Source organism: Biomphalaria glabrata, chromosome 3 (genome assembly GCF_947242115.1).
Source record: "Biomphalaria glabrata chromosome 3, xgBioGlab47.1, whole genome shotgun sequence".
Classification (NCBI taxonomy): Eukaryota; Metazoa; Mollusca; class Gastropoda; family Planorbidae; genus Biomphalaria; species Biomphalaria glabrata.
In genome coordinates this window covers 12,102,571-12,679,286 of record NC_074713.1, presented here as the reverse complement: position 1 = coordinate 12,679,286, position 576,716 = coordinate 12,102,571, and the positions used below count along the sequence as shown (strand labels likewise).

Here is a 576,716-nt window from a genome sequence, read left to right as displayed (position 1 = left end):
CATCAGCATCACTGCTTTCACCATTTCAAAACATAGATTTGACAGGTACCAGAGAGGCAAATATAACTTTGCTGCAAGTATGAAAAGAGTTGGAAAAGAGACAGAACAAATCAGGACTTAGCTGGTTCGGTTTTCAGCAAGCGGACAAGAATTTTGCAGCACCATTTCCTTTTTCAGTCCATTACACTTTAGAGAGAACATTTTCTGAAAAGAAACGGGATGAAGAAACCGCAAACACTGTCAAGCTTACCCAGTGATGTTTTATTTTACGTGTCATTTTCTTTTTTAGTCAGAGCTCCTTGATATGTTGCTGCATCAACACTTGTAGATAACATGCTTGTCCTAAGAATGCTGTCAGCAAAGGCCACAAACTTTTTTTTAATGCATTCCATGTGTTTGTTTAGCAAGCCGGAATGGCATCTTCACAATTGGCTACTACTGCAAGAAATCGCAAGCAAAAAGATAATGCACACACACTTTCACACACATTTTCTCACCAAGATTCTAAATGTTAAGACAAGTATATAAGCAGATAAGCTTTGCTCTAAGAAGATACTGGAATGAAGTAATGTATCAGAATCAGAAAAAAAGACTTACACTTGGGCAAACTCTTTCTAAATTAGACTCGAGCATTGGAAACTTGGGCACTTTCGGTTTATGAACGCCTATGTACATCTCAGCATGTTTTTGTCAGGAGAAATAAATACTGTCTTTTTCTTTTTTCTCTTCTGTAATGCATTGCAATGGAAAAGTAACCACACTCACACACATACTCTTTATCTAATGAGATCCATTGAAGAGCTTAAATAGTTAACACCACTTACTGCATCTGTTGACCAGTAGTACTTCATTCATAGCATTCAAATATGTTTCATCAGCATCACTGCTTTCACCATTTCAAAACATAGATTTGACAGGTACCAGAGAGGCAAATATAACTTTGCTGCAAGTATGAAAAGAGTTGGAAAAGAGACGGAACAAATCAGGACTTAGCTGGTTCGGTTTTCAGCAAGCGGACAAGAATTTTGCAGCACCATTTCCTTTTTCAGTCCATTACACTTTAGAGAGAACATTTTCTGAAAAGAAACGGGATGAAGAAACCGCAAACACTGTCAAGCTTACCCAGTGATGTTTTATTTTACGTGTCATTTTCTTTTTTAGTCAGAGCTCCTTGATATGTTGCTGCATCAACACTTGTAGATAACATGCTTGTCCTAAGAATGCTGTCAGCAAAGGCCACAAACTTTTTTTTAATGCATTCCATGTGTTTGTTTAGCAAGCCGGAATGGCATCTTCACAATTGGCTACTACTGCAAGAAATCGCAAGCAAAAAGATAATGCACACACACTTTCACACACATTTTCTCACCAAGATTCTAAATGTTAAGACAAGTATATAAGCAGATAAGCTTTGCTCTAAGAAGATACTGGAATGAAGTAATGTATCAGAATCAGAAAAAAAGACTTACACTTGGGCAAACTCTTTCTAAATTAGACTCGAGCATTGGAAACTTGGGCACTTTCGGTTTATGAACGCCTATGTACATCTCAGCATGTTTTTGTCAGGAGAAATAAATACTGTCTTTTTCTTTTTTCTCTTCTGTAATGCATTGCAATGGAAAAGTAACCACACTCACACACACACACATACTCTTTATCTAATGAGATCCATTGAAGAGCTTAAATAGTTAACACCACTTACTGCATCTGTTGACCAGTAGTACTTCATTCATAGCATTCAAATATGTTTCATCAGCATCACTGCTTTCACCATTTCAAAACATAGATTTGACAGGTACCAGAGAGGCAAATATAACTTTGCTGCAAGTATGAAAAGAGTTGGAAAAGAGACGGAACAAATCAGGACTTAGCTGGTTCGGTTTTCAGCAAGCGGACAAGAATTTTGCAGCACCATTTCCTTTTTCAGTCCATTACACTTTAGAGAGAACATTTTCTGAAAAGAAACGGGATGAAGAAACCGCAAACACTGTCAAGCTTACCCAGTGATGTTTTATTTTACGTGTCATTTTCTTTTTTAGTCAGAGCTCCTTGATATGTTGCTGCATCAACACTTGTAGATAACATGCTTGTCCTAAGAATGCTGTCAGCAAAGGCCACAAACTTTTTTTTAATGCATTCCATGTGTTTGTTTAGCAAGCCGGAATGGCATCTTCACAATTGGCTACTACTGCAAGAAATCGCAAGCAAAAAGATAATGCACACACACTTTCACACACATTTTCTCACCAAGATTCTAAATGTTAAGACAAGTATATAAGCAGATAAGCTTTGCTCTAAGAAGATACTGGAATGAAGTAATGTATCAGAATCAGAAAAAAAGACTTACACTTGGGCAAACTCTTTCTAAATTAGACTCGAGCATTGGAAACTTGGGCACTTTCGGTTTATGAACGCCTATGTACATCTCAACATGTTTTTGTCAGGAGAAATAAATACTGTCTTTTTCTTTTTTCTCTTCTGTAATGCATTGCAATGGAAAAGTAACCACACTCACACACATACTCTTTATCTAATGAGATCCATTGAAGAGCTTAAATAGTTAACACCACTTACTGCATCTGTTGACCAGTAGTACTTCATTCATAGCATTCAAATATGTTTCATCAGCATCACTGCTTTCACCATTTCAAAACATAGATTTGACAGGTACCAGAGAGGCAAATATAACTTTGCTGCAAGTATGAAAAGAGTTGGAAAAGAGACGGAACAAATCAGGACTTAGCTGGTTCGGTTTTCAGCAAGCGGACAAGAATTTTGCAGCACCATTTCCTTTTTCAGTCCATTACACTTTAGAGAGAACATTTTCTGAAAAGAAACGGGATGAAGAAACCGCAAACACTGTCAAGCTTACCCAGTGATGTTTTATTTTACGTGTCATTTTCTTTTTTAGTCAGAGCTCCTTGATATGTTGCTGCATCAACACTTGTAGATAACATGCTTGTCCTAAGAATGCTGTCAGCAAAGGCCACAAACTTTTTTTTAATGCATTCCATGTGTTTGTTTAGCAAGCCGGAATGGCATCTTCACAATTGGCTACTACTGCAAGAAATCGCAAGCAAAAAGATAATGCACACACACTTTCACACACATTTTCTCACCAAGATTCTAAATGTTAAGACAAGTATATAAGCAGATAAGCTTTGCTCTAAGAAGATACTGGAATGAAGTAATGTATCAGAATCAGAAAAAAAGACTTACACTTGGGCAAACTCTTTCTAAATTAGACTCGAGCATTGGAAACTTGGGCACTTTCGGTTTATGAACGCCTATGTACATCTCAACATGTTTTTGTCAGGAGAAATAAATACTGTCTTTTTCTTTTTTCTCTTCTGTAATGCATTGCAATGGAAAAGTAACCACACTCACACACACACACATACTCTTTATCTAATGAGATCCATTGAAGAGCTTAAATAGTTAACACCACTTACTGCATCTGTTGACCAGTAGTACTTCATTCATAGCATTCAAATATGTTTCATCAGCATCACTGCTTTCACCATTTCAAAACATAGATTTGACAGGTACCAGAGAGGCAAATATAACTTTGCTGCAAGTATGAAAAGAGTTGGAAAAGAGACGGAACAAATCAGGACTTAGCTGGTTCGGTTTTCAGCAAGTGGACAAGAATTTTGCAGCACCATTTTCTTTTTCAGTCCATTACACTTTAGAGAGAACATTTTCTGAAAAGAAACGGGATGAAGAAACCGCAAACACTGTCAAGCTTACCCAGTGATGTTTTATTTTACGTGTCATTTTCTTTTTTAGTCAGAGCTCCTTGATATGTTGCTGCATCAACACTTGTAGATAACATGCTTGTCCTAAGAATGCTGTCAGCAAAGGCCACAAACTTTTTTTTAATGCATTCCATGTGTTTGTTTAGCAAGCCGGAATGGCATCTTCACAATTGGCTACTACTGCAAGAAATCGCAAGCAAAAAGATAATGCACACACACTTTCACACACATTTTCTCACCAAGATTCTAAATGTTAAGACAAGTATATAAGCAGATAAGCTTTGCTCTAAGAAGATACTGGAATGAAGTAATGTATCAGAATCAGAAAAAAAGACTTACACTTGGGCAAACTCTTTCTAAATTAGACTCGAGCATTGGAAACTTGGGCACTTTCGGTTTATGAACGCCTATGTACATCTCAACATGTTTTTGTCAGGAGAAATAAATACTGTCTTTTTCTTTTTTCTCTTCTGTAATGCATTGCAATGGAAAAGTAACCACACTCACACACACACACATACTCTTTATCTAATGAGATCCATTGAAGAGCTTAAATAGTTAACACCACTTACTGCATCTGTTGACCAGTAGTACTTCATTCATAGCATTCAAATATGTTTCATCAGCATCACTGCTTTCACCATTTCAAAACATAGATTTGACAGGTACCAGAGAGGCAAATATAACTTTGCTGCAAGTATGAAAAGAGTTGGAAAAGAGACGGAACAAATCAGGACTTAGCTGGTTCGGTTTTCAGCAAGCGGACAAGAATTTTGCAGCACCATTTTCTTTTTCAGTCCATTACACTTTAGAGAGAACATTTTCTGAAAAGAAACGGGATGAAGAAACCGCAAACACTGTCAAGCTTACCCAGTGATGTTTTATTTTACGTGTCATTTTCTTTTTTAGTCAGAGCTCCTTGATATGTTGCTGCATCAACACTTGTAGATAACATGCTTGTCCTAAGAATGCTGTCAGCAAAGGCCACAAACTTTTTTTTAATGCATTCCATGTGTTTGTTTAGCAAGCCGGAATGGCATCTTCACAATTGGCTACTACTGCAAGAAATCGCAAGCAAAAAGATAATGCACACACACTTTCACACACATTTTCTCACCAAGATTCTAAATGTTAAGACAAGTATATAAGCAGATAAGCTTTGCTCTAAGAAGATACTGGAATGAAGTAATGTATCAGAATCAGAAAAAAAGACTTACACTTGGGCAAACTCTTTCTAAATTAGACTCGAGCATTGGAAACTTGGGCACTTTCGGTTTATGAACGCCTATGTACATCTCAGCATGTTTTTGTCAGGAGAAATAAATACTGTCTTTTTCTTTTTTCTCTTCTGTAATGCATTGCAATGGAAAAGTAACCACACTCACACACATACTCTTTATCTAATGAGATCCATTGAAGAGCTTAAATAGTTAACACCACTTACTGCATCTGTTGACCAGTAATACTTCATTCATAGCATTCAAATATGTTTCATCAGCATCACTGCTTTCACCATTTCAAAACATAGATTTGACAGGTACCAGAGAGGCAAATATAACTTTGCTGCAAGTATGAAAAGAGTTGGAAAAGAGACGGAACAAATCAGGACTTAGCTGGTTCGGTTTTCAGCAAGCGGACAAGAATTTTGCAGCACCATTTCCTTTTTCAGTCCATTACACTTTAGAGAGAACATTTTCTGAAAAGAAACGGGATGAAGAAACCGCAAACACTGTCAAGCTTACCCAGTGATGTTTTATTTTACGTGTCATTTTCTTTTTTAGTCAGAGCTCCTTGATATGTTGCTGCATCAACACTTGTAGATAACATGCTTGTCCTAAGAATGCTGTCAGCAAAGGCCACAAACTTTTTTTTAATGCATTCCATGTGTTTGTTTAGCAAGCCGGAATGGCATCTTCACAATTGGCTACTACTGCAAGAAATCGCAAGCAAAAAGATAATGCACACACACTTTCACACACATTTTCTCACCAAGATTCTAAATGTTAAGACAAGTATATAAGCAGATAAGCTTTGCTCTAAGAAGATACTGGAATGAAGTAATGTATCAGAATCAGAAAAAAAGACTTACACTTGGGCAAACTCTTTCTAAATTAGACTCGAGCATTGGAAACTTGGGCACTTTCGGTTTATGAACGCCTATGTACATCTCAGCATGTTTTTGTCAGGAGAAATAAATACTGTCTTTTTCTTTTTTCTCTTCTGTAATGCATTGCAATGGAAAAGTAACCACACTCACACACATACTCTTTATCTAATGAGATCCATTGAAGAGCTTAAATAGTTAACACCACTTACTGCATCTGTTGACCAGTAATACTTCATTCATAGCATTCAAATATGTTTCATCAGCATCACTGCTTTCACCATTTCAAAACATAGATTTGACAGGTACCAGAGAGGCAAATATAACTTTGCTGCAAGTATGAAAAGAGTTGGAAAAGAGACGGAACAAATCAGGACTTAGCTGGTTCGGTTTTCAGCAAGCGGACAAGAATTTTGCAGCACCATTTCCTTTTTCAGTCCATTACACTTTAGAGAGAACATTTTCTGAAAAGAAACGGGATGAAGAAACCGCAAACACTGTCAAGCTTACCCAGTGATGTTTTATTTTACGTGTCATTTTCTTTTTTAGTCAGAGCTCCTTGATATGTTGCTGCATCAACACTTGTAGATAACATGCTTGTCCTAAGAATGCTGTCAGCAAAGGCCACAAACTTTTTTTTAATGCATTCCATGTGTTTGTTTAGCAAGCCGGAATGGCATCTTCACAATTGGCTACTACTGCAAGAAATCGCAAGCAAAAAGATAATGCACACACACTTTCACACACATTTTCTCACCAAGATTCTAAATGTTAAGACAAGTATATAAGCAGATAAGCTTTGCTCTAAGAAGATACTGGAATGAAGTAATGTATCAGAATCAGAAAAAAAGACTTACACTTGGGCAAACTCTTTCTAAATTAGACTCGAGCATTGGAAACTTGGGCACTTTCGGTTTATGAACGCCTATGTACATCTCAGCATGTTTTTGTCAGGAGAAATAAATACTGTCTTTTTCTTTTTTCTCTTCTGTAATGCATTGCAATGGAAAAGTAACCACACTCACACACATACTCTTTATCTAATGAGATCCATTGAAGAGCTTAAATAGTTAACACCACTTACTGCATCTGTTGACCAGTAGTACTTCATTCATAGCATTCAAATATGTTTCATCAGCATCACTGCTTTCACCATTTCAAAACATAGATTTGACAGGTACCAGAGAGGCAAATATAACTTTGCTGCAAGTATGAAAAGAGTTGGAAAAGAGACGGAACAAATCAGGACTTAGCTGGTTCGGTTTTCAGCAAGCGGACAAGAATTTTGCAGCACCATTTTCTTTTTCAGTCCATTACACTTTAGAGAGAACATTTTCTGAAAAGAAACGGGATGAAGAAACCGCAAACACTGTCAAGCTTACCCAGTGATGTTTTATTTTACGTGTCATTTTCTTTTTTAGTCAGAGCTCCTTGATATGTTGCTGCATCAACACTTGTAGATAACATGCTTGTCCTAAGAATGCTGTCAGCAAAGGCCACAAACTTTTTTTTAATGCATTCCATGTGTTTGTTTAGCAAGCCGGAATGGCATCTTCACAATTGGCTACTACTGCAAGAAATCGCAAGCAAAAAGATAATGCACACACACTTTCACACACATTTTCTCACCAAGATTCTAAATGTTAAGACAAGTATATAAGCAGATAAGCTTTGCTCTAAGAAGATACTGGAATGAAGTAATGTATCAGAATCAGAAAAAAAGACTTACACTTGGGCAAACTCTTTCTAAATTAGACTCGAGCATTGGAAACTTGGGCACTTTCGGTTTATGAACGCCTATGTACATCTCAGCATGTTTTTGTCAGGAGAAATAAATACTGTCTTTTTCTTTTTTCTCTTCTGTAATGCATTGCAATGGAAAAGTAACCACACTCACACACATACTCTTTATCTAATGAGATCCATTGAAGAGCTTAAATAGTTAACACCACTTACTGCATCTGTTGACCAGTAGTACTTCATTCATAGCATTCAAATATGTTTCATCAGCATCACTGCTTTCACCATTTCAAAACATAGATTTGACAGGTACCAGAGAGGCAAATATAACTTTGCTGCAAGTATGAAAAGAGTTGGAAAAGAGACGGAACAAATCAGGACTTAGCTGGTTCGGTTTTCAGCAAGCGGACAAGAATTTTGCAGCACCATTTCCTTTTTCAGTCCATTACACTTTAGAGAGAACATTTTCTGAAAAGAAACGGGATGAAGAAACCGCAAACACTGTCAAGCTTACCCAGTGATGTTTTATTTTACGTGTCATTTTCTTTTTTAGTCAGAGCTCCTTGATATGTTGCTGCATCAACACTTGTAGATAACATGCTTGTCCTAAGAATGCTGTCAGCAAAGGCCACAAACTTTTTTTTAATGCATTCCATGTGTTGTTTAGCAAGCCGGAATGGCATCTTCACAATTGGCTACTACTGCAAGAAATCGCAAGCAAAAAGATAATGCACACACACTTTCACACACATTTTCTCACCAAGATTCTAAATGTTAAGACAAGTATATAAGCAGATAAGCTTTGCTCTAAGAAGATACTGGAATGAAGTAATGTATCAGAATCAGAAAAAAAGACTTACACTTGGGCAAACTCTTTCTAAATTAGACTCGAGCATTGGAAACTTGGGCACTTTCGGTTTATGAACGCCTATGTACATCTCAGCATGTTTTTGTCAGGAGAAATAAATACTGTCTTTTTCTTTTTTCTCTTCTGTAATGCATTGCAAGGGAAAAGTAACCACACTCACACACATACACATACTCTTTATCTAATGAGATCCATTGAAGAGCTTAAATAGTTAACACCACTTACTGCATCTGTTGACCAGTAGTACTTCATTCATAGCATTCAAATATGTTTCATCAGCATCACTGCTTTCACCATTTCAAAACATAGATTTGACAGGTACCAGAGAGGCAAATATAACTTTGCTGCAAGTATGAAAAGAGTTGGAAAAGAGACGGAACAAATCAGGACTTAGCTGGTTCGGTTTTCAGCAAGCGGACAAGAATTTTGCAGCACCATTTCCTTTTTCAGTCCATTACACTTTAGAGAGAACATTTTCTGAAAAGAAACGGGATGAAGAAACCGCAAACACTGTCAAGCTTACCCAGTGATGTTTTATTTTACGTGTCATTTTCTTTTTTAGTCAGAGCTCCTGATATGTTGCTGCATCAACACTTGTAGATAACATGCTTGTCCTAAGAATGCTGTCAGCAAAGGCCACAAACTTTTTTTTAATGCATTCCATGTGTTTGTTTAGCAAGCCGGAATGGCATCTTCACAATTGGCTACTACTGCAAGAAATCGCAAGCAAAAAGATAATGCACACACACTTTCACACACATTTTCTCACCAAGATTCTAAATGTTAAGACAAGTATATAAGCAGATAAGCTTTGCTCTAAGAAGATACTGGAATGAAGTAATGTATCAGAATCAGAAAAAAAGACTTACACTTGGGCAAACTCTTTCTAAATTAGACTCGAGCATTGGAAACTTGGGCACTTTCGGTTTATGAACGCCTATGTACATCTCAACATGTTTTTGTCAGGAGAAATAAATACTGTCTTTTTCTTTTTTCTCTTCTGTAATGCATTGCAATGGAAAAGTAACCACACTCACACACACACACATACTCTTTATCTAATGAGATCCATTGAAGAGCTTAAATAGTTAACACCACTTACTGCATCTGTTGACCAGTAGTACTTCATTCATAGCATTCAAATATGTTTCATCAGCATCACTGCTTTCACCATTTCAAAACATAGATTTGACAGGTACCAGAGAGGCAAATATAACTTTGCTGCAAGTATGAAAAGAGTTGGAAAAGAGACGGAACAAATCAGGACTTAGCTGGTTCGGTTTTCAGCAAGCGGACAAGAATTTTGCAGCACCATTTCCTTTTTCAGTCCATTACACTTTAGAGAGAACATTTTCTGAAAAGAAACGGGATGAAGAAACCGCAAACACTGTCAAGCTTACCCAGTGATGTTTTATTTTACGTGTCATTTTCTTTTTTAGTCAGAGCTCCTTGATATGTTGCTGCATCAACACTTGTAGATAACATGCTTGTCCTAAGAATGCTGTCAGCAAAGGCCACAAACTTTTTTTTAATGCATTCCATGTGTTTGTTTAGCAAGCCGGAATGGCATCTTCACAATTGGCTACTACTGCAAGAAATCGCAAGCAAAAAGATAATGCACACACACTTTCACACACATTTTCTCACCAAGATTCTAAATGTTAAGACAAGTATATAAGCAGATAAGCTTTGCTCTAAGAAGATACTGGAATGAAGTAATGTATCAGAATCAGAAAAAAAGACTTACACTTGGGCAAACTCTTTCTAAATTAGACTCGAGCATTGGAAACTTGGGCACTTTCGGTTTATGAACGCCTATGTACATCTCAGCATGTTTTTGTCAGGAGAAATAAATACTGTCTTTTTCTTTTTTCTCTTCTGTAATGCATTGCAATGGAAAAGTAACCACACTCACACACATACTCTTTATCTAATGAGATCCATTGAAGAGCTTAAATAGTTAACACCACTTACTGCATCTGTTGACCAGTAATACTTCATTCATAGCATTCAAATATGTTTCATCAGCATCACTGCTTTCACCATTTCAAAACATAGATTTGACAGGTACCAGAGAGGCAAATATAACTTTGCTGCAAGTATGAAAAGAGTTGGAAAAGAGACGGAACAAATCAGGACTTAGCTGGTTCGGTTTTCAGCAAGCGGACAAGAATTTTGCAGCACCATTTCCTTTTTCAGTCCATTACACTTTAGAGAGAACATTTTCTGAAAAGAAACGGGATGAAGAAACCGCAAACACTGTCAAGCTTACCCAGTGATGTTTTATTTTACGTGTCATTTTCTTTTTTAGTCAGAGCTCCTTGATATGTTGCTGCATCAACACTTGTAGATAACATGCTTGTCCTAAGAATGCTGTCAGCAAAGGCCACAAACTTTTTTTTAATGCATTCCATGTGTTTGTTTAGCAAGCCGGAATGGCATCTTCACAATTGGCTACTACTGCAAGAAATCGCAAGCAAAAAGATAATGCACACACACTTTCACACACATTTTCTCACCAAGATTCTAAATGTTAAGACAAGTATATAAGCAGATAAGCTTTGCTCTAAGAAGATACTGGAATGAAGTAATGTATCAGAATCAGAAAAAAAGACTTACACTTGGGCAAACTCTTTCTAAATTAGACTCGAGCATTGGAAACTTGGGCACTTTCGGTTTATGAACGCCTATGTACATCTCAGCATGTTTTTGTCAGGAGAAATAAATACTGTCTTTTTCTTTTTTCTCTTCTGTAATGCATTGCAAGGGAAAAGTAACCACACTCACACACATACACATACTCTTTATCTAATGAGATCCATTGAAGAGCTTAAATAGTTAACACCACTTACTGCATCTGTTGACCAGTAGTACTTCATTCATAGCATTCAAATATGTTTCATCAGCATCACTGCTTTCACCATTTCAAAACATAGATTTGACAGGTACCAGAGAGGCAAATATAACTTTGCTGCAAGTATGAAAAGAGTTGGAAAAGAGACGGAACAAATCAGGACTTAGCTGGTTCGGTTTTCAGCAAGCGGACAAGAATTTTGCAGCACCATTTCCTTTTTCAGTCCATTACACTTTAGAGAGAACATTTTCTGAAAAGAAACGGGATGAAGAAACCGCAAACACTGTCAAGCTTACCCAGTGATGTTTTATTTTACGTGTCATTTTCTTTTTTAGTCAGAGCTCCTTGATATGTTGCTGCATCAACACTTGTAGATAACATGCTTGTCCTAAGAATGCTGTCAGCAAAGGCCACAAACTTTTTTTTAATGCATTCCATGTGTTTGTTTAGCAAGCCGGAATGGCATCTTCACAATTGGCTACTACTGCAAGAAATCGCAAGCAAAAAGATAATGCACACACACTTTCACACACATTTTCTCACCAAGATTCTAAATGTTAAGACAAGTATATAAGCAGATAAGCTTTGCTCTAAGAAGATACTGGAATGAAGTAATGTATCAGAATCAGAAAAAAAGACTTACACTTGGGCAAACTCTTTCTAAATTAGACTCGAGCATTGGAAACTTGGGCACTTTCGGTTTATGAACGCCTATGTACATCTCAGCATGTTTTTGTCAGGAGAAATAAATACTGTCTTTTTCTTTTTTCTCTTCTGTAATGCATTGCAATGGAAAAGTAACCACACTCACACACATACTCTTTATCTAATGAGATCCATTGAAGAGCTTAAATAGTTAACACCACTTACTGCATCTGTTGACCAGTAATACTTCATTCATAGCATTCAAATATGTTTCATCAGCATCACTGCTTTCACCATTTCAAAACATAGATTTGACAGGTACCAGAGAGGCAAATATAACTTTGCTGCAAGTATGAAAAGAGTTGGAAAAGAGACGGAACAAATCAGGACTTAGCTGGTTCGGTTTTCAGCAAGCGGACAAGAATTTTGCAGCACCATTTCCTTTTTCAGTCCATTACACTTTAGAGAGAACATTTTCTGAAAAGAAACGGGATGAAGAAACCGCAAACACTGTCAAGCTTACCCAGTGATGTTTTATTTTACGTGTCATTTTCTTTTTTAGTCAGAGCTCCTTGATATGTTGCTGCATCAACACTTGTAGATAACATGCTTGTCCTAAGAATGCTGTCAGCAAAGGCCACAAACTTTTTTTTAATGCATTCCATGTGTTTGTTTAGCAAGCCGGAATGGCATCTTCACAATTGGCTACTACTGCAAGAAATCGCAAGCAAAAAGATAATGCACACACACTTTCACACACATTTTCTCACCAAGATTCTAAATGTTAAGACAAGTATATAAGCAGATAAGCTTTGCTCTAAGAAGATACTGGAATGAAGTAATGTATCAGAATCAGAAAAAAAGACTTACACTTGGGCAAACTCTTTCTAAATTAGACTCGAGCATTGGAAACTTGGGCACTTTCGGTTTATGAACGCCTATGTACATCTCAGCATGTTTTTGTCAGGAGAAATAAATACTGTCTTTTTCTTTTTTCTCTTCTGTAATGCATTGCAAGGGAAAAGTAACCACACTCACACACATACACATACTCTTTATCTAATGAGATCCATTGAAGAGCTTAAATAGTTAACACCACTTACTGCATCTGTTGACCAGTAGTACTTCATTCATAGCATTCAAATATGTTTCATCAGCATCACTGCTTTCACCATTTCAAAACATAGATTTGACAGGTACCAGAGAGGCAAATATAACTTTGCTGCAAGTATGAAAAGAGTTGGAAAAGAGACGGAACAAATCAGGACTTAGCTGGTTCGGTTTTCAGCAAGCGGACAAGAATTTTGCAGCACCATTTCCTTTTTCAGTCCATTACACTTTAGAGAGAACATTTTCTGAAAAGAAACGGGATGAAGAAACCGCAAACACTGTCAAGCTTACCCAGTGATGTTTTATTTTACGTGTCATTTTCTTTTTTAGTCAGAGCTCCTTGATATGTTGCTGCATCAACACTTGTAGATAACATGCTTGTCCTAAGAATGCTGTCAGCAAAGGCCACAAACTTTTTTTTAATGCATTCCATGTGTTTGTTTAGCAAGCCGGAATGGCATCTTCACAATTGGCTACTACTGCAAGAAATCGCAAGCAAAAAGATAATGCACACACACTTTCACACACATTTTCTCACCAAGATTCTAAATGTTAAGACAAGTATATAAGCAGATAAGCTTTGCTCTAAGAAGATACTGGAATGAAGTAATGTATCAGAATCAGAAAAAAAGACTTACACTTGGGCAAACTCTTTCTAAATTAGACTCGAGCATTGGAAACTTGGGCACTTTCGGTTTATGAACGCCTATGTACATCTCAGCATGTTTTTGTCAGGAGAAATAAATACTGTCTTTTTCTTTTTTCTCTTCTGTAATGCATTGCAATGGAAAAGTAACCACACTCACACACACACACATACTCTTTATCTAATGAGATCCATTGAAGAGCTTAAATAGTTAACACCACTTACTGCATCTGTTGACCAGTAGTACTTCATTCATAGCATTCAAATATGTTTCATCAGCATCACTGCTTTCACCATTTCAAAACATAGATTTGACAGGTACCAGAGAGGCAAATATAACTTTGCTGCAAGTATGAAAAGAGTTGGAAAAGAGACGGAACAAATCAGGACTTAGCTGGTTCGGTTTTCAGCAAGCGGACAAGAATTTTGCAGCACCATTTCCTTTTTCAGTCCATTACACTTTAGAGAGAACATTTTCTGAAAAGAAACGGGATGAAGAAACCGCAAACACTGTCAAGCTTACCCAGTGATGTTTTATTTTACGTGTCATTTTCTTTTTTAGTCAGAGCTCCTTGATATGTTGCTGCATCAACACTTGTAGATAACATGCTTGTCCTAAGAATGCTGTCAGCAAAGGCCACAAACTTTTTTTTAATGCATTCCATGTGTTTGTTTAGCAAGCCGGAATGGCATCTTCACAATTGGCTACTACTGCAAGAAATCGCAAGCAAAAAGATAATGCACACACACTTTCACACACATTTTCTCACCAAGATTCTAAATGTTAAGACAAGTATATAAGCAGATAAGCTTTGCTCTAAGAAGATACTGGAATGAAGTAATGTATCAGAATCAGAAAAAAAGACTTACACTTGGGCAAACTCTTTCTAAATTAGACTCGAGCATTGGAAACTTGGGCACTTTCGGTTTATGAACGCCTATGTACATCTCAACATGTTTTTGTCAGGAGAAATAAATACTGTCTTTTTCTTTTTTCTCTTCTGTAATGCATTGCAATGGAAAAGTAACCACACTCACACACATACTCTTTATCTAATGAGATCCATTGAAGAGCTTAAATAGTTAACACCACTTACTGCATCTGTTGACCAGTAGTACTTCATTCATAGCATTCAAATATGTTTCATCAGCATCACTGCTTTCACCATTTCAAAACATAGATTTGACAGGTACCAGAGAGGCAAATATAACTTTGCTGCAAGTATGAAAAGAGTTGGAAAAGAGACGGAACAAATCAGGACTTAGCTGGTTCGGTTTTCAGCAAGCGGACAAGAATTTTGCAGCACCATTTCCTTTTTCAGTCCATTACACTTTAGAGAGAACATTTTCTGAAAAGAAACGGGATGAAGAAACCGCAAACACTGTCAAGCTTACCCAGTGATGTTTTATTTTACGTGTCATTTTCTTTTTTAGTCAGAGCTCCTTGATATGTTGCTGCATCAACACTTGTAGATAACATGCTTGTCCTAAGAATGCTGTCAGCAAAGGCCACAAACTTTTTTTTAATGCATTCCATGTGTTTGTTTAGCAAGCCGGAATGGCATCTTCACAATTGGCTACTACTGCAAGAAATCGCAAGCAAAAAGATAATGCACACACACTTTCACACACATTTTCTCACCAAGATTCTAAATGTTAAGACAAGTATATAAGCAGATAAGCTTTGCTCTAAGAAGATACTGGAATGAAGTAATGTATCAGAATCAGAAAAAAAGACTTACACTTGGGCAAACTCTTTCTAAATTAGACTCGAGCATTGGAAACTTGGGCACTTTCGGTTTATGAACGCCTATGTACATCTCAGCATGTTTTTGTCAGGAGAAATAAATACTGTCTTTTTCTTTTTTCTCTTCTGTAATGCATTGCAATGGAAAAGTAACCACACTCACACACACACACATACTCTTTATCTAATGAGATCCATTGAAGAGCTTAAATAGTTAACACCACTTACTGCATCTGTTGACCAGTAGTACTTCATTCATAGCATTCAAATATGTTTCATCAGCATCACTGCTTTCACCATTTCAAAACATAGATTTGACAGGTACCAGAGAGGCAAATATAACTTTGCTGCAAGTATGAAAAGAGTTGGAAAAGAGACGGAACAAATCAGGACTTAGCTGGTTCGGTTTTCAGCAAGCGGACAAGAATTTTGCAGCACCATTTCCTTTTTCAGTCCATTACACTTTAGAGAGAACATTTTCTGAAAAGAAACGGGATGAAGAAACCGCAAACACTGTCAAGCTTACCCAGTGATGTTTTATTTTACGTGTCATTTTCTTTTTTAGTCAGAGCTCCTTGATATGTTGCTGCATCAACACTTGTAGATAACATGCTTGTCCTAAGAATGCTGTCAGCAAAGGCCACAAACTTTTTTTTAATGCATTCCATGTGTTTGTTTAGCAAGCCGGAATGGCATCTTCACAATTGGCTACTACTGCAAGAAATCGCAAGCAAAAAGATAATGCACACACACTTTCACACACATTTTCTCACCAAGATTCTAAATGTTAAGACAAGTATATAAGCAGATAAGCTTTGCTCTAAGAAGATACTGGAATGAAGTAATGTATCAGAATCAGAAAAAAAGACTTACACTTGGGCAAACTCTTTCTAAATTAGACTCGAGCATTGGAAACTTGGGCACTTTCGGTTTATGAACGCCTATGTACATCTCAACATGTTTTTGTCAGGAGAAATAAATACTGTCTTTTTCTTTTTTCTCTTCTGTAATGCATTGCAATGGAAAAGTAACCACACTCACACACATACTCTTTATCTAATGAGATCCATTGAAGAGCTTAAATAGTTAACACCACTTACTGCATCTGTTGACCAGTAGTACTTCATTCATAGCATTCAAATATGTTTCATCAGCATCACTGCTTTCACCATTTCAAAACATAGATTTGACAGGTACCAGAGAGGCAAATATAACTTTGCTGCAAGTATGAAAAGAGTTGGAAAAGAGACGGAACAAATCAGGACTTAGCTGGTTCGGTTTTCAGCAAGCGGACAAGAATTTTGCAGCACCATTTCCTTTTTCAGTCCATTACACTTTAGAGAGAACATTTTCTGAAAAGAAACGGGATGAAGAAACCGCAAACACTGTCAAGCTTACCCAGTGATGTTTTATTTTACGTGTCATTTTCTTTTTTAGTCAGAGCTCCTTGATATGTTGCTGCATCAACACTTGTAGATAACATGCTTGTCCTAAGAATGCTGTCAGCAAAGGCCACAAACTTTTTTTTAATGCATTCCATGTGTTTGTTTAGCAAGCCGGAATGGCATCTTCACAATTGGCTACTACTGCAAGAAATCGCAAGCAAAAAGATAATGCACACACACTTTCACACACATTTTCTCACCAAGATTCTAAATGTTAAGACAAGTATATAAGCAGATAAGCTTTGCTCTAAGAAGATACTGGAATGAAGTAATGTATCAGAATCAGAAAAAAAGACTTACACTTGGGCAAACTCTTTCTAAATTAGACTCGAGCATTGGAAACTTGGGCACTTTCGGTTTATGAACGCCTATGTACATCTCAGCATGTTTTTGTCAGGAGAAATAAATACTGTCTTTTTCTTTTTTCTCTTCTGTAATGCATTGCAATGGAAAAGTAACCACACTCACACACATACTCTTTATCTAATGAGATCCATTGAAGAGCTTAAATAGTTAACACCACTTACTGCATCTGTTGACCAGTAGTACTTCATTCATAGCATTCAAATATGTTTCATCAGCATCACTGCTTTCACCATTTCAAAACATAGATTTGACAGGTACCAGAGAGGCAAATATAACTTTGCTGCAAGTATGAAAAGAGTTGGAAAAGAGACGGAACAAATCAGGACTTAGCTGGTTCGGTTTTCAGCAAGCGGACAAGAATTTTGCAGCACCATTTCCTTTTTCAGTCCATTACACTTTAGAGAGAACATTTTCTGAAAAGAAACGGGATGAAGAAACCGCAAACACTGTCAAGCTTACCCAGTGATGTTTTATTTTACGTGTCATTTTCTTTTTTAGTCAGAGCTCCTTGATATGTTGCTGCATCAACACTTGTAGATAACATGCTTGTCCTAAGAATGCTGTCAGCAAAGGCCACAAACTTTTTTTTAATGCATTCCATGTGTTTGTTTAGCAAGCCGGAATGGCATCTTCACAATTGGCTACTACTGCAAGAAATCGCAAGCAAAAAGATAATGCACACACACTTTCACACACATTTTCTCACCAAGATTCTAAATGTTAAGACAAGTATATAAGCAGATAAGCTTTGCTCTAAGAAGATACTGGAATGAAGTAATGTATCAGAATCAGAAAAAAAGACTTACACTTGGGCAAACTCTTTCTAAATTAGACTCGAGCATTGGAAACTTGGGCACTTTCGGTTTATGAACGCCTATGTACATCTCAACATGTTTTTGTCAGGAGAAATAAATACTGTCTTTTTCTTTTTTCTCTTCTGTAATGCATTGCAATGGAAAAGTAACCACACTCACACACACACACATACTCTTTATCTAATGAGATCCATTGAAGAGCTTAAATAGTTAACACCACTTACTGCATCTGTTGACCAGTAGTACTTCATTCATAGCATTCAAATATGTTTCATCAGCATCACTGCTTTCACCATTTCAAAACATAGATTTGACAGGTACCAGAGAGGCAAATATAACTTTGCTGCAAGTATGAAAAGAGTTGGAAAAGAGACGGAACAAATCAGGACTTAGCTGGTTCGGTTTTCAGCAAGCGGACAAGAATTTTGCAGCACCATTTCCTTTTTCAGTCCATTACACTTTAGAGAGAACATTTTCTGAAAAGAAACGGGATGAAGAAACCGCAAACACTGTCAAGCTTACCCAGTGATGTTTTATTTTACGTGTCATTTTCTTTTTTAGTCAGAGCTCCTTGATATGTTGCTGCATCAACACTTGTAGATAACATGCTTGTCCTAAGAATGCTGTCAGCAAAGGCCACAAACTTTTTTTTAATGCATTCCATGTGTTTGTTTAGCAAGCCGGAATGGCATCTTCACAATTGGCTACTACTGCAAGAAATCGCAAGCAAAAAGATAATGCACACACACTTTCACACACATTTTCTCACCAAGATTCTAAATGTTAAGACAAGTATATAAGCAGATAAGCTTTGCTCTAAGAAGATACTGGAATGAAGTAATGTATCAGAATCAGAAAAAAAGACTTACACTTGGGCAAACTCTTTCTAAATTAGACTCGAGCATTGGAAACTTGGGCACTTTCGGTTTATGAACGCCTATGTACATCTCAGCATGTTTTTGTCAGGAGAAATAAATACTGTCTTTTTCTTTTTTCTCTTCTGTAATGCATTGCAATGGAAAAGTAACCACACTCACACACACACACATACTCTTTATCTAATGAGATCCATTGAAGAGCTTAAATAGTTAACACCACTTACTGCATCTGTTGACCAGTAGTACTTCATTCATAGCATTCAAATATGTTTCATCAGCATCATTTTTTCACCATTTCAAAACATAGATTTGACAGGTACCAGAGAGGCAAATATAACTTTGCTGCAAGTATGAAAAGAGTTGGAAAAGAGACGGAACAAATCAGGACTTAGCTGGTTCGGTTTTCAGCAAGCGGACAAGAATTTTGCAGCACCATTTCCTTTTTCAGTCCATTACACTTTAGAGAGAACATTTTCTGAAAAGAAACGGGATGAAGAAACCGCAAACACTGTCAAGCTTACCCAGTGATGTTTTATTTTACGTGTCATTTTCTTTTTTAGTCAGAGCTCCTTGATATGTTGCTGCATCAACACTTGTAGATAACATGCTTGTCCTAAGAATGCTGTCAGCAAAGGCCACAAACTTTTTTTTAATGCATTCCATGTGTTTGTTTAGCAAGCCGGAATGGCATCTTCACAATTGGCTACTACTGCAAGAAATCGCAAGCAAAAAGATAATGCACACACACTTTCACACACATTTTCTCACCAAGATTCTAAATGTTAAGACAAGTATATAAGCAGATAAGCTTTGCTCTAAGAAGATACTGGAATGAAGTAATGTATCAGAATCAGAAAAAAAGACTTACACTTGGGCAAACTCTTTCTAAATTAGACTCGAGCATTGGAAACTTGGGCACTTTCGGTTTATGAACGCCTATGTACATCTCAACATGTTTTTGTCAGGAGAAATAAATACTGTCTTTTTCTTTTTTCTCTTCTGTAATGCATTGCAATGGAAAAGTAACCACACTCACACACATACTCTTTATCTAATGAGATCCATTGAAGAGCTTAAATAGTTAACACCACTTACTGCATCTGTTGACCAGTAGTACTTCATTCATAGCATTCAAATATGTTTCATCAGCATCACTGCTTTCACCATTTCAAAACATAGATTTGACAGGTACCAGAGAGGCAAATATAACTTTGCTGCAAGTATGAAAAGAGTTGGAAAAGAGACGGAACAAATCAGGACTTAGCTGGTTCGGTTTTCAGCAAGCGGACAAGAATTTTGCAGCACCATTTCCTTTTTCAGTCCATTACACTTTAGAGAGAACATTTTCTGAAAAGAAACGGGATGAAGAAACCGCAAACACTGTCAAGCTTACCCAGTGATGTTTTATTTTACGTGTCATTTTCTTTTTTAGTCAGAGCTCCTTGATATGTTGCTGCATCAACACTTGTAGATAACATGCTTGTCCTAAGAATGCTGTCAGCAAAGGCCACAAACTTTTTTTTAATGCATTCCATGTGTTTGTTTAGCAAGCCGGAATGGCATCTTCACAATTGGCTACTACTGCAAGAAATCGCAAGCAAAAAGATAATGCACACACACTTTCACACACATTTTCTCACCAAGATTCTAAATGTTAAGACAAGTATATAAGCAGATAAGCTTTGCTCTAAGAAGATACTGGAATGAAGTAATGTATCAGAATCAGAAAAAAAGACTTACACTTGGGCAAACTCTTTCTAAATTAGACTCGAGCATTGGAAACTTGGGCACTTTCGGTTTATGAACGCCTATGTACATCTCAGCATGTTTTTGTCAGGAGAAATAAATACTGTCTTTTTCTTTTTTCTCTTCTGTAATGCATTGCAATGGAAAAGTAACCACACTCACACACACACACATACTCTTTATCTAATGAGATCCATTGAAGAGCTTAAATAGTTAACACCACTTACTGCATCTGTTGACCAGTAGTACTTCATTCATAGCATTCAAATATGTTTCATCAGCATCACTGCTTTCACCATTTCAAAACATAGATTTGACAGGTACCAGAGAGGCAAATATAACTTTGCTGCAAGTATGAAAAGAGTTGGAAAAGAGACGGAACAAATCAGGACTTAGCTGGTTCGGTTTTCAGCAAGCGGACAAGAATTTTGCAGCACCATTTCCTTTTTCAGTCCATTACACTTTAGAGAGAACATTTTCTGAAATTGGTTACTACTGCAAGAAATCGCAAGCAAAAAGATAATGCACACACACTTTCTCACCAAGACTAAATGTTAAGACAAGTATATAAGCAGATAAGCTTTGCTTTAAGAAGATACTTGAATGAAGTAATATATCAGAATTAGAAAAAAAAAGAGGTACACTTGTGTCAACTCTTTCTGAATTATACTTGAGCATTGAAAATTTGAGCACTTTTTGGTCTATGAAGAATGCAGAAGTCAATCAAAAATGTACTCACCATCTCTGTTTTGTTAGATTGATTTCGGGAACATACAAGCTTCCTCAACAAAGCCACTGCTTGATGTTGACTAGCATAAGCTTTGATTTCATAAGAGCCCCTTTATTTGAAATCTGGTTCTTTTATCTCTCAGTTGATATTTAACAAACATAGCATATAAAATAATAAATTTATATTACATAGAGGCTTTCTTTTTTCATGAAGGTTTTTTTTTTTTTTTTTTTAAATAAGCCTTTCTTAATTGTTAAATCATTGAAAAATTTTTTGTTTTTTTTTTTTTAATTGCAAAATTCTTTTTTTTTTTTTTTTAAAAGGCTTTTTTATATTTTTTTGTAAGCTTTTTTTTTCCTTCAAAGCCTCTTTTTTTTTTTTTTTTTGAATAATTCTGCAATGAATGATGGTATCGGATAATAACATTTGTTAAATTATTCTGAAAACGTATTTCCATACAAGGCCGACCTGTGTAGCTATAAAAGGTAGAATCAACTTGTACAGCTTAAATGCTGGATTATTAATCATCTCTTTTCAACTGTTCTTGCCGTCCTATGTTTAGATGATCATCGTGTAGCCTCCATCAGTTCCTATCACACCTACTTGAGATTTAAAAAAAACCTTTTTGTGTTGATCAAGTTTTTTACTTACAGAGCGGTACTGCAAAGCAGTACAACAATTAACACTGGTTAGATCTAAGTCAATCTAAGTGCACAATAGTAGCAACAAGCACTGGTTTAGATCTAAGTGCCGAGCAATGAACAGTTTGTCGGTCATAATATTTTTGGCACATCAGCACAATTTAGGCCATGTTTAAAATTCGTATAAAATGTACGTAATGCAATAAATTGAACATTAAGTATAATAAGTTCAAAAAAAATAAACAAATAGCTCACTACTATAGCAGATTCTATATTATAACAGGTACCGCATAAATGACGATTCTCAGCAGTTGTATTGTGAAGAATCTTTTCATTTACTGGACACTTATGACTTTAGCTCCTTTGAAAATGTCGAAAAGTAATGCATTTTGTAATTTGTTTAATATCTTACTAAGCAAAATAAGAGGGTAATTGTACCGTAATACCTTACTTTTCTGTAGAATTACACGTAGTAAAAAAACGAGCATTATTATAACTAAATATACACTGCTATTCCAGTTCTCAACCCGACACTCCCCTATTTTTTTTAATACTGGTACCGTAACCGGTATATAAAATTGACCTTGTGAGCTTGCACTGAAGCAAGTTTTGTCTTTCTACATACTACTGGATACGGTACCGTACTGGCAGTCTACACACAAAAATAAAATTATTTCTATACATTAGCAGTAGCTGAAATATTTTTATATTCTTGTTCAAATACTGAACTATAAAAGAAAAAACATAAGACCTCCTTAGGCTTATCTTTTAAGATTCCACATTTTTTTTACAACACAGAAAACTTACAACTTTTTTTTTACACCCCCTAGATGTAGTTCGCAAGCACTTCGAAGAATTAATCCATTGCGACAAATAGCTTAGACAGAAGGTACCGAGACTGTAGAACATTGAAAGCTTTTGGCAACTTCAACTGTGTTCTTGAGACATTGGCGCAAGCTGAAACACTCCAAGGTACCATTCAAAAATAATTAAAGAGCATTGAGCTAATTGTAAAGTCTTAGGGTCCGACTTAAACGTTGATCCTCTCAATATTGTTTTTCTTGATAACATATCGAATGTACATTTGTTCTAGATTACACTTCTCCACATGGCAGTCTTCAGCAGCATTAGTAGGCCTACTATTAAGTCATTTTTTAAAGAGCAAATTTTAAGAGTTGTTTTGCCTAAAACAATTCTGTAATAGAATTGTAATACTAAGTGCTTTTTAGACATGATGCCATTTCATATAAACTGATGAATAAAATGTATGTATTATAAATACACAAACCACTAACAGCATATGACAAGAGCAGGAGGTCCTTTTCTATATTACAGGTGGTAGAATTGATGACTGCTGGCATCCACTGTGTAGGCTATTTAGTTTTGAGTCCACTTGAAGAATTGTACCCGTAAACTTTTTGTGTAAAGAATTTTAAAGAATAGAAAATGTTAAACCAGTAAGCAATATTGTTTTTAAAACATCAAGTCTGACTTTAAAACTTAATTGAAATACTTATGAAAATGTTTCTTTTTACAGAATACGGTACTTATCTCACTACACTACATTAAGAATGTGTTGGAGCATGTTGATTGAAAGACTTAGATTAAATTATCTGAGGTACCGGTACAGCAACTTTGATTATGTTCAACACAAAAACTTACAATCTTGCACAACCCCTATAAATTGCCTCATTAGGACGCCAAAAAATTAATCCATTGCAACAGGCTATAACAATCTTTATGCAGGTGTTGAAACTGTAGAACATAAAATTGCAACTCATTTAAGATAAAGTTCCTAAGAAATTTTTGACAAAAAAAAAAATACCAAAGTTGTGATAAGAATATTTTCTTTCAAATTTACATTTTAGATAAACATCTAGAAAGATATAGCCTAGAATTAGTTTCTATGGATTCTAATTAAAATCAAGCCTGAACAGCAAGTTTTTAATTGGTAGATCACAGAGACACCACCGTCATCTTTAGATATCTTTTCAAATTCAAAAGCAAAATACATTCTCATCCAACTAGACATCCATGTCACTGACTTGAGCTGTAGAACAACCTAAAGGTTAAAGGCAAAAATCTTGAAAGGAGTCATGTTGCTAGGAAAGGATAAGAAAATAACTGCTAGAAATCTAGATATATTTAAAAATTACCATCCCTAATGATACAGGTAAGTCATTTGATGGTACCCATATTATAATCGGTAATAATAATAATAGAAAATTTTATAAGAGAGGCACTTTTTACAATTTGTAAATATAAGATATACACTGTGTGCTGAAAGGAACAACTTAACATGTTCTTAACCCAAAAAAAAAAAGCAATTGCTTGAAAAGATGAGCTGTTAAGGTTCATCTTGAATAGAACTGTACATTAACTTTGCAGGTTAAATGTTCCAAAAATAGGTAAATCATATACCATACTAAAAAGAATTTTTTTAATCCGAAAAATTCAGAAACCTACCAAAATAAAGAACTAATTTTAGTTTTCAAAAATTGAAATTATTGCTGGTGTCACAATAAGCAAGACATACCAGTTTTAATTTCTATTATACTGGTACCCGAGTTTGCTTAATCAATCCAACGAAGCTGCATGTCTGTCAGGACATTTGTACTTTAGGAATAGGCTCAACATCCAGTTGTTTTTAATGCTTGAAAAAAGGGCTTATGTAAGAGACAAATTGACAAAGTTTATTAGTTAAGACCTAAGCATGTAGATATCTAGATCTAGGTGTATTGCAATTAGATGTGGACAAATAAAATTTAGCTTGTTAATCTAATTGAAGTAATTGTATTATAATATATCATTTTTAATGCATGCTAAGTAACCAGCTAAATTTTTATCGAATGACCTTTCTTCCATTCGAGATTTTTTATTGGCAAATGCATGTGCAAACTGGTGAAGGATGTTTGTAAAGCTTGTCAAACTTTTTCTAGATCTTTAGATCTAGCTATGAAGAATACTTTCAACCTGTGAATATAAATACAAGAATGACAATAGATCTAGATTCTATGAACAAATATACTTGAACACACTTTTGTTTTTGTTTTTATTTTATTATGTATAAAAATCACCAACAGACATCACATATTTACAAATATTATGAATCCAGTTACTTTTATATATCGATTATAAATAAAGCTAGCTAGAGATAATAGTGAACATAATTTTTTTTTCTAATGTAAAAGAGAATCAGAATCTAGAGTAAAGCGTGGGTCTCAAACAAATTAACTCCTCTCCGTAATTAATTTCCATGTTCCCACGGAATTATTTATTTTGTCCATTTATAGTTCACTCCCTAATTATGATTGAACTTCAATAATTCAATAACGTTTGTTATCATAAATTGTCTTATTTGGTATAGAATTAAAGGGGAAATGTGAACTCTTCTTACGTAACACCAATTAAAGTTAATCAAACCAGCCATTTTCACGTTTCAATGTTTATAGCTCTGTAACGACCAACCCTAATAAGAGAAAACTGATAGTATCAATGAATCCCTCATCCTTTTGTGTATAAAAATAGATGAATTAATGTATTACTACACTTATTTAAAATTAAATATGAGGTCAAAAAGATAGAAAAGGCCATTGACACCATTCCCACACACTACATTCTCGTCTGTAACTGATGTCACACCAAGGTTTTTAAGACAAAAGTTTTACCTGTAGGTGGCCACACTAGAAATTTAAAATTCCTTTGCTACGAGAAAAATTTAGAATGAGAGGAAGTGAAGGAGAAACAATAGGGTGGTTTCAGTCTTGCCCACTCAGAACATCTCCATTCTTCTAACAAGCTCAATGAAACAATGGGGGGTGGGGTTCTTTGAGACCATAATCTAGCATAAGTCCACTCTTCTAACAAGCTCAGTGCAAGTAATTAACTGTTAGTTTTTATTGTATCTGGTGGTTTGATAAATTATATACACACTAGATCTAGTATTGCTTCCATTAGACAAGTGTTTTTGTAAACTTTCAACTAAGGAACATTTAGTAGACTAATAAGGTAAACCGGTAAGCTGATCAAGAGCGTGTGGACACAGTATGCAGAACAGGACTGCCCGTCCAACGCTTTACTCTAGATCAAGATATAGAATATAGGCAATATAGGTCTAGTAAATAAAGGAATAAAGGTCTAATTAACACTAGATCTATAAGTAGTATAAGACTATCTGGATTTTAACCATAATTATGAATTATGATAAATCATTAAATGTCCTTTTCCTCTGAAGCTAGTCTAGATCTTGTCTATATTCCTCATCTAAATCATCTAGGATTTGCAAGCATATTAATCTTAATATCCAACATCCTTAGCGAAAAGGAATCACATTTCTATAGTCAGAATTCTTGGGATCATCTCCTAGACCTAGATCTATATAGACTTTAGATCTCGAATCTAATCTAGATCGAGTCTACGCCTACAAGTGTCCAAATTTATTTCGTTGAAACTACAATTGTATTTGTAACAATACTTGAAAACACAAACACATGAGACAGTCCGAATATCATCAATCATTTTCAATGGCAATGCTGAATCTGATGAGAATCTCAATCGAATTCGATGCACAGTAAGTCTAACAGTAACTCAACTTGATCGATTTGAATTTGATGAAATGAAGCTTGGATGACTTAGATAAAGAGCTCTTGATAAAAAATATTAGATCTACATTATATATTAATAAAATGTACTTAAGAATTTGATCTAGATAGTTTCACACGTCAGAAAATTTCACACAAAACGAATTTGAGATGGCAATCCTTTCCATGAGCTAGCGAAGTTGTGGGCGGAACTGCGTCAGTTGGTACTACTTTCAGGTATTAATGCAAACCTAGAAAGTAGTTCAAAATTACAAATGCAAAACTACTCATATTTTCTTGATATCAGAATCTAAATATTTTCTATGGAGACTAAAGGGAAAAGTTGTTCCTTTTTTTTAAAGTTGAATAAAGCAGTATAATTATATTTCTTATTGCGTTTTGAGTGACTAGTGAGTAATTTGGCTGACGCCAGAAAATATGACGCCATCTACACCTAAAAATAACCATAATAAATTAAAACTGGTTTAAACTGCTTTAGAAGTTTCTGCGCACGACACTTATGCTGGCCTACTATAGGGCTTGGACCGTTGATGTGAAGTAGGCGTGGTTTTACATTACACAGTGACAGTACGATGCTATGAAAACAGCCTTGTCTCTATGCGGCCCGCGGACACCTACATAAATTAGGTGTGCCAACAGTATACACATATAAAAATGCAAATATATTAAAAATAATTCTAAATATCTGTATAAATTATTGAAATGTTTCAAGTAAACAAAGATTATTCTTATTGGCTGTACTTCAATACACTCAGAGACACAATCTTAGGCCAGTATTTATTCAATGCTACGAAGAACTGTGTTAGGTATAATGCTCAAAACAAGATGCAAGTGTAACAACAGATGGAGCTCGCTCTATGACTAAGAAAAACAGTTTGTTTGTTTGTTGTTTTTTTTATAAAGAATATCTCATCCATAAACTCTAAACAGGAAAATTCGCACAAAGCTGCATAAAATATTAACATATCAAACTCATAGACCTATATATCTCAGTGACGAAACTTAGCTGCAAATATAGATTATATCAGCTAAAAGGGCAACAAAGATTACGATTACTGAGAAAATGTCCTCGTTTAATGTTAGCGAAAAGGCCTTGGCTATGTTTTAGCACGCTCACATCTGCAATATTTTAAGTTTTAATATCACTGCCTTGTATGGCGATCTGAACATTAAAAATAAACTTCATAGAATCCTAAATGCTGCTGGTAAAATAATTGGCAAGAAACAAACCCCTTTTGGGCAGCTGTTTGTGACAAACATCCATAAAAGCTAAAAAATTCTAGAAATAAAAAATCACCCTTTGGGTCAGAATTTTGTGATTTTACCATCACAAAAGAGAGACAATCACCGATAGCAAAGACAAACAAACAAAAAAAAATCTTTTGTTCCCATGGTAATTAAGTCATCAAATAGAAACTATCTGATATAAACTTTTCACATGTAAATTATGAGTGAGTCTGGTGTGAATGTACAATTTGGTTTTCTATAGTTATATATATATATATATATGTTTTGTTTGGTATAATTACAGTTGGCTATATGACACAACTGACTGGATATGCCCTTCGCACGATGGACCTCAGGATAACAGCATGTATATCTAGATCTGCGACCAGGGGCGGGCTGGCTATATGGGCAAATGCCCGGTGGGCCCTTACCAAATGGGCCGGTCTGGTCGCGACCATAGAAAAAAAATTTCAATGCAGACAACTTTTTTAAAAAAAGTGACAGCAGCAAGACACAAAAGCCCGAACACGTTTTCTTGTTCTTTTTTTTTTTAATTCTTATTACAATTAATTTTGTTTGAAATTCAACAAGAATATCAAGAAAAATACTCTATACACTGTACGTATTATCATTTGCAAAACGTTAGACCGTACTTTCTGCTATGCACGAGCGGCATGGACTGCTTTGATGTCTTCGAGGTTGTGTTTGGCCTTATCATTTTGCTGGTCGGCATGGGCCTTTCATGGCACTCCCATTTTTTTCCCTCCCCCGTCTTTAAATGGTTACAATGAAATTTAACCAAAAAGAGGGATGAGAGAGGTTAAGTTAGAAAACATTGATATAACGCAGCAAAAAAAAAAAAAAATAAATAAATAAATAAAAAGATAGGTGAGACAATTAGCTCATTAATAATACTTAATAGAAATTAACTTTAACACATACACACAGCCGCGAAATTGCAAACCACCCAACTTATTCACAGCTCAATATGGGTATAAAGCTCTACTTTCTGCGATTTGAAAAGAAACAGTAAGTTTTTATTTTTTTTTATTTTTAATAACATAGATCTAAAAATACTACACTTTAGGCTTACAAAAAAAAAAAATTTAATTAAAAAATAAATCTAGATCTAAATCAATTTTTATACTATTATAATTTATTACCCCCCCCCCCCTTACGAGAAATTTAAGTGTTTTGTATTTACAGTTGTCAGGACTGAGTTCTGGTCAGCCTGGGTCTCCTGTTAACTGTAGAGGAGAAGGGGGACAATTCAGGTTGTTGACTTCAAAACTGTTATTGTGTTTTGGATTGTTTTACTTAGTGAGATGTTTTTTTGAATGGAATGTAACTAATAATAAAGTAGTGTGGTTTTGTTCCTAGTCCAGGACAGTTGGACTTTTTGTTATAGATAAAAAGAGTTGAAGTGTAGACTCTAATTATTTTCTGTACCGGTATAGTCATTATTCAGTCTATGGGATAATGAGCTGTTATATTTTAATTGATAATGGATATTTCATCTGTCAGAACTAAGCATGTATTCAATGTAAAAAGAATGTTATATGTCTGTGAATTGGCATCCTGAATCTTTATTCTGTCGTTATATGTGTCGTTACGGTATTGCCCAGGACTTGGGTACATTTAGTAATCAGCATTGAAGTACACATACGTATACTAGAGAAGAAAACAAGCCTTGACAACAGTGCTTTTTTTTTTTTATAGGTGCCAGTACTCAGTGATGGATTGCCTAACTTTTAACTACAATAAATTAATAATAAACGTCATTGAAATGCAAGAATTTAAAAGTAATTTTTCCCAACATTGCCTACTGGTTGCTTGCCGCTGATGAATGAGCAGCCGGCAACAAGTGTAAAAGGAAATCAAAGGGGCTATGTCCAGACCCCCCCCCCCCTGTGGGGCGCCGGGGCAACGGTTAATAAGAGACTCACGGGTTCTCCGAAAAGCGGATAGCGATGGACACCAACTCGAGGGTTGGTCGGGTTCTCCTGGGACTCGGCTGATTCGCGGGTCTCTCTTTGGGCAAAGACTGGACTGACTGGCGCGGCCTTAGCGGGCTGCGTCGGGCGGACCGGCTGGCGCCCACGAGCTAGGCTCTATCTAGCCCGTTCCCTGGCGCGCTAGTGGAGGAATCCGCCGCGACCAATGGCAACTCTGACACTGGGAATGTCGAGAAACGCGCGCCGCCCCACTCCTGCCTTGCAGGAAACTTATATCTCAGGTGGACAACACAGCGTTAATTGTTGCACATACAGTAAATCTAATAAAGGATCAAACAGGAAAACAAATACTTCAACAAAAAAAAAAGGTTATAGGCCTACAAAGTGTAATTGTATCAATTAGTTTGGATCAGTCATGTAAAGTTTTCTCAATACGCTATGATCCTATCACTTATCTGGACCAGTTGTAAAATGGGGGGGGGGAGGAGAAAGGGATATCTGGGTGAATTTTACCCAATCACTCTTTAAAAGCATTTTAAAAAAAAGGGGGGGGGGGGGAGGAATGACCTGAATTCGAACTCATGGCTCATCCCTCATCAAGCAGACATACTAATCACTATGTTAGTGAGGTGAATATGAAAATAAAAGATTGTATCTTATATTGTTTGTTTCAAACTTACTTTAAAGCAACGACCTACAAGAGAGACTAATTCAGCTTATACAACCACTTCAGTTAAGTACAAAATAAATTATTACCAATAGTTAATTAACTAATTGGTTAATTTTTTTTATTGATTCTTGTGTTGTCAGGTAAAAGAATAATTGTACAAAATTTCAACTTCATCCAAGATTAGTAGGAGAAATAACGTGTACACATTTTTTACCAGACAGAGTGAGTTGATATAAGCTTTGTAAAAAGTTTAATGATGCATCAATGGTCAAATATGATATACTGCATAAAAGTCATTATTTATGGTAATGAACTTTTACAGAGAAAGGCCTACAGAGAACACATACACAAGTACAGACAACTGTTCTTTTAAACCAAATTGTAATAATGGACTCGACCTTGAGTATAAAGTAGTGTCTTAAATTTTTTTTAAGAATTAAAACATGTACTATAAGTATATAACATTTATGGTTACAGTTCATAATATAAGTTATATCATATGTTTTGTTATTTTGTTGTTTGTTCTCATATATATATAATATGCTGCAGGATCTTTAAAAGATCATTACATAACATACAATTATATACATTTTATGAAAAATGGTCTGACATAGTACAAATAAAGACACTAAACAATGTACATGATGTGCAAACAAATCATTAATCAAGTAATCTAACTTGGGTTTTCTTTGCACATTGTGTACTTCATGCAAAACAAACTACATTTCTGTGAGTTAAATAGTGATGACTTTTAGCCATAACACAGCCTAATTAGATCAGAAACTAGCAGAATACTGCACATTAAAGTGATAAATATATCTATTAAATAACAATTAATCAATAGTTGAATTTTGATGCTGTTTTTCATTCAAACAAATCAAAATGAGTTATATCCTAAGGCAGGACTTGATCACTTCCTCTGATCTTTTAGGGGGTCACTATAGTTGGCTGACAAAGTGAGAGTTTTAAAAAATGAGGGTAGGGGTGAGGAGGAGGAGTGGCCAGCACTAGGTTATTCTAATCTTGGTAGGCACTGTCCTGGAAACTATCTTTCGATACCCCAGAGCCCATAAGCAACAGCCACACTAATGACGAATACATTAAAAATAACAACATTAAGAAAAAATATTGCTTTATGCCTACCAGATAGCAAATGCTATTAATTATCACCAGAAGATAAAAACATACATGTAATAGGCAATTAACTTTTGATAAGTTTATTAATTTGGTCATCAATATCTTTCATGTTCAGTAGCATTGCTGATAACTTTGTTTCATCTAGTTCCAGCCTCACGACTTCTGGGACCTGGGAACAAATACAAAATTTAAATGTACATTTCATGTGGGGTGCACTATGTCTCAGTAGCAAAAAGCAGGCTAGATGAAGAAGCAGCATTAGTATTTCTCCATTACTAAAAGACATTTCACCAGGACAGCAAGGGATAAACCTTAGAAGCTTATCACATGCAAGCGAATTTTCCCCAATGAGTAGGTGAGGTGTAGTTGGATTTATGTATTTCCCTGTTTTTCCATAGCAATATATGGCAAGCCACATATATTGACTACCTTTATGTTAAGCTGGGCAGACTCTTCTTGTATCACTAAGTAAGTAAAAATCTCAGTCTTCACAAGGAGCTTCATCACCCTATATTTCTGCCACTAAGGCCATCAATAAAAGTTGTTTTTTTTCAAGTCAAATTAGTTTGACAGTCATTTTTCTAAAGTTTGACCTAGCAATATGTATTTGAAAATACACAAGACAAAGAGAATAACACATCTTAAACAATTAGTTAATTAATTGTTGGTGATTAATTATTTTGTTTGATTTCAAAATAAGGGGAATAAATGCTACATAATGAGAGATGTGGATATATAATTAGGGGTGCAGTTAGTCGCTTCGGCTTCTGTCGAATATTCTGTCATTTTTTACTATTTGGCTTTGGCCGAATATCACTGCCGATAGTAAACCGGATAGTAAAAACTACAGCGTAGTACCTATATTTCTATTAATATTGTTAGACACCTCTGCGCTAAGTCTTCTTCTAGGTCAAACAGAGGTAACACTTAAATATCAAAACAACACAGGCGAAAGGCAAACAATATAAAGGTAGTCGACGCTGATAAATGATGTCGAACAAGAAGTTTAATACTCAATGAAGGAAATCGTCAAATGTCGTCAAACTAAATCTCCACGTCAATAAAAATATACCAATATTCATAAAGTGGACATGATTCAGTAATGTCAGTTCTGAAATACATTAATGTTTATGTTTCAAATAAAAGAATTTGCTTTTAAAACTAGGGCTATGTACCAAATATCTTTTAGTACAAAGACAAGCCATGTTAATCTAAATAGAAATAAAACTTTACATAATAAATTCGCATTACATACGTAGCAGCGATGTCTGGCACATTTTAAAAGCTTGTTTTGACCTTTGAGTGGTCTAGTAAACATGTAATATTCCTTAACTATGTCACGCTGATAATCTGTCTAGATGTGCGGGTATAACTCCAAAGGTAAAGATGAACAAGATGTTTGTTTAGATAGATAGGTGACCACATTTAGCCAAATGTCAACATATTGACACTGTCTAGAGGTCAGATCTTATGAGGGAACTGAGTTTGTTTACTTGGAGAAGAATTTTTATTAGGGGGCTGGACTACAAGCCATACCTCTACAAGGTTAACCTGGTATGAGTTTGGTTATTTGGAGGTTGTCACTGTTGACCGGGTCATAAGTTTGTTTACTTTGAGTTAAGTCTCAATTAATGGGCTGGACTACAAGCCAAACCTCTACACTGTTATCAAGATTGCTAACTTGGAGGTAAATGTCAATTATGAGGTTGAACATAAAACACACCTACAAGAGTGATTTTTTGCAACCCTAAAACCAAGAGTATATTATTAATAATTATTATATTTAATAGCTTAGTAAGCTAGGAACTAATTTTAATGTAGATACAAATAGAAAGGATCTGTGTATATTAGCACAGAAGACACTGACCAGGGGTATCTTTAAAGGGAGGGCTCAACAGACTCAACACCCCCATGACACTTAATGTATTGATAGACATTGACCATTCCTAAGCCAGAATGGATTAATGCAAATTGTTAAGACATATTGACACTGTCTAGAGGTCACTAGATGATGACACTAAGTTTGTTTACTTTGAGAGAAATGTCAATTAGGGCGCTGAACACACGTTCATTGCACAATAAAATAAAACAAAGATGTGCTTGTTTGCGTGTGTGTATTTTTTGCTTTGTATTAAAACCTTTAGAAAGAAAGCTAATTTCATTGTTTAATTCTATTGACTTAATATATAAAGGAAAACCTTACAGTAAAGTTTAAAATCGCAGAGAACAAATTGATCTAAAGCACCACAATTAGATCTAGCAAACAAAGAAAAAATATGCTGGAATGTTAAGAAACACTTGACCTCTGTAACTAGTGTACGGATTTAATTTATCTATATGCTTGACTGACCATGCCAATGTGTTATCTTTTTTGCCTGACCACTCAACACTATTGTGTATGCCCATGAAAAAAAAATGTGTGATGGTCAACATCATCAACTATACACATTACACTATGACTACATGTGTAGGCTCACTACGTCTATCAGACCAGGTTGTTGCAATCAGTCGAACACAGTCTATTTATATTTTTTTTTGGTAGGGAGGTTGTGGATGAGTTTTTTTCTTCTATAGTTGGTTTTCCTAATGCTCTTAGATTTATATAACAGTAGATCTAAACATAGATATCAATAATAGGCCTACAGAGTACAATTAAATCTATGCTTCGCAACATCTAAGGTTCAAGCTATAAATAGGTATAATTGATGTTCCCGCTTTCAATAAAATATCATTTGCCGCAAATGGATTAATAAATATATGACCTACTACGCTTCAAATTCCAGCTATTAACTAACAGCTGCTATCAGTATTAAGCCTTTGAAGCCAGAACCAGAAGCGAACTTTGGACTTTAAATTATAAGTCTGATGAGTAGTTGTTGGTCTGAAATTCTTTAACACATACATCCAACCACTATACAAGCCAGATTGCCCTTTACTTATGAGAGATTTACATTAGTAACTAGTTAAATATATACTAACATATTTTACATTGACCCTCCTACACACAGTCTTTATAGTTGGTGGCCTCGTACATACACACAGACACGCTCATGCTACACTGATTAATTTGTGATAGGCCTGTCTGTTTATAAATACTGTTTAGATTGAATAAATCAATCAGTAACAGAGTTTAAAACAATAAGGTATATAAAAGGAAAATAAAATACCAACCAATATAGGTATATTATTTTAACAGTTTCGTAAAATGTTCAGCAACACAAGCTATTTACAAGACACTTAGGTATTCAGCTCCGAATCCGGCCGAATATCATTTTTTTTACTGTTCGGCAATATTCAGCTCCGGCTGAATATCAAAAAGTACTATCCGGTACACCCCTAATATATTTTTTTTACATATTCTTTCTCCCACTTCTCATTCTCGGATCAAATGGCAATTTTACATAATTATTTATAGTTGATAACAATACCCACATCAATCCGAAAATTAACCAATTAGTTAATCATTTAGTACTAATTAATTAATTTTGTTTCATATAGCAGAAAGGGAACTAAAAACATGTAATTTTCAGATAAATGGCAGTAGTTAGCGGTTCTTTCCCTTAGATAAGCTTTCTTTTTAAAAAGATTTTTTTTCTCTTGCTTGCTTTTTAGATCCATTATCAGTGTGCTTAGGTCAACATCATGATGTACAAAAGATGATAGTTAACATTGTCACCTAGCCAATGCATACAAATAGGACTACCTGGTTAACTGAATTTTATGGTTTTATTGACCTTTTTGTGACCTCATTGACTCTAATACAAAGGTGTTGATCAGATGTCAATTTCACCTTTCCCCTTTGTAGCACTTTACAGGCAATATAAAGCATACTGTGCCATGAGCTCCACAATATTAGTATAACACACCCAGTTAAAGAGAATGGCTTTATAACTGTCATTGGACTACTCAAAACCCTTCAATGGCTGGGTAGACCATAACAAGGGAAAGAAATTGTAATTGACTGAAGTGGTGGTATAAACTGAATTAGTTTCCTTTATAGGTTGCCACTTTAAAGTAAGTTTGAATCAAACAATAGATAACTATACAATCTTCTATTTTCATATGCATCTCACTAGCAGAGTGGTTGAGATGAGACTTGAGACACAAGTTCAAATTCAGACCGTACTGCCTTTTTTAAAAAAGAAATGCTTTTAAAAGAGATTAGGTAAAATTCACTCAGATATACCTTTCTTTGTCTCCCCCCCCCCCCCCCCCATTTTCCCAACTGGTCCAGATAAGTGATATGATCATAATGAGAAAGCAAAAAGCATGAAATAGTTCTACATAAACAATTGGTAAAAATATTTCTAATCGCACAGATTTATTGTTGTTGGTCTAGATCTATTACAAATTTAGTTACATGACTGATCCAAACTAACTGACACAATTATACTTCATTCATATCAGCTTTTTTTTTTTTTTTTTTTTTTTTTTTGCAAAATATTTTTTATGTTTTTCTTGTTTAACTTAAGTTGTTCAATAAATTAAAAATGTAAACAGAATATGTATTTTGAACTAAATAATTACCTTGCTGGTATTAAGATTATCTGCTATATGCAGTTCCATAATAGCAGTTGGAGTATTTATATGTTCTGCATGTCTCGACTGAGATTTTAAATCTACGCGCCAGGATATTTTTTGCAAACTATTGCCCCACATCGTCTGTGAAACTATGCTTTCGTGAATTTTCTGTTTGTTTGTTTTCCAGAATTTCCTTAATGAAGCTGCTTGCTCTTCTGATAAAGTTCCTTCTTTTCTTTTCATCTGAGCTGTTAAGAATACTTCTAATTGGTTCATGTCCATGTCAGCAGACACAAGACTCTGAAACAAAACAAATATAAACTCATTTCATTTCACTGTCATTCTGATTTTATTATTTACTTTCTAGACAACAGTTATACTATTTCAGCTATGAAAGTTTTGATTCAGTGTCACTTTGAGATGTAAAAAGTCAGATTTAAAGCAATATTTTGTTATGTGTATGGCTGCCTGGTCACGTGGCATGCGCTCTGGACTGTCATCTCAATGGTCTCTGGCCAGCCGCCATCATGGATAAAATAACGGTCAATTCTGAAAGAACATCTGAAACATGGAAAACAAAAGAAAAAACTCATTAACTGTAATAGAATAATAAATTTATTATTAATAAAATATCATTTATCTTATATAATACAGACGTTACTTCAAAAAAGAAGATGATTACGTCCTACGCATCATGCATTTAGTCATGCATATTAACCAATGACTTAAATTCAGCCAAGTCACTGGTTTTCCTGGCTAGCTCAGGCAACCCATTTCATTTGACTGAAGTCCAGATAGCTATATCTATGTTTAGCATTAGAGTTTATCCTATCACTAGATTTAGTAATAGAATAAACTAATATTGAATAAATAGGTTAGGTGTGAGGATGATAAATTACAACCAAATTGTACGTCTGAGATATAAAACAACAAGCAAAATTAAAAAAAATCATTTTAAAAAAAACGAAAGCTTATCTAAAAGGGAAGAATACCATCCTTAAAACTATATCTACCAATAATGTACAAGTTATTTCTCTTATTCAATATCAAACAAAATAATTAATAACCAATAATTAATTGAGTATTTTTTGTTTACTGATTCATGTTTTGTTAGGTACAATAAATAATTGTTTACTTAAAGAACAAAACATTGAAAAACACTTATTTGTTGAGGCCTTGTGCAAATTTATCCCTCTCAAGACCATCTATTTATCTACCTCAGGAATCCATAACAAGACCCTATAAATTCTTACAATTAAAATTCAAAAATAAAAAAAAAAAAAATTCTAGATTCTAACATTACATAAAGATCTGTTGTAAATATATGTATGTGTGTGGCCAAGATAAAAAGAGGCCTGGTATGATAACAACATACTAAGCATTTCATAGTTCAGAGGTGGTGTTGAAAGTGTGCAGCTTCAATACACAAATTATCATGTCTCAACTTTTGTCAGTTCATTTTGTACTATGTCCACAATTGTATTGTGAATGTTCATTTTTAACCCTTCAATTGTATGTGGGTTGTTATTGTACAATTTACTCTTTAAGTTACACCACAAATAAAAATTGCAAGCAGATCAGTTGATGCCGTAAACCTGTGGAAAGTAATACGTTCATCGTCAAAAATTTCATGGACGTATGACATTGAAAATCCTGCAGCATGTCTCCTGGCCTCTTTTACCTTGGCTTTCTTTTTGATGTAATAATTTGAGAATAAATAAATGTATGTTAATATATAGAAATATATACATTTATTTATTCTCAAATTATTACATTAAAAAGAAAGCCAAGGTAAAAGAGGCTAGACTTAAATAAAATTGAATCTGTGTCAATTGTGACTTGTCACTTTCAATTTCATAATTCAGTGTCAGAAGTATCATACCGGTACTCATGTGATTATCATTCATTATCATTATTAATTATAACTTAACTAAGTCTAGAGTCTATTATTATCTATAGACTTAGATCTATCATCTGTAATAGTTTAGATGCCCAGATACCTTTACCAAGCATCATGTTTTTTTTAAGCATTATTATCTCCCTTATCTAAATTAAACTTTCAATAACTTTTTTAAAAAAGATATTTGTTCTTATGCTGTCAACTTATGATTTTTTAAATGTATTTACTGAAATGAAGGTCTAAATAAAATGTTAATAATAAATTGATGAAGTTAGTTCTTCTTTTTTTCAATAACTTTTTTTTTTGTTCTTATGCTATCATTTTAAATGAATTTTAATATTAGATCTAGCAGCTGCTAGAAAGAAAGACAAAACAGCAACAGAAAAAAGTTGGCAAGTAATTAAAGGGAGATAGTCTAGTATTAAGCCTTAAAACCAAAATGGTGTATTTCCAATGACAATATATGGTAATAAGAAATAAACTTAAAAATATATATCTAAAAAATTATTTATCTCAGAGGAAATCAAAGTACATATTTGTAATCTGCATTTTTTTTCTGCATATTCTTAAAATATAAGAGAAACCTGATTTAGCATTTCTAGTCAAGTAAACTAATACCCTATCATCTAGTAATTAGTAATAGTCAGCTAGTCTAGACGACTCTTCAGTCTCTCAGTCTGAGTCTAGCAGACTAAGACTAACTTGTTACAACTAACTAAAAACTGTAACTTGTTAAACTTCAAACTTGTGATTGTGACTAAACACAAACAGTAAACTAACTTTAACTGGTAATAAAGTTTACTGTCTAAGTTCTAAGTAAGGGTAATTCTGCAGTAATTCAAGGGGCAGCCATCTTTGTTACTATTTTGTTATTGTTTATGTTCCAAAAAAATCCCAAGATAGTGTCTTAAAAATACCAAGAATTAACATTACTTCTGTGTTTTCAAAGCAATGGTATTTTTTAAATTTTGACTTGGTGTCAATACAATACGTTTCTTATTGTTCTGTCTTCTTTTTAATTGTTAAATATTGTCTATAGATCTATATCTATTCTGAATTATTCTGATGTAGAGAATCTAAATTTAACTAGGCCTACAATAAATATTAGCACAGTTTATTACCAAAAATTAATTGACCTTTATTGCCTTTAAGAACCTTGTCATATTAATATATAGTAATTAGTCTAGTTCTATCTGTTAGATTATGAGTCTAATTAATAGACTTATTAGGACTAGATGATACCGGTATAGCTAGATCTAGCATATTTTTTAGCTTCAAAAATAAAAACAAACAAAAACCCAAATCTGAGAGAAAACCCAATATTGAAGATACAAGATTACAATCTAAACAATAACAAAGATGGCTGCCCCTTGATTGGCTTGATCTCCTGCAGAATTACCTAGGTAAGTCTTTAATCATAATCATTATTAATGACTTTCACTTTAACTTTAAAGTAAGTTTAAATTTAACTTTTTAAGTTTAACTTTAACTTTATTAGTTTATTAAGACTTTAACACTTTAACTCAATTAACTGTGTTTAATAAAGTTCAAGTTTTAAAATACTAGACAAATTTTACAAATTACTTTTAATAATCCGGCCACTCTTGAACATATTCGACAGAAATCTTCTTCTGATGCATCTGGATATATTTCTTGTTTAAGAAAATCATCAGTTAATTCTGAATGCCCAAGATAATTTCTACGTGAAATACCATTTAGAAGAGCTAGAAAACGTTTGGGATCGTCCACCATTTTTAAGGTCATGTGACTAGAATGTAAAACACAGACCTGTAGATATAATATATAGGTCTGTGATCTATATCAAATTTATTTTTCGACTTATTAAAATTTTTAAATCAAACTAGAGAATGCGAAAATAAATTTAGATCTAGTCTTGATCTATAGCTAGCTTAGTAAGCTATCACAGTGTCAGTAGTATCAGCAACTAGATCTACATCTAGAGACTCTAGTCTAGATTTAATCTCTGTAGTGTAGTCTACTTTAGTGGTCTTTAGACTTAGATCTAGATCTAGACTTTACTGGTCTTTAAGACTTAAGTTTAATTTAGTCAACTTTAGACTAGAGTAAACTTTTAAATCTTTAGACAGTTTATCATTTAGAGTCTAGAAAACTCTAACTCTAGAAGATCAGATCTATTAATTTAATTAATATTAATATTATCTAGATCTAGATCTATGACTAGAATCTAGTCACTAGATGACTAGATCTATGAGTATGAGTTTTCAGTTTAGTTAAGTTACATTCCATACTAGATTTGACTAGATGATAGATCTAGTTCTAGTCCTAGAGACAGAGTAGATCTCATTTAGTCAATTTAGATCTAGATCTATATACTACTTTACTAGTATACTAGACTCTAGTCTAGACTGACTAGACTGTACGACTGTATACACACTGTATAGTGAGTGTATACTTACTATACTGAGTACTCTGACTGTATAGTATAGTCACAGAAATATCTAGATCTACTCATCTTAGAATGTCTTAGATATATCTAAAATCTAGGGTCACACATGGCATTTGATTATATTTTATTGTCATACGTTCATAGATCTAGAGAGCTAATTGTCATTTGATTATGGCATCATCTCTTGCATCTCGTCAGTTAGCAAGTGTTTCATTTGAGCAGGAACAAGATGCTAACTCAGCTCTAACGGAACTAGACAAAGGTAGACTAACCAAAAAATTGTTTTCAATGTATCTAGATTTGAGATTTCTAGATTGACTAGAGAGTACTAGAGATCTCTATTTCTAGATTTAGATCTACTGTACTCAAAGTAGTACTGACTACTCACTACTACAACACTTGTAAGTGAATAGTACTGCCAGTACACTAGATTATAGATCTAGAACTAAAGACTAAAGTAAAGCTGCCATATCGAACACCCCCCTGGGGCCCCTTTTGTATCCTATATCTGACATCTCACCATATTTTTATCAATGTGTCTTTATTTTGATGGTTATTACAGAAATAATGTGGTAGTATGGTGTGCTATCCATTTTTCTATTTTTTATCAATTAGTTTGTATTCTTGTGCAAGATTTTTTTTCTACTAGGCGATTTTATAAAGTACACAGGTATGAAAGCGTGTTTTTTTTTTACCTCATCCACATGAATGACCCCATGGTGCATTTCATTAGCCAAGCAAAGCCTATATTTATATAATTGGATTCAGGATTGAAAGGAGAACATGGGTATATTACACTTCCCTTGCTTTCCATTAAAACCTATTCAGAGTTATAGGGGTTTTTCGATATGCTACAATATTGAACAAAATTTTTTTGTTTAGTGTCCATGTATTTTTATGCAATAAAACAATTTAATAATACATGCTTATTAAACATTATTTTAACAAAACAAAAAAAAAAACAAATTTGTCTAAATTAATTTTTTTTGTTCAGAATTACGCCCAGAAATAATTTATAACAAGTATGCTCTTCACTGCCATTACTAAATCTATTTATAACATTGACTTTGCCTAAATTTTGAACTACCACTGTGACGTGTATGGTAATTAGTCTTTCCTTTTGCACATGCTAGTTCACCTTTTGCTTGACCAGAAAATACCTGAAATCAAAGAATTAGATGATTCAAACATTTTTAAATGCGCATGTTGTCAATATGGTTTACAAGGCATTTGATATCGTTGTCCAGGGAAAAATTTGTCTGATGCGGTTTACACTTTGTCATACCTACCCCACCCCTCTCTTTGACTTTGGATTTTTATTTTAACTATGCGTGGTGAAACTTGGCAACAGATCTAATTTTATAGACCAATGAATGCCAAGTGTATAGATGTTTTCATTTTTTTCTAGGTCACTTTGGAGCTACAACAATTCAAATACTAAAAATTGCTCTAATTCGGCTTAACTTGTTTGATAGGGCAGCTTTACTCTAGATCTAAACAGTAACTGTCTCAACACACTACACAGTCACTTCACACACTTGAGTCATTCAGAATCAGAGGTTGCCTCAACAAATGGTTCCCCATCAACAAAACTTTCTTGCCATTGCAATAATTTTTATATAAAGTGACCTAGATGCCTATGATGAATAGGTTCACCCAAGAAATGGTTCACCAACAACTGAGTTGGTGAACCAACAATTGGTTCACAGGATAGTAACATTTTGTTCATATTCTTGTCACATATGTTTAATTTGTTTACATTGAAAGTACATATAAAACAGGGAATTCAAATACATTATGATTTTCATAACTTTTGTTTCTATTATTTCCAACAATTTTCTTCTGCTGGCTCGGTTCTAGATTGGGCTTAATTCGAATTTGTTTGGTAAAGCATGGGAACAATATGTAATGTTAGAAATAAAACTTGAAAAAAAAAAAGAATTACAATTTACAAAACACTTTTAGATCTAACAAGTCAGCTGAACAATTGAAATGGATCACCACTTAATTATAGACACACAATTTACTTTCCCTGTGTACTTGTGCACTAATGTAGCCTTGTTTGAATTGTCTGTGAGCCATTTGTCATGACCCCATTACTACTACACATCTAGATTTAGATCTACAGTATGCCATACACGTCACAGTGGTAGTTCAAAATGTAGGCAAAGTCAATGTTATAAATAGATTTAGCAATGGCAGGGAAGAGCATACTTAATATAAATTATTTTTAGGAATTAATTCTGAAAAAAAAAAATTTTAGACAAAAAAAAATAGTTTTTTTGTTTTGTTAAAATAATGTTTAATAAGCATGTATTTATAAAATTGTTTGTGTGTTTTGTTGTCTTTTAGTTACTACAATTTTACTGATTTTGTTTATTTTTGCTTTGAATTATGTTTTGTTTGTATTGATGTTACAAGACACAAGCCTTAGACATTGCTTTTATGTAAGAATCCCTGTGAATAACTTTTTTTTTTCAGCTTTAAGATCTGGGCAGATAGGGATACAATGTGAGGCAGTTGTCAAGTTTCCTAGACTTTTTGAAAAATATCCTTTTCCTATTCTGATCAACTCAGCCATACTTAAAATTGCGGATCTTTTCAGGGGAGGGTAAGACACTTTCAACATTTTGTTTTGTAATAGTGTAATATTAAATTCAGATTTATCTGCAACCTTAAAAGACAGTCAAATCAACATTCTTAATTTATTTTAATAGAATCATTTTCTCATTTTATCAGATTTTTTTCTTTACAGAGTAGTTTTACTTTATATTTATAATGTTTTAACATATTGTTGATATCCATTGTTTAAATTGAATAGAAAAAGAGATTAATATGTTTTCAGAAACAATGTCATATGTCTATTTTTCAGAAACAATTTCATACGTCTGTGTGTATTGCGAGTCACCCAACAAAGTGAGAAGCATTTAGACAAGATTTTTAGTGTTGATGAATTTACAAGAAGAATTTTTGGTGTTATTCATAGTAATGATCCTGTTGCAAGAGCAGTAACACTAAGGTAAGTTATTCAATAACTCTATCTCTCCTAATTGACAATGCCAACATTGATTTGACCCCCCCCATTAAACTAAATTGGTTTTGGATTTATAAACTTTGTGTTGTGTAAAAATGCATGCATTCTCCTATAATTCAATACCAAATATAACATTTTCTGATAACAAACAAAAAGTTAACAAACAAAAAAAGTTATTGAAGTTTAATCATAACAGGGATAGAGAAATACAAATGAGCAAAATGAATAATACTATCGGAATTAGGAAAATAATTAGGGAGCGAAAGAGTTAGGATATTTTGTCGAAAGTTTCAGTGCTTCAAGTTATTCTAATGATGGACTTGTTAAAGTGGTTATGTTTGATTGCCTCTTCTCTAAGGACCCTAGGAAGTGTTGCAAGCATCATTTCAGAGAAGAAAAATGTACACCACAGCATTATTCTTTGTCTTGATTCCCACAACCCTGTTGAAGTGGAAGCAGCCATATTTGCAGCTGAAAGATTTTCAGAAAAATCAAAGTAGGAGAATCATCTTTTTTTTTCTTTTTTTTTTTTTGTTTCTGCTTTAGTATCTTACATTAACCCTTTCAAATATAACTGTATATGTATATTTGTTTTTAGAACATTTGCTGCCAATGTTTGTAGCAAGATTGGTATTATGATTGCTGGACTTTCTACTCCAACTGAAATGAAGCTTAGGTTAATTCCTATTCTACAGCACATGCACCATGACACAGAGACAGCTGCAAAGGTTTGACTTTTGACTCTTTGTTTAAGAGATATTTAGCAGCCCCCAAAAGAGGAAAAGACGCTATTAGTTTTGTGTGGCCTGTCTGTCCGTCTGGTTTAGATCTCAGAAACTAGAAGAGATAATGAACACCATGATCCGAAAGTGAACCATCTAATTTTTAAAATTATATATGCAAGCAGATTTTTAAAAAAATTACACCACTTTTCAATGAAAAACGTCAAGGGAGGTAATTTTTTAAAAAGGTCATAGACTTCTTCATTAATAGCTCAAGCTTCATTGATAGATTCACGCATTGGTACAAAAAATTTGCATCTAAGGTCACAATGGTAAAAGTGTCAATGGATCATTATAAAATATATTTTCCATGTATTAACTAACTCATACTGATTCAAATCTTGTTGTTTTTTTTAAATTTTGATATGAACTTCATTTTAGTTATAATAAAAAAAATAACGAACTATTTTTATATACGGCGCAGTTTTGACTTATCCTCAATTATAGGGGCCTTCACTTGACAGTGACCAAAACCAGTGACTCATGCATCCATTGCCTTTCAAGACAGCTTAGGGGTGCAGATTTATTTATTATGTAAACAATAGTATCACATTAAGAAATGAATAGGATACGAACAGCATAGTACACCATTACCTGATAACAAAAGGCCTACTATTCTTGATCATAACATTGTCATTGGCCTTGGTCTAGTCATTTTAATATTAAACGTGTAAATTCATACAAGTTCTAGTCTAGAATTCTAGATATAGTAGATTCTATATCAAGATTCTATATCTAGTTCTAGATCTAGTTCTAGACTTAGATCTGTAATCTATAATAATCTATTTCTAGATCTAGACTTACATCCAGTTCTAGACCTTGACTTAGATCTTGAGTCTAGATTTAGATCTAAAACTAGGTCTATATCTAGCTAAATCTATGTCTAGTTTGTATGACAATGGAGATATTAATTTTTGTTTGCAAGGGGAAAGTCTTATTGTCGTTGTACACAATTGTAGCTTAAAGTAGGTCAAGAATTATTTTTTTTCGTGTTGCCTATTTATCTAATTTTTTTAGAAGAATAAATCTTTTTTAGTTTCTCTTTATTAACATGTTATTAATTTTGAATGTATGGATAAGGTTAATAATTATTATTTTAAAAAATATAAGTGTACGCTAAATAAATATATGGAAATGCTGTGGCTGAGGGGTAAAGCACTTGGAACCGGAAGTCCTATGTTCGAATCCTGGTGAAGACTCTAGGTAGACCATGTCTTTGTAACCTTGTTTAGATTAATGGATTAGAAATTTTTATTATTATTGCATTTTGGCTATAGATCTAAATCTTTGAGCTATATCTCAATTAAGAATTTTTTTGTTTTTATTCAGGCTATGTCAGATTGTATTAAGAAACTTTTTTGTTTTTATTCAGGCTATAGAACTATGTCAGACTGTATTAAGAAACTTCTCCGACAAGAAATTCATCACGCTAAGTCTCCAGACACTCACCAGACTGACCATCAAGTCATTACCTAATTTACAAGACCATGTTGTAAGACTATTGGCGTTTTTGAACTCTGACCCTAGGAGTGGTGTCAAAGCAGTTTGTCTGGACAATTTAAGATTGCTGGCACAGCGAGCTGCCTATTTGTGGACTGCTCAGCATCTTGAAGTAAATATTCCTTTTTATTTGTTTTTGTTACACCAAACTAGATTCATTGGTTGTAAATGAAGCATTGTAATTTTCTGATGTATGCAAGTCCAGAAAACAGTCAGTGAAATCAATTTCATTTTCAGATCTTTTAAGTGGTTAGCACAAGGATTAACTTTTTTTTACTTTCCTGAACTAATGTCATGTACCCATTAGACACCGTAAAAATCCTGAAGTACAAAATCCAAATCTTCAATTGGCTTTGAGATAGTGACCCCTCAATTTATAAGCCAAATTTTTTACCATTCAGCTTTCACACTTATTGCTATTCCCAAGTGGCTCAAAATTTTATATAAAACAAAAATGCAATTCTTGCATAGCTGCTGTCATTTTCTTTTTTACACATGGTGTCCTTGTGATTCTATTTCATTTATAAATCTGTAGTGTTTGCATGTCAGAGATTCAACTAATTAAACTGTTTTTTTCTTTAGGAATTAGCCAAATTTGCCTTACAAACATCTTCTTCTGTCTTGAAAGTTAAATCACTGCGTGTTTTGAATGCTGTGTGTGGAAACATTGCAGTGTCTCTCCTCTCTCTACAGCCAGGTACAAGATAAAACAAGTGTTTTTAGTTTAATAAATATACATCACTTTAAATTGTTACAACTTGCCTCTTTGGATATATTGAAAATTTTTAATTTTTTTTTTTTTGATGATTCTGTAAATGTTCAGGAGTTGACTTTACAGATTCTAACATTTTTTTTTATTTAGATACCTGTGTCCTTCAAGTTTGTCGTGAATTCTGCTATGACCCTGGAGTGGACCTGGCTGTTCAGTCCATTCAGCTGCTGACACACCTAGCCAAGTTTAAATGTAAGAAATATTTTATGTATTCAATTCACTTACCAATAAAATGTAAAATCTTAATTTACCTTTTTTTCTAAGAAAAAAAACGTAAAAATTTTTTTTTTGTTTATTTTGTACACTCTGAAAAATATTTTCTTGATTTTTGTTAGGTCTTGAATCTACTAGTGATCTGACTGCAGAGGCTGTAGGCACAATACAGGCCTACGTTATTCTCTTAGCCAATGATACAGACAAGAAAAATCTTCTTTATTTAAAAATAGTCCTAAAGTGTGCCGTGGACATCTGCGCAGGAAACACTGACATCTGTGACAAAATAGTACACACGTTGACAAGTCTTTTAGGAGTTTCTGATGGTAATATTTACCTATTTAAAACATTCTTTTAGACGGGTTTAGAACTGTTTAAAAAAATGCTGAAATTTATTAACTATTTCCTTTCTTGCAAATCAAGTTTATTGTGATGTAAATGACTGTTCTTGTTCTTTTCTAATTCTAGAAGTTAGTCAACTGCCTCTTTGTGAATGTCTGGCAGCCATTGGGTCGCAATGCCCAACTGCTCTGGATACAGTGGCTCCTCTGATCCTGGCGAGTTTGGTTACCACAATCAGCCAGAGCTCTCGTGAAGTCTCTCAAGTTCAGGTACACATTAATATACACTTTCTCTTTTAAAGGTAACACTTCATGTCTTCAGATTTACCAGTCTGTACATGAGCTAAAATTTTTTTTTTTTTTTTTTTTTTTTTTTTCAAATGAAGGTTCATATGTGTACTTTACTGTTCCAAGCTGGTTGCCAAAAGCCAATGAGTGCTACTATACATGGTCAGGTGATGGCCTGTATCAGTCAAGCCAATCATTGGATTGCCTATAAAGTTGCACGTCAAGCCATGCGATATTGTCAGTACCAAGTGGCCCATGACATACTGAAGACTCTCAATCTCAAGGTTGGTTTATTTAAACTTTTTTTTCTTGTGATGTTTTCTAGAATGATGGGTCATCAACTGTTTGATGTTGAGGACCGATCTCATCATTCTATAAGCCCTGCACAGGTCTTTTTACTTAGACTTGACTTCAGTGAATATGTTTTAGGTGTTAATACAACTTTTAGATGACTTAGTTTCTCTAACCAACCTGCCATACAAAGTCTATAATTAAGTTTATCAATAACTCCCATCTTCATGCCTTCTCAAATCAAAGAGAAGACTGGTTTTTTAAACCCTACCGGGACCTTCAATAATTAACATAATAATTAGATTATTTTTTATCACCAATACATTTATGCGGAAAAATCATCATCATCATCATCACTCCTTTGAGTTCCTCATGGAACATAGGGCCTCGACAAAAACGCGCCACTCTCCACGGTCTCTTGCTAGCTTTTTGATGGTGTCCCAGCTCTTCCCGGTCTTCTCTGCTTCTTCAAGTACACTGCGTCACCGTGTTCTTCTTGGTCTTCCTCTGCGTCTTGTTCCCTGGGGGTTCCACTCTAAGGCCTGCCTAGCTCTGTTGCTGGTATCTTTTCTAAGGGTGTGACCAATCCATCTCCACTTCCTCTCTAAGATATGCACTTCTATATTTTTCTGTCCACTCATCTCCCACAATTTGGTGTTTTCTACTTTGTCATACCAGTGTATTTTTAGGATATTTCTCAGGCATCTGTTGATGAAGGTCTGTATTTTTTTTTGTTGTGGCTTCAGTTGTTCTCCATGTTTCAGAACCATACAGTAGGACAGCCTTGACATTAGAGTTAAAGATTCTTAGTTTAGTCTTGTTTGAGATGTAATGAGATTTCCAGGTTGGTTTTAGCTGTGTAAGTGTCTGACGTGCTAGATTTATACGGCGTTTAATGTCTTCATCTGTTCCACCTGATATACTGACTACACTCCCAAGGTATATAAATTTTTCTACTTGGTCTATTGTCTGAGAATCCAATACTATGTCTCCACTTTGTTTATTGTTTACTTTAAGTACTTTAGTTTTTTGGTGGTTTATTTTGAGGCCTACTCTTTTTCCTACTTCGCTTAAAGCTGTGACCTTTTCTTGCATATCCTGTAGTCTGTGTGATAATAGGGCTATGTCATCAGCGAATTCCAGATCTTCCAGCTTTTGTGTGAGAGTCCATTGGATTCCTTTCCCTGCGTTAGAGTAGGCTTCTTTTGTGACCCAATCCAGTACTAGAAGGAACAGGAGTGGTGAAAGAAGACATCCCTGTTTGACTCCTGTTGTGACTGGAAATTCCTCTGACAGCTTGCCACAGTGGGTTACTTGGCAGGTGAAACTATCATAAAGGTTCTTGATTATGGTTATTATTTTATTGGGGATCCCATAATGTCTCATTACAGTCCAGATAGATTCTCTGTCGACACTATCAAAAGCTTTTTCAAAGTCAACAAAAGTTGCATAGAGAGGAGATTGCCATTCGACACATTGTTTTACAATTATCCTGAGTGTAGCTATTTGGTCAGCACAAGATCTCCCTTTTCTGAATCCAGCCTGTTCTTCCCTTAGGTGTTCATCACATGCTCCCTTTATTCTAGTAGGATTCTGCTAAAAATCTTGCTTGGTACTGACAGCAAAGTGATGCCTCGCCATTTCTCACATTGTGATAGATCTCCACTCTTTGGTAAAAAAAATTATTTCACTTCTACAACAGTAACAAAAACAAATTTATAAAACTCATAAGCTAGATAAAGAGTTAACCACTTTATATTTGGTTGATTTTTGGCTGACATTTTTTTTAGTCTTTTAAAAAAAAAAAATATCTGGTTTTGGTTTATCATTAAAAATCTATATAAAAAATACATTTAAAAGACTGGCTTAGAAACATTTTAGTTTGACACTTTTACAGACATTCTGCTATATAATGTGACCAAAAAAAACACTGGTGGCCAATTTTTTTACATTATTTTTCATAATAGTAGAAGTCAGCTTTGTAGACTCTCATATCACTTTCCATTCATATCACTTTCCATCATCTTATATTATCTTTGGAACAGTGTAACTCAAAAAATATATCAATTACAGGTTGTCACAGAGCACATTCATTATTGGCTGCTGGCACTTCAGCATGCTTGTGCTGCAGAGAATAGTCTGAAACAGGCCAAAGCTGACAATTCTGACTTGGCATCTTGTATAATTGATGCTATTGAAATGTATGTCAAAAGTCATGTCACATTAAAGGTATGCTTTCACTCATTAATGTTAAATTTTCTATACAAATATTTGTTTTAAAACATTTCAGTCAATTTATCTTGAAACTATTTTTAAATCTCAAATTCACTGTAACATCACACATTAGTCTGAACATTTTCAAGAAGACGATTTATATTGACAGTAGTCTAAACTAGTTATAACTCTTTCTATGGTCTGCTTCAAACCTTCTGTTTTCAATGTCATCCTAATTTCAAAAGACTTCATTTGGTGAAATGTATAGTTCACAGCTAGGTCTTCAGAGTTACACTCTTACTTATTCTTCAAACTTGAAGACAATACTTAATATTATACTTATTTTCTTACTCTTTCTATTAATACATAAAGTTAATAAGCACTAGTGTCGCATGTTAATTTCTCCTAAAGGTTTGTTTTTGTTTTTTTCCAATTTGACATTTAGGCTGCAAGTACCCCTACCATTCCATTGGACTTTGCCTGCTCCTATGTGAATCTACGCATGCATTTGCTTCAAGCTCATCACCTTTTGCTGCTGTCATGCTCTTCATTCAGTGCCAAGCCTCCACCTGCTATCTCCATAGCTTTAGCTGCTACAAATGGGCAAGAAGGAACTCGCTGGGCTCAAGTTGTCCAACAGGCTAGTAGAAATGTTTTCTATAGTTGGCGACAGTGTTCAATGTGAATATTTTGTTTTCATATTAAGCTTTTCTTTTCAAATGTGATAGACCCTTTCCAAACTATAAGTCAATGTTTTCCACTTGTTTTTAAAGCTGCAGATCTTGCTATTTTTAGAAATAACATCCAAGTTTTGTCAGTTACATGTCACAATAAGTCATACAATTATTCTAACACAAACCAAGAAGAAAATGTTGTACTAGATACTTAGAAATATAATTATTTGTTGTAGTTTGTTATTTATCAATCAAATGACCTAATGAACATTTTCAGCTTGAGAAATGCCTTAAAGAGTATAAGAATGCTAGCCTCCTGGCCACTAATCTTTACAAATCTGCATTTGATGCTGACCCAGCATCTCTCCTGAACATAAATTTGTATCCTTTTAAACTGTATCTATATTTTATTCTGTTTGGCTTCTAATAGCAACAGGCATGATAGAAGGCTTGTTGTAATGTCTTGTTTTGTTTTCCTTAACTATCAAAAGGATTCAGCAATGCTGTAACTGTATGAAGTCTGTTATTTCAACAATCATCTCCACCATTCAAACAGGGTAATTGCATTGCATTTTTTTATATATAAAGTCAAGTATTTTTTTTAGAAATAAAAAAATATTGCTAATTAATTACTGGTATGTTAATTAAAGCTGAAAACATTAAAAGGTTATGATTTTAAATATCATTAAATTAATTAGACTATAAAATTCCAGTTTGTGTGTGTTTTTTTTTTTAAATATATACCAGGTATCTTGTTATGGTCTATACACTCATAACATCTGTACATTTCTGTCTGTTTTATAGCAACACTTTTTAACACATTCTCAGCTCTAGTTATGATTGTAAAACCATTCAGAAGTCAACCATTGAGCTGAATAATTTCATTGTCCAGATAAATACATTGAAACAAATTTTTATTCAGCTAAATATCTTAATGTCATATTTGATTGTAACTCAATAATTTGTTTCCCTATTTTAATCTTGTGTTATTTTTGCTTTTTACATTTCTACCTAAAGACAAAGTAACCTTGGGGAAAGACAATTTCTAACCAGTAAAAAAAACAGCACATCATCTCTTTCAATGTCCAGCACCAGTGGCACTTTGAATGTCATGCAAGAAATCTCCAGTGCTTTGGATAAACTTTTACCTGATACAAATTCTTCTGCTATCATTTCATACAAGGTAAACATTGAATGATGAACAGTGGAAGAAAAATATAATCTTAAATAATGTTTCTAATTGTTTGTGGGAAAGTAAATAATCTCATTGCATCCTACAGCTGATGGATATATTATCATGGTCTGTAGCTGGATTTGTTCATGCTTCACCAAGTTTTCCCAGATTTTTTTTCCAGACTCTACAAAATACAGTTGTAAAGGTATACAAGTTTTTTTTTAATTTAGTGGTATAATATATCAATAAGTGTTGACCTCCCCCCTCCTCCTTTTTCCCTTTTCATAGGGAAAAGGTGTTGTTGGTTTGTGCAGTCAAAAACTATTGAAAACCCAATTTTACCAATTTAATATAAGATGAGATATGATTATGGTACTTAATTGGTCCAAAAAATGGAAATTCAGTTTGACCACAGTTGTTCACTTCAGCATTATTACCATAGCAAACAATATTGATGCAAATACAAATGGCATTTGTACACACTACCAAGGCTTGATGAATTAGGTTCCTATGAACTTCTCTGTAATGACAAATGACAGTTTTCTTCAACTTAGCAGTATGGGATCTAATTAAAATTCACCATATACTGGTAGTTCTGCCTTTGTATTACATATCAATGAAGCATTCATAAGGCCCTGCAGTTCTTACACATTTAATCTAACATTTTCTGGTTTGCTCTGCAGCTAGCTGTATCACCCCAACAAAGTGCCAACCAAGAACCTATTCTCCTCAGAGCAGACACACATCTGTCTTTGAAGGTTGAAGGTGTAGTGCAGCGTGGAGAGCGTCCAGCCCTCTTCAGGAAAGTCAGCTCTGTCATTATTTCTGTAACAACAGCCCTCATCAGCAGGAGCACTGTACCTAGCACCAATATCAAGGTAATTATAAACTTCTATAGACTTGGCTCAAGTTAGATTTTTTAACAAAAGTAGGGGGAAAACAAATTAATATCATTTGAAGTACAGGTACCAGTATTTTTGCTAAAATTAATGTTAATCATTAAATAGTACTTGTAGTTTACAGTTCCATTGATTTACATACATAAACATGAATTAACAACCTTGATGTGTGCAAATGTAATTTACAGTTTTATAGAGCAGTTGAATATGTTTGGAGGATAAAAATGTCTGTATTAATGTTTTTGTCATTGTCTTTATCTAAATATGCATCTCTAAGATATAATGCTAATCCTATTTACATGATATATCGATCCATAGGAGTTAGAAAAATTATATTTATTGTTTTACTACCGGTACATTGATGGAGTCCAATTCAGACTCAAGATGCTAGAATGAAGTGATCTGTTTTCCAAACATCACTCTTTGTATTCCAGGTGAATGAAAGTGTTAGTGTTCATTTGACTCAAACTGTCCAGCCTCATAATGATTACTTCAGTACAAGCTTTGTACTACCATTTTCAGTCCTAGGTATCCATGTAGCTAAGGTAATTGTATTCATAGGGTGTTGTTAAGCTTTCATTTTACTTCTACGTATGGACTTCCCTATTATTGTACAAGTCAATTGGGGTTGGTTCATACAGTAGTTTTATCATTTTAAAATGTGGCTGCTACATTTTTAAAAAAATGTTTAATGCACATCATCAGAAACAAAATTGATTTAAAAAAAAAATATGTATACTGCACTGGGGTATACACACACACAGGTGAGGTTGGGGCTAGGTAATTATAAATCATTGATAATCAGTACCTGTATTTATATTATCATTTACATTATTTTGAAGAATTATGGCTATGGGCAACAACTTTCATAATAATAATTATCTGCACATTTCATGTGATCGAGGACTTGAGAGGCTCAAATCCTCATTATAAGTCTTTGGTGTATCCACAACAATTAAAAAGTTGTTTTTTTTTAAGTACTGGTACAGCAGAATCAAATTTCTTTAATATGTAGTAAAAATTAATTTTTAGCGCCCCCCGAAAGGGGAAAAGACGCTATTAGTTTTGTGCGAAATGTCTGTCCGTCTGTCCCGTTTAGATCTCGTAAACTAGAAAAGATATTGAAAATCCGACATCACAATATTTTAGACCATTCAAAGTTCTGATGCAACGGCTACTTTTTTTTTTTCTGAAAGCGAAAAATCTAATTTTTTTAATCAGTTATGCAAGCAGTTTTTTAAAGAGAAAAAGCTAATTAGTATGCATTATAATTTAAAATGAATAGTAATCTTATAAACTTTATTTTTCTGAACAATTTTTTTATTATGGATTTTTTTTTTTTTTTTTTTGAGGATTCGAATAAGAGATTGAGCCTTTTCAAAACAATTAGATCAATTATAAGACATCAGTTAGGCCAGGGGAGGCGCAGTGGCTGATCGGTAAAGCGATTGGCTTCCGAACCGGGGGTCCCGGGTTCGAATCCTGGTGAAGACTGGGATTTTCAACTTTGGAATCTTTGGGCGCCTGAGTCCACTCAGCTCTAATGGGTACCTGACATTAGTTGGGGAAAAGTATAGGCGGGGCGGTTGGTCATTGTGCTGGCTACATGACACCCTCGTTAACCGTAGGCCACAAAAACAGATTAACTTTACATCATCTGCCCTATAGACCACAAGGTCTAAAAGGGGAACTAGTTAGGCCAGGTTCACATCTAACTTTACATTCACTTACACCTATCCTTTGATCTGCGGGACCGTTGGGGCACTACACAAGATCTGTTAACCTTCTTTCTCCATTCTTATCTCTCATTTGTCTTTGATATAATTTCATTTGGATGTTCTTTCTGAAAATATTGAAGCCTGCCTGGGTGGACCTCTTTGGGGGCCGATTTTGAGTTTGTGTTTCCACACAAACTGTCTTTGTAACCTTGTTTATTAATGTATTTAGTTGGCAACAGCAATCTTTCAATATGGTGTCCTAAAAAAAAGTAAAGTTCCCCTTTCAGAACATGCTATCTATAGGGCAGATGATGTAAAGTTCATCTCTTCCTGAAGTCCACAGTTAATGAGGGTGTCATGTGGCCAGAACAATGACCAACACCCTTTACTTTTCCCAAAACTAATGTCAGGTACCTATTAGAGTAATAGTGATACAAAAAAAAGAATTAATATTTGTTTTCATTGTTTAACTGGTACCCTTGTAAATTGAGGTCCTTCATATCAAGTCCAATCATTATAGTAGCCCTCAACACTGACCTTTGACATTGCAGGTTGGTGTTCAATCATACCCTTGTGTTCAATGATGATTGTTTTTTTTTTTTCAGGTAGAGGCAGGTGTAATTGATGAGAATGGTGTGTTCTGGAACACAGGTCCTTGCACTAGTGTTACAGTGAAATCTTATGATGATAACATTCAACGTCAGCAGCAGATCAGAGCCAGAGCTCAGCAACAATCTACTTCCAGCCTACAAGCCCACCCAGGATCTCATGCAAACAGCTCAAGCTGAACTCCAAGCATTTCAAGCAGAATTATAAATGTTTAATTCATTCCTTACAAACAGTTGAAAATAGTTTTATTGAAATACACAAATAAAAAAAAAAGTTCAGCATGACATTCATCATAGTATAAAGTAAAATAAATTAAGATGATAACATTTTGGTAGAGAACCCATGATGAGATAACCTATACACAAAGTCAGATGGAACAAACCAACCTTTCAACATCAGAATAAAACAAATTTGAAAAAAATATAAGATGATCAACCATTATAACCATTCAGATAAAATATAGACAATACAGGTGCAAGTTACATTGTTGACAAACATACAGAGGAATGCAACAAAGATAATTGTGTGTACACACACACATATATATGTATAACCAGGACAGAGAAAGGTCAAGAATTTGTCAAGAAAATTCTTTCACTGAAACAATTTCTTGTAAATGTTACAACTGAATTGTTGAAACTTAATGTATTTCTTAAGCTTAGAATTACTTTGTTTTACATGACTTTTTGAAATAAAAAAAAATAAAAAGCCTGAAATGCAATACTTGTATCTTTTGAAGTTTTGTAATAATAGAAATTGATAATTCAACAAATCAATGTTCACCTTAATGATAATGTACTGATTCCCAAAATGGTCAAGGCAATCATTACAAATAACACATTATATATGTAATACAGCTGCCACAAACTCCTCTAGCACTCATGTTACAGTTACATAATGAATGCAAATAACTGATACAATTAGTCATGCCTGATGTAGGCTATGTATTCCCACCATAATCATGTGAATGATCAACCATAATGCCATTCATTCTTTTATTGTACATTATTTGCATATTAGTCATTAACACAACAACCAACAATTATTTCAACATATTCCAACTAGCCATCCTAACATGTCTAAAGCTGCAAAACTGTTTGATTCATGTGAAGGAGACAAAAGAAATTGAATTGAGCAATGTGTAAGGTTCACCATTGCCAAATGTCTACATATCAAAGGCAATAGTGGTCCAATTAGAAAATAAAAAAAAAAAAACATACATTGGATAGCATTCATTTGAAACCTGCTAGGAAATTTTCAATGGTCATTGTATTCAGAATTTAGGATTCTTACAATAATAGAAAAACTTACATAAAAATCCAACATTAATGGAAGACTGACAAATACTGATGACTGCCTACTAACAAAGAAAAAACTATTAATGTTACCTAAAATGAAAAGGCAGTTTTTAATTTGATACAAGTTTTCAACTACGGTAGAACATCAGTACATTAAGTCTGTAATCAGACTTTCATGGTAACCCAATTCTAATGATTAAAATTATTTTCATGAATATAGTTCCCTTATTTGTTTTGCTCTAACCAGTTGTGTGTCTACTTATATGTTGTGTCACACAAACTTTAACAACCATTCCATCCTAATGACATAAATGTCAAGATGCACATAATGCTGATGCTGATGGACTTGGCATTATTTCTGCAGATCTGAACAAGTTTAAGCATCACAAATTGTAGGATTATGCTAAGGGTGGACTAAAGTCAATGGTGAAGATTTTGAGAAACAGTCAAATAAAACAAAGAAGTTGTTTCTGCTTTTGTATTTTGTAGCATCTATAGACATACCCAAATCATCAGGTGGTGCAGTGAACTTTTTTATTTTAGCCCTAAAAATTTCAGCAGCTGACTGAAAATGAGATTTAGGCAGTGCCCAACAGAAACCTTAATGTACTGCAATGACTTCAATAATTTTTCTATTGGCTTTCAATTCATTCTAATGCTGTTTTCAAAGTGAGACGAAATGCGATAAAATGGAACAGTGTCATAAATGTGACAGATGTTGTAAAGATGTTCTACTATAGAGACAAAATTAATTTCAATAAAGCATAGAATATTATGTTTATAGGTTTAAAAAAATAAAATAAAAAGTGTTTTTGTCAAGGCTTTTTGTTTGACCAATGCTTTAATAGTTTTCATTACATTGTACAACTGAATAGGAGACAATCTACACAATACTTCTAGGGACTAGAAAGACAAAATCTACAAATGAGTTCATTCATAAAGAATAAAACGAAGAAAAAGCTGAAGTTGATCAATAGCAACTATTTATGACCTTAACAAAACTGTTAGAGCTGAAGGATGAAGAGTGTAAGTTGATGTGGAACATGTTATGAGTTTGGACTGAGAAGTATGAGGCTTACAAATCTGAGGAAAGATGTCCAGGCACAATGTTCACAAAGTTTCTTTCATGTTTTGTCACTTTTTTTTCTTGACAATAGTTAAAAACCAATGAATATTTACAATGATCCTTGGCACAATAACTGACAAATTGACAGATGTTATAGATGAGCATAATGTCCAAACAGTCATCTAAACCTGTGTACTATTTAGCATATAATGAACTTCCTTACATACATTTAATCTAGTCACATACACATGACTTACAGTGCACACATATTTCCTAGTGAATACAACAAAAAGGAGAGTTCCACTTCCTGTCTTCTAATGTAAGCCTTTACGTCACAAGATTTAGGAAGTGAACTAGGTCTCAGGAGAGAGTCATCACGCACTTCTGCACTCCTTGGAGAAACAAGTGGTAAGACAAAGTCCACAACATTGCAATGCTATGTACATATAATAGGAAAGCCAATATTTGGTCTATGTATAGTCTTAGTGTCAAGGTCACTCCCCATAAATCCAGCACTGGAGCAAGAGAACTTGATTTGTTGCTACTTCTCTTAGAAGCACCAAAACGTTTTCCTAGGGTCAGATTTAATTAATCAAGTCCAGTTTGTGAATGTGGCTAATTATCTGAAATGAACATTTATTATGTTATTTCTGGATTGTTTATTCAACATTTTTTTAAAGGTTATGTTCCTGACAAAATTATCTAAAATGATACTGCAAAATTGCTGTGTATTCTAGCTCTAATCAAATTAAAAATCTTCACAAATCATTAGCTGCAATCCATTTCTTTAACAAAGGCTATTTACAATAATTGGTTACATTAAATATAATCTAAACACTCTTGAGGTGTTTGCAGTATCTTTGGAAATAATGCTAGAATGAATGGTTATCTTACTTTAGGACATGCAATACATTTAGCTTTCTCAATCCAAGACAACAATTTCCTGTTGTCCTACTCTATGTCCATTACCAAAGGACCCTGAAGGCAATGGTGGTTTCACATTCAGACTCTTCCATGGGTTACGTGCTAGACGCTTGAAGTCATTCATCTGGAGTTGCTTCCGAATTTTCCTAAAGAATAATACAGACAGTTTGTTAAGGTAGAAATTTAAACTAAGACATCAGTTTAACAGCAGTGAGTACAAACTAAATAACCAATAGTACTGCTTTAACACATTATTGTACAAATCATGTAGTTCCTATGAAGCACTCACCTTGTTGCCATTGTGGCAACAAAATATACATCATCTGGCATATCCATCCAGCTAACCATATGCATCTTCATATTGCGTCCAGCAAATCGACTACGGCCATTGATGCTGTTGTGATTCAAAACACTGCCTCGCTGCAATAAAACACCGTATAGCGGCACTTCACCCCCACTGATTGTGACTTATAATGTTAACACTAACCCTTTTCAAATAGAAACTAAATGTTTAGCTAAATAATGTCTTTCAAAAAATGTTTATATCTTAAGTTAGTGGAAAAAAAACTGCAGTAAAAACAAAAGGAAAAAATAAATTGCTCCTTGTTAATTCAAAGTCATTGCAAGAAAGTGATGGTTTATAAAAAAAAAATGTTGATACAAGTTAGCCATTGCAAGTTATTGTGGTAATAGAATTCTGCCCTATAAAAAAAAGCCAGTAAGCCACAGCAGATAATGTTTACATGTAAGTATCTTTTTTATTCATTCCAATGCTCGTTATCATTACATTTCAATATCATTCAATTATTACTTGGCACTTCTTAGAGCTGTAACTCTCAACTTGCTACGTAAGTAATAAATACATGACTTTTACAAATCAAGTGCATTACTAGACAAAAAATGTATTGAAAAATTGCACATTATAAATACTGCCAATGTTATAGTTCAAAAAAAAGTGAGAGCAAGGGAAAACTCCATAAGTACCAAAACAAAGTTCAAATTAAAATGTTAGGTGCATATGTGGCCATTGTGTGAGAGCAAAAAATAGAAATAAAATTTGGCGTAAAAGCTGTGACTGTTGCGCATGTTGTGGCAGCTAGTAAAACATGTCTTACTTCAATAAGTCTAAGTTGAATTTATTACTATTTGATTTTTTTAAACTATCTAAATTTCTGAAATATGAATCAAAGTTCAACTATTTTACTGTTAACTGTGAAGAGCTTACCCGCTATACGGTGATAAAAACAGATAAATATTAATTTCTTTTTAGTAACATTGAATTATACCTAATACGAAGCATGCAACTAGTACAAATCTACTCACAAGACAAACTAGACAACAAAATCCATCTACTGTACTAATAATGTTCTACAAAGTCAAACAAATAATAATTTGAAAACAATTCTTGAGACTATTATTCAGTTACAGGCTAAGGTTAAAAAAATATTTTTAATATTCTTTGAAATTTTTAATTTTTTTTTTACTCTCACTCTCTAGTGAAAAAGAAGTCGAAGCAGCAATATGGTCACTTTTCTGAAATCCATCATTGGTTTTACTGTGTGTGTGTTTTGTGAGAGCAGCACACTATTCTCATTGGCACAGTCTGCTAAAAAGCTTACAGCTCAGCAACAAAAAGCTGTGTTTGCCTCCTTTAGCCGCTTTATGACTGTTTTACTGTATACTTTATGCATATTTATTACTTTATTAGTAAGTTCAAATGCTTTCAAAATGTTTTTTTTTTCCAAAGAAACTAAGGCTTTTATTAACTTTTAGACTTACATAAAAGAAAGAAATGTATTTTCCAGGGAAAAATTACAAGCAATCTACATTTTTTCAAACAACTTTTTTTTAGTAAGTTTCAATACAGTTACATTTTTAAATAGGTGCAGACTTTCTAATACTAAACAATTATAAAGAAGTCAACTATCCAGTTTTAATGAGGTGAAATCCAATTAACATGTATGAGGTGAGTAGAGCAAAGCAATAGATACTGGCAACACTAAAGTGGGACAGAGCATTAATAATACATAGGAGAAACAAGCCTTGGATCAAAGAGTTCTTGACTGTCATGTGGGATCAAAGCAAAACATAATCATTCACCCATCTAAACAAATTATGAGGAAGACCAAAAATACAGAACTAAATTCAAACTGAATAGTGTCTATAAAAGATGTTTCATGGGAATATTACAGTCCTTGAGAGCAAGCATGTCCTGGAAAAAATGTACGATCAGATATGATTTTCTGTTTTACTAAGACATCTTCTATAACTTAGCATTTAAATTTCACTATCACTTGGTAACATAACAGACATATAAAAAGAGTGACCACACTAAACTCATTTTATTATATCTACACAGTAGTACATTCTTGCTCTCAAGTCAAATAAAAAAAAATTAATTTAAAATGATTAGTTGACATCACAAAGCAAAAAAAAAAAAGATCATTTATGCCATGCAAAAGTGAGTAGAATATAAATAGTAATACAAAAAGAAAAGCCAGGTGAGAAATACATTTCCAAGCAATTGATTGTACATACAAACACAAAAAAAGCTTCCACATGTAGAAAAAATAATAAATAATATAGAATCAACAAATCAATACAAAAATATTGGTGTATTATAAGTGTGTATATAAAAAGAAAACTTACTGTGACTCCAGGAGTTTTAATAGCTGCTCCGGCTTGCCTTATGACTCCCATGTTTGGCCTCTTTGCTAAAGGAGCTGTTTTAATATACAAAGTCATGATTTAAAATAACTACTTCTATATTTTTTAGAAATATATAACTCATTAGAAATTGAAGCAGATGGTATGTGAAGTAAACATACCAGAATCCATGCCATTTGTCTGTTCATAGCCTCTTTTTTTCATTATAGAAGGATGACCAGAACCCACTTTGACATTTTCTGCAGGCCGTTCTGAAGAAAACAATTAACTGGATTCAAATTGACCAGAACCCACTTTTTTTTTTACAGGAAATAAGAGATATTCTAAACTATAAACAAAGCACAGTAGCCTGTAATGATCACTAAAGTTGAGTAGGAAAACATAGGTTGAAGGTTTTACCTTTGGTCATGCTACTTGGGTCCCCACCTCCACAGTGAGGGCCACGTGCTAAAAGACTTGGCTTTTCTTGTTTAGTGTCAATGCCCAACCGTGAAACCACAGGATCCAGTGTTGTTGGCGTTCTGGACTTTAATGCAGACTGATAGGAATTACCACGATCAGTAAGCCGCAGCTGACCTAGATAGGGTCATTATTAAAATATTGTTATTATGTATACAAAAAAGAGGCTAAAAATACTGTGTTTTTCTGTCTTTGAAGAATTAATTCTTTCAGTGCGGTGTTACTCTCAGCAAGTAACTTGGTTTATAATATCTATTTCACAAATTTCCTTACGGATAATAAAGATTATTATTATTATTATTATCTTTTTATGTTAAACTTTTTATTTCTCTCTTTTTTTTTTATTTACCGGATGTGGGACTGATTGTTCTTTGTTTTAATAGTAAATTTGATGCAGTACCAACATGTTTTTAAAAAAAAATAGACATTATGTTAATGGTTCCTCTTTTTCAGTTTATTTCCCGGGACCCAAAAAAGGTAAATAATACAATTTCTTAGTGCATTTGTTCATCTTATATGAAATTTAAAGTGATTAAATGTGTTTAGTATTGTGGATATTTAATATTTATGGATTAAATGGTTAATTAAAAGGTTAAATCTTTCAGAATATCAATTTTTAATGAATTTTTAAAATATATTCTTTTTCCGTACTCAGTTTAAAATTAATGAAAAAAGTTTTTGTTTGAATAATTTATTTAATTTACTATACTTTAGTAGCCCATTCATTTTCCTTTACATAAAATCAAATATATTAGATTATTTAATAAAATATAAAAGTTATAGTTGTTTTAGTAGCTCTACCCCCTTTGAAAATTTGTGTTCGTTCCGGAAAACTCCATTTTTTCTATCAAAATAATTTGCACTGAAAGAGTTAAAGTAATGCTGATGTTCATATAATAAAAACAGAAAATTTTGCTATATATAAAGAAGAAGAGAAATTTTTAAAAGTCAAATTACATTCTTGTTTGATTATAGCAGTATTGATAGGGGTAAATGGACATCGAGCAGCATGTCTTGGGCGAAGGATGTCACGACATAACCGCCGAGATAAGCGGGTAAGTTCTGTTGTGACAAGGCAAAAAGCAGCTCGAGTTTTCATAACAGGTCGTGGGCTTCCAGGCTGAATAGCAAGTCCATGAGCTGTGGCTAAATGTCTTGCTAGATGAGCTTTCAGCTTGAATTCCTGAAAGTGTGATAGTTTTTATGTAATATTTTTAAATAGGACAATGAGGTCTTAACTGATCATCTAAGATCTAATGACATCCCTTAACTAGTAGACTACTTACTTTCCCACAACCACTTATAGTACATTTCTGCATTCTAAAAGAGTTCATCTGTGCTACTCTCTCTAATCCAATTGAAATGAAACAAAAAAAATATCATAAAAAAAAGGCTGATAAATTCTTACATGCCAATAAATTATAACATTTATAACAATATTATCATAGGAAATTATATTGAAGCAATTTAATGAAAAGTTATTTGTTTTATGTCTTGGGGGAGCAACCACCTTCTACCAAGCGTATCCCCAGGTTGCGGATAGGGGAAGGACCCTTAGATATAGGGTTAGATGTGAATACCAAATAAACAGTCGCGGACCAACCGGTTTGCAGTCATGGAGGATGAGGTGGAGTATTCCAGTGGTTAGAATACTTACTAAACACCTCAAAAATTCAGGGATTGCAAAAAGCAAGTATAGGGTGCTCTAACTCTAAACCCGGGTAGATGAAGCTCGTTAGCTAGGGATAGCAGTTCATCTAGGAGAGAAAACTCCGAAAATAAACACCTGCTAACTTGCAGATGATCTTGGATGATCAAAGGCTATGGGAGCACACCCAAAAAAGACGGCAGGCTGAAGTCGAAGTCAATGGGCCTCCTGGCGCATAACTCATTGACACGCAACCTCATCTATGTTGAAGTTCAGTAAAGATTCTAATAGATGTGGCGTCCTGCCTGTGGAATCCCGCTGTGCAGGTAGAGGGCCGGGCTCTCCGCCTCGAGGAGCCATTTAGGCTGTAGTTATAGTTTACTGATGATATTAAAAGCAGTAGACTAGAATAGCGCATACCTTGTCTTGCATTTGGTGCAGGTCTTTCTCCATCTAAATAAAACAAGACAAAATTAACAAGCTTAATTTAACAAGCTTATGGGGGGAAAAAAGGAATGGATACTTTTTCTTCCAACTCATATAAAAATGCTTAATGCTTGTCATTCTAAAAGTACCATAACCATACCCAGTCGAGTAGGCATCTTCAATCCACCATATTTCTTCCAGTAACTCCAGCAATTGCTGCACAGCCTGCACTGCATGTGAATAGGGCCCCAAGAATACCACTGGGAAGAATGAGCAGCTGAAAAAAAAAAAAAGTTCTATTACAGAAATTGTGTTAGCAATGAATAAGACTGAATAATGAAAATAATTCTTGTTATTCTTAAAGATGAGGTGTAGAAGCTTCTATAATTAATCTTTGATATCCCATTTAAAAAAAAAATAAATTCACTTACTATAGCAGCTCTCACAAGCCCTCCCTGAGACTGGACCATCAGTACCATTCACTTTGGTATTAATTGCTGCTGGGTTGGGTTTGTTGCTGCACAAAGTAAACATTCAGGTTAATCTTGCTGATAGGTTACACACAAACAGAAACAGTGAATAAAAGAAAAACAATCAACTTACTAATTAGGAATGTACACCTGCTTCAGCTTACTTTCTGCCTCTGATGCTTTAATTCTTTTCTGAAATACAAAAACATAGTCTCCATTTAATCACACTGAAGTAAAGCAACAACAGCAACACGCACAGACTAAAATCTTTCATTATTTTGAAGCATGTTTTCTACGCAAAATAAGCACACGCTGAACAACTTGACAAAAACTCACTCCCCGCTGATCTCAGACAGACAACGTGCTTCACTACATTCAAGAAAAACATTAAGACCTGTCTGTTGAAAACGTTTTTATAATGTCATACATAACCGAGTTTCCTCTAATGTCACACATACCCCAGTTCCCTGTCACACATGCCCGAGTTCCCTCTAATGTCCCACATACCCCAGTTCCCTCTAATGTCACACATACCCCAGTTCCCTCTAATGTCACACATACCCCAGTTCCCTTTAATGTCATACATACCCGAGTTCCCTCTAATGTCACACATATTATTAACTGCACCAATTGTTAGAATCCAAAGTCAGGTAATTATTTTGGGGTATATAAGTAGCACAACTAAGCAGGGTTCATAGCCAATTTCATGAATCATTTTCCAGGTTTTCAAGGTAGAGTTTTAGATTTTCAAGGTATGCATCGCACCAATGCAAGTAATATATATGTATATATATTTACATACATATGACATAAATATGTAAAAAGAATATATATATATATATATAAATATTAAATTTAAAAACCCTCATTAAAATGTATGCTGATAAGTTGAAATCATACCTCCAAAAAAAAAAAAAAAAAAAAAAACATCTCTAGTGTATCCTAAGCATTTAAATGCAACTTTTTAATACATTAGAAAACACATACAAGCTTGCACTACAGAAGAATAACTTTTTAAAAATATGAGATGTAATTCAGCTAAAACTGTCGCAATCTGAAGTTGGAAATTTTCTTAAATTGACATAGATTTGTAAAAATAATATTTCATTCTTACTATAGCAGTTGACTTGCTTTCCATCAGTTTTAAGTAAATTACAACCAAAATAACTCTACGAGCTTTTCTACAGCTGTGTGCGAAATATTTTCGTTAAATCTACAGTAGATCTAGACTCTAATTTAAGTCACTAAATTTGCGGACATTTCACAGCTGTGAGAGAATTATCTTCACTCTATATTCTATTGGATTAGCGTAAATTAAGTCTAGATCTAAGTCTAAGTCACTAAATTCGTGGACTTTTTTCGAATTATCTTCACTGAATCACCGTAAATCTAGTCCCTTAAATTCGCAGACTTTTCACAGCTGTGTGCGAATTATTTTCACTGAATCTACCGTAAATCTAGAGTCTAGATCTAAGTCACTAAATTCGCGGACTTTTCACAGCTGTGAGAGAATTATCTTCACTCTATTCTATTGGATTAGCGTAAATTAAGTCTAGATCTAAGACTAAGTCACTAAATTCGCGGACTTTTTTCTAATTATCTTCACTTAATCACTGTAAATCTAGTCCCTAAAATTCTCGGACTTTACACGGCTGTGTGCGAATTATTTTCACTGAATCTACCGTAAATCTAGAGTCTAGATCTGTCACTAACTTCGCGGACTTTTCACGGCTGTCACTGCTTCTACAGTCTAGATCTAATTAAGTCACTAAATTGGTGGACTTTTCACGGCTGTGTGCGAATTATCTTCACTGAATCTATCGTAGATCTAGACTCTATAGGTTCTAACTCAATGTCACTAAACTTCGCGGACTTTTAACGGCTGTGAGAGAATTATCTTCACTAGATTCTAGTGATTTAGCGTAAATCTAGAATCTAGCGTATTTCTAGAGCAATCTACACATTAGATGTAGGCCTACCTGTATCTAGATCCTTAAATTAACTAAAATTCACTGAGTTTTCAGGTTAAGCGCGAATTATCTTCACTAGATCTAACTTAGATCTAAATCTAGATACTATTTCTAGCTAGATGAGAAGGATGGATCGTGAGAAGACTCAAAAGTAAAGTACCGGTAGCAATTATACTTAAGCACTGAATCATAATCTCTAAATACAAAATCTAATAAAATACTCAGAAAGACACAAAGATAAGATAATATACGGACTTTCCACGCGAAGTCACTCTTACTGTTACAACAAGAAGATTTTCGGCGAGGGAGGGCCCGGAGGGGCGTAGCCTTCACATTAGGCTGCTAATTGCTCTAGTTATAGACAATAGTCACTACAGACTAGATCTAACGCGTCTTCAGTAGTAACAGTGAAAGGAAAATAGTGTTAAGTGAAATGCTTGCTTGAGCCAAGGTCGTTTTCAATCACGAGGTCGCGCTTTACAAGTGGGTGAAGTGGGTGAAAGGCGGTGTAGACGCGTCGTCACTGGTCAGCTCAATGTAACCGGGAAAAAAACGAAAATAAACACCAGGTATCTGGAGGGAAAGAACTCAAGGTCCAGTTTTAAAATTCAAGTTTTTTTCACTGTTTTTTACTAAATTCAAGGCTCTTTCAAGGCCTTGAATTTAATATGAAATTCAAGGTGTTTTCCAGGTTTTCAAGGTGGCTAAAAACCCTGACTAAGGATATACAACAGACAAACTAAAAGCAGTCAAGTGAACTGAAACAGGAAAACATTTCACTTCACTAAGAATACAAATTTCAATACTATGAATTTCATTAAGGAGACCATCATTACACATACCTGTTGAACATATCTGTCTGTAGTTTTCCACATATAGTAATATTCTACTATACTTTTTAAGGATTTCCATGGTAACTGATGAAAACAAAAAAAAAAAAAAGGCCCCTTAATACAAGAAATTAAAAAATCTCTTAAAGTTTTTACTTGTATACAATCAGTGGAGAGTTAACTTACAAAATCTTGTCTGATATCGTTAAAATCTTTGCCATATTTTTCAATAGCATCTTCAAACAAGTTAGCCTCAGATGCTGACCACTCCTCCATTTCATCTCGACAGAGTACAGGGCCACCTGATGGTACTAAACTTTTGATGGCTTTAGCAATATCATAAGCATGGCGGTGGAGTGTATCCATTGCATGGAACTGAAATGAACCAAATTTTTGTTTTCTATTACACCAAATAAATCAGAAATGTTGATTATTATAAAAGAAAATTTTTTAAATGATACAAAATAAACTTCTGCAAAAACGTTTCCTAAGTCTACCAACTAAACACAAAGTTGACATACTATAGTAATATCTCTAGATGCTGCTGCTGCACTCATATGAAGGCTGGGTTGTCTTACAGTACTTGTACAGTCCAAAGCACGTGCAAAAGTACCTACAGATCTTTAAAAGATAGATAAATGTAGCTTAGAAGCAAGCATGTGATTTACTGATAGAGCTTACCTACAGTAGAATTGCTATTTCAACCTACAAATAATAAAACAAACCTGGCAACAATCTGAAATTGATCAATTTCCTTATCAGAAAGACCATTGTTTGGGTCCCACACAAGCTCTTCTAAATCTTCCAATTTACGTAAATCTTCAGTAGCTTTGGAAAGTTGAAAACTAAAACATTTAGTACATTTCATGGTACTAAATATCATAATTAAATTATTTTGTCTGTGTAAATTAAGACAAATATCTAAACAATCAACTACCAACCTTTATCAATATAAACTCTGGGAATAGTTTCAGCTTGATATTTAGAACCAACACGAATTTCCCCTTTGTCAGCTAGTAATGTCTTTTGTTGAGGATCGTAGACCAATGAGTAAAAAAATGTATCCTGGGGACATAAAAGAGATGTTTAAAAAAAGATTCCACATCAAACAGAAGTATAAACTAATAGTGTGTGTTTCCAAATGACTTACTTCTTTATTCAGGTAGGAAAGAAGGGATTCAGTTTCATTGAGCAGCGTAACACAACATTTGCCTCGAATGTGAGTGGCAGGCAAAGTCTCTACTTGCCGGGACAGAAATAACTCTCGATGTTTTAACTGATGGCGCAATTTTTCAGGGATTTCTTCCATTCCCCGACCACCATGGTTATTATTGTTATTATTACCATTTGTGGTGGTGTCTGTGCCATTTTCTTCCACAGCTGTTACTTTACCCGTACTTTCTTTAACATCACCATCTTCCAAAGGTGACGAGCTTTCATCTACTTCTGTTTGAAAAAAAAAAATTCCTGTTAGTATTTGAAAGAGCTTTTTAACTAAGTAGATTTTTTATTTTTGTTTTTAAATTAAGCTTTGTTACTTTAATTAATGCCATTTTATTCTCTAGTCATGATTTAATTATACTGACAAGTAAAATAATAATAAAGATAGCATACAAATCTTAACCCAAATTAATCAAATCAAAATGAAAAAGCTGCATTAATTAGCCAAACATATATATATATATATATATATATATATATATATATATATATATATATATATATATATATATATATATAATAATAATAATAATAAGGCTAATCTTCGAGTCCAAAGATTAGTGAGGAATGCAGTATTTCCCGGTGCTGCGCAGTCCCAGCTGTGACATATATATATATATGAAACATTCTTAATGCAATTTTGAGATGTTATGTGTTACATCAGTGTTTGTTTATATATATATATATAAAAACACTAGTGTAACAATTAACATCTCAAAATTGTATTAAGAATGTTTCATTAGGAATCAAATATTTGATGAAGCTAATAGCAAAAGGCTAAATGTTACAGAAAAATAATGAACCAAAAAAATTTTAAACATTGAAATGTGCAGATTGACCAAATAAAAAATAAATAAAAAGGCAATCCTTCATAAGCAACACAAATTTCAAAACAACTCTGGTCTAGAATTAAGTTATTACTTAAGTTGACTTTCAGACATGCACATGATGAGAAAGCATTTTTCTGAGCTGTGTAGGAAAAAAAATATCCAACAAACTTAACATGCAAAGACTCATACATAAGTAATTTGACATACATAGGAAAAGCCTGAAAATTTCACAAAATAGTAAATAAAATGAAAATGTACAATACAAATGCTATGTTTTCCTTCATCACCATTGGCTAGAAACAAATTAATGCAAATGTAAACTGAAAACCAGTCATTGCCACTAATGATCCTAAGATTACTACACACTTTAATATAAAAGTAACTTAAGTAAGGTCCAACTACTTTGAACCTGATGGATGATATTATGAAAACCTGTCAGTACATTACTTAGAAGAATTCAGTTAAATCTAAATGTAGACAAGAATATAATCCATAGTAGTTTTATGACCTGAGAAATTTAGCAGAATGGAAATTGAATATAATAGAAAAGATCAATCCAGCCATTATGGATTTCACTTTCTTTTATAGCAGTGAACATGTGAAGACCAGAGTACTAAAAATGACTTCAAAGTATTAATAAGTCAATAAAGTTGTGAGTATGTTATTTTTATGTAAATGTTTTCTTGTAGAAAAGTGACCATTAAGAAATTAAAGTTACTTTTTAATTAATGTTATGGTGGAGATGTTAAGTTGTCACAGCTAAGCAAAAAAAGTGTTATAAAATCTAGGTAGACTGCACACAAAATAATATCCCATTCATTTTAACAGAGTAAGAAGTAAGCCTTTTTTTCAGCAATATAGGTTATGAACATTAATCATGACAGTCAATATCAATTACAGGTCTATATATATAAATATATTTTTTTCAGATCAATGATTTTTAAGCAACTAAACAACAAAATATACTTATATAAATATAAAGGTATGAAAAACAGTTAAAATGAAACCAAACCCTGTTCCATTTTATTACTCAAAGTATTAAAAAAAAACACCTTTTCTTTTTAATTAAGTACAAGATTGAAAGAAATACTCAAAGGTTCCAAAAGAATGTTATTTTGTTTGTAAGAGCCAAGTAAATGTGTTAATACATATAAGTATGATACTGTTACCATCTACCCAACTTTTTTATACACAGAAAAAAAAAAAAAGGAAATAAAAAGAATTTTTTACATCAAATGGGAAAAAAATGCTTCATACTGGCCTGTAGTTATATTAAGCAGAATAAAACTATATTTATATATATATTAGCAATTAAAATGAAGTATAAAAACAAGCGCATTCTCAAAATGTCCCAAAGCAAAGAAAGAAATCTACTGAGCTAAAGCAAAATATAAGATCCACCAAATTTAAGAAAAGCACTCAAGAAAAAAAAAATGAAATGAATGAGAGAGGACACACCTTTCCTCTGCTCTGTTTCATCTTCGACCACGTCTGTTGAAACACAAAGTAGTTATAGACTTGATTAGAAATGAGAGAGGTGCTATAAACGAGCAAGAGAAGTTGACATCACTTAAATAAAAATAATTGTGAAATACACATTGGTCATAGGTTTGATGCAACAAAATTTTGATATCAGACATTACGAAAAATTGTATTAAGATATCCTGAAAAATAAAAATGAAGTATTTTCAGGATAAATCCTCCTCCATACTTCAATAGTACTTAGGAAATAGAGATACTATGAGCACTACAAAAGCAAAACAAAATTAGTTTTCATTGCAAGAGAGAGAAAAAGAGGTTTCACAATTTCAAGCACATAATCTCTACACAATTCAATACTACAACAAGGCAACATTTGTACATGTACAGATTTTTTTTTTGTTGTTCTCTTAATACAGGACCAAATACAGAAATAAGAATAAATACTATTGAAACTAAATTCAGCATACACACACACAGAAGATACTTCAAAAGTCTGCATACATGATGTTTCCACTGTAAGGTGCTAGGACAACAATTAATAATGAACCAGAAGTCAGAGGAATAACATGAACATTTTTTTCTGCAAGGTAGACAATCAGGGATGACAGAGCACATGACAAAAAAAAAACAACAATACATTGTCACAACATTCAGACACACCTCTATCTTCCTCTGTCTCCTCTTCTAGTGTGTCTGTTGAGTCAAATAAAGTTAGTGGGATTACTCATGGGATCAATATTTATATTTATAGGGGCAGAAACACTTGTCAAGATAAAATATAACAATCTTAGAAACAAGTGTTCATTAAGGTTTAAAACTAAATTATAAGATAAAATCTAACAAATTTAATACTAACTAAAAAAAACTTGAAAATATAGCAAATGTGTTCACATATTATTTGTCCACAAATCAGAAAAAAATATTTAGGCCTAAGTTCCTTTTGTGCACTAATAAAAGAAAACTAATGATCAGAGAAACAAATGTAAAGTAGAGCTTACTGCATGCAACCACATGCTTTCGAAAACATTTAAGTTTTCTATTTTGATGGCTAGTCAGACATCACTTGTGTATCTCTTATAGAAATGTAGTTACAGCAGAAGTAATTAGTTCAACAAATAATCAGAATTGTTTGTTTTTTTTAAAACTAGTATGTACACTAGAGAAAAAAAATGTAAGACCCAATTTTGTATGTTTTTTTTTTAATAAGCAAATATGTAGTAATCTTTTTTTAAGTCTACGATTCTACAATTCAAATCTGATATACAAGCAAAGTCACACATCAAAAAAAGATAGAACATCAACATTTGAATCAAACAAAAAGATGGTTTGCGATGGTACTGTGAATCTATCTTTGGGTCATTGTAGGTATGTGAAAAAAAAATCTTTAAAAATAATTTCTTTTATGAATACATCATTAAAGTACTTCATTAGAGCTTTCTAATGATGTATAAATTATGACTGTGTGTGCAGCAGTTAGAAAGTTATGTTTTTTTTTTCGTCCTTTTTTACCTTAACAAAATTAACACTGAGAAGGTGATGTCACTGGCTAATCAGGCCAGGGGATGTCAATGGCTAAGCAGGGGTAGGCTAGGAAAGACACACACACACCCCAGGTCAAAAGTTCAAAGTTCAGATTGAGTTTAATAGATGATAGATTTACTTATTAGTTAAGACATTTAATAGTAGATCTAGTATTAGTAGTAAATTTCTAGCTCACAAAGCTGATTTCATTAGTATTTATGATTCTTACTAGTTTAGAGTGTAAGTATTTAAGGAAATTAAGAAACTATGGGGTCTTGACACTCTTGAGCAACAAGAAATATCCGATGATCGTTTTGTCTTAGCTAATTTGGTGTCAGAGTAATGTCCCTTGACCAACTATTGAGCAACTGTTTAAAAATTGTAATCAAAAGTTATGAAAGAATTTTTTTTGAAAAATCGGTATGTAGACTCCATCTAGTGAATTTGAAATAAACAAAAAAAATTAAAATATATGCAGAATAGTAGGCTTTACAAAGCCTGACTGTTTTTTTGTAACAAAAAATTTTCTATATAGACTATCACCAAAAGTGTACATGGCCATTATTATCTTTGTTAAGTGGCATTTTCCACTTTTTAAACGCTGTGAGAGACTTACAGCGATATTCTCACAGCGATAAAACTTGGTAGAATTATATATAGCCAGGCATGATATCTAATATGAAAAAAAAAAATTGAACCTTTGTACTCTATCCTAACTTCTGTATTGGTGAAAACAAAAATGTGATATTTTCATTAAAATTTTAAAAAACGTAATTAACTTTAAAAAGAAATACCCATTAAGCATTTTATAGGTTATTGTCTAAACTAGTGAATAACACAGATTTGAGCCTCTTATATTTCATTAATAAAGTATAATCTAATTCCAAGTGCAACCTGTGTAAAAAAAAATGTAATCTCAAGTTTTTAGGTCATTTTCTACTCCACTTTTCTGTTGTTTTTTTCCCATACCTAGTCATTGTAAGACTAGTTTTCCTGTTTTCCTGTTAATTCAAGAAAACTTAAAAGTTTGCAAGAAAAGTAGAAAATGGTTAGTTTCAGAAGATTACAACAACATCTGTAAATGGTACATAATTGCCTTCCTTGAAGTGTCTGTGTGTGTGTGTGAGAGGGAGATTTGAATTTCAAAATAGTTTAGACATGCATAAAAAACACTTTCACAAGACCAGAAGTAACAGTCCCACCTGTTTTGAGCACCTTAAAGGTAAAGGTGAAATAATGAGATTGGATTTTCAATTACACTTAATGTTTTCAAAGAAAGAACATGAAAGAAAACACAAACACTATCTATAGAAGTTTTTCCTATAGACCTCTAAAAGAAGAGGCGACCCGCCTCCAAACTGAAATGTACACATACACTGAATAGTTTTGACAGTTTAAAGCTTAAGTTTTTTTTATTATTAGTATTCCAATCCATAAGAAATATAATGTAACTATATTTCACGTTACTTTTAAAATGCCACTTCTTAGGTCTTATCCTTTCATTCTTTATGTAAACGCTCTGACCATTTTTTTTTAACGTAAGCTTAATTGTATGTCAACCAACACACTTTCATTCTGATGTACACAATTACCGCTATTTCAACGAACATTGCATGTCAACCAACACACTATCTTTCAGATGTACTAAACACCGGTAACGTTTCATTAAGGGGAGGTATCCCTGAAAATCTTATTTTTGTTATTTCTGAAGCTAGGCCCTTGAAATTTGTTATGGTAACATATAATGATATTCTAAAATAAATGATGCTAAAAAAAAAGTTTTTTTTAATAATGGTTGCCATGGTAACGGCGGCCATATTGTTTATTGTATACAAATTAAAAGTCTGAATTTTGTAAAAACTATTGATCAGAAATACATGAAATTGAATTAAAAGATAAGAAAAAAGGATACTCTAAATTGATACAACGTCGGAATTAAAGATTTAAGTATGTTTAATTTTTTACAATTTTTTTAATTTTTAGTATTTTTTAGACCTAAAAAAACAGGATAAATATTAATTAAAAATACTTTTTAAAAAAAAGTAAATAAAATATTGAAAAAAAATCATTGTACGAGTAAAGTTAATGATGTCCTTAAGAAGTGTTTCGAATTTCATCAAAATCTATCAAGTAGTTTAGGAGAAATTCCTTGTAAAGCACAATGACATGTGCAAAAACTAACGTTTTGAGAAAAATGAGTTTAAAGTATAAATTTTATTAAGATTTTGTCTTATAGACCTTACAAAAACATTCAAAAAACATGTTTTAGACACAGATTTAAGCAATAAATATTATTGTAATGTAAAGAAAAATGATTGATCTACTTAATTATGTTATTAGTTAAAAATCGATATCCTAGACCTAAAACTCAATTTTCTCTAGGGATACCTCCCCTTAAGAGTACACTCTAGCGTGCCTAGTTTGGACTAGACGTGACGTCAGCATAACCCACACGGTTAGTGGACGCAGACTTTCTCAAAATCCACGTGAAAAACACACACACACACACACAAACTCACATGTTTATTGAACGATAAGAACAACTGCTAGCGATCTATGTCTCGGTGTAAAGCGAGACGACCGAAATCAAGCCATTCTAGCCATTTAGTTGACATCGACAATTAGTAGCTAATAGAGTCTTGGCTACATTACAGTGACCGAAAACTGAGTTACTATTCATAGCAATCTAACATTTAGGTTACATTACAGAACTATATCATTTGGTTTACATAATGTATGTCCTTGATTGCGCTAATAAACTTGACTTATTTAGCCTATTTCAAAAAACGATCGTAAAAGTAAAGGTACCGCTTTAAGACTCTGCGATCCACGGAACACGTAATATAAAGCTCATCAGTTTCTGTGGTTCACGATGGTGTCATGTAGCCAGCACAACGATTAACCGCATTTTCCCAACGTATGTCCGGTACCGATTCGAGTTGGGTGGACTAACTCAAGTTCCAAGTCCCAGTCTGCATCGGGATTCCAATTCAAGGCACATTGTTACGGAAGCCAAGCGTTTTACTACCACGCCCCAGAAAATATTGATGCTTAAGCTAAGTTAAAGTGTGTCAATAGAAGTACACGAAGGTATATTTAGATAATTAGGAAAGAACTAATCTGGCCTACAAAGTTTGTATTCTTTGTGTCCAATGTCTATGTAGTGGCTGCAAGAACGGGATAGTAAGATACATTTGTTTTTCATTGCTTTTAAATAGCGCATCTTTCATGCTTATACAAAAATCTTTTGTAGACTATTGGGGGAGAGGGTATCTGGTAGAAGGTTCCCGAATTGCCTTTACGCGCTCAGCAAACACAACTCTGCTCGAGTCGGGATTCGAACTCAAGTCCCCTTGTTAGGTAACTAAGACGTAGCCAAGTGGTTTTGGCCTCTCAGCCACACATCCACTTCCTATTGAGATCGTTTCGGGTGAGAAGAGACCCACGTGACCAGAAGCTAACAATCACGTCACGTATGGGTCGACTTAAAGTAATTTGTCTCGTGTGCTAGCATCAGAAAGCAAGGCATTGGAAGAAACAGAGTACCTGTTGACAGCCTCAGTTATCAGCATAGTCCCACCGACCCAAGTTTGTTTCTCAAGAGACGTGCATTCACGTTGCTCAGTTACTTAAATAAAGTCACATTTACAAAAAGACATTGTCTTGACCTCTTCGTTTTTCATTTGATGACGTATTTTACATGATATGCGCTAAGGATTGTTTTAAAATGTTGACAAGCCAAGTTTATATACTTAATTTATATGTTTATGCAGAGCGCCCTACTAGGGAGGCACAAACGCATGTTATGCTATTCCGCCATTCGCACAATCATGCAACATGGCTTATGTCGAAACTGTAGCACTCTAGTATGAGATATCACCACGGTTGTGACTATTACACTGATATAGTTACTGTGTGACTAGTGCTGCATTACAAACTCAGTTTCATACAATGTCATTTAAAATATGACGTGCCACTAGATCTCAATTTTAGTGCAATATGGTCGAGTGTCGAGCTATTCTACTTCAATACTAGTTGAGAGCGTTTTCTTATAAATAGTTTTTTCCCCCGGGAAGTGGGGAAAAGGAGGTTTACAGTATTTACTGTTGCGCCTTATATTGACAGCAGCAACAACCCAATAATATTAACAAGTTGCAGGAAATCAATGCAGCAGGCCTTCGCATTCAGGCCTCTACCTAGAATACTATTGACAACAGATCAATACTAGAAATTAATAGATCACAAAGGGAAGTAACCATTAACTTCTCCAGCTGACCTTTGTTTTTCAAAGAATAAGGATGGGGTCCTGTTGAGGGAGGAAGGAAAGAGCGATGAAATGGCTCGGCAACGCACAAGAAATAGTTTGACCTCATTTACCAATATGGGGACTACTTTTCTCTGCGGTGGAGGGAAAGACAGACAGAGAAAGCGGCGGAAAAAAAAAGGGGGGGGGAGAAGTGGTGTTTAAGTTTAAAAAAAAAAAACGAAGGAGGGGGAATGCAAACGGCCTGTGCTGTGAAAGACGAGCATACGAGTTGAGGTGGCTAAAGGGGGCGTGGGAGAGAGAGAGGAGGAAAGAGAGAGAGAGAGAAGGGAAGCCATTTTAAACTAAAGGTGGTTGGTAAACTAAGAGAATACCCTTTTCACCCTCAACATAGACAAACACAAAGCAGCATGAACATTGTCAACAGTCATCTTACATGACACAAATAAATAAATAGTAAGGTCATATAAGTAATAACTGGAGACTAAGTTAACTGGAGACTAAGTTCTAGGCTAGCTATTAGGTCACCGTGCACACACAGTTGACTACTTGGCCAGGCAGTAAAACATACAACAGTAGTGGCTTAATGATGCATAGGTCGCCAACAAAGATTAATATGCCTACACTATTTTTTGTTATGAATATGATGAGTTTTAAAGTGCACCAAAAGACCAGATGAAATCAACTGATGTTAGCTTTCAATTAGAAACCATTGTGCTGCCTTCATTTGTATCTATAGGCAGCGTAGGCCACCAGAGTCATGAATCAGCTTCAACCAAAGATTAGAATTTTATTTTGAGCATTAAAGCCATGAAACTTAGGGGAATGACAATCCTGTAACTCAAAACAACTAAAAGAATAAATCTAGGCCCATTTTAAGATTCATACATGTCAGTCATTATACCAAGAAAATGAGGCAATTTCCAAACTGTGACCAGTTACAGCAAATTATTATCACTTATTCTAGAAAGGCTAAAGAACTGGTTTGCAGCCATGAAGATACTTGTGCATTCAACTTCTTTTTTTTTTCCCAGACTATATTAATAGGCCAGATTTTGACTAAAAAGAACATAATTTTGGGGGGGGGTTGGGTAAGTCTAAATATGCTCATATTTCTAGCTAAACAAAATAAATAATAAGACATAAACCAATGGATGATGCCTGAAAAAGCCTCAACAAAGCAATCCTCAAAGACATAAATAAAATATGATTAATATACCAAACTTGAAATTGAGCAAGCAGAAAGTATTTTTAAATGTTAAGAAATTAAAACTGAAAGAGTGCACAAAAAGCATGGTAAAATTAAACATCTGACCCAGCTGCAGAGTGAATATATAAATAACATAATCACTATGGACAACAATAAAAATCTACTTCACACTCTTAAAAAATACATTGAAAAAAAAAAAGAGACAACCCCATTACTGTAAGAAGATAAAATCCACAATGCTAATGAAACAACAGCAAACCTAATAAATACTTTGCACTAGCATTCTAAGCTAACTCTTTTCAAACCGACTAAAGCATATGGACCTGGAGACATCCCAGCTAGTTACTTATAGAATTTATTTTATAAACTGGATTTGTGTTGATCTGTCACCATTTCACAAATCTCTGGTTAGGCTTGGATACTGTATCACTACACTAGCCATATGACTGGAGATACTTATTCGTATAAACCACACAATAATGCCAGCATCCCAGTGGATTTTATTGTAGAGATAAAAAAAAGTACTGAGGATATATATACACAGTGCTTTTTTTTTTTTTTTTGACAGTATGCTACCAGCACCTTTATCAATGTGGAGAAAAATTATTACTTTTCTTTTATTTAAACGCTTTTTATAAATTTAAAAAAGTTCCCCTTTCAGACACTATCTCATGGGCAGATATTGTAAAGGTCATCTGTTTCTGTGGCCTATGGTTAACGAGGGTCTTATGTGGCCAGCACAATGACCGATCACATTTACTTTTCCCTAACTTAAGTCAGGTACCCATTAGAGCTGGGTGGACACAGAGGTGCCCAAAGATCCTTAAGTTAAAATCCCAGTCTTCACCAGGATTCAAACCCAGGACCGCCGGTTCAGAAGCCAAGGGCCTTACCGATCAGCCACTGTGCCTCCACTTATTATAAATTTACTAGTAGTTAAAGTTAGGCAATCTATCACTGAGTACCAGCACCTATTTTTTTTTTTACTAAAAAAAAAAAGCCCTGTATATATATCTATCCCAAAGAGAAGTATAAGAAGTAGATATTTGTCCTCCCTATTTGCAAAAGAGTTTTTAAAAATACTAATTTTAAAAAAGGAAGGAGAAAGAAAAAGAATAATTGTTAACATCCTGTTTAGGTACTATAATTTTCCATTCCATAGCAGGACAAAAACGATAACATTTTCAGATTTTCTAGTTAATTAATACATTCTAACAGAGCTCAATCATCTAATTAAGCAGATAAAAAAAAAAAGCAAACTATTCTTTAAACAAACACTGCCACCCACATAAATAATCAATGTGATGTGTAGGACTAAATATTGTTACCACGTCAAGTTTTGAACCCAAACTATACTAGATTCTAAATGTCAAAAACATTTCTATTGATGAGCTACACAATTAAAAAGCTATATTACTTACTGTGATGCTTATCTGCCAATAAAATAAGTGAATTGGATATATCCCTTCTCCTATAAAAACACATAACTTTGGCTTCAACATTTCCATTTTGAGTCTGAAATAAAGTAGAGATAGATACAAATATTGGTTACAAAAATAGTTATACACATTCAAAGCTAGGATACCCTAGTGATATTTCTTTACATTTCAATAGCTGACATCTTTTACACAAAAGGAAATGTTATCAGCCCAAAAAGTGTCGGGTACCTTTATTATTATTTAGGAACTCACCTCATGATGGTCACATTTCCGAATGGCAAAATTAGTTAGAATTAAAGGATATTGATTAAGCAAACTTAATTGTGAGTCAGTCATAGGGTCATATAGACCAGCACACTGAGATTGTGAATAGAAACACTTACATGAAGAGCTACCAATTTGGTTCCATACAAAAATAAGGAACATTTTGAATTTACTTTATAGGAATATTTGTTTCTTGTACTGCTACAGAGGAAACATTGCAGGGGACACCGCAGACAGTCAAATGCTAAGTGTGAAGCACAATCAACAAGGAGACAATGTGTGAGTTATTTACCCTTTCTACCAGTTCCTTATAATACAATTTGAATAAAATGACTAAGCATTTTGTTGTGCAATGGGTTGTTCATATATATCAAGAAAAAACCACCATCTATGGCCACATAATTTGATGAAACAAATTATTATGTTCTTAAGCCAAGTCTGCAAGATTAGTTTTATAACTAGAGATAGTATTCTGTGTACTTAGCAGCAACAAAATAGTAGCCCCTTATTTATATAATGCTGCTCTAAAAATCTGTACACAAGTAAACAAGATGCCAAATTTTATAAACACTTATTTAAAATATCTTTTAGATGCAATTTTTATTATTACAAAAACAGCCATACTATCCCTATTTATAAACAAAGTTTTTTTTCTTTAACTGTACACATCTAAGAGTTTTGATTAACAAAATTAATTTAACTAAGGACATCTGGATGGGTATGAATTTTACATTTGATTTAATTAGTTTTATAGACTTTTTTTTTCATATAGACCTCAATGAAAAATTATTCTTAATGACACCTATTAATTAACATGTATTACTGTAATAGACTAGCTGAGGTTTTTTTTTATTATGTCTATTCCCATTTTTCTTTTTTAAAAAAAAAGGAAATGTGAGGGTATAAACAAAAAAAATGTTTATTATAGCTTTCAGTGATGGGAACACACTTTTACGAACCTTTTTCTACATCCACATTTGAAAACCAGCAGGAACTCAAGTAAGGAAAGGATGAATTATTTTATAAATGTATGATTTAAATATATTGAGGTGTTGTTTTTTAAATGATGTTATGAAATACTTCATATGTGCTTTACTGCGCACACCCACAAATTAGCATGGAAGTTACAATTGTTTCTACATTATATGGGAGAACTTTGATAGTTTTTTCTTTTTGCACTTGGCATCTAGCTTTATATCAGGTTCAGGAAGTCAGAACATGATAAATGTTTCAACTGCTATTGTGGCAGCATCCCTTCTATTAATTTCACTACTTATTAAACATGCACCACAGCTTGAGTAACACTATTAAGAAAGAAAACCATGCAGATTTTTTTAAAATACTTACTTTATTCAACTCTTCAATTCGACGAATTTGGTATGGTGCAGTTGAGGATGTCTCAAAAAATACATAGTCTGAAAAAAAAAAAAGATTTCCAGGGATATATTTGTTGTTGGAAATGATGTATTGCGATGTAGCTATAAATAGCTTATTCATACAATATCTATAATTTTATTTAATAACTTGACTAACACATCTGAATACAAGCTTGACATCCACTGCTTAGAACAAAATAAATTTTTATTCAAAATATCTACATGTTTCAATGTTAATGTAATAATAAGAAAAATACTTAAATTTAATCCCAAGATATTAGGGGATTTTGAATTATCTTTCTACTCATTCAAATCTAGTTTTTCTCCACTTTATGATGCAGCAGCACTTTTGGCTGCTTGCACCTTACCCATTTTTTTTTATTTGCTCTTTCATTTCCATTACATTGTGTGTGAGCTGGGATTAATCTATTAACAGTTGTAATGTTCTAATGTTCACTTTCCATCTCTAAAGTTTTCCTCAACTGGTTTTGCTAGTTAAAAGTTCTTAATGGTATCTATAAATGAACAATCTGTGTATACACTGACCAAGAGGCTGCCAGTATAATGATCATGAATATATTAAGCACCCCCTTCCTTTAGCTCTCTATTAATCATAGTCAGGTTTTTCTTTATATATTGTCTTTGTTCAAGAATGTGAGGTAATTTATATATATATATATATATATATATATATATATATATATATATATATATATATATATATATATATATATAATTATTTTTCTATTTTATGTTCAATATTTTAAATTTTATCATTTGAGTGCTTTTCAAATAAAATTAGTTGTTTTTTGTTGTTGCTGTTTTGATGAGGCTGAGTTGTGAATAAGTTGAGAATTTTACTAAGAATATATACTATTAGGGTTCAGTTCACTCTCCATTGCCATTTTTAAATAAATATATATTTTGCATAAAGTAGTACATAGAAAAAGACACTTACAAAGAAATTTTCTAAATTTATTAAATTTCATTATTTATTTCTACAAACATGTAATTTTAACAGCAACATAAAGTCAAATATTTGTATTTAATATCTTTATATTTTGTTACCTTAAAACCGTAAAAGCACTGAGTTATCTACTTAAACTTATTGTTATAAAATTAAATTTTTATATGATTAAATTGCTTCAGATGTTAACAAGTTTTTGCTTATAAATAATATTACAACTACTTTAATATGTTACTGTCTTTTGTGAAAATACTTAGTAGCTATTAATTTTATTTGTATGGCCAGTACAGACTTGCAAGTGTGGACTTAACACTGATGTATTTTATTGTAAAACCACTTTAAACATTAGTAAACAATACAACTCCTTTTTTTAGTGACCTTATTAGTCTTTTTTTTAAATACTATAGTAATACATTTGTCAGGCTCTATGTGAAGTGAATTTGATGGCCCCAAAGGAAATATAAGAATAACAAATAAACAGCTAAAAAATTAAATTATAAACGCAATTTATTTAAAACCTAGTGTGCACCAATATAACATTGGGCACAAGTCTATGTGAAGTGAATTTGGTGGCCCCAAATGAAATAGAAATATAACAAACAGCGAAAAAAATAAATTATAAACACAATTTATTTAAAACCTAGAGTACACCAATATAACATTGGGCACAAGTCTCGCTATTTTTTAGGTTCTGTTTCCTGTGCAAGGCCCCAATCAATCGGAGGCATTAGTCGGCTGCCTATTTTGCATATATGCGATATGCCTAAGGTCAGCCCTGTATCGTTATTAGAAACAAATGTTTATGCCTCTAAAATGACAGCTAACCTCAATATCACATGTCAAGATATCAATTAGTAAGCATAAACTTTTCGTCATGAAAAAAATTGAATTTTATCTGTTACAATGTTATGTGAAGAACCACTCACAGCTCTCTTACAAAGCAAATCAAGGGACTGATGATGATGATTGTGATAAAGCTTTTTATTTAACTATTGAGAATGAAAGCCAAATGGTAAAGCACTTGGCTGCCGAACCAATGAGCCTCAGGTTCAAATCCAGGTGAAGACTGTGATTTTGAATTTGGGATTTTTAGGGTGCCTTAGTCTATAAAGCTGTAATGGGTACCTGACATTTAGAATCTCATTTCATCTGTCCCTTGGCTTTCATCAAAGGGGTGCTGTGACCGTTTATGTAACCAAACCCCCCACCACCACTTTCCCCAGTAAGCAGTTTTTCTTTGCAGGATTTTTTTTTATATTATTATATTATATATTATTATTTTACATTGCCTAGTCTACTTTTCAGTCAAACCTTTCTTCATGCCCCCTCCTCTGAAACTTGAAGGATGACTTTTAACAACAGTGTATTACATCACATCATGTGTGGTTTAAAAAAATTAATGGGTTTAGTGTTTGAGCTGGCCATATGAGACCCTCAATAATCATAGAAAACAGAAACAGAAGACCTTTACATCATCTGCCCCATAGACCACAAGGTCTGAAATGGGTACCTAAGTACTTACTTTAAATATTTGCTAGATATATGTGAAACTGTCCAGAATTGATATGAATTATGAGGAATTAAGATAATAATAAATTGAGATTTATTTAAAAAAAAAAAAAGACCTACCAGGAGCAGTTAGTAGTAGAAACAATTACACTTAAAACTATAACTACTCATAAATAAGCAAAATGTTTTTTTTTAATTAATATATATATATGTGCTATTTTCTGGTATCCAGATAGTTGTGACTCCCTGATTTATCTTTTTTCCAACATTTTAACAAAGCTTTCAGGGCATATTTTTTTTGGTCCAAATTTTGGTATACAATTCCCAATGGCAATAGTGTCAAGTTTAAATATAGATAAATTATAATGAGGCCTAAATAAAGACAATGTTAATTTTTTCTGAAAAATCAATAATGTATGAAACCTTCATGCAAGTATGCCAATGATAACAAATAAGGTAGCTGAATGAATATGTAGATTATTCAAGATCTAAATCTTTCCCCAACTTTTTAAAAATTCCCAAACACATTGGATTGATGGCTGCCTGGTTGTGTGGTAGGCACACTGGACTGTCATTCAGTCATCTCAATGGTCCCTGGTTCATACCCCCATCATCCTGCTGGAGGTTTGGACTAGGAAGTAGATTATCTTCAACTCTGAAGGAACATCCAAAACTTTTACAAAATATTTTCTTGCTAAAATAAGCTTGACACACACAGTCACTTGAGCAGTCTAGAGAGTCCAGATTAATATATATATCTTAATTTGGTATATATTTTATATTGATATATGAAAATAATTCAGATCTAGAGCTACAGATCTTAAGAATAATTATTTGGTTTTATGGAATTTATTTGCATTGATGTCTCTTCCTCCTCCCTCATTCTTATTCATTAGGAGGAGGAGATAGCAATATAGATTCTATGAATTCTATACTATAATTTAGTTTAGTATATATAGACTATAGATGTTAAATAGGCCTATAGACTATGTCACTAGATTTTGGTCAGATCTATGTATCTATTCTATAGTAGTCACATGATGAGAGGTATCAAAGAGAAAAGATAATCAGACATTTAAAAGGCCACATCATAGATAGGAGGATAGAGAACTATAATCTACTTCTAGCTCTAATTCTAATGATCTAGATCTAGATAGTCTGATAGAGTTATAGAGTATCCAGTCTAGAGGTCATTACTTTTATATAAAAGATCTAAAATACTATTTATACCATCAGGTTAATATGCATGACTAAATGCATGACGCGTAGGACATAATCATCTTATTTTTTGAAGTAACGTCTGTATTATATAAGATAAGATTATAAGATATAAGGTCTTTAGTATTATAAGATTTAGATATAGACAATAGAATATAGAGTCTAGTTATCTAGTTACTGGTTAGTCTAATATTAATAATAGTTCCTAAACTAGGCTAAACTCTAGATCGAAACTGAACAAAAAAAAGTCGGACTTAAATGACAATAAGAAGCAAATTGTGTTTAGGTCTGACTTATGACTATTATTGGCTATACCTAGGTCCTAATTTGTCTTTATTTTATCAGTATCACACTTTGATTTGAAAAGCTCTTCAAATTTAGATTATATTTTAGATCTAGATCTAGTATCTAGACAAAATAGACTAGACTAGAGTCTAGTTCCTAAATTTCACTTCCCCCCATATCATACTGCCATGAAGATGCACCACCTCTTCTATCGTCTTGTGGGGCTATATTATTTGTATATTAGATCTAGGCCCATCATTATCAAGCTAGATATAGATTGTCTAGATATAGATCTATATAATCTAGACTAGTAGATCTAGAATCTATATATAATATATATTACATTTTAGTTAAAGTTTACGGAGAGGGGCGACATTGTTTTCATAAAATAGTCCCTAATACGCGTGTATGTGTTTATATGCATGTTTATATCAATAAGTTGCAAGATAAATTTACATTTTAATTTTATCATTAACAAACAAATTATAGGATAAATGAAAATAAAGAATGGTTTAAAAGAGAAGTTTTTATTAATAAAAAATTTTAAAATCGAATTGATCGGTAACCATATCACACCTCGAATATTGCGCGCTAATAGGTTAAGAAGAAGAAGATTAGATCTGGACTAGATCTAGATCTACAATAATTACGTTAAATTACTTAAAATTAATTGTTTATTTTTATAATCCAAGGAATTAAAACGTTTATTCAAAACATTTTACTTTCATAACTTATTAACACATGACAACATTAATCATACTACAGAAACTTTGTTACGTAGATATCAAGACGCCGTTCAGCTTGGTTTGTGAGGCATGCATGCCTCTTTCCTCTTTCAATCAACATGATTGGAAATTTTTACTTACCTCCAACTCTGTACATATTTGCCGACATTTCTGCTCCAAAATACGAATTCACCAATCCTTTTTATAAATAATGTCTTTAGGGTGAGTTAATTATATTTCCATAAAGTCAAAGAACTGAGCGAGTCCAACCCCCAATAACCCCCCAACGAGACTGATCACGGAGTCGCCATTTCTCGGACCTACTGTCTTCCTCTTTTTTACAAGTGACGTCATTCGTCCTTCGGCAATGCCCGGTTTTCACTCTAAAACCCACTTGAGATGCTGGCATATATCAAAACCATAACATATAGGGTGTCAAATTCAACGCCATAAGCTAATTAGTGTGAATTTTAGAAAATAATTATTTAGATTTCTATCAAATAAAAAAGAAGTGAAAAAAATGTCTCTTCTGATAACCACTATAAATCAATTGGACTAGGTCTACTAGAGTTACTAGACTTGGTTAGGAGCCTTCACAAAGTGCTTAAAAGTAAAGGAAACATTTATCTAAAATGTTAATTTTTTTTTCTTTCAATTAATGATTTTGGATGTGGTGCTTTTTCTTTGTGCGGTAAAATGCCGCTCTTTGTTTGAGAAAAAGTGTAATCCGATAGCATAAAATATCTAGATCTAACAATGGCAAAAGATATGTGAATTCATGAATTATAAGCCAGTAATGCAATCATAAGAAAAGTAGTTACCAACGTTTTAATGAAATCGGTACTAATCCGCCAGTGATTAGTAAAGGTTTTAAGAAGTTTGTATCCAAGCAACAGATGACGTCACCACCGGATCGCATTTTTCACACTACTCAAAATGTAGTTCCAGCAACGTGACAATGGCGAAGAAATGATTTTAGATAAAGAAGAGTAGTACGATAAAAAAAAAAATTAGACTTTATAAAGATGAACAAAGTATAGAACATTGATCTTATATCGATCTTGGTTGTTACTAACAGTGGGGGCTTATTAACTTTTCTTTCAGAAATAAAATGTTACTGGTTTAGGCCTATTGATGGAAGATCTAGATCTAGACCTATGGAACTTAAAATTTTTTTTGACATATAAAAGTTACATATATAAAAAGACCGATGTTTTAATGATAGAATTTTAGATTTGAGTATCGGTAGGCTATATGAGTAACAATTTATTGCTTAATAGAAGTAGGCTATATGAGCATTTATAAGCACGTTACTATCCGTAATGGCTTAACGCAGTCTTGACTATTTTCATAAGGAACATTGTTGCATTGTGACATTTATCTCATTGATGATTTTTATTTTTAATTTACAGATTTGTTATACAGATGACAAACCTAGAGCTAGATCAATAGCCTACGTATAACACAATGAAATTTCATATATAAAAACCTTTTGGTTTACGTTACAAAACTCAAGTTAATGTGAAATCTTAATTTTAAAAAAATAGCAATAAGTCTTTCGTTTAAGGCCTTATTAGATATTGCATTTGGCCTAGCAGACAGAGAAAAAAATACTGTCAATTCTACCCTTGCAGACCCTCATTGCCTTAGGCTACCCTTCCCTCGACACCAGCCCCCACTCTTTAACATCAGTCGATCAGTCATTTGCGTTGGGTAGATAATTCAGAGCATGTGTGTGTGTTTGACAGTCTGTTCGTTTATATATCTGCATTTGTTTAGCAAGTGTGGGAAATGCCTCAATAAAATAAACAAATAAAAAGATAGAGGAGGGGGGGGGGGAAATGAAAAGGAGATGGTAAAGAAGGAACGCAGAGAACCATAACGATAATTAAACAGAAACAATTGAATATGAAATAAAATTAGCATTTTTTCAATAGAGGATTTACCGTAAACTATATGCCTATTTATAGAGGTTACAAGACTAGATTCTTGTGATGTGAAAATAGAAATTAGTTTTAAAAATTCTTTGTCTGAATACGTGGCAAGCATTATTGAAGCATCATGGGCGTAGCCAGGATTTTTTTTTCGGGGGGGGGGGTTTGGGGGAGTGAATTCCCCCCCCCCGATCCCCCCCCCCCCGCGAAAAAAATTATATGTATTTATGTATGTTTGTGTGTGTACATAATCTTTATTACATTCTGACCCTTCATTCTTTCGGAAGACGTTTATTGTGCCCTAGAATAGGTTCTTCCATGATTAGTGGAAAAATTGTACATTCCCCGACATTACTATCAAGGGGTCTGGGGGAGCGCTAGGAGCTACCCAGCGCGGGGCGAAGCCCCGCCGCCAAGCACTATTTCTGGTATTGAAAGCCAACAAAATGCATATTCTGAGGTATCTACAGTGCATTTTCCTGCTATTAAAAAGTTCTATTTCAAAAACCTAATGTGCTATTCTTACTGACTTAGACCCTCCCTCGTCGTTCGGCGCATTTGCCATCAAGCTTTTCCATAAAATTGTAGACTTCCCGCCATTACTAGCAAGGGGTCTGGGGGAGCGCTAGAAGCTCCCCAGCGCGGGGCGAAGCCCCTCCGCCAAGCACTATTTCTGGTATTGAAAGCCAACAAAATGCATATTCTGAGGTATCTACAGTGCATTTTCCTGCTATTAAAAAGTTTTATTTCAAAAACCTAATGTGCTATTCTTACTGACTTAGACCCTCCCACGCCGTTCGGAGCATTTGACGTCAATCTGTTTCCATAAAAATCTGTCACTGGTAATGTCTGAAGCCTCTTCCCACCTACAATGAGGACCTCCATGAATGAGTGGCGTCAAGTTGTACTAGGATATCATTGCAACTCTTCTTATGCGTAATTCATTTTGTCGGAGAACATGTCCCGCAAACCTCATGCGTCGTTCTCTCACAATCTAAGGGTCGACTCCCAGTTCGGCATAGGATTTCCTTGATTTAGACCCGATCTCTATAACTGACTCCTAAAATCTGTCTTAGCCCTCTTTGTTGAGCCACATTTAGTGTTTTTTCTATTTCGGTAGATGACTATTCACTGCAGTTTATTAATGGAGCCCTGCTACTGGTAAAAATGTGTAACCTCTCTTGAATACGCTCTTCGAATTAAGTGACTGTAGTTTGCTTTAGATTTTATATCGAAAAGAGAAGTTTTATCGTCAAAATCTTCTGTTGGGGGTTTTCCACCTCAAAATGCTCTGTAGGGGGATCTTAAACTCAAAATCATCTGAAGGGGTTTTAAACTAAAGCCATCTGTAGAAGAAGGGTTTAAACTCAAAACCCCCGATTGGCTTGGCTACGCTGAAATAATTTTAGTGTGTAATTTGCTTTTTTTTTTATATTGAAGATGTATTTTTAGCACCAAACCCATCTGAATGGGGGTTTAAACTCAAAACCCCTTTCGGCAACGCTCATAGCATTTTGAGTGCATAATTTGCTTTTTCTTTTACACTGAAGATGTATTTTTTATCCTCAAACCCCCCTAGCGGGGGGTTTAAACTCAAAACCCCTTTGACTAAGCTCATAGATTTTAGAGTAATTTTCTTTTATTTATATTCAAAGGGTACTTTTTAGCTTCAAACTCCACTGGAGTGGGGTTTAAACTCAAAACTGAGTCAAAACCCATTTAGCTACGCTCATAACATTTTGAGTGCTTAATTAGCTTTTTTTTATATTAAAGAGGGGGTTTATCGTAAATTTTAGACGGGGTTTTAAAATCAAAATCTTCCTGAACTGTGCTCTTGGAATAAGGGGATTTTCGTTTGCATTTTTTTTTGTTTTGTTGTATAGAAGAGGGGGAGTTTACTGCAAAAACCCCAGCTAGGGGGTTTAAAACTCAAAACCCTGGTAGGGGGTTTTAAACTCGAACCCATCTGGTAGGGGTTTTAAACTCGAACCCCCCTGGTAGGGGTTTTTAAACTCGAACCCCCCTGGTAGGGGGTTTTAAATTCGAACCCCCCTGGTAGGGGGTTTTAAACTCAAAACCCCTTTGGTTGTGCTGAGGCAAGTGATGGTTTAGTAATAAAATCTCACCTAAAATAAACAAAATCAAAGCAAAAAATCAGTCACTGAATTCCGACTCCCCCCCCCCCCCGATGGGGGGGGATTTCATTTCGGGGGGGGGGTTGAACCCCAAGAACCCCCCCCCTGGCTACGCCCATGATATATATATAATATATATATTATATATATATCATGGGCGTAGCCAGGATTTATTTTCGGGGGGGGGATTCCCCACCCCGGCCACCCCCTATATATGTATATGTGTGTGTGTGATTTATGCTGCCTCAGTGGACCCCGCACTTTCATAGGCCCCGAGCTAATTCTATGCTGTAAATTCCTAATTAAATTAATTAAATTATAACTTAAAATAGGGTTCCCGCGGCAAAATTGTCATTTTGGAGGTGTTATTCAATATGGAAAGCACCAATCCTACGCGCGACAAAAAAAAAAAAAGGACATTGTCAGTTGTCATTTAATAAAAAGGTAACTATAAGACAAATTCTTAATTATCCTTATCCTTACCCAGACGGGGGCAATACGTTTCGCATAGGGCCCCGCAATTGTTAGGGCGGGCCATGTGTGTACATAATTAATCTTTATTACATTCTGACCCTTCATTCTTTCGAAAGACGTTTATTGTACCCTAGAATATGTTCTTCCTGGAGTTAGTGGAAAAACTGTAGACACCCTGCCATTGCCAGTAATGGGCTCTGTGGGAGCGCTGTGAGCTCGGCACTATTTCCGGTATTTAAAACAAAAAAAAGGCATATTATGAGGTATCTACAGTGCATTATCCTGCAATTTAACAAATTTTGTTCAAAAACCTAATCTGCTATTCTTACTTACTTAGGACTTAGGTCCTCCCGCGTCTTTCGGTGCAAGCAGTCTCCACAAAAATCTGTCACTGGCAATGTCTGAAGCCCTTCCCACCTGGTGTCCACTGCTCTGAGGTCCTCCATGAAAGTGTGGCGCCAAGTTATAGGCCTACTAGGATTTCCATGTTTGCGCTTTCCTCTTAATGGCCTCCCTGTCCTCGCAACTCTTGGTATGCGTAATTCATTTAGTCGAAGAACACGTCCCGCAAACTCTCATTTTTAAAATCAATTATGCAAGCAGTTTTTATAAGAAAAAGCTAATTAGTATGCATTATATGTTAGACCTAATTTAAGACGAATAGTAATCTTATAAACATCATTTTCGTTAACATTTTTTCTAAATAGCGGAAATTTTTTTTTTTTTTTTTTTGAGGATTCGAATATGAGTTTGAGCCTTTTCAAAACAATTAACTTATTTAGTTCGAACCGAGGGTCCCGGGTTCGAATCCTGGTGTAGACTGGGATTTTCAACTTCTGAGTCTACCCAGATCTAATGGGTACATGACATTAGTTGGGGAAAAGCAAAGGCGGTTGGTCGTTGTGCTGGCTACATGACACCCTCGTTAACCGTAGGCCACAAAAACAGATGAACTTTACATCATCTGCCCTATAAACCACAAACTAGTTAGGCCAGGTTCACATCTAACTTTACATTCACTTTCACGTATCCTTTGATCTGCGGGACGGTTGGGGCACTACACAAGATCTGTTAACCTTCTTTCTCCATTCTTATCTCTTATTTGTCTTTGATATAATTTCATTCGGATGTTCTTTCTGAAAATATTGAAGCCTACCTGGGTGGACCACTGGTCGTGCGGTTTGCGCGCTGGACTGTCGTTTGGATTTATCGACGATCGAAGGTTCAAACCCTGCCTGCTCCCATCCCCCGTCGTCCTGCGGGAGGTTTGGACTAGGAAGTAAACTATCTTCAACTCTGAAGGATTATCCGAATTATGTAAAACATTTTACTTCGGGGGCCGATTTTGAGTTTGTGTTTCCACACAAACTGTCTTTTGTAACCTTGTTTATTTTTGGTTTATATTGAAGAGGTGGTTTTTAGTTTCAAATCCCCGCTGGAGGGAGGTTATAAACACAAAACCGCTCTTGGCTACGCTTATAGAATCTGGTGACTGATATATGATTTAGTCTTTTATTGAAGAGAGGTTTTATCGAAAAAAAAATTTGAAGAGGGTTTTAAAATCAAAATCCCCCTTAGTTATGCTCTAGGAATTTGGGAATTGTCAATTGCATTATTATTTTTGTTTGTTTTATAGAAGAGGGGGTTTAACCGCAACCCCCCCCCCCCCCGAACCGAAGTGGATTTTAAACACAAAACCCCCCTTGGCTGCGCTGTGCAAGTGATGGTTTGATATTAAAATGTCACCTAAAAAAACAAAATCAAATTTTAAAAATCTGTCACAAATTCCCCCCCCCCCTTTTTGGGGGATTGAAACCCACCCACCCCCGATTACACTCATGAAATATAGATATATACGTGTGTGTACGTGTGTGTGTGATTACCTTAATAGACAGGTAGTAAGACTGCTGATGCAACGAAATTACAAATATGCATTGTCTTTATTCTGAAATTAAGTGGCTAAAATTCACCAATCTCGTGTGGAGTTTTCGATCTCCCATCGAGCGCCTCCCCAGGTGGCGGATAGGGGAATGCCCTCCAGATATGGTGGGTACCGGGGAAATAAAATATCCGGGGTGGACCAAAATCAAACCAGCTGCCTTGCAGGAAGTGGAGGGATCCACAAAGGCTAGGGCACCTTACCCGAAAATAAAGGCAGCTATCCAGAGAGCTGAAAGGGGCAGCCCCCCAGATGGTTATGCACAGGGCTAACAACTCTGTCATATAAAAAATACTGTTACGAAAGCTAATACACACAAGAAAACCCGGACAGATCTCAACGGAAAACGACCTAGGCCTGGAAAAGGACACGATCTGAAGCAGCTTGGGGTTAGGGCGTGGAGACGAAAGGCCCAGGAGAGATCTGAATGGAAGGATGTGTTAAAGCAGGCCAGAGCCCTCTATGGGCTGTAGCGCCACTGGGATGGATGGAAAATTCACCAATGTCGAGTAGCCTATAATATCATCATAACTGCCCAAAATGTAAAAAAAAAAATGAAAGTAGCTTTTTATATATGGCTCCTTCTGTCTCGGAAGACAATGGATGCGCCCAGGTGAGTCAATGGCTTTGGTTTCGTCTTTAGACGGGGTAGAATCTGGAGTGACTGATCAAGCCAATTCTGGAGCGGCAGAGTTTGCCACAGTTCGTGCATGTATATGCATCTGTCCTAGGGCTAGCTGACAGTACAGCTTTCTTTTTCTTATTCTTGACTGATGCAGCTTCGTTTTTGTTGCACTTGGCGAAGTTCGTACCAGCGCGTACAGTCTGTCTCCATGTTGTCCGGTCTTGGGCTATCTCCTCCCACATACTTTATTCGATGCCCGTGGTTCTCGTGTCTCGCTTGCAGACATCTCTGTAGATTAGTCTTGGGCGGCTCTTGGGTTTGGCTCCCAATGCAAGCTCAACGTATAGGATGTCTTTAGGGATTCTATCATTCTTCCATCTGGCATGCGAGTGACATGATCGAGCCATCGTAGTCTTCTCTGTGTAAGAAGAGCATAGATGCTGTGCATATTGGCCCCTTTCAAAACGTCCTGGTTGGAGACATGATCCCTCCAGGAGATGTACATTATGCGTTGCAACCCCCTCCGAAATTTACGATAAAACCCCCTCTTCAATATAAGACTATCCATGCATCAGACACCAGATTCTATGAGCGTAGCCAAGACGGGTTTGTGTTCAAAACCCCCCTCCAGCGGGCTTTATAGCTAAAAACCACCTCTTCAATAAAAAAAGCCAATTACATACTAAAAATTCTATGAGCGTAGCCAAAGGGTTTATGAGTTTAAACCCCCTTTCAGCAAGGTTTTAAGCTAAAAAATACCCCTTTAGTATAAAAAAAAGCTAATTGCACACTAAAAAATCTATGAGCGTAGCCAAAGGGTTTTGAGTTTAAACCCCTCTTCAGTGGGGTTTACAGCTAAAAAATACCTCTACGTACAATTAAAAAAAAAAAGCAAATTACACACTCAAAATTCATGATCGTAGCCAAAGAGCGTTTTGAGTTTACCCCCCCCCCCCCAACCCTTCAGCGGCGTTTGGAGTTTAAAAAAAAGTAACTCTTCAATATAAAAAAGCACATTACACACTCAAAATGCTATGATCATGCTCTGGCTATAATAAAAAAAAAACAGAAATGGAAAAGTGGTTTGAGTGCTGGGACAAGTCCCAAAAAGCCCGTGGAGTCTGGGAGCGCATGAGGCGCCCTGACCGCACTTCCCCATGGTGGAGGCTGTCCAGGCCTTAGCAAGCTATTATAGCACAGTGCAGGACAGGCCACTGTCATGTTGGCTCATATTCTCACGGCTATGCAGGGGCGGACTGGCTATATGGGCAAATACCCAGTGGGCCGGTACCAAATGGGCCGGTCTGGTCGCGACCAAAGAAAAAAAAAATTCAATGCAGACAATTTTAAAAAAAAAAGTCACAGCAGCAAGACACAAAGGCCCGAACTTCTTATTACAATTAATTTTGTTTGAAATTCAACAAGAATTTTAAAAAATACACTATACACTGTACGTATTATCATTTGCAAAACGTTAGACCGTACTTTCTGCTATGCACGAGCGGCATGGGCTGCTTTGATGTCTTCGAGGTTGTGTTTGGCCTAATCATTTTGCTGGTTGGCATGGGCCTTTGATGGCACTCCCAATTTTTTTTTTGCTCCTTCCCTCCCCCGTCTTTTAATGGTTCCAATGAAATTTAACCAAAAAGAGGGATGAGAGAGGTTAAGTTAGAAAACATTGATATAACGCAGAAAAAGGCGCGACAATTAACTCTTTAACAATACTTAATAGAAATTAACTTAAACACATACACACAGCCGCGAAATTGCAAACCACCCAACTTATTCACAGCTCAATATGGGTATAAAGCTCTACTTTCTGCGATTTGAAAAGAAAAAGTAAGTTTCTTTTTGTTTATTTTTAATAAAATAGATCTAAATATAGGCTACTACACTTAAGGCTTATAAAAAAAAAATTATTTAATTACAAAATAAATCTAGATCTAAATCAACCGTTATACTATTATAATTAATGGCAAACTTATGCTTTGTATGAAGTCATTAATGATGAAAATTATTACAATAATTTATTATACGCTGTCACATCCGATATTAAATGAAAGGAGATTTATATCTATATATATATATAATTCTCTTCTTCCCTCAACAGTTTAAACGAGAAGAAGAAGTAAAGGAAAGATCACTCTCTTATTTCTGCGGATAGTCCACGAGAAAACTAGAGGGGGGTGGGAGAGAACAAGTGGGTATTCACACGTCGCAACGGATGGCTGCGCGCTGGACTGTCAAACCCTGCCCGCTCCCACCCCCCTTCGTCTTGCGGGAGGTTTGGACTAAAAACTAAACTATCTTCAATTCTGAAGGAACATCCGAAACATGTAAAACATTTTACAAACACTAAATAGCAGGACTTAACCATTTTGGGGCCCTATGCGAAACGGATTTCGCTGGGCCAAGTTTGGGTAGGGAAGCGGATAATTTGTGAGATTTAAGAGTTTGTATTAGAAAATAAATTCATCTATGTATTTTATTCATTCTTTACTACGTACAGAATTACTTTACGAGCCTTGCGTATAGCAAAGTTATAGAGTATATCATAATAATTCTGTTTCCTACATAGATCACGCTCAATAGCAAGAATTACCAAATGTTTCAATCTATCTTTGAGAATTGTTGACCTCAAGTAACTCTTCATTAGTTTGAGGCGCGAGAAGCTTCTTTGATCAGACTACACAATTACGGCTAATGCATAATGCCGTTTTTATTTATCGCGCGTAGGATTGGCGTTTTCCATATTGAATGACACCCCCAAAAGGACATTTTTTTCTATATTTTCCGTATATTTTAAGGACTTTTTCGTATATTTTGCAATTTCGGGAGATTTCCAGGAGCTCCTGGTAAATCGACAGGAGGGCGCGGGAAATCTGTTTTAATTTATAAAATGGTTTAATTTAATAATTTATACACCTTGAATTAGCTCGGGTCCTATGAAAGTGCGGATCCTTTGAAAGTGGGGGCTCACTGTGGTCGCTTAGGTTGCAGAGGCCTAAGACCGGCCATGCAAAATAGCGGTATATGCTACGCCGACGGTCGACTAGTTTTAAATAATGGGTCATAGTATATTCATTTACAAATCGCGTTTTTGAGAATGTACTAGGAGGAAGCAAGAGGTTTTAATATTAAGTAAGTGCCTCTCTAAACGTTGTCCTTTCTCTTATCTTTTAATGGAATGGGTTGCCTGAGTCAGCCAGGAAAACCAATGATTTAGCATATTTTCACTCACAGATCAACATGTATGACTAGATTGACATGAAATGCGTAAGACGTAACAATATTATTTTTTGAAGAAACGTCTGTAATCTATAAGTAATACCAAAAAGCTTCAAACTCATTTGGCTGCTATTGTATTGTTTATAGTTTTCAGACTACATGCATCTATTATGTAATCCTACGAATGCATACTTCCAGTTTTCGATGCGTTATCAAACTGTATATATTTGTAGAGAATTAGGCTTACACCTATAATATAACACATGGGCGTAGCCGGGAGGGGAGGGTCTTTAAATCATCACTTGCCTCAGACCTCATTGTCTGAAAAGGAAACTTTACTTACTCCCCCAGTGCAGCCAACTACATACACCAAATTTCATGAGCGTATCCAAAAGGGGTTTTGTGGTTTCCCTTCCCCCCTCCAATAGAAAAGCTAAAGCAAAACTATAGTTACCATTTTCTACCAGTCGCTGGACACCATTGAATAGCAGATTTGGTTTTTGAATTTTTTTAGAGGAAGAGTAGCAGGCTAATTGCACTGTAGATACATCAGAATATGCATTTTTAAAGCTCAAAATAGCGGAAATAATGCTTGGTTCCGGGGCTTCGCCCCGGACCCCACTGAGGGAGCTTGCAGCGCTCCCCCGAACTCCCTAGCAGCCATTTGGCGGTGTGTACTGTCTTTCCACTTATTATAGGAAGAGAGTATTGTAGGGTAGAAAAAACGCTTGAAAGAATGAAAGATCAGAATGTAATGAAGATTAATTAGATATACACACACACTAATATATATATATATATATATATATATATATATATATATATATATATATATATATAAATTGCGGAGTGGGGTAAAAATCCTCCCCCCCCCCCCACACCGAAAATATATGACATGCCATTTGTGGGCCGGTTTATATGGTAATGCCCGGGCCGATTTTGATACCCAGTCCGCCCCTGCGGCTATGGCCAAATTTTGATTCACGGTGCCCCCGCTACGGGGAAGGAGAGGAAACCGTGCCTCATAATCTTTTTGACTGCCCCAGACTTGCTGATCTCCGCATCGACAGGTCTGGGAAACCAAAAATTCTCGACCTGTATGGTGACATGTATGCACTTCGCAAGACAGCAGGGTTTCAGTCCAGGGCTTTTGCATGAGAGGATTTAAGCCTCTCAAGCCCTCACTCAAATGGAGTTTGATGATGATGATGATAATTAGATAATTGTACACATTATTTTCCCCACACTCATTCTAGGATAAAGTTGAAAACAATTATTTAGTTTAGGGTACCGTAACAAAACATGAACTAAAAAAAAATAATAAGTCAATTATTGGTAAGGAATTATTTAATTTTCTTGTGTGTAAAAGCTTTCGCAACAGTATTTTTTTTTATATGACAGGGTTGTTAGCCCCTTTCGGCTCTCTGGATATTTTATTTTCGGGTAAGGTGTCCTAGCCTTCCTCTTTTCTCCACTTCCTGCAAGAGGGACAATATATTAAAATCAAAGACCACAAATTCGAAAATGTCCAAACTTTCACATACCGGTATCTAGGAAGTATAATTGATTTAAAAAATGATCTACTAGGCCTATTAGAAATAAAGGAAAGAATAGCAGGAGGCAACAGAGCATTTTATAGTACCCACCATTTATTAAAGAGCAAAACAATATCAAGGAAAACCAAGAAAATGATATACAAAAGCATAATAAGACCAGCAGCAATGTATGCAAGTGAGACGTAGATATTGACATAGACAACCGAAAATCTACTAAATACTTGGGAACGAAAAATTCTTAGGAAAATCTATGGTGCTATACAAGATGAAGTAGGCAAGTGGTCTAGACAGAAGATAATAGTAAGCACTAAATATAAAAGGCATCGATTCCTTGGTTCTTAGTTCTAAATAAGTACCGGTATTTTGTGCAAAGGCATAATCAGAATGTTTCAAATGAGCACAGTATTATGTTAGATATTGCATTGCAAATATCTACTATAGAGTCGACTTTGTGAGGTAAATTTTGAGATATAAACATTAAATACAAACAATTTCATAAGCCACCCTTGTGAAATAACAATAAATTCCTTAACAAAGGCGTGGGCAATCTTTTTCCATCGAGGGCCGCATATATGTTGTACTTAATATGAAGTATATAACGGTTTACACTAGAGCATGATGTTCCGGAACTGTGTAACCTTCAAATTACAGCTTCTGGCACCCATAAAACTCCCAAAGAAGAACCGATTGTAACTTCTCTTTCAGGTAATAATTTGCTTGTCCTCTGGAGCTGATTTTATCAAAAACAATTGGTCTGAAGATCTGCTTTTAAATTCCACAAACATTTCATGTGACAATCTATTCCAATAGTGCAGATGAAAATCATGAAGTCTGTCTGCCACTCTTCATTAGAAATATTGGTAACAAAGCTCAAGGAACATTCTTTCATTGAGCTCCTATATTCTTCTCAATACCTTGCCCATGCCAAGTCAGAAGATACTGCTTAAGTACCTGTAGTTAAGATCGCTAGCTCCGATAAGTTTTATCAGAGATAATTGGGTCAATACAGCATTGCCAAACGTTCTCTTTTAGAGATTATGATTGGGACATTGTTCTTAATTTCTTCGTTTTAACTTTTTAGAATGACGTCGAGACATTGATTCTTATCATCGTCATCTTAATATGATAAAAATCACTAAGTTACTATAATTTATAGACATTTATAATAATGCATTTTTTTAATACCAGTATGTATTATCTGCCGGCACATTTGATTTCTTAAATGTCACATGACAATTTGCACACCCCTGCCATAACACATTCTGACCAAACAAATAAATGTATACATTTGGCACCTGAAGTTATAAACGTAAGGTAAAAAAAAAAGATATACACCTTTTGTTTTTTAAATTTCTTTTATTACAAACCAAACAAAATATCAAAAGTCTCAACCAGACAGACTGAATGTATGAGTGAGATGAATAAGTTTAAGAAGTTTATCACTATCAATATGGGCAATTAAAATATAATAAGAATAAAAAAAATTAAAAATATACAATCCAGATGATAGTAGCAGCAAAGTAATTTCAAATTTCTTGCTTGATACAATGGATCAATTCCTAACACAGTTAACCTGAAAATACATACAAGTTCAAATTAATACTAAAATAAAGTTTCAGCAATGGATAAATATAAAACAAAAAAGTCATTAAATTTAAATTGGTAAACTATTCTAGAAATTAGATAAGTTTAAATTAACATAACATTTTATAAAGTGAATCAATCCTTTTTTTTTTCTGAAAAGAAAATGTTAAAACTAGTCTAAATCAATAAAAAATAAATCATCAGGGAAAAATGCTAAGAGAATATTAAAAAGAACAAAAATAATAAAAAAAAAAGACTTAAGGAACTGCTTTTGTTTCATATATCAACATAAAATATTTCAAACTTCTCTCAAAATAAAACAAACAAAAAAGCCAATGAAATATGGTAGTTTCATAAACAAAAATTATAACTGAATCCATTGAATGCTTACTTCCCTCATCAATCGCATTCTTAGCTTTGTTAATCTTATCTTGCACATACAGATCACTTAAATTCAAGCAAGTTACCTTCAAAAACAATATCATACACTAAATGATGGCTGCTCTAGACATTTGAAATTACAAGATACTTAACTGTACACAATACAGGATTTTCATACTAAATCAATCAAAGTTATCTACTTCGTTGACATTTTAGAACGCTTGTATTTAAGATCTGGTTTACCATTGCCAAGACAGAGTGAAAAGAATAAAAAGCAATATGGATAAATGTGAAGGCAATATATTGGAACTTAGAATACACTGCTTGTCACTACTTTCTAAAAAAGCTGAACTCAATTTATAGATTTGCTCTCATTTATGGCCAGTTCCCGAGAAAAAGGACTTACTATGTCATCAATCTTCAAAATGCTACGCACAGTTTCAGCAGCCAAATTGATCGCACTGACAGTAACTAAAATTGGCTGAACTACACTTTCTTCTAAGATGTTGGTAATGGCGCCCTGTCAAAATAAACAAAAATAAATAAATAAATGCATTAAAATAAAATAATTTACACTACTTAACAAATGCAAGGGAATGTTTTAAAATTTTACCTTTCTAACATTGATGCCAGCTGTCCTTTCTCCTCTTGCATGTCTTGTCCTCAGCTCTGTAACAGTTGCTATAGGGTTTAAACCAGCATTTTCAGCCAAAGTAAATGGAATAACTTCTAAAGCTTCAGCAAAGGCACGGAAGCAGTATTGTTCAATGCCTGTCAATGTGTTAGCATACTCCATAAGTTTCAGAGACAGTTCAATTTCAGGAGCTCCTCCACCAGCTATCAGAGCTCTGAGAAAACAAATTATCTTCTAGCCAAAAGTTGTATATAAAATCATAAGCAATGAAATCAATTTCAATATATATATGGGAAAGGACCAATGGCGAACACTTTTGTGCCAGTTTTTAGTTTAGAATTTTTAACTCCGCAATGGTTAAACTTATTTAAAAAATGAAAACATCTGCGGACTCCTCAGCTATTGGGCGATAAAACTAAATTTGAATCTTTTTTCCATATCAGCTATTAAATTTATAATTCAAGTCAACTTGCGGTAGGGGTCGGACCTAATCAGCGAACGCAATTTTCGCGGGAGTCCTAATGAGCGAAAGGCCGTAAAAAATAGAGAAATAGCATGTTAAAATATAGGAAATTATGCTTCAATTAGTTCTATCATCTAACTTCTTCCATGAAACATTATGACTATTGTCCTCCTTGTGACATTAGGCCTAAATTTGTTTTCACTTTTCTGGTGCTCCACATCTCTTTTCTCTGCTCGGAACTGATGTCTATATAGCCTACGAAATCTTCGATCAAATATTTTTCTTTTAGAGAAAGAAAGAAACTACAAAATTCTATTTCGCCTCCACCATATTGGCTAGTCCACGTCATTTCACTCCCCATTTCATAAACTCTCGTTACTGTGACTATTTTTTTTAAGAACACATGTTCAGTGCACTTAATTTAATCATCAACTCGACCCTCCCCCCCACACACACACACGCACGCTGATTGACCCAAAGGCAGATCCCGAATGCGATGGATTGATGATGTATGGGGGGCAGATCTACAACAGCTTGGGTTTCGGGCATGAAGACGATTTCGAAAAGGCTCAGGAGAAATCTTGTAATTTTATACATGTATATTATATGATAATTCTTATATTTATTACTAAATATATAGTTCGCCTTTTTTCGCTCCTGAAATCGAATATTTTCTCCTGGAAAACTCTTGGAAATCTCCTGAAATCCTAATCTCAGAATGGTGGGGGAACCCTGTGAAAATGAATTCTGATCTTTTAAACATTTATACACATATGATAGTAACATATGATTAGTAACAAGAGGTTAACCAGCCAGTTAAAAAAAGGAGGACGGCAAAACAGATGCCCCCCCCCCCCACTATAAGCCGTAAGCGCTGTTAAGATCAACTGAAGCGTCATTTCACCCTCAATGGCACAGAGGAAAGTAACTACCAGCATATGAGCTCTGAGAGACTGTTGGAGAGCTGCGAGTCAAACATTTTAGACCAGGGTTTCTGCACCAAAGTCTAATTGAAATTCAAGGAGTTTTCAAGGAGAAATTTAAAAATTCCAGGACATAAGAGTTCGCGCCAAAAAATAAAAAAAAATATTTATAGCCCATATATATATATATATATAGGTTGGAATAATTTAGATTTGATTACTAAATAAAAATAACTTACTCAAGATATTCAAAACATGCAAAAAAATACATTATAAACTAGTACGAGTGTAAGGCCTACCATAAAACGCATCCTGAACATCCATTCTTTACAATATATTTACATATATACAAGGGTTTTTAATGTTTTTTAGAGTCCACTGATCTCCCTCACTTTGGTTTCCATTTCCAAAGTAAGTTTTTCAATCTGCTCTTTTTTAAGCTTTGCAGAGCGACGTAAAGCATTGGATTCTATTAAAAATTTGTGACTGTTAGTGTTTTCTGCTTTTTCTGCAAGCTTGTCCGCAGAGTCAGTGAGGCTTGTAATGTCCCTTTCGAACCTAGCTTTTTTGGATTTCATAGCCTCAAGTTCTTCAAATTGATCGTTTCTTTTCCTTTTTAGGTTCTTTCTTTTTTCCTCCTCAGCCCTTTCTTCCAGATAAATTCTATACTTTGATCTGGCTGAAGCAGCAGCCATTCGCATGCCTGAAGAAATTGTTACATTTTTAATTCCTCCCATTGCTTCAATGCTGTTACAAATCATTCTCTTGGCTATAAGTGTTCTCTCCATCATGTTGACGCACATTGTCTCTTTATTGGTACTGAAACCTCTCTCGACCTGGGCTTGGCCATGAGACAGAATCAAAATTCCTCTTATTAGTGCCCATAGTTTACTGAATTCACTGTTAATATGTTGATTAAAAAAAGTATCCAGTCTATCACATTGGATACTAAAGGACTGGAATACTATGGAATTTGTGGTGACAATGGAACTGTGCCACTGGGTGAATTCCGACTTGATATCATCACAGTCATCTGCGCTGACACGGCCAAGCTCAACTAAGTAGCTCAAAGTGGCATCTAAGTCTCTTAAAGAACCATCAAAATCTTCTACAATGTTTTTAGGCTGTAGCCATTTCAAACACTGGACAAGCTGATTTTTCAGTGGAGATTTTGTCATTAATTTTATGGCTGTTGTTACCAGAAACTTTCTGCTCTCCATCTGGAAGTTGAAAATATCCCTTGCACTGGCTTTACTCTTAATTTCCTTGACAGCAGATTTGGCTTTAAAACCTATGTCAACTTCTCCAGGAGGCAGAAGATTTTTTATATCTGACAAATCTGCACTAAGCAGTGCTGTAACTGAAGTGCATTCTTTAAAGACAGCTGGTGTCACAAATCTTTGCAACAATGACCGAAGCATGTTGAAGAGGTCTTGGGCCATAAAGGGCAACAGTGGTGCATCTGTTTGATATCTTTTTAAAAAAGGTTGCAAAACCTTTGCAATGGATATGAAGCTTTCAATTTTGGCAATTAGTAGTACATCATCCATACAGCCTTTCAGGTGCTCAAAAGACTTTGTGTTGATTGCCTTTTTAGCAGTAATTAAAGACTGAATGAATTTTTTTACGTGGGGCCATACTTTGAGAGCTCTCTCTGCCACCTCAACATTCTCCACCCATCGATGCTGACAGTGTTCAAGAGGAAAATCACTGCTGCCAGTTAGTGATGTGAAGTCTTCCCTTCTTGCTGGGGTATCTTTGAAAAGCCAAGACAGCGATGAGAAAAAATGACCCAGTTCCCAGCCAGTTGATGCAAGGCCTGCACGAAAAGCATTGTGCATTGTATGAAGCCCACAACTGCCAATGTCCACAAACTTTTTTTCTGATGCTTTCTGGAGGTCCTCACTGAGTAATTTGAACAAGGCCCAGTTGACATTGGGGCCATCCATTGATATCTGAACAACACTTTTTCCGTCAAAGTGAAAGTTTTCACATAATTTTTGGTGCATATCTTGAGCAGTAGCATGACCCAGGAAAGCAGAGCCATAGTATCTTGTAACAACCTAAAGTTGGGAAATTCAAAAAATATTTAGCATATAGATAGATACAATTATATTCAGTCTTATCTCATTAACAATTCTACAATCATCATTAATATTGAATATTTATTTTCATTATAATTAGATAGCACTCATGCATCTTTAGGTTTAATTTAACCTATTTAGTGTAGGCCTAATTATAATTTAATTAAACAAATCAACTCACCCTTATCTGTATCCCAGTATCTGACATGCATATCCATTTGTTTCTTGTTTAGTTCTCGATTTAGAGATTCGTCAAACAATAGTACAAAACCATCATTCACAGTTTTGAGCTTGTCCTTTAGAAGATCCTGGAAATAAGGACCAAGCCCAAAAGACACAAGATAGGATATTTTGTCTTTTCCACAAGACATTTTTTTAGCTATGTTGCTGTCAGGAAACATTCGAGCAAAATGATCAGCAATATCATGGCAACTGTTATATGAGTAATGAGAACACACCACTTTCAAAGCCCATAGTATCTCTGCGTTGATTGTCTCCTCTGTGGTCACGTGAGATTTGATTGATGATTGCGCCTGGGTTGACGTAGAGGTTGTTGGTATATTTTGGCTAGGATCAATGACTTGAGCAGCTTGCACCTGTGGGGTTGGTGGCATAGCTGTAGGACAAGTGACAGTCGCTGTAACTGTAGCAGCCTTTTTAGCAAATATGGGTGCAATCATTAAGCAGCCATCTGACTTTCCAGACTCTCGCTTGTGTTTATCTGATTTCATATGAGATTTAAGTGCTGCTTCACCCATGCATAATATGTCAATTTGTTTTTTACAATGACGACAAAAGGCTTTGGTGTCACTGACGGATGATTTTTGAAGCCAAGATCTGTAAATATCTTTTTTCAAGCCAAAGCGCATTAAACGATGTCCCGTATTTAGGCATTGTAATACAAATGTAGGTTATACTTATAGATCTAGATTTGGATATCTAGTATTCTAGGACAGTCCGATCAGATGATAGAACAATCAAGTCTCAAGACTAGAGCTACGTAACAGACTATAAATCTCTAGCTTAGGCTTAGATAAAGACTTGATTAAAGTTAAACCAAAGCCAAAGCACAAATCACAATAAAAGAAACGTAGATCATATACTTTATAGATCTCGAATAATCTAGATCTAGTAATAATAATCTAGTCTAGATATATTTAGATCTAGGCCTAGATCTAATTATTAAATTCACAATGCACATAGATCTAAGTAATAATATGATCCGATGAAAATATAAAGGCACAAAATGAAACAGGAAAACAGTTTTGAAGATGCGTAACGTAAACTTTTGATCCAATTTGAATGAAAATCAACGTGTCCACTGAAAAAACGATCCGATATCGATGCTTTATATAGTGAAGGAGCGGTAAACACCTTCTGCGCAGACTCGGAAACGGTAATTTTGAATTTATTTCCGCCCGCGCCGGCCCATCCTCTAATAATTTTTTTTTTAAGCCGATTTTTTTTTTTTTTTCCAGATCGGCGAAATTCCAGGACATTTAAGGAGATATTTTAAAATTCCAGGAGATTTCAAGGACTTTTTCAGTTTTTTTGAAATTCAAGGAGATTCAAGGACATCCTTGAATTTCAGGAGGCCGCGGACACCCTGTTAGACGGAAAGAAAATGCGGGAAAATATGCTGGTCGTAACTGGGCGTAGTCATGTGAGCATGTAATGCACTCATCCTTAATCTTCGAAACTGAAGACATTGTGTTAAGGTTAAAAATAGGCCTATTATTTTAATATTTCAGTTTACAAACAATAACAATAGATAAGACAAAAAGAAAAACAGATTAAATCAGTCACTAAATTATCATTAAATGGCTTTTTTAAGCTTATTATAGGGGCTTTCGCTGAATAGGTTTTCAGTTAAAAAGGTCATTTTGAGCGAACACCCCATAATATATTTTTTTCAACGGAATAAATAGCCTTTGCTATTATAGCTAACTATTTCCTCATCTATTTAGAAGTACAATATGCAATTTTTTTTCGTCCGATGTCCATTGGTGCTTTAAAATCGCCTTAAGTTCAGACCTATTCTCGTTTATCCGGAAACGTTTTGAGAATGAAATTTCCATACATGTCAACTTTGACCTTCAGCTATGCTTTATTGTATGAGGGAAAACGAAAGTGAATATGTGGGAAATGTAGAAAAATGGAGTTTTTGTAATACCATTTTATTAGTTCTGCAGTTACTTTTGAAATAAATAAGAATGGATAAAAATTACGGGGAGGTGTTCGCTTAATATGCCATTTCGCTGATGGACCTTTCCTATATATATATATATATATATATATATATTTTTTTTTATATATATATTTTAAAGAACATTTTTAGTGCAAAAAAAAAAAAAAAAAAAAAGTATTGCGCTGAGACTTCTGTGTTCAATAGCATGTTAAACATTTTCATTTATATTATCAGTGGTGACTGAAAGCAACAGAAAGTTCACAAATTTGAGCGTGAATGGCATTTGAATGCAATTTCTTAAAAAAACAGTCAATTGCATAGCAAAAACTTAATGCATCTAGTAAATAGTTAAGTGAAGTGATATGTGCAAATATATATTTTTTTAAAGCAGTTTGCACACTGTGTTAAGATTTTGCTGTGCTGTATCTAGCTATTCAACATTTCTATTTTTTTATTGGTTTATCTCTTGTCGAAAAACATTTGAAACAGTTTAATTAGTCATCAACCCAGACCACATGAGGATGTGAAAAAGAACAGTCAAGTGCATAGCAAAAACTTAATGCATCTAGTAAATAGTTAAGTGCAGTGATATGTGCAAATATTTTTTTAAAGTAGTTTGCACACTGGGTTAAGATTTTGCTGTGCTGTATCTAGCTATTCAACATTTCTATTTTTAGATTGGTTCATCTCTTGTGGAAAAACATTTGCAACAGTTAAATTAGCCATCAACCCAGACCACATGAGGATTATCGAATTCGGTGTAGCTGTTTCAAAGCCATTTTACAGTCACTACATCATGTGAAAGCGCCCATGCTCTTCTTCACACACACAACCCATGTTTTATGTTTACTGTGATAGATGTAATGTGCATGTGGCCTAATCAGGGTCTAAAAATGACTATGCTATTGTGAGAAACAAAGACTTCTCTGAAATAAGCTACATCTATCATCCATATAGACTCCCAATAAAATGTAAAAATAAATGTATAAATATACAGAAATCTATAAGCTACCTTTTCTTAACAAGACACCTAATAACACACAAAGCATCATGCAAAGATCTATCAGCTTCTTCCAAGACCAGCTTGTTAGAGCCACGTATTAAAACTGTAACTGTCTGCCCAGGATTAGCAATACCTGTAATCTGTAATAGAAATATATTAATGAATCACAAACATTATTATTGAAAGTAGAGAGATAAAAAAAAACATTAATGAAACAAGTCTAGATATTCATCAGCATTTTCAACATCCTCACAGTTCACTAGGAACAGGTCTGTGAAATTTCATCTTTTGAAAAGGTAGAGTAGCTAATGAAACTGAATGAAAATAAAATATCAACCTTTACAATCTTGCCACTACCAGCTTGAACTTCTTCAACAAGCTCTGCAGTACCCAAATACTCAGGCAAAAAGTGGTCAACACTTGCAATAGGACGGCAACCCAAAGTCTGCAGAAAACAAAAATTTTAATATCTTATTACATTTATATAGGTGACATTAATTAGCAATTTGATAACAGGCATTAGCCACACATACAAAGTGCTGAATGACAGGACTAGACTTAAACAGCATTTAATTCAATTAAAGGTATTTACCTTACACACAAATTCAACATCTTCCCTTTCTACATCTTTAACAACTAAAATTTTCATCTTCGCTAGAAAATGAAGGGCTAGGTCTGAAACAGCATCCCTGGATAAAAAAATTTGGATCAATGCTATCAGGTACTGGTAAATCAAATCTCAAAAACATAAGTTTTAAATTGTGGTGATCAATCACAAAGCAGTTATTTTTTTTTTACTAAAAATTACTAAAATAAAGGGAACTATGTTTTTTTAAAAATATTACTATATATACTACTATATATCTATGAGCTTTTTTTTTTTTACACTAACATAAGTGAAAATCAAATTTAACATGACTTGAGTATCAATCTAATATCAACAAATTTATCATTAACAAAACAAATAAAATTTACCTTAAAATAGATTTCTGAATGAGAAGAACATTACATCCTGCTTTTTTAATTTTTTTGACAATTTCCAGAATATAGGCTCTCTCTTCTCGAAGCACTCTGTCCATCTGAGTGTAATCAGACACTATAACTTGATTATCCATCTGTCCAGACAAACAATCATCCACAATAGATTTACATCATTATTATTTAATCAGACCCTATAACTTAATTATCCACCTGTCCAGACAAACAATCATCCACAATAGATTTACATCATTATTATTTAATCAGACCCTATAACTTAATTATCCACCTGTCCAGACAACAATCATCCACAATAGATTTACATTATTACTTCAAAAAATGCAATTATACTAATTGGTAATACTAATACTAATTTAACCAAAAAAATATGATGCAATTATTTCTTACATCAGTCTTGGGTGGAGAAATACAGAATTGAATAAGACCAACTTTAGCTTTTTCTACTTTGGTAGGACCACCTGCGCTTAATGTCTTACTGCTGAACACCAAACCTTCAATAAGTTCTGTATCTTCAACAGTGCCCCTGAAAGGTGACAATACTTCAATCAAGGCTGGACATTTAGGATTCATTACTTACTAAATGATTCTTTACAACAACCTTAAACTGACTTAACTAAACTAATGAATAGCTTTAATTGTATTGATGCTAAATAAAATGTAAAAAAAAAGTTATTTTTTTAACCACACAGCCAAAAACTATTTAAAAAAACACATTTTCAACAATTATGGGCTATGTGGAAACTTTAAAGTGTGAACAATATTAAAAAGATATCTAAATAGTAGACAATATGTTGACATTTAAAAAACAAAAAACAATTCTTTGGTCAATTTTGGAAGTTTGGAAAATGATGTTCTCTACCATTTATAAGCATTTATTTTTTTAGTTAAAGCAATCAACATGTAATAATAAAATGACATTATACAATTTAAACGAGCCACCATAGAGAGAAGTTACTTACTAACCTACTACAGCAGTACGATGTGTTGTTTACAATACAGTCCTAAGGCGTTGCAATTTTTAAAACTTTACAATAAGAAGAGTGATAATGTCTTGTTTAGTTCAGTGAAAACTGGAGGTGTATAGCTTTTTTTCTCTTTCTCTTAGTTTTTTTGAATGAATATGTTTATACCCCTTATTCAGGAGTATTTTTGAAGTGTCTTTATAATCTATAGGTATACTAGGTAAATGACATATTTTAAACAAGTCAAATTTGATGTTCTTTGTTTTATTTTTTAAAGTTGTTTATTTATTAGTATTAGATCTAGATTTCCATTTTTTATTCAAAGCTACCTCTCTTGGCTTAAGGTATAATGAGCATTTTTCAAAAGAGAAATTAGAGATAATGGGTTAATATTACTGAAAAATGTACAAGTTTTTTTTTTATAACCTAGACATTATTACTTCCACCATCAAAATTATTTATTTTTCCATCTATGGATTGTGACATGAATGGTAAGAAAATGTCTTTTATATCATCAAAACATTCTCAACAGAACAGCTAATACTGTAATACAAGGAAATGTAGTCATCAAATCTTCTTCATTAAATTTAACAACTAATAAATAGCTACTTACCCCAATTTCTTTACAATCTTTATATCCTTAAGATCAACATTTTTAGCTGTTATTGGATCGATTACTTTCATAACTGCGTCAACAGCAATAGGTGATAAAATTGATGAGTACTGGGATACAACCTAAAATAAAGTTTCACTATTTGTTTAGAAAATAAATAAATTAATTAAAAAAAAAAAAAGTTTTTTTTTTTACAATATTAAATAACATGTTAAATAAAGGTTATTAAAATGTACATACCTTAGAGTTGAGAGATGTGGAAGCACTTTTCAATAATGATTCTCTATCAGAAAGATCAAGAGGTGTAACCATTGATTCTAGAATTTCTGTTGATTTTACAGCAGCTCTTTGAAAAGCTTCAGATATCACAGTTGGGTGAATGCCTAAATTGAAGTATAAAAATAAGCTTAGTTTAAATGTCCAAATCGAGGACCAAAGAAATCTGAATAGAGCAGTAAATCTGAATTTCAGAAACGCACCTCTGGCTAACAAATTAGCACTAGCATCCAGAAAACTTCCTGCCAACACAACAACAGAAGTAGTGCCATCTCCAGCTTCAATGTCTTGAGCCTTCGATAACTCTACTAGCTGTTAAGAAAACAAAAAAAAATGAAAATGATTAACTTTTTTTTTACAAACATAACTTTAAAAAAAATTAATGTAAGCACCCACAAATCTACTATTTCAATACTATATTCTACAAACTATTTCATGCAAATTATTAGGTCTAAAACATTATTTTAAATAAAAAATAGAAATGAACATTCTTAATAATAAAAATTATGTAGGATATGTAAGCACCCACAAATCCCAGTCTGTTACCTCCTATCACCTTGATAAGATCTAAACAAACTGGGTGAAGCAATGCTTTCTTTAATGTATGACAGTCTAAAAACAACATGCTAATCTTCAAACATGTCTGTGGAAAGCCTGTCAATAAATGAAAAAAAAACAACAACTAATTTTACATTTAAATGCAAACTAGTACATACCATTTTGGCAGCAGGATGAAGGACTTGCATCTGTTTAAGAATTGTTGCACCATCATTAGTAATTGTAACATCTCCATTGGCAGCTTGAATCTAAAATTATAACAGAAACTGTAATGCAAAATAGCTAGCATAATGTCAAAACATACACTTGTGTTATAAATAGTTAATACTAACAAATAAAAAAAAATACCATTTTATCCATGCCTCTGGGTCCTAAGCTTGTTCGAATAGCATCAGCAACAGCTGTGAAAAAACAATGCATCAAAACTCTGGTCATCTTAGGCAATGCATTATACTTACATTAGTTAAGATCCTAAAAATATTATATTACTCCATCAGTTTAAAAGTCTTCATATTATTTCAGAACAGGTCTGTGTAGCTTTTCATCACATAGAGGATTTAAAACAGGAAACACAAATTAACCAAGCATGAGTTGCAAATATATCTCTGTAATGTATAGTCACCAGATGAGTGTATAAGTGAAGAGAAACAAATGTGCACAGGTTAATGCCACTAACAGAACTAATGATTCATTACAAGTCCAATCACTTTTAAAGTACATTATTGTATACTTATATATTTTTTCACATGTATTAGCTTAAAAAAAACTAGCTTCAAAGTACAATATTAAATATTTTAAGCAAAATCTCAAAGCATAATTTGTTTTTCATTTTCCTCCCTTGATTCTAATAGGTGAAAGCCTTGATTTTTTATTTATCACTTATACAAAGAAATTAAAGTAATTAGCTTGATTCCAATCCATAAACTAATATTAAAGCTTCCCATTCAATCTCCATCAGAAAACAGTTCTTCATAAAATGTGCTCAGTACAGGTCTGTGAAAACTTTCATCACATGGAGAGTTGTAAAACATGCATATCCCAATTATTAAAAATTTGTTTTTATACATTGCCGGTTTCCTTCAGTCATAGAACAACTATGGTTTATTTATATAGATAGATGAAAGCCTTGGATTTGCTAAGTTGAACAAGGTTGCACACACAGCAATTCCCCACTCTCCAAAGGATGACTAGCAATACCTATATTTTATTTATTATGTAATTTTTTGAAGCAATGGAACAATTTCTTCTATTTATAAGGAGATATTAATGTTTTATTGTATTAGAATATACGGTTTTGTTTGATGGAATGTCTCTCCTTAATGAATCCACTTTTAGTATTTTAATATCCTTTTTCTTTCCCATTGAAAGAAAAATTTTCCTTACAAAAAAGTTTTTACTAAAAGAATTTTTTTTTTTTAATTTGATTTTTGAAGTACATTTGCTTGACATATACTTCTCTAGATCTAAAAGTGTGACTAAATGGTATGGGTGAAGCTAGAAATTAAACAAATACACACATTTTCCCAGTAAAAAAATGAAAATGATCAAATTAAGCTTTTTTTCAACCCAAAGCAGTAAAACCATTCAGCAAATGTGGGAATGTTGAAATATATGCTAATTAAAATTTTTGTTGTTATTATTGCAAAGAAATTGTATTATGGTCACTACTAAAATGATTCATTCAATTCTTTTATAAGTTTATTAAGTTAGGTAATTAGGATACCACTGGTAAATCTAGTGATGAAATTTGTTTTAAAAAAATCTTAAAGACAAAAACTGACAAGTGCCTGTGATTTTCATGGTCTCGTGCAATGAACCTTATACTAAAATATTTGGGGATAATAATTCCACGCTTTCTTTTAGTTACAGGTATTTATAACACATTATAATATTATAATATTATAGGCATGCTACTGTGTCAGCACATTCAATACTTTTACCAAGGGTATAATTTTTCCTATCATAATGTTTTGCACCTAATTTCTATGTTAAGATTTTATATCCAGTGTTCAAATGTGAAATAATAAGAGCTAATAAAAAACAAATTACAAAAAATACAAGTATATAACCAAATGTGTACCAGAAATTAAGCACACAAGTTGATCTCATGGTCATCTCCATCAGAAAACATTTCCTCATGTCTTAATCAGTACAGGTCTGTGAAACTTTCATCACATGGAGACAAATTATATGTGTAACAATCAAAACACAAAAGATATCACTATTTACAATAATATTGGCCTTCTTGTGTTCTCATTACTGACATTACAATGAAACAAGTCATTTAAAAAAACAACACAAAAACTTGTGCATCAATTTTAGATATTAAATGTTCCTATTTCTTTTTTACAATTGCCAAATAGTTACATACCATATTTTTGCATGTTTACACCTGCACAAATTACAAAATAAGTAAAAACAAAATCATACATCTATCATCCCTATATAGTACCCTGCATCTACAAAGCCTGACTACCGGCCATAAAATACTTTCATCTTTTCCTTTTTCAATACTCTATATTCTACAAACTATTTCATGCATATTATTAGGTCTAAAAAATTATTTTAAAATAAAAAATAGACAATGAACATTCTTAATAATAAAAATTATGTAGGATATGTAAGCACCCACAAATCCCAGTCTGTTACCTCCTATCACCTTGATAAGATCTAAACAAACTGGGTGAAGCAATGCTTACTTTAATGTATGACAGTCTAAAAACAACAATGTTAATCTTCAAACATGTCTGTGGAAAGCCTGTCAATAAAATGTTAAAAATAAATGTTCAGCATATCACGATCACACGATGTTTCAAAGCTCTCTTGCAGTAATAATAATAATTTTATTTATTTGTTAACAAACAAAATGTAGGCTCAAGGCGCTGTAAAAACATTACAAACATAAACACAACTGCTAAAATAACAGTTAATCTAAAAAAGTCTTAAACAAGTAGGTCTTAATGTTCTTCTTAAAAGTGGTATAGCATGTTGTCTGTCTGAGATCAATGGGGAGTGAGTTCCAAACCTTTGGTCCGTGAACTGAAAAAGCACGCAGACCGTAGCTTTTGAGGGAGAAACGTGGCACTACTAAAAGCGTTGAGTCCATTGAGCGCAGGGTTCTCTGGGGGACATATGGAGTAATCAGTTCGCTAAGGTACAAGGGCATCTCATTGTTATATATACACTGATGACAAAGTGTGGCGACCTTGTAATCGATTCTCGCTTTCACGGGAAGCCAATGGAGCGTGCGCAAGAGCGTAGTAGCAGAATCTTGTCTAGTTTTTTTAAGGACTATTCGAGCGGCGTTGTTCTGTATACGTTGCAGCTTGGCTATTTTGTCATCAGGTATACCTGCTAGCACGGCGTTGCAGTAGTCAAGGCGGGAGAGTATGAATGCCACAGCTAGCGTTTTTGTTGACTCCGTTGTTAAATATGGTCGGATCTGGCCTAATCTGCGCAGCTGCAGATAAAGACCTTTGCAGAGCTGATTTATGTGTGGGTCGAAAGATAGTGTTGAGTCGAAGAAAACTCCAAGATTCCGCACTACATGGACAAAAGGAACATGGCAGTTCGTGATAAAGAGAAAATCTGTGCTTTCAACTTTTGAGACATTGTTCCTAGTGCCAATCTTAATTATTTCTGTCTTGTCTTCGTTCATCTTGAGTTTATTTTCAACCATCCAATCGCTCACCCTTGCAACGGTACTACTGATTTTCTCTGCCAGATACGACACCTCTGAGGGTACTGATGAATCGTATAACTGTGAGTCATCGGCAAAGAAATGGTATAAGATGCCGGTTGGCCGTATGACACCGCTGAGTGGATATGTGTACATAGTGAACAGTACTGGGCCTAGAACTGATCCTTGGGGTACTCCGTACTTCAAAAATAAGCTTGTTGATTCCGTCCCGCTAACAACGACACTTTGGGTGCGTTCAGTCAGGTAGGATCCAAGCCACTTTAGGACGACTCCTGCTAAACCAAAAGTTGCAGAGAATCTGGCCATCATAATTTCATGGTCTAGCGTATCAAAGGCTGCGGACAAGTCCAGCATAGAAAGAATTGATATGTGGCCTTTGTCGGAATTGTGAAGTAAGTCGTTTAGTACCCTGACCACTGCTGTCTCTGTGCTACGGCACTTCCTATATGCAGATTGAAATTCTTCCAAGAGACAGTCTTACAATTACAATGTTACAAACTTACACTACAGTCAGTTGACTACACTATTAAATCTACAGCTATTACTAGTTAATACTAGCTAGATCTAACTCTAGTAATCTGACATAGTGATAGTGTCTTAGATTCTGCCAGGGGGTGGCAGTGATGAGTAACAAATACGAAACACTTACAACTTACAGTCACTTGCATTATCATTAATTTTAGAGACACTTTAGGCTAGGCTTAGCACAAAACAATAAAAAGTAATACATACAATTAGTCAATTACAAATACTGAAGTTGAACTTGAAGGATGAAAATTTGTAAACTTTACTTGTTTTTATTAACAAATTTTATTTTTTAAAAAATTATAAAATACTTCGAATGACAATTTTCGTATTCACTTATTCCATATGATTAATATTTAATATGAATATAATATAAAGAATTTTTAAGACTCAAGATCTAGACATTCTAGACTTATCTTTTATAATACAGGTGTTACTTCAAGAAATGATTACATCCCAGTTAAGTCTTATCTAAATTATCTATTCTATTCTAATTCTAGAGATTAATACAAATCAATGTAAACCTTTGCCGGCAGTTATATTGCTGTATCGAATTTGGGTGGGTTTATCTTTATCTTTGTACTCCGATCGGCTGACATTATCACCTCCTCCTCCATAAGCTCCAACCTGAGGCATTTTGAAAGTTTAATAAATCAGATGTTGTCCGATTCAATAGCGCGATGGATGATCGCCAAGGATGCTTCTGGAACTACACAAATATGGCCGCGTCCATGGAGAATGTGATTTTAAAAGTAGGATTTTCCGGTACGCTAGGACTTGTGCCGTGTATACAAAGCTTTACATTGTTTTATTAAAGAAAGTAGCTAGGTTTATTAATACACAAGATTTGTTATTTAATCATATTTATTTTTTAAATAGCTTGTTAATAAAATACGTTTTTAGATATATATAGATCTAAACTTCTAGACTCTATATTATATCTAGAAATCTCACTAAGACATTCTGTGACTAATGGTATATATATAAAAAAAAGTTGTAGACAACATTGTAAAATGGGTATTTAACACTAGATCTTGGTATTTTTTGCTGATTACATAAGGTTGTCATGGCTGGAAGTAGAAAATGCTTCCTAATAGCATGCGTCCAGTGGCGTAGCAAGTTACCCATGGGCCCGGGTTCAAGAATATCTTGGTGGGCCCCCTCCCCCAATAAGAAGAATTTAGTGTGTGACAAAACAATTAAGTAATCGTAATTTACAATAAGACATTCCAATGCAAGTAAGTTACTTTAAAAAAAAGAAGTAAATGCCATTACATTTGATTAATGTTCGTAGAACTTCTTAACAGATTAAACAACTTTAAGATGTTTCAAATGAATAAACAAATGTTTTATGAGTTCTATTTCCTATATTTCGTTATTTCCGTAAAATGCGTTGATCTTTAAAGTCTTCTCTTGAGTTTTCTTTCACAGTAATTAGTACATGGGCGTAGCCGGGCAACCCCCCCCCCCCGAAATGAAATCCTCTTCCCCCCCACCGATCGGAATCTAGTGACTGATTTTTTGCTTTTATTTTTTTTTTATTTTTATGTGAGATTTTAATAGTAAACCATCACTTGTCCCAGCACAGTCAATGATTTTTTAAAACCCCCTACCAGGTGTTTTTGCAGTTAAATTCCTCACTTCTATAAAACAAAAACAAAACAAAAAATGCAAACGACTATCCCGAAATTCCAAGAACACGGTTAAGGAAAAATTTGTTTTTAAAACCCCCTCTAAAATTTACGATAACCTCCCTCTTCAATATAAAAAAAGCAAATTACATGCTCAAAATTTTGAAGGGGTTTTGAGTTTAAACCCCCCCCCCTCTTCAGTAGGGTTTGAAGCTAAAACATATTATACCTCTTCAATATAAAAAAAAGCTAATTACGCACTCAAAATGTTATGAGAGTAGCTAAATGGGTTTTGACTCAGTTTTGAGTTTAAACCCCCCTTAAGCGGGGTTTGAAGGTAATAAATACCTCTTTAATATTAAAAACAAAGCAAATTATACACTCAAAATTCTATGAGTGTAGTCAAAAGAGTTTTGAGTTTTAAACCCCGCCAGCGGGGTTTGAAGCTAAAAATACATCTTCAATGTAAAAAAAAAAAGCAAATTACGCACTAAAATTATTTGAGCGTAGCCAAGCCAATTGGGGGTTTTAAGTTTAAACCCCTCTCCTACAGATGACTTTTAAAAAGTTTAAAACCCCTCCAGATGGTTTTGAGTTTAAAATCCCCCTACAGAGCGTTTTGGGGTGGAAAACCTCTATCTTCAATATTATTCTAAAGCAAACAACAGTTACCAAATTCTATGACATAGCTAAATAGGGTTTTGAATTAAAAAAAAAAACTCCAGAGATTTTTTAGTTTAAAACCCTCCAGATGATTTTGACGATAAAACTTCCCTTTTCGATATAAAATCTATAGCAAACTACAGTCACCTAATTCCAATAGCGTATTCAAGAGAGGTTACACATTTCTACCAGTGGCAGGGCTCCATTAAACAAGTGCAGTGAATAGTCATCTGCCGAAATTTAAAAAAGATTACAAAGAGAGTTTGTGTTGCCACACAAACTCAGAGGCGGCCCCCGTGGGAGACGGATCCCTGTCGGATCCGCATATTCGCTGGTCGACTGAGGATGGCATCGAGCAGGGTATGAAACCGAGACCGTAGAGATAATCAGTCCTGTGCGCTAACCGCACGACCAGGCATTGGTCTTAATCTAATGACAAACTGGTTACAAACTTATAGCCTACTATTGATAATATACCTACACATTACGGAATGACAACTACCGGATATGTACAATATGTCAGAAGAGCGATTTTAGATAATCTTTTGGTATTGAGCATTTTCATTTAGGCCTAAATGAAACTAGAATGAGGATGTAAATCTACCTAAATTAAACTACTGATTTAGCACTCTCAATATCTATATCTACTATATTAAAATAGTAGATTAGTTTTAGTATTTTATAACATTGCAATATTGACATATTGACAATCTAGACTTTATAAATAAAAATCTACACTTTAATCCTAGAAATTAAAATTATAAATCTTGATCTAGTCTAAATCATGGCTGTCTGGTAGTGCGGTTTGCGCGCTGGGCTGTCGTTTGGATTCATCGATGGTACAAGGTTCAAACCCTGTCCGCTCCCATCCCCCGTCGTCCTACGGGAGGTTTGGACTACAACTCTGAAGGAACATCCGAAACATGTAAACAACAAACATTCTAAACTAGACCAAGAAATTCTAAATCTAGATTCTATAATGATTTTAATTAGAACTTAAATCTAAATCTAGTTTTAAAAATCTAGCTGTAGTGTAAAAAAAAACTAGATCTAGTGTGGAAAAATCTAGATTAGATCTAAATCTAGCTATTATGTCTTTTAAAAATGCGAGTAACATTACGAGGTTTAATAAACATTACTATACCGAGTTGTTTTAGCATTTAAAGAATTAACTCCATATGACGTCAAAGGAAAAAAAATTCCATTACGTCACACGTCCTAGTTAGACTAAAAAATGTCATCTATACGAGCAGCTTGTCGAGTGTTCATAGACATTGGTGCACCGAGTGAGATCTTTTAGCATTTCATTTAAAGAATTAACTCCATATGACGTCAAAGGAAAAAAATTCCATTACGTCACACGTCCTAGTTAGACTAAAAAATGTCATCTTTACGAGCAGCTTCTCGAGGGATCATAGACATTGGTGCTCCGAGTTTATTCTTTTAGCTTTTCATTCATTTGATGTGCTAGTTAGACTTAATATATATATATATATATATATATATATATATATAAGGATTAAAGACGCTTTTTTTGTTTTATCTGTCAGTCAGTCTGACCGTTATGTTAATAGCGAGAAAAAAAAAGACTAAAAGCTATTGAAAATCTGATTAAAATTTAATTTCCCTTCCGAAACATCGCATTAGTTTTAAGTTTATATAATAGATTGTTCCGGATGTTTATATATTTATAGTGAGAGAAAATAAGAATTCCAGATTAATCAAATGCCGTTAATTAAATTTGTGGGATGGTCTGTTATGAAAATTAGATGTACCATAGCCTTATGGATATTTCTTTCAAACCATACTTTGCGATTTTACATAAATAGAGTTTAACCATTTTTCATAAAAAAAATCCGGAACAACCAATTTTCGTAAATGAGAAAATTATTCGTTTTATTTATTAGAAGAGGGATTTCAAAAACTTATTAGCGTTATTAGATTTTTCATATAAAATTCGGATCATTTTTGGCGAAGATTTGTAAGAAAATTAAGTCGATTTCTTTTTCGAAACATTATTTACCGATTAAACAACTTTTATTATGTTTCGGCAAGAAAATTAAGTGTAAAATAAGTCTAAAAATTGATTTTCAATATTCGTTTCTAGTAAATTACTTTCTTATTTTAAATCATGAATAACCTATTGTCGATATTTTTGAAAAAAATAAAATTATTTGACATAAAGTTGTTTTAATTAAAAATTCGGAACAATGGATATTGATAAATAAACTATAGTGACGTAGTGTCAAAGATTATGTGTAATATTAGTCAATTATGCGATTTCAAACAATTATTTGACATAATTTATTTTTATAAAACAATATCCGGAACAACTTTATAGTTAATGAAATATAAATCAGTATAGATATTTTTATTTAGCATTTATATGCTATTTACATTAAAAAACCGGAACAATATATTAAAGATTGTGTGTTTCTTGCAACGTTTAAGAATGGAAATAAAATCTAATATAAGTTAGAAGAGCAAACAAATATTCATTGGCATTGATTTGTTTTTCACAAAACATCCGGAACAATCTATAATAGATACTTAAAACTATTGCAATATTTCTGAATGAAAAATTAAAGGTTAAATCATATTTACAATAGCCTCTAGTGTTATATGTTAATCTAATCGTGACGGACAGACCGACCAACAGACAAAACACACAAAAATAATCTTCTTTTATTCGGATGGGAGCACTAAACAAAAAATAAATAAAATCTTTTTTTTTTTAAAGTTTAAGGAATTGGTTTAGCACCGCAACATGTTGCGACGTTACGCTACTGCACGAAAGTCGCTGCATAAAAAGTCCATTTTAAAAAATGTGCGTGATATTTACATACAAACTGCATTATTAGCCTTAATAAACAAACAGAAATGTTTTCTTTTAATTTTAGCAGCTAGTTGACCAGAAAAAACACCTTTAACTATTATTTATATTTGTTGTAAACATTTTCTGTACATTTTATAAATATATTTGATCTAGTGATACTGAAAATACACAAGAATTGTCAATCTTTGTTAGCATATTGTAACATTGCCTCCCTTACACTTACCTAATTGTTTTAGAATTGGTGTATTTTTATGAAAAAATCGCTTGCATAATTAATTTTATAAATTAAACGGTTTGCTTTTAGAAAACCAAAAGTAGCCGTTGCACCTAAACTTTTCAAGCCGCATTTAATGATGAAATAATATTTTTTATATCTCTTCTAGTTTTCGAGATCTGAGTGTGACAGACGGACAGACGGACGTTTAGCACAAACCTAATAGCGGCTTTTTCTCCTTACGGGGGCCGCTAATAATAGCGGCTTTTTCTCCTTTCGGGGGCCGCTAAAAAGACTAAATGTGGCTCAACAAAGATGGCTAAGACATATTTTAGGAGTCAGTTATAGAGATCGGGTCTAAATCAAGGAAATGCTATGCCGAACTGAGAGTAAGATTGTGACAGCGTCGCATGAGGTTTGCGGGACATGTTCTCCGACAAAATGAATTACGCATAATAAGAATTGCGATGACATCCTATTAAGTACAACTTGGCGCCACGCATTGATGGAGGTTCTCAGAGCAGGTGGGAAGAGGCTTCAGACATTACCAGTGACAGATTTTTGTGGAAACAGCTTGACGGCAAATGCGCCGAACGGCGCGGAAGTGTCTAAGTCAGTAAGAATAGCACATTAGGTTTTTAAATAAAACTTTTAAATAACAGGAAAATGCACTGTAGATACTTCAGAATATGCATTTTGTTGGCTTTCAATACCAGAAATAGTGTTTTGCGGCGGGGCTTCGCTGGCAATGGCGGGGAGTTACATTTTTCCACCAACTCCAGGAAGAAATTCTAGGGCACAATGAACGTCTTCCGAAAGAATGAGGGGTCAGAATGTAATAAAGATTATGTACACTCACACACACATACATACATATAAATATATTTTTCTGCGGGGGGGGGGGGGGGGAGAAAAATGAATCCCCACAAGACCCCCCTCCCGAAAAAAATCCTGGCTACGCCCATGAATTAGTAGTAGGCTCATCAAAGTGCCCTTTAACTTACCGCAATTGTGTGGAGCGAAACACCAAAAAGATCGAGCTACTTCAGCACTATTCAGCAGCCTCATTTTTTACACTCTCAAAGTCATTTCTCATTCTCAAATGACTTACTTCATTATAGATCTTCTCCAGCGGACTCAAACTTTGTGTAGTTCTTGCTGCTCTCTAGTGCTCACCAATCGAACTTTTTTTTGTACACAACTTTGATTGTGCTTACGATTGTGTACTCGACAATAAGCAGAACAACAGTATCGAATGGTTCTAATTTTCCCTAAATGCTGCAGCTAGACCAGTGTTTTGTTTTCTTTGGGGAACACAAAGTAATTAGATTTAATACATCAAAATAATAATAATAATAATAATAATCTTTATTATCCGTATGGAAATTTGTCTTACAATTTGTGCATTACACCAAACGAAAAACATTATAACTACAACTATAATATCTTAATCACATTGCTCTTATAGCATCATTCCTTGACAACCACCTTTGATCACCCTGTTGGATTCAAGACGCGCCCATCTTGAGTTGTGAGCAAAAAAAAAAAAAAAAAAAACACATACCAAGTCTAAGAAATCTGCAACGTCTTGAACGCAGCTGACACAATCCTTTAAGACCAAGTGTAAGTCGTGGTTAGCACACTGAACATTATGAGCGAGCAGCTGAAGCCCATTGTACTATCCACTCATATTGGAAGCACCACCATAGCTTATTTAGCCTCGCAATTTATTTCAGGATAAATAGGAATTTTTCATTACTTGCAGCATTTGTTCATGACATTCTGCAGACTTCTGGTCACAAATATGGAAACCAAGAAATGGCTATCTAATTACTATTTCTTTGTGTATTCTGTCATCGGAGATCACGAAACATTATCAGGTACTAATTTGATCAAATTTAGATATGTCTTTAGTGCTGTCAACAACCGGTATTTTTTTTCTAAAACTGCATTGCCCAACAGATCTATCATCTCGTTTTTTTTTTTAATCTTAGGGGCCTTGCTTTCCTGTCAAATTTGTATATTCATAACCTAGTCTGATGGCACGCTGCTCTGCCTGACCGTGGCGCCCGGGTGAAAACGGTCGTGGAAGGGGACGACTAGGCCAAAGGTAGTACAACAGCGGGAGTACCTAAGATGGTGCGAGAGCATCTTCTTTGCACTGTGCGGGGATGTAAAAGAGCTCCAACGGCGATCTGTCAACGTCCAGTCGCCGTTACATATATATGAATGACATGTCCCGCACTGTTAGCCCTTGTAGATCAAAGGAAAATGGTGGGAGCCTCCGCCGCGTCTCTAGTCTGCAAGTCCAGAGTGTCCGTGCCACTGGAAGTGAACGCAAAACTAAACTTGAGTTTAACCCCGAGTCTCACCTCCACCAGATAGAACTGTGTATGCGAGGGGTACACCGTTCATTCAGGCCGGTAGAGGAAAGGGGGGGGGGGGCTCTTGTTCGCTTTGCTGGCCTTACGGTTCCAAATGCGATGCACAACTCTACACGACAATTTCAAATGGTTTGAGGGTTTTGTATAAATAGAACTTTGAACCAAGTTTCAACCAAATACAAAGAATAGGTCGGAGAAATTTAGTCATCTCTCTATCTTTTAGATCTTTTTTATAAACCTCTTCCACAAATCGGTTTCGCCATTCATTGCAATAGCACACACACACACACAAATAAAAAATAATAATTCAACCTCTTTAACGTTTCCCAGGCAACAGAATTCGATATTTCTTTTACTTGCTAAATATTTAAAGTCTAGATCTCGAATCATCGATAGAAGAATAAATACAGAAAAAAAAAAAAGATTCGAGAAAGTCGAATAATTAGCAGCAGAGCCGGATTTAAGTAGGCCTATGTGTAGGCCCCGGGGCAGGATTTTGTGGAAGCCCTTACATTTTTTCAAAAGCTTCAATAAAGATTCACTTATGAATGAAATTACTTATATCTAAAAGCATGTTATATTTTAGAAGAAAGGAATATATTTCTTGTAAATTTAATCTCACTTTCCTTTAAAAATATATGCATTTTTTTTTTGTTGAGTTTGTGGATAATAATAATAATAATAATCATTATTCTCCGTGAGGGGAAATTTGTTTTACTATTTTGCATTACAAAAAAACAATACATAATTAGAGAAAAAATTTTACGATAGCACACACGATATACGTTCATATCTCAGTTTCTATTTAACATTACTTGCGAAATTTACAACAGTAAGTTACATTTTGTTCAAAGATGTAATTGCCAAAAGGACAAAAGAGTGTTACTTTTTTCTCAAATAGGTGTTCGAGTGCGGTTTGTTTGCTGCCTACTAGCAGATTTACAATTTTATAAAGTTAATTTTTATTTTTTATGTTCAGATTTCCATACCAGGCAGTGATGTTGAAACTTAAAATACTGCAGATGAGGGCATGATAAAAAATGGACAATGCTTTTTCGCTAGCATAAAAGGATGGCATTTTTCTTAGCAGCCTTAATCTTTGTTGCCCTTTTTACAAAGCTTATATCAACTCACTCTGTCTATCTATCTTGTAAAAAGGGAATAATCTTTTTTTCCCCACACATTATTCATTGATTTAAAAAAAAAAGTAACTAGTTGGACAATTTATTACTGGTAATTCATTATTTTGTTTTAATAGCAAAAATGGAAACAAATACTTCAGTATTCACAGATGTGGCTAATCACGGATCAAGCTGAAATTGTGCACAGTTTTGCACTCTATATAATCTCCTCTGAAGCTGCTGGGAAGCAGGCCATGTCCCACAAGACATGTGTGACGCAAATGTAGTAACAATATATAAGAACAATGGAGATCGGAGTGACTGCAGCAATTATAACGCAATCTCTCTCCTCAGCATAGTTGGGGAAATCTTTGCTAGAGTGGCACTATCAAGGCTGCAAGTAATAGCTTAACTAGAGTCTACCCAGAGTCTCAGTGTAGATTCAGGAGTGATAGATCCACATATGATATCCTCTCTAAGACTACCGCAGGAGAAATTCTGAGAGAGAGACAGATCCCTTTGCATAGTTTTTACCAAAATCCATTGGTACTTAAAAATGCAGTCATTTGAGGTTCAATCCTACCCGAAATAAAACATTTCAAACATTAATTTGTTTTTCTACCTGTCGCTGGCTCCATTCATAAAATGCAGTGAATAACAAATTTTACAACGCCAAATGAACCTTTCAAACATTATTACTTTTGACAATCAAAATGAAATCACGTCTTGAAAATTCCTTGCCTTGTTTTTAGTTTCAAACGCAGAAAATAATGTTTGGTGCCAGGAATCCACCAAGAACCCAGCTCGGAGAGCTCACATCGTTTCTCCAGACCTTCTAGCTGGCAAGGCAGAGGTGCCTATTTTCATTCCACTAACTCCAGAAAAAAACTATTCTAGGCTACAAAAGACGTCCAAAAGAAAGGAAGGGACGATGCAATGAAACGTAGGCCTATATATATATATATATGCATGTAGGCTAAGTATACACGTGTGTGTGTGTCGGTCTGTGTGTTTGCGCAAAGGAAAAATCTTGGCTTCGCCCATGGTAAGATACTAAGAAAGCATAAAGTAATTTTTAAAATTGAGTCAAGTAATTAATGTCTGTGTTTTGAATGATACTCGGATAGAGATATGACAAGAGATATATACTCAAATACTCGCTACACTGACGATCTAGGTATTTCTTTGTGTCGATATTCTTATATTCTGGGTATTTTTATAATTCGAACATCTAAAAAGTTTAACGAATTTCCAGCTAACGCGGGATATAGAAAATTAGATGTGTAGATCTAGAATCTACGTATTACAGATTCGAGCGTTGTTATTGGATATAACTCTTCGATTTAGTAGTGTTAGCTAGCACAGTCTAGTCTACATTTTATGTCGTCACACTTGTGTAATTTCTGGAAATGCTAAACCATTATTTATTTCAGAGATCAATACTTGGCAGTTCTTCAAGTTCAGGTCTGTATAACTGTATAGCCGGGGTGTAGTGTCAGTCAAGTCAGTGTGATGAGTGTGTCAAGTGTGTGTACAAAAAGTAACTCACTGTCACTGAGTGACTGAGTTGAGTCAGTAACTGTACACAATTACACAAGTGTAATATTAGTAATAAATGATCATAAATCGATTAAATGTGTAATGAAAATTGAAAATCAACTCTTACTCTGTAGTATAGTAGTATATTTATAGTGTATTAATAATAATAATCTTTATTATCCGTAGCCGTAAGGAAATTTGTCTTACAATTTGTGCATTACACCAAACAAAAAACATTATAGACTATAGATCTAGAATCCTAGATTAAGATCTAATTATAAAACTTAAAACTATAAGAAACCATAGTCAAACACATTCACACCAGACTCACTCATAATTTACATGTGACAAAGTTTATACCAGATTGTTCTTATTTAATTATTTGATTGCCAGGGGAACAAAAGAGTGTTTGTGTCTGTTTGTCTTTGCTATTGGTGTCTTGTATCTCATTTGTGATGGTAAAATACAAAATCCTGACACAAAGGGTGATTCTTTATTTCGAGGATCTTGTTAGCTTTTTTAGAGATGTTTGTCTCAAACAACTGCCCAAATGGGGTTTGATTTTTGCCAATGATTAATTAATTGATTATCTAATTAATACTAGATCTAATAGTAATACTATAGTACTAATCTTACTAGACTCTAGGACTAGATTCTAGATCTATAACTATAAAAAAAAAATATAACTATAAATATAATTAGTCACAATTACTGAATTAGACTAGTTATTAGTGTATTTTAGTTTAGATCTATTCTAGATTGTTTAGAAAAGTAGATTAAGTAGATTATAAATTCTAGATTGACTAGAGTCTAGATTACTCTAGAATACTCTAGATCTATTAAATTAATTAATCTATTCTAGACTATATCATTATTATTATTATCATAATCATACCATATATCGTATAATAATGATATATTATATTATAGATCTATATCTATAATCTATATACATACTATAGTATAGTTATAGTACTATAGTAAAGTATAGAATCTAGACTCTATAGTCTATATAGACTAGATTGTCACTAGATGACTATGAGTCACTATAGTATAGACTATACTATGTGTATGTCAGTATGTCTATACTAGGCTATGGCTATAGTATAGTATAGTTAACTATACTATATAGTATAGATCTATTAATTAATTTAAGTTTCAATTTAGATCTACTTTTAAAAAATTAAGTCATCTAGATCTACTTAGTGTCTCAGTACTTGATCTAGATTTTTTTTTTTTCTAGGTCTATCTAGGTTCTTAGTATTATTAAAAGTATGAGTATAAATTAAAGTATCTTTAGTATTAGTTAGTATTATTATAATAAAAATAAATATTTATTCTATAAAATTATAATCTAGGTCTAGATCTAGTCATTATAAATATAAATCATTATTTTATATTTTAGTTTAAATTAGAATTAGAGTAGATCTATACAATAAATTATAATTATTTATTATTATCATGAGTTACTTAATGAGTGTATGATGTAGATCTAGATTCTAGATCTATGTATAATTATAATTAATAATAAATAATGTACTGGATAATTTAAATTTATTAATTAGCCTTATTAGATCTAGTAATTAGACATCTAGACCTATCTATTTTATATCTAAATTATATAGATCTATATACAATATATAATCTAGATTAGATTGATTAGATCTATAGTCTAGAAAGTAGAATATAGTGACTATAGTCTATAACCTAGATCTAGATCTATATAGATTCTACTATTTCTAGATCTATTATATATCTAAAATAAAACTAAATTGATTCTAGAACTACTACTGAACTAGATTAACTAGAATACTAGATCCAGAGTCTAGAGTAATCTTAGATCTAGACTCCTACTAATAATAAATGTTTGACTTCTTTGATGCAGATACTTCTGACCCATACAACATCCTAAATACCATCCCAAATCAAACTCTCATTTCTCACCAACCACAAGCCAGATCCACTCCTGTTAAAAAGTAAATCTAATAAAACATTAAATTCATTAAATAAACCTACTAATGCAGTAATACCAAAGTACCTCAAAACCTTAGTCCTAGTAATACATTTTCAAAGCATTTGGAACAAATCAGCAGACTTAGAAATCTTATTAGAATGTGAGAAACCAGACATAAATGAAGGAGCAGAAACTTGGCTACGTCCTGAAATTTTTAATGCAGAAATTTTCAATAGTGATTATGGAATTTTTAGAAAAGATAGGACAGAATCATATTTTAGCAATAAAAAACACTCTTATAATGTATAGCAGGAGAAATTACCTTGTAACGTAACTAAAAAAATATAGAATCAACATTTTGTAAAATTAAAACCACCTCAACATCCCTAACAATAGGCAGTATCTACAGACCACCAAATTCTAGTTTAGAGTACATGCAAGAACTATGCAAGCAGTTAACTACACTTAAAGAAATAAATACAAATGCAGTTTATTGGATTATGTGTGACGTCAACCTACCTGATATAAATTAGAAAACACCAAAACCTTAAGGACATAAATGAGCTTTTCATAGAAACTTTATACAACCTAAGTTTAGATCAAATCATTAAAAAACCAACTAGTTTAAACAACACATTAGATCTCTTCTTAACCAACAGTCCTGGATTAGTAGTAGATTATGATATTATCCATGATATCATTAAAATACACAGTCCGATAAAAGCAGTAGCCAATATAAAACCCATAAGAAAAATCTTACTCTGGAACAAATGCAACCTAACACAACTACACCAAGCTGCATTAAACTTTCAACAAACATTCTTATCAGAAAAAAACGTTAACCAACTAACCCATGGAATTTCATTAAAAACTTAAAAACATTATAGAAAATCATATACCAACTAAATACACATCAAACAAAATATATAAATACTGGTTTAATAATAGATTAAAGAAGCTTTGAAAACAAAAGGAAAACTATATAGAAAATTTAAAGAAACTTAGGCAGAAAGAGTTTATAAAAAGTATATTAAAATTAAACACCTAACCCAAAAAGTAAGAAGACAGCTGCAGAGTGTAAACATAAACAATGTAATTTGTAATATCTAAGGATAACAACAAAAACTTATGGTCATACATTAATTCTAAGAAAATGGAAACAGCAAAAATAGCACCATTAAAAATAGAAGATAACACATAATGATAATGAAACTAAAGCTAACATCCTAAATAGACATATTACTTAATTTGACAACAGAGATATAGAAGTACAAGAAAAAGGGATACAAAAACTATTAGCAAACATTATACGAAATAAAGCATCTGGACTTGATGGTATTCTAGCTAGATAACTCGCTCTGCATCTGTCTGCTAAGTTTTTGGGTTAGGTGTTATGATTTTATTGTACTTTTGTGGACTCTTTCTGCCTTAGTTTCTTTAAATTTTTAAAATAGGTTTTCTTTCAGTTTGCAAAGTCTCTTTAATTGTTTATTAAACCAGCAGTAGACTCAAGATCTATAAAAATAGATCTAATAGTCTACAATAAATATATAGCAATTGTTGTTATTTGATTCTTTATTTTATTCTATAATATTAAGTTAATAAATTAATAATATAATAATACTATAAAATAATAGATTCTAGAGATCCATACTAGACCAGATCTAGTCTTTTACTATTAATAGATGATTCTAGATCTATGATCTATCTAGATCTAATAACTTGAAAATTTCACTTCTGACTTTGCTGATGGGTCTTCATAAATGATCCTGGAAGAGCAGATTATGGAGTTTACATTGAGTTTCTTGACTCAGTTAAAATCTTTGGACCTTGTAGTAGTGTTTTCAATTTTGATGTAAAGGCCATTGCAATCTATGAAGATTTAAAAGTAATTGACTCAACTCGGGCGAGGGACATTTGAGGGCAACACAGATTGTCATGGTCACTGACTCGAAACTTTTTTTTTAGGTTTTGTGAAGCCCTGGACCATGGCCACCCAATATCATCTTTGCTTCATGCTGTATAAACCAACGCAACTGCACTCAGTAGATGCAGTGGGTACCAGGTCACATAGGTATGACTGTTAAACCATTGCAGCTTCCTTGGCCCACCATGAAGTGCCAACACCACCCACTGAGCAGGCTGTGAATTTCCATCATGCTCTGGCATTTCAAACAATGAAAAAATGGATTGAATGCTGGGATAAGTAAAAAATAAAAATGCAAAGTCTGGGAGCACATGAGTTGCCCTGACCCTGCCTCCCTGTGGTGGAGGCTGCTCAGGGCTGAGCTAGCTATTATATATTATAGCACAGTGAAGGATGGGCCACTGTTCTATTGGCCCATATTTCATGTTTCAGGACAAACTTTGACTCACATGAAAGGAAATAGTGTCTCATATTCTCTTTGATTGCCTCAGACTTGCAGTCCTCTGTCTCAACAGCTTTGGGAAACCACAAATTCTCGACCTGTAACATACATTCACAACACTTAACAGCAGGCCAGGGCTTTTGCGAGAGAGGATTTAAACCTCTCATGCCCTCACTCAAATGGAGTTGGATGGTGATGATGGTTAAATTTTTAATCATAAAAAATTAATAACTTGGATTAATTCAAAATAATTGCTGCGATTTCACTCACTATAAATGAGGTTTTTAAAAAGTATTTTTTTCTTTTATATACCGGGTATCTATATATATCAAATAGATAATATAGGTCTAGTCTAGATGTATGTAGTGCAGAAAGGTTGAATAGCACTTAAGCTCTTACTTTTGGTACCACATCATCATTTATTTATTTCACACTATCTTTACCTTCTGTATGTAGAAGTTTAAGAACTAGAACTAGTTATTGGTATTGCCCTATGAGCCCCGTTCCCACCATATATTATATTGACGTAATCATCTTTTTCGAAGTAACGTCTGTATTATATAAGATAAGAATCCTTGGTGACCTGTCACAATAATTTTCATTATTTTGTAAAAAAAGAACTGATTACACCAAAAGGTTGGTTACTTTATAAATTGGCTTGCACTTTTAATCAAAGTTATTGTACTTGGGTGTAATATTATTTTTGAAACATGATGGCTAGACATCAAATGTAGAATGTTGATAAACATCAGAATGCACACTTGCTCTGCCTTAATATTAAGTACAATTAAAGTTCCCCTTTCAGACAATGTGGTCTGTCGGGCAAATGATGTAAAGGTCTTCTTTTTCAGTGGTAGATGGTTGATGAGGGTCTCTGAGGGTGTCATGTAGCTAACACAATGATGAACTGCCTTTACTTTCCCCAACTTATGTATAAATAATTTGTTTAAAAAAAGGGTTTGTGTGTGGGTTAAGTAGTGGTACTATAAAATGCAATGAGATTCTTAAACTAGTTGCACAAATATTAAATTGTTTTTAACGTAATTATGTTAATGGGTATTTTTTTTAAAATCTAGCTTAGTGTTCTGTTGTTTGTTTTTTTCACAGCCACTCAGTTGACACCTGCCCTAGATACTTCATTTGTTCTAAGAAAGTTAAAGAATTACAGTACAGATGAATATTCTACAATTGATAGTGATGGGGTGAGCATTTCATTGTAGAATTTAGACAAAAAATGTGATTGTCATATTTCACTTAATCTCTGTTAGTTGTGATTGATAACATTCATGGTATGTTGTGTACAGAAAATTTGTTTAGTGGCCATTTGTAATTTGATTTGAAAATTGCTTGAATATAAGTTTTATCTTTGACGGACGTGGAAGGAATTAAAGGTTTTTTCTTACATACTGTAATTTGTACATATAAGAAACCTATATCTACTTTTTTTCTATATTGATTAATTTCTACTAAACAAAAAGCAACCCGTAGGCACAAAAAAAAAAACAAAATTAATGAATGCACTATTTTCAAATTTGTTTTCAGATGTCTGTTCCACCTCTGGCATGTGCTTTTGCTAAAAGTAAGTATTACAATTGAAGAAATATTATGTTTATTTTTAATCATAGGATTTTAAAAATTAAATTTTGTATTTGAAAGTTCCATTGTTTTGTCCTGTAAACAGAGACTACTTAATTTTTGTATAAATAGATTGTAATTTTTTTTCTTTCTTCTCGAGATTTCATTATTATATTTATTATTATTACTTGTTGGTTATTTCACAGTTGAACAAGTCATTTTTTAGGTATCTAGCGAAGAGTAAAAAAAAAAAAGGTTTACAAACTCCTATTTTCTCAGACTAATTTTTGAAAACATATACTTAATGTTACATTTTAAAAAATTAACTTCTCTCTACTTTAGCAAGAAATTGTGAATGTTGCTCATTTGTGTGTGTGCGTGTGTTCACTTTTATAAACTTGAAAAATGGCTTCAATAGAGCTGATTGTGAACAGTACATTAGACGAAGAGGCTTTAAAAGTGAACAGTTATTAATCTATTTGTTCTTCAGTGTACCAGTGGCAGCATGTTGTTGGTATTGTAGATGAAGATGGTTACCTAGTGCTGTACAACACTAACAAAACTGGACAGGCTGCAGTACTAAAAAGTTAGTATTAATTAATTCATAACATTAGAGACAAAAATTAGGGGATTTAAACTGCTGTATGTTTTTTATACTGGTTGGTTTGCATAAAGTTATATAAAAAAAAATATTTTACTCTGGATCTATCTCCTCTATACAAACCGCAAATGTTTATATGTAAATAAAAACAATGTCTGTATAGTTGTTCAAACTTCTAGGCTCATATAATCTATTATAAATATATCATTAATTCTTATAACAAAGTCATGAATAACTTATTCCCTGATGTATTACAGTAAGTTTTAAAAAAAAAAAAGGTTTAAATGAATTAGAAAACTTTCCTGAAAAATCAGTTTGCTGGGTAAAGTTATAAAAAAATGCAACTCTTGTTTTTTACAATAACTTATGTAAGTCAGAATTTCATAGAACCTGGAGGGTGGGTGGTACCTGGACACGGATCTCAAAAAAACAGCTCTAAAGATTTTCCTAGAAATTTAACAGTTGATGTGTATCACTGAGAAAAAAATTGCTAGCTTGTAGGCCACACAGAGAAAGCGCTAGTTTGTCTGTTATAATTTTTCAAAGAAAAAATAAATTTAAATTTGACTAGAGAACTAGCATAGATTTAGATCCAACATCAGTTTTGAAAGGACTATTGCGTTCTTGAAAGGGCAATCACATTCGAGAATTTTCTAATGTAAGGTATTATTGATTCAAGAGTTTATTAATCTAATCTAATGTTCAGTAAAATTTTTACGCATCATCTTCTAAGTCTAGATGTAAAGTCCTGTCATTTGGAATATTTTTAAATGTAGTAGATTAGACAAAAAAATCACTCTAGAGGTATTGTGTTTTTAGAAAAGTATTTTTGTTTTTCTTGTTCATTATAATATTAAATATTATCCAATGGTTGAAAATTCCTATAGAATTTTGTTAATGGAATGGGAATGTAACATGGTAGTTAGTGATTTCATTTTCTTCTTTTTTTCAGTACAATCTAGTGAGGGGTGGGTATTTAATTCACAAAATGATATTCTGATATATATATATATATATAGTTTAAAATAATAAAAATATTTTAGGTAGTACTGACTGGTGGTGTTAAAGTTCATTTATAAATCTTTATCTTGTATTTGCCATTGTCAGCTTGGCAAGTCCATGCAAACGCTGTCTTTGACATTGAATGGCTCAGAGAGGAGAACAAAATACTGACAGCTTCAGGTGATCAGAGAATATTACTACATGATGTGGAAACTTGTGCAAAACTGGATATCTTTAAAGGACATAGTAGCAGTGTGAAGTCCATTTCTTGTCGCTCTGGAGATGATGGTAACAATTGTTTTTACTACATATATAGTAAATTTGCAGGCACATTTTAATTTCTCCAGGTCTCTTCATTTTCTCAGTTATTTAAAAAGTTACTTGTAATACTGACAAAAATTTCTTACAAATTCTAATTAAACCATATCATACAAAATATTGTTAACATTTATTTAAATTTAAATATTTTTTTTTTAACCAAATATTTGTATCAATGTTTTTGAAAAAAATGTAAAGGAATGTTTAGATGTGTTCTATTACAATGATGTTATAACAATGCGTGTCAGCTTTTACTTGTTAGTATTCACATTTTAGATACATGAATAAATCTAACTTAACTCATTGAACATGCACTTAGGATGTAATGTATGCAACAAACAATAATCAGGTCAACAGTCCAAATAGTCTCATGAGGTCTATAATCTTATGTTATTAATATTACTTATACTGTTAAGTTAGCTGTAGGAAATCTGGCAATAACTTTTTGTATCCCAACCATTTTTGTAAATTATTGCAGCAGTGTTTGTCACAGGTTCTAGAGATGGTCATATCATGTTGTGGGACAAAAGAATATCTTCTAAGGGTAGATATTTTTTTATATCATGAAATAATAATGTAATAATGTCTTAGTATTGCTTTCATAGAAAGTTGAACACTATTAAGTGATATCTCAATAAAGTATTGGTAAAGTAGATTAATCAAATGCAGAGCTTTTCTGTCACATTTTTCTAATATATTTTTAATTTAAAATTATAAATTAATTGCAATATTTGTCCTCAGATGGAGCTATTCCACCGACGTGTACAATCAGTAATGCCCATATGCTACAACAAACTTCTGTCACACCAAAAGCAAGAAAAAAGACCATTTCTAAGGTAATGAGCATTAATGAAGATATTCTTGTTTTGTTCATGTTACCAACCACACATTTAGGTTTTAATCCTGAGTCTATTTCCTAAAGGTTTCTATGGTCTGCTATTGTTTTGTTTATATATCTGAGATTTCATTTACATCACTACTTTTGTGGTATTGATGAGATGGCAGTGACATGAGATCTTCTTGTAACAAGTTTCAAAAGTTGCTTGCCTTCAAAAAAAAAAAAGATTTTCTCATCCTACCACTAAAAATGGGCATGAAAAAGGGTTTTCACTCATCAATATGCCTGATGACTTATTATTCAAATATTATGCTTGTACTTTTCAATCCATTTTTTTTTTGTTGCTACCCCAAATAATCTGAACTTGTTTACAAAAGACATTAAATGTTTGAAGAATGTCCATATGTCTAATTACTTTAAAATATATAATTTTTAATGTTGGTTTTGTTTTATGAATTCTCTGAATTTGTTTTCTAGTTAAATTTTGTGTCATTGACAGAGTGCCCAGCAAAGTGTGACATCTGTTTTATTTCAAGATGACAATTTTGTGATTTCTGCTGGAGCTGTAGATGGGTAAGTGTATGGTTAACAAAATCAACTTTACAGCAGACGGAAATAATTTGTTTCTTATTGTCAGTTATTCAATGAAAGGTCATAGTGGTATGTTATTAATGGTGAGAATGACATTACAGATGTTTAAAGGTTTGGGACATCAGGAAGAACTACAGAACCAAGCCACCTAAGCCAGTGCACACGTTTCATTATCCAGGCAATAATTCTAGGAAACATGGTAAGACAAGTCACTTAACCTTTAAGAATTTATCTGGCCATAGGGAAGTCAAAAGTTTTAAATGACATTTAACACTTTTTTTCCCCCTTTTAGGTTACTCCAGCCTTGTCCTTACTTCCAATGGCTTGCGCTTGTTTGCTAATTGTACAGATGATGCTATCTATGAATACGACATGGCAGCATACAATACCTCTCCAGGTAAGAACTTCATATTTTGTTAAGCTAATGTTTTCTGGGTTTCATTTGTTTCTGTTGTAAACTTAGGTTGTTATATTTGAGACATTATGTTTACTTGTTCTACAGTACGCACTTGGAGAGGACATAAAAATTCAACCTTCTATGTGAAGTCAGCTCTTAGTCCTGATGACCAGTTTCTGTTGAGTGGCTCCAGTGATGAGCTGGCTTATATTTGGCAGGTAATGTACCAAACTTTAACCTGTTGGTTAAATTATTGTCAGGTATTCTTGCATCAGTTTGACTGGCATTTCCTTTTTCTTTTAGATCAACAAACCTTTCATGGCACCCATTGTCCTCAAGTCTCATACAGCTGAGGTGACCAGTGTAGCTTGGTGTCCAAATGATTTGACCAAGGTATCTTGATATAATTTAAGAAAAGAGAACAATTTGAAATAGAAAAATTGATTAAAGTGATGCAGTTGATTGTTCACAAATTTTATATATTTTTCTTTCCAGCTTGTTACACTATCTGATGATAGTAAAGCTAAATTCTGGCGTGTGTATTGTCGGGAACTAAAGAAAAAATTCCACCCAGAATGGTTTGGAAGAGCAGAACAAATTTCCAAAGAAAGAGGTTTGTTGCTCTAGTAACCCCCAAAAAAATACTTACATAAAAATGTGTTTTTATTAAATTTTAAAACAAAAACTTGGAACTAATAGAAAAGTTTTCTTGTATAGCTACTTCTACAGTGTTTGATGCTCCACTTCTGCAATCAAAGCCGTCATCTCAGCCAGCATCTCCATCGATTCCAAAGTCAGATCTTCAAAAATCAAAATCAAACATCACCAGTTCTCCAACCTGCATTACCAATTGGTTGAAGCGAAAGGCTTCGTCTGATAGTCAAGAGTCCTTGAATTCAGGGCAGCTACTAAAGAAAAGACTCCATCCTGATTGGTTTGGAAGAGCTGAAGAAATTTCTAAGGAAAGAGGTTTGTTGCTCTTGTAACCCAAATAAATAAGCTTTTTATTGAATTTTCATAATAAAACTTACAATTACTAAAGAAAATTTACTAAGAACTGAATTATCTTCTTTTTTTTTTTTTTTTTAAATTTACAGCTGCTTGTACAGAGTCTCCACTTCAACAATCAAAATTATCTCAGCCAGTATCTCCATCGATTCAAAAATCAAAATCCAACCCCACCAGTTCTCCATCCAGCATTACCAATTGGTTGAAACGCAAGGCTTCATCTGATAGTCAAGAGTCCTTATCAGTTCATGAAATAAAGAAACAATTCCTCCCTGATGGATGTGGAAGAGCAGAGAAAAATTTCAAAGGAAGAGGTTTGTTGCACTTGTAACTCAATAAATAATTGTTTAAAAAAATTTTTTTTAAACTTTGGAAATTATAAAAAATAGAAAAGTTTACTAAGAACTAAATTGATATTTCTCTTTGTTTCCAGCTACCAGTACAATCTTGGATGCTCCTCTTCTACAGTCATTGCAACCAGTATCTCCGTCTACTTCTAAATCAGATCTTGACAAATCAAGATACAACTGCAGTTCCCCTACTTGCATTACTGCTTGGTTGAAAAGCAAAACTTCATCTGATGGTCAAGAGTCATTGAATCTAGGTCATGAACTCAAGAAAAAACTCCACCCTGATGGTTGTGGAAGAGCAGAAGATATTTCCAAAGAAAAAGGTTTGTTGAACCTGTAGCCTAAATAAATACAAATGTATTGAAACAGTACTTGCAATTGACAAGAAATGTCACTAAGAACTAATCTTTTGTTTGCAGCTACTTGTACACCCTTGGATGCTCCACTTCAACAATCAAAAGTATCTCAGCCAGGATCTCCATCAATACCAAAATCAAATCTTCCAAAATCAAAATCCAACCTTTCGAGTTCCTCAACCTGTATTATCAATTGGTTGAAACGAAAGGCTTCATCTGATAGTCAAGAGTCCTCCAATTCTGGTCTGCCACCATGCAAGATAGCCCACAGAACAGATTCTGTGGATTCAAATTTACCCCCCTTGGTGTCTTCTCCTTGTTTTGAAAAACCCTCCATAGTTTTACAAATGTAAATGGTAAGATAAAAAAAGACTTTTAAAATGGCAAGCTGATAAAAAGAGAGAATGTAGAGCCCCTTGCTTTCATTGATAATATTAATTTTAAAAAATAAGGATGTCATTAAGATCATAAGACTTCTGGATAATTCTAAAAAGTAAACAAAATATTTAATTCGCTATTGTAGATTTAATCTCTCCAAAGAAAAAACAAACTAGTAGGTTGTTTAGATGTTAGACATGATCTTCTTTGACAAGTTAATATTTTATTTCTATTTAATTTAAATAATGAAACAATGATTTTTTTTCTTTCTGAAATGATCCCTAAACCTTATAAAATTACTGTGATAGTCTAGAAATATTTTTCCCTTTAAATTCTTTTCTTTTTTTTTTTTCTAGTAGAGCTTTAAGAAAACTCAAAATTATTTCTGGTCTTTAAAGCTGCAACTGTGTTCTTATATTTGATTCTGACTCGGGGGAGAGTTAAATTTTTTTTTCTAGTCAGCTGATCCAGAACCTGATTAGTGGGTGAATAAAATGTATTTCATTGTTTGTTTCTAGATAGCTGTTTTGTTGAAGAAGTGTGAAATTGGGAAGTGAAATGAACAATAACATGATCATGAAATGATGAATTTTGTTTTAAACACTGGTCATAGTAATCCACCTAGTCAGTATTATCAGCAGAATGGCTGAAATGAGACTCTCACACTGGAAACTGTTAAAAGTATAGTGGTGATTTAAAAAAAAAAAGGTCTTCTGGATTATGTAGTATTTCATGTAGTCATTTTTCTTTGAACTTGTCAGCTGACTCAGGAGGAGGGGAGACGAGGATGAAAGGCATTTCTTAAAAGGTTTATAAGTTTGATGGTGATTTGATGCATATTGCTTGCGTCCAGATACCATTTTAAAATAATTCATCCATTGCAATCCCTAACAACGTCCAAACCAAGGCTTTTGAAATAAAACTTTATCACCCTTGGTAATACTAGCTAGTAGAGTCAACACAAGATTTTCTTTCTTTGCTGAGTCAGTGAAAGTATCTTATTAATCATCATAATGTTTTTTGTTGTTTTTTTTTACTTTTTTTTACAAATATGAAAAATATATGTCCAACACTAGTATTAAAATTCAGAAGCACATCCTTCAGTTGTTCAACCAATATATAAGCAAAACATTTGATGAACAAAAAAACAAACAACCACCATGTAATGCTTGAAAAACAAAGAGAATAAACTTGAAAATGTAATGCTCCTTCATATTAACAAAGAGCTACAGAAGAGGAAACAGCTGATTTAGTGACCATACAATAGGACTAGTCAAGAAAATCTTTTTTACAGTTCTAAAAATCTCAATTATAAATATGTTCCATTATTTCAAATTTTAATTGCCACATGAGATTGATAGTTGAAGATTTTAGAGCTATTTGTAGAAGAGATATATGTATATAAGTACTGCCAAAAGAGTAATAATAATAATCTTTATTATCCGTAAGGAAATTTGTCTTACAATTTGTGCATTACAAAAAACATTATAACTATAAGAAACCAAAGTGTAGATTCACACCAGACTCACTCATAATTTACATGTGACAAAGTTTATACCAGATTGTTCTTATTTAATGATTTGATTGCCAGGGGAACAAAAGTGTTTGTGTCTGTTTGTCTTTGCTATTGGAGAATTCAGTTTGAAAATTGTTGTATGATATAAATGAAAACACTATTTTGTCTTTCATTATTTTCTGATGTTTGTGTTTGCAAAACTTTGTAACAAAGTCTTAATTTATTGGTAGAAGATGAAATATCTTTAAATGTATATATGCTTAGTCAGTCTTATGTAGTTTACAAAATTATTTTGTGACATGTATATTTTGTTATTAAATTTTGATGTTCTTGAAAGAAAAATAAACGTAGAAAATACTCTGGGCTGTCTTAAGTTTACAATATTTATTTACATTAGAAGAATTCAGTAGCCCTTGCAATCTATAGGGCAGATTTGTACTTTTCTCCAACCAATGTCCATTTGGTGGACACAGACCTAAAAATCATGATATTCAGAATCCCAGGATTCAAAGTGAAGATCCTTTGGTTCAGAAACTAAGTGCTTCACCACTCAGCCACCACACCTCATTTATGATTACTATTGGAAACAAATGGTAATTTTAAAAATAATAAATACAACAGAAAAAAAAATGTAATCAAAATATAGGACTTAACATTGTTAAATCTTACATCATAGGTGTATGTAGCGTATTAACTTGAACAGGTTCCCATCTAGTTCCTGTTGTCTGCAGTATTCCTCTTGTACTTCCTTAAGCCAATGTTTTTATTTGACTCAGTCACTACGTTAGGTAAATGGTATACACAGCTGACTTACAGACCTGTTTCTATGTTCAATATTAAAGTTCATTTAGACATACTTGGAATGCTGCATGATGATTGTTTTGAAAACTTTGTGTGTTAGTTTGTCTGTTAATTAAATTTAAAAGTAAAATGGTTGGTACTTCAAAATACTAAAATGTACACAAACAAGGCTGATGATCATCATGCTTGCTGTCGTCTGTCTCACTGTGTTGCACCATCTAACAAAATGAAATGGTGAAACCTTTATTATCAGAGTAACTATGAGTACACCAACTCACCTATACCTTATCACTGTATAATATGTACTTCAAATGGATGTTGTTTTGCTCTGAAATAAAAAAAAAAGTTTTTTTTTTAGATCATGGTTCTCAAACTTATGTCTCGTAGACCCCCGGCCATGTTTTTCAACTTTTGATCCTCCAGCTTTCATAGCATCGTCACATAATTTATCTGCATAAAAGGCTCATAGGCAACTGATTTTTGACAAGAAAGATGCAAAATTTCGGCCATGATGGCATGTATGATTGAGTGTTTTTTTTTTTGTTTATGTGTTGTAACAGCCATATTTTTTTTTTACCATAGTGGATATAGATTTACATTTGTGGCGGTGTTAGGATGGGTCATTACTCGAGTTGCATTATTACCAAGCAACTTCTGAAACGAGTCGCCAAACTTCCATTTAAAACAAATAATTCAACAAAACGTAAAAAGTAAAGTTTCCCCTTTCAGACCTTGCGATCTATGGCCCACGGTTAACAAGCAGGGTGTTATGAGGCCAGCACAACGACCAACTGCCTTTACTTTCCCCAACTAAAGTCAGGTTCCCATTAGAGTTGGGTGGACTTAGGGGCGCCCTAAAAATCCAGAAATTCAAAATCCCAGTCTTCACCGAGATTCGAACCCAGGACTCCAGCTTCGGAAGCTGAGCGCTAAACCACTCAGCCTCCGCGCCCCCAAACAAAAAGTGGCTGTGACATGAACACGGACATACTGCCAGAGGATACAGAGCAGGGCACTTTGAGTGAATCCTTGTTTGGAAGTATGTTTCTTCTTTATTGGCTCGCTTCTTTGTTTGTCTTTTTATAGTGGTCATTCAAAAATAGATAGTGCAGACCACATCTCTGTTGTTGCAGACCACATCTGCGTTGTTGCAGACCACATCTCCGTTGTTGCAGAATACATTTTTCAACAAATGAATTTACTGTCCGTCAAACACCATTGCGGGATCAAACATTTCTTAGGGGAAGATCTAATCACGTCGAGTAGAAAATTTAATTAATAATAGGCCTACGCCATCGTATTTTAGTCAACTGATGAACACGGACTTCGAACAAAAGAAAGTTACTATAAGAAAAAAGAATGACAATTTTTTTATATTTTTTTTTGTGGTATAGTTTTACTTCAATAGCTCAAGCAGGAATTCAGAAACCCCGATGCGACATTTGTAATGAAGTTTTCTCTGCCGTATGTATTGAGGCCGAACAAACTTCCAAACTTTTGCCGATTTCGACATCCAGTAGTTTAGTTTAGACTCAGACGGCAAGTACTTTAATTAAAAAACACCAGACTGTGAATCTTCTTGTTTGGTGTTTCTCAGAAATGTTCTGAGACTTCACACCATTACCAAGGAGTTTTTTTCAGCGGCCAAAGACATTGCTCGTTATGATTGGAGCCAAATTTATTAATAAATTTAATGCAATTACCATACCTAATGACATTATACACAGGAGATTAGTTGACATGTCTTCTGATGTTAAGGGAATGATTACTGCTTCTTTTACAATATTTAGCATCCAGCTTGATGAATCCACAGGCGTTGTAAATTGTTCAATATTAAGATATATATACATAATTTACAAAATTAGTTTCTATGCAAACCTCTATAAACGAGATCTACAGCGCATAATGTAATTGAAAAAGTTGAATAAATTTGAAAAAGCAAAAGATTTCTTGGAAAAATATTTGTGGTGTCTGCACAGATGGTGCTCCTAGTATGCTTGGATTGTCGGTCTGGATGACATATGTTTGGTACAAAATGAGTCACCATTAGAATCCATCGTGACTCACTGTAGGATTCATCCACATATATTGCAACGTCAATAGCCATGGGCGTAGCCGGGGGGTGGTGGTGGTGGTTACCAAAATGAAGTGGAGTTTAGTGACTGATTTATTGCTTTGATTTGGTTTACTTTATGTGATATTTTAATACTAAACCATCACTTGTCCCAGTGCAGCCAAGGGGATTTTGAGTTTAAAAACCCCCTCCAGCGGGGTTTGCAGTTAAAAACCACCTCTTTCATATAAAAAGAGCAAATTACACACTCAAAATTCTATTAGCGTAGCCAAAGGGTGTTTTGAGTTTAAACCCCATCCAGCGGGTTTGAAGCTAGAAAATAGGCCTACCTCTTCAATAGGCTATAAAAAAAAAAAAAAAGCAAATTACACGCAAAAATTTCTATGAGCGTAACAAAGGGGTTCCATGCTAAAAAATCCCTCAATATAAAAAAAATATTTGAAAAAGTAAGTTGCTTAAAATTCTATGAACGTAGCCAAAAAGGTTTTGGGTTTAAACACTCCTTCAGCGGGGTTTCTAGCAAAATTACCTCTTCAATACAAAAAAAAGCAAGTTACTCAAAATTCTACGGGTGTTGTCAAATGGGTTTTGAGTTTAAACCCCCCTTCAGCGGCGTTTGAAGCTAAAAAAATACCTCTTCAATATAAAAAAAAAGCAACTTACACACTAAAAATTCTATGAGCCTAACCAAGCCAAAGGGGGGGGGGGGTTGATTTTAAATCACTTAATTCCAGTCACTTAATTCCAAGAGGGTGGCTAAGAGAGGTTACAAATTTCTACCAGTGGTTGGGCTCCATCAATAAAGTGCAGTGAAAAGTCATCTGCCAAAATTGAAAAAGACTAAATGTGGCTCAACAAAGATGGTTAAGACGGATTTTAAGAGTCAGTTATAGAGATCGGGTCTTAATATGCCGAATTAGGAGTCGACCCCTTAGTAAGGTTGTGACAGAGCGTCGCATGAGGTTTGCGGGACATGTTCTCCGACAAAATGAACTACGCATACCAAGAGTTGCGATGACATGGAGGCCAATACGAGGAAAGCGCAATCAGGCACGTCCTCGTAAAATTGGCGCCACACTTTCATGGAGGACCTCAGAACAGTTGACACCAGGTGTGAAGAGATCTACGAATAAGTCATGCATCTTAAGATTTGATAAGCCTACATGAAATACTTTGAAGCATAGTTTTGAAGTTACCACTATCCCTTTAAAAAATATCTCCTTTTCAAAACAACAATTGATGGAAGACCCTAAAACTTATTGAATCCCACAAAGTATTCTTTGATAAACGAACAGAATTAAGTTGAATATCTTTATAGTGAAGTATTAAAAATGCATAACAGGTAAATGAAATGAAAAAAACAACAACACATTGCTAAGGAATGAAAGCAATAATTTATTATAAAAATAAATATACATCAATAATACAAATAACAATCAATGGAAAGAAATACATGATCAATTTCAAGTCACAGTTGTGTTATAACACCTTTTGGTAACAACTTCGTTTAATCAAGCTGAATGGTGGGATGTGTGGTTGAGAGGCCAAAACAAGGGGGCTCAAGTTTGAATCCAGATCGAGTTGTTTGCTGTGCCTAAAGGCAGCATGAAAACCTCCCAAATATCCCCTCCCCTCCACTGGTCCACAAAAGAGATTGGCCTGAGTGTGCTATAAGCATAAAGATGCACTGTATTAAAGTAATTTAAAAAAATGTATATTAATGTACAGTCTAACTTACTACAAACAGTTGGAAGTTCCTGTTCATTAAAAGTTTTTCTTCATTTTTTACTTAGCTCTTAAAAATAGGGCAAGAATTTAGTGTGTGTTCAATTGAAACAATGAAAGTTAGGAAGAATAGTTCTCTGAAAGAAGTTACTCTAACAAAATGAAAATTCTATCACATTTGTGTGTCTTTGAAATAAATGACCAATTGAGGTTTTACAGGGGGGGGGGGGTCGCTACCAAACCTTCTCCTCCTTTCTTACCTCCTGGAACAAAATATGGGAGGTAAAAAGGCAAAATTAGTTTGGCACTTAATTAAGAAAGAAATATCAAATATATTGTGCAAATCATTTGATTATACATATAACTACAGTAATACCAGCTATTTGTTGCATCTGTTGACAAAACAAGACAAAGCACTTTGAAATAAATAAGATGTGCTGGCAGTAGAAATACGATCTACTGGTCATCAACACTTTAGACTTAGTGACCACATCCAAAAATGTGAAGGAAGGTATCACTGAGGATTCTTATTAAGAGCCAAAAGTTTTGCAAAGTGATGTGATGAACAGAGGAGAATACTGGCAGCAATATGCTTCCCCTTAGTGAAAGCGGATAGGCAAACTACAGTAGTAAAATTTGCCTCCAGTGAGTTACTGAAGAAACCTACTAACCAACCCATTCAACTCACTGGAATCTTAAGTCATGAGGTGGGAATTACATGAAGATATTCCTAACCCAATCTTGACACTGTTCCACACAGAATGTCCAATAGAATAGAGTACTTGAGGGGTGGTCCTCTTGTGGAGGTGGCAATCTCATAATAGGACTATAAAGGGATTGTAGAGGTGGCAATCTCATAATAGGACTATAAAGGGATTGTGGTGCACCATCAGCACGATATGGTGCAAGTGCAACCTAAACTCAGAGTGGTCCTGACCAGTGAGGAACCTGTCCACTGATAGAAATCCTTATTAGTGCTCATTGCGTTCCTGAGATGAGAAGCATCAAGGAAAGCCTTAAAAAGGTCCCTGAAAAGGTTATAATGGCTTATATTATTTTTTTGAAAGTTACATCTTAATTCAGGTTTTGCAGTGAAGCACTAAAAGCTCTTTCCACACTCAGTAAAAACCACAAGCGCCTATTTCATACATAAATATAGTACAAAAAATCATTCATAGTTTTCTGCCAAAGCTCAAAGTTTAACACCAGTGACATCAGCAACATTAAAATTCTTATTTATTTTATATACTGTTTGCAAAATTTGCAATGGCAGCAAAATGAACATGAAAATATGTTATAAAGCATAGCTATTTTTTAAATATTATTTTTAAAATGTTATATTTTTTTAATAAAGAAACATGAATGAACCACTGAAACAAATTTGTTTGTAGCAACAGCACTATCACAAAGTGAATTAAGATGGAGACACAAAGTTTATTCTTATTACATTTGTTTTCCTCTTTAAATTGGGTCCTTTATTCTGCTCTTTTCTGTACTGAGTGATATATTAGGATACAAAACACCTTGCACAATCAGTGAGATCTAGCTCAGATATAAGTTTGAGGTCGCTATTGTTTCTAACAGCGTCATGTAAATAAGACATTCCAGGGAAGAAAGTGATGTGGGCCTTAGGATTGGAAGGACGCTCTGATGAGTTCGTATCTGTCTAAATCTTCTTGTGACACAGAAGGAACCAGCGATTCCAAAGCACTCTTAAAATCTGTTTCATCTACTTCTATTTTACTTTGATCTGTATCTTCTCCTGTGAACATAGTTGATAATGTTACATTAAGCAAAACCAGATTAGCTGACACTTACATTGAACGGACTTTACAGCAAGTATTAAAAAAAACAAGCATCAAAATGTACTCATTGAACCAAATGTAAAGTGTCAACTAAAGAAATATCGTTACCATTTTCCACAAGATTAATCTTTCTTCTTAAAGCATTGAGCATTGCCTCAGCACACAAGGCGTACAAATCAGCTCCGGTCAAATTTGGAGGACACTGCTTTGCAACATCTTCTAAACTTAGATGAGGAGAAAGGGTGAACCTAAAGTAGAAACACATTACAGAAAATAAAATTCAACAGAATACACTACAGCACAATTAGATGTCAGTACTATAATTTCAACAAATTAATGTATAACAAATATTCCACAGAAAGAATTGTAAATAAGCCTTCACATCACTTAGTTTGGTATTTCTCAATCAGTCATAGTAAATTTTTTTGGTAATATTTATATTATTATATTTATATATAGGCTATGAAATTGGATATTTTTAAATGTCTAGCCATCTGGGATTTTTTTTTCAGAAAAAAATCCTTACGACACTGTCTGCGACTGAAAAATGTGCAATTCTGTTTCATGTAGGTTTCTGATTTCTAATCTAATCAGTCCTGTTAAAGTATTAACATTTTAAATATATATGGTGCCAGGCAGCTATCCACTTCAGTATCATTTTAAGTGCTATGATATAAAACTAATCAAAGTCAGAACTAATACGCATAAATAATTTAAAAAAAATATAAGATGAACATTTAAAACTAACAAAATAAGATGAGTTTGTACTTGTCATTAGGGGAATTTAAATATGAAAAATAAAATGACAATGCTTATTATTATTTACTTTTTGGTTAATGCCTCTAATATCTTCAAGTGGGCCTGCCAGTCAGAGCTGGTGCCCAAGTATAAAAGTTTGTCAAATCTGCCAGGTCTGAGCAATGCTGGGTCAAGCAGGTCAGGTCTGTTAGTTGCCCCAATAACAAAAACATCAAAAGACTCGTGAAGTCCATCCAACTCTGCTAACAGTTGAGAAACTACTCTATAGAAAAACAAGTGTAAGTGTACATTAAAACTCCATCAACAGTATTCTAAAGTCAACTAAAAACTAAAAGCATAAACAATAGCAGTGTTATTCATGACAAACCAATGGCTCTAAGAACTTTAAACAAAAGGATCCAATAATTTATGAAATAATTTCAAGGTTTGTCACAAATGAAGAATTTATTAGCCAAAGCACAATTTATTCAAGCATTTAATTTAGAGATACTGGTACTGTGAAGTACTGGAAACAATCTATATATATATAATTCTCTTTGTCGTTCATCCATGTGGGACACGCACAAACGCAGACTATCTAGCCCTCGATGAAAAGGTCATGGAAAGATAACTCTTTTATTTCTGCAAGTCATACTAGAGTTACTTTTGCGGCAACAGGAGTGTGGTTCAAAAAAAAAGGGGGTGAGGGGGAGGACAAGTAATCTTCTCTGCATATATAATTCTCTACGTTGCCCAACCACCCACCCCATTTGGACAACTGTGTCTTTCAGGAAGTGTTCACCCGTCACTAAATGGTACGATGCGGGTCGGCTCGTTATACATAAACCACTACCGGGTAGGTCTAAACCATAATATATTAATACCAAAGATAAATTAATGAAATACTCAGACACAAAGATAGTATGCATTTATTAGTTCAAATGCATAGAAAAATAGATATAAGAACCATTGCATGTTATGAGCTGCCTGAAATGGCCAATAAACTTATGATTTAGTACAATTTAAATGGACAATTAAAATAACACTTGGACTGGTGTAGAATGTAAAACTGAACACGCTAGGACTGACCTGTCCATTACTCCACCAGAATCACCACTCCTCCCCCTGTTTGGTGCCAAAGAGTCCAGCTCATCAAAAAATATAATACAAGGGGAAGCACTCCGAGCACGTTTAAATACTAAAATAAAAAGAAAGAAAAAAATGATATAAATAGTTCCAAAGTACAATCCTACAATGATGACAAATACTTGTATGCCATAGAAATGATGACAAATACTTGTATGCCATAGAAATTTAGTCAAGTAATATCTCTAGCTAACAAAAACTTAATACCACTAGCTACTGATTGGTAGTAAATGGGATCAAACTGCAAGCATAGGTCTAGGACGAGGATGATAAACCTAGAGAACACAACAGACAGTAGGGTCTCATCCAACATGTTATTGGAGATTAAGTCATCAACCTTTTTTGGGGGGAGGAAGGAATGCGCATCTATTAACTTTGGACCTTTCAAAGTGGAACTCTGCAATTAGCTACAAAAATAAAAATTATGATAAGGAAAAATATAATACTATATCCCAATAACTCTTATTGTGATAAAATGTGGTATTTATGGTACAGTAATATGGTAGTAAAATGCTAAAGGAAGTTACCATAAATTTTTCCAACTTTCATATAAGAAAAGATCTTGTTTAATTAGAATAATGAAATCGAACTGAATTTTTCAATTTTTTATAATTAAATTGATTAATACTTGTTTTTTTTTAAAGAACTGTATTTTATAATTACAACTTTTCACCTTGGAGTTAATAAGAAATAGCAGCTATTAGTATAAATTCACTTGAGGAATCTTTTAAAGTGGATTAAAGGAATTATCTTAAATAAAAGAAGATCATCTATCAAGTAAAGTTATACAAGTTATATATATATAATATATCAGCAACATCCATAGCTGGACTGACTATGACAAATTTATGATAATATCCAATTTAATAAACAAAGCAATAAAACTAATATTCCAAATTCAATAAGAAGATTTAAATTATAAAATTAGAAATTTAAAAACGAAACAAAAAAAAAGCATCCTTACTTTCTCTAACATTTTCTTCACTTTGACCAACATACATATTAATGAGTTCTGGCCCCTTCACACTGATAGGAGGAAATCGAGAAATTAATAATAATAATAACAATAAAAAAAAGCTTTATTTGTTTCACAATGATTGTAGAAACTAAGATGACAGAATTTAAGATAAATACAAAGTAGTCCATAAAAAGAAAGTTACAGTTAGGGTATGTCATAACATATACATTATATAGTAAAGAATTTACTTTGAAATGCTATAATGATTTTCTAATTGTATTCAGCTAAGAATTACAAGGCCCTGCCAATGAGTCTAAAAAATAAGGAAGAGTTCTGTATTTCTACTTGCTATACAAACACAATAGTAATCTACATCTCTGCACTCTACAAATATTCACTTAATGAACTAACAATAAAGCTTTTTTACAGAATATAGTTCTAGCCTAATGATAATCTGTAAGTAATTAGATCTATTTACCTGAGAAAATTCAAAGAACATTCTGTGGCCACAGCCTTGGCTATTAATGTTTTCCCTGTACCTGGTGGGCCATACAGTAAAACACCTGCAAGAGGTAATCATAAACAGAATTGTTTGGGTTAGGGGTAAGGTTGAGCTGAGTAAAAAAAAAATGTAAAAAAAAAAGTTCTTCTTTCAAACCTTGCGAATCAGGGGACATGATAAAAACCTATTCACTTCTATGGTTGACAACCAACTGTCTCTACATTTCTCAACTAATGTCTGGTACTCTCTAAAAATCCTGAAGTTCAAAATCACAGACTTTACCAGGATTAAACTCATCTCCTCACTGTTTGGAATTCAAGTGCTTTATCACTTGACCACCGTACTGCCTGAGTGTATAATGAATCAATGTTTCATGATCATAATTTTCTCTAAAACTTCAAGCCATTTTGAGGAAAGTTCAGTTAAAATATGAGATGTCTAAAATAAAAAAGAGAAAATCTTTACAACTTCAACGCATCAAAAATTCACCACTCAACATGCCATTCAGTGAAGGCAAAGACGTGGCCTGTCTGGGGGCTACCATTTGTGTGAATGTTAGGAAATAAATAGATCAAAAATGACTATTTTCTTAATTTCAGGTTTAAATCCTCTTTGAGTTTGTAAGTCGTAAAATAAAGCTTTGAGTTGGTAATCAAAAATGTTTGATATATGTGGGTGCAAACATAGTAATATTTACAATTACAGCATTTTTACAAAGTCCTCTTTAATTTCAAACTGCATTTGTTATGATTAAAATAAAAAAAAAAGATTTTCTAACATTTCCTTAACAATTAATGTTAATTAAACAATACATAAATGTTAAACAAAATATTATCTAAAATAAAAAAAAAACTTAACTAACCAGACCGTCTTAGGCCAGCAGCCAAAAGCTCAGGATGGTGTAAGGGAAGCTGTACTGTGTCAATGATTTCAGACTTGACACTTTCTAAACCTCCAATGTCATCCCATTTCACAGATGGAATCTTTAACAAAAAAAGAAACATTTTTTAATCACATAGCTTTTAAATTATTTTTTTGTAACTCAAATTTATCAACAAAAAAAGCCCACATCAACACACCATTAGAATGAACTAAAAATTTGAGTTAGTGATTGAAATATTAAGAAATGAATGTCTTAATACCTTAGGTGCACCAATACTGTCAGAGTGTAAAGACTGCATCTCATCCAAGGCAGCTTCCAAATCACACTGCTCCATAACAACTCCAGCAGTCACAATATCCTCTTCTTTCTGTAAACTGGCTGGCTTGCCGTCAGGACAACTTTAACAAGTGAAGGGAAGTCAAGACAATTTTTTTTGAAAAAAAAAACAACAAACAATAACAACAACAACAACAACAAAAAAAAAGCCAAAAAGAGTCAAAAATAAAATAAAGCCAATATAAATGTGTGTTGAACCAACCATATTTTCAAGACTTTGTGGTAAGCTTCTCTTTTAGCTTGAAGAATCAAAGTTGTGAGATCTCGAAGTACAAAACCCTAAACATAAAAAAAAAAAAAAAAAAAAAAAAAAAAAAGAAAAAACAAACGACATATTTTATTGAGTGATGTTTTCTAAATTACATTAATTAAATTTTATTTTTGGTCACTTGTTATTCTGCCCTGTTAACACAAATAGCAAATAACTGCTTACCGCAGTTCTCTGAGCAAGATGGCTGATAGACAAGTCTGGAGACACATCACAGTTCTCTAACAAGCCTTGGATAATGTCTGCTCTCTCCATTTCATTTGGAGACTGTAGAGAGACAAAAATGTTTTGAAAAAATCAGCTTTGTTCAACAGCAATTACACAATTAATATGTGACACATTAATGAATTACACAGTGTCAGGGGTAGAAATGTATAAAGAAATCAAAACACGATTCTCCAAGTATTTTTTGTTCATAAATTTGACATGAATGGATAAATACCAACTTTAGATAACCTGTCTACTACTTGAGCTGAACTATTACAGCTATGAGTTTGAAGTAAATAATTAGAACCAATAAATAACTTCATTGTATATTTGAGTATTTCATGTGACTATGCAAAATTAGTTGCAATGTGCATATTTTACAATTAAAGCAGTTGGCAGTTAGGGGTTCACTTCAATTTTCTTTCCCTCAATCTGTGTCTATCTTTAGTTAAAGCAATGAAATAATTACTTTCTTTATAATGAATTGTCTAAGCCTGATCATAAATATACAAAGTTGCAATGTTTAATATAAAACAATGGACAGTTGGAAAGTTTGATATGAGTCATAATTGCCACGAATAGAAAGATATTGTATCTTTACGTCGGCCATCTACTAACCTCAATGTTTATTTGGTGTAAAAATATTGGCAACAAGTCATCAGACATATCAGAAACATTAGTCGTTGTGGCCAATATCAAAAGGGGCCAGGTATGAGATTGGGCCACAACTTGTCGAATGCTGTTGTTAAACTTGTTAATGACACGAGGACCTGTGGGAAATGAAACAATTAGAGCAGATAAGTCACCTTTTAAAAAAAACTATCAGAAACTAAAACTATTTGTTCCCTGCCAATTAAAAGATTAAATACAAACCAACATGTGGATGAGTGTGGCCTAAACCACTTGGCTGCCTACCATGTTCAAATCCCAACTCAAGCTGAGATGTGTTTGCTGAGCCCCTAAAGGCTGCATGAAAAACTTCTCAAAGATACAACTAAATGATGGAATGAACATGACACACATAAAATATTTAAATAAGAGAAAATGTGCTCCTGTTTTATTATTGCAAACAGCTTCCTAAGAGACCAATTCAACAATGAGACCACGCTCCATTCTAGAGATAGGGTAAAAGACTAAGTGAAAATCTAGTGGTCAGCTCACCATCATAGAAACCTTCTTTCTCTTTCCCAATCATTTCAACATTTCGCAGTAAAATTATGCAAGGAGCATACTTGATGGCTGAAAAAATTAGAAAAATGTGTGTGTGGGTGAGTGAATAATGATGGTAAAGTAATTTTTATTTAATTTCAAACACACACAAAAGAAGTATTACCTGAATTAATGACAGTAGCAATTTTAGACTCAGAAGATGCCTCTCCCACAATATCATGGCAGTTAACCTGAATATACAAATTACTAGTTTAGAAACAAATATTTAAATAGAAAAACAAAGACAACAGCAAAATAAAACTTTATAACAAGTGTTAAAGTGAAGCTTTAGCCTGACTTTAGTTGTATTGAACACAACTTGACTGCAAACACAGATCCAATCCAAGAAAATATTTTAATGTAATAAAGTTTTGTGTTCTAAAAGGCCAGATTAGCTTATTTTATACTATTCATTCTGTTGTTTAAGAACTCACGTCTGCAATTAATAACATTTCAAGTCAACAGATTCACAGCTTGTTCAACACCTTCACTCAACTACCAGACAAACATTTGTTAAACCAAATTTGACAATGGAATTGTTTGGTTTATTATGTCTTCATGTTGCAGTAGATCCTTTGTTACAAAATAAATTTTTAATCTTCAGGTTGAAATGAAGATAATACTGAACACAAACTATAAACACACAATAGAACATCATTGAAATTGTAGAGTCACAAAAGTAGACATAATATGTAGATTAGTATGAGAGTTTTGATCAACTGACTGATCCTGTTTATCTTCCCCTTGAATAGATACCCTTTCACTTTTCTCATCTAATGTCGGATACCCATTTTAGAGCTTGGTGGACTCAAGGGTTTCCTAAAAATCTCCGATTAAAAATTCCAGTCTTCCCTTACTCAAGCCACACTGCGATTCAGGAATAACTCGTTCTGATAACTCGTGACATAAAACATAATAAAATTTGTTAAAAGTTTAAAATACAAGTCCAGCATTCATCTTTTTTTTTTTTTTGTTTTCCTTTAAAAAAAATAATCTTGTCTTTTTGAAAGCTGTAAACAATCATTTAGATTGAGTGATTCAGAAGAATAGGATAATATATTTATTTAAGAAAAAAAGACACAAGTGGTTCAACCTTCATCCTATTAAACAGGTTTAGATTGAAAATCTGACTTAGTTTTACAAAAGTTTCAGTCAAGTACAAATCTGGTCATGAAACAGACCCAGAATATTTCACATGAGTTTGGATAGTGCGATGAACCAGGATATAAAGAGATCTGTCTCTATATATTTTGTTTAAAAGAGAATCAACAAAAGAAAAGAATAACAAAAAGTATGTGTGGTGAATATGTCTAGCTTCCTTAAAATGTATTCATATTACTGAAGTAATGTAGAGTTGTCCTACTTTATTTTGTTCTAGTAAGGTAAAACATAAAAAAACAAAACAATGCTAGTCTTATGTTTAAAGTCTAATTACAGTTGGAAAGCATGATTTTCAGTATGGTATGTGCTTGTGACTGCCACAGTGGTGGTCTCAAGTTCAAACCTTGCCAGCAGTTATCTTCTGCTATCTTGTATGAGATTTGGGCTAGGACATAAAAATCTTAATTTTTGAAGAGAATTTCAACATTATTAGCTAATAGGCATGTATAATAAATAATATTCTTCTCTTTTGAAGAAATGTCTTCATGTTGAAATGTCGAATTAAAAGATAAATAAATAAATACTGACCTCCATAATATGCATATAAAGTTTTCTAGCCACTGTGTTGATAACAGTTCTTTTACCACAGCCTCGAGACCCACAGATCAGAACAGATGGCATTAAATCAGTGAAACTTGAAACATCCTGACTTGAAACAAAATGAAACTCAAAATAAATATCAACTATAGTGATGTAAACTGCATTAGATTTAAAAAAAAAAAGGCTTTAAACAAAAACACTGATTTTTAACCCAAAGTCACTAAACCTCTTCCAGAAAGACATGATAGCATGAGCTATAAGATTAAAATTCAAAACTACACACTTGGCCATCCATAAATTTTGGTTGAATCATGTACCTACTTCCCAGATAGACCAGTTGATCAGAGAGATCAGACAATGGGCCTAGAGTTCCAAGAGTCAACTCTTAAGACAATCCATTAATATTCTCTCAATAAATAAAAAATGCTTGTTAAGAATGTAAACTTACTTTTTATTCAGGTGAGGCATGACGTAATACTCTAGCATGGTGATGTATTTATCTAGTCCAGGGCACACTATGCTTTGACCATAGATTGCATTGCCAATAGAAAGATATTTACTAGCACTTAGAGGCACGTAGCTGTGATCTTGACCACTCTACAATAAAAAAAAAAAAGAAGTGATAATTAATGTAAGTTTAAAAACATCAACGACAACAAAACAATCAAACTAAAGGCGGCTGGCTCAACCATCTTTATGCACAATAAAATACTCTCTAATCAATGAACTATATAAGAAGATAAAGTTATATAAAGTGAAATTATAAAGTTCAACTAATGTTTCACAATGCTGTGAGTCTGAAAATGATCCTCCTTCTCAAGCTGACATGTACCAAGTAATATTCTCTAAATATAACTTCAAAACAACCTCCCTCACCTATTGCAATAACGATATTTTACCTGTATCAAAGATGAATGTTCTACATCAACATAAAAAGTAGATGCCTCTGAATGACTCTTTGAGAGGGACCTCACTTTGAAAAAGACAACTGGTTTACGAACACCAGTGTCCACTTGAGCTTCTTGCCAAAACTCTGGGTCATCTAAAAAAATCAACAAGCAAATCAGAAAACAAGTAGCACTTGGTCAGATGTGATAAGGATTTACATAAATACAATTGAACATTTCATGATTTTGAGAATGATCACAATGATAACTATTAATTCTAGTTTCACATGTTTCAGATGTTCCTTCAGAATTGAAGATTATCACATCCTAGCCCAAGCCTCCCGCAGCATGGTATGGGATGGCAGCAGGAAGGGTTTGAAATGGAGAAAGTTGACAATCCAGAGCCCATGACACACAACCAGGCAATCTGTGACTGTGTAGCAGTCAGAGAAAACTGATGTTTAGCTTATATTAGCTACACTTGTCATTAAAAACAATATGTAAATAGGATTCCTGTTTTTTTAAAATAGTTTTTAACTAATTGAAAATATAATAGTTTGATATTTATTTTATGTCTATGAAATTTTACTAGGAGAGTTTGAATTAATAATGATTAGAAAACGGAACACACATCTTTTTTAAGAAACAATAAAAAATGTTATTTCCTCAGAACTACAGCCATGACCTACTTATGCTATACAATTCATTAGTTTCATGTGTAACATCTCAATATATAATTTGTAAAATCTAAGACAAATATATATTTATAAACATTTTACCTATACTAGTAACAGCAAATACATCGCCCACACTTAATAACCTGAAAAAAAAAAAAGAACAAGACACTGTTAAAATCTGAAGTAAAGTTGTGTACATCCTCAAAGTAAACTTGATTTAACTTTAGATTTGTTTATACATCAATAGTTGAAATTCAAATGTCATTGTATGTCTTCCTAACATGTCAGAGGTATACAACTAAAGAGAAAAATATAATTATTATTTTAAAACTATATAAAAAAAAAATTATTGTAAAAATTAAAAAAAAAAAAAGCACTTTAAAAGAAATAATAAGAAAGCCAATATAAGCCTTTTATTTCTTATACTGTACACCAAGAATTAAAATAAATACATTTGATAATGGAGGCTGTTAAAAAGAAATGACAGAATGAAAAAAATGTGTGAGTAGATTTTAAAAGAGAGAGAGAGAAAAAGAGAAAGATAAATGAGACTGTACAGCCAAAGACATACCTTGGTATCTGAAAATATTTTCTGAGAGACTCCATATGTCTAGCCTTTGGCGGGTAACTTGGTGACATAATAATATCAATTTGAATTTCATCAGCAAAGTCTATAGGCACACTGAGTGATCTAGAAATCTTGGGTCTATCTATATCTGTTTCACTGTTTACTCTAGGAATGGATGGTTTCTGAAAATATCAACATTTACAATTAGATCTATTCTAAGCTAAGCCAAGCTCAAGCCAAAGTAAGTTTCAAATTCAACATTTACAAGTATCTCATAGAGAGCAAGTAGATTTATCCTCTAACATTTCTCAATCTATTTTATTAAGGGTTAGTACATAAAACCTTAAAAACTGGAGAGGAAACTCCAGCTTCACAGAGAGTTATAAGCTACACTGATCAATTGACATACATCAGAGTGCCAGGGGTCACTTTCTGTAGTGAGAGGGATTCTAGGATCCCATAGGAAAGCTGCCACCTGCCTTAAGCTGGGCAGTTCCCAGTAAAAAAAAATTAAATAGTGTAATCCTAGGACTAAACCAAAAAAAAAACATGCACTAAACCAAAGTACCAGTTAACAGAAAGGTTAGTAAGGCAAAGGCTAAAATTACATGTAACACTAAGTTCAAATCTATGTTTCTTTCAGAAGCTTAAATTGCTCAATTTGTCTATATTTTTAAAAAATCTAAAGACAACAGACATGGTACGTGACGTTTTGGCGACGGGACGTTTTGGCGCGAGATATCATTTGAGGATAATTTAATAAGCACGTAGCTTTTATAACAATGTATATTTCACTCTACCATAATATTGTATGTATAGTATGAATTCTAACACCATTCAGCGAATTGTTTTTATTAGCAAGTGTTTGTTATGTATAGCTGGAGATACCATACAGTCATTAAATAAACCAATGTTAATGTATACAAATAATTGCATCAATTTTTAGTCTATCATCGTTTCATTTTTTAATTTTTTAAATTTTAATTTTAAAGTAATATCTTAAAAAACTTTTTTGAACTAAAAGTGTGCCTCTTAATAAACACACATACACAAGCCTAAATGTTTATTAAAGAAAATGATGTGAAACACAAACACACATTTACATTTAGTACGTGAAAAATATGTCTTAACACAAACACTCATGCAAAACATAGATATGAATAATTCTTTGAAAAGAAATAATACAATAAACGTACATAATGTATTTCACGCCAAAACGTCCAGTCGCCAAATCGACCTTCGCGCCAAAACGGCGTCGCCAAAACGGCCTGCTTTGTAACAGACATTTTTGAATTCAAAACAATTAGATCTAGTACCACAAGTGAGAATTAAACTGGAATGCTTGTTTAAGGCAGACCAGGTTATAAGCATTATATTGTTAACATAGGTACCAAACTAATAAAATATAATTAAATAAAAAATAAATGACTGAAATAAATCTTTGTTTTGTGTTAATAGAGATACAATATATCGCTGGATTTAATAAGCAATTGACAAAAAATGTTTACAAACTTCTATTAAGAGAAGTGGTGACATTATTACAGGAGGTCCATTTTGAAGATTGAAGAGTAATATAGAAGATATGAACAAAACCATAGTCTCATCCAGTTTCTTTGACAGAGCTTGGACTTTAACAAACTTCTGTTTTGGTTTTTCTTTCTTGATAAAATTCTCAACATCATCTTTTTGAACATCACGTAGAAGGTCTTTTGGATAAAGGCAAATCTTCAATATAGTTCCATTCACAATGGAATAGGACTTCATGAGATTCCTCGGCATGCCCAGAACTGTAGATAAATCTATGAAATCAATGTTTTCATCTTGGAACAATACTTTTTTCCAGTGAATTTTCTGTTGTATGATGAATGCACTGCTCAAGAAAAAGTCATTGAAACTGTTCAAATTTTTATCATCATTAAAGTTAAAATCCTCATTATCATTAGTCAGTGGTTTTAAAAATGCAGACATTATAGGTAGATCAGTGTACTGTTCTATGTGTGGCCCAGAAAGGTGACGATGTTTAGACGGAAGATGGGCTATGGCTTTTTCAAAGTAAATTATGATTTCTGTAGATGAAGTGATGAGACCAACTTGAAATGGAGCACATGCTATAGCTTTAATATTAAAGTACCAGCTTCTATCAAATGTTGGATCATCAAGAAAGGATTGTGGGTAAGGGGCAAGAAAGACATCATTCTGGCGCACAAGAAGATCGTGTTTGCATATTTCTGTCATAAGACCTTGGCTGAATTCTTCTTTCTGTAACCAATCATAAGTTTCCTTCACAGAAACTGAGAATATGGCTTTTTTTAATCCAAATGCCTCAACTGCTCGAATAAAAAAGGTATCTTCCAGTGTAAGATGGTAATATTTGAGAAACATTTCTGTGCAGAAAATTTTGATAGTTATGATTTCATTGTCCCCACTGTCATCCTCACTACTGTCTCCATCTATTGAGAGAGATACTGAGTCCTCAAACTTTGTGTTTTTCAAAGTTTCAGAATCATAAAATGGTTCTGCTTTCCAAAGGCAGACAATGATATCTTCTGCCATGACAACGCTTGTTGCAATCGTAGGTCGACCGGGTGATGATGAGTTTGAACTGGGTGACACAGGCGTAATGTTTGAGTTGTTCCCAACAAAGCTTTTTGGTTTTCTTTTAACTCGCAGGGCACACACAAATGGATCATCATTCAATGTTTTCCCTAAATAACTAGCACTTTCCTGAGAGATCATCAGATGTAAATCATTGAACTTCATTTTAGTATTTTCAACTTTGTGCAGCGAAACAGCATAGCTGCGCCGAAATGTTCCAATTTCACTAGCCATCTGCAATAAAATAAAAGGGACAATCAAATTTAAAATTGTATTTAAATTTTAAGAGCCTTACAAATAAACCTTAATCTTAATTATGCATTAATCAGGCTATTAATTAATTTGTTATCTAGGTAAATCAAATATCAAACCATATAGATCTAAAAAAAAATCTTTCAAAACTTAGACTTGATCATTGAATTATTTGAATTGATGTTAACTTTAAGTAAAGTTTAAGTAACTTAACTAGTCTAATGTTCTAATGCAGAAATTCTACTACTAGAATTTCTAGTGAATCTAGATCTAGCTAGATTCTATAACTTACTATGGCTATAAGTTAATAATATAATTAATATTATTATTAGATCTATTATTAGTATTATTATAAGTTCAGTTTAACTTCCCCAAAATCAAATGAGTAGAGACTAGAGTAGATCTCATTTATTTATTTATAAATAGTCATACACTGCTAGAGTCTATCTAAATAGATCTTTAAGACTGATCTAGTCTAGTAGAGATCTAGACTAGATCTAATTTATTAACACTAAATTAACTAAATATTAGTAAATATAAATCATAATAAATGACTTGTCTATTTCAATATTTTGTTTTGTCTAGATCTATATAGACATTGTACACATTTATGTTTTTAGAAAACATAGATCTAGTCTAGTTTCTTCCGATTTTTTTACGATTTCCGCTTTAAACAAAACAAAACAAAAGCGAAAGTACTTAAATTATCGAAATTATCTAAGAGTCTATATATTTAACACACGTTTAGATCTACTCTAACTCTAGATCTATCTAGACTAGACAGTAGTCTAGATTTAAATAAATATTAATCTAGATAAGTAGATTATCATTATTTGTTGACATTAAAATCATTATAGATCTATAATAATAATTATATCGAGTTCTAAAATTTTAATTTATCTAGAATCTAGATCTAGACTCTAGACTTATCACTGAGTCACTGAGTGAGTCTGACTTAGACTCTAGACTAGAGTCTAGCTAGACATTTAAGTTTAAGTTATCTTGAGACTTTTCGACTTTTGTATTGAAGTTGAGAGACTCAGAGTGTAGAGACTAGGACTACTAGTTACGACTAGTTACGACTCGGATTATACTTATACTATCATACTCATAGTATAACTTATAGATAATCTAGATTCTAGATATCTAGTTAATCTAGATTCTAGAGTCTATTATTTTAGTACAAAATAATCAAGTCCAAGACATCATCAGACATGAAGTAAGTATAAGTATTATAGTAGATTCTTATACCTGAACACAGACTTACGGGAACTAGGTCAAATTTTTATTTTATTTTTTTTATTTGGTGACTTACAAAAAAACTGAAAGCAGATTCTTATTCTGCAACTAAAGGACTATAAAAATAGCTGTATTCCTTTGAATTGCCACTCATAGTCAAGATTTTATTTTAAAATAAAGTGGGTCACTTCATGCTCCTATATTGAACGCAGTTTTTGGGCTTTCTCCTCACTTGGACAGTGAGCACTGTCATTGTACACCACTATGTAATTGCTAATAAATTATATGTGTTACTTAATTTTTTTTAGATTGTATTAAAAGAGGTAGATTCACTTTTGCAATATGTATTTATAGTCTATTTCCTCATATACTCTCTCTCTAACTCTATATATAGAATATATTAATATATATATATATATATATATATATATATATATATATATATATATATATATATATATATATATCGTTTATTATTTATATACCTATGTAATCTATGTGTAGACAGACAGAAATAAATCTATATAAATTATATATCTATAAATTAATTATTATAATTTAATAAACATGATATATTCAACTAGGGCGACTAGGTTACATTGGCTACATGTATTTCCTCTGTCTTTCTTTTAATTCCCATCCAAGGACCCTCTTCTTGTTTTCATAATTTGGATGTTAGTTTTGTGACACATTAAGTATCATTAACACCCCCTCCCTCCCATAGATGCTTATAATTCTTTTCATGACTCTATCCCACTTCCCTCCACTGCCTGTTTGATAGTTTGTGACACTAAACGCTTAAGTGTATACCTCTCCTCACTGCCAGCTCATCTGGAGTGATCACATGCAGTGGGCATGGTCTATGGCTTCAAATTAGCAGCCCGCACTTTTTCTTTCATTCATAAATTATATACTATAGATATCTCGATCCAGGTCATGCTTATTCATTGAAAAAATCATAGATTTATTCATCCCAATAATATTTCTTATTACGATTTTGCTGCGTTCAATGAAGGAGAATGAGCTGAATTCATTATTATTCGTTGTACACCCCCTTATTAAATTTTATTTAACAGCTAACAGTATAAATGTGATTGGAATGTCTTTCTAAAGATGTTTGGAAGCTTATTTTGATATGCCCATCAGCCTACGATCAAACAGGCTCATAATATTGCCTTCATCCCTTATATGGGTATGAATTGCCGGGGGAGGTTAAAACAACAGCTTTACATACATGGTTACCGAGAATCTAAAAAACTGCCATCTGCTTTGGAAAAATGGAAGAAAATTACCGGAATTATCTAAAATTGGACATGGGCAATCCCGAAACGTTGATTTTTGCTCCAAACATAAAAACAAATGAATTACAATCAAAAAAAGCGACCCGTTCATTGAAGGAGAATTTGATGGGGTGTCCAAAATATAAGAAGCTACTATAGTATAGTAAAGGACCAATAGAAAGGCATTTGATCATTTAGTAATTTAGTGATTACATTTTTTTCTTATTAGAGTCTAGATAGATTTATTATTTATACATTAAAAAGTATGGAAAAAAAATCTCTAGATCTAGACAGATATTATTTTTCTTACTAGATCTACGTCTGAAATATTAATAAGACTAATTATTTGTAAACTGCTGCAGGGGTGAATGACTGTATACTGTATAGGTAGGATTACCTAACTGTATGTTTATTGTATTTTCTACTATATTGCCAAATGTAATATATATATATGTAATATATATATATATATGAAAAGAAAATCTGCTGCAGAAGACAGACGCAGACTGCGAAAAAATCTTAATCGACCACAGATGGACAATGGTTATGCTTGCCCTGGATGTGGCAAAATATGTAGGTCACAGCTGGGGCTGCATAGCCATGAGAAATACTGCATTCCTCATTAATCTTCAGACTTGAATACAAGCCTTATTATTTATATATATATATATATATATATCACTGGTAAACGTTTCAGAAACACTGAAATATGCAGTTGAATAAATATGTCAATCTGAAAATACTCTTTAATAAAGCGAATTATTAAAAGTAACTCAGTAAAAAAAATTTAATCACACCAAATATATACTTGTATGACAAGTAGATCTAGAAGCAGAGCTTTTAAATTTATTAAGGTAAAAAATTTGAAAATTTTATCTGCAATACTTACCAGAATCACAATAGATATAAATAAAGAAGAGTTTTTAATAAAATGTTTCTATTTGGAAGTACATTCTACTAAAATGATTGATTGTTTCACACATTTCTGATGTTCCTTCAGAGTTGAAGAAAATTACAACCTAGCTCAAACCCCAGCAAGATGTCAGGAGAAGATGATGGGCAGGGTTTGAACCTGTGGCTATTAAGATGACAGTTCAGATTTTACCATTTGATTAAATTATTTTCCTTTGGTGAAACAATCCTTTTAAGGAATTGTACTTACCTTTATGATGAATCAATCTTTAAAAAAAATAAAGCATTAAAAGGGTTGACTGTTTTTTTTTCATATTTCACAAATAAATCTTATTTGGTTGTAAAATTTAAAATTATTTAAATGCTTGTTCATTTATCTGAAATATCAGGATCAATGTGGATGGGCTGCTGGTGTACTTTCCATATGACTACATTTACCCAGAGCAGTTTCTCTACATGCAGGAACTCAAAAGGGCTCTGGATGCCAAGGTTTGAATATTTCAGTGTCTGTTACCATCTGAGCTAGCTAATATTATTGCACTTTACAAATGGAGCCCATCTTCTTTTTCTAATGTTAAACAAAAGCATGAAACATACAAAAGTCATTCATTATTTATGTCATTGTCACACTTGTAAATTTGAATTGACTGAGAAATAAAAGCTTATATCTTTGATTCTTTGTTATGATCTATTATAGCCATTTCAGTTTTACAAAGGAAATATCTATTAAAGAATTCTTTCAAAATCTGCTTTGAAAATTAATGAACAAATCATGAAATTTGATGCTGCACTTACTGTTAGATTTAATGTTTGTTCATGCTAACCTTGATGCATTTTAGCTCTTCATCTTTCAATTGTATTGGAATGTCTTTATAACTTTCTAAAACAATATTGCTATTTAAAAACTAAACATTTTAACTATGTGGAGTCCTAGTTTGTACTGTAAGAACACCTTCAAAAGGTGAAGCTACCACAGGTATAAAGTACAGAAAAAAAAAGAATTAGGTGTGAATTTCACTTTAATACTATTTCATACTAAAGTTACTAAACACACCCGGGTTCTTTTTTTTTTTTTTATAAATGTATTTTCTACTTTTTAGTGTGTTTTAATATAAGTATTGTTTTTAACAACTTTTTTTACTTTCTATTTTTTCTGTTTTATTCAGGGTCACTGTGTACTGGAAATGCCTTCTGGGACAGGAAAAACAGTTTCTCTTTTATCACTTATTATTGCCTACATGAGAGTAAGTGGAAAAAAATCAAATAGTGATTGGGATTACAACTTAAGGATGTCATTATCCCCTAAAGTCAGATAGTGTTTACTTTAATGAAATTTTGATTACTTTGTTGTAATTTGATCGCAATGCAGGCTAATCCATTAGATGTCACCAAAATGATCTACTGCTCTAGGACTGTTCCTGAGCTGGAAAAAGTATGTTGAATCAACAAATTTTATCTACAGTTTTCATATCTTATATATAGGTTTGGTTAACATACAAATAGCAAGTACATTGAAATGATAATTCATTAAATGTGTTAGCACACTAGAAAACAGTTTATGTATACACAAAATATTACTACTAACAAAAATGTAGGTAGTCCCCATCCCCTCTCCTAAAATATTTTCTTCCTGCTGGTATCATTTTATTCTTGAATGTTTCAGGTTGTGGAAGAAATGAGAAGTCTGATGGACTATTATGTCCAAGAGACCGGGGAGTTTCCCAAATTTTTAGGCCTGGCACTCAGCTCTCGTAAAAATATGTGCATACATCCAGAGGTCAGAATATGTTTAGATTACTTTAAACACTATTTGAAACATTATAATCGAATCTCAAATGCTGGTACTGGTTTTGCTTAAAATGGCTACTTTACTACTTCTAAGAGTACCCTTTTGAATATTTCATTTATGTTCTTTGGGTGTGTTAGAAAATTTGAAATATCCACATTTTTAATACCTGAGGGTTTGCCTCCCTTTTTTTTTTTTAAACCACAGAGCATGTGTTAATTGCACTTGCTCCCCATTGCCACTGCATTTATATTAAACTCAAGTTCAAATCTCTGTGAAGCCTGGGATTTGAACTTTGGAAATTTGATGGTGGGCTCTGAGTCCAGCCAACTCTAATGTGTTGGGGAAGTAAAGGTGCTTGTTCATTTGGATGGGCATGACACCAACATTAACTGTCAGTCATAGAAACAGATGGGCTTTACATCATCTGCCCTTACAGATCACAAAGTCTGAGTGGGGTACCTTTACCTTACCTTTTATTAAACTCTGGATAGATTTAGTAGGTTGATGCTGTTTCAAAAAAAGTATGATATATAAAAAAACAACTTGAGACTAAGCTGTGAATTTTAGTTGACCTCTCTTGTTTATGTGACTTTTTTAGTCTCTATAACAGATATAAAGATATAAAAGATAAAAATGCCCACAAATATTGATTTAAAATCCTGATCACTAGAATTTTAGTTTAGGCTTTTGTCTTGGCAGACAATTAGCTTAGAAATGGCATCCACATCCCATTTTAAGTGTTGACTGCAATTTGTATTAAAGGGACATTTCAACTAATAATTTACAATTTCTTGTGTTGTGTAATTAAGGTCAGTCAAGAGAGAGACGGAAAACAGGTTGATGGTAAATGTCATCAGTTGACTGCTTCATTTGTTCGCAATCGACATAAAAACAATCCTAATGTTCCAGTGTGTGATTTCTATGAGGTAAAATATGTTGTGTATCATTTTCTTAAAAAAGTTATTGGAAGGGAAAGATATAATATAGATATGGAAAAACGTTTCTTTGGTATATACAGTATCAAACTTATTAAATTTGGTAAAAATCATATATTAACTGTGGCTAAATTCTGTATAGATCTGTGGCTTAACTGGATCTTTGTAGTCATTCTGCAAACTTCAAACTTGAAGACTTTGTCTCACCAAAGTACATTACTTTAGACTTCCTAATTTTGTTTTCATTGAACTAACGAGGTGTGAAAAGATTTTGTAAACTTTCAGTCACGTAAAACTAAATGTTAACAATTCTTTCTTTTAGAACTTTGATGCAAATGGTCGAAACATTCCGTTGCCATCTGGTATATTCGGTTTGGTAAGTTCAACACTTCAGTTTTATTTCAGCCTTCTGTTTTCATGCAATTTCCTTCTAAATGAAACTTAGATGTAATTCTCAACAATTACTTTTCATTGTTTATAGGATTATGGTAATTCATCAAAGCAAATCAGGTTTCAATGTTTCTTAAACTTAAGAACCAGCTAGTAATACAGTTGTAAAACCTACTCAAAGACCTATAGAGTCATGTGACTGTTGTTGTAAAGTTCAATTTTTTAAAAATAAGGATGTAATTGGCCTGCACTGACATATATTCAAATATCTTTTTTTAAATTTACTTTTTAATGCAATGAGATGTGTGTCTCTATGATTATATAAAGTAATGTTTTTGTTTCAAAGAATAGCAGCTATAACATTACCAGCTTCCTGCTTAGTACATGCATGTCACTAATACTTTGATTGTTAAAGTTAGTTTATAAAGGTAACCAGTTTAAAGGAAAATATAACATTTATAGGAACAACTGATTTTGTAAAATTATAATTCTCTGATGGTAATTATGAAAACTATTTAGACTGAACATGTGATCCTAATATCTTTTTGTTCACAGGATGAGTTACGAGAGTATGGTAGAAAGTATGGCTGGTGTCCTTATTTCCTCGCTAGATATGCTGTGAGTTAATATAACAAATGTTTGCTCACATGCTTTATTAAAAAATAAAATAATCAGAAACGCATTAATTTTGTAATCTCATCATATTAATTTAGTATCAAATAATAGAAAAAATATTTTAATGCTTGTCCTGTTCTGGTCTGAGAAGGAATGGAGTAGAATAAAGAGCAATGATCATCCCTTTATTAGATTGATCACTTTTTGGTTTCGAATAAAAAATAATAATAATACTAATTACTATGTTTAATGGAGTGCTCTCCAAATTATTTAGATTTAACATGATCTTAATTACAGATGTCTCAAGCTAATGTAATTGTATATAGTTATTACTACCTGCTGGACCCGAAGATTGCTGATCTAGTATCCAAAGAACTCCCAAAGCAGTCTGTTGTTGTATTTGATGAGGCTCACAATATTGGTAAAGCTTTCTTTTGACTGTATCAGAGAGAAATTCTTTAATACATGTGAAAATTAATGTTCTTTAAACAATTATACAATATTAGAATACAAATAAATGTATTTTTTCTAGTTAATTATTAGTGTGTGTTCCTGAGATGCTATTTGTTGCAAAGGAAATATAATTTTTTCTTGTTTCTTTTTTTTTTTAATGAAATGATCTATTTAAATTAGGTTTTATAATATGTTTGTTTTTTTTTAGATAATGTTTGTGTGGAATCAATGAGTGTTAAGATAACCCGCAGGACAATAGATAAATGTAATCAAAATATAGAAGACCTAAGCAAACAAATTAGAAGGTAAATAGTTTTTACTCATGAACCAAATGTACACTTGTATATAAATATATAAAAAATAAATAAATTTAGCACACATGTTAATATGTTCTCTTTTACAGCATAAAACTTAAAATAGAACGTTGAACATTATAGAAAAGATAATTGTTATGTTAGTTCCATATAAAAAAAGTTAAGTTCCCCTTTCAGACCTTGTGTTCTATAGATTATGATGCTTTACCGTTTAGCCACCGCCCTGATGTTAGTTCCTTATAGAAATGATAATTGTTACATTAGTTCCTTATAGAAATGATAATTGTTACATTAGTTTCTTTATAGAAATGATAATTGTTATGTTAGTTCCATTATCAGCTAAGATGGTAAAATTGACAAACATTTGTTTTCTAATCAGCTATAATTGATGGAAATTCTATATATTTGTTTCACAATCAATTGAAGATACTGGTATGGCATGATGAGGATCAAAAGAAATTGCTTCTTAAACATTTATTTTAAATATCTGTAGACCAATTTAAAATTAATGCTAATCTCAAGTATAGAAGAAACAAATTATCTATGTACCTGTTTAATTGAAATGTAGTCTATTTTATTTAATGTTAAATTGATCAGCATACTAAGGTTAAATGAACTGTACATAATATAAAAAGTTGTTTACCTACCTGTAAAAAAAATACAAACTTTTGTTGAATTATTGTACAATATAAGTTTTAGGGTTTCAATTAATTCTTGCTGAAATTTTGTACATTTATTGAAAAATGATTTAAATTCTATGCTTAGATAAATATCATAGATTCACTTAATTGCACAACTGGTTTGTATACTATATATTAACTTTCTCATCCTTTTTAAGCCCGTCATTCTGTACAAATGAAAATCATGAATGTAAACTTTAGTTTCAATGTATATAGACTAAAAAATTGGAGCATGTATTTTGTGTGTGTGTTTGACCTAAATCATATCTCAGAAAATGCTCTCATTAAATTTTATGGAAGTTCAAAACAGATTAAATTATGTATCTAATAATCTCAAAAGCAAGAAAAATTCCTTACAATTCACTATGTTTAACAATCTAATTGCCTTTTCAAGCCATTTCAACCCATTAATATCTGCATGTCCTTGAATTAAATTGTTTTGATCACTGAGTGTTATTCTTGATAAAATATTGGGCTTAGACAGTGTGAAAAGGCTTATATATTATAAAAGTGGGGTGTGTGGCTAAGAGGCCAAAACCGCTTGGCTATGGCTATGGCTTGGCCACCTAACAAAAGTGCTCAAGTTTGAACCCCAACTCAAGCTGAGTTGTATTTACTGAGTGCCTAAAGGCAGCATGGAAACCTTCTCCCAGATATCCCTCAAAAGAGCTGGACTGTAGTGCACTGAGCATGAAATAAGTGTTATATAAAAGCAGTTTTTAGAAAGATTTGATAAAGTTGTTTCTATATATTCTACATGCTTCTTTATGCTACTATGTTGTTATCTTTTAAGAATCAAAGATGTTGATGAAACACGTCTTCAGAATGAATATCAGAGGATGGTAGAAGGTCTCAGAGAAGCAAACATAGCCAGAGAAACTGATCTGGTCTTGGCCAATCCAGGTAAAGTGTTGAGAAACTTAATATTACAAAAATACAGTAAAAAGAAATTTTATTTGGCAGGACCATTTTTAGTGGTGCATTAGGTAGTGAGTATGTTTGTTTTGTCAGTCTGTTTGAAATGTACATATTGTTGGCTGCCTTCAATTTTAGAACAACTATGTTTCATTTATTGTGTCTGAAGCACTATCCAGGAGAAGTTTTCTTGGCCAAACATATTTTAAAGTTACAAATGCTGTCATTTTAGGAGCAATTATTTTTCAGTTTGGTTTTCAAAATCATGACTGCCTCCTTATCATCCATAGTGTGATTTAAAAGCAAGACCATGTTCTTTTATTGAAAATGAAAAGGTCTTTTGACAATCATATTTCTATGTCATCATCAGACATTTCAGTGGGTGTAGCAGCTAGTTAGGGTCTTCTAAACATCTGCACGGGGGGCTTTCTGTAAGATTGTATGTAACTCTCATTAATAATCCTGTTTTCAACATCTTTAAGTTGTTAATGATAGAACAATTATATTCTAAAGCTACTCAATATACTTTTGTTTGGCTGGCCATTAGATTACATATACAGGTACTTAATCAAAATGAACCTTTTCATATTTTGTTTCTTTGCTTGCCATTGTAAAATGTTTGTATTTCTTATTTTGCAACCTGTTATACTGTTTGTGTTATTATGTTACTAGTTGTGTTTCTGTCTTATTTCTATAGGGCTTAGATTCAAACAATCTGTAACATAATAAATATTATTGAACATCATTGAAACTAATTAAAAAATTTTTTTTTTCTTGTAGTAATACCAGATGAAATTCTGCAAGGTAAAGACTGACATTTTTTTTTCCTTAACTTCAATTTTTTTTTTCATGACACCAAAGGATTTATTTATTTCTTTATATAAAAAAGACTCAATATTTTCTTATATTATTGAACAAGTATTTTTTTTTTTGTATAACTAAATGATTTATTTATTGTTTTTAAAAAAAAATTAAAAACTCGTTTCTTAAATTTATGCTTGTCCTGAAATTTACAATTACAGAGGCTGTACCAGGAAGTATTCGCAACGCAGAGCATTTTATAGGGTTCATGAAACGCTTTATTGAATATTTAAAAACAAGACTACGAGTACAACATGTAGTTTCTGAGAGCCCGCCCTCCTTTCTCAAAGACTGTCAAGCTAAAGTCTGCATTGATAGGAAACCTTTAAGGTAAAATAAATTTGTTGGAATTTTAAAAATTAAATAATTTATCATCTCTGCACTTTTTATATTTACATTTTTTGTTTGTAATGTTAATTGTAAGAAAACATTTGACATGTGAACAGGTTTTGTTCCGAGAGATTGTCCTCTCTTCTGAGAACATTGGAGCTGACTGATATCAAAGATTATTCAGCTCTTTCTGTTGTTGCCAATTTCGCAACAATAATTAGTACTTATACCAAAGGTTTGTAACACAAACTTTTTTTCCTTCCCATCATACCTCTGTTTCCTCTTCTCATAGTGTTGTCATTCTTCTTATAGGCACTATTACTAACTTAGGCATTATAGATTCAATAGAATATGTTATACTAATTCTTTTGAAATGTAGATGAAAATTAGAGAACAAAAAGTTAAAAGAGTACTTTGAATTTGTTTCACAATTCTTTAGGTTTCTCACTGATCATTGAACCATTTGATGACCGCACACCCACCATAGCTAACCCTATTATGAACTTTAGTTGCCTTGATGCCACCATTGCTGTCAAACCAATCTTTAACAGGTTCCAGACTGTGGTTGTTACTTCTGGTGTGAGTATTCTTGACCATCATTTTATTGATGAATTAGAGAGTGCCCTGTGCCAACATATTCTTGACTTAAGTAATTTTTTTTTCCTTGTCAATTTATGATTGTCACACACATTTCTTCATTTCTATTCCTGGTAAAAGCACATAAGATGGCAACATGAAATCTGCAATACTGCAACAAAATGGGGGATGAGGTGGCTGAGTGGTTAAGCACCTGGCTTCTGAACCTGCGGTCCTGGGTTCAAATCTCTGTAAAGACTGGGATTTTGAATTTCAGTATTTTTAGGGTGCCCCTGGGTCCACCCAACTCTAATGGATACCTTTAGTTGGGAATTGTGCTGGCCGCATGACAGCCTGCTAGTTAACTGTTGGCCAAAGAAACAGATGAAAGAAGTCATCTGTCCTGTAGATCGCAAGGTCTGAAGGGGGAACATATAATAAATTGCAACAAATAACATAAAGCAGGAGAAACTACATCTTCTCTCTCTGTATATAGTTTTGTTATTAACACTTCTCTCAAACCCAAAACTAATAGAAGTGCTAAAATGCTTTCATAGTTTCAGATATAGCTCATCAAATACACTTAATGGATCTGAAATAAATAAGGGTAATGACAAATAAAATTGAACTCTAGAATTTGATAAAGAGGGAAAACTTAAGAAGTTAATTTCAGAAAAGGTGATTTTTCAATAACAAAACATTTTTACATGTGTATCCTGATATTAAGATGTTTTTATTTTGAGTTAACTTTTTTAATGACACAACAATAAAATTTGTTAACTTTTTTACCTCCATCTTAATGCTGACACCATCAATTTAAAAGTGAAAGCTAATGTTGTACTTACTTTTGGACCATTTTCAGTTATTTTTAGGGGGATTCTTTTTATGTGCTTTAAGTGAAGTAGGTCCTAAGGTAGGCACAAACAAAGCTTTCACTTACTTGTACTTATTTGTCTTCTTATATAGCACAGTGTTCAGTGTTGTTGAATATCATAGTTTGAAACTATTAGCACAATCACTTGAAATAATTGATCACAAAATATAAGCTGTATGTTTGAAGATATCATTTATCATTAGAATATTGCATTTATATTTAAACTTTTTAATATAAAAACTATTTTCATAGAATAATTGTGTTGAGATTAAGATCTTCATTTTTAGTTACTTAAATAAACAACAATATTGTCTCCCTTCCTCTCATCTTTTTATTTATAGGCCTAGAGAAACTTAAAATAGATTTCTCCTGGTGTCACTTTGACCTCTATTCAAACAGCTGTCACACTATCTCACATTTGTTTGTGTTTGACTGTCAAATTAAAGGCAATAGCAGTTAAAAACATTACTATTTGTAAGCATTTCTGCTAAACATAGACAATCAAAATAGTTTTACAAAATAAAAGAGATTATCTTACACTACTAATTGTTTACTAAAGAAAAAGGATAATCCTAATTAACAAAAAAAAAGTCATTAATTAGCCCCATCATATGTAATGGGTCTGGATAATGATAGTGAAAAAAAAATTGGGAGAAAGAGGTAGTGTTTGGTATTCAAGTAATTTGACAGTGGCTCTCAAGATCTCAAACATAGTTTTTAAAAATAAAGTTGGCAGGCAATGAAAATATGAATGTGAATTAGTGGTGCTTACTGGAAATATAAAAGCTAGGAATGGCTTAGTTCTTGTATGCTTTAGTGTTCGAAATAAACAGATGCTATTGGACTAGACTTCTCTAAAACATTTGATTAAATCGTATAAATTATAGAAATTACGTTTAATAAATTCTGCCTTGTTAGTCTTTCATATTAATTGGAAGATTAAACTCTACCAAGTCATCAATTTTCCTGGCAGATTCATACAACTTGTTCTATGCTCCAATTTTCAGTTTGTCCTAGCAGATGGAAAAAGAAATATTTATTTATGTCCTACTTTTTTATAATTTTGTAATCAGAGTTATGAGTTAGTGTTTGATGTATATTATTGTTGTTTCATTTTTGAAGTTATATTCTGAAATGTCTCTAATTTTAGTAAAAAGGTTACCATCTAAGGCTTTTGAAAAGTAAAAAATGCTTTGGGATTTTTGGTTCACTTAAGTATTAAATATATAGAGAGACAATGAATACAAAAAATTGATTGAATCTTTTAAAATGAAATGATTCCAACATCAAACTAGATGTTCAGCTTTACAGTGCTTATAAGAGCACTTGATCGCACCATTGTCACAGTATGCTTCTTTTGTTTAAGATGCTTTGACTCAAGGTAGCATATGCAAGACTAGAAAAAAAATAGAATAAGAAAAATATAAAAATACTTAAAAAAAACCCAGCTTATATTAAGTGTAATTGAATTAATTAGTTTGGATCAATCATGTAATTAAATATGTTATAGATCTAGACCAACAATAAAAAATCTGTGCAATTAGAAATATTTTTATCAAATTGTTTTTGTTTAGTGCAGTTTCATGCTTTTAGCTTAATCAATGTGCTATGAAGGGGGTATCTGGGTGAATGTTACTGTGATAGCTTTGTAAATGAATTTCATCGGAAAAAAAAATTGTACAACTTGAATTCAAGCCAATACACTAACCACTGTGCCAGTGAAGTGCTTATGAAGATTGAAGGTTTCATAGCTATCTATTGTTGGTTTCAAACTTTTAAGTGACAACCTAAATCTCTACACAAAGTATAAGGGTAAGGTAAGGTTCCCCTTTCAGACCTTGTGGTCTATAGGGCAGATGATGTAAAGGTCATCTGTTTCTGTGGCTACGGTTAACAAGGGTGTCATGTGGCCAGCACAACGACCAACCGCCTTTACTTTTCCGTAACTAATGTCAGGTACCCATTAGAGCTGGGTGGACTCAGAGGTGCCCGAAGATCCCGAAATTAAAAATCCCAGTCTTCACTAGGATTCGAACCCCAGTCCTTGGTTCGGAAGCCAGACGCTTTTCCGCACGGCCACCGCGCCTCCCTACACAAAGTATAACAGGGACTAATTTAACTTATACCACCACATAGTTTCTTCCCCTTGATCAATACCAAACAGAATAATTGATTACCAATAGTTAATTAACTATTTTTTTTTATTGATTCTTGTTTTGTCAGGTAAAAAAAATAATTGTGCAAAATTTCAACTTGATATAGGTTGGGTGTGGGAAAAAAACTTGTTCTAAAATTGTACCGATAGACAGACAGAGTGAGTTGATATTCGCTTTGTAATAAAAGATAAAGATTTATTGCAGGTGTACACATATCAAATTTAAAAATGCTCCTAGATTGAAAAATGTTTAAAAAAAACTTGCCTAAATTACCCTTGAAAACCAATGACTTGAAATTTATTGAGATATTACTAGATAAACACATGGACTTGAATAAGGCTTAATAATCTTCATATTTCAAGAAATGCCTACAAATTATGAAAGGTTGTCCCTTTTTTTTTTTTTTGATGTGACCTAAAAAAAAATTTTTTTTTTATGTTGCTATTTCAATCCTATTACAGACTTTATCTCCACTGGACATGTATCCGAAGATATTAGACTTTCAACCTGTTACCATGGCAACATTTACAATGACACTCGCAAGGCCATGTATTTGTCCTATGGTAATTTAAATTTTTTGAATATATAAACTTAACCACACAAAAGTTTACACACATTTGATTCACATTACTAACTGCAAGGTTCCTTGGCGGTAAATGGGTTGGCATACATTTAGTTTTAATGATTCCTTTGCCTATAGATTTCTCTTCATTAAAAAGTTTTGAATTTAGATACAAATAAACTATTGTAGTGCAAAGAATTATTTTTCATTTACTGAGGTAAAAAAATACAAATTTAGTAAAAGTTTGTATACATTCATTACACTGAGTATTTTCAAATAATTGATAGTGAATTTGAATACTAGTTTACGCTTTGAGAAATCATGATTCATAGTCTAGCCAACCATGAATGAAAATTACTTCATTCTATTATTGTTATCATTTATACTGTAATCAAACTTGCTTACTCTTAGGCTTTTTGATTCCTGGACATCATTAAAGTACTTTAAAATTATTAGAAGAAATTATTATTCTCTTGATAAACAAAATATGCCTAACAAAGTAGAAAGAGATTTTTTTTTTTCATGTTCAGCAATTAGAATATATGATAGAAACAAAGCTTATACAAGAAAAACATATATCATATGCTGTTGTTTTCTAATGCAGATAGTAAGCAAGGGAAATGATCAAGTTGCCATGAGTTCAAAATATGAGACAAGAGAAGATATAGGTTAGTATTTGTGAAGTATTGGTCATAAAAATACACAGTCAGATAAAACTAGTAGCCAATACAAAACCCAAAAGAAAAATCTAAATGTAACCTAACACAACTACACCAAGCTGCATTAAACTTTCAACAAACATTCTTATTAGAAAAAGACATTAACCAACCAGTCGATGACCTCTGGAATTTCATTAAAAACCATCTTAAAAGCATTATAGAAAATCAAATACCAACTAAATACACATCAAACAAAATAAATAAATGCTGGATTAATAATAGACTAAAGATGCTTTGTAAACAGAAGGAAAACCTATATAGAAAATTTAAAGAAACTAAGGCAGAAAGAGTTTACAAAAAGTATATAAAAATTAAACACCTAACCCAAAAAGTAAGCAGACAGCTGCAGAGTGAATACATAAACAATGTAATATCTAAAGATAACAACAAAAACCTATGGTCATACATTAAGTCTAAGAAAATGGAGACAACAGGCATAGCGCCATTAAAAGATGAACATAACATAATACATAATGATACTAAAGCAAACATCCTAAACAAATACTTTGCATCAGCATTCTCAGCCCCAGGAGACAAAGACATATTACTTCATTTGAACCAAGTAGACAACATAGAAGATATAGTAGTACAAGAAAATGGAATCCAAAAACTATTAGCCAACACCAAACCAAATAAAGCGTCTGGACCTGATGGTGTTCCAGCTAGATTACTCAAAGAATTAAGCAATGAGCTAGCCCCGGTGTTCAAAATACTCTTTCAGGCATCGCTTAACCAGGGCAGAGTACCAAAGGACTGGAAAGAAGCTAATGTCACCCCCCTATTTAAAAAAAGGAGAAAAATCTGACCCAGGAAACTACAGACCAGTATCACTTACCAGCATCACATGTAAAATCCTAGAACACATAATATGTAGCAACATCATAAACCACTTAGACAAACATAATGTCCTCACCCCATACCAACATGGCTTTAGGAAATATAGATCATGTGAAACACAACTAATAGGACTAATTGATGACTTTTCAAAAGGTTTAGATAATTGTGAACAAATAGATGCAATCTTACTAGAATTTTCCAAGGCTTTTGACAAAGTTAACCTCCATAATTTGCTTAAAAAAATTAAAATATTTCGGCATTAATGGTCCATTGCATCAGTGGATTAAAGATTTTCTGATAGGGAGAGAACAAACTGTAATAATAAATGGCTCTAAATCAACACAGATAACAGTAAACTCAGGTGTACCTCAAGGAACAGTCTTAGGTCCACTACTATTTTTAATTTACATAAATGATTTACCAAATTGCATTACCTCAGGAACAAAAGTCAGATTATTTGTAGACGATTGCATAATATATAGAACAATAAAAACAACACAAGACACAGATATTTTACAAATAGAATTAGATGAATTACAGAAATGGGAATCAAATTGGAGCATGTCTTTCCACCAGTAACACAGACTAAAAATGCAAAATACCTAGGTGTTATAATAAATGAAAAACTATCATGGAATCCACATATTGATGAAACTATCGAAAAATCAAACAAAGCATTAAGGTTTATTAAAAGAATTTTCTATAAATCAAATAAGAACATAAAACTAAAATGTTATTTAACCTTGGTTAGGCCAATAATAGAATATGCATCCTCCGTTTGGGACTCCTCAACTCAAGAAAACATTAAGAAACTGGAACAGACACAAAATAGAGCAGTAAGATTCATAACAAATGAATATTCACATTTAACCAGAGTAACACCTTTAGTAAAATCACTAAATTTAGAAAGCCTTCAGGACAGAAGACTCAAAAGTAAAGTAGCAATCATACATAAAACACTGAACCATAATCTTCAAATACAAAATTTAATAAAATACTCTGAAAGACACAAAGATAAAGGCACATTCCTAGTCCCATATGCTAGGACAAATTTGTACAAATACTCCTTCTTCCCTAGTGCTATTAGAGCATGGAATAGGTTGCCTGAGCTAGCCAGGAAAACCAGTGACTTGGCAGAATTTAAGTCATTGGTTAATATGCATGACTAAATGCATCACGCGTAGGACGTTATCATCTTCTTTTTTGAAGTAACGTCTGTATTATATAAGATAAGATGGCCTGGGAAAATAATTTTCATTTATATTTTCTAAGCATATCAGTTTAACAGTCACTAGAAGTTCTTTAGAAGTAATATCTGTTAGAATTACTTCATTACTAGAGTTTGGCAGCTGTTTCTGTGAACTATCAGAATGTTAAAAAAAAAAATGACTGTTGAGTGTCTTTAAATTACATGCATAAAAAGATAAAAAAAAATTCAGTTCAGATGTAATTATATACATGTTAATATATGTAAATAATTATTCTCCATAACCAATATTCCATATGCAGTAGTTTCATAAGTTTGGGTTGGGTGCTTACTTTGAAATAAATTATAGCGATTAAATAAAACTAATTCAGTTGATCATTAAACAAAATATGCTTTGTGGCAATTGCCCGATACACTGCATTGTGATCTTAATACTAAGGTATTCTAAAATGCATCATTGAACACATTTTTGAAACGTGATTGCTATTTTGAAATTGATAAAGAACTAGTTTATATTTTTATAATCAATTAACAATTTATTTGTCTCACCAGCTGTAACTCGTAACTACGGCAACCTGTTGGTGGAAATGGTGGCTATTGTTCCAGATGGTGTTGTCTGTTTCTTCACCAGCTACATCTATATGGTACAGTAAACACTTTTACCTCATCTGATTTGTGCTCGTTAAATTGGTTCAAACTATTGATATGCATAATAGATTTAATTTTATTTATTTATTTTTTTCTTCTTATTCTAACAGGAAAGTATTGTAGCCGCTTGGTATGAGCAGGTAATATTTTTTTAGTCAAATAGTTATCATTATGTACATACATTGATTTGGATGTATTGAAGACATTTTTTTAATGTGAATTTAGTATTTTCAATTTAAAGATAAAATTATGAAAATCATGAACAATTTGTAAATAAAGTGTAAAAAAAAAAAGTATTTGCCATGTGTCAGAGTGTATGCTTAAACCTACACCTACTGATTGATCCTCCTACCAGTGCTTTAAAAAATATTTTGAAGAGAAAGAAACACCTTGAAAACTGATAAACTAGAACACAATGGGCTGTTACATCAACTTTTAATGCCAACATAAATTCTAGAAAAACTTTGAAGTACATTTCAGATATTTGTTTTTGTTCTGATTTGTAAAATGAATATAAAAATATGGCTATATGGCTGCTAGATGTGAGTAGATATTTTGCATAAAGTTATATAAAATAATTACAAGTTTGATTTTGTTTCATTCATTGAGGAAAAGTTATAAAACAAAATCACAGTAATTCAGTTGATACGCAAAAAGTTTAATTGGCAGAGAAATAACGAGTTTTAACTTTAGGTTCAACCAGAGTATAATGAACTGTACATTTTACTTAAGACATTTCTAGTAATAACATTATTACCTCTCTACATACACACAATGTAAACTATCACACAGGAAACTAGATGAACATAAATATCACATATTTTGGAAGCACTAAATAGGTACAGCAATTTTAGCAAAAGACTTAATAAAATATATATGATGCTAACTGATTGGATGTATATAAAATAAATAAATAAAATAGACAACAACAATAAGTAAATGTAAATAAAAAAATTAATTTTAAAGTATTACTCAACTAACCAATGTTCATTCTCATCATGTTCCTATCAAAAATATTTATTAATATGAACTTTATCAATATGAACACTAGATTCTAAATTTACATCTCAACATTGTATAACATTGGCATACATTGTTATAAATAAATGCCAGAAAAACAAAATTCATTAGCTTAAACTTATGAATTTGAAAAAAAAAATGTTTTAGAGCAAAAATGGCTAGAAACATCAGAACTTAATAAAACAATAAAAAGGTAATTAGGTTATTGTAGGCTATAGAAATTCGTTCAATCTAGTTCAGTGTGCATTTAATTTCTATGAAGATTTCTTTCTCAAAGTAAATATTTGGAAAAGTATTGAGCCAGTCAATGTCACACAAATATCAAGAGTTTTTGTTTAATAAAAAGTAGGAGCTTAATTATAAATATTTTGTTTTGGGAGGTGATGCAGAGGAAGGGTAAAAAGATTGACAAATTTGAACTATTTAAGTTGCCTGTAACCATAAAAAATGTATCTTCTGATATAAATAAAGTGGTTGAAATTTTTATTGTACAATTACATGTACCTACGAAATTAGCTATTTCACTAACAAATTTAGACTTCAAAATAAGCAACTAGTTTTATTCTCAAGGATATTGGCACTAGTAAAAAGATTCAAATAATCCATTATTTTTTATATTTGAATAGAGTCATAAGTATTTTTCTTACTACAAATAAAACATACTGTACCAACTGGCAGTTATCAATTTGTCAATAGTTCTATTATATAAAATGTATTTGGCCATTCACACACTTAGTGTAATAACTAACAAGTTATTCCTCAACAATAATGTTATTACATATAAATCATGACATTCCAATTCAAAATGGGAAAAGAAATTATCAAATATATATAATATTAATATTTCACTGAATGTTAAGCTTCAATAAAGAGCATATTAAGTAATGTTAAATTAAAAAAAAAATACTATGTCCATTAATTGTGTTGCCAAAATGTAGTGCTTCTCAAAAATTGAAAATGTCAAATATACTTTTCATGAAAGTAAATACCAAAAATCTTTCTAAATATCATTCTATTGGCTTTGAGTGACATTGCTGTAAGATTCCTGACAGTTGTTGAATTATGTGAGTATTGTCTGTTGAAGGGTTACCATGGTTGTGTTTCAGGTCTTTGAAAAGTTCACGCAACTTTTGCTCCATGACACGCTTCTGAACCTTTGGCTTAGTATTGTTGGTGCGGTTTCTTTTGTTGGCAAACCAAGACTTGACCTAAATTTATTGACAATATTAGTGTTAGTTATAAAATGACTTTTTTAAAGAAGTCGTACTGAATTTGTTTGTTTTAATAATAGTTAAAAATTAAAGCTTAAGCAAAAAAATTAATTATAAGTTAAATTTTTTTTAAGTAGGCAAAATTTCTTTCTTTCATTAAATCACAAAAAAAAAAAAAAAAAAATTAAACAAATGAGAGCTAATTGGCATTTCAATTAGCAACTCCATCTCTTCAGAATGTCAACCCTGACCTAGATAACATCTACCACTCTACTGGGACTGACAATGTACTCTGAAATAGCTGGATGTTGAGCTATGTCAAATTGATTTAATGGAATTTGATTGTGCTTGAGAAACATGTTAAAGATTGGTTTGCCTACCTGATTCTCTGTGATTCCTCCGTATCTGGCCATCTCTTCCTTGTCAAATTTACTTGGGTATGGGTTATTTATGTTATCTGCATACCACTTTGACATTATGTACACTGCCCTCTGGTTTAGGGGCTCATTATGTCTGCTGCTGCGAGAGACATTGCTGCTGCTTCCCGCTTCTTCAAAATCATTACCATTTTCTGAATCCATAGCTTCAGTCTGCATTGTCTCTGTTAAACATCCTTTGGATTTGAGACTTGACTTAACCTTAGCTTTGGTTGTTTTTGAAGTGGATGTGCTTATCTTGGCTGATTGAATTTGATTTTTTCTAGGTCTACCACAACGCCTGTGAACTGGGGTACAGTCATCACTGTCAATTTTTTTGCAGTTTGATCGAGCTGCCAAGCGATTTTTTCGCATCACATCAGCCATTGATGGGTATGGTCGTTTGACACCATGTTCCATGCCATAAGAAAACAATGTCGACTCTAACTGTTCAGTGCTCAGCTTACACTGGGGTATAAGTAAACTTTTCCCTGAGACACTGGGTTTGCCTACACATGTGAGTGATACAGGCCATATGCAACAGTTGCTTGAATCTTCTCTCTCCTGACTTTCTGGGCTCAGAGATGAATTGGGAGTACTAGCACTCATTGGTGAAGCTGTAAGCGATTGTGGGCTGAAAGGCATCGAAGCCTTAGAGTGGCAGAATGTTACAGATAGATTATCTATCTCGTCAGCATCATCAGTTTCTTCATCATCAGTGACTTCAGTTTGAGAAAATGGAATGATGTCTGGTGACATGGCATTCTTAAGGCTAGGAGATGGAGTAGCCCAACGAGATACCTCAGAACTTTGGGCACAACTTTTTGTAATGTCATGACTATCAGGAATACAGTTTCCATTGGCAGCCCACTTGTTATACTCTGAGTAGCCTACTGTATGACTCTCTTGGTTAGGGTAATAGTAGAAATGTTCTAACTGGTAGGGCTCATGATGATCCTGTGAAAGAGTGTCATGAAATGGCCTGTCAGAAATGTTATCGCTGTAGGCTAAGTTTGAACTCATCACTTCTGTTGATGTAAATGAAGTCTGCTTCAGTGTTTGAAGATTTTGTGGATGAGGCAATTTTTTATAGCCAACATTAGGTAGGTTGTGGTCACTTGTATTTGGGTGGTTTGAGTAAAAATAATTATGCCAATCTAATTCTTTGCAGTCTGTTTTTGTCACTCTGTTTTCAAATACATCTTCATAGTCCATGGCAAATGAGCTTTTCTCATTATAAAGTTCCTGAACATCTCTCCTTTCCATTAGTATGGATGTAGCATTCAGGTTGTCATCATCATCACAAATACCACTATCAGTAGTTCTCTGTTGGTTATCTAAATCAATAATTAAGCTATTCTGAATGTTAGCACTGCTCTGGACCCAGGGCATTTGTTCATTAGAGGACATGATGCTTTCATCCAATGAATCCTGATCACAGCTGTAATCTCCTAAGGAAGAAAATATGGCACTGAACTCAATGTTCTTATACTGGTCCTCATCAACATGTGGGCACTGCTCTCCACCAGCTTTAGAGAGAGTGCTCTCTTCTTTGATAGGGTATTCTGAGCTGGCAGGGAAGATGTGTGAATCAAACATGTTTTTGGAATGCTCACTTGAACTCAGCAGCATGTTAGAGTCAATGTCTAAGAAACTCTGCGTTTCATCAAATACTAAGTGCATCTTTTCTAAGGTGTACATGTCATGGAAATCTGTGTGTGAAATCTCTGTTGACTCATCAGAAGAACTTCTTGTATGGCTGTGATTATCATCGAACTGAGAATTAAGAGATTTTAGAGAATCCTTTGTGTCTTCTTTGCAGTTATCTGAAATGAGAACAAAATAATCTAGTCACTTTGATTACAAATTATAAGTAATATGTTACTAGTACCCAATGTTTATATTTTACTTAACTTGTACTTGACTTATCATGACTTGTATCTACTTTAACAAAACCTTTATCTGTACTGAAAATGTATAAAGCAATATTTTATTGAGAAAAGTTACTAATGTATCATAACAGATCTTGTATCTGTACAACTTATACTTTAAAATTTGTAAATTTTCAATTAATTGCTTAACCAGTCCATTTTGATAAAGACAAGTGGACTAGATCTGTAATATTACTGTCATTTTTTTTAATGGATATGTTTTGTTATGTGCTAGAGACCAACTGAAAAAATATTATCCAGATTAAAAATATCTATAGTGACTTTTTTTTTTATCTAGTCAACATCTAGACAAAATACTAATCTTGAATCCTTTATTATAGATCTATAATTAGTATAATGTTTTAAACAGCTTTGCATTAAATAGAGTCTAGACCTATCATATTTAATGATATAGACGACCTATATATTATTAGAAGTGTTAAACTAAAGTCTTGTAGATTATAATTCTAGTTTTAAATCAATATTACCATGGTCCATACCGCTAAAATATAGATCACTGGTTTCCGATGCCAAAGAAATTACGTTGCTGATTTGCAGGGTATTGTTCTCGGTGATACATCTAGATCTTTTAGAAGAATGTTTCTTGAAATCATTTTGAGTTTGCGGCCAGCCATCATGATCATTCTCAGTCTCGGTGTTGCCTTTTTGGGTTAGATCTAGATCTTTATGTCGGGGAAGCTCCATTGTGACATCTTTGACTTCCAGGCATTCAGAGACATTATCCAAATTAATTGTCAAAACATTTTTCGCATCCCGAGATCTATATTCATTAGAAGCGATAGTGTTGTTGTTTATTTCGTCTGCTGTAGACAGCGTTGGAAAAAATGCACTGGAAATCACCTTTTTATCAAACTGTAAAACTTCAGCCATAACAAAATAAAAAAAAAAAATATTACTGGACTGCGAATCCTATTTTTCTGAAAATCAACCGCCGATAGATCTAGATTCTAGATCTTGTCGAATGCTAATAGACGCTATGCCATGAAACTCTTGCTCTGAAAATCGTCGCCTAAGTCAGGCTAAGTATTGTGCTTCTCTTTGGTTCGTTTTATTTTCTTCTTTTTATTCTATGGCGATTCACCCTACATGTTTCGTGTCTCTCCTTTTCATTGGCTGACACAATATTGTGTATTTGATCTTTCCCAAAGTCAATAAATTTAATTGGGTGATTTTATTTAGAAACAAAAAGGGTCACATGATCGTAACATAACTGCTTTGATTGTAAATACTATCTTGGCTATCTTGATGTAACAATACCTTAGTATCCTTAGTTCTTTAGTTATTTCAATCAATAAATAATAGTAATTTTCTCTTGTTATATCTAGTAATACAGAATACAAGGCTTTATATTTTAGTAGGTCAACGCGCATATTTAAATTTATGCGCCCACACACCTAGAATAGATCAATGAGGATTGAAGTATTTCCCGTGGCTACGCAGCCCCAGCTGTGGCCTACATATTATGCCGCATTAAGCGCAGGCATAACCCTTGTCCGCCGGTGGTCGATTTAGATTTTCTTTTCGCCGTCTACGTCTGTCCTCGGCAGCGGATTATCTTTTGGTATCAAATGTGTATCCCGCGGCCTTTGTAAGTGACCTCCAGCTGTCTCGTTCTGAAGCCGCCTGCAACCAGGTGCTCTCTTGTATGTCAGTTAAAGCAAGTTGGCGCCTAAGCTGGTCTTTAGGGCGTTTCGGTGGGGAACTTCTGTTATGTCAACCACCTTTCAGCTCACCAAAAAAAGAGACTGTTTTGGCATATGTTCGTCCCCCATACAGGATTCGTGCCCTGCTCATTGGAACTGTCCATACATTTAAATAGTAAGCATTTTTTCATGTAATTAAACGTATACAACTTTGTTTTTATTAATTTGGCTGTTTACAATATATATTATTTTGTCGTGAGCCGTTGTGACGAATATATTTATCAGGAACCCGTTAGCAAAGGGCAAGGGCCAACTTAACGAAACATTTACTCGGGTGGTCTACATGACGAGCCGTTAGCCTTGGACTCGGTTGGTATTTTTTTTTGTTGGTACCATTCATCGAAAAGTTGCCAGGTTTCGTGACATTTGGGGACAAAAATTAATAGCTTATTTTATGGTGTACATTCATGATTAAAAAGTACAATAAATAAAACAACTTGACATGTGTGAGCGTAATGTGTTATTGCACTAGAGATTGGATGTGACATAAACTACTTTCACGGTGAAACTGATCGTTTCTTTCACATAAACTAGACCCCCTGGAGGCCTACGTATGCATTCACATGACATCACATGGAATTGGGGCGTCATCAAGGGGAGGGTGCATCGCAACAGAACTGCTGTTTACTATCTATAAAGTAGAGATTGCTTTCTGAAAAATAAAAGGCCTACTAAGATAATTCCCCCATTTTTCCACACTCACGCCATTTTACTTTTCATACGAATGTTACATTTTCGATCTGACTTGGTTTCAGGCGTGTCATCTAGTTCTACACGGACTGGTAGCACACATGGGTTCAATAAGTTCATCTACTCCTGACCGCTATATTCAAAAAGAAAAGGACAGCCCAAGGATAGGCGTTTGTAGCGTGTCTCAATGATGTACCTTTCATTAGGCTGTATGCGTGCGTTTCTCTGGCCGTTCTCTCTGTGTAGTGGACAGTCCCCGGTAAAAAAAAAAAGTGGAATAACATAACAAATCTTACACACTTCCAAGTAGACGTGCAAGGTTGGGGGTTTAAGGCCCTTCGTGGTTACACAAGGCGATGGGGGAAGGGTGAAAAAAGGAAGTTCCTTTTTTTATACAGATTTCCACCCCCCCCCCCCGCTTCTAGACCTATGAGGTGCCACATCTTTTTTTTTTGTTTGGTCCCTCCACCCGCGTTCAGTCTTTCACTAGTTTTTGAAACTCGTATTTAACAACTACTGTCCAGCGCAGGCATTAGGAATGAAGGTGTGCTGTAACCAGGCTACCGCTATCTGCCACACATAATGACGAGACAGGATATGAAATGTAGGCCTGCAAGCGATTAAGAAAAAAAAATAGTATTCCCTTAGTGGAAACTTCAAACAACCGGAGATTATGAGTTTCACTAAGTTTTTAGCTTTCTCTAATGCTTAAAGCGTATGATACAACAATTTGACTTAGACGATGAAGTGATAGTTAAAAACGATCCAGAATATTCTCCATTACGAAAATCTTTTGGGTCGTAAGAAAAACATGAACAAAATCTCGTTTTCTTTGAAAAGCCACAATTCTATTCGAGGCATGGCTGGGTTTTAGTTTGTAGTTCATTCCTTCCCCTTTGACGCCCATCGTCTAGTCTATATTATAGAACCAGAAACTAGTTGATTGGCGCCATCTTTCCCATTTCTTGGGGGTTCCATCTTGTCTTCTAATGTTGGATGCAGGCTTGCGAAGGGTGTGGCCTTTCAATCTCCAGCGTCTATGAAGTATATCTACTTCAATGGGCTGCTGGTTTGTTCTTTGCCAAAGTTCCTCATTCGAGATCTTGTCTGGCCAGCAGATCATAAGAATCAATACCCAAGGCAGGTATTGATGAACACCAAATACCTGTATTTTTTTCGTGGTAGTGACGGTGGAAGTATTGGCTTAACAATGGTGTTGAAGAGCCTTATCTTGGTGGTGGTGCTTATTTCTTTGAATTCCCGGGTGTTCTTCAGCTGGTGCGGACTGTGACATCTGCATCTGTTCCTCCATAGTTTAATATAGCGAGGCTTATAAGGTCCTATACTAATAGGAATAACTGATAGAAGCAAACACACACATTTGTTTTTAATTCCGAGTTTTTGTTTGTTTTTTGTTTGTTTGCTGGAGCTTCTCATTACTTCTCTGGAAGACTCGAAATTTACTTTGTTTTTAACATTAAATGTATAGGCTTTGTTTCAATGGTGCTTGCCTGAGTGACAAACTTTTGAGCCTTTGTGCCAGAATGTGATAAATAGCTTTGTCCAGACATTGTGGAGAAATCGAGATAATAATATCTTTAGAAAAAATATATAGTAAAAAGAGCGATATAATTATATAAATAAATTATACATTTATTGGAGGTATATTTTCGTTCAGTTTTCTCAAGATGCACTTCTTATTGATATTGACAATCAAATGAACATAAAAAATAATTATTAGTCTGCAATACTGTGTTGTTTCTTTTCCAGGGCATCATTGATCAGATTCAGAAACATAAATTGTTATTTATAGAAACCCAGGATGCTGCAGAGACATCATTAGCTTTACTTAACTACCAGAAGGTTAGTTTCTGGGTTTCTAAATTTTCTTAGATTTAATAGGGAGCTCTGTAATGCGTTCGGAAATAGAGCTTTTTGCTATTTTTTATTATACATTATGGTAAATCCATGTTTTGTACACCCCCAACTAGGCTTGTGAAAATGGGCGTGGTGCTGTTCTGCTGTCAGTGGCTAGAGGAAAAGTTTCAGAAGGCATTGACTTTGGTATATTAAAATTTGTTGTCTTTTGTGAAACTTTCAGTTTATATAGTACACTCATGTCATCAAGTAATTAAACAAAATTTTTAGCTTTAATAACTAATTTAATTAAGTTCTTAATTTAATATTTGAATCTCAAATGCTGTCCTGTTATGGTTTGAGTGCAAGGGAGAGTAATAGAAAACAATAATCAGAACACTCAGACTTATAGTCTCCCTTGACTTCTGTACACAACTCCAATTTTTTTGTATGTCCATTAATTTTGTTTCATTTTGCCTCATTCAGTTAAATTGTTTCTATGTACAAACTTTAAAGAAGGATCAAACTGATCTTAGCTCAAGATTACATTCAATTGTTTTATCTTTGTCTACTTTTGTTTACAGACCATCACTATGGTAGAGCTGTGATCATGTTTGGTGTTCCTTATGTCTACACTCAAAGCAGAATATTGAAGGTATACAAACTTTTATCTCAATACCAATAGTTTTTAAACAGATTTTTATATCACAGAAAACAAATCCAAGCTTCTCTTATCTGGTCATCAAGTGAAGGATTTTACATCCAGACAAGTATGCGGAGTTGAATTCCAAATAGCCCTGGGATTGAGTTTACCAATGTGGTCAAATTCCCAAAAGGAATTTATTCATATCATAAAACTATATTATCATTTACAAGGCAGTATTACTGCAGGTAAAGGTCTGTAAAAGCCATCAGAGTCATGGAGCACATGAGATTTCTTCTTGACCTGTTTGGTGACATTTGTTATACGGATGACGACTAGCAAACAATCTCTACTAGGAGAGAACAGGATGGGCTAACAGGGCCTTTTTTTTTCAAATCTGATGATTTCAATTCTCATCAGGACATGACATTTTAAAAAACAAATGATAGTATCGCTTATTAGGTGGTAGGCCTTCAAGAAACATGCCTACCCAAGATTTATTCTGCCAATTTTTCTTTTAATTATATACTGGGTTATCATGTTATGGATTAAAAATGTTAGAATTTCCTTAAAGTCTTCTTAGATTTATTGAATAAGCATCTGCATCTTTCTTTAACTTTCTTTTGTGATGGTCTTAGCATTTGATCTTATAACTCCCACATGTGAATCCTAGTATGAATTCATATGTCAGACCATTAAACAAAGATACTTCTGGTGTTATTATAAATTAGTGGCCATATAGGATGAGGAAACATTTTGCTATCCATACAATTTTTTTATAATGACTTAGTTTTTTTACCTTTTTATTTTTTTTTGTAATTTAAAATTGAAACCATCATCTACCTGTATGTTATTATGTAATTATTTAGGCACGGCTGGAGTATCTACGAGATCAGTATCAGATCAGAGAAAATGATTTCCTAACATTTGATGCCATGCGCCATGCAGCACAGTGTGTTGGACGAGCGTTGCGTGGCAAGACTGATTATGGCATTATGATATTTGCTGATAAGGTTGGTTGGTGTTGTGATTTCTTTGGTAACTTTATTAGAGATTTTGAAATCCCATTTGTGTTGATGGCTACAGTTTGCAAGTCTACAATGCTTATTTTTAAATAGTTAGCAAATAAAGTTAAAAAAAGGGTATTATTCGTGTTAAGTGTTTACATTTTTTATTGATATGGAATGTGTTAACTGTGTATCACATTTTCAAATCAAAAGATAATATTATAGGGAGATTATATGCAATGATGTTAAAATGTATACATTTTGATTTATCTCTAGAACAGTGACCTTCTTTTAAGCAAATGTAAATATTGCAACATCATTTTCCTATTCATGAACCTAATTTAATTATTAAAAAAAAAGTATAATTCTAGACTGTAAATGACTAAATGAATGTTAATATCTATGAGAAAATTATTTTCTTCAGAGATTTTCAAGAGCTGACAAAAGAGGAAAAATTCCTCGCTGGATTCAGGAGCATCTGACAGATAATCTGTGCAACTTGTCTATTGATGAAGCTGTGCAGGTGGCTAAACGTTTCTTGAGACAAATGGCTCAACCTTTCAGCAGAGTAAGTGAAGTAATTCCTAATTGTTTTGTTCAACCGTGGTTGCTGAGTGGTAAAGCGCTTGGCTTCTGAACTGGGGGTCCTGGACTTGAATCCTGGAGAAGACTGAGATTTTCATTTAAGGATCTTTGGGCACCTCTGAGTACATGTTAAAGGGTACCTGACATTAGTTTGGAAAAAGTTAAGGCAGTTGGTTGTTGTGCTATCCACATGACACCATGACCTTTACATTATCTGCCCCATACATTGCAAGGTCTGAAAGTGGGAACTTTTTACTTTGGTCTGGTATTGAATTCTTGTATTCTTTTAAAAATTCTTTTGGCTAATATTAAGTTGGACCACTGATTTACTTTCATTTCAAAAAATGGTTAGGAAGATTTTGATATATTCAATGCTTGTAAAGAATAAGATGTAGGCAGTTTTATTTGAAAAGGAAATAGAAGATTAGTAGCATTGGCACATCTTCTTATCTTAAACATTACATATGTTCCTTTAAAAAGAGAAAAAACATGTCCATAACTAAGGGATTTTAAAGAGGAAACAAAAAATGGAAACGTTTTTTTCCCTTATTATCTTATCTTATCTTATCTTATCTTATAGATTAAAGTCGTTCAAAAAAGAAGATAATTACATCCTAAACATTTCATGTGTGTTGGAAATTATGTCCCCTGCACAAAATGATTCATATATAAGTCTTCAGGTTATTGTTGTTTCAGAATGTAAACATTTTAAAAACTGCTGAATGTAGAAAGCAGAAAGCCCTTCAGTATCAAGTATTTTAAAAATGTTTTAAATATGCATTTTGGGCATAGTTTATTATGTTAATTTAATAGAAAAACGATGACAATCTAATGAACTGATGCAATCTTCAAATTATATCTAGCAGCAATACATTTTATCTGTTGAAATAATTTTAAAAATTCCAACCATCTGTTCTTCTTCTTCATTCTCATTACTATGTTGGAACAGCAAGTAGTTCTATTTCTGCGATCAACTGCCCAGGATTTCCAGATCAGACAGCTCTCCTCTTAGTTTTTGTTCTATTTAGGGGGGATTGGGGTTCATAGTCTTGCTCAGGTCTCTTGATATAGTAAGCCATCAGTTAATCTTCCTACTTAGTGAATGACTTATGTTCATTCTAATACTGTACTTCTGTTACGAAGAGGTGTATCTCCTGTGTTTAAACTGGCTGCAGCAAGGAGGAAATGTTGGGAAGGCATGGTGATGACAATCAGAGGCTCAAAAGTATTGATGAGTTAGATCCCCTGATCAATTGTTTTAAATTTCTTCTCTAATAGCACAGCAGTTACTTCCCTTATTTTAAGTGTATGAATTATTTCTTTGTTTTTGTGAACAGAAAGATCAGCTTGGGTTGTCCCTCCTGACACTGGAACAACTTCAGTCTGAGGAGATGCAAAAGAAAATCGAGTCCAAGATTCAGCATGTCTGAGAAACATTCACTGTGTCTTGTTGCCATTACCATCATCATTATTTCAGTCCATAATGTTAGGGCTAGGAGCTGCTAAAGGTTCAGGGGTCACCAAGAATGGAGAAAAGTGTTAAAAGTACCTTCTGGATAGATTTAAACAAAAAATAAATTTGAGAATAACTGCCTCCTTGTCCTCCCCATATGCTGTCCATTGATCATACCTACATAGCATCATATATAATAGTCATATTGTTTTTTTTTTTAAATATTGATATAAATGTGTTTAACTTGTTTTTTTACAAGTCACCTTGTTATCCAACAATTGTTAGCAATGCTTGATGTCAAGATTTCATGTTTCTGATTGTCATAAGAAACCAATAAACAATTGTTGTTACTGAAGAATGTGTTTTGTGTGACAGAGTGAAATAAATGATTCGATTTATTGGTAGATATTATCTGGAGATTATAGAAAGTTGTTTGGTGAGATGCTGATAGTGTTATAGAGGTTGATGAAAATGTTGTTTGTTCTTGAACAACAATGTTGCAATAAAACACTCTTGAAATAAAAAAAAGTAATTGTAAGTTTATATTTTTTTGTAATATATGAGCATTTAGACTTGTCAGTCAAAGACATTTTTCCTTGGTAGAAGAAAGTAATTTTCTTCTTTGAAAGATATCCTTGATAGAGTTTTTTTTCCTATGTAAAAAAAAGTAATCTGACCTTGATAAAAATATCAGTCTTTGAAACAATAGTGTCATTTTTATATATATTGCTGTAACTCAGCTAACAGCGAGCCCAAACAACCTCAACGAAATGGATATATCAAAACACCAGTTTAATAATAGAACAATAATAGTCGGATTACAAATATTAACTAGAGTAATAACAACACTTCTCTCTTGTTTAATCCTAATTATCGGCCATCTTTGACTTCCTCTCTCTTTGAGGTGTCTCTGTCCTGTGTCTCATGGTGCACAGAATAGAGTATGGATGTGTACAAATGTCCTTGCTACCCCCCTCCCCCGATACACCAGTGTTTTTACCACTTCTGTCTTGTCGCGTTTTGTTTTGTCTTTACAAGCACCTCAGTGTATAGTACCATAGTATGCTATTAATTATCAAATGGAAGAATTGAACTTGTTAATTTAGCATAACCAATGAAACCTTTGCATATTTAATTCTAAATAAGGAAACCCATTGTAGTCTATAGAAAGAGAAGAAAACAAATGGCTAAGACCTTGCGATAATTAATGTAGGGTATTACTTTCAACTAATTTTCAATAATTCTTTTTAGCGACCCCCGAAAGGGGAAAAGACGCTATTAGTTTAGTGTGGAATGTCTATCAGCACGTCAGCAATTATAGTGTAATAACTTAAGTGAGGCAACTCAACGAGACATAGACGTTTATTGACAAGACATCACAGGTACACAAAACAACATCTATCTTAGGCACAGTTTCTCCATATTGGCTCTCTACTTGGGCGGAAATCGTTCTCCTTCTCATGTTGACATCCAATCTATAACTGTGCGCACCATCAGCACTAGTTTGGATGGCGGTGCGCACGGCAGGGTTATAACAATATATACATTATAAGACATAAGTTAGGCCAGGTTCACTTTCAGCTATCCTTTGGTCTGTGGCCGCTGAGGCACCACACAAGATCCGTCAACCTTCTTTCCCCATTCTTCTCTGTCATTTGTCTTTGATAGAATTTCATTCTGATGTTCTTTTTGAAAATACTGAAACCTGCCTTTTTACCTGCCTGGGTGGACCACTTCGGGGGCCAATTTGAGTTTGTGTCTCCACACAAACTGTCTTTGTAACCTTGTTTTGTTTTTTCTTTCTTTCTTTTTTTTTTTCCTTTTTCATCTTTTTTTTTTTCTTTTTAGTCTAGTTTTGTCTGGTTGGGGTTGCCCGTTGGTCCGGGAGAGCTTAGAAGGAATGCATGTTTTCTATTGTCGGTTGCTAAGACTGTGCAATGCGTGCATCACGGTCATGTTCTGCATGGAGGGTGTTATTGTCTGATGAGTTTTTCAAAAAGGAAAAGAATTTATTTCTTTTTATTTATTAGCAAATATTTTTCTCTTTTTAATAATTTTTTTTCTTATTAAATATTTTTTAATGTTCTAGTTTTTTCTTTTTAAATCATTGTTTCTATTTTTTTCTCTTGCTACTCATTTTACTTTGTTTTTTTTTTAAAAACAAAGCCTCTATTAGCTCCCTTTTTCTGACTGTCTGGTAAGCAAGTTGGCACAACAGTTTATCGGATCAAGCTGAAACTTTGCATACTTATTCGTCGACAGAGAAGACATGAATCCAATCAAGTTGATACTTTAAGCAATTATTTATTCTATCTAACAAATAATTAATCAATAAACAAATACTCAATTAGTCAATTAATTATTGGTAGATATTTTTTTAAAATTATTTCTATTTCACTAGTTTTTCCTTTTTTACTTCGTATTATCTGTGTGTCTGCCTGCTTCGTCTCAGTTCATTTTGGAATCTCCCAACCCGCCCACAAGCCCTAGTGGAACACTGAGTGATGAATCTGAGTGCGAACGTACAAGAAAACGTCTTGAGCAGACGTCAAGCTCGTTCAGTTCTAGATGGACAGGAAATGCAGTTTTACCTTGGAAAATGCGGGCAATGCTTCATAACTTCACCGTGGCGCTCGGCAGGGCCTGGCCTATCCAGGACCGGGCCAATCTATTGCGGGCCCTATGCGAAAAGGATTGCGCAGGGCCCAGTTTGGGTAAGGATACTGATAATAAGCGAAAATGAAGATTTTCTATTAGAAAATAAATTAGTATTTGCATTTTATTTATTCTTTACTAAGTACAAAATCACGATCAAATTAACTTTACGAGCTTTGCGTGTAGCGAAGTCATACAGTATATCATCAGAATTCTGTTTCTTACATTGATCACGCTCCATAGCAAGAATTACCAAATCGTTCAATCTATCTTGGTGTATTGTTGACCTCAAGTAATTCTGCATTAGTTTGAGACGCGAGAAGTTTCTTTCACTAGATGCCACAGTTACGGGTATTGTATAATGCTGTTTTTAGCGGCCCCCGTAAGGGGAAAAGCAGCTCTTAGGTTTGTGCAAAATGTCCGTCTGTCACATTCAGATCTCGAAAACTAGAAGAGAAATGAAAAATATAATTTCACCATCCGATCCGGCTTGAAAAGTTTAGGTGCAACGGCTACTTTTGGTTTTCTAAAACAAACCGTTTATTTATAAAATTAACTATGCAAGCGATTTTTTTCATAAAAATACACCAATTCTAAAACAATCACGTAAATGTAAGGGAGGCAATGTTACAATATGTTAACAAAGTTATCTAATTGTGTAGTTTCAGTATCACTACGTCAAATATATTTATAAAATGTACAATAAATGTTCATAACAAATATAAATATTAGTTAAAGGTGTTTTTTTCTGGTCAACTACCTGCTAAAATTAAAAGAAAAGATTTATGTTTGTTTATAAAGGTTAAGAATGCACTTTGTATGTAAATATCACACACATTTTTTAAAATGGACTTTGTTATGCAGCGACTTTCATACAGTAGCTTAACGCCGTAGCACAATATAGTGCTAAACTAATTCCTTAAATTTTTAAAATAATCAGATTTTATTTATTTTTTGTTTAGTGCCCCCCATCAGGATAAATGCCGCATATTTTTTTGCGTTTTGTCTGTTGGTCGGTCTGTCCGTCACGTTTAAATAAAAAAAAACTACAACTACAACATTAAACGCTATTGAAAATCTGATTTAACCTTTAATGTTCCTTCCAAAACATTGCAATAGTTTTAAGTATCTATAATAGATAGTTCCAGATGTTTTTGTGAAAAACAAATCAATGCCATTGAATATTTGTTTGCTCTTCTAACTTAGAGTACATGTAATTTCCGTGCTATGAATTATGAAGAACTATGAAGTTGTTCCGGATATTGTTTTATAAAAAAAAATATGTCAAACGATTACTTGAAATAGCATCATTGACTTATATTACCCTTATATTCTTGGACAATAAGTCACTATAGTTTAATTATCGATATCCAATTGTTCCGTATTTTTAACTTAAAGCAAATTTATATCAAATGATTTTTTAAAAATATCGACAATTGGTTGTTCAGGATTTTAAAATAAGAAAGTAATTTACTGGAAACGATTATTGAAAGACAATTTTAGACTTATTTTACATTGAATTTTCTTGCTGAAACATAACAGAAGTTATTTTTTTATCTGTAAAGAGTGTTCCGGATTTTGGTTTTGATAAATAAATCAACCTACATTACTTAAATTTTCTTACAAATCGTCTACAAAATTGTTCCGAATTTTATATGAAAAATCTACTAACACAAATAACTGTTTGAAATCCATCTTCTATAAATAAAACAATCTTCTTCTCATTTACGAATATCGGTTGGCTATGGTACATTTAATTTTCATACGAGACCATTCCAAAAATTTAATTAACGGTATTAGATTTTTCTAGAATTCTCTTTTTCTCTCACTATATATACAAACATCAGGAACAATCTATTATAGATACTTAAAACTATTGCGATGTTTCGGAAGGAAAATTAAAGATTAATCAAATGTTCAATAGCTTTTAGTTGTATTTTTTTTCGATATTAAAATGAAGGACAAGCCGTGTGACATAGTGGATTTTTTTCCGTTGACGTCATATGGAATTAATTCCAAATTTATATTATAGATCTAGATCTAGTAGATATAGATTTTAAGAGTGCTAAATCAGAAGTTTAGTTTATGTAGATCTACATCCTTATTCTAGTTCCGTTTAAATGAAAATGCCAATAGCTCTGTTAGCCTCTGTTGATAACTGTGCTGAGACATCGAAGTACAAGCACGATACATATGTTCTTTTCTATTTTGTTTTCAATTACAAATCAATGCTGAAAGATTATCTAAAATCGCTCGTCTGACATTGGCCTATTGTACATATCCAGTAGATGCCATGCCGTAATGAAAAAATATATCTCTTTATCAATAATAGGCTATTAGTTTGTAACCAGATTGTTATTAAGTTCAGAGCAATGCCTGGTCGTGCTGCTAGCCTGCTGAACTGATTATCTCGATGGTCCCGGGTTGTTTTTTTGTGTTAGGGCCTACATGTTTCGGATGTTCCTTCAGAGTTGAAGATAGTGTACTTCCTAGTCCAAACCTCCCGCAGGACGACCGTGGATGGGAGCGGGCATGGTTTGAACCAGGGACCATCGATAAATCATAACGACAGTCCAGCGCGCAAACTGCACGACCAGGCAGGGTTCATACCCTGTTCACTGCCATCCTTCGTCGAGAAGTTCATTATTTTTAACTTAAAATGAACATCCGAAACATGTAAAGCAAAAAAAAAAAAAAAAATTTTTTTTTACAACGGCAAATGAATCTTTGAAACATTACTTTTGACCATCTTGAATATTCCTTGCGAATAGGCGGATCCAACAGGGATCCGACTCCGATGGGGCCGCCTCTGAGTTTGTGTGATAACACAGACTCTCTTTGAAATCTTTTTTTTTTTTTTTAGCTTTGTTCAAAGATATAGAAACTAGAAGTAGTTAGTAATGAAATGTTCAGCCTATGTCGAGCTGTTCAATGAGCAGTGTAGAGTGTTACTGTAAAACTAGCCACCAACTGGCGCTCCAAAACAAGCCGAAAAAAGAAACGAGAAGAGGGATTTTGTTCCCTCCCTTCCTCTTGGCACACTTTTTCTATTTTCTTTTTGCACGAGATGTGAAATAATGTACGGCAGAGAGATGTGCTGAGAGCGGGAAGGGTTAGGTCAGATCTAAATCTAGAGCTAACTGATGGGTTAGATTTTATTTTGAGGCAATCTGTTGTCTGTAAATTTGTGCTGTTTTTATAGATAGATCTAGAATGTAGATCTATGTGTGTTCTTGGAGGTTTAATATTCTTGGTTAATTCTAACCCAATCTTAGATCATCTTATACTGAGAAAGGTAGGCCTAAACAGAGTAATCAAAATGAAAAATGTTTTTATTTTATAGAATCTACTTATATCTATTACTTTAGTTGTTAAATAGCCTTATGATAGAGGGTCGAGATTTAGACTTGTAGACGTTTTGTTAGCTTTGTTATTATATTTTGAAACCCAGATTTATTCATCAAAGTGACATTCTTGACTTCGGAGTAGAATTGATTATAAAATAAATCTACACAGATCGAATCTAGTTTTATATTTAGATCATATATAGACCTATAAGTTTAAAATAATAAATAAAAAGAAATTAATCTAAAATTCAAAGTCCATACCTAGAATCTAGATCTGCATGCTAAGTCATGGCACTGTATGGAGTGGGAATGAATAATGGGATAACTTAAACTGCTAGCATAGAAAATCTCAACCTAAAAGCACGCTATTAATCTATGTGATCCTAATAGACTCAGCATTTTTTTAAAGGTCTAGATTGTTAGCCCTACTTACTATTAGGCTTTTTCTGCTTAATTTGAAAGACTATGAAAAAAAATTTAGCCATGTTCATCATGCAATATTATAAACATATTAGATATCTACTTGGGTAATTGAAATATGAAATGGCTTCTTCGGTTGTTGGCCTGATGTAAGCAGGCTCGTCTTGTTAACGTGTAATGTGAGCCGAATACAAACCTTTGTTAGAAAACAACAACAACAACAACAAACGAAGGTTTATTGTGAAAATGTTTCAAAGGTTTCATAAATTCTTATTCGTACATCCCCCCCCCCCCCCAGTGTTTCGCCCCTTCTCACTGATGGGAGCAACATAACATGAGATTGTGTTGTCTCGACTGGGTTGTCATCCATTAGTGCTAACTTCTATAAGCAGATTGTGTTGTCTCGACTGGGTTGTCATCCATTAGTGCTAACTTCTATAAGCAGATTGTGTTGTCTCGACTGGGTTGTCATCCATTAGTGCTAACTTCTATAAGCAGATTGTGTTTCCTCGACTGGGTTGTCATCCATTAGTGCTAACTTCTATAAGCAGATTGTGTTGTCTCGACTGGGTTGCCCTCCATTAGTGCTAACTTCTATAAGCAGATTGTGTTGTCTCGACTGGGTTGTCATCCATTAGTGCTAACTTCTATAAGCAGATTGTGTTGTCTCGACTGGGTTGCCCTCCATTAGTGCTAACTTCTATAAGCAGATTGTGTTGTCTCGACTGGGTTGTCATCCATTAGTGCTAACTTCTATAAGCAGATTGTGTTGTCTCGACTGGGTTGTCCTCCATTAGTGCTAACTTCTATAAGCTACCCTTTTTGACTCACGTTTACACTATGAGATTATTTCTAGATTTAATCAGATCTATGTCCTTTAAAAGAAATTCGACCTTTGTCTTCTATGTCCCATGTCCTCTCTTCTTGTTATGGGACGGGAAAAATGGAGGTGGGGAGTCTGTAATTATTAGTCATCGAAGCATGTCTGTTGTTCAAAGTGTTTAGTCTTTGAGTCTATCTCACCACTAAAAGTACACAAAGTCACAAAGCAACCTAAATATTGGCAGTCATGTGTTATGCCCTCCTTTTATTTAGTACAGATCCAAATGGTAGAGCTACTGATAGGCTTGTTCACATTTTCATTTTCTTAATTCTGTAAGCTGGGCAACACAAACGTTTTGATAGCATAGGACGTTGTCTAATAAAAATAAAATTAAAAAGATACTGAATCAATAGTCTAATTAAATTCATGGCTGAACTATATTAATCTGAAATGAGAAAATACTTCTCATTGGAATAGATTTTTCATAATACTTTTCAAGCGCCCCCCTCCCCTCAACCGTTTTTTTTTTTTTTTACAATCGTCGACCCCTGCTTTCTACTTAGACATTGAGACTGGGGGGTGGTGGTGGTGGTGAAGCCAGTTAACTCCTAACAAACAACTGGTCACAAGTCTCTCGTTATTGTCCCATGTGTGGTCAACAAACAAAGTCACTGTGGAGTCAAATCATATTGACCTTCATTCAAGGGCCAAGCTTTGATGTGATTTTAAACGCAATTAAGTGCCACTGGAGTTTGGGCTAGTCACGAGAGAGGTTTGGTGTAAAATTACGAAACACTAAAAATAATCCGTTCGAGAGTATTCGTTAAAGTCACCGTCTTCTAGTAAAGGCTTTATTATTTTAAGATGAGTTCTCATATTGTGTGGTGTTTACAGTAAAGTCTGACGGATTTTTCTCTGTGATGTGCAGAATGGATGAGGTTAGATAATTAGGTAGGTAGGTTGATACATAGATAGAAACATTTAGTTAGAGAGAGTAAGAGAGAGAGAGAGAGAGAGAGAGAAGAAGAGGGGTCAGAGCTAAGAGAAGTTAGATGAGAAAGATGACTCAGATTACCCCCCCCCCCCACTCTTTCCCCAACACGCGCATCACCTCTAAGACGCCAGGTAAAAAAGAGAGAAAGAAATCAGAACTGGCTGGAATGCTTGTTTTACAGTAAGACTTAGCACAGTTCGAGCCCCCCACATCCCTTACTACCTGGCTACACCCTGTGATCTTACAGTACCTGTCTAAGATGGGAAGGAGGGGGGGTGCTACATAAAGCTATTGATGTCATGTTTCTGACACTCACTTTCCTCTGTTGTTTTAAAAGTCAGTTTGAGTTAATCGTTTATACCAGACATCTTCAGAACCAAGACTTCTGACCAGTGGGAAAAAATGTCTAGATCCCAGATTCTAATGAGTGCGTTAAGGGAAGTTGCAACTGTAGCTTCTTTCCGTCGTTGTCAGCAATTTTTATAAGGGTGGTGGTGGTGGTGGTGGTGAGGATTTGTTTGGTTACATCTGTGGTCAGGGTGGTGGAGTGGAAACAAAGGATGTTTGAGTAGTTGCCTGGAGAGCACGTGACTTTATTTATGTTTGCCTCCAACTTGATTTCTCGTTCTGTCTTTCCGTTTATTTTTATTTGCATGTTCGGCATCTGTCTATCTTTCCCCCAACACAGTACACGCCCTGTTCCATTGGTTATTCTGTTCTACGAGGTTCACCCATATTTCCTCTTCCCATTCATTATTTTTTCTCTCAGAGAGAGAGAGAGAGAGAGAGAGAGAGAATCTGAAAGAAGGCATGCAATAACTATTGCTTGAACAACTTGACATTTCGTGAGCAGCTTACAACACACATACACACATCTCTCTCGCTCTCCCTTCACAACACACAACAAAACACACCAGTGGTTCCCTTGCAGTGTCTGTGTTGACGTTTGGATGACAGTTTGGTGTACCTGGTCCTGATGGTAGTTTGAGATTACTCCTTGATTTCAAACGGAGATACCTACCAGCGAGTTTCTCGTCCTCTGTTTAATAGGTACGTCCCTTTCACGCCCAGGGGCGAAGTAGACTTGGGGGGCTTACTCTCTAATACACATTTATCAAGTGGAACAAACTCGGAAATGTGTGGATACACAGTCCACATACACAGCTATTTATAAATATATTTTATAATTGTAACACCCCCACCCCCAGTAAAACTGGTCCTTCAATGTATTTTCCCCAATAAAAACATTAGTTAAACTTAATAAAGTGTATCCTTGATAATCTTGGTTGATTCTAGCCATTGCTTTATATCAAAGAGACCGAAACCCTACATTCCGAGAAGCTTATCACATTCCTATGGGCGCTGCTATACGAGCGCACAGTCCAATTACACCTTCTCCATACCGCCCTATCACATCCACCCTGACATTTAAGTAACCACGGACTCTAGTATATTTTAAATCCGAAACTGGCACAGCTTACAATCCACCACAGCTGTAAACCTTTGTCTAAATTAGACTTAATAACCAATGATTTAACCAAGTAAAAGAAACAGTTACCCTTTTGTATTATGCTTCTACATCTAATGTTACCAGAAGTCTGTTTTATCCGTGCGGAGCACAGTATTATAATTCCACAACTTGACTCAGATTTCTTCTTCAATTAGATCTAGACCCAATAGTCTTTGTTGCCGGTATAAACATTATACATGTAATTTATACTCGCATAAAAATAGTTATATAAAGAATATCGCTAGTTTAGCATTTTAGAAGTAGACTTGTAGAACGCGTTCTTTAATACACTTTGTGGGCCGGAAACTTGTTCTCTTCAACATTTTTGTGTCGACAAACTTTTTCTCTTTTATATTTTTGAGTCGGGAATCTTGTTTTTTCTTATACTGAGTTGTATAAAGAGAGATACTTTAAACAGCATATTTGAATTTTATTTTAGGAGAGCTTTGGGTATATTGATTTAATTGTATTGGCTAAAACAACAGTTATAAAATGCAGTTTTTTGGATTATGGGTGATTTCAACCTACCTGATATAAATTGGAAAACACTAACCATAGATAAACACCAAAACCTTAAGGACATAAATGAGCTTTTCATAGAAACTTTACACAACCTAAGTTTAGATCAAATCATTAAAAAGCCAACTAGATTAAACAACACATTAGATCTCTTCTTAACCAACAGACCTGGATTAGTAGTTGATTATGATATTATCCCTGGTCTATCAGACCATGAGATCATAAAAATACACAGTCAGATAAAAGCAGTAGCCAATACAAAACCCAAAAGAAAAATCTTACTCTGGAATAAATGTAACCTAACACAACTACACCAAGCTGCATTAAACTTTCAACAAACATTCTTATTAGAAAAAGACATTAACCAACCAGTCGATGACCTCTGGAATTTTATTAAAAACCATCTTAAAAGCATTATAGAAAATCAAATACCAACTAAATACACATCAAACAAAATAAATAAATGCTGGTTTAATAATAGACTAAAGAAGCTTTGTAAACAGAAGGAAAACCTATATAGAAAATTTAAAGAAACTAATGCAGAAAGAGTTTACAAAAAGTATATAAAAATTAAACACTTAACCCAAAAAGTAAGCAGACAGCTGCAGAGTGAATACATAAACAATGTAATATCTAAAGATAACAAAAACCTATGGTCATACATTAAGTCTAAGAAAATGGAAACAACAGGCGTAGCGCCATTAAAAGATGAACATAACATAATACATAATGATAATGAAACTAAAGCAAACATTCTAAACAAATACTTTGCATCAGCATTCTCAGCCCCAGGAGACAAAGACATATTACTTCATTTGAACCAAGTAGACAACATAGAAGATATAGTAGTACAAGAAAATGGAATTCAAAAACTATTAGCCAACACCAAACCAAATAAAGCTTCTGGACCTGATGGTATTCCAGCTAGATTACTCAAAGAACTAAGTAATGAGCTAGCCCCAGTGTTCAAAATACTCTTTCAGGCTTCACTTAACCAGGGCAGAGTACCAAAGGACTGGAAAGAAGCTAATGTCACCCCCCTATTTAAAAAAGGATAAAAATCTGACCCAGGAAACTACAGACCAGTATCACTTACCAGCATCACATGTAAAATCCTAGAACACATAATATGTAGCAACATCATAAACCACTTAGACAAACATAATGTCCTCACACCATACCAACATGGCTTTAGGAAATATAGATCATGTGAAACACAACTAATAGGACTAATTGATGATTTTTCAAAAGGTTTAGATAATAGTGAACAAATAGATGCTATCTTACTAGATTTTTCTAAGGCTTTTGACAAAGTTCACCACCATAGTTTGCTTAAAAAATTAAAATATTTCGGCATTAATGGTCCACTGCATCAGTGGATTAAAGACTTTCTGATAGGGAGAGAACAAACTGTAATAATAAATGGTTCTAAATCAACACCGATAACAGTAAACTCAGGTGTACCTCAAGGAACAGTCTTGGGTCCACTACTATTTTTAATTTACATAAATGATTTACCAAATTGCATTACTTCAGGAACAAAAGTCAGATTATTTGCAGACGATTGCATAATATATAGAACAATAAAAACAACACAAGACACAGATATTTTACAAAGAGAATTAGATGAATTACAGAAATGGGAATCAAATTGGAGCATGTCTTTCCACCCAGAAAAATGTCAGTTGTTAAGAGTAACAAAAAAACTAAAACAAATTAATTCCACTTATCTTATTCATGGCAAACCAGTAACACAGACTAAAAACGCAAAATACCTAGGTGTTATAATAAATGAAAAACTGTCATGGAATCCACATATTGATGAAACTACAAAAAAATCAAACAAAGCATTAGGATTTATTAAAAGAAATTTCTATAAATCAAATAAGAAAATAAAACTAAAATGTTATTTAACCTTGGTTAGGCCAATAATAGAATATGCATCCACTGTTTGGGACCCCTCAACTCAAGAAAACATTAAGAAACTAAAACAGACACAAAATAGAGCAGTGCGATTCATAACAAACGAATATTCACATTTGACTAGAGTAACACCTTTAGTAAAATCACTAAATTTAGAAAGCCTTCAGGACAGAAGGCTCAAAAGTAAAGTAGCAATAATACATAAAACACTGAACCATAATCTTCAAATACAAAAACAAACTTTAATAAAATACTCTGAAAGACACAAAGATAAAGGCACATTCCTCGTCCTATATGCTAGGACAAATTTGTACAAATACTCCTTCTTCCCTAGTGCTATTAGAGCATGGAATGGGTTGCCTGAGCTAGCCAGGAAAACCAGTGACTTGGCAGAATTTAAGTCATTGGTTAATATGCATGACTAAATGCATGACGCGTAGGACGTAATCATCTTCTTTTTTGAAGTAACGTCTGTATTATATAAGATAAGATAACACATAATGATATGTCCGCACAACGATTTATTCCGTTAATGCTTAAACATGTAATGATAACTCAGCCTAACTATCTGTGACCCCCAGTTAAGGTAAAGCTAACTTATATAACCAAGTACCAAATATCTCTCAAACATAAACAAAGTGCGTGTGCCATCTTTATACATCTGTGCATAACATGTTATATAGCAACACAATAAAAATGTCTCAACGCACGGTAGAGTTTATACTCTACATCAGTGTTTCCCAAACTGTGTTCCGTGGAACCCTAGTGTTTCGCGAGGCCTGAACAGGTGTTCCAGGAAAAAAAAAAAGCAGTGTTCCTTTAAATACTCAGAATGTGTCAATTGTTCCGTTAAGGGAAACGCCTGGGAACCACTGATCAATATGAATAAATAATATTATGGTTATATATATAGTGCAAGGGTCAGCAGACCTACTTCCCCCGGTGTACTCTTTCCAAAGATAAAGTCAAACAAAATCCAATATCCGCCTTTGTCTGGGGGGAAACATTTGTCTTACGAAATCAAACGTGACTAAATTTAGTTTCTTTTTATCAGAGAAATTCGTTGTGTACATCTACATGTGGTTCTCATTACCTGGCAGACATCCTAGATCTAAATTAGAAAGGTTTATTTTTAAATAAAAAAAAAGCAGGTTAATAGTAACAAAAAAACAACAACAAACGAACATGATGATGAAGGGACTTTTACACAAACTCTTAGGCGGCCCATGCGGGTTGGTCGTACTCACACATTGCGTCACACATAAATTCAAACCTATAATCGCATTCACACCAATGACTGTAAAATGACAAATAATAGATCATTATAATCTTTAACACGATGAAAATGAGACTATTAGTTGGTAAACCAAAAGTAATCAGTGCATCTATTTCTCTTACCCAAGGCAGTAGTGGGATTAGATTCTTAAATAGTATTTCTCGTTTTCTATATTGATATAAATATTGTCTATACGTATGTGAATAAAATTTACATATTTAATTTTTAACAGGACAAATAAGAGCAAAACATTGGGGTATGCGTTCACATGACTTGAAGCTGTTGAAGACGACGGTGACAATCTATATATATAGTTAATTAACTATTGGTAATTAATTATTTTGTTTGGTATCTCGAACAAAGGAAAGAAATTGTACTAGACTGATTGGTGGTATCAGCTGAATTTGTTACCTTTATAGGTTCCCCGCTTAAATTTTTTTTTTTGTAGCTAACAAATAGATAACTATACTACCTTCTATTTACATAAGCACTTCGCTAGCGCATTGGTAGAGTGTCAACTTGGGGAATTTTAAGCATTGAGTTCGAATTCAGTTCGTTCTCCCCCTCCCCCTTTTTTTTTGTATAAAAGCATTTAAAAAGCGATCACATATGAAATAGCGCTGAACAAAAAAAAAATGGTACACATATTTTACAATAGCACAGATTTATTATTAGTCTAGATTTATTCCGAAATTTAATTATATGACTGATCCATAGTAATTGATACAACTACGCTAACTATAAGCTTTGTTTTTTTTAAAAGTATTTTTTAAAATAATTTTCTTGTAATTTTCTTAGTTTTCCTTTAGGTTACTTTATATCGCCCTCACATTGTCCATATCGCATTCTATTCTTTTTCTATGTCCACTTTTACTTAAGACAACAGTCTCTCCACTTCTCCACCATGACAACATCCCACTGGCGGATCCAGGGGGGGGGCGGTAGGGGCGATCGCCCCCCCCACTCGGCCGTCCCCCCCCCCCCGAAGGGGGGGGGGCGGACGAATTTTAGTATAGAATTCACACAATTTGTATACAAATTTATAACTTATGTTAAAAATATATACTAATTATTTATATTTCAACCTATTTTTTTATTATTTCGCCCCCTACTCTAGTATGTTGACCGATTTGGTGGGGTCGGGAGGGGGCAATGGTATCAATCCCGCCCCTCCCCAATATACTTTCGAGTGGGGGGGGCGGTCCAATTTATTTGTAGAAATCACAGCTTGCTAACAGAATCAATTAAATATCTATATGATCAAAACTTGTTATTGATATTTTAACCGATCTTTATATTATGTCGTTCCCTGTTTAACGTTTGGGGGTGGGGGGGGGGAGAATACCTCTACTGCCCTTCCCACCTAAACCATTTGAGTGTGGGGGGGGGGCGGTCCTACTTTTATGGAGAAATCATAGTTTGTGAACAAAATTAGTTGAATTAATCTATAAATTTTATATTATGTCGCTCCCTTTCTGGTATCTTGGTCGATTCGGTGGGGTTGGGGGGAGGGTGATTGCATGTACTGCCCTTCCCACTCTAGCACTCTGAGTGGGGGGGGCGGTCCTATTTCTTATGGAGAATCATAGTTTGTGAACAAAATTAGTTGAATATCTATATAATATAAACTACGTATTGATATGTGACCCATTGTATATTATGTCGTACCATACCATATCTCAAATTTTATCATTAGTAAATTTAAATGAAAAAGGGTTGCTCCAGGTGGGAAGGGCGATATATGCAATTGCATTTTCCCCATCGGACAAACCAATACTTTTTCTTTTAGTATTATAGTTTAGAAATTACAAAATGTAAAAAATCTGCCACTACTATAATTTATATATACTATAAATTAAATTCGTATATCGAGTCGCCCTACTTTTTTTTTTTATTCTTTAATGCCAAATGCAATCTTTAGCAGAAATTATTAAAGGAGCGAAGATTAATCGTTTTAATTCTACCGCCTCTCCCATTTCCAAAGTCTATGTAATTTCACATGAATTTATCATAATTATTTTAAGAAAGACTTTGCATTGGAAAAGTTAGAATTCAAACGAAATTTTTCAGTATAAGAAACTTGATTGAGATGAGTTCTAAACTCAAATAATATTTACATAGTCGCCTTTTCCCAACCTTTACTCAATCTGATATTTTTCTAGCTAATTAAATTTGGGACTATAACTCACAATTTATACTAGAGTTTTCTTGAATACTATTTATCGAATAAGTTTTTTTTCTGCGGCGATCCTCAAAGCCAAAATCTAAATATGTGGGGTATCTTATCTTTTCAAGGAACAAATCGCTTTTATTTGCAATGTATTAAGGGCCTATAAATTCATATTAGAATATCTTTCAAGTACAATATTATTGAAAAGGTCCTTTTTTTTTAATAGTATGAATAATGAGCTTTAGGTCAGGAGAATGCGTTTCTGCAGTGAAATATGCCAGAAAACGCTTTTGGCGTCGGGGCTTCGCCCCGAACTCAATTGATGAATAATGAGCTGTAGATGTAAGGAAAATGCGTTTCTGCAGTGAAGAATACAAGAAAATGCTTTTAGCGTCGGGGCTTCGCCTTGAACTTCATTGATGAATAATAAGCTGTAGATGTCAGGAGAATGTGTTTCTGTAGTCAAGAATAGAAGAAAACGCTTTTGTCGTCGGGGCTTCGCCCCGAACTTCATTAATGAATGATGAGCTGTAGATGTCAGGAGAATGCGTTTCTGCAGTGTAGAATACAAGAAAACGCTTTTGGCGTCGGGGCTACGCCCCGAACTCCATTGATGAATAGTAAGCTTTAGATGTCAGGAGAATGCGTTTCTGCAGTGAAGAATGCAAGAAAACGCTTTTGTCGTCGGGGCTTCGCCCCGAACTCCATTGATGAATAATAAGCTTTTAATGTCAGGAGAATGCGTTTCTGCATTGAAGAATGCAAGAAAACGCTTTTGTCGTCGGGGCTTTGCCCCAAACCCCACTAGGGAACCTTATAGCGTTGCCCCACTTTTTCGCCGAAGGTTGAGAAATGCTGCTTTTTAAAATTCTCATATATATATACATATATATATATATATATATATATATATGTGTGTGTGTGTGTGTGTGTGTGTATGTGTGTTCTGTACACACGTTTATGCATAGGGTTAGGGTTTACTGGGCGTTAGGGTTAGGGTTTGGAAAAAAATCGCCCCCCCCACTCCAAAGTTCTGGATCCGCTAGTGCGAACATCCTCTGTTCACGTGTACACAGAGACAACCCACCGACAACTTGTACAATAAAACACTCCTCTGTCCAGTTTTACACTTAGACTCCCCGTGTCCATTTTAGACAACGCTCTGTCCACTTTAGACAACCGTCTGTTCACTTGTACACTGTCGTTTTTTTTTTAAATTTTTTTTTGTGAATGTCGTGTTCCAATTATTGAATGCCTTCATTTGAACATTAAAGTTATTACTATTATTTATGCCTAATTCCACATGAAGTGTGTGTGTGTGTGGGTGGGACTGAGTGTTGTGTGTGTCTACATACAAGTAATCTGGTAGTCAGATATAAAAGTAAGGTATTCTAGGTCGACTTGAAATCGTCCCATGGCAGGGACTACACAATGTAATAGACCATGCGGTGTCACTGCAGTGTCAATACTTATGAACTGCCTCCTGTCAGCACAAGACAACGCTATTAATGTGTGTGGTACCGATCTACTTCAGGCAGTAGGTAAAGACTTGTCTCAAGTTTGACACAGGTCTACCCAGACGATAAGGAATTGTTTATGTGTTCGCTGGCGAGAGGGGGGTTAAACGTTTATGTGTGTGTGTGTGTGCTTTGAGTACTTGCCGTGTGCTCTCACTATCGTGTGATTGTAGCACTTGAGTTGGGTACTTGGTGATTTACTGTAAATCTACTAGGTTTAGAGAGTAAAGTGTTTTATTTCATGGAAACTACTTGTGGAAGGAAGTGACACACAAAGTTTGAACTTTCTCGAGACAGAACGTTACTTGTTTCAGCGAAAGATTTACTTTGTGAGTTGTACTATAACATTCGACATAATGTCGAAGTGTCTGGACTTTGGTTGATGCGCAGTACTGATATAAAACTTTTTTATATAAAACTAATACCGCATAGAGTTTAAAATTCTAATTCTTTAGGATTTTTTTTTCCAAACGTTGGAGCTGAGATGGTAATTAGATCTTGTTCCTAATGTTAACACTTCATAAAAGTTCATGATTAGTTTAAAGATAATTATAATAAGGAAAATCGATTGCTAAAATCCAAACATATAAGAAACATATTGACTTCATATATAATGTTGTATATAAAAACAACAACACTACATGTATAATTAGATCTGACTCTCCATCTAGTCATTTCATTTGTTTCTAACGTGCCGATTTCAGAGGAAATATTTAATGTCGCAATTATAATTACACTTAAACAGGATTCCCACAAATTCAAAGTAGTTTTCTGTTCTGTGACTTACACTAACTGCGCGTGACTAGATTCATTTCTTTCATCTACATCAACTTTGTATACGAGACACGTGGATCTAAAAATAGATTTAGGTTTGAAAATAAGATGCACTACTTAAATTTACTCGTGTATAATCTGTTCTACATTTTTAACAATATTTGCTTCAAGTCATCTTGCACCACTTGACTCCTTCTAGATCGGGACTCTGGTATGTAGAAGTTTCCTAGCTGCTAAGTCAAGCCGTAAAACTGGATTATGGATGAAGATTCGGATGTGGATAAAGATTTGGATAGTTCCCTGTTAGCGGATTTACATCACGGATTAGATTCCAGTGTGGATGATTGCTCTAGCGTTTTTGATAAAGAGGAGTTTATGGCCCTTAAAGGTAAGTTCTTTAAATTTGAAATGAAAGGGGACAATACCAGCGCTTTGGGCTGTCAATTAATCAGATAGGAAATACTTTTTGCAGGACTTCACATTCAGCAAAGTAGAATCTCTGTAGAAAGTTTATGTTAAGAAATAAAAGAGCACATTCCTTTAAGTTGAAAAAATTGATTGGGCTACCCTTAGATGCTATATTTATTTTTAAATCGCCTATTTCATTTCGCAAGACTCAAGAGCCGTCATCATTATTTATAGCTTTAGCGTTATGCCAATTATTATTATTTTTTTTTTGCTACATACGAACTAATAATAAATAATGGCGATGTCTTGGATTCCGAAGATTAAGAATGAGTGCACACAGATTAGATACAGACACAAATATGTAATATTTCAATGAACTAAATGATGTGCGTTTGTTTTCAGAAGGTTTAGCGTAATCAAATCTAATGCTTTGATTGATCTAACGAAAATTCAAGGTCTAGGAGCAAACATTCTATTTGGTTTGGTTAAATAACGACACGGCTCAAAAGAAATAACCAGAGTTCTTGAAAGTATCAGGGAATGTATTTAGATAAACACAAATAAAAAATACTGCATCTTTTGTTTTTCAGTCATTCAGTTTTTGTCACTTTCACCTATCTCTTGACTCTTAGTCCGTTGGACGGCTGGGGCACCACACAAGATCTACTTTCACCTATCTCTTGACTCTTAGTCCGTTGGACGGTTGGGGCACCACACAAGATCTACTTTCACCTATCTCTTGACTCTTAGTCCGTTGAACGGTTGGGGCACCACACAAGATCTATTGACCGTTTTTCTCCATTCCTCTTTGTCTTTTGCCATGCGTAGGACGTAAGCATCTTCTTTGAAGTAACGTCTGTATTTTATAAGATAAGATAGAATCTCTTTCAATGGCGACCCGTCCATTCTTTGATGTCTTCCCATCGCTTTCTCTGTCTGCCTCTTCTTCTTGGTACTGTTCCCTGAATACTTCCGTTTTAATCTCAATTTGGTTCAAGAAAAACGAAAGGAATCTTCTCTATAGTCAATCTTAGAGTGAGTCTATTCTATTAGATAGTTCTCAGTATTAATTAAATTGAGGTGTTCGTTTGTTTTTTAAGAATATATAACTATAGTTATATTCTTAAAAAACAAACGAATCCCAGTCTTCATCGAGATCCGAACCCAACACCCCAGGTTCGGAAGCCTAGCGCTTAAGCACTCAGCCACAGCACCTCTGTAACCTTGTGAGGCGGGCAGTTGAATAATCGAGGGTTAAGAGTTGTATTTGTAAATTGAGGTCCAAATGTCTGAGAAAATGGCGAGGAGTGAAACTGAATTATAAACAATATGTTCGTTGATGGAGGATCTTCATGTACATGTTTAGGTTAATAAATATGGTAGCAGGAATTTGTTCACACAAAGAGATTACCCACTCTTAAGTATTATACTTTATTCATTTAGTAATAGCGCTTATAAGATAGTTTCAAAATCATCTAATAAGCCATTCATATATAAAACTACTTTCGATACATTATTGAACTTAACACAATGGTCTTGAGGACAGGTATAATTGGATGCCCATCATGTGGCATATAATTCGCAGGTCGGGATGGTATAGAAATGCCCGGGCCGATTTTGACACCCAGTCCGCCCCTGGTTCTAACTCGGGACCGTGGAGACAACAGTTTTGAGCGCATACGACACGACCAGGCAGCCATATCCATTAGCTGTAGATCTGATCATGTAACTTTTGCTAAAGAGAGTGTATACTCACATTTATTGTCGCATGGCGTTAGTCAAACAGATACACATATCAAAAGTTTTTGAGATTTATCATTTAGACAAGCAATATTTAAACAATTTTAAACAATAGTAGCCTATAGCCTAGTATAGAGTCGAGATATATATCTAGATATTTAAATTCTAATTGACCTTATTAGGAATATCAAAAAAAACAACTTCTCGTAACAACTATGTACTATAAAAATCTCCACCCATTCTTTCCTAGTTTACGAAAATGCCTTTGTTTAAATGACATATGTCTCTACATGACAGTAACACCGAGTGACATCATGACCAAAACCTGTTCTCTGATCTCACCTTCCCGTCAATTTCTAGGCACGAAGCTTTGACCAGACATGTCGTCCACGTCGTCCTTGACATTCTTGCTCCTTCGACTGTCACTCTGTCTTAAATGATCGATGCCATTCCCCCCCTCCCCTTCCTATTATAATCTCTTATATTGATAACTCCATGACGAGGCTTATAAGAATGCAGAGAGCTTACATTGATTGCAAAACCTGACCGACTTCTATTCACACGCTGTAGATCGCTATTCAAAGTTTTCTTTACACTATAGACCTTTTGTAGATCTATGTTCATGGAGTCTCCCCGTGTTTAGACAAACATTTTTCTCTTAGGGAGTTGCTGTTAAAAATAAAATGTATAAGTTTTTTTTTGGGTTCCAAAACTGCATAAAAAAACTACGAAACTATATTATATAGAGTCAAGAACACTACACAGAAGTTGTATTACGTTACCAGTTAGCAGACTATGGATCTATTTGGTGTCATTGTTTTTTTTATATACAGACTGTTGGACATTTTCATTCATGGAGACAAAGTCATAAATAGCAAGCTTTTTGGTGTATCCGGTGTACAGAATACGGAAGTACTAATGAAGTATCTTAATAAACTATACAATAATGTTTGTGCCCTCTTCAGCACTGAAAATCATATTTCTAAGTTCTTTCTCGTGTAAAGGAGCGTTCGGTTATTACGTAACGCCAAAAAATCATCCCTTTAGGCTCCACCATTTCCTTGTAACAAATCGCAATGAAACTCAATATCCCCACCCCTCGAGTAACATAACAAGAAAATTCGAATTTTACAAAAATTTATTAATTAGCTTTTCCCCAAATTACATATTTGTTATCATGTTATCGATAGAACTGATTGGAAAAGTATCGACGTCTTTCGGCGCTTCGATCTCATTCTCTAAATTTTCAAGATGATCATCACACATTTCACATTTCGTCTATCTATTCTACCTCATCGACGTCAGAAACTTCCTTGCTTTGTAATGAGTCGCTTTGGTCTCAGCTAAGTATTTGTGCACACGCCATGCCAGTTTTGTTTGTGTGATTTCAGCAAGGTCCCTGATGCAAAATATATGTTGCATTCTGGACAGTTTCGTGATTCATTATTTCCTTTCAAACTTGGACACAAAATTGACCATAACCTGTTGGTTTGGAAATCTTTAAGTAATTGAAACTTTAAATTTTGATTTTATTGAAAAATCAGGCATATTTTGTCTGTAGTGTTTTTATATATTTAATTTTTTTGTTGCTACCTGTTTTTTTCGAGTTTTTGTTTTGTTTTGTTACCGCAACAAAATCCTCAGACCCTCCCATCTAATAAATCGTTAAAAAATTATACCCCCTCCCATTAGTCGTTACGTAATATCCGAACCTTTTGTAACTCAGAATACTTTTCAGTATTGAGTTGTCACCAGTAATCTTTCAATATGGCGTCCTGGGCGATGTTTAGTTTCTTTCTGTTCACAATCTCTCCATCTTTTTCTTTCCTTACGTTTTACTTTGGGTTCTATTTGATCTCCACCATATTTATTCATATTGCTTTTTATTTTTATCTGACTCTATTTCATCATTTCGAGAACGTAAGCGGCATCTTAAACAACAAAAACAAAGCGTAAACAAAGAGCAAATTACTCTTCTGAACTTTAGTGCAAAAATCTCCAACATTATGAATCCATTGTCAACAACAACATTTTAAAAAGTTTTTATTTATTTTATTTTTCAAAGTTTATATCAAGTCACTCTGTCTGTCTGTCGGTCTGGTCAAAATGTTTTACAAATATTTCTCCCACTTCCCATTCTCGAATCAAGTTGAAATTTTGTACAGTTATTTATTGTCGCTGACGTTACATTAATCAATTAGTTAATCAATAAGTCGTAATTAATTAATTTGATTTTATATGGAAAATGTATAGAGCTAATGGGTGATATGGCAGCGATTCAACGGTGCTCTCCACCCATATAGCGAGAGTGGGACTCTTCTCAACATGCAAGAAAGTAGACGCGTTAGAGTCGCAAGACCAGGAGAGTAAAGCAATTGTTTATTACAGGAGAGTAAAGCAATTGTCTATTACAGGAGAGTAAAGCAATTGTCTATTACAGTTAGGATTGATTCAAAAATAATTGATGCACTTTCACTCAATGTAGGCGAATTTAGTTGAAAAGTATTTTGTATTTTTTTTTTTTGGGGGTGTATCCGGTGTACAGACTACGGAAGTACTAATAAACTCTTTGTTTTTAACCACAGAATAATTTTCAAATACAAAATCAAAATGTCAACAAAGAACAGATTACTGTGAATGACCTTTAGTATGAACATTTCAAATTGAGGCATTTAAATAGGGAATGCTTTGTGTCTGTATTTGCTTATGTGTAGTCAATATATACTCTGTTAAGACAATCACTAAAAAGCTATTGTAGTTGACATTTAGTGTATATTTACATATTTTACTAGACAAAATAAAATTTATCTCGCTGATAAACTTCAGTTTAAAACAACAACAACAACAAAACATATACGAAGTGTAATTGTATCAATAAGTTTGGATCAGTCACGTAATAAAATTTGTAATAGATCTAAATCAACAACAATAATTGGAAAATTTGCGGGGGGGGGGGGAGGGGAGAAAGAAAAGGATATCTGAGTGAATTTACCGTAATCGCTATTTAAAAGCATTTGAAAATAAAGGGGGGGGGGCGACCTGAATTCGAACTCATGGCTTAAGCCTTCTCAAGCCGACATACCAAGTACAATTTCTTTCCCTTGTTCGAGATATCAAACAAAATATTTAATTATCAATAGTTAACTAATTTTTTTTTTTTTAATTTTGTGTTGTCAGGTAAAAGAAATAATTGTGCAAAATTTCCGAGATTGGTTGTTGGAGAAATAACGCGTACAAACTTTGTACCACTCAGACAGACAGACAGTAACTTCAAATATATGTTTTGTAATAAAAAATCACTTGTGTAACAACACCACACTTGGATAGTACCGATCTGAATCAAATGGTCCTTCTTCATCAGAGCATGAACATGGTCAGTGGAATAATTTGTGAAGAGCTGGGGGCTGAGGGGGATGACCCTCTGGCCTGGTTAAGTCTCTACCAGAGAAAAGAGTTGGAGAGAACAATTATTTCAGATTGCCAAAGTAATATTGGCTTGAAAACGTGCCAGTTGGAATGTTGCTTTGAAATAAGAAATGTTTAGAAATTGTTTTATGCAAGTTTCCAAATAGTTCTCTCCCATGCAATGGTTGAGTCGTAAAAACAAAACAACAAAAGGCAAAAGCAAAGCTCCCAACAGGGTACAAGTGACGTCATCACACTTCAAGTGGTCACAATTTACGATTTTTGTATTTTGAGCCACTGTTGACTTTTTTTTATATAGTCAAAGTCTTACCATTTATGACTTTTTCTAAGGAGCTTCTATTTTAATCTGCAATTTGCCTGTTAGTCAAGGAACGAAATTTTCGGGTAATTAGGACGTTCTTTAATATGACTTTCTGTTCTGTCGCGCTTAATCTCGGTAAAGAACTGAAATCTTTGCAGCAATGAATATAGACTGACTATAATGCTATACCCCCCTCCACAACTACATACATTCTCTTAGACTATTTTTTAATGATGATTTGCAAGAAACATACCTAAATAAGTGACTGTTTTACGCTTGTTGACCGTTATAAAATGTTTTTAAGGGAACTCGATGAAATAAATGTTTAGTTATTAAAATTAAATAATACAAAGAAATTGTATTTGTACTAGTGTTTTTGAAATATAAAAACAAAACCCACCTGCGTTGATATATTACTCCCCCATTTAACTTCAAGCTGTTTGAACTGCTAAGTTACAAAGTCAATAATAAGGGCTGTTGGCAATTTATTTTTAGCACCGAATCATGTCAGAACTCATCCTGTCAAATATAATGATGTTAGAACGCCTGGGGTTACTCTAACAGAACCCCTGGGGTTACTGTAACGGCGCTAATGTGATTATTCTGTCAGAACACTAATTGTTACAAAGGGTCTCTGCACTGGTTCTAAGGCAGTGGAACACTTGAGTAGGGCCTACTGCAGCAAATGTCCCACTCAATTGACAGAGGATTAAAGGCTACCAGTCACCTGACAGTTTAGATAATTCAATCCTTGTTATCGACATTGTTCTTGCTCTGTTTTAAAACGAATGTAGTGTATTTATGTGCTGTTCAAGAGGCAGTGGCCAAGGGCGTAGAAATGTTCATTGTAAACACTGACCCTCTGTATTTCATTCACGATGTATTCACGAACTTCTGTATAACCATTATAGGTATATATAATCTATTCATGTAGCATTTAGATGTACAGTTCTATTCGTATAGTATACAGGTACTTGTAATGACTTTCTAATTGTTAATGAACCTCAAACATCTAATCAAAGTAACAAACTTAAATAGCTTTATTTTATATTGATCTGCAGCCCTCTATTTACTATCTAGTTTCTACCTCACAACCTATACCATTAGGCCTAGCCGCTCAACTGTTTTTCTGCATTCCTGACCTCACGTTACCACCGCTAGGCTGAATCATTCAACCACTGGAACTGTACAGGGACGCAACTTAAAGAGTGACACTCATGCTCCATGACATACACACGCACACCAAAATCTTTTCACAACAGTACTTAATAATTTATTCATGTGGTATATATATGTACGGATGTACTTGTTAGTATATTGTTACGAATCTCACTATCCAGGCTCTCTGCAAACTGCACCTTACACCACCAACGTAAAGAACTTGACAACTCAGGGCTCCAAAGTAACTAACACTTTAATAGTTGAATAAATAACAGCCAATACTGTACAATTGGCAACACGTACACTGTACAAATATCTCTCCGATAACACCGTACCGCCGTATCAACTCTTGCACTGGCCTCTCCGTCTCATTCCGGGCTTGCACTGGGTTCAACAGTTCAGGACTGACTTCACACACTAGGCTCGTTGTGTCGGACTCGATCGCAGACCAAGATCAAGACGCCAGTCGTCTCAACTGTACTTGACAGTACTCCGCACTGAACCGTCGTAATGCTCTGTACAGAACCACACCGTTGAACTGTGCTGTAGTCAACCGTGTTCTGAGTCCTGTCGTGAACCTTCTGTCGTGAACCTTCTCTCGTGAACCTTGCTGTATTGAGCCTCTTTTCTCAACCGTCTTGACTGCGACACCTCCGCTCTTATATAGGGTCCCTACTGGCCTTCTAGAACCGGACAGAACGCCGCTCGACGTTTCTGGGTGGTCAGGTGACTACAACTCTCGGGACGCCCCTGAGATCTGTTCACGCGGCGCCTTCGACGGAGGTCACGGTTCACGATGCCGATCCTACTCGAACCTTCATGTTGACACTCGTCTCGGCTGACCGTCGTAGCTCGTCACGGTTGACCGCTGGTCTAGTGCTGGCCTGGGGCGATTTGCGTCGGCTGACTACACACACACCACTACCCCCATCTGTGCCACCACCAGGTTTATAACAATATAAATAATGATATGTATCTAGTTTAACATTTTTTTAAATGTAAGAACTTCAATATCACTTGTTCTAATGATGCTCAAAACTGTGACATTCTTTTTTTTTTTTTTGGTTGTAGCTTTTAGAACTTTTTACTTTGACTCAATTTCCTAGAGCCACAGTGTAGCCCTTCGTCATTGAGACATTTCCTGGTTAGTGTAGCCCTGCGTCCTTGAGGTATTTTCTGGTTAGTGTAGCCCTGCGTCATTGAGACATGTTCTGGTCAGTGTAGCCCTGCGTCCTTGAGATATTTTCTGGTTAATGTAGCCCTGCGTCATTGAGACATGTTCTGGTTAGTGTAGCCCTGCGTCATTGAGACATGTTCTGGTTAGTGTAGCCCTGCGTCATTGAGACATGTTCTGGTCAGTGTAGCCCTGCGTCCTTGAAGTATTTTCTGGTTAGTGTAGCCCTGCGTCATTGAGACATGTTCTGGTTAGTGTAGCCCTGCGTCATTGAGACATGTTCTGGTCAGTGTAGCCCTGCGTCCTTGAGGTATTTTCTGGTTAGTGTAGCCCTGCGTCATTGAGACATGTTCTGGTTAGTGTAGCCCTGCGTCATTGAGACATGTTCTGGTTAGTGTAGCCCTGCGTCATTGAGACATGTTCTGGTTAGTGTAGCCCTGCGTCATTGAGACATATTCTGGTCAGTGTAGCCCTGCGTCATTGAGACATGTTCTGGTTAGTGTAGCCCTGCGTCATTGAGACATGTTCTGGTTAGTGTAGCCCTGCGTCATTGAGACATGTTCTGGTCAGTGTAGCCCTGCGTCATTGAGACATGTTCTGGTCAGTGTAGCCCTGCGTCATTGAGACATGTTCTGGTCAGTTTAGCCCTGCGTCATTGAGACATGTTCTGGTCAGTGTAGCCCTGCGTCATTGAGACATGTTCTGGTCAGTGTAGCCCTGCGTCATTGAGACATGTTCTGGTCAGTATTTCACAATGAAATGAATGTAACGTGTTACATTCCAATCAATAGTAAATAATGTTTCTCCGCTCTATGACTCTGTGTTAAAAGTAAACAAGGAGATTTATTGAAATATGTCAAGCGAGCAGGGGGGCTGGGGAAGAGTAAGTATTTAAATAAAAACAAGGATAGGTTCACCGTATTTACAACTTTAATTGGTACCCAACGTGCTTTGGCAAGTACTTCGGTTAAGTGCAATAGTACACAATGGAGTGAATGAAAAGACACGGTCGATTCTCCAACTGAATTGCTTAGCTATATGATTATTATCCTTTTTGAGGATGAAACACAAAACTAGTACCGCTGTTTGTTAGTTGTCTAACTTTATATATTCTACCGCTGTTTGATAGTTCTATCTAGCTTGACACATAGTAGGCTACATCGCCATTTAATAGTTCTATCTAGCTTGACACATAGTAGGCTACATCGCCATTTAATAGTTCTGTCTAGCTTGACACATAGTAGGCTACATCGCCATTTAATAGTTCTGTCTAGCTTGACACATAGTTGGCTACATCGCCATTTAATAGACTGAGCTCTATTGCTTGTTGTGGACAGACTGAGCTCTATTGCCTTGTTGTGGACAGACTGAGCTCTATTGCCTTGTTGTGGACAGACTGAGCTCTATTGCCTTGTTGTGGACAGACTGAGCTCTATTGCCTTGTTGTGGACAGACTGAGCTCTATTGCTTGTTGTGGACAGACTGAGCTCTATTGCCTTGTTGTGGACAGACTGAGCTCTATTGCCTTGTTGTGGACAGACTGAGCTCTATTGCCTTGTTGTGGACAGACTGAGCTCTATTGCCTTGTTGTGGACATGGAAACTCCGAGAGGTCCCAGGCTTGAATCTCGGTGAAGACTAACATTTTTAGGGCGCCTCTGAGTCTACCCTTCTCTAATGGGTAAAGGCTGTTTGTCGTCATGTTTGCCACATGGCACCTTCGTTAACCGTCGGTCGTAGAAACTTTTCTACTTTTTTACTTGGAAATTTGGACAAATAGTATTGGACGTAGCCAGCAGGAGAACATCTTGTAACTGTATAAATGTTAATAGTTTTGATATCCAAGTATTAGCAATCACCGCAGTTAGTTGGAGTTCATTTAGGTGATTTTGTTTTGGAAGTGGGGGGATTATTTACTGCTCTACTAAAGTTCAGCTTCAATATGAAGTGGAAAGGAGAATAGAATAATCACGTGGTACATGTAAAAAAAAATTCCGACCAATTTTGAACGTAAAGATAAGATAGTGGGGTATGTGTGGGGTATTTGTGGGGTATGTGTGAAATCGTGATTGATTTAAGCCCAGTAAGTCTCATAGTGTTCAATAAGTTCAGATATACAGCGTTGTGTTCATGTCTAATGCGTTGTTAGTGAACTTGAAGATAAGAAAACAAAACATTAACACTGTCAACTTTTCTTCTATGGCTGCAGGCAGTTTATTATCTTTGAGCCAAACTTTTCATTACGCTAATGTGCTGGCTGCTTCTTGAAGTCGTTCACTTTGAAGGGAAAGTTTTTGGGGGTTATTGATTGCTAGTGATTTACCATCGATCGCTTTTCATGTGCGAGATTCCAGGGTGACAGGTCCTGGTATTAAGTTTCAAATGTTAAAGAAAGTGTTCGCTTCAGTTGAGTCAGGAAGTGATTGGGGGAGGGGGCGGGGAGGGACAGTGGGTGTTCAAAGTAAAACGTCAGGTCGATACATTCGTGCCTCTGCCTGTAGACTGGGCGTACTTTTTTGTGTGTCAATATGACCTTGTATTTCTTCATTTCTTCACTTCATTCATAAATACTTTTGTCTTGTGACAGAATATTTTTTTACAAAAAACAGAGCATAGTATAAGCATGAAAATAATTTTTTAAAAGTATTTTAAAAACTTGTATTTATTTTATTATATTATGTACGAAGCCTGAGTGAGCTCAACAGGGATACTAAATCTAAACTGGTCATGGATTGAGAGTCAAGCAAAATATTTTTTAAAATAAAAAAAAAATCCTTGCAATATCTCTCAATAATACATGTTTAAACTCCATTTGTCTATATAAAAACAAAAAGTAATTCATTCCAACTAATTGATGAACTAATTAGTTTATTTTTTAAAATTGATTTATCTATTGCCATAGACTATGGATAATTGTGCAAAATTTCTACTTGAATCGAGAATGGCAAGTGGGAGGATAAAATAAAAAAAAAAACATAACACAAAATTCGTACCAGACAGTTGGAGTGAGTTTAATATTAGCAATGTAATAAAAAGCTCTCTAATAAAACTTAAGATTGACAGTGACACACAGAGTCAAAGTCTTTTAACAAATGAACATTTAGTTCGGTACATGCGGAGCTAAATTACGATTATTTTTAAAAAAAAAAACATCTCTGTATTATTATACTTTCCAATTAGAACGGCATAAAGTATATAATTCTAGATCCATCCACAGACAATTTGCATTTTTTTTTTATCCCACGAAACTTTTACTTTATTTTTGATCCAATGAAAGACTACTAAGACTTAACTCATTAACGCGACCCCATCCCAGCCTCCGTGCGAAAAAAAAAAGTTGTTAGTAAGTCTTTTTTGGTTTGAGATTTAAATCTATATAGCTCTGTGATCTGTGAGGGGAAAAACATGCGCGCACACACAGACATGTTTATAATCTGTGCCATCTGTAAGTAGGAGCTAGAAACACAGACCTATATATAAATCTAAAGGTGTATGATCTGTGAATGGAAACAGTATCTGTAGATCTATTTAACTGTGAGTTGAAACTATCGTCAGTGAAAACTATTTCAAACTGGAAGAAAAGCTTTAACCCTTGCTGTGCCAATGTGTATCAGAATCTAGACGGTCTAGCTAGTGCAATGTTATCTCAGGTATACATCTCACTATCTCCCACTGTCAGAGAACTTTTCTAGAAATAACTTTTTTAAATGTCTCTTTTAAATTTGACTTTTTTTTTTCTCTTGGCAAGATGTGAAACTTCATCTTTCATTGCCAAGAAAAACACATTTTTAGTTTTGTGGTATACACCTTTTCTTTGTTTCACTACGGGAGACAAATAGTGTAGAAGAACTGTAATGTAGTCCTACTATTCAAGGATCTAAATCTTTCGAATAGACTAGTAGTTCAGGTATAGCCTAAAGTTATGCTGATTTTTATTGGTATTGTCTGTGAAATACTTTACACTTCTCTGTGTAGATATATAGGTGACTAGAATTTATACATGTGTGTAACATTTTGGGAACATTTAAGCGACTCACAAAGTCTGCTGTTGTTTTTTTTTTTGCTAAATTGCAATAATCAATATTTGTGATCTCTACCGTATATTTTCAGTCAGTGAAGGCCAAAACTTCCCTATCACACTTTGAAATCAACGTACTAAATAATTAATATTCTAGATAACTCTGGGAGCTGTTGTAAATGAGAGAGAGAGTGAAGGAACATTTATGTTTTTACGTCCCCCCACTCCTCATTTTGACCCCATTTCATCCCTTTTATAAACTTATCCTCTTTTTGAAAATGTTTATCACCCTCCCTCTCCTCCACCTCACCCTTACCCAACTAGCAGCTTGTTTTGTTTCTGTAGAGCATCATTACTAATAGATGGAGTGTAAATGAATGTTGACCTAGTTAATTGACCTAACGCTTGAGTCTCATCAATTAGCCATTATGGCATGAATAGAAACTTGTTATCACACGTTGTAGACATCAAGTCCAAACTTAGGGGGACAAAAAGTCTCCAAACTGTATGCACATTTCAACCACTCAAAATTTCCGTTGTAGATCTAGTTTACGTCAAGATACGTTTATCTTAAATTATATAATACAGACGTTACTTCAAAAAAAAAAAAAGATGATTACGTCCTACGCGTCATGCATCTAGTCATGCCAATGACTTAAATTCTTCCAAGTCACTTGTTTTCCTGGCTGGTTCAGGCAACCCATTCCATGCTGTAATAGCACTAGGGAAGAAGGAGCATTTGTACAAATTTGTCCTAGCAAATGGAACAAGTAATGTGCCTTTACCTTTGTGTCTTTCTGGGTATTTTATTAAATTTTGTTTTTGTATTTGGTCGTTTAGGACGTAGTTGTCCTCTTTTGAACTAATCTTATTTCAAGTCACTCCGCCCGTCTGTCTGTCTGGTAAAACTCGGATTAAGTTGAAACTTGACACAAATATTCATTGTCGATGACAACATATCAATGAAACAATAAATTGTTAAATCAATAAATCGCAATTAGGGAAGCGTGGTCGAGAAGCTAAGTGCGCCCTTGGCTGTGGCTACATATGAAGGCTAGGCTACCTATGAAGGGGCTCGAGGTTCGACACCCGACTCGGGCAGAATTGTGTTTACTGAGCACCTTCTCCTAGGTACCCCCTCCCCCCACTGGTCCACAAAAGAGATTGGACCAAAGCGCTCTGAGCATGCTATAAGCATGAAAGTAGCGCTATATAAAAGCCGTAATTTATTTTTTTATTTAATTTTGTTATATATATTGTTATAAACCTGGTGGTGGCACAGATGGGGGTAGTGGTGTGTGTGTAGTCAGCCGACGCAAATCGCCCCAGGCCAGCGCTAGACGAGCGGTCAACCGTGACGAGTTACGACGATCGGCCGAGACGAGTGTCAACAAGAGAGTTCGAGTAGGATCGGCGTCGTGAACAGAGCTCAGGAGCGTCCCAGAATGGTCGAGCGACGTTCTGTCCGGTTCTAGAAGGCCAGTAGGGACCCTATATAAGAGCGGAGGCGACGCAGTCAAGACGGTCGAGAAAAGGGGCTCAATACAGCAAGGTTCAGAAAGGAGGTTCACGGCAGGGGTTCAGAGCCCGGTTCAATACAGTCCGGTCGACTACAGCACAGTTCAGCGGCGTGGTTCTGTACGGAGCATTACGACGATTCAGTGCGGAGTACTGTTAAGTACAGTTGAGACGAACGGCGTCTTGATCTTGGTCTGTGATCGAGTCCGACACAACGAGCCCAAGTGTGTGAAGTCAGTCCCGAACTGTTGAACCCAGTGCAAGCCCGGAACAAGACGGAGAGGCCAGTGCAAGACTTGATACGGCGGAACGGTGTTATCGGAGAGATATTTGTACAGTGTACGTGTTGCCAATTGTACAGTATTGGCTGTTATTTATGGACATTAAACCTTTACGTTATTTTGGAGCCCTGACTTGTCAAGTTCTTTAAGTTGGTGGTGTATGGTGCAGTTTGCAGAGAGCCTGGATAGTGAGATCCGTAACAATATATATTAAATGCTATTTTAATTTAAACTAATCATAAAACTTTTTATTTTTATAACTCATTATGGAGGCTCGAATTCGCTCGAGCTCGAATTCAGACTAGAGCAACTCTCTTCCTTTTTTTTTAAAATCGCCTTTGAAAGGGCAGCACGGAAAACAGAAACCTTCCCCAGCCCCCCTCGACTGGTCCACAAAAGTGATTGCATCATAGCGCACTGAGCATGTTCTAAGCAACTATACCAAGTTTCAAATGAGCACATATATGTACCAACCATATATAAATTATTTTTTTAACTGTCTGCCTATATCTATCTATCTATATCTATCTATCTATCTGATTAGAGAGAGAGAGAGAGAGAGATAGAGAGTGGGAGAGAGAAAGAGAGAGAGAAAGAGCGAGAGAACTTGGGAAACTCTGAGAAAAAATTGGGATTCGGCGATCCTTAGGCAGTTTGCAGCACCTAGTGCTACACCCAGACAGAGCCTGCGACGCCGCTGATTCCAAACTGTATGGGCACTCGCCCCTGCTTTGGATACATTAGCTGTGTGGAGAGAGGAAACGTCTATATGGACAACATCGTTCCGACCATAGATAATGCCCAGGCACTCATCTCACTTGTATGAGATGATCCATAGTCACTTCGCGACTGAAGGAGGCCATAGCAAAAAGATCTCTAGCCCAGCTAGGCGCTGTTAGGTCACAGGTCAACGTATCCTCCCTTTTATTAAAAGTGACATCAGAAAACAATTCATGAACGGTGAGAGCTGTATTCTTAATTCCTGTGACTATTTTTTGTTGACAAAGCTTTTATCAACTCACTCTTGGTAAAAAGTTGGTACTTCTTTTGTTGTTTGTATTTCTCCCACATCCATTCTCGGATAAAGTCAAAACTTTGCACAATTATTTAATTACTAGTCGACCGGCGGCGTATTTTGCAGGGCCGGCCTTAGGTGACCGCAGTGGACTCCGCACTTTTGCGACCGCAGTGGGCCCCACACTTTCATAGGACCCGCACTTTCATAGGATCCGCGCTAATTCTAGGTGTATAAATTATTGAATTAAACCATTGTATAATTCCTGAAATTGCAAAATATACGAAAAAGTCCTGGGAATATCCGGAAATTATTAAAATCTTCAGAAAACTCATACAAATCTCTAGAAATATATAGACAAAATTGTCATTTTGGGGTGTCATTCAATATGGAAAATGCCAATCCTACGAGCAATTAAAAAAAACGGCATTATCCCGTAATTTTAGAATCTGGTGAAAGAAGCTTCTCTCGCCTCAAACTAATGAAGAATTACTTAAGTTCAACAATTCTCGTAGATAGATGGAAACATTTGGTAATGCGTGCTATTGAGCATGATCTATGTAGGAAATATAATTTTTATGATCTACTGTATGACTTTGCTACACGCAAGGCTCGTAATACAAATACAAAAACGAATGTATTTTCTGATATAAACTCTTAATTTTCACTTATAATCCATAACCCTACTCAAACTGGGCCCTTTGAATTCCGTTTCGCATAGGGCCCCACAATAGTTAAGTCCGGCCCTGCTATTTAGTGATGGGTGAATTTACATAGTAGATTACTTGTTCTCTTTCCATGACTTCTTGGTCACAATGGTTAAGTCCGGCGCTGCTATTTAGTGTTTGTAAAATGTTTGAAAAATGTTTTACATGTTTCGGATGTTCCTTCAGAGTTGAAGGACGAGGGGGATGGGAGCGGGCAGGGTTTGATAAATCCAAACGACAGTCCAGCGCGCAAACCGCACTACCAGGCAGCTATCCGTAGTGACCGTTGAATACTTGTTCTCCCCCCCTCTTGTTTTTTCGTGGGGTGACTATCCACAGAAATAATAGAGTGATCTTTCCTTTACTTCTACTTCTCGTCCAAACTCTTGAGTGACGAAGAGAATTATATATATAGATTATTAATTTGCAATTTTTTTTTATATTTTAGGAGCCCAGAAGGTGGAGGAGAATCAGACGGAAGGATTAGCAATGGATCAAATAGCAATGGTATGCAGAAAATTATATTTTTGATTCTTCCTTCAATGTTATTCTACCTAAGATGCATTGAGACACATCATGTCAAAATATTTCAATGTCAAACTGAAAGTAAGAATACAAAATACATTAACACATGTGTAAAGTTGTCTAAAACGTGTTTTTGTTTGTAGCTCCAAGAGATGGTCCAGGAGATGAAGAAAGGCTTCCAGTCTGCTGTTGAGGAGCTGGGTAAGATTCAGGCTAAAGAAGAACATGATTCTGCCAGAGGGAAGCAGCAGCAGCAGTTGGAGAACCTGACTGAGACTTTACAGGAAATCAAGGTGAGACACACACATAGTTCATCAATAGAATTCTTTAAATACCAACAGTTAAATTTCTTTTTAAAACTGACCTAATTCTTGACTCTGAAAGTAAATGATAATAGTAATATAAGGGAGGTAATTTTAAGATGAGAAAAAATTGACTACATTCAATCCAAATGCATCCAGTGATGAAATTTGAAATAACTATTTAAATTTAATTTTTTTTTATGATTTGTTAATCAGCTTTGCAATGCCATGATTACACATTGAAAATAATGTACCATAATATTACTTCTCTGACATAGCTAACTAATACACCTAAAAAGAATTAAAATATTGTATCTATATTTCATGGAAAACTTTAGAGGACATGTTTATACCAGTATATCACATGATAATAAGGAAAATATCCAACAAACATCAGATTCACTGAAGAGATACAAATTCTAATATAGAAATACATAAAAAAAAATCCTCATGCTTTTGACTATATTTTAGGTCAAATATTGCGCATTAGTTCATAAATGCATTCCAGATAATAAATACGTGTCAGGCTTGTATATGAGTAAAGCTTCAGAATTAAGATTTTGTTTCATTACAATTAACAACGGCCCTCCTTTTGGTTCTTGCCAAGTTGAAAATTTAAGTGCTTTATTATAAGCAATTAAAATTTTTTACTGAAAATTTGCATTTATTATTTTATAAACTTATAAATACTGAAAATAAATATTCAAATGGTTTGCATGTTAGATTTTAAAAACTCTTAAAAGCTGGGCTTCAATTTTATTGAAGAAGGACTTTTGTTTCACCATTTCTGTAAAATCTCTTTACTTAGAATTTTTCTCTATTAACATCAATGTATGAAACAGTTTTTACTTCTTTGCTTTGAATGATCTGCTCCAAGACTACAACAAAAACTCTTGGTGTGAGATGGACTATCATAATACACTACATTGTTTGTTTTGCCTTAGTACAGAACAAAAAACATATCTGGCTGAATATAAGGTATCTGCTAATGATAGTTATGGTGTGATGTACTTAAGATAATATAATAAAATGAATGGTTCTGCTGACAGTCTCAGCTGAGTGTTCTGACCAAAGATGTGGACCTCATCAAAGACGAGCAGAAGTTGATTAAGGAACAGTTGGAAGAAGTCAGATCCAATAGAGGCAGTTCCCTAGACAGAAGATCTCAGAGTGACTCTGAAAGGTGCGCACTTAAGACTATTCAAATAGTAGTAGTGACAATTAATTTTAATAAGTTCTGTCTGGGTAAGTAAACAGTTGGGATAAAAATAATTGAGTAGTTTAGTTTTTAATAGTGAAGAGAAATGAACATTTTTTTTTTTTTTTAATGTTTAACTCATTTCCAGAATATCTCAAGACACTGATCAATTTATTTTGTTTATGCATTTAGACATTTCTATTAGAGTCTGCATTCTTATATAGAATTTAAATTTATTTATAGAACACTTGATGCCTCTATTCATTATTACTCATCTATCTGTAGCCACCAGGTTATTCCCATACCTGATTCAGAGCTGTTACCAGAAGAATGGAATTACAAAATCTCAGATTTTCCAGCTGTTGAGGATGCTAAGCAGACGCTGGATACTTCCGATGAGGCTCGAACTAGCAATGGTATGTTTCTTTTTTTCAAAAAGAAAAAGGGGGAAATACATTTGATTAATGCTGTCACTGTCTTTAATTCTTAAAAGAAACAAAATTTTAGCAGTAAATGGGAGTGTATGTATATTTCATACATAAAACCTATCTCTGAACAAAAAATGTAAACTCTCTCATGGTTCCTTTTTAAATATCTGCATTACAAACAACTTTTCTCAAAAATCAATCTAATTTTCAAAAATTAATTGCTATGGCTTTTCAAATTGTAAATAAATTAAACCCTACCTACAACTCTATTTTATCACTTTTTCTACACACTTACTGTTAGAACTGTTATGCTCAATGAAACATTTAATTTTATTTAAAATAAAGAAATTATTGGTACCGGTAATTCACTTTAAAATTTCAACAACTTTTTTTGTCTACAGTAATATTTTCAAATGAACTTTATTCCCAGATTCAGAAGTGACCTCTGTGGCCTGTAAAAGTTTAAGCCTAACTCAAGCTCTGGCTGAAAAATGTCTTCGCCTGAACCATATGGAATCCAGTGATGAGGAAGAACGTTCCACCAACAGACGAGTGTCCCACTACACACCAAAGCTCTCACATCTTTTATTACAGGAAGCAGCCAACCGACGCCACAGTATGCCAGTTGTCCCAACACCAGAGAACACTACTAGAGATGTTGTTAATGCAGGTATATACAGGGAGACTTTGGATATTTATTTTCTTGTTCAGTTAAAAGGGATTAGAGTGTTCATTCATACTTTAAAAAGTGTGTGGTATGCATTTTAGATGGTCACCTCAATAGTCCCAAGTTTTGAATTTTATCCGCCATCATCCACTGCCATCATGCAGCAGGTTTGGGTCAGGTCATAATAATCTTCATTTATGAAAAAAATGACAGAAACATATTAATAAAAACAACAGACTATAAAGAGATAAAAGTAGATTGAAGTTACATACTGCAGTCAGTATAGAAAAAATTAGATCATTGTTGCTTTTTTTTGTTTTTTCTAAATTACTTCTAAAATAAAACCTGCCACAATTTTTTGCAGCTAGAACTGAGTCTGTCTTTTTTTTTTATTTAAAAGCTATTTGGCACATCTATAATCAAACTAAGAAAAGAAAAGCCATAAAAGTGAATGAAACTTATAATTAGAACAGAGAAATATAGAACAATAAAATAATATAACAGTTAAATAAAATGTTTGTATAACCTATGCTAATGCAAATAGGTGTGATTATTACAAAGAAAGACATGGAACTTGAACTATTCATGAACTAGTCATGAAAAAAGTTTCTAAAACTGTTCATACATCGTCCTGAAAAGTTTGTGAGAACTTACATAACTTTCTTTTAGAAGAACATAAGAATTGTTTTTTTTTTACTGTATCTTTAAAAAAAAATGTGATTTTGGTCATTTTAGGTAAGAGACAGAAAACTGTCAAAGATTTGGCAGACTCTGAAAGAGACTACTGTTCAAAACTCTGGTCACTGCTCAACAACTACCTGACTCCTCTTCAATCTGGGGGTTTCTTTAGTGCCAAGGAACTTGATGTGTTGATTCCACAGTACATGGAACAGCTTTATGTTGAGCACTGTCACATCTGCACTGGCCTGCAAGAACGTTTGGTGCATTGGACACACATGGGCACTATAGCTGACCTGTTCACTAGGGTTACAGATTTAAATAGCCTTGTAAGTCCAGACTATGTTTTTCAAGAGGTTGTGCATAACATCTTTAGATGTAGACTTTTAAAAAGAGCATTCATATAGCTAGGAACAATACTACCATCTTGGTAATTCAGTTGGGTTTTTCTTTTATGTTCTTTCACAGGATTCTATTTTACCTTTTTACCAAGTGTATGCTGAAGATTTACCCACTGCCATTACCTGTTTAAAGAGAGCTTTACTACAGTCTTCTGAGTTTAAGGATTTCTTGAGGGTAAATAAAAAGGAACATTTTTAAGTTCCAAGAGTGGATCTAATAATGAAAATAAATATTAATATTTGTTTCTTTCATTTCTAAAATATTCACTTAATAAAACTCTATCTAAACTAACCACTTTCTAAAAATTTACTGAATTCAGCATTTTATTTTAGTTCAAAGTAAACCAGATTAACAACATGAATTATGTTTGTATTCATATCCAGGCAATCAAACACAGTAGCTGTGCAAGTGAAGATTTAATGGCATTGATTATGTCCCCTGTTCAACACATGCCCAGATTTTTATTACAGTTGCAGGTAGTTAAATCTAGCAATAAAATCAATATTTCGTAATTCAAGAAATCATTGCTATATTATTGTTACTACAGAAATTTTTTAAAATATTTTTTTTATGTTTGAGTTATACATTCAACATACAAGTGAGATCCTAATGTTTATTTCAATTCCTTGGTACATTATTCAATACTTGACTAATATAATTATTGCTTTTATTAGCAAATACTGAGATATACCCCAACAACACACCTAGACTACCCACTACTTCAGACGTCACTCCAAAGATTGAGAACCTTTGTTGATCAGTTGAATAAAGATGTGTCCAGTGCAATGCAAGTTTTGTCCCAAGAAAATAGTTTAAGGTTGTAAGATACAACTTTTGATAATTATATTAGGAGTATACTTTATGTTAGTTATAGCAAGTGAATTTATTTTGACAAATGTTTGTTTCATACTATAAAACAACAGTCATAAGATTGTTTCTGTGATGACAAAAAATTTACAATTCCACTGTTTATACAGGCTGAATGGGAATGAATTCCAAGGATCTCAACTAGATACCAGCTTACACTTGGTCACCAGTGAAGAAGACAATATTACTTCTGCCAGAGCTTTGTCCAAGTCTACTCTTAGGTAAAAAACAATTAGCTTTTAGGTCTTAGGTAAGAAACAATTAGCTTAGGTCATGTCTTTCAAGAATTTTTTTCTTTCTGCTGAAGGAGTGAATCTGTGTATAGGCATCTGAGAAATAAGGACAGAATCTATGATATGTCTAACATTGAAAGAATATTTATGCACTTCTAACATTACACATCAAAATTTCTCAAGTTAAATACGTATATATGCAAAACACTTAATCTAATAAGTCAGTTAAAAAACAGCTTCTCTTTTATTATAACAGCAGGAAGTACAAACAAAACCATTCTCTTGAGTCTAAAGATTAAGAAAGATTGTATAAGGTTACTGAGCATTGAAGAAAAGCTGTGATATATATAAAGCCATTGTGGGTCAATTTTAAATTATATCTCCTTAATATCTACTAAAATCTATTAACTGTCTCTTTTGTTTGCTTTCAAATACTCTCTTCTATACAAATAGAAATAGATAGAAATAAGTGACATTTGAACCGGCCTTAGCATTTTTAGAATATATTTTGTGTTGCAATCGTCCTTTGCCAATTAAAATGTTATTTTGTGAACAGCCATGTACAGTCAGAGTGGTTAGATGATGTCTACAGTCATAGGTCACTGCAACAATTTGAAGATACAAGGCACCACATGATGCGTCCTCTGTCTGGTCACACTAATACACTCAGCCAACCAGATCTGACCAATATAAATGGCTACCCCCAAGAAATGTCTGGCTTAGCTCATTTTCCAAGAAGTCAGTCATCTATACCCTCAACTGCTGTCAATGAGGGACTTGGGGAAAGGCAATACAGACACTATAAGGTGATTCTTTTTTTTTTTCTCAAAGGAGGTGGGGCCTAAAAAATTACTTTAAAAAAAAATCTTACTTTCATTAAAAGCAAATTAATTGCTCTATAAGTTGTATAAAAGAGGTATTATCCTTTTTTTAAAAAAGTTTTTTTTTAAATGTTGTTCATTGCACAGTAATATCTTAGATTTAAACTAAAATTTCTGGGAAGGAAAAGATTAGAAAGTGCTGGTTGAGTCTTATCACACATAGGCAATTGACTTTTTAGGACGTTACTTCATAAATTAAGATATTTATGTCCTAGCACAAGCCTTCTGTAGGACGGCAGGGGAAAGCAGCAGGCAGACTTCAAACATGGAATCATTGAGACAACAATCTGGAGTGCATAAGGGCAATTAGAAGTAAAGTTATCTTGTGAAAGCAATTGGTAGTCACAAACATTGACCTTAAATGTTAGTGTTTTCAGTAAAACAGAAATCAAAGCTAGTTGTTTTTATTCCAGAGAAGGAACTGAATTAAAACTTTATACTATCAGGGCCTCAGGTTATTGTCTACTAGGATACTGACAGATAAACTGCTTGTAGTGGAAATAGTTTAAGATTAATCTACTAAAGTTTGAATTTAAATTTCATATTGTTTTTAGTGGCTGGAAATCAAGCAAACTTTAAATATGGTTAACTTTTTAATAATCTCTCAAAACAATCACAAATATGAGTTAAATTCTATTGATTTCCTACCTTCAAATAGGACTGAACTATTAAGAATAATTAGTTTATATTTTATGGATAGATTAAGAAAGTTCAAAAATCTCCTGGCCGAGCCCACTCTCAGGATTACATTCTGGCATCACAGTCTCCTAGAGCACGTCCATCATCTGCTATTGATTTCATTGGCCATGGTCCACAACAGTATCACTACAACCATCTCACTAAGAGGCTGTATCCTGGTCCACTGCCCAGACCACACTCAGCTATGGGACCCATGGGTATGCCCGTCATCGATGGCCAACACAGGCCCACTATCATAAGCAGAAAACACTTGAGGAGATCCCAGCCTTTGTAAGTCAAGTCTCCTTCAGTTGGTTAATAAATAATACAAGTTATTCTGTTATGTTAAGTTTGTGGAAAAAAACTATTTTGCAGTGTTATTTTAACTGTAACCAATCACATACTTTGTCTTTTGCTTTGACATTGGACTTAGAAAAAAAGATAACAAATATAATAACAAATTGTTCTGAAGCTTAATACAATTAACAAATATGCCCAAGCTTTTTTAACATATGTGCTTAAAAAAGTATTCTTTCTTAAAATCAATGTGTAAATTCATCAAATTTTTTAAACTCAAAACACAAAGGATTAGATCTAAGGCATAAAGTAATTTTAACCTTAATGCAACAAGCTGATTCCTATAATGTGAATACAATATTCTTAGATAGTTTTGAAGTTGTTAACTTGTAGTGTAGAAAGTTGTAGCTTTAAAAAATCAAATAGTTCAGAATTACTGTCATGCTCACAGTCAAAAAGGAAAAAAATGACCAAGTATATATTGTTAACAGTTTCAGATTTAATGTTAAGATAATTCATATTGCTACAGGAAAACTTTAAAATTTTCTGATCTTTCAAACCATTTTATCTATCATTATGCAAATTTAAATTTTGAGAACAAATATTTTAAAAATCATGACACAATGTTCATCAGTTAATATTTAGAATAGGATATTTAAAAAATGTATAACATTTATTTGATTTTTATCAATTTTATACTTTAAATTTAATTTTTCCATCAAGTTTTTTTTAAAATTAATTTTTAAAAAACCTTCTTCACCAGGGAAGATAATTATTTTAAAACTTACAAATTAATTTCTTCACACTCTTAGGGCTGGAAGTAAATCCTTTTGGCCAGAGACATCATCTAGCAACATATCACCTTTAGCTTATCCGAAAATGAAAGAGGATGATGATGATGATGATGATGAAGATGACACCCGGACCAGCGATACTCATTCGTTAGTAACTACTGGCTCACATCCACCCAGCAGTAGCCATTGTTCTAATGAAAGCCCTGAAACTGAGTTTAATCACACCAATATTGTGCAGGAATCTCAGCCCTTGGCACAAAATCTTGACCACAAAAACTCAGTTGAATTCAGTGCAGCTGAAGTTACTGCCAGTTTGGCTAAAAAACTTTATCCTGGCCAGGTCAGAATACATCCTGTTGGTCAACAGAATGAAAAACTTCCTTCTGATTTACAGTTCAGTAGAGAAGAGGTCAGTCCAAAGTCTCATCCTCCTGGTAATCCATTTAGAGATTACTTGACCTCTTCAGTACTAGACAGGTCAGGTGTCAGGACAGTGACTAACGGTGCAGTAATGTCCACAATTGTGCCAAATGTGTCAGCCAGTCAAATGAACAATAATGGAAACTCCTCACCCAATCCTTTTAAAGAATCTAGATTAAAGTCCCAGTTGGATGACAGGAGAACCACATTGCCTGTGGATGTCAACTCTGTTCTGTCCACTGAAGACAATAATGATGCACACTCTGGCCTACAAAATGGTCTAGACAAAGGAGAAGAGAAGCAATCAGAGGACAAGCAGCTATCAGAAAAAAACAAACAGTTTTTGCTATCACTGGCCCATACATCTACTAGTGATCCTCACAACAAACACTCACTTAGGTTAAGGGGGGTAACTGAAACAAACAAAAGTACAAACCCAGAAAGCATAAAACAGCCAGGTTCATCTACAGAAACCAAAAGTGTACACCCTCAGCCTCCACCAAGATTTTCAAGGAATGTAGGTTTAGAATCAACATTCACTAATGGCTCTGTAGAGACAAATTATGTTGGACTAGCTAAACAAACGGATTTTAAAACTCAGAAGGCTGAGGTTGCACCAAATGGTCATACTCTGTCTGTGAACTGTAGTACAAATGACACTGAAGGCAGAACAACTATGGCCAGTGTTGAAAATTCCCCAGTCTTGACTCTGGAATACCATAAGAGCAACTCAAACGATACAGCTGCTCCTACACATCAGTCCTATACTTCTCCACTTGATCCATTTACTCAAAGCAGTGTTTCATTTTTTACTGCCAATATTCAGCCTGTAGTGAGACCAACAAATCCATTTCTAGCAACGTCTAGGAATAGCTTTAACCCAGCAGCCTCAGAGTCTACATCCTCAGGAAAAGATGATGGTTTCCCAGCAACCCTTTCTCACAAAGATTCCAACTTTCAGACTGAGTCTCACACAGTTATCAATCGAACTGATTCTGTAGATGATGTTAGAAAGAAAGAAGACAGAATGAGAGCCAAAGATGGAGGCAGGCTATCCCTGACACATGATATGTCTAGAACCATTGATGATCCTGTGGCTTCTAGAAAAAAAATGCATTTCAAAGCTTCCATTAAAAATCTTTTTTCCAAAAAAAAGTAAGTCAACATATTTTTAGATTTATAGGATTTGTTTAAATTCAAATCATTAAAAAAAATGTTTGTTGTTGTTTGTAAAAGTGCAGGAATGTAAAATTGAGTTATTAAAAAAAAAAAAGGTAAATCAATTTTATTTTAGTTCACCAACGAAACAAAACTAAAAAAATTACCTTCCTGTTACTCAAAACCTTTTAATATGGGGAAAGAAATCTGAATATTTGTTTCAATAAACACTTGTAATAGTAAGCTTTCATTGTTAGAAATTAATGGTTAATTCTATGTAAGAACCAACTAAAATATTAGTAACATTTCGGAATGCTTCTTTTGATTGCTCATCCCTGCTTGGTGTGCATTTGTAAGAATTTATTTTTGTTCGGAATACTTTAATTCTATATTTAAAATGAAATGTCAACAACAAAACTAAATACTCTGTATAATACACTCATTATTAATATATTTTTTATTCAACGAAACAGCTGAAAGAGGTAATTGCATGAAACTGACATTATAACCTCTAATGTTAGTACTTGTATAAGCTGAAATATTTAAATTGTATTGTTCACATTATATTTTTCAACATCTAAAGTTTATTTCAAGCTTATGAATACTCATGAGTTATTATTTCATTATTTTCAAACATTACTTAAAAAAAAAAAAGAATTGTAAGAAAATTGTATTTGGCAGCAAGATTAGAAATGCATCATGATTTTTTGTATTTGCTTTCTCTTAAAGTAAACTGTAACTATTCTCTGGCTTGCAGGTAATACAATGTGCATTTTGTGTTTCAATACTAAGACAATCACTCTCATCACAAACTAATCAGATCTGCATGCTGACTAAATTTTTTTTATTGCTATCATGTTCAAAAGGAATTTAGAAAAAATGCACCTGGCTTGGCTTATCTGCATCAACTACTTACTTTGAATGCATTTTGAATATTGACTACTTACTTTGAATGTATTTTGAATAACAGTTACATAATCAAACAAATTCTTGCTTTAAAATATTTTGCCTTAACTCTTTCTCTCCTAACCGATGATACAAACGTTGATTCCATCAGAATGTGGTAAATAATTATAGAGAGAAAGAGTTAAGTTGTTGGCCATTTTTTCATGACAATACTGTCACTTATTATAAAAAGAAATCTTGCAGGTAATAAGTGAACACGTTGAATCAACTAGCCATTTACTTTTAAGTCCGGGTGGCTGCCTGGTCATGTGGTAAAGGGTCTGGACTGTGGTTTCAATGTTTCTGGGTTTGAACTCTGCCTGCCTCCATCCCTGCTGGAGGTTTGAGCTAGGATGTAGTAATATAAAGGAATGTTTGAAACATGTCAAACAAACAAGACATCATTTGAAAGTTGTAGATATAACCTATATAAGCTATTCTATCAAAACTGTTATAAACTAACTATGGTGGCATATGTTGTGAAGGAATGGACTTTTGATTTGGAAAAAAATTCAGAAAATAATTTTGAATTAAGATTAAAATTAAGAATTAAAATGATATTTAAAAATTAACCCTTTTATATTCTTGCTACTGAGTGCACATCTAACATTTTAATTATTATTTAATTATTTTCTTTATAAACATTTTTTGCCTGTTAATCCTTTAAAATGTAATCAATATATAGAACACAAATTTAACAAGATCTGATATAAGTTGGAAATATAAATGACATTTAAGAAGAGTACTTTCAAAATTGAATCCCATTAAGTTTCTTCCAAATTTATTAAAATATGTAAATTGAATTCAAGACATTTTTTGTTTACTGTGTTTGTATTTTATTTTTTGCATAATATTCTTATTTTGGTCTTTATTGTTATGAGCAAGTGCATGTAACTCTTGTTTGAAACTTTCCTTTACAGACTCACAGAATCTGATGTATGAATGTCTTGTTTCAATAACATAGGTAACTAGTTTATTCACATCTATATAAATACATAAATGTTGACACTTCACTAACAGTGCATGCTGTTTATTGTGTGTGTGTGTGTGTGAGAATTTAAAAGAAATGTAACTGTCTGCTTCTACTAAATGTTGCAAAAGTAACATCCATAAAGAAATAGGGTTATAAATACAGCCTATGCATAAGTAATTTCCCTTTGCATGAAAAAAAAAAGAATTATTTATTTGAGCATTTTGTCCAGGTCATAATCATTAAACTTTTAAAGCCCATACATTCAGGTGAAGTTACTATGGCCTACAATATATATTTCAGTGGCTTTTTGAGAAGCTAGTAATAGAATTAGGGGGTATGGGTTTAAATCCTGTTGGAGGCTTGGCTCTGAGAATTTTACGGATGCATTTAAGTCTCACCAAAGTGTTTTGGTGGAGAGGGTAATAGTGGACTCTTAGTGTGTTGGCCTCATGAACTGTTGGCTCCAGAAACAGATTAAGTTTATATTCTTTATAGATCTCAAGGCATCAAATGGGTAGGATGTAATCATCTTTTTTGAAGTAACATCTGTATTTCTTAAGAAGATAAATGGAAAGTATAGAATATGTATTACTAAACTTATTTTTTTAAAGTTTATATATTTATCTTATTCAAAATAAGGCACTAACTATTTTGCTTTCTTTGGTTTCACAGAGGTAGTATAATATTGGCAGATGTTGAAAGAGAAGTTGTTATGGAAATGGCCTGTGCTGCTGTGTCAACTATGAGCAGATCTGACATACCCAGTGGGATTACCAACCAGAAAGCAGACAATTTTAAATCTACTGAAAGCATTGAGGGAAAGTGGAATAAAGAAGAAATGGCTTTTGAAATAAAAACTAGAAAAGATCAAGGCAGCAGTACATCTAGCCCAATTAAAGTGTCCAAACTTTTCCACAGCCAGCCAAAAGTAGCCAAAATCCTGTCCAGAGCTGGTAAGGATTGTTGTGAATTGAGCAAGGATGAATTTCAACAGTTTCAGACTTCATTGGACTCAGCTAGACCACAGGAACCATCTCCAAATAATTCAGCAGTTTGCACACCGTATACAGTTAGTTCACAGGCTATGAAAGGCAACGTTGCTGATAGAAACACTGTTCAATTTCAAGATGTCATTGAGAAGCAAATTATGTCACAGACAACAGAAGTAGCTCTGCTAAATAAAGATAAAACACTTTTCCCTAGTGACCAATCTTATTCGGATGGGACTATCATTAACATGAACAAGTTTCTTCCACCTAAAACAGGACAGGTTAAAGAGATATCTGGGAGAGTCAAGGGCAAGATGAGAGACAGTAAGTCTCAAACTGGGGAATCTGATACCTTGCTGATCAGAAAATTCGAAAAAGACCAACAGCACACTGCTTCGGAGCTTGATTCCAGGAAGAGTGAAAAACAAGCCTTCAAAACTAGCATTTTCCTTTGCCACAAATGTCAGATTGGTGACAATGAACAAAACAAATGTACCTCAGGCAGTGGCATTGTTTTGTCAAATAGTAGCAACATTTCTGAAAAGCATGTGATAGAGAAGTGTAAAGTGTGTGGCTCCTATTGGCAAAACAAAGATAGTCCTCAAACTGATGCCAACAGAGAATATAATGGAGTGGATGCTAAAATGAATATAGATGTGCCTCACACTGCATCTGAGGACCTGAGCTGTGCTGAATGTTTAAAACCATGTTCTAATGCCATTCAAAGTTATGAACAAAGTCTCAGTTCTCAACTCAAAGCATGTCAAGATTTAGAACGTCAAATCCTTGACTCTGAAAAATGTTTTAAATTGTCCCCCAGTCAAAGCACTTCTTTTGTCAGTAAATCTCTCATTTCAAGCCACTCACAGCATCAAGGCAAAGGGGATACAGGAATTGAAGGAATTCTAAATACAAGACATGAAAAAAATGACCACATCTCTAGCAATAATTTCATTAGAATTGACAAACATGATCAGGTGGCTAGCAATAAATCACAGAAAAGTAATTCAGGTGATCACATTTCAAACATAAATTCCACAAAAAGTGACAAAAATGACAATATTTCTGGAAATAATTCTTCAAGAAATGACACATTAGATCTGGTGTCTGGCAATAATTCCTCTAAGAGTTCTGAAAATAAAATAACAAAATCATTCTTCAAATTGTTCCTCCCATCCAAGAGTGATTCAAACTCCAAAAGTCCCAAAAGTGATTCAAACTCCAAAAGTCTCAAGAGTGATTCAAACTCTAAAAGTAACTCCTATGGCTCTAATCAAGTAGCTGAAGATCCAACTCTGAAAACATCTAAAACTTCTGTTTCTTCTGCTGTAACTGCTCCCTTATCAAATATAGACCAACACATTTCTAAAACTCAAATTTCACAAGAAATCTCATCTAACAAAAACGGAGAATCATTTCATCTGAAAAAAGTCAAGTCTAAAAGGAAAGATAAAACAAAACAGCAAGCTGTGGATAAGTCAGAGGATGTGGAAACACTTGACGTGTCCAAGCACTATATATTGAAAGGCAAAGACTTTGACCATCATTATACTTTGTACTATGATGAAGAGACTGCAGTTAATGGAGATGGCTCTCCTGGTCAGACTCCACCAACAAAATATAAGAATTCTGACAATTCTTTACATTCATGTTCGAAAAAAGAAATCTATCGCCACTACCTTAAAACACGACCAGCGAATGATGTTTTCAGGAAAAGATACAAGCAGCACAAAAGTCAGTTGCATTTTACCAACTCTAATAGTGAAGAGCATGCCCTGGCCTACAGAAAAGATTTTCCTGACAAAAATCTGAAACATGAAAGGTCAGAAAATGTCTTGCAATCTTACAGGCAGAAAGTTTTGCCAGCATATAGTGATGCTATCCCCTTGAGAGAGAATGTACTTTTGAGTTCCTGCAATGCAGCAGACACTTCTTGTTGGTCTAACATAAGACCCATTTCTAGGCAGTGTTGCTCTTTAGAGGAGTCTTCCTCTCCACATCCCCTTCTATCATCTAGCTTCCTGCATCAAAGTAATCTTTCCAAAATTGAGTCAGATAGAAAATCCCAGGACTTAAAGGACAGTGTCACCTGTGACATTGATGGTCAGAAACACTCCACTGGAATACCAGTAATGCCTATCATTTTACCAGTTGTAGGTTATCGAGATGGGCAAAGAAATACTTTGTTTAACTTTTGGCCATCCTATATGTCCAGAACACAAGCCAGCTCTGGATCCAATGGTCATAATAAGAGTGACGAAGGCACCCCTGCAGAAGATGCTCTGAAAGAGTCTGAGTCTGAAGAGACATCAGTGAAACAGGATTCCACATCCTCTCAGCTAGTTGCAACAAGTGCATGTGAAGAAAGCAACAGCTACAAGCCCAGGAGGTCACATCTATTAACACTCAGTGTCAGGGAAGTTAAAGAGGAAACTCTGCCAGCAGGTGCTGTCGAGCAAGAAGACATTCCTGAACAGCACAACTTGACCAGCAAACAAGATATGGCTGCCAAAAATGATAATCTAACTGAGCAGTCGGTAGTTCAGTTTTCTGGCAATTTAACATCCCCTAATGTAAACAATAAGACAGCACTTGTAGCAACAAAAGGTTCTGCTTCTCTCAGCCATGGCAATACAAAAGAAGCTCAGGTTTCTAAAGATGATCTCAATGATGTGGAGAGTGGCAAAAATGATCACAGGGCAAGGTTTACATCTGCCTTTCCAAAAATGTACTCAAACCAATCCCACCAAGACAAACCAATGCCTGTTAATACTAAACAATTTATTTTAAGAACCAGTTCACCCTGTGAGCTTGCAACAAATCCCTCTTTGAATCAGTTTGCCATCTGTAATGAAAATCCTCTTTTAGATTCAGCCTTATTCAGTAGTCAGTACCCATGCAAAAACCTGGAGCCTTCAGCAAGAATAAAACCAGAGAAACGAAGTAAAAATAAGGTCATGGTCAACATAGGTAGCAATGATGGCTTGACTACTTTGATTGACCACTCCCTTGCTACACATGAGCCTCAAGCCCGCTCAGGTAAACATGAGCACAGGTATCACTTGGAAGGGGTGGTGATGAGATCTGATCATAAAAGTCGACATGCTAGACCCAGCACTGCTGAAATGTTCAGAGGTGGTTTCAATCACAACATACCTCCCCAGCCTTATCTGATGAACAGGCCCATCTCACATCCTCATGTTGACAGCACCTTACATCATGGTAGCGCTATCAAACATGGAACAAAGCATTGGTCAGTGCATGCTGACCTCCCAAGGACCTCACCGAACCATTTGGTTAGCCACAAGTCCAGTAAGACTCTCAAAAATGACCTTTCTTTCAGGAACTCTTTTTTTGGAGATCCCAAAAGAAACTCCCCATCCTCACAGAGCTCTTATAGTGTTCAAAGTGAAGGATCCCAGAAAACCAACTTAAGTAAGTCCCCAAATCACACAGCTGGCGAGGTAACTCAGGTCAATGTTCATGCTACTCCAGATTTACTTCCCCCTGACAGTCACTTGAAAGATGAGCCATGTTGTAAACTCAAGGACAAGTCTACAAAACAATCCCAGTCACTATTTACTAGACTAACCCAGTCTTCTTTGTCTTTCTTCTCTAGGGACCCAAAACCAAACAATGCACCAAAATAAAATGAGTTCAGTTGTACAATGCTTCTTATTCATTTAGTGTTCACTAAAGTTTAAACATGAATTTTTTGTTTTTAATGTATGAAAAAAAAGCATTTCTGTATTTTATTTAGCAATGTGATCTATTTATTTGTTCAATTGATATAGCTAAGAATTTATTCTATTTAACTGAATTGTATTCTTTTTTTTGGCTAAGAATTTTTAGATGTAAAAATACCATCATATATATTTCTTGTCCATGTGGTGTCATATTTAAAAAAAAAATAAGGGTGAAATGTCTACACACTATTTGTTTCAATTGTTTCAAGGAGTGTTTTACATTGTTTCATGGTTTCATAAAAAATGCAATGCAATAGTATCTTTGTACATGAATGACACAGATGTTTATACATTGTGTGTTTGTACATAACACAAGAGACTTCTATGTTTGTGTATGTTTGATTAATGTAATGACCATGTAATTTATGTGTGTAATGCCTATTAGTCATTATGAACTTTGCCAGTAGAATTAAGTTTGAAAAGCACTGCTGTATTGTGTTTCTTATAGAAACATGTTTGAGACAATGAATTTCAACTCAGTTATAAAACAGAAGATATTATTTTCTTCAATCCTGGTATTTGCCAAATGTATTGCATTAAACTGTCTTATAATACACATATGTAGAACTTTAAAATTCTTTGATTAGCCATTTGTACACTAAGCATATAACAAGTACTTATACAAATAAAAAGCTTTATAAGAATGCAAGATATTTGACTTTGAAAAAATATTACTTTGATTATTTACACTAAAAGAAATGATTAAAAACTCTCCATATGGATGGCAGTGTTTAATCTTCCAAAGAATAAACCAGAATTACTGTTCCTAATAATTGGCCTTAATAAAATGTATAGCAACAATACAATTATTTGTGATGATAAAAGTGCTCTAGATCTGTAATAGAAGATCTGTGTGTTGCTGTCTATCAAATACATTGTAGTCCAGTATATAGTATCATCATTTTGTTTATTAATAATGAAGATTTTGTTTGAAGTGACAACCATTGAAGTATTAATAAACATGGCCAAGTAATAATTTGTTTTCAACTTTGTTATTATTACAACATTATTATTTTAACATTATTTCAAATAATTCACAAAAAAATTCATTTCATTCAAATATTGGTGCATAAAAAATATATATAATTTAATTTCTACATGTGACTACTATACCAAAAGAGTTATCTGCTAATCACTACAGTTCACTACTCTCACTACATTTCACTACTCTGCTTATCTTATCTTATAGGATACAGACGTTACTTCAAAAAAGAAGATGATTACGTCCTACGTTAAGAATAGAAGTTCTTGTGTTTGTCGTTGCATGTGAATCTTTTGAAATGAAATCTTTGTGTCGCTCCGAGCATTTCATTAGTCATGAGTTTAATTTTTTTTATCTTCAGACGTAAAAGAAAAGAATTAAATCTACTGACATGATGTTTCTGTGTAGCCTAGTTCTGTCGTGATGATTCTTTCTAGCTCTAGTTGAATTAAATCTTCTGACATGATGTTTCTGTGTAGCCTAGTTCTGTCGTGATGATTCTTTCTAGCTCTAGTTACTCTAGTTGAATTAAATCTTATGACATAATGTTACTGTGTAGCTCCAGTATTAAATATTTAACCAGGAAATCAACCTCCGGGCTCCCCCGGCATTTTACTATCCCATATTATATATATATATTGTGATGTTGCTAGTTCAGGCTGTCTTGAAGTCAACCAATTACTCTGCAATCGTTTGGGTGTAATTGTTCGGGTGTATTACGTGCAGTTGACCAACAAGTCAAACAAGAACAGGCACATCTGTTTTAACTAGTGAAGAGATGTAGTCAACACTGATGAACAATTGAACATGGGTTTATTCTGATAAAAGGCCACAGTAGAAGTCTCTGTCACTAAACACGTCGTTACCCTGGAATATTCTATTGCTAACTGATTTTCCGGTCTCTAACCCAACATATCCCAAACGTCACTAGTCCCGTTCAATATGCGTCATCTATGGTGCGTCGCTAAATAACTAACCTATATAAATAAGGTGTCTGCAATCGTTTGGGTGTAATTGTTCGGGTGTATTACGTGCAGTTGACCAACAAGTCAAACAAGAACAGGCACATCTGTTTTAACTAGTGAAGAGATGTAGTCAACACTGATGAACAATTGAACATGGGTTTATTCTGATAAAAGGCCACAGTAGAAGTCTCTGTCACTAAACACGTCGTTACCCTGGAATATTCTATTGCTAACTGATTTTCCGGTCTCTAACCCAACATATCCCAAACGTCACTAGTCCCGTTCAATATGCGTCATCTATGGTGCGTCGCTAAATAACTAACCTATATAAATAAGGTGTCTAACAATATATATATATATATATATATATATATATATATATATATATATATATATATATATATATATATATATCTTAAAATTGCAAGATCACTTATAGTGGATCTTATTTTTCTTCTCAACGAGAAAAAATCGTATTTGCATAGTATTTACAAATCAATATTTAATATTGAACAAGTAGGCTTAGAAATAACATGTTACCGAAGTTTAAAAATATTGAAATCATTCAATTAAGAGGCCTCGATTACTCTGCTACAAAATCGGCTTGTACACTATTGTAAGAAGTCATTTCAATTAGTATATTACTGCCATTGTCATGTAATATGCTCTCTGAACTGTCGTGTCCATGACCTTGGGTTGAGACTTTGCCCGTCGTCATCTTCTGCCGTCCTAGCGAGATAAGGGCTACTGGCTTCTTCAACTCCCAATGACAACCCAAAGATGTAGGCTACTTTGGCCACGATAGTCTCTCAAAAGGGCCGGCTTTAGGCATAGGCAAACAAGGCAGCCGCCTAGGGCCACCGATTGCTGGGGGCCTCGAACATGACTCTAAAAACAATTCTTTGGAGAAGGAGTTGTTACATTTACATGTGTATTATGTTTATGTATGTTGTGTGTGTGTGTGTGTGTGTTTGTTTTCTTGTGGTCTCCCTTGTTCTACTGTTCAGTATGTTCAAGTTTTTTCTCAAGTATGTTATTAGTGTGTATTAGAGTCTCCTGATAGTTTTTCACTTTCTTGTCATGTCAATAAAATGGAGTTGTAACTTGGACAGCAGTGTTGTTATTACATGATAATTCATAACATAACAGAAAGAGCGAAACTTGTCCTCCATGTTATTGTTGGAGTGCACTAGGTTTTTAAAATATTTCGTAATTTTCTTAAATTTTCTAATTTTGTTTTTCATTTGGTGCCACCAAATTCATTTCGCCTAAGGCCTCCAATAATCTAAGGCCTGCCCCGCTCTCACACTTAATAAAGAGGACGTGTTGGCCTATCATCCACCTTGACCTTACTTTGACTTAATTTTACCTCCCTTTTTTTCTAACTTGCCAGGAAAGTGCATTTGTTCAGTTCAGAATGCCAGCCGGGACGCGAAAGTAACGGGTTTGGAAAACAAATCGCCCTTCTCCCACGCTAAAGTTTTGGATCCGTTAGTGACACGAGCGGTGTTGCACTGTCGCGCTAGTATGCAAATGTACATAAATACTATGGTGCTACAACATGAGCCTTTTCTCTCTCTCTCTTTGTTTTAACCATTCCGTCATAATATATCTCAATAAGTCTCTTCTAGTGTATGTGTTTGTTTTGTTTCGCATGTTTTGCTTGCTCGCTATTTTACTTTTTGATGAGCTGACGTGTTTTGTTGAACTTTAGACTATCGATCCGTCTTTATCCCTGACACTCAGCAGTGACAGAGACATTGAACCGCGCTGTTGTGCATACTACCAAGTGGAAGGAAAAACAATAATAACAAACACGGAAAAGACGACGACTGTCACTTATAAGGAATATAACTAATGTATGTGTTTGAGTGATAGGTTTATTAGAGTAATAGCATGTTTATATTGATTACATCTCTCTCTCTCCCTTTCTGTCTGTCTGTCTGTCTCTCTCTCTCTCTCTCTTTAACGTGGGGAGTAAGTAGCTAAGTACAGTAACGAGAAAACCAAAAATATAATTATCTGTATGTTGAGTTACAACAGCAACCAGGGCCGGCCTTAGGCATAAGGCAAACTAGGCAGCCGCCTAGAGCCAATAGGTGGGAGCCTCGCACAGGACTTTAAAAAATTAGAAAAAAATATTGCGCAACTTGGATCAGATCTCAAACATAGTAGAGCACTATGACTCGATGTTTACAAATCTAACTCTGCCTCTACTACGGAAATAGCAATATGTGAATTTCAGTTATTTGTCAACTTAGATATATATATATATATAGACGACCAAATTTTTAGTAAATTGCGTCATTTTATTTTTTCGCGGTTTCTTTTTATTATTTTTGTTTCAATTTAATTTGGGGCCAACAAATGTATTTCGCCTACGGCAGGGGTGGCCAACCTTTTGGTTCCATGCGCCAAATTTATTCACTTCTGATTCAAATGCGCCACTTATAAGTTTACAAGTTTCAGTCCTTGAAAGTATGTTAGTTTTACACATGTGTGTATAGCAGATGTAAAAAAAAAAGTAGTTCCCCTTTCAGACCTTGTGCTCTAGAGGGATGAGGGTGATGTAAAGCAACAAAATAAATCTTTACTTATTAAGTCTTTCTTTGGTTACAATGTTTAGCTTCCATTTTATACATTTATGTATTATTTCTGTATACTCTATAAACTAATTATAATTTGTCAACACTGATAGCAGTTTTAAATTAAAAAAAGATATAAACATAAAGGCTATATATTTTTCAATTTGCTTGGCCATCATTGAATCTGCAATATAAGAAGTTAACTCTTTCTCTCCTAACTTACGACGAAAGCGTTTATTCCACCAGAATGTGGTAAATAATTACGGAGAGAAAGAGTTAATGGACCTCATTCACCAAAATAAACGATCACGTGATAGTATTGATAAAACAACGAAAAAAAAAACGGTCACGTGATAACCATTGTTGATAAAAATAAGATCGTAATTTGTAAAGAAGAGATAGAGAAGCACGTGACTCAATGTTGTTTGTTTACGATTGGTGAATGAGGTCCTTTTCGTGGCCTCATTTTGTTTTTGATCATTTTCCTGAATGCACATGCCTCTTGGCATCGTATCTAAAAGGCCTAAGCAAGATTACAGTTCCTGTAGCTCTACCAGTCATTGGCGGCTTAGTTTACTTTAAGTTCACTTTATTTAATTAACGATTTCCTAGACATGACTTATCTTATCTTATCTTATATAATACAGACGTTACTTCAAAAAGAAGATGATTACGTCCTACACGTCATGCATTTAGTCATGCATATTAACCAATGACTTAAATTCTGCCAAGTCACTGGTTTTCCTGGCTAGCTCAGGCAACCCATTCCATGCTCTAATAGCACTAGGGAAGGAGTATTTGTACAAATTTGTCTTAGCATATGGGACGAGGTATGTACATTTATCTTTGTGTCTTTCAGAGTATTTTATTAAATTTTGTTTTTGTATTTGAAGATTATGGTTCAGTGTTTTATGTATAATTGCTACTTTACTTTTGAGTCTTCTGTCCTGAAGGTTTTCTAAATTTAGTGATTTTAATAAAGGTGTTACTCTAGTCAAATGTGAATATTCGTTTGTTATGAATCTCACTGCTCTATTTTGTGTCTGTTCCAGTTTCTTAATGTTTTCTTGAGCTGAGGGGTCCCAAACGGAGGATGCATATTCTATTATTGGCCTAACCAAGGTTAAATAACATTTTAGTTTTATGTTCTTATTTGATTTATAGAAATTTCTTTTAATAAATCCTAATGCTTTGTTTGATTTTTTTGTAGTTTCATCAATATGTGGATTCCATGACAGTTTTTCATTTATTATAACACCTAGGTATTTTGCGTTTTTAGTCTGTGTTACTGGTTTGCCATGAATAAGATAAGTGGAATTAATTTGTTTTAGTTTTTTTGCTTCCTTAAATATGTCTGACCCATCTGGTTTTTCCGTAGAGTGACTTAAGGCCAATAAGGTCTTTAAAAGTCTTGAAATTATCCTATTTTTTAAACAATAACGAATGGCCTAAATAAATAACATAACCAATGTCCAAGTCGAAAGAATAGAAAGAGCATACATATTGTTATGACTTTGCCATGCGCACCGCCATCCAAGATAGTGCAGAAAGAAGGTGCGCACTATCAGTGACCAGACAAGTCGGATGTTGACATAAGAGACTAACGATTTCCGCCCAAGTCTAGAGCCAATATGGAGATGTTGTACTAAAGGCAGACGTTACTAAGTGTTTGTGATGTCCTCGTGTAAATAAACATCTATGTCTCGTTGAGTTGCCTCACTTAAGTTATTAAAATTGGTTGTCAGAAGTGGGATTATAGGCAACTCAACGAGAGGAGGTAGGATTTACAATGGCAGCTTTGAAACGATTAGACCAACTCTCAGTTAGAGAGCTTAGGAAGGAACTTCGTAACCGATATGAGATAATTGGTGGTACCAAGGAGGTGCTTACAGCTCGTCTCCGACAAGCCTTGATAGATGAAGACGAAGATCCAGATACCTACTTATTTGAAATTGAACCGGAGATTTATGAGCTTATTGGCAAGATAAATGAAGCAATGTGTGAACAAATTAACAGCATGGGGAACAAGATAGATAAAATGGTGTCTCAGCTGAAAGAAGGAGTAGACTCGTTGGTAAAGGAGCAGTTGCCTGTAGACTCGTTGGTCAAGAAGTTGCGTGGTCAAGACTGTGGTTGCACAAACAGTGGTGACGGAGACGCTGGGGATTTGAGCGCCGTCTGTGTCTGTGTTGTGGGCAAGTCTTGTGGTTGTGACTTTCAAGACGAGAAACGTGACAACGATTGCTGTGATGATTTCAACGAGATGTACCGAATCGAACGGAAAGAGACAAATGAAGAAACTGAAGACTGTTACGTGCCTGAAGCGTTTGTTCCTGTTGTACCTGTTACCGGTACCTTAACTGAAGTCTGTTACGTGCCTGAAGCGGATGTTCCTGTTGTACCTGTTACCAGTACCTTAACTGAAGTCTGTTACGTGCCTGAAGCGGATGTTCCTGTTGTACCTGTTACCAGTACCTTAACTGAAGTCTGTTATGTGCCTGAAGCGGATGTTCCTGTTGTATCTGTTACCAGTACCTCAATGAGCCTGACGGAGCAAGACAACGTTGGGTCTGCGTTCAAGTCTGTTGCTATGGACCTTAAAGACCTCTGCCTATCTGTCGGTGCTCACGAGGGAAATTCGAAGCTTGACAACTGCATCCAGAAGTTTAGCATGAATTGTACGTGCGGCGCTTCACACATAGAATTTAGATGCCAAGAAAACCACCAACAGCGCATATGTACTTCTACCATCATCATCGACATTGGCATAGATGAATGTCAATCAAATCACTCTAAATCTGAGCTGTCAAGAGAAAGACATTTTCCACTTGAACCTGAAGAGACCTATCTTCTGGACGTAAGACTGTTGTCTGAGGATGACTTCGGTGCATTGGACTTTGCTTGCAACGTGGCTGCAAGCGAACCTGAAGCTCCCTTGAGAGGCGTCTGTCGGGAAGGTCTGCTGAGACAGCGTGTCCGATCAACGGCTGTGCTGAAGAAAACAGTGCTCGACCCTATCTCTTTGTGTGGCAAACGGCCACGTCATTATCGCAACAACAGCCTGGTCAACTGGAGAAAGAGAAAGCGGCACTGGAAGAAAACAATGCGGATGGCCTCGTTTTGAACACGCTCCCTGCCGCCTGTGGCTCCCACTGATCGACCTCCACCTGAACTGTCAAACCTCAGCTGCAGTGTTTCTTTTCGGGACGAAAAGTGCTAAGACGGGGGCAATGTTATGACTTTGCCATGCGCACCGCCATCCAAGATAGTGCAGAAAGAAGGTGCGCACTATCAGTGACCAGACAAGTCGGATGTTGACATAAGAGACTAACGATTTCCGCCCAAGTCTAGAGCCAATATGGAGATGTTGTACTAAAGGCAGACGTTACTAAGTGTTTGTGATGTCCTCGTGTAAATAAACATCTATGTCTCGTTGAGTTGCCTCACTTAAGTTATTACAATATTCACAAACAAATCCAATGCTAACAATTACAGTAAACCAACGCGTTCTGTGTTTTATAAACATCTTGGGCGTCGTAATAGCAATTAAATTCAATTCCTGTAAACAGCCATGCTTTTTCTTCATTTTTTCTCTGTGTGAAATTTGCCACTTTTGGCTCATTCGTCGTAGGTTGGCCACCACTGGCCTATGGCCGCCAATTTTCCAAGTCTGGCCCTTCAGTAACTAATAATAAATATACCGCTGTACTATTTGTTTTGCTTGTATTTATCAATACAAATGCAAATATTCAAGGCCTATATGTAGTTAAGTTTAAGTCATTGACCAGAAACCAAAGCTATGGTTAATTTCAACATTGTACAAAAACTGGTAGATTTGTTAAAAACTTGAGATTTCATTTCGCACGGACGTATTGCAGGCGATGTTTGCGACGATAAACTGAGGTTTAGGCTAACTTAAGTTTATCGATATTTAGTTCTGGTTGAAAAGCCAAAGCACCGTGTAGGTAATTTAGTCTATGTAGTCAGTAATTTATTAAACATTTATTTAAAAACAATGTATATATAGCACACATGTCTAAAAACGCGTCATACTAGCAGTGTGCACCGGCTACGTCCGTTGATTTGTTCCCAGGCTTTATATATTTTTTTCTTATTTTAATAGACGGGCCACCACGATCTACCTAATATACATTTTACCCTGTGAATTAGTGTATCTGTTACAATGAAATTTCACGGCCTCCTTTCTCTTTGCTTCTCTCTCTCTCTCTCTAACTTTTAGCTCTCTGGAACCCCTATTTTGTTTTTTTTTTTTTGTTTTTTAACCTGCGCATCGTACTTTCTCAAACATTGACTTTTGACCTGATTTGAAAAGACCCACTTCATAATGCGCGCCTGAAACATACACGCACTTATAATATTTTGGCCCGTAAATTTTAGCATCATATTTATAGACTGCGGCCTTTTGGGGAGATTCCGAAAATAAAATACAAAGGTTTGATAGAAATCTTGCGGATTTTCGCGAATAGTAGTCGACAGTTTGCGAATCTGTGAAGCCAGTTCTTTGTGAGCGTCTATCATAAGGTAAAAGGACACTGTGTACGAAATTTAATACGGATCTGTAAGACAGTTTAAGAGATTTCTTGATCAATCAGTGAGCCAGTCAGTGAGGGTCAGTCAGTGGTATTGTGCGCTAATAATAATCGACTCATTTTCAACAAAAATTTAAAAACTAAAGTTGAAGAAGTAACTTCGGACGAGCAGACGTAAAGATCTTCTTGGTCCATGTTTCTGCGCTAATTTCTTTGAACTGCAGACCGGAGTATACAAACCTTAATCAGCGCTATTAGTTTGTTCATTAAGTTGCAACACAGAGACCAGTCTCTTTGGAAACCATTTACCTGGCTTTTGTGATCTAGATCTACTTTAAACGATCGCTTATATTGAGTTTATTAAGTGCGTGGTTACTAAAATAGCCACGCACTGCTCGGTTAACTTCTGTAGTTCCAATGTAATCAAGTAATCTAGTGCTACCCTCTTTCACCATTGATTTAGTGTGTGTGTGTGTGTGTGTATGTATGCTTGTGTGTATTTCTTGTTCCTATAAGCATCGTCGAAGAAGCATAAACTGACATTAAGAACAAGGGAAGCAAGTGTTTACAGTACCAGCGTTCACTGTTTGTTGTCTGCCCTTTGAAACGATAACTTAATAGGTGTACTGCCAGGACCGTAATGCAGTGTTTCTCAACTTTTACCTGCGACACGCCTTCATGGGAAATTTTTCTTTTTTCGCTCGTACCCTCTTATCCACTTAAGGGGTCTGGGGGGAGCGCTGTAAGCTCTTCGGCGGGAAGCGGATGAATTTTAATTATATGATACAGGAAACTTAATAAATGAGACATAATTATAGTACATTTCCAGTGTTTTCTTTACATAATTATTATTTCACTGAAAGTCCAAATTTAATTTAATGAAAGTTCGATTTTTTTATATAGTGTTTCGTATATAATATTAGAAGTCACTAAAAAAATTATTTCCGGAGTTGTGGATTTGAAGTTGCCCCCGCGCCAGCAAGAGGGTCTAGAAAGCGTCAATAGTTTTCCTTCATTCTGAGCCACAGAAATTCATTCTCTTGAAGTCTACACCGAACTTCTCATCAGAAGTTCCAAATATAACAAAAAAAGCCTGCAACCTTTTTTGTCGAGAGCATTGTGGGAAAATAAAAATAGTTAAAAAAAAAACACAGATTAGAAAGAGTTAATGCAGGAGGAGTTAAGACATGTTGAAACGTTTTCTTGTATTTGAAGCTACAGAGATGCATCCTCTTGTCGTCTACAGCACACTATTCAAACTCAGTATAAAAGTAGCCATCATCATAGAACGCACATCAAAGAAAAAAAAAGCTGAGAATCAAAGTGGACAACTTTGCAACAGACCCAAACTTCCCATGCCTTGTGCTGACGGCTTTTTAAACAGAAGATAGGACTCCACAGGCTCACAACCATCTTCAAGTTCATGGGACCTGAGAATGTGCATATCTTCAAGTTCATGGGACCTGAGAATGTGCATATCTTCAACGCGAGCTACATACAAGGAGATCACGATCAAATCAACAAGGTCAAGGACGCTCCACTGAACTTGACTGCTGCCAACTAAGTAGAAAAGAACTGAGCTCTAAGTTTAACTCTCTTACTGCGTGGCAGTTCATTTACGTATCAAATCTCCTATATTTCGTTAGTTGCTAATTTGTTTTTAAATGATAGAGTGAAATTATAATGGTTCCTCCCTATTGAAATAATTGAAGCTTAGTAAATTTGATTCTGAAGTGTTAATACTTCTTATATGATACAGACGTTACTTCGAAAAAGAAGATGATTACGTCCTATGCGTCATGCATATTAACCAATGACCTAAATTCTGCCAAGTCACGGATTTTCCTGGCTAGCTCAGGCAGCCCATTCCATGCTCTAATAGCGCTAGGGAAGAAGGAGTATTTGTACAAATTTGTCCTAGCATATGGAACGAGGAAAGTACCTTTATCTTTGTGTCTTTCTGAGTATTTTATTAAATTTTGTTTTTGTATTTGAAGATTATGGTTCAGTGTTTTATGTATAATTGCTACTTTACTTTTAAGTCTTCTATCCTGAAGGCTTTCTAAATTTAGTGATTTTACTAAATGTGTTACTCTAGTCAAATGTGAATATTCACAAACATTTTCATATATAAGTGATCAACAATTCTCTTATCTTCTACACAAAAGAGCTCTGGCTATTTACAGTTTTTATGCCATAGATGAGAATCTCCCACTTAAAAAAATCTCGATTATTGTTTGTAAACATTGTAGGCTATGTGTCAATTTGTGAAATGGCCTTATCAAATCATGTTTTAACTATAGAGAATCTTACAAGCAAAGATTTGGACGATATGAAGTCAAATTTAATTTCGAGGCCTTCATATTCCGGCCGAATACAGTTGGCTTAAATTGGTTACCACGGATCCATCGTTCTGTCTTAGGCAGTTGCCTTTGTTCACAAATCCCTAGCGTCGTCACTGCCAGCGTTTTCTTTACTGAACAGCGCATTACACTCACACGCCCACATACAAATACACACAGGCTAGATTCTAAATCTCTCTCTCACATATTGGCCACCCAATGAAATGTCTTGACTTCTTCAGCATCTAGAAACAAGAAAGACAAAAAGTCTGTTTCTTCTCTATTTAATTATCATTCCATCCATCCATCATCGGAAGTTACCGTTAGAACAACAACGTCTACAATTTTTCTTTTGACGAGAGCATTCTGGGAGAATAACAACATACTTTTCTTCAAGTAAAAACAACAACATCCCAAAGAAAGGAAACAATATAAAATGTGGAAGAAGACTAATTGAAATGTCAAGATCAGGTGTAGAGCAAGCAAACAATAAATAAACAACAAGTTGATACTGGTGCTGGTATAGTTTGATTAGATAATGCTTTTAAAATGTCAATTACTTTGATGGCGTCTTTCAGACGTCTTAAAAATACTTGAAAACATCCGGTATCCTAAATGCATCTCGGAGTTATGTTATTACAACCATTGGGAAAAGGTAATAAATAAGTGAAGTAAAATTGAAGTCTTGAAGTGATATATGTCATTGTTGATTGCGTAGTACTTGTATCACTTGTAAGTATGACATATCGGTATGACATTTATGTGAGAAACATTGAAACCAACAGAAAGATTTTAACAGAGTACAAAGTAGCCAAGCATGTGGACCTATGGGCTTTTTGTGGAAAAGGGAGAGAGAGAGAGAGAGCGGGGGGGGGGGCGAGAGATAAATTGAGAGGGAGAGAGGGTGTGTAAAAAAGGGTGTGTGAAAGAAAGCGAGAGGATGAGAATGAGACAAAGGGAGAGGGAGAGAGAGAGGTGAAGAGAGAGAGCGATAAGAAGAGATGGACAGAGAGGGAGAGGAAGGCGAAGTAAAAGAAAGGAAGGAGGGAGAGAGAAAGTGAGAGGAGGTAAAAAGAAAATAAGTGCAGGTTAATGGGACAGAAACATCCTCACAGAAAAACATTCATTCTGTTACTCTGTCAATTGCAAGGTTTTAAAAGGACAACATTAATGCCCAACTCCACTTTGTGGGACAATAGCAACTTTATAGACTATCTTATAGACTACCTTTATAGACTATCTTATAGACTACCTTTATAGACTATCTAATAGTCATAGACTACCTTTATAGACTATCTTATAGTCATAGACTACCTTTATAGACTATCTTATAGACTACCTTTATAGACTATCTTATAGACTACCTTTATAGACTATCTTATAGTCATAGACTACCTTTATAGAATATCTTATAGACTACCTTTATAGACTATCTTATAGTCATAGACTACTTTTATAGACTATCTTATAGACTATCTTATAGACTACCTTTATAGACTATCTTATAGTCATAGACTACCTTTATAGACTATCTTATAGACTACCTTTATAGACTATCTTATAGACTACCTTTATAGACTATCTTATAGTCATAGACTACCTTTATAGACTATCTTATAGACTACCTTTATAGACTATCTTATAGTCATAGACTACTTTTATAGACTATCTTATAGACTATCTTATAGACTACCTTTATAGACTATCTTATAGTCATAGACTACCTCTATAGACTATCTTATAGACTACCTTTATAGACTATCTTATAGACTACCTTTATAGACTATCTTATAGTCATAGACTACCTTTATAGACTATCTTATAGATTACCTTTATAGACTATCTTATAGACTACCTTTATAGACTATCTTACAGTCATAGACTACCTTTATAGACTATCTTATAGTCATAGACTACCTTTATAGACTATCTTATAGACTACCTTTATAGACTATCTTATAGACTACCTTTATAGACTATCTTATAGTCATAGACTACCTTTATAGAATATCTTATAGACTACCTTTATAGACTATCTTATAGTCATAGACTACTTTTATAGACTATCTTATAGACTATCTTATAGACTACCTTTATAGACTATCATATAGTCATAGACTACCTTTATAGACTATCTTATAGACTACCTTTATAGACTATCTTATAGTCATAGACTACTTTTATAGACTATCTTATAGACTACCTTTATAGACTATCTTATAGACTACCTTTATAGGCTATCTTATAGTCATAGACTACCTTTATAGACTATCTTATAGACTACCTTTATAGACTATCTTATAGTCATAGACTACCTTTATAGACTATCTTATAGACTACCTTTATAGACTATCTTATAGTCATAGACTACTTTTATAGACTATCTTATAGACTATCTTATAGACTACCTTTATAGACTATCTTATAGTCATAGACTACCTCTATAGACTATCTTATAGACTACCTTTATAGACTATCTTATAGACTACCTTTATAGACTATCTTATAGTCATAGACTACCTTTATAGACTATCTTATAGACTACCTTTATAGACTATCATATAGACTACCTTTATAGACTATTTTATAGTCATAGACTACCTTTATAGACTATCTTACAGACTACCTTTATAGACTATCTTATAGACTACCTTTATAGACTATCTTATAGACTACCTTTATAGACTATCTTATAGATTAAAAAAAAACAGAAATGGAAAAGTGGTTTGAGTGCTGGGACAAGTCCCAAAAAGCCCGTGGAGTCTGGGAGCGTATGAGGCGCCCTGATCGCACTTCCCCGTGGGGGAGGCTGTCCAGGCCTGAGCAAGCTATTATAGCACAGTGCAGGACAGGCCACTGTCCTGTTGGCTCATATTTCTCGCGGCTATGGCCAAATTTTAATTCACGGTGCCCCCGCTGCGGTGAAGAAGAGGAAACCGTGCCTCATATTCTGTTTGACTGCCCCAGACTTGCTGATCTCCGTCTCGACAGGTCTGGGAAACCAAAAATTCTCGACAACAGGATTTCTGTCCAGGGCTTTGCAAGAGTGGATTTGCGCCTCTCAAGCCCTCACTCAAGTGGAGTTTAATGATGATGATGATAGATTGCGTTAAAGACTACTTTAAAGATTACACGTGGTTAAAAATATAATCTAAAAATTGTCATGTTCCATAACCTATAGGTTCTGGGGAGACCAATTTAAAATCAGCTAACTTGCCGTGTCAACATTTTGTTTAGCTACAGATCAACTTTTAAAAATAGAGAGACTACAGGAGGTGATAACAATTATGGACTATTCTTTTCATGTCAGAATATTGACAGGCTTATCTCGATTGCCGCGAAAATGTGAGCATTTGTATGACGTAAATGTGATGGAATAGTCTGCAGAGAATAAACAAAATGTTAATCTTTGTTAGGCGCATGGGATCTGATGTGGGCTATCTCTTCATGTTAGTGAGAAGCCCAAGCATAGTTTGATAGACAATTTTAACGTTCATATTACACGTTGATTCAACAGAGGAAGACATTATATAAAAATAAGTAACAAGATTCGGTGGTATAATTTGAATTAGTCCCCATTATATTTTGTGTAGAGAATTAGGTTGTCGCTTAAAAGTTTGAAACAAATAAAACATAGCTATGAAACCTTCTTTTTTTCATAAGCACTTCGCTGGCACAGTGGTTAGTGTATTGGCTTGAGGAGGCTCGAGCCCTCGAGTTCCAATTGAAGTCGAACAACTTAAAAAAAAATAAAATGCATTTAAAAAGCGATCACTGTAACATTTAGATAACCCCTTCTTTCCCCCTCATTTTCCTAACTGGTCCAGACAAGTGATACGTTCATAGCGCATTTAGAAAGCTAATATTAATAGCATGAAATGGCGCGTAAAAAAATTGGTTTATTTCTAACATGGAACTATACTAATGGAACACCAGCTTCGAGTTTTTTTACAAAGACAAAGAGAGTCGAAGTGCCGTCGCGCATCTTTTTCGCGCACCATACCATTTTGAAAAATCGATGAGGATGCCAAAGAAGAAATTTACTCCGAGAGCCACTTGGATTGACCTTCATTGAGAGTAAAACTTCCCCACACTATATTTTATTAGATCTGTAAAAACTTTATCCATTTTCTGACTATCTGATAAAATAGATACAATTTCCCTGAATAAGAGATCGTCACAAAAGTTATTTTTTTCGATCACCCTATAAAATGCCACTTATTTTCCAAAAAATAGAATCTAAATTCCGAAAATACAATCTTTCAGTGTTTCTGTGTTTGGTTTATTTACACTAAATCTGGATGAAGACCTGTCTACCGTTCCGCCAAATGCGTATTTGTTACGATATACTAAATTGCACGAAATAAAAATAGGAGGCCTAATACAGTTTTCTTTTGACACTCCAAGCTACGCATTTCTAATCGTTTTTTTTTTTTTATTATCGAAAGGACTAGGCTATAGGCATACACGTCTCGTGGGAAACAAAGAAAAAGTTAATCTTGATAATATTGTAGCCTAAATAAAATGACAAAAAAAAAAAAAAAAAAAAAAAAAAACAACTATAGCCTAATCTAAAATGAAATAGATCTAGAGCTAGATTTTCTTGGACGAATGATATAAAATAAGTATAAATAATAAGTCATATGAATCTGATAGATCTAAAACAAATACTGATAGAGTCATTCATTAATTAATTATTAGAATTACTTGACTACCAACTGGGTATTTTTATTGCCAAAATACAATGTATTTTATGTGCATTTATTAAAAACAACAACCAAAAATTAAGTGTTTGACGCAACTAGATCTAATATTAGTAATATATAGATTCTAGTTCTAGATCCAGAAAGCTACTTCTCTAATTCAGTTTTCTAGTTTAATTCTAGTTAGATCTAGATGTCTAGACCACTAGATCTAAATCTAGCCAGGGTTTTTGTCATGGAATAGATTTATAAAACTTCAGCCACCTACTGATCACGATATGACAGATTCTCTCTACTTCTACTACTAGACTCTAGATCTAGTACTAGTAGATCACTACATTTGACTGTATGATTTGACTAGATCATACTAGATGATTACTAGATCACAGTAAAATTCAATGTGTACTTCCGACTTTAGCTCAACAAACAAGTCTACTCCAAAGTATAGATCTACTAGTAAAGTCACAAAGTGTAAAGCATCATTATATATTCACATAAAAAAAATTATAGGCCTAAAATGAATCGAATAATCAGTCAATAATTTGACTAATCAGTAATCTAAATTGTTTTTTTTTTTAAATGGCAAGTGTTAATATGACTTCTGACTTGTAAACCAGTTGCAGAGATTCTAGTTTTTATATTGATGACATGTTACGATATATCAATGATATTTAGATAAACCTAGTGGAACAGACAGAAGGACCATTTAATATAAGGCAAAGAAGTAAGATGTTTATAATCCATCAAACTATGATCAAACTCACAGAGGACTTGTGTCATTTGTGACGGCATTTCATGCATTTACAGAAGCTACAAACTATTCTACAAAAATGATAGGCTTGTCTTTGATTCCGAAGACTTATGAGGAATGCTATGTTTCCAGTGGCTACTCAGCCCCAGCTGTGACCTACATATTATGCCACACTGAGCACAGGCATAACCATTGTCCACCTGTGGTAGAATCAGTTTTTTTTTCTTTTTGCCGTCTACCCTCTGCAATTAATTTTCATTGGTGTATACCACACCTTTGTAAGTGACCTCCAGCTGTCTCGCTCTGAAGCTGTATGCAACCAGGTGCTCTCTTATTCTATGTCAGTTAAAGCAAGTTGGCGCCTAAGCTTGTCTTTAAAGCATTTCTGTGGTACCTCTTTATGTGCATATGACATGTTAGGCAAATAGGTTTTGCCTATCGGAAGGCCATTTCGGAATATATAGGTGTTTAAAATGAAACTCCAAACATCTGGACTTCCAGTAACCAAGAAAATAAGCTTAGGATTCAAAGAGACGACACTGGCATTTCAGCTAAGACAATCAGTAAAATTAATAGCAACTTTAATTGCAGTCCACCAAACAAGATAAAAAGAAACAAGTGTGGCTTCAATAGCATTGATGATATTTAGTTTACTTTTATCTCATTTACTAGTATTACTATTTCATTGACTAAGGTTTTTTATTGTCAAATATGCATAAGTACATGTACTAGTTCCTGCAATTTGATGAAAAATAATAATTAAATTGTGTGTAGTCTATATACAAATGTTTATAAGAGATCACAGCTTAGCTTAATTTACTTAATTTCAAAACTATGATTTTGTGTTCTGACTCTACTCTAAATAAATTATATTTTATTTTAAGAATGCAAAGCTGGAAATTCTGTTCTGATGAAAAAAAATTATTAAAATAAAGTAGATGTTTATGGTTTCTTTGTATTTATTTTTAAATTATTTATTCATTAAAAATTAATTGTTCATTAACATTTACTTGAAGTAAAGATCAAAAACACAAATTCAATTCATGCAGATCACAGCCCATCACTTAAATGTATTTACTGTCAATTCTACACACTATTCATTTCAAAATGTTGCTTTAAATTGTTATATGACACAATCAAAGTACTGGTACCTCACATTGATGTAGGCCTAAAGCACCTGAAATAATGACAAATTTTCATTCAATAACTTGTACTGTCATTTATTATCAGACGTGTTAAAACTAATGACCTGTATCATCATCATTGGCCTCCTTCAGTCGTAGAAATAGAAAGACTAAGGTTTCATCTCAGAGCACACTTCCTCATGTGGCTGTGGAGCCCTATTTCGGAGAGACACTCCCATCCACAGATAGCACAGGTTAAGGTGGTTTTTGCTTCGGTGGTAGAGGAGCTGGCCATTTTTCGGATTGTACGTTTTTCTTCCTGAGCTGAGACCTATGTACTTTCACTGTCCATAGCTTTCTTGGTCACTGTCTCTCCATCTGTTGCGGTCTAAAGCTATGTCTTCCCAATTGTCAGTATTGATGTTCACTGATTTGAGGTCACGTTTTATTACATCTATGTAATGGAAGTGGGGGCGACCAGTTTTTCTTGTGTCAGTAGTGTGTTAAAACTAATGACCTGTGTATATAATTTATTAAGCAGGAGCATCAACAAATCTTGAACAATAATTGTCTACAGAAAAACTTTATTCTTATCCAAACAATATACATTTACAATGTATTTAAGCAAGTTAATTTATATTTATACAAATCTATATGGCCTAAAGATTATAGCGTATTTTGATGTGTGAATACCAAGTTACATTATTACATGAAAATAGTGTACTCATTTTTAAAATATTCTGGGTAATAAAAATAAAAAACTAATGATACAATAAAATTGAAGCATTAGTCAAAAAAAGAAAAATTTCACTAAAGATCTATGTGAACTCTGCTTGAAAATTAATTAATTAATTAATTTTGAAATTAATTTAAAAAAAAATTATGGTTCTTTAGTCAATGGAATGATAGCAGCAATTATTTAACAATTTCATGATTATCCATTCATTTCAATATACTTATAACTGAAAAATAATTCATAAGGTTTAGATACAACCATTTGAAATAATGATTATAATTTTTTTCTTAATTTGCTTAATTCAAATCTAATATAAACAAGATTTCCTCTGTCAAGAAACTTATGAGGGAACAACATGCATGTTCTTCTCAGTAAGTTTTGCAAAGGGAATTAAGACTATTTAATTGAGGTTGCTTTTTTTTTCCAACATTTTAAACCTGTGCACCAGGTTTTAGTTTTAAGGAGAATGCACCATATTTCATATGTTTACTTTTGTTAGATTCTTATTTTAATTTTAAAAAAGTAAAATTTCCCTTACCACTCATCCACTGCACTCCCTCTTGTTTTAATGGGGCTCAGATTAATAGTTTTCAAGTACAATATTAAACAGATTTAAAGAAATACTAAATCCAAACCTGTTGGCTGAATGACAGGATATACATAAATATGTATACAGCTTACAGTATAATATATATATCTTAAATTAAAATTGGTCCAAGACTTTTATTTTGCAACATGATGGGATTTTCCTTTCTGGTGGTGCTATGCAGGAGTCCAAGAATCTCATCTTTTCTCATAACAGAAAGTTATCTAGTTATAAAAATAAATAAAAGGATTTTTTAAAAAATTAAAAAATATGTGTGACATATGTGTTGACCATGCTAAACGTATATACCTATGTTATTAATTATAGTTATATAATTTTGCCATTCTAAAAATAGTCTGTACCTAAAAGGAGCTACTGCGTTAATGTGTAGACATGGCCCTGACCTTAATAGTTATGAATTATTACTATAGGTGAAAGCAGATGTTCAGTTAATTTGATGCACATTGAACTAATCTAAAAGCAACTATAACATATATTATGATTTACATTTTCATGGAAAACTAGTTTTTCAAAAATACAAGTACTTCAGCTTATAAGAAAAGTACATGGGAAAAATTGCAGTACCTTACCTTTAAGAGGTGCAACCAATCATTGACTTTTCAGGAATGCATGCCTTTTTCTTGCATTTATAACAAAACTGTAATTATACAATTAGGCATATTGGTTAATTTCTTTTGAAAACATTACAATTAAAAAATAATATTATTAAATTGAAAACGTTGTATCAAACATACAAATTATCAGACAATTTTGCCTAATTTCATCTAACAGTTTATTGTAAAGGAATGGCCTGCACAGCAGCCAAGGTATATTAGGCATTCATGAAAGATGAATGTGCTTACGAGTGTTATAAATAAAAAAAAAAAAACTTAGAGAAAAATGTTAAATTCCATCCCAGATATTTGGATGTTGCTTGACCATGAAAATCACACAATTCATAAAACATCTATTAGATAACTAAAATAAAAATTGTATAGTAGTACTTACATTAAATATTGAATGGATGCCCAGAGAGTAGAAATAGTATAAGTATGATCCTTGAGCCATTCTGGTACATCATCAGAACTGGTTGCCATGGTTCTACTTGTTAATAACTGAAACATTACAAACATTTTTTTATTTATAATTTATCACAGACTAGAATAGAAATGTTGCCAGGAAAAATACCAATGGTTAGAATACACCTGATGCTACTTTTGTAGCCTTATTACTGGTTAAAATGCACCTAAACTTCATTAATTAAATCTGATAAGAAACATATATGTATCACACAAGTCCAAGTTAATCAGAGTGTCAGCAAATAATTAACTAGATATGTGAGTTTTATATTAAAGTACTGAATTTCAGGGGATAGATCCAACTTGACACCACATCATTTATTATTTCATGAACTCCTGGGTATGGCATGGAATGGAAACTAATATACATGGGGTGTAGGCAAGGCATGGATTATAAATTGTCTTGTATAGATTAGATTGGGTAAAACTGCCAATCGAAGGTAACTTTTACTGATAGATCTGGATCAATTATAAATTTATGGGACCTAGGCCTGCATAAATTTTATCTTTTATTTATATATTTTATGTACATATATAACTAGTCTAGAATCTATAATTATATCTTAATAATAATTTTTGTAGTTAGATGTCATATAATATCTAACATATTAAGTATAGATCAGTAGATTTAGAATTTTAGCTAGTGGAATATTTTTATATCCTAATCTGAACTGGATCTATATATCTAGAATTTAGATCAGTAGATTTAGTATTTTAGGTAGTAAAAACTTTTATACTCTAAATCTAAACTGGATCTAGATCTAATTATTCTAGAAGCTTAGATTTGACTACACTATGGCTAATGCACTAGCTTAGTAGGCCTACTAGATAGATCAAGAGACTGAGTACTAATAGACTCGTCTTGCCTCGTTGGGCCTCTCAAATCAGCTATAGACTTTAGAGACAATTTAGGAAGGTGAATATCGATCCAATTCAAAGATCTACAATCTACATGTTAGAGTCTAGCTAGAGATGCTAGATCTAGTCTAGAAGGCTTATCAATAAAAATAAAATTATCAATCATTTCTAAAGTTTGTAAAATTATATGTAGATCTAATCTATCTATTTATAATATAATAAAAATCTATGTCTACTTTTTAAATATTTAAAATGATATGGCTGGTGATATTAATTATTTTAATTGAGACATTGACATACTGTCACATACAAAGTAACAAAATAATTAGATCTTATACTAACTCATAGACTCATACCATATAGTATTAAACCTTCGAGTTTACGTTCCACTACCTTGACTTGACTATATTGACTAAATAAAGGGCACTATGATTATAGATGTAGATTATTATCTATGATGATGATGTTTATCAACTGGTAAATCTATAAGTAGTATCGTCACTTTAAGTATAATCAGTATAACTACTGCATTCGTTTCATTCACTGTCTGTATCAAATATTGTGTGAATGACTGAATGTGATGTGAAAGTGAAGTCTAGATTTAGAATAATTTAGATAGAATTGATAGATTATAGAATATAGACTAGATCTACTATTAAAAAGTATTAAATATACTAACTATAGATAATAGTGTCTATACTATAGTATAGCCAGTATGACTCGTATGAGTATACTCATATACTGTAAAAGTGTATAATAGTAAGTATAGCTATAAGACAGACTAGATCATAGATGATCGGTAGATCTAGAATCTAGACTAGAGTCACTAGATTTGACTCTAGATCTATAAATATTCATATTGACAATTATTGATCTCATGTATGGTCTAGATCTAGATAAAATAGACAATAGAGTGGATCTCATGACTGTCTATATTAGATCTATTGATTTTTTTTTTAAAACGTTAAATAAATCTAGACCTTAGTCTTTAACTTTAGTCTAGGCCTAGGTGTTGTAGATCTATATTATTCTAGATATTATACAAGAGATCTAGATCAATATAAGTTCGGTTTTTTAAAAATTCGCATTCGAAATTTTAAATACCCAGATTTAAGTATTTATATACCCATATTGGTAGGTCCGAGTTAATCATTTATTAGATCTATTAAAGCATGTCTATATAAAAGATTATTATTTTAAAAATATATTATTATATAAAAGATATAGTTATGAATATTTACTTTAAAAAAGTAAAGAAAATGAATTTTTCACTTTTGCCAATTAACACTCTGGCTAGCAAAAAGGATGACTCCTCAATACTGTGAAAAGACGATAACTGCATGAGTTGGTTTGGAATTGTATTTTGTAAGACTAATTTTCAAAACATATCCTTCATGAGAGAGAACGAAAAAAGTTTGTCAAAAAAAAAAAGCTGGCTGGACTACGCAAATAATGGACCAGCCTCTCTCTCTTGATATCTTGTTAAGAACATTGGTGACCGGGAAAAGTGGATGGTTTGGTTGCGCGGGACAGATGATAAAAATGACATGTACATAAAAAAATCCAGATTTTGTGTAAAATACCCAAATGAGGAAGTACTGGAAACACCTATTTTAATGAAGTGGCCTTAAAAAAAAATCTTTTGTGACGATCCATTATTCAGGGAAATTGTATCTATTTTATCAGATAGTCAGAAAATGGATAAAGTTTTTACAGATCTAATAAAATATAGTGTGGGGAAGTTTTACTCTCAATGAAGGTCAATCCAAGTGGCTCTCGGAGTAAATTTCTTCTTTGGCATCCTCATCGATTTTTCAAATTGGTATGGTGCGCGAAAAAAGATGCGCGACGGCACTCTGATCATAAAATCTCGAAGCTGGTGTTCCATTAGTATAGTTCCATGTTTCTAATAGCACAGATTTATCATTGTTAGTTTAGAACTTTAGATCATTACAAATGTAATTACATGGCTGATCCAAACTGATTGATACAATTACACTTAATAGGCCTATAACCTTTGTTGTTTCTTTTAAAGTAGTTATAGATCTATGTTTTTCTTGTTACATTTTTACTTTAATAGCTGGAAAGAAGTGCAGAACACTGGTATTCATGTCATTTTGAAATAATCCTGTCTCTGAGAGATACAAGAAATCCTTGCGCTCTAAAACAGTGAGTCTACCAAACTGAGTAGAATTTCGTGTTTCAAAAACAAATTAGAAGTTTTTGATGTTTGACATCTTCATGGGTACGTTTGAATATAAAGTTTATAACACAATGGGTTGCCTGAATTAGTCAGGGAAAGACAATGACGAAGCAGAGTGTAAGTCATTGAGGAACAGGCATGACTAGATTGACACATAAATTGCGTATGACGTGATTATCTTCTCTTTTGAAGTAACGTCTCTGATCGAGACCATTCATTTCTAGAAGGCTTCAACGTTGACCGGCAACGTCACAGCCTGTGGGCTATTTAGACCAATAGCTTGTTGCCACGTCGTACAGACCCGTGAGGTGGCAACGAGCTGTTGTCTAAACCATGAAGATTGGTTTTGCTCTGATCCACAAGATAGGATAAGATACATTTAGTTTCTAGTCGTCTGCAAGTGATTGTTGTATCTGAAATATTTATTCAGTTACAAATCCTTTATTTATCTGGATTGGGATGTATACTTGTCACGTGAATAGAAGGTAATCAAAAAGAAAATATGCAAATAATTTTACGGTTTTATTTAAATAACAAAAAGTAAATAGTGTAACAAAAATTAATGATAGCTACTTTGCTTATATAATCTGAAAATCAACTCCGTAGTCAATCTCTCTTGCTGCTGTAAACTTAAAGACAACAACACAGTTTAAAAAACAAACAAAAAATGCAATTTTGGAGAAGTAGCTTTGTAAGCTTTGAAAACTCCGTGTTACTTCGTTGATGCAATGTCTGACAAATGTTACTGGCCAGAAACTTCGAGCTGAAATGTCGTGACAAGAAGCCAAAAGTCGACATTCGCAGTCACTCAACTGGATAACCCCAAATCACTAAGACCGTGTTGGCCTATCAAGTTTTCCTACACACAATGTTTGCTAATAGCATTCATTTCTTGGGCCAAAGCGCCTCCACACAATACAAAATGTCTTCGAGATTACCATCTAGCAGAGTGTCATCAAGGAAGACCGGAGTTTCCGATACCGCAGCTGCGGGCCCTTTTAATGGAGGAATGACTGGGATGATCTGAGAGAATGGGTAGAACGGAGATAGGTTTGGTTCCCCCTGCAGAGACATTTGTTTCAGGTTTGGTTCCACCTGCAAAGACATTTGTTTCTGCAATTTACCTCTTCGCCTGGTCCAGGTATTAAGCGATAATGACTTTTGAACTGGTTTCGGAGTTTTACGCTGGGTCTTAAGTTCTGGTAACGGGGCAGCCTGTTGCGGGTCTTCGTCCTCTTTGGTTAGAACAAGTTTTGGTATATTGTCTAAGTGGTTGATGGAGTTTGGCGGTTTCAGATTTAAGAGGCTGACACTCCTCCTTTTGGTGTAGGTAGCAGGCAAGGGGGGATAATCGAAACCGTTGTCATGGTTTTCATAGAGGAGATTACCCATGCTAGAGCTCATGTGTGGACCCATCAGGCATCTGTTTTCACTGTCAAACCTGCTATGCATCCCTGCGCGCAGCAACGAAGGGCAGGCAGCAGTGTTGTAGACCCTCCCACTGGTCTTGGATACACTGTCATAGGGCAGCATATTCCCCAGGTCTACGTCCTTGTCCGCGCTGCTGTACAAACTCTCCATTGACGTCTTCTTCATCTCGTCACCTTCCTCCTCAAGGTCATCGCTGAAGGTAGTCTGTCTCGAGTTGCCGCCTGATCTCCAGGCCGACTTGGGGTCCAGGAAATCGTCCGAGCGTGACGAGCCTCGTTGTCGTTGGGTGAGCATTTCTGAGCTGGCGTGGCTCTCGTAAGAGGAAGAATTCTGGCGAAGGTTCGGGGCCCTCCTGGAGCTGCCTCCACAGGATGAGCCACCTCCGCCGGCCGCGGCACCACAGAGGCTGGTTCCAGACGCGTCGCTGCGATTGGCCTGCGAGCCTCCCCCGCACACACGATTGAGCTGCGAGACAAAGACGGATGTGTCCAGGTGGACGTTGTCTGTCTCTGCCATCTCTGCAAGCCATGCTATAAGTTTGTCATACGAGTCTACTGATGGTCCCCGCAGTTCTTCCACTTTGTGAAGCGCGTTCGCTGCAATGAAAATAAATTAAGACAGTTTTAGAAATCTTTTACACATGACACTACACATGACACTACACATTACACTACACATTACACTATACATTACATTACATATTACACTACACATGACACTACACATTACACTATACATTACATTACATATTACACTACACATGACACTACACATGACACTACACATAACACTACACATTACATTACATATTACACAACACATTACACTACTTCGCCCTAATTGATACACTAACATTGTAGTTCTAGACACACAATACATTGGGGGTGACATCGGCTGCTCGGCGATTTCCTATTTTTTTTATTTTTCTATAGAAGTCGTCTGAATGTTCTAACCTTAAAACTTTGTTCTCCAACATTATTTGTATTCCCTTGATGATAAAATAATTAGGGGAGAAGTTTCTATGATTCTGGAAAATACGATTGAGAAAAGTATAAATTAGGGGAAAAGGTCCTCGCATAGTAATAGTTCTTGTAAAGTAATAGGTCCTCGCATAGTAACGGTTTTGTAGAGTAATAAGTCTTGTGTTTGTATGAGTTTAAATATTTGCGGGTCCATTAGTTGAAGTTCCATTAGTTGAAGTTTTATTAGTTAAAGTTATTGTCACGTACGCTTTGTCTATATTTAGCCCAAGGTCTGCCTGCGAGTTTTCAGCTAGCTCGGGAAAATTTCCAAGCATGCAGCAAACTTCTGTTTTGGAATAAATGTGATTGGTTAGAAATATTAATTATTGTACGCTAATCTATATTTTATTGGTCAATTGATTAACCAAGCGACAAAGAGATATTAGTCACATGGTAATACACAAAGGTCTAAAAAGATTCTAGATATTACCGCCAGTCTCGTGTTGGAACTCAAAGGAAGATGACATGATCATATTATTGTGTAGATCATTTAATTTAGTAGAAATATATTTCATGTTTTATTCAATCACAGTATATCATTGTAACTATTGTGAATAGCTTTTCCAAGTTTTGAATTAAAGTATTTGTATTTGTCGAGGAGAAGTTTCTTCATTGAATATATAATAGTGTACTTAGATCGTCTTATTGACTAGCAACTTCTAGATGATCCTCTTATCAACTGACAACTTCAAGATGATCATCCTATCAACTAGTAACTTCTAATGATCATTCTATCAACTGACGATTTCTAGATCCTCGGCAACCACGATCATTGATTGTGCTGTTTAGATCAAGATAATCTTCAACGTGACATCTAACATCATAAAAGATCGTGACATTGGCACATTAATGATCGTGACAGTTATAATAAGTGAAGTTTTGTTGTATCTTTAAGTTTTATTTAATGAAGAATTAAGTCAAATTGTTATTGAATTGAGAAGTTACTTATATGTGAAAGTTGAAGAAGTTTATTAAAGAAGTTTTGAGAGAATACAGATGTTTCTTCATTGAATTTTCAAGTTTCTTCATTGAATGTTCAAGTTATTAATACAATCTCCGGCGTGTGATGATTCTGTTTGATCAACACTTGATATAAGAAGAATTAACCAGAATTAGATAAACAGAAAGCGTCACAGTTAGTATATTTTTGTTTCGCCCGGAACATTTCCTTTTAAAATCTTTCATTAAAGGCACCCCCAACCCCAACACAATTTTTTTTTCTGAAAGTCAAATTTTGTAACAGCCCTATTTTGTCTCTTTCATTCTTAAATCGAACGGCCCACAACTCTGCAATATAAAGTATGCATAAACACATCATAGGGCCCATCAGTTTCAGCTTTCTCGTCTGCCTACATTAAAATCCCTCCCCCCCCCCCTCCACCGTTATGTGGAATGTGTAATTCTAGGTCTAATCTAGATCTAGAGGAGAATTAGATTGAGATCTAGATCTGTGTAGAAAATAAACATGAATAAAATAACAAAATGGAAGGAAAGAGTATAGGCCCTTACTTGTGTTAATGTTAATAAATGCATAAGAAGGAAGGAAGAATAGTTTTTAACAATAGACATTTAAATGATGGCTTTAAAAATGTATTGGGTCGCAATGGTGAATAAAAAAATTATTTTTTGTAAATTTAACCACTGCGTTTTCGTTCTTAAAAATGGCTTAGTTGTTCTAAGCGCAAGTTAAGTAAAAACAGGTTAAATTTTCGTATTTTATCGTCCACAGCAAAGTGGCAAAATTAGAAATTATCAGTCAGTCAGTTATCTGAACAAGAAATTGACAAATGTGGTAAAATTTTCCCCAGTCCAGTGTGTAGTCATTGCTTAAGTAAATTAACTTCTAGTTGTAACCTAACTATGAATCTATTGGTACAGTTAGGCCTAAGGTTTATGGCCATATAAAGCAATGGGATGGATATTTAAGCGTTTGCTTGCTATTGCAAATATTGGAGTGGATTAAAGGACATTCCTATTATTTCAATTAATTAATTAAATTATCCTTGATTGTGGTGAATAAGCTTAGGAGAATACATTTTAGACGATATTTGGTGAGTTCATTCAACAGGAAATGACCAACTTGTTTTTGACTCGCACTGGTTTGAAAAAAAAATGCCCATACTTGCACAGCCCTATTGTCAATGTGTAAACTGAAGGAAGGACAAACTTAAAGAAAACTATCCTCGCTGTGTTCTACAGTAACACAGTCACAATGACCGCCGTTTCCCTTAGGGCCTATACTATCTGGAGATAGACACTCTTAAAGATAATTATAAGCTATGCATTAGTTCCTATATGAGACGCTAATGCTAATGAAGTTCTATGAAAGAGAGGGAACAAGCCTCGTGGCCACAGGACGGACTCGGCCAGGCCAGATACAGACTATCACTCATACAGCTTGACCTCTTCCTCCCAAAGCCGTTTTAATGACGTCTGTTTTGGTATGGCCTCTGGTCGGAAAACAACGTGCGTGTGTGTGTAGTGGCGTGAAGTTGAAGGCTAACAATAGTTTATGCTGTGAAAGAGGAGCAGACGTGTTATGCGAGTGTTTCTTTTTTACCAAGTCAGATTTAAAGAAAAAAATAATTACCAATGTGAGGAGTTTACTAGAACAAGACTGAAGTAGATTTCCTAGTGAAGTTCCCCATTCATACTTTGCGATCTATAGGGCAGATGATGCATAGGTCATCTGTTTCTGTGGCCCACGATAAAAGAGGGTGACATGTGGCCAGCACAACGACCAACCACCTTTAATTTCCCCCAACTAATTACAGGTAACCGTTAGAGATGGATGGACTCAGATCCCGAAATTAAAAATTCCAGTTTTCATCTGGATTCGAACCCTGAGCCTCGGTTTGGAAGCCAAGCGCTTTACTACAGCGCCCCCAGTAGATTCCCTACTCACTGAAAGTCGATGTGTGTATTTGATCCTGCAGTAGTCAATTATTTTCTCGTCACAGTTTATCTCCGGTTCTTGCCCTTCGTCTTCTAGGGCTCTATGAGATCAACGTGACTAACAAATGTGTCCACATTATCTTAATACCAGGGTCAAACATCTGTTTTTGTTTTTTGAAATGCTTAAAAAGTTTTAATTGTTTCGGATGTTCCAAAGATGATTACATTCTAGCCCAAACCTCCCACAGAACAGCACGGTTCGGAGGCCGTTTGAGGTTTAGGTTTGAGAACCCGTGTCTTAAGTATTGGTCTATGTTGATACATTACAACTATCACCGGAACTAAAAAAAAATTAACACCGTAAGTTTCCACACCTGTCTTAGTTTGAGGCATGCTAGTTTGAATGTTCATATAATATGCTAACTTAGAATATTCTAGTTTGAATGTTCATATATGGTCCTAGTCAGTGCTTTGATGGTAAAAAAAAAAAAAAAGTTACCGGTACTCAGTGACTAGGTGCCGGTACTCAGTGATGGATTGCCTAACTTTTAACTACTAATAAATTAATAACAAACGTTAAAATACAAGAAAAGTAATACTTTTTTTCCCCACATTCAAAAAGGTGCCGGTACGCCGTACCGTCACACACACACAAAAAGCACTGGTCCTAGTCCTAGAATGTTCTAGTTTGAACTTTAAAATGCTATGTTTCAAATAATGATGAGGAGAGGTGAGGGGGTGATCTACTCCTGGAACTAAGTCTACAAAGCTTCCTTTGACCTTGAATATATCAGCAGACGTGACGATGCATGAGAACTTGTCGGAGCTGTAACAAATAGCTTAGTGTATGTTGAAACTGCTAATATATATCTATATATTATAACGCAATTGATTGGGATGTACTCTATACGCTAAGGCCATGACACACACACACACACACACCTATCACTAATTCTACCACTTGAGGTGGACGAGAAAAAAACCTTAAAATCTGTTTCCACTTTTAAAATAAACATACAAACAAGCTAAATAGAAAAATACTTTAAAAAAAAAAAAGAATCTATTTCTACTTTTAAACATACAAACAAGCTAAATAGAAAAATACTTAAAAAAAAAACTTATCTAAAGGGAGGAGCTCCACATGTACAACTATATGTCTCAATAATGTAGAAGTTATTTTCCCTTTTCCATATCAAACAAAATAATGACTAATGATTAATAGACTAATTAGTTAATTTTTAAATTGACTCAATTTTTGCTATGTACAATAAATAATTGTTTGATCCGAGAATGAGTATGGGAGACAGACAGACAGACCGACTTAATATAAACTTTGTAAAAAAAAAAAAGACAACTGGCCAGACACCTTGTAATCAAGGAACTATTTATTGACGCGAATGAATTTAGTTAAAGCTGAGTTTAACAATTAATGACTCAAGACACCCTGGGGAGGCAACTCTTCTTTGTACACATTTCTTGGACAGTTTGGGTAGCTACTAAACCAGAAATTCAAAGCTCATAGTGTTAAATCTGAAACAAGTACATCTAGATAAAGATCTAGATTTACATTTAATTAAAACAATGTTCTGAGAACACAGAGAGAAAAAAACATTCCTTTTATATCGTGAAAGTCTAATGTACAAAAAGATTGATCGCTTCTCAAATAACAGAACTCTCTAGTTACAAAATACATTAAAGGTCAGCTTTACTCTCATCGTCTCATGGGAGTTTTAGGCCTTGGAGAAAGAGAAATATTTTGAAAGCGGTTTAGCCAAATCATCCATTAGCCACATTTCGAAATCTAGGATTCGAAAAAATAAAAGTAATTTAATACCAAGGGGAGGTCAATCCCGAAGAACTAAATTGTCTGTATTTTTTTAGGTGTTTGTTTCTATGTAGAAATGTTCCCTTTTTCTCTTTAAACTTCAGTTCCATTGTTTCGTGATTTTGACAGAATCTCGAGAAAATTACAATGTTTAGTTTCCCAGAGATTCTCCAGACCTGTGCTTTCGTACGCTGTCCATGATATTGACTCGGAATTGTTAACTTAAGAAATACAAATTCAAGTAATATATAAGAAAAAAAATTATTCAGAATGGGCTAAATAACATGACTGGAATCGAATAACGTGATTATGCCATGGAAGTTTTTGTTACTTTTTATATCAACACTATAGGCCTACTTGTTACTTCTTCCACACTCATTTTCGGATCAAATTGTAACTTTAGACAATTATTTATTGTACATTACATAACATAACATAATCAATTAAAAATTAGCCAGTTGGTCAATTAATTATTGGTAATTAATTATCTTGTTTTATATCGAAAAAAAGGAAATACATTCTACATCATTGATTGATACAGATGTAAATGTGGAGTTATTCGATTCAAATGAGCTTTTTTTAAATAACTATTTCTTTTTAATTTTGCTTATTTTTTTTAATTAAAAAAATAAAGTATAATAGCAATAACAATCTACTAAGCGCTACTTTGACAAATAAATGTTTTATCAGGACTGGATTTTGGTTGTTCAAAGTGTACGAATACATAGGACCTCCAGGCTGAAAGGGTCTCCCAAAGCCTTAACTGCAAGACTGAGACCGTTATAAATAGTAATAATTAGGTTACAGTTAGCCTACCAATTAGCACAGGATAAGGACCGCTAATATACAGAGTCCGGCCTGGTATCATTAGTGGCATTTCCGATGGTCTAGAAATGTATACTTCACATTTAAAGATAAAAAAAACAAAATTCAGATCAGACTGTCTTCAACGATATTTTTTTTTATATATTGTTATAGTAATTTGAATTGTTATACAATTCAAGGATGTTTCACTCAAGTTCATTCACATTTAATCCCACAATAATGTTCTGAAGAAAACTCAGAAAACTCATTTTCCCCCATTGAAATATATTTCAATTGATCAGAAAAGTTTGTCGTTTCCTTAACAAGCGTTAAAATAAAACAAGAACCAGCAGAAACTTTGACATTTTGTGTGAGGCAATTGTTGAACTTCTTTATGTTGTGTCTGTTCTTTTTATGTGAATGTTTCTGTTGTGTTGTCTTTATATGAGAAGAGAGTCCTTGTCATCACAACAAATTTTCATAAGTATCAATAAAGCAGTCTTAGTCTTTGTCTTAACCTCTTTTTGTTTATAGAACAAAAGCTCAAATTCAGGCTATTTATATATGTAATAGTTTCACTTTTTTGTCTATGATATGCATTTCAAAACTGACGATACATTTCTTTCAATAACATTTCCAAGCTATGTATTTTATGTTGGAAGGTGATTGGTAAAAAAAAAAAAAAAGAAATACACAAAGTTATTGACGTCATCTAGATCTAGTTCTAGTGTCAAGACCGACAACTCTACTATTCACGCAGGGGACAGACTAATTGTGTGTCTATTAGATAGATTGGGTTTCCGTACGGTCATCTCACTGAGGAGTCTATTTATGCCTACAGTGTGACCTTTCTCTCCTCTCCTTTGTGAGATTAATTCCTGGCTCTATCGGAACTGATGTTGAGGGCGGAGGGATACGAGATGAGGGATGCTGTGCAGACGGGCGGAGTAACTCGGAGGTGAATTGGCTGGTAATAAGTTCAGACAAGGTGAAAGACTCATTTGTTACTTGTCGTGTGCTAGAGTCAGAGTAAAGCTTTTTTTTTTCTACTAGACCTCACTAGTGAGACTTAAGTGAACCAACTGTGAGACAAAGATCAACCAATGTTGACTGGTTTCTAATAGACTTCTCAGCGCTCTAAATTGAAACAAAAAAAAATAATTTCAATCCGTTTCCAAGATCACAAAAAGTTGGCATTCATTTAATCTTGAGCCAAGATTTACAAGCCAATTAAATTTCAATTCAGTTTTCAGGTCCGCATATATTCAATTTATTAAAAAATATTGTGATGTCGGATATTCACTATCTTTTCTAGTTTACGAGATTTAAACGGGACGGACGGACGGACGGACAGACGGACGGACAGGCCACACAAAACTAATAGCGCCTTTTACCCTTTCAGGGGCCGCTAAAAACACTATACAGATAAAAATAAACATTTAAAATGTGTACCCTGAATCATATGACAAACTTGTTTTTTTCCTCCAAATCTCTGATTTCCAAAACAACATCTTGATGATACAGTATGGAAAATGTAAGTAACAGTTGAAACAAATGTTTGAAAAAAAAGTATTAATGACATTAACAGAATAAAGCGTGGCAAGATTTGCATGAGGCAAATAAATAAATAAATATATATATATATATATATATATATATATATATATGTATATATATATATATATATATATATATATATATATATATATATATATATATATATATATATATATATATATATATATATAAAAGAAAAAATTCTTCTGAAATTGCAAACTATACGAAAAAGTCACGAAAATCTCCTGAGATTATTAAAACCTTCAGAAAACTGATGCAAATCTCCTTTTAAAAAAGACAAAATTGTCATTTCGGGGTGTCATTCAATATGGTTAACACCATCCTACTCTCGATTAAATTAACGGCGTCAGCTTTTATTTAATAAAAATGTAATAACAAGGCGAATTTTAACCAAAACAAAAAGTTCAAATACTTAATTCACTTTAATAGTCACTGGCATACAAATAAAGATCTAAATCTATCTCGACCTCCTAAAACAAAAAAAGAAAAAAAAAGCGAAATTTTGCTTGTCGATAGTAAATCTAAAAGGCAGATCTGAATGTTTATCGGCTTTTTGTTAGAAAACTCCTATCTATTGTAGATGGCTCTTAAAGTTAATTTGGCAGTGATTTTGCACTTAGTAAAGTATGAATAAAATGCAAAGACGAATTTATTTTCTAATTTAAAATCTTAATTTTCACTTATTATTCTTATCCCTACCCAGACTGAGCCCCGCGCAATCCATTTCGCATAGAGCACCTCAATCTGTAGACCGGCTCTGCACTCAGGACACGAGATTTTAAATCTTAAAACACGAGATGGCATTGACTCTCAAGACACGAGATGATATTGAATTGACTCTGATGACACGAGATGGTATTGACTCTCATGACACGAGATGGTATTGACTCTCAAGACACGAGATGGTATTGACTCTCATGACACGAGATGGTATTGACTCTTATGTCACGAGATGAGATTTGACTCTCTTGACACGAGATGGTATTGACTCTCAAGACCTGAGATGGTATTGACTCTCGTGACACGAGATGGTATCCTAACATTGTTACGAGAGTGGAGGTAGGTTGTCTGGAGAGAAAGAGGACGGAGCACCCCTCCCCCTGGGTTTGATTCACCTGTGGTATTGTTGGTACAGCTTTACTGTGATATCAGATAGGCACGTGGGTGGCAAGTCAGGGGAGGGTGTTTTTGTTTATTTGGGGGATTGTTAGTTTGTATGTGGTGACGAATCGGGCTTCATATAATACCAGAATGAAGAGGTTTTCTATTAGTATGAAAAGAAGCTTGATATATTTTAAGTAAATTCGAATAACAGTCTAATACCTAGATCTATAATAATATGCATACTATGTGTAGCTGTTATAGTATTTATAATCAAAACACTTTCCAGTCACTCACTAAAATCAGTCCATTTACAAGACATTCCATATTGGTATGTACCACATTTTACAAAAAACAATGTCATGAAACTCAGTGCCTATTTGGTAGTCTACATCATAGGCAGTGCCACATTTCTAGCAGTGTAAGCAGTTGACTCTCACGGTCTTGTGTGTGTGTGTGTGATCCACGATCTAAGACATGCCAGACTTGAGTAACATTTCATAGACCTACTAAGCATGTAAAAAAAAATGTGAAAAATGAGATTGAATGTATGGGTGACCTAATGTGTACACGGGTATTTCCCCTTGTTATTAAAGATTTTGTGACTTCCTGAAAAGCTAATGGAGTAGAAACAAACAAAGACCCGAGCATTGTGCAAGTAACACCAAACCCTCGTTAACCTGTAATCATTCCAACAGATACATTCTTACTCGACCCAAGAAAACATAAAGAAACAAAAGAAATACACAAAATAGATTTATAACAAACGAATATTCACATTTGATTAGAGAAACATACTTAGTGAAATCACTACAAAAAAATGACACCCTGAAGGAGACTAAAAAGTAAAGTAGCAATAGTGCACAAAACACTGAGACATAATTTACAATACAAAGAAAAAACCTAATAAAATACTCAGACACAAATATAAAGTCACATTTCTTATTCTATAAGCTAGGGCAAATTTTATACCAGTGCTTCTTTTACCCTAGTGTCATTAGAGCTTGAAATGGGTTGCATGAATCAGGCAGGAAAACCAACGACTTAGCAGACTTTACGTCTCTCATTAAAATACATGACTAGATTGACACATGAATACACCTAGGACGTAATTATCTTCTTTTTTTTTAAATAACGTCTATAATTTATAAGATAAGATTAGCCCTATGGGTTTATAAATATATACACTTTCATTGGGAATTTCTGCAGGAATTCACCTATTTGGGGACAACAATAGCCAGCAACCTAGATTTAGACACTGAGCTGAGAAAAAGAATAGGAAAGGCTTCTGCAGCAATGGCAAAACTCTCCAAGCGCGTGTGGGAAAATACCAAATTGACTACGGCAACAAAAATCCTGGTCTACAATGCCTGCGTTCTGAGCACACTTCTTTATGACAGTGAGAGCTGGGCAACTTACATGCGTTAAGAACACATATTAAACAGCTTCCATTTACGCTGCTTGCGACGCATAATGTGCATCTCCTGGAGGGATTGTGTCACCAACCAGAGAAGACGACGCTGGCTCGGTCATGTCACTCACATGCCAGATGGAAGAATCCCTTAAGACAGCTGAACTTGCAGAGGGAGTCAGCCCTACAGAGATGTCTGCAAGCGAGACATGAGAGCCACGAGCATCGACCAAAGTATGTGGGAGGAGATAGCCCAAGACCAGACAGCATGGAGACAGTCTGTACGTGATGGTACGAACTTCGCCCAATGCAAAAAAAAACGAAGCTGCGCCAGCCAAGAGAAAGAAAAAGAAAGCTGCCCTGTCAGCTAGCCCTAACACTGATGCATATACATGCACGAAATGTGGCAGACTCTGCCGCTCCAGAATTAGCTTGATCAGTCACGCCAGATTCTGCCCCATCTCAAGACGTAACCAAAGCCAGTGACTCATATGGGCGCATCCATTGTCTTCCGAGACAGAAGGAGCCATGTATACATGCACTTTTATTTATAGTCTTTCATTCCTTTCGAAACAGTAATAAATGTTCCTATCAGGTTACTGCACGACTGAGAGTATCGCCTGAGATACCAAAGTAATACACGCACGTCATCCTGATAAGAAACACATAAACCAAATTTCTTACGCGAACAATTTAATGCTAATGTTTATCGAGCTCTTCAAGTCCTCCAATTTGAACTAGATAATGACTAGAAAAGTTGTCTTGGATTGCGTAACACCTAATCGATATGAAAGCTCGCCGGTTGTCTCCCATCTTACAGAAATGCAGAACAAAGGGAGACAATACTTGTCAGATTACAACTGGTATTAAAAAGAAGAGTAGAGAATAAACGAACAAAATAATTTTTTTATTATTATTGTGAAGACATTTTTTACATCGATTTTTGCAAGAAGAAATATCGACAATTTCGTTTTACAACAGTGTATCCTTTCAGTGAAGGCCTTTCGTCAGATCAGTGCGAATCAAAACTAGACGTTATTGAAGCCGATTATAAGGTCGTTATAAAGTTATGTATACAACACATTTCGCAATGGACCTCATTCCCCAATCCTAAACAAACAACATTTTGCCACGTGGTTCTCTTTATCTTCTATACAAATTACGCAATCCATAAAGGCTGTCACGTGATACGTAATTTTCATTGTTTTATCAATATTATCACGTGGCTAAATGTTGTTTGTTTACAATGGGTGAATGAGGTCCATTCGAAAGTACATTATTCATAGCGTTGTATGTGTGTCAGTGATGTGCACGATAATCTAAACAATGTCAAGGACACTAAATTGAAACTTAAAATTGCCAACTAAATAAAAGTTACAAATAGAAGACCTCAATAAATGTAATTCTGAAGTGTTAAAAAGTTTACAAGAAGGATTCTATAACATTTAAAAAAAAAAAAACATAGCTTATCAGCACATCTTTTATTTTCTACACCTGATACAATAAATAGCAAGCATTAGTTATTAGCCATTTATGAAAATCTGCGATAATGTGTTACGTAGGTTAGTATATTTGTGAAAAGGTTTATTTTATTAGCCTACATAAAAAAATGTGGTTGGCCTTTAATGTGACCAAATATTCCGGGCCATTGTTTCTTGTATTATCTACAAAAAAGATATTTACCAAATAATTAGAAATAATAATTGCGCAATAATAATGATTGACAATGTTAATACATATTTTTCTTTTAGTAGATATCTATAGATATAAGAATTTGTCACCAGACGATAGTACTTATATTAACTAACTTTTGGAGTAATCTCCCTTGTCGCGATTGATGACCTTTCTTGAACTTTGGTATTAGTTGAACATTAAAGGACACGCGCCCAGCAGACACTGAATAATTCACCACATGGTCGCTCATTACTCACGCTCACTAAACTCACGTGACCAAGTAGCAGACGTTCCAGTACAAATATGTACATACACACATTCTACTGATAATGAAGAAGGCGTTGTGGCCGAGGGGTAGAGCGATCGACCTCCAAACCGAAAGGTTTCTAGCGAAGACTGCAATTTTACTTTTCTGAAATGTTTAGAATTCCTCAGCTCTAATGGGTACCAGACATAAGTAAGGACAAGTAAAGGCATTGTTGTGGCAGCTTAACACCCTCGTTAACCGTACGCAGTGTTTCACATGACTACGTAGCCTAAACCCAGTTGCGACCTGCAAATTTTTCCGCACTCATGCAGACCAAGCCGTTGTTCGCCTGCAGTCTATTTTCTTTTCGTCTTATGCACCTGTCTTGAACAAAGGTTTTTCTTTGGGTCTCAAATGTGGGTCCCGCGGCTTTTGTGAGAGCTCTCCAACTGTCTCTTTCGGGGGCCATCTTCTGCCAGGTACTTTCTTCTATGCCAGTGAGGGCGAAATGGCGCCTGATCTTTATGGCGCTTACGTGGGGCACCTGTGTTACGCCGCCCTCCTTTAAGCTCGCCAAAGAAGATCTCCTTTAGCATGCGGTCGTCTCCCATGCGGGATAGGTGTCCTACCCAGCGCAGCTGTCGATTGATAATTAGTGTTTCTATAGTGTATACTGTCAACACCGGCCTCCAGCAGAACATAGTTATAGGTATTGTGGTCGTACCATAAATAGAATCTAGAAGCTAGAATAATAGGAAACCTATTTGAAAATTCTTAAACATATGTAACTTGGACTTTGGTTCAATGATCATTCATCTCATAGCATTTGTTAGCACGCCATGAAGCCTGGATTTTAGTTCAATAACATGTGGACGATTGTGGGATTCTCCTTGTCTAGCGTCGCTTTAAGCCAGCTATATAGGAACACTTCTAGAATGCCGTCTAGTGGTAGATAGATATCTTTTGTATGCACTATTGATCTAGCAGATCATTTGAGGTAATTCCTTAATGGACATAGTTATGTATAATGTGTTAATATAGATCTGTGCTGCTCTGTTCTAGTCTGTCACATTTTTTTTACAAAGATTACATCAACTCACTCTGTTTGTCTGTCTGTTTGTCTGTCTGGTAACATTTTGTACACGTTTTTTCCCCACTTCCCATGCTCGGATCAAGTTAAAATTTTACATAAGTATTCATAGTCGATGACAATATATGAATCAATAAAAACAAATTAACCAATTAATTAATCAATAAGAGGTAATTAATAATTTTGTTTCAACTAGAAAAAATGGAGCTTATACATGCAGCATTCAGACAAATAGTAGTGATTTTCGGTAGATAAGCTTTGCTTTTAAGAAATATTTTTTTTTATATTTTTGTATAGGTTACGTTCAATCTGATGTGATAGCGCTCTACAACTTCCACGGAGTCTGTTGTTTCAAAGTTACAGTATGTATATAACAAAGGCCTATTTTCAGGTGGCTACCTGACTGGATCCGACATACCTCAAACTATCATCGCCATGGTCTCAGTTTGAATCCTGCCCACTGCTATCTTTATTTTTGAAAGGAACGCCCGAAGCTTATAAAACCAAAGATTCTAAACTGATGATGAAATAAAATTCTCTTAGTCCGTACAACGATATAAAGATATTCACGGTCAACTGATCAATGTCAAGGACGCTAAATTTAACTTCAATGTTGCCAACTCAAATTTAAAAAAACCCAAAAAACAAACGATATTGAGCTTCAAAAATTGGATGCTGCTTTGCGAAAAAAAAAATCTGACACACAAAAGAATCTCTACAAGCTCTATAGCGCCTTATGCTATTTGTTATCTATTCTTCGTTCAATAACTTACTGGATTGCTGAGTCCCATATTTAAATCGTTAACTTAAATACACAATATAGAAACTATTGTTTAAAAAGAGATAGACACAACATAGTATCTTATCTTATAAATGACATTCGTTACTTCGAAAACAAGGTCAGGACTGAGAGGCTGAAAGAGGCTCACAACAGCACGCACACCTATGCTCACAGATCTACTTCTGCCTGAATAAAGGTCTTCTGCAGGTCGGAATGCAGGGCTTACTTCCCTACCCACCAGGGCCGGTTTTAAGTAAGTGGAGGCCCAGGGGCAGGATTTGTTTTTCGAAAGCGTTAATAAAAACCAACTTATTAATAGTAAAACTCATATATCTAAAAGCATGTACTATTTTAGTCGAAAGAAATAGAGTACTTGTACATATAATCTTATTTCCCTACTTTAAAAAAAAATTGATATGCATAAGTTGCTCTAAAAAATTATCGATGGTTCGGGGTTCGAAACCTGCATGCCTCCCTAAAAGAGGTTTGGGCCATGATGTAAGGGACATCCGAAACATGTAAAACAAACAAAGAAATATAAGGAAATCTTTTTCAGTTGAATTTTTGTTTTTAAATATCAAAACAATTGCACATCATTTATAATTTTGTAATATTTATTGGTTTTGACATGTTGGGTCTAACTTTGTAAACTGTTGCTTAGAATGTGTATAGTGGGAACGGGTTATATTTTGTTTTATATTATAACGAGCCGTGTCCTATATCACCATTCGCACAGGTCTCTTTAATAAGTCAATTGTAAACAAATTTCTCTGTAATGCAAATCTGGTGCCAACTTTTATGTGACTAGCCCATGAGAAGTGTAAAGCTACATATCAACGTATTCTCTAAAACTAACAAATGGTCTTGTCAGAATATTTTTGAATTCTGTTTGTCTTACCACAGGCTAATTAGACCAGCCTGTTTTACGGAACGAATTCATAAGATATAAGCAAGTTCTATTAGGCAGTCGAATCCGGTTAATTTGACAATCCGGTTATTAGGACCAAAACGATCACGTTCCGATGTGTTCTGATTAACTGGATTCGAATACATACATTCTTTTCTGTTGTTTTTGTTTTGTTCTGTCTAATCATCCAATGACCTTAACGGAAGCATGGCAATGTCCAATTGAATAGAGTTGGCTAATTAAGTGGATGGATGGACATAACATCTCAATTAGATTGGGTTGTCTACCTTCTTTTTTTTTTGTCTAAGGTCTGTGTGTCTGAGAGAAAAAGTGCTTGTGTGTTTACATGTCTTGTGTTTGTGGAAGAGTGCTAGCGTGTAGATGTCTGAGACAGTAAATGTCAGATCGATAGTCTGTCAGAGATGGAAGTACTGGGGCTTGGTTATGTCTATCACCGATTGTGTAAGTATGACGTTTTGTCAGGATGATTTCTAGTCAGGAAGTTAAAGGAACAATGGGTGTGAAACATCTGGTGAGGAAGTTAAAGGAACAGTGTGTGTGAAACATCTGGTGAGGAAGTTAAAGGAACAATGTGTGTGAAACATCTGGTGAGGAAGTTAAAGGAACAGTGTGGGTGAAACATCTGGTGAGGAAGTTGAAGGAACAGTGTGAGTGAAACATCTGGTGAGGAAGTTAAAGGAACAATGTGTGTGAAACATCTGGTGAGGAAGTTAAAGGAACAATGTGTGTGAAACATAGACGATGTGACCTTAATAGTGAAAAAAAAAAGGGAATTTTTCTTCTAGGTGGAAGACGAAACGTGTCCATCTAATTTAGTAACAGATACCATTCTCGTACCACTTCTACTCATTCTCTCTCTTTCTCTTTTTCTTTCTACTTCTTCTCTCCCCCTCTTTTCCCCATGTTCTCTCTTCGTATCTCCCTATCTATCCTCTTTCTTTCTCCCCCCTCTCTTTCTCTTTGCATCTCTCTCCCTTTCTCTTTCTCCCACTTTCTCTTTTTTTCCCCTTTCTCTCTCCCTTATCTCTTTCCCCATCTTTTCCCTTCTGGCTCACACTTCTAGTTCTTTCTTTTATTCTCTTCAATGTGCCCCCCCCCCATCGTTCTTTCATTTCTTTTTTTTTTTACCCGGCAATCGGCTGATGTCTGCCTTGAGTGTCGTTGAAATACAAGGAAAACAAAAACTAAACGAAACAATAACAAAACAAAACGAAACAAAACATTCATCACTTTGTATATTTACGATGTAGACAAATTGCCAAGTTTTTTGTTTCTGCTCAAATTGATTGAGCTTGTCATTTAGTTGCATAATAGGAAGGGGAGTGTAAGGGAGTTGATATCTTACACTATCCCCATAACAAACAATTACTGATGTGGTATATTATAAACCTTCTATAAAGAGAGAAGTTGTCATTCATTTATTTCTGAATTTAAAAAGGTCGCTGTAAATTAAAATATTCAGCAAACACTAAAACCAAATTCATCAAGGTATATATTTATTCTCATCATACTAAGTAGACAACTAGGGCGGCAGGGGAGATTATGGAGTACTCCACGCTATGACATGTCATACAGTATTGGCATCCTTTGACATATTGACATGACACACTACGCTAGACACGCTTCGGTGAAGATGGTAGAAACAACATGGCAGAAAGTGCAGGGGGGAGAGAAACATTCTCTCGACTTGTTTCTGTTATTAACAGATCGATTCTTCTCATTCAAATACTCGAGACTCTAAATGTTTATTTAGAACATACTGGAACTTTATTTTGTTTCCTAAATTGTCCTGCGAATGTTTCAAAAGTTGAATTTAGTATTTTATACTTTTTTTTAGTTAGCTTTGTTTTATTTGTTTCGGATATTCCAACATAATGGCATCCTGGCCCAAACCTAACACAAAACGGTTTGGGGTGGCAGCGGGAATTTAGAAAATTGGTAACTGGAAATTTGGTCATCGGTAAATTGGTCACTGGAAACATTGGTCACTGGAAACATTGGTCAACGGTAAATTGGTCACTGGAAACATTGGTCAACGGTAAATTGGTCACTGGCAACATTGGTCACTGGAAACATTGGTCAACGGTAAATTGGTCACTGGAAACATTGGTCACTGGAAACATTGGTCAACGGTAAATTGGTCACTGGAAACATTGGTCACTGGAAACATTGGTCAACGGTAAATTGGTCACTGGAAACATTGGTCAACGGTAAATTGGTCACTGGAAACATTGGTCACTGGAAACATTGGTCACTGGAAACATTGGTCAACGGTAAATTGGTCACTGGAAACATTGGTCACTGGAAACATTGGTCAACGGTAAATTGGTCACTGGAAACATTGGTCAACGGTAAATTGGTCACTGGAAACATTGGTCACTGGAAACATTGGTCACTGGAAACATTGGTCAACGGTAAATTGGTCAACGGTAAATTGGTCACTGGAAACATTGGTCACTGGAAACATTGGTCACTGGAAACATTGGTCACTGGAAACATTGGTCAACGGTAAATTGGTCACTGGAAACATTGGTCAACGGTAATTTGGTCACTGGAAACATTGGCCACTGAAAATTTGGTCACTGGAAACATTGGTCACTGGAAACATTGGTCACTGGAAACATTGGTCACTGGAAACACTGGTCACTGGAAACATTGGTCACTGGAAACATTGGTCACTGGAAACATTGGTCACTGGAAACATTGGTCACTGGAAACATTGGTCACTGGAAACACTGGTCACTCTCCCTAGCGACTTTAATTTTTTTTTAAATCTGGATTGTTGTACGTGTTTCAAACTAGCCACTCGAATGATTGTGAAACGGTAAACAATGAGAGAAGGAGGTAAAATGTCTTATAAAATATATATGACCTATCAGCCTACCATGCTCCTAACAAATCAAGATTGAACTACCAGGTACCTGACAAATCATGACCGAACTACCAGGATTCTGACAATTCAGGATTGAACTACCAGGATTCTGACAGTTCAGGATTGAACTACCAGGTACCTGACAAATCAGGATTGAACTACCAGGATTCTGACAAATCATGACCGAACTACCAGGATTCTGACAATTCAGGATTGAACTACCAGGTACCTGACAAATCAGGATTAAACTACCAGGTACCTGACAAATCATGACCGAACTACCAGGATTCTGACAATTCAGGATTGAACTACCAGGATTCTGACAAATCAGGATTGAACTACCAAGAACCTGACAAATCATGACCGAACTACCAGGATTCTGACAATTCAGGATTGAACTACCAGGATTCTGACAGTTCAGGATTGAACTACCAGGATTCTGACAAATCAGGATTGAACTATCAGGTACCTGACAAATCATGACCGAACTACCAGGATTCTGACAATTCAGGATTGAACTACCAGGATTCTGACAGTTCAGGATTGAACTACCAGGTACCTGACAATTCAGGATTGAACTACCAGGATTCTGACAAATCATGACCGAACTACCAGGATTCTGACAATTCAGGATTGAACTACCAAGAACCTGACAAATCATGACCGAACTACCAGGATTCTGACAAATCATGACCGAACTACCAGGATTCTGACAATTCAGGATTGAACTACCAAGAACCTGACAAATCATGACCGAACTACCAGGATTCTGACAATTCAGGATTGAACTACCAGGCTTCTGACAATTCAGGATTGAACTACCAGGCTCATAACAAATCACGATTAAACTAAGTCTACCTGGCTCCTGACAAATCAGGTTTAAACGACAAGGCTCCTGCAAATCAAGATTGAACTACTAGGCTCCTGACAAATTAGGATTGAATTATTAAGCGTAATAGTTCGTTAAAACAACACTAAGGCAGATTTTTAATTTTTCTTACTTTGTTTAAAGAACCGTTTTCTTCATGTTTTTTGCCGGCGTGTCGATACACTTTATATAGGTATGTACATGTAGATATTTTATATAGGTATGTACATTCACGTGCAATGACAACAACAGACTATTTCCAAAAGAGTTGAAAAAAAAAAGAGCATTGTTTTTCTCACTCAAATGTGTGTTAATGATACAATCTTTTTTTTAAATACAAGGTCAATTTATTCAACGCGATGTAGTTTTTGTAAAATATATTATACCATTGATCTGTAATAACTAGCCATGACTTTAAACAAACTAAATCCCTCAACTTTCTTCTACCTCTATAATATTGTTTAAATTTTTTTTTGTTATACAATAATTTTCTTTTATATCTAGCATAGAGCAAGCAACAAACATTTGTTCAATAAGCAAACACATGAAATCGAACAAAGTGTGTGACTCACACTAGAAGGAGATTAAACTACCATTAAATTGATCTCTGTTATTTCACGTTAAAAATAATTTAATAGAAAATGATGAATCGAAACACCGTAGAATTTTGTACAAAAAGTACTTTTCAATGACCGCTGGTAGCGAGAAGAAAAATGACATAAGATATTGGTCCCGTTATTTCCGGTGTTTGATTTTATATTGGAAATGTTAATTGCAACAAAGAAATGTGTGAATATATTCATACATGGCGGAAAAAAACTATAAAAAGCTAGTTTCCGGTGTATCTGGTGTACAAAATAGAGTACCTGTCGCTAAGTTATGTTTTTTAAAGGGAATGTAAAAATCTGTCATATTTTCTAAGCCCTTCTGCTCGCAGCATAAACTAATGTCAATAAGAAGGAGGTATTAGTATCCAACTTTCAGTCTATGACTTACAAATGATTTAGAACAAATGGGCAACTAACCAGCGGTAATCAAAGAGAGTTGAAACGTAGATGAACTGACATGCACTCAATACACTGTGAAAATTATCATTCTTGTTTTTATTTTCATTTACAACAGGGAAGTTTGGATTTAGCGTCCTTGACATTGTATAGTTTATCGTGCACATCTCCAATAGACCTTTTTAAAGCAGGGTATTGATTCAGGGGGCAGCATCTAAAATAGCAACACCAGACGATCAATGCGACGGAACAAAACATAATGATTAATTTTTTATTTCCCGTAATTGCTTGCTTCTGATTATAACAACAACAAAAGATCATTATTAATGAATATCTTACAAATTCTATTCAATAGGAAAGATGAGACGCCATGAGATTAATGGTATTCTTTTCTTTTTATGTTTCAGTCAAAGTATGTAGGCCTATAGTAGATTTTAGAGTCGATTTTAATTTTATTTCTTTTTTTTCTTTTTCGTCTGTATTCAAGTCTTTTTCTTTGTTCCTTTTTTTTGGTTAGAATTGAAGGTTGCAGATTGAAGGTTGCAGATTGAAAGTTGCAGATTGAAGGTTTTTAATACTTCATTAATAGTTTAGGAATGAAAAAGAAAATTAAACTACGTTGATTTGAAAAATAAATTGTGGGGCTCAATAATAGACCTAAGTAATATGAATGAGGCTAAATATAAGGTATACGAATGGGGCTAAATATAAGGTATACGAATGGGGCTAAATATAAGGTATACGAATGGGGCTAAATATAAGGTATACGAATGGGGCTAAATATAAGGTATACGAATGGGGCTAAATATAAGGTATACGAATGGGGCCAAATATAAGGTATACGAATGGGGCTAAGTATAAGGTATACGAATGGGGCTAAATATAAGGTATATGAATGGGGCTAAATATAAGGTATACGAATGGGGCTAAATATAAGGTATACGAATGGGGCCAAATATAAGGTATACGAATGGGGCCAAATATAAGGTATACGAATGGGGCAAAATATAAGGTATACGAATGGGGCCAAATATAAGGTATACGAATGGGGCCAAATATAAGGTATACGAATGGGGCTAAATATAAAATATACGAATGGGGCCAAATATAAGGTATACGAATGGGGCCAAATATAAGGCATACGAATGGGGCCAAATATAAGGTATACGAATGGGGCCAAATATAAGGTATACGAATGGGGCAAAATATAAGGTATACGAATGGGGCCAAATATAAGGTATACGAATGGGGCCAAATATAAGGTATACGAATGGGGCTAAATATAAGGTATACGAATGAGGCCAAATATAAGGTATACGAATGGGGCCAAATATAAGGTATACGAATGGGGCCAAATATAAAGTATACGAATGGGGCCAAATATAAGGTATACGAATGGGGCCAAATATAAGGTATACGAATGGGGCTAAATATAAGGTATACGAATGGGGCCAAATATAAGATATACGAATGGGGCCAAATATAAGGTATATGAATGGGGCTAAATATAAGGTATACGAATGGGGCCAAATATAAGGTATACGAATGGGGCCAAATATAAGGTATACGAATGGGGCCAAATATAAGGTATACGAATGGGGCTAAATATAAGGTATACGAATGGGGCTAAATATAAGGTATACGAATGGGGCCAAATATAAGATATACGAATGGGGCCAAATATAAGGTATATAAATGGGGCTAAATAGAAGGTATATGAATGGGGCTAAATATAAGATATATGAATGGGGCTAAATAGAAGGTATATGAATGGGGCTAAATAGAAGGTATACGAATGGGGCCAAATAGAAGATATATGAATGGGGCTAAATAGAAGGTATATGAATGGGGCTAAATAGGAAGGTATATGAATGGGGCTAAATAAAAGATATATGAATGGGGCTAAATAGAGGGTATACGAATGGGGCTAAATATAAGGTATATGAATGGGGCCAAATATAAGGTATATGAATGGGGCTAAATATAAGATATATGAATGGGGCTAAATATAAGGTATACGAATGGGGCTAAATATAAGGTATACGAATGGGGCTAAATATAAGGTATACGAATGGGGCCAAATATAAGGTATACGAATGGGGCTAAATATAAGGTATACGAATGGGGCTAAATATAAGGTATACGAATGGGGCTAAATATAAGGTATACGAATGGGGCTAAATATAAGGTATACGAATGGGGCCAAATATAAGGTATACGAATGGGGCCAAATATAAGGTATACGAATGGGGCCAAATATAAGGTATACGAATGGGGCTAAATATAAGGTATACGAATGGGGCCAAATATAAGGTATACGAATGGGGCCAAATATAAGGTATACGAATGGGGCCAAATATAAGGTATACGAATGAGGCCAAATATAAGGTATACGAATGGGGCCAAATATAAGGTATACGAATGGGGCTAAATATAAGGTATACGAATGGGGCCAAATATAAGGTATACGAATGGGGCCAAATATAAGGTATACGAATGGGGCCAAATATAAGGTATACGAATGGGGCCAAATATAAGGTATACGAATGGGGCCAAATATAAGGTATACGAATGGGGCTAAATATAAGGTATACAAATGGGGCTAAATATAAGATATACGAATGGGGCCAAATATAAGGTATACGAATGGGGCCAAATATAAGGTATACGAATGGGGCTAAATATAAGGTATACGAATGGGGCTAAATATAAGGTATACGAATGGGGCCAAATATAAGATATACGAATGGGGCCAAATATAAGGTATATGAATGGGGCTAAATAGAAGGTATATGAATGGGGCTAAATATAAGATATATGAATGGGGCTAAATAGAAGGTATACGAATGGGGCTAAATATAAGGTATATGAATGGGGCTAAATATAAGATATATGAATGGGGCTAAATAGAAGGTATACGAATGGGGCTAAATATAAGGTATATGAATGGGGCTAAATAGAAGGTATATGAATGGGGCTAAATATAAGATATATGAATGGGGCTAAATAGAAGGTATATGAATGGGGCTAAATATAAGATATATGAATGGGGCTAAATAGAAGGTATATGAATGGGGCTAAATATAAGATATATGAATGGGGCTAAATAGAAGGTATACGAATGGGGCTAAATATAAGGTATACGAATGGGGCCAAATATAAGGTATATGAATGGGGCTAAATATAAGGCATATGAATGGGGCTAAATAGAAGATATATGAATGGGGCTAAATATAAGGCATATGAATGGGGCTAAATAGAAGATATATGAATGGGGCTAAATAGAAGATATATGAATGGGGCTAAATAGAAGGTATATGAATGGGGCTAAATAGAAGATATATGAATGGGGCTAAATAGAAGATATATGAATGGGGCTAAATAGGAAGGTATATGAATGGGGCTAAATAGAAGGTATATGAATGGGGCTAAATAGAAGATATATGAATGGGGCTAAATAGGAAGGTATATGAATGGGGCTAAATAGAAGATATATGAATGGGGCTAAATAGAAGATATACGAATGGGGCTAAATAGAAGATATATGAATGGGGCTAAATAGGAAGGTATATGAATGGGGCTAAATAGAAGATATATGAATGGGGCTAAATATAAGGTATATGAATGGGGCTAAATAGAAGATATATGAATGGAGCTAAATAGAAGGTATATGAATGGGGCTAAATAGAAGATATATGAATGGGGCTAAATAGGAAGATATATGAATGGGGCTAAATAGAAGATATATGAATGGGGCTAAATAGAAGATATATGAATGGGGCTAAATAGAAGATATATGAATGGGGCTAAATAGAAGATATATGAATGGGGCTAAATAGAAGATATATGAATGGGCCTAAATAGGAAGATATATGAATGGGGCTAAATAGAAGGTATACGAATGGGGCTAAATATAAGGTATACGAATGGGGCTAAATATAAGGTATACGAATGGGGCCAAATATAAGGTATACGAATGGGGCTAAGTATAAGGTATACGAATGGGGCTAAATATAAGGTATATGAATGGGGCTAAATATAAGGTATACGAATGGGGCTAAATATAAGGTATACGAATGGGGCCAAATATAAGGTATACGAATGGGGCCAAATATAAGGTATACGAATGGGGCCAAATATAAGGTATACGAATGGGGCAAAATATAAGGTATACGAATGGGGCCAAATATAAGGTATACGAATGGGGCCAAATATAAGGTATACGAATGGGGCTAAATATAAGGTATACGAATGGGGCCAAATATAAGGTATACGAATGGGGCCAAATATAAGGCATACGAATGGGGCCAAATATAAGGTATACGAATGGGGCCAAATATAAGGTATACGAATGGGGCAAAATATAAGGTATACGAATGGGGCCAAATATAAGGTATACGAATGGGGCCAAATATAAGGTATACGAATGGGGCTAAATATAAGGTATACGAATGAGGCCAAATATAAGGTATACGAATGGGGCCAAATATAAGGTATACGAATGGGGCCAAATATAAAGTATACGAATGGGGCCAAATATAAGGTATACGAATGGGGCCAAATATAAGGTATACGAATGGGGCTAAATATAAGGTATACGAATGGGGCCAAATATAAGATATACGAATGGGGCCAAATATAAGGTATATGAATGGGGCTAAATATAAGGTATACGAATGGGGCCAAATATAAGGTATACGAATGGGGCCAAATATAAGGTATACGAATGGGGCCAAATATAAGGTATACGAATGGGGCTAAATATAAGGTATACGAATGGGGCTAAATATAAGGTATACGAATGGGGCCAAATATAAGATATACGAATGGGGCCAAATATAAGGTATATGAATGGGGCTAAATAGAAGGTATATGAATGGGGCTAAATATAAGATATATGAATGGGGCTAAATAGAAGGTATATGAATGGGGCTAAATAGAAGGTATACGAATGGGGCCAAATATAAGACATATGAATGGGGCTAAATAGAAGGTATATGAATGGGGCTAAATAGGAAGGTATATGAATGGGGCTAAATAAAAGATATATGAATGGGGCTAAATAGAGGGTATACGAATGGGGCTAAATATAAGGTATATGAATGGGGCCAAATATAAGGTATATGAATGGGGCTAAATATAAGATATATGAATGGGGCTAAATATAAGGTATACGAATGGGGCTAAATATAAGGTATACGAATGGGGCTAAATATAAGGTATACGAATGGGGCCAAATATAAGGTATACGAATGGGGCTAAATATAAGGTATACGAATGGGGCTAAATATAAGGTATACGAATGGGGCTAAATATAAGGTATACGAATGGGGCTAAATATAAGGTATACGAATGGGGCCAAATATAAGGTATACGAATGGGGCCAAATATAAGGTATACGAATGGGGCCAAATATAAGGTATACGAATGGGGCTAAATATAAGGTATACGAATGGGGCCAAATATAAGGTATACGAATGGGGCCAAATATAAGGTATACGAATGGGGCCAAATATAAGGTATACGAATGAGGCCAAATATAAGGTATACGAATGGGGCCAAATATAAGGTATACGAATGGGGCTAAATATAAGGTATACGAATGGGGCCAAATATAAGGTATACGAATGGGGCCAAATATAAGGTATACGAATGGGGCCAAATATAAGGTATACGAATGGGGCCAAATATAAGGTATACGAATGGGGCCAAATATAAGGTATACGAATGGGGCTAAATATAAGGTATACAAATGGGGCTAAATATAAGATATATGAATGGGGCCAAATATAAGGTATACGAATGGGGCCAAATATAAGGTATACGAATGGGGCTAAATATAAGGTATACGAATGGGGCTAAATATAAGGTATACGAATGGGGCCAAATATAAGATATACGAATGGGGCCAAATATAAGGTATATGAATGGGGCTAAATAGAAGGTATATGAATGGGGCTAAATATAAGATATATGAATGGGGCTAAATAGAAGGTATACGAATGGGGCTAAATATAAGGTATATGAATGGGGCTAAATATAAGATATATGAATGGGGCTAAATAGAAGGTATACGAATGGGGCTAAATATAAGGTATATGAATGGGGCTAAATAGAAGGTATATGAATGGGGCTAAATATAAGATATATGAATGGGGCTAAATAGAAGGTATATGAATGGGGCTAAATATAAGATATATGAATGGGGCTAAATAGAAGGTATATGAATGGGGCTAAATATAAGATATATGAATGGGGCTAAATAGAAGGTATACGAATGGGGCTAAATATAAGGTATACGAATGGGGCCAAATTTAAAGTATATGAATGGGGCTAAATATAAGGCATATGAATGGGGCTAAATAGAAGATATATGAATGGGGCTAAATATAAGGCATATGAATGGGGCTAAATAGAAGATATATGAATGGGGCTAAATAGAAGATATATGAATGGGGCTAAATAGAAGGTATATGAATGGGGCTAAATAGAAGATATATGAATGGGGCTAAATAGAAGATATATGAATGGGGCTAAATAGGAAGGTATATGAATGGGGCTAAATAGAAGGTATATGAATGGGGCTAAATAGAAGATATATGAATGGGGCTAAATAGGAAGGTATATGAATGGGGCTAAATAGAAGATATATGAATGGGGCTAAATAGAAGATATACGAATGGGGCTAAATAGAAGATATATGAATGGGGCTAAATAGGAAGGTATATGAATGGGGCTAAATAGAAGATATATGAATGGGGCTAAATATAAGGTATATGAATGGGGCTAAATAGAAGATATATGAATGGAGCTAAATAGAAGGTATATGAATGGGGCTAAATAGAAGATATATGAATGGGGCTAAATAGGAAGATATATGAATGGGGCTAAATAGAAGATATATGAATGGGGCTAAATAGAAGATATATGAATGGGGCTAAATAGAAGATATATGAATGGGGCTAAATAGAAGATATATGAATGGGGCTAAATAGAAGATATATGAATGGGCCTAAATAGGAAGATATATGAATGGGGCTAAATAGAAGGTATACGAATGGGGCTAAATAGAAGATATATGAATGGGGCTAAATAGGAAGGTATATGAATGGGGCTAAATAGAAGATATATGAATGGGGCTAAATATAAGGTATATGAATGGGGCTAAATATAAGGCATATGAATGGGGCTAAATAGAAGATATATGAATGGGGCTAAATAGAAGATATATGAATGGGGCTAAATAGAAGGTATATGAATGGGGCTAAATAGAAGATATATGAATGGGGCTAAATAGAAGATATATGAATGGGGCTAAATAGGAAGGTATATGAATGGGGCTAAATAGAAGATATATGAATGGGGCTAAATAGGAAGGCATATGAATGGGGCTAAATAGAAGATATATGAATGGGGCTAAATAGAAGATATATGAATGGGGTAAATAGAAGGTATATGAATGGGGCTAAATAAAAGATATATGAATGGGGCTAAATAGGAAGGTATATGAATGGGGCTAAATAGAAGATATATGAATGGGGCTAAATAGAAGATATATGAATGGGGCTAAATAGAAGATATATGAATGGGGCTAAATAGAAGATATATGAATGGGGCTAAATATAAGGTATATGAATGGGGCTAAATAGAAGATATATGAATGGGGCTAAATAGGAAGGTATATGAATGGGGCTAAATAGAAGGTATATGAATGGGGCTAAATAGAAGGTATATGAATGGGGCTAAATAGAAGATATATGAATGGGGCTAAATAGGAAGGTATACGAATGGGGCTAAATAGAAGATATATGAATGGGGCTAAATAGGAAGGTATATGAATGGGGCTAAATAGAAGGTATACGAATGGGGCTAAATATAAGGTATATGAATGGGGCTAAATAGAAGATATATGAATGGGGCTAAATATAAGGTATACGAATGAGGCCAAATATAAGGTATACGAATGGGGCCAAATATAAGGTATACGAATGGGGCCAAATATAAGGTATACGAATGGGGCCAAATATAAGGTATACGAATGGGGCCAAATATAAGGTATACGAATGGGGCTAAATATAAGGTATACAAATGGGGCTAAATATAAGATATACGAATGGGGCCAAATATAAGGTATACGAATGGGGCCAAATATAAGGTATACGAATGGGGCTAAATATAAGGTATACGAATGGGGCTAAATATAAGGTATACGAATGGGGCCAAATATAAGATATACGAATGGGGCCAAATATAAGGTATATGAATGGGGCTAAATAGAAGGTATATGAATGGGGCTAAATATAAGATATATGAATGGGGCTAAATAGAAGGTATACGAATGGGGCTAAATATAAGGTATATGAATGGGGCTAAATATAAGATATATGAATGGGGCTAAATAGAAGGTATACGAATGGGGCTAAATATAAGGTATATGAATGGGGCTAAATAGAAGGTATATGAATGGGGCTAAATATAAGATATATGAATGGGGCTAAATAGAAGGTATATGAATGGGGCTAAATATAAGATATATGAATGGGGCTAAATAGAAGGTATATGAATGGGGCTAAATATAAGATATATGAATGGGGCTAAATAGAAGGTATACGAATGGGGCTAAATATAAGGTATACGAATGGGGCCAAATATAAGGTATATGAATGGGGCTAAATATAAGGCATATGAATGGGGCTAAATAGAAGATATATGAATGGGGCTAAATATAAGGCATATGAATGGGGCTAAATAGAAGATATATGAATGGGGCTAAATAGAAGATATATGAATGGGGCTAAATAGAAGGTATATGAATGGGGCTAAATAGAAGATATATGAATGGGGCTAAATAGAAGATATATGAATGGGGCTAAATAGGAAGGTATATGAATGGGGCTAAATAGAAGGTATATGAATGGGGCTAAATAGAAGATATATGAATGGGGCTAAATAGGAAGGTATATGAATGGGGCTAAATAGAAGATATATGAATGGGGCTAAATAGAAGATATACGAATGGGGCTAAATAGAAGATATATGAATGGGGCTAAATAGGAAGGTATATGAATGGGGCTAAATAGAAGATATATGAATGGGGCTAAATATAAGGTATATGAATGGGGCTAAATAGAAGATATATGAATGGAGCTAAATAGAAGGTATATGAATGGGGCTAAATAGAAGATATATGAATGGGGCTAAATAGGAAGATATATGAATGGGGCTAAATAGAAGATATATGAATGGGGCTAAATAGAAGATATATGAATGGGGCTAAATAGAAGATATATGAATGGGGCTAAATAGAAGATATATGAATGGGGCTAAATAGAAGATATATGAATGGGCCTAAATAGGAAGATATATGAATGGGGCTAAATAGAAGGTATACGAATGGGGCTAAATAGAAGATATATGAATGGGGCTAAATAGGAAGGTATATGAATGGGGCTAAATAGAAGATATATGAATGGGGCTAAATATAAGGTATATGAATGGGGCTAAATATAAGGCATATGAATGGGGCTAAATAGAAGATATATGATTGGGGCTAAATAGAAGATATATGAATGGGGCTAAATAGAAGGTATATGAATGGGGCTAAATAGAAGGTATATGAATGGGGCTAAATAGAAGATATATGAATGGGGCTAAATAGGAAGGCATATGAATGGGGCTAAATAGAAGATATATGAATGGGGCTAAATAGAAGATATATGAATGGGGTAAATAGAAGGTATATGAATGGGGCTAAATAAAAGATATATGAATGGGGCTAAATAGGAAGGTATATGAATGGGGCTAAATAGAAGATATATGAATGGGGCTAAATAGAAGATATATGAATGGGGCTAAATAGAAGATATATGAATGGGGCTAAATAGAAGATATACGAATGGGGCTAAATAGAAGATATATGAATGGGGCTAAATAGAAGGTATACGAATGAGGCTAAATAGAAGATATATGAATGGGGCTAAATAGGAAGGTATATGAATGGGGCTAAATAGAAGGTATATGAATGGGGCTAAATAGAAGGTATATGAATGGGGCTAAATAGAAGATATATGAATGGGGCTAAATAGGAAGGTATACGAATGGGGCTAAATAGAAGATATATGAATGGGGCTAAATAGGAAGGTATATGAATGGGGCTAAATAGAAGGTATACGAATGGGGCTAAATATAAGGTATATGAATGGGGCTAAATAGAAGATATATGAATGGGGCTAAATATAAGGTATATGAATGGGGCTAAATATAAGGTATATGAATGGGGCTAAATAGAAGATATATGAATGGGGCTAAATATAAGGTATACGAATGGGGCTAAATAGAAGATATATGAATGGGGCTAAATAGGAAGGTATATGAATGGGGCTAAATAGAAGATATATGAATGGGGCTAAATAGGAAGGTATATGAATGGGGCTAAATAGAAGGTATATGAATGGGGCTAAATTGGAAGGTATATGAATGGGGCTAAATAGAAGATATATGAATGGGTCTAAATAGAAGGTATATGAATGGGGCTAAATAGAAGATATATGAATGGGGCTAAATATAAGGTATATGAATGGGGCTAAATATAAGGTATATGAATGGGGCTAAATAGAAGATATATGAATGGGGCTAAATAGAAGGTATATGAATGGGGCTAAATAGAAGGTATATGAATGGGGCTAAATAGAAGGTATATGAATGGGGCTAAATAGAAGGTAATCTTGACGTTATTTTCATTAGCCAACATGTAGCATTTTTTAACGCAGTGTAAAGAAACCAAGAAACTAGCTTGACTTTTAGAGCTTAGTGTAAGTTAAAGGTCTCAGCTTTCCAGCAGTTTCAGCATATAGCATTTTATGAAATTTTATATGAACTCTGTCTGACTGTCTGACTGATACAAAGTTTAAACACGTTAGTTCTCCCTCAGTCACTCTCGGAGATTTTGCCGAATTAATCATTTGCGAAGACAGTAGATAAATCAATAAAAAAATTTACAAATGAATCAAATCATTACAGATAATTAATTATTTTGTTTGATACCAAAAAGGGAAAATAATCCTTCTGTATTCAGAGATATGGCTAAATATGTTGAGTTTTGACTCGTTAGATAATTATTTCTCCCATACTCATCTTTGGATCAAGTTGAAACTTTAAAAAATTATTCATTGTACCTAATAATAAAAACCAATTAGTCAGTTAAGCAATTAATTACTTTTTGTAATCATGAAAAGGGGAAATAACATTTACATTATATAGAGATAAATGTGTAAATGTGGAGTTCTTTCCCTTAGATAAACTTTTTTTTTTATAGAAGTATTTTATATTTTGCTTGTTAGGGCTTATAAGTTAAAGGTGACTACTTTCCAACTGTTTCAGAATATTGAGTATTGAATTGACTAAAGCTTATTTTATTTTTGGCTAACAGTAATTTTTTTCCTTCTGCCACCTTAAGAAACAACGTAACGATGTGTAGTCAGAGAAGTGAAAACTTACTGTCAAGCCAGCAAAAATGAGGTATTCGGACACTAATTACAGTTTTCATAATGTTCGCACTAGAGTTGTTCCTATGGGCGCTGTGGGTAAGTGGCTAAGCACTTGGCTTCTGAACCTGAAGTCCTGTGTTCGAATCTCGGTGAAGACTGGTATTTTTGAATTTCAGAACTTTTAAGGCACCTTTTGAATTCACCAAACAAACTCTAATGGGTACCTGAATTTAGTTGAAAAAAAGTCAAGACGGTTGGTTGTTGTGCTGGTCACGTGACACCCTGCTCGTTAACCGTTAGCCAAAGAAACAGATGACCTTAACATCATCTGCCCTATAGATCGCAAGGTCTGAAATTGGAACTTTACCTTTAGATTTATTCCTAAAGTAATTTTAAATAAATGCTACGATCAAGTGTTGAAGAGTTCTTGTTGGGTTACATCGTGACTCATAGCTCTAGTACTCTAGTCCAGGTAGTACTAATTAAACGGAAGTTTCTTGTTATACCAGCATTCAAAGTTAGCAATTAACTCATGATACCAAACTTCATCAGTTTATTCTGAGCCTACCGTAAAAGCCAACAAAAGTGACTACACCGCCTCGAATCTTCGCTTTTACCTGTAATCTTAACAACAGGCCCAACAAAACCACCATTCAGCATCCCGTAACTCTGTGGTGGTGGCAGCATACCAAGATGGCTATCTAAAGGGATACGTACAACAACAACAACAACAAAAAAGTCCCAGACATCAACTTGAGCACGAGTTTGTAACAAAATAGCGAGGACAAGATTAGGATCGAAAGCTGAGGGCTGCCCGGTCTTCCCCATGCTTGTGACCTCATTCTGGTACATCAACTAGATAGCGATCTCGATCACGTCATTAAAGGCTCTGCTTTCAGCTCAGTGACGTCATAAGGAGTCGATGTAAACGTGGGCTTCTTCAATGAAAAAATGTTTAGACCATTTTGACTTTTGACTCATGCGAGACCTTTTTTTTTATATAGGTGCATAATATGTAAATGGCATAAAACCTGGGAAAATAAGTTTATAAAAAAGAACTATGAGGTAGACTTCAATTGGTTTTGGTTTCATTAATGTGTTATTGATCACTTAAAGCAAAAGCTGTTTATAAAAAAAAACCACTTCATTTTATCAATCGGCTACTTTTTTTTTTGACATGCAATGTCTCAATCTGTGGACAGTTTAGACCAATAGCTTTTTGCAACGTCTCAGGTCGTGACAATTGGTTCACGACAGATAATTCACACAACAAATGGCTGTTGTGAACCATTTTTTTATGACCCCTATTACACAGACACATTCCCACAGACACACAAAAAACGCAAGCATACGTGCACTTGAACACACACAACCACAAAGACACATCTACACCAAATGACGAACACACACAACCACAAAGACACATCACACCAAATGACGAACACACATAACCACAGATTCGCATTCCTGCTGACTAACCTTTCAAGCACAATCACGACAGACATATTGATCCCGTTTAGTGTATTGGTTTATCGACAGTTGGAGAAATAAAAAAGGTTCAAGGAGGGGGGTGGGGCTAGTGTTAAGTTTCATTGTGATCAAGACAATAGAGCCGATGACAAGGTCGAACTAATATTTATTCCGGGCCTGACGTACAGAAGTCATATATTTTATTTTCTCGCTTGGCCACTCAGCAAGGCGCCAGGCCTGCGCGACGACATCTCAACTTCATAACATTTCCATCATCTCCCATCGTCCTTCGTGTGTTTTCCCAGTCATTGTTTTTATTAGCCTGGAATGAATTATTAATTAGCAGATTGATTCTTTCCTTTTAATCATGTGATTGGAAAAACGCTAATGGAGTGATTCTAACACTCATAAACTAAAGATTTGTGCCTGGACAAATAAGGAAATAAGTCTCCAGTTTTTATTGTGTATGTCGTAAAAAGCTTAGGCATTAATGGTAATTGTGACATAGTGTCGAAGAAGGCATTTAGATGGCGTTGTTGTCAGTTATCTTTAGCTTTAGGTACTGACTACGATTCTACAAGTTAGAAGTCGAGTTTTAATGACTTTATTTATCCCGCCTCTTTCCCCTTTGCACCAATACTAGCAATTACTGTAAGGTTGAGTGCTTGCCTAGAGTTACAACAATAGGCCTATATTAGGCATCAATATAAAGAAGTAGATCTAGATCTAAAAGCTAAAAATAGTAGGGCCTATGTGGCCGCCTAGGAATTAGTTCTAAAAACAAGAAAGACAGTTCCGTTGTAGATCTAATAGCCATGGTGACTGGTCACCATAATAATAATATTACACCCCCCACATCTAATAGAAGCTGTATAGCTAAGTACACACCCAGATTTACAATATAATATAAGATATCTCATTAAGAATACAAAGTGGAAGAGGAAACACTATAAACGCATTAGTAACATGTCATAAAATGTCAAAAAAGCATTCTACATAATCATATTTATATATAAAATATTTAATTGGGGATGAAATGACCGGGTATGAAGTGACCGGAGATGAAGTGACCAGGGGATGAAGTGGATGAAGTGACCAGGGGATGAAGTGACCGGGGATGAATTGACAGGGGATGAAATGACCGGGAACCAATAGCCATCAAGACGAAGTAGTAGATTTAATAGCCATCATTAAGACAATAAGCCAGTCTATGCTCTTTGACACGTTCTTTACAACAAAATTCAAGCAAGAACTCTTTCTATCAGAGAATAAAACCAATAGGAAATCGATTGTCCAAACTTGCCAAGAAAATACAATGAATCAATGCAGTTACTATTTAACCAAGCAAACATGAACAGATAGTTGAACACATGCGGTGTAAAAATTTATCTGAGGTAATTTTGGAAATAGAAAATTCAAACAATCAGAAGATCAAGATCTAGCATCTCTAAATCTTTTGTTCAGCACAGCGCTCGATGGTCTCGGTGGTTCGCAATTCACCAGCCCGCGTGGTCCTGCTGGAGTTTGAGGCTAGGATGTAATTATCTATTAAATCTGAAGGAATATTCGAAACATGCAAAACATTCTACAAAGAAACATTCTTAGTCCTAAAATCTGCAGGAATGAGAGTTGTAGATCAAACCCAGACAATCACGTGAGACAATCTGAAAAGAAACACTCTAGCCAATGAACACATAAGAATGCATTACAAACATCAGACCAGAAAAGTAAAACATATTTACAGAATGTAAAAGAAACATCTCTCACGTTTCGTATATCGGTAAATAGGAAATGATACCGCGGGCGTTGACTTATACAGCCTACACAAATGTAAGATCTAGTGTCCATCAAATACAAGCCTACACAAATGTAAGATCTAGTCTCCATCAAATACAAGCCTACACAAATGTAAGATCTAGTCTCTATCAAAGACATGTATGAGATGATCTAGATCTTTCAATTATTAATGTGATTTTAAAAGGACGCTTTCCCTTCCATTAATTCTCCCTTACCCCTCTCCCCCCCCCCCCTTTCTCTCTGCTAAGAAGGATGTTGGAAAAAATCAATAGAAATGTTAAAACAAATTCTTTGCTAAGAAATATGTATAATCTTGTTTCCTATAAAAATTCGTTTTGAATGGTACTCTCATAGTGGCTATGACGTAATGACTGACCTTGTATAAACTTATTTTTGATTCTAGAGAAATATAGCAGGACGTTTCAAAGTTTGATTTCTCTCATGTTTTGTTTTAAAGCTTATGTCATCTCACACTGTCTGTCTGCTGCCTGTCTGTCTGTTTGTACACGCTATTTCTCCCGCACCAATTCTCTGATCAAGCTGAAATTTTGCATATTTATTTCTTTTACCTGACAGTATCTTGGACAAGGGAAAGAAATTGTACTTGGCTGAGGTCGCCGTTCTAAATTAAACAATATATAACTATACAATCTTCTCTAGTCATAAGTACCTCACTTGCAGAGTGATTAGTACGTCAGCTCGAGCAGGCGTGATCCACGATTCGAATCCCCCCCCCTTTTTTTTTTGGTAAATGTTAAAAAAACAACAACACAATTATGTTAAAATCTACTTCCCCCCCCCCCCCCCCCATTTTCCCAACTGGTCCAGATAAGTGATAATAGTGTATTGAGAAAGGTAAAAGCATAAAATAGCGCTAAAAAAACAACTTATAAATATTATTAATTAATAATATTAATAATATTATTAATCACACAGTCCATCACTTCAGTCCTATGGCATATGTTCAATCATGGTATTGATTTTAGTTTTCCACTGCAGGACTCACATAAAATTCTTTTTTTAATCACTAGCAACATCAATCATTAAAATTAAAAATTAACTATTCTATTAAAGTTTTTTTTTTAAATAACCGTTTAGCTGACGTAACTTATTTACAAATATCTAAATGCATTAAAATAGCTTGTATTTTACATTTCTCAGAAAAAACATTCTATTTGGACTAATTATTTGCGCCCTATTTACATATCTTTATATCTTTTATTATGCCTAAGTATGTATTAAAATGCAAGTTAGATAAAGTTGTTCTTTTGGAACTAAACTATTTATTTAACAAAGTTGACGTTTGTTTTAAAAATGTATAGAGACGTTTATACTGACGTCTCCTGTTAATGGATTTATATTGGGACAAAAAAAACCTCCCTCTGCCATACATTTACTCAGACTTGAGAATGTCGTGACCAATGAAACACCTGTAGACTTATCTACTCTGGCGTGTGTACATAAAGGCGTTTACTCTGGCCCGTCCCCAGAGGGTACAGAATTGACATTGATTGTTTATTCATTATCACTTGAGGTTCATACACAAGACCTGGCCTGAGGGAGGATAGAGAGTTTTGAGTCTGGAACACAAACTCATGAAATGGGCCCAGCGGTTTTAACTGGCATTGGTTGTGTGAGTGGGTCGTGATAGGTGGGTCTGGTGAGTATCATTGAGGATATATCTGGGGGTTTGGGCAGGTGAGACTTGAAGCAGACTAGCGATGACGTGGGTGGAGATGTAAGTAAGATCAGAATATCTCAACCTGGTGTTTGGTGATGTAAGTTACAATAAATCAATGTGGAGATGTAAGTTACACTAGATCAATGTGGAGATGTAAGTTACACTAGATCAATGTGTAGATGTAAGTTACACTAGATCAATGTGTAGATATGTAAGTTACAGTAGATCAATGTGGAGATGTAAGTTACATAGATCAATGTGGAGATGTAAGTTACAATAGATCAATGTGGAGATGTAAGTTACAATAGATCAATGTGGAGATGTAAGTTACAATAGATCAATGTGGAGATGTAAGTTACATAGATCAATGTGGAGATGTAAGTTACAATAGATCAATGTGTAGATGTAAGTTACACTAGATCAATGTGGAGATGTAAGTTACAGTAGATCAATGTGGAGATGTAAGTTACATAGATCAATGTGGAGATGTAAGTTACAATAGATCAATGTGGAGATGTAAGTTACAATAGATCAATGTGGAGATGTAAGTTACAGTAGATCAATGTGGAGATGTAAGTTATATTCGATCAATGTGGAGATGTAAGTTACAATAGATCAATGTGGAGATGTAAGTTACAGTAGATCAATGTGGAGATGTAAGTTATATTAGATCAATGTGGAGATGTAAGTTACAATAGATCAATGTGGAGATGTAAGTTACAATAGATCAATGTGGAGATGTAAGTTACAATAGATCAATGTGGAGATGTAAGTTACAGTAGATCAATGTGGAGATGTAAGTTACAATAGATCAATGTGGAGATGTAAGTTACAATAGATCAATGTGGAGATGTAAGTTACAATAGATCAATGTGGAGATGTAAGTTACAATAGATCGATGTGGAGATGTAAGTTACAATAGATCAATGTGGAGATGTAAGTTACAATAGATCAATGTGGAGATGTAAGTTACAATAGATCAATGTGGAGATGTAAGTTACAATAGATCAATGTGGAGATGTAAGTTACAATAGATCAATGTGGAGATGTAAGTTACAATAGATCAATGTGGAGATGTAAGTTACAATAGATCAATGTGGAGATGTAAGTTACAATAGATCAATGTGGAGATGTAAGTTACAATAGATCAATGTGGAGATGTAAGTTACAATAGATCAATGTGGAGATGTAAGTTACATAGATCAATGTGGAGATGTAAGTTACAATAGATCAATGTGGAGATGTAAGTTACATAGATCAATGTGGAGATGTAAGTTATATTAGATCAATGTGGAGATGTAAGTTACAATAGATCAATGTGGAGATGTAAGTTACAATAGACGAGTGTGTCTTCAGCCAGCTGTACGCCTTAAGAACATGCACATGTCGTTGAACACAATCCTAAGATATTTGAAACCATTTCCATGCTAACGACAAAAGAGCAAAATTCTAACTTCATTGCAAAACTTATTTTAAAATTCAATAAAAAAAAAATGAGAATGTAAGATTGTGCATTAATAAGTTGAAATTGTAAGTTTAGAGAATATTCTATTCTATGTTTTCTTTGTTTAGGTCTCTATAGATTTTACTTTATAATTGTTACCTTCCCCCCCCCCCCCTCCAAGTGCTTTAATTTTTTCCATTGTGTTTTGTATCACGTAACTTAATCTTAAACTTAACAAAACCCTTAGGACAGTATGGGACAAAACGTTACGCGCGTTTCATCTTACATTGTTACAAGTTACATTGCTACAAGCCACTATGTTACATTGTTACAAGTTACATTGTTACAAGTTACATTGTTACAAGTTACATTGTTACAAGTTACATTGTTACAAGTTACATTGTTACATTGTTACAAGTTACATTACAAGAAGGAGATACATCATAATACAGATTGAGATCTTGCTCAACGAGGTATCAAATCAGAAACTGTTCACCAGAAGCAGAAAGTAACATCGGTGGGGGGGGGGGGGGTCTAGACCTAAGTAAAGTAAGTACATTAAAATTTCCCTTTCAGACCTTGCGATCTATGGGGCAGATGATGTAAAGGTCTTCTGTTTATGCGGTAAGCACAACGACCAACCGCCTTTACTTTTCCCCAACTAGAGCTGCGTGGACTCACTGAGGCGCCCTAAAGATACCGAAATTAAAAATCCCTGTCTTCACTAGGTTTCGAACCCGGGGCCCTTCTGTTCGAAAGCCAAGCGCTTTACCACACTTCCAGACGACGCAAAGGCACTAGAAATTGAAACATCTGGCAATTGTTCTTATAACGAATCAATTGAATAGTTAAATAAGTATGCAATCAGTAAAAGACAATGTTTAATGTAAAGAGAGAGGGGGAGAGAGAGGGACGATCCAATGTAACGGATGCTAGAATTCGCGGGCTAAAAAGTATGTTAATCGTTAAAAAGTGGACATTTTATTTGGAAGTGAAACAAAGTGTGGCGTTACCAGCCAAAACAAACAACATATTGCCTAGAAACAAATCAACGAGCGAGGCTGGGGTGTAATAATAGTATAAAAAGTCGAACCGAACCTAATGTCAATAGTCGTGATCTAATCCCGATAAATCACTTAATGATTACGTTTCAAGACGAAACATTGTACTCTCATTCAGTGTTCATTCTATCTTACTGATGGAGGCGCTACACTGGAAAATCCATCGTCTCGGACATAAACCATTTTACTAGAAAAAGGGAGGCAATTAATGTGTATATTTAGAATGTCAGGTCAGACCCTTAGGACTCCGCAGTTTCCAGAGATAATGTCTACGTTAAAACATTGATTTCACTTAATGTCCTGGTGAGCAGTGAAATAATATCCTGCTGATCAGCTTCCATTGTTAATTATCTATTGTGAGTTTTTTTTAATGATTCAAAGTGCCAGGAAAAGACAATTTGTAATCTTGATTGTAATAACCAGCGTTGCTCCATTTCTATACAATTAAACAAGAGTTGTTGTTTTTGTCCAAGCTCTCCACTGTATACATTGTATAGTATACATGTCGCCATATTCGATACAACGGAGGACCCAGTAGGTTAGGGCGAATAGTTGTGTGTAAAACCTTGTCGTTTTGATCGTCTTTGTTTTGAGACAAAAAAACAAGTAAATTATAAAAACATTCTGATGTATCGTCCCAACTACTTTCTAATAGTAAGAACTGTCTCTGGTTCGTCTGATTATATACTATAGCCATCACCCAAGGCCAACATTTAGTGAGGTCAAGCGTACGTAAAATTACAATAGGTTTCTGTTCAGTTTCACTCTGGTCTTTCTTTCTCTCTGTCTCGGTCTCTCTGTCTCTCTCTCTCCCTCTGTCTCTCTCTGTCTCTGTTTTTCTCTCTCAGTCTCTGTTTTTCTCTCTCAGTCTCTCTCTCTCTCTTTGTGTCTCTCTCTGTGTCTGTCTCTATCTGTGCAAGTCTCTCCCTTTGTCTCTGTTTGTCTGTCTCTCTGTTTCTCTCTCTCTATTTGTCTGTCTCTCTCTGTCTCTGTTTTTCTCTCTCTGTCTCTCTGTGTCTGTCTCTCTACCTCTCTATCTGTATAAATCTCTCCTTTGTCTCTGTCTCCTTTTCTCTCTCACACACACACACACTCTCACCTCTAGCTCGTTCTCCTCTTATACTCCCTCTCAAGTGGTCAGAGATATTCGCCCTAGGCTCTATGTTCCTCCCCTAATGATCATCTAATGGCGACATCACCATTTCGAGGCTCTTAGCTTCCAGACATTTCTGCCTCCCCCTCAAAGGTTTTTTTTTTTACTCTTTTGAGGAATTTTACCATGGACTTGGGTTGTGTGGTGTATAGTAGTATGAGGCACTTCTTTCAAGATTGTGGGTTTAATAGTGGGCTTTAATTTAGAATCTGATCACGTGTGTTTGAAGTGGTTTAGCTGCTAACGTGGCGTCTGAGTGCGAGTGTCAACGAGGCATAGAACTCACAAACATAGAGGTGTAGAGCTCACAGACACAGAGACTTTGAAATGACAAACACTGACGCTTTAAAACTACAGACACCGAAGCTTCGAACTTAAGACACTGAGACTTCGAACTAGGAGACACTGAGGCATAGTGAGCGTTTCTAACCAACCCGACCATATTTCTTAGTATTATAAGCTAAAGCACCCCCCCCTTTTATAACAAAAATAAAAGTACCCCCCCACACACACACACACATATCAAAGTAAACATCATGCTAATGGACCTCATTCACCAATCGTAAACAAACAACAATTAGCCACGTGATTCTCTATCTCTTCTATACGAATTACGTTATACACACAGGCTGTCACGTGACAGTTTTTTTTTCGTTGTTTTATCAATATTATCACGTGGCTAAATGTTATTTGTTTACGATTGGTGAATAAGGTCCATTGACCAATAGATGTCTCTTAGGAACCTTTTTTAATTGGTAGTTATTATGAAAGTTAGATACTGTATCGGTTGTCGTTCTTATGTTTACATGTGCTTGTAACTCGTCCGTAAGAATGTGTTCACGAAATGTGTGTTGTGTAGTCATTCAGTGTATTAAAGCCATACTAGAGGGACATGGTCTTCGACTCTGTTTTTATTATATTCATATCAGTAGTTAAGTAATAAGGTACATTTATGCAAATACTTTCGGTAGTACCCTTTGTAAGGTTGCCAGTTTACTAGACTCTCACAAGTTAAAGTGTGCTAACTGACATTACAGTAGGAGTTTCACTAAAATACATTATAAAACATTTAATTTGATTACGATGCGTCCTCAGCATTCGTTTGAAATTGTCTAGCATTAAAATTAGCTCTAGCAATTTTTATGCAATATTTGTAAACTAGATTTTTTTTTTTTTTTTTTTTTCTTAGAATGAACTTTTGAGCCGTATGATTGCCAAACCAACATATCGCGTTGACATAACCAAAGGTTCAGGATGTTTTTGGTAGCCAAATTCAATTTATTAAAAAGCATCTTTAATGAGACATTACACTTTGAGAGTTTTTTTGTTTTTTACAAATAATTGTCTGATACCTAAAAAAAAATCAATAGTCTATTATCTTTTTGTTGTAACAACCAAGCTTCCTTAAAATAACAAATTTCCGGGATGTAATTATGTCCCTTATTCAAGAGCTCTCTGGACTTTGAAGCAAAACAAAATTGACGGAATGGATGATCCAGTGAAAATATTATTTGGACTTCTAGTAATGTTCAGATCAAAGACATTAGAGGAATGATATACTAATGAACATTCATAAAACTGATATTTTCATACAATGTCTCTCAATGTTATTAAATATTTTACATGTATGTAAATCTTATCATAAGCTTAGGAAGGGTACGAGAGAGAGAGAGAGAGAGAGAGAGAGAGAGAGAAAGTGAGGGAGGGAATGTGCGAGGGTTGAGAAAAGAAGAGAGGCTTAGGGATCAAGAGGCGTGAGAAAAATACGAGAGGCGTGATTATGTAGAAGAGAGGCGTGATTATGTAGAAGAGAGGCGTGATTATGTAGAAGAGAGGCGTGATTATGTAGAAGAGAGGCGTGATTATGTGGAAGAGAGGCGTGATTATGTAGAAGAGAGGCGTGATTATGTAGAAGAGAGGCGTGATTATGTAGAAGAGAGGCGTGATTATGTAGAAGAGAGGCGTGATTATGTAGAAGAGAGGCTTGGGTATCGAGAGGCGTAAGGAAAAACACGTAACGCCAAAAGTCAACTTTTTTTACCCCCTTCCCCTTGTAACAAATCGTAACAAAAGTCAATTACCCCCCCCCCCACACACACACTCCGGGTAGAGTAACATAACAAAATTTCGAATTTCATAAAACATTTATTAATTCTCCTTTTCCCAAATCACACTGTTCATCATGGTATCTATAGAAATGAGGAGGAAACTATCGACTACTTTCGGCGCTTCAAAGACCTATTCAGTTTTCTCCCCATATTGTACAGATACATCGTGCGGCCGCCGGAAAACTCGTGATTCGAGGATATAGCATCAATATTAAAAAACAACAACAACTTAGTATTAGCCAATCTAAGAAAGTCAAGGGACAACACTACCTGTCATTTCATTGGAATATATATGTTGTTACGTAACAGTTTATCAGACCTTCCTCCCCCTTGTAACAAAACGTAACACATTTGTATCACCCCCCCCTTTTTTAGTCGTTACCCAATATCTGAATGTTCTCTTAAGGAACATTTTTTAGCTGATAAAACGTACAGGAACAAAATGTATAATTGTTTCGCTAAATTTGTTTCCAAGTTCGAATTGGACTTTGTTGCCAGTTTAATAAGCAGGAAAAATGGATGGTAATGTATCATCGATAACACGCCGAGATGTAGCACTCACATTGAGGATGTAGCACTCACATTGAGGATGTAGCACTCACATTGAGGATGTAGCACTCACATTAGCTCTTCAGGTGTTGTTAATAATACACCGAGGATATAGCACTCACATTCAGGATGTAGCACTCACATCAGCTCTATTTATAGCACTCACATCAGCTCTACAGTTATAGCACTCACATCAGCTCTACAGTTATAGCGCTCACATCAGCTCTACAGCGGTACGGTACGTGACGTTTTGGCCCCGCCGTTTTGGCGACGGAACGTTTTGGCGCGAGCCGTGTTGGCGACGGAACGTTTTGGCGCGAGATATCATTTGACGATTATTTAATAAGCACGTAGCTTTTATAACAATGTTTATTTCACTCTACCATACTATTGTATGTATAGTATGAATTCTAACACCGTTCAGCGAATTGTTTGTTTTTTTTTAATTATAAAGGTTTTGCTTATTTCATGAATATAGGCCTATAATAAGTCAGATTCCTGAATGGTAATGACATGCTATATGTGAGTTCTGCTAATCACACTGGATGACATTTTTGGATTTCTTTCCAAAAGATTTTTTTTTATTTGACATTAGTGTAATATACGAACTGGCTAAGTGTCACACTTTAATATAACAAGAACCATGTTAACATCTAAAGCTCTTACTTTTTTTTGAAAATAAAAGTGTGCCTCTTAATAAACACACATACACAAGCAAAAATGTTTATTCAAGAAAATGTTAAAAACAAACACACATTTACATTTAGTAGGCCTACGTGAAAAATATGTCTTAACACAAACACTCATGCAAAACATAGATATGAATAATTCTTTTAAAAGAAATAATACAATAAACGTACATAATGTATTTAGCACCAAAACGGCTCGCGACAAAATGACCTTCGCGACAAAACGGCGGGGCCAAAACAGCGTCGCCAAAACGGCGTCGCCAAAACGTCCTGCTTCGGCTCTACAGTTATAACACTCACATCAGCTCTACAGTTCTAGCGATGTCTACAACAACTTATTATTGCTGCTTAGGAAGTGAAGCATTCTGGAACGAAGCTGATTTGTTTAGTTTGGGGAAGGGGAGAGAGACATGCACTTTGCGACAGTGCCAAGAAGCATTTTTTGTTCTGAGCTTTGTATACCCACTCCTGTGCACATTCGAAATGATTCCTAAATACATGATCTACTGGTTGCTTCTGATGCAAAGCCTGGCAAGTCTAAAGATTAAGCCAGCAGTACTGACCTGCTTTGCCGCCATGTTTCTTGAACGATCTTTGGTCACGTCTGCTGCCATGGTTGCCCATTCTCCTAGATCAATGTTAGAAGCTTCAAAATGTGTGGAGTCACCATAAGTAGGCAAGTGAGGAGTCACCACACGTAAGCATGTGTGGACTTATCACAGTACATTTCTTCTTGGTCCCACCGTAGCTCCATGGCAACCAGTAACTGTAAAGAGAAGTAAGAGTTACTTACTGAACTCAGAAAGTGTCATTGGATTAGAAAGGAGAAATAACTCGACCTGCTTTCATTTCTTAAGCAACACACTTTTTACATTCACCGTTAATGTATTTTTTTTCTAGATACATTTATAGTGATAAAATCTTAAACTATAATGCCTTTAATTATGCAAATTCAAAAGAAGCGTTTCGTCTTAGAAACAGCTAGACCTCGATGTGTATATATACAAGAATCAATAGATGTTATTTTTTCAATCAATGTACGCCATGAGGTTATTTCTATTTATTGACGACGATGTCTGTGTAACAATGGGCGACATCTCCCAGATATCTACCATGTTAGTGTCTTTGTAACCATTGGCGATATCCTCAAGGTATCTAACATGTTAGTGGGAGTCCAAGAAGTTGAAATAGGGAGGAGGTTCCACCCTTAAGTTTTGGGTAACTACTATACAGAGAACAGTTTTTCTTCTCTGAGATATTAATTAACATTTATCATTGTGAATCATGTTGTATCCTTTTGTATCATGTTGTATAATGTGTATCATGATGTATTATGTATATTTACTTAAGGAGAGGCGCGGTGGATGAGCGACAAAGCGCTTGGCTTCCGAACCGGCGTCCTAGGTTCGAATCCTGGTGAAGACTGGTATTTTTTATTTCGGGACCTTTAGGCGCCTCTGAGTCTACTCAGCTCTAATGGATACCTGACATTAGTTGGGGGAAAATTAAAGGCGATTGGTCGCTGTGCTGGCCACATGACACCCACGTTAACCGTGGGCCACAGAAACAGATGACCTTTACATCATCTGCCTTATAGATCGCAAGGTCTGAAAGGGGAACATTACTTTTGCCTATGTATAAGTATTAAGTACTGCATTCCTCATTAATCTTCGGACTATATATATCAAGTATAGTGTATATCATATTGCTATGAGTAGCATGTTTGTATCATGGCACAGTTTGTGTATCCCGACAATAACTAAATGCGTAGTAGTAGATATTCGAATAAACTTTCCTTCATTGCCGTCTTAAAGCATTCTCCTTAGTGAAATTATTGTATGTTATAAACAGAAGAGCTTAGACTATTAGATTCAGCAGAGCTTAGACTATTAGATTCAGCAGAGCTAAAAAGTGAAAATCCTTTATAAAAAAATATGTTTGAACATCGGCTAGGGGCCTACACCAAAAAGTGAACTAAAATTTTCCTATTTTATTTTATTTTTTGTCTCATTGCTTTTTTTTTTTTTTTTTTTAAAGTGCGATTTACATACAACATCTTTATTCAAATTTGGTTTGGGGAAACAAAAAGTTGCTCATTTCCATCGATTGAAACACGAGCAATTTTAAGCAAATCTTTGAGTCTGGTGTTAGTATTGCTCTTCAGAGTCCGAGACACTATAAATGGCTTCATTTACAAATCTGTCACGACTCAGAAGTTGTTAGCGTCTTGTGAGGCGCATTAAGCATTGTTTAGCACAAACTTTTTTTTCTGTTGGAGAAGACTTACAAGTTTGTATGTACAAGATATGCCATAGGAAGACATTGCCATTGAAGAAAAGGATTTATCTCTTTTTTTTTTACCTGTTTGGGTAGGCCGCCCTAGACAACATTTCCAAAGACAAAGGGTATATAGAAAATATAGTTTAAAGGATAAAATTAATTAATCCAGGGTGTCTCTGAGTAATTCATAGTACATCTTGGTGATTCACAATGTCTTTGAGTGATTCACAGTGTTTGTAAGTGATTCACAGTGTTTGTAAGTGATTCATAGTGTCTCTGTTACCGACATGAAGAGATAATGTTTGAGTTCTGGTTACAAAACTACTTGTTTTTGTAAGACTAAATTCACGACTCTGATTCAACGTAGTTTGAAATGGATCATCAAGTCGTTTTGCTGGTCATAGAACATCCACATAAACCATCCTCTAGAGAAGCGGTTGAGCTAAACTACAGCTGTGAGTCATTCGGTCTAATAAAAATCTTCAATTTGCATTGAAAAATAAAATTCCTAGTTGATTGTTTCCATATGAATCAGGATTTTTACTAATTTAAAAAATTACTTCGGTGCTTTTAATACAACTCCAAAACAAGTAAAATAATTTAAAAAAAACACAATCTAACCTATATTGAATGAAATTGCACCATTTATTTTAAATCAAACATGTAATTAATTTTTGATTAATTAGTTAATTTTTTAATTGATTAATGTGTTGTCATCAACTACGAATAATTGTGCAAAGTTTCAACTTGATCCGAGAAGGGGAAGTGGAAGAAATAACGTGTATACCAGACAGACAGACAGAATGAGTTGAAAGAGGCTTTGTAAAATTATACGATGTGTACGATCATTCCCAGTCACATTCACATAAAAGAAACTTTATAGACGTATTGAAAGTAAAGGAAACGGTAGCCGAGCACGTGAATATTTGATGCCACTTAAAGGTTCACAGAGATAATGATTAATTGGCAACAAAAATGTGCAGAACACTAGAACAACAATGAAAAATCCGTTTGTTTGTGCTTTTGAATGTATCAATTGAGCTTCTCTGACTAGAATAAACACGTACGTCGTGTTTGTAACCACTGAATCTAAATAGCACAACAGACCTCGCAATGTGGCCCGCTAGTGAAACAAAGCAAGTGGTGTGCACTCAATCCAAAGTTTGATAAATATTGATATTCAGATTCAGCCGGAGGTGGCAACTATTTCCGGCTCGAGTGGCTGACATATTATAATCCGATTACCAACACCAAGCGACATCAACACATGCTTTTCTGTAGTCAAAAGAAAAAAAGAAAATTCTGAAACTGTAACCTTTTCGGCTATTTATAATAGGAAGGAGATGCCACTCGTGGATTTTTGTCTTCTTTCAACTTCAATCTATTTTCAAACTTTTAAAACAACAAATTTCTTTTTTTATCCTGAGGTTCTATACCTATAATTTCATAACTCTGTCAATTAGGAAGTCCTTTTTTAATCTAAACTAGTTTAGTCTAGTCACTGCCGGATTGGGGCAAAGCAGGATGGCTCCACTAAAGAGATTTTAACAGTATCAAAATGTTAGCGTCCAGCAACTTTAACTTTAAAAAAAAAAAACATTTTTACTGACATTACTTCAAATCTTACGAAGTGCTCGATTGTTGTATGCTCGTCATAAAGAAATGCAGTTTTGGGTATACAGTGGGTCAATATATTTGTTTTTTAAAGTTGGAAAATAGATTCAATTTAGAAGTTCTCTATTCCTTTCTTCTAAATATGGCATGCTTTTAGATATTACTTTTATCAGAACCGGCCCTGGCAATTGTGGGGCCCTATGCGAAACGGATTGGGTAGGGATAAGGATAATAAAAGACAATTAAGAATTTGTATTAGTAAAAAAATTCTTATTTACATTTTATTCATTCTTAACTAAGTACAAAATCGCGATCAAATTTAATTTACGAACTTTAGCGAAGTCATAAAATTCAGTTTTCTACATAGATCACACTCTATATCAAAGATTACCAAATTGTTCAATCTATCTTCGTGAACTGTTAACCTCAGGCAATACTTGATTAGTTTGAGGCGCGAGAAGCTTCTTTCATCAGATGCCACAGTTACGGGTATTGTTAAAAATATACAATGTACAAAAAAGTAGTTTGGTAAAGCAGTGTATCTTTAATCGATGAACAGATAAGCTAAAATTTCTAACGGTGCTTTGGTGGTATTTGGCAGAATATGTCTGGCCCTGACTTTTATTATTAATAAGTGACTGATCGTGATAAGCTAAATGTAAGTTGCGGGGCTCCTGTGAAGCGCGGAGAGCATTTCGGGGCAATCAGTAAAGGTCGACCCTGAATACAAACATTGTCTAGTTTTCATTCTCAAGAAGTATAGCTCAGCTGCTTCTCAAGAGACGGTTTCATTTTAGGAATAGTGTCACTTTTAGGTAATGATGTTACAGAACATTTCTTTTCAGACCCTAGTCACTAAGCAATGGTGCCATTTCTAACCAACGGTGCTATATGTGTCACTTTTTACATGATAAAACAACACTTTTTTAAAAAAAATAATGTATTGCTGTATTTGTTTACGGAGGTTATTGTTTGGCAACTTTTATTTCTGAGATAAAGAACTAAAACACACTTACACACACTAATACTCTCTGACACATATAAACACTACATGCTCGCGCTGACAAGGGAGGTGATACTGTACATAAAGAATGAAGATACAATCTACGTAATTAGATTTTATCTCTAGATCTATACATGATGTTCTATCTGCCGGATAATGTCTGACACATTTTTTAAGCTGCCCTCCTTTTTTTTTACATTTCCTAGCTTGCCAACTCTTCATGGCTTGAAAAAGTACACTGGGTGGAAACTGGGCGGGCATTTGGAAAACAGCCCTAGTGATGTGCCTAGAAATGTAATAATTTATGACTTCATGTATATCTTTAGAAAAAAAAATTGTGAAAATTCATCTTAAAAGTTAATTTAGCTTAACCTTAAGTCTTTTTTTTTTAAAAAAACTCCTTCAACGGGAATTCCCGCACAGGACTCGAATGTTTCTTTGTATTTAGTAATGAGTTCAATAAATAAATAGACGCAAATAAAAATGTTAATAGAAGAATTTGATTATGTAAAACTAAATTAAAAGACTCTCTGCATATTGAAAAATTATAAGAAATAATTAGAATCAGAAATTACCGTTTAACATCAGCTTCATAAAGAAGGAATGTTGTTTTTTTATATAACTTTTTTTTTTATTTGGTTTGTTACTTGTTTCTACACTCACACAAACGTTACAGTGCAAAATGGAAGAATAATTGTACTCTCAGAACAAAGTTTCGTTTGTGTTGTATAAACTCGTGACTATTCTGTTCTCTGTATTAATCCGCGTGACGTAATGCTTTGCTATAGTCTCTTTGAATTCATTCTGAAAACGAGAATGGTGATCTCCGACTCCACTGTGTCAACAGAAATCTGTATCCTGCGTTACACTTGTAAGGTAGTCAAGCAGTTTATATTTAGATCTAATAATAACTAATCTTACATCAATAGAAACACAAAAATGTCAATATCAGGTATGACAAGAACAAAAGTGTCAACCTGTTTAGGAATGTCAATAATTAAGAGTTCTAAATCTATCAGACTTCATTGTTCCTTTTTTACATGTATTCATTATCCTCCTGTTCATTCATTAGCCATTAGTTCACTGTTACCGCTCTTTGGACGCCTCCAGGCCAGAGTTTGGCGAAATAAATTGCTCCGCCTGCCTACAAAAATCAATGTCTACCAAGCAGTGGTTCTCTAGACCCTTCTATATGGATCTGAGACATGGTTACTATACAGAAAGCAACTAAGACTTTCACCAAAGATGCTTGCACTCCATCGTGGATATACGGTGGCACTACAAACAACGATGTCCTTGCGAAGGCCGGTATGGACAGAATAGAGGGACTTCTTATGGTCCAACAGTTTCACTTGGCAGGGCACGTATCCCGTATGGGGGACGATCTTTTTTTTTGGTGAGCTGAAAGGTGGTCGACGTAACAGAGGTGCCCCACCGACACGCCCTAAAGACCAGCTTAGGTGCCAACTTGCTTTAACTGACGTAGAGGAATGCACCTGTTTGCATGCGGCTTCAGAGCGAGACAGCTGGAGGTCACTTACAAAGGCCGCGGGATACACATTTGAGACCAAAAGATAATCCGCTGCCGATGATAGACGTAGACGGCGAAAATAAAATCTAAATCGACTACAGGTGGACAATAGTTATGTCTGCGCTAGGTGTGGCAAACTATGTAGGTCATAGCTGCGTAGCCACGGGAAATTCTGCATTCCGCATTATTCTTCGGACTCGAAGACAAGCCTTTTTATTATCACTGCACTGACATTGGAAAGTGAAACGGACGTTACTGGCCTGAAGAAAGGTTTTGACATGTACCAAAGAATCACAAATTACACAATGCTTTTCTGATGTTTTGACATTTTAAAGTATTGGTTACTATGTTACAAGTTACAGGATTGACTGTATGTCCAGTGTGTAAACAATAGTCTTACTCGTGTATATATCGAATGTACTATTGTACAATATGTGACTCTTATAAAAACAGTACTTTGAACTGTTTTAAGAAAACACAAACCATAAGTGTATAAGAATGTAATTCTCGGCGTTAAAATGAAGTACAATGTAAAATTTAAAGAAAAAAGTTTATGGTCTTTTCAATACACTCACTTCCCCCTTCCATTGACTTCAGCTAATGTTACATCGGCGACTTACATAGTGCAGATCAAATTCACTGATCAAGCTATTATCTGTTCAAGTAAGACTAATGGTCAAAAGTTCAATAGTCTCAAGTCAAAAACTCAAATCATTTATTTCAAGCTAAAATTTTGCACATAGTATAATGGCAGGATATCAAAGTTAATATAACATGTGCTGGGTTGGATCCCCAAACTGGTATTTATTTTTTTAAATTTTATTTTCAATGTCTAAAATATTAATATTTAATTTACAATAGTACTTGCACATAAAGTAGTATTGACTTATTATATTGTTATATCACTTTAAAAACAACAACAACAGACACAATACACAGAGAAGTTCACTGGGTGACTACACAGTACACACAGACGTCTTCTTCTTTGTTTCGCGTTCCCTTATCAACTAGTAGCGCTGATATAGTCTACCAGAGTCAGGAATAGACCTGTTATAGACAATGTTCGCATAGATTTATTTATAACATGATTTATTTAATTATATTATTATAGATTTTCATACAAGGCGGAACAACTATATATAAATATAAATATAAAAATAAATAAATAAATAAATAAATAAATATTTCTTTTTGGTGTGTCAGGTGCGCAGACTACAGGACTTGTTTATATGCTTTGATCTTAAAAGGTTTTTGATATTTTTGTGTTTTTAGCGCTGAAGAGTCAAAGTCTCTAAGCGTTTCCATTTGTTGATTTATTTTTATATTTCACTGGTAACATTAATGTAATATTTGACGTCCTTAGCGTTCATTATTTGATCGTGAGAATCCTCAATAAACGTTTATTTTTTATATCACTTTAATTTTATTATTCTTATGATCGTATGTTATATATTTCGTAGAAAAATGTTTGCAAAGGTTAGTCATTTCTGGATGTAAAACGTTTATAGTCTATACGGTATAATAGATGCTTTCTAAAAAGAGTAAGATTCCTTGCGGCAAAAAAAAACAACAACAAAACAAAACGATTTAGTAAAGAGATTGTTTCCCTTGGGAGTTGACATAGCAACCAACACTTAGAAGCTTTCTTTGTTAGCTTATTTCGACGTTAGATTGACAAGAGAAACTGACACACATTTTCTGCTATTTTGTATAGATTGACATTTTAATTGGGGTGAAGTTTTTAAGTTGGCATCACACACAAACACACACACATATACATACGTACATACGTACGTACATACATACATACTTACACATACATACATAAATGAGGAAGTGTGCTCTGAGATGAACCATAGTCGTTCTACGACTGAGAACAATAACATACATACATACACATACATACATACAAGTTATCAAGATAACTACAACGACACACATTTACAAGTAACTGGACAAAACATACGAATCACTATGAAAAAAGGAGTACTTAGAGCCTGTTAACGGTTCAGAAAAGATGGTCAGTGAATCAAAGAATACAGGTCATCATGCCACGAATCTCAGTCACTGGTCATTTAAGATATAAAAAGGCAAACAAACTGATTATTCAAGATCTGCTCCAATCTGTTCAGGACAGAATGCCTCCAGTATGAAATATGTTTAAACTTGTATAGACATCTATTCTACAATGTATTGATCCGAGCAGCTCCTGTGATTTGGGCATCTCTGTGACTGAATAATTAATGAACAGTGGTGTCTACTGTCGGAGCCAGTGTAATATCAGAGCCGATTCAAAACTAGGGCCAGTATAATATAGTAGCAGAGAATTTTGGTAAAGTTTCCCTTTAATGCTATAATGTCAACAGAGTAGAGCAGGGAGGGTGCAAGGAATCGGAGATAATGTGGGGAAGTACCCCGAGTAGCCGATTATGATAGAAGCTACAAAAATAAATAAAAAGTTAAGTCAAATTCAAATGTTATAGACAATTTGTAAAAAAAAAAGTTAACAAATATAAAAAATAAATTTAAAAAACACAAACTAATAAAAATACTTAGAAAGACACAAAGATAAAAGGCAATTTTTTTTTATTCCATAAAGCTAGACTATGTCGTACAGACCTGTGACGTGACAACGAGCTATTGGTCTAAACTGCCAATAGGTTCTGACGTTGCAGGTCAGTGTTCAGGCCTTCTATGTCAACGAAAGATCTGTCTACTCCAATCAATTAATGACACGGAAAAGTATCCATTTATCACTAAAAACAATATGATTTTAAAGAGATCACCAATTAAAGTTTTCTCGCAATGCTTATGGGGTTCGCCTACGAATGACGAGAATGGAGCACTTTAGCTGTTCGCTCCATCACAACAACTATTCCTCACAAATATGCACAAGTGTCTGCTAGTATTATAGAACATGAGAATCATAAACTATTGTATTTGGAGAGACATTATAAACTATTAAAAAAAGTAAAGTTCCCTTTCAGACCTTGTAAAGGTCATCTGATTCAGCGACCAACGGTCAACGAGGGTGTCATGTAGCCAGCACAACGACCAACCGCCTTTACTTTTCCCCAACTAATGTTGGGTAACCATTAGAGCTGGGTGGACTCAGAGGCGCCCAAAGATCCCGAAATTAAAAATCGCAGTCTTCACCAGGATTCGAACCCGGGACCACCGGTTCCGAAGCCAAGCGTTTTACCGCTCAGCCACCGCACCCTATTACAATAGAATAATACGTTAGAAAGTATTACAAATGATTTAGAAAAAGAAATTACATCCAAAAAGAATTTAAAAAAAAAATCACTATCAATGTGAACGTTTGTGTAATTTAAATTAATCTTAAATAAAATATTACTTCTATGAACTTCGCAACAATACAATTTGTCTTTTCTACTGTAAAAGTAAATGTTTTACTATTGTGTTTTCCTTTAAAAATGTAAGCAAATTCTTCTAGTGATTGTAATGTTTGTTCAATGCAATTATACAGAGGCTTCAAGCATTCTCAACTCACTCGACCGGAATCATTAATAAGAAACTCGATTCGCGGAAATTATCTAGAAATAAATTGTGGAAACCTACCAAGACCAAACATGAATAACGAAAGCTCTTGCTGGAGAATAGACAGACTGCATGAGAGTTCTTTACTCATGGCGGACCTCAAACCCACATTTTGGATAACTGCAACTTGAGAAAGTGTTCCATAAGCCAAATCACAAATGAATGTCAGCGCTTGTGTTCCCCCACCCCTCCTCTCTCTCTCTATTTCTCATACACACACAAACACACACATCTCCTCGTTCTCTCTCTCTCTCTCCAGTTAACTATAAAAAACAACAGGCACAAAGCTAGAATTAAAGCAGGGGAGGAGGTGGGCAGCAAGATGAGTGGAAATATGAGATTCTAATGAGCTGTCTTTCGAGTCTAGAAACAAAGTCGCAATGCTGATCGACTCAGTGTCTACAATTTATATAGATCTAGATATATCTCCTACGTATTGCGAAATGATAATTGAAGAAGGTCGAAAACATAATCGAGCAGGAATTATTATCAGTTTTATTCTATATGCTCTCTGTGTTCTATATGCTCTCTGTGTTCTATATGTTCTCTGTGTTCTATATGCTCTCTGTGTTCTATATGTTCTCTGTGTTCTATATGCTCTCTGTGTTCTCTGTGTTCTATATGCTCTCTGTGTTCTATATGCTCTCTGTGTTCTATATGTTCTCTGTGTTCTATATGCTCTCTGTGTTCTATATGCTCTCTGTGTTCTATATGCTCTCTGTGTTCTATATGTTCTCTGTGTTCTATATGCTCTCTGTGTTCTAGATGTTCTCTGTGTTCTAGATGTTCTCTGTGTTCTATATGCTCTCTGTGTTCTATATGTTCTCTGTGTTCTATATGCTCTCTGTGTTCTATATGCTCTCTGTGTTCTATATGCTCTCTGTGTTCTATATGTTCTCTGTGTTCTATATGCTCTCTGTGTTCTATATGCTCTCTGTGTTCTATATGCTCTCTGTGTTCTATATGTTCTCTGTGTTCTATATGCTCTCTGTGTTCTAGATGTTCTATGTGTTCTAGATGTTCTCTGTGTTCTAGATGTTCTCTGTGTTCTAGATGCTCTCTGTGTTCTAGATGTTCTCTGTGTTCTAGATGTTCTCTGTGTTCTAGATGTTCTATGTGTTCTAGATGTTCTCTGTGTTCTAGATGTTCTCTGTGTTCTAGATGTTCTCTGTGTTATATGTGTTCTCGGTGTTTTATATATTCTCTCAGTGTTCTTTATGTTCTCTGTGTGAATATGTTAGACATATTCAATAGAATGAAAAAATTTTTGTTATGTAATCTCCATGTACAGACAAAAGTAAACGAGTAAGTTCGAGTACAACAGTGTCACATGATTTTTACAAAACAAAAAAAAAAAACAACATGCTAACACTACACACATAAGTGTGTCAGTAAAGTCAAACGCTAAGGTTGCAAAAAATATTTACCGCAAATTAATACATTGAGAAAGAAATTAAGTGGCTCACGCCATGCTCAGCAAATGACAACTATTACTAAAAATTATCATCATCTTGGCGTCACTAATTCGACGCTTCCGATTGGTGCAATAAGCTATCTCTGACGTCAACAAAATGACATGACTGACCTAGTTGCAGCCAATAAATATTATCTGTAAAATAAATATGCTTACATAGTTAATGATTTCTTTACTTTCAGGGTAAATTTTTTAAATGTTCTAGTGAGTCTCAAAGTTTTTTTTTTTCTTTTTTAAAATAGTAAATCAAGCTCATTGGTAGAGATAAGGATTTTTAATTTCGAGATTCTTAGAGTGTCTCTTAGAGTGTCTCTTAGAGTGTCTCTTTGAGTGTCTCTGAGTCCACCCAGCTCTAATGGGTACCTGAAATTAGTTAGAGTGTCTCTGAGTCCACCCAGCTCTAATGGGTACCTGAAATTAGTTAGAGTGTCTCTGAGTCCACCCAGCTCTAATGGGTACCTGAAATTAGTTAGAGTGTCTCTTAGAGTGTCTCTTAGAGTGTCTCTTAGAGTGTCTCTTAGAGTGTCTCTGAGTCCACCCAGCTCTAATGGGTACCTGAAATTAGTTAGAGTGTCTCTTAGAGTGTCTCTGAGTCCACCCAGGTCTAATGGGTACCTGAAATTAGTTAGAGTATCTCTGAGTCCTACCAGCTCTAATCGGTACCTGAAATTAGTTTGAGCGCCTCTGAGTCCACCCAGCTCTAATCGGTACCTGAAATTAGTTTGAGCGCCTCTGAGTCCACCTAGCTCTAATCGGTACCTGAAATTAGTTAGAGTGTCTCTGAGTCCACCCAGCTCTAATCGGTACCTGAAATTAGTTAGAGTGTCTCTGAGTCCACCTAGCTCTAATCGGTACCTGAAATTAGTTAGAGTGTCTCTGAGTCCACCCAGCTCTAATCGGTACCTGAAATTAGTTTAGGGAAAAGTAAAAGCGAATGGTTGTCGTGCTGGCCAAATGACACACTCGTAAACCGTGAGCCAAAGAAACAAACAACCTTTACATCATCTGCCCCATAGCTCGCAAGGCCTGAAAGGGGAACTTTAAATTTTACTTCATAATTAATTTATTTAAAATACTCTAATTTATTAAGCATGCTTTTAAAATGTAAATAAATCTATTTATTAATAAAGCTATCCATGCGCAGCAAAGATATACAACAGTAATTATAAAAATGTCATTTTTAACCCACGTCCAGTCAATACGCAGTCAATAATCATCCAGCATCTACACAATGGTGTATCGAACTATTAGTACGATTGTTAACATCTTTCTGTTTGTCTGATAAATCGATAGCAACAACTTACAAATTATCTTCTGGTCACGCGAACAGCTCGTTGTCACGATTGTGCCATTTGTTCACTAGGGGAAATAACTTCTTAAGATGCGTAACTCTTGCCTACATTACCTGCATAGACATGTTAAGTAAATATGTGTCGAGCAAGCTATTAGACGTAGATCTAATATAAACAGAGCATGTCGGGAAAATAACGTTTATGTAATTTTGAAAGGAGAACATTTTTATTACGTGAAACTCATTTTCAAGATAAATGTGAAAATGTCTTTCTTTTTCTTTTTTAGTGCTTAATGTTTACACAATTCGTTTTGAAAGAAAATTCAAAGAAACTATCAATTTTGAGAAATTAATTTTTAGCGGCCCCCGAAAGGGGAAAAGACGCTATTTGTTTTGTGTGGCCTGTCTGTCCGTCCGTCCCGTTTATATCTCTGAAACTAGAAGAGAAAAAAAAAATCGGACATCATGATATTTTAGATCATTCAAAGTTCTGATGCAACGGCTACTTTTTCTTTTCCGAAAGTGAACCGTCTAATTTTTAAAATTATATATGCAAGAAGATTTTTCAAAAAATTACACCACTTTTCAATAAAAAAACTTCTGGGGAGGTAACTTGGACTTCTTCATTAATAACTCAAGCTTCATTCATACATTCGCGCACTGGTACAAAAAATTTGCATGTAAGGTCACAATGGTAAAAGTGTCAATGGTTCATTAAAAAATATATTTTCTATTTATTAACTATAACTCATTGAATAGAATACTGATTCAAATGTTGTTTTAAAAAAGAACTTTGATACGAACTTCGTTTTAGATATAAGTTCTAAAAATAACAAACTACTTTTATAGCGCGCAGTTTTGACATATCCTCTTTATAGGGGCCTACACTTGACAGTATAGGCTAAATAAGACTAAATAGAGCACAGATCTAGATATATTTATAATAAATGTATTAATAATTTGAACGAAGTTTTAATTATTAAGGCAATAACTTATCTTCTGAGAGCTTAGGGGTGCAGATTTATTTATTAAGTAAACAATAATATCACATTAAGAAATGAATCGGATACGAACAGAATAGTACACCATTGCTATTAGTAATGGCATTACACGGTAACAAAAGGCCTACTATTCTTGATCATAACATTGGCCTAGGTCTAGTAACTTCAAGATTTAACGAGTAAATCCATAAGAGTTCTAGTCTAGATATAGTAGATTCTATATCAAGATTCTATATCTAGTTCTAGATCTAGATCTAGAATTAGATCTACACTTAGGCTAGATCTAGATTAGACTTAGATCTATTTCTAGACGTAGACTTAGATCTTGAATCTAGATTTAGATCTAAATCTAGGTCTAGATGTATGTCCAGTTTGTATGACAAATGACAATGGAGATATTAATTGTTATTTTGCGAGGGGAATGTCTGGTCCAAGTAGACCTACTCCAAGTCTTTCAAGTCATTTCTAGCTAGCTCACTACCTAACTAAAATAGGTCAAGAATATTTTTTTTTTCGTGTTGCCAATTTATCTTAATTTTGTAAGAAGAATAAATCTTTTTTTAGATTCTCGTTGTTACATGTAACAAGTTATTAATTTTGAATGTATGGATAAGGTTAACAATTATTGCTTTAAAAAATATAAGTGTACGATAAATGAATTTATGGAGATGATGTGGCTAAGTGGTAAAGCACATGGAACCAGAAGTCCCGTGTTCAAATCCTGGTGAAGACTCTAGGTAGACCACTTCTGGGGCCGATTTTGAGTTTATGTTTCCACACACACAAACTGTCTTTGTAACCTTGTTTAAGTACATGAAATGAACTAATTGAAAGATGTGTTTGTTGTTTGATATGTTTATGTTTTATATGACTATGTTTGTTGTTTAATATGATTGTGTTTGGCCAATAAACAGTCAACGTGTAATCTGTGACTATAACTATAAAGGTTTACATTATGAAAGAAAGACCTGATTCTGCTTCGTTAACATCTCACCTTCCATAACCATTTCACTCTTATACTTAAAGATAAAAACAATGACCAAATAATTTTAATTTCCTCGTCAGACAACAGCTACCCAAGAAACCAGGATAGATTTTTTAAAATCAAAATCTGGGGAGAAAATTCAAATTTAAAGGAAGACTTGGAGGACTGAACTACTAGACTACCTTCGATAGTGTTAGCTATTCCTCGACCATCATGACATGATCCTTGTAACCTACCACATATTATTAAATATCGCTAGATCGATTGATGGATCCTGTTAACAAATTATGCAGTGACGATTCCGGAAACCGAAATAAAGGCAATATTAAGTACTCCGGATTTAGAAAGTGCTTGATGAGGTTTTATGTTCAATTCTTTATTTGTCAGTTCGACTTCGAGTCGTGACAAACAGAAGAGCCAGGCTTGTGGGACCTCGTCCTTCACTTGTTTGTTTTGATTGGGTTCCCTTCCCCCAAGTGGTTCGTCAATATTACCTAAATGATTATTTCCCTATAGAATTGATTTTGTTCCCAAGCATTTCAACACTTTTGTGAGCTGTCACATATACAGTAGATGTGTGTGTGGTAGATGTGTGTGTGTGATAAATGTGTGTCTATGTGTAGAAGATGTGTGTGCATGTGACCAAGCGTGTAAGTCTTAGTAATGTGTTTGTGTGTGAGCGTGAAAGTGAATGGAATCAGTCGATAGTATTAATGGAAATTAATCAGCATGACTACTGTACGTATAACAATAATAATATAGATGCAAACACAAACAACATGCACACAACAGAACAAAACAGTCACACACAGCCAGCGCTCCTCGGTGGCTCCTTTGTACTGCTTGGGGACGTCGAACGACCTTGAAACACCCTGACTGACACTGAAAACAAAGGAGCTTTTAATTATCTCAGCTCTAGTCGACCACTTCCTCCGTATCTTATCTTATCTTATCTTATATAATACAGACGTTACTTCAAAAAAGAAGATGATTACGTCCTACGCGTCATGCATTTAGTCATGCATATTAACCAATGACTTAAATTCTGCCAAGTCACTGGTTTTCCTGGCTAGCTCAGGCAACCCATTCCATGCTCTAATAGCACTAGGGAAGAAGGAGTATTTGTACAAATTTGTCCTAGCATATGGGACGAGGAATGTGCCTTTATCTTTGTGTCTTTCAGAGTATTTTATTAAATTTTGTTTTTGTATTTGAAGATTATGGTTCAGTGTTTTATGTATTATTGCTACTTTACTTTTGAGCCTTCTGTCCTGAAGGCTTTCTAAATTTAGTGATTTTACTAAAGGTGTTACTCTAGTCACTCTGATGCCGCTGTTATGTAATGGACGCAAAATGTCTTTCAGATTTTGAAAGGCATCTTCCATGAAATAATTCTTCCAGAGATGGTAGCTGCAGATCTATTTATTTTTTAAAAATCTAATTTTCATTTTCTTACGTGTTTCTTTAGTTTCCATTTCGTCACATCGCTTTCTCTTCTTTTTCTATGAATTTGATTGCTTAAAGAACGTAAACGGGATCTTAAAAGTCTTAATGTAAAGAAAGAACAGAAAACTGTGATTCACTTTTTGTGTGAAAATCCTATATATATATGACTATGGAAAATCCCCAATAAGAAGGAAGAGAGATAAATGGTAGGCTTAGAGGTACCACTTCGATCTAGCCATTTCTAGGAGAACTGGGTTCTCGCACGTTTGGAAGTTATTGTTTGTTTTTTTTTCATTTGACGCTAAATCTGGGCAGTTTTAAGACTTAGGATTGATTAAAGAGAAAAAAGTATTGAAACTATATTTCTTTCGGAGTAACACACTCTCTCAAATGTAGCCGGGACTAAGTTTGCCTGCTTTTAAATATGAATCAAATTTAAAATTACATAAAGTGTATGTGTGTCGCAGAGGTTCGCGACCTTAAACTCGACCTTATAATTTCTGTCGTCTGATGAAAAAGGAGCCGCAATCTTGCATCAAGATCTATAATGGTTTAAAATGGTTTTACTGTTTTCGGATTTCTTTTCAGATTTGAAGGTAAATTATATTCTAGCCCAAACCTACTGCAGAATGACTGGGGATGCCGGCGGGCAGGATTCGAACCAGGTATCACCGTGACCATAGAACGACAGCCTAAAGAGCATATCACTTGACCAGTAGATGATAAAGGAAAAAGTGATGGTATGAGAGTATAATTCAATAGTTCAAATGTTCTTAGACCTAAATTTAGTTTGTTAAGACTTTAGGATATTGTTGTATATTTAAACGTTAAAAAAATGATAATACTTGCATTCAATGAAGCGTTTCTTGACACGACATTGATTGTTAAACAGGCTTTCAAAAGTGAACTTACGTAGATATGTGTGTGTGTGTGTGTTTGTGTGTGTGCTTTATGTGTATGTGTTTTAGCGTAAAACACTATGTAGCTTAGTTGTTTCCCTTTAAGAAAACATTCTCCATCTTGGACGAATCAATTAGGAGTACGTGTCTCCATTGAAGGGGCATAACCAATCTATTCAAAGACATTACACAGCGCGGTAGTTACAAATACATCCGTTCAGAATCATTAATAAGTAAATAGGACTTGGGAACATTTGAACACTGGGAACATTATTTAAAATGGGGGAAAAAAAATATTTCTGTGGAAATTCTGGTTCACATATTTAAAGTGGTTGGAGACATATATCTTTTTTTTTTAACTACAATATAAAATTTCAGTTGGTCACACAGGAATATCTGCTGGACCAGAGTTATTATACCAAACGTTTGGGCGACAAGGCCTTCATCCGGGGGCGGATTTAAATATGTGAAGACCCAGAGGCCCCTACACTTTTTCAAAACCTTTAATAAAGATCCACTTACCACTTATTAATAATGCTTATATCTATTTACATATTAAGAGCATGCTGCAAGTGGACACTTCTTGACCACGAGTGTTGCCAGACGTAACTTGGTCAGATTTAAAAACTTGGCGGTAAACATTCGACAAAACAAAATGTAGAAATAAAAAACTAAACGTTTCTGATCAACCGAAATTCGGAAATATTTTTATCTCTATTGTGGAGGTCCCTTTTTTGGCAGAGTCTCCTGGGCAGTATCCCCTCCTGCCCTCCCTTAAATCCGCCCTTGTCTTTATCTGCTACATGCAAACGAAAAAGAACTGGTCCAAAACGATGTGTTTTTACACTGGTCCACTCGCACTGCATTCTAAAATGTCTGTGGCGTTTTTAGCAACGGAATGGGCCATACATGATGTCTGATACACACAGTGAGACTGTTAACTAGCGTAGCATACCTAAAGAGTTTACAAAACTTACTTCTAAACATGAAGAGCTCAGTCTGTATCTTTGATCTACGACACTCTGCGTGTTGTTTTCAAATATTTGTACTGAATATATTCCTTTACACACTCTCAAAGAAGATAATTAACACGTGAATTATAATTTCATCATTAAAGAACGTAGATTGTTACATACACCAAGTAATAGCGAGATACTTGTCATTAACATCTATATAGCTCTAATTAACACCTTTTCTAGTAAAAAAAAAAAGGTACGACGCTTTGAGTTAATTTAAACATCAGCATGGAATTTGCTTCCGAATTTTTAAATCTTTTTTTGTTTGTTCTAAATGGGTGTTTAGATCAGTGGGTGTTCATAATTACGTGTGCAGAAAGGAAAAAAAAAGGTAAAACTTAAAACGAAACACAACAACAACAAAAAAAGTAGTGCAGAAAGATCGAAAGATTCGCTCATTCACCAGAAAAAATGTTGGCAAGTAGACAAACACAGTCTACGTTAGTACACACACAGACACGCGAGTTCCTTATCACAATCACATACACTATCTTACGTGACATGCACGGTCTCTCTCTCTCTCTCTCTCTCTCCTTCTTTCTACCTCTTCTCTCTCTCTCTCTGTCTGTCTGTCTGTCTCTCTCTCTCTCTCTGCCATACAATGCTTGCACAAACTAACAAAGGAACACATAATTCACCTGACAAGATTGAATTGTTATGTCTTAGGCCTCCATGTAGACAACAACAAACACAAACAGCAATACTGAATGGGACGTCTGCTAAACGTGTAGTTAGACAGACATTTGGAAGTGTTTGTTTTACTTCACGATTTAAAATACATTTTACAAAAAAAATTTTGTTTCCCTCCGGTACTAGCAGTCCATGAACCGGATTCCAGAGGTCACTTGTTTTATGTCCAACTATCAGGAGGGTGTCGTGCGGCCAGTTCAACGCCAAGCTAGCGTTACTTTCTCCCCTCCCCTCAATAATTTCAGATACCAATACAAATTGAAAGGGGAGAATGGAGACCGAGACTTCCCAAAGTACAGAATGACCATGTCAGAACCGGACCGCTTTACTACATTTGTCCTATTCTGTTGACAAAAGAGTGAGCTCTTCTAGCCCAGAACTAGTGGCGTTGTCGTTTTCCAGAGAGGTGGCTGGCGGTGTGGGTTAAAATAAATTGTTGTAGTTTTTTGTCATTAGGTCCTATCTTGTGATTTACGACATTTTAATTAAGACAATGTTTCGTTCCAACGTGACAAGGAGGTTCGGACCTTTGGTCCATCTAGTCATTGGGCAGGATTTGAACTCAAAACGCTAGGCTCAACATCCGAGAGCTGAAGACTTCATCACCAAAACAAAACACCCTTCCCATCATAATAATTCTATGTAAAGGAGAGGTTGTGGTTGTGACGTAAAATGTCAAAATTATATTTCGTTCTTTTAATTTTTAGCGGCCCCCGAAAGGGGAAAAGACGCTATTAGTTTTGTGCGAAATTTCTGTCCGTCTGTCCGTCCGTCCCGTTTAGATCTCGTAAACTAGAAAAGATATTGAAAATCCGACATCACAATATTTTAGACCATTCAAAGTTCTGATGCAACGGCTACTTTTTTTTTTCTTAAAGCGAAAAATCTAATTTTAAAATCAGTTATGCAAGCAGTTTTTTAAAGAGAAAAAGCTAATTAGTATGCATTATATGTTAAACCTAATTTAATTAATACTAATCTTATAAACTTTAGTTTTCCTTTTTTTTTATTGCGGAAATTTTTTTTCTATAATTTTTTTTTGAGGATTCGAATAAGAGATTGAGCCTTTTCAAAACAATTAGATCAATTATAAGACATCAGTTAGGCCAGGGTAGGCGCGGTGGCTGAGCGGTAAAGCGCTTGGCTTCCCAACCGGGGGTCCCGGGTTCGAATCCTGATGAAGACTGGGATTTTCAACTTTGGAATCTTTGGGCGCCTCTGAGTCCACTCAGCTCTAATGGGTACCTGACATTAGTTGGGGAAAAGTATAGGCGGTTGGTCGTTGTGCTGGCTGCATGACACCCTCGCTAACCGTAGGCCACAAAAACAGATGAACTTTACATCATCTGCCCTATAGACCACAAGGTCTAAAAGGGGAACTAGTTAGGCCAGGTTCACATCTCACTTTACATTCACTTACACCTATGCTGTGATCTGCGGGACCGTTGGGGCACTACACAAGATCTGTTAACCTTCTTTCTCCATTCTTATCTCTCATTTGTCTTTGATATAATTTTATTTGTATGTTCTTTCTGAAAATATTGAAGCCTGCCTGGGTGGACCTCTTCGGGGGCCGATTTTGAGTTTGTGTTTCCACACAAACTGTCTTTTGTAACCTTGTTAATTATTAAAACGATATAAAAGGTAATGTAGTAAGTGTAACCAACTTTTGATTGGACTGAACGTTTAAAAAAAAATCATTTACCCCAAAGTGGAAAGAAAGACTAGAGCTTTGAGTCATGACGTTAGAGAAAGACTAGAGCTTTGAGTCATAACGTTAGAGAAAGACGTTAAAGAAAGGCTAGAGCTTTGAGTCATGACGTTAGAGAAAGACTAGAGCTTTGAGTCATGACGTTAGAGAAAGAATAGAGCTTTGAGTCATGACGTTAGAGAAAGAATAGAGCTTTGAGTCATGACGTTAGAGAAAGACTAGAGCTTTGAGTCATGACGTTAAAGAAAGACTAGAGCTTTGAGTCATGACGTTAGAGAAAGACTAGAGCTTTGAGTCAAGACGTTAAAGAAAGACTAAACCCAATTAGTGACAGATGTTGACACTGGCCAAGTTCTTCATTAATGTAAATCTTGTATATATTCCTAAAAAATAACACTAATTCGTTCATTCATTTATGTATGTATCAAAAGATCTCTTAAACTATCAATCAGATTCGCATGAAACTTCATACACACGTTCCTTTGACCTCTTAGGTGCTTACAAGGTTTGGCACATACATTCAAAAATTTGATTCTGCAGTACTCCAAAAAGCTTGCTATTTATTATAATTTTCCGAAATAGATGAATATCTCGAATAGAAAAATATCTCACAGATTAGGACCGGAAAATATATATGTATATAAATAGTTGCCTGACAACATTTGGCTATGTAGTAAGAACAAATGTTGATGAGTTTGGCCGGTTAGTGTGAAAAAAAATGTTGCATGAGTTTGGCCGGTTAGTGGGAAAAAAATGAAAATGTTGCATCAGTTTGGCCGGTTAGTGTGAAAAAAAATGTTGCCTGAGGCAGTAAAAAGCCAATGTCTTGAATAAGGCCAGGAAAGCCCTCGACTTAGAACAGTTTAGAAGACTAGAATTAGTCAACTGCCACTGCTGCTGTTCTCCTGTCGTATCAACAACTTTGGTGACAGCTGAAGCTGGTTGAGGATAGTTGAATCAATGTTGGTGACGAATCAATTTTGATGATTGCTGAATCAATGCTCGTGACAGTTAAATCAGCTGTTTTGACCAAGACACCTTATTGCAGCTCGTTGATTATTATTTCATCTGCCTGTTAGAAACAGATGTCTCCCGGAAAAGTTTTAAAGACTAGCTCAAGAATCAGCTTGCCCTCAATTGGAGAGAAGGTAACGCCTTGCAAAGACTATCTCAGGAATCAGCTTGCTCTCAATTGGAGAGAAGGTAACGCCTTGCAAAGACTAGCTCAGGAATCAGCTTGCTCTCAATTGGAGATAAGGTAACGCCTTGCAAAGACTAGCTCAGGAATCAGCTTGCTCTCAATTGGAGAGAAGGTAACGCCTTGCAAAGACTATCTCAGGAATCAGCTTGCTCTCAATTGGAGAGAAGGTAACGCCTTGCAAAGACTATCTCAGGAATCAGCTTGCTCTCAATTGGAGAGAAGGTAACGCCTTGCAAAGAATGGCATCAGTTGCCAATGACAGTTGGAGAACTATATGAAGGTTAACATCGAAGGAAAAAGAACCCACCCGCAGACAATGACTTTGGCCGTATAAGGTGCCGCAAAATATGTAGGTCATATACAGCCCTGCACTCTTCCTCAATCCTCGAACTCAAACACAAGACTTCTATCTATCATTCTAATCTAATCTATATCTATGTATGTATCTATCGTATTTTCTCTCTCTCTCATATATATACAGAGAGATAGACAGACAGAGAGGAGAGAAAGAGAGAGATAGGCCCATTTTCATTTTTCATATATATATATGTACAAATCGTGTCGAGCCATTATAAACTGCTTTTAATTTAGAGCAATCTTTTTTTTTTTGTATCAAATTGTTTACTCTATTATATCGGAGATGGTAAACTTTTCTCGTCGAATGTTTACCTCAGCTTGCTGATCTATTGGGAAAACATTCTACTTATCCGATTTCATTTTAAAATTAAAACTGATTGAGTGTGTCAAAATAGGTTTCTTAAACGAAGCCTCCGACAAGAAAAGTACACATATAATATTTTGACGTACACAAAACTTGATGACGTTATTTATTGCCAGTCGTCCATCATTACAAGTACGTTATACTTGTACTGCTCAACGTATCCATATTCTCCACACGAGTCAAGCCTCGTCGTAATCAACGGCAATATTCAAGTGGAAACCTCCCAACGGTCTGGCAACTAATGGATTTATTGTCTATTTAGATAGTGCGAGTTGACTGACTCACATCTTTATCAGATCAATTAGGAGTTAAGAGTTCACTAATGACATTACTAGAAGCTCTCTTTTTTTTTTTTTTTACCAATACGTTCTGAAGACAACAAAAAAATGGACTGAAAAATATATTTACCAACAGGAGATTGTCTTCTTAGGTACTGGATACAAAACGTGGACATAATGCTGATATAGGTCTGTTTCAGATGACACGCAAACAAGTGTCAATTTCAAAAGTCAAGGTCATTGTATCCAAAGTTATTAAAAAATAGGATTAGAAAAAGGAAATATGCAACAACGGAAGAAAGATCTTTGGGTTAACATGGGAAATTGGATATCGAAGCTCGTCTTTTGACTTTAATTACTTACAAACGAAAATATTCAATAGCAAAAAAAAAAAAAAAAAAAACTTTCGGAATCTTGCATGTGCCCGAATACAAGTGAAGTGAAGTTGTCTCTTATTTCGGAGGATGTTTTATGTAATGAAAGCTTTCTTTACGATCTGCCGCATGTGACAAATTTGAACTGTACAGAGCAAAACAATTAAACTCCATCAGGACTAAAACTCTGGATCTTCAGCTTCGAAGAAAAGCGCTCTACCAAATGGCGACTACGACTTTGCCATCTGAATGAAAAGGTCAATTAATGACTGAAGATTTACAAATGTTGTGTCCTTTATAAGTTTTCAACAATGTGTCGAATTGGTGCATGGTATGATGCCAGTAGAGTGATTGTCATGACAAGATGTCAAAAGAAATAAAAAAGGAGTCAGTGATAGATTGTTGACCGCATTGTGTTACGATATAGCGCCACTCGTGTAGTGTAACTGGTAGGGTCTCAAACAAATGATGTTCATGTCAAGCTGTCAAAGACTTCAAATCAATAATATGGTTCTGATTTACTATTAATGATATGGTATGCAGTGGTGTAGCAACCAATTAGTTGTAATAAGTCTTGACTTATTTGATTGAGAGTCATGATCATGACACTATTACTTGCTATGCCACAGGTGATACGGTGTCAGACGTCAAACATATGGACCAATATTGAAGTAACAATCCAAGTGTCCATGCCTTTGTGTGTATGTTTATGTATTTGTCAGCGTGTCTATCGATACCACCAAAGGCTCGATCACGTCTCCGGTTTCTTACAACTGAAGAAGAGACAGGGGACTTAATTGTAATTGTTTTGGGTGTTAAATTCTATTGCGGCTGACCCCATCAACGACTACTGGCTCACATGTATCGTTATTGAGTACAGGACGGCCAGGCCATTGACTAGCAGGGACAAAACGTAAACAAGGCAAATAAAGAAATAGATCTAGATCTGTTCGTGGTAATGAATGATTCTCCCTTGTATTGAAGCCGTTATATATGCATATTTAAATGATATTCAAGACACTCTTTCTGTGTTGATGGAACGCAGGCATTGGCCTACATATATTTATGATACGTATACAATTTATCAACTCGCATTATTAATACTGTGCTTTTAAATGAATCAAGTATTCTAGTCTAGACTAGTGTCTTTTATTGTTTGTTCTGTGTAGTCCGAATCTTTGTGTCACTGTGTTATTTTGTATACTCTTATTTTTACTCTTCCAATACTCTTATTAGACTTATATAAAAATGGTTATGCCTGCCCTGGATGTGGCAAAATCTGTAGGTCACAGCTGGACAGATTGATTTTTTTTTTCGAGAGATGGGAATTGAGGGGTATTTCCCCCCCCCCCCCCCGTTTCTTTTGACTTTCATTAGTTATTAAATTAAAAGCGAAGTTATCGTTCTTATTGTAATGAAATGATAACGACTAGTATACCAATACCATGGCTTTATTCGACAAAATTAGACTACAGTAAACAGTGAATGAAACCAGTACGTCTCACATAACACTGATGCAGTCTATACACACACACACACTGGACATGAAACTGGGCATGACCTTCTGATACGCTGGACGCACGCAGAAAATCAACTCAGTTACACTACGCTTACAAAAGGTTACCAACTTGGTCAAGGAGGAGTTGTCTTTACAACATTAGGCCTACTACGTCTATTTCCACGCTTACGCTATTGTAGCTCGAGTAGAGTTTGAAAGTGTCAAGTTTATTGCATAGAACAACTCTGATAATAAAACAAGAAAATATTTTTTTTAAAATAATTTTAAAAACAACAACAATGCTTACAGTAAGTGTAATTGTATCAATTAAATGTGTAATAGACCTAGACTAACAATGATATAAATCTATGGGATTTATATTTTTACCAATTGTTTTTGTTTGGCGCAATATATTTCTCAATATGCTATGATCCTATCACTTAACTGGACCAGTTGGGAAAGGAGGGGGGGGGGAAGAAAGAAGGGAGTACCTGGGTGAACGTCACTGGCGGATCCAGGGGGGGGGGGCGATCGCCCCTACCGACTACCCACATATATATGATGTACGCGCGTTTACGGTTAAGGTTTACTGGGCGTTAGGGTTTGGAAAAAAATCGCCCCCACCCCCACTCCAAAGTTCTGGATCCGCTAGTGGTGATCGTTTTTTAGATTCATTTATTTTATTAAAAAGTTGAACAAATTTAATTCGAACTCGAGGGCTCAAGCCTCCTCAAGTCAACACACTAACCACTGTGCCAGCGAAGTGCTTATGAAGATAGGTTTTCTAGTTATCTGTCGTTAGCTTCAAGTTTTAAAGTGGCGACCTATAAAGTGGACTAATTCAACTTATACCACCGCTTCTGTGAAGTACAATTTCTTTCCTTGTTCAATACCAAACAAAATAATTAATTACCAATAGTTAATTAACTAACTAATTGTTTAATTTTTTAAATAATTGTGCAAACTTTCAGATTGATCTGAGATTGGATATGGGTCTATGCATGGGCGTAGCCGGATTGTTTTTCGGAGGGGGTTTTGGGGGGGGGGGGGGGGGTCTCTCCCCCCCCCCCCCCCCGGCGAAAAAAAATTATATGTATGTATGTGTGTGTGTGTACGTAATCTTTATTTACATTCTGACCAGTCATTCTCTCGGAAGACGTTTATTGTGCCCTAGAATAGGTTCTTCCTGGAGTTAATGGGAAAATTGTAGATTCCCCGCCATTACTAGCAAGGGGATCTGGGGGAGCGCTGGGAGCTCCCCCAGCGCGGAGCGAAGCCCGCCGCCAAGCACTATTTCTGGTATTGAAAGCCAACAAAATGCATATTCTGAGGTATCTGCAGTGCATTTTCCTGCTATTAAAAAGTTTTATTTCATAAACCTAATGTGCTATTCTTACTGACTTAGACCCTCCGGCGCCGCATAGGATTTCCTTGATTTAGACCATATCTCTATAAATGATTCCTAAAATCTGTCTTAGCCATCTTTGTTGAGCCACATTTAGTGTTTTTCAATTTCGGCAGATGACTATTCACTGCACTATATTAACGGAGTCCCCACCACTGGTAGAAATGTGTAACCTCTCTTGGATACGCTCTTGAAATTAAGTGACTGTAGTTTGCTTTAGATTTTATATCGAAAAGAGAAGTTTTATCGTCAAAATCATCTGTTGGGGGTTTTAAACTAAGAAATCTCTGGAGTTGTTTTTTTTTTTAATTCAAATCCCCATTTAGCTACGGTAATAGAATTTAGTAACTGTAGTTTGCTTTAGAATAATATTGAAGATAGAGGATTTCCACCTCAAAATGCTCTGTAGGGGGATCTTAAACTCAAAACCACCTGGAGGGGTTTTAAACTTTTAAAAAAGCCATCTGAAGGAGAGGGGTTTAAACTCAAAACCTCCAATAGGATTGGATACGCTCAAATAATTTTAGTGTGTAATTTGCTTTTTTATATTGAAGAGGTTTTTTTTTTAGCATCAAACCCCTCTGAAGGGGGGTTTAAACTCAAAACCCCTTTTGGTAATGCTCATAACATTTTGAGTGCGAAATTTGCTTTTTTTCTTACACTGAAGATGTATTTTTTAGCTTCAAACCCCGCTTGCGGGGGTGGGGGGGTGGGGGGGTTAAACTCAAAATCCCTTTGGCTACGCTCATAGAATTTTGAGTGTGTAATTTGCTTTTTTCATATTGAAGAGGGGGTTTATCGTAAATTTTGGAGGGGGTTTTAAAATCAAAATCTTTCTTAACAGTGCTCTTGGAATTTGGGGATTGTCGTTTGCATTTTTTTGTTTTGTTTTATAGAAGAGGGGGGTTTAACTGTGAAAACCCCTGGTAGGGGGTTTTAAACTCAAATCCCCCTGGTAGAGGGTTTTAAACTCGAACCCCCCTGGTAGGGGGTTTTAAACTCGAACCCCCCTGGTAGGGGTTTTTAAACTCAAACCCCCTGGTAGGGGGTTTTAAACTCAAAACCCCTTGTTAGGGGGTTTTAAAGTCAAAAACTCATTGGTTGTGCCGGAGCAAGTGAAGGTTTAGTATTAAAAGAGGGGGATTTAACTGTGAAAACCCCTGGTAGGGGGTTTTAAACTCAAATCCCCCTGGTAGGGGTTTTTAAACTCGAACCCCCCTGGTAGGGGGTTTTAAACTCGAACACCCCTGGTAGGGTTTTTTTTAACTCAAACCCCCTTGTTAGGAGGTTTTAAACTCAAAACCCCTTGTTAAGGGGTTTTAAATTCAAAACCTCATTGGTTGTGCCGGAGCAAGTGAAGGTTTAGTATTAAAATCTTACCTAAAAAAAAACAAAATCAAAGCAAAAAATCAGTCACTTAATTCCGATCCCCCCCCCCCCTAGCAGGGGAGGGGATTTCACGCCCATGGGTCTATGGGAAAAAAAGTGTGTACAAACTTTTTATCGGACAGACAGACAGACAGAATGAGTTGATATGCTCTATGTAAGACGAAATAATGTGTTATTCTAAATTGTAAATGACTGACGCCGCTCTCTCAAAACCACAACAAACAAGAAAGAAACAAAAATGCTGTGTGACTGTTTAGAACTTACCTTTTTTTTTGTTCTTTCTGCCTTACGCCAGTCCTTGAAGTCTTGGTCTAAGAATCGAGAATCGAACTGACTGCACGTGAGCGCAATAGTTGATCTAATTTGTTGTGTTTGGTTTTGTTGTGAAACCCGGCGACTGCTCCGGTAACAAGGGCGGATAACTCTCACCACAATATCGTCACCGGTGTGGTCTGTGAGGTGGCGAAAGAAACCGCTGCACGTTGGCTGCTTGCTGATTGCCGCCCCTCGTCAGCCCTTGGTTTCTCTTCATCACAAGCGCGCGCTTGTAGAAGTTGAAGGCACGTGCGAAAGCTTCTGCCCTCCCTTCCCCCCCCCCCCCCCTCAACTCAATCCAGGGATCTCACGAGGCTCTGGCCGACCTTCTGTCTGTGTCAGTCAGTCTGAGTAGCCAACTGTAGGGTGACCCAGTTGTTGGACCGTTCTGCCTTCGAAAGAGAAGTTTTTGGTTCGATCTCTGTTATGGGATGTTGAGACACTGTTGACCCAGATGACTGTTGGGGATGTTGAGACACTGCTGACCCAGATGACTGTTGAGATAGGACCACAGTTGGGAAAGTAAAGCGATTGAAAATTGGGATGTCTGTATAAAGCCTCGTGAACAGTTGAATTTCAGATATACATAAAAAAAAAGATTACAAAGAGAGTTTGTGTTATCACACAATCTCAGATGCGGCCCCAATCAAATTCACAAATGGACGAGAAATATATTCAAGCTATATTCTTGTTTTGATCGCTTAAAGAAATTTTCAAAATTTGGCGTTATTTTTCACATAAAAGCAAACAGTGCAACACGTCGTCTTTGATAAGCCTCTTCTAACTCTTCTGGAATAAGTAGTTGGCCTCCTTCAGTCGTAGAACGACTATGGTTCATCTCGCGCACTTCCTCATGTGGCTGTGGAGCCCTATTTTGGAGAGACACTCCCGTCCACAAATATCGCAGGTTAAGGTGGCTTTCGCTTTGATGGTAGAGGAGCTGGCCATTTTTTCGTATTGTACGTTTTTCTTCCAGAGCTGAGGCCCATGTTCTTTCACTGTCCATAGCTTTCTTGGTCACTGTCTCTCTCCATCTGGTGCGGTCTAGAGCTATGTCTTCACAATGATCAGTCTTGATGTTCACTGATTTGAGGTCCCGTTTTATTACATCTATGTAACGGAGGTGGAAGCGACCAGTTTTTCTTGAGCCAGTCGCAAGTTGTCCGTAGAGGATGACTTTCGAGATGCGATTGTCCTCCATTCGGCGAACATGTTCAAGCCAGCGCCAGCGGAATAAGTTGAGTAGCGTTCAGTGATCACATAAGATCAGCATGGAAACCTCCCTAGTGCGGTAGCTCAGGGTGACACCCCCCCCCCATCAACGTTATTGAAATATGTTCCAATGAACAATATTGCTAATTTGTTGTTGTTGTTGAACCAATACAGTGAGCTGATTAACTACTTTTATTGATTTTTACTCAAATGTCAAATCCCAATGTTTATTACATTTATTCAAATGTTATTGCAAATTTTACAAATTTGTGCTGTATCATTTACACTTCACCTACCATCTAGATGTGTCAGGCATATTTGGGCATATATCTAGAGATTTTATTAGTATCTTTTCTCGTGTGTTTGCTTTTGACAATTTATAATTTTTCCAACTTGGTTGTCACCCCCAAAATGGTGCCGACCTGTGCGGACCTCACCCTCGCCCCCCCCATGACGCCACTGCTCCAAGATACCTACAAGATACCTACTTCTTCCCAACGATTTTGATTAATATATTCTGAGCTTCTAAGCAGGGATGGAGTCTAGTCCCGGTGCCTTACCAGTTGAGATGTTGGATATTGTAGTCATTACTTCATTGAGCCGGGGAGGGTCAGCGAGTGAATGGTTTATTGGGACTTGTTCCAGGCGTGCGATGGCTTCGGCGCTTATGCTTGATGGACAGTTAAGGATGGTACTGAAGTGTTCAGCCCAGCGAACAAGAAGGCCTATATCCTCCTAATCAGTGAGAAGTTTGTTTCCATCAGCACTGAATATAGGGGATGAGCCATTTTGCTGAGTACCATAAAAAGCTTTGATTGAATTAAGAAAACATTTTTGCTTTTTTATTATCAGCATAGAACTGGATTTTTTTCTGCTTTTTTGTTATACCATCACTCCTTCATGAGTCGCAGATTCACTGGACCTCTCCTTTGGCATTAGTGTAGCGTTCTATGCTTTGGGGGCAAGCTGGATACACAGAAAGGCCTTAAAGCATTGTTACTTGTGTGTTAAAAGCTGCTCAATTTGCACATTGTTTTCGTCAAACCAATCTTGGTGCATGTGTTTTGGCTGACAGAGGACGCTACTAGCCAAAGAGTACACAGAATTCCTTAGTTTATTCCAGCTGTTTTCCACATCCTTGTTCATGTGCAGGGTTTTAATTTCACTGTCTAGTTTGTTGATGAGCTCTTGCTTGATATCTGGGTCAGTGAGCTGACCAAAAAGGTCGAAAAATCTAACTCATATTTAGATGAGGATTCTAGTTGTTTCAAAAGAAACATTTCTATGTACACTACACAGCAACACAGTGGTTTCGCACACACGCATCATCAGTGACACATAACCTTGGCCCATAACGAGTGATGACGTAGGCCGCGCTGTGGTCAGAGCAGTGGCGTAGCAAGGTATCCGTGGTCCCGGGCTCGAGAATATAAAAACGAATGTAGTGTGGGACAGAACAATTGAGTAATCTGAATGTATGGGTACATTAACCAAAAGACATTTCATTACTCTCATACTTATCTTATCTTATCTTACTTATATAATACAGACGTTACTTCAAAAAGAAGATGATTACGTCCTACGCGTCATGCATTTAGTCATGCTGCTCCCTTTCCAACAGTTTCAACGTAACGATTACAATTTTGTACTCCACAATAAGCTGAACCTGGGCCGACCCTAACAATTGCGGGGCCCAGTCTGGGTAGGGATAAGCATAATATCAAAGTAAGATTTTGTATTAGAAAATACATTCATCTTTGCAATACATTTTTATTAAATGAAAGCTGACAATACTGTTTTTTTTTATCGCGCGTAGGAATGGCACCCCAAATTGATAATTTTGTATATTTTTCAGGAGATTTTTATGAGGTTTCCAGGACTTTTTCGTATATTTGCAATTACAGAAGATTTCTATAAGGCTCTTGAAAATCAGGAGACCAAGAAAACCCTGTTTTTATATACATTAAAGTTATATTGGTTTAATTTAATAATTTACGCCTAAAAGTAGCGCGGGACCTAGGGTGGGGCCCATTGCGAACGCATAGGTTGCAGTGGCCTAAGACCGGCCCTGAGCTGAACAATGTTATGGAATGTTTCTAATTGTCCTCTAAGTGCTGCAGGTTCCATGTGTTCTTTTTCTTTTAAAGAGCACAAATTAATTGAGTGATCAGCTTTAGTACATCAAAATATATGAATCTCATTTTCTTAGAGCATTCCTTGATGACCACCTTGTGGGCAAAAGTATTTGAGTGTAATGTAAGCTATGCTCTTCCTATTGGATTTAAAACGCGCCCATCTTGAGATGCTGTGAGCAAAAAAAAAAAAAACACATACCAAGTCATAGAAATCTACAACGTCTTTAACACAGTATTTAAGACCCAGTTTTTAATCGTGGTTAGCACAGTGAAAATGCGCAAGCGGCTTCTTTTGATGAAGCAATAACCAAAGACCATTGTAGGCCCTACTATCCACTTATATTGGAGGTACCATCATAGCTTTAGGCTAGCAGTTTATTTAGAGCATTTGTTCATCCAGTTCTGCAGACGTCAGGTCCCCAAAAAACGAAAATCTGGAAATAACACTCTTATTGCATTTTTTTTGGGGGGGGGGGGGTATTCCGCCATCGGAAATCGCAAAAGTTTTTTTTTTTTAAATCATGCTAATTTGATCAACTTTTAATATGTCTTGCGTGCTCTCAACAATGAAAGAGAAAAATGGTGCGGATTGGACCTCAGTATATGTTTCCAGAACGTCATCGCCCATCAGGTCTATTATCTCGTTTTTAATCTGTGCGGCTTTGTTTTCCTGTCAAATGTCAATAACAATTCTAAATAAAGCCTGGTTAGAAGTTTTTGTTGACTTTCTTTAAGAACTATGAACCAAATACTAAGCATTACTCAGAGACATCTCTCTATCTTCTAGACTCTAGACCTTTGTTATAGGGCAGCTCCCCAGTTTGGTTTCGCCATTCATTGTAGCAGAACAAACATATTCAACTTGAATGAAACATGGTGTTTAGTTTGCTTGCTAAATATTTAATGTTATTTTTTTTTCATTTCTTTTTTTTTATTCTTTTCTAATGATCGCATTAAATTTTTTTTTTACACAATACAAAGACAACAAAACAATATGATGAAGACTTCTGAGTTTGTCCTAAATAAGTGTTGTACACTATTTCAAAGTATCTACTTCTTTGGCTTTGATACAAAGTTTTATAATCACAACTGTTTAGACTGTTTGTTATTTAATTAACAAAGTTGAAGTAAGTTACAATTTCAGACTTTGTTTAATTTTTGTATTGTCTATTATTTCATAATTCAAAATTTCTTAAGACACATTTTAAATACAGAAAAATTAAGCAACTGATTGAGCTTTGAGAAAATCGAATAATTAGCAGCTGTGTCGAAATTTTAATTCGTGAACATCAGGACTTTAGTGTCATCCGCAATTTCTCACGTGGGCCCTCCGACTGTGGGCCCCTATTAAATGGTCGTGGGCCCGGGTTCATTGAACCCCTTCGCGCCATGGATGCTACGCCACTGGGTCAGAGGGATGGCTTTCTATGTCGAAAGGTGCCGCTTGGGGCGTCCAGATGGTTTGATGCATATTTTATACATGCTTATCTATCTATCTATCTATCTATATATATATATATATATATATGGAGAGAGAGACATGGGCGTAGCCAGGATTTTTTTCGGGGGGGGGGGGGAATGGGGGGGGGGAATTATCTTTCCCCCCCCCCTGGCAAAAAATATATTTATATGTATGTATGTGTGTGTGTGTGTGTGAACATAATCTTTATTACATTCTAACTCTTCATTCTTTCGGAAGACGTTTATTGTGCCCTAAAATTTCTTTCTTGAGTTAGTGGTAAAATCGCCAGCAAGGGGGTCTGGGGGAGCACTAGGAGCTCCCCCAGCGCGGGGCGGAGCCTCGCCATCAAGCACTATTTCTGGTATTGAAAGCCAACAAAATGCATATTCTGAGGTATCTACAGTGCATTTTCCTGCTATTAAAAAGTTTTATTTCAAAAACCTAATGTGCTTACTGACTTAGACCCTCCCGCGCAGTTCGGCGCATTTGCCGTCAAGCTGTTTCCACAAAAATCTGTCACTGGTAATGTCTAAAGCCTCTTCCCACCTGCTCTAAGGACCTCCATGAATGTGAGACGCCAAGTTGTACTTAATAGGATTGTAATCGCAACTCTTATTATGCGTAATTCATTTTGTCGGAGAACATGTCCCGCAAACCTCATGCGAAACTCTGTCACAATCTTACTAAGGGGTTGACTCCCAGTTCGGCATAGGATTTCCTTGATTTAGACCCGATTTCTATAACTGACTCCTAAAATATGTCTTAGCCATCTTTGTTGAGCCACATTTAGTGTTTTTAAAATTTCGGCAGATGACTATTTACTGCACTTTATTATTGGAGTGGTAGAAATGTGTAACCTCTCTTAAATACGCTCTTGGAATTAGGCGACTGTAGTTTGCTTTAGATTTTATATCGAAAAGGGAAGTTTTATCGTCAAAATCCTCTGTTGGGGGTTTTAAACTAAAAAATCTCTGGAGTTTTTTTTTTTTTTAATTCAAAACTCCATTTAGCTACGGTCATAAAATTTGGTAACTGTAGTTTGCTTTAGAATAATATTGAAGATAGAGGTTTTCCACATCAAAACGCCCTGTAAGAGGATTTTAAATTCAAAACCGTCTGGAGGAGTTTTAAACTTTAAAAAAAAATCCATCTGTAGGAGAGGGGCTTAAACTCAAAACCCCCAATTGGCTTGGCTACGCTCAAATAATTTTAGTGTGTAATTTGCTTTTTTTTTTATATTGAAGAGGTATTTTTTAGCATAAAACCGATCTGAAGGTAGGTTTAAACTCAAAACCCCTTTTGGCATGGCTCATAGCATTTTGAGTGCGTAATTTGCTTTTTTTTTTTTAATTGAAGATTTATTTTATAGCTTCAACCCCCGCTTGCGGGGGGTTTAAACTCAAAACCCCTTTGGCTACGCTCATAGATTTTATAGTGTGTAATATGCTTTTTTTATATTGAAAATGTATTTTTTAGCTTTAAAATCCACTGGAGTGGAGTTAAAACTCAAAACCCCTTTAACTACACTCATCGGATTTTGAGTGTATAATTTCTTTGTTTTTAATATTAAAGGGGTATTTTTTACCTTCAAACGCCGCTGAAGGGGGGTTTAAACTCAAAACTGAGTCAAAACTCAAAACCCATTTAGCTACGCTCATAACATTTTGAGTGCGTAATTAGCTTTTTTATATATTGAAGAGGTATTTTTTTAGCTTCAAACCCTACTGAAAGGGGGGTGGTAAACTCCAAACCCTTCAAAATTTTGAGTGTGTAATTTGCTTTTTTCATATTGAAGAGGGGGTTTATCATAAATTTCGGAGGGGGTTTTAAAATCAAAAGCTTCCTTAACTGTGCTCTTGGAATTTGGGGGTTGTCGTTTGCATTTTTTTTTTTTTGGTTTTGTTTTATAGCAGAAGGGGATTTAACTGCTAAAACCCCTGGTAGGGGGGTTTAAAATCAAACCCCCCTGGTAGGGGGTTTTAAACGCAAAACCCCCTGGTAAGGGGTTTTAAACTCAAAAAACCTTATCTGTGCTGGGGCAAGTGATGGTTTAGTATTAAAATCTCACCTAAAATAAACAAAATCAAAGCAAAAAATCAGTCACTAAATTCTGATGCCCCTCCCCTGCGGGGGGGGGGGGATTTCATTTCGCCACCCCCACCCCCCACCCCTGGCTACTACCATCATACATGTATAGAGAGAATAAATACAATTGATGCAATAGGATGAATAGGTAATTGGATCACAGACCTATATATTTCATATATATTTATATATATATATATATATATATATATATATATATATATATATATATATATATATATATATATATATATATATATATATATAGGCCAGTGATGTAGTAAAGAGTTGAGTTACAGTACAAGGTAAACGAAGTTTATTATTTTCTTCTTGACGCGGAACACTTGAAAAGTGAACGTGCGTAAATTGTAGATTCTATCTAAAATTCCTAGATCTAAATCTATTGTAATAGTTTATATAGATCTAGATCTATTTACCAATATATTATATACTAATATTGATATCGATATTTTATATTTAGATTCTAGATCTAATCTAGATTTACATTTCATTTGACACTCTAGACTAGAGTCTAGAATCTAGACTCTAGTGTCTCTAGATATGTAGTCTTGTCTAGATGATAGATCTAGATTCTAGATCTAAATTTAAAATGAGTAAATATTAAAATAAAATTAAAAATAGATTTATTTTTTTAGATCTAGAAATAATCTAGATGATTGATTAGATAATTAGATCTAGATTAGATCCAGTGTTGTGGGCTAATCTAATCTGACTTCGACTATGTATCAATTATTACTTAACTTTGACTTTAACAATAAATTTAATAACCTTAGCCACAGAACATTACAAGTTGAATATAGTTGATAACAACATTCAGTTCTATAAAATGATACTTTAAAATGACTTTATTAACCACTGGGAAATCTGTCCAGTCTTCCTAAAACGTCGCTATATCATATAATATAGCCTAAGTCTACTACTGCTATTCAAAACACAACCAACCTACTTCTAACATAACGCCATGTTGGTCTCTTCTTCGCCTAAGTCTACTACGTCATTAGTCTGTCTTACTACGTCATTACTTTTACCGTCGCAAAAACTATACACAATATATTTAACTAACAAAACTAACCTACTCTCTAAACTAGTACATTACACCAGATTGACCAAGACGACCAACTTCACCAAGTACTTCAGTAGTAGTGACACTACTTGATCTAGTACAAGTACACTACAACTACTTGAACTAGTTTAGACTTTGTTATATATCTAGATCCAGTGGCATTGCAACTCATTGATTGAATGAACCATAGTCGCCATAGACCATGACCGACACTGCGATAGGGGCCCACTCGAGCAATTGAAAAAACAATTTTAAGTAAAAAGGTGTTGACTGTAAGAATTAAAATGTATTAAATGTAATTTTATATATATAATAAATATAATTTTACTTAGCAAGTAAAAGCATCCATGGTTATTAGATCTATATCTAACATTATGTATATTATATTATTTATATATATATATTAAAATATTATGTTTCTATCAAAATATAACAAAAATTCGAAAGAAAAATTTTGAAACTTGACAACCTTTTATTTGTCAGCCAGCGTGAAAATAATATTTAGGTGACTTGATTAATAAAGAAAATTTCTTAGCTTTTATATTTTTGATTTACAAATATGATCTATGGATTTCAGAATGTCTTTAATAATACAAAAAAAAAAAGTATAAATTACTTACATTGCCCCAAAAAAGGTCATAGGCCTGTTAGGCTATATGTAGTTGTTGCCAAAAAAAAAGAAAATAAGAGAAGATCCAGTTCAACTCTTCTCTCTAATTGTTGACATCTCTCATGATCTCCATTGATGAAATACCCCCCAAAAAATTGCTATCAAAAAGTTATTTCTGGGTTAAACATATATAATACCAAGCAATGAAAAATCATCAGTTGCCTTGAAAAAACTGCAAGCTTTTAGCTAAGGAAGATCTATTGTTTATCTTTGAAAAAAAAAATCACTGGGGAAGAGGAGTTAAAAATGATCACTTAAATACATTAATAAAGTGCAAGTTTGGTGAAAGAATATTCTGGTAAAAAAGTGCAAACTATTTGGAACTATCTTGTAATGAATAATCCTAATGTGCATGTTGTATCTCATTATACAGGGAACTTATGTTTTGTTTTGTTTTCTTATACAGTAAAATGAAAAGAGTTTCAGCATTTTCAGTGTTCAATAGCAATGTGAAAAAAAAGGTAAACTGTTTTCATCTCATTGTAGAGTTTTCTATATAGATGCAGTTTGAAAGGAAGTGATAGTTGATCTGTTTTTATCCAGGAGAGCTGTGAATGGGAAATGGTGCATGTTCGTCATGAGGCATATTTATGCAAGTAACTTGTGTTCTCTGGGTAGCAGCTTCTGGCAAGTGTTGCGGCTTGTTCGTTTCTATCACCGATTAAAAAAATAATAATATTAAATTAAATCCAGTGGTGAACATAAGGTGCCTGGAGTCTTTGTCTCAAGCAGCAGTTTTCAAGTATCAATATTGAATATATTGAATCAAGTTTTGCTAGTGACCTTATTATATTTACTTTCTTAGCCTTCCCATTCCTTGCTAGACCAAACATGATTTTATTTGGAATGTGGATATTTTGTCCTGTCTACTGATGTGGCATCTTCAACTTTTTGATACAAGAGATCCACACTTGAGATTGTTGCCTTCTTCTGACATTTGATCTACATTTTCCTAGTTGGTTCAGGTATAAATATGTCAATTTGTTGACAAGCCTGTATGTAGACATATAGAAGTATTTGGAGAAAAAAAATGAACAGTGTGGTGGCTAAGTGGCTTCATATCTATTCCACTCATTAGTGTATTGTAGGCCTATATGAAGGTTGCAGTTGCTTTGGATTTAGTAATTGGAGATCTATTTCAGCATCAATATTTCCACTTTGAGCCAGTGAGCTGCCTAATGTCAAGTAAAGTCTCCACCAGGACTTGAACATCATTGATTTAATAGGGCATGTATGTGTATAGGGCATGTTAAATAGTTCTTACACAGTATATCAAATTTCACGTTCTACTTTTTTCATAACCCTTGTTTAAACCATAACATAAGCACAATATCTTGTTTGTTTTTCTTGTACACTAGTAAGTATTTTAAAAATTAAAAAAAAAATATTTTTATTTAGGCCAAAGAAGAGCTAGTGGTTGCAAGACCACCAATCAAACAAGATGATAAAAGTATGATACCTCTGAGAAGGGCACATTCCTCTCAGTCGATGATGGTGAGAAATGAGAAACCAAAAGAATCAGGCAGTGGCTCTAAAAGCAAGAGATTTTTGGTATGACATTGTTCTTCACAAACTATTCAATGCACCTTTTGTTGAGAATTGAAGTTTCTAAAATACAATACACACATTTTGTTTCTATTTCAGAATGCTCTACGAAGTGGTAACATTAGAGAAAGTATGCGTTTGTCCAGCAAAAAAAATCGTCCATCCTCACTGACATCATTGAATCAAGATAGTCCTTTTCCTGGCCTTGCAAACATTTCATTAGCTGGTCCAAAAGTGAACGATGAAACTGTGAAACCAGTGGCAAGAAAAAAGTTACTTGACTGTAAGTTTTATAGCTTTAAAAAAAAAGTAGTCTGCAGTTTTTTTCCCTTACAAAATTGTCATTCTTTAGATAATATTTTTCTCATTTGGTAAAGTCGTGTAGTTTCTTTGTCATAATATTTTTATTTTTTTTTTGAGATTTTAAACTTTCTTGGTCAATTTTTTTTTTTAGCTACAAATCAACTAGCATTGGGAAGTGCAACAGATCTATCAAAAAATGCTCAAGAGCAGAAGTCAGGTGATGAAAATACTACAAGGACTTCAAGACAAAGTGTTGAGAAATCACCAAAAGAAAAAAAAGATGTCACCTCAGTTAAAACTGTAAAAAATGCCCAAACAACACCAGTGTCTTTGAAAGGATCTGCTAAGAAGTCACCAAAAATGACACCGGTTCTGCCGATAGAATCTTCTTGTAAAAATGCACTTAATCACAGCACGCCTATTGCAACACCTAAATCTAGCAAGTCAAAAGATGCTAGTGTCAAAATGGCTAACAGTGAAGATAGAGATGGCAGGAGAGGGAAGAAACGCAAAGATCTACAGGCTTCAAACAGTGGGAAAAAGAAAAGAAAAATTGATCGATCTGTTTTAAAGGTTTTAAGATTACCTTTCATTTCTTTTTATAATTGATATATAATCTCATTAAACACATTTATGTAATTGTAATTACTATAGCTGTAGTGTGTAATTTGATGAATTTACACAAAACACAGCATTGTTCATTACATCAAGTTTCTATTTCTTATTAAAAGAAAGTCATCAAATATCTATATAACCTTGTTTATTGAGTCATTAATATGACTTTGGTATATTATTGATATAACTGGATTTCTTGGTCAGATAATTGAATTTAACATTGCTGATTGGAAAGCACATAAAATGATTTATAGCAGATACTTTGCCCATCATGCTGTTCCAACTCTTTTATAAAACTTTTGCTACAGTTAGTAGAAGTCTTATTTCGTAATCAAATTAGAAATGAAAATTCTGATTATTTTTTTGAAGTATTAAGCACACTTAGACTAAGATCCTTCTATGCCTTTAGGTGTATCAGATTGCTAGCTACACAACCTCTCCCCACCTCCTCTTTGTTGGAATCTGAAAAGATATTATTATGATATATTTTTCTGTTAAATATCTTTTAATTTATATGAATATTTATTTACATTTTTCTCAAAGGCAAGTGTTGCAAACCAAGACCTACCTTACATGTATGACAGTTTTACTGAAGCCAGCAAACTTTTTGAATGCATGATACACCCAGTGAAAACAGACAGATTCTTTTCGTAAGTTGATTGTGTAATTTCAGCAAATATTTAATTAGGTAATACTGACTTATGTCACATTGAAAGCTTAGTTGTATTTTAATTTGCTTATTTTTTTTTTTTTAATTGAAAGAGAATTATGGGAAAAAAAGCCGTTGCTAGTTAAACGCCACACTGCAGACTACAACAAGGGTTGGTTCTCAACAGCTGAGCTGGACAAAATTTTAAGACAAGTAAGAACTTTGTTTAATTGAGCTAAAAACTAAACTTTTTTTTTTACTGTTAAATTTTGATTTTATTTTAAATTAATGACTACAGGAGAATATCCAGTGGGGTGTTAACCTTGATGCCACTTCATTTATTAATGACAAAAGAGAAACACACAACCAAATGGGAAGGGCTCATGCACCTGTTGTCTGGGACATGTATCAGGTAGGTGATCCAAATTCATGGAACATTTTATTTTAAAATCCGAAGCATATTTTTACATGTTCAGATCATCATATCTCAGCCCTCGACTGAGTCATGAGACTGAGAGCTATTTCATTCTCTTTGGTGCTATATAACTTCTTGTTGGACTGCTATGCCTCTTGCAAAACAAAGTAACTCATTTAAAAAAGAAGATCAAATGATTAATATATTTCTGAAAGTAGTGCTTTTATTGTACAGTGTTTGTTTTTTTTTATAAAGCATATCCACATTAGTAATTTATAAAAACTTTTTCTTAAAAAAAATTTAACTTTTAATTTTAAATATTGAGATGGCTAGTTTCAGATCTTTGCTTTACAAAATCATTAATGTTGCAACTATTTACACATAACTATTGGTCCTTTAAAGGCTGGCTGTTCTCTGAGACTACTCAACCCACAGACTTATAGCCGTAATGTATGGAAAGTTCTATCAATACTGCAAGAATATTTCGGTTGCTGTGTAGGAGCAAACATGTAAGTGGGCCACCTTTATTTTTATCTTCTAATTAGTTCTTGTATTTTTTGCCCCATGGAAAGAAGAAGAAAAAAAGATAGTTTAGTATAAGTCTTATAGTATTTAAAAAAAAATCTTTCACTTAGAAAAATGAGAATACAAGTTGAGAGATGATTAAAAGTACAATGAAAATAACATGGAAAAAAAAATATACCTAGAAAAATGAGAATAGAAATAAAATAATAATTTTTTGGTTCTTAAATATGTACACAAAACTACTTTTTTTTCAGAGAATTTCTTAGTTCTAACAAATAAAATCTCCAAACAATAATTCATCTGAAATACTTTTCGATATTACTTTACTTCTTGCTTCTCAAGCTTCTGTACATATTAGTTTACACGTCATTATCAGTACAACTAATTGAATTATGTTTAATTTAGAAAACTTGAATGAGATCAAAGTGATTCATATATTTGAAACGACATCATTGGTTCCTGCTTTATAAATAATGACATTGAAGTTTTTATTCTGTAATCTTCAACTCTCTTCTTCCAGTTATCTGACGCCTCCAGGAACTCAAGGCTTTGCTCCACATTATGATGACATTGAAGCTTTTATTCTGCAACTTGAAGGTAAAAAACATTGGAGACTGTACAACTCAAGGTATGACAATCAATATTTAATATTCAGTTACATTTATTAGCACATTTACAAATATACTGAGTTATAGGTATAACATTAGCAATCACATAAACATATTTATTATTACATTCACAATACAAACTATATTTATGTTGACAAATATATTTATGTTTGCATTTCACAAGTGATTAAAAGAAATGTATGTTTCTGTATTGCGAATGGTGGTTATTTTTTATTTTAAATTTAAATTTTTTTTTCCCCCTAGAAATAATGATGAAATTCTTCCAAGATTCTCCAGTGGTAAGTTGTCTTTTTTTTTTTTTACATGTTTGTAATACAACAATTAGTCTTACACAAGTCTTTCATTGGACTCTGAATTAACATCATGATGAAATGCTTAATAATGGCTCATCATTACTTGTAATTAAAAGCTGCTTACATCTTATTCCAAATTTAACTCCAGTTCAATTAGAGAACAGTATTTACAAAACAAAATATTACTTTGCCATTTTTTTCCCATTGTGCCTTTTTTTCCCCATTGCATTTCTAGTTTTACAATGATAAGTTTTATTTTCTCCATTTTCCAGGTAATTTTTCTCAATTAGACTTAGGAGAACCTATTTTGGATACTGTCCTTGAGGCAGGAGACTTGCTGTATTTTCCTCGAGGCACAATACACCAGGTCTGTTGTTCAATCAGTTATCAAGATGACTTCAACAAATCTACAGAGTTAACAAAAAACATTGCTAAGAAAAAAAGTTTCCACTTTTACCTTTTTCAATCTAAATTCGATCTCTAAATTTGAGAACTTTTAGATGGCAAGTGAAGCGAGATAGCTCTGCAAAAATATAAATGATTCATACAAAAAAAAGGTCAAAGATAATATAATAAATCCAAGCCAACTGCTATACAATCAGAATTATTTATATTACATTACAGCCTAATTTTTTTTTTTTTGGTAAGAGAAATGACAATCTGGTAGTGTATCAACAGAAAAAAAAAAACTTCTTTGATGAACCATACATTTTTATCATATTATTATTTTGCCTATTGCAGGGCAATGCAACAGATGAACATTCCTTGCATATAACAGTCTCTTGTTATCAGATGAACTCTTGGGGAGATCTCTTGCAAAAAGTAAGCAGCTTCTTGATGAAATATGTAAAGTAGAACCATCATAATTATAGTAGTAAAATTTTTAAAAAATTTAATGTATACATTTTATTATGATATTTTTTTATACTTCAGTTACTGCCAGCTGCTGTTGAAATAGCTATGCAAGAAAACACAGAGTTTAGAACAGGCTTACCTAGAAATTACTTGAACTACATGGGTATTGTTCATTCTGACAAGGTAATCTTGTGTAGACATCAGTCTTTTAGTGAGTTTCATGAAGCTTCATTGTTTACAGTTTGGCTCATAATTTTACTGGCTGGTCAGTTTCCACTTAGCAAGTATCAGCAATATTTAGTGGGGGGTTTTTCCTAGTCTGAATCCTTTAGGCCAGTGATGCCCAAAGTACGCTGGGCCGCGACGTGAGTCCATCAGGCCCGTCTAAATGTCGGCACAAAGTGTAGAAAATCCCCCCTTTTTCCAAAAAATTGTAAAAATGTATCTTTACTCACGTTAGGGGCTTAGGGTCCTCTATTTTTCTCCTGATGATAAGTTCCATGACATTTAATATTTTCGCGTTTATGAAATAGGTATCTGAGTGTAGAATGTACATTTTCTACCAGGAAAAGTGAAAGGTTCTTTACTTTTTGTGGAACATGATAATAAGCCAAAATATATGTTTCATAAAGAAAGTCTGGCTATTTAAAAAAAAAACAACATAAAAACGACATTATGAAACAAATATGATGGCATTCTTGGTTTGAGCCGGGAATAAAAGATAGTTAAACTACGCCTAAGGATTGATGGGAATATTTACCAAAAAGAGACAGGAAAATGACTCAGTTGTAAAGCTAGCTACAATGTTGCTCATATTGTAAGCACAGAAATGAAGCCCAATCTTGTTGATATTTTAAGTAGAGAAATGAAGCCATCTTCTGACGCGGGGAAAAAAGATACATTTCAAATATCCCATTTATTATTGAAGCACAGGATCTAATGGTTTCAGGTCAATATCGTTTTTGTAGGCCTACTTTTTTTTCATGTGGCCCGCGACACGAGTGTCGGAAATAAAAATGGCCCGCAGGTCGAATTAGGTTGTGCATCACTGCTTTAGGCAAACAGTTCAATTTTTTTTTAATTTTTAACCTTACATTATTAATTAGTAGATATTTTAAAAAGATTTTTTACATAATCCCGTTTGATAATTTTGTGTTCAATTAATTTGTATTGTGGACTGGACTTTTTTTTTCCAGGATATTCCAGAGAGAAAGTCATTTATTGATCAAGTAACATCTCTAGTGACATCACTGATGGAATATCTTCCTGTAGACTCTGCCTGTGATCAAATGGGAAAACAATTCATGTTTGACTCCATGCCTCCAGTGTTATCTGAAGGTTAGTGACAGTGGTTATCCTTTGTTCCCTCTATCCCAATAGCTCTAAGTTGTTCCCTAGATAACACTGGTTATAAGTTGTTTCCTCTTTGACATTGGTTTTAATTTGTCACCTCTATAACATGGGTTATCATGCCTTAGCTGATGGTGAATGTTATGATATATATTTATTAGTTCTAATACTTTATTACTACCTAGTTCTCTAACTTTGCTTGACTGTGAATCCAATTTGTTAAAAAAAAAACTGTAGGCTCCTAATAGCAGCTCATGTAAAATCTCAAACTTCAGTAAACAAGTGCAATTTTACATTCAAATATAGATATTTTAAAAAGAATACAGAATCCCTAATTCAACCTGGCCATGATGGGAGAAACATTTGTTAAAGAAATACAACTTTTTGACATGTTACAATGGTTTCAGGTGAAAAAAGTTGCAGCATCCATGCAGCAGGAGAGAGATGGGATCCCATACTGAAAAGAGTTGTGGGGGTGTCTGAACTCCAGCCTGATACTGCAGTGAAGCTGATAAGGAGGTCTGCTGTTAGGTGAGTCGACTAGGTTTTACTCTATTAACAAGTCTATCTAATAGAAATTTCTCTCTCCAATACTTAGATTTTCTTTTACTTGACTTAGTGATTAGCTTTGAATGTCTCTGTTATCCAGTCTCAAATTGTTCTTCACTGTTTTTATTGTCATGTGATAAAACATGTTAATGGTGGCCATTAAAAGGGGAAAGATGTTTTGTTACACACTTGTTCTCAAATAACTTATAGCTTGTAGATTAGTAGATTTCTCCTCAGCCTCATCTAATGATGACTGAGCTATTTAAATGTCAGCCCTTACATACAATCAGTCTGACTGATTCTAACAAACTGGCCAGTGTTAGGCTAGCCTACGCTATGTGTAGTCAGTCATGACAAGTCATCCAAGAGAAAATACACACTGCCTTGGTTTGTCAAGCATGTAGATCTACTCTTAATACATATTTTTCCTTTGCTTACAAAATTTAACTGCATAGACCTAGATCTATTTCTTTTACGAGATTGTTAACTTTACTGAATGGTTTTCCATTACACAGTAAGTCAATAGATTAAATTAATGGGTTTGTGTAACAAATGGTTTTTCATTACACAGTAAATCAATAGATTAAATGAATAGGTTTGTGTGATATCACCTGACCATTTTGGATGTCAGAAAAATTATGGCAGTAAAACATCAATTACTAAGTTATTATTGAAAATAAAATAAAAAGAATAATCTATTAATTTTCTGTAAATCAAAACATAGATTATATTAAAACCATCAGAATTTCCCTTTCCTTTTTTGAAATGTCAATTAGTTCAGAAAATATTTAATTTCAATAAAATTTTGAGTTAGTTTAAAGTATCTTGAACAACTACCTTCACTATGAAACATCTTGTCAACTTATTTTCTTTTATTTTTACATATACTGGTATTCACTTGATTGTTCATTCAGTGATGGGAATTTACCTGAAATTTACTGAAATTTCATTGGGCCCATTATTGCTATAAAAAAATAAAGATCTACATCTAGTACAAAGAAGTATGCATTTTCTGTGTATGTGTGCAATAAAACATTCAATCTAATTAATTTTACATATTTTTCATTTGGGTTGCAGCAACACATCAGGTCACAATTTTTTCTAAGTCTGTTCCCATCACTGTTATATACTTCAATTTGCAAGCTCAAGTTTAGTTTTTAAAAAGGTTTAATGCATTATTGTTGTATATTTGTATTTGTTTATTTATTTCCAAATTCGTTCTGAATAACACAAGACAGTGACCCATTTCTTTTAAAGAATAAAATGCAAATCTTCACAGTGTATTAAATGAAATGTATTTTTTTTGTTTATGATACACATTGGCACAACTGAGTCCAAATGAAATTGTAAAAGAATTTAGTTTTTGAGATGCTTTTCAAAGAACTCAAACATTCTTGAAAAACTCAAGTTGTAGGCCTCCTCGTTGAAACTTTCTTTATTGGTTTTGTTAGCAAAAGCATGTCCAGCATCATAGGTGTAGAACTCATGGGGCACTTTGTATTCTTTCAGCTTGGCCTGAAATGCCTCATAGTCTGCTTTGCTGGAGAATCCCACAGCCTGGTCTTTCTCTCCAAAGTGACACTGTAGTGGTACTTTTATGTTGCTGTAGTCACATGTAAGGTTAGCTGGGCGAGGGATGCCATAGAAAGGTGCAGCAGCATCCACGCTGTCATATAAGGTCACCACTGCTATGGAAAGTGCTCCCCCTTGGCAGAAACCGGTGGCACCTACCTTTTTAATGCCTTTAGATTTCAGATACCTATTAAAAAGAGTTTTTGAATTAGTCAGTACTTTTTAGTAATAGCTATTATTTACTATTCTGAATTATACTGCCAGCTGATATCTATTGTTACATAAGTTAAAATGGTTGGCACTTGTAAACCATTCACCATGGGAATGGGTGAACTGTACAATTCTGCCTCATAGATCTCTACGCCTTAAAAAAAATTTACTTATCAAATAATGAAGCAATAAGATTTATTATACTGTAGCTTTTTTTTTTTAAATACTGATTTAAAAAAAAAAATCATTCAGACAATGTTTACCTTGCACATGCATCCACATCTTGAACTGCCCCTGGCCAGTTGAGGTCTTTGCTGTAGTGTCCAGCAGTCTCTCTATCTAGTGCCACCTTTCCTCTGTACAGGTCAGGCACTAGAGTTACACAATTTGTTTTCTCTCCAATAAGTTTAGCTACATCTTTAATATTTTGGTTTGCACCCCACCATTCCTGAAAAAATACAAAATATTTACCATCTTTAGCAAAAAAAAAAGTTGATTTGTGTTTTTCTATTTTTTCTTATCACTTTTCTAAAAATCAACTATCTTAGATCATAGTCTAGGGGAGCAGTTTCCAAACTTAACAAAAATTTGTTGGGCTATTATGTTAGTTCTAAATGTTTGAAGTGTTAAAATTCTTTAGTTACATTTTATCAATTTCCAGTATTTTAAAGTTACTCAATTGAATTTTAGAAAAAAATGGTCTGGGAAAAGTATGGCTTTGTTTCATTTCTTCTTTTGTTCAGAAATTCAAAATGTATTTTCTAAAATGTCTTACTTGAATAACAATTATGGCTGCCTCTGCTGTAGAAACATCTCCAAACACAAATGCAGGACAGGGTCCAAGGGGGTTTTCAGATGGGGCTTCTATTACTGTGCTTGCCATGGTTTAACAATTATCTGGGAAGAACATTGTAATTAATAAAGACTTATACATTCTGATCAAATAGACAATCTGAGAAGTGATAGCATAAAAGATCATGTTCAAGCATTAGAACATTATAACAGATATATCTCAACACTGTTTTAAATACTATTCTCAATTATACAATTCACAAAGTTAAAACTGTAAGTACTACAGATTCTTTAAGTTGTCTTGTTACCTTTGTCGATAAAATTGCTGATAATGAAAGTGACTAAAAAGTGTATGGCCACAAGCAGAGCATAGATCACTCAGCTATATCTGTATGTTACTCTCCCAGCACAGACTTTTATAATTATACTTTGAAATAGACTTGTGACTTAGTATTAACTTCAAGTGATCTTAAGATATCTTTAGCTTGAGAATACTTTGGCTCAATTTTCTTATTGCATCTCATCATGGTTTGTTAGCCTAAAGATATCACTTCTTTTTTTTCTATATTGTTTGATGTTCTTGTCAAAATGTTTGTTTGTTTACTTAACAAAAGCTTCATTTACTGACTAGAAGGGGTTACCTGTCACACTGACATGCAAAGTCATATCTTCATGTAAAAAGTTACAACTACACTGCTGGCTAAATTGGTTGACCTACTTCTAGTGGATGTGTGTGTGTGAGAGAGAGAGAGATGGTCATTCACTGGGGGTTTTGTCACATGTGGGTAATAGTAGCTGCACTTACCTATATTCTTTATTTGTTTTTCAAAAGGAGTTTATGTGTGTGTGTGGAAGAGGGGGGTCATCAATGGAAATAAATAAAAATAAATATTTTACTAATATTAGTGAAAAAGTTATCTGTTAAATTTCCCCCCCCCCCCCCCCCCCCCACCAATTTTTTTTTAACGAAATATCCTTAAAAAAAAATGTAAGGTTGTTGTGTGGCAAAAATGTGTTCAACTTTGTAGAGATCTTTCCTAAGTTTCCGTTTATTCTTTGTAATAAATAAAATGAATATAACACTGATTCCCTTACTTTTAATGTAGGAAATCCCACTAAAAACAATTCATGTACCATATATTACTTTTTGTATTACTTAAGTTGCTATGCATAAACCTCTAGATAATGTTATTGTATAATGAACTTGATTGCATAATTATTATATTAATTATTTGCTGCATGTAAACTCTTATGTAATTATTTGTGAGTATTTGAAATTAAAAACTATGACCTGAAACAATCCTGAAATGTCCTCCTACACTTAGTAGCACCGCAACAAGCTATTTCAAATGTACATTACTGTATTCTGTATTTATGTTTACATTATTCAAAATGTTCTGTTGCAGATTGTTGACTGAAGAAGAGAAGGTCAGGGTCTATTACAATGTAGAGAATGCAAGAGTTTACAGAACAGGAGAACCAAACTTCATAGAGATCACAGCAGAAGTAAACATTTTTTTTCTCTCAATTTGTTTTGTATTATTTGGTTTAAAAAAAAAAAATTTTTGTACAAAGTGGCAAGTGATTATGTAAGTATCAGTACCAATTGTAAATTTCAAATTAATAGTGACTACAAGGTTAAAATGAATGTAGTGGAAAGAGAGAATTTTTTCTTATCTGCATTTTTATCATGGTGAAAAAAAAAAGTAAATAACTCTCTGATGAAAGCTAAGAGAAAGATCAAAGTATTCAACAAATCTTTCTGCTGCTGTTGTACATTTCAGCTATTGTGTTTTATACTTTTGTTGTACTGTTTCACTTCTTATTCAGTTATTATTTCTTTCTGTCTGATACTTAGATGGCTCCAGCAGTTGAGTTTTTGATAAATGCTTACCCAGAATACACCAGTATAGAGAGTTTACCATTAGAGAATATTGCTGATCAGGTTGGTATATTTTTTTTTTTCATGTTATTTTCATTGTAGGTTTAATCATCTCTCAACTTGTATTGTTATAAATATTATATTTATATATTTTTTTCCTCTCTCTAGTTAAGTATAGCAACAATTTTGTATGAAAAAGGCCTTCTGATAACTGGAGAACCACTTGAGACTACTTATGACGAACCAGGTGATGATACTGATGAAGGAGATTTGTAATGCATGACAATTCAGTTGAGGGCTGAATGAAGTATGGTGCTGTAGAATGTTGCATGTTGACAATTACTGTCTGTGACCATTTCTCAAGCTTGTTCATGAATAAGTGTGGAGAATGAGGTGATAAGACAAGTGGGGCATGAAGTATGACTAGCTCATACGTTGACCCCCATTATTGCTTGTAACTTGATGTAGTGCTTTGTTGTTGACCATGTGCACCATCAAAGCTTGCCATTGTTTAACCCATCAATTCAACAAATTACTTTAATTGCTATTCCAGTATAAAGCAATCTATTTGTTTTGAATTTGAAAGCAGCCAAACAATAAGTTACCAGCCAATCAAAAAATTAAAAACCAATGAGCAATGACAAGTAAAATAAAGCTTCTTCTCTCACACTATCTTCTTTAGAAAGGACTGCTATTGGGGGCTTTCCTTGCAACTATACAGATATTCTATTGCATCCTTTTTCTGTCTTGTCTACTGTAAATATTCATTTTTGTAATTAAATATTTTGATCGTTAGCATTTTAGTGAAATGTCAATGAATTTAGACCCCCCCCCCCCCCTGCCTGTACTATTTCAATGTTTTAAAGAAATCATGTTTGATTTTGTTCTTTAATATCAGAATGGAAATATTCTAAATAATTTTGTTTTACTGCTTCTAATTCTAGATTCGTACAATGAATTGTATTGAATCTATTTTAATTGAAATTAGGTAAAAATGTTTTTACATTATTTTTGTTTCTATTATGGTACACAATGGTGTTGTGATTACACTAATGTATAGTGTCTAGTCTGCCTGTTGCAAATATAATAATTTGTAACACATTCTTTGCAGCTTGTATTTACTTTATACCATCTTAAAACAACAAACAAATTTTTATGATTTTTTTTTTTAAAACAGATAATAATGGATGGTGTAATATGTTTAGTACATTGTTTTTTTTTTATGTGGTTATTTTAAAACTTTATTGTAGTTGTCAATATGGTTTTGGGCTTAAAAAAAATGTTTGAGCTAATTTATTTTTTATCTAAGCAGTAGTAAAAGTAAAGTAGATGCAACAGAAATTTATTTTACTTCTTGATTATTTTTTTTCAATGATATATACAACTACCAGTGACAAAGATTGTGTTGTGTGTGTACTTCGGTCCATTCTGAGATAATCATTTTTAAGCATCATTGGACAAATCCTTGAAGTTTGAGGCGCCATCTTAAAATATTATCACGTCTAATACTGTAACATTTCTTATCATTTACTGTTTAGTCATAAAATCAGGAAATTGTACAACTTTTTATAACATAGGATCTGCTAAGCTACGATAAGAAAACCGAAATTTATTATATACCTCTCTACTGAAGTATCATGAAGCCAAATCACTTCATCAAAATTAAAGGAACTGGTAGAGAAAAGACTAAAGCCTAGTGATGTGTTTGGCATTAATCTTATCAATCTCTGCTTAAAAAATGAAATACCATATTTTTAAATATTGCAGCTACCAAACTAATGGACAATTATAATTTATGGCACCTCAGTGTGAAGTAATTAATAATTTATATACGATATAAACAAGTTGACCATAAATTAGCTTTAAATTCAACAACAAATATTTTCTTAGTTTTGCTTTTTTTTTATATTCAAAGATTATTTGTTTGGTGTAATGCACAAATTGTTAGATAAATTTCCATACGGACAATAAAGATTATTATTATTATTAATCATAAATTAAATCATTAGATCTACCTAGATATATCTCAAAACAAGCTTCAATCACTGCTCAACTGAATTTGCAGATTGAACTTTTTTAATCAGTGCATTCTCAATTTGAACACAAATTTCATTAGAATAAATAATAAATACTTTATTAACTAAAAAATTAAAAACATTTCACATCACTCTTTACATAAAGCTGTTGTTTTTTTTTTTAAATAAATGTTTATAAAATCTTCACAAGCATTGATTTTCCTAGCTTTGATTTTTTTTTTGGGTCATAAAATTTGGTTCAGAATATATAATACACTAATTATTCTAGTTTTGGCTGTAGTTTTCATTGTCATATGCACATTGCGCCGTCTCCCATTAGCCCAAAAAAAAATAAAATTTTAAATATATTATTCAACAACTAGCAATCACCCATGCACTATTTAAAATCCTGAGAACTAGCGAATCTGTGAAAGATGAACTACGAAGTAGCAAGGGATTACTGTAGTAGACTAACTTAAACTACTACCTACTTAAGAAGATGGTTTGATTAACAATTATTGACTTGATTTGATGTTAGAAATCTTTCTTAAACTGAGGCCTTCTGAATACTCACTCATATACCAGCAATTGTTTATAACAGTGATGCCCAACATAAATCGATCTCCGGCCATTTTGATTTCCGACACTGGTGTCGCAGGTCACAAACGAAAAGGTACAAAAACAAAATGAAATTGACCTGAAACTATCTGATTAGAAACCGGTGGGTCTACTACTTACATTAATTAATGGGATATCATTATCCTTTTTTTTCTTGAGTCAGAAAACAGTTTCATTTCTCTACAAACAATATGAGCAACAAAGTAGCTAGCTTTACCAATGACTCATATTCTTGTCTCTTTTTGGTAATTATTCTCATCAATCCTTCAATCTCTAGGCGTAGTTTGATAATCATTTTATTCACGCTCCGACCAAGAATGCCGTCAAAGTTGTTTTATAATGCTGTTTATATGTTGCTCTTTTTAAAAATATGTTGGCTTATTATCATGGTCCACAAAAAAGTAAATTTCCTTTCACTTTTTCTTGTAAATTCTACATAGAGTCCCATTTCATAAACACACAAATGTTAAAGGTCATGGTACCAATCCATCGGAGAAAAATTGGTAGCCCTAACGTTGGTAAAGAGACATTTTTCAACTTTTTTTAAAGGAGGTAGCAGATTTTCTACACTTTGTGACAACATTTTGGCAGGCCGGATGGAACCACACTGCGGGCCTGATCTGGCCCACAGGCCGTATATTGAGCATCACTGGTTTATAAAAATGTGAGAGTAAAATGTACAAATCAATTTATTCACATGAAAGTGATCACAAATAGTTCATATCACATGTCAATGAAAGACAATTTATTGAATAAATATTAAAATAAGTTTTAAGTATATACACAAGGACACTTGAAAGTACATTAATATTGTCACTGTAAATGTTTTAATTAACGCAGTATTCAGTCAATTGTTTTATATTTAACAATTGTATTTAAAATACTAGAGTAAAATCACTGAAATTGTCTGTTAGCTACCACAGCTATTTAATATAGGCGCTTAATTAAATGAAAATAACGTATTTATTATCTTTTAATATAATAAAAGAAAATGTTCTTGCAGAAGCAATAGTAAATCCTCTTAGGTCTTGTTGAGCTCCAAAAGATTTGCAGCTAGTTCCCTGAGATCTTTTCTGCAAATTTTTCCATTAAGGGTGAGTGGAAATTTGTCTACAAATATGTAATACTTAGGAACCAATGGGTAAGACAAAAATATTTTACAAGCAAAAGTTCTGAGCTCTTCTTCAAATGCTTCCAAGCCTTTAAGTGAGACAATTTTCTCACACAGTGATTTTCCATAGACAGTTTCACATGTCTGTTTTTGGGTGCTGCCATTTTGTAATTTAGGTGTTAAACTATTATCACAGACTGTAGAGGTCATATCTAAGTTTTTATTGCTTGCAGCTTTGGGTTTTAAATGTCCCTTGCCAGCAAAAACTCCTGCCAGGTCTTTGATCAGAATACAAGCACATATTTCATTGTACAAAACATCATCAGGAACACCAACTACCACAACATCCTCAACACTTGGAAACTCTTTCAGTTTTTTCTCTAGCCAGCCTGGATACAAAACACTAGTACCTCTCATAATACAATCAGACTGACGGCCTTCAACATAAAGTTTACCATCCTCGCCAATAGAGCCTGCATCATCAGTGCAGAACCACCCGTCCTCCAAAAATGCTTTTTGGCAAGCAACTTCATTGTTTAAGTAACCTTGACAAAGACTAGGGCTCTTGACCAGAATTTGTCCAGTTTTTCCTTGATCCAATTCCTAAACAAATTAGAAAAAAAAAATTACATTTTATTCAAGTTTATCTCTGAAACAATACTATATAGAAGGGAATTAGCTTTAAAAATCATAATTGGTCTATTTTAGTTTATGAAAAAATGTTTAAAACTATAATCAAAACCTTGTTTCATTTTTTTTAAATAGTATATTTGTAGACATTTTATAAGGATAGCAAAATAGTCAGAGAAAAGAAATTTGGTATTAATGGGTTATAAATGTTCTATAAAAAAGGACATAAAAATTAAACAAGTTTTAAAAGATTTGATCTAAGTAGAATATTTCTAAGAAGAAATCTGAATTAAAATTTACAAGAATTTAGATATAATATGTTACATGTTTTCTTTACGTAATCATTAGATATTTTGGGAAAAAAAGTTTTATTTTTTAAGAATTTCAAAATTTTTTAGATACCATCAAAGAATTATAATTTAAAAACAAATATGTATTCAAAATGGATTATAAATATAATAAATTTGTTTTTATACTTAAGAAAAAAAATTAAGACCAACATGCCCTAAATAGAATTACAAAAGAAAGCTCTTACAATTATGATAAATTTGATGAGCCATGTTATAAGATCTGTAATATATTCCTACTAAAAAAGTATAGTGGAATTTCAATTGGTTTTGAATGCTTGAAGACCCTGTCCTGCTCTATGTAATTAATAACATTTAAGGTAAACTTATTCTATGTAAATAGATAATTTACCTGGAAATCTTTATCAACAATTTTAACTGTCACACGATAACCTGGACATCCAGCACATCCCTCTTTGTAAGTGGAGGAATCTATTATCCTATGAGTGGAAACTAAATTACATTCTGTTATTCCATAATTTATATCCACAGTATCACAAAGTTTTCCAATTATGTCCAATGTACCTTTCTTGACAGGCTGTCCAGCTAAACAAAGACATTTAGGTTTCCAAGAGGAATTTTCCCATAAAGATTTTTCACTCAGAATACTATTTACAACTAGCGGTGTCAAAAACGCATACACTATTTTCTCACTAATAATTATTCTCCACAACATTTCTGGCAAGTTTTGGTATGGACCGTTGTGCATGTCCAGAAAGTAGCGAGTCACACCGCAAGATAGATACCACTGAGGATATCCCCCTGCCCAGCCTAACTGCGAGCAGTTCAAAAAGTGGTCTCCTGGTTTTAATGGCTCAATGGCCTTCACTTGGCAGCCAAAAGCACAAATGTTGGCATGAGAGAATTTGACAAGCTTTGAATAGCCGGTGCTTCCAGATGTGGTCATGACTGTAACTAAATCTGAAGGGGATACTTCAGCGACAAAGCTTGGCAAGTTGGGATCTTTCATTAATGTTATGAAATCTTTAGTCTTGTCCACTTTATTCCTACTGCACACAATAAAATGTTTCAGGCAAGGAAGCTCCTCAGAGTGAAAATTATTATCACTGCCCAATGATATTTCTTTAACTAGCAAACTGTGAGCACTATGATATGCATCTGGATCCACTATCACTGCCAAGCTTTGAGAAATCCTTAACGCCTCTCTGAAATCTTCTCCATCTGAACGCAAAACCTGGCCATTCATTGAGGTTGCGCCAGACAGGGTTATTCCAAATTCACATACAACACGTTCCAAAGAGTTAGGTAAGGTATTGCAAATTATATCACCTTTGCCAATACCTAAATTTCTGAGTTTATGTGCAAATTTTTTTGAGCAGTCATAAACTTCCTTTCTAGTAAGAACATTCTTTTCACCACTAGGGTAAATGCTCACAAATGCTGGTAAGTTATTATCTTCAGTAGAGGCCCAATATTTAAGAATTTCAGTGACTGTTTCACCTGGCACTGTGATTTCACAAGTCATTTTAAACTGGAATACAAAATATATTATTTTACAAAAAAATATGTAGACAAAAGGGTTAAAAAAAACACAATAAAAATATTAAATAAATTTTTAAAAATATTCTAAAGTGTAAAATTATACAAAAACTTTCAAGCTAAAATTTTTGTATTAACTGAAAACAGTAGTGAATGTAAGAGTTACATATTATTCATCTAAATGCCTTTACCAATTTGGTAAGTTGAAATTAATTAACAGAATTTCATATTTATTCATATCAAAGAATCACAAACTTTTAATTTAGTCACATTATTGGGACTAAGTAAGGTCCTTACCTAACAGCAGCCTGCCTTGGCTGATTTTTTTCTGTATTGGAAAATTTCCTAGAGACTTATAATTTAATTAGAAAGCTTTTGTAAACTCACTCGATTTGTCTGTCTTTTGAAATCTTGTGAATGTTATTTCTGCCTCTATACATTCTTGGATCAAGTTGAAACTTTGCACAATTATTCATTGTCGATGATAACACATAAACATAAATCAATGAAAAAAAAAACAATTAGTTAATCATTTAGTCGTAATTAATTATATAATAAAATTTTGTTTTATATAGAGACAGAAGGGGCTAGCAAGCTGAGGGGAGATAAACCTAGTGAAGAGAATAAGGACGTTTGCTAAAATTTTTAAACTACCAATAGACTATAAATATAAACCTTCTAGGCCTACTTGGAAATTTCAGTGGCTAAATATTTTCATTTTCAAACCTAACTTCTCTTATAATTGGTTGAGTTTAATTATAATTTTTATTACATTTTAATTGAAAAAAAAACTTGTATATAATAATATATAACTAAAAACAATAGGATATTATACTACAGCCCATAAATATATAAGTCATATAATCCCATAAGAAAATACAGTACAGTAGGGCCTACTCAGTAGGCTAGTGAGTATATTATATATATAGCCAAGCCCAGACAATGCAAGCATTTTTAAGGTCTTGATTTAAGTTTTAGAATTAAATTTAGAAATAGATCTATAATAATCTATACTATAACTATATATCTCGAATATAGTTAATAGTAATAGCCTATTATTTATAATATAAAATAATAGATTTTTAATAGATTAATACTAATACTATTAAAAGGATGTATTTCATGTATCATGTAATTTTCTTCTCTTTTCAAGTAATAGTAATGACCATCTGTACTCTTATTTGACTACTATTAGTATTAGAATTATATCTAGAATCTAGATCTAGAATTCTAGATCTATATTCTATATAATAATAATAGTATTAATATATAGTCTATAAGTATAATTACTATAATGTCTATATATATTATATATATTCTATATTATAATATATTATATTTATTATATATATAATAATATTATATATATTAATAATAATATACTTTAGTTTAGAGTTTAAGTTTAGAGTTGAGTCTAACTTATTAGTAAATATTACTAATATTATTATTAGTAATACAAGATTATGAATCATTTTATGACATCATAATAAATGATCATTTATAACATAACATGATAAGATTCAAGATATAGCATAAATAAAGATATTAGAATTATGTATTATGCGTATACTAGATTCTATACTTATTTCTTACTATATATATTAAATATATATATATATCTAGATCTATTCTAGAATCTAAAAGCCAACTAGTCCAGATTTCCAACACGGAAAAATTGATCCAGATATTGGACAAACATCACTAGATCTAAAGTCTACAGTAAATACTATGGGAAATGTTGGATTGGAAGAGATGTTGTCACTGAAGGAAGTTATATGCTGACGAGAACGAGTCCATGGCAATATTTAAGTAGAGATAGGCCTATATTTATTTATTTTTTAAATATGTAAAAACGACTATTACTAGCCCTACTATCCAAACCAAATTAAGGTTCAGTCGATACAGATCTTTTTTTTTTTACTGCCAAATATTTTACGTATAATCATAGAATCTGATTTAGTCTACTGATTTAGTCTTCGATATAGAGGTCACGATCGAATAAACTCCTTTAGGCCTATAATAGTAGGCCTATATGTCAAGCAGGCTATATCCTAACATATCCTATGCCTATGTCTTGTCAGTGTCCGAATTTAAGTGGATCATCAGCGTTTTTTTTTCCATGCATGTGCGGTCTCCAACTTACGGTCAAAGAGTATCCAATAAAATGTATCCAAAGTTTTCGAATAAAAAAAATGAAACTCATGAGCAATTTATATAAAACCAGACTAGATTTATATACTTACCTCAAAAATATGAAATGTAAAAGTAATCGCCTATTCTTCAATAAGAGAACCGTGAGATGTATATTAGCCTATAATTTATTATTAGGGCCTAACTATTTATAGATATGTGCCTAACCTATTCATTCAAAGACTAGATATAGAGACTAAAAAGTACAGATAGGCCTATAATGCCTCGGCGATACAAAATTTAAGAGGATGGGTAGCCTATAGCTAATAAGTCATTTCGCTATCACAATGCGGGCACCTACTAGATTCTACGCGTTGTTTCTTTGTGCAACGATTTTAGTAGGCCTACGTATATAGGCCTATAGGTCTATATATCTTTTTTTTTTCTGAACAAAAGACGAAATGTCGGTCAAAATGGAAGATTGCGAAAACACACAATCCATTGGTTGAAATGCATCCTAAACAATCAAACGTTTACAGATATGCTAATATTGCTAATATATGGCGCGTGATGTTAGTTTGAATTTCACGATTCATAAAGATCTTTAAAAAGATTAAATGTCTTTTATACAGTGGTCTCTATTAAACTATATCTCTATTAGACACATGACAGTGTTTTATATTTCGCATATTTTTTTCCGACCCAGTTAATAAACTCGAAAAACATCCGTGTTAGAAGTCCACATTGTCGTGGTGAACTTGCTCCGTGACGGAGCAACTTACGAGTACTTGTAGGCGTTGAATATGAATAACCTTTGACCCCCCCTCTTCCCATTAAGTCGAAGTGGGAGTTGTACTCTTACGGATCTCTTATGGCCCTACTGGTACACAGTCTATGACGCCAATGAAACTATCAAGGACGTGTTTCCAGTGTAAAGAAAGGGGGAGGGAGCGGACGAGTGTTAAAATGCCACATAAAGACCTACTGAAGCAGATTTATATGTGACCTACTAAACTAACGGAAATACGATTGACCAAAGAAGATGAACTAAGACGTTCATCCTATAAAGTTAATTGGGGGTAAATGACCGAGGTTTGTCACTGAATTTTTAAAATGGTTAAAAAGAACAAAAAACTTTCCAGTCTCGAAATTTAAGGAAGGTTGCAAATATGCGAAGATTGTGGTTTTGGCGCAGCCGTCTTGGCGCGATGGTCGCGTTGGCGCAGGGGACGTTTTGATGCGAATTTTTTTGATCATATTGTTTATTTTCATTGTATTATTTCTTGAAACAAGAATGATAGGTATCTATGTTTTGTATGTGTGTTTGTGTCTAACTTAGTTTTCATATAGAGAACAAGAGAAATATTTCTCCATTATTTTTGGTATCTAAGTTTGTTTTGTAATTATTGTTAAATCACATTATAACGTGAGTGTGGATATAATATTGTCCAAATCAAAACAAAACAATGCTAGAAAAAAAATTGATGATTTGTTTCATTTGTAATAGCTTCAACAAAACAAAACAAAAAAAAAAAAAAGAAAACTGATGAATGTCATTATGTACGTTTAGCACACCTCACATTTTGTTTATGGGTGTTGGGCTGGTATGTTTATATCATGGTCCCAAGTAGAGGTCTGAACTTTCATACTTTGTATATTTTGAACCCCCTGGGACTTTCGAGACCACAAATCTAGAGACAATACAACACTACCAGGCAGCCATCCATTGTTCACACTATGTCCATTAATCAATATGAGGATTGCGTCAGAAAGGGTTTGAACCCCAGGGACTTTCGAGACCACATATCTAGAGACAATAAAACACTACCAGGCAGCCATCCATAGTTCACAATATGTTCAATAATCAATGTGACATATTTAAAATGTAGGCCTATTTAGTAGCTACGAGAGTCTGGAGATCTACAGAGCTAACGAATACCTCCTTGAAAAGAAGAGTACCAAAAGAAAAAAAAAAGAACTTCCGGCAAGCAAAAGAAACCAGACCAAAGAGAATAAAATAAATTGGTCTTTCACTGGATAAGACACAATCTGGATGGTAGAAAACCGTGATAAATGGAAGGCGCTGAACGTCTGATCGCGTGTCGTCCCTTACTGTCTACCACGTTAAAATAATGTAGATTTAACAGACATCTAAATATAATTATTTAGCCTCATCGTAGATATAAAGCCGCTGTCTGCTGGTTTTTAAGTTCCCCTTTGGCGTCAGCATCTTTCTGTGACAGTGTAGGCCTATAGCTTTTTAGCAAAAAAAAAAACAAAAACAAAAAAAAAAAACACAAAAAAAACAACAACAACAGAGTTATAGACCTAAAGAGATCTCGACTGGAAAAGAAGCCATGCAGTGTTTCAGTAAATGCATAGTGATTTAATATATATTCGAAAATACGTACGTGACCTGTCGCACGTCAATACTAGTCTAATTATCTATATGTACTTAAAAACACTTAAAGTGGAAAATTACAGCTTACCCGAGTTATAGATCTAATTTTAATTAAGTTAGGCCTACTAGCTAGACTTTCTTTGCAAACTAGTAGTCATATTCGGATTCTCTTTTTGTCAGCGATTCCAACAATTGTGTCAATAGGCTACTTATAAATCATGTTCAGACATATAGCTGTAGGGTGCCGAAAAAAAAAAGATTTATACTCCTTCCACTCCCCCGCTAATGGATAGCTAAATTTAAATATTGTTAGGAAGAGAGAGAGGGAGAGAGAGAGAGGGGGGGGGGAGCTGTTTTTTGTTTCGTTTTCTTCTCCACCAATAAGATATAGGCATAAAAAAGGGGGGGGGGGTTCGGGAGGAAAACCTTTACATTTCGAAAAAAAAAATATATCAGGTCAAAACAAAAAGATGGTAAGAAAAGATTATTATCTATTCCATGTAGGCGAGGTAGGAGGCTTCCAGTACAAAGTGGCAGGAAACCACACACACATAGATTTAGAGATTCTGTTATGAGATATTCTTCTAAATCTAGTTGTATTGGTTGTTTCCTGGAGAATGCATCCTCAATTCCCCCCCCCCCTTTTTAGTTAACTCTTGTTTCTCTAGCGGACATCTTCAGGAAAAAAAAGTTGTATAACGCGCTAAAGTGATCTATAGTGATAATGACGCACAATTATAGTATACTACCAAGAAAAGTTTTAGATTCAGATCCAAGATATTTTTTAATCATTGCAGTATAAAATAAGCCTAATTGTAATTTGTACAATATGCAATTCAACTCATATCTTCGTGGAAACTGGGTGGACACAAAAAACCAGCCTGCGGACACGGATCTCGAAAACGGCTCTAAGATTTTCTTAGAAATTTAAGAGTTGCTGCATATCGTCGGGAAAAGAATTACTAGCTCATTGGTCACACTGGGAAAACCCTAGTTGGGCCATTATGATTTTCTAAGTATAATAAAAAATAATTTAGTCTAGGTTATCTTAATCTTTAACAAGACACGTCTACGGGTATTTTCGCCCGTATGATGTAGGCCTTAATTATTAATTTAGTACAGTTCCATAGTTTCATAAATAAATAAGCCATACACAATTTTTGCGCAAAGTTCTAAAAGTGTATGATATGTGTATGGTCTGGAGCTAAAAGTCTATCCCTTTATATGGCCTCCTTCAGTCGCGTTACGACTATATCCTAACATTAGAATTTTCTAAAATAAAGTGTATTTTCACATTCGTTTAACCAGGATTTTTTTCTGGGGGTGGGGGGGTGGGGTGTTGGAGCGGGTAAAACATATTCCAATTTTCAATCGCTCTAAACGCTGTGTAAAGGAGGAAATGTTTTTTTTTCTTTAATTTTTCTTTAAAAAAAAAAAAAAACAAGAAAAACATCAAAAGTAGTTTCTTTTATCTCCCCTTGAGAGGACAATTTGTGTAACAATGTCAATCACTTCAACCCAATTTCGAAACTGGGCGTGGCGAACGTTGTCCAAAAACTGGTTGACTTACAAAATCAGCGCTGTAGTGTGTAATAGGATCCTTTCGGATTTAACTTATTTAGGAGAGACAATTTTCAAGAGTTGTGTATGTTAACATCTGTCTCTAGATCAAGTAAGTTAAGCCCCCCTATTAAGAGATAAAAAAAAAAGTAGCTAATAGGTTAGGCTATAACAAAGGTATATATATAGATAACCAGTTCCGGCCTTACATATTGCGGGGCTCAATTTAATAGATGCTTACGAGGCCCCTCTTCTATTTTTGTTTACAATAATAACTATTACTATTAATGAGATCAGATCATTGTATCAACATATATTGTACAACATGCATAGGAAGCTATATATGTAATAGGCGCCAGTTCAAATGGGTTAATTAAAGTTACGTCAATCGTACCATACACTAAATGTGTTAACCCTTTAAGTCCTACATCTGTAACAAGTGCCTCGACTGATAGTAATGTGCTAAATGTAACTTCCGGGGCCCCTGCCAGTCGTGGGACCCAATCTGGAGCAATCGGTAAAATTGGCATAAGGCCGGCCCTGTAGATAACATCCTATAGATTCAGAACTGTCCACATAGGGCAACAATACAGTAAGTCATATAGGCCTAACTGTGCAGATCTACTGAAGTAGCTAAATGTCAGTACTTTTGTGTGGTTTAATTGATGTTGTTTTAAGTTTATAGGGAAGTAGATTTAGCCGTCTAGACCAGGGGCCGGCAACCTTTTGAGTCGGAAGAGCCAAAAATTACAATTTACAAAATTTTAAAATTTTAAAGAGCCACAACGTTTTTTTTTTCCTTGCCAACAGTACGTAGTACTCACATTACCATTTGTTTAATGAAAAAAAAAGAATTTTTTCAAAAGACAAAATATTTATTTATTCATATATAAGTAGTGTTTTCACAGCAAAAGTAGATAATATAAAAATATATATATATATATGGCATTATTAGATAATTGTTTGGTTTATGCTGGTAGCAAATAAAGCAGTTAAACATTTATTTACAACACTAACTTGTACTTCAATAACAAGCAATTAAGCAAACAAATTCAATGGGAGCGATGGCTTTGATTTTAGAAATTTTGTATACATTTGGCTCATAACTTGTTTTTAGTTTCAAACACGACTCTAAATTTCCATTTGTTTGTTGGCTTCTTACTTTTAATAATATCGTGCAAGAGAACGCTTGCTCGGACGAATATATAGATCCGAATATAGCACTCGAAATGCCAACTTCTTCACCTCAATGTTGCAAACTGGAAGATTATTCCTTGCGCCGAATCAACTCGCGGCATTTTTTTTTAAGACGTCCACTTGTTGCGTTACGTACATGCATTTCTGGACTTTCAACTCTTCCAACTTGCTTTTCAACTCTTTAAATATTTAAGTCCACAAAGTTTTACTTTCAATCAATGGCATTTCTAGAAATCCAGTATCAATTTCAAATGGATCAATGTGGATTTCGTTACTATAAGTGTTGATTTACTAGTAATGCTAGAATGATTTTGTTAGTTTGTAATTCTTTATAACTGTCATAGAAAACTGTCAACAAATTCATCTTTGAATTATTTATTTTTTTTAACTGTGCTGAAGTAATTCGTGTCAACAGTTGCACTGATATTATCGCGATATTTCTTTAGACATTGAAAAAAAGTAACTTACCTCTCTTCTGCAATAATTTTTTTTTCCAAAAGAAGGCTAATCTTCTACCCAAACATCGGCTGGGTTTCCATTTCCTTGTGGTTTAACATTCAGCTCATTTAATTTTGCTGTTATGTAAAGTTAAAATTTTTGCAACCTTTTGTCGTTCTCTAATTTAGGGTGATAAATGTCTTTTTCATTTAGGAATGTATTTAATTCATTCAAGCACAAGCCAAAACGTTTCAACACCTTACCTTTGGAAAGCCATCACACTTTATTGTGAAGGAGATCGGAATACGCTTAAGAATTATTTAAACTGACGATGGTTAAGTGCTTTTGACAAGATGCTAATAACAATCTTACCGAACTTATGAACTCAACTATTTTGGCCTTAATCGTTTGGTCTAAAAGCGCTTCTTGGTGTATTATTCAGTGAAACGTAAGAATTTCGCAATTTATTTTGCTTCGAAGAATCGTAGTTGCTCCTTGTTATTTAAACGATGTTAATGTCTTCAATGTATTTTTGCTCGGCATACGCTCTATCATCCCCTCTAGTTTGTCTCCAGAGCAGTAGCAATACAAGTTCTTCTTCAGATCAGCATTACTTGTAGATTGCTTCTAATTTTGAGAAGATAATTCGCTTCTAACTCATTTACCTGAAACAATAAACTATACGTCACAGCCGAAAGCGAATTAAAGCGTACATAGAAGCATCAGACGACGGCGTCATTCAAGAGCTTCCGACGGACTGATTACAGTGACAACGCGTGTAATGGGGAAGGGGTGTGGTGAAAAGCGAGTACAAGTGGCTGAAGATAGAATCAGTGCATAATCCTCGTTAAACGATTCAGAACTTTTTGAAAAAAAAAAATTCGATAAAATAAACAATATTTGCGTATGGAACGAAAGAGCCACAGCTTCACATCCAAAGAGCCGCATGTGGCTCGCGAGCCGCAGGTTGCCGACCCCGGGTCTAGACACGTTGTGGCTGTTAATTCATATAATGTTTTGTTTCGTTTAGGCCTATTTCATATATAAGATAAAGGCCTTTACACAATGCCTACATAGGTTTAAATATATATATATAAGTAATAAGTAACTACTTCTAATAAATACTTATAATCATTGCTATGAAAATTAGAAGCTTGAAACTGCTTGATGCACTCTTTAGAAAATGGAATGAGTTGTCGGGTGGCTGCCTGGCCGTGCGGTATGCGTACTGGACTGTGGTTAGGACTTATCGATGGCCCCGGGTTCATACCCTGCCCGCTGCCATCCCCCTTCGTCCTGCGAGAGGTTTGGACTAGGGAGTAAATTATCTTCAACTCTGAAGGAACATCCGAAACATGTCAAACAGCCTGAATCAGCAAGGAAAACCAATGACTTAGCGGAGGCTAGATTGACTCATGAAATGCGTAGGACTTAATTATCTTATTTTTTCTTTTTTTGAAGTAACGTCTGTAAGTTATAAGATAAGAAGATATTTAAATGAAAAGTTTCGAGTAGCTCAGTGCTTTCCTTCGTGAAACAGGAGTGCATCCTTAGGGGAGGGAAGGTGGGGATACAGCCGAGGGACCACCAAAATATGGGGGATCCCACATTAGAAAAAAAAACAACAAACAAACAAACACCGAATTTCGATGGTTAAGAAACGTTTACTTATTGTATGCCATCAACATTTTTTGTTTCGCATTTTTATATCCAATACTTTCAATGTGGTGGTTAAGAAGTGTCTGCTTATAGTGTTCTCGTACTATCCAATACTTTCAATGTGGTGGTTAAGAAGTGTCTGCTTATAGTGTTCTCGTAGTATCCAATACTTTCAATGTGGTGGTTAAGAAGTGTCTGCTTATAGTGTTCTCGTAGTATCCAATACTTTAAATGTGGTGGTTAAGAATTGTCTGCTTATAGTGTTCTCGTAGTATCCAATACTTTAAATGTGGTGGTTAAGAAGTGTCTGCTTATAGTGTTTTCGTACTATCCAATACTTTAAATGTGGTGGTTAAGAAGTGTCTGCTTATAGTGTTCTCGTAGTATCCAATACTTTCAATGTGGTGGTTAAGAAGTGTCTGCTTATAGTGTTCTCGTAGTATCCAATACTTTCAATGTGGTGGTTAAGAAGTGTCTGCTTATAGTGTTCTCGTAGTATATATGCTTATTACTTTTTTTTCTTAAAAAGATGGAACATGAGTTTAAATTGACAAGTGCTTTATTTCTTTCTAAAATATTTTTAAATCTAAATTTTATTATTAATAAGTGGATTTTTATTATAGGCATAAGCTTTGAGAAAGTGTAGGGGCCTCAACAAAAATCTTTCCCCAGGGGCTCCACTTATTTGATACGGTATCATGACGTCTAGTATGTAAAATGACACTAAATTATTTGATACGGTATCATGACGTCTAGTATGTAAAATGACACTTAATTATTTGATACGGTATCATGACGTCTAGTATGTAAAATGACACTAAATTATTTGATACGGTATCATGACGTCTAGTATGTAAAATGACACTAAATTATTTGATACGGTATCATGACGTCTAGTATGTAAAATGACACTAAATTATTTGATACGGTATCATGACGTCTAGTATGTAAAATGACACTAAATTATTTGATACGGTATCATGATGTCTAGTATGTAAAATGACACTAAATTATTTGATGTGGTAAGATAAAACTAAGAACATAAAGATGTTAGTGGCTATTATCGTGAGCTCGCTGGATGACCCAGAAGAACTGCTGGTGTCCAACAGTTTCTTGGCAGTGCAGGACCAGGGCTCAGAATGTGTAATGTCAGTCAAGCTTGTTACGTTTTTCATCCAGTCCACAAGCTGTGACATTGACAGCATGTACACCTGGAAGGTGATAAATAAACGATTGTGTCAATCCATCAATAAGTCCTTGTCAGTTGCGAGAAGAGAATAAAGAAAGGTGAAAACAACGAAAAAGAAGAAGGGAGAACTGAGAATGGTGTAAAAACAAATAGGAAAAGAAAAGAGAATAGAGACGTGTTCAAAATAATAATAAAAGAGAAACAAAGTGCAGAGAAGGGTGCAAACAAGTTGAAGAAAAGAAGAAAACGCACAAAGAAACAGAAAGAGTGAAAGAAAGAGAAAGCAACGATGTCAAAAAAAAAATAATAAAAAAAAAAAAAATCAAAAAAAAAAAAAAAAAGTAAACAGGTCATGAGTTTGTGTACCTCTGGAGACTCCATGAAAGTTAATATTAATCTCCTGATAGCGGTTCTCTGAAACTCATTATTCAACAAAGCCGCTCTCAAGTTGAGCACAAAGGGCGTTCTATTTCTGTAGAAGGGTAGGTAATTGCGCCACAGGAGCTAGAATGTAGTCATTTATGAATATTATGGATGAAATTATATTTTGTAGCAAGAGTCAAGAGTCATTTGTTTTTATAGTTAGTGTGTCGGTAAGTCATATCGCACAGTTGAAAACAAAAACGCTAACAGAATATTGAGCTCAAGAAAAATTGTGTTTCTAGTGCTACCGGTACCTGAAAAGCTTCCTCCTCATTGCTTACAGCATAGGCACAGGAGTCTAAGTACTGACATTCGTATGTTTGATTGAAGTCATAGAACAGATGTATGGGAATCTGGTTCTAGGCTGATTTTATCTTATATGTCACAGGCGTTCCTTCAAATAAAAAGGTCATTAGGTTCTAGGCTTATTTTATCATTCCTCTTTATAACACGTTTTCATTTTGAAGGTTTCCTCCCTTTTGAACATCCGATTTTACACTGCTCCTACCCTGCCCCAACCCTTTAATCTTCTCCACCGTGTGTAAGTGTTCAGACGTTCCAAGTGACAACACGACCAGGCAGCGATCTCATTTTGACATGCCAACTTTGGAACTCATCCACGACCTCTGATTTTCAATCAAACTAAATAAACAATTAAACCGTTCGTAAATTGTGGCGCAAAGAAAATTGGATTAATGAATGATTCTGATTGGAAAGGGTTAATTGTTACTGATCTGGATCTAAAGGAGAGAAAAGTTAAAAACAAAATTGAAATGAAAAGTAGCCTACTTCCCAGAAAGAGGAATGGCTGGAACTCGGGCATTTCCCTTGTTTGCATTCAAATGGCCAGCTGTAGTCCAGTGTTGCCGGCCAACTAGGTGGTGAGTTTAATGTTCTTCTATTTACAATAAGGCTGGAATCATAGTCGAAGCCAGAGGATGTAAGGACATCAAACATATCATCACCACCTGCATACAAGTATGGTATCCGGAAACCCCGAATGTATTCTGGGAAAACAAATCATTATGGATTTATCATGCATTTTTTTAAGCTGTAACTATCAATACCGTTTTGTTTGAAAATCCCTGGGTCCCCACTTGAGGGGGCCCCCAAATAGTTGCTCGAAATTGTTTTTTTTTTACATTAAATATTAAATATTACGCAAAATGCATGACCTCCCAAAGAAGTGAAGCCCCCCGGCCCCCAAATTATGGCAAATTCCTAGCTACTCCACTGAATACTAAATATAACTCTTATTATTAATAAGGACAAAATCAAATTGATATGATCAAATAAATGTACTAGACTTTGGTAATAATATTTTTTGAACAAAGTCAAACTCACCATAATAACAAGCCTCTTGCAGTCTCACGTTCTGGAGTCGTCTGCCCGAACTAAGACCGCTGATGACACTGCCACTTATCTTGCATCATTCACAACCAATCGCTAACTTCTTCCCACCGTCACTATACAGTATACACTATAGAAACACACACACACATACCCCGTAACAAGTGGCAATCCTGTTGAGTAACCTTTCAGGTTTTTTTCCCATCGTTAAGAATAAAAAATTACAGTTTTTAATTAAAGACTTATTGGAAAGCAGCCCTTGATCCTATTGATCAACCACAACCCATACATGGCCTAGCCTATAAATGGATGCAAACCCACATATTGCCTAACCTATGGATTATGCTTACCAGGGCCGGCCTTAGATAATTGGAGGCCCAAGGCGAAGTGAATTTGGCGGCCCCAAATGAAATATATATATTAAGAAAAAACAGCGAAAACAAAAAAAAACTGCGTAATTAAATTAAAACATTGTCAGGCCATGGTCAGGCTAATAACATTGGACACAAGTTTCGCTATTTCTTCTGTAAAAAATGTTTTCAGCTCTGTGCGATGTCCCAATCAATCGCAGGCCCTAGGCGGCTACCTAGTTTGCCTATGCCTAAGGCCGGTCATGTGCCAACCCACACATGACCTAACCTAATGATGGATTCTAATCCACTCATGATCTAACCTAATGATGGATTCCAATCCATTCATGGCCTAATCTATTGATGGATGCCAGCCCTTTTTTTTAAAAAAAAAAAAAAGACAAATCATAGATCTACCTGCAGGAATTTTTCCTTTCTTGACAAGCTGCTCTTTTTGTCCACTTATCTCGTCTATCAGAGATTTCTTTGTTATAGTCTTATAAAACTCTGCAGTTTGGCCATAGCCAGATTTTCTGTTTAAAAAAAATGAATGATAATATGGAAGACTGCTGCCGAACATAAAAAAACATAACATGGACAAAAGGAAAAGACGTTAAGTTTCGAAAGTAATGAGGTACTATTGTATTGTTCAATTGTTAGTCCGAATGACGAGACGATACCACAGTATACGGGGATTTATTAATGTTATTTGTATAACATTGTCTATGTTTATATGTATTCAATGAACTGGTGTTATGAAGATATGGTTAAATAAGAAACAGGCCAATCTGATGCTATTGAATGATTGTCTAATTGATTTAATTGTTTTGTAAAGCACCAATCTATCATTCAAACCCTGAAGGAAGAAATTATTCCCTACGGATAAATGTCTATGAGATCCATTGTCCTGTCCTGACATTGTGTAAGCGTGAATGTATATGTTGCTGCTGTGTAGAACTGTTCTTCTTGGTAAGGTAGTTCATATTGTATTGTTGTGTGTAATGTGTTTACAGTTGGAGTGTGGTATTAGGAAAGTCTGATGTATTCAGCCATAGATGATGAACCGTGCACTCTGGCGAGTGTACGATCCCTATGATATCCATTTGTCAGCACATTGGTTCGCTTCTGATAAGGGCCGAGAGCTTCATAATCAGTTGAGTAGACCAGACTGAAGGACGCATTGTGGGAGCTCTGCTGTGCGGAACGAGCCGTCCTGGCCAGTTCCGAGTCAGAGGGTGGAAGGAGAGCTACGCACACGGTGCCGCCACTGCGTCGAGGACGATGAAAAAGTAAACCACATTCTTTACGAATGTCGCGTTTTGCATGAAGGATGATTGTGACAAGGAAATGAGAGAGAGATAACTGGTCCATGTGCGACATTGGTCTGTCCTTATACGGGGACAGGGTGACCTTAAAACTCACTACCCGCTTCCTATTCCGTGCTCGGGGGGAGTGATTCTCAGCATGGTTCGCTACTTATGGGGTCTATAATTCGATGTATTCAGCATCTAGTGTTGGCGTCCCTTATTGAGTTTTGTGTTCTTTAGTGTAATATGTAGTCTTTTTGTGTATACACTGTACATCATGTGACAAGTTGGATTAAAGTATTGGCCGTTATAGGTGTCTAGGGGATTTTATAGTTTGTAAACCCACACTTGCACATATAACCTACAGGCACAGCGTTATAATGCAGGCAACAAATACTATATTTAGGTGTAAAAATATGTACAGTTTATTATACAAAAAGATAATTAAAAGGTGAGATGCTGTACATGTGCTAGGAGGGGATCTAGCGTATTTACATATAGAGGACTATCATCACTAGATTTGAGAACAAAGTGGTCTGAGTGTCATTAGGCTGGTTGCTTAGCTTTTGGTCCGGTGCTGCACTGATGAGACGGGTGTGGCTGGTACTGATGCTGTCTGCTGGTAGGCTGGCGTAGTGGATCCAGGCTCCGTGTGCAGTCCAACGTTGTATGGTTGCAGAGCTAAGCTGCGTCTACCAATCAGTTAAGCCAGTGACGAGTCTGTGGCTAGCGTTGTTACTTGGACTCTTGAAGGATGAGTAGGACTGATGTCTGCAGATCTGGTGTCAACAAATCTGGTATCAGCTTTAGGTTGCTAAGATTTTAGGCGGATGTTGCCTACAAATAAAAGCTGCAACGATATGATGTATACGTCGGTTTAGCCATAATGATAACACTGGGAGGTAGATGCCTTTCCGTGAAGGACATCTTCAGACTGATGTAGAGAAACTATAAGCTAGTTTCATAAATATCAAAGGGAACTAACAAATAAATATTGGATCCCATCAAGGGGGACAACAATATAATGGGGAACCCCATAATGGGGAATGACAAGTAGTAATAAGTGATATATGATAAGTAATACAAGTGATGTACACCAGTCACAGTGAATAGCAAGTACATACATTGCTTAGAAAAATGAGATGAAAGGGGAAGGGGAGATCAACGACAGATACTCGCCCATGCTTTCACATAATAAAACATAGAGTGTAAGCAAAAAGACATGGCCGGTAAATATAGTACATAAATAGCTAGTAAATGATATGCTTACAGGAATATTATGATAATTCCCTGCCAAGGAATTAATCAGTAATAATATATTAAAGGCTCGTGCTGAGCAATAATTTATCAGCGATAATATAATAATGGTTAAAGAGCTAAATACATCTGGTAAGAATTGTTAATCCAGATGGCTTGAACATTTAGCCACCAAAGTCATGATATAGAATATAAGCATACTTACATTTTCCATGACATGAGATACACAAATATGTACACAATAATAATGTAGTAAATAAATGCACAAATATATACACCACTAAGTAAAATGGTTCTCAAGCACTTTACAAAGATACATACCACCAATCCAAAGTGAAATAAGGGAATGAAAATAGTCTATAGCTCAAGCAAGAGATAGATGTGCTCCCTGTCAGCTCTCCAGCGAGAATGAGATCGGACGATGATCGGTCCATATACACGTGGAGAGGGAGGAGGTGGCAGACTGCAAAGGTGGCGTAGACTACCTGGCGTCTTTGGATCCCCGCGTGTCCGTGACGAAAGTTTCCGGGGGATAGACATTGCGCGAAGGCGCGAGTTGAAAGCCCAGGAGATTCGCCCAGGTGGTCAGAGAACAAAGGAGGGGGATGATCAGGGGTGCCCAGGGCAAGGTAGATTACACCTTGACACTAGCTTTGCGCTAGACGATCGGGGAGACCGCCGCCCGAGGTGTCGAGTTGAATGGGCTCTTTGAAGTGACCAGCCGCTCCACAAAAGGGGGGGGGGGGGTTAACGGATGTTTGCCAAGATAGGAAAGGGGAGCGTACTCTTGTCAAAAGAGACTAGTGTGACACGTGTCAAGGTGGGGATAGTAAAATGTGACATCGATGCCAAAGGGGGTGGGGTTGGATTGGAGGGGTGGTGGCTGTGTTTTTAGCGCTTGATCGCTAAATTAGTACAATTGATGATTAATAGCGTGTAAATAAATTAATTAAATGCTTAGACATGAGTGATACATTGAGTGAGCTAAAACGGTTTGTCACACATCACTTATGTGATATGACAATATATTTATAGCTTTTATATAGCGCTACTTTCATGCTTATGGCAAGCCCAGAGCGCTTTGGTCCAATCTCATTTGTGGACCAGTGGGGGGAGGGGGTATCTAGGAGTTGGTTTTCCGTGCTGCCTTTAGGCGCTCAGTAAACACAACTTTGCCGAGTCGGGTGTCGAATCCTCGTGCCCCCTTCTTTGTAGCTAGACCTAGTGCATTTGTGAAACACTTATTTCAAATTATATGCCACTTATATGCATGCTAGATGCATTACTTTTCTCCTACGGTCCCCGCCCTATTTTATTTAAAATGTATGTAGCTTATATGCCATTTGCCATTGGAATTAATACAGGTAATACACATTTTATTTTATAACATTATTTTAGATAAAAATAAACGTTTGCATAAATGTGTTAAAGATATATTGTAGCCTACTGGTTGTTCCTCATTAATTATAGTCTCCCCTGTCAGAAAAGAAAAAGGTAGCCTTTGCATCATAACTTTGAAAGATGTAAAATAGCATGAGATCGGATTTTTAATATCTCTTCTAGTTTTTGAAATGTAAGTGGGACGGACGGATAGACAGACCACTCAAAACTAAAACCAGCGCTTTCCTTTCGGGGGCCGCTAAATAAGGATTTAAAAAAAAAAAGAATTGAAGATGAACTTATCCTTTATTTCAAGGGAGGCTATCAGTTTAAACTTATTTTAAAGGGAACTAATAGGGCGAAATTCATATGTTATATTTACTTATTAATACTTATGAAAATACAATAAAATATCTGTTACTTAAGCACCGGTAAATCATATCCCATAAACGTGTTAATTACAAAAACTGATTGAAATCTAATTTATTGAGTTTAAGATATTTTAAAAAATAATGGCTATTTGTTAATATTTAATTTGACAGAAAGCTTAATTTTTTGAAAATAGCTGTTCTGTCTAGACCACGTTTAGTGGCCATCTTTCTTTGTCATCTAGTAGGTAATTCTGATCTGTAAGTCCACTGGACTTCAGAAAAGAATTGTGATGATCGCGGAACATGACTTTATGTGAGTTAAATCCCGCAAGGGGAGAGAGCTAACGACACTCTTCTCTTAACTCTGATCCTACTAGATGATCACCTGCATAACCAAATAAATGATTGGATGAAAAATATTAACTTGTTAGTCAGTCTACGATTGAAATTGTAGGCCTTTGCATGTTTTCATTTTAACTGTATTTGTTTTGCTTTTTAACGCAAGTTATCTTTCTTGAATTAAACCATTCCAAGCCCCTAAAGTTAATACGCATCATAAACTTAATATGCATTAATACCGAATGTAGCCTACAACTGTTTAGTCCAGGATTTAAAAAAAAAAACATGTGTGAATGTCGATAACAAAAAAGATGAATTGTTCTGAACATAATGATAACAGAGTCGAAAACCATGTCCGTTTAGTCTGGCTTTAATACACTGAATGACTGAATGGAGTTGAGTTGATCTTGACGGTCTCTGTCTATGAATTCTTAAAAGTATTTTGTGTTTTTTTTGTGTATTCATTTTTGGATTATTGTGTTATTCTATGGATTATTAGTGTGACGTGAGAAGCCCTTTTATTTTGGTATTCACTTTACACACTCCATAGTATTTATATTCTAAATATTTAATTTTTTTTTCACTCGTGTATTCACTCTACACACTCTATTCTAGATATTTCAATTTTTTGTTCACTCGTTCATCTTTACTTCTATTTGATTTACTATTTGATTAATTCATTTTAGTTTACATTTATTTACACAGTCATGTCAATAAAAACTTTCTTAATTGAGAAGAAAGACTTGGAAGGTGGTTTGGTTCACCCTTCTGGTACTCTGCTGCTCAAATTGATAGGGCAAGAGTCTATTAAGGCTTCAATGGCTAGCCTCATGACTGTTTTAAGTCTGTCTCCTGACGAAGTGGTTTCCCTCTATAGATTCGAGAACCCTTTCGTCTGGTTCTTAGTTCCCAATAGTCCAAGGGTGAGAGCCCGTATTCTAGGAAAGACTTTTGGGACTGAAAGCACCCTCAAAGTTGAAGTTTCAACCATTGAGGATGAAAAAGTAAAAATTACACTGCATTGGGTGGCACCCACTATTGTAAAAAACAAAATCATTGAGATTTTCCAATCCTTCAGTGAAGAAGGTTCCAAAGTAGAGCCTGTCAAGTTAGGCAATTCGGACAAGTGGGCCGCTTGGTTGAAAATCAAGAAAGGGACAGAAGTCCCTCATTACATCCACCTGAAATATGTAGATGATCCCAGAGTATATAAAGTGCTTATCACCATTCCGGGGAGAAGACAGCGATGTTGGCACTGTGGACAAGACCAACACTGGTCAAATCAGTGTCCAAATAGGACCACCCTGAAAGGGAAGGGAAAAATCCCCGATAAAAAACAGGAGCACAATGCTAAAGGTACCTATGCCTCGGTCCTGAGGGGGGAGGAAACAGTAGAAAAAAGTACTAAACAAAACGCACAAAATGAAACACAAAATGACACATGGCTAGAGAGAGATGGTTTTATTTTGGTGGGTAACCACAAAAGGGATGGGGCCGTGGCCAACACAGTAGACACAGATACAAGAGGTGGGGATCTCTCCCCTACAAATCCTATCGATAAGAAAAAAAAACACAAAAAAATGAAAACGATGGGGGACAGTTCAACACCAACTTCCCCAACCAAATTGACAAGAAAAAGAACGCTATCCTCCTCCTCAGACGACCCTAACGGGGACACACAGCTAGAGAGGACGAATGAAGATCCTCGGTTGGAGGAAGAGAGAGGGGAAGAAGAGGGGGAGATCGAGGAGAATTCTTCCGACTCCTCGACTAAATTAGTAATAGACGAGGGGGGAAGCCCCACATCCATACAGTAAATAAACAACAAAACAGGTTAATGAAAAACATTTTATAAAATGATCACAAACATTCATACACACCCACACTCATATACACACAACCCATCATCACGTATTCATGGCAGACATTAAAATCTCAACTCTTAACATCCGTAGCTTAAATAATAAACATAAATACATAGTACATCTCGCTAGAAAATATAAACCGGATTTTATTTTCCTTCAAGAAACAAATACTTCTACCACATATCAAGCAAAACAAACTACAACACACTTGGGATTCATGGGAGGTTATTTTAGCCTAGGCAGAGACTATAAGGGGGTAGCCATCTTACAAACATCCGATAGATACAAAATCACACACACTCACAACGACAACAATGGGAGGGTAGTAATACTTAGAGTAGTTTCACAAGAACAGAAATACACACTAGTCAATATCTACGCACCCGCTCAGAGAGGGAGAGAAAAACGTGAGTTTTTCAAAAAACCTCAATGACACACTACAAACCATAAACATAGGAGAACAACTAATAATAGGAGGGGATTTTAACTTTATAGAGGCACAGTTAGACAAACAATACACACACACACAATATCCACCCTCTCAGCCGGTAGCAGAAACACACAACTATATGGGAGAAATAGTAAACTATTTCCACCTGGTAGATGCTTATAGGAAATTAGAACCGAATGGCAAGGAAACTACATTAAGACACAGATCCTACCAGGTTGAAACCAGAATTGACCGTTTTTACGCACCCACGGACACCAACATACTTAGTGTGACACATTTAGGAGAAACCCTACATTACTCCGACCATAAAGGTGTACTTTTGGAACTTGGAAAAAAAAAAAGAAAAAAAAAAAAAAAGAATCCCATTGGAAATTAAACAACAACCTTTTGGAAGACCCACTAATCCAAAGAGTAATAAACCAACTCCTGCTAGCAACAACACAAGACATAGAAAACGAATACAAATTAACCAAGACGTGGACAATAATTAAAAATTCCATCAAACAACAATTCAAAATTTTAGCAAGAACCAACAAACAAAGAGGGTAAATGAAGAAAACAGAATAAAAAATCTGCTTACTCAAACACAGGATGAAATTGAAAAAACAGACCTAACCACACAACTTGAATAGTTATACCAACACAACTATAGAGGAGCCGAAATCAGATGCAAAAACACCCAAATGTCAGAAGGGCCTAATAAATTATACTTGGCGCTAGAACAAAATACACAACAAAATAGAATAATAAACAACATAACAGACAAAGAAGGAAACAAAATACAGGAGAGTGACAAAATTATAGAAATTTTTACAAAACACTTCGTCAACATGTATAATGAAGAACAAACAGATACAGACGCACAAAACATACTTCTAAAACACTGTAAAACATTACCTCCATCAGAAAAACAAAAGACAAATAGACCCTTTACATTAGAGGAGCTGAGGGCTGCTTTAGACACAACACAAAATAACAAATCCCCTGGCCCAGACGGTTTGACATATGAATTCTATAAAACCTTTTTCTCCCAAATAGGACCCCTACTACTAAGACTATACAATGATATGTTAGAAACAGGACAGACGCCTGCAGACTTTAATCTTGCATACATCACACTATTACCAAAAAAACCTGAAAACAACACAACACCTAGTGACTTTAGACCCATTTCCCTTTTAAATGCTGACTATAAACTGCTGACCAAAATGATTTTTTTAAGAGTTAGGCCCCTTATACCCCACCTACTAGGACAAGACCAGTACTGTAGCAACCCGGAAAAAAATATAGACGAACTGAACCACTTTCTACGAGACATCATATATTACTGTAAAGACAAAGACTTCAAAGCAGCCCTCATGTCCATTGATCAAGAAAAAGCTTTCGACAGAATTGACCATGACTACTTATTCAAAATACTAGACAAGACTGACATAGACAAGACTTTGATAACATACATAAAGCTAGTCTACACCGATGCCACAAGTCAACTAATAATAAATCAAACACTAAGCACCAAGATTTCTATTAGAAGATCTGTTAGGCAAGGTTGTCCCCTATCCCCCTTTTTATACACCCTTTGCCTAGAACCCCTGTTAGAGAATATTAGGTTAGACAAAGAAATTTTAGGAATAAAAATCCCCGGTACAACCCCCGTAGTAAAAATTAAGGCTTATGCCGACGATACCACCCTTTTCCCCACCTCAGAAAAAGACATAACTAAAATTATAGAGAAATTTACATTATTTGGGAGGGCGAGCGGGTCCAAAATAAACATTAATAAATCCTCAATTATGGGACTAGGTAGGTGGGAAATCCCTCCCAACATTCCCTTTAACCTTAAAATACAGAAAGAAATAAAAGTATGTGGCATCGTGTGGACTAGCAACCCAGCACACTATTGCCGTGAACAGTGGGCGGAGATTCTGGCCCACACAAAGAACGTGATTAGAATGTTTCAGTACATGGCGACAACCATATTTGGGAGAGCTATATTAATAAACAACTTGGTCATCCCGAAGATAATCTACTTAGCAAATATAGTAGAACCTCCTCCTAATTTCATAAACAACATCAATACCACTATCAGAAATTTTATTTTCAAAAACACAATAAGGAACATAAAACACACAACACTCATACAAGACAAAAAAGAAGGAGGGATAGGCTTACAAGACATTCACACAAAAATCAAAACGCTTAGAATAAAATTTGTAGGGAAAGTAGTAAGGTTTCCCAATAACTTCCCCTTAGTATTATATTATTTTGGACTTAGACTAAACAAACTACTCCCCATTCAAAACAACACACCCCATCATTTTGGTAACCATACACATCCATTCTATAGGTCACTCACAAGACACCTACCCAGCAATGAAAACATAACACACCACGACTCAAAAACAATATACACTATACTCAGAGACAAGTTGAAAGAAAACCTAGAAGTTAGAATAAAGTGGGTCAGGGAGTTAGGGGTTAAACCAACCAACTGGACAGACACATTCACGCATTTACACAACAAATACATAACACCCAAAGCACGAGAAGTGGCCTACAGATTACTCTTCGGGATGACCCCAATAAAAGGAAGACTCTCAACTACAACAGGGTCCAAATATACCTGTGCAATTTGTAAAAAAGAAAACCAAAACCCAGAGAAACACTTATTTAGTGAATGTGAGCTGGTTGAGGAAGCAAAAAAAACTTTAGAAGATATTATTGACGCAAACAGTCAAACCTGTGCAAATGCAAATACTGCTATTTTCTTTAACAAAGTACCTAAAGCCATAAATAAAAAAATAAGAGACATCAATGTAATTATTTTATCAGAATATAGAAACTTTATTTGGAATACCTACTTACAAATTGTCTACCATAATAAACAGTATGAGAAAGTATTATTAGATCACATTTTTAAGAAAATTATTGAACGCAAAGTGAAACAATATAGCGCTACATAAAAATACCAAGATTGTCCATTAACTTAAAGAAAAGGGAATATATATATATGAATATGTGTATGCGAGTGTGTATGCGTGTGTATAGATATATATCCTAAATGATCCTTTTTATATGTTTAAAGACCCTGTAACCATATCATTTAAAAAGCTAGTACTCCAAATTAAAAAAAAACAGTGATCGCCCCTTAAAATTGACAAGAGTTAAGACAATTCAAGACAGTACACAATCACGAAGGCCACGCCTTGACCTTGTGACTGTAAAGACTTTAACCAAAGTTTTGATCTACAAAGACTAGCGAGTTAGGCAGGAGAAAACGAGAGATCTCATTCGATTAAAACAGAGAATCATATCGAAATGGAACATTAGGCCGTCAAGTCAAGGAAAACAATGAGGAACCAGGAGCGAACACGTGAAAACCCAAGAAAAGGGAAACAAAAGAGTAACTCCAAGAAATCAAGAACAAGGGCAGACCTTTACGTTTTATGTAAACATTGTTTTCTTCTGTTGTTACTGTATTGAGAATCAGGCATGACCACATGATATCTAAGCAAACAATTCTTTGTATAAATTTGTACTTTTTAACAATTATGTCCATAGTGACTTCTTTACGAATATTGAAAAAATACCACCACTATCCGTATTGTGCATACCTGTGCAGTCTACATACAAATATATTATTTCTTACTACCTTGCAGACGTTTACAGTCTGTACATATATTATTTTTCTTCTGTTTTTCTAATATTGAGCATCAACATAACTTCATATCTCAACAAGCTTCTACATCAAATTGTTACTAAATTAATATTTAGTTTCATTGTCAAAAGTTGTAAAAAAAAATAAAAAAAATTCTCCACTACCATTGTCAATATTGCGCATGCTTGTGCAGTCTACAGAGAAATAATATATTAAAGAGGGGATGAGGAAAAATTAAAAAGGGGGAAAAAAAAAGAAGGGGGAAAATATTCAAGAAAAAAAAAGTATATATATATATACATATATATAGAGATAAAAAGATACATATAAAATAACTTTCAGTACGACTCTAATTGGTCCCTGTGACCAGCCACAGAGAAATTGTTTCTGAACAGAAACTCCCGATATACTGACTCTAGCAGACAGGATTTCCACCTTGATGATGAGGAAGTAGTTTTCCAAATCTCAAGGGAGGAAATCAAAAATTGTCTTTAAAAGGGAGACAACAAAAGAAACAATATAAAAGTTTAAATGCCTATGTTCGCATAAGTGTGTACACACATAGATGTGTATGCACGTTTGATAGAAGTTAATATAAAGAACTGGGGTAATGTAGCAAAGCACAAAGGAATCAACCATAAGCAATGTAGACAAAGTGGAAAAAAAATTTGACTACGATGTTTAAAATGTTTTAATGTCATTTAAGTTTCTACTTTCACTCTTTGATTGTTTCTATTTAATTACCTATTGTTGACATTCTCACCACATATACTTTAAGACCTTAAATTTCAAAAATATTCATTATATGCTATTGGAAAAAAATAACGCCATATACAAAGCAATTTAAAACGTTAAAATATTATGACAACCTAAATGTAACTATATGCATTGCTATGTTTTGCAATCATTGTACTTTAAAATGTAACTACTTAATTTGTACGCTTACTAATAAAATATGCACCTTTTTTTATTTAAAAAAAAAAGCCCAATAAAGAGGCCAATAGCCCAAAAAAGAGGCAATGCCCAAAAAAGAGGCAAAGAAAAGAGGCAAAGGCCCAAGGATTCCTAGGATGTAAACAGCTCGACAACTGAAGTCAAAAGCTAAAAAGCTGAGGTATCCTAAAAAAAAAAATGTTTTGCCTTTTACCACAAGTTATCTTTCTTGAATTAAACCATATTTGTGTAAATGTCAGAAAAGAATTGTGTTGATCGCTGAACATGACTTTATGTGAGTTAAATTCCGCAAGGGGAGAGAACTAACGACACTCTTCTGTTAACTCTGATCCTTCTAGATGATCACCTGCATAACCAAATAAAGGATTGTCAAATAACGACTCTACGTTATTATTGTGCGAAATTGTGTAGCACTGGGTGCTGTAAAGTACCTAAAGGTCGCCAGCTCCCGAAGCCTTTCCCATGATTGGGTTTAGCTGCAAGGCAGCAGATGTTTGAATTCAGTCTTCCTTCTCCTAGGTGGATAGCCAGCCATAGTTGACGAGGCTCCCAAATGCCCGGAGCTTAATGATTTAGGCACCAGTTACTCGCAGGCGCCCTTCTCCTGTTAGTGAAAATAGTTCCACCAGACTCAATATCTGAGCCACACATGAAGGCCAGTAAATGGACGGGTATTCAGAGGCTATTTGAGACGCCTACCATTAGTAAGCATTTTCCTTGTAGTGGAGAAAATTATATATATATATATATATATATATATGCATAATCTATGGAAGGCAACTCAACGAAGTTTTACAGTAAATTAACAGGTGTGTTTATTAGCAAGGAAAATACATAGTGACATCAGCTATCAATATTCAAGGAGTCTTGTTTTCAGTTTCACGAGTACTTTCCTACCCCAAACCTAAATACCGACCACCGACACACTTTCCAGTGTGATCCGGGTCCTTAATCTGGTTCACTGGTATCACGAAGAACGGCTTTTAGTTCCAGACAGCTAAGTCTCCTATATCTTGCTTATCACTTCAGCCGGATCTAAACAGTTCTTCTTCCTTGTATAAACGTGTCCTCTATCACTCGTGGTCAACGGTGCGCACCATAAACGTAATCGGAAGCTAAGTTACAACTATATAAAACTATATAACTATATATATAAAACTATATAACTATATATATAGTTTGTAAAATGTTTTACATGTTTCGGATATTCCTTCAGAGTTGAAGATAATTTATTTCCTAGTCCAAACCTCCCGCATAGTGACCGGGGATGGCAGCGGGCAGAGTATGGTACCCGGGACCATCGACATGTCCGAACGACAGTCCAGTGCGCATATCGCACGACCAGGCAGCCACCCTATATATGTAATCGACAATTACGGTTAAGGAAAACTCCATCAACGTTCAATTTTAAATTTAGTGTGATGCATACAGGAGAAATGTATTTGTATTCGTCACTCTTACAATCGTTATAGATCTGATCATTGGATAAACCAACGACATAGCAGAGTTTAAGTCATAGATAAACATCTATGACTAGATTAACACATGAAATGTGTAGGACGTAGTTATCTTCTTTGTTGAATTAACGTCTGTAATATATAAGATAAGATAATAGGATTAAAATTTATGTCTGCGTAATTCCACAGTGAGAGTTCATCATTGGAGAATTCTTTGACATTATACCCAATCGTGAAATTTAGATATTAATGCAGGGCTTTTGTTGTAATGTTTGTAATTTCTGTTTTTAAAAAGCTTATATCAACTTTGTCTGTCTGTATGGTAAAAAGTTTCTACACGTTATTTAGCCCACACTCCACACCCAATCTCGGCATAAGCTTAAATTGTGCACAATTATTTCATTTACCTGACAACACAAGTATCAATGTTTTAAAAATCAGGCAATTAGTTAATAAACTATAGGTAATTAATTATTTTGTTTGGTATCATGAAAAAGGAAAAGAAATCGTCCTTGACTGATATGGTGGTATAAGTTGAATTAGTCCCCTTGAGCCCTGAGTAAACATTTTTAATGCATTAAAAAAAAAACGATCATGTAAGCATTCACCAAGATACCTCCATCTTCCCTCCCCCTTTCACAACTGGTCCAGACAAGAGATAGGATCATAGCACATTGAGAAAGTTAAATGTTAAACAAAAAAAAATTGGTAAAAATATTTCTAATCGCACAGGTTTATTATGTCTGGATCTGCATATGATTACATAACGGATCCAAACTAATTAATACAATTACACTTAATATAAGCGTTGTTTTTTTAAATGTATTTTTATGTTTTTCTTATTCCATTATGAGTGATTATATTTAGAACAGAATTTCTCATATGGTTAGTCAATGAAAGTCAGCTAACAAGGGGACATAATCAATATATTTGCCATTCTTGGCAGAACAAGATAAAGCAAATTGTTAACATTTTGTCCCAAATTTTAAAATTTTGGTTTCAAGTCCATATATATTATATACACATAAAGGCCGTTTTGATATGGTACCGATTTTATCCAGGGGAGACTCTGTTGGTTCCTTACAGTGCAGTGGCATAGCTAAAATGGTGGAGAGGGTCTGTCCAAATTTGAAAATTCCACCGGGCCCCCACTTGAGGGTTCCCCAAATGTGTGTCCGAAATTTGTTTTTAAATTGAATATTACACCATTACTTCATATTATCATGTATGATGTCAAAATGTAGGGGGCCCTAAGAAGGTCGAACCCCTTTGGCCCCCAAATCCCTAGCCTACGGGGTAGCATGTTTTGATAAGCCCATTTGACATTTCAGTGTGATTCATCTTCAGTTCCCTCTAATTTGTAAACATACCCTTATGAACGATTGAGTTTAAAATAAGTGAGGTATCTTTAAAAAAAAAAAAGGATTTAAAAAAATAAAGAATTGAAGCGGAATTTATCCTTTATTTCAAGGGAGGCTATCAGTTTAAACTTATTATAAAGGGAACTAATAGGGCGAAAATCATATGATACTTATTAATACTTATAAAATTCAATAAAATATCTGTTACTTAAGCACCGGTAAATCATATCCCATAAACGTGTTAATTACAAAAACTGATTGAAATCTAATTTATTGAGTTTAAGATATTTTTAAAAATAATGGCTATTTGTTAAAATTTAATTTGACAGAACGCTTAATTTTTTGAAAATAGCTGTTCTGTCTAGACCACGTTTAGTGGCCATCTTTCTTTGTCATCTAGTAGGTAATTCTGATCTGTAAGTCCACTGGACTTCAGAAAAGAATTGTGATGATCGCGGAACATGACTTTATGTGAGTTAAATTCCGCAAGGGGAGAGAGCTAACGACACTCTTCTCTTAACTCTGATCCTACTAGATGATCACCTGCATAACCAAATAAATGATTGGGTGAAAAATATTAGTTTGTTAGTCACTCTACGATTGAAATTGTTGGCCTTTGCATGTTTTCATTTTAACTTTATTTGTTTTGCTTTTTAACGCAAGTTATCTTTCTTGAATTAAACCATTCCAAGCCCCTAAAGTTAATACGCATCATAAACTTAATATGCATTAATACCGAAGGTAGCCTACATCTGTTTAGTCCAAGATATTTTCAAAAAAAAAAAACAAACATGTGTGAATGTCAATAAAAGAAAGATAAATTGTTATGAACATAATGATAAGAGAGTCGAAAACCATGTCCGCTTAGAATGGCTTGAATACACTGAATGACTACACAGCACACATTTCGTGAACACATTCTTACGGACGAGTTACAAACACATGTAAACATAAGAACGACAACCGATACAGCATATAATTTTCATAACAGTCCTAATAAATTATTAACGAAGAAATTTATTATTTTTTAAATCTGATATATTTTAGCGACGCCCGAAAGTAATAACGTCGCTATTGGTTTGTATATGGTCTAGCTACCACTCTAATCTTACGAGATTGTCATCTGCATGAAAGTACAGTAATATTTCAATGACTCTTTACTTTGCATAAAAACTTTATTTTAAATATACAGTGCTACAGAAATCTCCCTCCAGAACTATCCGTCTACATGGCTCACTAACAGATAAGGAAATTCAGTAGAACGTCGTTTATCAGAAACGTCAAATATCCGGACTGCCTTCTTTTGTTTTACATCACGGTACCTACGTGGTCTTAGACTAGTAGGCCTACACACTATTGGACAAATTTAACCTATACCGCAAGATCTGTCAAGTACATTTTCTATCCCTTGTTCGATACCAAAAAAAAATATTACCAATAATTAACTAACTAATTAATTATTTGTTTTTTTTTTTTATTCTTGTTTTGTCAAGTACAAAAAATAATTGTGGGAGAAAGAACGAGTACACACAGACAACAGACAGTTGATACAAGCTTTGTAAATAAACTTGTGTAAATAAATAAATGGGAGTGGGAAACACCGACTTTTTAAACTGCAATTTATACAAATGTATATTGTTTTAAAATGAGCTCAAATAAATGATGTTTAAATAAAGCAATTAGTTTCGGCATTTTTTAAAGGCAGCTACCTATAAACTTGTATATAATGAGAGACAGGGGCGAACTGGTCAAATGCCTGGTGGGCCAGAAGGCCTACTCACATGAGCCCGTAGGGCCACCTATAAGGGCCTCATGAATGTCATTATGACACGTATCAAATTGAGGTCTTATAATATTCTCTTATAAAAGTGGCTTTTGAGCGTCGTGTTCAAAAACTCATTTGTAGTGTAATATTAATTTAATCTAACACATTTTATCCGAAATAATTTAATAACCCACATCCGTAGACAAGAGTTGCGGTGGCTGAGCGGTAAAGCGCTTGGCTTCCGTATCCTATGAAGACTGTGGATTTAAATTTCGGGATCCACCTAGCTCTAATGGGCACCTAACATTGGTTTGGGGAAAAGTGAAGGCACTTGGTCGTTACTGGCCACATGACACCACACACAGTTTCATCCTTTTAAAAATTAAAAAGTAGCATGAGGTCTACATTAGCTTATATATTATCTTATATTATTATAATATAAATTTATGGGCTGGATCGTAAAGAAATGCCTCGGCCGATTTTGACACCCAGTATGCTGCTGATATAAAACAATTATGTAATACATGTAATTATCTGGAACTCTCAGCAGTGTACATGGACATTGTGTAACTCTAAGAGTATTTCAATTGAATCTTGTATGTGTGCATACAATAGAAATAGTTTCATTCTAGCTCTTACCCAAATGCTGCTATTTCAGCCCCTGCAAGCCACAACTGTTGAAGTTGAGTATAATTTGTCCAGACATCAGGAACAAAAAGTGTCATGCTTATTGGACATCCTGTGAAAAAAAAAAAAAAAAAAAACAAAGCTTATATTAGGCAAACTTGGATCAATTAGTTGGGATCAGCCATGTAATGAGACTAACTTTGTAATAGATCTAGACTAGCAATAAAAAAAAAAGCATTTATAAAAATAAAACGACCTTAATTCGGACTTGTGGGCTAAAGCCTTCTCAAACTTCTCCAGACAACGTGATAACCCGTGACCTCCGTGACCTATGTCGTAGGCGCCGGATAACCACTCTACTAGGGAAAAGTCTATAAAATTATAAGATTATATAGTTATCTAGTGTTTCTATTTCTTCATGTTTGTGTTCACTAAGCCTGATATAAATTCAACTTATACCACCTCTTCACTCAAATACAATTTCTTTCCCTTGTTTGAAATACCAAAAAAAAAAAAAGTTATTTATTACCAATAGTTAATTAGCTAGTTATTTTTTAAAATTGATTCTTATGTTGTCAGGTAAACGAATTAATTGTGCAAAATTTCATCTTGATGTCGGAGAAGTAACGTGTACAAACTTTTGGCCAGACTCACAAGACAGAGTGAGCACTATAGAAACAAATTTAGAGAGTTAAAAAATACTTGACAACTTATTGCTTGATGTTGTACTAAGATGCAATTATTGCTAACAAAATAAACGTTTCATGATTTAGGTCAGTGACGGGCAAGCCTTTTTAGTAGCTGGCCAAAAACTAAAAGAAAAACTTTTGGCGGGCAATTGTCTACAACTTTGTATATGAAGAGTAAAAAATTTTAGTAATACATTGAATGATATCGAAACGAAACTACTGCGAATGCATGAAGATGCTATTTTTTTTTATAGTTGCCATCATTTAGCAATTATTGCTAACAAAATAAACATTTCATGATTATATTCACATACCATTAGCGTTCTTCCAGTTAGAAGTTAACAATTCCAGATAGTAGTTATAGTTTCTGTCATTGATAGCATCGTTGAAAGCAAGCACTACAATCTGAGGCCGTTGGTCAATGCTGACGTTTGCGGGACCCTGTAGGGAAATGTACGGAGAAGTCGGCCAATTATAATTGCATGCACAAGCCAGTAGGCCTACAAAAAAAATATAGCCAGTAAAAGATACGCTTGCATGACAAGTGATATACCGTAACCACATGATATGAGTACAAGCTCCCCATTAGCTATTTGTCACTTGTCGTACTTTTATGTTCAAATAAATGTAAAAAAATAAAGTTCCCTTTCAAATAAATGTAAAAAAGTAAAGTTCCCCTTTCAAATAAATGTAAAAAAGTAAAGTTCCCCTTTCAAATAAATGTACGAATTGAAAATTAAAACACGAAATGCACGCTCACCTTTGTATTGTTAGGACAAAAACAATCTGGCAAGAAACAGTTGGTGTCTCCATCACAGACACCAGAAATCAGACTGTCCCCTTTTAGTAGTTGTGAAAACACTATCAAGAAACAAAATGTAAGCATCAAAGGTCTCCAAGGACAAATGAATACCTTAAGCATTTTAGCTCCAGTAGCGTAGTTTGTCATGAGTATCGAGCTGTTAGTGTATTGGACCTCTAAAACTTGATTGTTGAATTAGATATCTAGATCAATATTGCTTTCGGCTATCTTCACTAGGTGAAGGTTAAAAACCAGAAAAAAGTAACACGCGTAAAAAAAAAACAACAAAAGAATATGAAATAACAGCCTGAAGGGATTTAGGTAAAGAAAAATAAAAAGTAAGTAAAGTTCCCTTTCAGACCTTGTGGTCTTTAGGGCAGATGATGTTAAGGTAACTGTTTATGTGGCCTACGGTTAACGAGTGTGTCATATGGCTAGCACAATGACCAACCGCCTTTACTTTTCCCCAGCTGGGTGGACTCAGAGGCTCCGAAAGATCCCGAAATAAAAAATACCAGGATTCGAAACCGGGACCCTCGGTTCGGAAGTCAAGCGCTTTACCGCTCAGCCATCGCACCTCGAAATCAGGAAAGGAATCATTCATTTATGAAGCTCTCAGTTTTTGTTGTTGTGATTCTCCTTTGTTTGACCTATTTGAGGATGATCATACGCCATCAACATTAATCATAACAATTCCATTAGACTGCAAACAAAACATTTTAAAATGTTATGACATTGATATTCCTCTGTCAGTTTTACAATGGCATTTCGATAACACTGGTTCTTTCAGATACAGAAATCTTATTACAATAAGAATAGTTCAGTCAGTGGCGTAGCTGGGGATCCGGGGGATTTACGTTTTTAGGGACCTTGTATTTTGACATTCGACATCATGGCATGAGATAATGTACTTCATAAATCTTATGTTTTTGAAGCAACGTCTGTATTTTATAAGGTAAGATAGAAGTCTAAATTCCAATTGGTACAGTAAATTTAAAAAAAAATCATTTAGACTCTTTTAATGAATAAATACCGTTGTTTTTGTTTTTTTTTTTGGCTAGATATTACACAAGTAACAAATCTCAATTAATATCCCCTCAAGTCGTGCATTCCGTGCGGCAGAGATGTGTATACCATTATCTAGATTCAAAATCATGTTGTATAGTATTTTTGAATAGCAAGATTACATGACATTGGGGTAATATTTAATATATATTGTAAAAAAAAAAATTGGACCCCCTCATCCCACCTTAACTACGCCACTGAGCTCAATATATTAAGCTCACAATTTACAAACCTTTTTTTTTTTTGGAACAAGTACCACTCGATACGGACTACCTGAAGTAGGCTTTCATTGTCAATGAGCAGTAATTGTCGCCCTTGTACTTTTGAAGAAAATTCATAACAAGAGTAATTGTCATGAATATTGAACTAAAATAAAACTTAAAATATTAAAGAATTGGTTTAACAAAAGTAAGGTGTAGGACTATAAATATAAAATGACTAGTATTACACACCGGCTACGCCCGCTGATTTGTTTCCAGGCTATATTTTGTATTTTTTTTAAATTTTTTAGTAAGAAACTTTTTTAACTTCCAATAGACGTGCCGCATTCAAGGAATCCCCTTACATATTTAGTAGCCAGTGATTTCTAGAATGTGTTACACTGAACTGAAAAGGTCCGCTCTTTTTCCTTTTCTCTTACTCCCTCTCTCTCTGTCTCTCTCTTTCAGGCGAAATAAAAGTATCACTTTAACCCCCCCCCCTCCTCCGACTACAACAAAAAGTTCCATGTACAATTTCTGACTTTTCTCCGGCTTCTCTTTTTTTTTTTTTTTTTGTTGCCTTTCTGGCGGACCCCACCCCCACTTTAAACACTTTCGGCCCTTTATTATTACAATGACAAACCTTACTTTTTTTTCTTTTAGTAACCTCCAATGGATCGACCCCCCCCCCTCACCTCACAAAAGTATCCGCTCTTAACTTCTAGATATAGCACTTTGGTTAGTTTGACTTTTTAAAAAACTATGAAGTACGATACTTCACATTTACTCACAATCAATATTGCATCTCAAGTTTTCTTTTAGAAATATTGGCGTGAAGGTAAAAGTAAGTATTCAATTCACTTGTAGTTGGCAAAAGAATTTCTTTACCAAATACGCTCAATCACCAAGTCCCACCCACGACGTAATTAAATATTTATAGATCTATTCTACATCCAGAATAATTCTTTTGAATAAGTTTCGTGAGTTTGTCAGTGCTGTTGTATATATGCAGGTGCTGAGCCTGTGAAAGAAATGTGCTGAGCAATATAAAGATTATTCTAGAGCAATTCAAAATTTTAATACAAAATATAGGCTACAATTTAAAGTACTGTCTTTTATCATCCTACAAATCTGGACATTCCCAACATTGTGAAGTTGATGATACGGAAAATGGAGTGGCATGCAAGTGAACTGATCAATTCATAATAAGTAGCACGAGTAAAAATAGTAGGCCTACACTCATTCATATAAGTCAAGTGTGTCTACAGGAAAAGGAGATAACTACGCTCGATATTGTCCTGCTCTCTATGGAGGTAATATTATATCATTTACAACTTACAACCGATGTTGCTATTTTTAAAATCAGATTCCATCATCTTTTTCGCGGTGTATGTTGTTGTGTGTAGCGATGTCTTAGTTCCTTCCCTTCGTCAACACAATCCACAATAGGAAATATATTTATAAACTGAGAGTTGAAGGAATGGATAATCTCCCTTCCCTCACTAGGAAAAAAAAAAAAAAAAAAAACGCCTCAGGCAAATCACTTGCATACAATGAAATCTGCCTAATCTGACATTGAATTAAACCAGGGTGTAGATTATAGGCTTAAAATATTTAAACACCATCAAGGTAGTTGTGAGAAAAGTTAAGAATGGAAAAGAAAATGACCAGTGAACTGAATTGCACCTTCTAATGACTAGATCTGTTCCTTACGCCATAAGTAGTAGACAAAGTAGATAGACTATCCACTCTCATTTCCCTTCTTTAAGTTTAAAACATTTTTTCCCCAAGGGCAAGTAAGACGCCGAAATTATCTAAAAAAAACAAATATGTTAGTGGAAATAACACAAATGTAAGTCTACCAAGGTATTTAAGTGTGTGTGTGTATGTATGTATGTGGAGTAAAAGTGTTTGAGTGTAGGTAAATTCAATTAACATATAATAACGAAAGGCACTGTTTATATTTTTCTTTTTTTATTATGAAAATAAAAATATATAGTTGATACAACTTAATAAAATAATAATAATTTAATAAGCACATTCAAAGTCAATGATATTAGTTAAATGCAATTGAAAAAAAAAATATTCCAGACATTCTGACATACACAGTGTTAGTGTGTACTGACATACACACAGTGTTAGTGTGTACTGACATACACACAGTGTTAATGTGTACTGACATACATACAGTGTTTGTGTGTACTGACAGTGTTTGTGAGTATTGACATACATACAGTATATATGTGTGTGTGTACTTCATCAGATAAGTTCTTACTAATCAAATGGCCATTAATGTTAAAAGCAAAAGAAATCTATTCAAGGTATTTTCTAAATTTGCTTTCCTAAAACAAAACAAAAAATTGTAACAAAGAAAGGGGAAAATATTTATTTGTGTGTTGACATGGAGATTTCACTTGAAAACAATGTGCAACTTAAATGCAACTTAGAAAAGAGACCAGTCAACATGTGAACATGCTTAGACTTTATTAAAAATTTATTAACTCTATCTCTCCTAATTGACAATGCCAATGTTGATTTGACCCCATTACACTAAATTGAGTTTTGGATTTATAAACTTTAATTTGTATTCTTTAAAAAGAGCATCAATTCCCCTTTAATTCGATACCAAATATAACATTTCCTGATTACAAACAAAAAAATGGTTTTTGAAGTTTAATAATAACAGGATAGAAATACAAATGAGAAAAATGAATAATTCTATCGGAATGAAGAAAAATAATTACAGAGAGAAAAAGATGAATAAAAACAAGATAACTGAGGCCCAAACTATGTCATTTCACAAAAATGATTAAAATATTATTTCCAACAATTGATTTTTCTTGCTTATATTTATCTCAATCTCTCTAGCACCTGAAGTACACAAATACTACACAGTCACCATTATTAGAGATTTTCATACATGGGAGATTATCTATATGTAGCAAGCTTTTTGGTGTACTCCATGTACAAAGTAAAGGAAGTGTTAATAAATTATGGTTTAAAAAAATGTACTTGATTATTTCTGTGCACATTTGAGCACTGCAGAATAAAATTTCTTAAGCTCTTTTGTTTGTAACTTTTATTAAGTCCCCAATTTTAAAGTTCAATTTAGCAACCTTGACATTGTTTAGTTTACAAAGAAAAATATTCATGAGAAAAAAAAAATAATCTTGTTAACAATGACTAATACATCATTAATTTTTTTGTTCCTTAGACATTTAAAAAAAAATAAAATGCTATTTCACTTGTTTTTAACTGTAAACATGTAAATTGTATAAAACAAAATACATTTTTAAAATACTACCGTTTCTCAAAAATGAATTGTTCCTCCCTATGATGTTTTGATAAATTTCACATGAATGATGATGTAAGTCTAGGAAATGCTGAGATACAAATGATTGAATTGTCCAATAACACGTGAATAGTGTGAATGGATCAAATATACAAAATAATATTACAATTACACAGCATTCATAAAACAATTATCAGAGTGTCACAATTTTACAAAGTAATGATCATAGTTTATGAAAATAATGATAATAATAGAAAACATTAGCAAAGCCGTTAAAACAAACAACTGATTTAAAACAATCAGGATTTGCAAATTCAAAAGTCTATCAAAGGATGAAGTATAGTCCGCCTTTTAATATGACAATTATCTGGTCAATGCTGTATGGGGAATTTTTGTTTTGTTTAAAATAAAATAATTATTTAAAAAATGTTGTTTAAGCATAAAATTTGCATAAAAAGTCTCATAATTACATATGCTAAGAAAAAGAAATGTGTATTCCTTGCTGATGTTTCCTCTGCTTACTCTGGAGAACTCTTTAAGACTATGGCACATACAGTTCAAAACACAAAGAAAAGATACTGTCAAAGAAAGGCGTATTTGATGGGGAAAAAAATCAACCCACTGGCAACTAGGTTTCCATGTTGCCTTTAGGTTCTCAGCAAACACAACTCAGCTTGAGTCAAATCTTTTGAACTGAAAATTTTTAGTCTACATAAGGATTCATCTATTAAGGACATCTACTGGCCATTAGGAGAAAAAAACAACAACCTTTGGTGGTCAACAAGAACACCTTAACTTCTCCAGTCATAGAATGACTATGGCATATATTTAAAAATAATTTTTGCATAAAAAATGAAGTATCAACAAAAGTTAAGATTTTTAAAAATCTTAAGTCTATAAAATGATCACATATAATAATGGAAATATTTTATTCTCTTTTACTTCTATTGTCTTTTTTTAATAGCTGCATCTGTGTAGGGCCATTGGGATCCCAATCATCCATGAGTCCTATGTAACACAGAAGTAAAAAACTCCAGAACAAACAGTGCAAGAAAGAACCAATGATACTAACTGAGAGTAGTAGTGTAGACATTCCTGATGCATTCCGCAGGCGTATCAAGTTTGTGATGTAGCTTCCTGTGCCCCAAAATATATTTACTGAGGCAAGAAACAAGGCAGCTAAAAAAAAAAAATAATTTATAATTATTACATCACTGCTAAGCATTTATATTTTCAATAGCAGGAATATGGAAGTTTAACATAATCATATATATATTAATGAAAAAAAAAGTCTGAAAACTACAAATGTAAAGGTGTTGTCTACTGACAAAAAAAAAAAAAAAGAATTTTATTTTATTTTTTTATAAACTTTACAAATAGTCATTAGCAAGTTGAAACAGTAAAATTACTAATTGAGAATGTAACAAAATAGATTGAAAATAAAAAAGCTTCGTCTTTTTTTTCAGCTTGTTTTTTTTTTAATAGTATAAAAAACAATTTTAATAATTTAAACTGTTAAATGTTGAGACCAATCTGGTCACTTCATTCCTGGTCATTTAATCCCCCCCCAAAAAAAATGTTTATAAGTCATAGTGTAATGGTGCCAGTTAAGGCTTGGACTTAGCACCATTTAATCTAAAACCTATATATATATATACAGTTTGTTGCTATTTTTGAACCCTCTCCTAACTAAACTTTAATGCATAGAGAAAATCTACAAGAAATAATAAGAACTACCAAACATTATGCTGAAAGAATACAAAATTGATAAGTTATGGATTGGAAAATTTCTAACATGTTTAAGGTTGACCTAGCTTTTAGAGATATCAAATAATATATGTAAATAACAAAAATTCAATTTATATTGTGAAGTTGTATGAGTTTTTAGTTAATTTGATCAATCAGATGTCAACATACCACATAAATGCTTTATTCATCTTTTGGCAAAGATGCAACAAAATAGCAGAAGTGAGCAGGTTAGGATATAGACTTTGGAGTGTGTTATTTTAAAGGTAAAGGTGGAAATGGAAATAGTGAAAATCTTATGAAAGACAAAATAAAGATGATTAGAATTATGATAATGCTGCTGAGCATATCTTATTACGGTCATCTTTCATTTTATCTTCATTTGTCAATCATTATTTCTTTCGTCTTGATTTTGTCACCAGGAAGATGGGTGTGCCAATTTTAACTTTGAGATAACTTTCTATTTGTTTCAATCAATGCTGACTTCACCGTTCTTTGGAGTTAATTCATATCACCTAATTAAGTTGTGTTTAAGTTGTGGTATAGGTATATGGTATTTTTGTCTGTTTTAACTAAATATGCTTTAATATAATAATAATAAATAAAATAAAAATAATAATATTAACAAAACTTTAAAACTTAAATAATGTTAGAGAAAAGCCTCTGTTAAATAAAAAAAAATTAACTATTTTAAGAAATCTCTATTAAATTTCATATGATTATTAGATTTATTAATATTGGCTCTGATAATATAATCATTTCAAAAACTAAAAAAAAATATATATTTGACCATTCAAGTTTTTTTTATTCATTAATACATTTTCAAATTTACTGTAGGCCTTCTGTTCTGAAGGTCATCACAAATCAAATAATGAAAACAATATATATATATATATATATATATATATATATATATATTTATATATACTCACAGAAACCAGCATCCATTGCTACTTCTGTTGTAGCCTCTGTAATCATTGCCACACCCACAACAGTTAAAAGATATGTATTTCGACACCAAGATAGAAATCCTGTTAAAAATTTTATAGAAAAATAATCTGAGTCATGTCAATTTATCAGATTAAAAAGCTTTACTAAAAAAATATAGAATTTCATGAATTTAAATTAATCTAATTATTAAAATGTATTTCTATATTTCTAATAAGAATATTATTACTATTATACAATAAAAAGTGTAATTTATTCACAATAAAATTGTACTAACCATTTTCATTGGCTAGACGTATATTCTGAAATTAATATAGATATAGAATCAGTGATTAATTTTGTAAATGTTCACAAAAGTAAATCAAGCAAAAAAATAAATAAATTTTAGGAAACAAGCTACAAGTGTATTATTGTTTTTCAAACAGGCCCTCATAGAACAATATTATCTTAGACTAGTAAACATATAATAGCAGCTAATAATCTAATCAAATATCTCTTTACGGTTCACAATCTTTAAGTAGTATTTCTTAACCATGGCTTTAGACCAATAAGTCAAGAGGTAGGCTACCTACCTTTATTGTTTTTTGAAAGAGAAAAAAAATAAAAGCAACAAAACAATATAGGATTAAAACAGAAGTTCTTCCTCGTTCTCATAATTATGTTGGAGCGTTAAGATAGCTAGACCAATATATAAGATAAACAGCGAAGTGATTTCCAAATCAAGGACCTCTCCATATAGTTCTTTCTATAAAAAAGAAGTGCTTAGGAATACAAAGGTAGAACTTGCGATTTATGGGAGTAGATGATGTTCATCTATTTCTATGTTAACAAAGGTCCCATGCACAAGACCATCTGCCTTTACTTTCCAAACATATGTCAGGTACTAGTATCCATTTGAGTTGGGTGGACTCAAGGGCATCCTAAAGTTCAAAATCCCAGTCTTCACTAGGATTCAAACTTAAGAGTGCTTTACCACTCAGTAACCGCCTTAATAATAGATTCTTAAATAAATAGATTTTTATGATACCTTCACAGTGTGTTTCTATTGTTATAAAACAAAACTACACAAAAGCAACAAATTTTTTTTTACCATTTCTGATCTTAGTTTTTCTAATTCAGCTGTTTTGCTTTCCTCTGCAGCCACCGAATAAGATTTTGTTAACTTCTGTAACACTGGGCTAACTCTCCATTTCTTTATTACTGATGAATACATAGAAAATCTACATAACTGAGGATGGAAACCATTATTAGTGCTTGTCCAAAAACTGTACCGAGCTCCAACTCCTGCTCTCTTGCTAAATGTTACGCAAGCTCTGTACAAGGTGCATGTGATCATATTTGAATCTGTAAAGAGTCTCTAGATATATCATATAGATCTATATAGTACTTGACTTGCCATACTGTAAAGGAAAACAAAATCAAACAAAATGTTAGTGCAATGGAATGTTATCACCTTTGTTTTATTGGTTTACATGTTTTGGATGTTCTTTCAGTGGCTTCAAACTTTGAAGATTAGCAAATCCTAGCCTAAACCTCCCACAGTCTGGCAAGGGATAGTGGTGGACAGGGTTTGAACCTAGGACCATCTATATTAAAATCTATATATACAGTCATAGACATAGTAGTGTAGCATCCATGGTGCGAAGGGATTCAATGAACCCAGGCCCATGACCATTGGGGGACGATAGCCAATGGTGTAGTAACCAAGTCGATAGCCAGTGGTGTAGTAACCAAGAGGCAAAGGGATTCATTGCACTTGGGCCCAATACTACCGATTGAGGCCCACATGAGCCCTAAGGCTAAGGGGAAAAAATTGAATTTTAGTAAAATATCCTAGATGTTATAATCTACCAAATTTTATATAAAGTAATAAACTTTAAAACGTACGGTTAACCCAGCTAGAGTCGGTGTACCAGCAGATTGGGCAGCAGCTGCTTAGATGTAAACAACTGCTTTGATTAGGTTTACTGTAAAATAGTAGTTTTTACTTTAGGCCTATAGTCTATATAGACCTAGATAATAACGTATACTATATAACTAGATCTATATAACTTGGATGGCTGCCTGGTAGTGCGGTTTGCGGGCTGGACTGTCGTTTGGACTAATCCAAGTAATCCTCGAAAGTCCCGGGTTCAACCCCTGCCCACTGAGTTCACTGAGACCCAGTCCCATCCTGCAGGACTAGGAAGTAAATTATCTTCAACTCTATTTCTAGGTATTATACTAGGTATTGACTATAGGTCTATAGGTCTTACTCTAGAATCTAGATCTAGATCTTCTAGAAAATTGTTATTGTTTGTACACAAATTTTTTAACGGACCCCCGGAAGGTTACTTTCATTGATGTCAATCTAGCTATATTCTAGATCTAGCCTTTCTAGCACTAGACTTTAGAATCTAGATCAATATTATTTTTTAAAAATCTGGCTGTAGATCTATAATTTGATGAATAAATTACATAAATGATGGAAGTAAAAAAATAAAATGATTATTAGATCTAGATCTAGTAAAAAGTAAATAATCTAATTCTAAATAAATGTTAATTATTTTGTTATCTATATATTAGATAGAGTTGGCAATTACAAAGTCCGATTACTCTTGTTTATTATCAGTCCTGTTTTTCATCTTCACTAGAAGATTATATGTGATAATATATATATAATCTATACAGAATTTTAGGTAGAGTCAAGCAAGCCGCTTCAGCTTACTAGATTTACTAATCAGAGATCTAGTTTAAAAAAGTTACACTTACTGACTAAGTTAGTAACTTAATTTTAATACAAATAATAGATCTAGTCAGTCTAGAATCTTACTAGACTAGATCTACATTCATAAACATTCAATTTATAAATTTATATTCATGAAAAAAATGGACAATGATGATGATGTAGTCCTACTCCTAGATCTAGTTCCTAGAGTAGTTTATCTCAGTTTATGCCATTCAGGCACCTATTATACTATTATTATAATTATAGTAAATATACTATAGCCAGTATAGCAATAGCCTATCCTACTATATAGGCCAAAATTTTAAAGTTTGACTTTGACAGCACATTATTTAATTTGACAATGGATTGACATAATAGAGAAAAGAAAATGAAGTATCAAAATCTTCTTTAGTTTAAGGAGAATAAGGATTACTACTTATATTTGTACCCCTAACCTATATAATACTATATTTGTTATTATATTTAAGGTTAAAGAGGCCATGTGTTTTCAGACAAAATTTACCCACATTATTTGATTCCAGACACCATAATTTATTTCAGACAGTCTCTATATTTAGGCATCAATAAACTCAGATTTTAATTCTATATTAATATTAACTAAATTTTAAGATCCCCAAGCATAGCCCCTCACATGAAATTCATAAAGTGCTGGTTGTGAATGTGTTTCGTGTGTGAATGTTGTTCGATTTTTTCATCTATAAGTCTATACTGTTATTTGTACAGTAGTTACGCTGATATTGTCAATTGTAGTCAAACTGAATTTCCATTTGACTGGATCAATAAAATTATCTTATATTATTAAGTCAATTAAGATGTTTTCAAATTATGCATAAATACGAACACAAAAAAATAAAAATAGGAACACACTTATTCTACCAAAATTAGGTCACTGGGATAGTGACTTCTACACAGACTTTTAGACTTATGTTATGTTTGCATGATTAGATGTGTGTTGAATATTTTTTTTTGTTTATTAATTTAATAAATTTCTAATACAGATGATATTTTGTAGTATAGTACAGGTTAAGATAGCCATTCTTGCCTAAATAGCTGAATCCTCTATATTGTCTCTGTTATAAATCTAGATCTATCTAGTAGGTCTAGATCTAGGCATTTAACTTCAATGTACCAAGCTCACTCCAAACATTTGCCTATTTATTCTCTATAAAAAAACAAAACAAATATAGTATAAGATGTCCAAAACTGGCTGTTTGAAATAAATTTTGGTAAGAAAATTGTAATTTAATTCAAACACCCTATTAATTTTTTTTTGTATGGAATCAAACAACTTGGCTTGTGAATCAAACAAATCAGCTCCAACCAGAATAAATATTGCCAGGCTCATTAGCTTAGACTTAGGCAATCAAAAAATATAGTCTTAACCCTAGGTAAGAGGTAAAGTCATCCTGGTAACATAGGAAAAAACAACAACCTGACTTACAAATTTGAAATTCTTTTTTCTTACATAAAAAGATAGCTAAATGGAAGGAAATTGGGTTAGAATCATTGGAAAATGGACAAGCACATTATACAGCGCGCTAGTTTCATATTAAATATATATCAAAATAAAGATGTAATGACCACAAAAATACAGAATGTTCGAATTCATGTAATGTCCGGATTAAATAAACTACTCTAAATCTGGATCTAGTTCCAAACCATATCTTTAATCATTAATGTTATCTTCTGTTAGACACCTTATTTATATAGGTTAGTTATTTAGCGACGCACCATAGATGACGCATATTGAACGGGACTAGTGACGTTTGGGATATGTTGGGTTAGAGACCGAAAAATCAGTTAGCGATAGAACATTCCAGGGTAACGACGTGTTTAGTGACAGAGACTTCTACTGTGGCCTTTTATCAGAATAAACCCTTACACAATTGTTCATCAGTGTTGACTACATCTCTTCACTAGTTATAATCGATGTGCCAGTTCTTGTTTGACTTGTTGGTCAACTGCACGTAATACACCCGAACAATTACACCCAAACGATTGCAGAGTAATTGGTTGACTTCAAGACAGCCTGAACTAGCAACATCACAGTGGCGACCCCCGACGCTCGAAGCCCGAACCTCGAAGCCGGACCCCTGATGAAGCCGAACATCGAACCGGACCTCGAAGCAGAACGTTTACTCAGGTGAGGGTCGTGCACTCGAAGATATAAGATTTCAAAGATTTCATCGGAGTACGGCTGAACACAACATCAGCGCAGAGTGACTTTGTTCTAGATCTACATTTTCTTGATCGCACGTTCAACGAGCCGTTAACTCAGGGTGACCTTCGTCAGGACAGTAATCATCGTTACGTCTGGTCTACTTAACCAGTATATTCTCAAAGCCTGATCTTCATATGCTGAATCGACCTACAACCAGAGAAACCGTTCATTCATAACGGGTGAGAGATCGTTAGTGAACCTGTTGGACATATTTTTTTCTTCGTCATAGGAGCCACATCGAGTATCAAGTTTTACCTCGTCAGTTTCGAGAAGGACAGTTTGCCCGCTGTCAGAAGTATTGTGAGTACTACAAGTTTGGTAGCTAACTAAATCGAAATCGCTCTGTCGTCTTACCCTTGGAGAGATTCTTGTGGAGCAGTTTGCTCATTGAACCGGTTGCTTGCCACGTTTATAACGGTCACTGTGTTTAACCTTTGGAAGGTTAGTGAAGTAATATTTATCATTACTGAACATTGATTTATCTAGTATTCGTTGGTCTAGACGATATCTAGACGTGCTGATATTGAAGTAGTGGAAACAGCTACATCCACCTAATTTCGTTGAAAACCGTTAATCGTCTAACGGAACGGCGTCGGAGGTGACCTTGGTTTCACCTAGTCTACATTGGACAGTTTGGTCTAGTGAAGCAACGTACAACAGCAAACTTCGTCGTACTACCAGAGTAGCAGCAGAAGCAGTGAACTATTTTAGAGAACCGTTATTCGTCAGCCCAGATCAAGTCATCGTCAAGAAATTCGTTATTCGTCAGTCGTCCAGATCAAGTCGCCGTCAAGAAATTCGTTATTCGTCAGTCGTCCAGATCAAGTTGCCGTCAAGAGACTGTTATTTGTCAGTTGTCATCTACACAAGTCAAGTCATCGCCAGAAGAACCGTTAACCTATTCGTCAGTAACTGTGTACACAAGGTCGTCGGAACTACACATACGGTCATCAACAGTCGTCGAAGAAACTGAAACATTTTGCTCATTTTGCTGTGGCATATCAAGACATCTGTGGCATTACGTGGGATACTGGTAGCACCGGAGAACCGAGTCAGAACTGGAAGAGAGGCAGTGGAATTTGTTGTGATCTAGCATATTCGGGAGTCCGAACAAAGGGATCTTTCTTATCAAAAGCTAAGTGCCATTTTTCTTATTAGTGTATGTTTAGATTGCCTTAGAAATAGATTTTGTCTAAATTTGGTACGTTAGCCTGAGAAAAATCAGGTGGTGCGCCTTAAAACCCGTCGGGGTAGAAGACGTAATTTAGATGAAAAGCTATATTATACGTTTAGGATTGTAATTTGTTTTGTTTGTGCAAACGTCATATCCGTTGTTGCCTGGTTACTTCGTGACGTTATCATTGTGTGCCATATTGTCACATCCCAACCCATAGCGATAGTCTCATTTTAATTATTTCATTTGTTTATATTATTTTAAATTATTTATTTTTATTAATTTAATTAGATCTGTATTTTTTTTTCACTTAATGATAGAAAGTGCGGGTAGGATTCTTTTACTGTGAATCAGACTAAAATAATTTTAGTTTGAGCGGTTAAAATCAAATATGATTTTGCCATGAGAATAATGCCGAAACTGGCTATGTAGTCAAACACTGTCGTCTGGCTAAATTTAGATCTGCAAATTGTTGTACATCTCTCTCTTTGGTACAATTAAATCATCTGGACTCTAATTTGAGAATATTATTAATTAAAAGATGAATGAAGGTAGTACATTCTAGATATATATATCTTGTTAACGATATATTTGACATTGTATGGACATATTTGTTTCGTATGGTTAAAAAGAACCATAATCTACTCTAGATCTAGACTCTAGACAGTCTTTGAATTTACTCTAGACACTTCAGTCATACCAAATTTTAAAATTGATCATAGTTATTCATACTAATAGTCATAGTGCTCTTGATAACTATAGATCTAAATTGTACAAGTATATACACTATAATATACTAGATTTAAATTTGTGTGATACTAGACCTAATATACAGATTTGAATATAACCATAATAACTCAGACTAGATTTACACATTTACTAAATCTATAGATAGAGACATAACATTTAAAACTTATATAAAAGTTTGAAAAAACTTAAAAATAAAATAAGTTTAAAGTATAGCCATAACTAATATAGGCTAAGTAAAAATATATAAATTTGAGTGAAAATAACATACAATGGCTACATCATCATATGTGGACCTTAAGGAGGTTAAGGAAGCAGCTATGCAGGATGGAAAGGCCATGGAGTTAAAAGGAAAGGACTTAGCAGCTTATGTACAGCAAGTTGTGAGGGAAGAAACAGAACGTCAAAGACAAGAGATAGAAAGGCAAGACAAAGAAAGAGAAAAAATTAGAGAACATGAAGCTAAAATGGAGAAGATGAGATTGGATGCAGCACAAGCCAGAGCTCAAACTGAACAAGGAAATAACACAAATAACTCAAATAGTACCACACAAAGAGACAACCCTAATTCACAGACATGGCTAAAGAGAAAGATACAAAGTTTTGATGAACAGAAGGATGACATTGGTGATTTTCTGAAAAGATATGAGGCAAAAATGTCTACATTTAATATGCCTGAAGAAGAATGGTCTGAAATACTGATAGACTTTGTTCATGGTCAAGCTCTAACAATATGCCAAAATCATGACCATCATATTGATGATAGCTATCAGGTTTTAAAAAGAGAGTTATTGAATGCCTATGGTCATAATGCTACAACTTTTAGAAAGAAATATTTTGACAATATACCATCTTTAGAAATAGAACCCCAAACTACCATTAATATGGAAAAGGATTTTTTCAATAAGTGGGTAAAATTAGAAAAAGTGAATAACTCTTATGAGGGATTAAAAAATTTTATTCTAGTGGACAACTTTGTAAATAAATGTGATCCTCAATTACAATCTTTTATTAGAGAAAGAAACCCAAAAACTATAGATGAAATAACAGAAATAATGAGAGTATACAAAAATGCCTATCCAAATAAACCATTTTCTGATAGGGATAAGAGCAAAGTAGATTTAATAGGATACACCAAAGAAAATGTTGATAGAAGTAGAAATAGAAACAGATCAAATAGTGGAAATAGGAAATATAGTGAAATAACTTGTTTTAAATGTCAAGGAAAAGGTCATATAGCAGCTAACTGTAGAAGAGGGAATAGTAGGTCTGGAAGTAGAAATAGATACAATGAACAAAATAACAGTAGATATAGGAGTAGAGATAGGAATGACAGGGGAAATTATAGAAATAGGAGTTACAGTAGGGAATACAAAAATAAAGGTACAGATAGGATATATTTCATGGAAGGAAATAGGAACAATTTTGCAGTGTACCCAGGATTTGTAGATAGAATTCCGGTGGAATTAATCAGGGATTCAGGTTGTAACACCTTGGCAGTAAAAACTAAATTTGTCAAACCTCATTGGTATAAAGGGTTTACTAAGAAAGTAGAATTAGCAGATGGCACCGTAAGGGAATTTAAAGCTATAAGGGTATACATTGAAACTCCATTTTTCACTGGTTATTGTGATGGCATTGCAATACCAGAAATGAGATATGATATGTTAGTAGGAAACATAAAAGGAGTTAAAGAATGTTCAAGAAAAGAATTAGAAGACTGGCAAAACAAATACAAAAACATAAGACAAAATCATGAAAACATAGAAACACAAAATATAACAAGTATGGTAATAACAAGATCAATGGATAAACAAGATAAGAAACAGGAAAATACAATAAATGTAATAAGTAATGATAAAGAAAAAGAAACCAGTAATGTAATACAAATAGAAAATACAGATGTTAAGGAAAAAGAGATAGAAAATGAAACACAAAATAGTCTTGAAACACAAATATCTCAAAGTGAAAAAGAAACAACACCCACATTTGCATTAGAACAAATGAATGATAATATTATTGGGAAAATTTATTCAAGAATATCAGATAAAAACAATAATAATCCAATGGAGAAATTTTGTATAGAGAATAAAATATTATTTAGACAAACAAGTAATGATAACAAGAAAATAAAACAACTTGTCTTACCACAGAAATATTGGAAAGATGTTTTAATCATGACACATGATAATAATTTAGCAGCACATAGGGGAGTAAAGAAATGTTATAGGAATTTGTCAAAACAAGTATTTTGGCCCAAAATGAAAGCAACAATTAACAAATACATAAACTCATGTGACATATGTCAAAAGAGATCTAACAAAAGCCTAGTGAATAAAGCACCTATTCAAGAAATGGATGAACCTACAGCACCATTTCAGAAAGTATCTATTGATTTAATAGGTCCTTTAATTCAAACTGAAAATAATAACAAATACATTCTAACAGTAATAGACATGTTTAGTAGATATCCAGAGGCAATCCCATTATCAAATACAAGTGCAGAGAATATCATTAATGCCATAACTCAAAAAGTAATTACAAGACATGGTATACCTAAAATTATATTGAGTGATCAGGGATCTCAGTTTAAGTCAGAACAATTTAAGAAATGGACTAAACAATATAATATACAACACATATACTCTTCAGAGAGTAACGGTTTATGTGAACGATATGGTGGTTCATTAAAAAGATCACTAACAAAGATAATTCAGAATAATCAGAACAAGTGGGATCATTACATTAACTATGTACTATTTGCTCATAGAAACAACATCCATGAAGCAACACAATTTTCACCATATGAAATAATACATGGAAGAAAACCCAGAGATGAATTAGATGTTTTTAAAGAAAATCTAATAGACAATGAGAAGAAATTAAATAATGACAGTGAAACAACAATCACAACAGAATTGAAAGAAATATGGACTCAAGCATATAACAACAATAAGAAGTACAAACAAAGTGCTCATGAGAATTTAAATAAGAAAAGACAATTGAAAACACTAGAAGTAGGAAACAATGTATTAATATTAATAAATGACCTGAAAAATAAAATTGGTAAACAATGGAAAGGTCCATTTAAGGTGATAAAACAAATTAGTGATGTGAATTATCAAATTGAAATAAATGGGAAAATTAAAACATATCACATAAATAATTTGAAACTATATCATGATAGAGAAGATGAGTTAATACAAAACATTCAGGAGAAAATAGAAAATAAATTTTCAGAAAGAGAAGAATGCTTGATGATAATAACAAATGAAAATCATAATGAAAATGATATTAAGGAAATACCTGTAATAGAAACAAAAGAGAATCAAACTTGGCAAAAGATTAATCTTAATAATCTAACTAAGGAAAAGTCAAAAGATATAACTAAAATAATACAGGAATACAAAGAAATTTTTTCCAGCATACCAGGAAAAACTAATATTATTAAACATGACATTAAAGTAACAGACTCAAAACCTATCAAGCTTAAGCCATATAGAATACCGCTACATTTACAAGACAAAGTAAAGAAAGAAATAGACAATTTACTAGAATCAGGTATAATTGAGCCATCAACATCTCCTTATGCTTCACCAATTGTGATAGCCAAAAAGAAGAATGGAGATATAAGGTTATGTATTGATTATAGGAAACTTAACAACATCACAGAATTTGACCCATATCCAATGCCAAATATAGAGGATATTTTACATAAATTAAATGGAGCAAAATTTTTTACTAAATTAGATTTAACTAAAGGTTATTGGCAAATACCTTTAACAGAAAATGCAAAACCTTACACAGCATTTGTAACACCATATGGTATTTTTCAATGGAATTATATGAGTTTTGGATTAGTAAATGCACCTGCCACATTTAATAGAATGATGAACATGATAATTGGAAACAAAGAAAATGTTATTTGCTATTTGGATGACATATGTATTTTTAATAATAGTTGGGAGGAACATTTGGTAGATGTAAAAGAAGTATTCAAAATAATAAAAGAAAGTGGACTTACAATTCAAGCAGAAAAAGTAGAAATAGGATTGGAGGAAATAATTTTCTTAGGACATAAAGTAAATAACAACATGATTAGCCCTATTGAAGATAACATAAAGAAAGTACTTAATATTGAAATACCTACAACAAAAAGACAAATTAAAAGCATATTGGGAATAGTAAATTATTACAGAAAGTTTATAAAGAACTTAGCAGAAATAGTGAATCCACTAAATGACTTACTTAAAAAAGGAAAACCTCAAAAAGTAGTTTGCAATGAGGAATGTGTGAAAGCTATTGACAGAATTAAAGATGTTTTTAGTCATGAACTAATATTAAGACTACCTGATAAAGACAAAATATTTTATGTCACAACTGATGCATCTGGTAATGCTATTGGTGGTTGTTTAATGCAGAACTATGATAACTTACATCCTATATTATATGTAAGCAGAAAATTGTCAGAGGCAGAGAAAAAATATAGTGTCATTGAAAGAGAAGCCTTAGCTGTAATATGGGTAATTACTAAGCTAGAGAGCTATTTAATAGGAAGGAAATTCATATTATTAACTGATCATAAACCTATTCAGTATATACAGCAAAAGAGCATGAAAAACAGTCGTGTTTATAGATGGTTCTTAGCACTACAGGAATATAAATTTGAAGTGAAAGCTATTAGTGGATCTGTGAATATTGTAGCTGATCTATTGTCTAGAATGACATTGAAGTGAAATAATTTTGTAAATAAACTATGATTATATTGAGTATGTAATATATATTAATATATTGACACCATTTATATGTTATGGAAAAGGGAGATAAGTAAATTTGATGTTAAGCATTTGAAAGTAAGTATGAATATTTTTTTTGTGTGAATCACTTCATATATCATTGACGAAAGTTAGTTCTATGGAAAAGGGTGAGTATAAAAGAAAAATGGACAAAAGCGTATAAAAGGGTGGTAAGAAAAAATTTATTGAATGTGTAAATAAAGTCTATAATTGTTTTCTGAAATATTGTATTTTATCAGATTACTACCAGTAAAGAACATTTGAGATGTGTGACGTACCCATAAGATGCCACATTTTCCTCCATGATGAACGGTGTACCAATGAAGATGATTCTGGAATGTTATGAACTGTTATGAACATTGCCATGAATATAAGGAACTGTCAAGATGAAGATGTCAAGATGAAGAGATCAAGATTTTATGTTTGTGGTCTTCCCATTAAATTGAAAATGCCCTTGTAAGACTTGACAGTAGTGGAAAAATATTGACATATTTTTTTTCAAGGGGGGGAGGAATCTGTTAGACACCTTATTTATATAGGTTAGTTATTTAGCGACGCACCATAGATGACGCATATTGAACGGGACTAGTGACGTTTGGGATATGTTGGGTTAGAGACCGAAAAATCAGTTAGCGATAGAACATTCCAGGGTAACGACGTGTTTAGTGACAGAGACTTCTACTGTGGCCTTTTATCAGAATAAACCCTTATACAATTGTTCATCAGTGTTGACTACATCTCTTCACTAGTTATAATCGATGTGCCAGTTCTTGTTTGACTTGTTGGTCAACTGCACGTAATACACCCGAACAATTACACCCAAACGATTGCAGAGTAATTGGTTGACTTCAAGACAGCCTGAACTAGCAACATCACACTTCTTATCTTATATTATGCATTTACATGCATATTTACCAATGACCAAAATTCTGCCATGTCACTGGTTTTCCTGGCTATCTCAAGCAACCCATTCCATGCTCTAATAGCTCTAGGGAAGAAAGAGCATTTGTACAGATTTGTCCTACTCCTAGCATATGGAACGAGGAATTTACCTTTATCTTTGTGTCTTTCTCAACTTTTTGAGTATTTTATTAAATTTTGTTTTTGTATTTGAAGATTATGGTTAAGTTTTTTATGTATAATTGCTACTTTACTTTTAAGTCTTCTATCCTGAAGGCTTTCTAAATTTAGTGATTTACTAAAGGTGTTAGTTAAGTTAGTTACTCTAGTCAAATGTGAATATTCGTTTGTTATGAATCTCAGTACCTACTAACCTAGATCTAGAAATCTAGATTTATATAAATTATAGATAAATTTACTTTAAATCTATTTAGATTCTAGGGTATTATTATACTATTATTAGATTAGATTAATCTAGATCTAGGATTACTAAACTACTTGAGTAGATCTATTAATTATTTTTACTAGACTCTATATTGTTACTATCTATACTATATTATATAGACTATAGCCATTAAATCATTATAGAAGCTAAGAAGACCTAAATTAGGCTAAATGCCCAATTTGTTGTCCATAATTTAAAATAAAATTTTATCAGATTTTATTATCTAGATCTATAAATAAATTAAATTTTTCTATTGCTAAATAAGTAACACAACATAATAATAATAATAATAATTTTATTTATAAAGCGCTGTTAACAAACAAAATGTAGGCTCAAAGCGCTGTAATAACCGTACAAACACAAACACGACAGCTAAAATGACAGTTAATCTAAAAAAGTTTTAAACAGATAGGTCTTAATGTTCTTCTTAAAAGTGGTGTAGCATGTTGCCTGTCTGAGATCAATGGGGAGTGAGTTCCAAACCTTTGGTCCGTGAACTGAAAAAGCCTGTAGCTTTTGAGGGAGAAACGTGGCACTACTAAAAGCGTTTAGTCCATTGAGCTCAGGGCTCTCTGGGGGACATATGGAGTAATCAGTTCGCTAAGGTACAAGGGCATCTCGTTGTTATATATACACTGATGACAAAGTGTGGCAACCTTGTAATCGATTCTCGCTTTCACAGGAAGCCAATGGAGCGTGCACAAGAGCGTAGTAGCAGAATCTTGTCTAGTTTTTTTAAGGACTATTCGAGCGGCGTTGTTCTGTATACGTTGCAGCTTGGCTATTTTGTCATCAGGTATACCTACTAGCACGGCGTTGCAGTAGTCAAGGCGGAAGAGTATGAATGCCACAGCTGGCGTTTTAGTTGACTCCGTTGTTAAATATGGTCGGATCTGGCCTAATCTGCACAGCTGCAGATAGAGACCTTTGCAGGGCTGACATATGTGTGGGTCGAAAGATAGTGTTTAGTCGAAGAAAACTCCAAGATTCCGCACTACATGGACAAAAGGAACATGGCAGTTTGTGATAAAGAGAGAATCTGTGCTTCCAACTTTTGAGACATTGTTCCTAGTGCCAATCTTAATTATTTCTGTCTTGTCTTCGTTCATCTTGAGTTTATTTTCAACCATCCAATCGCTCATGATTAGATCAGTAGGTTTGTTTGTAAGCTCCTGGGCTAAAACTAAAGGGTTTGTTGTCATCTTAAATATATCTATTTATTCTGATGCAATTAATAACTTGCAGGAATAACCACTGTCTTATATTTTCAGAAAATACATCATACATTACTGTATAGAATGCCTTATGTGATAATAAGTACACAAGTTCGATTGGTGAGTTTTGTTTTTTCTCCCACTTATTATGTCATAATTGCTGTAATCATACATTATACAATAAAGCAACTTTTTGAATGGAGTTTCTAAAGATTCGTTAAATTGAATTAGTGTGTTTACATTTAGTCTTAGTTGTTTTCTGTGTTTTACTATTACTGGCCAATTGAATAGAGTAGTTTCAATCACAACACTGCGCATCATTCTAGAACAGTCCATGAAATGAAATGGGGTATAGTTGATTTCTGTTAATTGGAAGGATTGAATTAAAATAGTTAACTGCTTGGTCTGATTATTTTGAGACTCATTGTATTACAATATGAAATGTGCTATGCATAAAACACATGTCATTTGAACTTTTATATATGGCAGACTTACCAAAAAAATTTTCTTCAATCATGAATTTTATAATTAATAGAGCACACTCATTCTTCCCAGCACATTGTTTTTGACACTGTTTATTAATATCTACAAACATCTAACATAGATACTACTGTCAGGAATAGAAAAACATTCCTCTCTAAGATATAGATGTCTAAAGGGCAGATGATGTAAGCTGTTAATAAAGTTTTCTCTAAAAATGCTATGCTACCTATAATGTTTTTGCTAAAAACTTTTATAACGTTAGTTAATATTAATTTTAAAAAGCTTATGACTCTATTTATTGTGATTGTGCTTTTATGTATGTCTAGGATTTTCCATAATTATTTCATGCTTCAGTCTGTAGCTTCTTTATTTACTTTTGATATGACATTTTTTTTGATATGCACAGAATGCTTTTATTTTTTTTACAAGCTTAAAAAAAGTGTTGATATTTAAATAAAACCAACTTTGACAAAAGAGGACTATTGTGTCTAAATAATGTATTGAAAAAGTACTAAAACACACAAATTGATCCTTACTAATAGTTTTAGCACCATGCATATAACATAATTACTTTTTTTTATTTGTATAATTAGGACATTGGGCCAACAGTTGTTGGGGATGAATGGAGTGACCCTGAACTAATGGAATACTTGGATGCAGCACTAATAAAACAGCTTGGAAATAATTAGTAAGGTTTTATTTTTTTATATTATTATATATTTTGGCTGTTTTTTTAAGTATCTTTTATTTTGAATTTTTAGATTGTTTGATTTATCTAAAAAGAAGTGTTTTCATCCATGGTCTCTTTGAAACATCCATTATGACAAAAAAAAATAGTAAAACCATTCACTATATTTATGATTAACTTGCTAACAAACAAATCATCATTCTTGCATAGACTGTGACTCAGCCTTGTGAGAATATGCAATATACTTGTGAAAGTGGTTGGCCTTTGTGTATTCAGTAAGGTGTATTTGCTTGATAGCTGACAGTTATAGCATTCTGCTGCAAGAGAATTATAGGTTAATATTGATAAAAACTGGATGAAAATTGAACATTCAAAGACTTAAAAACAAAGATTTACTGCTGCAGGGGTAAATGACTGTATAGAAATAATTGAAAATTGAACACATTTAATAAATAACAGTAAAGAGATCCATCTACTGTTGTCGCTAAGAAAAATACTTAAGTCTAAAATACCTCATAATGATGAAATAGAACTCCCTACCATGACACTATAAAATCAGCTGGCTTTTATTTCATATCACTATTGTCAGTCCTACTCATTTGTCATTGCCAAAAATAAACAAATCACAAATTTACTATTAATCTTACTCTTAACCAAATACTGTATATTCATTGAAGGACTATTTTTATCTAGATCAGGTAATTACGATATTATAAAAAAATTTTTTAGACGTCTGGATCATCTTTTTACAACTTTCTAATATAAATGTATTTTTCAATAGAGCTATGTTGCAAATATTTATGGTTTCTGAATTCCTGAGTATGAGGGTTGTATTTAAATTGTGCTTTTATTTCATGAAAGCAGTGCCCAGTGGAGAACTAATGATGCACCAAGAGTAGTGTTGGAGAAACTGGAACTTCGTGGCTACAAACTGGCTGCCATGGCTGGTGTTGGTCAGACCTGCATATGGACTCTTCACAAAGAGCCCAGTTTGAAAGAAAAAGCTCTCAGCAGTTCAAGCAGTGATGCTTTTGAGAGCCCAAAAATCGAATATAAAGGAGATTTGTGATTTCTTTTACATATTTTTTTTTAACTGTTGATTCTAAAAAAATGCAATTTGGTTTATATCATGAGTGTGATATATTGAGATTGTTTTCCCACTAATTCATTTGCTTGAACGAGGTTGTGCTTAATGCTTTGACAATTTTAACTAGTAGCAATTAAGTTAAAGACCCTTTTGATTAGTACATTATTTTAACCCTCAAACAACTTGTATTTTTCAGCATAAAAAAAAGTTTAAAAGGTGCAAAACAAATATGATTATTGATTTTTTTAATAACTTTTGAAATAATTTTGTGCTTGGTCTGTAAAATTTTGTCTTCAGGCAATTTAAAAAAAACAACTAAACATCATATGTTTTTTAGAACTAAAAAAAATTGTTTTTTCCTTTCTGCAAATTAAATGAATAAGGTGCATTATTATTATAACATAGAACACTTGATATACTTTGATGTTTACTCACCCTAAGAATATGTACGATACAGTAAGTCTCAGTAGTTCAAAAAAATAAGATCACTAAACTGATTTGTTTCTCATATTCAGTATATCTTTAGAATGTGCTCACTGCTAAAGTAAGCAAAAAAAAAAAGTTTCAATGCTATAAATGCAGACTCTATTATTTACTTTATTTACATTTTTTTGTAATCTCAAGTAATTAACACCAATTAAAATTAAAAAAATTGAGCATGGTAAATGTATAAATTAAAATACATTATTGGTACCGGTAATAGTCTAGTTGTAAAGCTTTAAGGTACATGTTAAGTCTAGTTTCAACTGTCTATTTTTTTTTACAATCTTCTTTCAGTATCATCACTTAAGGCTATGCTGTATTACTTAAAATTTTCATATCCTGTTTTTATTATTATTTCATTATTTAGCATCATGTGCAGGGCCTATATATGACATGTAAAATAACAGTTTGGTTAACATTTTTACTGTCATGCAATTTTAAAATATTTATAACAAACATATATCTAAGCTTATAATGTAATATTAAGAAATATCTTTTTTTTTTCCTGTCTTATATTTTGTGAGGTTTTAAAAATGAAATGCAGCATGTCTTTAAATTTTTCTACCTACAATTTAAGTATTTAACATGCCCATTAACCTGGACAGTATCAATGACACCCCCACCCCACCCTTACGAGAGTGAGGATTTGTTTGTGATTACTTTATTATTTTTGTTGAATTCAATTCAATATTTATTCAAAGCTATATTGTGTTCAACTAATATTTGACTGTTGTAAGCAAACCCTTTTTATAGTGTTTATGCTCAGTACATGGGTTTTGGGGGTTTTTGGTTAGTGAAATTTATATATATATATTATTTTTGTTATAGATTTTTACATTTTAGATAATATTATATATCAAAATATCACACATTTTTTTAGCTGTTAGCTCTTATGTAAATCACAGCACAGAATATTTTTTTTTTACAATAGTGTATTGCAATGTACAGTTTTGCTGAATGTTTTTGTGATTAGATTATAGTTAAGGTTAAACTTTCTAGTATTCTTGTTTTTAAGTCAAACTAATGTGTCCATAAGCAGGGATAAAAATAGAGTAGCTTATTTAGTACTTGTAGTCAATTTTATTTTAATTATTTTGTATTTCAGGGAAAATTGTTTAGTTTGTTGGGTTTTTTTTGGGCAAAGTTGAGAATGTACTTTCACACTTAGTAAACTTTACTTTAGAATTGTAGAAGAATTAATAATGTATGTATATTTTAAGAATATATTTTTACAATGCTTATATCAACTCACTCTGTCTGGTACAAATTTAAACATTTATTTTCCTCATATTTTCCATCTCGGATCAAGTTGAAAATTTGCACAATTATTTATTGTTCCTGTTGAAACTTGAAAAGTTACTAATTAGTTAATTAAATAGTGGTAATTAATTAATTTTGTTTGATATTGAAAAGGGAAATAAATCTTACAGTATTGAGCTAAGTGGCTGTAAATATGGAATCCTTTTCCCTAAGGTGGGCTTTGTTTTTTTTTTTTTGTTTTTTTTTTATTAAAGTATTTTTTATATTTTGCTTGTTTTACTTATGTGATCTTAGCAAAAACTACAATCCTTCCTCTTGTTATTTGATGAGACAGGCTCACTCCTTTATTGCCATACGAGTTTCACACTTATTGAAGAAGAGTAATGAGTTGACTCTTAATATTAACACTAATAGTTGTACACTCTAGGTTAATGTTGTATAAGAAGTCATGTGGATGTAGAGACATCTTTGAAACTTTCAGCATCACATTTCACTTACAAATATTGCATGCCTCCTTCCTGAACTGCAAATTTACTGCAAATGAAATTTTATTTTTGTTAAGCTCTATGTATGTAAAATAAAATGACAAGATTTTTAGATGACAAAATGCTTGTATTCTGCACTTAAATTCTGTTTAATACATTTTATTTACATATGCAATTTTCTTCTTTTGCATTCTTATTATTATGTTGGAGGGTTCAGATAACTTGTCCCATAACTCAGATGAACTGCACCGTGGTTTCCAGATCAGGATGCTTTTCGTACAGTTTTGTGGCCAGTATCTTGTTTGTGCCTCTATAAAGTGATGCAGCTCTGGGGGACATGTTCAGCATTCTCTGGTGACTATTTCACTTGGGCATGTTTTCTCAATTTTCACCTTCTAGGTGATGCATTGTCTCATTCTGTTGTGCCTGGTTCTGAGGTGAAAAAAAGATACATTGAACATGTCCTGATAACTTTTAGTATGCATAATTTTTCTTGAAGTTTCAGTGAGAACTGGCCCATTTTTGCTCTATACTCTGGTTCTCTTTTTATTTTCTTCATCTCTTCTGAATGGAGAGGAATTTTCAATTGATTCCTCATTCTTCCATGTTTGGCCAATATATCAGCTTTTTCATTTCTTCTATTTAAATGTTTTGCTGGGGTCAATTAAAGATCAGGTGTTTTTTTCCTATTATTTCCATTTTTTTTAAACTCACTACTTTCACTTTGTTATTTATTGTACAAGTTTCACATTGATTTCAGATCAATTCCCATTTTGTGTTTCTATATTGGTATAGGGCTGGTGTAAGTGGACAATATCAACAATTATCGTATTGCATTGCCTCTGCCTAAACGTCATCTAAACTGTGATCTGATATTTTAAAGCTCAATATGTTATGTATCAGACTTTCCATTTATAGAAATGTCCAACTTGTCATTTCGCTTGAAGCATTCCAATTTAGATAAGGCACAAACGTGAATTTTAAGTAGCTTTTCTGTTTTGCTTTGCCTGACTTAATCAAAATCAGGATTTGAATTTGCTTTTGAAAGCTTAAATTTAATTGTAGAATTTTTTTTAAAACAAAAAACAAATTTAAAAACTACAAAACTTAAAATTCATTTAGTAGCGATGATTATCAATGTTTGTGGATGTAAATATATGTTTGAAACATGTTCATAGCTGTAGATTTGTACACGACATAGAATTTTGGTGTATAAATTACTTTATTGTTATTTTTTTAATTATAACATTAATCAATCTAAAGTTGTTTTTCATACTGTAGGAGAGAGTTCTTAAAAAATGTGTTCAAATTTTCAATAAGAAGGTAGATGACAGTATTTCTCTTTATTGTTGTGTTGGACTAAACTCACACAAGTCACCTCAGGAAGTAATAAACTAGTCAGTATGATTTTGTTAATCTTAAACCATGTATGTATAATTTTATTTCTCTTTTTGAGTTCATGCTGGCAATAAAAAAGTTAATAAAATATTCAGTTGTTAGTAATGTAGCTTCTTGCATAGTATAATAAAACCGCCACTTATTTAAAACTTGAAGCATTTTACCAAAATAAAATGCTCAAACTTACTAAAAGTAGATTTAGGGGGAAATATTTTGGAGCAAACTTAAAAACACTGTTTAATAATGATGACCCTGGGAAGGAACTGGGCTTTGTCCGGGAGGTGGGGTTGTCTGCGAAGCTTTGATTTGTGATTGGCAAAGAAATTGTGAACATATATTTACAACAGATTTTTATTAAATTAATAAATTTTTACTATCATAACTGTGAATAGACCTTGTTTTTAATGACTTAACTGTTTAAAATTTAGCTCTTGTGATATGAAGGGAGAGTAACCCTAGGGGGATTACGGGCACGACATGGCCTAAATTGTGACGATGTGCCAAAAACTCAAAATACAAATACTAAAAGTGGATGAAACTTAAATCGTCTCCTTAAGTCCTGACTATATTACTATCAGCATAATAAGTACGCCTGACTATTGATGCACTTTTCTATATAGAACTAACGTTAATTCAACCCAGTCTTTGACAATCCTTTTAGATCTATATTATGTCTTACAAGAATTTGGTTAAAAAAACGTAAAACTTTAACCGTGGCGCCCCCTCTCCCAGAAGAAAAATAAAGGCAGCTAGGGGTAGTGATGTTAGCTCCCACGTGGGGAAAAAAAGGGGGGGGGGAATATAGCCTATAATTATAACCCAAACAATTTCAGTGTTTTTTTTTGTTTTTTTTTTCTTCTATTTTTATAATGTTAGGAATCCAAATTTACGGGCGCGCGCCAAGCATTTTCCCGCGTTCACAGTTTCAAAAACGTTCTCCTGGCGTCTACAATACCTTTACTCGTAGTAGGCCTAAGTAAAGCGCAGATTTAAAAAAATGTGACGAGCCGATATTGAAATGTTTTCTTACAATCAGGGCTGAGATTTGCATTCTCTTCGCGTTTAAAGCACTTTTCAAAACAACGTCGCATGTCAAATGAAGTTAATAAAGAATGAGGCAGCACTTGCCTTTAGGCTATTCAACGAGAAACATTAGAAGTCGGCCTACATATAGCTCAAGTACATCTGCAATGGGCGTGGTCTTTGTAAGGTCTTTTTCGTATTAAGTAACACGTGGCTGCTTTTGGTCACACCAAAGTCATCAAAATAAAATGCTTGACAGGAGAATTACAATCATTCTGACTTCTGACCCAAGAAGAATCACGTTAGTAAAGACGATTTGAGTCGATTCTGTTGAAGGCGCCTCTCGTGAAAAAGGTAGGCCTGTACATTTTAAATGTCCTACATAGAAGTCGAAACGACATCTCTTACTTACAATATTTGAAGTTTTTAAATCATTGGTAATAATGTAATTTCATTTAATTAATAGGCTATTCAAAGAATAAATATATTTTATCGGCTTCGACTCTCACTTTTTTCCCTTTTGTCAGAAAGTTGCTCCTACCCTCCCCCTCTGAGAGGACGTGGGCGCACTCACAGTTTGAGAAACAAACATTCTCGGTTGGCATCAAGATTGTGCGACTTATGCTGTTTATAGAGTAGGCCTAATAAAACTGTGAAGAGATTAAATTAGCGGAGCTGATTCTGTCTCATTGTCGAAATCTTTCTACTTGTGTTGAGTCTATGACTCTTAACTAGAACTCTAGGCCTATGGAAACTTGTCTCCATCTGCCTGTCTGAACAAACCTATGTCTGAGAAAGATACAAGCAGTTGTGAATTATTACATCCCTATGACCTATGTCTCATAGCCCAAGGCGCTCGGATTAGAAGCGAGGCCCATTGCCGAGCACATCAGGGAAACTACTCCATATTCCTTTTTAAAAGATCAAAAAAAGTGTTTCCCAAACTGTATTCCGCGGAACCCCAGTGTTTCGATAGGCCCGAATAGGTGATCCACAAACTACTGGAATAATTAACTAGTAGCCTAACACGTGAATTTATCTCACTCAAACAAATAATAATCAAAGTGTTCCGCTAAATGCTTAGAATGTGCAAAGTACATTGCCGTTCAGGTGTCCGCCACAAAAAAAAAATAAAAAATAAATAAATGGTCATTTGAGGAACGGTGTGTGGATATGAGATGTTTTTTGGGGGGACTTTAATTCTTCCATCCCCACCAGTGCAATGGACTCTGTCCTTAGGCACCTCAACAGGGTTCTTTTATTTTTTCTTCCCTCAAACGACCGTTTCCACCCGATAGTGCGCCACTGAGGCTGTGACAGTGTGACGCACCATCAAGGTAGGCTCTACGTTACAGTGAAGGGAGCACGAAGAACTGGCTGGACAACGTGAAATAATGGACCAGCCTTTCTTGATATTCTGCTTAGGATAGTTACCAACTAAGTTGAGGGTTGGGGAGGGGAGGTACGCGAACTATTACACCCCTACGACCCAGGTCAAAGTGCCTATGATGAGGAATGTAGATTATGCAGTTGAATCTAGAATCTATTAACATAGTAACATCTAATATGAAAGAAGTCGCCTGTTAGTGCATCGGACATGTCAGTCTACTTTAAAAAAAAAAAGACGAAAAGAAATGCAACACAACTTCGAAACGTGCGGTACGAGGTAAATTAGCATACGGAATCATCCGAAATTTTTACTTGTTTATAAATAACCTTCGTATTATTTTAACAGCCAATCAAATCTATCCGATGATTATTTATGAGGTCGTCACGTTTTTCCGCACGAGTACCCGAAGGTACAGCACGGCATCAGCATATAAACACCGGTAGCATTGTGTTTTTGTTTCATTTAATTTCACGTCTTCGGTTTAGTAATGGAATTCATAGATCCAGATCTGATAGATTTATGTTGTTGTTAAAGTTTCCAAATAGAAAAGAAAAATAAAACCCTCATGAGAGTTTCCTCATTCATTGATGACTGTTTTCTATGTCTAGACTACTATTTACAACCTATGTTAGAGTCACATTCATCACATTGTCAATGATTGTCAGTGTAGACTAGTTACTGTAGACTGTAGCAGTGTATGTAATTAGAGCTAGTAGAGTCTATATACTAGAGTGTTAATTAGACTTAGACTACTCTAGACCAGTATTGTTGTACTACAAAATAATTTTATATTGAGTTCAACATATGATCATATAGATAGATCTAGTATAATAGTGATCGCACGGCACAGCCAGGTCTATTTGATAGAATCAGGTAGATCTAAATTCTAGATCTAGACTCTACTATAGTGACTATAGTCTATAGATAGATCTATATACAAGAGTCAAGAGAATCTATAGAGATTCTATTTGTATTTTGATATAAAATATAACGACTTAACGACTAAAGTTTCATCTAGGTAAGGAATTTCATAATTGTATCTTGATAATCTTGTCCTATGTCGTTATTATATATCTAGATCTTGACTATATTCTAGAATTCTAATTCTCTAGGTTGTTTTTACTTTTTAGTCCAGCAGGATTTCCTAATAGAACAATTCTTTTTTTCTATTGCATTTTCCATAGACTTTCAATAGATTGTAATGGTCTGAAGCTATTGAATAGCTCAGTGTCACCCAAACCTTCTATTTAAATAATATGCAATAACCCAGATGTTTTTTATATAGATCTATATAATATATATATAATTATATAATATAAATTGGGATGTATTTTATATAATCTGGACTCTGAGTTGAGTGCATATGAATTATGGTTTTGAAAAATACCTAGATTATCGTAACAATACATTTTACAACTGTGCCCATTTCACTGAAAACCTGCTTTCAGAGTCTCTATAATAGGTCCAGTAGCCTATTTATAGGCTACCCAAGATTTTGTTCATTACACCAATTTCTAACAAAGTAACAGTGATGCTGTCATAGCTAAAAAATTAAAAACTACTCCTGGTGAAGGAGCCAATATTGAAATAGTATAACAAACAATGCCATTAGTTCTTTGAATTAGACTAAAGCTCAAGTTGATAAATTATGAGAGCTTTAAAAGATCAATAATGAAATTCAGTATTACTAAGAATGTATGCTCAATATACCCTCATTATTGATTTCAGGACAAGAATGATTATATCTCGAATTCTGAAGCATTTTAACTGATCATATTGTTTACCACTATTACTGGCATCCTCAATCCTGCAATGGGAGAGAAAGAAGATATGCTAAGGACTTTGCTATTTGATGATACAGACAATTTTGAACCTACTTGTCATGACAGAGAAATCAATTTAGTTTGTGATGTTCCCATTCACCTGAACAGAGGTATGTTGAGTTGAGAAATATCTTTCATTATGGAGTAAGAATATGTTAACTTAAAATATGTTTCATTATGATGTAAGAAGAATGAAAAGTTGAGTTTTTTAACATGCACACAAATGATGGTATCTAATAGATAAATACATTTATGGGGGTGTGGTGGATGAGTGGTAAAATGGTAGGGTTATGAACTGACGGGTCTCGAATTCTTATCTCGGTGAAGACTGGTATTTTGAACTTCAGGATTTGTTTAGGACACTCCTGGGTCCACCCAACTCTAGTGGATACCTGACATTAGTTAGGGAAAGTAAAGGTGGTTGATCGTTGTGCTGGTCACATGACACCCTTATTAATCATCAGCCAAAGATACAGATGACCTTTACTTCATCTACCTCATAGGAGTGCTTTACTTAAATACATTCATAAATGTGATGTTTGTTTTCTTTTTTTTTTTTTTTTTTTTTTTTTTTTTAAATATTTTTTTCAATAAAATTATTAACATTTATACATTTCTTTTTAGCCAATATTACAAAATGTACAGACAGAGAGAATCACATTGTAAGTCAACAAAACAAAAATGCTATTGGAAGTAGCTTTAACTCTCAGCAGCCATGTACACAGCAATTAAATCAAGGCTTCAATATGCCTGGACAAGTACTAAATAGCTTCAATGCAACTTCAGTATTTCATAAGCCTATAACAAGCCTTTCTGCTGTCATGGGCAGTAATCATTATAGGCCACTGAGGCCAGCTAGCACACCTAGCAATGACTTATTTAGCCATAACACCACAAATGCTTTGTCCAGTCACAACACTGCCACCAAACAGACATTTCAAGCAGATGTGAACTTAAATCCTGCATTTCTCAAGCACTGCCCAGCATCTTATCCACAGGCACTAAATGGAATGTTTAGTCGTAATATGCATGCATCACCCAATCTCAGTGAACCCTTTATTCAAAAATCTTCAGAAGTGTCAGCTTTTGATTCCAGCCATAGTGTGTCAGCTTTTGATTCCAGCCATAGTGTGTCAGGCTACAATCCTGCAGTTTTGTCTCCTCTTGCACCAAATGTGATTTCAAATTTAGGCTCAGTCCATGTATTGCCCTCAGTTCCTAGTCATTATAATTCTTCTCCTACTAATGGATTACAGGCCGGAGCAGCAGTTAATATGATGTCAATATGTGATATTTCCAAAAAATCAGGTAAACAAAAAAAATTAAAATGTTATACATTATTATATTAGATATAGTTGCAATATTTCACAAATATTTTTAGAAGCATAGAAATCTGAAGTTCTTTTTCCTTCAAATGTACACAAATCACTAGTTAGCTTTATTTGTTGTGTTATTATGACCCATGTGTGTGGACACTTACTATGCAATTTGTCCCTTAGCCTCTATATTAAAACTGATGTGTGATTTGGTAATTTAATAAAAAAGTTAGTTTTTTTTTAACTGAAGATAAAAAAAAAAGAATTCCTTCTTTATATTAAGTATTGATTTGCCTTATGGCATTCCTTTGGTAAATATGTGCAACACATGCTCTTCCTTCCTGCCAGTTAGAAGCCATCCATTGTAATTTAACATACAAAATGTAACAGGTCCTTCACTCATTTTCATCACTTTTTTCATCCAATGAATAAACATGACAAGCAACATATAAAGGGAGGTCCACATAATCATAGATCCAAAGAACACTACTGACTTGAAAGGTTCTTTTTTTTGGGGGACCTGGATGGTCAAATTAGATGTTAGACTGCTATCTGATTGCTGCCAGACTGTCTGGTTTGAAGATCAGTGGTTTAAGTCCACCCCAGAGCTTATCTATGTTTCAACTTCTTCTTTCAATAACATTTGTACCATACTACTGCTATTATATGTTACACATCATGTTTATTCATCAATTGTTACAGAATTAACGTCTCAAACTTCATTTCTGTTTTATTAAAACCTCAATTAAAAATGTGTATTATATTCCTATGCCAGATATTTTCTTTTCTTCATTTCCTATATATTTTTAACTTTTGACTCCAGAGAGTTTGTTGAAATCCTGCTTCACTGGACAGATTCATAAAAGTGAGCAGTATGATATATCTGGTGGACAAAAACTTGCTTCGTCAGGCACACCATCACAACCATTACCTACTGGTTCATTTCCTAATCATTCACACTTGACTGAAGACTCTAGTCATATAGTAAGATTCAAATTATTTTCCTATTCAGAATTATTTTATTATCAAATCAAAATATTAAAGCGAGAGTGATATAGAATGTTCATAAATAAATAATCGAGTCATCATCTATTTTTCTTTGTATTATCAGGCACTCAACAAAAGTATTACTCAGAGCTATGCCAGCCTTGTACCTTGGACCAGTAAACTTACTGCTCCTGGCTATGAACCACTTCCAATGCCTGCTTTTGATGCTATGCCGATTACTTTAGAAAACTCTGAGAAAGGATCTGCTTTGTCTTTGTCACCCACAACCCAGTCCACAACGTCACGCAATCTACGAAGTCTACCTTTATACAGCCGTCTTCGGACAGGTGTAGCTTGTGATGAAACAAACTTATTGACTAAATTGAAAAATGGGGCTGTTCGAAGCTCATCTCAGTTTCAGAGGCTCAACTGTAAAACTCTCCTAAATAAGGAGCATCGTTTTAAAAAGACAGCAGACGCACTTCAAAAGTCTGGACTTTGGGAAGTAGCTATGAAGACAGGTAACCTTATCAAACGCAATCAGGAACTTCAGAGAGAACTAGAGCTGTTCAGAGCAGATGCCTTGGCATTCCTTAAATCTGTGATTAAGAATCCACAAAATAGGGATTTCCTAAAGCAGGTATTGAACAATGCTTTATCAACAAATTCCAACTCTCGTGGCAGCCCATCTGTTATGTCTGTTGTAGTTTCTGCTGCTGCGGCAGCTGCAGCTTCTGGCAGACTGGACTCTTGTGGCTCACTAAACAGCTGTGTGCCAGAAACTATGAATATTGTAGACAATCATATGACTAGTGCAATAAACAACCATTTGTCTGACTGTAATACAGTAGTTGCAATGGACATGAAATAACACACACAAAAGTAATTTCATCTTTATAATTTATATTTTTTAAATTGTGATAATGTTGATAAAGTGTGTACAAATGTTGATAAAATATGTACCAATGTTGATAAAATATGTACGATTGTATACAATGAAAAGGGCATCTTCATTTTTTTTTCAGTTTGTTGTTTAAAAGTTCCATTTTTTTTTTTGTGATAACTTATTGCCTTCTTTACTTCATTGTTCTGTGATTAAGAGTGCTCTGAAAGCTGTGTGACTTTGGGTTGAGACCTGATAGCTCAAGTCTGCATTTATTGTCTTGAAACATTGTTTTTTTTTATTAATGTCTCATTATAACATCTGTCAACTATAAGCAAGTTTTATTATATTTTTTTTTACTTAACATCATTGTGATGTGTGGCTAAACTTATGGCCAATCTGCTCACTAGTTTTTTGGCTATTGACTAATAAGTATAATCCTTGTTTACAAATTAATGCTGAGTCTATAATTCAAACTTTTACTACGATTGCTTAAATTTAAGTTTGTTATAGAAAAGTCTGTGGTGTGAAAATGAAATAATTGTAACTCAAACGTTTATTAGAATTTTAAACTACTTGAAAGTTTTGTAGATGGTTAAAAAGTTTTCTTAGCTAAATGATGGAAGATATTCCTGTTGAAAAAATTGTTTTCTTAAACCAAAATGATTATAGCACCAAGGAAGTAAAGTTTTACCAGTTAGATGTGTCCATTATAATAAGATCTTTTGGTCTTTTGTAAAGCCATTAGGATATCACTATTTTAAATATTGACTATTCTGCATTTGATGCTTGAATCGTTGACAGTTGCATTGGTTAACATATAATGAGTAAATTATTTATTTACAGTATATACATTTATACGGTACCTTTGTTAATACTGTATAGTTTATATAAATATGTTTGTATCACTCTATAAAGATCTATAGTATAAAAGGCATTATGCCGAACAGCCCAGTTTCTTGCCAGAGCACTATGGGAGGATTAGTCCTTCCTGCTCTGATTTTTCAATAGGAGTTCATCTCAGGTAGTATACAACTTCTAAATGAACTTAAAAGATAGTGACTTGATCTTTAAAGTCATTTTAAACAAGTTTTTTTTTTATTACTGGTAGCACATTTCTTTGTTGAATCTTTTGTTGTCATGACTACTAAACTACTTTACAGCTATGCTGTCTTTTAAGTTCTGACTGCAAAACAATTTCACAACTATGGTGCTCTTTCAACTAAATGTTGCCATGACTACTAAAACATTTCACAGCTCTGGGGTTCTGCCATGACAACTTATACTTATCTTCTTGAATATTTTTTTTCCTCTTATTACTGCAATAATAGCCTACAAAAAAAAAATGTTAATGTTATAATTACATTATTTTATTGCTATGACTTTGCTGTGATGTTAGAACTTTTGTATAAATTTATTTCCATTTAACTTGACAGCATAAAGTTTGTTTTGTTTCTTTCACCTTGGTACTTTTGATACTATTTTTTCAGTCCACTTAATATGTAATGGAGGTGCTGTGGCTGAGTGGTAAAGTGCTTCGCTTCCAAAACAGGGGTTCCAGGTTTGAATCCAGGTTAAGACTGGGATTTTGAATTTCAGGATCTTAAGGGTGCCCCTGAGTCCACCCAGCCCCATGATGCCCTCGTTAACCGTGGGCCATAGAAACAGATAACCTTTATATCATCTGCCCTATAGATCACAAAGTCTGAAAGGGGAAGTTAACTTTTACTTACCTAAAATGTAAGGACTGAATGGAAAACTCACATTGTCAATTTTGTACTTATAATGACACATTGTTCACATGCAGTGTCATTAGGCCAGTATGATATTTAATTTAAACTCACCCATTAAATTTGAATCAAAAACATGAAATAGAATGATGAAAAAGATTTATTCAATGCACAATAGACAGAAGCAACAACAATATCATTAAAAAAATATAAATGTTCATAGTCACACAATACATCACTGACTGTTGTACAGGGTATTTAAGATCACTGTTGCCAACTACATTTTTTCTAATTGATTCTGTAGGCAACTAGTAATAAGCTTAGAAATTTGATTGTGCATTGATGGCTTCCTGGTCTTGAATCATGCGCTTAACTGGCGTCACAAAAGGCCCATGTTCAAACTCTGTCCGAGCCCAAGCAGTCCTGAAGAAGGTTTGGGCTCGGAGAATACTAATCTTTATTATCCATAATGAAATTTGTGAATTACACAAAACAAAACATAAAAATGTTTATATAAGATAGTTGAATTGTATTTAATGATTTGATTGCCAGATTAACAAAGTTTTTGTGTCTGTTTTTATAATCAGTTTTAAAATCCTGACCCAGAGATTTTTATTTTTATTAATCTTCAATTCTAAAAGAGCACCCGAAACACGCTAAAAAATAGTATTACATGCTTTTCAAAATACATAGTGGTGTTCTGTACAACGGATACACCAATGACTCTATTTAGAATATCCCCTCACTGGCTCATAGAGGGAGTCAATGATGCGGTAGCTTTTTTGTTTCTATGCTCAACAAATATTTTAAGAGGCAGAAAGGGGGGGGGGGGATGGTTTAAGAGCCTTTCTCCTCCGTCCAGCCTCGCCCCCTATTTAGATTTATGTGTATAGATAAATACTGTGTGCATGTCAGGAGCGAAGTCACCCCAGAATGGAAATCGTAAATATTTAGCAGAACTTAACAGTGGACTTGTAAACTTTGCAGCGAAGCATGATGGGAAACTTTAACGTCAGCAGTTTACATTCTTGTCTGCCCCAACCACCCAATGGAGTTTCTCATATCTACAGTGTAGATTTCTAGTTCAGATTGTAGTAAGCACAAAGCTAGCCGCTGTTGAAGTTTAAAAAGTCACATCACGTGTCTGCCTTTTTTTTTTATCATATATACAACTTATTACAACTAGACACATTTGCAGAGCCTAACCGAATTATAAAAAGAGGCTTATTAAGTGGTCAATTCAAGCTCTTTTCCACCTTTTTTAAAAAACTTTCATTCTACAACAAAAGGACGTTAATAATATCATAAAACATCACTTTAGACGTTACACATTGTAGCCTGCATCATCAAGTACAAATGGACTGGATATAAAGTGAACGATTTTTGTAGGTCGTAGATTTTCTTCACCCCCCCCCCACTCCTGACTGGCCCACACAGCTGCATGAGTGAATATTATCTTCTAACCAATGTATCCAACCGATACCCCTGTACCTGTATATTTCTCCTCTCTTTCTCTCTATCTCTTCTTTTTCGTATTCTTCCTTATGTTATGACGGAGAAAAGAGAATATATTCTAATAAAAATTATTTTGATTTTTTTCCATCATTCTCTCATGAAGTTGTCAGAGAAAGCGTAGTAGCCTACTCCAAACTGAGTTCTTTTGTACAATCCCAGACTGTCTATTACATCTTCCCCTCCAAGGAAATGATATGCATCACCGCTTGGCCTCGGCCTTCTCTATCATTAACTCATCGTAACCCGTCTCTGGATCTTCAGGCCGGGAGAATTGAACACCTTCCACATTGCCTATGATCACTTCCGCAGTAGTGTAGACCACAAGGTTCCCCATGACGTGTCCGCCTATGACATCGCCGTGCTCGTCGCTAAGACTGATGTGGAGGTGGCCCCCGTCTCCTCCGGATAGGGTGCCAACGAGAGAGACAATCTCATAATGGCCTTCTAAGTGACGAATCTTAAAAAAAAATTTTAAAAATGTGAGGAGCAAACGTGTTGAGATAAAGATATTCAAATTGACCATACTGTCTAAAGTACAAAGAATATGAATTTGTTTTTCAACACAATACATTATTTCTCACACATTTGCGAAAAACTTTATTTGGGTCTAGATCCATATCACTAGCCCAAAGCAAAAAAAAAAAAAAAAATAGGTTGACTGTAAAGCATCCTGCTATATTTTATTGCATAATAGACAATTTTAGGTCCGCTACCCAAAATATTTGGGCCTCTCTGCTTCCCCACCACAGACGCACCGTGTACACGATCCATACAAATAAAAAAGCGTGAAGAGGTCCCGGACTAGAATCCTGTCTTTCAGCCTGGCGACGACCCTGAATGCACATTTTTCGGAGTGTAAATAGAACTACATTTAGATAAAAGATGTAACTAAATTGAGTAAAAATAATTGTTTCCTAGCCAAGACTACATAGAATAAGATGTATATGATTATTTAATGACTGGCTGGAGTTAAAAGAAATGAACATAAACTTGCTTTTATTCCATATGGAGTAGAGCAATAAAAAAAAACGTAGCCTATATACTCCAGACTGGTTACAATTCAAAGATATCTTTAAAAACTACAATATATGATAATTTTTTTTGTCCCTGGGAAGCTGGCCCACCTGACTACTTCTGACAGGCTTTGTTTTAAATATGTTTATTTCTTGTAGAAATTCCTCCTCCTTCTCTCTCTCTCTCTCTCTCTCTCTCTCCTATAATAGATGTTTAACGCGCATTCTAAAAATAAGGTGGCAGGACATTCATACAATTAACAGCAGTAAACGGCTTGGCTGGCTGAACGCCACAGGGCATAGTGTAATGTGATCTAATGGAGGAAAGAGAGCTGCAGGTCGTCCACTCTCAATGTATAGGCCTGCACTGATGTTAGCAAGTATGTCATGCAGCAGTTCAAACATGTCCTCAACAGTTGGGAGAAAGACAATCCCATAATATGCCCATATATAGGGCAAGCAGTTCCAAAATGTCATCAACAGTTGGTAGAAAGACAATCCCATAATATGCCCATATATAGGGCAAACAGTTCCAAAATGTCATCAACAGTTGGTAGAAAGACAATCCCATAATATGCCCATATATAGGGCAAACATTTCCAAAATGTCATCAACAGTTGGTAGAAAGACAATCCCATAATATGCCCATATATAGGGCAAACAGTTCCAAAATGTCATCAACAGTTGGTAGAAAGACAATCCCATAATATGCCCATATATGGGGCAAACATTTCCAAAATGTCATCAACAGTTGGGAGAAAGACAATCACATAATATGCCCATATATGGGGCAAGCATGGGTACCATATGGTGGACACAGCAGGAGCAGCATAAAGGTTGAAAACACTGCAGCCTCTAATATGACTTTAAATCCCCAACTTGTGATCGTGGATGCGTATCAAGACTTGGCCTCACATGAGAAGCTGCAAGTGGACACTATGTATAGAGATTAGAGGCGTAAAATGGCAGCAGTAGTCTCGCTAAATAGTTGGGTTTTTTTTTCAGATGCACAAAATTTAAGCTTCCCTTCAGAGATGCAGAAGTCTAGGATGCAGAGGATGTTATATTCACCTGTTTCTAGATATGTGCTCAAGAATAACCGCTTAAGTGTTAAATGATCAAAAACCATGCCTAGTCAGACCACATGCCACATGCATGGTTTTAATGAATGCACATTTTCACTAAATCGCTTCTCTTATGGCATGGTTTTAATGAATGCACATTTTCACTAAATCGCTTCTCGCATGGCATGGTTTTAATGAATGCACATTTTCACTAAATCGCTTCTCTTATGGCATGGTTTTAATGAATGCACATTTTCACTAAATCGTTTCTCGCATGGCATGGTTTTAATGAATGCACATTTTCATTTACTTGTCATTTTAATCTGTTGTAAAACTAACCAGGAAAGTGGCAGTTTAAGATAATGTCTAACTGGCTACAAATATATATATATATATATATATATATATATATATATATATATATATATATATATATATATATATATATATATATATATATATATATATATATATATATATATAACGTTAATGATAAAAGCTATAAAGATAAAGCTTTAAAAAAAATAATTGTAAGAAATAAAAAAAAATCTATTAGCAGTAAATTAAATATTTAAAAAAAATATTTGTAAAGGCTTTTCTTTTCATTACGCAATACCATTCTGGTTGAAAGTTCCTATTTGGTAAATGGAAAAAAAAAACGTAGATAATTATTTTTATGAAATTCTTAGTCACTGGACGAGAAAAAAACGGATGTGGTAAAAAGAAGTGGTATTAAAAATAGTCCAGATTCTAGATATAAAAGTAGGTCATTGTTTTCTCAGCATGAAAGATATACCCACCACCTCGGCATTAGCCATCCTTAGGTCGGCGCTAACAACACTCCCGACACAGCTCATGATAAAAGCAGCATTCAGACTGTTGGCTCTGACGTAATGAAGCAATGTCGAATAGAGTTCATCCCCAGGATGCAATCGTAGCGGGTGGCACTGTAAAGGACCGGAAGCGACATTGGCGTGTCTCTGAAAAGCAAAGACATTAAGAGATACTATCATATTTTAAATAGATTTTAAAAAATATACTTTTTTTTTGTTAATTACATTAATTTGTTAAATATGTTTATCTATCCATTATTTATTCTTTAGTTATGCAGGTGATCATCTAGTAGGATCAGAGTTAAGAGAAGAGTGTCGTTAGCTCTCTCCCCTTGCGGAATTTAACTCACATAAAGTCATGTTCCCAGATCATCAGAATTCTTTTCTGAAGTTTTTTTTTTTTAGGAAACCTCAGCATTTATGCTTTGCTTATCACTAAGCTTTTTAAAAGAATATGCTATATTTGGGAACTTGAACACAGTATCTTTGGCTCTAAAAGCCAACATTCAACGTAAATGCCACACGGCGCTTTTTCTCAACATTCTTTTGTTAGAAGACACTATGCTAAAATAAATGTAGTGTAAAAAAGAGACACTTCATTGGGTCCTCCGGGTTTTTTTTCCCCTCTAGGCCTGAATCATATGGAAGAAATGTTTGCAGTGTCTAATACCGTACATTGCTTGCCTCATGATAAGGATGAAATAATTCAAAAGGTAAAAACTAAGCGAAAGTGCTAGATCTAGAATTCAAAAGCTGAGATGTGAATGGTGAGGATTGACCAATCGAAGGATGTCCTTGTAATTTAAAAAAAAGAAAAGTTAAAAAGTGTCAAAGCGGGGTTGGGGGCGATTGTGGACGGGTTTCCGGTCGAAAAGCAACATGGAGTTTATTAAACAATTCGATATTGATTTAAGTAGCCGAAGAAAAGTCAGGGACTAATTTTGTATTATTGAGGACAGGGGAAGAGAACAGATGTGAAAGAGGTGGGGGGGACATTATAAAGCGCGTCGTCTTAATCCAAGTCAGAGAACATTACGGTGCGCTGTGTGGGAAAAAATGGTGTGCGAATGTAGACAATTTAGCACAATTATAACGAAGATCTCGTTTTTCGACCAATCTTCTATTACATTTTGCAGGTGATCATGTTGTACTAAATAAAGTTTAAACAGGAAAACGTGCTAAGGCAAACAATTTCAACCGTAGATCTATCTATCTATATAATTCTCTTCTTCCCTCAAAATTTTGGACGAAAAGCAAGAAGTAAAGGAAAGATCACTCTCTTATTTCTGCGGATAGTCACCCCACGAAAAAAAAAACAAGGAGAGGGGGGGGGGGAGAACACGTTTTCACAGCTCGCTACGGATGGCTGCGCCTGGACTGTCAAACCCTGCCCGCTCCCATCCCCTTTCGTCCTGCGGGAGGTTTGGGCTAGGAAGTAAATTATCGTCAACTCTGAAGGAACATCCGAAACATGTCAAACATTTTACAAACACTAAATAGCAGCGCGGACTTAACCATTGTGGAGATTTCGCAAGGCCAAGTTTGGGTAGGGAAGCGGACAATACGGTAAGTGAAATTTAAGAGTTTGTATTAGAAAATAAATTCGCCTATGCATTTTATTCATTCTTTACTACGTACAGAATTACTTTACGAGCCTTGCGTGTAGCAAAGTCATACAGTATATCATAATAATTCTGTTTCCTACATAGATCCCGCTCAATAGCAAGAATTACCAAATGTTTCAATCTATCTTTGAGAATTGTTGACCTCAAGTAATTCTTCATTAGTTTGAGGCGCGAGAAGCTTCTTTCACCTGATTAAACAATTACGGCTAATGCATAATGCCGTTTTTATTAACAGCGCGTAGGATTGGCGTTTTCCATATTGAATGACACCCCAAAATGACTTTTTTTATATATATATTTTTCCGTATGTTTTAAGGACTTTTTCGTATATTCTAAAATTTCGGGAATTTCCAGGAGCTTCTGGTAAATCAAAAGGAGGCCGCGGGAAATCTGTTTTAAGTTACAAAATGGTTTAATTTAATAATTTTTTTTTATTTTTTTTTTTGGATACCTCAGCTTTTTAGCTTTTCACTTCAGTTGTCGAGCTGTTTACATCCTAGGAATCCTTGGGCCTTTGCCTCTTTTCTTTGCCTATTTTTTGGGCATTGCCTCTTTTTTGGGCTATTGGCCTCTTTATTGGGCTTTTTATTTATTTATTTTTTTAACAAAAGGATGCATATTTTATTAGTAAGCGTACAAATTAAGTAATTACATTTTAAAGTACAATGATTGCAAAACATAGCAATGCATATAGTTACATTTAAGTTGTAATAATATTTTAACGTTTTAAATTGCTTTGTATATGGTGTTATTTTTTCCAATAGCATATACTGAATATTTTTTAAATTTAAGGTTATTAATATACATGTGGTGAGTATGTCAACAATAGGTAATTAAATAGAAACAATCAAAGAGTGAAAGTAGAAACTTAAATGATATTAAAACATTTTAAACATCGTAGTCACATTTTTTTCCACTTTGTCTACATTGCTTATGGTTGTTTCCTTTGTGCTTTGCTACAGTTCTTTATATTAACTTCTATCAAACGTGCATACACATCTATGTGTGTACACACTTATGCGAACATAGGCATTTAAAAATTTATAATGTTTCTTTTGTTGTCTCCCTTTTTATGACAATTTTTGATTTCCTCCCTTGAGAAAACTACTTCCTCATCACCAAGGTGGAAATCCTGTCTACTAGAGTCAGTATATCGGGAGTTTATGTTCAGAGACAATTTCTCTGTGGCTTTTTTTTTTTGGTCACAGGGACGAATTAGAGTCGTACCGAAAGTTATTTTATATGTATCTATATATCTTTTTCATCCAATCATTTATTTGGTTAAGCAGGTGATCATCTAGTAGGATCAGAGTTAAGAGAAGAGTGTCGTTAGCTCTCTTCCCTTGCGGAATTTAACTCACATAAGTCATGTTCCGAGATCATCACAATTCTTTTTTTTTTTTTTTTTTTTTTAAGGAAACCTCAGCTTTTTAGCTTATGACTTTAGTTGTCGAGCTGTTTACATCCTAGGAATCCTTGGGCCTTTGCCTCTTTTCTTTGCCTCTTTTTTGGGCATTGCCTCTTTTTTGGGCTATTGGCCTCTTTATTGGGCTTTTTTTTTTTTTTTTTTTTTTAATTTTAATTTTTATTTTTTTTTTATAAAAAAAAGGTGCATATTGTATTTGTAAGCGTACAAATTAAGAAGTTACATTTTAAAGTACAATGATAGCAAAACATAGCAATGCATATAGTTACATTTAGGTTGTCATAATATTTTAATGTTTTAAATTGCTTTGAATATGGCGTTATTTTTTTCCAATAGCGTATAATGGATATTTTTGAAATTTAAGGTCTTAAAATATATGTGGTGAGAATGTCAACAATAGGTAATTAAATAGAAACAATCAAAGAGTGAAAGTAGAAACTTAAATGATATTAAAACATTTTAAACATCGTAGTCACATTTTTTCCCACTTTGTCTACATTGCTTATGGTTGTTTCCTTTGTGCTTTGCTACATTACCCCTGTTCTTTATATTAACTTCTATCAAACATGCATACACATCTATGTGTGTACACACTTATGCGAACATAGGCATTTAAACATTTATATTGTTTCTTTTGTTGTCTCCCTTTTAATGACAATTTTTGATTTCAACCCTTGAGATTTGGAAAACTACTTCCTCATCATCAAGGTGGAAATCCTGTCTGCTAGAGTCAGTATATCGGGAGTTTCTGTTAGAAACAATTTCTCTGTGGCTGGTCACAGGGACCAATTAGAGTCGTTCTGAAAGTTATTTTATATGTATCTTTTTATCTCTATATATATGTATATATATATATATACTTTTTTTTTTGAATATTTTCCCCCTTCTTCTTTTTTTTCCCCCTTTTTAAATTTTTCCTCTTCCCCTCTTTAATATATTATTTCTCTGTAGACTGCACAAGCATGCGCAATATTGACAATGGTAGTGGAGAATTTTTTTTTTTTTTTTTTTTACAACTTTTGACAATGAAACTAAATACTAATTTAGTAACAATTTGATCTAGAAGCTTGTTGAGATATGAAGTTATGTTGATGCTCAAAATTAGAAAAACAGAAGAAAAATAATATATGTACACACTGTAAACGTCTGCAAGGTAGTAAGAAATAATATATTTGTATGTAGACTGCACAGGTATGCACAATACGGATAGTGGTGGTATTTTTTCAGTATTCGTAAAGAAGTCACTATGGACATAATTGTTAAAAAGTACAAAATTATACAAAGAATTGTTTGCTTAGATATCATGTGGTCATGCCTGATTCTCAATACAGTAACAACAGAAAAAAAAAAAACAGTGTTTACATAAAACGTAAAGGTCTGCCCTTGTTCTTGATTTCTTGGAGTTACTCTTCTTTCCCTTTTCTTGGGTTTTCACGTGTTCGCTCCTGGTTCCTCATTGTTTTTTCCGTTCCTTGACTTGACGGCCTAATGTTCCATTTCGATATGATTCTCTGTTTTAATCGAATGAGATCTCTCGTTTTCTCCTGCCTAACTCGCTCGTCTTTGTAGATCAAAACTTTGGTTAAAGTCTTTACAGTCACAAGGTCAAGGCGTGGCCTTCGTGATTGTGTACTGTCTTGAATTGTCTTAACTCTTGTCAATTTTAAGGGGCGATCACTGTTTTTTTTTTTATTTGGAGTACTAGCTTTTTTAATGATATGGTTACAGGGTCTTTAAACATATAAAAAGGATCATTTAGGATATATATCTATACACACGCATACACACTCGCATACACATATTCATATATATATTCCCTTTTCTTTAAGTTAATGGACAATCTTGGTATTTTTATGTAGCGCTATATTGTTTCACTTTGCGTTCAATAATTTTCTTAAAAATGTGATCTAATAATACTTTGGAATATTGTTTATTATGGTAGACAATTTGTAAGTAGGTATTCCAGATAAGGTTTCTATATTCTGATAAAATAATTACATTGATGTCTCTTAGTTTTTTATTTATGGCTTTAGGTACTTTGTTAAAGAAAATAGCAGTATTTACATTTGCACAGGTTTGACTCATCCAATCATTTATTTGGTTATGGAGGTGATCATCTAGTAGGATCAGAGTTAAGAGAAGAGTGTCGTTAGCTCTCTTCCCTTGCGGAATTTAACTCACATAAAGTCATGTTCCGCGATCATCACAATTCTTTTCTGAAGTCCAGTGGACTTACAGATCAGAATTACCTACTAGATGACAAAGAAAGATGGCCACTAAAAGTATTCTAGTGCAACCCGACATTTTGTGGAGCTTAAGCTTTTAAAAATTTGCATTTTAAATTTATATATTTTATTTAATTCTAACAAATGCATGAAAACTTGTATCATTAGTAAACTATTTTATTGTCTGTATAGCCTACAATTATGAATTAATGTATGCTTACTAAAATATTTTTTATTGTTAGGTAAAAATTATTATAATATATAATTTTATTTGAATTATAATTATCTTCCTTTAAACGTATCATTTATGAAATTAATTGTCTCCCCCTTTTAAATTGTCTTGTTGACCAGTTTATATATTTCTAAGTTTGCACTGATTCACCGAATGATCAAGAGCTCTCTTAAACAGGTTCCTTTTACCTCCTAGGCGATAAGAACCGGATTTGACAGATTCGCAACCTGATTACCACTATCAGCGAAAATACTGCAAGCTGTCCATCTTTTTTTTCGGCATTCCCCCCCCCCCCCCCCCCGCCAAAAAAAAAAAAAAAGGCCGCAGTCTACACATGAAAAAAAAAATATTTAAAAAATCCGTATTTTTAAAGCAATTGTTTTCCTTTTTCAGTAAGTCTACTAATTTTTATTATGCATTACGCGGTGTAAAAAAAAAAAAAAAAGCAAAAAATCCTAATAGCATTAAATAGTCTTTTTCTTTCTTTTTTTTTTTTCTCGAGTGAGAGAGAGAGAGAGATGGTTCAAATAAACGATTACAATTAATTAAACGAAATTGATATTTCTTTTAATTTAGAGAACAAAATACCAAAATAAATGTAGAAAGGTGAAATTGAATGTGGCATTCAATTAGGGCCTTTGGTAAATGGATATATAAATGTATGCGGTGTCTTCAACCGTAAATCGCTTGCTTTAGGATTAACGATTGCAAATAATAATAATAATAATAATAATAATAATAATAAAGTAACCATAGGAAGGGGTGGGGGGGGGGGGTCACGGTCGAAATATGATATACACTGAATTGAGAAACCGAAGAAAAGTCATAAAGTGCACTGAAGGACTAGCTTTTTGTTGTTGGAGGAAAGTGATTCTAGATTTAACGGGACCAAAATATGAGTACAAGTATGTGTAGGGGGACACATTATGAAGTAGGCCTTTCCAAATCAAGTTAAAAGTTTACATCAGAGAAATTGCGATGCGAAGGTTAAAAAATCAAAATCGGGGGTTCCAGAGAGCGAGAGAGAAGGAAAGAGGGAGAGTGGTCCGTGAGATTTTATCTTATCTTATATGATGCAGACGTTACTTCAAAAAAGATACACTCATTCACAGGGCTAAAAGTATGTTAGGTTGGTCGTTAGAATGTGGCCCATTAATTAAAATTCACACAAAAAAAAATTAAGTGGGTGTTTGAGCCATAATAAACATTTTTTTTTTAAATCAAAGGGGACAGCCGGTGTGTACTGCTAGTAATTAATAGTAGAAAACTAATATATTGCCCACTTCCTGACTCAATCGTTCCCCCCGCCATCACTCAGTGTAAAGGTAAAAAAAAATTAGATCTATAACTTCATGGGGATTTAAAAAATAAAACAAAAACAAAAGAAAAAAAAAAAGAAAAAAGATAAGGAAGCTGAAGTTGTTGATCCTCTCTCTACTGTCTACTCGATATTCCGCTCACTACCTGTGTAAACTCGTGTGTATTTTGTAACACAGTACAGGCCATAGCCATTGATCGTTCATTTACATTGATTGATGAACATATTTGTTAACATTAGTCCAATAAAGAAAATTGATTTCTCTACCTCCATTCATCATTTTTCTTTCTTTCTTTTTCTTGTATTTAATTTTTTTCTTTTTCTTTTTTTCGCTGGCATTAGTTCAGAATGTTGGGGGAAGGGAGGTTTTCAAAAGGCAAAGACAACTTTTAATTCTAAACATATTTATGACTTCAAATCTAAGTACGGAGATCATTTCTAGAGACCTGTATAATTAATAAGGATTTTTTTATTGATAAAAAAAAAATAACGCCCATCCCAAAAATGTAAATATGTAATTCAATTGAGTTTTTTTTTCGAATCTCGGTAGAGACGGATTTTAATGGTGCCCCTGAGTAATGGGTACATGACATTAGTTGGGGAAGTGAAGCGTTGATCGTTGTGCTGGCCCCATTACACTATTGTTAACCGTCGGACACATAACCATCTCCTATAGGTATACACACAAAAAAAAAGTGCATGTATACATAACACATTTTTTTCCTGCTCAGAAAATAAATATATGCAGTTAAAACTTACTTCCCCACAACCCAATCTTTGGACTCTCCCATAAAACTTAAGACCTAACCATGTTACCTAAACATGTCAGAGAAAACGGGTATTTTCATCTTTGTTAACCCTTTCAAATATAACAACAATCAAACAAACAGAAAAACGGACTGTAGCAAAAGCAACTGTTTCTCAGTCCTAGAATTATAAAGATTATCTCGTTTTTTTTTTTTTTTTGGTATTATTTATTTGAGATAGTAGAGAGTATATTTTACAAATAAGATTTTTGTTTCGATGTTTTAATTCCTATCGATCTCTGTAGTGGATACGAAAACGAAGCACTAATTCACCTACACATGTATATTTGTAATTTATTGAATAGTAAACAGATCAGTTACAGAACTACAGAAGCAGTGTCTCTAGAAAGAAAAAGAGGATCAGGTTTCGAAAAGATTGATGTGAATGAATGTGAAACGTTTATAGTCTAGAACTCCCAGATCTATGGAACATTACAGGCCTATACTTTTTATTTCACATTGTTTCAGTGCACGTCCCAAAGGTTTGGAACTCACTCCCCATTGATCTCAGACAGACAACATGCTACATCACTTTTAAGAGGAACATTAAGACCTATCGGTTTAAAACTTTTTTAGATTAATTGTCATTTCAGCGGTCGTGTTTGTGATTTTAATGTTATTACAGCGCCTTGAGCCTACATTTTGTTTGTTAACAGCGCTTTATAAATAAAATTATTATTATTATTATTAATATAATGGCTGATACAAGAGATGTAATGGTACCAGTGGCGTAGCTAGGGTGTGGGCAGGAGGGGGGAGAATGTGTTTTTACATTAAAAATTGAATATTTCGCAAAATGCAGGGGCCCCCAAAGAGGTCAAGCCCCATCGGGGCCTTATAACGATGAAAAATTCATAGCTACGCCCCTGAATGGAACCTACGTCCTCCACAGTTAGCTAAAAAACAAAAGGCTTGTATTAAATCACAAAAAGTTTCCTAACTGTAGGCCTACATTTAATATACATCTAGGATTAGCCTACACATTGACCAGGTATGTCATTACCTTAGCGTTAAAATATAGATCTATTAGTCTCACATTACGGCTCAGTTGTAAAACAAAATAAAGTCGATAGATCTTTAAAAGTATGTTATTATTATGTGGTAGTGCTTGGGTTAACAATAAAGAATTTTAGAAGCTTTAAGAACAGCAAACTTACGCGGCTGTCGGCCTCACACATAATGATAAATCTGAATCTAGATCTATAGATGTGTGGCGTCTGCTCCAGTGTAAAGGACCTGTTTGTAACACTGGCCTGGTCTTGTCACAATGGTTTGTCTCTGAGTGTGTGTGTGAGAGAGAAGTGTGTGTGTGTGACTATGTGTACCTGCGAACATTGCAGAGATAATTGCACGCTTTATAAATCGACTCTCCGTGTGTATGTACCTCTGTGTTAAGTATGCACACTTATATCCTTATGTAAATGTGTTGGCGGGTTATAGACATACAGGCTAGCATGTGTACATGGGAGTGACATGATAACTGCTAGATATTTTTTGATTTAGGACTAAACTTTAAACAATTTGTTTTGCAAGAGAGGGGGTGGGTGTTGAGGTCATTTATTGCATGCATTGTCTAATTCTTGTAGACTATACAGAATATTTCAATGTTAAAAAAAAATCATGCTTGTCCCGCTAAAACAAGTAAGCAATTGAAAATGTCTCTCTTTTGGTATCCTGATTTTTTTCGCAATATATATAGTGAAACATTTAGAGATATAGGTCACAGACAAGTCCTTGTAAACACGCTAAATAAAAAAAAATACTTAAAAAAAAACCCTGCTTATATAGACTGAAAAATCAGAAAATTGATCAATATTTCTAAATCATGTAATTAATTTTTAATGACTGAAAATTTAACCAGATACACGCAATAGAATATCAGATAGGCTTTTTTTGTCCAGAAAAGGGATAACTACTTCGTTTACCAGTCGACCATAACTTTTTTTGGGTGTGTTTAGAGAGCACTGTAAGACTTTGTCAATTAATGTCAATACTTATAATAATATTGTTACGATCTTCTCTATCAGGCCTTCTGCAAACACTGCTAAACACACTCAGCACATCTAATACAAAAACTTGACAACAAGAGCTTCAATAAACAATGTGGCGTTTTTTTTTTGTTTTTTTTTTTTACAATTACATCAACAACAGCCAATAAACACAATGGGGTACATCAAATTCAAATGCTTTCTTGTACTTAACAGAACCGCCTAACTAAACACTACAAGTCTCTCTAGCTCGTACAGCTACATTCTCGAGTACTCAAAGGTACATAACAGTCCTTCTGCTTTTCTGTCCTGGACTCAACTGTCCTTTCTAACACTGTCTCTCTTCTGTGAAGGCTCTGGATCACATGACCACAACATTGGTCATATTGCGTGCATTAGCAGTAATGTCCCTTGTTCAACAGCCCTTGACCTGTGTGATTGGCCTGAATCATGTGTATCAGTAGGCCGCACATACATTAACCCTTTCGGTCGGCCACTGGAGTTACTACAATATATAATAATAATAATAATAGGCTTGGAGATTGAGTGTTTATGGAAGTTATCCAATATAACAATATACCGTACTCCATTGTCATATTAACCGAGGGGATAATAACAACTGACCTCACAGATACCTTCAAGGCCTTCAACATTCCTAGGGACATCCTCGTTGCCTGTCAGAGGGCGGTACTGCATCACCAGAAAATTCCTTAGTGGATATTGATAAAGGGACTACAATGAATTTTGTTTCTCTTTAACGAAACCCAACCCTGGCAGCGCCAGAGAATGACTACTCGTTCATTTCTAACATAATAATAATGTTTATTATCCATAAAGAAATTCGTCTTACAATTTGTGCCTTACAAGTCAGTGTATTTATTTTGTCATCTTAATTTTAGTAATTTTGGTTGATCTTTAGTTTGAATGGAACTTGTTTAGCCCAACTTTATGATCAGTGCGCTATGGTCCAATCGGATTTATGGGAGAGCAGGCGGGGCCACTGCCCAGGGGCCTCCACAATAGATATTAAAAACATAGCCGAATTTTGGGTCAGAAACTTTTTTTTTTGTAATATTCGCCTTTGTTTATTTTATTTTTTTTTGTTCACTGACAATACTTTAAATCTTAAGGTTGGCAACAATGTGCTGGTTAACTCTTTCTCTCCTAACTGACGATACCAGCGTTGATTCCATCAGAATGTGGTAAATAATTGCTGAGAAAAAGAGTTAAGAAGTGTCCACCTGTAGCGTGCTCGTAATACATAAATACAGCAATAGATCGATTTACTGCATTGTGTCAACCTAGGGCCTTACCCTCCACAAACTCAAAAATATACTTAAAAAACAACAACTAAAATATGCATATTAATTTTTTTTAAGGAAGGAAAATGAGATATAAGTACTCCATTTTTTTTCTTACAAAATACGACATGTTTTTAGATATAAGTATTATTATTAATAACTGGAGTTTAATTAAAGCTTTCGAAAAAGTGTAGGGGCCTTCACAAAATCCTGCCCTGGGGCCTCCAGATACTTAAATACAGCCCTGGGTCCAATCACTTTTGCGGACCATTTGGGAGGGGGTGGGGGTGGGTTAGCTGGAAGAAAGTTTATGTGCTGCCTTTTCATAAGCAATTAAAAAAAAAAAAGCAAGTTGCTCAAGTCACACACGAGTTTGGGACTGTTTACGTTTTGTGCCTTTGAGAGCGCCTATGTAACAAAGTATACGTAACAAAAGCACAAATGAGTTCATGTCACGCCACGACTACATTAAGCAGCAAGATCGCCCTCGATATTTGATCCTCATCCAACCAAGTCTTGCGTCACTAAGTAAGAGGATTACTGTGTACGTCATACTCTCACATCTCATCATATTCATTAGTTTCAAAGCCCTTTCAATTGTTTCTTCAGCTACTCGTGATATAATACTGAGACCTACATGGATATCAGGGCCGGCCTTAGGCATAGGCAAACTAGGCAGTCGCCTAGGGCCTCTGATTTGGGTTGGGAAGGGGGGGGGGGGCTCGCACAGGACTCAAATCAATTTTTTTTTAGAGATAAAAATTGTAAAACATGGATCCAAACTCAAACCTAACAGAACTGTGTGTCTAGATGAGTAGCTCCAAGTCTCTACTATGATTCAATGTTTCTTCGCGGATGTTTAGCTCTGCTTGTTAGACTACATATGTTAGAAGACTAATGTTTAGCTCTGCTTGTTAGACTACATATGTTAGAAGACTAATGTTTAGCTCTGCTTGTTAGACTACATATGTTAGAAGACTAATGTTTAGCTCTGCTTTTTAGACTACATATGTTAGAAGACTAATGTTTAGCTCTGCTTGTTAGACTACATATGTTAGAAGACTAATGTTTAGCTCTGCTTGTTAGACTACATATGTTAGAAGACTAATGTTTAGCTCTGCTTGTTAGACTACATATGTTAGAAGACTAATGTTTAGCTCTGCTTGTTAGACTACATATGTTAGAAGACTAATGTTTAGCTCTGCTTGTTAGACTACATATGTTAGAAGACTAATGTTTAGCTCTGCTTGTTAGACTACATATGTTAGAAGACTAATGTTTAGCTCTGCTTGTTAGACTACATATGTTAGAAGACTAATGTTTAGCTCTGCTTGTTAGACTACATATGTTAGAAGACTAATGTTTAGCTCTACTTGTTAGACTACATATGTTAGAAGACTAATGTTTAGCTCTGCTTGTTAGACTACATATGTTAGAAGACTAATGTTTAGCTCTGCTTGTTAGACTACATATGTTAGAAGACTAATGTTTAGCTCTACTTGTTAGACTACATATGTTAGAAGACTAATGTTTAGCTCTACTTGTTAGACTACATATGTTAGAAGACTAATGTTTAGCTCTACTTGTTAGACTACATATGTTAGAAGACTAATGTTTAGCTCTACTTGTTAGACTACATATGTTAGAAGACTAATGTTTAGCTCTACTTGTTAGACTACATATGTTAGAAGACTAATGTTTAGCTCTGCTTGTTAGACTACATATGTTAGAAGACTAATGTTTAGCTCTACTTGTTAGACTACATATGTTAGAAGACTAATGTTTAGCTCTACTTGTTAGACTACATATGTTAGAAGACTAATGTTTAGCTCTGCTTGTTAGACTACATATGTTAGAAGACTAATGTTTAGCTCTGCTTGTTAGACTACATATGTTAGAAGACTAATGTTTAGCTCTGCTTGTTAGACTACATATGTTAGAAGACTAATGTTTAGCTCTACTTGTTAGACTACATATGTTAGAAGACTAATGTTTAGCTCTACTTGTTAGACTACATATGTTAGAAGACTAATGTTTAGCTCTACTTGTTAGACTACATATGTTAGAAGACTAATGTTTAGCTCTACTTGTTAGACTACATATGTTAGAAGACTAATGTTTAGCTCTGCTTGTTAGACTACATATGTTAGAAGACTAATGTTTAGCTCTGCTTGTTAGACTACATATGTTAGAAGACTAATGTTTAGCTCTACTTGTTAGACTACATATGTTAGAAGACTAATGTTTAGCTCTACTTGTTAGACTACATATGTTAGAAGACTAATGTTTAGCTCTACTTGTTAGACTACATATGTTAGAAGACTAATGTTTAGCTCTACTTGTTAGACTACATATGTTAGAAGACTAATGTTTAGCTCTACTTGTTAGACTACATATGTTAGAAGACTAATGTTTAGCTCTGCTTGTTAGACTACATATGTTAGAAGACTAATGTTTAGCTCTACTTGTTAGACTACATATGTTAGAAGACTAATGTTTAGCTCTACTTGTTAGACTACATATGTTAGAAGACTAATGTTTAGCTCTGCTTGTTAGACTACATATGTTAGAAGACTAATGTTTAGCTCTGCTTGTTAGACTACATATGTTAGAAGACTAATGTTTAGCTCTGCTTGTTAGACTACATATGTTAGAAGACTAATGTTTAGCTCTACTTGTTAGACTACATATGTTAGAAGACTAATGTTTAGCTCTACTTGTTAGACTACATATGTTAGAAGACTAATGTTTAGCTCTACTTGTTAGACTACATATGTTAGAAGACTAATGTTTAGCTCTGCTTGTTAGACTACATATGTTAGAAGACTAATGTTTAGCTCTGCTTGTTAGACTACATATGTTAGAAGACTAATGTTTAGCTCTGCTTGTTAGACTACATATGTTAGAAGACTAATGTTTAGCTCTGCTTGTTAGACTACATATGTTAGAAGACTAATGTTTAGCTCTGCTTGTTAGACTACATATGTTAGAAGACTAATGTTTAGCTCTGCTTGTTAGACTACATATGTTAGAAGACTAATGTTTAGCTCTGCTTGTTAGACTACATATGTTAGAAGACTAATGTTTAGCTCTGCTTGTTAGACTACATATGTTAGAAGACTAATGTTTAGCTCTGCTTGTTAGACTACATATGTTAGAAGACTAATGTTTAGCTCTGCTTGTTAGACTACATATGTTAGAAGACTAATGTTTAGCTCTGCTTGTTAGACTACATTGTGACAAGTCAAAAACTCGCTGTCAGAGTCACTCAAATTTATCACAGCATTAATTATTATTTTTCATTGTTTATTTATTTTATTTTAATTATTTCCCCATCCTACCTCCAATTTCTTCACCCGCCCCACCTTTCCTCTCTACCAGGCTAGACTTAGTCCACCACCTTGGAGAAAGTTAAGGCGCGTCCTTTCATTTATCTTCCCTTGACCGGGGCAAAGATACACATAGACTCTTTGATCTTATCGCCGGATGTCTGAAGGGCGGTCGCGGTTTACACCACCTTGGTTTGAATGCAAGCTAATCTCCCCCCCTCCCTTGGGTGGAATGCAGGTCACTCTTCCCCCCCCCCCACGTCTCTCTTTGATCTAAGAGATTACGCGGGTCAATACACCGCGTGGTACTCCAAGGTGTGACTCTTGTCGGACTTCACCCACGTGTAAGCTAATTCTTAGCCTAGGACATTTCCGGTGTCCGCCCACACTTTTCAGGCATATATATATAGTAAACCAACTCAAATCACCCTCTCTTTCTCATTCGAGCTGAGCTATCGAGTCTGGACTATATCACTCATTCCTTCTCCTAGAGGAATACCTGGTGGTAAGCCGAACTTAATCACAAGTTCCATCTTAATTACTCTGTGTATATTTCACTGGATATTATCATGTGTATTTTGCTTAGGTCATTTATATTTAATTAGTGCATTGTGTATTTCTCACTGGCGTAAGTAGAAAACATAAACATGTTCTATGTATTTATTTGTGTACTGCATTAATCTATTAATGCTATGTTGCTCAATTGATCGTTGATGCAACCATGTATATATTTGTACATTTTATGTTATTCCTTTATCTCGGCTGACAACCGTGATAATTTTACTAGCGCACTGATACTGCGTTTAGAGAAGATATATGAATTATCTCCGCATTACTCATTTTACTCTTATGAGAGTTACCCCGCTTGAACGGACACACTCTACATTCAAGCACGCTCCATTGTTCTCGACCCACAGTCATATGTAAACAAACCATCTGGGTCACTGACCACCGCCCATTTCACTTCCCCCCCCCCTTCTTTCTCTATCCACCTGTGTTGTTTATTTGAGATTATTATTTCCCCTTCTATGTACATTTTATATTAGTATTTCCCCTTTGCTACTATCTGCCATCTATTCTCCAAATCCCATTTGTCATCTCCCCTTGTGCTCTAAAGCAATTTTACCAATCTGACGAATGCATCTCAGTCGAGGGCATCGATAAGATGCATGAGAGACATGTCCTAACTTGTCTTTATTTATCCGCAGCCTCCCTCAGGTGTCTGCCTATTTATCGGATTACTTACCTGCCTATTTGCCTATCACCTATTGCCTAGTTATTGGATCAACGATCTATTTACCGGCAGTTGTGCTTAGTGCTATTCAGCGCTGCATTTGCCTACTGAGATCTCCTCAACTCTACTACTTGGCGCTATCGGCATTGCCCGCCTATTCGACAGCCCACCTGTCAAGCTATTAGGTGCGACGTCCCTATAGACCAGATCTGTGTGAGACGTCATAGCTACGCCAACCCTCTGCAACTCACTGGACATATCCTGTCAACTACGCTGCCCACGGCAGATCAGCTCTGCCCGCAGTAACCTTGTGCCCACGGTATCCGGCCACCCGCCATACTGTGCCCACTACAGATACTAGAACTTGGGACTGAGACTCCACAAGAACTATATCGCCGGCGTCCCTCTATCCGCTAGAGCGCCACCTCCAGCTGCAGAACCTCAAGCCAGGACACAGCCAGCTGCGACATCAACAGGAAAAACCAGCTAAGTCAGAGGACAAAGTGACATACTCTCATTAGGTGCAAGAGTGATGATTAAACATAGAATATACTAGAGATAGATGCAAACCCTCCCCCTTTTTATTATTATATGTATATTTAGGTAAATAAATATCCTTTATTTTAACTTTTGTATCTATCTTTCATTGCTTTGTCTCGTTGCGTGCCTGCTCCCGATTCATATGCTGATAAGTGGGGGTGTGATTGCTTTCAAAAATAATCATCCCCTAGACATAAAACGTGCCAAACACACGTCACATTTCCCCACCTGTCACATACATATGTTAGAAGACTAATGTTTAGCTCTGCTTGTTAGACTACATATGTTAGAAGACTAATGTTTAGCTCTGCTTGTTAGACTACATATGTTAGAAGACTAATGTTTAGCTCTACTTGTTAGACTACATATGTTAGAAGACTAATGTTTAGCTCTGCTTGTTAGACTACATATGTTAGAAGACTAATGTTTAGCTCTACTTGTTAGACTACATATGTTAGAAGACTAATGTTTAGCTCTGCTTGTTAGACTACATATGTTAGAAGACTAATGTTTAGCTCTGCTTGTTAGACTACATATGTTAGAAGACTAATGTTTAGCTCTACTTGTTAGACTACATATGTTAGAAGACTAATGTTTAGCTCTACTTGTTAGACTACATATGTTAGAAGACTAATGTTTAGCTCTACTTGTTAGACTACATATGTTAGAAGACTAATGTTTAGCTCTACTTGTTAGACTACATATGTTAGAAGACTAATGTTTAGCTCTACTTGTTAGACTACATATGTTAGAAGACTAATGTTTAGCTCTACTTGTTAGACTACATATGTTAGAAGACTAATGTTTAGCTCTGCTTGTTAGACTACATATGTTAGAAGACTAATGTTTAGCTCTGCTTGTTAGACTACATATGTTAGAAGACTAATGTTTAGCTCTGCTTGTTAGACTACATATGTTAGAAGACTAATGTTTAGCTCTGCTTGTTAGACTACATATGTTAGAAGACTAATGTTTAGCTCTGCTTGTTAGACTACATATGTTAGAAGACTAATGTTTAGCTCTACTTGTTAGACTACATATGTTAGAAGACTAATGTTTAGCTCTACTTGTTAGACTACATATGTTAGAAGACTAATGTTTAGCTCTACTTGTTAGACTACATATGTTAGAAGACTAATGTTTAGCTCTACTTGTTAGACTACATATGTTAGAAGACTAATGTTTAGCTCTACTTGTTAGACTACATATGTTAGAAGACTAATGTTTAGCTCTGCTTGTTAGACTACATATGTTAGAAGACTAATGTTTAGCTCTGCTTGTTAGACTACATATGTTAGAAGACTAATGTTTAGCTCTACTTGTTAGACTACATATGTTAGAAGACTAATGTTTAGCTCTACTTGTTAGACTACATATGTTAGAAGACTAATGTTTAGCTCTGCTTGTTAGACTACATATGTTAGAAGACTAATGTTTAGCTCTGCTTGTTAGACTACATATGTTAGAAGACTAATGTTTAGCTCTGCTTGTTAGACTACATATGTTAGAAGACTAATGTTTAGCTCTGCTTGTTAGACTACATTTGTTAGAAGACCATTGTTTCTTTCTTGTTGGTGAAATGTTGAAACGTTGTTTCTAGCCTGGTGATTATAAATCGTCCATGAAACACATTAGTGCTATATAAATTTAATTGATACAAAGCTTCCAATATTAGCATTTGTTGTAATTGTTGTTTGTTTAATGTGTGTGTTCTAACGCTTCCTTCGCTCCATAATAGGCATGTGCTGGCAAGACTACATTACAAATAACTATGTTCTGCCGAAGGCTGGTGTGGACAGTTCAGAAGCACTCGACAGTTGCGTTGTAAAGTAAAGTAAAGTTCCCTTTTCAGACCTTGTTGTCTATAGGGCAGATGATGTTAAGGTCATATGTTTCTGTGGCCCACGGTTAACGAAGGTGTCAGGTAGCCAGCGCAACGACCAACCGCCTTTACTATTCCTCAACTAATGTCAGGCACCCTCTAGAGCTGGGCTGACTCACATGCGACCAAAGACCCCGAAATTGAAAATCCCAGTCTTCATCAGGATTTCAACCCGGGACCCCGGTTCGGAAGCCAGCGCTTTACCGCTCACCGCGCCTCTGACAGTTGGGTTGGGTCAGAACTTATCCCGTATGGGAGACGACCGCATGCCAAAGGCGTAACAGAGGTGCTTACCGAAAGCGCTATAAAAATCACCTCAGGCGTCATTTCGCCCCCTACTGGCTTAGAGGAAAGTAGTTGGCAGCAGATGGCTTTTGAATGAGACGTTTGGCTGCGGGACACACATTTGAGACCCAAAGAAAAGCCCTTATTGAAGACAGGTGCAGTAGACGAAGGCGGACAACAGCTTTGTCTTCATAAGATACGGGAAAATATGCAGGTCGCAACTGGGTTTGATTAGTCATATGAAATACTACACTCATCGAAATCAAAGACATTAACTTTTTTTTGTTTTGTTTAATCTTTAATGCCTTCCAAGTTCCAACCACATCAGAACTAGTGTATGAATGTGTAGGTTCTAAACGGTAGGCCAATCGACTCTCACGTGCACACCTGTGTTATAGGTGTATTAAAAGGAATCGAAAAAATATAAAGATAAGGGGGGAAAAATTCCTTGTACAAAAGAGCACTCTTTTTTTTTTTCATTGACTAGATCCAGTGTGGTTTTTTTTCTCCCTCAAAACTTAGCAAGGGATTATGGTCACTTTTCGTTTCATTTGGTCCCATATATTCCTCACTAATTATCACGTCGTCTGGAATGAAATGTTGGCAACGCGTAGAACGTGCTATGGCAAACATGCCAGAAAACTAATTTTAGATCCAATGATACAAGAGTGAATGATTAGAGCTCAAAATAACTCCTACCGGTCACATGATCATAATCCATAATCTTGACAAACTATCTCACTAAAACTGTTGGAAGAAAAAAAAAGTGGGGGAGCACATCAATACTCACAACAGAGAATTTCTGTGAATCAATTGTACAATCCCCGTTGCACGTAGCGTGCCAACTTAAAATAGACTTAATTGTTTTCACGGCGCCATTCAGTGGACAAAGAACGATAACTCATAGAACCTTATCGAGGTGTGATATCTAAAATTAGACACGGATGATCAAAAATGACAAAGACTTATCTTATCTTATATAATACAGACGTTACTTCAAAAAAGAAGATGATTACGTCCTACGCGTCATGCATTTAGTCATGCATATTAACCAATGACTTAAATTCTGCCAAGTCACTGGTTTTCCTGGCTAGCTCAGGCAACCCATTCCATGCTCTAATAGCACTAGGGAAGAAGGAGTATTTGTACAAATTGGTCCTAGCATATGGGACGAGGAATGTGCCTTTATTGTTGTGTCTTTCAGAGTATTTTATTAAATTTTGTTTTCGTATTTGAAGATTATGGCTCAGTGTTTTATATATAATTGCTACTTTACTTTTGAGTCTTCTGTCCTGAAGGCTTTCTAAATTTAGTGATTTTACTAATGGTGTTACTCTAGTCAAATGTTAAAAATTTTTTTTTTATGAATCTCACTGCTCTATTTTGTGTCTCTTCCAGTTTCTTAATGTTTTCTTGAGTTGAGGGGTCCCAAACGGAGGATGCATATTCTATTATTGGCCTAACCAAGGTTAAATAACATTTTAGTTTTATGTTCTTATTTGATTTATGGAAATTTCTTTTAATAAACCCTAATGCTTTGTTTGATTTTTTTATAGTTTCATCAATATGTGGATTCCATGATAGTTTTTCATTTATTATAACACCTAGGTATTTTGCGTTTTTAGTCTGTGTTACTGGTTTGCCATGAATAAGATAAGTGGAATTAATTTGTTTTCGTTTTTTTGTTACTCTTAACAACTGACATTTTTCTGGGTGGAAAGACATGATCCAATTTGATTCCCATTTCTGTAATTAATCTAATTCTCTTATTAAAATATCTGTGTCTTGTGTTGTTTTTATTGTTCTATATATTTTTTTTTAAGCAAACTATGGTGGTGAACTTTGTCAAAAGCCTTGGAAAAATCTAGCAAGATAGCATCTATTTGTTCACTATTATCTAAACCTTTTGAAAAATCATCAATTAGTCCTATTAGTTGTGTTTTACATGATCTATATTTCCTAAAGCCATGTTGGTAGGCCTATGGGGTGAGGACATTATGTTTGTCTAAGTGGTTTATGATGTTGCTACATATTATGTGGTCTAGGATTTTACATGTGATGCTGGTAAGGGATACTGGTCTGTAGTTTCCTGGGTCAGATTTATCTCCTTTTTTAAATAGGGGGGTGACATTAGCTTCTTTCCAGTCCTTTGGTACTCTGCCCTGGTTAAGCGATGACTGAAAGAGTATTTTGAACACTGGGGCTAGCTCATTGCTTAGTTCTTTGAGTAATCTAGCTGGAATACCATCAGGTCCAGACGCTTTATTTGGTTTGGTGTTGGCTAATAGTTTTTGAATTCCATTTTCTTGTACTACTAAATCTTCTATGTTGTCTACTTGGTTCAAATTAAGAAATATGTCTTTGTCTCCTGGGGCTGAGAATGCTGATGCTAAGTATTTGTTTATAATGTTTGCTTTAGTTTCATTATCATTATGTATTTGACTGAGTCAAAGACACTCTGGAAGTGGGTGTCTGTAGCTCAGTGTGAAAGTAAATGACGTTTTACAAGTACACTCACAGTTGTACGCATGCGTATAGTTTGATGTATACATTCTCTAACAGCATTCTTCTTATTCAGGGCATAGGAATAGTCTTTAAAAAAAGCTCGCCTTTTAACCAACGAATACCCCATAATATAAATGTATAACTCAGTGATGAAAACAATAGCAATAGGCTGATAAAAGTGAGAAAAAAATAAAGGGAGGCGGGAGGGGGGGGGGGTATAAAAGGGTCGATAAACAATTATAAACAGTGGCTAAAATAATTTCTCAGATGGTCTCCCCTTCTCTCCAAAAAAAAAAAAAATCACGAAGATTCAAAAGTTGTTTTTTTTAATTCAGATGTAAGTGAAAATAAAAATGTGGTGTGGTTTTAAGCAATGCTGTTCATTCAAACTACCATAACAACCCCATAGCCGTGCTGTTCATCCAAACTACCATAACAACCCCCATAGCCGTGCTGTTCATTCAAACTACCATAACAACCACATAGCCGTGCTGTTCATTCAAACTACCATAACAACCCCATCGCCGTGCTGTTCATTCAAACTACCATAACAACCCCATCGCCGTGCTGTTCATTCAAACTACCATAACAACCCCATCGCCGTGCTGTTCATTCAAACTACCATAACAACCCCATAGCCGTGCTGTTCATTCAAACTACCATAACAACCCCATAGCCGTGCTGTTCATTCAAACTACCATAACAACCCCATCGCCGTGCTGTTCATTCAAACTACCATAACAACCCCATCGCCGTGCTGTTCATTCAAACTACCATAACAACCCCATAGCCGTGCTGTTCATTCAAACTACCATAACAACCCCATCGCCGTGCTGTTCATTCAAACTACCATAACAACCCCATCATTCAAACTACCATAACAACCACTAGCGATCCAGATCTTTGGAGAGGGAGGAGCGATTTTTGTTCAAACCCCAACCCTAACGCCCAGTAATCCCTGACCCTATTCATAAACGCGCATCCAGCATATATTTTTTTATATGTATTATACAGGGCCGCCGTTAGAGTTGTGGCGTACGAAATTTTAAAATGCTGCCCCCCTTTTTTTTATTCTAGAAAAAAAAATCAATTCATTAAGACTGAGATAGACACTTTACCAAAAGCGTCCATTGATTTAAATCCATTTTTATTTTTGTTAATCATTCCTTTTATATTCGTACCTTTGTATACCTCATGCCCTCTTAGATGTTTTATTTCCAATTTCAACTTTGCATTTTTTTTCTTCTACAATGTCACAAAGTCCTTCTCCAGTTGCCTCAGTTTATGGGCGAAACCCCAGAACATTTTCATGTATTTCAACATGACGTTATAAGGACCATAAAATGCAGAATAAAGTGACTTCAAATACAAAAGCCATTGATGGTGAATCTTTTTCAAAGTTCTTAATTTTGTATAGCCTACTGATCATCACGATTGTATTTGGAGAGATGTGCATTGTCTCCACAATCATCTGACATACTTGGATTCGGAAGTGCGTAGGCCTACACATTTATACAACACACCACCAGGACAAAATGAAGCAAATCAGCTCTGAATAGTTTTCTTGAATTAATACAAAATAAATAATCCAAAGTACAATTACTTATACAAAGAGTTGAAGTAAAACAGAGTAAGGCAGTGTTGTTTAAAGTTCCTTGTATGACCCCTACATGACAAAATTTTTGTTCGAGCTATCCTTAAAAGACGAGGAACTAGAGGGGCGATGTAGGCTCCCACAGTGAGTTTTTTTTTAAAGAAAGTAATGAAAAAGAAAAGAAACTTATTCAAACTTAGAACACAATTTCTTGGTTTCGTTTTTCATTTATATTCATTTAACACAATGTTTAGAATCCAAATTTCCATAACAAAATTTTACAAAACGAGTCCGTTGTTTTTGTTTTGTTTTAGAAAAAGTGTTGCCTATACAATTTGTAAAAGTTGTAAAAAGCTCTTCCTAGAGATAGAATTGAAGATGCGGAAGGTTGCCACTAAAGTCGGTAAGAGGTCTGACTTCGGGACGGGGCGCCGGCCCATTCCGGAGTTTTCATTTACAGAAATTCTTTCTCCTGGCGTCTACAAAGAATTTTTTCTTGTAGTAAGAAGAGAGCATATTGAAAACGCCAATATTGATGTGTTTTCTTTCAGGACGCATCATAGTAAAAAAAAAAGTTGAAGGCCATATTCAGTCTAATAATAGAGAAGCAGCCATGGTCAATAGCTACATATAGCGCACGGACGTCTGTAATGGTCTTGATCTTTTCTAAGACCATCTTCGTGTTAAATACATCTCTGTCGCAGACCATTTTTTTCCACACAAAAGTCGTCACTATAATAAAGTGCTATGGTCGGAAGAGATTCGACCATTCTGAGACAACAAAATAGCGGAGACGTTTTGAAATATTTTCTTCAAAAAGTTTCGACCCATATCGTAGCATACACCTCTCTCGAAAATGTTCAACTTTTGACAAGGTCTTATTAGAAGATGAAAGGACGTCTATTACTTAAGATGTTTTAATTTTTAAAACATTGGTAAGTATGTAATTTTAATAATATTCAGAAATGGATGAATAAGTAACCTACAATGAAAATAAACTTTTGTTTTTGCCGCTCCACCCCCCTCCTTTCTCTTGGTTGTTGGTCATTCATTGGCTTGTAGCTACAAACAGCTAATACAGCTGAACCGATGTAAGCTTAATATATTTTAAATAAATAAACTTTAAATAACTTGAACAAACTACTCTTGTGAACAAAAACCTAATAAAACTAGTATTACAATAGACAGAGACTTACCTTACTCAAGTAACAACCAGTTACAATACAAATAAAAATGTCTTAGACACTGTCTTTGTAACCACAGAAAGTACTTCCATGGCGCGCTATTCGACTAAACATTAATAGTTTGCACCCCTAAACTGTAAGAAGATTTCCTTAATAATTTATAGATGTAAATTTTGTTCAAATTGCCCAATACATTGTAATTGGAATCCATATCTGGCCTCTATTGTTGTCAATTTTATCATGAAGATGTGTCAAAACTACGCGCTATAAAAGTAGTTAGTTTTTTTTTTTGTTTTTTTTCAACTGAATCGAAGTTCGTAATAAAATTATTTAAAAAAAACAACATTTGAATCGGTATTCTATTCCATGAGTAGGTTAATAAATGGAAAATCTATATTATAATGATCCATTAATACTTTTTCCATTGTGACCCTAGATGCAAATTTTTTGTACCAATGCGCGAATCTATGAATGAAGCTTGATTTATTAATGACGAAGTCTGTGACCCTTCTAAAAGACATACCTCCCCTTAAGTTTTTCAAATAAAAGTGGTGTATTTTTTTAAAAAAAATTTGATAGCATAGATAATTTAAAAAATTAGATGGTTCACTTTCGGAAAAGAAAAAAGCATCAGTAGGTACTTTGAATGATCTAAAATATCATGATGTCCGATTTTCATTTTCTCTTCTACTTTCTGAGATCTAAACGGGACGGAAGGACAGACAAGCCACACAAAATTAATAGCGTCTTTTCCCCTTTCAGGGGCCGCTAAAAAAAGAGTACTTTTTTTTTTCAAAGGGAAGTAAATCGAAGAAAAAAAGTTTTGTTACACTTTTAAATTAGTTTTGGTAGTCTTTCTTTAAGATGATTAGCACAGTTAAAAAATAAAAAAAAAAAAAGAAGAAAATTCCCCATGTCTGACATTACTAGTAACCTACAAAGCTAACTCAATGCACCGTATTAGTTAATTTAACTTACATAAAATACATATAGATTTAATCGTGACCATTAGATGATTTATTTAGTTTTCTTATTGCACCGCGCATCAGATGATGACATTAAATTGGCATTCTATACCATTAGGCTAATATATATAACAATCACATTATTATTATTGTTTGTCCACATTATAGCAATCCTGGGTATGGATTACATCAAGTTTAGTATAGACTCTTTTTATCGAGCATTAAATAATTTTTAAGATCATAAAAAAAAAGAAGGATGTCCATATTGACATTAAAAACGAATCCGTTGTTACGATAGCTAGTCTAAAACGAAAGTAGAAAGAGATCGTTTGTGGTGCATCAACTTTTGACTCGAAATTTCATTGGTTGAAAATCAAGGCAAACTAGGTTTTCACTTTGTGAAGTTTGTGTTCTCTCCCCTTGTGGGACCAGGTTAGATCTAGACTAGAGGAATAATTTTAACAAACTATCGTTGAGCACAATGACAGTAGCACACTAGCCTGTTTCACTGTTTGGATGGTTCGACGTAAACTTCGCCTGCTAGTTATTCTAGCGGGCATCTGGCTTGTTGGTATTGTGGTATATTTATTCAAAGGAGATGATCAAGTAAGTGTTTCTTTAAATCTATTTAATACTTAGTGTCACTTAGTCTAGAGTCTCAGTCTAGACTTTTGAGTCCTAAGACCTAACTTCTAACTTTCTCTTTACTCTAACTCTAAGTCTAAGACTCTACTCTAGACTCTAGACTAGATCTAGTTACTAGATCTAGATCTAGTACTCTAGTAGAATTTAGAATATTAAGTAGTCTAAGTCTAAGTAGTCTACTAAGAGTCTAAGTCTCTAAGTAGTAGAGTCTAAGTCTAGACTAGAGATAGTCTAGAGTAAAAGAGTAGTCTACTTTTACTATATTCGTATTGTCTCTGTGATACTTCAATCTAGAATAGATCTAAGTTATACAGTACCTACACTACTATTTTACTAATGACTACTAGTCTAGATCTAGATCTAACTATGGCTAGACCAGATATAGATTAGAAATTAGATTATCTATGGTCCTAGAAATCTAGATCTAGATGAGTAGATCTAGTCTTAATAATAATAGTTAATAAAAATAAATCAAATAGATATGCCTACTGTACTACTGGATCTAGATTTAACTAGATCTATATATATATATATATTACTATTATTGTATTATTGGGCTAATCATAATAACACTCTCACTCTGTGACTCTCATCACTCTCTCATGATTATAAATTATTATGATACTCTGATAGTGATATACCATACACACTGCATCATTACATCATCATAGTATTCATAGTAATTTAATAGAGATCCAATCATAATGTACATATATAGATTATAGATCTACAATTCTACATATTGTAACAATATATTAACTAGATCTATTACTAGGCTCAGATCAAGATTTCTAGATCTACCATCTACTATATAGATATGTGTGTGTATACATATATATTTTTTTTATTTTAAGCCATTATTTCATCTAATATATAGATCTAAATGTGATTATGGAGATAAAATGACCGGGAACTAATAATATATAACTAGATCTAGTACTATAGTCTAGTCTAGAACACTTCTTTGGCTATTTTTACTGTACTAAATTTATACTTCTAGATCGAAATATTGGATGATAGATCTAAATTAGTCTTTGAAATTGAACAAGTACACAATCAGTCTAGATTCTAGATTTATGTAATCTACTATACATTATATCTATACTAAAAATATAACTTCCTAAGTATTAAGTGTACATAAGGCATTTTGTTGTAAACAATCTTATCAAGCTATAGCCCATATCTGTGGCATTTTACGTCTCGTGAGACGATCTTTTCCCTTTGCAACTTCTTGTGTGACTAAAGAGGCCAATCCTTGATACACAGCTGCGATCACAGGTTGGGCATATAAAATCACCAGGCGCCATTGCATTTTCACCCTTCTTTCTGCTTCTGTTGTGTATGACATCTGCAATCTGTGACCCTTCCTTTATGCTCTCTCTCCATGTGGATCTGTCCAGTGCCACCTCTTCCCAGTTGCCAGTGTCGATTTTGAAGAGTTTCATGTCGCGTTTGCATACATCCGTATAACGTAAAAGTGGGCGACCAGCGGCTCTCCTGCCTTCAATTAGATCGCCATACAGGATGTCCTGTGGGAGTCGACCTACTGGCATTCTACGAACGTGGCCAAGCCAGCCAAGGCGTCTGCTGCTGATAACAGAGCAGATGTCCTGGCATCCTGCTCTATGTAGCACTTCCTCATATCATGCAACCATAAATGCTAGCTCTAGCACTGTACCAAACTATTCCTTAGGCTTCCTTTTGGACAATAAAATAAAAGATTAAAAAATTATTTAGTTGACGTATGTTGACCAGTCATATAAACATCCCTATATATTTATATAATTTATGTCCTTTTGAACAAATGTATAATATAAAAAATGAAAAAACATTCTGAAAATTGCCACTTAAGATTTATCATCTAGATTCACTCTGATAAAGTCTGAAATAATTTTTAATAAATTTTATGAATGAGTTGTTTTCCTAAAAAAAAATTTCAAATCTAAATTTTAACCTAAGTCTGAACAGCATTGATCTTTCAAACTTTAATATTAAAGTTATGGCCCATGAAAGTTCCAGATAATCCATTGTATTATTTGATCTAAAATTTTCTGAGAATTGTATCTAAAGCAATGGGCAACAAAAAAATTGGTTTAAGGCACTGTTGGTCCATATTATTCTTTCTGAAAATATGTATACTATGCAACAAATGGTTAGCTTCCCAAGGATGTCAATAGGCACCACTACACTGACAAACTTAAACATTCAGCTGATTTGTCAATACACATGTGTGCACATCATCACAAAAATATACACATATGAAAAGTATGACTTGAACTTCAATACACCACCTGTTTTATACATTTTTAAGACCTCAAATATAATTTTTTGGGGGCCCTTGATGAATTAAGTTAGGTTACTTTTAATTTGACTATAATTTAGTTCCTTCTCATAAAATCCATCCTTGAGAGCCCTCCTATGAGCGGGACCCAAAGTAAAAAAATTTCAGTAGCCTCATTTTCTGCATGCCACTTTGGTTATGTCATTTTTTGCCAGTATATCTTGCTGACATCATTCTTTTGTATTTTGTCATTTTAATTGTATTTGGAAGTAGCTTGAATGGTTATTTAAAGACACATTTTTTTTAGGTGTCAAAAGTTTCCATGCCATTGTAGTGTTTACTTGTCTTATTATCATTAAGTCAACTAACTCCTTGCTTAAAAACTAGATGAAAGGACTTTGACAAATACCTGTATTGTAACACTGTGGAACACAATGTAGAATTTGAGACAGCAATGACATTTAGAGTTGGCACACTTTGTAGGCAATGGTCATGACCTAATTATGCCTGTACACATTCTCTAGAGCACATTGAAATACCATTTGGAAGGATTGGATCTACTAATATTTATTACTAATATACTAGAGTCTCAGTTTGATATTTTAAATTTTAGAGTAGATTCTACATTTGTTAAGATAATACAGTTAGTAATCTTTTGTTAAGCTGGTAATTAAAACAAATAGTGAAACTAATTTGTTACTAATAATAAGCAGACTAAGCAGGTCATTTTTCAAGAGGCATACAAGTTTGCAGACATTAACGTGTCAGGAGAGAGGGCAGGGTTAATCCGTGGACATAATATCCTCTGCTATTAAAAACACACAGCTGAAGGATGTTGCTGTCTGTCCGAAGGAATGAAAAAGTGAGAGTCGGTGCTCGGAATGAAGAAACAAAATAAATAATTTGCTATATTTATATTTACATCTTATGGCACGTTAAATGTCAGGTTTTTCTTTAAATTGGAATCTGGGAATGAAAAAAAAAAGACTTGTTCATCAAACTAAGATTTTACAATGTCTCCGTGAAAAGAAAAAGTTTTTGAAAATCCATTAAACATGTGTGAACAAGAGTTAGCATCTACAAGTTTCTGCCCAAGCCTTCTCTTCACTAAGCAGGACTACTACTTTTTTCTTATGTATATTAGTGTTATGTGTTTGTGTGTTTCCATGGTGACGGTGGGAAGAAGTTAGCGATTGGTTCTGAATAATGCAAGATAGGTGGCATTGCCGTCAGCAGTCTTAGTTAGGGGAAACGACTCCAGAACCCCAGAATGAAAAAAAAAAGTGTTCTTGTTGTAAGATTTTGTTAAAATACCATTTTATATTATTACTAAAGTCTACTACATTGATTTCATTTTATTTCAAGTTGAATACGTTTCTATTGTAATAAAATTTCTATTTAGTTTTGTTCACAAATAAGGTATTCAAGTTAAGATATAATACGCCTACAGCGGTTTAGTTGTCTACCAGCAGTTTGGTGCTACAAGTCAACGACCGTCAGCAACAATTAGAAGTACATTTGTACAAATAAACAGCCGCTTACACTTTAAGTAACATTATGTCCTCTTGAGCCTACATTGAAATATGTAGTGCCTGGAGTTTTTTTTTTTTTAATTACCTTTTTGGCAGCCCACATAGTGAAAAGGCCGTTATTGTGTTTGTAACGCGACCTGTGTCATTTGTCTGTCTGTCTTTCTGTCAGGCTTAAATCACACACAAAAAAAAAATAAAAAAACTCCGATTTCACCATCGCACTCATTGAGCTCAAAATAGATGCTACGGCTATATTTGGCTTCCCGAAAGTGAATCCTTTTGTGTTGAAAATTAATCATGCATAATGTATACCTATAATCATTTTTAAAAAAGGTTTAAAAACAAAAAACAAAGACACATCATGTTGCACTTGGCTCTATATACAGAAACATATATGTACTATCATTAGAAATCCGATTTCACTATCGCCTTTATTCATGAGATATTTATAGTCTTCGAAAGCATACAATAGTGTGTTTTTTTTTAAAGTAACTAATAAATATAAACACATAAACCAGTCTTAATTTGTTCAAGGGATGTGACCATTTTCAAAAGTAATGAGTTTTTTTCCGAAAGCGTGACTTTTTCAATTAAAAATCATATACTGTTATATAGTATGCCCATAAATCCTTTTCTAAATATGTTTCTTGTGGCAAGTACGTGTTTTTCACTAGCTGTCCGGATTACAAAGGAGTCTCTGAGGATTCTGTTTTTCATTTTAGAGAGTTTTAATGACAATACTGACCTCATTTCTATTGTTTCATTTCTTGTCACTGTTGCGAAAATGACTAAAAAGAAAAACCAAAAAAAAAACATTTTTTAAAAATACTTTTAAAAAAAAGCTTGTATCAATTAGTTTGGATCAGTCATATAATAGGATGCATGCTTGACCCAGACTCTAGTCATAATAAACCAGTGCGATTAGTAATATTTTTACCAATTGTATTTGTTTAGCTTTTACCTTTCTCAATGCGCTATGATCGTATCCCTTGTCTGGACCAGTTGTGAAAAAGAGGAGGGAAGAAGGGGGGTATCTATCATGTTCGTTTTTGAAATGAAAAAAAAAAATCACTCAGGGCTTAAGTCCTCAATGGGGCTAATTCAACTTATACCACCACACATTAATTATTATTTTTTAAATTGATTCTTGTGTTGTCAGGTAAAAGAAATTTGCAAAATTTCGACTTAATCCGAGATTGGGTTTGGGAGAAATCAAGTGTACAAACTTTTTACCAGACAGACAGAGTTGATATTATAAGTTTTGTAAAAATAAAAACGCTGTATACTATTTAAAAGAATAAAATGATAAACTAATTGTATTGATTTCGTTGCACCAATTAAGCTCACCGCTTTATAGACATTGATTTCCCCTCGTACCACCCAAGGAGCACACTCCACTGCTTTGTTTTAGTGTTATTGAAGCAGACATAAACACTAATGTACAGCCCATTGTTCATTCTTCACTGAGAAGGCTTATTGAGTTAGTCTCGCCTTTACTGTCTCCAGGAGGCCAGAGTTCCCTTGTTTGTTGCGTATCTTAGCCAACCTACTAAAACCTCAGCTTCAGAAGTAGACTGAGATGTATAAGCCGTCTTAGTCATAAGATCACGAGTCCCCATTTTAAAATGAACGCTGTCAGCGTTTTCTCCGTATTAGTTATTGTATTCAACTTTTGGGTGGAGCTTAAACTGAGTTAATAATGGCCATTGCACTTAGAATCTAGGCATTGTCACAAGAACCTAGATTTTTTAGTAAACTTAAATCTTTATTTAGGCTCGTCACCACTTTCACCTATCCATTAGTCTGTTGGACCGTTGGGGCATCTGTCGACCGTCTTTCTCCATTCCTCTTTTTAGATTTTAAGCCTACAAGAATGTCGCCATGACCAAGGAGCGCCCAATCTGACTTTAATGCCGAGAAGATATCGTTTCAGGTTGAAGGAACCAAATCTGGAATACTGGCCAGAAGCTCAAGGCGATCTGTAGGCTTGTACTATAGTGCTGACAGTATTTTTAAACTTCAGATTTTTTTTTGAGTCATTCTTTCATTAAGATTCTGAAAATAATTAGAATAATTATGAGAATCGCATTAACGAGGGTCGTCAGCACATTTGTATCATCTCGATTTCCATCTCCTCTTTTTTTTTCTCCTTAGAACTCGATGACGCAATGTTTATTTTTATGTCGATAACATACAACGAGCAAGTAGACTTCAATTAATCTCAGGTCAACCACATGGATCTATTTGTTTTTATTGCAATCAAACATGGCTGCTGGTCGCTTGTTGAAAAAAAAAAGATATCTTGATTTGATATCCGTGTGCCCTCAAGCCGCAAACGTGGCGCCTTCTGCCGCTGGACATCATCTTCATTAATCCTATTTAATCTTACCTGTCGCTGACTACCTGTGCTGCACGGGACATTTTTGTTGCTTCTGTCGCGGTGATCATTTGCATCGCAACATTATTTCAAAGACAGATCTATAGATCTATACCATACGTGTTTCACATTTTTAATTAGTTCTATTAAAAACGAATCTAAACATGTCATTTCCTCAACAATCGAGCTGGCAAGGTTTTGTTAGGAATAACTTTCATCGTTCTTTTCGTTGTAATCAAGTGTAGAAGTTACAACGCTGTGTTATAATTATCGAGATTTTGTGTCAGTGGGAAGAGGTGGATTTAGTAGACTAGCGTTGACAATCTGATGTAGGCGTTTACTTTCAGGGGTAATGGAAAGACGTGTTTGGGACGGAGGGGGTAGAGTGAGGGACACGAGATAGAACACGTGGCTTCAAGTGTCTCTTCATTTTCATTAGAAGATGTGAGTGGGAGAATAATGGATTTAGAAAAAAAGACAAACACTTATTAGAGAAACAAAGTACCGGAATTAGACGATAGCTCACCTCTAAAAGGAAGCGTGGTCGAGAGGCCAAGTGCTTTGCCTGGCTACCTAGAAGGGGGCTCGAGGTTCGACACCCGACTCGGGCAGAGTTGTGTTTACTGAGCGCCTAAGGCAGCACGGAAAACCAACTCCTAGATACCCCTCCCCCCCCCCCCCACTGGTCCACATATGAGATTGGACCAAAAGCGCTCTGAGCATGCTATAAGCATGAAAGTAGCGCTATATAAAAGATATAATAATAATTATCCATGCTTACAATGCAACAATAAAGTGTTTCTGGGGAGGGTAGTAAAAGAAGGGCCCTGTCTCCTTAGTGTAATTGTTAAGAATTTCATTTAGTGTCCGAGTTTATTTGGCTTTGACATTCGTACTTCAGTTTTGTTATTAATCCATCTTTATTATTATTTCACGTTCTTTAGTATTTCGTTGCCACTTTCTTTTTGCTTTGGGAAAGTTTTGTCTAGATAATACTTAGTGAACTTCTTGTCTACATAATACTTAGTGAACGTCTTGTCTACATAATACTTGGTGAAAGTCTTGTCTACGTAATACTTAGTGAACTTCTTGTCTACGTAATACTTAGTGAACGTCTTGTCTACATAATACTTAGTGAACTTCTTGTCTACGTAATACTTAGTGAACGTCTTGTCTACATAATACTTAGTGAACGTCTTGTCTACATAATACTTGGTGAACGTCTTGTCTACGTAATACTTAGTGAACTTCTTGTCTACGTAATACTTAGTGAACGTCTTGTCTACATAATACTTAATGAACGTCTTGTCTACGTAATACTTAGTGAACGTCTTGTCTACGTAATACTTAGTGAACGTCTTGTCTACGTAATACTTGGTGAACGTCTTGTCTACATAATACTTGGTGAACGTCTTGTCTACATAATACTTGGTGAACGTCTTGTCTACGTAATACTTAGTGAACGTCTTGTCTACATAATACTTAATGAACGTCTTGTCTACGTAATACTTAGTGAACGTCTTGTCTACATAATGCTTAGTGAACGTCTTGTCTACGTAATACTTAGTGAACGTCTTGTCTACGTAATACTTAGTGAACGTCTTGTCTACATAATACTTAATGAACGTCTTGTCTACGTAATACTTAATGAACGTCTTGTCTACGTAATACTTAGTGAACGTCTTGTCTACGTAATACTTAATGAACGTCTTGTCTACGTAATACTTAGTGAACGTCTTGTCTACGTAATACTTAATGAACGTCTTGTCTACGTAATACTTAATGAACGTCTTGTCTACGTAATACTTAGTGAACGTCTTGTCTACGTAATACTTAATGAACGTCTTGTCTACGTAATACTTAATGAACGTCTTGTCTACGTAATACTTAGTGAACGTCTTGTCTACATAATACTTAATGAACGTCTTGTCTACGTAATACTTAGTGAACGTCTTGTCTACATAATACTTAATGAACGTCTTGTCTACGTAATACTTAGTGAACGTCTTGTCTACGTAATACTTAATGAACGTCTTGTCTTATCATTACAGCTAATACTCATGTAAACTTTAGTGCCAGTTTTTAGCCCCCGCAGACTAATAGGCTACATTTGTGGAAGAATTTGATTTAATGAGAACCAATGTTTCTGGCAATAAAAGGCAGCCGAAGTCGCTAGGTTGATTCAAATGATTACATGTGCAGTGTATATGGTGTTGTATATATTTACTTAGGCAGGCGATGTCGCTAGGTTGATTCAAATGATTACATGTGCAGTGTATATGGTGTTGTATATATTTACTTAGGTAGCCAAAGTCGCTAGGTTGATTCAAATGATTACATGTGCAGTGTATATGGTGTTGTATATATTTACCTAGGCAGGCGAAGTCGCTAGGTTGATTCCAATGATAACATGTGCAGTGTATATGGTGTTGTATATATTTACTTAGGTAGGCGAAGTCGCTAGGTTGATTCCAATGATTACATGTGCAGTGTATATGGTGTTGTATATATTTACTTAGGCAGGCGAAGTCGCTAGGTTGATTCCAATGATTACATGTGCAGTGTATATGGTGTTGTATATATTTACTTAGGTAGGCAAAGTCGCTAGGTTGATTCCAATGATTACATGTGCAGTGTATATGGTGTTGTATATATTTACTTAGGCAGGCGAAGTCGCTAGGTTGATTCCAATGATTACATGTGCAGTGTATATGGTGTTGTATATATTTACTTAGGTAGGCAAAGTCGCTAGGTTGATTCAAATGATTACATGTGCAGTGTATATGGTGTTGTATATATTTACTTAGGCAGGCGAAGTCGCTAGGTTGATTCCAATGATTACATGTGCAGTGTATATGGTGTTGTATATATTTACTTAGGCAGGCGAAGTTGCTAGGTTGATTCAAATAATTACATGTGCAGTGTATATGGTGTTGTATATATTTACCTAAACTGAATGTCAGTATTCAGTGCCCACCGGTGTTCATCCTCCATTCATCTACTTATCATTGAAGATACAAAATCAGAAAGTATCACCAACATTATCTCTCATGTTTGTCTTCGTGTCTTGATAAGTTTAGCCTTTTATTCAATGTGGAGTTTGATTAAAGAAACTAGGAATCCAATGCTATGTCAGACACTAGGATGTAACGTGCTGCTAGTGTGTGCATGGGTTCATCGTGAAAAGTTAATGAGAAAGTAAAGGTTTTAGACATTTCGCGGGTCCTGCACATCTGGTCAAAGAACGTAATCAACAGCTAGAGTTGTTTGTAAATGTGCTGACCTCCTAAGTCTACTTTATTTTTAAGGCTATGTAGAGGGGTGTTATCGGTGGCAGTTTTTTCTTTGAAATGTGTGGCTGGGTATAAATGGCTTGGCTACCTGTCGAGGGGTTGAATCTTGACTCTGAGCTGGGTGGTGAACTCCCAAAGACAACACGGCAACCTTCTACCCTCCCCCTCCCTCCCATGTCCACCAAAGACCATGGCGCACTGAGCAAGAAATATGCGTCATTAAAAATTCAGACTAAAATAATTGCATCTAATTAAAATGTTATTAAAGAAGTTAATTACTGTCAGCCATACCCGCCCCCCCCCCCCCGCTTTTTTTTTTAACCGTCAGCCAGCCGCCCCTCCTCCCCCCACCCCCTTTTTTTTCGTTTTGGAACTTTGAATAACTCAAAAACTCATTAAAAAAAGGGGGGAAAAACAAACAAACATACATGATTAATAGAATTCTAATCAATCATGATTTGAAAGTGCATTATTTTCCTATGTTGACTTTTTATTTTTAGTTTCATGTGTTAGACAAATTAATATTTATATTTCATTTTCCTTCCTTCCGTTTGTTAAAAATTGAAGATGTGAAAAGTACAAATGTTTACAAAGATTGATCTTGAAAGCTAGACCCTACATTGAGGAGATAAGGTAGGCTCTACACATACATTGGAATTAACCCCTTCGTTCTCCAGACTTAACGGAGACACAGTAGCAGCGCATGGTCTGTGTGTATAAAGTATACATGTGTGCGTGTGCATCGTGTAGTATATGTGTAAACAAACAATGGCTTCTCATTTAAGTTTGATTAGTTTCCATATAAACTTTTAACCAGACAGACAAAGTGAGTTGATATAAGCTTGGTAAAACAAATGGTCCAATTGATTTGGAGTTAGGAGAGGATGAAGGATATATAGAAGTATGAATACAATGGTGCACCTCTGTGTGGGAAGAATTCTAGCATAACATAATGTTACATGAACAGGCATTAGCTGGCGGTTTGTTTCAAGAGATACATCCATACTGTGACTGTCCACCTGTGGTCTCTTTTAATAGTGTATTCTGGAAAATATTTCCATACATTCGTTATACAAATTTCTATAGTTATAATGTTTTGATTGGTGTAAGGACAAATTGTAGAACACATTTCCATATGAATAATAAAGATTATATTATTATTTTTTTTACAAGAACCTGTTAAGAAGGGGGCTCAGTGGCTGAGTGGTTAAGCGCTTGGCTTCCGAAACTGGGGGTCCTGGGTTCGAATCTCGGTAAAGACTGAGATTTTGAATTTCGGGATTTTTAAGGCGTCCCTGAGTCCACCCAATTCTAATGAGTACCTGACTTAAGTTAGGGAAAGTAGAGGTGGTTGGTCGTTGTGCTGGCCACTTGATACCCGGCTCCTTAACCGTTGGGCAAAGAAACAGATGACCTTAACATCATCTGCACTATGGATCGCAAGGTCTGAAAGTGGAACTTTTAACTTTTACTGACTATTGTTATAAGGGCGTTATATTTGGATTCAACACAAACTGATTTAAATTCATTCTGCTGACTGATGTCAAACTTTGATGAAAAATTATCATTATAACGAGGCAACTTGAATAAGTGTTAGTCTGTGCATGTGTTTGTTTGTCTGTTTAAACACAGAAGTCAGCGTATTTTTTTTTCTTTGCTTTTTTTTTTACATTTTTTTTATTCCTGCCCTTGTTAAAATCTGCTTCCTAAAACTCTCCGTGGATGAAAATATTTGGAAGCCACCTTTAATCAAATGTTAAATAGTTTATTGTCATGAATGCGCCCGGAGTGATGGTCCCAATGTAAAGGTTTGACTGCAACTATTACAAAAAATCTTTCTTTGGTAGAAGTCAACTGATGTAGATCTGCAATGCACAAATTTGAGTGCAGAAAAAAAAAAAGAGGGGGGTATCATGTATCAAAAAAAATCCACCTGATGAAACCAGAAAGTCATTTTTTAATGATGTATGCTGTAAATAATTAATGATTTTCATGGTGTTCATCACACAACTCATTGGCGAATACGGAAAGTGTATTTCATATGACTCAGTGCTGCCAAAGGTGTATTTCATATAACTCAGTGCTGCCAAAGGTGTATTTCATATGACTCAGTGCTGCCAAAGGTGTATTTCATATGACTCAGTGCTGCAAGAGGTGTATTTCATATGACTCAGTGCTGCCAAAGGTGTATTTCATATGACTCAGTGCTGCCAAAGGTGTATTTCATATGACTCAGTGCTGCAAGAGGTGTATTTCATATGACTCAGTGCTGTCAAAGGTGTATTTCATATGACTCAGTGCTGCCAAAGGTGTATTTCATATGACTCAGTGCTGCAAGAGGTGTATTTCATATGACTCAGTGCTGCCAAAGGTGTATTTCATATGACTCAGTGCTGCCAAAGGTGTATTTCATATGACTCAGTGCTGCAAGAGGTGTATTTCATATGACTCAGTGCTGTCAAAGGTGTATTTCATATGACTCAGTGCTGCCAAAGGTGTATTTCATATGACTCAGTGCTGCAAGAGGTGTATTTCATATGACTCAGTGCTGCCAAAGGTGTATTTCATATGACTCAGTGCTGCCAAAGGTGTATTTCATATGACTCAGTGCTGCCAAAGGTGTATTTCATATGACTCAGTGCTGCAAGAGGTGTATTTCATATGACTCAGTGCTGCAAGAGGTGTATTTCATATGACTCAGTGCTGCCAAAGGTGTATTTCATATGACTCAGTGCTGCAAGAGGTGTATTTCATATGACTCAGTGCTGTCAAAGGTGTATTTCATATGACTCAGTGCTGCCAAAGGTGTATTTCATATGACTCAGTGCTGCCAAAGGTGTATTCGCGTGATTTGCTTTTGAGAGCATCACAAACAATGTGAATGAAAGAGAGCATCACAAACAATGTGGATGTAAGAGAGCATCACAAACAATTTGGATGAAAGAGAGCATCACAAACAATGTGGATGAAAGAGAGCATCACAAACAATGTGAATGAAAGAAAGCATTACAAACAATGTGGATGAAAGAGAGCATCACAAACAATGTGGATGTAAGAGAGCATCACAAACAATGTGGATGTAAGAGAGCATCGCAAACAATGTGGATGAAAGAGAGCATCGCAAACAATGTGGATGAAAGAGAACATCACAAACAATGTGGATGTAAGAGAGCATCGCAAACAATGTGGATGAAAGAGAGCATTACAAATAATGTGGATGAAAGAGAGCATAACAAACAATGTGGATGTAAGAGAGCATCGCAAACAATGTGGATGTAAGAGAACATCACAAACAATGTGGATGTAAGAGAGCATCACAAACAATGTGGATGAAAGAGAGCATCACAAACAATGTGGATGAAAGAGAGCATCACAAACAATGTGGATGAAAGAGAGCTTCACAAACAATCTGAATGAAAGAGAGCATCACAAACAATGTGGATGAAAGAGAGCATCACAAACAATGTGGATGTAAGAGAGCATCACAAACAATGTGGATGTAAGAGAGCATCGCAAACAATGTGGATGAAAGAGAGCATCGCAAACAATGTGGATGAAAGAGAACATCACAAACAATGTGGATGTAAGAGAGCATCGCAAACAATGTGGATGAAAGAGAGCATTACAAATAATGTGGATGTAAGAGAGCATAACAAATAATGTGGATGTAAGAGAGCATCGCAAACAATGTGGATGAAAGAGAGCATAACAAACAATGTGGATGTAAGAGAGCATCACAAACAATGTGGATGTAAGAGAGCATCACAAACAATGTGGATGAAAGAGAGCATCACAAACAATGTGGATGAAAGAGAGCATCACAAACAATGTGGATGTAAGAGAGCATCACAAACAATGTGGATGTAAGAGAGCATCGCAAACAATGTGGATGAAAGAGAGCATCGCAAACAATGTGGATGAAAGAGAACATCGCAAACAATGTGGATGTAATAGAGCATCGCAAACAATGTGGATGTAAGAGAGCATTACAAATAATGTGGATGTAAGAGAGCATCGCAAACAATGTGGATGTAAGAGAACATCGCAAACAATGTTGATGTAAGAGAGCATTACAAATAATGTGGATGTAAGAGAGCATCGCAAACAATGTGGATGTAAGAGAACATCGCAAACAATGTGGATGAAAGAGAGCATCGCAAACAATGTGGATGTAAGAGAGCATCACAAACAATGTGGATGTAAGAGAGCATCGCAAACAATGTGGATGAAAGAGAGCATTACAAATAATGTGGATGTAAGAGAGCATAACAAATAATGTGGATGTAAGAGAGCATCGCAAACAATGTGGATGAAAGAGAGCATCACAAATAATGTGGATGAAAGAGAGCATAACAAACAATGTGGATGTAAGAGAGCATCACAAACAATGTGGATGTAAGAGAGCATCACAAACAATGTGGATGTAAGAGAACATCACAAACAATGTGGATGTAAGAGAACATCACAAACAATGTGGATGTAAGAGAACATCACAAACAATGTGGATGTAAGAGAGCATCGCAAACAATGTGGATGTAAGAGAGCATCGCAAACAATTTCCATATCCATCATTCCGTTCTCTTTGTGAAGGACAGAAGATAGCAATTTGTTAGAAGTTGACCTACGACCTTCCCTGGCTTTATGACGAAAATGTTATATGTTTGCTATCCAACGAAAAAATGAATAGTCAAAGAGTCTACCTTCTGCCCCCCCCCCCCCCCCCAAAAAAAAAAAATTAATGTGTATGTGTGTGTTAGGAGGGCTTTCAATTGGCCAAAGGACCAATGGGTCATGGCTTCGACTTTTCGTTTCCTGATCCATCTGACCCTTTAATCCCCATGAGAGAGTATTCCTCAGAGGTCGCGAGTCGACTTCGCCTATTAGGTCTGACAAAGACCGAGTTACTTAACGTCAAACAGCTGATACGCTCCGGAGTATGGCCTCCGCGCATGCCAGAGTCAATGAGAGATTGATACCGATCAAGGGCCTGTGTGTTCAAGCTACAAACAATAGAGTACGGCTGCCAGTTGCTGCGACACTAAATACACCAGTGCATATTCTTTGACAATAGAGAGATTTGATGACTTTTCTTTATTGATGAGAGAACAAAACAACATACAAATTTTTGAAAACTAACAAAAAAAATAATCAATGGTCATTTTGTTAGAAGAAAACAAGAACATGCCGGTACTATATAGAACATACCGGTACTATATAGAACATACCGGTACTATATAGAACATACCGGTACTATATAGAATATACCGGTACTATATAGAATATACCGGTACTATATACAACATACCGGTACTATATAAAACATACCGGTACTATATAGAATATACCGGTACTATATAGAACATACCGGTACTATCTAGAATATACCGGTACTATATATATAGTTAGTCCATCGTGGTTCGATGATGACCACTTTGTCATCCAGGGGGGCTGAGGACTTTGCAATGGGGTTCTATGCCTCCTCATGTGGCTGGTGAGACCTATGTGAGCCCGGAATGTTCGACTGCACACTGGGCAGGTTATTACCGGTACTATAGTCATTCATTGTCGTTTGTGTAACAAGTGGGCTTTGTTCTTCACATTTATTATAAACAAAAATGTATTCACCCTCTGTTTACTTCTTGGCCTTCTCTACTTACCCTGTGCAAACTGCTGAATAAATAATGTCGTGTTGAATGCAAGTGTTCTAGGTTTCACTTGATGGATTCAATAGAAAAGAAAATAAACCGGAGAGACTTTGAATTTGAAACCAGCGTCTTGGGATAGATCCACGCCCTATCATACCGGCGCCCACTGTTGAGATAATGTTACGCCGGCAGGGTGGACCTGGGCACTTTTCATTTTAATGTATAATGAATGAGCAGAGGACGAGGGTGCGTTGGATCAATGTTTAAGCCTGAACTTGGCCTGATGGCCTGCCCAGAGGTAACATACAGCGAGGCCTTTGTGTGAGTGGGTAAAATCGAATGGCCGAATTTTTACACACAATAAGAATTGACTATCAAGGCTCTAGAATCTTATTTTTAATAGATCACGAGGAACATTTTATTATTTCTAATAGATCACGTGTAACATTGAAGTAAAGAATACTCTCATATTTTGTCTGAAATGTGAAAAGACATAAAGATTGCACGTGGGAACAAAGAACATTCTGAGTGTAATTTGTAAGACAACCACTACATACTGCCTTGCCAAGCTCTTTAGGGCTGTCTACATAGTGGTCCCGAGTTGAACCCTACTCGCTGTCATCCCGTGGCGTCTCGCAGGAAGTTTTAGCTTGGATGTTAAAGTCGTCTTTCTTTACAGGAGAGTCAGAAAGTATAGACACCTTTGAAGTGGCTATAACATCAGCGTGTTTGTTTGTTAATGATATTTCAAAAACTTATTGTTTTAATTGTAGCACAAAAGGATTATTTGTAATCGTCTTGCTCTCCATAGCAACCTTTCGTTGGACTACCACAACGTTGTTGTTCTGGATCACTAGAAGGCGAGGTCGTTATTTTGATGTCTCGGTGTTGAGTATTGACACGTCTTGTATCGATTGGTGTTCCACAGAGGGACAGAGGTGCCATTGTCGTCAACGACACGCAATACCGTGCCCTGCTGAGGTTACTTGGTGAAATGGCGGCTCGGTTTGACCCCTGAGTTAGTCTGGTGAAACACCTTTAGTGCACAATGAATGAATTATCGGGAGAAAATAAAATACCTTTTTTTTATTTTACTTTTAAGTACAGATTTTCTGGTCTGGTTGAAACTTAGGAACAGAGATCTCGTAAGTGAAATACAAACTTATAAGGATCAATTATTGATTGACAATGTTGCAAAGCTTTTTTTTTTTTTAAAGGGTTCTCTCCCCTTTTAACACCTTCCTGGTCGCGCATGACGTGGGAAACAGCCGAACGCATTTAAAGCCGAAGATGTCACTGGCATCGAATAAAACATTGATAAATAGGATTAATTTCAGATGATGAGTTCCCTGAAGCGGGGTTACTGGGCTTTTAGACTTTCCCTCTTGGTTGCTCTTAGCTGCTCTCCCTTTCTAGTTATGTCGTGCTCAAGATATTGGTTTGACCTTGGCACCGACCACTCTCTTTAAATGTTGAGAAAAATCACATTTTCGCCTTGATCAGAAAATTCGATTTTTTGCCGCCTGAATTGTTCCTCTCTGATGCAAAAGTGGAAACATGTTCCGGATAATTAAAATATGACCCGAGGGTAAAATGTGGCCTGCCAAAATAGTTCTGTAAGGTTTTCAAAGTTTGCGAACTAAAAGAGAAGACTGGACAATTTTCTCTTCTGGTCTAGTGATGTTAGCTGTTGTGTTTGATGGAAAAGAACAAGTGGTTGACTTGTTGGGTCGATACTCTCTCGGGACGTTGGGAACTGAGCTGAGATAATTGTCGGGAACGGCTATTAGAGCGCTCCCGATGGATTTAATCTTTTCATTTTAAATTGTGATAAATGAACAGACTGCAGTACAGATATGTCGCCTCATTGTATTCTTTTAGAATTTTTTTTTGGAATTGGGAAATGGATAATATCGATCGTTACTATGGTTACTTGTTTTCTAAACGTCACTAACATTCCACTTTTGGGGTGGCTCGTCTAATCGATAGGCAAGGTTAAATTTACTATTTATTTCAATATTTCAGTCAACAATCAATCCGTCAGCATGGACTGTGTTTAAATATAATTATTTGCCTTTTAGGTTTCTAATTTTATTGTACAGACCTTCCCTTTTCATATTATTATATTTAGTAGTAGTATTAGTAGTAATATTGTTAATGTTCACCCACAATACACTCATGTGTTAACCCAAAGGTTCTCGTCACTTGGTTTCAGTGACCAAATAACGCAGGAAGCAAGAATACTGTTCTTGTATACTGTATTAGTAGTAATATTGTTAATGTTCACCCACAATACACTCATGTGTTAACCCAAAGGTTCTCGTCACTTGGTTTCAGTGACCAAATAACGCAGGAAGCAAGAATACTGTTCTTTTCGTACAATGTGAAACAAGAAAGCTTTAAAAAAAATATTTGTCAGTGAGTCAACTAGGGGGCTCGAGTCCAACCCGAGCAGGGTTGTGTTTGCTGACCTTCTATAGTGCAGCACGGGACCCTACCCCCCCCCCCCCCAACTGGTGCACAAAAGAAACGCTGTAAGAATGAAAGTTGATGTATACAAAATCAGTTTCTAAAAAAAGACTACATGTGTACTGCGTGTTGTGTTCATTGTCTCATTTGGAATGACTGCAAAGACACTAAAGACGCGCTCTACTGACCCGACCGTTGTTACGTGCTAGACATGACAACCTGAATCGTTACTTTAAGTACAGGCATACAAACATTCCATGAAGTGCCCATCAAGTCTGCGCGCTAATTAATAATACTAATGATGGCAATATCTTCGATTCCGAAGATTAAGGACGAGTCCTTGTTTTACATGACTTCGCTATTCCAGTTGCGACCTTCATATTTTTCCGTATCACGTACAGATAAAGCCTTGTATTTTTCGTCGCTGCGCCTGTCTTCAGCAAGCTAATTAGAAAATAAATTCTTTGGTTTCCCATGACAGTGCCGGGAACTGCGGATTTCACTGTAACCAGTGAATCTCTTGGCACCCTTTCTCCCCTCCCCATTAGTAATGTTATTTCGTAATCAAAATCAGAATTCAGTGTCATCTGTTACAGTTTACTTAATCTTGTTATATCAGAATTCGTTTTACATTTAAAATAACAGATATGGACCATATGATGATTGGTTCGTTATGTGAATGCCTACCAATAGACATAGACCACGTTATGTGAATGCCTACCAATAGACATAGACCACGTTATGTGAATGCCTACCAATAGACATAGACCACGTTATGTGAATGCCTACCAATAGACATAGACCACGTTATGTGAATGCCTACCAGTAGACATAGACCATGTTATATCAATTTGTGAACCATGTAAAGACAAAATTCAACTTTAAATATACCGCAGTGTTAGTAACCATACAAGGAAGATACAGACAACTAGCAGTGAACATTGTTGTAGTTAACAATCTTTTTGCTATTTCCTTTTGATTATGATTGTTTGACTATACATTCAATAGTGTGCTTTTTGTTTCCCTAGTGAAAACGAGTCAAATGAGATAAGACTTTATCTTGAATTCCTGCATATGGTGCGTTCACTCAGCACTGACACAGTCCACTAGATTCCTGTATGACCTGTAGGCTTGCGAGTCTTTATTCAATTATCTGTTGTACAGACGTTAAGGCACTATCTCAACTGACATCCCTGAAATGATGGTACATTCTGAAAAAGCGCTTGATTTGATCAGTAGTAGCTAATAAATATCCAGTATATTTAGTCTCAAGAGCCTAACAAAAAAAAAAAATCACATTACCAAGTGCTCGATTTGAAGAGTAGTAGCTAATAAATATCCAGTATATTTAGTCTCAATAGCCTAACAAAAAAAAAATCACATTACCAACACATAAAAAGAGATTGAGGATCCACAAAATAGTTTACATAATGATTTAAAATCAATTTGTATCAGTCGGCAAGATGTATTTCAATATGCAATACATCGCTAAAGCAGCGCCTAAACCACCCTGACACCCTTTCATATGTCCACAAAAGAGCTTGGGGTGTAGCGCAGTCCACATGGAAAGAGCGAGGAAGACGCACTATACAAAAGCAATTTAAAAAACAAGGTTACAAAGACAGTTTATGTGGAAACACAAACTCAAAATCGGCCCCCGAAGTGGTCCACCCAGGCAGGTAAAAAAGGCGGGTTTCAATATTTTCAGAAAGAACATCAGATTGAAATTCTATCAAAGGCAAATGACAGAGAAGAATGGAGAAGAAGGTCGACAGAGCTTGTGTGGTGCCCCAGCGGTCCAGCAGACCAAGGGTTAGGTGAAAATGAATGTGGAGTTAGATGTGAACCTGGCCAAACTGATGTCTTATAATGAATATCTAATTAATCTAATTGTTTTGTAAAGGGTCAATCTCTTATTCAAATCCTCAAGAAAAATACATTTTACATGTTTGTTTTCATGCGCTGCAGTTTACGCGAAAATAGTTTACGAAATCTAAACGGGACAGACGTACGGACAGACATTCCACACAAAACTAATAGCGTCTTTCTGCCTTTCGGGGGCCGCTAAAAATTAAACAATTAGTGGTGTATCGGGACAGAAACGTAGACTGAAAGTTAGAACCTAATTATTGGTAGAGACACTTCGTCTGGTTGTTAATTGCACAGTTGTAGTTACGTCTGGGCTGTCATGCGTGTTGAAAGTTTTTCTTGCCTTGGATAACTATCACGTTTGCGAAGTCACCCGTCAGCGCAGTGGTCCGTTCTCTCCATCTTTACACGTGCAATTTCATTGAGTCGTCGTGTGAGAGCCACACGTGACTTAACCCCCACAAACTCATTTGTAAGAGTTTGTGGATTGTCGATTTGTGGACTTAGTTTTAGGCCCTAGGAGTCTTGGGGCAAGTGATGTCTTTTTTTTTTTTTTCAAATCAGGTTTTTGCCAAAATCATTTAGAGATTTGTGTGTGATTGAAAAGTGTGTTTGTTTTAGATTATTAAAAAAAAAGGGTTTTCAGTGTTAATAGAACATTATTTACAAGTACTATTATTATTTCTGACCAAAACAAACCCAACCAGGTTCAGAAACGAAACTATGTTAGTCGCGTGTATTTCTGTCTCTGTTTAAAACAGATCCATTCTTTTGTGATGCAACATCGGCACTTATTACAGCTCTGTCTTGAATATGTTTTTTTTTCAAATGCTCTATCAATATTGTTCTCTAGACATCTTCTGTCTGCTCCCATTGTGTTGTATACATCTCTTGTTTTCTCACGTCGCGGCCCGAATTTCTGAATAGCTATATGCCAAGAAGCAGAAAATGGGCTCTAAGACACGTGCGCTACGTAACGAGGCCATAGTCTGTTTGAGCAGTCGCTTTCAAGCGCATCTCTTCAAAATGATGAAGTGTCCTGGATTGAAGCCTGTCTCTATCAGACAAGTGGACTCGATGAAAGAGATAACTGAACTGTTTACTTCTAGTCATTGCCTTTTAATGGTCAACTTGTGCTCAGAAATACTTTGTCTTCATGTCTTGTCTGACTAAACTGTGGCATGTGCTGAGCAATTTGTATCCGAAGGTAAGTTCTAGACCTAGTAATGAAATCAATCCTCTACTTTGGCAATGAATGTGTAGTTAAAGACGGAAGTGAGACGCCATTGTCAGTTAGTCCATTTTATTTCAGTTTTTTCTCTATGTCAGTCCCGTGTATACAACATTTTCTGTAGATGTGTGACAGTCATCAAGGGCATTCACCTGAAGTCCACATCTGATTGGATAAAGCAAGAGGTCACAGTGTACGCTTAGCTTGACATTGAGTTGCTTTGGCCCGTTTCTGAAAATCTCATTTCTTTCATCTTTTTTTTTTTTTTTTGAAGAGCTTTACTCAACACCTGATGAATTGATGGTTGATTGGATAGATGTGTTATGATAAATAGAGGATGTTTGGATAGATGTATAGATTAAAGATGATAGAGAGGATTGATGAATAGACCGAGGTATATCTGATGAAGGATGAATAGATAGATGAATTGACCGATGTATATCTTTGAAGGATGGATAGATAAAAAAAAATCGACGCATATCTAATGAAGGATAGATAGATGGGTAGATGAATAAATCGATGTATATCTGATGATGAATAGATATAATCTATATTTAGATGGATAGATGAATAGACCGATGTATATCTGATGAAGGATGGATGATATGGATAGATGAATAGACCGAGGTATATCTGATGAAGGATGAATAGATAGATGGATAGATGAATAAACCGATGTATGATGGATGGATAGATGAATAGACCGATGTATATCTGATGAAGGATGAATAGATGGATGGAAAGAAGAGTACATGGATAGATGAATATATAATTAAGCAGGCTAAACGTTTACTGTCTTTTTTTTTCTATTATTAACTACAACTTGTCTTGACGAATGTTTCTACAAAGAGTTTTCTTTCATAAAGTTGAAAACACAAATATTCTAGAGATTCTGTGTGCACCCAGTTTACCACATGTCTGTCCTATCTACACAAAGTGAGTGACTGCTATTAAAACTAGAACTGAGATTGTACAAGAACTCATTTGTTTCTAAATAAAAAAAAATAAAACTGCATCATTTACCCCTTGACTGTCAGGCATGTCCAAGAACCAGATGCCAGAGGTTTTGTTGATTGGTGGATGAATAGTTTGTGTGTGTGTTTTGTTTGTTGTGTGTGTTGTGTTTGTTTTGTTTGGCGTGTGTGTGAATGAAACGTCTCTTCTTCGTCTGCACACTAAAAGACAGTCTAAGTGAAGCAAAGTATAAGTCTCTTCTTCGTCTGCACACTAAAAGACAGTCTAAGTGAAGCAAGCTATAAGACTTCTTCGTGTGCACACTAAAAGACAGTCAAAGTGAAGCAAGCTATAAGACTTCTTCGTGTGCACACTAAAAGACCGTCTACAAAATAATCAGCAATGACATAATAGGATGAAATTCACTTGCGTAGAACTCCATGAGAATAATGGTACCCTAGGTCCTAGTCTATAATGGTACCCTAGGTCCTAGTCTATAATGGTACCCTAGGTCCTAGTCTATAATGGTACCCTAGGTCCTAGTCTATAATGGTACCCTAGGTCCTAGTCTATAATGGTACCCTAGGTCCTAGTCTATAATGGTACCCTAGGTCCTAGCCTATTTTATGTTGTCATAATTTAGTAGATTTTCACTTAAGGTTTTAATAACATACTGTTCTGTGCACATCACTTTTGTTTTTAAAGTGCGAAATGAATCATTTGCTGTTTTTGGACATTTTATCGTAGAAAAAGGAGTGTATGTTTTTTTTTTCTAGTTTTTGCTTTTCTTTTTCAACTAGCGATCGCTCCACGAATAAATCCACGACTGTAGCTTTAACACTGACAGTACTAACAGTTAGACAATGACACCAACGAAAGAGTGGCCAATTAAGCAGTGGAACCCAGACAAAATATATTTCAGTCATTTTGAAAGAAATACTCTAGATATCGTAGAGCCAATATTTTTTTTTTATGTTATCATTATTTTTCAGTCATTTTGCAGGAAACACTTTAGATATCTTAAAACATAAATATGCAAAAATAATAAGCTAAAATGAATAATTTCAAAATATATCATTTATTTACATTCCAAAAGTGTACTTTGAAAACAGGCATAGAAACTTTTCAGATTTATACACACATACACACACACACACACTATCTTTCACTAAGTTAAATTGTAGGAAATGTCTCGTAGAAACTCCATCACTGGCTTGTTTCCGTACATTGGCAATATAGCTGCAAGACGTCTGTTAAGTTGGAGGTACTTTGTCTTGCTTGCAGCTTTACTTCGTTCTCCAGCATTGTACCTCAGTATTTTGTTCTCAGTGATCTCCTGTTCTCTGAGGAAGTGAGAGATTAGCTTGTAGACATTGGAGTGATGACCGTCAATAGACAGTTGAAATGGATGGTGCCATCCCTCCACTGAATTGTTTGTTCGTGGAAGAATGTCCTGTCCATAATGCTATCGGAAATCTTGGAGTCAGTCTGCGGTTTTGTCTCTGGCGACCAATATAGTTGTCCTCCAGATAGTCATACAAATTTCCTACAACATCTGGCCGAGCATCATTTAATTCTTCAAAGGCAGTATTTACATTCGGCAGGTAGAACAAATGAAAGGGTAACAGAATCTTGACAAACATGCGTACATTTTTATCTTCCCGGTATGTAGCTACGAGATTTTCATCTTGTACGTTACGCCACAGACTATTTCCAAGATAGAATAGACAACTGACCAGCCTGGTCGCCGGGAATACTGAGCTTATTGCATTTTTTGCCTTTTCAAAATCTAACATCACACTCAGTGGAGCAAGAGTTGGTCTTAGCTCCAGCAGTTTCCTGAAGAGTCGAACATAGTTTAAAGTACTCACGTTCTCTGCTAATATGACATACTTTCAGATCTATTCATATTGAAAAAGATAAAGACATCAACAAAAATGCTGCCCAGGGCATTAATTTACTAATAATCCACTACTTTTATACACATTATATATAAGTCCGCGCTATTTTGTCGGGAAATTTCGCGCTATTTTGTCGGATCACCTTAAGTAGTAGCACCAGTATAGCAGTAGCAATAGCTGAGCAGTAACATCCCTTATTCAGTACCTCTTACACTTGATTCAGAAGGAGAGACAGTGGGCCTGTATGCATGCATGAGTGTAGTGTGAGAGGGGGGGGGGTCTGGTTAAAGCGTATATCCAATTGTTATTGAGTTTGAACTGGACACACTGATCCCCATTCTAGGTGAGACTAATCCTCGGGAAGACGGTAACAGATGTTTGCAGTGATTGACTCAGTTGTAGTTTCTAACTGTAATGGAGAATAACAATCTCTTCATCCTTGTGCAAAGGTTAAACCTTTTTTTTTTCAACAAGTGAACCTCATCCTCCCCTCCCTCCTTTGTTCCCTCGTTTAGTTCAACGTCTTTAAATCAAAAGTAGTGCAAGCCTTGGAGCCTTTTCGGGCTTGCTGGATATTCTTCTGCTCGATTACTTAGAGCCCTCAAACATGTACGTCACGTTGACTAGTAGGCCAGTGCAACTAAAATAATAAATAATAAATCAAAAGAGCAAGAAAGATTTAGTGCATGAGCTAAATGACAGAAAATATCAAGACGCGACGCCAGCACGGCAATGCTAAGTTATTGGCAGTTTATTTATTGTCTTCGTTTATTTATGGCAAGGGTGTGCAACCTTTTTCTATCGAGAGCCGCATTAAAAAAAAAATTGATATATTTATTTATATTCATACATAATTACAGCTTATAAAAATATGATAGCTAACAATGTTTTTTTTATATCTTTCGATTCACATTTATACCGCATTATACATGTACATTCATATTTTTTTACGTTGCTATTTACGGAATTTAAACAAGAGTTGGCAAGTTTCTGAAACTAAATTTAATAATATTTTTTTAAATTCATTATTGCCTTGTACATCACAACAATTCACTACACATGTACAGTTGTACTTAGTGTGAAGTATTTAACTGTTTACACTCGTGGATAATGTTCCTAAATTGTGAAACTAGCTTACTAGTTGTTATCCTCGTGACTGTTTTCAAATTACAGTCAGTCAGCATCGACCTGTTGTTACACTTGTTTATTTTCAAACAATAGAATGCTTTCTCACAGATGTGAAAGTATTGTAGCAAAGTGTGGAACTGCGGCTTCTGGCAAACACCATTAAAACTCCCGCAGTAGAACTGACTTGAACTTCTCTTTCAGGTCATAATTTGCTTGGTGGTATGTTCTCTAAAGCTGAATCAGCTTCTGCACTAAAGTGTGAACCGGGGGTTATGAAAAATGGTTCCATTTTTTGACTTGTTAAAATTTGTTATCAAGTTCAACAGTCAATGAATCCAAATAAGTATTGTACTTTTCAATGATTTCTATAATTTCACCTTTTAGCAAAGGAAAATGACACCATCCTGTTTCTCTTGATTGCCTGGAGAGACTAATTTTTTAAATATTTAACATACACATGCATTTCATGTGCAAACAACCCATTACGGTCTGTCTTTTCATTAGAAATATTAGTAACAAAGTCACAGTCCATGTCTTTCAAGGAACATAACAATTTCTTCCTTGAGATCCTATATTCTTCTCAATACCTTACCTTGCCCATGCTAAGTCAGAGGGTACTACTGTGGTACCGAACATAGGAATGTTTTGTTTCCAAATCTTCAAGTATTTGGTTAAGAACGTAAGACCCCTAGCGCTTATTAATGTGATCACTGAGATATAATTAAGTCAATAACATGTTTGTTATGCAACCCTGCTATGTGTCAGTCTTCCCCTGTAGAGATTATGATTGGGTTGTTGTTCTTTAATATTTTAACAAACCTTTTGTTTGTCTCAGTCAAAGCACTGCACCATCAGTTGTTGCACTGCACCATCAGTTGTTGCACTGCACCATCAGTTGGTGCACTCGTTATCTTGTCAGCTCCACGCTTTCAACACAGTTCTTCATAGCATTGAATACATCCTGGCCTGAGTTTGCGTCTTTGAATGTTTCGACATATTGCCAATTACAATTATCTTCGTTTACTTTAAACATTTTAGAATGATGTATAGAAAATGCTTCTTTAACCTCTTCATCATGAGAATCAGAAGTTTCAATGATTTATATTAATATTTAAAATTATTTATTTTTAATATACATGTATATGTATGTTTCAATTTTCAATAATATTTGGGCACACCTAATATTTGTAGGTGTGCGAGGGCCGCATAAAAACACTTTGGGTTGCCGTATGTGGCCCGCGGTTCGTAATTTGCCCACCCCTAATTTATGACTATGTCGTGTTTCAATGTTTGGATAAAATAAGTCTTATGCCATCTCCTCCTTTAAAAATCTCTCACCTATCAGCAATGGCCGAATTTTCCGACTAGTTTCAACATTATTTTTTTTTACAACTTTACTTAGGTGAATGTGTGTGTGTGTGTATTTTGAGGGAGGACTCATTGAGGAAGTAATTTATATAACTTAATTAATCTTACACAAGCTATGTCCTATAACTAAATCCTATACAAGATATGTCCTATTTGACTTGCGGGAGTTTCAATGATCTATTTGCTTGTGTGTCATTGAATGTTGTAAGTTTTAAGCCTGACGCCACACCGTAATGAAGTGAAGCGTTTAAACACGATCCTATGCCAAAGTTATGTTAACCTATAACATTAGTAGTACTATACCGTGTTGATGTAAACCTAACCTATATATGATGTTATACTGTATTGATGTAAACCTAACCTATATATGATGTTATACCGTGTTGATGTAAACCTAACCTATATATGATGTTATACCGTATTGATGTAAACCTAACCTATATATGATGTTATACCGTGTTGATGTAAACCTAACCTATATATGATGTTATACTGTGTTGATGTAAACATAAAATACACATTTCGTAAAATGGTCATTTTAGCATTGAACCATCACAAGGGTGATAAAAGAAATCCATCACAAAAACTCTTCCTAAGCCAATACATCATTGCATATAATTGGACTGTAAACGTCCCCTGTAATGTTCAAGAGAAGTATTGACATTGATATGTAGGTATGTTCTGTGTGCTATAGCGTAGTATTCCTTTGCTCTTAGTAAGTATTGGTATGGCTGCCTGGTCGTGCGGTGTGAGCGCAGGACTGTCGTTCGGTCGTCTTGATGATCCCGGGTTCTTACCCTACCCACTGCCCTCCCCGTCGTCTTGCCAGAGGTTTGGACAAGGAAGTAGATTATCTTCAACTCTGAAGGCACATCCGAAACATGCACAATGTAAAACGTATTACAAAACATATGCACCACAATTAAAGACATTTCCTAAATGATAATAAAGATTATTATTATCACCATCGTGAGTCGCCATGTATTGTAATATTATTATGGGGAGTGAATTAATTTTCAATCTGGCACTGCCGGGGTAGAGTTTCGTTAAAGGTTAACACAATTTATTGTAGTCCCCTTGATAGAACTATTCTGATGGTGACTGCAGCAGTACTATCTATCGTATCTTATCTTGAAGAGGGTATGAACTTAGTATGAAGTGTACGATAGTTTGAAGAGAAGTCTGCCAGATAAATGCAACTGTGTATGTATTAGTGCCTGCTTGTTCTGAACTGACGATGGAAGGTAAAAGGTTCTGTTCGTCTTAGCCTGGGGGCGCATTCTCTAGACATTGTCAACTTAAACATTCCTCTGACTCCCCTCCCCGCTACCCCTCGCCCCCCTCCCTTACACACACTTGTCCACATTGGGTCATTGATTGATGGTAGTTAGTCCTAACTGTCACTAGTAACGGAAGTGGTGTACCACTCTCCCCGTACTGGGACACTACAATGACTTTCTATCACGACCAGCCATGGGAAAAAAGGGAGGGGGTAATCCGAGTTAGCAGCCCATTCAATACTGACTTTACATTTAGGTCCAACATTTCCAGTGGGTTTACAGTAGATCAAGAAATGCGTTTCTTACGTTTACGCCGACGTCTTCCAGTTTCAGCAACATTTGTGTGAGTAGTCCTTTCAAAGTAGAGTTCTGTCCCCCTTCCATTTTTTTTAAATTTTCCCTATGAAAGTTTAGTTCAGAAATTTCGGCTGTGGACGGTAGCCGAGGATGAGATGAAGAAAGAAACAAGATTGCAAAGACAGTCCACAAGCTAGGCAAAGTTCCATGAAATCAGTTGTTCCATTTTTTTTCTTCTATTTTTTTTGTTAGAACCACATGTGACGGACAGATAGACCACATAAAACAAATAACGGCTTTTCCCATTCGAGGGCTTCTTATAACACAGAAAATTGTCTATACCACTGTACTTGTGTATTTTTTTCTTGTAATAAATAACCCTAAACAAAGCAAAACTATTTAACTATGCCCACAAAGCCTTTCTTACCGTTATGGAGTGTATGTGTGTGCGTGTGTGTTTCTACAGTGACGGTGAGAAGTCAGCGATTGGTTGGTGGCCATGCAGTGTGATGATGCAAGATAAACGTCACTATCGTATGCTGTCTTGGGTACGCCACACGAGTCCAGAATGATAGAATGGAAAGACGAGTTTTTGTAGTTTTTTGTTTTTTTTCAAAATACCATTTTGTATTATTACTAAAGTCTGCTACATTTATTTCATTTCAATTTGTCTACATTGAAATACAAGTTGTATTTAGTTTTGTTCACAAAGAAGTTCTTCAAGTTAAAACAAGTTCAGATCTAATACTCCAACGAGGTTGAGTTGTCTACCAGCAGTTTGGTGCCACAAGTCAACAACCTGGAAACTCACATGAAAATGATCATTAATCAATACAGTGCCTAGTGTGCATTGTGCTTACTTACAGTAAACTATCTGCTAAGACAAAGCATAGAATACGAATTTACTGAAAAAAAAATACATTGGCTATAGTTTGATGCCAGGGTGAGGCCGAGTTAACCGGGCTGTCGGGTCATTGGGTGGTGAGTTTTTCGGGACTGTACTATAGTTTCAAATAGTTGTATGACTATCATTACATTGCCCTTTAAAAAAAATCAAATTAGAAAAAAAAAATTTAAAAAGCTTATTCTGATTGAAATTGCATGTAATTAGTTTTTAGAAGATCTAGACCAACAATAATAAATGTTTGCGCTTGAAATAGTTCGTATTTATTTTTGTTTAACGCAACTTTTTGTATGCTCAGTGCGTTGTGGTCCAATGACTTTTGGAGACCAGTTTGGGGGGGGGGAGGGGTGCGTTGGGCATCTGGGAGAACGTTTCAGTGCTGCCAATGAAAACAAAACAGTAGCTCGAGTCTGAATTCGAACTTGTGCCTCCACAATAGAAGACCGATTTGTTAGCCACTAAGCTATTCAAGCACTGAAATAAAAGTAGGTTATTGTTAGTTTTAGTTTTAGCGAACGTCTTCTCTACACAAGGCTTATCTCCCCTTAGCTTAATAGGCCTTACTGTTTCTGTGTACTGTGTATTATATGTATAATAAATGTAATTAATTACGAATAACTGATTTACTTTTTTTTTCATTGATTCCACAATGGAAAAAATCATCGACAGTGAATAATTGTGCAGTTTTAATTTTATCCGAGAATGGGAAGTGGGAGCGTGAACAAGAATTCAACCTTGACAGACAGACAGACAAAGTGATTTCATTTAAGCTTTGTAAAAAGGACATCAGTATTAAATCGCTTGTTATTAATTGTGTGTGTGTAATATAACCACAAACTGCTGATTTTTTTTAAAAAAGGTGTGCTTACATAAGTGTGTCCTGAACTTAATGTGTGTTATTGTCCGAGTGTATCTGGACTCTGAACGAAAAAAGAATATATTTGACTCCTTGGAGGTGACACCAAAGTTCGAGTCCATGTACTTTGATGAATTAGTGAGGAACATTTCTCCTAGATCTACTTCTCATCAGATATCCTGTTAACCCTTTTTTTCCCTTGTAAAATGTTTTGTTTGGTTTTTTTTTTTTGGGGGGGGGGGTATCCGTAGGCCTTGAAAGTGTGTGTTGTTGTATGTGTGGTAGCCCTGCTATTACTTCTGCTAAAACTAATACTTGTAGCCTATCTGTAACCCCCCCCCCCCAAAAAAAAAAAAAAAAAAAATCGATGTGGTCAAAGAGAATTGATTGGCCGACATTTAACTAGTGAGTAAACAGCTCGCTTTGTGGAATGTTCCAGAAGTTTACTAATCAACTTCTTCTTCTCCAATGCTCTGATCTCACTTTCTACACAACCACATGTTAGCGAGCGTCAGTTTACACCTAAAGCTAGATTAATATTTACGTTAACGACAATTAGTAAATCCAGGCATTCCATAGAAACACTATTTCAGCATGTTTTTCTCGCTAGTACTATTTGCACATCTTCTTTTCAACGAGTCTTGGTTTAGCTCTAAAGATAGTTACATAGTTCCTCCTTTTATTTCTATGACGAAATGGGACTTGAAAAATCTAATTAATTTTTTTTAAATGGGGTAGATAAAAAACAACTATTGAGCTTGTTTATCATGGGTTCTACCCTTAATACACAAATTTGTTGATTGTAGTACAGAAAATGTTCTCTGTTCGAGTGCACAAGTTATGTTCTATAGAACTCCTTGACCTATTGTGTTGTACGATCTTGTTGTGCGGTGTGTTACCGTCATCCCTTGCCTTGAATTAGTCTAGTGTTTTTATCTTCACTTGGCCTTATGGATCATGTCATGGCCGTCTAGCTAGATGCTAGCCGGTATCTTTCCTGAAATTATGTCATTTTTAAGTGTATCCATCGCTCTTCTGGTCAACTTCTGTGCCTACATGTCATGAGTTGTGGGGCGGGAAAGGGTGCATGGACATTTTACTCGTTGTTTAACGTGGACATTAAATAAGTGTTTGGGCAGCTTTCGTTTTGTTGTCGGTGCCTTGTGAAGGAATCAATTATAAGGGGAAAGCTAAAAGATGACAGTCATTGACGGGCTTAACACTGCTTAATATCGAAGGGATTGAACGTGCGATTCCGCTTCCGGTATATTTTATTTCTGACGAATAATGTAGTTTCCAACATTCTATTGTCCAAGTTTTGAGAACCTCTTCGAATGACTTAGTTTGTGTTTCCTAAAACCAGATTTTGTGTCGTATGAATGTTTCGAAACGGTTAGGACTATTTTAGGACATATTTTGATGATGTCATCATGTCCTTTATTCGCAGTTCTTCATTTCACAAAGTTTGGATGAATAGTTAAATATAAAGAAATATCCGATACCATAGTGTAGCCTGATAGACCAGTGTACGCCCCACCCTCGCTCTCCAACTCTTGAGTAGACTTCGTATATCTAAGTTAAGGAGATTTTGTTTTCGCTAAGTTCGGGCGGTTAGTTTGTTTTGCATGTTTCGGACGCTCCTTAAAAACTAATACATCATAGACCAAACTTCTTAGGGGATGAAGGCGGGCAGAGTTCGAACCTTGGACCTTGGAGACGAGAATCCAGAGAGCATACCACATGGCCAGGCTGCCATCTGCGACCAGGTACATAACCTTGTATGTGAAGATGCTGGAGGCTGCGGGTGTGAAAGGGGTGAAGTTGTTTTAATCGTTCTTGACACGTTTTAAGTTCGTTTTGTCTTCTGACAAACTCAAGTTCCTTGCACGTCACAACACCAGCAGTATCCCAAGTCACTGGGGACCAGCAAAGAGAAGTGCCCACCTATTAGACGTGACACGAGGAGACTACTCCTTGCTGTTTCTCCGTGCTGCTATTTTTCTTATCAGACGAAATAGTCACTTAGCTCCCTTATCTGAAAGTCTGACCATTAGAAACAAGCATTGAGAACAAATTCTATTTTTTAATAATGTATAAATTACAAGCATGAACTGTTAATAGATATGCCGGGACAAGACAATAATAGATGTTTTGACAGAACTCTCTAGTATCTCTTCAATGGGGTTGGCTACGACTATAAAACAAAGATGTCTATTTACTTGAGAACTAGTATTTCTTCAATATGGTTGGCTATGACTAGCCATTGTGCATGTGTTGTTGGCAGCGCGAGATTGGATGCTGGCACTGTCTTTCCATGCTGTGTAGGAGTTTTGTATTTTTCTGCTGCAACTCTATTGCAGCTGGGAATGATGCAGAAGACATGAAGGCAAAAAATAAAAAATAAAAAAAAATTCAATAGATGCTGTCTCAATAGTGTTTAAAAAAGCTAGAAGAAGAAATCAAGACATCTTTTGTCATCAGGATTCCTATTAGTCATCAGTAGTTTGGTGTCATGTTTATGTTGCATGTAATGTATCTCACTCCATGTTGTCTATTTCGCTGTCTGTTGCTCAGCCCTACCACTATCTACTGGGAAATCAGCTCTGAAATCAGAAAAAAACACGACTTTGTGTGATCATCTGACAAGAACAAAGGGAAAGTGTCAATGTCAAGTTTTTTCAAACCTTTTCTTTCCTTTTTTTTATGTGAACCTTTTACTCTACTCTAATACTATTTGATCTTTATGTTGCTTGGCGGGCTTAACACTACTTAATATCGAAGGGATTAAACGTGCGATTGAATAAGTTCTTTGTGAACAAAACTAAATATAAATTTTATTACATTATAGACAAATTCGAAGTGAGATGCCTCTATAACTGTTACAATCGGAACGGCCTTACAAGATGTCTCAGAAATACCAGTGATACATATTGGAAATCACACACTTACGGTGGTGCAGGAATTCAGATTTATTTGGGGACAACAATAGCCAGCAACCTAGATTTAGACACTAGGCAGACAAAAAGAATAGGGGAGGCTTCTGCAGCAATAGCAAAACTCTCCAAGCGCGTGTGGAGAAAATACCAAATTAACTACGGCAACAAAAATCCTGGTCTACAATGCCTGCGTTCTGAGCACACTTCTTTATGACAGTGAGAGCTGGGCAACTTCCATGCGCCAATAACACATTAAATAGCTTCCATCTACGCTGCCTGCGACGCATAATGTGCATCTCCTGAAGGGATTGTGTCACCAATCAGGAAGTTTTGAAATGGGCCATTATGCACAGCATCTATGCGCTCCTTCAACAGAGAAGACTACGTTGGCTCGGTCATGTCACTCGCATGCCACATGGAAGAATCCCTAAAGACATCCTTTACCCTGAGCTTGCAGGAGTCAGACCCAAGGGCCCCCAAGACTAACCTACAGAGATGTCTGCAAGCGAGACATGAGAGTCACCAAAGTATGTGGGAGGAGATAGCCCAAGACTAACCTACAGAGATGTCTGCAAGCGAGACATGAGAGTCACCAAAGTATGTGGGAGGAGATAGCCCAAGACTAACCTACAGAGATGTCTGCAAGCGAGACATGAGAGTCACCAAAGTATGTGGGAGGAGATAGCCCAAGACTAACCTACAGAGATGTCTGCAAGCGAGACATGAGAGCCACTGACATCGACCAAAGTATGTGGGAGGAGATAGCCCAAGACTAACCTACAGAGATGTCTGCAAGCGAGACATGAGAGCCACTGACATCGACCAAAGTATGTGGGAGGAGATAGCCCAAGACTAACCTACAGAGATGTCTGCAAGCAAGACATGAGAGCCACGGGTATCGACCAAAGTATGTGGGAGGAGACAGCCCAAGACCGGACAGCATGGAGACAGACTGTACGTGATGGTACGAACTTCGCCCAATGCAAAAGAAACGAAGCTGCGTCAGCCAAGAGAAAGAACAAGAAAGCTTCCCTGCTAGCTAGCCCTAACACAGATGCATATACATGCACGAAATGTGGCAGACTCTGCCGCTTCAGAATTGGCTTGATCAGTCACGCCAGATTCTGCCCCATCTCAAGACGTAACCAAAGCCAGTGACTCATCTGGGCGCATCCATTGTCTTCCGAGACAGAAGGAGCCATATATAGACAAATTAGACGATGAAATGAACCTAGATTTCAACAAATCTTCACTTCACCTTCTTCACCTATCCTTTGGTCTGCTGGACCAGTGGGACACAAGATTTGTCTCTGTCTTTAATAGAGCAATGGCAGACGCGTCCATTCTTTTATGTTGTCTTCCCATCACTTTCTCTGTCTGCCTCTTCTTCTTTTTTTTTTCCTGGTACTGTTCCTTGAAGGGAGGTCTTTGCAAGGCTAGCAAAACAAATTTAACTCACTCTAAAAACGTCTTCACACTCTGCCTTCCTGGATTTGTCTGGCACCTCACACAGCTTACAACAGCACCGCTTATCTTGCATCAGTCTACAAGACTAACATTAAATGAATGCTCCCTATTAAATGAATGCTCGCTCGCTACAACTAACAATAATTACTCCCTTTCCTTATCATCACTTGGAAACACACACACACACACTCCATATTAACAAGTTTAGGCTGTCCTTAAAAAAGATACTCTTCATAAAGCTTCTTCTTCTGAAAAGCTTGTTGCACATACTGTGTGTAGCCTACTATGCAACAACACAAGTCATTTCTCTTATTTTTAAGACATTATTGCCCCTTTGTATTTTAACTAAAACTGAGAGAAAACATGGAAAATATGACCTTAGAAATTATTTATTTAAGGAAATAAGAGTGATGATTTGTTTTGCAGGTATTGTCAGTGCTGAACATTCTTGATGATTTATATTGCAAGTTTTAACCATTGATTAACAAAAATTCTCCTTGCATAAAGTTTCTTGTTTCTTTAGTTTTCAACAATTTGACATTTTGTAAGAAACATAATCTTCCTTTGCTGATGGAATTTGTTTAGAAAAAAAATGCTGTTATAAAGAAGGTTTTTTTTTTCCCATGGTGCTAGACAGACTTACTTGAATCAGTGATTGACTTTTTTTTGGGGTATGCAATCTAGATAAAAATCAGTTCTTGTGAAATTGAAAGGATATCTCTTAGATTTGCTCATGAAGTTTAAATGGAACATTTTGATCTTAACCCAATCCCTAGACATAATTAGGGATTTTGGTTTCTCTGAGATTTTTAACTGTACCCAAAAACTTTAAAAAAATAAATGTTTCAAAATAAACAAAAGCAATATTTGTTTATTTACAGTAATATTTATAGACAATAAAAAAAATATATAACATATTATATTTTAATGATTTTATTTCCAAAAACAAAAATATTTTTTACAAAAATAAATTGAGATTCTGAGTTGAAAGCATGTCAATTTCATTTTCTTGGTTTCAATCTGTGATTAGAACTGCCTGAACTCAGAATGATATGTTCAGATTCAAATTGAAAGTTGACATTTACTTCTCTTTTGGACCAAGTATCCAATCTTCACTCTTCAGAATTTCTTTTAAGAAAGCATTTTAAAAAAATGTAATATGGTTTACAAGCTCGACTTTTTAATAATAACGTTGGTTATTTATGACATCCCAAATATTGGAATGGTTGAGGACTTAAAGGATTTGTGTTATTAATGTTAAAAAAGGATTTAAAGAAAATGATTAAAATAAGAAAAGAAAAGAAAGATTTTTTAAAAATTTAATCTGTATGGCTCCATTTTTTGTGTGTCTGAATTTGCTTTTTCTCTGCATCTGACTTTTTAAAAATGAAATCTGTGATGCTATGCTCAGAATTTAAAATTAAAACATCTTTTTATTTGTGAAAAAAATAATTTTAAAACATTTTTTTTCTGGATTATTTTGTGACATCTGTCTTGCATACGTTTAGGTGAAATGTTTGTAGTTGTTGGAAGGAAAGTAGCCTCCACTTTATTGATTGTGGTCATTAAGGCACATTAGGCACATTTCAATATCTCATATTTCTGTTAGATGCTTTGGTGGTTTCATGGTTCCTGAAAATAATGCACTAGACCAGTTGTTGTATGTAGCTCTTTTGTAAGTAAAGTTCCCTTTCAGACCTTGTGATCTATACGGCATGTGATGTAAAAGTCATGTTTCTTTGGCCCATGGTTAGTGTGTCATGTGGCCCGCACAACAACCAACTACCTTTATTTTCCCCAACTAATGTCAGGTACCCATTAGAGATGGATGAACTCAGGGGTGCCCAAATATCCCAAAATTAAAATCCCAGTCTTCACCAGGGTTCGAACCTAGGACCCCTGGGTCAGAAGCCAAGTGTTTTACTGCTAAGCCATCGCGCCTTTTTCGTACTTGTTTAAAAAAAGGCATCACTCTTTTCTTTCTCTCCTCCTCACTCTCATAGTGTCTATATGCTCAATCTGCCACCTTTCAACTTTGTGTATTGCTTTTTTTTCCTTTTAAAATACCACTTTAAGACTATCCCATTATACAGTGAAAAATGACACTTGTCAACATTTCTTCAGTTACATCTATGTCATTGTCTGAATCAATTAACATAAGGACATCAACATTACTGGTAGACAGCCCAGGTGTACAGTCACACACTCACACTCCTGTCCACATACACTACACTAAACTATGCAATAGTTTGATGGCCCTGACTGCACCCAACACTTTGTCACAAGAGACCAACACCAGAAAATGATGGATCACTTAGAATAATTTTTTTTGTTGCATGGCAATGGTGATGGTGATGAAGTTTCCCTTTGTTTTGTTTTTTTCCTTCTGGCTTTAATTTTAGACCAACAAACCCTAAATTAAACATATGCAGAGCTTTGACCACTTGCTTTTGTAAGGTCAACTGTCTGTAACTTAAAACCCAGGCATCTATTTTTAGCAATATGTGGATTTAGCTTTAGAAAAATACATACATATATATATATATGTTTGTGTATGAAAATTATTTTTTTGAAAGTGTAGTGTAGTAAGTTTGTGAGAGAATATTTACTTGTTTACAGTTTGTGATAGAGTGATCAAGAGGCAAAGAAATTTGCAATAATCTAAAGAGAGATGGACAAAGGATGGGAAAGTATCTAGCGCTGGGATTGGTTGTACTTTATCTACTTCTGACCTTATACTTGCATTTACGCTGAACCTTGACACTTCATTCTCTTGAACTTGAAGACCCCCCTCTGTGATTAGTTAAATTATTCTTAAGTTTGACATTTATTGTCTTGTGTATGCAACGTCAGATGCACATGCTGGACTGTGAAAAAAATCATTCTGTGTTTGAGTGAAGCAATACTGATAAAATACTGATTAATTAAAATTGAGCTTTTGTGTGTTTATCCCCATGTGTGTGTGTGTGTAAACACCTTTTTGAGCATACCGCCCATTTATGGGTGGATGCCAAGCACTGCAGCACTTAATATTTTGTTCAGTAATAGCTACAATGTTTTTTTCTCATTCAGTCCATGAGTTTGTTTTTTCCTTTCATTTGCAGAGTTGTCTCCCCTCTTCACTTCATCTTAGCCCTTGCTGACCTTGATATCCTTCCTCACTATCCTCATCTTTTTTTTTTTTTGGTCACTTTCCTCCATCTTTGTCCTCCTTCTCCTCACTAGGAGAAATCTTTTCATTGTTGTTGATGTTTTCAATATAAATTATCTCAATTTGTTTCTTTATTTTGACAGAGTGAGTTTGAGAAGCGGGTCATTGACAAAGGACCAGATGGTTTCTATGTGCATAAAGAAGAGAAAGAGCATCAACCATTCCAGGAAGAAAACAAAGCAGAAGTATTGCATCAGGTAGAAGACCAGTGGAAGAAAAAACAAGATGCTGAGATCACACAGTCACGTCAGGTAAGTTCATGTCAATATATTCAAGTAGAAATGCAAAGCACCGAATTAAGAAACAATTTAACATTATCAATTACTTTGTCTTAACAAATCAATTTCAATGTACTGACGAAATAGTATTTTAAAATACTCAAATTCACCAAACATTGATTTTAAGTCACTAGCTTTTGCTTCTTATGTCTTATCAGTATATATACCAGCTAATTAAAACTGTGCTAAGTATAGACTAGGTTTTAGCAGTAAAGTAAAGTATCCCTTTCATACCTTGCGATCTATAGGGCAAAAACTGTAATACTAATCTGTTTCATGTGGCCAGCACAACAACCAACCATTTTTACTTTCCCCATCTAATGTCAGGTACCCGTTAGTGTTAGTTTTAAAAATCCTGAAAATTCAAAATCTCCTTCTTCACTGAGATTTACCAACAATTTGCCATACCAACATGGCTTTAGGAAATATAGATCATGTGAAACACAACTAATAGGACTAATTGATGATTTTTCAAAAGGTTTAGACAATAGTGAACAAATAGATGCTATCTTACTAGATTTTTCCAAGGCTTTTGACAAAGTTTACCACCATAGTTTGCTTAAAAAATTAAAATATGTCGGCATTAATGGTCCATTGCATCAGTGGATTAAAGATTTTCTGATAGGGAGAGAACAAACTGTAATAATAAATGGCTCTAAATCAACACCGATAACTAGTGCTCAGGTGTACCTCAAGGAACAGTCGTAGGTCCACTACTATTTTTAATTTACATAAATGATTAACCAAATTGCATTACTTCAGGAACAAAAGTCAGATTATTTGCAGACGATTGCATAATATATAGAACAATAAAAACAATACAAGACACAGATATTTTACAAAGAGAATTAGATTAATTACAGAAATGGGAATCAAATTGGATCATGTCTTTCCACCCAGAAAAATGTCAGTTGTTAAGAGTAACAAAAAAACGAAAACAAATTAATTCCACTTATCTTATTCATGGCAAACCAGTAACACAGACTAAAAACGCAAAATACCTAGGTGTTATAATAAATGAAAAACTATCATGGAATCCACATATTGATGAAACTATAAAAAAATCAAACAAAGCATTAGGGTTTATTAAAAGAAATTTCCATAAATCAAATAAGAACATAAAACTAAAATGTTATTTAACCTTGGTTAGGCCAATAATAGAATATGCATCCTCCGTTTGGGACCCCTCAACTCAAGAAAACATTAAGAAACTGGAAGAGACACAAAATAGAGCAGTGAGATTCATAAAAAAAAAATTTTTAACATTTGACTAGAGTAACACCATTAGTAAAATCACTAAATTTAGAAAGCCTTCAGGACAGAAGACTCAAAAGTAAAGTAGCAATTATATATAAAACACTGAGCCATAATCTTCAAATACGAAAACAAAATTTAATAAAATACTCTGAAAGACACAACAATAAAGGCACATTCCTTGTCCCATATGCTATGACTAATTTGTACAAATACTCCTTCTTCCCTAGTGCTATTAGAGCATGGAATGGGTTGCCTGAGCTAGCCAGGAAAACCAGTGACTTGGCAGAATTTAAGTCATTGGTTAATATGCATGACTAAATGAATGACGCATAGGACGTAATCATCTTTTTTGAAGTAATTACTGTATAATATAAGATAAGATAAGATTTGAACCAAAAACTCCCGGAAAGAAGTCAAAAGGAAGACCACTCAGCTACCACACCACCAGGTTTTAGCAATATTAATATAAATTTATCTGAATGGGTAGGCAGGCTGACAGACAAACATACAATTAGAAAGAAAAAAAAATTAAGCTTTATGGAAAAACAATGCTAGCAGCTATTTTTAGATATGTTTATGTAAGAGCCTTTCATTCACTTCTGTTAGGACAAAAAATTTAGTTTCAATTCACATTAAGGAAACAAAGCTGTAATTTGACTTTGAAGATGCAATGCTTGCTAACTCTTTTATTATTTTGTAATATTTGTTTCAGACTTTTATAGAGACCAAGAAGCTACTGCCACCAGATGATGAGCTAGGGGATATCCCATGGGGCCAATTTGATGAGCTTGGCTACATCAGTAAGACCACTTTGAAACCTGGTCAGGACCCATATGCTAGGAATAAGTTCAACCTTCAGGCTAGTGACAACATCAAGTCCAACCGACATGTACCAGATACCAGGCACATGAAGTAAGTTACTTTCATTGGGTTGGGGAACATTTGAATGGAGCTTCAATTTCTACAATTTTATGAAAAGTATTTGTGTAAATGGTCTAGATGTTCAAACCATCATATTTTTTTTGTTCATTTTTATTTGAATGAGCTTGCACTGTGTCTATTCCCATGATCAATATCCACTCATGTAGTGAATGTACCCAATCATTTAAAAAAAAAAAAAGGTATTTCATAAGCCTTTCAGACGAATACCTTGTAATTTTGTATACACATATTTATTGTAAACATTTTACCAAACATTCTAGTTTCTGTTACTGTTACAAGGATTAGTAATTTTTGTGAATAATTAAAAATCTGAAGCTGATTCACAAACTTTAACACACTCAGGTCTAACTGTACCATTTACAGAGTCATTTCAAATAGAATCTATCTATTGTAGACAATAAAATATAAAGAGATAAAATATTCCCCTGTGGTACTTGCAAATCAAAGAAAGCACTGAAAAAACTTTAAAAATATGTAATATAGAAAAAATAAATTTACTTATAAATGAGCAATCCAATATCTTTGGAATGTATGATTTTGTATTTAATTTTTTATTTTGTTTTAAACAAAAAATAAACTCACTATCTAGAATAATTAATGGGCTTAGAAAAAGAAAACATTAAGCATTCTTGCTTCAGATCCATTAAAAAAAATGTATTTACATTAAAATTGGATTCAAGATTCTCATTAGAACAACAAAAGAACTTGTCAATCGCATGCAATGGAAAATAAACTGAAAAAAATAATAAATAAGTAATATAGAAGTAAACTTGCATTCTCAGCTTATTTTCTGTTTTTAAATCTTGTGTGTGTCTGTGTGTGTGTGTGTGTTTCCTTTCATATATAAAAAGATTGAGAAATCTTCAGAAATTCAAATTAGAATAACTTGAAGAAAATTTTTTTAAACTGTGTATTTTTATACTTTTATTAAGCAGCTACTAGTTTATATGCATAATCTCCTTTATTCCATTTTTGTAAATAGATTTTTTTTTCAGTTGATTTGATTGGTTTATGGTTATTTGGTTTATTTTTATTTTTAGTTTAAATAGATAAACATAGACAAATACAATTATCTTAAAATTGAATAAAGCAGAACTTTCTTAACTTCTATAACTTTATACAAATCTAGTTCTGTCTCATACTAATAGGAGTATTTTTAGATAAAACAATGTCAGCAGCAAATAACACTCATCATTGACAACAACAATTTCAAATACTTTTACTGGCACAGAACAAGATCTATACCTTCATTCTCCAGAATGACTCAATTTATATCATGAATCCAAAGTTCTAAATAATGATATGTACATTAACCAATTATATGGTTTTAATATTCCACTCATTCATATGTTGTTGTATACTTCAATCAAGATTTAAGTTTTGTGAAAAATGAATTAAGATAAATAAATATTAGCATTTGTTTTATGTTGGTAATCAAAAGTATATATACATAATTACCACTAAGCTTCTAAAGCTTTACATTACATGTGAATATTAAAGGTCTTTTTAATTAGCTGTATTTTTTTTTTGGGGGGGGGGGGGGGGCTGCGTTATTTTTAGTCTGTACTCATTCTTATTGTTAATGATTAAAACCAAAGAAAATTTGCTTAATCAAATTGTTGTCTAATATTAATTTGAAGTGATAACCTAACTCATGCATGGAAGTGATATTGAGACCAAAATTAATTAAGTAAATGACTCAATACTTTATGTCTAATATCTGAATATGTAATCAGTCTCTGGACTCTTGTGACAGAGTCAAGCACACATATTCCTTGAGCCTCCTTACAAGCTAGCAATGTCTAGTTGTTCACCTTCTAAAACATTTCTTAGAAATAAGTGAATGTTTGAAATAAATGAGTTTGAAAAAAGTGCATCAAAAGCCCTTTCATTATCGTTAAGCTCAGCCAGGATTTTTCAAAGAAACCATAACTTTTTTTATAAAAAGGTTTTATAGAGTAAAGTTGAATTTTTTTATCTTTGATTTCTTTCATCTTCACAGCTGCAGGTCAGAGACATGGAGTCAAGATTTGCCAGACACTTCCGTTATCATCACCTTTCATAATGAGGCTAGGTCAGCACTGCTGCGCACTATTGTTAGGTAAGTGGTTAATTTTTTACAAAGCTTATATCAACTCACTCTGTCTGTCTATCTGTACATGTTATTTCTCCTACACCCAATCTCAGATCTAGTTGAAATTTATCAAAATTATTTCTTTATCTGATAACACAAGAATCATTTTTTTTTAAATTAACCAATTAGTTAATTAACTATAGAGACATTTCTTTTTTTAAGGGCTTGTCTATTTGTTTATTATTCAATTTAGTATTAGCTAATAGTTTCCATTCCGTTAAGTTTTAGGTCTCAGTGCTATTCAACTTTTTTTTTCAAAATGTTTCTCATTTCATATTAAATTTTGTATTTTTTTTTTACTATTTTTACTATTTGTTGAAGAACAATAGCCAAACATGCATCCTTTTTCATTAGCGTTTCTGTTCCAAAGCTTTTGTCAAGACCTTTTCTTATATACATTTTTGAAGGATTAAAAAACAACAACTTGGAGTTTTATTTTTACCATAGTTAAGCAATAGGAAATGGTTTTGTTACATAAACACCTTATAAACAATATACCTATACTTCAAGTCAGCTCATACAAGTATCTAAGTGTTATTTTAGACAACAGGTTTTCATGGGAAGACCATCTTGAGAACCTAGCAAATTTGTACAAATTGAACAGTTTTAAATTGCAAAAGAATAATATCTTTGCTAATTTTTACTGTGTGCTTCTGCAATATGCATTATTATTATGTTGGCAAAGTAGCTTGTCCAATTTTATAAAAAGAATGTCAAACACCACATACACAAACCTAGCATATTTCAATGAACTTTTTTTTTTTAAACAAAGATACTCAGCAAAGTCGGAAAAATTTTAGAAGACAACTGCTAACCACTCCATCAAAACTGCTTCAAGTTATGACAAAGTTTGTGACTTCTGTCCATTTACCCTACCAGCCCTGATCCCCTGAACAAACTGTTTCCTATGACCTGAACTCCATGGCCATGCCCATCTTTACTAAGTATCTTTGAAGCTCTAGATCTCATGAAAATCAAGATTTTTTTATCAAATGATCTCTTGAAGTATCTTTCAGTTAAAGTAAAAATATTATTCTTAGTAAAATTCTGACTCCTAAGAGTCTAAATCAACTTAAATATTAATCAACTTAAGGCTTATTACAAGCCGAGACCTATTTTTTATGTGCTTAGTTCATTTTTATTGCAAATTGTTAGAAACTTTTCATGTAAAATCACACCAATTCAATGTAAACACATTGGCGCAGCCATTGGCAAAACTAAACATGTGGTTAAATTCAAACATGATTGATTGGTTATTTATTTTATTCTGACACATTTTTCCATGAAATAGGCAAGTACTGAAAAAGGGGTCCACCGACATAGCAGCCATTTTGGAACTTACTGAAAAAGTGGTCCACTTATTTGGTAGTGTTAGTCATTTGAGCCCGTTAGCCTGAATTATCAGTCTGCCCATAAAGAGCCATGCCCCACCAGCCCAGTATATCGGTCTCTGACACCTTACCTGAGACTGACAGTCCTTAAGAGCTCAAGGGAATAGGTACTTAAGGGGAGGTAACTGAGGGTCCAAAGGGTTATGGCAAAAACTAAACACAGATTGAGATTACATCAGTGCTACTCATTGACAAGGAAACATGGTAATGTTTTCTGCTTCTAAGCTGAATGTCTTAGATTCAAGTCCGATTGAAGCCTTTTTTTTTAAATTATATAATTAAGCCTGCCTGAGTCCCTTTAGCTTTTCAAAGTACTTGATTGGGATAGTTAAGATGATTGGCCACTGTTATGACATATGATGAAACAAAACAAACTTCATCTGACTATGTTCTTGAGAGTAATACATCACTGTTTTTTTACCTAACATATTTAGATTTGTTTGAAGAAAAAAACAAATCTGTTCATTTATACCATTTAAGTTCAGAGGAATTTCTTTCGAAAAAAAACAGAGGACTTTTGAACTAACTATGGACATAGATGACATTTTGTACTCTTGGGATTTATTTCATGGGCTGTCTCAAGTGTAATGATCAATTTATTTTCTCACTGAACCACATTCTGAAATAGAATCAAATTTGTCTGCCCTTTACTCTCTTTTCATTTATCCCCCCTTTACCTTCTTTTCCTTTTAACTTAAGCATTTCTTTTTGGTTATTTCTGCTTAGAAGATCTTTGTAAGAATTCATTGATTCTTTTACTAATGAAATTTCTTTGATTTACCTAAAAAAAAATGGATTTGTTTTTTAAAAGCTTATATCATCTGATTCTGTCTGTCTGTATGTTAAAAAGTGTGCACTCATTATTTCTCTGACACCCCGGATCAAGCTGAAATTTTGCACAATTATTTCTTTTACCTGACAACAAAAGAATGAATTTTAAAAAATTAACCAATTAGTTAATCAGCTATTGGTAATTAATTATTTTGTTTGGTATCCTAACAAGGAAAAGAAATTGTACTTGACTGAAGTGGTGGTATAAACTGAATTAGTCCCCTTTATAGGTTACCACTCTAAATTGAAACAAACAATATATAACAATACAATCCTCTCTAGTCATAAGTATCTCACAAGCAGACTGGTTTGCATGTCGGCCCAAGGAGGTGTGAGCCACGAGTTTGAATTCACATTGTTCATTTTTTTTTTTTTTTTTTTTTTGTAAATGCTTTTAAAATCAATTACGGTAAAATCCCCCAACCCCCTTTTTTTTTATATAAATGCTTTTAAAAAGCGATTATGGTAAGATTCACCCAGATATCCCTTTCTTTCTTTTTTCAGCGCCCCCCCCCCCCCCCCCCTTCATTTTCCTAACTGAATAGGATCATAAAAGCATGAAATAGTGCTAAACAAAAATTGGTAAAAATATTGTTCATCACACTTTTTATTGTTGTTGGTGTAGATCTATTAGAAGTTTAATTACTATGACTGATCCAAACTAACTGATACAATGACACTTCGTAGACGTTTTGTTTTTGTTTTTTTTTTTTCAAAGTATTTTGTATGTTTTTCTTGTTTGTGAGATGTAGAGGAAGGTCAGAGCCAGAGCCATTTTAATTTTGTCTGTGTTTGTTAGTTTACTGATACTTTGAGTAAGTGCTTAGAACTGGGTTAAACACCTGATACTTTGAGTAAGTGCTTAGAACTGGGTTAAACACCTGATACTTTGAGTAAGTGCTTAGAACTGGGTTAAACACCTGATACTTTGAGTAAGTGCTTAGAACTGGGTTAAACACCTGATACTTTGAGTAAGTGCTTAGAACTGGGTTAAACACCTGATACTTTGAGTAAGTGCTTAGAACTGGGTTAAACACCTGATACTTTGAGTAAGTGCTTAGAACTGGGTTAAACACCTGATGCTTTGAGTAAGTGCTTAGAACTGGGTTAAACACCTGATACTTTGAGTAAGTGCTTAGAACTGGGTTAAACACCTGATACTTTGAGTAAGTGCTTAGATCTGGGTTAAACACCTGATACTTTGAGTAAGTGCTTAGAACTGGGTTAAACATCTTTAGTTTTATAATACTTATTACATTCCTTCTGGTGATAAATAATACAGATTTTTTTTTGTTCACTATTATGCATGCACAAACAGCTACACAATAGATTAGTTGTAACAAAAAAATAATATTAATGATGTACTACCAAGACTCATTTTTATAATTCTTATAAATTCTTTGCATTATTTCCATGCAGGCATAGTTCCATTGGCTCTGTCTGTAGACATCATAATATTTACTTATTGACACAATCACATCATCATTTTGTCTCTTTCCCTAGACATGGAAACTCTTTTGACCCTTCAACTTTTTCATTTTTATTTACACTCATCTACTTCTTAAAATAACTTTCACCACAACTTGTATGTTAAACACCCACGGTAGCTACTGTGGTGTATCATGGTCCAGCATGAATTCTCTGCAATCTTCTGATACCACTTTTAAGTTGAAAAGACTGGATAGTCCCTAAATTATAATACTTGAGTTTAATCTAGTTTTCTTGATTTTTTATTAAACAGTAAAGCTGCATGACTATATATATTTTTAACTCCACAGTATCTTTAGGAAAAGTCCAGACCACCTTATTAGAGAGATCATTCTAGTGGATGACTTCAGTGATGACCGTAAGTTTGCTCATTATTTTGTTTTAAAGCATCTCCTTATTGATTTTATATAATTGTACTTTTACAAGTCAAGGCTCTGGCTGGCAAAAAGAAGGAACTCCTCAATACTGTGAAGAGATGAAAGCTGAACTGGTTTGGTCACATTGAAAGACATGACTCACTGTCAAAAGTCATTCTTCAAGGTACAGTGGAGGAAGGATGAAGAAAAGCTGGCTGGACAACATCAAAGAATGGATCAGCCTGTCTCTTGATCTCTTCCTAAGATCAGTTGCTAACCTAGAAAAGTGAAGGATGAAGAAAAGCTGGGAGGACAACATCAAAGAATGGTCCAGTCTTGATCTCTTCCTAAGATCAGTTGCTAACTAAGAAAAGTGGAGGGATTTAGTTACATGAAATGTCACAGCACTCATATGATGAAAGTCAAGAACAGATGATGACGATGATGACAGTATGAATATTCATACAATGTATCAGCACTTTAACTAATTGCTTTTATAAACTATGTGTTAACGTAATAGTTTATACTTTAGAAACTCGCTGGCTGTAGGATGGAAACCTAAAATGTGTATCAGCTGTACCAGCAGCTGCATGTTAAGATCTTTGGTGTTATTTCCTATTCTTCCTTGTACACACACAAACATACTTTTTACTATCCAAAAGTCAACAATCATTCCCATATAGTTTGTACTAGGAGGAAGAAAATTTAATAATTTCTTAATGCAAATATTTTACATTTAACAAATCTTTTGCAATGAGATGACTAGTTGCATTTATCAAGTGTTTAATATAATCATAAAAATAATCACAAAATCAGTCAGAGTGGTGACTGTCAAGAACTGAACTTCTGTTTTCTAAAGATCAATCTATTGCAGAATATATATATAGTGTTGTTTTTTTCAAGATGTTTTGGGGTTTTTTTTTGCTAATAACCATGGTGACATTTATAAAAGGCACTCAGTCAAGATTGAAGTGTACTTTAGATCATCATAATATAATCATGTTTTCACTTTTAAAAAGTTTGTCTCTAAAATTTCTAATTTTCTTTGGATAAACAATTTTTCTTTTTTTGCTTTATTTAACATTTGGGTCTGACAACATGCTTTTAATATGAATTATTATTCTGCAAATAGCATCTGATGGTCAGGAACTTGACAAGATTAAAAAGGTGAAAGTTTTGAGAAATGACAAACGTCAAGGTGAGTGACAGTGTTTATCCCATTTAGTGTTATACTCTTGGAGCAATCTTTTAAGGGTTAAGTTATAAAAGCACTCCAATCTATTTCTATTAGTTTGAGAGTGATTTATGTTCAGTAGAAAATACTTGACATTTAGATCATTGACTCAAGTGTTATTTACACCAAACACGTTGACTGGTAAAAGATATTTCTTATTTTTCCAATTGTGTTTTTACTTGCTCTGATTGATCGACTGATTGCAATTCATTGTTACAGAATGTAGCTTAAGTACTTTAAGAACTCCGCCTACAATCGTGCTTCTACTTTAAGTAAAATTGTCTGTTGTTAACCAGAGCAATACATTTTTAATGCAGTGGTCTCAAGGGACAATCTTTGCACTGGCCTCCAGAGAGCCTCTGGCTGAACTATCAGAGTGAATAATTTATTTCTACCAACCAGAAAGGGGTCAAAGTTGAGAACTATCTGTCTGTACAAACACAGTTATCTGGTGAAAAGGAAACTTTTCAAATAAATGATAGAAGAAAGAAATGTGTCTTAGTTGCTTTGAGGACAAGGTTGTTGAGTAATCTGTGGCACACACTTTCTCTCTCTCCTACTTTTTAGTGCACAGTGTTCAGTTTTAGGTTGGGATCCATCACTTTTTGTGTGTTTACTTTAAGCCCGAAAGAGCACTTTCCATCTCAGACTTTAAGGAGGGGGAAGCTGGCGGTGGGTCAGTCTGCATTTTGTGCCAAGTGTTGTTGAATGTGAAGGTGGGGTGAATTTGGGGAAGGCTATATGGCCTGCTTGAGGTCATCATAAACTTTAGGGACACCAGTCTCATGGGCATGAAGTTTCAGATCATCATGACCTTCAACAAGTCCACTGCTTTGTAGAGCAGAGAGACATATAATTTTTTTTTATTATTACTGTTATTATAAAAATTGTTGCCACAGCAACTCACTGCCTAATGGATATTTTGTTATATCAGGGAAAAGTGTATATAAATTTGTATTACAGCTACTGATTTACAAACCTTTTAAATATGTGTGACAATCAATTCTGAAAATACAATTTAAAATCTTGGCATGTTCCATTACTGTGCTATGTAAAGATCCTCAGATTTAACTGTTGTAGAAAACTAGTTTTATTATTTAGAAAATAACTAGTGTCATAGCTTTTTTTTTTGAAAGGGCAATGGTTGGAGATAGAAAAATTGGATGGTGATGAAGTCTCTGTCAACAAAGTTGTTTGATGAATATCTCACACTACTCTTTCCTATAACATATTCTATCTGGGTCACCACTTAGAAATAAGCTTTCTGTTTCATAGTCCAGACCCAGTAATCGAACCATTTAATTTATACTGACTCTGTTTTAAGAGCATTTAATCTTGCATGGAGATGAATTTCTTTATTTCTATTGTTGGACGCTACTTACAGTAATTAAAAATGGACAATGACAGCTTTTATCTTTATTTAATTGATTCTTTGATTGATTGATTGATTTGTCTCATAAAGTCTTGAACTTGAATAAATAATTTCCATTCACTTCCTCACCCACTCTGTCTTCTGCTTAGATTTCATTGTTGATCCCCGCTGTCAAAAACAAATTCACGAGTTCATTGAGTTATTTTATTCAGGGCACATGTCACATCTGTCATGTTTGTGGTCAGGCATTAAAACAAGGCCCAGACAGGGGAGAGGTCTAAACGGCAGTGCTAAAAAAATAAGGAGCTAATGATTTCAACTTGGGGGGGGGGGGGGGGGGGTCTGAAAGGAGAGAGGAAGAAAAGTTTTGTTGTCTTTCTAAATGTGGTGTAGACTTTAGAGAGGGACGTGTGAAATGTTTGCTGGGGGCTTTGTTTGATGTAGTGTTTGTAGGTAAATAGGGCTATCTGCACCTGGCAGGGGAGGCAATCACAACAGTGAAATTAAGCTATTTCTGAGCCTTTTAATAGATCTGTGATACTTATGGTATTGATCTAATTCTAAAATGCTAAAATTGTGGGTAGTCTTAAATTTGGTAACTGTAAGCTAGTGGTTAAGACTGTTAGAAAAATGAATTTTTTTTACCTATGATATTTTTGAGAACCTTTCTGTCCTGTGATAGATACCTGATATTAGATATGATAAGCAATGATGGTTCATCATTGCTTCAACTTCAATCATTTTTTTTATAACTAGAAGCTGTTAGCCAGTTTATTTTAGCTATCTACCAGTTTAGGCATATGAACAGCTCGAATGTACCTGAAAAACTGTCAAATTGGAAGAAGGCCAAAAAAACAAACAACAGAAACTATTGAGAATTAAGGAAGTGGATCACTGAGTCTAGAAACTATTTCATTTTTTGTAAAGACAATATCAGTCTACTAGAATAATAATAAGAGCTTTTTATCTGCATTTTCTAAGTCTTAAGACATTGGTTAACATAATTGGATGGCTGCCTGGTCATGTGGTATGCTCTCTGGTCTCTCGTTTTGGACTAGGATGTAATTATTTTCATTTTTCAACATTGATTGAAATATGTGTTTATAATGATGAAGAAAACCAAAATGTTTTTTCTTTCTATCATTTCACAAAAAAAAACCACCATTGTCATTCACTATTACTAGACATTACCTTTGTATCAGAGGAGAGCTGACTATGAGATCTTTTAGTGCACCAAACTTCTGTCTTCAGGCAAATGTAGGCTTAATACTGTATTCTGTTTCTTTTCTCAGTGGCATCTTTGTTTTCTATTGCCTCACATTGATAGTATTTTGGTATTGTTCTTAATATTTATTTGTAGCAGTCTTACAAAATAATTTTGTTCTCATTACCTTTCTGTCCAAACTTCTAAAGATTTAATCTGTGTAAGCTCTGTACATATATACATACTATGCTTTTCAAACTTTTCACCTGAATACTTTCTAGTTCTCCAGGACTAAAACATCTCATTCTAAACCTCAAGAAAACAAATAGTACCGATGATGAGCTTTTATGTACTGATTGTTTACGGCACATTTGGGTATATTAGGGTGTGGGTTTAAATATTTTGTTTCTACTTCCTTTGTAATTTGTGTGTGGGTTATAACCTTTGCGGGGTATATGCAATATGTCATTCTCTCAATTAGTGTCTTTCAGTCATACTATAAAAAATTACAACATTGTCTTTCTTTTTATTAGCTTCTTGTGTATTGTTCATAATTATAAAGAATAATTATTTAGTTTGCTTATTTCTAATGTCACCATTTACCCTATGACACAGGTCTAATTCGTTCCAGAGTGAACGGAGCCAACATGGCCAAGGGCAAGGTCTTGACTTTCTTAGACAGTCATTGTGAGTGTAATGAAAAGTGGTTGGAGCCGCTGTTGGACAGAGTTAAACAGGTAACAATACTTTCTATTCATTATCATTATCCGTTTCTGGCATTGTATGGATCATAAAAGGGCCTACTCTTTACAAATGAGAGGAAAAAACTGTGGAGCTTATTCTTGAAGGAAATTCTTGAAACAGCAAATACTCTAGTATCTTGAGAGATTTTTTTTGTATCAATATAATAAGACTGTAGCTTATCAATGAAGAAATACAAATGGAAAAAAAATCTTCTTATACTTAAAAATGATAAAAAATTCAAATAAATATTTGCAGACAAACAAATTGGGTAAAGAATTTTTCAATTAGATTTAAACTACATGTATATTTCAAATTTGTATATACTTTGCTCAAAGCTTTAAAAAAATTGTCAATCTTTCAATTTGGTAAAATAAATAAAAATAAATAATGGCTTTAATATAGCGCTACTTTCATGCTTATAGCATGCTCAGAACGCTTTGGTCCAATCTCAGTTGTGGGCCAGTGGGGAAGGGGGTATCTATGAGGTTTTTCCATGCAGCCTTCAGACTCTGCACGAGTCGGCTGTCGAAACTCGAGCCCCCTTAATAGGTAGCCAAGCCAAGTTCAAGCTCACTTAGCCTCTTGACCACGCTTCCCACAATTTATGGTAATGAGTCAATGCAGCTTGTATACCTCTATTAATAAAGTGACTTTGGTATATACAAACATAAGCTCAGTTTAGTCATTAAAAAGTTTTAGCACTTTTTGAACAGACTTTGTTGAATGACTGAGATAACTTAAAAGTCATTATGTATAAAAACAAATGTATTTGCTTGTCTTCTGAGACTTAGTGAATTAAAACCACACACAGATTGCTAATCTATCTTTCCTTCTGTTGGTAATCTCTCCTTTCTTATGTCACAAGATCTTCAAAACTCCCTGGCCCAGTTAACATTATCTTTTCATTTTTGTTTGTTTTATTTATCAGCTGTCATCTGTTTGGTGGTTTAGTTCTCTACCAGTTGTTTCATTTTTGTGCACCATTTGTTTGATAAGTTCTATGAAATAGAAAATAGGCAAGTGGGCTGCATATCTTATCACACAAATGTGTGTGTGTGTGTGTGCTTTGTATTTCTACTGATGACCTGGTGTAGCTCCACTGTGCTAGATTTATTCCATTGCAGATATTCTTTCTTGAATGAAGATTTATGTTTACTTATACAAACACTTGCAGAATGACTTTGGTTATTGGAATGGTGACTTCAAGCCTAGACTACTTAACGAATTACTAGCCTTCAATACATTTTGTTATCAACAATCTTCAATGCATGTTGTTATAAACAATCCTCAATACATGTTGTTATCAACAATTTTCAATACATGTTGTTATAAACAATCCTCAATACATGTTGTTATAAACAATTTTCAATGCATGTTGTTATAAACAATCCTCAATACATGTTGTTATAAACAATTTTCAATACATGTTGTTATAAACAATCCTCAATGCATGTTGTTATAAACAATCCTCAACACATGTTGTTATAAACAATCCTCAATGCATGTTGTTATAAACAATCCTCAACACATGTTGTTATAAACAATTTTCAATACATGTTGTTATAAACAATCCTCAATGCATGTTGTTATAAACAATCCTCAACACATGTTGTTATAAACAATCCTCAACACATGTTGTTATAAACAATCCTCAACACATGTTGTTATAAACAATCCTCAACACATGTTGTTATAAACAATTTTCAATGCATGTTGTTATAAACAATCTTCTTCTTAAATTATATTCTGTCCTTTAAATCTATAAACAATATCTTGAAGTAAATTGTATAAAATATCAGATATGCACTCAAAAGAAAAAAAAAACACTTGGACTTATCATGAACAACTATTTTTTGTACTAAATTGCAAAGGAATGGAAGGGGTTCAGTGATATCAAAAAATGTAGAATATCTTTCCAAATTTTATAAAGAAATTTCTTCCTTTGATAATAGTTCATAAATTTCATGGGGATTTTATTGCTGATCTATGTATGTCTTGGAAGTTCGGTGATTGAGTGGTAAAGCGCTTGGCTTCTGAATCCTGTTGAAGTCTGGGATTTTTAATTTTTGGGTTATTTAGGTGGCTTTGAGTCCATCCAGATTTAATGGGTGTCTGACATTAGTTGGGGAAAAGTAAATGTGGTTGGTCATTGTGCTGGCCACAGAAACAGATGACCTTTACATCTTCTGCCCTATAAATTGCTCGGTACGTGACGTTTTGGCGACGCCGTTTTGGCCCCAACGTTTTGGCGACGGGACGTTTTGGCGCCAGCCGTTTTGGCGACGGGACGTTTTGGCGCGAGATATCATTTGACGATAATTTAATAAGCACGTAGCTTTTATAACAATGTTTATTTCACTCTACCATAATATTGTATGTATAGTATGAATTCTAACACCGTTCAGTGAATTGTTTTTTTTTTTAATTATAAAGGTTTTGCTTATTTCATGAATATAGGTCTATAATAAGTCAGATTCCTGAATGGTAATGACATGCTATATGTGAGTTCTGCTAATCGCACTGGATGACATTTTTGGATTTCTTTCCAAATGATTTTTTTTTATTTGACATTAGTGTAATATACGAACTAGCTAAGTGTCACACTTTAATATAACAAAAACCATGTTAACATCTAAAGCTCTATTACGCTGAATGACGACAATAACTCCACACATAGTAAAGATCAAGACACGGAATGTGGTCAGTACAAACTCTAACTTGAAAAGATATATTTTGAGAAATTGGGTAGGGGTGATTTGGGTGACACATCTTGCATTGACGCAGGTAGAGTTAAACAAATGAAGACAAGACCAGCACCGAGCACTGGTCGTTGGCGTCATGCGTCTGGCGATCATCTCCTTAGGAATGGTCATTACATGTGACACCTATCCCGCCCCCTCTCTTCTGCTCACATTTCACTCCTTGTATATACTCTTTCCTCCACCCCTCCCCTCTCTCACGCGATTTTTGTTTTTAATTTTAAAGTAATTTCTGAAAAAACTTTTTTTGAAAATAAAAGTGTGCCTCTTAATAAACACACATACACAAGCCAAAATGTTTATTAAAGAAAATGATGTGAAAAACAAACACACATTTACCATTTAGTACGTGAAAAATATGTGTTAACACAAACACTCATGCAAAACATAGATATGAATAATTGTTTTAAAAGAAATAATACAATAAACGTACATAATGTATTTCGCGCCAAAACGTCCCATCGCCAAAACGGCTTGCGCCAAAACGACCTTCGCACCAAAATGGCTGCGCCAAAACGGCGGCGCCAAAACGTCCTGCTTCGAAATTGCTAGGTCTGATAGGGGAATTTTACTTTTTATATTTGTCTTTGATTCAAGAGGTCATGTCAGAGATTTAAAATAAACTAAAGTACAGTTCCCCTTTCAGACCTTGTGGTCTATAATTGTTTTTTTCTTTTTAAGCTACACATTATTTGTTTAGAAAACTTTGTTTGTTTTACTGCCAGACCATTTAGTTAGTAATAAGTCCAAAATATACAGCCTGCACAATTTAAAAATAAAGCAACATTTTTTATATTTTAATCTAATGAAGAAGATCACAAGGTCTGAAAGGGGTATTTCACTTACTTTACAATCTCATCAAGATTTTTTTAAAATTTCTTGTAATTTTAGGATCGTAGAAATGTAGTGAGTCCAATCATTGATGTCATCAGTATGGATAATTTTGATTACATTGGCGCTTCAGCTGATTTGAAAGGAGGTTTGTACACATTTCTAATTCTTGTTGTCCCCATAAAATTGAGATTTGATATTTCTTTCACCATTAGTATACACTATCCATCATCACCTTCTATCCAACTGTATGAGACCACCATACAACTCTGTGGCATTTAACGTCTCATGAGATGATCTTTTCTCTTTGCAACTTCTTGTGTGAAAGAGACCAATCATTGATGCACAGTTTACAAGACCACCATACATTTTTACAAATATTTCATGATTGATATATTTCATATATTGTATACACACTCCAAGCTCAGTTCTATTCAGCTTTATGAGACCACCATAAATTGTTACAAATATTTCATGGTTGATATATCTCTCTCATATATTATGTATTGACTGGGGCTATTTGTTTCAAATATTTAATTTTATGTAATACAATACTACTGAGCTTGACTGGGTTGAAAGAAAAACTTTGATAAGTAACGAACTTTGTTATTATGAGGTTTAACAGCACATGCAAGTATTTTTAATGTAAGGTTTTATAAATTAGCTATTATCTCCATCACTTTTTTATTCCTCAGGATTTGATTGGAATCTGGTCTTTAAATGGGACTACATGTCTGCTGAGGAAAGAAATAGACAAAGACAAAACCCCACTGCACCTATAAGGTATTAAAGGATATTTTATATGTTCACTACCTAAGAAGTGAGTCAGATTGACATCAAGGAATTTAGTGTTCATCTACATCATAGTGATTATAAAAGGATCTCACAGAGCTGATAGTAGAATACATAGTTTAGTTTGTAGATATTTAGTTGAAAAGAAATTTTAATACAATAGTCCATGAATGGCTGGAAGAGGTTCAACTTTTTATTGCAATGTAAATTAATTTATTCTTTTTTATTTTTGTTTAAGTACTGCACAGATTTATAACAAAAAACAAAACAAAAAAAAACAACTTCTTTTGGTTTAAATTCTTTTTATACTAAACCAAACCTTAAGTCATCCAAAAAAATCAAATGGATAAATAAATCTTGAATAAACGAATGCATGTTTCAAACTATATAACATAACCAAATCTTTGAATTTTTTTATATTGCTGACTGAATTCCACTTATCACATGCATCTTTAGTAACTGAAATAGTTACTATCAGTTGTTTTTGGTTTAACTTTCATACATTTCATTACTTTTTATTTAAAAAACAAAACAGCAGAATATAGATTTTATCATAATATAAAAGAGTTTCATTGGCTGATTGCTTTATTGTAAGGTTTCTTTGAACTCAGCTCTGATATTTTCTACCCAGTAATAGAATATTTTAAAAACATCATTAAAAGTTGTCCAAATCATTACGGAGAGCATCAAGTTTTTACTGTTTGGTAAATAAAGGGATTTAAGTAATAGTTTGTATCTCTAGGGAAATTTATCTTTGTCTGGATATAGTCACATCTGTTGTAAACTATGTCTACTGTTTAATTTCCATAGAACGCCAATGATTGCGGGTGGCCTGTTTTCTATTGACAAGTCATGGTTTGATGAGCTAGGCCAGTATGATTTAAAAATGGATGTTTGGGGAGGTGAAAACTTGGGTAAGTGGTCATCTCTCAAACAAATCTCTAGTTGATACAAAAGGATAAAAGTTCTTAAAAAATCTTTATTAAACTACTCACATATTTCAATGCATAATTGATTCTTCAAACTCTAGAGATATCCTTCCGTGTTTGGCAGTGCCATGGAAACCTGGAAATAATCCCATGCAGTCGTGTTGGTCATGTTTTCCGTAAACAGCATCCTTACACTTTTCCTGGTGGAAGTGGCCAGATTTTTGCAAGGTAATTGTCTTATTCATTTTTAAACTAGAACACTATATTGCTATTTATTCAGTTAATTAGTAAATTGAAATACTACAATGTTATTTATAATGTTATTATTTTTAAAACTTATACTACAGAACTATTTATTTAGCTATTTAGTTATTCCTTAAAGGTACTTTTTAAATAAAAAAAATTTTTAGTTTACTTAAAGGGTTTTGATGTTCTGACTGGACACTAAATGATACATCATATTAAATATTGAGCCTTTTCTTGAAAGTATATTTAAACTTCTTTTTAAACAATAATCTCAAGTTGAAGAACTATATTTTATATTACTATGTGACATTAGTTCAATTCATGGTGTTTTTAAAGATAGAAAAAAAAAATCCATTCTGGAAACAGCAGCCTCTAACAGGCTTTGATTAAGACTTTTTGTGTGTGTTTCTATCTGCAACTTATAAACCACCAGGAACCCATTTTATCAAAATTTCTAATCAAATATGAGTGTTTAGGACCACAAATCATCAAGACATTATTTCTCTTTACAGAAACACAAAGCGTGCAGCAGAAGTCTGGATGGATGAATATATTCAGTTTTATTTTGCTGCAGTGCCATCTGCTAAACATGTGGATGTGGGAGAGTAAGTCAAGGGAAATAACTCAGATTACTGGGGATCATTAATTTACTATATATGCTAAATTCTTTTTTTTTTTTTATTACATTGGCTCTAATTGACTGATAAATGGGCAGTAAAGAATTAGTTGTAGCATAAAATATCCTTGTATCTAATGAAAATCAGTGATGAATGAGTGATTATGATTCAGGTAATTGAATTGGCCGCACTTTCATGATCCCCCCTAAGATACTTTTTAGCTGGAGAATTATTGTATCTGTTACAATGGAATGAAACAGCCCACCCTCTTTCCTTCTCTCTCTCTCGCTCTCATATATTCAGTTCTTGAAAAAAAAAACATTAGAAGATGTCTACATCATCAAGCTATTTGTAATGTTTGTGTCATAAACAAATTGCTTAGTCTGCTAACATAAACAATGAAAAAGTTACAAAAATAAAGCTTGATGCTAAATCAATAGGAAAACAACATTTACTATAGAAAAGTTGAATTTTTAGAAACATGAACAAAATGAAAGAAGCATAAACCATGAAACAAATGCTTCTTGCTAAATCAATATGGGAAAATAACTTCTTTTTATTTGATCACTGAATATAAAACAGACCTTTCTTTAGGACAAAACAATAATATAGTTTAGTCTCAATCCCTAACTGTATTGGAGGGAAATTTTTAAAATAGTTTGTAAGACTTTTGTAAAAATTTTAATTTGATGTTTGTTGCTGTTAGTATTTCAGAAAGATTGGCTCTGAGAGACAGGTTACAGTGCAAGCCTTTTAAGTGGTTTTTAGAAAATGTGTACCCTGAATTAAAGTAAGTAATATTTCTTTGATCAGATTTCTTTGATCAGATACATGTTTATGTATGCTACATGTGTTTCTCTACATCTCTGTTTTACTTTCTTATTTCCTGTCCATTTTTTTTGCTGTAAGAATAAGTGGTTTTTTTTTCTAGTGTGTACATGTTTGAATGTATAACGCATATTAGGAGACATTTCCTTCTGTTGTTTGTTTGACATGTTTCAGATGTTCCTTCAGAATTGAAGATAGTTTACTTCCTAGTCCCAACCTCCCGCAGGACGACAGGGATGGGAGCGGGGAGGGTTTGAACCTGGGACCATTGATAAATCCAAACGACAGTCTAGCGCACAAACCACACGACCAGGCAGCTATCCTGTTTGTGTGGAATGTTCATCATTAGGAAGTCTCTCGACGAAAGCAATTCAAACTAAACCTTGCACATTTCCTGCGATATTACCTTGTTAATTATTTCACTATATTAGATGTTCTAGATTGACATTCTTTTGTTAGGTTTCTGAGTAACTGTGATCATGGCTTAAGGATCAATATTCTTCATGTACTTAGTATATAAATATTCCTTCTAGTTGCGATATTCATGGAAGCAGTCAATATGAATGTGTGGGTTCGACTCCCATTCAGCGTAAACATAAACCGTTCTCCCTGACCTACAGTGTTTACATACTCTTTATAGTTATAGGTCTCCATTCTCTGAAAATGGATCTTATTCTAGCAGGGGTGTTCAATTTACTCCTATGGTCAGCTTAGCTATTTATTTTGCTGACAAGACTATCAACAATGTGATTGTCAATGAAAAAAAAACAACATTCCAGCTCAATAGATGCAGTGATGACTAAGTCTAGCCTAGTCTAGGTTGACAACCCAATTTCTTGATGGAACAAATCTGAAATTGATCTGTTTCAGTGCCTAGATGATAGATCTAGAGATCTACCTCTATCTGATTAGATTTAGATCTAGATGATGTAGAGACAGCTAAACTAGTTCTAGATCTACATTGAACATTAGCTGGGGGTGGAGCTGCTTCATCAGCTGATAAACTTCATCATAAGATCATTACTAGACCTAGCCCTAGATCTAGATCTATAAATTAATTTACTAGATCTAGACTATATAATTAGATTTATCAATATCACCATCAGATGAAACAAAATCACTGTCATCTTAATTATTATACTTCTTCATCAAAGAAATATTTAGATCTACAAATTTTATATGGCCTTGGTTGAAGCTCCATGTTAAAAAAACACGCACACAGAAAAAATAAATGTAATCTCTTTACAAACTTCGTACAAAATAAAAACACGTTAAATGAAGGAAATTCCGGATGTTTAGCAAAGGGAAACTATTCTAGATAAAAAATTAAGCAATAAAAAACATGAATTGGAGAAATAGAAACGAAAAAAATAAATTTTAAATAGCCGATATGCCCCCAGCGTTGGTCCGACTTTTTTCCCCTTTTTTTCCCTGTTGTTGCGGAGCCAAAGAGTTAATGAATAATAATTAAATTGTTAGAATTTTAAAATTTGTCTTTATGTAGATATTGCTTTGATTAGGTTCTTTCAATGTAGCCTGTTTCAGTCAAATGAATGTCTCTTAGCTTGGGACACTATATTGGTGTATGTAGAATTCATTCCTGAATTATTTCACTGGCATCATACTTTCTAATGTTGACCAATTAAAGAAATGAAGTAAATCTAATCCCAATGACAATTTTTTTTTTAAATGTTCAATATTTGTTGCTTTTTCCCAGGATTCCCAGTGTACAGGATATTGCATTTGGTAGTATTAAACAAGGGAATGACTGTATGGACACTATGGGCCATTTTGCTGATGGAATTCTTGGATTGTATCCATGTCACAATTCTGGTGGAAATCAGGTCAGTTGCTTTCCACTACTTTATGCAGCATACATGTTTGGATGAGTTCCCTTATTGAATAAGAATTATTCCAGCTCAGAAACATGTTAGTTTTATATATGTAGAGATTCTTGTGTTTTTAATGCACACATTGCTGATTTGTACCAATCAAAAGCTTCAGTCTTGTAAAGTATATTTATGTGGGAGGCTAAGTACACTTGAACTTGGCTTGTCTTGGCTACCTATGAAGGGGGCTTGAGGTTCGACACCCGACTCAGGCAGAGTTGTTTACTGAGCGCCTAAAGGCAGCATGGAAAACCATCTCCCAGTACCCTGACACTCCCTCCCCCCACTGTTCCACAAATGAGATTGGACCATAACGCTCTGAGCATGCTATAAGCATGAAATTAGTGCTATATAACAGCTATAATTATTATTATTATTTGTATCAAACTTGATGAAATTTTCCAGGAGTTTTCATTAACTAAAGCTGGAGAAGTGAAACATCTAGATCTCTGTGTGACCTTAGTGGATACCAGGCCTGGGAATGAGGTCAAGCTGTATCAGTGTACACCAGGCAACTATAAGCAGGTACTGGGTCGAGAAGAGAATGCAATTTTTTTATTAAACAAGATAGGATAAACACTTGTAAAGGGTGACCCGACAAAACAGTGTGAAATTTCCTGAGAAAATAGCGCAGACTTATGTATGATGTGTATAAAAGTAACGGATTATTAGTAATTTAATGCCCTGGTCAGCATTTTTGTTGATGTCTATAACTTTTCAATATTAATAGATCTGAAAGTATGCCATATTTGCAGAGAACAAGAGTACTTTAAATTTTATATCATTCCCCTATTTCACCAATGTTTAAAATGCATAACTTGCTAAAAATAGGATTTTGAAATGTGGTGACCCCGTTTAAGCACTGATGGAATTTCTGTGTGACATTTCCTACAATTTAACTTTGTGAAAGTTTGTGTATGTGTGTGTATAAATATCTGACCTGACAAGTATCTTTGCTTGTTTTCAAAGTACACTTTTTGAATATAAATGATATATTTTGAAATTATTCATTTTAGCTTATTATAATTTTTGCTTACTGATGCATATTTATGTATTAAGATATCTAAAGTGTTTCCTGCAAAATGACTGGAAATATTGATAACATTAAAACAAAAAAATATTGGCTCTATTCATATTTTATGATATCTAAAGTAGTTCTTTCAAAATTACTAAAATATATTTTTTCTGCCCTATATTGTCCGCGCTATTTTGTCCGCGCTATTTTGTCGGTGTACCCTTGTAAAGAGCATAATCCTAAAACACACTTGGTTTTTATGGTCTCATCATTTTATATTAAACATACTAATTTTTTTTTTTTTTTTACTTTTCCAGCAATTTGTTCAGAATCCAGCCAAAGACCAACTTCGTCACAAGTCCTATGACCTTTGCCTGGACAGTGTAGTGTGGCAGACTAAAGGAATTGTGGCCAATAAATGTGACCCTTCGTCTTACACCCAGAAGTGGACATTTTCTTTAAGTAAAAACAGATAGAACATAAATGTAATGACATAGAGCTTTACCTAGAGAAAGTATATCATAAGTTTCAAGCAGAGGAATGGCTGCCATATTGGTTACCATGGAAACTTTCTTGATAAGCAAGAACAAGCATATATCAAAAGGACATAAAAACTAGACACACTGAGGATGAACCACATAGTCACTGATAAATCTACTATTTATAACTATATAGTGTCGACCACAATCTTCATATATATATATATATATATATATACACCTTTATTTATAAATATTTGTGGTCAAATTGATCTGAATAATCACATAAAAAGTATAATACTAAAAGATCAATAATTTAATTTTTTTTTATAAATACCTATACAGATTTGTGCCTTTTGTAAAATGGCAAAATCTTGATTAATGAATTGCTAGGAGTTTAATTAGAAAAAGTTCATTATGCAAATTCTTTAGACTGTTCAGTGCTCTCTTTCAAGTTCTCTCTTGTTCCCTTCTTTATATTATAAGGGAAGCAACTCTGTAATAATTTAGTATTTTAATACACAATCTCAAAAAAAAGTATAATCATGCAAAGTAGAAAAAAAAAAGATTCTTGTAAATGATTGGGGGCGGTAATAAAAACTAGAAATCCACACCTATTTATTTATTGGTCACCCAACAGGAGAGATGATAGTCCAAATAAAATCAAAATGTGCTACCTCTTATTGTGCTGTAAAAGTGTTGCTCCTCCTGAAGTGTCTCTGGCAGGTCTCCTCAGACAACATTAGTTTTAGTTTACATCGTGTGTTACTGTACATTAATGTGCCAATGTCTTCCAATGGAAATCTTTTTAGAGAAGCTGTTCAGTTTTTTTTATGTTTTTTTTTATTGCAATTTTTTGTTTTTGTTGCTTATTTGTTGTTTTTTTGCTTGTTTGTTACTGCTGATTCATCACATCTACCAAAGTTTTCTACACAGAGTTGAGTCAGTTCCTGACATCATTATTATTTAAGAAATAAGTTCATGAAGTTATTTTGCTTTCCCTTCCTCCCTTTTTCTCTTAGTCTATTTGAACCTGAGGCCACCTTCCCTACACTACTGAAACATACAGGAATCTTTAGTTTTATATTATTTGTAATCATATACTAAGATTCTTTTCCTGGCACTGTCTAGATCAAGATTTGTTAGAGGGGCATTAAAATTGTTTGTTGTCATCCCTAACAGTGTCCACTGAGAAATGTTCATGATTTGTCAGGTCTGCAGCAGTGATTACTATAATATTCTTAGGGTTAGGGTTATGTATGGCATTGAAGATGTCTCTGAGGTCTGTTCTATTGCTCACTTAATTCTTTTAGTATCAAATCAAATAGAGTCCAATATTCTGGTATCAAATTTCCAACTAACTCATTTTATTTAATGAATCTGATGTTGAAAAGTAATATGTTGGTCATCCTTTTGAATATAATGGTTTTTTCTTGGACCCTGCATAAAGAGAACCTACCAAATCACATTAAATATTATAATTGTTTAGGTCAGAGGTTATCAAACTTTTTGACTTGGGAACCCCCCTTACATAGTCAAAACTTGCTCATGGATCCCCTAAGTAAAAAGGCTACATAAATGCTTATTATATAAGAAACAAATGTGAAAAAAAAATATTTTGTTGAAGGAGTTTTTATTGAAATTATAACTTTTGTTTAAAATAAAATTTCTAAAAATTAATGGCTTGGATGAGGTTGAGATTTTTTGAGTGTATTCATGCCCGGCTCAACAAGCATACATTTCTGGTTGGTTTCTTTTATTTGTGATGAGGTTCATTACAGCAATGAATCTACATTGTACCAATAAGAAGTCAACCACAAAATCACAAATCTTAACAATGACCCATAATTTGCCCATAATGCATGATATAAATTTGGAACATGTTTTTGTAACTGGAACATTTGGTATCCTAGTTTAAACTTGGTTTAAGTTTCTTGTTTGTGATATTTCAGTCAGCTTCTCTTGCGTTAGCATTGGTTCATCTGTGATTAGAATCTGAGTTTGTCCATGCGCAAAATAGTTTACCCAGTCGGAAATATCCAAGTGAAGAATGTTTTCAAATTTTTGGTTTAGGTCGTCATAGAATAAGTAATAGATGTATTAAACAGCAATGAGGACAAGTTGATTAGTATTCAACTTATTTGATCAGATAAATTGGCTTTTAGCAATGTTATTTAAATTGTATAGACCTACAATTTTCATCTTTCTGCGAACCTTAAGTCGTTTTAGGCATCCGCGGACCACAGTTTGAGAACCACTGGTTTAGATTGTAGTGTATATGTATTATTTTTCTCTATCAAATATCTTTCTGTACATGTCAATGATTTTTTTATATCATCTTCATAGATGATAAGAAACAAACATACAAATCAATAAGAAAAGATTTTGTATTATATCTTGTGGAATTATTCATTTAGGTAAGGGAAATAATAAATGTTTCAATGAGATGATCTCATATTTTTCTTTGAATTGTTTGCTGTAATGTTCACTATAGAACAGAAAAGTGATTTCTTTTTGTATGAACTGTTTACTGTAGAGTAGATCAAATGATATGTTATGGTGTAACTTTGGCATTTATACACATATATATGTTTTTGGTCATTCCAATAATGTTTTTGAAATACATTGAACAGAAATTTATAGCTTTTTTTAAATGAGAAATTGTTTTTCCTTGTAGTATTTTAAAGGAAATGTTTCTGTGCTGTTAAAATATCACATGACTGTAATGTATGTGGTGATTGGATAATTCTGGCTTGAAGGTATTTTTATTAATTGCTGCATAAATGGAACTCTTAACATATTCATTGTTATGGTGAAAATTATTGTGATATATAGAGTTTATGCTTGTTACTGCTTTTTAAATTCGTTTTGTAAATGTCTTGTTTATTGATTTTAAAAAATCTGTGTTCTTCTGGGTTTCTTTCTTTTGCTCAAATTTAAGTGTTTTTTTTTAACCCTGTACAGAATGAGGAACACTTGTCCAAAATTAATCTGAGTGCTTTTAAAAGTAATTGCTATTTTTATTTTTGTATTTTGTTTAATTTCAGAATTATGCAAATCATGCAGTCTAAACACATAAAACAAAATTATTTTTTTTTGTCAGCTAAATAATTATTGCTTTCTTTATTGTTTTATGATATATTATAATTGTTTTGCTCTCCTTTGTATGTACCTATGTGTACACCAATTTTCAAAGTATCATATCAAATAAAAAGTTATCTTTCTTTAAATTACTCAACCCATCATAGCACTGTCATTGATTTTTGAGCCATCTACAAAAGTTCATAAGGATGTTTTAAAGATGTATTTTGTAAAATGTTTTTAATTACACTTCTGCTGAAGCCAATTTTTTGCAATTTGCTTTTAATTTGCTTTTAAATTATTGATAATTTTTTTTTTTAATTTCTCTGTCGTGATACCTTCTTCGTCACATTTGTACTACAATGAGGTAATTAATGATGTGGTAAAAAACTATTCAAAATTAATTTTGGAGAATTTTAATTTATTCAATTAGTCAAAAGCATTTTTTCACAATTTTTTTTTTCTCAGAGTGAGTTTTGTACAGAAAGCTTGATCTCTATATGATGTCTTTCTCTCCTTGCTTTCTCATTTCATGTAAGAGCACACCCTTCTGACTTGTGCTCATGTAGACAATGAAGTCATTTTGTGATTTATTTATTTAGTGTTTTTTTTTAATATAGGCCAGATACCGATGAATTTTAATTATTTTTGTGTTAATTTATAGCTAGCATTTCTAAGTGTGAAACTGAGAAACCTATTGACAAAGTCATTGTGTATTGTTAACTCCCCTGATGTAGACGTCATATTTTTTGGTCACTCCATTCCCTCAATATGGAGTGTGGTAAAGCACATGGCTTCCATACTGAGGGGGTTTCAAGTTTGAACCCCAGTGAAGACTGGGATTTTGAACTTCAGAATTTTTAGAACACCCCAGAGTCCACACAACTTGAATGGTACATGACATATGTTGGGGGGAAAAAGGGGATTGTTGTACTGGCCACATGATACCTTCTTTTACTGTCTGCCATAGAAACAGATAAGCTTTACATCTGCCCATAGATTGGAATATCTAAAAGGGCTACCTTGATCTACTTTTTTACCTAGTTATTATACATTGCATGCTCAGTGATGGGCAAAAAAGGTAAAAGTTTTGTTATGTGCAAACATATTTTCTTTGTTATCAAAACATCACACTTTTATTGTTGCTTCTCTTAGTTTGATCTCAAAACTTTTACAGATACATTACAGATGGACTTGGTGGCTGAGTAGTTAAAAGTCAAGACAATTATATGCTACAGTCTTTTTAGAGACTTGGATTTTTGTTTGGCATGAGAGAGTCCATCCTATTGGTGGGAATAAAATATTTTTATGCTGGCCAGATATTCTCTTTAATTCTTTGCCACTCACAGATCAAGGGATTGACCTTGTGTATGACATATGTCTGATCTCAACCAAATACTGTTTTTATTAGACATGCACTGAACTATACAATTATGGTTTGCTACTATTCCAATCTTGAAGTAATAATGTGCATCACTCTTCAAGGCAGAATGTTTTTTTTAATACATCCATTTTTGTTATTTGTTTAGCATGTCTAGAGTTAGTTTCTAAGCTCCAGTCCTAACTTTGTCTCAACTTCCTGTTTTGAATGGAAAGTCTCTAGTCTTCACACACTCCTACACACATTTCAAACTGTTGAGCAGAATCAAAGTGACCAGTACACAACTAAAATATTTATTTCAGTTCAGTTTCAGGTTTTAAACCTTCCTTTATTTAGTTCTGTTTTGCCTTTGTGATAAAGATCTGCACATAAACATACACATCACTGCATTAGAAAGTTCTGTTTTAATAAGTGCCTTCTTTTCATTCATTTTTTTTGTTTGTTTGTTTGAATTGGTTATTCTATTGAATTTCTTGAAATCTCAATAAATTTCCTCCATGACAGTACAGTGTACTTTCTTTTTAGGTTTATGCAGATGAATATGATTTCAGAATTTGTATCAAGCAATGTTATTAAAACAAGGGTTTCCTACAGTGTCCACTCAAACCACAAAGTCTTGATAAAAAAATTTATTTATTTATAAATAATTCATTGTTGTTGTAGTGACAGCCAGGTTGATGCAGAGCACAACTTGGTCACCAGATAAATCCATTTTAAGTGTTAATTTTGAATTAATAATAGATCTACAAGCTTTCAACTTAAATAAGAATTTGTCCCTCAAAAACTGTTTGTCAATAATTGGTCTTTTTATAAGCATATTTAAATTTTTATTGTAAATTTTTTTTTCCAAAATAATTTTCTTTATGCTGTCATATATTTTTTTACCAGCTCTACCTATTTTGTCCTTGTAATATGTCATCTAGTCAAATAAATAGTTTCTTGATTATTTTCAAGACATGATTTATGACTGCACAAAATGATTTATATAACTGTAAGTGCTTAAAACAATGTGATTTTTGAAACAATGTATGTGTTTGAACTATATGTTTTTATATAAGTTTTTGTGATTGAACTAAATGATTTTATATAAGTGTTTGTGATTGAACTATATGATTTTATATAAGTGTTTGGGATTGAACTATACGATTTTATATAAATGTTTGTGATTTTTTTTAAGGCAATGTATGCCATTTGACAAAGGGATTATATAACAGTTTGAGTTATTGTTTTGATGCAGGATCTATGAGAGTTTCTTGAAATGTGTATTTGTATGGCTTTTAGCTAAGTTTGTGTTTAACATTGTCAGTAAAGTTCCTTGTTTTCTTCTTTGCTAGTTCTTAGGATCATTTAACTGTCAAGACATGTTCTCATTAAATACTGCTTACAAAATAATTGCTTTTACATTTCTCTTATTGAAGTTATTGGTAGTGCAAACTCATTATACTGTTGTTCAAACAGCAGATAGTTTTTCTACTAATAATCATGGTATAAAGTTTCACAATGGATTGTAGATATGTACACTCTATCATTGAATTTTATCTACACATAACTTCCACCTTGTATGTGCTGTGAAGTCAATAAGTGTGATTGACTGAATACTATGTCAAACCTGGATACAATTTAAGAAAAGACAGTTGAATGCATCAATGTTGGCTTCATCAAAAGTTATCATATTATCCCTGTTAATTTTTTTGCTGATTAATTTGATCCGAGCAAATAAATTATTTTGAATCTCTTGTTTAACAAAAAAAAATATTCCTTGAAAAAAAATTACTGATACCTTTAAATTAGAAAGTTAGATTTAGATGTTTTATACACTAAGGCATTATAGAATTTTGATCCTTTTCAACTCTCAAGATTATTAATTTGTCACTTTTTTATCTTGTCACATTATTATTGTATACCATAAACCATTATTGTTACCAAATGACAGCTGTTATTCTTAGAATGTTTGTCATCTATTTGGCCATGGCATAAATAAAATGTGGAAAAAAAATTGAAACAAATATTTTCATTTCTTTGATGGGGAAAACTATGCATTTATAAATAAATTTTTGTTAGAAGTTGTTTTTCTAAAACCTAGATCTGAATATAACTGGCTGCACCAACGATACTCCAGGTCAGAACACTGTATTGAGATGTTCATTTGTGAACTAATTATGTAAGATGGATTTCGCTTAATCTCTCACAAAAGTAATTGTAAACTGTAATGTTTGTTAAGTTTCTGCAGGCAACACATTGATTGCATTGCTTAAAGTTTTTCAAGCAGGGATGTAAGGTTTTCAAAATCAATCATTTCCAGTTTCAGATTTCTTTGTGTTGCTGGAAGTGAATCTTTGAAGAGAATGATTTTAACCTTTGAATGAAAATCCACACATTAAGCTATGAAAGTATCAATAAAGAACAGCAGAATTAAAATCATTCTTGCAATGGGGAAAGCCATGTTTAGAAGCTGATCCTTCCTACTTTCCAAAAGTTACCAAGAAAGTTTAGTCTGCAAACATATGGAAAATCAATTTTTCCTTTCTTTGTATGATGATGTCACACTAAATCACCGAACCCTGCGACCACCAGAAATGTTTCAGCATTCATTTCTTCATCATAGAAAATTTCAATCTCAAATAAAAAATCCCATTTTAGAAACTTTCCTTAGCTTAAATACTGGAGTTCACTGTAAATAACATTTTTACATTGGGATTCAATCAGAAGTATTTTGTAAAGCTTTGAGGTTTAACACCTAGGATTTGAAAAATCACAGTTTACATCCCATAGTCCAGACTCTCATCTTTACCTCAGAGACTTTGAAGAATAATGCAATGAAGGTGCAAGGGTATGGTTAAATTGTACCAATATTAATCTTTCTAATTACATGTTTTAGGTTCATCATTGCATCCAATAATACTTCTGGAAATATAAGTATCAATTGGCCCTAGGCACAACAAAATGCTTTATTATGCCAAAATGCCTTTGTTAGTAATGGTCTTATGCATGCTTCTCATCAGGGCCCCTAAAATATCTATATTTTAAAAATCCTAGATTGTACTGCGAATACAGGCTTAAGCAGCATCATATACAATTTTGGACTCATCTGAAATAGAAAATAGAGAACAGAAATCTAAATGCTTAAACTGAAAATAGTTGTCTTAGAAAAATATGAAACTATTATATGCTATATATAGCCCACTATTTCATTTTTGATAAATTTGATAAATTTTAGTTTTTTTTTATAATTTTTTCAAGCAGTTTTAGTATATTATTTTTGAATAATTAAGCTGTATCATGATGGACAAACAAATAAACAGTGCTTCAGACATATGTTACATAAAGAAATTATAACAGACTATGGTATGAAGTAAAGAGACATTTTATTCAACCTTATTTAGCAAGTGATTATGTAGGCGTTGTCTATGTACACACACACAAATACAGATCAAATAATGTGGTCCATAAACTCAGAAGTGTAGATTCTTCTTGTACCCAGTCTGCATGTATGTTTAGAATTATATACAAAAGTTGTTATTTATAGTTGTGTTAAAGTATGTTAAGGTGTAGAAATTGATTAATATCCAACTTATGGGACACTCACAAGAGAGATAACCATAAATACAATTAATAAACAATAGTTAGCTCCCATTCTGAAAAAAGTTTTGAAAACTATTTTAAATTTTGTTGCATTGATAAATATACTTCAAACCAGAGATCAATAAAAAAAAAACGTACATAAAAAATATGTACATTAAATATTTGAGTTGAAAAGTATGATGATCCATTTCTGGATTGTTTAATGTATGTTTAAATGTTTCAAAGAAATATAGGAGGATTTTTTAAAAAATGCACCAAAACCAATGTGCTATATTTCAAAAATAAAGTAAAAAAAAAACAAAAAAAAAATGATACTAGCTGCAAGTGCTTTATGATGTCCACTGTGTTGAGTGCAGCTGTTATTCAATCTTTCAAGTCATTGATATTTACCAGCAATGGTGGTACAAAAACCTTGTCTTTAACTTACTCTACAAGATAAGGTGGCCCACAGTGAGGTCGGAGGACCTGGCATGCCTACGGCAGAGAGCATGATCTATAGCACCTCTTTTACCAATCCACTGTCTTTGGTAGGAATTTTCATATCTACTTGATGTCATCAGTGCCACTGGTGGTGGTCACATTGAGCATTTGAAGAGCATGAAATAAAAACTTATACACAACACTTTATCCAGCTAGGCATCAATTGTTTTCATATTTTTGAAATGCAATGGTTTCTGCACATTCTGCAATCCCCATGTAAATACCATTTATATATTGGTGGTACAATAGTTGAAAGAGTATTTGCGCTAGACAATTTCAAAGTTTGCTAGAACAGTTCACACATTGACAGTAGAATACAAAACTTAAACACAAACATACTAAGCAATGTTTGTACTATTGAGCTACATTATCTTGCTACAGTTGCTGCTTTAAGTCATCCCAAGGGAAGAGTCACCACAAAATACAAATCTTTCATTATTTGGTTATCTCTTGCTTTATCTACTATGCTAACAAAACCTAACAGGTAATCAAAACTTGTTAATGCACTTATTAAAACATTGTATCATTATTTCTGATATTTTGAAGAAGCATTTAGCCAAAAAATGGGAGTTTATATGTTGTGTGTTTCACAGTTCCAATAAAATGTGAATAAAATTGAAGTGTAGAATAATACTAGCAATAACACAACCATGTGATATAGAGAATTTATACACACAATTAAAATTACATTTAGAAAACTAACAATAAAAACAAATATACAAAATATGATGATACAAACTAGCATTATTGAAACATACAGGAATTATTGCCATTATAAATCAGTCCAAGTCAAATTGGAAATAACTTGTAAGTGATACCTTGGCAGCTCCATGATTTGTTTTTTTTATTCTTAATGTCATTCCTCTTTTTTTTTTAAATTGCTTTTGCTAACACTCCTTGAAACATTTTGAGTGATAGTCGAAAATCAGACCTGCAAATTGTAAACAAATAATGCTAAACTTAATAGATACCTAATAAGTAAAATACACATTTTCTGATACAACATCAAGTAATGAAAATATTACAGAGATCCTAAAAAAAAGCTTTGATTTGTAACCAATAAAATTGAATTTCATGAATCCTATGAGAAAAAGAAGAGACTTTTGATTGAATCAACTGGATGTTGTTTGCTTGTTTTGACATAAATACCTCTTATGTCTTGAATATAAGTTTTGTTTGATTTGAAATTAAATACCCAGCAAATATAAAAATATTAATAATAAAACAAAGACTGGCCATCACGATACATGCAGTACAAAAAATGTAGCTTAAAAGAATAAAGTCTTAAATTTGTTGATAAAATGATTTTAGTTTCAAGGCATGGAAGTAGGGAAACAAAAAGGAAAATACAATATATCTGGGGGGTTTTTTGTTCACATAAAATATCACAGTCTGTAATGCTTTCTGACAATGTTCAAGGTCATAAGCATAATGGGAAAAATTGAATTACTGTACAGTTTCAAATATATAACAAGAATGTACATTTCACTAACCAAGATTGAAATACAATGAAATTATATGTTTTAGAAACAATTCTCTAATTCTTTATCAGCTCAGTCCTGCTGAGACTTTCTTAAAGAAAGAGTGGATTTAGGAGAGTTTGCTTGAAAGGAGATTCTCTGATTTGCACACCCACACACAAATCTTTTCAATGGCCATCATTGCACAAATCTATGTTAAACAAACATGTTTGAAAAGACATTTTTTTTTCCACTTTGGTACAAATTAAGAAAGATCAAAGGAGTATATTTTATTACAAAATAATGTTTTGTAATATACTCTTCAACTAATTGTAATGTACTCTTCAACTAATTGTAATGTACTCTTCAACTAATTGTAATATACTCTTCAACTAATTGTAATGTACTCTTCAACTAATTGTAATATACTCTTCAACTAATTGTAATGTACTCTTCAACTAATTGTAATGTACTCTTCAACTAATTGTAATGTACTCTTCACTAACTTTTTACAAATAAAACATGAAACCTTAATAGTTTTCCATCTTTACTATTAAAAAAAAAATTTCTCTATATTCTTAAACAAATTAAGATAATCCAAGGATTTAATTTTGATTTCAATATTGAAGTACTTCATTTTACAACTAGTCAATACATCAAGCATCAAATGAAAAAGTATTTTAAATGGGCACAGTTCAAGGCCAGACACATAAAGTGTCCTATGTACATCAACAGGAGGACGGCAGCTTCATGAGCATTGATCAAATCAAACACACAATTGGAATGCTCTTGGATTGAATATTATTGTTCCATATGACAGTTTTCTGTCAGTTACAACAAAAATTAAGAATATTAAAAAAAAACAAAAAAAAAAATTACTATCATAAAGTCAGGTATCTGGTATATTTTATCCAATCTCAATAGTTGGACAATACTCTCTTTGTTGGTGAATAAAGTTTTTTTGACGCTGGTAGAAGATTAACCAATCTTCAAATAATAATAGTCTTGTATCAAAGTTAAGAAAGGAATTAAGTTGAATGAGCTTTCATCTTTCTTATCTACACATTATTTCTTGTCGTTAACATCACTCAAATCAGCTAATGCTGATAAAACATTTTATCTGAAGTATTTGTTTTCTTTTGACTAGACAGTTGGTATGGATATAGGAGGGGAAGAATAGATGGGGTAGCCTAGGGGTGGGTCAGCAGCCTGAACAGTCAAGTTCCTCAACATGGCTGGCTGAGCCTGGATAGAATAGCGCTCTTCATCATCATTGGTCATGTACAGGAGCTCCAGGTTCAGGTTGGACCATTGGCCTGTCACACTCTCACGGTTAACTCGCCCCATGTGAACCATGACCTCCTGAAGTGACAAAGTACGACTGGTGTAGATACCCTGAAACAAGTAACATAAAAAAAGTTTTTACTATTCTTATAAATAAAATTATTATTCTTCCTTTAGGAAGCTGATGACTTCTTGTAAGAGCTATTACTTTGCTCTTAATAACTAAGGAATGATGACTGTTAACAATTGACATGGTAACATAAAAAGAAAGACAGTAGCCTACATTAGAATACTGGATCTAGAGATACAGTATAGAAGATTCTAATTTGGTGACATAGATCCAGACTTAGAAACATAAAAAGACAGAATAATGGATCAAGAGTTATGGTATCAAAAACGCTTGGTGATAGGCCTATAGGTCCAGACTTAAAAACATAAAAAGACAGTAGTCTAGACAGATAAGACAGTGGGCAAAATGTTCCAGAACGTCTATTTATTTATTTAACTATTTAATGAATAGACTTGGGAATACTGACATAGTGTGTTTAAGATGTAGATTGTCTAGACTTCCAGGCCAAATTTAATTTTTAACATTTTTTTTTTGAAAAATAATGTCAAACCAGAGTTTTCCCAGTGTGGCCAATTAGTAGTAATTCTTTTCCCAAAGAAATACATAAACTGTCAAATTTCTAGGAAAATCATTAGATTCTTTTTTAAGCCGTGCCCACCCAGATTTTTATTTTTGTTTGACCCCATGTGGAATTTGCGTCCTGATAAAAGGAATTGTACAAATATTATTTATTTATTGAACTGTTTGTAGCCCTAATGACTATACTCATGTCCTCACACAGTAAAATCTATCATTCATACTTCCACTTCACCCTTTAATGCCATTGGAGCAAAGAGCGGTTTGCCAGAATCAGCAAGGAAAACTAATGACTTAAAAGAATTTTAGTTTCTAATTAAGTCTGTAATTTACAATTCAAGATAAGATACTTTTAAATAGTAACAATTTTCTGCATATCTTTAATGTTAATGTAGTTTTTATTTATTTACCATTGGCAAAATTAAGATTTGGTTCTTACCTGACCAGCATTATGACCCAATGAAAACAAATTGCCTTTGTTGTCTATAACAGAGCTGCTCCACTCTGGGTCCGTGTCCTTGCCTATATACCAATCTTCATCATAACTTTGCAGGTAAGACTCTAACTCTTCATCTTCAGTGATATCTCCAAGCAGAATCTGGTCAAGCATCAACTTAAACCCATACCTGTAAAGGACATTGTCTATCAGTATTTAAAGCAGTATTTTTAATGCAAAAGCTGAGAGTAATTGAATTTAAATTCCCAATGTTTAATTTTTAAAAAAATGTGCATGGGTTTCAAACCAGTTCTGACAACCACCTCCAGCACCTTGCCTGTTCAAGGGGTTCAAGGCACTGTTCTGGTGAATAAACTTACAGTGGTGAAGATAAAATCCTGCTTCTATATCCAGCAGTTTTGGGCAGATCGAGTGCAAAAAACTTGTAAAGCAATGCATCTAGGAAAGGGTTATTCTTAATTTTAAATCCCTGTTGCCTCAAGGTGCTAAGTGAACTTTGAGGAAATCTAAAGAGTGGATCACCTTAAGCATTGGAATGACCAGCTTTGACATAGTTTTTCAATCTTTTGACTTGTGGTGAACTGCCAGTCAAAGGATGGTATGTCCATGCACCCTCTTATGCAACTATAAGAGTCTGGAAAGTGCTGTAAGCAAATTCTTACATTCTGAGATGCAGAAATAAAGAAAATGCAAGTCAGATAACCATGGAGACAATACTAAATGGCATTTAAAGATGAGCAGATACCAAAGTCTGAGCTGGACAGATTAGGTCATGCAAAAGACATCAACTAAAGAATGGTAAAGAGCTCGCTGAATGCAAGTCAAAGGAATGCGCCCTAGAGAGGAAACTGATGCTGCTGCAAAGCAGTTAAAATAACATAGGTCATATAGTTACCATGGATACTGATTAACACCAGTGAATCATCTGGTTACAGATGAAGTCAATCAAATAAATACAATGTTATATTTTTTTCACATTTTTTTTTACAGTTAAATCTCAAATCAAAATGTCATGCAAAAAATCTCTAATACTATGCAATCAGCTAACAAAGTTTCAAGTAGCAAGTTTCAAGAAAATAGTTTTCATCTTATATAATACAGACGTTACTTCAAAAAAGAAGATGATTACGTCCTACGCATCACTGGTTTTCCTGGCTTGCTCAGGCAACCCATTCCATACTCTAGTAATAGCACTAGGGAAGAAGGAGCATTTGTACAAATTTGTCCTACCATATGGAACGAGGAATATGTCTTTATCTTTGTGTCTTTCTGATTGTTTTATTAGATTTTGTTTTTGTATTTGAAGATTATGGTTCAGTGCTTTATGTATAATTGCTACTTCTATCCTGAAGGCTTTCTAAATTTAGTTATTTTACTAAAGGTGTTACTCTAGTGACACTCTAGTCAAATGCTAGTCATTTAATGCTAATCTCTAATTAATGTAAAAAAAAAAAATTTCTAAGCAAGAACAAATTGAAAACAAAAGAAAATATGATGTGTACCTAAAACTTTTTATAACCAACTTATGAAGTTCTCTATCTTCAGCCACCCAGTCCATCATAGCATTCCAGGGAACATCTCCATTGTAACACTTATATAAGTAGTTAGCTCCTCCTGGTCGACCTAAGCAAATGATTGAGTTTGAATTATTAAATTAATGATTGCAATGATTAAACCTTATAAAAAAAACAAAATAATTTAACATTACAACAGCTCCATAAGAAAAAGTACCTGGCGTATCAAAGGCTGAATAGCAGGCCATGACAAGCTGACTGTAACAGTTAGTCAGGGCATCATCTGAGGCTACCTCACTAGCTACCTTCTGACCAGACTGTTCAGTAACTGACCAATCCAGTGTATTTAACACATGCTTATACCATGATGTGGGAAACGAAGCAATGTATCTAGCCAACTGGGATGGTTCAATGGGGAGTTCTCTCCATTTCACAGGCACACTAATAATGGAAAAAAAAAAGTCCTGATAATAAGCTTTGTTATCCTAAGAGTATTTCATTTATAAAAGCTTTTTTATGCATGACAAAACATTTAATTCAAAAGCATTTATATAAATTACAAAGTTCATTGTGATTATAATATGTTGGTCTAGAAAAGGAATGACATTTTTAAATAAAAGAATTCAACTTTTTGAAGAACCCATGCAGATGATCATTATCAGTTATTAGTTATTTTATTTAAATTCTGTAGAGTTAATACTGCCTAATAATTCACAGTTTATTCAATCCTGCTTCTGTCACATGAGATGAACTCCATTTGGTAGCAAGGCTGGAAGAATTAGTCCTCACTTAGAGCCTTGGCTGTTAGGAGTAGTGCCTTTAAGCTCCCATACAGGTCAAGTGACTCTGCAGACAAACTATCCCGCAGGTCTCTGACTCTCTCTGACAGCTGCGGACACTCTTGTAAGATATGCGCCACTGTTTCCACTGACAGATAATTACATGTAACATTTTATAAATTTTGAATGTATGGATAAGATTAATAATTATTATTTTAAAAATTTAAGTATAAGCTAAATGAAGGCGCAGTGGCTGAGCGGTAAAGTGCTTGGCTCCCGAACCGGGATCCCGGGTTCAAATCCTGGTGAAGACTAGGATTTTTAATTTCAATCCTCTGGAAAAGTAAAGGTGGTTGGTTGTTGTGCTGGCCACGACACCCTCGTTAACTGTAGGCCACAGAAATGGATGACCTTTACATCATCTGCTCTATACACCACTAGGTCTGAAAGGGGAACTTTATAGAAAAAGAGTTGAATGGGAATCTAATGAGCAAGTCATCTATAAGAAGTTACTCACCTAATATGAGTAGAATACTGACACTTGAAGTCTGGTGATCCAGCTAAATTCATCAAAGGCTTGTAAATATGGTTCCCATTAGAAACCATAAACTTGGAGTTTGACTTTGATGGATACAAAAACTTTCCCCCAGCTGAAGTAGTGTCTAATGTCCAGGTTTTGTCATCAAAGTCTATGTTGGGCCTAGTCCTAGCAATATTCACATCAACAGCTGGTAACCCAAAGTTAAGGTCCTCCATGAAATCACTCTCTGCAACATGGGCAGTCTTTTTACTGACCTGTGGCAGCATTGTTAATACTGGGTGTGGAGATGGAGGCTTGTTAATGGCACTGTTGGTTATAGACACTACAGTAGAGACTTTATTCAGCTGCTTTGTTGAAGCTGATTTCTTCTTAGTTTTGTCCAAGTCAAAGTCATCTGACCAAATGCTGTCAGTAAAACTATGAAGAGATGAAGAGAGTGAGATTCTTCGTGATGAATTTGAGCCCCCAGAGACTGGCCGAGATATGCTTTGATTTGCTTTTGTTTTTGAGTAAGGTGGCAGGGCAAAGCTATCACCACCTCCTTTATGGTGCAAGACAAGGTCTTGCTTTTGATTGGCTGTTGCAATGACATTGTGGTTCAATTCTTTTGGGGCTGTGTTGTTATTGACAACACTTACTTTGTCTTTTCTTTTGTTTGTGGCAGAGGTCTCTCTGTAGGGGCCACTGTTATGGAGCTCTCCACTGTGCTTTTTGTTTGCTCTCTCCATTACCTCTATCTCCTTCTCTTTCAGTTTCTTTGCCATCTCCTCTTTATGCTTCAGTTTGTTGATGTGATGCAGGAGCACCCAGACCAAGCTCTTAGCAAAAAAGGACAAAGAAATACCCACACTATCAGGGGAGTCAATCACTCCTGTCAGAACATTACGTGCATCAGAGTAGGCTTTGATGACAGCTGTGTCTACTGGGGTCATGCAGTGCATTGGGTACTTATTGAAGGAGCATATACCAAATCCACCATTCTTCCCAACAAAGGCCTCTGTGAACTGGTCATCCACTCTGGCAGCTTCAGCTGTGTGACAAGATGTTTCCTGCAGTTCCAGCCCTTTGATGTTGAAAGTACAAAAGCCTGATCCTCTCTCTAAGATCATGGCCCAGATCAATCTATCTTGAAATCTCATCAAGTAGTGATTGCCTACATCTGGCTCACCTGAAGAGAAAAACACAAAATGATTTTCTTTTTATTAAAAATAAAAAAATTGTCTATATAACACTGTTTAAAAACTCAAGCGATAAGGCTTATGAAACAGTCACTTAAGATGTTTGGACAATAGTTCTGTAATTGCAGTAAATGATATAAAATTTAATTTTTCAAATAAAAGATTTGTGAACAAAGAAATTTTTACCTAAACTTCCATTAGCAAAAGCAGAACTTAAAGCTTTGGCCAACTCCACTGTTATTTGTCGATAGTAAACTGAATCAGGGCATGTACTCGCTGAAGATCCAACAGGTTCAGGCCAGAATTTATTCGGTCGAGGGAATCCAATGAAAAACAGTGGAAGTGTGAATAAACACAGGAGTGGTGCTGACAGAACCGAGGCAGCAAGAACAACAACCAGCACCACGGGGAAGAAGAAAAAATTCAGCATCATGATGCATGCTGTTGATCTGCGTCGTTGTTTCTTGTTGTTCCAAGAACTAACAATCAGAGCCAGGACATAAAACAACTTGTTGCTTATCTGTGTCAGTCGATCTCTCACTGCGCAGGCAATTAACAAAAGTATAGGAGCTCTCAGTGTCTGAACAACGGAGTTATCTGGCAGAGTTACCAGAATGATATGAATGACGGAGACCTCAAGAAGTGCATGAGTAGTCTGCTGCCAGATCTAAAAATGATTGGAGAAAAAGTAAAACTAATTAAATTTCAAACAAAAGAATGACCAAATAAATGAAAAGTAAATGCTATAAATTTAAACTAAAGAATAGCATTTTTATTCAGGACCTTTGAACATACCCATCTGAATGTTCTAATAGTACTAAATACAAATAGGACTCCAATTGATGTTGACATTCCATAAATAATTGATTTATCCATGACATCAGAGTTTTTTATTTGCAGAGACATGTAGATGACCATTAGAATTGGAGAAACTGTTGAGGATACAATATGTCATAAATGTTCTCACTAAAAGAGAATTTATGCTAAGGAAAAAATATTAAAATTCTCCCTACAAGAGAATTTAAGCCCAGGTTATAGGGACAAGTCATGTGATTAAAAAATGCTAATATACCACAGTAAAAAGATATACTTACCCCAAGTGACAATCGAACGATGCATTATTCCAAAGACTAGCAAGCGTTTCTTCACAATTTTAAATCTGTTAGCATGTTCTGAATTGTGTGGGAATAATGTGTTTCTCCAAAAACCAAAAACTGGAAATACACACTGGACATCCCTGAGAACTTTCTCAGCCACACACAGACCAATGATGGCATAGCCAATAATATCAATCACATCTGGAGATATTTCAGAGACATGATAATTTGTAAGACCAGCAGCTATAGCCACAATACACAGCATCAGAAGATGATAGAATGCAGTAGACCATGACCAAGTCCACAAAAAACCATTCAAGTTCAAAGGGGATGACATGGCAGAGCTCAACGTTGCTTTCCCAGTTGATGAAACTCGATTATTGTTGCTTTTTGTGCATGCCGTCAAAATCTATATAAATTAGATAAACAAATAAAAACTTTAAAAGTTTTCATAAAAATAAATCAATTAAAACCAAAATAAATGTAGCAAAAATATACATTGAAAAAATAAAATACTATATTTAAATTAAACCTTTATTGTAGCAATACTAATTTACTGAACATAAGTCAGGAAATTAACCAATAAAATATTTCCACATTGACAATTCTAAATTATTAAAGTTTTTAAAGTCTTTGGTGTACAATATTTAGACTCAAAAGACTGCTTAGCCAAGCACTTTTGTGAGAGAATAATGGCCAACCATTTTTATCTTTTAAACCTAACTAGACCTTACAAATATCCAAGTAACAAAACTTTTAATATCAGACCAAGAATTTCTAAACTAATGTTTTAATTCTAATTTTCTATTCATAGATAGTTTGTAAGACAACTAACCTGTGTTCCAAGTAAACCTAAATTACAACTCAATAAATAGCCAGTAAGTGCTGCAAACACTACAGAGCTAAAACAAGAGCTCATGAAATAACAACCCAGTAGGGAGCCAATGGAGAGAGCCACCATCATGATCAGCCTATGAACAATAGAATATAAATAATCATTATTTTAAATATTGTATAAAACAATAAACCCATTCCTTCCAATAGCAGCTATATATTCTATCTCAGTATGGCTGAAGCAGCCGCATAACTCTTGGTCTACAAATAGCCATACATCAATAAAATTAAGATCTCATTAGATGACTATGAGAGGGCAAGGAAGACTTACTGTAAAATTTATTTTTGAAACTCAAAAGTAGGAAATTAAAATATCTTCAGTTTTTACAATGCTCTTTCAATTTCAGCGAAATCTCAAGGAACTTCAAATTTAGATAAAGAGAATCTTACATTTTAAAAAAATACATAAAATTTGAGACTATAATATAAAGTAATTAGTTCTGGTTGCACAGAAGTTGTTTTTATCAAATTATCTTTATATATTGTTTTTTATTGATCTATTTTGAATACCCATTTATATTTTTCATGCACAGCTGGAACTATTTTCATGCAAAGCTGAAACTATCTTCCTTTGACTGGGAATTAGGAAGGTAAAATTTCTCAGAGTGTATCAAGCAGATACAAGTGATTTTTATTTTGGGTTCAATATTTTGCAATATTTGATGTTTTGGCCACATTCTGGAGCATTATATATAAATTTGAAGGACTGATAGCTGTCCTTGACACTCTCCAAGTCAGAAAGGTATAAACAGAAGCTGCAATCTTGAGGTTCCCTTTCCAGCTATGAGCTTAATATTATTCTGTCCCATAATCAAAAATTCATAGCAACATTTAATTGATTAAAATTAGTAGACCAAAATCTTTAGATCTTTTTTTTTTTTTTTGCTTTACAAACTGTATCACCAAATCAGTCTTTTTATTTTACTTCAATAAAAGAATTGGAGGACTTCAGTTTCTGTTCTCTGAATGTTGTTTTATTTTTCAGTTGTTACTGTACATCAACAACAAGAAATGGAAAGTAAAATCAGGTAGAGTTCAGCTTTTATTTTTATTCTTCAATATCCTTACAAACTCAGTGATACTGGATGTACAGAAATATCCTTCCTGTATAAGGGTTTAAGCCCTCAGCCCTTGGGTAGGTAGTTGTCTACCTTAACTAATGAGAACAACATTCCATTTGGAATCTATAATTCTATAAATCCCCTAGACTAATATACAAAGCAAGTGTGACCACTAACCTGGTAGTGGAGGCAGATGGTGAGCCACCCAACATGAAGACATGAAACTGCTCCAGCAGCCACAGGATCAGTACTTCAACAGGTGGAAGAAGTCCAGAGAACCAAATGAGAGGTAGCAGGACAAAGACTACATGTAGAACTTGGTTAGCAACTACCAGCTCTTCATAATACCTGAAACAATTGGACAGGAAATTTGTCTTCTTATAAGTTGAACAATTAAATTTTGAAATTATTTATTCAGCAGCAAGTTCAAGTAAAAATGATGTTAACATCTTAGTACAAAACAGTACAGCAGTCTACATAAAATATTTTTAATCAAAAAGACGTACAAAAAGAGATGTAATGAGCTAATTATTGAAATAATATACAGAATATTTTTAATCACATTTTCAAAACTTTTTGTAAGAAATTAATGTTAGATGCTTCTATGCAGACATTTTAAAATGTACCAAAACATAACTTTTACATTTGATTTTTTCTAAGAAACTTAAGCCAAGATGTTGCATATTCTAAAAAGTCAAAAACAAAATAATTTAGATCTTAGAATTTTATTACAGGTTTGTTTCCAACTATTATAAATTATTAAAATATGTCTAGCTATTCCTGATGTTAATCATCACTATCTGGGACATCAACATTAAGAGTATAAAAGAAAAATGAGTTTAAACAAACCAATTAGCTATGTGAAGGCTGTAACAGATCAAAGCATAGATCGGTCTAGTCAGAGGCAACATCTCATAAGTGTCCATTGTTCTGTATACTGCAGGCTCTGGTGGGGCAGATGTAGTCAAAGAATACTGTGTGATACTGACGGTTAACCAACCAAAAATAAATATGGTAGCTGTCGCTCCATAATTATAATAATACAAATGGTTGATGGTGGTAGGGAGAAGAAACCAAAATCCAAGGCCACAAACTGCACCTGAAAATGAAATGAATACATATCTATTAGTATAACTACACATTTTAAAATATGAATTAACTAGCTGTTTTTTTATTTATTGATGTTTAGTTCTGGTTTTAAACAAGCCGACAAAATCCAAAGCCAAATGTGACTTTTCATTTTGAATTTTAACATATTTCTGATTTTTTTTTTTTTTTTTTTTTTTGCAAAAAACAATGAACACTGTCAGAAAACTTAAACTCAAACTCTATGGCAAGGTCCTCAGGGCTTGCAGAGACCCTCCTTCAGGGAACAGTATCAGGAAGAAGAAGAAGAGGAAGTCAAAGAAAACAATGGGAAGACAACATCAAAGAATGGACAGGCCTGTCAGTGAATGAAATTCTATCCAAGACAAGGACAGAGAGGAATGGCGTAAGAGCGTTGACAGCTCTTATGTGGTACCCCAATAGTTCAACTGACTAGGGGATAAGTGAAGGTCAATAAACACATAAAGTATTAAAAATGTCTGGTATTTTCAATAACTTTAGTACACAACATAGACCTATCCAGTCAATTTTATCACTCACTTATACACTGTAATGAGGACCTGAATTATTTGAAAATCGCTAATTAAAAAGAACAATAGCAGCTATAAACACCAGTTTTCACAACAAAAAAAATGCAAAGATCGGTAAATATTTGTTTCTTTATAAAGACCAGAGCTTTATTTCTATTAAAGTTTTAAAAACTTTAACTACTTCCAACAACATAGAGTTAAGCACAAATGCTGTCTAAAGAACTAATAGTTGAGAAAACTTTTTGAAAAAACTTTAAACCCTTAATTTCTATATACAGATACAAATGTATAAAAAAGTAAATCCACAGGTTACAAAATTTAATGCAAGTCAGTAACATGTAAAGTTATATTAAGCATATATGTATACTCATATTAAACATAAAATCAATACAGCACCTGAGATTCTGATATAATATTGGAAAGACTAAATATAGCGTTTGAAATACAATGTTTATTCTCACCTGACAGCAAAGCATGAAGTGCAATATTTACTTTGAACTTTTTCGGTGGTATAATAAATGCCAGCATCTCTGCACCGCAGCATGATTGGAACTCTATTTCATCCTCGTCTGCCAAAATATTTTTATGCAGTTTCAGGGCATGTGTGTTTTCTTTCTCCTTCATGTCCACAACTGTTGTGATGGTCTGCACTACAACCACAAAGATGATGATACAGGCTCCATACAGACAGCTGTACAGCAACAAAAAGTCTTGCAGTTCATCATCACTGTACGCCAGTTCTAAGACCAATGTGAAAATCCAGCCCAGAAGTAAAGGAACTAACCACAATGCAATCTTTAAAAAAAAAAAAAACAAGTTAGTTGATTAATTTAAGAGCTGTATGTATGGATTGTATACATAATATTTTTTTTTAGATTCATATTACTGCTATGTGTCGATGCTGTAGAGAGTAACTTTGTACACATCTCAAATCCCACACATTAAAACAATTTTTAGCAGAAGTAAATTATGGTCACAAAAATCTTAATATTCCTAAAAAATAACAATTTCTTCAAACAAAAAAATTCTTGTGAAATAGTTTCAAAGTAAAGCAATTTATAATTATTTATAAATTAAAAAAAAAAATATTCATATACACAAAATCCAATAACTTGCCTGATTAGTGTAAACAAAGTAAGGTGCATCATAGCCAACTTTAACTTTCAAACCTCCAAGGAGAGTTTGTGGTATCCTCTTATATAGGAAACTCCGTTTGTATTCATTTAAAAGAGGAACACCCATTCCCATTTCTTCAATGTGCAGGCCTCCCTTTCTTTCAGTTTCTTTGGTTAAGCTGGATACCTTGCATTCTATTTACACCTATTCTATATTAAGAAAATTTACAATGAATGTTAATTAAATGAAAGTATTGCCTTTATCTAATTATAATATTTAAAAAAATAATTAATTTTTAAGTCTAGATCTAGACTCAAGTAGTAGGTAGATAGTAGATAGAATCTAGATCTATCTAGATTTCTACATCTATATGACAATGTAGACATTCTGACATTGTCCTTGTAGATCTAGTCTAGAGTGATTAAGAGTCTAGAACTACTTATCTAGATCATCTAGAATTCTAGATCTATAGTCATTTCCATCTAACGAACACCCCCTATTTTCTGATATTAGCTAACACCCCACAATATTTGTTAAAATTAGTATTTATTTTGATGATGAAACTAGTCTATTGTTTTTGTACATGCCCCATTTCTTTATAGTTCAGACACATTTGGTTTCATTTACTCAGAAAAAAAAAGAGTTTTACATGGGTATTACAACTGGTATGACGATACCACTTTTTTCCTCTAGGACAGAAGAAGGGTAGGTCCGGGGTTAAGGAGATTTTTTTAAGAAAATTTAAGTATCAGCTAAACATGACCTATCTAAAATGCTTGTAAATAGGCCTATAAACACATAGCCTTTATGTAAATAGGGGGTGTTCACTAACATTCATTTATAATATATCAATGACAAGAAGGAACACTATTTTAATTACCATGGACTTTGAGCTGTAAGACTTGTAAGGCCACGCAACATTTTTTAACACTATTTTATTATTATTTTGACACATATCACTGATGCTCTACCAATGTAAAAAAAGACAAAGGCAATCTAAAATGATAGGTTGCTAAAGCAAAAAATATGCTAAAAAAATTAACAAGAGTGTTCGCTAAGTTACAAAGTGGAGAATAGTGTTCATTAATATTATCCCTGGCCCTCATTGACCTGACCCTCTTCAACATTATATTTTATTATAACTATACGTAGCCAAACAAAACAGTATAGGCTCAGTATATTTTTATTGACAAATGGACAGAGCTAACAAAATTCAAGCGGGCCTTAACCTGTTCATTAGACGAAAATTACTTTAGATCAGGCCTTAATGATTTTAGACTTAATTAATGTGAATGAACTATTATATTAGTAATTAGTATATATTATGTAATATAATATAATATTATTAAACTACTTTACTAGATCTAGATTCTATTATCTAAATAATTATAATAATATAGCAGTGTTTCCCAAACTTTAGACCTATGCTTCTAGAATTTTCGTAACGCTGAGCACTCTCCCCCCCCCCCCCCCCCCCAGTATTTATTTTAATAGCAATAAAAATGTGTTTTATTTTTGTTATAAATGTAGACCTACATACACAAAATAATAATTACTCTACCACAATTAAATATTTAATTAGTGAATTTATCTTTTGCAGGTTTCAGAGATACATCAAAAACATACTTACTAAAAAAAATGAAAACACAGTTTTTACATTGAAAAAGTGTGCACGTCGACAAAAGTTGTAACATTCCTATCCACTTCCTGATCTTTGTAGAACTTAGTCTTTAAAATATAAAATAGCATTGTATCTCAAGTATCTGAGTTTGTAAAAACTTAAAATAAATAGCAAAAACAATATTAAATTTACTTATAAGGATATTTTATTCTAATTTAAATTATAAATTATATGGGTATTTAAAAAAATACAGCATAGTTAACTATGTGCAATTCCTTCAAACTCTTTCGTACCCTACTACTGTGTAAATAGTGAATAGTGTAACTGTAATAGAGTACATATAGATAATAGAACTAGATATCTAGATTACATCTAGACTTGGTACTAGATTCAAATATTAATAATTCTGTCTCTAGAGGTAGAGTCTAGAATCTAGGCCTATACTATACCATAACTAGATTCTATAGTGACTATAGACTAGATCTATAGTTGTATAGTTAATGAGGTTGTACCGGATTTCTGACCTACTAGTACTACTAGTACTTTAACTTAAGTCATATGGTGGTTGATTGACAAAGAGGAGAATGACCACGTCTTCCTATATACCATATTGCAATTGCTGTTGCTCCTCTATTTTAAAAAGATTTTACATTCACAAACATTTTAAAATATACAGAGTACATCAACGAAGTTCATGAATGTTCAAATAACTATACAAATGTTTTAATAAAGGGCCAAGAACTGTTTAAGGATGGTTTTATCAGTGATATTTCTTTTATAGTTTATATTATGACAAGCGTCAACACATTGCTGATGAAACATTCACAAGTATTCAGAAGATGTTTTTACAAACGTTCTTGCAAGATTAAAAAAAAAGGCTTGGTGTAAACTACACAAGCACATGCATATTAATATGCCTAATACTAATACGGTTATTATATTCAATAACTTGAGCTTTTTTAAGTTGTGTATTTCATATAATATACCAGTAGTTCACGATACATTAAGCACATCAATGACATTAAGAATTATTAAAATTAAAATGTGTGTTGGATACTTGATGTATTATTACGTTCTTAATGAATAAATTAAAACCACTAAATATTGACTTAAAACGCTTCAGATACCCACTATAAACTAGCTGAAACTAACTTGACTTGACCCTAAGCACGGTGCAAGAAGTAAACGTCACAACCACCATGTGACTTGGAAGAAATCCGGAACAACCCCATTAATCATTAATTATGTCATTTAATGATTTATGTATACACTTTATTATACTTTATACAGTATAGAATCAGTATAGATAGATCTAGAATCAAAATCAAAGTGAAAGTATGTTACTGTTACTTTTCAGACTTTTGTAAAGTTTTGGTTTACCTGTCTAGTGTCTTTACCTGGCAAGTAAGTTAAGTCAAGAAAGACTCAACCAAAAAACAAGGCAAGTGAGCCAAGTGTACTTTTTTAACTTTTTACTAATTTTTAGCTCTTAGTCTTAGTCAACTAGAATATAGAATTTAAGAATGACTAGATGTAGTACTGCCTAGTAGTAGTATAGTCTAAGTATAGTAGATATCTAAGTCTTAGTGTTTTATTAGACATCTGGTTTCTAGATAGATCTAGCTTTGAGAATACAAGTTAAATAACAAGTCATTGTAAATTATTGTAATTGTGGATCTAGATCTAGATCTGTAATAGTTGAACTGTTAGTTGTTTTTTGTTTGTTTTGTTGTTGTTGTTTTTTTTTTGTTTATGATCGACTGGCCCTAGTTTTAGAATCTCTTATATCTTTACTCATTATTTTCGAATATAGACAAGTAACCAAAGGCCCTTTGAGTTGGACCCATGATTACTTACAAAACCTAGTCTTTTAAATATTAGATCTAGGACTTAAATTTTTAGATCTAGATTCCAGATCTACATTACTTAAAGTCAGAAATTGATCTAGACTAGATCTAGATTTAGCGTCTAGATCTCGAGAATATTAGTGAAATGTTCGAAACCAAAATATTGAGATTATAAAATATCTATTGGAAAATCAGCGTTTGCATTCGGAGACAAAAATTATGAATACGCCTTGACCAAGACCAATTAAGGCGTCTTTTTCATGTCGGATCGGTCAAATTTCGAATCTCCATAGAGTCGCACCAACCTTTTTTTTTTTTGTGTGACCAAAAGCAGGCCTGCTGCAAATGATATGTTGCTTAACACAAAAACAATCTTACAATAGTCAAGCACAATACTGTTATAACCTTGCCATGCGCACCACCATCCAAGATAGTGCAGAAGGTGCGCACTATTAGAGACTAGACTGCAATGAGAAGGATGTTGACACATGGAACTATGATTAACATTAGAAAGAAGATAACGAGGTTCCGCCCAAGTCTACAGCTAATGAAGATGCTGTGCTCAAGGCAGATGTTATGTTTTATGTGTATGTGATGTCCCCATGTAAATAAACATGTATATCGTTGATTTGCCTCCTTATTACAATTATTACAATACAGAGCCTACATTTCTCGTCACTCTTCAATTCAATATCAGCCTTTCCCGCTGCTTTCTTATTTGATCAGCGCTATTTTGATTGTAATAAAGCGTGCACTATTGACGCCAATTGAATGCATTTCAACATCTCACGATGCAGGAAATTCTTTGACGCAGAGGCTCCACCCGCACATTACAGTGCTCCCATAAACTACATTGTTGGCTCCGGGGGACACGGAATAATAATTATTTTTTTCATTTAGAAAGTGGAAAGTTGAGAAACACTTCTTTTAAATGTTAATGCACTCATAGATACAATTAGAAATAGATAAACGATAAGGCCGATTTACAAAACACACACAGGCTTTATTCAGCCATATTAGATAACGAACAGCAACACACTTCCTAATCAACATTACATCATATATCAACATTAAGGTGGACAGAGCATGTTCTTTAAGTCCAAGAAAAAAATCTATATATTTAGCATTGTTAACAAGCATAATGTAAATATATTAGACTCGTGGCGCTATTAAAAAATAATATAATAAGAATAATAATCTTTATTATCCGTAAGGAAATTTGTCTTACAATTTGTGCATTACACCAAACAAAAAACATTATAACTATAAGAAACCAAAGTGTACATTCACACCAGACTCACTCATAATTTACATGTGACAAAGTTTATACCAGATTGTTCTTATTTAATGATTTGATTGCCAAGGGAACAAACATAAACACGTCGAAAGTTAAACTATTTTGGACCCTCGGTTACCTACCCTTAAGCTCAGAGGAATATTATAGGGACTTAAGGGTAGGTAGCCTAGGGTCCAAGTCCCTATTCCTCTGAGCTCCTATAGCGGATTGTCAATCTCGGGTAATTTTAAGGTGTGCGATTATATCAGACTGGCGGCCCGGGGAATATGGCTTTTTTTACTCTAAGACCAATAAATCAGGCTGACGGCTTCAGAAGGTTAAAATGGCAATGAAATCGTTTCTTAAAGTTCTTTTTGAATATACTTATTAAAAGAATGTGGTTTATAATGTGAGTCCGATTGGGAGCGAGTTCCAAACCTTTGGAACATGCCTATGGAAAAAACGCGACACTCCAGATATGCGTTAAGTCCATGGAGCGCAGGGGTCACTTAAAAATTGGGCTGGTTTGGGAGGAGGGGGGGCATATGGAGTGATCAGTTCACTAGTGTAGACCTACGATGCATTGATGACAAAGTGTTGCGATCTTAAATTGTAGTCGAGTCTTGTTTTGCGTAAAACTATATAGCCTACGTGCAGAGCTGTTCTGAATTCGCTGCAACTTAGCGACTCTGTCAAAGGCCTTTACCCGCCAGCACGGCGCTGCAGTGGTCATTATAAGGCGGCCCGGGAGAGAATGAATGCCAATAGCAAGCTTTTTTTTAAACAATGTTATCAAATATGGTCGGATCTGGCCTAAAAACACCATAGCTATTCTAGTGCTACTCTCAGCTAACCCCCCCCCCCCCCCCCCAAAAAAAAAATAAAAAAAAATTCTGAAGGAATAAAGGGATGACCTAAAATATAGCCTAACTAGGAATGCAAGATGCTAGAAATATATCTTAGGCTATATATATATTACAGACGTTACTTTAAAAATAAAGAAGATACGCATTTTCATGTATCAATCTAATCATGACTTAAACTCTGCCAAGTCTTGGTTTTCCTGTCTGATTCAGGCAACCCATTCAATTCATGGAATACATGCATTGATGTTTTTGGGAGGATATTAATGAAAGGTTTGCATCAGACAGAGAATTTAGCCTGTTATTATGATATAGATATAGGTATCGGTTCGACTATTCCCAGCTCACCCAACTTCTGAACTATCTCGCAAGCATCATTCACACTGTATAGGCTACCTCTGCTGGCACCCACTTTATCAAAGTAGGCAGCCCGCTGCAGTTGTTTTTTAATCTAGTCATATAATTTTTATGTAGGCCTAAAAATGTGTAGCGTGAATGCCTATTTTTCTTGGTGAATGAATTTGCACAATGTTCATTTTTATTTATGTTGTTAAACTTTATCTGCGGAATTTGTTTCTTCTCTGTAATTTATCAGACAAAACTCGACAGTTCTTACAATGAACACACTGATGTTTACAGACGTCTCTGTCGATACATATAGCAAGTGATGTCAGTGTTGCTATAGGCCAACTAGCTTCCTAAACTTCTTCAAGAAGTATCTGAAAGTCGCACTATCGTTATAATTTTCTTACTTATGAGGACCCTCTGTTTGAATTCAGAATAGGGTTAATGAGACAACGTATGTTCCGGAAGCTAAAAGACTAGCGAAAATTGCCCTTGTGGAGCATTACAGAGAATGCGGATCATGTCCTTCAAAGATGCATAGGCCTACTATATCAAGACTATTCTATAAAAGAAAAATTGTATTGAGAACTGCCTGATGCACGGTTCATCTCAGATATAGGATTACTGATTTGAACCCTCCAACACGAAAAATGAGAACGAAGAAGTATAGGGTTCAGTTTTATGAATGAGTGTTGTATGAGTGTGGAATCTCAGTGTTGGTCAGTGCGCTGTGGAGTGTGTCTCCATGTTGGATGCCAGCAAAGTGTAGAGCACCAAACTGATTTGTTGTGTTAACCAAAGTGTCACAAAGCAAATTCAGCAAAGAGGCGTGGCCTATGACAATTTATTTACCTGAGAAGTTTTAACTAGATATAATATGACGTCATTACTTGTTTAAAATTGCTCTTACAGAAGGGCTAAAAAATAGCTAAGGAATCTCCGAAGCACAGTAAATAAAAAAAAAATAGATTCATTAAATAGTTTTCTTTCTTTCCTTTCTTTTACTTCTGAATCTTCCAGAAAATAAAAATAAATATGTATTGGTCTCTAGCTTGACTTCCTATAGCACTACAAGCAGTTAAGTAGTAATTTTTGTCTTTGAAAGTTGAAGTACTTGATACTGTAAAAAAATGTACATTTAGTCTGCAATATTCAGTAAGAAATGAGACAAAAAAATCTATATAAACTGTGATAATTTACTATTTTCTATTGGGAAACTATTATAGAGAAATCTGACTTCATATCCATGTTAAAAGTAAATAGCAAAACAGTATTTTAAAATTCAATTACTAGACATAATAATATTTAAAACATGTTTAAACTTTTTTTTTCATTACATGGTATTTTATGCCTTTTAGAAAATCCTGAAAACTAAATAATTTCATAAGACTTATTATTTCATAAAACAATTTACAATAATAATTAAAAGAAAAAAAAGCTTTACTTTACAATAAGAGATTTCTCAGGTAGCAATTGTACAATCAATAAAAAACATATTTGATTATAAGAAAAAACAACAACATTTAAGTCTTTCAAATGATTATTTTCTGTTGATAATGCTCTATACATTAGTTTGTTGTCAGCAGTTTTCTTCGCTTGCTATGGAAACAAATACAACAGTATAACTGTTATCTTTAATACAAACCTGCATTATTCATATCACAAATTACATTTTCTGGATCATTCTCAAGAGTTAATTAAGGTAAGTGCATTGTCTAGTTCTAGGTAAACATAACTCAAATAATAATGTAATAGATTATATCGTAAAAGGAATGTATGAGATCCTATCACAATTCATGAATCAAACTAATGTAAAATAAAATCATAATGAGTAAAATTTTCATATCTATTCTAAAATAACAGAAGAATGGTGAGCATTTAATATTTTAAGGGCAATAGCCCAATTATGTTTTCATGGATATTTATGTTTTTTCAGCAATCTTATATGTAAAAAAAAATATTTAGATTTGCAGAAAAAAAAACTTATTCTCTAAGAAAATTACTCTTTAAGCTATTTCTTATAAACCCAGGAGAAAAAAACAACAACCTTAGAACTGTATAAAGGTATACTAAGAAGAAAACTGTCTAAAAGGCTATCACATAGATTTTCAGCTAATCCTGACATACTTGACAGTTTACCGCTGAATCTGGTTCAATAGATTCTTACAGTGCCAAGCAAAATCAAGATACATTAATTTGAACTGCAGACATGGTTCACACTAAGGTTTTGTCTCATATGTATTACTGAATAAATTTTAAACATTCTATACATTTGTACTGAATAACAATAAGACCAAATCAGTATTACAGAAGTTATGTCTTAAAAATGTTACACACATTTTGTAAAGGAAAATAATGTAAGCAATTCAGTGAATAAACAGGATTTTAAGTCTGAAAGAAATTAGAACAAGATTATGTATCAATTATCATCTTCAGGAAATCTTATAAAAGAATTGTAAGCTAAAGCATTCCATTGAAGCTATGCAATGGAGAAAAAAAAGAGGTTAAAAATTAAAACTAATAAATGAAAGTGAACTTAACAAAATTCTGAAAAGACCATTGAATTTAAAAAAAACACATTTGTGACTGTGCTATACGCTTCAGGCTGTTGCCTTAATAGTCCAGAGTTGAAGCCCAGCCCACTGCCATCCTTCAGGAGGTTTGAGGTAGGACATAATAAACTTCATTTGTAATACAAAGTAAAGAATGACAAAGAAGACTTACATCCATTTTTATACCCATATCCTACTTTGTACACTGGCAGTGTACATTTTTCAAAAACTTATATAAAAAAAACTATTAAAGTTTTTTCTATTTTTTCTTTTGTTTTCGTTTAAGAACATGTTTGTCTACGTATTGCCACGTGCTGTTTGACTTTTACAATTTCGTTTTATTATTTTATTGCGCTAGGAAGTGACAACATTGTTAAAAATTGAAAAAAATGAAACCTGTTCGGAAAATGTAAGTAATAACACATGTATATAAATATTTTCAAATAAAACTACTTGATTTAGAAACATAAAGTATCCTAGTATTATAATTAATTAATAGATTTAACATTTATAGCATGGTCTTTTCAAATTTTAATTTTATGTAACGTACACTCCCAGTGTACATGGCAGGATATGCCACTATAGGAATCAATTACTGATATATGAATCGAAATAAATCAAGACTTTATTTAGAACATAGATTTGTTTGTTTTAACCAATATTATCATATATTATTGCTATACATAATGAGTGCCCTTATAATTGCATATTATAGAACTAATAATGTGATTATAAGGTTATTTTTTGAAAACATATAAACAATAATATAATAATTCCTTTTATATATTTTGTTTTGTTTTATTTTACTTCATGCAGTTCTCCTAGGCTATAGTATTTTAACTAACTACTTAGAAAAATATTTGTCCCATTAGCAAATTATAATCCTATTGATGTATGGTTATGTTAAAAAAAAATTATAATAATAATTATAGATATTTATAATATTTTTTTAGAGTCTCAAGTAAATATTAACAGTTCACAATGTCATCATTAAGAATCAAGATAAGAACCTGATATCTAATAGTAAATAAATGAATTAGACAAAAGCATTATAGAGTTTCAATGACATTAGAATCTTATAATTTGTTATTAGGTCCTTGTGTTATATCATAACATAATATGTTTACCTCCATGACACCGTTATTTATTATGTATACTTATTTTTACAATTTAGTCACAATTTAGTATAGCTAATTAGCAGAGCTAATATCACAAGGGAATTGAGTCTATTGACTTTATTAAAGCTAACAAACTTGAAAATGCCAAAACTATGACTGCGACCCAATGAAAAGAATTCGAAAAAAAATGGAATTTATGATTATTACATAACTGATAAGCATATGAATATACGAATATACGAACATATAAAGTATGTTTGGTTCAACCGCACTTCAAATATTAAAGTCTTTGCTTATGGACATGATCTTTGAATATCTCACTATTGTATTATTATTTTTTGTTGTAAAAAATATATCTGGATAGTACTGGTTAGTACCATATAATGTTGTACATTTGATGCCTATTTTTTTACTATATTGTTATAATTTTTTAGTAAAAAAAGCATTAAAATATACTTTTTTTGCATTAAAATGCTTATTAGTGTGTTTTTCAATGTTATTAACTAATCTGTTTTCACTTAAAGATTGTAAAAAAAAAATATTACTTTTTTTATATAATGTTCCTCACGGGGCCACTTCCTGCTACGTACACTGCCAGTGTACATCTCACAGAATCGTTACTATATGGAATTTTTCAAAAATTCTTTTTGCAATGTCTTAGTTTGACCAATAGAAATTGATATTTAATAGAAAATTTATATTTAATGCAGTAATAAAGTTTTGGTAGTTAATGGGTTTTTAATTAATGTACAAAGGGTGGATTATACATACATATAGCTCCTCCTTGGTGGTAGAAGATGAGCACATTTCTCATTTACTATGAACTTGAAGATGACTATTAAGTCCAATCCTCCCTTTCAAAAGCCAGCCACAGACATGGCATGGGTAAGATAAGCCTGATTCTTGTCTCAGCCTTTTGTTCATTCTGTGTTCTTTCACGCAAGCCGCTCTCCTACCCTTGTGTTTTGAGACTTCGACACTCACTGCTTCACACCATGAGGAGCAATTGAGAACTAGTTTCCAGTGTTCCATTGTGATCATTATTTGTATTGTATTATATAAATATATAAAAAAAAAGCCAAATCTTGCAACCCTTGCAGTGCAAGTGAGTTGTTTATTTTCTTTGTGCGTCAAGCATGTTAGAAGATCAAGCTCATTGTGTGTTCATTGTACTTGAGACATCGGTCATGTGAGAGGGGTGTACCTTTGTTTTTACTGTCGAGAAGAATCTTGTTGAAAAAAAACAAAACAAGAAATTGGTAGTTCTATTGGTGTTCATTGAATAAATAATGATGACAACTGACACCATGGACTTAAATAGAAAAATACCTATATTCAACAGTTGTGCTGGGTAAGGCAGCTATACTGCATGGTAGACGATCTTATGCTAATAAAAATATTTGTCATCAAGATTAAAGGATGACTGTTTAACAATTACACTCTCCAGAAAAATGGAAAAAAACAGCTGAGCTGAAAAAAGTACACACAATACACATTTGAGATCCAATGGAAAATTAAGGTCAGAAACAGAGAAAATAAAAAGAGAACATAACTCCCAGAAAATAACTGCTTTGTTTTTATCAGATTGAATAAAAAATATGTAGATATCTGGGCTTGCAGAGTCACATAAAATACTGTACTTTTATTAAATGTTCAGCGGCAAAAATAATGTCTTATTGTATTTATTATAGTAATACATACAATTGAAAAAAAAACACAATCAAAATGAATAAGGATGGTGTATAGTGTTTATATGTTTTGTTGGATTTCAATGAATTTATAATTAGTAAATCAAAATAAATAACAATGTAAAAGAAATTATAAAATATTCTAGCTTAGGAATAGACAGAATTTTAAAGTACCCTTACCAAATACTAGAGAATCACAACTTAGTAGGAATATTAGCCAGGACAATGTGAGGCATTTTGTGTGTACATTGGTACTATAGAATTTCTATCAAAATGCAGCTTGCCATTGCAGGACAGCCCTTATAGCACTTGACACTTAGTTTTAATATAGCCCCTTTAGGACAAGTTTGATATGTACTTCTAAAATAATGAATGGCATGGCCCCTCCCTACCTGAGGAGAAACATGGCAGTGCTGGAAGCAAACAAGATAAAAGGAGTGATTTATTACTATGGCTTTGAGTTTCTATCAATAAGTGGAAAAGCTAATTAAATTAAAATCCTTCATGCACAAAGTGCTCTATTGGAGTTTTAAAGCTGGTCTTTCCATTAAATGGAGGATGATGCTTTCAGAGACCTACACTTAGACAGTCAGGACAAAGCTACCCGAGGCAAACACCACTAGACATTTTATAAGTAATGACTTTCACCATTACAAATGCTAACATCTCAAGCTATATGGCAAGAAGGGCAACATGATGGTGACAACATTTGCAAAAGAATTCTTCAATCAAAGGAGAGAATAAAATTCTTGGCTGAATGTGAGCAGCCATCAGGTCATAACAATCCACTTAATATATGCCGGATTTGTTAAATATGGAAAAGCTTTCAGCGCAAATATTCAAATAATAATGTCTACATCAAGATCAACATTCATGTAGACTATCAAGTATTACTGATATAACTGTGTGCATTTCTAATGTGTGTAGGAAAGACACAAAGTGGGTAGAGTAATGACAAAATATTACTTGAACTACAGCCTTCAGTAAAGACACACAAAAAGTTTAAGAGTATAAATGCTAAACATAGCACAAGTCACTTTCACAAAAAACATTTAAAAAATTCTAGTGAAAATATTATCTCAAAATCCAAGTAAAAAAAAAAAGTAAATACCGGTATATGCTAAATGCCTTTAGGTTTAGCTTAGTTACTTATGCTCTGTAAAACTTGTAATTCTAGTAAGGATGTCAACATTTGCTGATTTCACTGTATCTCTTAGTTTCTTAGCATTGTAATCTGAGTGATGCCCCATAAATTAGACTTCTTGTGTGTGTGTCAAGCAAGTTTAAAAATATTTTTATTCCATGAAAATTTATTTGAAAAAAAAACAACAAAAGATTCCTATGAAGAAAAATTTTTTAGTTTAAATATATCAGAGATATGAGAATTGGCACTTTTGGCAAATTATTACCCAGACAAATTGTTATTAAATCTGCTTATGCATTTATACCATGCTCAGATAGTACACAAAACATCAACAACTCATTTGAAGATTTAAAATAAAATGTGAAAAGTGAGTTAGATTCTAATCCAAAATAGAAGAAATATCAGCCTTAAAAAATACTGAAAATGGGCAATTCTTTTAAAGCATCTATTATAATTTATCAGAAAACATTTAATGATCTAAAAATTAACAACGAACAGGAAAGTTTTAAATTAAAACTTTTCCATTAAATACAATTATAAAGTATGTAAAAGAATATATACATATTTTTTTTTGCACAGCAAAAAATACAGCCAATAGTCTCTTATAAACCAGATCTTTTTATAATAACAAATATATATATATATATATATATATATATAAAAAACACACAAATAAAAATATTACAAACTGCGTCATAAGCTTCTAAGTAGCAAAAATGTTGAGCTAAGTGATTTCAAACTAATGACACGCTTCTTGCGAGAGTTGCCGCATATATATTTTAGTCCTATAATCCCTATCACTACAGCTAACAACAATAGTAACAGCATGTACATCAGTAGGTCTTCATGTAAGGCACCAGTTTTCTGAAAAACAAATTCAATTATGAACTGCTTTTTTTTATATACATGCAAGATAAACATAGAACAATAACATTTGTAGGGAATAATAATAAACCTTTTACTTGAGCCCTCAACGCTACCTCAGCCAGTATTTTAATTGTAATGTCTATGAGGAATACAAGAAACCAGATACAAATGATATGTAGGATTGAATATTGAACAAATTTGAAAATAATAATATGATCCTAAGATATTTGTGTTCAGCATGCTATTTGAAAGAGGACTAAGCCAAATAGCTGTTACAGAAAGATAGTAATTTTTTTTTAAATAAGTAGGAAATAATATTGGTCAGTTGAAAGCTTACATGCAGCTCATCATAGCAATATATGCACTTTAGGTGATACCTTTACCTTAGAAGGACTTTCTGTCAGATCTTCAAAAGGTTGTTCCCCTTGTTCCAAGTCAACAATACTTCTTCTTAGCTTAGCATCAGAGGTTTCCTCCTTTTCAAGATGATAATGGCACCAAAAAAAAAAAAAAAGATTTTTATATTAAATCTATTTGTCTATTGGCCCAAGAGCGTTCATAATACAGAATTGAAGATATTCAGATAAGAAATATTACCAAATTTAATATGTCCTTCTTCCATCTGTCAAGGTATGTTAAAAATTCAACATAAAGTGGGTGCACTAAAACTAGTTCCTCCTGGGAAAATCGAATGTAAAAGAAATACTTTTTTATTAAACATTACCATACATATACATTAATAGTATATATTTTTCACTTAACAGAATAAACCCCACACACCCACTCTTGAACAGACACTGCACCCACCTCTAGGAAACTATCATTCATACCCTCTTTGAATGTCCCAATTTATTTCCCTTTAGACAGACCCTACTATCACAACAACCCAACATAGAACTCAGTATGGCATAACAGAACAGCTGAAATAAATAACACATATGTTTTCTTGGCACAGACCACATAATAGCTTATGGCTCAGAAGCAAAACGTTGACTAGAAGAAGAAATATATATTTTTTACTTTATCAGTCTGCTTCACAGTGAAAGTGTCCCAAAGATACCCGTATGTTTTGATGCTGGTGGTAATTTATTATTGTAAAGTTTGTTTAAATTTGAAGCCAAAAAAAATATTTTATTAAATATGAGCATTTAATTTATATTACTAATGAGATGCTGACTACAACAAAAGTAGACTTTAGATTAAATTTAAATCTGAATGAACGTTAAAGGCAGAAAAAAAATCAACAAAAATTTGGCCTCCAAGATCATTTCTTTTTTCTTTTGTATTTTAGAGACATTCTTACATTTCTTTTAACTTTGAATGTCTCACTCAAATGGCAAATGGAAGATTAGAAATTAATTTGTATATTACACAAATTTGATTTTATCTTCATGTCTCCATGAAAGTAACATATCAGGATTCTCAATGTGGCATTTAATGGAATCTCTGATTTGAAATTATATATAGAAGCTTCTTTTCTTTAATAACTAATGTAAACTGACTGCACATGATTTAGAACTTTGCTTTGTTTTTTTTTTAATGAAAATTTGGACACATCAGGAGGCAACTGCTCTGTGGGCAACATTATTCTGGCTATTGCTAATGCTCAGACATTCATCTCATTTCTCAGACTGAAATAGGCTAGAGGTTCCCCTGATTTATATTTCAAAGAATCAGTACCAACAAATTCATTGATTGTTTCTGAATATTTAAATGTCTCCCTTGAAATCATGGTGGGAATCTGCTGAGACCTTTTTTTTTTTAAGTCTCTCTAAATGTAATCTTTATTTAATTGATAAAATCATTACTGTAGTTTATCTAGCAAAATTTAAACATAATGTAAAAAGACAGAAAGTCTAATTGTTATTTTAGACAAAAATTATTATTTTTTCTACATCCATCTTCAAATGCAAAGTATTACTACATTTCACTATTCTATTGTATTCAATGTGGAAACAAGCCACAAAGAAAAAAAAATCACCTCAAGCTTTTCACTCTCAGGATTGAACTCATCAAAGCAACTATTGCCTACATGGTTATCATGACCCCACATCTCAATAGCCAAAGAGAAGGGAACCTGGAGTTTAAAAAAATTGTTTTATGTTTAATGCACTATATCATGAGAGACAGGACAGAGGTATACACAGAGACAGAGGTATACAGTGAGACAGAAACCAGAGAATAGAAAGCAAACACAGTAAATTATCTCACTCAAGATACCTTTGAGTAATTCTGAATAAGAGAAAATATAAACAAATATAAATTAAATTTTATTAAGAAGGCTAGAGTTGTGGAAACAACATCCATATGGAAACTGACAAAAAATACTACGCCTCTATGAAGTATATATAATTCCAATCTATATACCCTGACATGTTTAGAAAACTAAGTGACCTTTATCATTCTACATTCAATAAAAGGCTAGAATGAAGATGATGCTATTATAACTAAATACCATATGTGATAATGTTCAAGACAACTCATATTAAAAATGATAACAACTGTATGTAAAACCTGTGTAAGAATCTTGTGTGTGATTTTGAGCTTTGTGAACACCTTTCATGAAAAATATTAATTGAAGTTCATGTATTGAAATAATTTACAGTACCTGGTATAAAGTTTTGTTTAAATTAATATGGGTGTAAATGTAAATTCTCTTTAATATTCTATTTATTTGGCCTTGTTTTTTAAAAAAGGATTATTCACATTTTGTGTAACATTTGAATTTTTTAAAACAGCCATAACAACATTTTCTACAGCTATGTGCCCAATGAAATTCAAATTTCTTAGAAGAGGCAAAATATATAGACAAATTAACAAAGTCAATAAAGTAGTCTGCCATTTCAGTCCTAAGAAATTCTAAGGTCCACAATAAACTGTTTATGTTGTTGGGGGAACAAAGGCTAATTAAAAAATGCAGTCTCCAAATGATTAATGCCAGTGTATAAAAAAAGGCTTACCTTGGCAACACCAGCCATGTAATCAAAAGATGTTCCATCAGCAGTGTAACCATTTAGCTTATGAGCAAGTCCAAATTGAAACAGACGTAAAGGTGAAGCTCTAGCCATTTGTTTGGAAAGTTCTATTATTCTGTTTTTGTTATGAGGTACTCTGTGAATACGTTTAGACTTTGAGTCTAGAAAAAAAAAGGTTTGTGCAAATTAATTTAAACTATTGTAAAAAAACAAAAAAGTCTTCAGTACCGTTACTTATGAATCAATATAATGTTTGATATTTATAATTTGTGTAATAACCTTGTTGATTACATTAATGTGTTTAAGTTTAAATGTTCAGACAGTTTCCAAGTCAGAGTTAAAATAAAGACTAAGCAACATAAAAAGATAAATTGCAAAATGTTATATTTTACTTCATAGAGTTTACCTGCAAAAGGAATGTAGATGTGTCGTATTCCAGAATGAAAGGAAAAGAATCCATCAAAATTCACTAGTCTTGAAAGCTCTCTAAATACTTCTGTCTCAGGCTCTACATAATAGGATTGTTAACTTATAGTATTATACACCATAAAATATAAAATTAAATTGAATAGCAGCCGTAGAAACAAATTAGAATAAATGATCATTCAAACCCTAAATAAAATAATTGTCAATTATCATCACAAGCTAATCTTATCAATTCAAAATTTAAATAAATATCCATGTTACCAGAGAAAGCACTTGGCCCTCTGTATTCACCATCATTAGGATCTTTCGAGCTTCCAATATCTCCGAAATTCCAATCAAAGTTGCGGTTGATGTCTATTCCTTTAGCATTTCCACGCCAGCAGTAATTTTTAGATTTCTCAATGTAATCTTTTCCATCAGGGTTAGTTAAAGCAATAATATAAATATCAAAACGATTCAACACCCATTTGGTAAAAGATTCACTGAGACAGTTTATTGTTTTCTCCAAGCCCTGTGTCAAATTATTGAGAAAGTAAAACATACTCTCAATAGGGAAAAATTCTCTCGCATGTTCACCGTAGGCCATTAAAATCTTGACATTATTTTCTAAAAATGGATTTGAAAAATTGGTGATTCTGATCACTAGCTGTGATAATCCAGATCCAGATTTATACTTGTCTAGAGTCTGTATGTAATCTGGGTATTTCTGAGCCAAACTCATGACATCAGCAAAAGCTTGGGTGTAATTATGATAAATTAAATAATCTGGCTCATATTTTTCCACTTGGCTTTTTACATTCATCCCTTGATTACATGAAATAACCATCAAAGTTAAGAGGGTCAAATAATGCACCATATTTTTTTTACAAAAAGTATGTAACATTTATTTATCTTGGTCTGAATACAAGTAGTGACATCATTTTTTCATTGCTATTTTGCAATGAATAGAGTCTCATTACTGTCTTCTTTTATTCAGCATTCAGTTTTTAGCCCTGCGGAAGAAAATCAAAAATATCATCATACAAAAATTAGCTGTGTAAAAAAAAATAGATTGACAACAATTTTTAAGGCTTTAGAATATTACATAAATTAATAAAATAAAATATTAGGTTTTAGGAAGGTAAATTTGGTATCATTGACCATTGCAAACCTCTCAGCAAGCTCTACATAACTAGATCTACTCTAGATAGTTTCTGTTGTTATATAAACAAACTTTAAACTTTAAGCATAAATCTCTAGGTCAAAATTCAATAAAATAATACCAAGCTTGCTTAAAAATGATACTACAAAAAAATCTAGTACTAGATTCTAGATCTAGCATGATATTGACATATTCATGATATTGATTTAATTGATATACCACAGATTGGTAATAATTATAGATTGATCTACTAGACTAGTCATCTAGTAGACTAGTCTAGACAGTCTTGTAACATACTACGTATTTTAACGCATTGTTTACTGATTGAAGACATTGAATTTGAAGTGATGATCATTATTTGATGAACTTAATTTAGATTTAATTATCATTGATTATGTCTAGCTAGAATCTAGATCTCAAATGACAGACAAGTCACAAATGTTTCATGAATTGTATCTTATAGTTATAGTATAGATCTAGACTCTACTCTAGACTAGTCTATCTAATCACTAATCTAGATCTATTATATAAACAGTATTAGACTAGTATAGACTCATACATAGAGACTAGACTCTAGCTAGATTCTAGATCTAAATATTTTTGTAAATTTAATAATAGGGGGAAATTAAACAGAGTGACCTCCCTTAAAAAAAAAAAATGCATTTATTCGGTCACGGACTTATTTTCATTAGACGTGGCTATTCTGAGAAAGACTCTAGATCCAAGATCTAGATTAAATTCTAAAATATTTTTGAAATTAAACACAAATACTTTTATTAAGATTATTTTAATCTAATCTTATAGTATTAGATCTAGATTTTTTCCCCAACCCGGTTGTACTAAGATAAAACAATTAAAGCTATTTAGGTCTATGGCCTCTATGGTAAAGAATCTTATATAATACAGACGTTACTTCAAAAAAGAAGATGAATGTTGTTGATCTTTTTTATGTTAGGGCCTATAAATATTTAAAATACGTATCCCTGGTTAAGAAGACATTTAAAAATATGGTTTTATCAGTGTTTAAAGTGTTCTTTGCTTAACATTAGGTTTATTATTTATTATATTCTATCAAAAATAATCATAGCCAAATCATATCTTAATTTAGCATTAATTATTATTATAGGTAACTTTGCACATTAGCGAGTCAATGTGCCTTCTTAATGCACAAAAACTTTATTGTCAAAAGTCTATGTCAGAGAACATTATTTGCGATGCGCTGGTTGAGAGAAAAAAAAAGGGTCCCAGAGAGAGAAAGAGAGGGGAGAGAGAGAGAGATAAAAAAAAAAACAGAGCATGCAGTTTCATTTCATTATAATACACAGCTAAAAAGTAATATGTTATGGGAATCTTTGAAATGTAGGGTGTAAGCATTGTAAAGTAAACTGCTAAAATTATATATTACATCTTTGGATAACGTAATTAAGTTTTTTTTTGCTTTACATGTTTCTGATGTTCTATCTTAACCCAAACCTGCCTCAGGATGCAGGAGATGGCCATCGAGACAACTTTTTTGAGTGTTTGGTAAACTCAAAATTAGCTACTTTTACAATAACATAATACAATTGATATAACAATTATAAATTAATATTTAAAAAACTTACAATTAGATCTATATTTATATGCCTATGAAATAGATCTAGATATAAAACCGATCTAGAAATAATTGAAAATTAATGGAAGAATTTAGAATTTTGACCACTAACAATTTAAGTAGCTTTGGCACCGAAGTTCGAATAGTCACTTTGTTGACCCAGATAAACACTTTCAAGGCCTTTCGCCTTATTCGTTTTCTTTCTCCAAACTCAGCTGTTAAAGTGAAAGTTAAATGTGTCATTCTTAAAAACAATGCCAGCACTCAATCCTGTGGTATACAATCTAGAAAAATGGATTGAAGAAAACAAGGAATATTTTCTCCCCCCAGTATGCAATAAAATGATGTAAGCTTTTTAATTTAAATTTGTATCTAGATTTAGTATTAAGTATACTATTACTTATTAGCTAGTATACTTATATATAGAGAATCTAGTTATATAGTAAAGAGTAAAGTATTAAAAATAATTATACTATAGTATAGTAATATAGTATTATATTATATAGTATAGTAATAGACCTAGTATACTTATACTTATTGTCTTTTATAGTAATTTTATACTATGACTGATACTGTCTATACTAGTAATTATAGAGAATAACATTGACTAAATGCATGACGTGTAGGACATAATCATCTTCTTTAAAATTTTTGAAGTAACGTCTGTATTATATAAGATAAGAGTCGGGACTAGACTTAGACATAAATACTAAAATAGTACATAATAGACTTACTAGACCTAGATCTATAACCTATACTATACTATATAAATATAATAAAGTATAAATAAGTATAATATACATATAATATATAGACATAGAACTAGACTATATAGCTTGGTGTGCTGGGTGAGAGTAGTCACAGTAGTGAGACACCTACTTGTGTCATCATTTATCATCATTATCTTATATGATACAGATTTTACTTCAAAAAGATGATTAGTCTTATGTGTCATGCATTTAGTCATGCATATTAACCATGTGCAATGACCTAAATTCTGCCAAGTCACTGGTCTTCCTGGCTAGCTTAGGCAACCCATTCCATGCTCTAATAGCGCTAGGGAAGAAAGAGCATATTTTTTGTACAGATTTGTCCTAGCATGCCTATGGGAATGATTATAACTCTATAGATCTATTATACTTTAGACTATATTAACTATATATAATTATAATTTATATATACATAATACTATATATTATAATATGAGAGATCTAGATTTAGACTTAGTCTAAGACTAGCTAGAATATTTTCCAGATCCAGTAAAGATAGGAAGTCCTTGTTCTCTAGCGTCTAGTGTACTCTTGTACTCTAATAGTAGATCATGTGTCACATCTTATAATATAATAATATCAGTATTATCTTATTGCTATGCTGTTCCTTCTTTAAAAAATGGACTGCAAAGAGTTAAAGTTAAAGGCTGTCTTTATTCATGGCATGACAAATAACCATAGTATGGAAGAACTAAAATACATTTAGCAAGAAATAGTGACATGCAGTTTCTTTTTTTCTAATTAAAATCACATTTTTCAAATACATTTTTATACCACACAACTCATTACAATTATAAACAATTCAAGTTCAGTCAATCATCATGTCAACAAGGTATAGCCTACTAAAAGTCAGTCAGTAAACAATCAATAACCCAACTGATCAGTTTTTCAACCATTCATTGCCAGAAAAAAAATGAACAATAAAACTATTTGACTATATAAATAACACTTTGCTCTGGACTCTAATCATAGAAATAAATGAGTGTTAACGGTTTTATAAACTCTATTTAGGATTCAAAGTTAGTAAAGGTTTAGTCTAAAGTAATATATTTTAAACATATAACTTGCTCATTCAGCCTAAACCTTCTAAGTTTGTTGCACTGAAGAATTTTGAAAAATATTTTTTTTTCAAGACTGAGCTTTTGTAAACTATTCATTTGACATTGTATCATTTTTTATAAATACCATATTTTGTTGTCATGCACTTTAATTACATTATTATAATGCTTATTCTCCGTGTATCATTTCTTACTTGAAATTTGCTTTCATATAAAAATGCTTAGGATTATGTAAATGGTCCAGGAACTAATTATGCTAGGTTGGAATCCATCCGTGTTTTAACTCTAGTTAATTGCTATCAAATATACCTGTTTTTTTTTTTAAATAAGTAAATCAGTTGAAGTGAAAAAAACAATATTCTCTTTTATCAATGTTAAACTTGCAGGCATGAAGATGGTCAGATGAAAGTCTTTTGTGTAGGTGGTCCTAACCAACGTAAAGATTATCACATAGAATGTGGAGAGGAGGTACATAGAATGGCTTACTTCATAGAGTTGGAAGACAATTTAGCAAAGAAATGTATATCTGTATTTTGTTTGTTTGTTAGCTTGTTTTTATTTAAAATGCTAAAACAAATTTATTTAAAATTAAAACAAATACATTGATTTAAAGTTTTATACAATACAATTTTTATTGCTTATATTTAGTCATGTTCATCTATATAGTCTACATATCTTGTTATTCTATTAAGTATATGTAAGTTTAAAATACAGTGAAATCAGCTTTGAATTAAAGAGTTTCACTTTAACAAGGGATATAACTGAGTAAGATTAATAATCTACAAAATTAATTCCCTTGTTAATAAATCAATATATAAGAGGGTATTTCATAGCTTACACTTTATAATTATTTATTACCAAGGGAATAAATATCTTTTTTTTCTGCAATAGCATTCTTGGGAAGTGTTTTTTTTTTTTTATTATTTTGTAAGTGATAAGGGATTTGTATTTTCTATTCAAAGGATTTGGAATTTAAGAAATTGATAATGCCACTTAGCAACTTTGGAACTTGCTCCCCATTGATACATCACTTAGAGGAATATTAAGACCCACCATTTTTAAACTTAATTAGATAAGATTACCTTTTTAGTTCTATTTTGGGTAATGGTGAAGCTGAAAGTGCCTAATTAACAGAACACCAAAAATTAGCACACACAAAAATTTGTAGGATAGGCTGTAAAAAAAAAAGAACCTTTGTATATTAGTCATCTTCACTAAATTATGTTAGTGACTTCAATACGACCTGTTCGCTGCTTTTTTTGTGTGTGGTTGTCTATCATTTACAAATGTGTTGCCAACTGTAAGTATTAGATTTTTAAGTATTTTCTTGGCCCAGTTATTAACAACTGTAGACATAAGTTTAAGCTAACTACATAAGCTATATAATGGCAACAAGGAATGTTGTTAAAATAGAAGTGCTGAGCTTCTTGATTACCCTATTTTGTGCCTGTCATGTTTTTAAAGCGCCCTCAGCCTACATTTATTAATAAGCAATATACAAAGTAAATGTTATTTCGTTGACAGCTGTTCTACATGATAAAAGGAGATATGTGCTTAAAAGTTGTTGAACATGGCAAACACAGAGATGTAGTTATCAAAGAAGGGGAGGCAAGTAAATAATCTAACACGGATAATAACAATATCCCTGTCTTAACTTTTCAACAAATATAAGCTTTATTCACTTATCTAGTATTGATCTAATAGTAACTAGTACTGCTGTATAAATTATAAAGTATTTTAAAATGATAGCCCTAAATGCCATACTCTGATGTATGCTTTTTTTTATTATTATTATTGAGAAGTATATTTTATCATTTTTGATTAGAAGAAAACATTTCATAGAATTTCAAGGTTATACATTAAAAAAAGATGATAGTTAGAATATAATTGATATGAAATAGTCTTTAATTTTAATCTGGACTAAATGTTTTTTCTTTAACTAAGATCTTTCTTCTACCTGGAAAAGTAGCACATTCTCCACAGCGACAAGCCAATACGGTTGGTCTTGTAATAGAAAGAGAGCGTGACGAGTGTGAATTAGATGGACTTAGGTATTTATGTTTTAATTTCCTCATAATAGAATACTATAAAGTGTTAGGTAGTTGTGTTTTAATGCCCTTATAGTAGAGTATTATAAGGGGTGTAAAATAAGAAGTTTTGATGATTACATTTTGATTTTAATTAACTAATTTAATTTCAGATATTTTCAAGAGTCCAGTGGTGTCCTAAAGATGGATTCCTTGTTTGAAGAGTGGTTCCACTGTACTGATCTTGGCACACAGTTAGGTCCAGTGATCCAAAAGTAATCTAATAGCTTTTTAAAGTTTGTTTTCAATTTGATTTCTTCTTATTATTATTTGAAATATAAAAAGCTATTTTACAAGACGTGATTATAAACAAGGTCTAAAACATAAAACAAGCACCATCAGATATTAATTTCTTTACAGATTCACAATATGCTCTTCAATATTATTAGCAACATCTCATCTAGCCCAAGCGAGTTGACAACTCTGATCATAATAATCCATCAAATTGCCAACATTTAATAAAACAGCCACTTTACAATGGATCCTTGGGCACATAGGCATTCTGCAAATAAAAAGACTGATAGACTATCAAAAACAGGGCCATTCATGGAACAACTAAACAGACCAGTAAACTACCTTACTCTCAAGTCAGTATTAAACAGCTATCACAGAGAGGAGTTGCTCAACCAATAGGTATCACAAAGCACAGGCAGAGCTACGTACAAATAAATGACCATGCCAAAACACATTGGATAGTGTCAATTTTCTCATCTGCAAAGAGCAATCTACAATCTTCCAACTAAAAACAGGACACACACCTTTAAATTATCACCTTAACTGAATACACACCCACCCCTCTGTAGACACTGTGCCACCCTCCCCCTTATGAAACTGTGAATTATATCCCCTTTGAATGCCCCAATTTTAATCCACCTTTGGCAGACGCTACTACCACTACAGTCTATCATAACCAACACTATATGGTAGTGCTAAACAACTGACAAAAAACAGCATACTATTTTTCCTTGGCACAGACAGCAAATGAGCCTACAGCTCAGCAGAAAAAAGCTGGCTAGAAGAAGAATCATACTTGCTAATAAAAGCTTTTCCTTGTTTAAAATCGTATTTTTGTGGTACAGTTAATTTATTTATTATAAATTATTATTTTTTTATTATCAGGTTTTTCAACTCTGAACAGTTTAAAACTGGAAAACCTTTACCAGGTAAAACTTTAATATGTGTATAATTTAAAATAATAACATAAATGTAAAATACAATTTTAATAGTAAAATACAAAAATAATACAAAATTCTAAAAAAATAAAATAAATAAATATTGATGTTTTTTTTAAAATAAACTTTTCAGGAACAATTCCAGAGAATCCTCCAGTAATATTGGATAGTAAAGTAAGCTTACAAAATCCCTTTCATCTTCATTCCTGGATTGAAGAAAACAGACAAAAACTTGACACTGATGGACATATTCAGATTTTTGGAGATAACTACCAGTTTAATGTAAGCTAATACAATACATACAATAGTTAAGCTACAGAACAACAGCCTAACTCAAGCCTACTTGGGGTGCTACAAATCATTCTAGGAAGCTATTCTTTAGTTCACTTTTCTTCAAACTACACTTAATTATAAATTGTACCTGGACTAGCATCATCTTTAGGCTATGGTAATGTCAAGAATTTCTTGTTCCTTACTGACAGGAAATTTTTTTTACAGTTACCATACTTTTTATAGAAAACACTATTCAAAATGTACACTTATATCTTGGTGTAAAGTTGTTTTTTTTAAATGGGTAATTGTAATAAATGATTAGGTTGATGAAAATAGGTCAGTAAAAATCTATGATAAGAACACGAGAAAGAAAATTAATTTTAAGCTATTCCTTACAACATGAAGGGCTTTAGTTTTATTAATGAAAAGTAAAGGCTAATTATTAATCACCATGTGATGTACTAGTTCAACAAATCATGTACATAATATACATTGTTTTCAAATATAAGTCACTGTTGTTTTTTTTAGGAGGTATCAGCTGCTTTTTATAACTTAAACTCATTTGATTATCAAAAGTAATCCATCACTTATCATAGATCTTGTTCTTCTGATGTAGAAATTAAATGGATATTCACTCTAACCTAAGAGGAATGGAATACTAAAGAGTTGGTGGGGTAGGAAAATGATGACTCCCAACTAACATAATAGATAAATAGATATAGATAGACAGTATATAGATTTAGATTGAAATAGGTTATGACTGTTTGGTTTGCAAATTAATTCACACAATAAAGATTTCTGCCACTAATTTAAGACTGTTAGGTTTTCCCAATATTTTTTCAAAAATATGTTTTGTTAGGTAACCATCTATGGGAAAGGTGAAAACACAGACTGCTGTGCTAATGCTGAAATTTGGATTTGGCAGCTGGTAAGTCTTGATTCATTAGTACGGTTATCTTGTTACCACTTATCTATAAGCATACTATGAAGATAAAGTGGAACCTCATCAGTATGTTCAATCACTAAATCGACCTTTAAAGCTGTTTTCATTTAGGCCTGCTATCAAACACACTTACCCTAGTACCTGTTGAATGGGTGGCATTGTTTCCTGAATAGTTAACTTCAATAAAAGAAACATATCATTGTTAATTTTGATTTTTTGCATATATTTCAGGAAGGGAAATCTAAGATCATCATAGAAGATAATGAATACAAACTTGAAAAGAATGATTCAATTCTAGTCAGACAAGGCCAAAGGTCAGCATATATAACACATTTTTTTTCTGATTTTTTTTTTTTTTTTTTGCCATTTATGGTGGTAAAGTGATTAAAGCCTCTGAATAAAACAAATCTTGAATCCTGATGAGTGTTGATCAGGAAAATACCACTTTGTATATTAGCATTATACTAGGGAATACAAAAGAAAATAAATCATCAGGAGTGCTAAGAAAGTTTTTTTTGAACAGCATGAAATATATAAACAGTGCATAAAAGGAGATTTTAAAAAAATAATTTTTTTTTTTATAAGAATGAGAGAGTTTATATGGTTAAACCAGAAGATATAAATAGCTATAAAGCTGGATATTAGCACAATTTAGACTAATGCCTGCCGTATGGACATGTCCTCCTTTTACTGACATACGGTAACCCTAAATTTATATTAGTATATGCGCATTTTGTTATTTTAAAGGTTACATAAAATACTTTATGTAATATAATAGATATTTGATATACACCATAGTTCTAGTTTTAAGAATACTTAAATAGACCGTTGACAGACAATGGCTTTGTATGCAAGAGATGGGGAAAAATAGGCAGGTCGCAAATGGGTTTGCATAGTCATGTGAAACATCGCACTCATCCTTAATCTTCAAAATAGAAGACATTGCCATTATTATTGTGATTCATTTTAGTTAAAGTTATAAGTCAATTATCAATTATTACAGATACACAGGTGTTCGTCCAGAAGGAAGCGTTGCTCTCATTTGCTATCAAGACCCTACAAGAATAAAGTCTTAATATTCATAATTTCTACTAAGAAAATGTTGTTTCTTTAAAATTATATTCAAGTATTATATTTAAATGAAAAGTATTATACAAAAAAATATATTTTTACATTATATTTACAATAATTCAATGATTTATTGCTACATTATGCATAAGGTAATTATTATCATTATTTATATATAAAATTATATATTATGTAATTTTGGCTAAAAAAATGATTTCCAACAAGAACTGCAAGCAAAAAAAAGTTTTTAAATAGTCTCCATTAAATAAAATTGGGATGACTATAAGCTTACTTCTATACAATTTTACGAATGAATCAACAACTAGAAATTATCTTAAAAATATATTAGTGATTTTTATTTAATGTTGTTGTTTTTTTTTCAGTCAGATTTTTCTAATGTAATGACATGACTTATCTCATGTTACATTGCATGACTTTTGACCTTTTGCTTGAATTTATATTTGTTTGCAGCAAATTTAAAAATTAATGAAATCATTAAAGAAAACATCTTAAATTTACAGTTTATATTTGTATATTTACAAGACACCTCAGTGCATGCAAGTCCCATTAAATGTACAATTATACAAAACACAGTTATCTCAGTTTTATTTTTACAAATTGTATAATCAAATTTGTTAATTATTTACTTTTTAAATATTAGTACTATGCATTTGTTTTCAATATTATCCAGGGTTTACTGTGCCTTATTAACATATATTTGTGTTGTTTGCAATAGTAACATTTTCAATAACTATTATATTTTTAGATAAGTATTTACTTATATGGAAATACAAAAGCTTACTTTATTTATATTTAATGTCAAAATACTAGTGCTTGTAAATGAACCATTCCTTATAATTGACATATATAATAAAAAAAAATTATTTAAAGATTTACAGATTTTTATTTGATGCTGTAAAGTACTTTTGGACATAATGCTATCATTTATATAGATTTTCTTTCCAAATAAGATATCAGCATAAAAAGTTTTTTTAACTTCCAGTGCCCATGCAGTGTGTTTTAACCTTTACAAAGGGCTTAACATGTCAAATATGTCATGAATATCAATCACTTCACAGTTTTTTTACTATTGCTATTTAAGAACTTGTCTAAAGAGATCTGATTAGGTCACATAATTATTTTAAATTATTCTGTCACTTAGTTAATGAACTCTTTTATTTAAGTTGCATTTATTTTCTACCATAAAACATGTGCATGGTAGCATTTCAATTTCACAAACATGCTTGAAGGCTGCAGTGTTTTTACATAATATGAAACGGTTTTGGTCAAATTTCCTACAGCTATCTATTGCTTTGGTCTATCAACAGAACTTGTTTGAAAAAAAGTGCATTCCTTTTAATGTTATATGTGATTAGTGAATATGTTCTATTTTTTTTCTTAAGTAGAATACACTCTAATAAAAATGAAAGTAGTTCCAACATTTGATTTGTATATGTAATATTTAGTGTTTTTTTTTTTAAACATATCTTGAACATAAATGAAAAATGTATTATACATTTAGAATATTTTTTATTGTAAAGACTTATTATTACTTTCAGCTCATTCAGTGTGGAAAAGAAACATTTAGAAAGCTATTTAGCATTTATTTGCATTTAATTTATTTATCATAAGCTATTTGAGAATGTTGATTTCTTAGACATTCCATCCTTCACTCTCTTAAAAATAAATAAAAATGAAGTTTGCCTGCCAATTAATTTTGATGGCACACATTGTAGACATTCTTGATTTCTTTAACCTTGTAACCTAGACTAAGTCACTGTCTACCATAAAGAAGCATATTAAGTCACTTTCTTTTTTACTGTTGCATTAGGTGTATGTTGTGTGTGTATATAAAGACCTTTTTTTGTAATTCAAAATACATTATATTTCTAGTCAATCATTGGAAGAATATAGTGATTTTAAAAATTGTTTTATTTTACATGTCATTTAGATTAAATTGTTTAAGTGGCTCAATATTACACAATTGTATTGTGTATCTTTATAATTTTAAAATCACCTTTTTTAAAGGGATTGTTATTGGATTTTTGAAAAATGAATTTTTGAGTCTTTCTGATAGTACTTTCACTGAGAATATTTCTGAAGTATTTACAATCACCTTATATTCAAATCTCTTACAGTTTTAAAAATATTTTTTGAAACCTGTACATTCCACATTGTTTCATTAAAATTTGTTGGTTATTAGTAGTGTTCAATAAAAGAGTATACTATCAATCGGGCAATAATGTTTGGCTTATTTTTTAAATTTTTGTTTTGTTTCTATAGAAAGCATCATTTCAGCTAATGCTAGGCCTGTTTAAAGTAAACCTTGATGTCTCTCTGCTCTGAGGCTCTCCATGAAAGTAATACATGGACGTCCTGTTTGCGCTTTCCTCGTATTAGCCTGCAAGTCACTGCAACTCTTGGTATGCGTAATTCATTCTGTTGAAGGACGTCCCGCAAACCTCATTAAGTGGTCGAGTTCCACTTTGGCATTGGAAAAAAAAGTAGGTGTATTTTGTCTCAAGTCCAATAGCTTAAATTGGCTAGTTTAAACAGGTTGCAGCCTTTGCGAAATGCTCCCTGCCTTTCTTATTCGGCACGCTAAGTCCCAATCGTTTTCTATTATGCCTATAGGTATGTGAAATTGTCCATCTCTTCAAGTTACTCGCCAAGTCTGACGGGGGCACCCTTTAACTTGTATCCCATTCGCACAAATTTGGTTTTATCCAAGTTTATGCGGAGACCAATTTTTGTTGGTTCCTCTCCATCTGAAGCAGTGGACACCACGTGACAAGAGGCTCCAGATATTGCCAGTGACAAATCTTTGTGGAGACAGCTTGCCGCCCAAAGCGCCGAACGTCGCGGGAGGACCTAAGTCTAAGTAAGTGATGTTGTTCATGTAAACGCCACATTGGATAGACACATTGAGAAATACTTTAGCCTATATAGTTAGCATTTAAGATAAGTTGGAAGTTTATAGTGAATGAAAATCTTGCTAAATTGTGGAAATCTTTTCATTAATGCATACTTAGAATTACTTTTAAAAATTAGAATTACTTTTTAAAAAATACATCGAGTTTGAAGGGTCACATACCAGAGAATGATATAGGCCTACTGCTCTAGATGAACAGTTTATAAGTTTAGCCACACAAAAAAAAATCACAACATAGGTGGAGATTATACTTGTCCATGGTAAGACCTTAAGCAGGTGGTCAGCTCAAATAGATAATCGAAATTTCCATTGAATATGTAATTATTTCTACCTGATAGGCCTAATAATGAGGTCAAGGTCAATATTTCCAAAAAGTTATGAATGTTGAAGTCTCTTACATAAGCAGGGGCGGACTGGGTATCAAAATCGTCCCGGGCATGTCCCATATAACCCGGCCCACAAATGACATGTCATACTATATGTGTATAATATATGTAGATAAAGTTTGATAATGCATCGGAGACACATGTATGCTGGCGTATGATAACGTACTGTATTTTATTTATACATGTATGTAGTCTGAAAACTACTAACAGTACAATAGCAGCCTTAATGAGTTTGAAATGTATATATATTATTATATCTCTGCTTCTATATTGAAGCGTATGGTGCGCACCAGGGCACTGTTAAAGACGAGTGAGTGGGTAGAAACAAGATGGTGGACTATAGATTGCGGATAAGTAGATAGAGAAACAGAACTAAAGATAGGTTAGAAGTTTAGAACCGCCTGAGTTGTAAAAGGGATCATTGCCAGTGTGGTCAGCGGGTGAGAAGCAGTGTAGGTTGGCTGGTCAGGAAGAAGTCTTGTGAGGAAATGGTCGTTCCTGTTAGTGGAAGACATTCCTTTTAGTGTAAGTAGGCCTATACTATCGTTCCTGAGAGACACGTAATGTGACCTATGTTAGTGGTAAGATAGAGAACCCCGTTGGAACGTTAAGACAGGCGGCAACAGTGAACGGTGTATGTTAGTGGAAGGCAGAGGCGGAGACATTGAATCATGCAGGCCAGAGCAGCTAAATGAATTCATGACAACATAAGACATTTATGTTAATTCTGATCGTCTAAAATATTGTAAACAAAATATCTTGTAGATAAACATCTCTCAATTCTTCACCTTCATTTTTCATTGAGTGTTTACCCTAGATTCGTTACATTATTAAAGGTTTTAGAAACTTTTTGGTTTTACTTATAGATTACATATTACTTCAAAAAAAAAAAAAAAAAAGAAGATAATTGCATCCTTTGCATTTCATGTGTCAATCTAGTCATGCATGTTGATTATAGTGACTTAACTATTTCTCTCCGTAATTATTTTCCACGTTCCAATGGAACTCTTCATTTTGTCATTACTATTTTTCCCCCTGTAATGGTTAAGCTTGAATAACTTTCTCGTTTGTTACCAGAAAGTGTTTTATTTGGTCTAGAATTAAAGGGGAATGCATGCTCTTTTTATAGAACACAAAGTCAAGTTTACAAAATTTAATTTGATGAGGTCAAATCAACGATGGTATCGTCAATTAGTAAAAATAGAGTTGGTTTTCCTGGATGACTCAAACAACCATTCTATTTAAAGATTAGAGAAAGCAGAACGGTTACAGAGGTACTTACTTAATGTGAAAAGCTCTTGCTTCGTCTAAGTACATTCATAAAAACGCGATTTTTATATGAATAGATCATGACCGATTATTTACAGGGCCGGATTTAAGTATGTGGAGACCCCGGGGCAGAATTTTTGTGAAGGCCCATACAGTTTTTCAAAAGCTTTAATGCATTCCACTTATGAATAAAAATACTTATGTCTAAAAACATGCTAAATTTAATCTTAATTTCCATTTTTTAAAAACATTTAATATGCAAATTTTAGTTTTAAGAAGTGTATAATTTTGAGTTTGTGGAGGGTAAGGTCATGAGCGCCCGCCGAGTGGTGCAAGGTCAAATTCTAAACAATTTCTTCAAATACATTAACTTTTTCTACGTAGAAACCATAGTGCTTCCACTGAAGTACAGTTGTAAGGATAAGATATTGTATTAGACTAATAACAATAATAATTAACATAATCTTTTTTATCGAGAAGGAAATTTTCTTAAAATGTGTGCATTACACCACACGTGCACCACCACCACCCTCCCTAAATAGCCAAATTTTAGACAATAATTTTGCACCTTAAAATCAATGAACTTCTTGAAAGTAGCAATTTAACCAGCAATGCGTTCACTTAAGTACAGTAGCAAGGATAAGCTATTATTGTAATAGACTAAAGAAGCTAAACAGGAGTTGATGCAACTTGAGAAGGAGTAATCTCTCCATTGCTGGGAGAAAAGCTTGGGTGATAAATTTGCGAATGCTGGGTTTCCCATACGTCAACAATCGTCACTCTTCCATACTAACCAGATCCAAAGGGATGGAGATCCATCGCAACTGGGTGTCAGGTGGATGGAGAGCTTGCCGGAGAGCTGTGATCTTACCACAGTCCCCCTGCCTGCGGGGCTCCATTTTTTGTTAGGGTTCCTAAAACGAGCTGGAAAGTGAAGAAGACTCTCAGCACTGAGCACGATAAGCGTTCATCGCCGCCAGCTTGTCCGTCGCGACGAGAAGCAATTCTTCAGTAAAGTTATTGACAGTTTCGAGAGCCACAGTAAACGTTTACATATATATTTCCTCGGGGATGTAGCCCCTCCTGCCTTCCTTAAATCCAGTCCTGGTTATATAAAACGAAAATATAAATCTCCTCTAATTATATATCGGATGTGACAGCGCTATAAAAAAACCAGCTCATTATTATAAGAATTGCCGTCATTAATGACTTCGTACTAGGATACAAAGGCTTGCCATCAATTATATTAGCAAAAACAAAAAGTTTTGGATTTACATCTAGATTTTGATATTTAAAAACATACATTTTTTTTGTAAGCCCTAAGTGTTTATTAAAAATAAACAAAAGAGTACTTACTTTTCCCTTTACAAAACACAGAAAGAAGAACTCTATACCCATATTGAGCTAAGAATTAGCTGGGTGGTTTGCAATTTCTCAACTCCTAGTACCGGTAACTTATATTAAAGAGCTAATTGTCGCCCCTATTTTTTTTGCTGCCTTACATCAATGGTTTCTAGTTTCTCCTCTCTCATCCCTCTTTTTCGGTAACATTGTCAATAGAAACATTGAACGACGTAGGGGGGGGGACACAAATAAATGGGAGTGGTGTGATAGTAAATGTTATTGTTTCGTCAAGCCCGTCTCGTTATTGTAACCCAGTAACCCACATTGCTGACATATCGAAAGAATGTGCTCATTAACAGACAGGGGGGATAATTAAATTCCTTTTAGGCCTATATATATGAACGATCTAACATGAATAAAGTTAGCATTTAAACAGACAAGAAAGGGGTCGTTAGTGCCTACTATTACAAGTGCCATCAAACGTCCACGCCGACCAGCAAAATGATTCACCAGACACAACTTCGAAGACATCAAAGCAGTGTTGAAGTCCATGCCGCTCGTACATTCTAAATAAAAAATACGGTCTAGCGTTTTGCAAATGATAATAAGTACAGTTCAAATGGCGTAAAGATTTTGATATTCTTGTTGAATTTCAAACAAAATTTATTGTCCAAAAAGAAAACAAAACTTTTTCGGGCATCTGTTTCTTGCTGCGGTCACTTTTTTTTTTTAGCTGTCTGAATTGAAAAATAAAATTCTTTGGTCAAAACCAGACCGGCCCACAAGGCATTTGCCCGAATGCCCATATAGCCACTCTGCCCCTGTACATAAGCCTAACCTACTCAATCAGCTTTTCAATGAATCAAAAACCATCTTCAATTTTTATGTAGCTTACTTAAAGGTAATACAGATCTACTTGTGAAGGCAAAAGTTACATAATAATTTCAATATGAATATCGTATCTTATAAATTGCACTGGTTACTTCAAAAAAAAAAGATGATTCCTGCTTGAAATGTGATGTGTGTTTGAATAGTTTTAGTTGGAAAATTGTTGCTGTTTGCCTCCCTTTGAAATACGACTATAATTTTTCTCTGACACAAAAATGGCAAATTTCTCTATTTGGTAGACCACCGCATGTCTATAATTTATAAGATAAGAAAAGATAAGTGAGATGTCTGACAATATATGGTATCAAATGAGTGGCTATGAAGCATTAGGCCTACTGTCAAAGAAATAGATAACCGACTAGAAACGCATTTAGCCGCCTCCCCCTGCCATTAGAACATTCGTCTACCAAGCAGTGGTTCTCACATCCTTCTTTATGCTCTGCGACAGAAAGACAATGCAGAGCCTTAATATATTGGCACTGGCAAACTAGGCAGCCGCCTTGGGCCTCTAATTGGTAACCGGCCTAGCACAGGAATAAAAGAAAATTAGAGAAATAATTGTGAAACTAGTCTAACTCTGTCTCTACTAAGGAAATAGCGATATATAGGCATACATTTCAGTTATTTGTCCGTTTATATATAGATAGGTAGGTTTTTAATTTTTTTTTTTTGTCAAACATGAAATCTGTCCAGTAATTGAGAATCATTGACATCGATAATTCGGTAAACTACGTTGATTTTGAAATTCTTCTCTGCATCTTGTTTTTTTTTCTTCTTCTCAGTAATTATATAGCTGAAGGCTCATCACATTACCTTTAACATTAACTTTTCGCAATCGTGTAGGACAAAAAAAACTGGATGAACACTCCAAGATTAGCTACTGAAGCAGCCTTATTTTTTCACTCTCAAAGTCATTTCTCGTTCATTCTAGATCTTCATTCTTTTATGTTATCCAGCCAGCTTTTCGTTGGACGACCCTTAATGCTTCGTGCTCCCTCAACAGAATGACTTTTGATAGTAGGCCTACAATAGCCTATGACCAAACCAGCTTAGTTTTCGTTTCTTCACAATATGTAGGAGTTATTCTTTTTTTGCCAACCAAAGTGTTGGCGATTGAAAACCATGCCGGATCGGTCGAGGCTCGGATTAACAACGATGTATAGGCCTATACCGGTATACATTTTATTTAGAAAACGGCTCTAACGATTTTCACTAAAAGGTAGGGCCTATGTGCTGTAGCCTATTAATGAGAGAAAAAAATCTCAACTCCTAGACTGCATCGCGGAAACTCGAGGTCGACCATTATATTGGTTTGAAACTGTTTCAATAACGAAAAAATAATTTAGGCTAGAATTAGAAAGTTTTAAGTTTTATGAATGAAAATGTTCCAAATGACGTCAAAAAAAGACGCTTATAGGCTACGTCACTAGGCCTACAGCAATAAAGGGGAAAACTTGAACTTGACACCATTTACGTCACTGGCTTACTGCAGTACACTAAAACATTTCTTTGCAAACATGAACAAATTTTAATGAATCACTACAAGCCTAATTAAACATTTGCGCACCATCTTATTGGGGTAGACTCTATCTGTATCAGCCTTTATTGTCACCAAAGTAAAAGCTACCTACACGGCTCTCCGCAATTGAAGTTTAAACAATTTATAAAGCCCTTAAAACACAATAACTACTCATACATCGGCAAATTTAATTACATTTTTTTCTTCCATAGTTCCGTAGGTTGTATCTAGATCTGGAGACCATAGATTATCTATATAGCTTATAGCCTATCTAGTAAAGTTAAAATAATAATAGCCGTCTCAGACTTCTGTGCTACTGCATGTGAATTGCATTTAGTTTCAAGAGTGGTATTGGTCTGCGTGAGCCAATTATCACTTTAAAAATAGGCCTACTCTGCGCAGGCAGGTGGCAATAGTAATTAGCCCACAAATATTTGCGGGGGTGGGGTGGGAGAGAAAAAATTCCCCCCAACCCTCTTCCCGAAAAAAAATCCTGTGTCTACGCCCATGCTGTAAACCAGGGGTGGGCAAAATACGGCCCGCGGGCCACATGCGGCCCGCCGGAGTGTTTTATGCGGCCCGCCGACACCTACAGAAGTCAGGTGTGCCCACAGTATATACTTATAAAAATGCTAAATTATTAAAAATAATATAAATATAAATTATTGAAACTGTCATTATAAAAAGTTTCAAGCAAATGAAGACTATGCTTATTGGCTATACATCAATACACTTAATTCAAGACACAATATCTGATCAGTATTTATTCAATGCTATAAAGAACTGTGTTGAATGTTGGGTCTGCTTGGAACAAGATGGCAAGGGTGACAACTGGTGGAGCTCGATCTTTTCATGACTGAGTAAAATGGTTTTTTTTTTTAAATACCCCAACCATAAACTTGAAACAGGAATGTTTGCACAAAGCTTCATACAATTTCAGCTTCTTCATATCAGAATAAGAATATACTAATCAAACTTGCTAGTGTCCTCATGTATTAACCACAGGTAGCTTCGATTATGAATA

General features: G+C 34.2%; 22 protein-coding genes, 1 long non-coding RNA gene and 2 other non-coding genes across 66 annotated transcripts; 9 read left to right on the top strand and 16 right to left on the bottom strand.

The window, feature by feature from the left end:
• Positions 1-21,844: 21,844 nt before the first annotated feature.
• Positions 21,845-39,906, bottom strand: LOC106062777 (COMM domain-containing protein 1-like). 2 transcript variants are annotated; one of them, XR_008776914.1, is made up of 4 exons: positions 39,689-39,906; positions 36,211-36,504; positions 23,756-31,852; positions 21,845-23,507 (listed from the first exon to the last, which is right to left on the bottom strand). XR_008776914.1 is itself a non-coding variant. In XM_056023530.1 (3 exons), exons 1-3 carry the CDS (start codon positions 39,866-39,868, stop codon positions 31,748-31,750), a joined length of 579 nt encoding a protein of 192 aa, XP_055879505.1. In that variant the 5' UTR covers positions 39,869-39,906; the 3' UTR covers positions 21,845-31,747. The 2 variants fall into 2 exon arrangements, 1 of the variants encoding a protein (XP_055879505.1); XM_056023530.1 differs by having other exon boundaries at positions 21,845-31,852.
• A 92-nt stretch (positions 39,907-39,998) lies between these two features.
• Positions 39,999-56,267, top strand: LOC106062775 (integrator complex subunit 7-like). 5 transcript variants are annotated; one of them, XM_056023521.1, is made up of 21 exons: positions 39,999-40,017; positions 40,677-40,794; positions 43,014-43,143; positions 43,405-43,551; positions 43,925-44,062; positions 44,165-44,294; positions 45,721-45,960; positions 46,431-46,545; positions 46,711-46,812; positions 46,956-47,159; positions 47,302-47,444; positions 47,561-47,746; positions 49,827-49,982; positions 50,413-50,607; positions 50,919-51,022; positions 51,133-51,198; positions 51,659-51,824; positions 51,922-52,020; positions 52,499-52,693; positions 53,149-53,259; positions 55,038-56,267. In XM_056023521.1, exons 2-21 carry the CDS (start codon positions 40,704-40,706, stop codon positions 55,218-55,220), a joined length of 2,901 nt encoding a protein of 966 aa, XP_055879496.1. In that variant the 5' UTR covers positions 39,999-40,017; positions 40,677-40,703; the 3' UTR covers positions 55,221-56,267. The 5 variants fall into 5 exon arrangements, with proteins under 5 accessions (XP_055879496.1, XP_055879495.1, XP_013076540.2 ...); XM_056023520.1 differs by having other exon boundaries at positions 40,014-40,032; XM_013221086.2 differs by lacking the exon at positions 39,999-40,017 and adding an exon at positions 40,040-40,090.
• On the bottom strand, positions 55,270-85,466 carry LOC106062776 (metastasis-associated protein MTA3-like). Of its 8 annotated transcripts, none has more exons than XM_056023522.1 (23): positions 85,252-85,464; positions 80,378-80,445; positions 78,749-78,842; positions 70,993-71,025; positions 70,309-70,341; positions 67,950-68,245; positions 67,741-67,864; positions 67,525-67,627; positions 67,321-67,420; positions 66,986-67,174; positions 66,812-66,886; positions 64,133-64,191; positions 63,961-64,046; positions 63,690-63,806; positions 63,524-63,556; positions 62,742-62,803; positions 62,413-62,638; positions 61,396-61,572; positions 61,158-61,247; positions 60,979-61,052; positions 58,619-58,749; positions 58,300-58,475; positions 55,270-58,028 (listed from the first exon to the last, which is right to left on the bottom strand). In XM_056023522.1, the coding sequence occupies exons 1-22, from the start codon at positions 85,277-85,279 to the stop codon at positions 58,328-58,330; spliced, it is 2,346 nt and encodes a 781-aa protein (XP_055879497.1). In that variant the 5' UTR covers positions 85,280-85,464; the 3' UTR covers positions 55,270-58,028; positions 58,300-58,327. The 8 variants fall into 8 exon arrangements, 7 of the variants coding, with proteins under 7 accessions (XP_055879497.1, XP_055879502.1, XP_055879498.1 ...); XM_056023527.1 differs by lacking the exon at positions 85,252-85,464 and adding an exon at positions 84,729-84,750; XM_056023523.1 differs by lacking the exons at positions 70,309-70,341; positions 70,993-71,025 and adding an exon at positions 68,942-68,989.
• Positions 85,467-98,337: 12,871 nt separating this feature from the next.
• Positions 98,338-114,652, bottom strand: LOC106061800 (T-complex protein 1 subunit delta-like). 2 transcript variants are annotated; one of them, XM_013220011.2, is made up of 15 exons: positions 114,419-114,652; positions 110,018-110,070; positions 109,828-109,917; positions 109,315-109,423; positions 109,076-109,218; positions 108,836-108,957; positions 107,648-107,783; positions 107,237-107,376; positions 106,854-106,950; positions 106,599-106,706; positions 106,271-106,401; positions 99,580-99,814; positions 99,373-99,486; positions 98,977-99,052; positions 98,338-98,574 (listed from the first exon to the last, which is right to left on the bottom strand). In XM_013220011.2, the coding sequence occupies exons 1-15, from the start codon at positions 114,528-114,530 to the stop codon at positions 98,570-98,572; spliced, it is 1,671 nt and encodes a 556-aa protein (XP_013075465.1). In that variant the 5' UTR covers positions 114,531-114,652; the 3' UTR covers positions 98,338-98,569. The 2 variants fall into 2 exon arrangements, with proteins under 2 accessions (XP_013075465.1, XP_013075466.1); XM_013220012.2 differs by lacking the exon at positions 98,977-99,052 and having other exon boundaries at positions 114,419-114,651.
• LOC129925498 (small nucleolar RNA SNORA79) lies at positions 109,625-109,771 on the bottom strand. The gene has a single exon (XR_008777263.1). It is a non-coding gene; the product is annotated as a small nucleolar RNA SNORA79 (small nucleolar RNA).
• LOC129925496 (small nucleolar RNA SNORA79) lies at positions 112,286-112,433 on the bottom strand. Its single transcript, XR_008777261.1, has one exon. It is a non-coding gene; the product is annotated as a small nucleolar RNA SNORA79 (small nucleolar RNA).
• Positions 114,653-124,026: 9,374 nt separating the features above from the next.
• LOC106061801 (denticleless protein homolog) lies at positions 124,027-137,895 on the top strand. The gene is made up of 17 exons (XM_013220013.2): positions 124,027-124,207; positions 129,713-129,807; positions 130,148-130,184; positions 130,671-130,766; positions 131,889-132,071; positions 132,580-132,645; positions 132,843-132,937; positions 133,439-133,512; positions 133,632-133,729; positions 133,823-133,927; positions 134,033-134,145; positions 134,231-134,320; positions 134,423-134,540; positions 134,645-134,896; positions 135,025-135,249; positions 135,369-135,608; positions 135,705-137,895. The coding sequence occupies exons 1-17, from the start codon at positions 124,153-124,155 to the stop codon at positions 135,992-135,994; spliced, it is 2,232 nt and encodes a 743-aa protein (XP_013075467.2). The 5' UTR covers positions 124,027-124,152; the 3' UTR covers positions 135,995-137,895.
• Positions 137,896-141,785: 3,890 nt separating this feature from the next.
• On the bottom strand, positions 141,786-157,512 carry LOC106061802 (peroxisomal ATPase PEX6-like). 2 transcript variants are annotated; one of them, XM_056023414.1, is made up of 20 exons: positions 157,423-157,512; positions 155,533-156,849; positions 154,024-154,202; positions 153,555-153,595; positions 152,788-152,930; positions 152,337-152,485; positions 151,877-151,997; positions 150,312-150,378; positions 150,140-150,217; positions 149,597-149,748; positions 148,937-149,038; positions 148,706-148,782; positions 148,427-148,565; positions 148,147-148,267; positions 147,261-147,345; positions 146,789-146,850; positions 145,768-145,876; positions 144,767-144,961; positions 144,049-144,188; positions 141,786-143,897 (listed from the first exon to the last, which is right to left on the bottom strand). In XM_056023414.1, exons 2-20 carry the CDS (start codon positions 156,847-156,849, stop codon positions 143,764-143,766), a joined length of 3,411 nt encoding a protein of 1,136 aa, XP_055879389.1. In that variant the 5' UTR covers positions 157,423-157,512; the 3' UTR covers positions 141,786-143,763. The 2 variants fall into 2 exon arrangements, with proteins under 2 accessions (XP_055879389.1, XP_013075468.2); XM_013220014.2 differs by lacking the exon at positions 157,423-157,512 and adding an exon at positions 157,160-157,299.
• Positions 157,513-157,536: 24 nt separating this feature from the next.
• LOC106061803 (general transcription and DNA repair factor IIH helicase subunit XPD-like) lies at positions 157,537-188,199 on the top strand. The gene is made up of 25 exons (XM_056023415.1): positions 157,537-158,086; positions 160,688-160,787; positions 161,465-161,542; positions 161,668-161,730; positions 161,962-162,075; positions 162,897-163,013; positions 163,345-163,398; positions 163,968-164,030; positions 164,325-164,448; positions 164,689-164,785; positions 166,268-166,377; positions 167,170-167,193; positions 167,412-167,580; positions 167,697-167,815; positions 168,020-168,159; positions 171,648-171,749; positions 172,353-172,416; positions 175,064-175,155; positions 175,270-175,299; positions 183,922-184,014; positions 184,143-184,215; positions 184,593-184,663; positions 185,521-185,664; positions 186,083-186,226; positions 187,581-188,199. The coding sequence occupies exons 1-25, from the start codon at positions 158,082-158,084 to the stop codon at positions 187,671-187,673; spliced, it is 2,283 nt and encodes a 760-aa protein (XP_055879390.1). The 5' UTR covers positions 157,537-158,081; the 3' UTR covers positions 187,674-188,199.
• Positions 175,586-180,780, bottom strand: LOC106060265 (uncharacterized). 2 transcript variants are annotated; one of them, XM_013218070.2, is made up of 3 exons: positions 180,226-180,780; positions 177,771-179,632; positions 175,586-177,387 (listed from the first exon to the last, which is right to left on the bottom strand). In XM_013218070.2, the coding sequence occupies exons 1-3, from the start codon at positions 180,626-180,628 to the stop codon at positions 177,187-177,189; spliced, it is 2,466 nt and encodes an 821-aa protein (XP_013073524.2). In that variant the 5' UTR covers positions 180,629-180,780; the 3' UTR covers positions 175,586-177,186. The 2 variants fall into 2 exon arrangements, with proteins under 2 accessions (XP_013073524.2, XP_013073525.2); XM_013218071.2 differs by having other exon boundaries at positions 180,238-180,780.
• A 5,228-nt stretch (positions 188,200-193,427) lies between the features above and the next one.
• Positions 193,428-238,529, top strand: LOC106060266 (uncharacterized). 11 transcript variants are annotated; one of them, XM_056023373.1, is made up of 16 exons: positions 193,428-193,646; positions 205,824-206,012; positions 221,821-221,879; positions 222,041-222,190; positions 223,249-223,382; positions 223,683-223,813; positions 224,256-224,495; positions 225,228-225,499; positions 225,639-225,746; positions 225,956-226,048; positions 226,247-226,389; positions 226,550-226,660; positions 227,229-227,478; positions 228,254-228,522; positions 229,341-230,897; positions 233,491-238,529. In XM_056023373.1, the coding sequence occupies exons 2-16, from the start codon at positions 205,883-205,885 to the stop codon at positions 237,455-237,457; spliced, it is 7,614 nt and encodes a 2,537-aa protein (XP_055879348.1). In that variant the 5' UTR covers positions 193,428-193,646; positions 205,824-205,882; the 3' UTR covers positions 237,458-238,529. The 11 variants fall into 11 exon arrangements, with proteins under 11 accessions (XP_055879348.1, XP_055879351.1, XP_055879355.1 ...); XM_056023376.1 differs by having other exon boundaries at positions 205,796-206,012; XM_056023378.1 differs by lacking the exon at positions 193,428-193,646 and adding an exon at positions 195,751-195,892.
• Positions 238,530-256,122: 17,593 nt separating this feature from the next.
• On the bottom strand, positions 256,123-257,526 carry LOC129925259 (uncharacterized). Its single transcript, XR_008777084.1, has 2 exons — positions 257,468-257,526; positions 256,123-257,101 (listed from the first exon to the last, which is right to left on the bottom strand). It is a non-coding gene; the product is annotated as an uncharacterized LOC129925259 (long non-coding RNA).
• A 4,000-nt stretch (positions 257,527-261,526) lies between these two features.
• On the bottom strand, positions 261,527-333,880 carry LOC106060264 (uncharacterized). 2 transcript variants are annotated; one of them, XM_056024377.1, is made up of 3 exons: positions 333,619-333,880; positions 306,550-306,752; positions 261,527-263,044 (listed from the first exon to the last, which is right to left on the bottom strand). In XM_056024377.1, the coding sequence occupies exons 2-3, from the start codon at positions 306,608-306,610 to the stop codon at positions 261,903-261,905; spliced, it is 1,203 nt and encodes a 400-aa protein (XP_055880352.1). In that variant the 5' UTR covers positions 306,611-306,752; positions 333,619-333,880; the 3' UTR covers positions 261,527-261,902. The 2 variants fall into 2 exon arrangements, with proteins under 2 accessions (XP_055880352.1, XP_055880353.1); XM_056024378.1 differs by lacking the exon at positions 333,619-333,880 and adding an exon at positions 330,691-330,796.
• A 6,993-nt stretch (positions 333,881-340,873) lies between these two features.
• LOC106070561 (ribosomal oxygenase 1-like) lies at positions 340,874-356,660 on the top strand. Of its 5 annotated transcripts, none has more exons than XM_013230492.2 (19): positions 340,874-340,920; positions 342,724-342,778; positions 343,716-343,868; positions 343,962-344,145; positions 344,317-344,738; positions 345,324-345,430; positions 345,543-345,642; positions 345,728-345,841; positions 346,247-346,353; positions 346,890-346,997; positions 347,242-347,276; positions 347,564-347,658; positions 348,033-348,113; positions 348,225-348,329; positions 349,343-349,484; positions 349,904-350,027; positions 354,026-354,125; positions 354,478-354,564; positions 354,670-356,660. In XM_013230492.2, exons 2-19 carry the CDS (start codon positions 342,728-342,730, stop codon positions 354,775-354,777), a joined length of 2,223 nt encoding a protein of 740 aa, XP_013085946.2. In that variant the 5' UTR covers positions 340,874-340,920; positions 342,724-342,727; the 3' UTR covers positions 354,778-356,660. The 5 variants fall into 5 exon arrangements, with proteins under 5 accessions (XP_013085946.2, XP_055879338.1, XP_013085949.2 ...); XM_056023363.1 differs by lacking the exon at positions 340,874-340,920 and adding an exon at positions 340,950-340,968; XM_013230495.2 differs by lacking the exon at positions 340,874-340,920 and adding an exon at positions 341,791-341,910.
• LOC106070563 (protein usf-like) lies at positions 351,324-353,365 on the bottom strand. 2 transcript variants are annotated; one of them, XM_013230500.2, is made up of 4 exons: positions 353,261-353,365; positions 352,603-352,724; positions 352,091-352,275; positions 351,324-351,804 (listed from the first exon to the last, which is right to left on the bottom strand). In XM_013230500.2, the coding sequence occupies exons 2-4, from the start codon at positions 352,708-352,710 to the stop codon at positions 351,402-351,404; spliced, it is 696 nt and encodes a 231-aa protein (XP_013085954.2). In that variant the 5' UTR covers positions 352,711-352,724; positions 353,261-353,365; the 3' UTR covers positions 351,324-351,401. The 2 variants fall into 2 exon arrangements, with proteins under 2 accessions (XP_013085954.2, XP_013085953.2); XM_013230499.2 differs by lacking the exon at positions 353,261-353,365 and adding an exon at positions 352,928-353,242.
• On the bottom strand, positions 356,609-363,723 carry LOC106070562 (2-succinylbenzoate--CoA ligase-like). Of its 3 annotated transcripts, none has more exons than XM_013230497.2 (3): positions 362,966-363,723; positions 359,575-360,714; positions 356,609-358,848 (listed from the first exon to the last, which is right to left on the bottom strand). In XM_013230497.2, exons 2-3 carry the CDS (start codon positions 360,706-360,708, stop codon positions 358,156-358,158), a joined length of 1,827 nt encoding a protein of 608 aa, XP_013085951.2. In that variant the 5' UTR covers positions 360,709-360,714; positions 362,966-363,723; the 3' UTR covers positions 356,609-358,155. The 3 variants fall into 3 exon arrangements, with proteins under 3 accessions (XP_013085951.2, XP_055879340.1, XP_013085952.2); XM_056023365.1 differs by lacking the exon at positions 362,966-363,723 and adding an exon at positions 362,316-362,665; XM_013230498.2 differs by lacking the exon at positions 362,966-363,723 and adding an exon at positions 361,020-361,538.
• Positions 363,724-370,092: 6,369 nt separating this feature from the next.
• Positions 370,093-391,883, bottom strand: LOC129925230 (chitin deacetylase 8-like). Its single transcript, XM_056024467.1, has 8 exons — positions 391,661-391,883; positions 391,215-391,341; positions 390,224-390,323; positions 373,837-373,952; positions 372,509-372,726; positions 371,974-372,072; positions 371,663-371,800; positions 370,093-371,318 (listed from the first exon to the last, which is right to left on the bottom strand). The coding sequence occupies exons 1-8, from the start codon at positions 391,847-391,849 to the stop codon at positions 371,118-371,120; spliced, it is 1,188 nt and encodes a 395-aa protein (XP_055880442.1). The 5' UTR covers positions 391,850-391,883; the 3' UTR covers positions 370,093-371,117.
• Positions 391,884-394,924: 3,041 nt separating this feature from the next.
• On the bottom strand, positions 394,925-401,328 carry LOC129925188 (transmembrane protein 160-like). Of its 2 annotated transcripts, none has more exons than XM_056024084.1 (5): positions 401,209-401,328; positions 400,044-400,353; positions 399,231-399,255; positions 398,938-399,036; positions 394,925-397,438 (listed from the first exon to the last, which is right to left on the bottom strand). In XM_056024084.1, the coding sequence occupies exons 2-5, from the start codon at positions 400,287-400,289 to the stop codon at positions 397,188-397,190; spliced, it is 621 nt and encodes a 206-aa protein (XP_055880059.1). In that variant the 5' UTR covers positions 400,290-400,353; positions 401,209-401,328; the 3' UTR covers positions 394,925-397,187. The 2 variants fall into 2 exon arrangements, with proteins under 2 accessions (XP_055880059.1, XP_055880058.1); XM_056024083.1 differs by lacking the exon at positions 401,209-401,328 and adding an exon at positions 400,841-401,189.
• Positions 401,329-401,565: 237 nt separating this feature from the next.
• LOC106073298 (GTP cyclohydrolase 1 feedback regulatory protein-like) lies at positions 401,566-419,150 on the top strand. 3 transcript variants are annotated; one of them, XM_056023361.1, is made up of 4 exons: positions 401,566-401,631; positions 413,236-413,298; positions 414,255-414,349; positions 415,211-419,150. In XM_056023361.1, the coding sequence occupies exons 2-4, from the start codon at positions 413,263-413,265 to the stop codon at positions 415,416-415,418; spliced, it is 339 nt and encodes a 112-aa protein (XP_055879336.1). In that variant the 5' UTR covers positions 401,566-401,631; positions 413,236-413,262; the 3' UTR covers positions 415,419-419,150. The 3 variants fall into 3 exon arrangements, with proteins under 3 accessions (XP_055879336.1, XP_055879335.1, XP_055879337.1); XM_056023360.1 differs by having other exon boundaries at positions 401,592-401,711; XM_056023362.1 differs by having other exon boundaries at positions 401,608-401,711; positions 415,214-419,150.
• A 2,711-nt stretch (positions 419,151-421,861) lies between these two features.
• Positions 421,862-427,945, top strand: LOC106073299 (uncharacterized). 3 transcript variants are annotated; one of them, XM_056023359.1, is made up of 5 exons: positions 421,862-421,914; positions 423,204-423,408; positions 423,923-424,606; positions 425,438-425,598; positions 425,726-427,945. In XM_056023359.1, the coding sequence occupies exons 2-5, from the start codon at positions 423,288-423,290 to the stop codon at positions 426,470-426,472; spliced, it is 1,713 nt and encodes a 570-aa protein (XP_055879334.1). In that variant the 5' UTR covers positions 421,862-421,914; positions 423,204-423,287; the 3' UTR covers positions 426,473-427,945. The 3 variants fall into 3 exon arrangements, with proteins under 3 accessions (XP_055879334.1, XP_055879332.1, XP_055879331.1); XM_056023357.1 differs by having other exon boundaries at positions 421,880-422,348; XM_056023356.1 differs by lacking the exon at positions 421,862-421,914 and adding an exon at positions 422,425-422,493.
• A 411-nt stretch (positions 427,946-428,356) lies between these two features.
• On the bottom strand, positions 428,357-441,587 carry LOC106073301 (bifunctional protein GlmU-like). Its single transcript, XM_013233834.2, has 3 exons — positions 441,429-441,587; positions 432,607-432,786; positions 428,357-430,186 (listed from the first exon to the last, which is right to left on the bottom strand). The coding sequence occupies exons 1-3, from the start codon at positions 441,447-441,449 to the stop codon at positions 429,929-429,931; spliced, it is 459 nt and encodes a 152-aa protein (XP_013089288.1). The 5' UTR covers positions 441,450-441,587; the 3' UTR covers positions 428,357-429,928.
• A 16,007-nt stretch (positions 441,588-457,594) lies between these two features.
• LOC106058096 (polypeptide N-acetylgalactosaminyltransferase 2-like) lies at positions 457,595-518,335 on the top strand. The gene is made up of 16 exons (NM_001311281.1): positions 457,595-457,684; positions 494,806-494,973; positions 496,970-497,169; positions 499,202-499,300; positions 503,334-503,401; positions 504,532-504,597; positions 507,825-507,946; positions 511,604-511,691; positions 512,239-512,326; positions 513,146-513,249; positions 513,366-513,492; positions 514,023-514,115; positions 514,834-514,917; positions 516,673-516,799; positions 517,250-517,369; positions 518,177-518,335. The coding sequence occupies exons 1-16, from the start codon at positions 457,595-457,597 to the stop codon at positions 518,333-518,335; spliced, it is 1,803 nt and encodes a 600-aa protein (NP_001298210.1).
• A 7,813-nt stretch (positions 518,336-526,148) lies between these two features.
• On the bottom strand, positions 526,149-543,932 carry LOC106058094 (pecanex-like protein 4). 4 transcript variants are annotated; one of them, XM_056023354.1, is made up of 16 exons: positions 543,528-543,932; positions 542,157-542,254; positions 541,407-541,493; positions 540,527-540,735; positions 539,872-540,205; positions 538,623-538,872; positions 537,951-538,121; positions 536,654-536,789; positions 535,816-536,227; positions 535,517-535,653; positions 534,908-535,388; positions 533,520-534,711; positions 532,441-532,664; positions 532,212-532,332; positions 530,692-530,878; positions 526,149-529,717 (listed from the first exon to the last, which is right to left on the bottom strand). In XM_056023354.1, exons 4-16 carry the CDS (start codon positions 540,656-540,658, stop codon positions 529,466-529,468), a joined length of 4,029 nt encoding a protein of 1,342 aa, XP_055879329.1. In that variant the 5' UTR covers positions 540,659-540,735; positions 541,407-541,493; positions 542,157-542,254; positions 543,528-543,932; the 3' UTR covers positions 526,149-529,465. The 4 variants fall into 4 exon arrangements, with proteins under 4 accessions (XP_055879329.1, XP_055879327.1, XP_055879330.1 ...); XM_056023352.1 differs by lacking the exon at positions 541,407-541,493; XM_056023355.1 differs by lacking the exon at positions 541,407-541,493 and having other exon boundaries at positions 540,527-540,730.
• A 3,728-nt stretch (positions 543,933-547,660) lies between these two features.
• LOC106058093 (carboxypeptidase T-like) lies at positions 547,661-558,234 on the bottom strand. The gene is made up of 7 exons (XM_013215463.2): positions 557,510-558,234; positions 557,229-557,330; positions 556,808-556,983; positions 555,829-555,924; positions 554,445-554,525; positions 554,231-554,323; positions 547,661-553,844 (listed from the first exon to the last, which is right to left on the bottom strand). The coding sequence occupies exons 1-7, from the start codon at positions 558,129-558,131 to the stop codon at positions 553,674-553,676; spliced, it is 1,341 nt and encodes a 446-aa protein (XP_013070917.2). The 5' UTR covers positions 558,132-558,234; the 3' UTR covers positions 547,661-553,673.
• Positions 558,235-560,154: 1,920 nt separating this feature from the next.
• On the top strand, positions 560,155-569,588 carry LOC106075600 (3-hydroxyanthranilate 3,4-dioxygenase-like). The gene is made up of 10 exons (XM_056023984.1): positions 560,155-560,329; positions 562,198-562,279; positions 563,336-563,419; positions 563,756-563,862; positions 564,012-564,113; positions 565,018-565,061; positions 565,204-565,352; positions 566,203-566,271; positions 566,518-566,600; positions 567,290-569,588. Exons 1-10 carry the CDS (start codon positions 560,238-560,240, stop codon positions 567,360-567,362), a joined length of 885 nt encoding a protein of 294 aa, XP_055879959.1. The 5' UTR covers positions 560,155-560,237; the 3' UTR covers positions 567,363-569,588.
• The last annotated feature ends 7,128 nt before the right edge of the window (positions 569,589-576,716 follow it).

Bases quoted from the DNA above. Each gene is read 5' to 3' on its own strand.
- LOC106062777 (XM_056023530.1), bottom strand. From the start codon at position 39,868: ATGACCTTAAAAATGGTGGACGATCCCAAACGTTTTCTAGCTCTTCTA. The intron at 36,505-39,688 runs GTAATTTGTAAA...GTTTTGTTTCAG, and splicing joins GAGTGGCCGGATTATTAAAA to AGTCTTGTGTCTGCTGACAT. The intron at 31,853-36,210 runs GTAATTATTTAG...ATTTGTTCCCAG, and splicing joins ATAATCTTAATACCAGCAAG to GTCCCAGAAGTCGTGAGGCT.
- LOC106070561 (XM_013230492.2), top strand. From the start codon at position 342,728: ATGAAAAGAGTTTCAGCATTTTCAGTGTTCAATAGCAATGTGAAAAAA. The intron at 350,028-354,025 runs GTGAGTCGACTA...GTTCTGTTGCAG, and splicing joins ATAAGGAGGTCTGCTGTTAG to ATTGTTGACTGAAGAAGAGA. The intron at 354,565-354,669 runs GTTGGTATATTT...TCCTCTCTCTAG, and splicing joins TAGAGAATATTGCTGATCAG to TTAAGTATAGCAACAATTTT.
- LOC106061800 (XM_013220011.2), bottom strand. From the start codon at position 114,530: ATGCCTCAGGTTGGAGCTTATGGAGGAGGAGGTGATAATGTCAGCCGA. The intron at 110,071-114,418 runs GTTTACATTGAT...GTTTTTTCACAG, and splicing joins CAATATAACTGCCGGCAAAG to CTGTTGCTGATGCTATTCGA. The intron at 106,402-106,598 runs GTTGATATTTTA...TTTCTATTACAG, and splicing joins GTAGTGGCAAGATTGTAAAG to ATTACAGGTATTGCTAATCC.
- LOC106060264 (XM_056024377.1), bottom strand. From the start codon at position 306,610: ATGGGCAACCATGGCAGCAGACGTGACCAAAGATCGTTCAAGAAACAT. The intron at 263,045-306,549 runs GTCAGTACTGCT...TTTTCATTGCAG, and splicing joins GAAACATGGCGGCAAAGCAG to CGAACGCGCTTCACAAAGTG.
- LOC106060266 (XM_056023373.1), top strand. From the start codon at position 205,883: ATGGATGAAGATTCGGATGTGGATAAAGATTTGGATAGTTCCCTGTTA. The intron at 206,013-221,820 runs GTAAGTTCTTTA...TTTATATTTTAG, and splicing joins GGAGTTTATGGCCCTTAAAG to GAGCCCAGAAGGTGGAGGAG. The intron at 221,880-222,040 runs GTATGCAGAAAA...TTTTGTTTGTAG, and splicing joins CAATGGATCAAATAGCAATG to CTCCAAGAGATGGTCCAGGA.
- LOC106058093 (XM_013215463.2), bottom strand. From the start codon at position 558,131: ATGTTACATACTTTTTGTAAAAAAAATATGGTGCATTATTTGACCCTC. The intron at 556,984-557,228 runs GTAAACTCTATG...TTTTTTTTCTAG, and splicing joins CATCTACATTCCTTTTGCAG to ACTCAAAGTCTAAACGTATT. The intron at 554,324-554,444 runs GTAATATTTCTT...CATCTTGAAAAG, and splicing joins AGAAGGACATATTAAATTTG to GAGGAAACCTCTGATGCTAA.
- LOC106058094 (XM_056023354.1), bottom strand. From the start codon at position 540,658: ATGGGAATGGGTGTTCCTCTTTTAAATGAATACAAACGGAGTTTCCTA. The intron at 535,654-535,815 runs GTAAGTATATCT...TATCCTCAACAG, and splicing joins TCGTTCGATTGTCACTTGGG to TTTCTCCAATTCTAATGGTC. The intron at 532,333-532,440 runs GTACTTTTTCTT...TCATTTGCTTAG, and splicing joins TTCAGCCTTTGATACGCCAG to GTCGACCAGGAGGAGCTAAC.
- LOC106061802 (XM_056023414.1), bottom strand. From the start codon at position 156,849: ATGGCTAGTGAAATTGGAACATTTCGGCGCAGCTATGCTGTTTCGCTG. The intron at 152,931-153,554 runs GTAAAATGTTTA...TGATTTTTTTAG, and splicing joins ATTTGCTGTTACTAGTATAG to ATGACCCAGAGTTTTGGCAA. The intron at 152,486-152,787 runs GTAAAATATCGT...TTTTTATTGTAG, and splicing joins AACATTCATCTTTGATACAG to AGTGGTCAAGATCACAGCTA.
- LOC106073298 (XM_056023361.1), top strand. From the start codon at position 413,263: ATGCCTTATGTGATAATAAGTACACAAGTTCGATTG. The intron at 413,299-414,254 runs GTGAGTTTTGTT...TTGTATAATTAG, and splicing joins TAAGTACACAAGTTCGATTG to GACATTGGGCCAACAGTTGT. The intron at 414,350-415,210 runs GTAAGGTTTTAT...ATTTCATGAAAG, and splicing joins AAACAGCTTGGAAATAATTA to CAGTGCCCAGTGGAGAACTA.
- LOC129925230 (XM_056024467.1), bottom strand. From the start codon at position 391,849: ATGACAAACTACGCTACTGGAGCTAAAATGCTTAAGGTATTCATTTGT. The intron at 373,953-390,223 runs GTAAGAGCTAGA...TTTTTTAAACAG, and splicing joins GCTGAAATAGCAGCATTTGG to AAAATCTGGCTATGGCCAAA. The intron at 371,319-371,662 runs GTACACAAACTC...ATCACCTTCCAG, and splicing joins CTTTCATGGAGTCTCCAGAG to GTGTACATGCTGTCAATGTC.
- LOC106062776 (XM_056023522.1), bottom strand. From the start codon at position 85,279: ATGTCGGCAAATATGTACAGAGTTGGAG. The intron at 70,342-70,992 runs GTGTGTCTGAAT...GTGTTTCAACAG, and splicing joins GGAGACAGAGGAAGATAGAG to ACGTGGTCGAAGATGAAACA. The intron at 67,865-67,949 runs GTAAGTCATTTG...TTATGTCCCCAG, and splicing joins TTTCCTACCTGAATAAAGAA to GATACATTTTTTTACTCATT.
- LOC129925188 (XM_056024084.1), bottom strand. From the start codon at position 400,289: ATGATCACATGCACCTTGTACAGAGCTTGCGTAACATTTAGCAAGAGA. The intron at 399,256-400,043 runs GTAAAAAAAAAT...TATTAATTTCAG, and splicing joins AAAAACTAAGATCAGAAATG to AATATACGTCTAGCCAATGA. The intron at 397,439-398,937 runs GTGAGTATATAT...TTTTTTTTTTAG, and splicing joins AGCAATGGATGCTGGTTTCT to CTGCCTTGTTTCTTGCCTCA.
- LOC106073301 (XM_013233834.2), bottom strand. From the start codon at position 441,449: ATGTGTGAGGCCGACAGCCGC. The intron at 432,787-441,428 runs GTAAGTTTGCTG...TTTGCTTTTCAG, and splicing joins TGTGTGAGGCCGACAGCCGC to AGACACGCCAATGTCGCTTC. The intron at 430,187-432,606 runs GTGGGTATATCT...TTTTTTTTTAAG, and splicing joins GGATGGCTAATGCCGAGGTG to ATTCGTCACTTAGAAGGCCA.
- LOC106075600 (XM_056023984.1), top strand. From the start codon at position 560,238: ATGCCAGCACTCAATCCTGTGGTATACAATCTAGAAAAATGGATTGAA. The intron at 563,863-564,011 runs GTATTTATGTTT...ATTTAATTTCAG, and splicing joins TGTGAATTAGATGGACTTAG to ATATTTTCAAGAGTCCAGTG. The intron at 566,601-567,289 runs GTCAGCATATAT...CAATTATTACAG, and splicing joins CTAGTCAGACAAGGCCAAAG to ATACACAGGTGTTCGTCCAG.
- LOC106070563 (XM_013230500.2), bottom strand. From the start codon at position 352,710: ATGGCAAGCACAGTAATAGAAGCCCCATCTGAAAACCCCCTTGGACCC. The intron at 352,276-352,602 runs GTAAGACATTTT...GTATTTTTTCAG, and splicing joins CAGCCATAATTGTTATTCAA to GAATGGTGGGGTGCAAACCA. The intron at 351,805-352,090 runs GTAAACATTGTC...TCTTTTTAATAG, and splicing joins GATGTGGATGCATGTGCAAG to GTATCTGAAATCTAAAGGCA.
- LOC106060265 (XM_013218070.2), bottom strand. From the start codon at position 180,628: ATGGCTGAAGTTTTACAGTTTGATAAAAAGGTGATTTCCAGTGCATTT. The intron at 179,633-180,225 runs GTAATATTGATT...TTCTCATTTCAG, and splicing joins TTTTAGCGGTATGGACCATG to ATAACTGCAAAGAAGACACA. The intron at 177,388-177,770 runs GTAGGCAAACCA...CAATAAATTTAG, and splicing joins GAGGAATCACAGAGAATCAG to GTCAAGTCTTGGTTTGCCAA.
- LOC106073299 (XM_056023359.1), top strand. From the start codon at position 423,288: ATGGGAGAGAAAGAAGATATGCTAAGGACTTTGCTATTTGATGATACA. The intron at 423,409-423,922 runs GTATGTTGAGTT...ATTTCTTTTTAG, and splicing joins TCCCATTCACCTGAACAGAG to CCAATATTACAAAATGTACA. The intron at 424,607-425,437 runs GTAAACAAAAAA...TTTTGACTCCAG, and splicing joins TGATATTTCCAAAAAATCAG to AGAGTTTGTTGAAATCCTGC.
- LOC106070562 (XM_013230497.2), bottom strand. From the start codon at position 360,708: ATGACTTGTGAAATCACAGTGCCAGGTGAAACAGTCACTGAAATTCTT. The intron at 358,849-359,574 runs GTAAATTATCTA...TAATTTGTTTAG, and splicing joins TTGTTGATAAAGATTTCCAG to GAATTGGATCAAGGAAAAAC.
- LOC106062775 (XM_056023521.1), top strand. From the start codon at position 40,704: ATGGCATCATCTCTTGCATCTCGTCAGTTAGCAAGTGTTTCATTTGAG. The intron at 51,023-51,132 runs GTATCCTTTTAA...AACTATCAAAAG, and splicing joins TCTCTCCTGAACATAAATTT to GATTCAGCAATGCTGTAACT. The intron at 51,199-51,658 runs GTAATTGCATTG...TTCTACCTAAAG, and splicing joins ATCTCCACCATTCAAACAGG to ACAAAGTAACCTTGGGGAAA.
- LOC106058096 (NM_001311281.1), top strand. From the start codon at position 457,595: ATGGTTCGACGTAAACTTCGCCTGCTAGTTATTCTAGCGGGCATCTGG. The intron at 503,402-504,531 runs GTAAGTTTGCTC...TTCTGCAAATAG, and splicing joins GGATGACTTCAGTGATGACC to CATCTGATGGTCAGGAACTT. The intron at 507,947-511,603 runs GTAACAATACTT...TTGTAATTTTAG, and splicing joins TGTTGGACAGAGTTAAACAG to GATCGTAGAAATGTAGTGAG.
- LOC106061803 (XM_056023415.1), top strand. The intron at 161,731-161,961 runs GTATGTTGAATC...TGAATGTTTCAG, and splicing joins CTGTTCCTGAGCTGGAAAAA to GTTGTGGAAGAAATGAGAAG. The intron at 186,227-187,580 runs GTAAGTGAAGTA...TTTTGTGAACAG, and splicing joins TGGCTCAACCTTTCAGCAGA to AAAGATCAGCTTGGGTTGTC.
- LOC106061801 (XM_013220013.2), top strand. From the start codon at position 124,153: ATGCTAAACCATTATTTATTTCAGAGATCAATACTTGGCAGTTCTTCA. The intron at 133,730-133,822 runs GTAAGACAAGTC...TCCCCCTTTTAG, and splicing joins CAATAATTCTAGGAAACATG to GTTACTCCAGCCTTGTCCTT. The intron at 134,146-134,230 runs GTAATGTACCAA...TTTTTCTTTTAG, and splicing joins AGCTGGCTTATATTTGGCAG to ATCAACAAACCTTTCATGGC.